Genomic DNA, 452,036 nt, shown 5'->3' on the forward strand with positions numbered 1-452,036 from the left:
CCTGTCTTTGTTTATTATGGGGGGGGGACTGCGTCTGTCTTTATTTATTATAGGAGGACTGCGTCTGTCTTTATTTATTTGGGGGAGGGGGGGACTGCACCTGTCTTTATTTCTTATGGGGGGGGGACTGCACCTGTCTTTATTTCTTATGGGGGGGGGACTGCACCTGTCTTTATTTCTTATGGGGGGGGGACTGCACCTGTCTTTATTTCTTACGGGGGGGGACTGCGCCTGTCTTTATTTCTTATGGGGGGGGACTGCGCCTGTCTTTATTTCTTATGGGGGGTCTGCGTCTGTCTTTATTTCTTATTGGGGGGACTGCGTCTGTCTTTATTTCTTATGGGGGGGACTGCGCCTGTCTTTATTTCTTATGGGGGGGACTGCGTCTGTCTTTATTTCTTATGGAGGGGACTGCGCCTGTCTTTATTTCTTATGGGGGGGACTGCGTCTGTCTTTATTTCTTATGGGGGGGGGGAACTGCGCCTGTCTTTATTTATTATGGGGGGGGGGACTGCATCTGTCTTTATTTCTTATGGGGGGACTGTGCCTGTCTTTATTATGGGGGGACAGGACTGCGTCTGTCTTTATTTCTTATGGGGGGGACTGCGTCTGTCTTTATTTATTATAGGAGGACTGCGTCTGTCTTTATTTATTTGGGGGAGGGGGGGGGACTGCACCTGTCTTTATTTCTTATGGGGGGGGGGGACTGCGCCTGTCTTTATTACTTATGGGGGGGGGGGACGACTGCGTCTGTCTTTATTTCTTATGGGGGGGGGACTGCGTCTGTCTTTATTTCGTATGGGGGGACTGCGCCTGTCTTTATTTCTTATGGGGGGGGGGCCTGCGTCTGTCTTTATTTCTTATGGGGGGGGGACTGCGTCTGTCTTTATTTCTTATGGGGGGGACTGCGTCTGTCTTTATTTCTTATGGGGGGGGCTGCGCCTGTCTATTTCTTATGGGGGGGGGACTGCGTCTGTCTTTATTTATTAAGGGGGGGGGACTGCGCCTGTCTTTATTTATTATGGGGGGGACTGCATCTGTCTTTATTTATTATGGGGGGGACTGCATCTGTCTTTCTTATGGGGGGGGGGGCTGCGCCTGTCTTTATTTCTTATGGGGGGGGGGACGGGGGGACTGCACCTGTCTATATTTCTTATGGGGGGACTGCGTCTGTCTTTATTTCTTATGGGGGGGGGGGCGGGACTGCACCTGTCTTTATTTCTTATGGGGGGGGGGGACTGCGCCTGTCTTTATTACTTATGGGGGGGGACTGCATCTGTCTGTATTTCTTATGGGGGGGGGGGACTGCGCCTGTCTTTATTACTTATGGGGGGGGGGGACTGCATCTGTCTTTATTTCGTATGGGGGGGGGGACTGCGCCTGTCTTTATTTCTTATGGGGGGGGGGGACTGCATCTGTCTTTATTTCTTATGGGGGGGGGGGGCTGCGTCTGTCTTTATTTCTTATGGGGGGGACTGCGCCTGTCTATTTCTTATGGGGGGGGGGCTGCGTCTGTCTTTATTTATTATGGGGGGGGACTGCGCCTGTCTTTATTTATTATGGGGGGACTGCATCTGTCTTTATTTATCTTGTTCACATACATCTCCCCACATACGATTCCATGGATACATACAATGTACACACCAATAATAGACATGTGATGGGAAACCTCCATCCGCAGCGGTCCTGTCACCGTCTCCACTCGGTTCGGGGCTATTCTCGCTGCGGCTGCTAGGTGTCGCCCGCGGGTCACTGCGGATCCTGCCTCCAGTCTGTATGGTCTTTTCATCCCGTGTCCACCTCCTCTCCCGTGTCCACACCTCCAGCCCGTGTATGGCCGGACAGCCTGGGCAGAGAGCCGGCTTGTGCAGCACGTTTGTCCGGGAAGGAGAAGGATAGGAGCGGGCAGGCGGTGCAGCAGCTGCTGTGGAGGGCTCCCTGTGAGGTGAGTGCGGGCGGCACAGGGGTCCGGGCACAGGTTGGGGTGGCAGCAGGAGGGCACACCTGCACATTGGGAACTTTCTAGGGAGCACAGAGCCTGCATTGTGTCAGTGGCGGAGAACACTGGCTATTGTTACCGTACAGCCGCGGCTTATCCCTCATCTAGAGGACAGGTCACATCGTGCGGTACTGCTGGACCACACTGCACTGGAATCCTCTAAGGAGTGTCCATACTACTAATACAGTACATGTGTATATAAAGGCAAAGGGATCAGGATGGATAATCCCAAGCAAGAAGTCAGTGCTGGCTGCAGGGATGCCCACCCTGATGAATGCCACCCTGATGAATCCCACCCTGATGAATCCCACCCTGATGAATGCCCACCCTGATGAATGCCCACCCTGATGAATGCCCACCCTGATGAATGCCCACCTGCTCCTGCCCATAGATCTGCAGGATCCCAACTTCTTATAGGGGAAATCTGATAAAAAAATATCCAGACCGAAGTATTGTGCTGGAGTCCCTGAATAGTATGAACAGGTCCCTCTTCATGCCCACAACCAGTCATTACTCAGTGTGCCACTTATATACCAAAGATTTCCTCTATTTTTGCAAACCGGGCATTGCCCAGAGGGTGCACTGTATTCCTCAAGCATGGTGCCCATGTTAAGACATACAGGGGGGATATTCAGAGGATTTTGTGCCCCCACCCTTCCCTTTTGGGGGGGTATTTTGTGACACATTTAATTAAAAAGTGTTTTTTGTCCTTTTTGTTTTTTTCCACCTGTGTTTTTCACAATATAAGTCATGTGATTCTTTCGTCATGTGATTTAAGATTTCCTATAAGAATGTGAGGAAAAAATTGCCAATAAAATCTCCCACTCGTGACATTTTCTTTCACCCTGTAGAGGTCTATGTGAGGATAGCAACTAGAGATGAGCGCATTTACAGTAAATTCGATTCATCACGAACTTCTCGGCTCGGCAGTTGATGACTTATCCTGCATAAATGAGTTCAGCTTTCCGGTGCTCCGATGGGCTGGAAAAGGTGGATACATTCCTAGGAAAGAGTCTCCTAGGACTGTATCCACCTTTTCCAGCCCACCGGAGCACCTGAAAGCTGAATAAATTTATGCAGGAAAAGTCATCAACTGCCGAGCCGAGAAGTTTGTGACGAATCGAATTTACTGTAAGTTCGCTCATCTCTAATAGCCACCACAAGCTAGGAGAAAAACACCATCGCATGCTACAATATAAAAAACAAAATAAACAACCAGTGAGAAAAAGAGGGCTAAAATTCTGTGTTTGAATTGTCCACAAGGCAAAATGTCCGCCTGGGAAAATTCCGTAACGACATACCGCAGACGGCGGGCACAGCCAGAACATGCCAGCACCAGGACCACTTGGAAATGCGCTGTCTCCATAGATGGCAATGCATTTCCAAGCAGATTTAGCAGAAAGCATTGGCAATATAACAAGAATTAGCAATTCTTTCTGCAGAGGCTGGAATCGAAATTTACACGGCAGATGTTTCCACTGTGGAAATTCCGCCACCTGTATGAACATAGCCTAAGGGTTCGTGAACACGGGCAGGTGTCACTGCATGTTTCCCTCTGTGAGTTTAAATAGGGGCGGGCTCTCTGCGGCATTGACTTCAATGAAATCCACCCGTTTGAACGAGCCCTAAGAGTACGTTCACACAAGTGGATTTTGTGCAAATTCTTTTTGCTGTTAAAAGTCCACAGTGGATTCTGCTACCATTGACAATGGGTCAGCAGAAAATCTGCAGAGTGGGGATTTTCTGCAGACCTGTTGAAGTGAAAGGTAGCAAAATACACTGTGGAAAACCTGCACAAAATTCGCCTGTGTGAACAGACCCTTGGTGTATGTTTACATGTGCGTATTTTACTGCAGATTTTCTGCAGCTGATTTTGGTACCAATGTGCACGTGTGAACATCCCCTTATACATATTTAGGTCTGGGCTACCCTGGGACTGATTTTGGTACCAATGTGCACGTGTGAACATCCCCTTATACATATTTAGGTCTGGGCTACCCTGGGACTATTTTTAGCACTACAGATAGATTTTTACTTTATCATGAAACTCAGTGTATTGCTATGGACTGCAGACAGGAGCACACTGGTGGTACAGTTGCATGGAAAGAGAATATGATGCAGAAAGAGTCCTGGTTATTAGACTAGGACCATGAATTAGACAGGTGGTCTCCATACTGTGACCCTCCAGCTGTTGCAAAACTACAACTCCCAGCATGCCCGGACAGCCGTTGGCTGTCCGGGCATGCTGGGAGTTGTAGTTTTGCAACAACTGGAGGGCCACAGTATGGAGACCACTGCATTAGACTCTTCAGGGGAGCCCATCCAGCTCCCTGCAGTTCTTTAAAGGGGTTATCCAGGAAAAAACTTTTTATTTATTTTATATATATATATATATATATATATATATATATATATCAACTGGCTCCAGAAAGTTTAACAGATTTGTAAATAACTTCTGTTAAAAAATCTTAATCCTTTCAGTACTTATGAGCTTCTGAAGTTAAGGTTGTTCTTTTCTGTCTAAGTGCTCTCTGATGACACGTGTCTCAGGAACTGCCCAGTTTAGAAGAGGTTTGCTATGGGGATTTGCTTCTAAACTGGGCAGTTCCAGAGACAGGTGTCATCAGAGAGCACTTAGACAGAAAAGAACAACATTAACTTCAGAAGCTCATAAGTACTGAAAGGATTAAGATTTTTTAACAGAAGTAATTTACAAATCTGTTTAACTTTCTGGAGCCAGTTGAGATATATAAGTTTTTTTTCCTGGATAACCCCTTTAACCCCAATGTAAAGTCAGGCAGGAGAAGGGAATTGTGACACTGTCACAACATTACACTATTTCATTAGGTTTTGACACTCAGTCTTTTGTAATCTCTTTATATTTAGCTCAACCATACTGGAATCTGCAGCCACGGGGGATGTCTACAATGAGAAAATGTACAATATTCACACCTGTTAGTGTTATCAAGTATGCCTGAGAGTCAGGGTCATATACACCGCAGGAATCCGATAATGCCATATATTCAGATAGTGCCATAAAAATAACAGTATACGATAGCAGGTATATAACTATGGTAAGGAAATGACACACGTGTCACAGGATAGCAGGTGGTTCACAGCTACGGATTGAGTGGTGAAAAATAATGTAATACAGTGATAAGTGTGAGAGAAATTCCTATACTTTCTGTAATTTAACCTTCTAAATCTGGAATTTTTTATTCGTCACAATCGGTCATCACAGGTGCACATGAAAATAACGTATTCACGTCAGAGATCGGAAAGCATACCGTCGGATTTCTAATACAGATTTCAACTTTACATGTTGGGGGTTTGGCTGCAGAATAGCCTTATACAGTCATGGCCGTAAATGTTGGCACCCCTGAAATTTGAAGTATTTCTCACAGAAAAGGATTGCAGTAACACATGTTTTGTTATACACATGTTTATTCCCTTTGTGTGTATTGGAACTAAACCAAAAAAGGGAGGAATAAGAGCAAATTGGACATAATGTCACACCAAACTCCAAAAATGGCCTGGACAAAATTATTTGCACCCTTCCAAAATTGTGGATATATAAGACTGTTTCAAGCATGTGAAGCTCCTTTAAATCCACCTGCGGCAAGTAACAGGTGTGGGCAATATAGAAATCACACCTGAAAGCAGATAAAAAGGAGAGAAGTTCACTTAGTCTTTGCATTGTGTGTCTGTGTGTGCCACACTGAGCATGGACAACAGAAAGAGGAGAAGTGAACTGTCTGAGGACTTGAGAACCAACATTTTGGAAAAATTTCAACAATCTCAAGGTTACAAATCCATCTCCAGAGATCTAGATTTGCCTTTGTCCACTGTGAGCAACATTATCAAGAAGTTTGCAACCCATGGCACTGTAACTAATCTCCCTGGGTGTGGATGGAAGAGAAAATTGATGAAAGGTGTCAACAGAGGATAGTCCGGATGGTGGATAAGCAGCCCCAGACAAGTTCCAAACATATTCAAGCTGTTCTGCAGGCTCAGGGAGCATCAGTGTCAGCGTGAACTATCCATCGACTTGAAATTAAATTAAACGCTATGGCAGGAGACCCAGGAGGACCCCACTGCTGACACAGACATAAAAAAGGAAGACTACATTTTGCCAAAATGAACTTGAGTAAGCCAAAATCCTTCTGGTAAAATGTCATGTGGACAGATGAGACAAAGATAGAGCTTTTTGGTAAAGCACATCATTCTACTGTTTACCGAAAATGGAATGAGGCCTACAAAGAAAAGAACACAGTACCTACAGTGAAATATGGTGGAGGCTCAATGATGTTTTGGGGTTGTTTTGCTGTCTCTGGCACTGGGTTCCTTGAATGTGTGCAAGGCATCATGAAATCTGAGGATTACCAATGGATTTTGGGTCACACTGTACAGCCCAGTGTCAGAAAGCTGGGTTTGCGTGCGAGATCTTGGGTCTTCCAGCAGCACAATGGATCTTGGGTCTTCCAGCAGGACAATGACCCCAAACATATGTCAAAAAGCCCCCCGAAATGGATGGGAACAAAGCGCTGGAGAGTTCTGAAGTGACAGCAATGAGTCCAAATCTAAATCCCATTGAACACCTGTGGAGAGATCTTAAAATTGCTTTTGGGAAAAGGCGCCCTTCCAATAAGAGAGACCTGGAGCAGTTTGCAAAGGAAGAGTGGTCTAACATTCCGTCTGAGAGGTGTAAGAAGCTTATTGATGGTTATAGGAAGTGACTGATTTCAGTTATTTTTTCCAAAGGTTGTGCAACCAAATATTAAGTTAAGGGTGCCAATAATTTTGTCCAGACCATTTTTTGGTGTTTGGTGTCACATTATGTCCAATTAGCTTTTTTCCCTCCCTTTTTTGGTTTAGTTGCAATACACACAAAGGGAATAAACATGTGTATAGCAAAACGTGTTACTGCAATCCTTTTCTGTGAGAAATACCTAATTTTCTAGAAAAACTTCAGGGGTGCCAACATTTACGGCCATGACTGTACAAGGGCACTAATCTGCGGCAAGGCTACCAGATGGGGTCTCTGTACGGAGACGTGGCAATAAGTGACATTACAACCTGCTTGTTTCCAGTGGATCATAACAATAATAAAACATATTTGCTGAAGCTGACTCATTGTTACCATAGGAGTATCATTGTTCTCTGTGGCACAGTTGGCTGCTGTTATTACATTGAGGGATGGACGTATGCTTTTAGGGAATTGCTGTATGAACAGTTAAAGGGGTAATCTGGTACTGAACACAGGATAAGTTTCTGATCGTGGGGTTCGACCTCTGGAACCCCTCTGATCTCCTGACCGACTCCCCTGCTCTCCCATAGAGATGCACGGAGGGGGCTTGTCGGTCACTACTGCGTGCGGTGCCTGGTCCATGCATGGTGAGAGGTGAAGCACCGTGCAGGAGATTGTGGGGGTCCCTGTGGATTGGTGATTAGTTGTTCAGTACCAGAGTACCCCTTTAACAAACCTCTAGGTAAACCTCTTTGAGACTGTGTTCACATGGTGAGATTTTTCCACATTCTTGGCTTGTTTTAATTATGGCGAAATTGCAGCATAAATTTTTAATGCATTTGGACAAATCATGGTAAAATTGCACAATTTTTTCCATAACAATTCACCAGAATCACAGCAAATTTGCAAAAAAAAAAAAAAACACTGCAGGTAAACATCACCATTTAAACACAGCCTTAGGGTATGTTCACACTGAGGAATTGGAGAGGAATTTCCACGAGTAATTCTGCTCGCTTTTTCCTCTCCAATTCATTCAGCTGTGAAATCCCCATAGAGCTCTGCAGAATTTCTGCTCCTCAGTTCACACTGAGGAATTTCCTTAAGCAGAATTCTGAGGAGGAAGTATGTTCCGCTTGAAGAAAGAACATGTTCGTTCTTTCAGGCGAAATCAGCGTCGTTCTCCCATAGAGATCAATGTTATATATTTTTTTGAGTCAGAAGCATTTCCACGCGGAATCCACGCAGAATTTCTGCATGAAAAAAATATATAATTATGAATAGAAATACTTGATACTCCTCCGCATGAAACCTGCATTTCCGTGCGGAATTCCGCGCCAATTCCATGCAAAATCTCTGTGAGTTCTTGTGGAAAAGTAACAATATTTTGAGGCAGAAAATTTCTGCTTGATTTCCGCCCCGATTCCTCAGTGTGAACATACCCTAAGGTTGCTGAATGTTCTCATTGTACATTTAAAGGGGTACTCCGGTGGAAAACATTTTTTTTTTAAATCAACTGGTGCCAGAAAGGTAAACAGATTTGTAAATTACTTCTATTTTAATATTTCCAGTACTTATCAGCTGATGTATACTACAGAGGAAGTTCTTTTCTTTTTGAATTTCTTCTCTGTCTGAACACAGTGCTCTCTGCTGACACCTCTGTCCATGTCAGGTACGGTCCAAAGCAGGAATAAATCCCCATAGCAAACCTATCCTGCTCTGGACAGTTCCTGGCATAGACAGAGGTGTCAGCAGAGAACACTGTGGTCAGACAGAAAATAAATCCCTCACATAGACTTGTTTTGCCCCTATATCAAAGTAGAAAGATTAATAGAGAAGGTAGAAAGTTCTTTTTCTGGTGGAATAACTCCTAATACTTTGCATGTAGGATATTTAGGGAGAATTCATCACTTTTGGAAGACATTTGGTTGCTGGGTTTACATGGATTTATTGTCGGTCCGAACAGGCAGGAACCCGGATAAGGACTTATCTGGATTTATTTTAGTATTCTTGAATGATAAAAACTGCTTCCGTCCCATAATGTAATCCCTATAGTTCACTGTTGTAGGGGCGATAACATCAAGGAGGTTTTATTTTCTGCACATCTCATGGATTTTACGCTTGTGACAATTTACATTGGTTACTGACCTAAAGGTTTTCCTTCTCTCTCTTTCCTCTGCTTAAGTGCGATACATATATAGAGGAAGCACAGGCTGACACTATGACCTTGTAAGCAGACGTTTAGTGATATTTTCAGGGGTAAGCAAGCCAACACCCTATCCTGTATAGCAGTGGTCTTCAACCTGCGGACCTCCAGATGTTGCAAAACTACAATTCCCAGCATGCTCGGACAGCCGTTGGCTGTCCGGGCATGCTGGGAGTTGTAGTTTTGCAACATCTGGAGGGCCGCAGGTTGAAGACCACTGCTGTATAGGCTATCACATGAGCTTGCTGCTATATGGACAACTTCATCATTCATCTAACTAAGCCGGATTGTTGTAGCACATTATAGAAAGCCGAAAATGATTTTCTCAAATATGTTGTGTATATTCCAATGTTGTTTTTAACCTTACCCCTATTCCCATTAGTATAAGGCTATTACATGGTTAGCGCATCATTATTCTCTGCCGTACACACCCTTTTGCTTAAACGGCTCATCCACCATAAGGTGATTTTAGCACATACCTGGCAGACAGTAATGGACATGCTTAGGAAGGATCTGCACTTGTCTTGGGCTAAATGGCTATGTTGTGAGATTACCATAACACTGTGGCTAGCTTTTTGTGAACTTGTATTTCCTGTTTTCAGTTTTCTTGTTTGCCTACAAATCCCATGATACCATTTTCCTCCTTCCCACACACCAGCCACCCCACCCATTGGAACAAAAGACCTGTGGTTTTCAATCAGGGTGCCTACAGCTGTTGCATTAGTTGCAGATTGATCGCTCCACCCATTGAAGCAGATAGGCTCCTTGTCATCAGCTGACTAGTGAGTCAGGTCTCGACCGCATTGCAAGCTGGGAAAAATTCAAGACAGCAGTCATTTTGTATGCTGGTAAAAATAAATATTGGGGTGAAAATCACATAAGAATATGGAAAAAACCGTCACACACAGGTACAGACACTATATTATGAACTACAATAACTTTACAGCCCCTGTAGCATAGTCAAATAAAAAAAAATCCCGGAATTCCCCTTTAAAGGGTACCTCTCGTGAAATAAACTTTTGATATATTTTAGATTAATGAATGTTGAATAACTTTCCAATAGCATGTTAATGAAAAATATGCTTCTTTCTATTGTATTTTTCCCGATCAGTCCTGTCAGCAAGCATTTCTGACTCATGCCGGAGTCCTAAACACTCAGAGCTGCCAGCCTGCTTTGTTCACAGCCAAACAGGCTGTGAACAAAGCAGGCTGGCAGCTCTGAGTGTTCTCCTTTGTGAACAAAGCAGACTGGCAGCTCGTAGTGTTTAGGACTCCAGCATGAGTCTGAAATGCTTGCTGCCAGGACTGGTAGGGAGACCCCTAGTGGTCATTTCTTCAAAGTGGAAAATTAAATAGAAAGAAGCATATTTTTCAATAACATGCAATTGTAAAGTTATTCTGCATACATTAATCTATAATATATCAAAAGTTTTTTTGATGAGAGGTACCCTTTAATACTTCTGAATAAATGACATCATCAGCTGATCTGCTGTAACTGAGCCTAATAACACCATAGTCACTGTCTATTAAAACCATTAGTGCATATAATGTATTGTATTCAAAACGATGATGTATCTAGGTATCTATGACAATCTAGGTGAGTGATATGGAAAATATGATCATCTTCTAATATGAAATCTATTCATTTGGTTAATGTATTTTCAGGAGCTGATTGGGTTTTCATGCCTGAGTGTTGGGGCTTCTTTCTGTGCCGGGAGATTGGAAGTAGCATCTGTTTAGCTACACGGAGATCCTCCAGCGAGGATGAAACTGAAGATAATGATCACCAGGTGGATGTGTCTGACGTTATCCAGCTCGTCCCCGAAGACCAACCTGAGTTGGATATACAGGCAGGTAAGAAAACAATGAAATCTTTTATACTGGAAATGCTTTCTGCAGTCAACAAGAACATTTTGGAATGCTAATACTTGGAGAGAAAGAAAAAGGCACTGACCATATAAATCATGAAGGTATTGTTTATATAGATCTTATGCACATGAGTAAAGTCCGGTTCAGTAGGTAAAATACAGATCCAGCAAATTTCAAAATGATTATACCTTACATTTATTACAACTGCATAGGTACAGAAGTGGTAATGCTTTGACCCTCAAAAATGTGTGGGTCTTTGTCATACTGTACTGCTGTGTGACTGTGAATTTACGGAGAGTATATTTCATAGACTGTTTTGGGGTCTGTAAGAGGAAAAACGTTTCTGCTCCCTGGACAACCCCTTTAAAGGCTACAGACATATTTTGCATATTTAAAGGGGTACTCTGCTGCTCAGCGTTTGGAACAAACTTTTCCGAATGCTGGAGTCGGCACCGGGAGCTCGTGATGTCATGACCCGCCCCCTCATGATGCCCTGCCCCCTCAATGCAAGTCTATGGGAGGGGGCGTGACAGCTGTCACGCTCCCTCCCATAGACTTACATTGAGGGAGCGGGCCGTGACGTCATGAGGGGGCGGGCCATGACATCACGAGCTCCCGGCGCCGACTCCAGCATTCGGAACAGTTTGTTCCAAACGCTGAGCAGCAGAGTACCCCTTTAACTCTTGCTGTGTTTCGATGGTCTAAAAAAAGCATTTTCTCCATAGGTCTTATTTTATTTATTAAAAATGTATCTTAATTTTCTGAAACTTTTTTTTAAGTTTATTTATGACCAGGTCTAAGTTTCATATCAGCTTAGATGTCCATCCAGGAGTGGTGAGATAAGGGCTGAAGACTGAACCATCAGGCTGATTGTGGCAGAGTTCACTGTACACAGGACACAGCAGCCTTCACAATAGGTGAAAAGAAGGAGACTGTAAAAATGAAGAGAAACTAAACTGATTTGTTTAGAAATAAAATCCTATAGGGAAACTATTTTTGTACCATCATATAAAGCAAGGATGTAATATATGCATGCAAAGGTGTCCATAACCTGTAAAGAGGGCTGTGCATGGCAAGGTGGTAGAATTCCCTAAATAGTCACGTTCCTGGGACAATGACCTTTTTGCCCAGCCTTTAAAACTGCTCTAAATAAATGCAGCATACAAATATGTATAAAAATATTATTTATTTAGTTTTAGTTTTATATTTGTGACCCAAAAACAACAATTTTGTTTTCTGCTGTATGAAATATGCACAACAATGTCTCCTGATAAATAATTAATATGATGCACAAGGCCACTTCCTATTTGTTACAGTATTGATCTCTGTGAAGCTTACCTGTCCTTAAAGCACATTAATGATCTCTGCTATAAGTCTTAGGCTTATGCATAGAGCAGAGGCAGGAAACTGTAGAGCGGTGCACCAAGTCCCCTGGGATTCAGTATTATAAATGTACAGTCAGGTCCATAAATAATGGGACATCAACACAATTCTAACATTTTTGGCTCTATACACCACCACAATGGATTGAAATGAAGCAAACAAGATATGCTTTAACTGCAGACGATCAGCTTTAATTTGAGGGTATTTACATCCAAATCAGGTGAACGGTGTAGGAATTACAACAGTTTGCATGTGTGCCTCCCACTTGTTAAGGGACCAAAAATAATGGGACAATTGGCTTCTCAGCTGTTCCATGACCAGGTGTGTGTTATTCCCTCATTATCCCAATTACAATGAGCAGATAAAATGTCCAGAGTTCATTTCAAGTGTGCTATTTGCATTTTGAATCTGTTGCTGGCAGCTCTCAAGATGAGATCCAAAGCAAGCCATCATTAGGCTGAAAAAACAATACAAACCCATCAGAGAGAGAGAGAGACAAAACATTAGGCGAGGCCAAAACAACTTTTTAGAGCATTCCTAAAAAGAAGGAACGCATCGGTGAGATCAGCAACACCAAAGGACCCGGAAGACCAAGGAAAAAAACTGTGGAGGATGACCGAAGAATTCTTTCCCTGGTGAAGGAAACTCCCTTCACAACAGTTGGCCAGATCAAGAACACTCTTCAGGAGGTAGGTGTATGTGTATCAAAGACAACAATCAAGAGAAGACTGCACCAGAGTGAATACAGAGGGGTCACCACAAGATGGAAACCATTGGTGAGCATCAGAAACACGAAGGCCAGATTAGAGTTTACCAAATGACATCTAAAAAACCCTTCACAGTTCTGGGACAACATCCTATGGACAGATGAGACCAAGATCAACTTGTACCAGAGTGATGGGAAGAGAAAAGTATGGAGAAGGAAAGGAACATGATCCTAAGCATACCACCTCATCAGTGAGGCATGGTGGTGGTTGTAGTGTCATGGCATAGTGGGCATGTATGGCTGCCAATGGAACTGCTTCTCTTGTATTTATTGATGATGTGACTGCTGACAAAAGCAGCAGGATGAATTCTGAAGTATTTCAGGTAATATTATCTTCTCATATTCAGCAAAATGCTTCAGTACTCATTGGACGGCGCTTCACAGTGCAGATGGACAATGACCCAAAGCAAACGACAAAAGCAACCAAAGAGTTTTTTATGGGAAAGAAGTGGAATGTTATGCAATGGCCAAGTCAATCACCTGACCTGAATCCGATTGAGCATGCATTTCACTTTCTGAAGACAAAACTGAAGGGAAAATACCCCAAAAACAAGCAGGAACTGAAGACTGTTGCAGTAGAGGCCTGGCAGAGCATAACCAGGGATGAAACCCAGCATCTGGTGATGTCTATGCATTCCAGACTTCAGGCTCTAATTGACTGTAAAGGATTTGCAACCAAGTATTAAAAAGTGAAAGTTTGATTTATGATTATTATTCTGTGCCATTACTTTTGGTCCCTTAACAAGTGGGAGACACATATGCAAACTGTTGTAATTCTTACACCGTACCCCTGATTTGGATGTAAATACCCTCAAATTAAAGCTGACAGTCTGCAGTTAAAGCATATCTTGTTCGTTTCATTTCAAATCCATTGTGGTGGTGTATAGAGCCAAAAATTTTAGAATTGTGTCAATGCCCCAATATTTCTGGACCTGACTGTATGTCATTGATTGGTTCTACGGTGGAATAGCTCCATAGTATGGCATTCAGTGGATCATGGCTTAATGTTTTTCTGTTAGCCTCTTTTGGGGGCAAAAAAGATGTCCATAGGCTTTTGTTTACATTTTTGTAAGGCCCCAAAGGAACCTGTAGATGCATTGTTTGGCCCTCTACTGATTGGATCTTGTTCAGTGCTTAGTACAGCCATGTGCATGAGGCCGTATTCACTCAAACTTTGGTAATTTGGAGGGTTAAGATGTTCTGTATTCCAAAGTTTAACAAACTCTATGTACTCACACGACTTTGTATAAATCAGTATACTGCTTTTGAAACTCTATGTGAAAAGCAGAAATAGATGGGCAAAGGGCTTAGCTGAGAACTTCTTTCCACACGTTTTAACAATTGTTGGGAGGTTTAACCAAATCCCCATTGATCAAAACTTCATTGATGAAAAACCCGACAGAAAACATACACAAAAAAATTTGAAATACAGTGGTCCCTCAACATACGATGGTAATCCGTTCCAAATGGACCATCGTTTGTTGAAACCATCGTATGTTGAGGGATCCGTGCAATGTAAAGTATAGGACAGTGGTCTACAACATGCGGACCTCCAGATGTTGCAAAACTACAACACCTAGCATGCCCGGACAGCCAACGGCTGTCCGGGCATGCTGGGAGTTGTAGTTTTGCAACATCTGGAGGTCCGCAGGTTGAAAACCACTGGTATTGGAGGTTATACTCACGTGTTCCCGCCGCTCCAGACCGTGTTCCCGCCGCGTCCCCGGGGTGTCCCCAATGCTCCAGCAAGGCCTCTGCTTCCCCGGTGTGAGGTGAGGCATCCTCGCTCTCCGTCGCAGTCATCACGTAGCTACGCACGCCACTCCTATTGGATGACGGGACGGCGTGCGCAGTGACGTGATGACGTTGGAGGAGAGCGCCGATGATGCAGGGGATCCCGAAGAGGACGCGCCGGAGCTCCGAGGACAGGTAAGTGATCGTCAGTGGACCACACGGGGCACCGTAAACGGCTATCCGGTGGCAGCTGAAGCAGTTTGCGCTGCCAGATAGCCGTTTATGCAATGGCCCCGACATACAAAAGCATCGTATGTTGATGGTGCTTTCAACATGCGATGGCCTCTGAGAGGCCATCGTATGTTGAAATGATCGTATGTCGGGGCCATCGTAGGTCGGGGGGGGGGGGGGTCACTGTTGTCATTAGTATAAGGCTCTGTTCACATCTGTCTGTCTGTTTATCCATTCTGTTTAAATTGAAATTGATTTGTTCTGTTTAAAGAAAATGCCCTTTAGTACAAGCCCTTCCTTCAGTCAAAAGTGACCAAACCCCTGCCAGACACCTTTATAAGGCAATGGTTTCCATCAGGCACCAATAAAAGACAGGTGTGTAACAGTCTTATAAATCAATTTTAAGGCAAATCATGTTGCGATATCCATAAAAGCAGTTTAAAATCTTTGCTGTGCTGTTCTGACACTTATATAAATAAAAACATTTTAAGTATGTGTGAGTCATTGTGTGACATTTTTGGGAAGTGTAGGCGAGCAGATAGTTGTCATAAAGTGGTCTCTTGAGAGCGGCATCATCACTATTCGTCTTGAGACATTTTTATGTATATGACGCTGGCCTTCAATCTGCATAAAAAAATAAATAAAAAAAGAGTAAATATTTGATGAGTTTCCTAAGAAGTACAAAAGCACAGCAACAGCCTCGGAATAGATAGCAAAATACATCTAGGTGGAATTTCTCCTATTAGGGAATGTTCACCAACATAATTTTATCTGTGTTGCACCTGTATACTGTTTGCTGAAAGGATAGTAAAGGGGTACTCCAGCGCTAAGACATCTTATCCCCTATCTAAAGGTTAGATGATAAGATGCCTGATCGCGGGGGTCCCACCACTGGGGACCCCTGTGATCTTCCACACCGAACCCCGTTAGAATCAGCCCCCGGAGCGTGCTCTCTCCAGGTCTGATTACTGGCGATCACGGGGACGGAGCATAGTGACGTCATGGCTCCGCCCCCGTGTGACGTCACTATGCTCCGTCCCCGTGATCGCCAGTAATCAGACCTGGAGCGAGCACGCTCCGGGGGCTGATTCTAACGGGGTTCGGTGTGGAAGATCACGGGGGTCCCCAGCGGCGGGATCCCCGCGATCAGGCATCTTATCCCCTATCCAAAGGATAAGATAAGCGCCGGAGTACCCCTTTAAGCTATTATCTGACATTACAGGCTTGCCTGTAGAATCTATGGACTGTATGTTGTATACATAAATATATGTAAGCACTTAGGCAACATCGAATGCAAAATTCAGGTGGATGTGCTTATTTTTCCCCTGTGTATTTTATTCCTTAGGTTTGTGTTTTGTGGATGTAAACCACAGTGTGAGCTGCATCAGATGTCTTAGGGCATTGTTTAATAGTAAATGGTATTAGGTCGTTCAATTCGAAGGTGTTAGTCTATGGGCAGCCTTGCTGTGTCACTCAGCATGTTCTGAACATGGCAGATCTGATCGCTCCAGCTTGAGGTCGTATGAGGTGAGAAATGAAGACTTCTCCAGCAAGTATCTGAATTAGACACTGACCGTGCACCCATTCAGGGCTATTTTGGTATATGACCTCTCATTCAGTACTGCTGAGTGTCTGTTTTTTCACTTTATACACAATATTATGTACTTAGATATGTACAAAATCATTAGAATAGATGAATTATAATGTATGTTTGTACAACTTTTTGTAAATATTTTAGTCATCATTTTATGTGAAAACACTGAAGAAATTACCCTCTGCTACAATGTAAAGTGTAGAGAGTGCACAGTCTGTATTATCGAATTTAATGTTGCTGTCCCTGGTGGAAAACTTTTTTTTTTTTTTTTTTTTTTTTTATCAACTGGTGCCAGAAAGTTTAACATATTTGTAAATTACTTCTGTAAAAAAATCTTAATCCTTCCAGGAGTTATTAGCTGCTGAATACTACAGAGGAAATGGTTTTCTTTTTGGAACACAGTGCTCTCTGCTGACATCATGACCACAGTGCTCTCTGCTGACATCTCTGTCCGTTCTAGGAAGTGTCCAGAGCAGCATATGTTTGCTATGGTGATTTTCTTCTACTCTGGACAGTTCTTAAAATGGACAGAGATGTCAGCAGAGAGAACTGTAGTCATGATGTCAGCAGAGAGCTCTGTGTTCCAAAAATAAAATAATTTCCTCTGTAGTATTCAGCAGCTAATAAGTACTGGAAGGATTAAGATTTTTTAATATAAGTAATTAAAAAATCTGCTTAACTTTCTGGTACCAGTTGATAAAAAAAAAAAAAAAAGTTTTCCACCGGAGTACCCCTTTAACGACGAAGGACATATATTTACGTCCTCCGCTGGCTCCCGCGATATGCTGCGGGGTCACGCTTCATATCGGGTCAGTCTCGGCGGCTATCAACGGCCGGGATCCGCGGCTAATACAGGGCATCACTGATCGCGGTGATGCTCTGTATTAACCCTTCAGACGCGGCGATCAAAGCTGACCGCCGCATCTGAAGTGAAAGTGAAAGTATCCCGGCTGCTCAATCGGGCTGTTCCGGACAGCTGCGGTGAAATCGCGGCATCCCAAACAGCTTACAGGACACCGGGAGGGCCCTTACCTGCCTCCTCGGTGTCCGATCGGCTCATGACTGCTCCGTGCCTGAGATCCAGGCAGGAGCAGTCAAGCACCGATAACACTGATCACAGGCGTGTTAATACACGCCTGTGATCTGTGTAAGATATCAGTGTGTGCAGTGTTATAGGTCCCTATGGGACCTATAACACTGCAAAAAAAAGTTTTAAAAAAAAGGGTTAATAAAGGTCATTTAACCCCTTCCCTAATAAAAGTTTGAATCACCCCCCTTTTCCCATAAAAAAATAAAACCGTGTAAATAAAAATAAAAATAAACATATGTGGTATCGCCGCGTGCGTAAATGTCCGAACGATAAAAATATATAATTAATTAAACCGCACGGTCAATGGCGTACACGTAAAAAAATTCCAAAGTCCAAAAAAGCGTATTTTTGGTCATTTTTCATACCATTCAAAAATGAATAAAAAGTCTGATCAAAACAAAAATGGTACCGATAAAAACTTCAGATCATGGCGCAAAACGTGAGCCCTCATACCGCCCTGTACGTGGAAAAATAAAAAAGTTATAGGGGTCAGAAGAGGACATTTTTAAATGTATAAATTTTCCTGCATGTAGTTATGATTTTTTCCAGAAGTACGACAAAATCAAACCTATATAAGTAGGGTATCATTTTTACCGAAATATGCACTGAGTAGAAACGGAAGCCCCCAAAAGTTACAAAATGGCGTTTTGGAAATGTCCAAATTGGCCACCAGTATTTTCCAGCACTGCCTACCTGAACTTCCTTCTGTTTGTGGATACCCCACAGATTAGGTCTGGAGACATGCTTGGCAGTGGTCATATTGGAGGTGAGTTTGGGATCATTGTCATGTTGGAATACTTCCCTGAGCCCCAGTCTCTGAGGGGAGGGGATCATGCTCTGCTTCAGCATTTCACATTACATGTGGGCATTCATGGTTTCCTCAATGAACTGTAGCTCCACAGTTCCAGCAGCACTCATGTAGCCCCAGACTATGACACTTCCACCATAATGCTTCATGATAGACAAGACACACTTGACTTTAAACTCCTAACCTGTTTGCCACCAAACACACTTGACGCCATCTAAAAGTTTATCTTTGTCTCATCAGACCACAGGACATGGTTTCAGTAATCTATGTCCTTAGTCTGCTTGTCGTGTTCTTCATCTTTAGAAGATACTGCAGCAATGCTTGCAGCACTCATACTTCTATTTTCCAAAGACAACCTCTGGATGTGATACTGAGCACGTGCACTCAACTTCTTTAGTTTACTATGATGAGTATGGTCTTGCCCACTGTGAAGCAGCTCAGTTTCAAAGTCTTCAAAATCTTTTTATAGCCTAGGCCATCTTTATGTAGAGCAACTTTTTGGCATAAGGAGAAATGTTAAACTACCAGTCACCAGTATTAGAGAGTGTCCGAGGGTTAACACCTTTTCCTCCACATTTACATGTAAGACCTTGTTACACTGACGAGTCACATGACCCAAGGAGGGATAATGGCTAATTGTGCCCAATGTGGACATTTCCACTTAGGGGTGTACTCACCCGAGTTGCCAATGTGTGATATATTTATATTCAATTTTACCTATAAAATGATATACAATGGAAAACTGTATAAAACCTTAAACAATGTGCATCGTGTATTCACAGCATATTCTATTATCCTTTCCCACCCCGCTGAATCCCTAGACAGAATGACATGCCCTGGGATAGGAATATGATAGTGGATAGTAACGCCTCACATTCTTCTCATAATATTACATATTCATTATGATTCAACCGTGTTACATAATAATATCAGTGTAATAAAATCTGCAAGCATAGAGATAGTATTGTAGTATACACAAAGTCTATGGTTAAACAACCAGTGGCTTTGTTTCTCACTGTCTTAATATCACTGTTACAGTATCACAATGTATATCTGTTACAGTATCCCAAGATATATAGTAGCTAACTAATATATATGATAAAAAAGGAAGAAAAAAAATGGATATACTAAAGTGCAATGCACACCTATCTGTAACAGTAATATTCTGTATAAAATATTAATCTTTATTTAAAGGACATCTGCAGCGTGATTAACACTTATCCCCTATCCACAGGATAGGGGATAAGTGTTTGATCACGGGGGGTCCGACCGCTGGGACCCCCTGTGATCTCCTGTACGGGGCCGCAGCTGTCCCGTGCCGGGGGCGTGCCGGCCGCAGCATGACGTTGCAGCCGGCACGCCTCCTCCATACATCTCCATGGGAGAGGCGGGGAGGCAACGTTCGTGCCTCCCCTTCTCCTCCATAGAACTGTATGGGGACAGGGAGGAGACGGGGCGTCACCGCCAACCTCTAGGTCGACGCTACGCGCCTTAGCGCTCACCATGAGCACTAATGGCGGTGCCCCGTTAGGGAGATCGCGGGGGGTCCCAGCGGTTGGACCCTCCGCAATCAAACACTTATCCCCTATCCTGTGGATAGGGGATAAGTGTCATACCGCTGCAGTTGTCCTTTAAGTGATACAAAAAGACACAATACAATTAAAAACAATTTTAAATTGCTCTAACCAGAGCTACCTCCTATAAAAACATGAGTGGAGGATATAACCACGTTCAAGTGGGCACATGTATATAAATAATAGCAGGTAGATGACACTTCTCAGTCTGCCCAAAACCCTAACCTAATGTGTGAACCATATATGTTGGAGAAAAAACACAGTTACCTACTGTACAGAATCAAATTCACAGTATAGCATCAAGGGAAAGTAATGCTGCCCTATACTCCATACACAGGCCGGACTGGCTACCCTACAGAGCATAAGTTTGAACTTTTCACTCCATTATGAATAAAGTCAAAAACCATTATGTGGAAAGTCAAAAACCGGATAGAACCGTACACACATACGGTTCTGTACAGTTCCCATTGACTCCCATGTTTTAAAAAAACGTATACAGTTTAATACGGTTTTTCACCCGGACCAAAAACCGTGGTAGGCCACGGTTTTCTGTCCGGAAAAAAAAAAAAGAAAAAAACGTATGGTTTGAAAAACGGAGACAACCGTATACATTATGGTGCATACAGTTTTGAATGGGAAGTCTATGGGCATGGTTTTCTGTACGGCTGCATCGTTTTTTTTTTTTTTTTTTTTTTTTTATGAAACCAAAACTGTATAGCAAAATTGTGGTGTGAACCCACCCTAATAGAGATTTCCATAATGTCCATATATATGCCAATGTTTACTTGTTCCACTATATTGAGTTATTGTTATTTTTGCTATACAGCTTGGAAGCCAACCATAGTATAAAGGCATTGGGTTTGCTTCACCTGGACGATTATAATCAGTATATAGCAGTATCAACCATCTGTTATTACTATCAGATCACTGGCTCTATGTGGCTCTATGTGTCATTTGTTACACTGTTCTAGAAATCACTATTGAGGCCCTAGTGACCTTTAGATTTGACATTGTCTGTCCATATGCTATCTGGTTATGAGACTTACGGATGTGAATACAGACATTTACTTATTCTTACACTAGGCTGAGATTCTTACGGAGAATTTATAACCACAGTGATGGTATATGTCATGTTTCAGGGGGTCTCAGCTCCAGTATCCTTAGTCAGGAAGTGAGGATAGATGAGGTATAGAGCATGCTAATATTAAACCCGCTATAGGGATACTTCACATTATTGGTTCTTACGTGGTAATAAAGGTTACATTTTACATGTATATCAAATGTAATATCTCCCTATTGTCTCTAGAAAATTGGTGTTGGATATAACAAGGTGTTGACTGGGCTTCAAATTTTATTTGTGGTATGTGCTTGAATAACAAGTCAGATCTATGGAGGCCTTTCCTTACAACTTATGGGCACTATCACTCGAAAATCTTTTGACATGTCCCAGAGGCAGTGGGTGTCTGAGTGTTTGGACCGCCACCAATCAGAAAATGATCTGGGAGAAGAGTCTATAGGGATCTGTCTCAATCACGTGACAAAGAGCGGGGAGAGGAGTGCACAGTGGAGGTCTGAACACTCAGATCCCTACCAATCAAAACCTTTGACATGTCTCTAGGACAAGTACACTTAAAATGACCTGCTGCTAATGTATTTGTGCCAGAAACCTTGGACACCTTCAGAGGTTTCATGAAATTAATGTTTCAACAGGTCACGGTTGTTTTTGAGGCACAGGGGAGAACCCTATATGGTTTTAGTGTTCTAGCTGATCGTTGATACACGTATACAAAGAAGGGTTATTAGTTAGCAAGGATAAGATTGTGTCTGTGGATGTACAGTATAAGCATAAACAAGGGTCCCCTGTGCCTGCTGACATTCTGCAGGACACATGCATGATTAAATCTGCAGATAAGGATCAGGAAGGTTATTCATATAATTCATGCCTGTTCTGAGGCTCCTTTCATCTTTAGAAAAGTATGATTTGCTCCTGCCCTCCATCTTTCTTTACTGGCTTCTAATTGAATTGTTACATTTGTATTTCTGTGTTTATTCTGCCAAGGAGGTTATTACAGAAGATAAAAAGAAGTGCCATGGGGAAGGGGGGGGGGGGGGCAATATTGCTGCTATTAAGTGTATTATGTGTGTGTATTGCAGACATTAGATGCTCTAACATCCAATTTCACATGATTCCATTTACTATACAGTGGTCCCTCAACATACGATGGTATGTTGAGGGATCCGTGCAATGTAAAGTATAGGAAGCTGTACTCACCTGTCCCCACCGCTCCGGACCCGTCATCGCTGCCGCCGTGTCCCCGATGCTCCGGACGTCTCTGCTTCCCCGGGATCCTCGCTCTCCGCTCTCCGTCGCCTTCATCACGTCACTATGCATGCCGCTCCTATTGGATAACGGGACGGCGTGAGCGCGACGTGATGACGATGATGGAGAGCGCTGGCGATGGAGGTGATCATGAAGAGGACGCTCCGGAGCCCCGAGGACAGGTAAGCGATCATCAGCGGACCACACGGGGCACCGTAAACAGCTATCCGGTGGCAGCTGAAGCAGTCAGCGCTGCCAGATAGCCGTTTATACGATGGCCCCGACATACAAAAGGATCGTATGTTGATGCTGCCTTCAACATGCGATGGCCTCGGAGAGGCCATCACATGTTGAAATTATTGTATGTTGGGGCCATCGTAGGTCGGGGGGTCACTGTACTTTGTTGTTTTACATGAACGGGTCTTAGGCTTTTACAGTCTATCTGTACGCATTTAGCGTATTGTTCCAATAAACACCAGAGTGTATTGTTTATTCATTTATAACATCTGCTTCACTAGCTATATTGATGAACACATAAGGATGGACACATCCTTATGAAGTGCGTTTGGAAAGTTTTCAGACCCTTTAACTTGTTTCACATTTTATTATATTAAAGGAGAACTACGTGATTGAACATTTTATCCCCTATCCTAAGGATAGGGGATAAGTTTCAGATCGTGGGGGGTCTGACCGCTGGGGCCCCCCGTGATCTCCCGTACGGGGCCACGGCTCTCTGCATAGAGAGCGCGTGTCGACCACCGCACGAGGCGGCGGCTGCCACGCGCCCTCCATTTACTGCTATGGGAGAGCCGAAGCGCTGCCTTCGGCAATTTCCGGCTCTCCTATAGCAGTGTATGGAGGGGGCGTGTCGGCCGCTGCTTCGTGCGGTGGTCGACACGCGCTCTCTATGCAGAGAGCCGGGGCCCCGTACGGGAGATCTGAAACTTATCCCCTATCCTTAGGATAGGGGATAAATTTTTCAATCCCGTAGTTCTCCTTAAAGGCCTTATGTTAAACGGTTTTCCCCTTTTATCCTGCACTTAATACCCCATAATGACAAAGTGCTAACATAATGTTAGAAATCTTTGTGAATTTCTTGAAAAGGAAGCACCTTTGGCAGAGATTACAGCCTCCAGTCTTCTTGAGTATGATGTCAGAAGGTTTGCACACATGGATTTAGGGAGTTTCTGCCATCCTTTTCTGCAGATCCTCTCAAGCTCTGTCAGATTGGATGAGGACCGTCAGTGGAAGCCATTTTCAGGTCTCTCTAGAGATGTTCATTTGGGTTCAAGTGAGGCTCTGGCTGGGCCACTCAAGAACATTCCCTGAGAGTTGTCCCTAAGCCACTCCTGTGTTGTCCTGAGTTAGTTTTTTGTCTCTTTCTCTGTCTGGGAGGAATACAGGTGGAGAGAGGGTGGAGTAGTTAATTAGCAGCTGATGAATTGCAGCTATTTGCAGCCAGCTATCCTTTGCATTCACTTCCAGGTAGTGGAAGAGAGAGGTGGTATCTGGTAACTATAAAAGAAAGTATACTAAGCGATTGTCTGAGCTAGTGATTGTGAGTCTGTATACAAGAGTGTAAGTTTAAAAGTGAGAGGGACTTAAAAATAAGGGACTTTAAATTCAGGTAGTTTTAATTGAAATATTTGATTTTGTTTTTTTTTCTGTTTAAATTTTGCAATCCCCAAATCTAGTATGGCCTCCATGTTGGAAAAGGCAGTCCAGTGTACATCTTACACAATGTATGCAATCCTTGAACAGCAGTTTGAGGGTGCATATTGTTGTGCGAGATGTGTGCGAGTTGTTCCCTTGGAAGCCCAGATTCTGGACCTAGAGGAGCAACTGGCAACACTGAGACGCATTGACAACTTGGAGAGGAGTCTCCTGCTCACTAAGCAAGTACTTTCTGGGGTAGAGGTGGGGGAGGATAGTGAGATGGAGGTGCAGGACAGTCAGGCAGCTAGCTGGGTTACAGTTAGAAAACAGGGTAGAGGGAAAAGTGTCAGGGAAGCTAGTCCTCATCTGGCACACCCCAACAAGTTTGCCCAGTTGGCAGATGAGGGGGATGCCATTTCAGAGTTAGCAGTACTGCAGCAGGACTCTGCCTCTGACCGCCAGGGGGTGTCTGCTACAGTGAGGAGGGAGGGAGGAGTGCAGGGCAGGCCAGAGAGGTACTGGTAGTGGGTGACTCAATTATTAGGGGGACAGACAGGGCGATCTGTCTCAAAGACCGGGATCGCCAAAAAGTGTGTTGTCTTCCTGGCGCTCGAGTTTGACAGATTGCGGATCGGGTTGACAGGTTGCTGGGGGGGGGGGGGGGGGCTGGAGAGGACTCAGCAGTCATGGTACATATTGGCACCGATGACAAAGTAAGAGGTAGGTGGAGTGTCCTTAAAAATGATTTCAGGGACTTAGGTCGCAAGCTTAAAGGCGTACTCCAGTGGAAATTTTGTTATTTTTTTTTAATCAACTGATGCCACAAAGTTAAACAGATTTGTAAATTACTTCTATTAAAAAATCTTAATCCTTCCAGTACTTTTTAGGGACTGTATACTACAGAGGAAATGTTTTTCTTTTTGGATTTCTCTTATGTCACTACCACTGTGCTCTCTGCTGACCTGCTGATTTTTTAATAGAAATAATTTATATTTGGCACCAGTTGATCTAAAAAAAAATAAAAGTTTACCACGGGAGTACCCCTGTAAGGAAAGGACCTCCAAGGTAATATTTTCTGAAATATTACCTGTACCATGAGCCATACCAGAGAGGCAGCAGGAGATTATGGAGGCCAACAAGTGGCTCAGGAGCTGGTGTAGGAAGGAGGGGTTTGGGTTCATGGGGAACTGGGCTGACTTCGCTGTTGGATACCGGCTCTACCGTAGGGACGGGCTGCAATGGGGAGGGTGCAGCTGTGCTTGGGGAGAAGATGGCTAGAAGGGTGGAGGAGTGTTTAAACTAGGGACTTGGGGGGAGGGAACCTACAACGTAGAGGGGGAAGATAGTGTAGATAGAGAGGGGGGCACTTATTAATGTACCTGGGGGTGAAGTGGAGGGAGGGAGGGGTCAGACTAGTTAATAGGGATTGGCTTCATAGGAAGAAAAAACATACACAATTAAATTGCATGTTGACTAATGCCAGAAATCTGTCCAATAAAACAGAGGAACTGGAGTGGTTGATGTCTGAGGAGGATTATGGCATAGTGGGTATAACAGAGACTTGGTTGGACGATAGCTGTGGCTGGGCGGTCAACATACAGGGTTATAGTCTATTCAGGAAGGATTGGACAAAACGGAAGGGGGGAGGAGTTTGTCTTTATGTGAAATTGAGTCTGAAGGCCGCACTGCGGAAGGATATATGGGAGGGAAACGATAATGTGGAGTCATTGGTAGAAATATATGGAGATAAAAAAATTCTGATAGGGGTTTGCTATAAGCCACCAAACATAATGGAAGAGGCAGAAGATCAATTACAGAGGCAAATAAACAAGGCAGCAAATCAAAATGATGTGATAATAATGGGGGACTTTATCCTGATATAAACTGGGAGACTGAGACCTGTGAATCTCATAAAGGAAACAGGTTTCTGACTATAGCTAAAGACAATTATCTGTCCCAAATGGTGCAGAGCCCGACCAGAGGGGGACGCCCTTCTGGACTTAACCAACAGACCTGACAGAGTAACTAATGTGCAAGTAGATGTACACCTAGGAAATAGTGATCATAATATAATACATTATAACTTGTTCTTCAATAAGGGAATCTCTCGAGGGACCAAAAAGACAATGGGGGAGATTTATCAAAACCTGTGCAGAGGAAAAGTTGCCCAGTTGCCCATAGCAACCAATCAGATTTATTTTTTCATTTATAACAAGGCCCCTGCAAAATGAAAGAAGTGATCTGATTGGTTGCTATGGGCAACTGGGCAACTTTTCCTCTGCACAGGTATTGATAAATCTCCCCCAATGAACTTTAGGAAGGCAAAGTTTGATCAATAAATTGGGAGAATGTTCTCAAAAACAAGAATACTGAGACTAAATGGGAGAGTTTTAAAAATATCTTAAATTCTCACTGTAAGATGTATATACCTTATGGGAATAAAAGGGTCAGAAATAAAAGAAAACCAATATGGATGAGTAAAAATGTTAAGTGGGCAATAAATTGCAAAAATAAAGCATTTAAACTACTAAAATAGGATGGCAGTGAAGAAGCATTAAAAAGCTATAGAGAAAAATGTAAAATATGTAAAAACAGATAAAAGCCGCAAACGTAGAGACAGAAAGACTCATTGCCAAAGATAGTAAAACTAACCCCAAAATGTTCTTTAACTATGCAAATAGCAAAGAGGTTAAAAATGTGGTTAAAGTGTTGGCCCTTTAAAAAATGACGAGGAAGAAATTATAAACGGGGATCAGGAAAAGCAAGTATATTAAACAAATTCTTCTCCACTTTATTCACCGAGGAAAATGAAATGCCAGGTGAAATACAGTGTGATAAGGTAAACACCCCAGTACAGGTCACCTGTCTAACCCAGGAAGAAGTACAGTGCCGCCTACAAAAAATCTAAATAGACAAATCGCCACGTCTAGATGGCATTCACCCCCGTGTTCTAAAGGAATTAAGTAATGTAATAGACAGACCCATATTTTAATATTCAGGAATCTATAGTAACAAGGACTGTTCCCCAGAACTAGCACATGGCAAATGTGGTGCAAATATTTAAAAAGGGGTCAAAAGGTGACTTACAGGCCTGTTAGTTTTAACCTCCATTGTATGTAAATTGTTTGAGGGTTTTCTAAGAGATGCAATTTTGGGGTATCTTGATAAAAATAAATGTATGACTCCATATCAGCATGGCTTTATGAGGGATCGGTCCTGTCAAACTAACCTGGACCAGGGGCAATCGCTGGATGTCGTATATCTGGATTTTTCCAAAGCATTTGATACGGTGCCACATAAAATATTGGTATATAAAATGAGAGGGATTGGGCTGGGGGAGAATGTGTGTAAGTGGGTAAGTAACTGGCTCAATGATAGGAAACAGAGGGTGCTTATTATTGGTACTTATTCTGATTGGGTGACTGTTACTAGTGGGGTACCACAGGGCTCAGTCTTGGGTCCTGTTCTATTTAATATATGTATTTATTAATGACCTTGTAGAGGGGTTGAATAGTAAAGTAGCAATCTTTGCAGATGATACTAAACTCTGTAAAGCGGTAAACACTATAGACAGTGGCGTTGCTAGGGTTGGTGTCACCCGGTGCGGTAGAAAATGGTGTCACCCCCATACCTTCCCCCCCTCAGTATGTTTTTAGCTTATTGTGACAGACACCACTGTTGTAGCCCATTGTGAGAAATTCCAGTATAATAATCAGATATACCAGTTGCCACAGAATGGGAAAGTGTTAAAGAAGTTTTCACCATTTAAATATACAGCTCCCAGAATTACTTAAAGGGGTATTCCATTGGAAAACATTTTCTTTTCTATCAACTGGTGCCAGAAAGTTAAACAGATTTTTAAATTAAAGGAATATGGATACCGCTCTCACCAGCGCTGGACACCTCCCACACCTGTGCTGCGGACTGCCGGCACCGCCTCCGGCAACTCCTTATGCTAGAAAGAACTCCGTCCGGCACCAAGATATGGGGTAAAAAAGGCTTGTCTTTATTTATTCCACTGCAGGATACATACAGATGAAGATGTCTGACGCGTTACGCCCTTTACAGGGCTTAATCGTAGACTCACGATTAAGCCCTGTAAAGGGCGAAACGCATCAGACATCTTGATCTGTATGTATCCTGCAGTGGAATAAATAAAGACAAGCCTTTTTTACCCCATACCTTGGTGCCGGACGGAGTTCTTTCTAGATTTTTAAATTACTTCTATTTAAAATCTTAATCCTTACAGTACTTATAAGCTGTTGTATTCTCCACAGGAAGTTGTGTAGTTCTTTCCAGTCTGTCCACAGTGCTCTGTCTGTCCATGTTAGGAACTGTCCAGAGCAGGAGAGGTTTGCAGTGGGGATTTGCTCCTACTATGGAGAGTTCTTGACATGGACAGAGGTGTCAGCACAGAGCACTGTGGTCAGACAGAAAATAAATTAAAAAAGAAAAGAACTTCCTGTGAATCACTTATACAGCAGCTAATAAGTACTGGAAGGATTAAGATTTTTAAGTAGAAGTAATTTATAAATCTGTTTAACTTTGTAGCACCAGTTGATTAAAAAATGTTTTTTCCAGTAGAGTACCCCTTTATGCAGTGGTGAGGTTATGCTGGGAGTTGTAGTTTCACTCATCATAACTGTAGAACTGACAAGTGACTACAGCTCTGATAGGACATGAGGAGCTCTGAGAGGAGATGAGGAGCTCTGAGAGGAGAATGTACAATGATATCAGTGACTACAGGTAACGTCTTCTCTATAGTGAGGACAATACACAATGATATCAGTGACTACAGGTGACATCTTCTCTATAGTGAGGAGAATACACAATGATATCAGTGATTACAGGTGACGTCTTCTCTGTAGTCTTCCCTTATCTAATTCAGATGGTACATACCGCCAGGACTTGTTCCAGCTAAAACTTCTGTCTGCAGAATGTGACATCCAGATGTCTCCTCACTATGTCAGCGCATTCTCATCCTCTATATGAAAACAATTATTATAAACCTGCCAGACACTGTATCCTCTAAATATAATACTACTGTACACTATACTCTTTGATTATAAACCTTCCATACGCCATACCCACTGAATATAATAATACCACACACTGTACATTCTGAATACCAACACATACTGTACACTCTGAATATAAATCTGCCACATACTGTACCCTCTGAATATACCGTCACACACTGCACCCTCTGAATATAAATCTGCCACATACTGTACCCTCTGAATATAAATCTGCCACATACTGTACCCTCTGAATATAAATCTGCCACATACTGTACCCTCTGAATATAAATCTGCCACATACTGTACCCTCTGAATATACCGCCACACACTGTGCCCTCTGAATATAAATCTGCCACATACTGTACCCTCTGAATATAAATCTGCCACATACTGTACCCTCTGAATATACCGCCACACACTGTGCCCTCTGAATATAAATCTGCCACATACTGTACCCTCTGAATATAAATCTGGTGGTGTTGCTAGTTGATGATGGGGGTGCTAGTACTGAGGAGGTGTTGCTGGAGGATGATGAGGGTGCTACTGGCCATACCCCCTGGCAGTATCACCCCCATCGTCCATCGGCAGGATCATCCTCCTGGCAGGAGCACTCCCATCATCCACCATCAGGATCTGCTGATGGAGGTGCTGCTGCTGGTGGGGTTTGCTGGTGGATGATGAGGGTGCTACTGCCAGGGGGGGAGCATTAGGTAGGCAGCAGTTCCCCCACTTAAGGTAGGTAGCAGTTCCCCCACATTAGGTAGGTAGCAGTTCTCCACATTAGGGAGGTAGCAGTTCCCCCACATTAGGTAGGTAGCAGTTTCCCCACATTAGGTAGCATAGATTCCCCACATTTGGTACCAGTTACCCCACATTAGGTAGTTATTTCCCCACATTAAGTAGCACAGATTCCCCACATTAGGTAGCACAAATTCCACACATTAGGTAGCAATGATTCCACACATTAGGTAGCAGTTTCCCCACATTAGGTAGCACAGATTCCCCACATTAGGTAGCAGTTTTCCCACATTATGTAGCAGCCTTCGCACATTAGGTAGCAGTTTTCCAACATTAGGTAGCAGTTTCCCCACATTAGGTAGCATAGATTCCCCACATTTGGTAGTAGTTTCCCCCCATTAGGCCGCAGGTTTCCTTGCATGTTCCCCACAATAGGTCAAAGTCTCCCCACATTAGGTCAAAGTCTCCCCACATTAGATCACTGGTTCAAACAAACCCCCCCTCCCCCCACACAAAGAAAAAACCACACACAACACAGAGACACACACACAGATAGATAGAGAGAGAGACACACACACTCACAGAGACACACACACACACAGTCACACACAGTCACACACACACAGAGTCACACAAAGACAGTCACACACAGACAGAGAGCCACACACAGACAGAGATAGCGACAGACACACACACAAACACACACAGAGAGACACACACTCACAGACACACACACAGAGTCACACACAGAGTCACACAAAGACAGAGAGCCACACACAGACAGAGATTGCGACAGACACACAGTCACACACACAGAGAGAGACACACTCACAGACACACACAGTCACACACAGACAGTCGCACACACACACACACAGTCACACACAGACAGAGACACACAAACAGAGAGAGTGAGACAGACACACACTCACTCACCCATCCAGCGCAGCGCTCCTTCTCTCTGCAAGTGACGTCACGTTCTCCTGCGCTGGCCCTGCGGAGGGACGTCGGACCGGCGCAACAGAAGACGTGGGGGCGCAGGCCGGTTCACTCTGCAGGTGACGGGGGGGTGCTAGTACGGAGACGCAACAAGTGAGGACCGGCGGGGGGGGGGGGAATGCTCTTACAGAGGCAGCGCAAGTGGGGGCCGTGGGGGGCTGCTAGAATGGAGACAGGCAGCGCAACTGAGGACCGGCGGCGTACCTGGTGTCACCCCATCAGGATGGTGTCACCCGGTGCGGGCCGCACCCCCCGCACCCCGGTCGCAACGCAACTGACTATAGAGAAGTGGTTCTCAACCTTTTTGGTGACTGTACCACCAAAGGCTGAAAGTATGTCCGCGGGTACCCCTCGTGTGGAACTTGCATGCGATGGGTTACCTGCGGACAAAAGGCATGTGCTTACCTTTATACTAATGTGATACTTAATCCACTTGTGCCATTATTCTCCCCTCCATCCGTTATTTCCCCCCCCCCTCCATCTTTATCCCCTTGTGCCATTATCCCCCCTCCCTCTGATCCCCTTTTGTCATTATTACCCCCTCCTTCTTAACCCCCATGTGCCATTATTATCCGATATGGCAAAAGGGGATCAGAGGGATGGGGGAATTAGGGCACACGGGGATAAAGATGGAGGGGGGGGATGGATAATGGCAAAAAGGGATCAGAGGGAGGGGGGGGGGAATAATGGCACACCTTCATCCCCCTGTGCCATAATTCCCCCCTCCCTTTGATCCCCTTTTGCCACTATCCCTCTCTCCCCCTCCATCTTAATGCCCTTGTGCCATTATTCCTCTCCCCCTCCTATGCCCCTGGGCTAATATATATAGATAGATAGATAGTTTTGACAATTTTTTTTTTTTTTTTTTTTTACATTATCCGGCTTTTTCGGGTACTGCTCCCAGAGTCCCATTCAGCGCCGCACAGAAGGGTGATGTCCTCCTGTGCATTGCGGCACCTCTGCGCGACATCAGGGGACCACGCAGCTCCCGTTTAGTAGTTGCGGCCGGAGCTGCGGCCGCAATACTTTACTGAGAGCTGCCGTAGCCATTCCCCGCAATGCGCTGACAAATACTGGCCAATGCATGGCCGATATTTGTCAGTGCATTGTGTACCCCCGCACAACCGGTGGCGTACCCCTAGGGGTATGCGTACCACCGGTTGAGAACCCCTGCTATAGAGGACATTGCACTATGACAAATGGATCTGGATAGGTTGTAGGTTTGGGCTGGTAAGTGGCAGGTTAGGTTCAACACTGATAATTGTAAGGTTATGCACATGAGGAGGAAAAATCCGGGCTGGGATTATGTAGTAAATGGGAGCACACTTGGGAAAACTGATATGGAAAAGGATTTGGGAGTCTTAGTTAAAGGGGTACTCCGCCCCTGGCATCTTATCCCCTATCCAAAGGATAGGGGATAAGATGTTAGATCGCCGCGGTCCCGCTGCTGGGGACCCCCGGGATCGCTGCTGCAGCACCCCGCTATCATTACTGCGCAGAGTGAGTTCGCTCTGTGCGTAATGACGTGCAATACAGGGGCCGTAGCAGCGTGACGTCATGGCTCCGCCCCTTATAACATCACGGCCCGTCCCCTTAATGCAAGTCTATGGCAGGGGGCGTGGCGGTTGCCACGCCCCCTCCCATAGACTTGTATTGACGGGGGCGGGCCGTGACATCACGAGGGGCGGAGCCGTGACGTAACGATGCTCCGGCCCCTGTATTGCCCGTCATTACGTGCTGAGCGATCTCACTCTGCGCAGTAATGATAGCGGGGGGCTGCAGCAGCGATCCCCGGGGTCCCCAGCAGCGGGACCCCGGCGATCTGACATCTTATCCCCTATCCTTTGGATAGGGGATAAGATGTCTAGGGGCGGAGTACCCCTTTAATAGTAGATTTAGCTATAGTGACCAGTGTTGGGCAGCTGCTGCCAAGGCTAATAAAATCATGGGGTGCATCAATAGGGGCATAGATGCCCACGACAAGGAAATAATTCTACCACTGTACAAATCCCTAGTCAGACCACACATAGAATATTGTGTACAGTACTGGGCACCAGTGTACAAGAAAGATATAGTGGAGCTGGAGAGGGTTCAAAGATGGGCAACCACGGTAATACGGGGAATGGGAGGTCTACAGTACCCAGAAAGATTATCAGTATTAGGGTTATTTAGTTTAGAAAAAAGAAGGCTTAGGGGAGACCTAATAACTATGTATAAATATATCAGCGGACAGTACAGAAATCTCTCCCATGATATATTTATACCCAGGACTGTATCTATAACAAGGGGGCATCCTCTACATCTAGAGGAAAGAAGGTTTCTACACCACCACCGACAGCCATATGCACATCCTAGTGGTGTAAAGGGGTGCAATACTGCCATATTCTGATACTTGAATATTGTTTACATTCAATTCATTTTTGTGCAATATTTTCATATCACCACACTTGAATTCTGTAACATTGTGCAATATTGCTATATCTTCATACTTGAATATCTTCATTAGTGCAATATCATGGATATCTCGATGTGAGATTCTGACCTATGAATTGGCTGAATCGCTCCTGTTTTCCCTCCTATGTATTTTAAATGTCTTGGGATGCATGTTTTTTATTGGCTTTTTGTGGGGTCACTGATTTTTGTTTAAATTGACTGTCAATAAAGATGAACTTTTTATTGATTTTCCTACAGACATGACATTTATACATGAGGCCAGATAGTTAAATGTTAGTTTAATCAAACCAGAAAACTAGTTTCTTCCTAGTCTGAGAATTTTTTAAAATGTTTTTAGCAAAGTCTTTGTCGATTGTAATGTCTTCTACTAAGAAAATAATTTTTTTCTGACCATTCTGCCTTTAAGCCCAGATTGGTGGAGTGCTGCCGTAATGATTTACCATATGGAAGTCCCTGCCATCTGCTCATGGAGTAACCATTGGGTTCTTAGTCAAGATCTTTCTTCCTCGATTACTTTGTTTGGTTGAGCAGCCAGCTCAAAGAAGAGTCCAGGTTGTTCCGACCATTTAAGAATTATGTAGGCCTTTGTGATCTTTCAGATTGGCCCCAAGTCCGAACTGGTGCTAATGCCAATCAATGCTGGGTTTAGAAAAGAATAACCAAGTCTGTACTGGGAGGCCTCTGATGAGAGTTGGAGTCCTGAGGTGGATGTTTTTGTTTTGGTAATACTGGACAGGCAGGATTTATTTTGTATTTGTTAGTGCCTAAAGTTAAAGCCTGCTTTCGTTTGGTTTCTGGAATAAGAACAGAAGAAGCCTTGTTTAAACATCATAAAAGTGAGATTGCTTTAATTTAAATAATTGAAATAAATTCCTGCCAATATACTGTCTCCTATCTACATTAAAAAGCAGCATAGGTTCTACATGTTCAGTTCACAGTTTCATGTATTACTTTATGTTGTTCAGGGATATAGTCTGATGGTCCTTACATCTCCATTTCTGTGTTCCTTTCGCCACAGTAGAGAGCTCTGTGTTGGTGATTTACTTGAAGGAAGCTAGCTATGTGTTTCAGTTCAATGGTTATACCAGCACCTTGGTAATCACAGCTGATGCAAAGGTACAGAAGCGTCTGGTTTATACTTTTAGTGGTTGGCTATGTCTCCCGATACCCCCCCCCCCCCCCCTCATACACAATGGCCCAGATTTATCAAACTGTGTGAGACAAAAGCTGGAGGGATTTTCCCATATCAACCAATCACAGCTCTCAGCTTTCACTTTACCAGAGCTCGTTATCTGAGCTGTGATTGGTTGCTGTGGAAAAATCACTCTATTTTTTATCTCACACAGTTTGATAAATCTGGACCAATGCGATCTAGGCATTCTGGGAGAGGAGAGAAAAACAGCTAGCTAACCTAAGGACCCAGAGCGTACCTGTACGCCGTGACCCTGCGTTATACCAGGTCAGTCCCGGCGGCTAATGAAACCCGAGACCCTGGGCTAATAGCGTGCAGCACTGATCGTTGTGCCACGCACTATTAACCCTTTAGACGTGGCATTCAAAGTTGATCACCGCGTCTAAAATGAAAGTAAAAGCTTCCCGGCGGCTCAGTCGGGTTAATCGGGACCATTGTGGGGAAATCGCAATTTCCCGCTTAGCTAGGACGCAGAAGGAGGGTCTCTTTCCTGCTTCCGTCGCGTCCGATCGGCGATTGATTGCTCCAAGCCTGAAATCCAGGCTTGAGCAATCAACTGCCGATAACACTGATCTTTGCCGTGCTAATGCACGGCAATGATCTGTGTATGAGATCGGTATGTGCAGTGTAATAGCCACCAGGGAGGGCTATAACACAGCAAAAATAAAGTATAAAAAAAAAGTGAATAAAGATCATTTAAACCCTTCCCTATTAAAAGTTTGAATCACCCCCATTTCCCATAAAAAAAACTGTGTAGATGAAAATAAACATATGTAGTATCGCCACATGTGGAAATGTCCGCTCTATAAAAATATATTGTTAATTAAACTGCACGGTCAATAACGTACGCGCAAAAAAATTCCAAAGTCCAAAATAGCGTATTTTTGGTCACTTTTAGTATCATGAAAAATTTATAAAAAGCGATCAAAAAGTCCCATCAAATGGTACCGATAAAAACTTCAGATCATGGCGCAAAAAATGAGCCCTCATACCGGCCCATACGCAGAAAAAAAAAAAAAGTTATAGGGGTCAGAAGATGAAAATTTTAAACGTATAAATTTTCCTGCATGTAGTTATGATTTTTTTCAGAAGTAATACAAAATCAAACCTATATAACAATGAGCCAAGAGAGGACAAGATGCCGGCACTACGGAACTAAGCAGCCACTAAGACATGGAGCGACACACAAAGCGGAGCTGGACTGACGGATAGCCTGTAGCGGAGGTGCGAAGCTTGAGCAGAAGGCATAAAGCAAGAACAAAGAACAAACGGGAGCCACACTCACCATCCAGGACTTTATTTTCTTCCGGTCATTGGCAAGATGTTACAGGCGGGGGTGCAAGCTGTTTCATGCCGTGATGCGCACTTCTCTAGCTGGAAATGATTTCCGGCTAGAAGAAGTGCGCATCACCGCACGAAACAGCTTGTTCCGGGTCCCCGTCCTCCATCCCGCTCCCCCGCCTGTAACATCTTGCCAATGACCGGAAGAAAATAAAGTCCTGGATGGTGAGTGCGGCTCCTGTTTGTTCTTGCTTCAAACCTATATAAGTAGGGTATCATTTTAACTGTATGGACCTACAGAATAAAGATAAGGTGTCATCTTTATCGAAATATGCACTGCGTAGAAACGGAAGCCCCCAAAAGTTTTTTCTTCAATTTTGTCGCACAATTAATTTTTTTTCCGTTTTGCCGCAGATTGTTTGGTAAAATGACTGTCACTGCAAAGTAGAATTGGTGGTGCAAAAAATATGTTATGTATTAATAAAATATGTTATTTTAGGTGCAAAATTGAAAACGTTAAGGTTTTTAGAAGGTGATGATGAAAAAATTTAAATACAAAAACGGAAAAACCCTGCGTCCTTAAGGGGTTAAAGCTATTAAACTGGGCCACACAGCCACCCCCTTTAAGCATGTCACTGACACAGTAGGAAGCAAACTCTCTGTTTTCTTGAAAGGAATATAAAAGTAGAGGTGCTGGGATTGTGAGAGAGTTTTGAAAATTATGTTTTATGAATTTACATTTGGACAGAAGCTCAACTGGACCGGCCAGATGGCCTTGCAGCTATATAGGAAATTTGCCTTTTCTGCTGGTAGTCTGGATAATCTCCATTTATTTCTAGAAATTACTGTACAATTGTAATTTATGATAAATAGGGAGTATACATTATTAGAAGAGCCATGTGGTTTCATTGAGCACTGTAATCCCCAGCATAGTCTGTCATGGAGGTTTTTTGCAAACTCATTACATAAGAGCATTAGATATTAAATAATGAGCATATGTCTGTATGTGTGTTAGTATGCAAGCAAGGTAGTGGTATAGTGATTGAAGGGTTGCCATGTCACTGGTGACTTGTGGGCATCTGTTGTTTCTTCCAAGTTGATAAAGGAGTAATCTCTAAGGTCAACAGTTATTTCTAAGGATCTCTTCTCTCTATGGATTTCTTGGTTCCTTTCTTAGTCAACTGAAATGTCTCCAGGGTGGCACACTGCAAAACGATACACAATTCATGACAAGCTTCCTCCATGGATCAATAAGATTAATATTTTCAAATTAAAAAATGTGATATATCAGGCAGATTTATTTTTTGCTTTGTATTTATCTACTATTACTGTGGCAAGGTTACGGTGTATGCTGCTGTCAAAATGATTTTGCAAGTCTTTTATTTCTGCTTGTCTGTAGACCAGATATTGTTTATACTGTATATATAGGAAACCTTTTAATACAACAAACATTTCTTACTTCTCCAATGCCTTTTAAAGGGGTATTCCGCCCATAGACATTTTATCCCCTATCCAAAGGATAGGGGATAAGATGTCAGATCGCCGCAGTCCCGCTGCTGGGGACCCCCGGGATCCCCGCTGCGGCACCGCGCTATCATTACAGCACAGAGCGAGTTCGCTCTGTGCGTAATGACGGGCGATACAGGGGACGGAGCCGCGTGACGTCATGGTGCCGCCCCTTGTGACATCACGGCCCGTCCCCTTAATGGAAGTCTATGGGAGGGGGCGTGACGACCGCCACGTCCCCTCCCATAGACTTGTATTGAAAGGGGCGGGCCGTGACATCACGAGGGGCGGAGCCATGACGTAACGATGCTCCGGCCCCTGTACCGCCCATTATTACGTGCAGAGCGAACTCGCTCTGTGCTGTAATGATAGCGCGGTGCCGTAGCGGGAATCCCAGGGGTCCCCAGCAGCGGGACCGCGGCGATCTGACATCTTATCCCCTATCCTTTGGATAGGGGATAAAATGTCTAGGGGCGGAATACCCCTTTAAGGGGTAGGGTTACACGTTGCGTATATGCTGCATATTTGACGACGCAAATTTCTATGCTAGCAAAGTCTATGGTGTAATAATAAACACCCAAAGACTTTGCTAAGATTAGAATACACAGCGCCAAATACCCTGTGTATACGCTACTTGTGACCCTACCCTAAGGCATAAACTAATAAGGGAACATCTTCATTGAACTGATATCAAGGAGTTTTTGAAAAAAATGGCTGAATTATAAATTTATTCTAGTAATAGGTAATCTTTGCCTGTTTTTGTTGCTAAGAGTGGGGGACAGGAAACCCTTTGATCACATTCCCATTTGGCTCCATTCCAGACAATGCCATTCCAGGAGCTAACATTTTACAGAAGAAGCAAAGAATGCAGCTCTTGCACTAGACACTTAATGTGACTATATGTAGCAGAGGGGCTATAGTTTTTGCATCAGGACTGTGTAATTCTGCTAGCGCATCATTTCTTCCCTGCATATTGTATGCTGCTTCTATGAAGAGTAGATTTGGATTTTATGTCTATTACTGCTTACACAATTCTTATGTGATTTTCACCCCAATATTTATTTTTACCAGCATATAAAATGACTGCTGTCTCAGATTTTTCCCAGGTGACAATGCGGTCGAGACCTGACTCACTAGTCAGCTGATGACAGGGAGCCTGTCTGCTTCAATGGGTGGAGAGAGCCATCTGCAAGTAATGCAACAGCTGTAGGCACCCTGATTGAAAACCATAGGTCTGCAGCTCATTTATGTTTCAATGGGTGGGGTGGCTGATGTGTGGGAAGGAGGAAAATGGAATCATGGGATTTGTAGGCAAACAAGAAAACTGAAAACAGGAAATACCAGTTCACAAAAAGCTAGCCACAGTGTTATGGTAATCTCACAGCATAGGCATTTAGCCCAAGACAAGCGCAGATCCTTCCTAAGCATGTCCATTACTGCCTGCCAGGTACATACTAAAATCACCTTATGCTGGATAACCCCTTTAATTACACATTAACCCGTCCGACACCACAGTTCTAGATTTAGGGTCCCACCAAGGAGATTGAGCAGAAGGCCTCATCCTATTTTTTTCCACTGTTTAGTTTTTGCCTCCTAGGACCACAGGAGAGCAGCAGGAATGGTGGCAGCAGGGAACTCAGGGGAACGCTGGCTATATGGTGTACCAATGTTAAGAAGGGGGGTGGTGGAGTACCGCTTGGCTGGGAGTTGAAGTTTTGCCACATCTAAAGGGCTACAGTTTGAGACCACTGTTATACATGATCTGTGGCAAGAATAAGGACAGTGGTTTTGGAATTCCTGACTACAGCTGGTTTCCTATTTGTTCTTCTTCATGTGTTGGTTTGCAGCATACTTGACCAAAAAATACCAAAGTTGAGACTTTGGACTGTTAAGCAAATATTTAATGTTTAGTGATGCTGCTACTAGGGAAATAGGAATATATCAAACTCACTAAAGTTTTTGTGCTATCCACAAGAAACTGCACCTATATAAAACAAAATAATTGCAATGTAAGGATTATCTTCTTTTTTTAAATATGTTTCCATCTCAAAAAAATTCTAGCTAACTCTATGTAGGATTTAAGTGGTGGATTATTCTTCAAATTTGGTCTAATGCATTCACAGTAAAAGGCCAGCTAAGCATAAAATGAAGTTCCAAGTACTGTGTGATCTATCTTAAAGTCACTCTCATTAAGATGGCAACGCTGCGGAATCTGTAGGCGCTATATAAATAAATAAAATAAAATAAAGATGGCAGTTAAATAAGGGTCACTGCTTTCATTGTCTTCCCTACTCTTCTTAGTACGGTATAAATACCACATCTTACCCGATAAGAAATAGTTAAAGCAAATGCCGAAAAGAACCATTCACATATAATGATTAAAATAACATTTGATATATGGAGGTTGTCAAATTTTATGTAGATAAGATTAATCATTGTATATTTAAAAGTTGGTACAACTTTCTTAGTAGGGATAGGCATGTGCCAGATGATGTAAGACTATAACGACCAAACCCCTGGGCCATACAACACTCCTATCTGTACAACGCCAAAAACATAACTTTTAATACTGTGAAATTGTTAAAACATTTCTTCCCAGAAAACGTATTTTAAACTGACACCAGACCGGACCAAGATATATAAAGTGTCGATTACTAGGAGTTATCCCTCCAATGACTATAGTATACGGCACTGCAGTTGCCGCTAACTCGCTTGGCCGCTCTGGAAATGAAACTTAAAATGAAACACTATATTGCCAGCCTCTACATGTTTCGCTGTTACAACGGTGTTCTCAAAAGTTTCATTTTAATGGGGTACTTCACCCCTAAACATCTTATCCCCTATCCAAAGGATAGGGGAGAAGATGTCTGATCGCGGGGGACCCGACGCTGGGGACCCCGCAATATAGCATGCGGCACCCACCTGTTTCTGGTCCGGAAGCACTGGAGGGTCTGGGTCCCGACCACGGGAACAGAAGTTCGTGACGTCACACAGTAATAAATGGCAAAACATAAAATCCAGGTAGATATTGTATTTTTCCATAAAAAAAAAAAAACATTTGAGCTATTCACAATGTGCAAATCATGCCCAACAAGCTATATATAATAGCACAAATATCTGTCATGGAGATAATCTTATATACATGCCAGGGCAGGACCCAATGCCCAATGTGTGTTTTGCTACCATGCTTCTACCAGTGCTTAAAGGGGTTATCTAGAATTAGAAATATCTGCAGATTTTTTCAAAACCTGCACCACACCTCTCCTCAGGTTGTGTGGTATTGCAGCTAAGTTCTATTGAAGGAGATGGAGCTAAGTTGTGATACCAAACAAAACATGAGGGGAGGTGTGCTGCTTGTTTTAAAAAGAAATTATCTCTGATTTCCTATTCCTTGATAACCCCTTTAAAGGGATCATTTCATGCTGTCTAAACCTTGAGTCATCAGGGCAGTCCCCAGTGGCTTTTGGCCGCCCCGTCAGCCTTATTCATTAGATATCTCCATATACCCAAATATAGAGATCCATCAATAAAGGCTGGAGGTAGGGGAGAAACCATTGGGGGCCTCTTGAAAATAATGACTCTCTTTTTTTAAAGGGTTATTTCGGCGGTTTTATAAAAATTAGTATGGTGCTGGGGCCCTTAAAAAAATAAGATACATACCTAGCCCTGATCCCCTCAGCTCCTGTTTGGCTCTATCCGGTCCCCTGATCTTCTTTGATGTGCGCTCAGTGCAGGATCTGCATGCTCAGACAGTCACTGTCAGTAATTGGCTAGGCGGACAAGTCCTGCACTGAGCGTGCATCTCGGAATTGGCAGGGCTCTGAAACACACTTATTTTATTCAAAACTACATTTTGAAATAGAAAAATGGATGACTTTGTGCAATAGAAAACTTCTTTATTCAGGTACCAACAAGAACAGGATAAAAGTGACACGTTTCAGCCAGATTGACTAGCCTTACTCATACAGTATGAGTAAGGCTAGTCTATCTGGCTGAAACGCGTTACTTTTATCCTGTTCTTGTTGGTACCTGAATAAAGAAGTTTTCTATTGCACAAAGTCTGCGCTGGATCCATTTTTCTGCTTCAAGTTGTCCTCGGTGCTGGGTTGCACCTGTCCTGTCCGGACACTGAGCGCAATCAGGAGTGAGCTGATGAACTTTATTTCTTTATCAAAACTACATTTGCATTTTATTTTATTGGCTTCCATTTTACCCAGTTAAAGCAAAAAGATGTTCTGAATGAATTTTTTGCATATTTCCGGTCTGGTTTTTTCAGTTTGATAAGTGAAATGGAATCCTCTTGTTATAAATTGGGCTTTTCCTCCTGCTCTGACCTCAGGACTTCCTCTTGGCAAAGATATTGATGGGAACTGGTCAGTATAATTCAGATAAAGTGACATGGAGAATGTGAGTGATACAACAGCAGAAATATTAACCCCCCATCCCCACCCAATACTCTAATTCTGTCCTTCATAGAAAAGCTAATAGTTAAGGAAGATGATGTGCATTGTAAAGACTATTCCTATGAGCAGTAAGAATCCTATGCCAGAAATCGGCCTATTGACAACCAGAAATGAGAATCGATGTCAGCACTTCACTGATAAGATCCACAATGTACGAGTCCAGGATGTTGCATACAAAATATTTCCGCTGATGCAGAGGCTCCATTTTTGGTACATCCGTGTCTGAAAATTTATGGAACTAATTTCTGACACTTATAGTTTTTTTTTTTTTTTTCTGTATGTGACTTTAGTGAAAGGAAGAAGTTGACACCAATCTGGAAGGGCACTGCAGCTACCTTCAGGTCACTGATTAGATTTTTTTTTTATCTGGTGTAATTTAGGTTTACAAACAAACCATAACAACAACAAAAAATGACAATAAGGCCATGTTCACATGAGGGAATTTCTGTGCAGAATTCCGCATAAAAATTCTGCATGGACATTCCACAGCATTGATTTCAATAGGATTCTGCTTCACTGTGCACATGAATTTCCGCAGTAGATGTTTCTGTTGCGGAAATACTGATTCCGTAGTCCACAGAAAGAATAGACATGTCGCACAGAGTCCAAGGAAATGCACTGCCGTTTATGAGACGGCGCATTTCCGAGCAGTCCTAGCGCCAGCATGTTCTGCCGGCACTCCGCTGTCGGAGGAATGTCCGCACAGAATTCCACCACCTGAACATAGTTTAAAGGGGTACTTCGGTGAAAAACTTTTTTTTTTTTTTTTTTTTAATCAATTGGTACCAGAAAGTTAAACAGATTTGTAAATTACTTCTATAAAAAAAATCTTAATCCTTCCTGTACTTATTAGCTGCTGAATTCTACAGCGGAAATTCTTTTCTTTTTGAAACACAGAGCTGTCTGCTGACATCATGAGCACAGTGCTCTCTGCTGACATCTCTGTCCATTTTAGGAACTGTCCAGAACAGCATATGTTTGCTATGGGGATTTCCTTTTGCTCTGGACAGTTCCTAAAATGGACAGAGATGTCAGCAGAGAGCACTGTGCTCATGATGTCAGCAGACAGCTCTGTGTATCAAACGGAAAAGAGTTTCCACTGTAGTATTCAGCAGCTAATAAGTACAGGAAGGATTAAGATTTTTTAATAGAAGTAATTTACAAATCTGTTTAACTTTCTGGCACCAGTTGATTTAAAATTTTTTTTTTTTCACCGGAGTACCCCTTTAAGAATGCAAGCCTGGGAAAAGCAAAGGAGTTGTTACGGGACCAGGCTGGTTCATTATTCAGGGATGTTATAGATCAAGATCCAGAGGTGCATTACCAACTAATCCAGAGGTGCATTACCACCTAATCCATAGGTGCATTACCAACTAATCCAGAGGTGCATTACCACGTAATCCAGAGGTGCATTACCACGTAATCCAGAGGTGCATTACCACGTAATCCAGAGGTGCATTACCACGTAATCCAGAGGTGCATTACCACGTAATCCAGAGGTGCATTACCACGTAATCCAGAGGTGCATCTAGTGTTGAGCGTGAATATTCGAAATGCAAATTTTTATCCTGTATATCGGCACTTCGCGATTTCGTAAATATTTAGAATATAGCGCTATAAACTCGTAATGACGAATAGTCGGTTTCGTTTTTCTTCACAGTACACATCACAACAATGATGTGTACTGTGTAAAAAAAAAAAAAAAGTGATCATCCCTCCCTGCTTCCAGCTTGTGGTCCAAAGATGGCTCTAATATTATTTACTGTGCGAGTCGGTGTGGAGCGCGAATATTTCGTATATGGGAATAGGAAAATATTCGCGAATATCAGCACTTCCAGAGGACACTGATCCCTCTCTTCTTTTAGCTTTAGATAGGGTAGGTTAGTTTAGGGTATAGTGTTAGTTAGTTGAAATGGAAAAAAGTGAACGAACATAGCGAATATGCAAATTTTGCCAACATGGTACGAATATTCGTCCATATATTCGCGAAATATCGCAAATTTGAATATGACCCTGCAGCTCTTCACTAATTACCACGTAATCCAGAGGTTACATAGTTCATAAGGTTGAAAAAAGACCATAGTCCATCAAGTTCAACCTATATCCCTAATGAGTCCCTACTGAGTTGATCCAGAGGAAGGCAAAAAACCCTCATACTCGAGGTAAAAATTCCTTCCCGACTCCAAATATGGCATCAGAATAAATCTCTGGATCAACCTTCTGTCCCTATGAATCTAGTATACATAACCTGCAATGTTATTACTCTCCAAAAATGCATCCAGACCCCTTTTGAACTCTCTTACAGAGTTCACCATGACCACCTCCTCAGGCTGAGAATTCCAGCGTCTCACTGCTCTTACAGTAAAGAACCCCCATCTGTGCTGGTGTAGAAACCTTCTTTCCTCTGGACATAGAGGATGCCCCCTTGTTATAGATACAGTCCTGGGTATAAATAGATCATGGGAGAGATCTCTGTACTGTCCCCTGATATATTTATGCATAGTTATTAGGTCTCCCCTAAGCCTTCTTTTTTCTAAACTAAATAACCATAATTCTGATAATCTTTCTGGGTACTGTAGTCCTCCCATTCCCCGTATTACCCTGGTTGCCCGTCTTTGAACCCTCTCCAGCTCCACTATATCTTTCTTGTATACTGGTGCCCAGTACTGTACACAGTATTCTATGTGTGGTCTGACTAGTGATTTGTACAGGGGTAGAATTATTTCCTTGTCGTTGGCATCTATGCCCCTATTGATGCACCCCATGATTTTATTTGTCTTGGCAGCAGCTGCCCGACACTGGTCACTACAGCTAAATTTACTGTTAACTAAGACTCCTAAGTCCTTTTCCACGTCAGTCGTCCCAAGTGTGCTCCCATTTAATTAATCTCAGCCTGAATTTTTCTTCCTCATGTGCATAACCTTACATTTATCAGTGTTGAACCTCATCTGCCACTTCCCAGCCCAAACCTCCAACCTATCCAGATCCATTTGTAACAGTGCACTGTAATCTATTGTGTTTACCGCTTTACAGAGTTTAGTATCATCTGCAAAGATTGCTACTTTACTATTCACTATTCAACCCCTCTACAAGTTCATTAACCCCTTAACGACGCAGGACGTATATTTACGTCCTGCGCCGGCTCCCGCGATATGAAGCGGGATCGCGCCGCGATCCTGCATCATATCGCGTCGGTCCCGTTGCTCATGAATGGCCGGGACCCGCGGCTAATACCACACATCGCCGATCGCGGCGATGTGCGGTATTAACCCTTTAGAAGCGGCGGTTAAAGCTGACCGCCGCTTCTAAAGTGAAACTGAAAGTGACCCGGCTGCTCAGTCGGGCTGTTCGGGACTGCCGCGGTGAAATCGCGGCGTCCCGAACAGCTTACAGGACACCGGGAGGGCCCTTACCTGCCTCCTCGGTGTCCGATCGACGAATGACTGCTCCGTGACTGCTGAGATCCAGGCAGGAGCAGTCAAGCGCCGATAATGCTGATCACAGGCGTGTTAATACACACCAGTGATCAGCATAGGAGATCAGTGTGTGCAGTGTTATAGGTCCCTATGGGACCTATAACACTGCAAAAAAAAAGTAAAAAAAAAAGTGTTAATAAAGGTCATTTAACCCCTTCCCTAATAAAAGTTTGAATCACCCCCCATTTCCCATAAAAAAAATAAGTGTAAAAAAATTAATAAATAAACATATGTGGTATCGCCGCGTGCGTAAATGTCCGAACTATAAAAATATATCATTAATTAAACCGCACGGTCAATGGTGTACGCGCAAAAAAATTCCAAAGTCCAAAAAAGCGTATTTTGGTCACTTTTTATACCATTAAAAAAATGAATAAAAAGTGATCAAAAAGTCTGATCAAAACAAAAATCATACCTATAAAAACTTCAGATCACGGCGCAGAAAATGAGTCCTCATACCGCCCTGTACGTGGAAAAATAAAAAAGTTATAGGGGTCAGAAGATGACATTTTTGAACGTATAAATTTTTCTGCATGTAGTTATGATTTTTTCTAGAAGTGCGACAAAATCAAACCTATATAAGTAGGGTATCATTTTAACCGTATGGACCTACAGAATAATGATAAGGTGTCATTTTTATAGAAATATGCACTGCGTAGAAACGGAAGCCCCCAAAAGTTACAAAATGGCGTTTTTTTTCGATTTTGTCGCACAATGATTTTATTTTCCGTTTCGCCGTGCATTTTTGGGTAAAATGACTAATGTCACTGCAAAGTAGAATTGGCGACGCTAAAAATAAGCCATAATATGGATTTTTAGGTGGAAAATTGAAAGGGTTATGATTTTTAAAAGGTAAGGAGGAAAAAACGAAAGTGCAAAACGGAAAAACCCTGAGTCCTTAACCCCTTAAGGACACATGACGTACTGGAACGTCATGTGTCCACTCCCGATCTATAACGCGGGGCCACGGCGTGGCCCCGCATCATAGCGGTTCGGGCCCGGCCTCTAACAACGGCCGGGACCCGTGGCTAATAGCGCGCGGCATTGATCGCTGTGCCGCGCGCTATTAACCCTTTAGACGCGGCGTTCAAAGTTGAACGCCGCGTCTAAAGTGAAATCGAAAGCATGCCGGCTAGCTCAGTGGGCTGTTCGGGATAGCCGCGGTGAAATCGCGGCATCCCGAACAGCTGACAGGACAGCGGGAGGGCCCCTACCTGCCTCCTCGCTGTCCGATCGCCGAATGACAGCTCAGTGCCTGAGATCCAGGCATGAGCAGTCATGCGGCAGAATCATCGATCACTGGTTTCTTATGAGAAACCAGTGATCAATGTAAAAGATCAGTGTGTGCAGTGTTATAGGTCCCTATGGGACCTATAACACTGCAAAAAAAAAGTGCAAAAAAAAAGTGAATAAACATCATTTAACCCCTTCCCTATTAAAAGTTTGAATCACCCCCCTTTTCCCATAAAAGAAAAAACACAGTGTAAATAAAAATAAAAATAAACATAAATGGTATCGCCGCGTGCGGAAATGTCCGAATTATAAAAATATATCGTTAATTAAACCGCACGGTCAATGGCGTGCGCGCAAAAAAATTCCAAAGTCCAAAATAGTGCATTTTTGGTCACTTTTTATATCATGAAAAAATGAATAAAAAGCGATCAATAAGTCCTATCAATGCAAAAATGGTACCGTTAAAAACTTCAGATCACGGCGCAAAAAATGAGCCCTCATACCGCCCCATACACGGAAAAATAAAAAAGTTATAGGGGTCAGAAGATGACAATTTTAAACGTATTAATTTTCCTGCATGTAGTTATGATTTTTTCCAGAAGTCCGACAAAATCAAACCTATATAAGTAGGGTATCATTTTAATCGTATGGACCTACAGAATACATATCAGGTGTCATTTTTACCGAAAAATGTACTACGTAGAAACGGAAGCCCCCAAAAGTTACAAAACAGCGTTTTTTTTTAAATTTTGTCGCACAATGATTTTTTTTCCCGCTTCACCATAGATTTTTGGGCAAAATGACTGACGTCATTACAAAGTAGAATTGGTGGCGCAAAAAATAAGCCATCATATGGATTTTTAGGTGTAAATTTGAAAGAGTTATGATTTTTTAAAGGCAAGGAGCAAAAAACGAAAATGCAAAAACGGAAAAACCTCCGGTCCTTAAGGGGTTAAGGGGTTAAAGGGGTACTCTGGTGGCAAACTTTTTTTTTTTTAAATCAACTGGTGCCAGCAAGTTAAACAAATTTGCAAATTACTTCTATTAAAAAAATCTTAATCCTTGCAGTATTTATTAGCTGCTGAATACTATAGAGGATATAGATATAACAGCATATGTTTTCTATGAGGATTTTCTCCTACTCTGGACAGTTCTTAAAATGGACAGAGGTGTCAGCAGAGACCACTGTGTTCATGATGTCAGCAGAGAGCTCTGTGTTCCAAAAAGAAAATAATTTCCTCTGTAGTATTCAGCAGCTAATAAGTACTGGAATGATTAAGATTTTTTAATAGAAGTAATTTACTAATCTGTTTAACTTTCTGGCATCAGTTGACTAAAAAAAAAATAATTCCAACGGAGTACCCCTTTAATGAATATATTAAATAGAATAGGACCCAAGACGGACCCCTGTGGTACCCCACTAGTAACAGTCACCCAATCACAATAAGTACCATTAATAACCACCCTCTGTTTCCTATCACTGAGCCAGTTACTTACCCACTTACACACATTCTCCCCCAGCCCAATCCTTCTCATTTTATATACCAATCATTTTATGTGGCACAGTATCAAATGCTTTGGAAAAATCCAGATATACGACATCCGGCGATTGCCCCTGGTCCAGTCTGGAGCTCACCTCCTCATAAAAGCTGATCAGGTTAGTCTGACAGGACCATTACCACCTAATCCAGAGGTGCATTACCACCTAATCCAGAGGTGCATTACCACCTAATCCAGAGGTGCATTACCACCTAATCCAGAGGTGCATTACCACCTAATCCAGAGGTGCATTACCACCTAATCCAGAGGTGCATTACCACCTAATCCAGAGGCGCATTACCACCTAATCCAGAGGCGCATTACCACCTAATCCAGAGGCGCATTACCATGGAATCCAGAGGTGCATTACCACGTAATCCAGAGGCGCATTACCACCTAATCCAGAGGCGCATTACCATGGAATCCAGAGGTGCATTACCACCTAATCCAGAGGTGCATTACCACCTAATCCAGAGGTGCATTACCACCTAATCCAGAGGCGCATTACCACCTAATCCAGAGGCGCATTACCACCTAATCCAGAGGCGCATTACCATGGAATCCAGAGGTGCATTACCACGTAATCCAGAGGCGCATTACCACCTAATCCAGAGGCGCATTACCATGGAATCCAGAGGTGCATTACCACCTAATCCAGAGGCGCATTACCACCTAATCCAGAGGCGCATTACCACCTAATGCAGTGTTTCCCAAAGAGGGAGCCTACAGCTATTCTCTACAATTCCCAGCATGCCCAGACAGCCAAAGGCAGCAGCTGGAGGCACCCTGTTTGGAAAACACTGACCTATTGGATTGTTGGTGTTCACATGGGTATTGTCCATAAGGCCAGTGGTTTGGGAAAACAAAGAAAGCTACCAAAAATATTCTTTCACAGGTCCTCAGTTTTCTTATTGCTGCAGTTATAGTTTGTCATGGTCATTAATAGCAAAAAAATAGCCAACAGAGGATCCCAGAGAATCTAGTGGAATAAAACCAAGAAATATATTTTTTGTGATTCAGTGCACATTATAACTGGCATATAAAGTATTCTTTTGAACTTTAGGTTTAATATGATGAAATAAAACTTGCAAGAACAAATGCAAGATGCAAGTATATTGTCCTACGAAGTGTTAGTTAAGAGAATACCACCAGGTGGCAGCATTCTGAAAGTGTAATGGGCAGGAGATACTGTTGTGCAGTAAAACTCTTCAATACTAAATACAATATAATATACGTCTTTCAGTTAGGCATTTCTGTTTCTGGTATAATGCTGGAACACTGGTGTTTTTATGTTTTTAGGCGCATTGAAATGATGATAATTATACTAAAATAGATTTACATATCACATATCGGAAGAAAATAAAAACAATGGGGGATGTTTGTCGAAACCTGTCCAGAGGAAAAGTTGCTGAGTTACCCATATCGACCAATCAGATCGCTTCTTACATTTTTGAAAAGGCCTCTGAAAAATGAAAGAAGCAATCTGATTGGTTGCTATGGGCAACTCAGCAACTTTTCCTCTGGACAGGTTTTGATAAATCTCCCCCAACTGAAATTTTAAAGAAAAAAAAAAAAAAAATATTATGTCCAAAAAATTGCAGCACTACTTTACCACAGTAGACGGGTGCCAGCCCCTCAGGCTCGATCACTGATAACTTCAAAAATGGTGCGCTTAAATATTGAAAAAATTGACCTGGCATCAGGCGCTCGGGGATCCAAAGAGATCTCACAACCAGTTCATGGAGGTGGATAGGGATTCAAGCTTTATTAGTATACAACAACGCGTTTCGGGGTTAGCATACCCCTTCTTCAGATTGACAGATCAAATCTGTCAATCTGAAGAAGGGGTATGCTAACCCCGAAACGCGTTGTTGTATACTAATAAAGCTTGAATCCCTATCCACCTCCATGAACTGGTTGTGAGATCTCTTTGGATCCCCGAGCGCCTGATGCCAGGTCAATTTTTTCAATATTTAAGCTCATCCACAGGATCTCCTCGTTGGATCTATCCTGAAGACCTGTAGGCTTGCACGGAATCCTTTATTACCTCAGACTGAGGTTACATGCGTATTATTATACGCTCCAGGTGAGCGGCCATTCATTAGACCCCTTACTTTTCCCCACTTTACGTGGGCCTCTGTATAAATTCTTAGGGTAATGCACTAGGCGCCTCTTTGGGCCTTCTTTCTTTTTTCTATTCATTTACAGGTTCAAAAATGGTGCGGCACTCCAAATATCCAAAAAATAACTATTTATTCCACATGTCAAACAGTGCGACGTTTCAGCCCCTCAATGGAGCTTTTTTCAAGCATGGTTGAAAAAAGCTCCATTGAGGGGCTGAAACGTCGCACTGTTTGACATGTGGAATAAATAGTTATTTTTTGGATATTTGGAGTGCCGCACCATTTTTGAAGTTATATCAATTTTTTTAAACAGCTGAAGGGGTAAAATTGCCAAAACTCCCCTCCCCCCATGATCTCCCCCCCCTTAAAATGATGCGGTGAGCCACACATGTGCGCTGCTACACCGCTACACCGCTTCTCTATGGGAGAAGTGAAATCTGCACAATACAGTTTTCTGCTGTTTCCAGCATTCTGATGGGAGACGGGGGTCCCTGTTTTCAAGATGATGGGGCCAGGTGCCCCCCACAATCAGCTAGTTACCCCCTATCTTGTGGACCAGGGATAACTTAAAAAGGTACTCCGGTGGAAAACCTTTTTTTTTTTTTTTTATCAACTGGTGCCAGAAAGTTACAGATTTGTAAATTACTTAATTTAAATTTAAAATCTTAATCCTTCCAGTACTCTCTGCTGACATCTCTGTCCATTTTAGGAACTGTCCAGAGCAGCATATGTTTTCAATGGGGATTTTCTCCTACTCTGGACAGTTCTTAAAATGGACAGAGATGTCAGCAGAGAGCACTGTGGTCATGATGTCAGCAGAGAGCTCTGTGTTCCAAAAAGAAAATAATTTCCTCTGTAGTATTCAGCAGCTAATAAGTACTGGAAGGATTAAGATTTTTTTAATAGAAGTAATTTACAAATCTGTTTAACTTTCTGGCACCAGTTGATTAAATAAAAAAAAAAAAAAAAGTTTTCCACCGGAGTACCTCATTAACAAGATGGCACAACCCTTTTAGTTTCATTCTGGGGCATACATAGAAATCACAGGGCCCCATAGCAAAAGTCAGAATTGCCTATTAAGAGAAATGCATACAGGGGTCAAGTCCTGCAGGAACGTGTGGGAACTTAGTTCCTGCACTTTTTCCACAGCAGGAACACCATTCCCATTAGCAGGGCCAGCCTTTGAGTGGAAATCATGGGTGAGTTCTAGAGATGAGCGAACTTACAGTACATTTGATTCGTCACAAACTTCTCGGCTCGGCAGTTGATGACTTATCCTGCATAAATGAGTTCAGCTTTCAGGTGCTCCGGTGGGCTGGAAAAGGTGGATGCAGTTTTAGGAGACTCTTTCCTAGGAATGTATCTACCTTTTCCAGCCCACCGGAGCACCTGAAAGCTGAACTCATTTATGCAGGATAAGGCATCAACTGCCGAGCCGAGAAGTTTGTGACGAATCAAATTTACTGTAAGTTCGCTCATCTCTAGTGAGTTCCCTCACTTTTTTTTTTCCAGGACTTGACCCCTGAATGCATATATATATATATATATATATATATATATATATATATATATATATTAATGTACATCAGCACAGGGGTGGTATATAGGAGGACTTTGCTTTGGTGGTCTCTCAGTATGTTCTTTATTGCAGGTTTGTGTTAAGTAGTCCAGATATCCCATTGCTGCCAGATAAAGATTCTTTGAATATGTATGCATATATAAGATTTATATTTCGTGTGTTAGTCTGGCGGTATAATAGGCACATTTAGTTAACAGTGGGGTATTCCATTTTCTGGGCAATGGCATAATAATCATGTAATAGTGTAGAATGGGCTGTGGGATGCCTCTGCCATACCGTGCTCTGGACATCCCACAATAATAACCATTGAATATTCAGCGTACTCTGATATTCTCCAGGGAAAAGCTGCACACTATTCTCCTATGGCTGTGAGCATTACCCCATCTGGATGCTTTTACTATATGATCTTATTGATACCATTCCGGCTGTAAGATGTACAGACTCCCTTGCAGACACTGTTTGTACATGTCCGTGATATAATATTGTGTCACTTCCTTTGCAGCTTTGCTTGACTGTTGGGCAGGAGATGCCAGCGTGCCAACACCGTGTGACAGGGACGATATTATGTCAGGTGTAGGATTTCCCAACTGTTCCTCTCAGCTGTTGCCTTATTGCTGGCACGGCCTTGACAATCTGCTGAACTTGCCCGCTTTTTTCTGCCTGATCCTTTGCTCTAGTGTCACATCTAGGGTCGCCACCTTTCTTTAAAAAAAAAACAAAAAAAAACATACCGGCCATGCTAATTTGCATAATTAATTATATATGCATAACATCACAGGATACACACATGCGGGGGAAATTTTGTCCTATTCTGACCCATATAACTTTTTCATTTCTCCTTATACGGGCCTGTATGTGGGCAATTTTTTTGCGCCCCGATCTGTAGTTTTTAACAGGACCATTTTTGTATTGATGTGACTTTTTGATCACTTAGTTTTTATTAAATTCAGGAGTTGCAGTTATTTACTAACTACAACTCCCAGCATGCCCTGATACAGGCTGTGGCTCAGCATCTGCCCCAAATAAAAACTACAACTCCCAGCATGTTGGACTCTTTAGTAGTATATAGTATAGGTCAGTGTTTCCCAACCAGGGGTGCCTCCAGCTGTTGCAAAACTCCAACTCCCAGCATGCCCAGACAGCCAACGGCTGTCTGGGCATGCTGGGGGTTGTAGTTTTGCAACAGCTGGAGGCGCTCTGGTTAGGAAACACTGGTGTAAAAGGCTATCCGGCCATGCTGGGAGTTGTAGTTTTGCAATAGCTGGAAGTGCTCTGGTTAGGAACCACTGCTGTAAAAGGCTGTCCGGCCATGCTGGGAGTTGTAGTTTTGCAACAGCTGGAGGCGCTCTGGTTAGGAAACACTGCTGTAAAAGGCTATCTGGACATGCTGGGAGTTGTAGTTTTGCAACAGCTGGAGGCGCTCTGGTTAGGAAACACTGCTGTAAAAGGCTATCTGGGTATGCTGGGAGTTGTAGTTTTGCAACAGCTGGAGGCGCTCTGGTTAGGAAATACTGCTGTACAAGGCTATCCGGGCATGCTGGGAGTTGTAGATTTGCAACAGCTGGAGGCGCTCTGGTTAGGAAACACTGCTGAAAAAGGCTATCCGGGCATGCTGGGAGTTGTAGTTTTGCAACAGCTGGAGGCGCTCTGGTTAGGAAACACTGCAGTAAAAGGCTATCTGGGCATGCTGGGAGTTGTAGTTTTGCAACAGCTGGAGGCGCTCTGGTTAGGAAATACTGCTGTAAAAGGCTATCCGAGCATGCTAGGAGTTTTAGTTTTGCAACAGCTGGAGGCGCTCTGGTTAGGAAACACTGCTGTAAAAGGATATCTGGCCATGCTGGGAGTTGTAGTTTTGCAACAGCTGGAGGCGCTCTGGTTAGGAAATACTGCTGTAAAAGGCTATCCGAGCATGCTAGGAGTTTTAGTTTTGCAACAGCTGGAGGCTCTCTGGTTAGGAAACACTGCTGTAAAAGGATATCTGGCCATGCTGGGAGTTGTAGTTTTGCAACAGCTGGAGGCGCTCTGGTTAGGAAACACTGCTGTAAAAGGCTATCTGGGCATGCTAGGAGTTTTAGTTTTGCAACAGCTGGAGGCGCTCTGGTTAGGAAACACTGCTGTAAAAGGCTATCTGGCCATGCTGGGAGTTGTAGTTTTGCAACAGCTGGAAGTGCTCTGGTTAGGAAACACTGCTGTAAAAAAAGGCTATCTGGGTATGCTGGGAGTTGTAGTTTTGCAACAGCTGGAGGTGCTCTGGTTAGGAAACACTGCTGTAAAAGGCTGTCCGGCCATGCTGGGAGTTGTAGTTTTGCAACAGCTGGAGGTGCTCTGGTTAGGAAACACTGGTATAATATATGGTGCAACATTCCGGGAGTTGGAGGATTGGTTGGATAAATATCGGCCATTGCATTGCCAGCAGTTTTAATATAAAAATACTAGAAGGGAAGCTAAAATACCGTCCGTGCCAGTAAAGTACCAGCCGGGTGGCAAACCTAGTCACATCACATATAAATAAATATATATACATAGCAGATGGACATTATTATTATTATTATGGGGATAGATAAAGGTCGTCTGAATGCAGGAGGGTTTTCTCTTTTAACTTTTGTCCCATCATGTAAATTCCCTCTGACTGGGACATGAGTGGTTTCCATGGTGACGGACGCATTGAAAGCCCAGTGCATTAGGCTGCTCTGGAGTTTATGAATAGGAGCAGACTTTAGATATTCCCTTCTATGGATACAGATAGGGCGGGCGTGCAACGTTTTATTATATAGGAAGTAAAAATGACTTTAAGAAAACATCCTTGTAAAGAATAAGAAGAAAAAATCTCATGACTACCCGCAAATAACATCCTGATGCTTAGAAGCCCGCTGTTTCTGGAGAAGGAGCGAGACGCTTATGAGGTAAGTTTGCTTCTTTCCAGGAACACTGCATTCTTTCAGAGGAAAACAAGTGTCAGTGAGGGGCACTTCATTGGGGTGGTCTCCAGCAATGCCTTCACTGTAAGGAAGGAACTTGTTATCTATCCACAACTCTTCTACGTATAAGATGATGAGATGGCATCGTGCTTTATCAGGATTATAGGAAACAATGGAATCCACCATGTAGAAGAGGAATTGGTGTAAAAGTCACTTCTGGAAATAGAAGATTCACCTGGTGGTTATGGGTCTTGGGTTGGTCATGTTTGCCGTTCTAATAGCCGGCAATATATATCCGAGAACAGTGACGCCACATGCAATGATTTCCCAGACTGGTACAAGGACCAGACACAAGCATCAATTGTTCTCAGCTCAGACCTTGGCTGCATGGAAGGCTTCCTAAACACAACAAGTACATGGGCTGGATAACTGTACTGCTACAAGTGACAAAGGATATTACTGCTATATAGAAAACAAGGAGGCCATATGATACTACTGCTATATAGAAAACAAGGAGGCCATATTATATTACTGCTATATAGAAAACAAGGAGGCCATATGATACTACTGCTATATAGAAAACAAGGAGGCCATATGATATTACTGCTATATAGAAAACAAGGAGGCCATATTATATTACTGCTATATAGAAAACAAGGAGGCCATATGTAATTACTGCTATATAGAAAACAAGGAGGCCATATGATATTACTGCTATATAGAAAACAAGGAGGCCATATTATATTACTGCTATATAGAAAACAAGGAGGCCATATGATACTACTGCTATATAGAAAACAAGGAGGCCATATTATATTACTGCTATATAGAAAACAAGGAGGCCATATTATATTACTGCTACATAGAAAACAAGGAGGCCATATTATATTACTGCTATATAGAAAACAAGGAGGCCATATTATATTACTGCTACATAGAAAACAAGGAGGCCATATGATATTACTGCTATATAGAAAACAAGGAGGCCATATTATATTACTGCTACATAGAAAACAAGGAGGCCATATTATATTACTGCTACATAGAAAACAAGGAGGCCATATTATATTACTGCTACATAGAAAACAAGGAGGCCATATTATATTACTGCTATATAGAAAACAAGGAGGCCATATTATATTACTGCTACATAGAAAACAAGGAGGCCATATGATATTACTGCTATATAGAAAACAAGGAGGCCATATGTAATTACTGCTATATAGAAAACAAGGAGGCCATATGATATTACTGCTATATAGAAAACAAGGAGGCCATATTATATTACTGCTATATAGAAAACAAGGAGGCCATATGTAATTACTGCTATATAGAAAACAAGGAGGCCATATGATATTACTGCTATATAGAAAACAAGGAGGCCATATTATATTACTGCTATATAGAAAACAAGGAGGCCATATGATACTACTGCTATATAGAAAACAAGGAGGCCATATTATATTACTGCTATATAGAAAACAAGGAGGCCATATTATATTACTGCTACATAGAAAACAAGGAGGCCATATTATATTACTGCTATATAGAAAACAAGGAGGCCATATTATATTACTGCTACATAGAAAACAAGGAGGCCATATGATATTACTGCTATATAGAAAACAAGGAGGCCATATTATATTACTGCTACATAGAAAACAAGGAGGCCATATTATATTACTGCTACATAGAAAACAAGGAGGCCATATTATATTACTGCTACATAGAAAACAAGGAGGCCATATTATATTACTGCTATATAGAAAACAAGGAGGCCATATTATATTACTGCTACATAGAAAACAAGGAGGCCATATGATATTACTGCTATATAGAAAACAAGGAGGCCATATTATATTACTGCTACATAGAAAACAAGGAGGCCATATTATATTACTGCTACATAGAAAACAAGGAGGCCATATTATATTACTGCTACATAGAAAACAAGGAGGCCATATTATATTACTGCTATATAGAAAACAAGGAGGCCATATTATATTACTGCTACATAGAAAACAAGGAGGCCATATGATATTACTGCTATATAGAAAACAAGGAGGCCATATGATATTACTGCTATATAGAAAACAAGGAGGCCATATTATATTACTGCTATATAGAAAACAAGGAGGCCATATGATACTACTGCTATATAGAAAACAAGGAGGCCATATTATATTACTGCTATATAGAAAACAAGGAGGCCATATATTACTGCTATATAGAAAACAAGGAGGCCATATGATATTACTGCTATATAGAAAAGAAGGAGGCTATATTATATTACTGCTATATAGAAAACAAGGAGGCTATATTATATTACTGCTATATAGAAAACAAGGAGGCCATATATTACTGCTATATAGAAAACAAGGAGGCCATATGATATTACTGCTATATAGAAAACAAGGAGGCTATATTATATTACTGCTATATAGAAAACAAGGAGGCCATATTATATTACTGCTATATAGAAAACAAGGAGGCTATATTATATTACTGCTATATAGAAAACAAGGAGGCCATATTATATTACTGCTATATAGAAAACAAGGAGGCCATATGATACTACTGCTATATAGAAAACAAGGAGGCCATATTATATTACTGCTATATAGAAAACAAGGAGGCCATATTATATTACTGCTATATAGAAAACAAGGAGGCCATATGATATTACTGCTATATAGAAAACAAGGAGGCCATATTATATTACTGCTATATAGAAAACAAGGAGGCTATATTATATTACTGCTATATAGAAAACAAGGAGGCCATATTATATTACTGCTATATAGAAAACAAGGAGGCCATATGATACTACTGCTATATAGAAAACAAGGAGGCCATATTATATTACTGCTATATAGAAAACAAGGAGGCCATATTATATTACTGCTATATAGAAAACAAGGAGGCCATATTATATTACTGCTATATAGAAAACAAGGAGGCCATATGATATTACTGCTATATAGAAAACAAGGAGGCCATATTATATTACTGCTATATAGAAAACAAGGAGGCCATATTATATTACTGCTATATAGAAAACAAGGAGGCCATATTATATTACTGCTACATAGAAAACAAGGAGGCCATATTATATTACTGCTATATAGAAAACAAGGAGGCCATATGATACTACTGCTATATAGAAAACAAGGAGGCCATATTATATTACTGCTATATAGAAAACAAGGAGGCCATATTATATTACTGCTACATAGAAAACAAGGAGGCCATATTATATTACTGCTATATAGAAAACAAGGAGGCCATATTATATTACTGCTACATAGAAAACAAGGAGGCCATATGATATTACTGCTATATAGAAAACAAGGAGGCCATATTATATTACTGCTACATAGAAAACAAGGAGGCCATATTATATTACTGCTACATAGAAAACAAGGAGGCCATATTATATTACTGCTACATAGAAAACAAGGAGGCCATATTATATTACTGCTATATAGAAAACAAGGAGGCCATATTATATTACTGCTACATAGAAAACAAGGAGGCCATATGATATTACTGCTATATAGAAAACAAGGAGGCCATATGATATTACTGCTATATAGAAAACAAGGAGGCCATATTATATTACTGCTATATAGAAAACAAGGAGGCCATATGATACTACTGCTATATAGAAAACAAGGAGGCCATATTATATTACTGCTATATAGAAAACAAGGAGGCCATATATTACTGCTATATAGAAAACAAGGAGGCCATATGATATTACTGCTATATAGAAAAGAAGGAGGCTATATTATATTACTGCTATATAGAGAACAAGGAGGCTATATTATATTACTGCTATATAGAAAACAAGGAGGCCATATATTACTGCTATATAGAAAACAAGGAGGCCATATGATATTACTGCTATATAGAAAACAAGGAGGCTATATTATATTACTGCTATATAGAAAACAAGGAGGCCATATTATATTACTGCTATATAGAAAACAAGGAGGCTATATTATATTACTGCTATATAGAAAACAAGGAGGCCATATTATATTACTGCTATATAGAAAACAAGGAGGCCATATGATACTACTGCTATATAGAAAACAAGGAGGCCATATTATATTACTGCTATATAGAAAACAAGGAGGCCATATTATATTACTGCTATATAGAAAACAAGGAGGCCATATGATATTACTGCTATATAGAAAACAAGGAGGCCATATTATATTACTGCTATATAGAAAACAAGGAGGCTATATTATATTACTGCTATATAGAAAACAAGGAGGCCATATTATATTACTGCTATATAGAAAACAAGGAGGCCATATGATACTACTGCTATATAGAAAACAAGGAGGCCATATTATATTACTGCTATATAGAAAACAAGGAGGCCATATTATATTACTGCTATATAGAAAACAAGGAGGCCATATTATATTACTGCTATATAGAAAACAAGGAGGCCATATGATATTACTGCTATATAGAAAACAAGGAGGCCATATTATATTACTGCTATATAGAAAACAAGGAGGCCATATTATATTACTGCTATATAGAAAACAAGGAGGCCATATTATATTACTGCTACATAGAAAACAAGGAGGCCATATTATATTACTGCTATATAGAAAACAAGGAGGCCATATGATACTACTGCTATATAGAAAACAAGGAGGCCATATTATATTACTGCTATATAGAAAACAAGGAGGCCATATGATATTACTGCTATATAGAAAACAAGGAGGCCATATGATATTACTGCTATATAGAAAACAAGGAGGCCATATTATATTACTGCTATATAGAAAACAAGGAGGCCATATTATATTACTGCTATATAGAAAACAAGGAGGCCATATGACATTACTGCTACATAGAAAACAAGGAGGCCATATTATAGAAATCCTGCCAGGTTTATAAGCTGGGGCACTAATGGTTGTCCCAAAAATCATGTCCATCTAAAATTATAACTGAGAGTGTGGGGTGGGGTGGTGGTGGGGTTACGCACCAGGGCCCCCCTTAAATCATGAGAATTGGTATGTGCTGGTGCTAGCCGTCAGTAGAATTTGACAGCGTCTTAAATGTTGTTTTTGTCAATAAGAAGAAATGACTACTGTGTATATATACAGTGGGGAAAAAATTATTAATTCAGCCACCAATTGTGCAAGTTCTCCCACTTTAACAAGATGGCACAACCCCTTTAGTTTCATTCTGGGGCATACATAGAAATGTGCATATATATATATATATATATATATATATATATATATATATATATACACACACACACACAATAATGTACATCAGCACAGGGGTGATATACAGTGGGGGAAAAAAGTATTTAGTCAGCCACCAATTGGGCAAGTTCTCCCACTTAAAAAGATGAGAGACCTGTAATGTTCATCATAGGTATACCTCAACTATGAGAGACATAATGTTCTTTGGATGCAACTCAGCATTCTTTCTTTTATAACCAAAACGAGTTGAGTTTTTACCAAAATGTTCTACTTAAATTTCATCTGACCATATGACATTCTCCCAATCCTCTTCTGGATCATCCAAATGCTCTCTAGCAAACTTCAGACAGGCCCGGACATGTACTGGCTTAAGCAGGGGGACACGGCTGGCACTGCATGACTTGAATCCCAGGCGGTGTAGTGAGTTACTGATGGTAGCCTTTGTTAGTTTGGTCCCAGCTCTCTGCAGGTGATTCGCTAGGTCCCCCCTGTTGTTCTGGGATTTTTGCTCACCGTTCTTGTAATCATTTTGACACCACGGGGTGAGATCTTGCGTGGAGCCCCAGATCGAGGGAGATTATCAGTTGTCTTGTATGTCTTCCATTTTCTAATAATTGTTTATTTCTTCACACCAAGCTGCTTGCCTATTGCAGATTCAGTCTTCCCAGACTGGTGCAGGTCTACAATTTTGTTTCTGGTGTTCTTCGACAGCTCTTTGGTCTTGGCCATAGTGGAGTTTGGAGTGTGACTGTTTGAACTTGTTATCAGAATAAAAGACACCTATTCACAACCTCAAACAGGTGTCATTAATACAGGCAACGAGTGGAGGACAGAGGAGACTCTTAAAGACGAAGTTACAGGTCTGTGAGAGCCAGAAATCTTGTTTGTTTGTAGGTGACCAAATACTTATTTTCCACCATAATTTGCAAATAAAATCTTAAAAAAATCAGACAATGTGATTTTATGGATTTTTTTTCTTCTCATTATGTCTCTCATAGTTGAGGTATACCTATGATGGAAATTACAGGCCTCTCATCTTTTTATGTGGGAGAACGTGCACAATTGGTGGCTGACTAAATACTTTTTCCACCCACTGTATTTGGTGATGCAAGTATATCAATAATAAGTCCTCTCTGGATAGATTATGTATTCTTAGCTGGGCTGCACAGGACAATATGTGTCCATAAGTCCTAAATAAAATAAAAAAAATGAAGAGATAATCCAGAATTTATGTGGCAGAAGTTCTGCACCGTGTATGGTGCAACAGAAACCCATGAAAACCAATGGTAGGCTGCCAAGCAATATTCCAGTCAGAAATTCTATAGTGTGAATGGGCCTGACTTTCCTAATCTGTATATTTTGAATGCATGGGAAAACCGCTTTTGGGGTTGGATTTGCATACAATTTGAGACTGCTCAATAGTGAAATAAGATTAAAGGGAAACTCCAGCAAAAGTTAACCTATCCCCTAATTACAGAATAGCACATAAGTAGCTGATCGTGGGTAGGGGTCTGACCCCTGGTATCTCCCGCGATCTCCGGGAGGAGACCTCAGCTCTCTGTGAGGAGCGCGTGTCATCCACCGGTAGACTGTGCGCGTTTCATTCATTTCTATGGGAGCGCGGATGATGCCCGAGTGCTGTACTCGGGTCTTTTTAGCACTCCCATAGAAATGAATGAAGCGTGTGCCGCCTGCAGCATCCACTCCTCACTGAGTGCCAGGTCACGTTCCCGGAGATCATGGTGGCCCCAGCAGATGAACCCCATTGTGATCAGCTACTTATCCCCCATCCTGTGTATAGGGGATAAGTAAATTTTTGATGAAGTTCTCCTTCAATGAATTTAGGAGTAAAAAATAGTGCACGTGTGCCAAATTCATGAGTGTTGCATGTGGCTTAATAAATTCAGCACATTGCACTAGCCCTCACTTGACACATTTCTCATGCTTACTCCACCTTATGACTGGGGTACATCTAGATCAATAATTTGCATCAAAAAGTGTTGCATGTCTATAAATTTGGCCAATTTCAGGACTTCTATTTGCTCTGCACTTTTCTCTCTGCACTGTAAGGCCTCACACTGCAAAATAATCAAGCAAAATCCGGCAGAAAAATTCAGCTTGGAAATTGCGTTGCAGTGAAGTCCCATTGTTTTTAATAGGGTTCTACAGCACTGTGCACACAGCGGAATTTGGCAGAAACATCTGCCGCAGAAATTTTGATTCCAGCCTCTGCAGAAAGAATTAACCTCAGAAATTAATTGCTGTCTATGGAGATGACACATTTCCAAGCGGTCCTAGCACTGGCATGTTCTGCCGGGGCCTGCTGTCTGCGGAATGTCTGCCTGGACATTCTGTTTTATGAATTTTCAGGGTCCCTAACCATCTCAAGGACCGGTGCCGACCGAAACCCCCGTCCCCTTCCCCTGCTTCCAGCTCCCCCTCCCGTGTCCCCATATATATAGTTGTAGGCCCCTTTGTGCCCCCATATATAATTGTATGTGCCTTTGTGCCCCCATATATACAGTTGTAGGCCCCCTGTGTCCCCATTGTAATTGTAGGCCCCTCTGTGCCCCCTCATGTAATTGTAGGCCCCTCTGTGCCCCCTCATGTAATTGTAGGCCCCCTGTGCCCCCACATGTAATTGTAGGCCCCCCCTGTGCCCCCACATGTAATTGTAGGCTCCATGTGCCCCCACCTGTAATTGTAGGCCCCCTGTGCGCCCCCACACGTTATTGTAGGCCACCTGTTCTCCCACAGGATATTGTAGGCCCCCTGTGCCCCCACATGTAATTGTAGGCCCCCTGTCCCCCCACATGTAATTGTAGGCCCCCTGTGCCCCCACACGTTATTGCCGGCCCCCAATTGTAGGCCTCATGTTCCCCCACATGAAATTGTAGGCCCCCTGTGCCCCCACAGGATATTGTAGGCTCCCTGTGCCCCCACATGTTATTGTAGGCCCCCTGTGCCCCCACATGTAATTGTAGGCCCCCTATGCCTCCACATGTAATTGAAGCCCCCCCCCCCCCCCCCCCCCCCACAGACATATTGTCTCCAGCCATACACAGTATATGGCTGGAGACCCAATGTCTGTGTTCTGCCCACTTCAGTGCTCCGACCACTGCAGTTCGGGGGTACTACCCGGCTGGCAGCCCAGCATGTGACCATAGCCTAAGAAGTGTAAAATTAGGAGAAAAACTGTCAAGACCAAATAAATCTGTGTATTTCTTTTAATGGTAAAAATCATCTTTTATCTCAGGTCTAATTTTATGTTTTATGGTGCAATTTTATGTATTTTAAAAACAAATTAAGTAAGTGAAGAAACATACATTATTTCCCTTAAGAAAGTACTTGAAATGACATAGCAGCATTTTTTCACTAGGTGGCAGCATAGCATTTATTACAGAAAACCTACAACAATTGGGTAGGATGTCCCCTGTGCTTAGTGTGTTCAGATACTGTTCATGCAGAAATGTTAGAGGGTGTAACGCTTCTCTTTTACTGTTTTACCTTTCCTTGTAATACCTGGAAGTTACTGACACGTAGGCTGCATTAACACAGGATTCTCCTGCATAAGACAAAACAAAAAAATGTGCAAATATTTCTATTGTAGCTTTTCTCCACATAGTTATGGCTTATAAATACTGATACAAAACACTAACCAATATGCTTATGTGAAAGTGGCCTAAGTGTTGAATCATAAGGGGGTATGTAGGTTGTGTAGGTATGCCACAGTCTGGTTAACTTTTTGCAGCGGTCAGGAATTTATCATATCGCAAATCTACACCAGCAGAGTAGAAACCATACAATTTAGTACTGAATTGAAAAATGTGTACTAGCGCCATATTTATCACATACCCTGCACCATTTAATACATTTGGTGCATGTATACATTTCCCACCACACAAATAAAATGGGTAAAACCTACACCACTCTTGATTAATTCCCCTTAGTGTGTGTATATATTATGTTAGACAATGGCCCCAGTAGCTACTCACAAATAATGTGTATATGCTCTAATGTCAAGCCTCTACCTACTGTATGCAGAAACTCTATAATCCACCTATCACTTACATGACAATACCGGTTTAAAAACTTTAAGCTTTACAGTGAAATTGTCAGTTTTATGTTTTTACAATTGATATTGTGTGTGAATTCCAATTTAATCGTAGTAAGGATTGGTTTGTCCAGAGGTTACCCCCTCTGCATGTCTTGCTGTTATTTTAGTTTTTTGCTGGTCTTATAACTACTGGGACAAACCATGTTGAAAAGTTCAGACTTTTAGGCCTAGCATATAGTGAGCTGCAGGTTTAATAAGCCAAGGTCTTTCAGTTCACCAGATGTAACTGCACTGTAATCACTTATATGGTCTATCATTCTTATGATATGTTGTCAGTCTGTCTGTCACCTGAGTATAGAAGGTCCTCCTAAACATAGACTATAGACTGACAACATTATTACTGTTAAGAATGTGGTGGCCATTAAGTTGGCTATAGGGGTTGCAGAGGAACACATAGGCCTTGGTGCCTGAGGATTATAAATGGCTCTTGTTTTGTTAGCTTTTGGCTTGTGTATTTTATTATTTTCAGCCCAATAATACAAACGTACAGTACATTTAGTGTTATTTATAGTAAAACATCAACTATATGGTATTTGTGTGCTGAATCCAGGAAAATATACAATTATTTCAGGTACATTTCTTTTGTCTTGCTTGTCCTACTTGTTTGTGAAGGCTGTCTGAGCAGTAGGCAAGACTAATTGTAAATGCTTGGTTTCCTAAACCTCATCTATAAACTGAGAAGTAGACGTGTCAGCATTCATCTGCTCTTGCAGGAGTGAACGCCAGTTTATTGCTGATTGTTGAATAAATATCTACATGTTTAATATTTACAGGTTACAAAATATTACTATATATATATATATATATATATATATATATATATATATATATATATGATGAATTCAAAAAGTTTTAGGCCCCTTCAGTTTTTTTAACATTTTGTTATCTTGCAGCCTTGTGCTAAAAAATGTTTTTCCCTAATCATTCCGCACTCAATATCCCATAATGAAAATGAGAAACTAGAATTAGACATTTTTGTAAATGTATTAAAACAGAGAAAAATAAATTTTGCATTTGATATAAGCATTCAGACCCTTTGCTATAATTTATTTAGCAATTTACAGTGGTGTGGGGAAAAAAAAATACTACTTGTCCAAGGGACTAAAAAGGGAGCACAAACTACTTATCCATCATGACAATCCACTTCTCCGGGCCAATTTTAGTTTTTACACCTTTTTTTTCCCTCCTCGCACTATAATAGCCATAACTCTTTTATTTTTCTACAGACCAATATGAAGCTTGTGCTTTTTGCATAACATAGGCTCCGAAACAAAAAAAAAAACAATATTGGTGAGGTAAAACTGAAAAAATAAAAATGCTGACAATGCATATCAGAGCAAAAACCAAGCCATGAGGAGAAATAACTGCCTGTAGAGCTGAGAGACAAGATTGTGTGGAGGCACAGATCTGGAAAAGGGTACAAAATGTTTTTTGCTGCAGTGTAAGAGCACAGTGGCATCCATAATTCTTGAACGGAAGAAGTTTGGAACAAGGACTACTCCTAGAGTTGGCCGCTCCACTAAACTAAATAATTGGAACAAAAGGGCGTTGGTAAGAAAGGTGACCAAAAACCCAATGGTCACTCTGGCTGTGCTGCAAAGATCCTGTGTGCAGATGGGAGAAGCTTCCAGGTCAGCCATCACTGCAGCCTCCACCAATATAAGCTTTATGTCATAGTTAACAGAAATAAAACAATAAATAAAATAAAACTGTAGAAACTTGCTGCCTCTTGACAAAGCCACTGATTTGTAACGAAATATGTTGAGGGGGGCAAAGTAAATATTTTACCATTGTGCATAGAACTATTTCATCTGTGTGTATACTGCAGGCACATTCATTGATTCATAGTGATCAGGTGACCCTGTATACTGTACAGAACAACTAACACTGTTAGGGGACTATAGCACATCTTTTAAAAATTGTTTGTGTAGTCATTAATAAAGCTTATGGGTACATGGAAAATTATAATTTTTTGGTTTGCCCAAAAGTCTTCTCAGTAAAAGACACATGAAATTCTACCCAGAGTTTGCAAAAAAAAAAAAAAGGACCTTAAAGACTTTTATACTGTAAGATTCTCTCTTATTACTCCAATATTGAAGTTTTTGGCCTCAATTGCAAATGTCTGGAGGAATCCAGGCACTGCTCATTACCTACCCAATTCCATCCCTACAGTGAAGCATGGAGTAAAATGTCTGAATACTTATGTCAATCAAATTTTAAAGTTTTTCTTTTTTTTAAGAAATTAGCAAAGATTTCTGACTCTCTGTTATCACGTTGTCATTATTGTGTATTGAGTGCAGAATGATGGGGACAACAACAACATGTAAAAAAAAGTGAAGGGGTCAAAAAAAAAGAAACCTTTCCAAAAATATTGTATATTTAAATCAGCTTAGATGATGTGAATGTAATATAACAAATGAAAACTATATCCGAAACTACAGATAAAATAAAATCACATTTTTATATTTTGAATACCATTCACATAGTTATATATAGTTAAGATAGCTATGATTTTTTTCAAACTTTTGACATGACATAATTTTTGACCCGTGTGGGTCTGAGTGATGAGACCCCCACTGATTGCTGAAAAGAATCCATGGGTGAAAAGATCTGATCAGAAATGAAGGGGCAGAGCACTTTTGTCCCTTTGTTTTACCAAATGAAATGGCTTCTGCAAAAGATTCTGCAGGGCTAAAGATTGACAAAGATACGACTGATAGTTACTAATAGTGATGAGCGGTAGGGGCCATATTCGAATTTGCGATATTTTGCGAATATATGGACGAATATTTGTCCTATGTTCCCGAAATTCGCATATTCGCTATGTTCAGTTTTTTTTCATGTGAAAATTCTTAATGATATTCGCATAGTGCACATGCGCAATTATATCTTTCATCTGAAAGAAGGGATGGATCAGTGCCCAGTCTGGAAGTGCCAATATTCGCATAAATATTCCCATAAATTCACATAAAAAAAGGAATATTTGTTATTACGAAGATTTATGACTATATTATAAATATTTGTGAAATCGCGAAGTGCTGATATTCATGGTAAAAATTAGCATTTCGAATATTTGTGCTCAGCACTAGTTACAAAAAATACTTTTATTATTAAAAGGTATTTGTTTTTAATGATTTAATAAATATAAATGTTTTCACCATAACTACACTAATACATATGTATGGAAAACGGTCCTCAAAAGTATAGAAGATCAGGCTTAGTTCATTTCCCCCCAATATTGGGTTATGTGTATCTCTTCTCGGCCTTTTGGCTAAGATCAGTGTAGTATCTGTTCTTATCAGTTTTATCGGTGGATCAGACACCATCGATGTATGACTGGTGAGGATGGGTGCTGCATGGAGGGAGCAGGTGTACCGGGTGTTCCGGGGCTGGTTTTCGACAGAATCAGCTCAATGGCTGCCCTGATGAGACCTGCTTCCTTCAGTTCGCCATGAGGCTGAGAGGGTCTAGAGCCGAGGATGGACTTGCACCATATCTCTATACCTTGTGGCACTCACCTCTTGATTCCCGACCTTCTGGCTAGGATTGGAGACATTTTTATAGATTCGGCCGAATGTCTGGGCAGTAAGCCTGCACACATTCATTTCTTTCTTTCTTTTTGTTCACTTTGTCCCTTTTTGCGTGTTGTGTGTCCACAGGATTTTTCAGGGTGCGGTAGCCCTTCTAGGTGTCCCTCCTGGCGGTCTAGGGGAAGTGTGTGCAGCCATCAGGTTCCGCACCTCCCTGCAAAAACCCTGGGTACTTCTGCATGGGCAGGGTATTGACCGTTTATGGCAGATACCTTGGATAACGCCAAGGGGGATGCTGGGAGCATTTGTGGTCCCTTAGTAGCAAAAAGGGACATCGAACCTGGAACCTTGCAGGTACCTTTTGGTTCGGAGGCAAAGGGTAAGGTTTGTTGGGGGCCCTCTCTCCTGCACTTTTTCTTGCAAAAGTGTATGAGTAAGTACCATATAATAAGTTGAACAAGCCCTCTCTCTCCTTGTCCTTGCACTCCTTCCTTACCTCTTCCTCTATAGTAAAAAAATAAAGAAAAAATTATTATCACTCTGCCCTGACCTGTTGTCTGAGCCTTGAGTACAAATGTATTCTGCCACCCCCCAGTGCAAGGCCTGTACCCAGACTCCTCCCTGCCTCACTCCTCAGTGCCATAAATGTGTGGTCCCCAGACCTATCTCACAACTTCTGGTTGCGGTTGTCAGAGGTGGTCAAAAATCCAAAACAGCCCAAGGTTTGCAAAATTCCTATTGACATTAATAGTAGTTGTGTAAACATTGTAGCACCACAGAAACAGTGCTCATGGTGATGCATTGTTCGTGCAACTCCCATTAACCTCTACAGGAATAACGTGAACTACATAAAACAGCCTGTTGAGCAGCTTTCACTTTCTGAAAACCAGGGCCTCCATCTTGAGATAGGTGAGATGGGTCCCTCTTTTGCATTTGTGGTCCCTTAGTAGCTTCGGCAAAAAGGGACATCGAACCTGGAACCTTGCAGGTACCTTTTGGTCCGGAGGCGAAGGGTAAGGTTTGTTGGGGGTGCCTCTCTCCTGTCGGAGAAGGGCTTGCAATTGATCGCATCCTTTGGGCACGTTTTTTTTTGTGTAACACGTTTGCACTTTTTCTTGCACGTTGGGTGATTCGAGAGCACGTTCCTCGGCTCTAAAAAAAAGTGGATATGCCATAAGTGTCCTAGATGTAATATCCCCTTACAGGGGTACTCTGGTGGAGAACAATATTTTTTAAATCAACTGGTGTCACAAAGTTAAACAGATTTGTAAATTTAAAATTTAAAAACCTTAACCCTTCCAGTACTCATCAGCTACTGCATATTACAGAGGAAGTTGAGTACCGTATTTTTCGCTCCATAAGACGCACCTAAGTTTTAGAGGAGGAGAAAAAGAAAAAAAATATTCTTAGCCAAACCCCCCTTGTGGCCAGCAGGACCCCCCTTGTAAACAACAGGACCCCCCTTGTAGTTGCTTACCGGTACTTATCACTTCCACTTCCCTCTTCTGCCGTCCGCATAATGGAGTCTGTGGAGGAGCATGTGACACACACGTCACTCTGCTTCCTCCGTAGCGTTACGCTGGGCGCAGGGGAGGAGGTGGAGTGACGTGTGTGTCACATGCTCCTCCATAAGACTCCATTATGCTGACAGGAGAACGGGACAGCGGCAGTAAAGGGGATGGAAGAACGGGGTAGCGGCGTAAATCAGAGGCAGCGGGGAAGCAGAGCACTTCGCCGTACACACTCAGGAGCAGGTAAACTTAGCAGCCTCCCCTCTGCAGCCTTCCCTGCACTTCGGCCCTGCACTTCGGCACACACATTTGCTCCATAAAACGCACAGACATTTCCTTCCCACCTTTGGGGGAGAAAAAGTGCGTCTTATGGAGGGAAAAATATGGTAGTTCTTTTCAGTCTGACCACAGTGCTCTCTGCTGACATCTCTGTCCATGTCAACAACTGTCCAGAGCAGGAGAGATTTGCTATGGGGATTTGCTCCTTCTCTGGACAGTTCCTGAGATGGACAGAGGTGTCAGCAGAGAGCACTGCGGTCAGACAGAAAATAAATTCAAAAAGAAATGAACTTTCTGTGGAGCATATAGCAGCTAATAAGTACTGGAAGGATTAGGAATTTTATATAGTAATTTACAAATCTGTTTAACTTTTTGGCACCAGTTAATTTAACCAGAGTACCCTTTAAAGGATGGCTGCTGTAACTGAATGCAGACTGTAGCTAAACTGCAAGATGAAGAAGAGGTCGGGAGCATAACTAACTGGCAGAGTAAAAGCAGTGATACCGCACAAGGGTTTACGTCAGAGATGTGCTTTACACATGTGCACTACTGTGGGAACCAGAAGCTTGAATAATGTAAATGTTCCGTAGGAATGAATGAGTGATTTTTCCAGTCTTCTGTTTATACTTGCTCTCCTTCAAGTCTCTCGTAAGCAACTGAACAACTTTTGTGTGTTATTTCATTTGCCCTTTAGTTGGATGGACTCACACCATTGGTGTGTGACAATGCTTTGTGTGTAGTATGATAGCAGGAGACCTTGTTCTCACTGGAAATGGCACGCCAACATCTCCAGCTCTGTGGATGTCTCCATAGGAAAACACCCTGTTTTTATTGGTGATCTGATTTCTTTTAATACAACATTAGAAATATATTAATAGCGCTATATATATATATATATATATATATATATATATATATATATATATATATATTTTTTTTTTTTTTATTTTTTTTTTTTTTATTAAATTCAACTCATATACTTGCATTTATCCAGCATTAGTATTCCTGCAGTTTGAAGTGTGATCTGCCAAGGATTTGTTTACCGGAGCCCATGAGTAGACTGTCATAGGGGTCTCAGCCTCCACTTCCCCTGGCTTCTCTGTTCATTGGCTGGGTATATAAAGGTCATGTGAAAGACAGACAGATATCCTGTTGCTTCTCTTTATAACCTGCATCTGTCTCCAAGCAGTTGAGTTGTGAACTTGTGTTATAATGACATCAAACCATTGCCTTAGAACAGTATTTGCCAAACAGTGTGCCTCCAGCTGTTTCAAAACTACAACTTTCAGCATGCCTGGACAGCCGTTGGCTGTCCGGGCATGCTGGAAGTTGTTGTTTTGCAACATCTAGACTCTATTTCTATATCTATATCTAGACATGCTGTTTGGAAATCACTTCCTTAGAAAAATGGGAAAAATTTATACATATTATAACATTAGTTTAGCCAATTTTATTTAGGCTTTATACCTGCTAAATGAAACTTGTGAACTATTATTTTGGGGTGTCCCAGCACAGCAGCTCCAGCTGCTACCTATTGCCCGGTGGCTGAGTGAATAAGGGTATGCTCACATGGCAGAATGTCCTTGCTGAATTCCGCATAAGAATTCTGCATAGACATTCCTCAGCAGCAGAGTCTCATGGATTTCAATGGAATTCTGCTGCACTGTTCACACTTTCTCTCTTTTTGCTTGCTTTTTCTTTTTCTCTCTGTTCCTTCCTCTCCCCAATTCTTCTCCCTCTTTTTTGCTATCTGGATCTCTATCTCCAGTTGAATATTCTTTTTGCATAGCCAAGCAGTTGAATATTAATTTGCTTGTTTATATGGCTATTTCATCTTAGTCTCATGATGCTTGGCCTAGCCAGTCATTTGCTCTACATTCATGCCTTAGCTTATGGCTGTTGATCTAAAGTTTTCGTGGACTTGGAGAAATATGGGACTGTAGCACTTCATAGCGTGTCCGGGGCAGCTGCGTCATTTTCCCTTCACAGTCAGTAATGTACTAATTTGCAGAACTGTTGGCACTCCTCCTCCCTGCATCTAGGATTAGGGTTGGATTCCAGGATTAGGGATAGATTTGGACACCAATGTTTCAGAATTTGTGGGAATGAGGCTCATCACACTATGCCTGGTTCGCGTTTCACAATTTTCAGGGACTGACGCTTTAAAGGGGTACTCTGGTGGAAAACATTTTTTTTTTAATCAACTGGTGCCAGAAAGTTAAACAAATTTGTAAATTGCTTCTATTAAAAAAATCTTTACCCTTCCAGTACTTATTAGCAGCTGTATGCTACAGAGGAAATTATTTTCTTTTTGAATTTCTTTTTTGTCTGCTGACAGCTGATGCCCGTATCAGGAACTGTCCAGAACAGGAGAAAATCCCCATAGCAAACCTATGCTGCTCTGGACAGTTCCTGACAGGGACAGAGGTGTCGACAGAGAGCACTGTGGACAAGACAAAAAAGTTCATTTAAAAAAAAAAAAAAAAGTTTTCCACCCCTTTAAAGAATTACTCCACTCCCCAGCGTCCGGGACATTGAGTTCTAAACACTGTGTGCGGGCTTCCATGTTCACGCATGCCCTCTTGTGATGTCTCGGCCTGCCCCCTCAATGAAAGTCTATGGGAAGGGGGCGCGATGGCCGTCACGCCACCTCCCATAAAGTTGCATTGAGGTGGGTGGGACGTGTTGTCACATGATGGGGCGTGACATCACGAGGGGGCGGGGGTGAACACAGAAGCCCGCACAAAGCATTTGGAACTCAATGTTCTGGACGCTGGGTAGCGGAGTAACCCTTTAAAAGAGAAGTGACAACCGGACGTGCCTCCCTTCTTTAAGAGGAAGGCAGAGTGAAGAAGTGACATTGCTGGAGGTGGGGAAGTGACGTGGCTGCACCGAAAGTGCTGTGGTCCCACATTCCTCTTAGCCCCTGAAAACTTAACAACACTAGCTTGTTTCTTTTCATTTGTTTTGTTTTATTTTATTAATTTATGTTTTTCATTATGCCTTTGTTATTGGAATGCTATTGTTTGCTCTTAAATCTCCTTTGAACAATCTATTGTGTGTCTCTATCCTGTTTTGTGGTACACATGTTGGACCATATGTAATTTCTATTACTCTGTCCCAAATAAACCATTTTTTTTTTAATTGACAAAAACGACTTTATATAGATTGAGCAACTGCTTCTCAGCAAAATGTCAAAACCAACACAAGGTTGTTAGTATTCACTTTGATCAAACTGTGTGTGGTAGCCCTTGGGGGGTGTATGGTAGTGGTGGTATGGTAACGGTATAGGAGGGGTTAATATTAACCCTGTCACTCATGACACCAGGGTGAGGGCTGGTATTATTGAGGTATAGCTTCGGCCTATCGCCGCCCTTCCCAGAAACAACAGGCGTATGCAGGTAATGACTGAAGGTCCACACTGGAGTTAAACTTGAACTGAAGTAAACTTTACTCTTGAACTTGCGGTATATTCAGAATACAGTAACAGTCTCTGTAATACACTTGTATAGACTTCAATGACTGACAGTTGCTGTGGACCTTGCGTCTTTTGCAAGTTAATAGAATCAAGGTAATTGGTGCATGGATCCGTCCGGATTTAGGGGTAGATTAGGTCCGGTAGTCCCGCAGAGTGTTTGGGGATTGATACACTCTATAACTATAATTGTTCAGCTGTTGCCACAAGGCTCAGGCCTAAGGAAGTCTGGGAAGGCGGGTAGGCGGGATCACACTGAATCACATGGCGGCATGCAGCCTATCAGCAGCCGGTCAGCCCTGTGATGTCACAGCCCTATATATTCGGCAGGCATTTCCCGGACGTTTTGCTGAGAGAGCAGAGACTGTGTGTGTGCACTAATCACCGTTACTGACAATAAAGATCTTTACAGCGGCAAATCATTTCACCTCAAGCCCACATTCGTTATGGTTAGACAGAGAGCAGACTCTGTGTGGTCACTAATCAGCGTTACTGACAATACAGATCAGCACAGGGGAAATCCATTGACCTCAAGCCTGCATCACTGCAGGCAGGGAGAGTTTAGAAGTCGTTTCATAGTCTGCCAATTGAGATCTTCACAGGAAGCACTCCCCATTCAAAGACTGCAAGCAACCATAGTGCAGGCAGGGACAGTTCAGAGAAAGAGTACGCTTTTCTCTGTTGCAACCATACTGGGGTGTAATACTATAAAAAAAAAAGTGAAAAATATACCCACTCCGCAGTTCTACGTTTTTTCTGGTTAACGCTAATAGGGTGCAGTAAGTGTAAAAGCACTAAAAGTCGTAGGCACTAGATTGTTGCACTAGATTGTTACGCATATTTCTTGTGCAAACGTACTGGGGCATATTACTTTAAAATATATATATATATATATATATATATATATATACGCACTCCGCTGTTGTACGTGTTTTCAGTTTCAAGCGTATAGTGGCCTTTTAGTTTAAAAGCAGGAATATATACACACACATTGGGGGAGATTTATCAAAACTTGTACAGAGGAAAAATTGCCCATGGCAACCAATCAGATTTCTTCTTTCATTTTTAACAAGGCCTCTGATAAATGAAAGAAGTGATCTGATTGGTTGCTATGGGCAACTTTTCCTCTGCACAGGTTTTGATAAATCTCCCCCATTGAGTGTTCCGCAAGTTTCTGTTGCAGCCATATAGGGGCGTATTTGTCTATAAAAAGTAAAATATAGACGCACTCCGCTGTTGTACGCGTTTTCTGTTTCAAGCGTATAGTGGCCTGTTATGTAAAAACAGGGATATATATATTCACACATTGAGTGTTCTGCAAGTTTCCGTTGCAGCCATATAGGGGTGTATTTCTCTATAAAAAATTAATATATATGCACACCACTGTTGTACATCAGGCAGAGAAGTGCCAGGACGTGCACAGAGGAGTGGCAGAAGCCTAAATATATCAGGCGCAGTCAGAGGTTGCAGCAGAGTAGGGGTGCGTGGCAGCAGGAGTCACAGTGAGAGGTCTGAGCTCCCAGTGTCAGCTAGCGGTCGTGTCTCGACCAGCAACCCAGCAGCTGTCATTGATTGGTTAACTCGGTCATCCACTTCATCCGACACCCCCAATCAACACTCGGTGTGTTCCTCAGACTCAACACTCAGTTGGCATGGCCCGGGAGCAGTCCCTGTCCTCCAACTGCCTTTGTCCTATGCCTTTCCCTTACGCAGAGAAGTATTGGATGCTGTGGGCTCAGCTCCACTATACAGCGAGGACGATGAACTAGAGGGCAGTCGGCAGCTACTGCACAGCCAAGATGTTGAGTCGACATACTCTTCTTCCTCCCCTAGGCGGGCAAGTAGTGATGAGGAGAGTGGCGTGGGAGGTGGTGTTGAGAGTGTTCAGGCTCCTGAAACAGACACCATTGAGGAACTTGAGGATGACCCTAGTGACGTGCAGACACAACAAAGGGACTACAAATGCTCCCGGCATCCCCCTTGGCGTCAGCCAAGGTATCTGCTTGCAGAGCCATTAACGGTCGGTACTCTGCCCATGTAAGAGTACCCGGGGTTTTTACAGGGAGGTGTGGAACCTAATGGCCACACACACCTCCCCTAGACTGCTAGGAGGGACACCCAGAAGGGCTACCGCATCCTAACAATCTTGTGGACACACAACACGCAAAAAGTGACACAGTGACAAAAAAGAAATAAATAAGTGAATGTGCGCAGATATACTGCCTGGACATCCAGCCGGATCTATAAAAATTTCTCTGATCCTAGGCAGAAGGCCGGGAATCAAGAGGTGAGTGCCACGAGGTGAAGAGTTCATGGTGCCAGTGCTTCCAATCAGTGAGCCAGTACATACACCCAGTGAGTTTCGGCACCTTGGGGTCACCACTCCCCGAGGCACTAAAGTACCTCGGCTCTAGACCCTCTCAGCCTCATGGCGAGACCCGGAGGGAGACAGGTCACACCGGGGCAGCCGTCGAGCTGATTCCTCAGAACCAGCCCTGAAACGCCTTGGTACACCTGCCCTCTCCATGCAGCATCCATCCTACATCAATTCCCAATTCTAACACTGTACAGATACTACACTTGATCTTAGCCAAAAGGCCAGCCGTGTTAACTTACATGTGCATGGCTTAATATTTTAGACAAGCATATGTAACTGGCAGGATCTACCCAGTAGCCCTCCCGGGTCAGGCCTGCACCACTGAAAGGGAGGACAAACTGACACACTACGCTCTGCGGCCTGCATAGACAGCACATTAAACTCGTTAATTACTTTAAACTCTTCAATTGACATCTCAAAAATCTCTTTAATTGTGATGCCATATGGTCTCCCAACCCTGCTGCCACATCCAGACTCATTGTGTTGCTGTGCGGCAGGGATTCTAATAGTGATGCCTGTAATCTGCATGTCATACTGAATAACAGTATTATTTCACTAACACAGCACACTCCCTATGCGTGTTATGACAAGGCAAAGTGTTCTACACCCCTATTGAGGCTCTCTGTAGCCCAGAAATAGCAGTTTTTAATAGTGATTCGCAGGCACAGCACTGCAGCAATAGTGGTCAACATACATCACCACAACATGTAAACTAATGTCAAAAGGTCACTTTTCCTTCTTATAAATGTTTTACATTTGCGGCAGTTTGTGCACTACAACCTGATTAGCATACATAGCTTAGTAAATTTTCCCAATTATGATTATACAATGTGGGGGAGTTTATTAAAAGTCCTGGCAAAAAAGTAAAAAAATGAAATAATTGTTGTACTAGCACCAGTTTTGCGCATTTAACTATTTGTGCTTTTTTTTCTCAATCCCCGCCATTTATGCCAAGTGGTCAGGGCATGTGTGGCCCCATGTGCAGAAATAACTTTGGTTTACCCTTGCTAGCAAGCATAAACTGTAGTTGAAATTTCCACCAGCTCTTAGTAGTGCATATCCCCATATACTAAATCATGCAAAGAATTGTAAACATACAAGATACTAGATCTGGCACTACTCCAAATGTGTTCACACTATGCCCCACAAAACCTTCTTGGTACCGTGCCTTTTCTGTAGGACACAGTGGTGCTCAGCACAAAGATGCAGCAATAATGTAATCCAATACAAGTAAAGAAATGATTGGCACTCACCTGTCCTTTGGTTGCTTTAAATGGGCACTGTCACCAAACTTTTTTTTTTTTATATGTTGCAGTACTTATGTACTACAACATATCTCTAATATAAATCTATAAAAAATTTTTCATTAAAATAGTTTATTTTAATGTTGAAAACCGGCCACTAGGGGTCTCCCTCCTAGTGGCCGGCTGCAGGCTGGCGTGACTTCACGCATGAATTTTGACCGATGCCGGCCGGGCATCGGTCCTAATTCATTTAGCCTGACAGGCAGGAGGGAGCGCTGAGAGCGCATTGGCTCCCTGGCTTCACACGTCAGCCCTGCCTCCCGGCATCTACACACTGCCGCCCCTGTTGCTCTGCACTCAGGTATGGCTGGGGGGGGGGCGGGGTTTGGGGTAGCGCTGCGGCAACTTTTGATTTCAATAGGGGGGGGATGGGGGTTAGCGGGGTAGCGCTGAGGAATGCGGCAGCTATTGATTTCAACAGGGGGGAGCAGGGTTCGGGGTAGCGCTGCGGCAACTTTTGATTTCAACGGGGGTGGGGGTAGCGCTGCGGCATGCGGCAACTATTGATTTCAACAGGGGGGGGGGGAGCGGGGTTCTGGGTAGAGCCGCGGCGCTAACAAAGTTATTGTTTTCAGCACAGGGTGCCTCCAGTTGTTGCACCACTACAACTCCCAGCATGCCCTGCCAGCCAGTAGATGTCAGGGCAAGCTGGTAGCTGTAGTGGTGAAACAGCTGGAGGCACCCTGTATAGTGAACTAAGGGCGGTGGTGTCGGCCCCAGCATGCATCAGTGACGTTGTGCCTGCTGGGGAAGTCTGCCTGGTAGTGAGCACACTACCAGGCAGACAAAAAAGCATTTTTAATGTAGTAAAAAAATAATGTAAAGGCAGGGAGGGGGTTAGGGATAGATGGGCAATAGGCAGGGATAGAAAAAAAAATGGATGGTAGGAGCTACCCTATAAGCTTTATTAACTCAATACAGCAGCATTACAGACATGCAATATTACATGATTTAACCCCTTAAGGACACCGGGCGTATCCATACACCCCCGTTTTAAAGTCCTTAAGGACTGAGGTCGTATGGGTACGTGCAGCTGGCTCCATGGTGCGGCGTGCTGCAGACTACGGAAGGCGGTGAGTTGCCTAGCAACATCTGGAGGGCTACAGTTTGGAGACCACTATACAGTGGTCTCTAAACTGTAGCCCTCCAGATCTTGCAAAACTACAACTCCCAGCTTGCCCAGACAGCTGTGGTGTGAAAGCAGCCTAAGATGTTTTTATGCATGATTCAATTACAGAAGATTTTTGCACATGATGATGGGTGAGTGCCATCTACTTTTTCTTATGCTGCGGACTTGATATGTTTTATAAAGGTTAAACAGTTTTATAAAGGTTAAACTGTAAAATGCAGCACAAGAAACTAAGGGTTTTATGTTGTATTGCACAACCATAAATGGTTAACAAGACTTCAGAAAGGGAAAAGTCCCTGCTCAGTACCAGTCCTTTCTTTAGCTTGGAGGAGGATGTCCTACCTAAAGAACATGGGTCTAGTCTACTGTAGAGCAAGTCAGTCTAGAAGTTGTAAGTATCTTATTTATCGGCGTATAACACGCACTTTTAAAACTAAAATAACAGGCAAAAAACTTGCCTGCGTGTTATACGCCAATAAATCCACTGGTCACTGATTTAAAGTGGCCTCAGCAGTTAAAAGCTCAGCAGCCTGGCCGCTGTCACCTTAAAACAGTGACCAGCAGTGGCTGCTGTGACCCAGACACCTATGATTGCCCCCCCCCCTCCCCCCCTTCTCTTCGGCATTATTTTTTTAATTTTACCTCACCTGGCTCCGGCTTAGGCTGTGGGTGTTCTCCGCCTGCGCGGCAGTGAATCATGACATGTGGCATCTTCTGCCGGCTCATCTGCCACTCATTCTTCCCTGCAGACCTCGCTGGTGAAAGTGACCACAGCGCCGGCTGTTTGTTAAAGATGCCCGGCCGTGGCCACTTTAGAGCAGGGACCAGTGGTGGCTGCATAGAATTGACGAGTGATGTCCCTGACTCTGCTCATCAGCTGCTTGCGAACATTTTTCTTCAGGCAACAGTTTTCTTCAGTACACTGGCAGAGGACATCACTTGTCGTGATTCACTGACCACGCAGCCCCGGAACACCGGCAGTCTGAGCCAGGCGTGGCCAGGTGGGGTAAAATAAAAAAAATAAAAAGCGGGGGGGAGGGGGGGGCAATTATAAAGTAGGGGAATCAGTGAAGGAAACAGGGAAAAATAAGGCACAGGGGGATCATGTTACGCCGAGCGCTCCGGGTCCCCGCTCCTCCCCGGAGCGCTCGCTTCTCTCTCCCCGCGGCAGCGCTCCGGTCACGTCCTCTGACCCGGGGCGCTGCGATTCCGCTGCCAGCCGGGATGCGATTCGCGATGCGGGTAGCGCCCGCTCGTGATGCGCACCCCGGCTCCCCTACCTGACTCGCTCTCCGTCTGTTCTGTCCCGGCGCGCGCGGCCCCGCTCCCTAGGGCGCGCGCGCGCCGGGTCTCTGCGATTTAAAGGGCCACTGCGCCGCTGATTGGCGCAGTGGTTCCAATTAGTGTGTTCACCTGTGCACTTCCCTATATCACCTCACTTCCCCTGCACTCCCTTGCCGGATCTTGTTGCCCTAGTGCCAGTGAAAGCGTTCCTTGTGTGTTCCTTGCCTGTGATTCCAGACCTTCTGCCGTTGCCCCTGACTACGATCCTTGCTGCCTGCCCCGACCTTCTGCTACGTCCGACCTTGCTTTTGCCTACTCCCTTGTACCGCGCCTATCTTCAGCAGCCAGAGAGGTGAGCCGTTGCTAGTGGATACGACCTGGTCACTACCGCCGCAGCAAGACCATCCCGCTTTGCGGCGGGCTCTGGTGAAAACCAGTAGTGGCTTAGAACCGGTCCACTAGCACGGTCCACGCCAATCCCTCTCTGGCACAGAGGATCCACTACCTGCCAGCCGGCATCGTGACAGTAGATCCGGCCATGGATCCCGCTGAAGTTCCTCTGCCAGTTGTCGCTGACCTCACCACGGTGGTCGCCCAGCAGTCACAACAGATAGCGCAACAAGGCCAACAGCTGTCTCAACTGACCGTTATGCTACAACAGTTACTACCACAGCTTCAGCAGTCATCTCCTCCGCCAGCTCCTGCACCTCCTCCGCAGCGAGTGGCCGCTCCTGGGATACGCTTATCCTTGCCGGATAAATTTGATGGGGACTCTAAGTTTTGCCGTGGCTTTCTTTCCCAATGTTCCCTGCATCTGGAGATGATGTCGGACCTGTTTCCCACTGAAAGGTCTAAGGTGGCTTTCGTAGTCAGCCTTCTGTCCGGAAAAGCCCTGTCATGGGCCACACCGCTCTGGGACCGCAATGACCCCGTCACTGCCTCTGTACACTCCTTCTTCTCGGAAATCCGAAGTGTCTTTGAGGAACCTGCCCGAGCCTCTTCTGCTGAGACTGCCCTGTTGAACCTGGTCCAGGGTAATTCTTCCGTTGGCGAGTATGCCGTACAATTCCGTACTCTTGCTTCAGAATTGTCCTGGAATAATGAGGCCCTCTGCGCGACCTTCAAAAAAGGCCTATCCAGCAACATTAAAGATGTTCTGGCCGCACGAGAAATTCCTGCTAATCTACATGAACTTATTCACCTAGCCACTCGCATTGACATGCGTTTTTCCGAAAGGCGTCAGGAACTCCGCCAAGATATGGACTCTGTTCGCACGAGGCGTTTCTTCTCCTCGGCTCCTCTCTCCTCTGGTCCCCTGCAATCTGTTCCTGTGCCTCCCGCCGTGGAGGCTATGCAGGTCGACCGGTCTCGCCTGACACCTCAAGAGAGGACACGACGCCGTATGGAGAACCTCTGCCTGTACTGTGCTAGTACCGAACACTTCCTGAGAGATTGTCCTATCCGTCCTCCCCGCCTGGAAAGACGTACGCTGACTCCGCACAAAGGTGAGACAGTCCTTGATGTCTACTCTGCTTCTCCACGTCTTACTGTGCCTGTGCGGATGTCTGCCTCTGCCTTCTCCTTCTCTACAGTGGCCTTCTTGGACTCTGGATCTGCAGGAAATTTTATTTTGGCCTCCCTCGTCAACAGGTTCAACATCCCGGTGACCAGTCTCGCCAGACCCCTCTACATCAATTGTGTAAATAATGAAAGATTGGACTGTACCATACGTTTCCGCACGGAGCCCCTTCTTATGAGCATCGGATCTCATCATGAGAGGATTGAACTTTTGGTCCTCCCCAATTGCACCTCGGAAATTCTCCTTGGACTTCCCTGGCTTCAACTTCATTCCCCTACCCTGGATTGGTCCACTGGGGAGATCAAGAGTTGGGGGTCCTCTTGTTCCAAGAACTGTCTAAAACCGGTTCCCAGTAACCCTTGCCGTAACTCTGTGGTTCCTCCAGTAACCGGTCTCCCTAAGGCCTATATGGACTTCGCGGATGTTTTCTGCAAAAAACAAGCTGAGACTCTACCTCCTCACAGGCCTTATGATTGCCCTATCGACCTCCTCCCGGGCACTACTCCACCCCGGGGCAGAATTTATCCTCTCTCTGCCCCAGAGACTCTTGCCATGTCCGAATACGTCCAGGAGAATCTAAAAAAGGGCTTTATCCGTAAATCCTCCTCTCCTGCCGGAGCCGGATTTTTCTTTGTGTCCAAAAAAGATGGCTCCCTACGTCCTTGCATTGACTACCGCGGTCTTAATAAAATCACGGTTAAGAACCGCTACCCCTTACCCCTCATCTCTGAACTCTTTGATCGCCTCCAAGGTGCCCACATCTTCACTAAATTGGACTTAAGAGGCGCCTATAACCTCATCCGCATCAGAGAGGGGGACGAGTGGAAAACGGCATTTAACACCAGAGATGGACACTTTGAGTATCTGGTCATGCCCTTTGGACTGTGCAACGCCCCTGCCGTCTTCCAAGACTTTGTCAATGAAATTTTTCGTGATCTGTTATACTCCTGTGTTGTTGTATATCTGGACGATATCCTAATTTTTTCTGCCAATCTAGAAGAACACCGCCAGCATGTCCGTATGGTTCTTCAGAGACTTCGTGACAACCAACTCTATGCCAAAATTGAGAAATGTCTGTTTGAATGCCAATCTCTTCCTTTTCTAGGATATTTGGTCTCTGGCCAGGGACTACAGATGGATCCAGACAAACTCTCTGCCGTCTTAGATTGGCCACGCCCCTCCGGACTCCGTGCTATCCAACGCTTTTTGGGGTTCGCCAATTATTACAGGCAATTTATTCCACATTTTTCTACCATTGTGGCTCCTATCGTGGCTTTAACCAAAAAAAATGCTGATCCCAAGTCCTGGCCTCCTCAAGCAGAAGACGCCTTTAAACGACTCAAGTCTGCCTTTTCTTCGGCTCCCGTCCTCTCCAGACCTGACCCTTCCAAACCCTTCCTATTGGAGGTTGATGCCTCCTCAGTGGGAGCTGGAGCTGTTCTTCTACAAAAAAACTCTTCCGGGCATGCTGTCACTTGTGGTTTTTTCTCTAGGACCTTCTCTCCAGCGGAGAGGAACTACTCCATCGGGGACCGAGAGCTTCTAGCCATTAAATTAGCACTTGAGGAATGGAGGCATCTGCTGGAGGGATCAAGTTCTCCTGTTATTATCTACACCGACCACAAGAACCTCTCCTACCTCCAGTCTGCCCAACGGCTGAATCCTCGCCAGGCCCGGTGGTCTCTGTTCTTTGCCCGATTTAATTTTGAGATTCACTTTCGTCCTGCCGATAAGAACATTAGGGCCGATGCTCTCTCTCGTTCCTCGGATGCCTCAGAAGTTGAACTCTCTCCGCAACACATCATTCCACCTGACTGCCTGATCTCCACTTCTCCTGCCTCCATCAGGCAGACTCCTCCAGGAAAGACCTTTGTTTCTCCTCGCCAACGCCTCGGAATCCTCAAATGGGGTCACTCCTCCCATCTCGCAGGTCATGCGGGTATCAAGAAATCTGTGCAACTCATCTCCCGCTTCTATTGGTGGCCGACTCTGGAGACGGATGTTGTGGACTTTGTGCGAGCCTGCACTATCTGTGCCCGGGATAAGACTCCTCGCCAGAAGCCCGCTGGTTTTCTTCATCCTCTGCCTGTCCCCGAACAGCCTTGGTCTCTGATTGGTATGGATTTTATTACTGATTTACCCCCTTCCCGTGGCAACACTGTTATTTGGGTGGTCGTTGATCGATTCTCCAAAATGGCACATTTCATCCCTCTTCCTGGTCTTCCTTCTGCGCCTCAGTTGGCTAAACAATTTTTTGTACACATTTTTCGTCTTCACGGGTTGCCTACGCAGATTGTCTCGGATAGAGGCGTCCAATTCGTGTCTAAATTCTGGAGGGCTCTCTGTAAACAACTCAAGATTAAATTAAATTTTTCTTCTGCATATCATCCCCAGTCCAATGGACAAGTAGAAAGGATTAACCAGATCTTGGGTGATTATTTGCGACATTTTGTTTCCTCCCGCCAGGATGACTGGGCAGATCTCCTCCCATGGGCCGAATTCTCGTATAACTTCAGGGTCTCTGAGTCTTCCTCCAAATCCCCATTTTTCGTGGTGTACGGCCGTCACCCTCTTCCCCCCCTCCCTACTCCCTTGCCCTCTGGTCTGCCCGCTGTGGATGAAATTTCTCGTGACCTTTCCATCATATGGAGAGAGACCCAAAATTCTCTCTTACAGGCTTCTTCACGCATGAAGAAGTTCGCGGATAAGAAAAGAAGAGCTCCCCCCGTTTTTTCCCCTGGAGACAAGGTATGGCTCTCCGCTAAATATGTCCGCTTCCGTGTCCCTAGCTACAAGTTGGGACCACGCTATCTTGGTCCTTTCAAAATTTTGTGTCAAATTAATCCTGTCTCTTATAAACTTCTTCTTCCTCCCTCTCTTCGTATCCCTAATGCCTTTCACGTCTCTCTTCTCAAACCACTCATCCTCAACCGTTTTTCTCCCAAATCTGTTCCTCCCACTCCTGTTTCCGGCTCCTCGGACATCTTCTCGGTCAAAGAAATTTTAGCTGCCAAAAAGGTCAGAGGAAAAAATTTTTTTTTAGTGGACTGGGAGGGTTGTGGTCCTGAAGAGAGATCCTGGGAACCTGAGGACAACATCCTAGACAAAAGTCTGCTCCTCAGGTTCTCAGGCTCTAAGAAGAGGGGGAGACCCAAGGGGGGGGGTACTGTTACGCCGAGCGCTCCGGGTCCCCGCTCCTCCCCGGAGCGCTCGCTTCTCTCTCCCCGCGGCAGCGCTCCGGTCACGTCCTCTGACCCGGGGCGCTGCGATTCCGCTGCCAGCCGGGATGCGATTCGCGATGCGGGTAGCGCCCGCTCGCGATGCGCACCCCGGCTCCCCTACCTGACTCGCTCTCCGTCTGTTCTGTCCCGGCGCGCGCGGCCCCGCTCCCTAGGGCGCGCGCGCGCCGGGTCTCTGCGATTTAAAGGGCCACTGCGCCGCTGATTGGCGCAGTGGTTCCAATTAGTGTGTTCACCTGTGCACTTCCCTATATCACCTCACTTCCCCTGCACTCCCTTGCCGGATCTTGTTGCCCTAGTGCCAGTGAAAGCGTTCCTTGTGTGTTCCTTGCCTGTGATTCCAGACCTTCTGCCGTTGCCCCTGACTACGATCCTTGCTGCCTGCCCCGACCTTCTGCTACGTCCGACCTTGCTTTTGCCTACTCCCTTGTACCGCGCCTATCTTCAGCAGCCAGAGAGGTGAGCCGTTGCTAGTGGATACGACCTGGTCACTACCGCCGCAGCAAGACCATCCCGCTTTGCGGCGGGCTCTGGTGAAAACCAGTAGTGGCTTAGAACCGGTCCACTAGCACGGTCCACGCCAATCCCTCTCTGGCACAGAGGATCCACTACCTGCCAGCCGGCATCGTGACAGATCACAGGGGCAAATGAGGCACAGGGGGGTCACAGGGGCAAATGAGGCACAGGGGGGTTACAGGGGCAAATGAGGCACGGGGGGGGGGGGGGTCACAGGGGCAAATGAGGATCACATAGAAATAATGGGATGGGGGGATGTTGTGGCACAGGCTGATAAAGGGGGAGGAATGATGTGACACAAGGGGGGAGCAGACTTAGGAGCAGGGGGCATGATGTGGCAAATGGGGGGAATCAAAGTTTGGGGAATGATTTGGCATTAAGTTCAGTGCTTCATAGTCATTTATTTTACATTTATTTTTTTAACTAAAATTTCCCTTTTAAAATGAGGGCACGTGTTATACGCCAGTGCGTGTTATACCCCGATAAATACAGTAGTCTGTAGTGTAGAGAAGTGAGTCTACAAAAGGTTGGGACTGCATGAGCTAACACCTAAGGCTGCTTTCACACTATAAAAATACCTCCGTTATGAACGTCCGTCATAAAAATTTTGAAAATCGGCTGTTAAACCGCCGTTAGAAAATCCCATTATAGTCTATGGGATTTTTCTAATAGTCGTTTTAACTCGTTATCGTCCGTTATTAATAACGGCTGTTATTTTGTGACGGGCGAATGAACGGAAGAAATGGTGCATGCACTATTTCTCCTGTTACTATCGCCCGGCAAAAAAAAAAAACGGCCGTTATTAATAACGGGTTAAAACGGCTATTAGAAAAATCCCATAGACTATAATAGGATTTTCTAACAGCCGTTACGGATTTTCTAACGGCCGATTTTCAAGATTACCCACGCCAATCCAAAAGGGGTTTCTAACCACAGTTATCATTCCAAATTTACTGGTCAAGAAAAGTCAGTGTGAATACATTGTGAATACAAGTGTCTTGTTGCAATCCAGGACCTAATTGGTTTCTGGCCGGTGCTGGTAAATCAACAGTGGCTAAAGAGGCTACTATAGTCAGTCAACTGAAGTAAAGTTGAGGAACTACAAGTGACAGTATTTCACAGAGAGCCAATTGGGTAAAGCAGCCTATACCCTTTGGCGAAGGTTACCTTTGTGACCATGTGTGGCTGGGCAAAGAGAACCAGAATTTTGGGACCCCTGTATCTACCCAGTTAACCTCAGGTTGTACCCAGCTTTAGCCTGACAAAATTGTGCATTGCACTGTTCTACTTAAACTTGAATTGATTGTGGGGAAAGAGAGTTGTTGTCATCTCCGTCATGAAGAATTAAAGGAAATCTGTCATCAGTATCACCCGCACTAACCTGTCATACAGGCTTGTAGTGCAGAGAATACTGATCAAAATGATACTTACGGCGTCCCTAACCGTCGCTCCGTTCTGCCATAATCCATTTTTTTTTTTTGTAAATGCAAATTAGTTGCTTGGGGCATGGGCGTAGCAATGAACCCTGCTTTGGGCACTGTGACCTCACCTGCACAAGGAGCCAAATTCAGCCAAACGCCGCTTCAGGGTGGACCCAGGAAGCGGCGCATGCGCAGTACAGGTAGGTTTTTCACCTTCCTTTCAAAAAAAATACCGGCCATGGTAATTTGCATAATTATATATGCGTTACATCACAGTAAGCTCTGCTCATATGCCCATACACATCGCGTCATATACAAGCCCAGTGTGGGCAAATTAAACCCTCTGACAGTGAGGGGCAGGGGTAGATTGACAACTCATGGGGACCCCGAGCAAAAGTGGATCATGGGGGCCACTATGTGCTGCTCGCATACAATAAAATGTCTCCTACCTTAAATAATACTGTAACTGAATATCCCCACACCATGACTGGATAACACTGCCATTACAGGGCTGAACAATACCACCATAACAAGACTAGATAACAACGCCATACCAGAACTGAGCAATGCCACCATACCAAGACTAGACAACAACGCCATACCATGAATGAACAGTACCACCATACCAAAACTAGATAACAATGTCATACCAGAACTGAACAATACCACCATACCAAGACTAGATAACAATGCCATACCATGACTGAACAATACCACCATACCAAGACTAGATAATAACGCCACACTAGAACTGAACAATACCACCATACCAAGACTAGGTAACAACGCCATACTAGAACTGAACAATACCACCATACCAAGACTAGATAAAACCGCCATACTAGAACTGAACAATACCACCATACCAAGACTAGATAACACCGCCATACCAGAACTGAACAATACCACCATACCAAGACTAGATAATAACGCCACACTAGAACTGAACAATACCACCATACCAAGACTAGATAACACCCATATACCAATAAGGGTGCATTAAAACGTGCATATTTTACTGTGTGTTTTGTTGCTGATTTTCATACCCATTGAAGTCAAAGGCCAGCTAAATCAGCTGCATAAAATCAGCAAAGGACAGAAAATATACCTTTACACGGGTGAATTAGTTTTCAAACTCATTCCATATTTTTTCGCTGTGAGTGTGAATGAGGACGGGCTCTCTGCAGCGAATTTACAACAGCGTAATTTCCACTACAGAAAAAGTCCGCCACAGACCTCATTGTAATCAATACACAGAGGAAATTCCGCTGCCTGAAACTCTGCTGTGGACAGGCTGCACAGAGTCTGTCCCCATTCACACTCACCTGTATGACAGGTTAGTGCAGGTGATACTGATGACATATTAACGATCACATATACAGGATCCTGTGCTGATTTGATGCACAGGATTTGTAACTGCAGATTAGAAGTTGTGCTCAGTCATTTAGTTTACATTGAAATCTGCAGCAGAAAATCCTGCACATCAAATCCTAAAGAAGAAATAGTTGTTTGTTTCCCCTGTGTGGCCTGTCTGTAGTCTACACTTTCCATCACCTACACTATACTGTCCAATTCTCTGTATACTGCAGTAGCCCTGCTACAGCCCACCTTAGGAACAGAGAGCATCAGTGAGAGCCCCTTGTAACAGTGATCAATGACAGAGATGGGAAACTCTTTCCTAGCCTGCCACCAGGTGCCCTATTCTGCTCAGACTATTGCAGAGTGGCTGTCTAGCCAGATCCTGCCCTGCGTGTATGGCACGTGTTTATACCTGCGCTTGTGTGGACTGTAGAAAAGAATACAATTGTAATATTTATACCATACCTACAGCAGTCTTTAGCACTGATTTATTATTTGCAATTGATTGTTATTTACCATATCTTAATATATGCGCCTGTGCATCACCAAAACCAGAAACACAGGTTATATGTTGCATACTGGGCCAAGATAGAGTCCATATTTCATTATATTCAAGTAGTTTTAGTTTACCTTACAATGGTAAGATAGTTATGTAGCAGATTACCACCTGAAAGAATACGCCTGGTTTTGAAGGCCAGTGAAGGTCATATAGAAGATGTATTGAAATCACATCATACTATAGAACTGTTTCTCCTGTTACGTACCTGTCCTGTGCATGACGTGACTATGTTGTGTGATTTTAAGGCTCTGATATTATATATACATTACTACATAGAATTGTAATGTAAAGATGCATCATGCCATCGATTAACATCAGTGTGAAGTTTTTTAGTGACCTGACGTGATGAAGACTCATCATGACAGTGCCTCCAATCCTGAGCCACTCGCCTGTGTATAGCAGAGGAGAGAGGGAGAATGTGCTCACTTACCACCTCCTTTTGTGTCAAGCAAGGACCTGGAGCTAATTGAAATGCAGTGCTGGGGAGCTCTGCTGTAGCTCAGCTGCTTCTTTTAGCAGACGGAAGAAAATGCGCACTGTGGATGTTTTCTCTTTTCGCAAGTGAACATCGACGTATGCTGAGATGGCCATAGAAGAACTGATGCGGAGATTAAATGCGCTTTTCCAAAATACTGGTAGGAGGAGCTGTCTCATCTTAATGTTCTTGTTCCATTAGTAACGTGCTGCCCTTTCTAAGGTGCTTGAGGATGTTGGATGTCATGCTTGGCTTACCCAGCTTTCTAGGGACGAATGTGTGCACATGGTGCTGTTCATTTCCTTCCTACATGAGTGCCGTTCATACGGTATAAGTTTAATTGCTGCAAGTTGTGAGTGTATGTCTATGTCTGCTGTCAATGTCATTGGGGACTTCATCACCAGATTTGATATTTTTAGTATTTTAGAATTAGCTTCATCTTGTAGTCTGGAAGCTGTACATCCACTGGTTCTGGATTGAGCATTTTCCTGCAGTGGTAATGGCTTTGTGCCTTTTCATGCCTGTGTCATATATCACTTGTGCGAAAGCTTCAGTGTAGAATCGGCACCACGTCTTGAAGTGTTAATTAAAGGGACCATACATCACGAGGGCTTAATCACATGAGAACAATACTTGGTGGGTATGGGAATGACCAGTCTAGCATAATGGTCCTGTTACTATGGTAATAATATGCTGACACATGGCTTTCCACTTGTATTATGACGATTAAACAGAACTGCATCTTCATATGATCAAGTGAATGGTTTGTACTTCATTCTTCTGCACAGAATGATCAAGTTAGAGCATAAGAACTGAAATGCCTACCTATCAGTCTAACTAGAACAAAAATGGAATTTAACTATTTAACTGTTAATTTCCTAAACTATTTGATGTCATATGTTATTTTTCCCACTTACCCAATCGAAACAAATGTGAAAATACTATCCAAAAGGGTAATTGATATGTGATTCATGTACAAGTCACAGGGAGTAGGATTAGACTGTACGCCTAGTTCACACAGGTTTTTTTGTTTTGTTTTTAAACTAGATCCAGGAGTATTAGGGTATGTTTCCATTTAAAAATATCCAGCGTAGAAGCTGCAGCCACATCTTTGGGGTGTACCCTTGTATTTCTGGTGCAGATGGCCAGCTTACCTGCTGTGGATATGGCCAAGATTTTGGACACTGGGGTAATTTGTATCCGGGCAACCTGACACAGATTTGTGTCAAATTGGTGAGATGTAACTTTTTAGTCCAGTGTCAATAAATCTGTGTCATGTGGTGAACTATGCTGCAGATTCCCATTGAAACCAAAGGAATATGGAATACACACAGTTCTCATGTGGATTCCTATTCACATGGATTTGTGGTGAATATGGCCTTAAAGAGGTATTCCAGGATTTTTGTTTCTTTAGCCTTTAAGCCCATGATGCCAGGTTATAATAATGTGTAATATGCTTCTATTACCTCTGTGTGCCACTTTGTCCCGTTTTCATGCACTGGGCCAACACCTGGAGGTGCCATAGTGCAAGTCTTTTTATTTTACTGTTGTCTTTGACCTTTCCCAGCATTTCATGCAGCCAGAGATAATTGGGGAGATTTATCAAAACCCGTGGAGAGGAACAGTCGAACAGTTTCCCATAACAACCATCGGATCACTTCTTTCATTTTTGAAAAGGCCTCTGTAAAATATAAGAGCCAATCTGATTGATTGCTATGGGCAACTGGTCAACTTTTCCTACACAGGCTTTGATATATCCCTTCCAATATGTCATAAGTCATATGGTATCCAAGGGAGCATAACTATGCTACAATGGGGGAGTGGATAGCATTATTTCAGTAAATCCCTTCCATCCTGCTATCCATCCACCCACTGTAGCATATCCATGATCCCTGGGAGACCATGTGACGTGTGACATTTTGTCTCTGGCTGCATGGAATGGTGGAAAAGATCAGAGACAACAGTAAAATAAAAAGACTGCACAAAAATCATAAAAATTTGTAAACCCTGCCTCAAAGGAAGTATATAACTACTAAAATAGTATGATCCCATAGAGATAGCAGCAGTATACATGCAGAGCTGGGTGGGCAGGGGTCTGTTAAGTGCTAGGGGTATAGTGTGGTTGAACAGGAGTCCAACAAGGGATCAGTAGGTCCAAAGATATGTTATATATATTCCATGAATTGCATTCTGGAGGTGAGGCCCCACTTGCTCAATTTACATATTCATGTTCTGTGACTCCATGTCAGAGTGATGTGGAGTCACTAGTCACATGAGCACTTTGCTCTTTGCACAGGGTGCATGCGCCGCCTGAACACTTGCATCACCAATAACTCCATGTCACTTAGACTTGGAGTCACAGAGCATGAATATAAAAAGTGGGGCCTCACCTCCAGAATTCAATTCATGGAATATAGAAGAAGACCTTGGGGGAGGGGGGGGACATATAGTTGGACCTACTGCATGTATTTTAGTAAGTGACCCCTCGTTGGACTCCTGTTCACCCACATTATAACCCAGTGTATTGGATCTAGTATAGGTGAACAGGCTGAAATGTTTCCTTTAACAAGAAGCCAGCTGACCCAGGACAGACACATTAAGTACTGTAATCTTAATTAGTGATGGTGAGTGTGCATTACATGGGGGAAAAACAAACCCTTGGGGTGTTTATTTAAAGAAGGACTCCTTTTTTATTTATTTTTTTGTACCAGTCCAATTTTCAGAAAAATAATATATATTGGAATTAATAGTAAATGTTTATAAATTGCACTAAAACTGCACTGTGTGACTGAGACCCCGTACTGTAATTAGCTTTCTAGTGTAACTTTGTACAGTCCAAACCAGTAGTGTTTTATAAAGGTAGGAAACATACTTTATGGCCTCAAACCTTTCTTCTGTTATAAATCCACTCCATGGTTGTGGATTTTAAAATGTTATTCTTTTTCATTTGAGAATTACTTTATTCCAATTCAACCAAGATCTTAACATGCCTGTTTCCAATCCAGAGTAATGATGTCCGCAGTCCACCTTGCTCTTCATGGTTTAGACAGCTTCCAGCCCTTGATCACTCCAGCTAAGACAATGAATCTATATCGATATATATATAATCTATATATAAAACTCAATGGCCCTCATTTACTAAAGTCCAACCGACTCTTTTGCTTGGTTATTGCGCCTAAATTTTAGTCACAAGGTCTGTGCGACTATGCGACCAAATTTTAGTCGCACAACCAACACTTTAGAAAACACTCGGAGTGCTTTTTTTTTCACTCTGAAATGGGCATGTTTTATGCAAAAATGGGTGTTTTACTGACAAAAAACAAAAAATACTCAGAGTACTTCCAAAATCACTCGAGAAAAAGTGTGAGTTTGCCTCACACAATAACCGACAGCCAAGAGGCCGAGTGAAATTCCAAAAATGGAGTGATTTCTAACAAGGGACTGTTTGCCATTGTGTTTTTTGTGAAAGTAACTTGTTTTATAACTGGAAAACATTTTGTACAGTTCAACACTTTTATAAATAAAATATTGAATGCTTTTGTGATAGTTAATGTTTATATATTTTTTTCTTTTTAACACATTTGCAATATTAGGTTTAAATCAATTTAACACCCAAGCTGATAAACAAGGATAATTGTTGTTATGTTTGAAAAATTATAACACGTGAATACTTTTGATTCATGGAAACATTTTTAAACAAACAAGTCTAAACCATTTTGACTCACACAACAAATTTCTTTAGCTCAGAGTTTGTGCAACAAAATTGACTAGTGCGACACAAAAAAATGTGCGACAGAAAAATAACCGACATGTGTGACAGAATAGTAAATAAGCCTGAAAAAAAAGATGAGTGATATTGAAATCACTTCAGAATAAACACTCGACTCTTAGTAAATCAGAGCCAATGTGTGTGTGTATGTTCCAGCATCACGTCCAAATAAAAATATTTGATAGTTAAATTAACCCTTACTTACACCCTTATATACAAGATGTTTTTTTGTTTCAAGTCCCATGCAAGTATATGGGACTTTCAGTACCTTACTCCACAAGCTCTGCTCTGCATCTCCTAGTGAATGTGTCAGTCCGGCTTGCAAGCCCCACCCCATCTCTCAAAGAAACACCCACTGTTTAAGCCCCACCCTTCTAGTCTCTACCCTTTTTGTGCATCAGTCTGGCTTGTAAATCACTCCCAGTCCCACAAAGCAACGTCCCCTTCTATTTTCAGATTACAATATCTTCATTACAAATCAGTCCTGAGGACAGGATATGAGCATGGGATATGATAACAGCATATGAGGTCGGGATAGGAAGTCAGGATATGAGGATGGGACATAAGGATGGGATATGAGGATGAGATATGAGGATGGGATATGAGGTCGGGATATGAGGATGGGATATGAGGACGGCATATGAGGACAGGATAGGAGGTTGGGATAGGAGGTCGGGATATGAGGATGAGATATGAAGATGGGATATGAGGTCGGGATATGAGGATGGGATATGAGGATGGGATATGAGGATGGGATATGAGGATGGGATATGAGGACAGCATATGAGGACAGGATAGGAGGTTGGGATAGGAGGTCGGGATATGAGGATGGGATATGAGGACGGCATATGAGGACGGCATATGAGGACGGCATATGAGGACAGGATAGGAGGTTGGGATAGGAGGTCGGGATATGAGGATGGGATAGGACAACAATATATGAGGATGGGATATGATTTTCCTCCCCAATAAGGGTTAGGAAGGAAAAAGCGGGCAACGCCGGGTACTCAGCTAGTCTGTACTAAAACTTTCTTTTTTGTGGATGTACACCCTCAGGTGTCTATTAAAGGACATCTGCAGCGGTACAAACACTTATCCCCTATCCTCAAAATAGGGGATAAGTGTTTGATCGCGCAGGGTCCAAACGCTGGGGCCCCCAGTGATCTCCTGTACGGGGCCGCAGCTCTCCCGTGCAGGGAGCGTGCCAGCCGCAGCATGACGTTGCGGCCGACACGCCTCCTCCATACATCTCTATGGGAGAGGCAGCATTCGTGCCTCCCCGCATCCCCCATAGAACTGTATGGGGACGGGGAGGAGACGGGGCGTCACCGTCTCCCTCTAGGTCGACGCTACGTCACCATGGCGCTAATGCCGGTGCCCCGTTAGGGAGATCGAGGGGGGTCCCAGCGGTCGGACCCCCACGCGATCAAACACTTATCCCCTATCCTGTGGATAGGGGATAAGTGTAATTCCGCTGCAGTTGTCCTTTAACATCTATCATGTGAAATCGATTTCTGTCCTGCAGAACCAGATCTGGAAAGAAAAAAACTACAAGGGCTTCCTGGTAATGTGTTCATAGCTTTAACCTCTTAAGGACGAAGGGCGTATGCATACACTACACTACACTAACACATAATAAAGGGTAAAACACAACATATACACCCCCTTACACTGTCTTTCCCCCCCCCCCCCAATAAAAATAAAAAACATCATACAGCAGTGTTTCCAAAACAGAGCCTCCAGCTGTTGCAAAACAACAACTCCCAGCATTTCTGGACAGCCACTGACTGTCCAGGCATGCTGGGAGTTTAGCAACAGCTGGAGGCACCCTGTTTGGGAATCACTGGCGTAGAATACCCCTATGTCCACCACTATGGAATCCCTATTTTAGTCCTTAAATGTGCATGGCGCGCTCTCACTTCGGAGCCCTGTCGTATTTCAAAGAAACAGTTTAGGGCCACATATGGGGTATTTCTGTACTCGGGAGAAATTGCACTAAAAACTTTGGGGGCTTTTTCTCCTTTTACCACTTCTGAAAAGGAAAAGTTGGGGTCTACATCAGCCGGTTAGTGTAAAAAAAATTTTTTTTTTACACTAACATGCTAGTGTTGCCCCATACTTTTGATTTTCACAAGAGGTAAAAGGAAAAAAAGACCCCCAAAATTTGCAACACAATTTCTCCCGAGTACGGAAATACCCCATCTCTGGGCGTTAAATGCTCTGCGGGCGCACAACAAGGCTCAGGAGTGAGAGCGCACTATGTACAGTTGAAGCAGCCTAAATTGGTGATTTGCACAGGGGTGGCTGATTTTACAGCGGTTCTGACATAAACGCAAAAAAATAAATACCCACATGTGACCCCATTTTGGAAACTAAACCTCTCACGGAACGTAACAAGGGGTATAGTGAGCTTTAACACGCCACAGGTGTTTGACAAATTTTCGTTAAACTTGGATGGGAAAATGAAAATTTTTTTTTTTTTTACTAAAATTACCCTAAATTTTTCATTTTCACAAGTGAAAATAGGAAAAAAATACCCCATATGTGGATGTAAAGTGCTCTTGGGATTTTGAAGAGAAAATGTGTCTGGAATTGAAGGCCACGTGTGTTTACAAAGCCCCGATAGTGCCAGAACAATGGACCCCCACATGTGACCCCATTTTGGAAACTACACCCCTCACGGAATGTAATAAGGGGTGCAGTGAGCATTTACCCACCACAGGTGTCTGACAGATTTTTGGAACAGTGAGAAATGTAATTTTTAATTTGCACAGCCCACTGTTCCAGAGATCTCTCTGTACCAGCTCGCTGGCCAGATAGAGCGTGTTGACCACCGCACGAAGTGGCGGCCGACACGCCCCCCCCTCAATACAACTCTATGGCAGAGACGGAGGTTGCAGAAGGCAGCGTTCCGGCTCTGCCATAGAGTAGTATTGAGGGGGCGTGTCAGCAGCCGCTTTGTGCGGTGGTCAAAACGCCCCCTTCCCACAGGCTGTCGGGGCCCGGTACAGAGAGATCTCGGGGGCCCCAGCGTTCGGACCCCCCGCGAACTGAAACTTATCCCCTATCCTTAGGATAGGGGATACATTTTTCACCACTGGATATCTCCTTTAATGCTCTGTAGATCTAAGACTGCGGTGATTGGCAAAGTGGGTTGCACTGGGGCGGGGACAAGGGACTGTGATGGTATAGGCCTGGCTACCACCTAGTGGTTCTTGAACAGGTACAAGGGGAGTACCAACTTCCTCTAACTCAGTCCCAGACTCAATCACTTGGATAGCCAGTGTTTTAAAAGCATTGAATGACATGTTAGAATTTTGGACTGCTAACATTCTTAATTGGGTCTTGTCCCACTTGTTATGGGCTCCATCAGTGAACTTGTCCATTAGCACCTTGTTGCCCTGTTCAGGAGTTATACCTTTAGCTAATATAATATATCACATTTTTGGACAGTCTCTATGGCATTCTGAAAGGTTACAGCATATGCTCTCAAGGTCTCACCTGGCTTTTGTCGCCTTTCATACAGCCGGAGACGTACCTCCGATGGAGAATGTGACTCAAATACCTGGTACAGTCCTTCAAAGATCTGCTCCACCATTGCCTTCTCAGATGCTGGCCAGATGCGGACTTCCTCTAGTGCCGTTCCCTGGAGTTGTCCTGTTAATAGTTGCACCTGTTGGTTAGGAGGAAAAGAGTAAAAGACAAACAAACTCTGGAAGATACAGAGATGGGAGCTCTACATAAAATACTTAAACGAGGACCCAGGCCGAGGATACTGCGTTGCACACACCCGATGTGCCTATAGATACTAATAATTAAGAATAAATGGAGCAGTCCTACTAGGCTAGGGGAAAAAAGGTTATAGAAATCAGGAGAATTGAAATAATAGGAGAGAAAAAAAGGTTTGTGTCACATATTAGACATTTATTTAAAATAACAATGATACTCTTGATGACTTAATGGTGATGTCCTTGGCAGGGCCCTTGCTTTGGACAACACACAATATAATACAAATGATATATAAAATGTAAAATACATAAAAACACAATTGCTAACTAAAATTGCACTAATGAGGTGGCTGGGACACAGGGTCTGTGCTATAGTAAGTACAGTGGGACAGTCTGGAAATTGCAAATGTCCTATTTGTTATAGGTGATGATTGGTGTGAATTGTAGTCTCAGTGAGGGTATTTAGCGCAAATTGCGCTGAAAGATTAAATCCACAGTGTTGGCCATAGTTGCAGCGCTCGACAGTGCTGGAGACTCCCAGTGCCGAGCCCACTCTCCCTGTCTGCGCAGGGCTGTCTGTAGAATAGGTAGCGCTGAAGCTTCACCAAGTTTCACACAGTATCAAGCAGTTACTCCTTCTATACCCCGACGGCACGGGGACAAGTTACAGAAGGTGATAAAGGATAGGCACTATGTGCCTCTAACCGGCTCTTCAAATGCTTTGTGTTCTGCGCGTATCTGCGTGGAAGTCCTCCGGGCTCTACCTTCTATACCCTGGCGGCATGGGGAGGATAAGCAAGAAGGACAGAGGTCCAAGGCTGAATGCCGGTGCTAGCTGCGGCTAGTTAGTAATGCAAGTCTTGGACTCTGTCCCCTTTTTCAATGGTGAGTACACTCAGTCTTCTTACCCTCACCATTGAAAAAGGGGACGTGGCTCCCCGAAACGCATCTGATCATAGACTGTTTCGCTGCACAGAGATTGGGACTTAACAGGGACGCTCCGCTATCCCAGCAGAGCCTGACACTCCGCTACCCCAGCAGAGTCCGAGACTTGCATTACTAACTAGCCGCAGCTAGCACTGGCATTCAACCTTGGACCTCTGTCCTTCTTGCTTATCCTCCTCGTGCCGCCGGGGTGTAGAAGGTAGAGCTCGGAGGACTTCCAACGCAGGTACGCGCAGAACACCGAGCATTTGAAGAGCCGGTTAGAGGCACATAGTGCCTATCCTTTATCGCCTTCTTTAACTTGTCCCCGTGCCGTCAGGATATAGAAGGAGTAACTGCTTGATACTGTGTGAAACTTGGTGAAGCTTCAGCGCTACCACGCGCATCTGCCTATTCTACAAACAGCCCTGCACAGACAGGGATAGTGGGCTCAGCACTGGGAGTCTCCAGCGCTGTCGAGCGCTGCAACTACGGCCAACACTGTGGATTTAATCTTTCAGCGCTATTTGCGCTAAATACCCTCACTGAGACTACAATTCACACCAATCATCACCTATAACAAATAGGGCATTTGCAATTTCCAGACTGTCCCACTGTACTTACTATAGCACAGACCCTGTGTCCCAGCCACCTCATTAGTGCAATTTTAGCTAGCAATTGTGTTTTTATGTATTTTACATTTTATATATCATTTGTATTATATTGTGTGTTGTCCAAAGCAAGGGCCCTGCCAAGGACATCACCATTAAGTCATCAAGAGTATCATTGTTATTTTAAATAAATGTCCAATATTTGACACAAACCTCTTTTTCTCTTCTATTATTTCAATTCTCCTGATTTCTATAACCTTTTTCCCCCTAGCCTAGTAGGACTGCTCCGTTTATTGTTAATTATTACAAACAAACTCTGGATCCTCTCTTTGAAATCCCTCAGGGTTAAGGGGTCTCCATTGTAGGTAGGGAGGAGAGGGTTCCCCATGAATAACTGTGCAGATGCTGGAACACCAGAACCGTTGATGTTGACTGGAGGCAAGGGGGGCAGGACCCTGGCTACTGGAGCAGGTGATGACCTTGCTGCTGGAGATGAAGGGGTGCTGGCACCCGGTTGATCTGTGGTGCTGGGTTCAGGCATCCCGTTGCTTTTTGAGTGCACTGGCTGTTGATTCACAACCATTTTAGGGGAAACCCCCTAAGGGGAACCCTTAAACTAAGTACCTCCTATTAAAAAATAACTTTTATTGTTCCTATTAAAAGACTTAAAGTGTACAACACAATTGTGAGAGAATAATTCTTATGGTGTAAACTACACTACCAATAGATTAAAACCACAGCCCCAAGATGGCTGCCTTTTTTATTATTGTATGTACTATATACTGTAATCAGTAATAGAGTAATTTGACAGTGACCACTGTTTGTCTGATACAGTGATCTGCTTATAGGGAGCTGATCAAGGCTGCTGATTAAAAAAACCAAACATTAGCCAGCACCTCCAACGTTTCGCTGGCACCCCAGCTTCGTCAGGAAGGGCCTCTGGCTCTTGAGGTGCTGCAGTGGTTTGACTGATGGGGGTATTACAGCGGACACTCACCCTCTATTTTGCAGGTAACCTGTGATAAACAGTCTTGCGACCACACTTGCAGGCAGTAACGTGACAGTGGACCTTGTGATTGACAGCTGGAGACGAGCTCAGCAGCCGGAGCCTCCAATATGGCTGCGCCCAGGGAACTTCCGGTTTTGGTCCAGTCAGCAAAATCTTCCCCTGTGCAACACAGGTTCTTCCTTAGGTTCTTCCACACTGTTTTGAAGAGGCATCACCGCTGGGGAGTGACGGGGTGGAGCTGCAACCGCTCGCGCGCAGGAAACATGCAAAAGTGGTACCGATAAAAACTACAGATCACGGCGCAAAAAATGAGCCCTCATTCCGCCCCGTATACGGAAAAATTTGAAAGTTATAGGTGGTCAAAATAGGGCAATTTGAAACATACTAATTTTGTTAAAATAGTTTGAGATTTTTTTTTAAGTGGTACAATTTTGGAAAAGCATATAATATGGGTTGACCCACAGAATAAAGAAAACGTGTAATTTTTACCGTAACGTGTACAGCATGAACAAAACCTTCCAAAATTTGCTAAATTGCGCTTTTCTTTTCAGTTTTCCCACATAAATAATATTTTTTTGGTTGCGCTGTACATTTTATGGTAAAATGAGTGATGTCATTACAAAGTAAAATTGGTGACGCAAAAAACAAGCCCTCATATGGGTCTGTGCATGGAAATATAAAAGAGTTATGAAGGCGAGGAGGAAAAAACGAAAATGCAAAAATAAAATTGGCCTGGTCCTTAAAGGGGTATTCCGCCCCTAGACATTTTATCCCTGGGATCCCCGCTGTGGCACCGCACTATCATTACAGCACAGAGCAAGTTCGCTCTGCACGTAATTATGGGCGGTACAGGGGCCGGAGCATCGTTACGTCACGGCTCCGCCCCTCGTGCTGTCACGGTCCGCCCCTTTCAATACAAGTCTATAGGAGGGGACGTGGCGGTCGTCACGCCCCCTCCCATAGACTTGCATTAAGGGGACGGGCCGTGATGTCACGAGGGGCGGCGTCATGACGTCACGCGGCTCCGTCCCCTGTATCGCACGTCATTACGCACAGAGCGAACTCGCTCTGTGCTGTAATGATAGCGCGGTGCCGCAGCGGGGATCCCGGGGGTCCCCAGCAGCGGGACCGCGGCGATCTGACATCTTATCCCCTATCCTTTGGATAGGGGATAAAATGTCTAGGGGCGGAATACCCCTTTAAGGCCAAAATGGTCCTGGTCCTTAAGGGGTTAAGGGCATAACACATTTTATAAATACTCAAGGCATAGGTGCAGGGGGGGGGCAGGCGTCACTGGATGGAGTCTGCCGGACAGGGCAGCTAGGGTACAGGGGTGCAACTCCTGTACTGGACTACCACAGGGACATATTTACCAGATGTCCCATGCAAGTCTTAAAAGGGGTTATCCAGCATAAGGTGATTTTAGTACATACCTGGCAGACAGTGATGGACATGCTTAGGAAGGATCTGCGCTTGTCTTGGGCTAAATGGCTATGTTGTGAGATTACCATAACACTGTGGCTAGCTTTCTGTGAACTTGTATTTCCTGTTTTCAGTTTTCTTGTTTGCCTACAAATCCCATGATACCATTTTCCTCCTTCCCACACATCAGCTACCCCACCCATTGAAACATAAATGAGCTGCAGACCTCTGGTTTTCAATCAGGATGCCTACAGCTGTTGCATTAGTTGCAGATTGATCCCTCCACCCATTGAAGCAGACAGGCTCCCTGTCATCAGCTGACTAGTGAGTCAGGTCTCGACCGCATTGCAAGCTGGGAAAAATCTGAGACAGCACTCATTTTGTATGCTGTTAAAAATAAATATTGGGGTGAAAATCACATAAGAATTGGGAGAAAACTGTCACACACAGGTACATACACTATATTATGAACTACACTAACTTTACAGCCCCTGTAGCATAGTCAAATAAAAAAAATTCCCGGAATACCCCTTTAACACAACTTGTCTTTGGAGTTTTCCTGGCTGAAAAAAAAGGCCAATTGTGGCAATTCTTTTTAAACTACGGTCATCTCATTACTACCATCTTATTACTCTAGGATTTCTATTGAAGAACTGGGGTGGAAAAATGCTGAAAAAAAGTCAATATTAAATACACATTGCATTTTTTCAGGCCTATTTGTGGCTATTCAGTCAAAGGCCATCTGTGGCCGAAAATAACCTGCGTATAGGGGATAAGTGTTTGATCGCAGGGGGGTCCATGCGTTCCCATGCAGGAGGCATGCCGGCCACAACATGACACCCTGGCCAAAACGCCTCCTCCATGTAGTTCTATGGGAGAGGTGGGGAGGCAGTGTTTGTGCCTCCCCGCCTCTCCCATAGAACTGCATGGGGAGGGGGTGTAACCGTCAGGTAGACGCTACGTGCATTAGCACTCTCAATGAGCGCTAATGCGGGGACTCCATTCAGGAGAACGCAGGGGGTCCCAGTGGTTGGGCCCCACGCGATCAAACACTTATCCCCTATCATGTGGATAGGAGATAAGTGTGGTAATGCTGCACTTGTCCTTTAACCCGATAACGACCATGGACGTCTATACTCGTCCAATGGCCGTTACCGGGGTATGACGCGGGCTCCCGACTCGAGCCCGCGTCATACCGGCCAGCTCCCAGCTGATTCCTGTAGCTGGGGGCCGGCGTTAATACCCGACATGCGGCGATCGCCGCGGCCGGCTATTAACCCTTTAGATCACCGCTGTCAAAGTTGACAGCGGCGTCTAAAGGTGCCTGTATACAGTCCCTGGTGGTCCAGTGGGGTGGATCGCTCCCCCGCAGCGCGATCGCGGGGGGCGATCCACTACTGAGGTAGCCTGAGGGCTTACCTCTCCTCCTGTGTTGGCTCCGGCCCTCTGAATGATAAAGCCTGGCAGGACCAGGCTTTATCAATCGAGCGCAGAGCACACAGATGAATGGGATTGTATGCAATCCCATTCATCTCTATGAGGAATCAAATGATTCCTCCTAAAAGTCCCCTAAGGGGACTAAAAGTGTAAAAAAAAAAAGTTTAAAAAAAGTTTAAAAACACACACATTAACCCCTTCTTTATTAAAAGTTTAAATTACCCCCCTTTTCCCAAATTCCATATTAAAAATATGTAACCATAATAAAAATAAACATATGTAGTATCGTCGCGTGCGTAAATGTCTGAACTATAAAAATATATCATTAATTAAACCGCACGGTCAATGGCGTACACGCAAAAAAATTCCAAAGTCCAAAATAGCGTATTTTTGGTCACTTTTCATACCATAAAAAAAGGAATAAAAAGCGAACAAGAAGTCCAATCAAAATAAAAATGGTACCGATTAAAACTTCAGATCACGGCGCAAAAAATGAGCCCTCAAACCGCCCTGTACGTGGAAAAATAAAAAAGTTATAGGGGTCAGAAAAGGACAATTTTAAATGTATAAATTTTCCTGCATGTAGTTATGATTTTTCCCAGAAGTGCGACAAAATCAAACCTATATAAGTAGGGTATCATTTTAATCGTATGGACCTACAGAATAATGATAAGGTGTAATTTTTACTGAAAAATGTACTGCCTAGAAACAGAAGCCCCCAAAATTTACAAAATGGTGTTTTTTCTTCAATTTTGTCGCACAATGATTTTTTTTTCCGTTTCGCCATAAATGTTTGTGTAAAATGACTCATGTCATTCCAAAGTAGAATTGGTGGCTCAAAAAATAAGCCCTCATATGGATTTTTAGGTGCAAAATTGAAAGGGTTATGATTTTTAAAAGGTGAGGAGGAAAAAACGAAAGTGTAAAAACAGAAAAATGCTTGGTCCTTAAGGGGTTAATCACCTATGCAGCCAGTGCATGGTTGAGCGGCAGTGTGTTGTATTGACCACAGCACCAGGAAGTGCTGCAGAGGAGCATGGGAAGTGAGTATAGGCCTTTTTTTCTCTTTAGGCAGGCAGCCAGGGGACATTTATTTAACTAATTTAGGGCCAGGCCATTTTTCATTTTTGCACTTTTGTTTTTTCCTCCTTCCATTCTAAACATCATAACACTTAAAATGTTTCACATACAGATCCATATGAGGGCTTTTTTTTTTTCCCCACAGATTTTACTTTGTAGTGACATCAATCATTTTTCCACAAAATCTGTGGGGAAACAAAAAATAATAATATTTGTGGGGCAAAATTGAAAAAAGCTACTTTTGGGGGCTTCCGATTCTATGCAGAGCACTGTTCGGTAAAAATGACACCTTATCTTTATTTTGAAGGGGTTATCCAGGAATAGAAAAACAGAGCTCCTTTTTTATAATAGAAAAAAAAACGCTCTCGGTTTGTCTCCAGGATGGGTGTGGTTCTGCAGCTCAGTTCTATTGTAGTGAATGGAGCCAAGTTGTAAAACCACACCTAACCTGGAGACAGACGTGGAGCTGTTTTTGAAATAAATTTTTCTATTCCTGGATAACCCTTTTAAAATGATACCCAACTTATATAGGTTTTATTTTGTTTTACTTTGAAAAAATTATAACTTTTGACCCCTATAACTTATTTTTTTCCATTTACAGAGATGTGTGAGGGCTCATGTTTTGCGCCATGATCTTTAGTTTTTATTGGTATTATTTTTTATGGGAATTTTTAGGGAATACAGAGTGACCAAAATATGCAATTCTGGACTTTGGTATTTTTTTTTTTACGTATACGCCATTGACCGTGCGTTTTTTAGGGGTTAAAGCTGGGCATCACCGCTAGGACCTCCCCACTATGTCCCACGCTCAGCTACTGAGTGTGTGTCATAGAAAGGGAGTTGGACAAGGGTGAACAAGTAAGCCCTTTATCCTTAAATGGGTACTGTCAGATATAAAAACATTTTATATGTTGTACATCTTGGCAAAGCAATAGTTTTCCTAATATACTACTTTAAAAAAAAATGTCACATTTTATGAAAGAAAACTGCCTTTGGAAATCCCACCACTAGGGGTCCCCATACCTCCTGGGACACTGATGAGTCCTACAGCAGCACCAGCTTGTCCAAGAGTCATGGACACCTGATGGCTGATTGACAAGGATGCAGGAGGAACACAGCCTGCAGCAACACTGCTGTAATACAGAGTTTTACCAATCATGTGCCTCCAGCTGTTGCAAAACTACAACTCCAAGCACGCCTGAACAGTCAAAGGATGTCTGGGCATGCTGGGAGTTGTAGTTTTGCAAAAGCTGTAAGCACACAGCTGAAAACAACACTGCTGCAAAAAAGAGTTATCCAAACACTGTACCTCCAACTATTCAAAAACTACAAGTCCCGGCATTACAAGACTGGCCAAGGGTGATACACATGAATGCCATAGCAACAGATAGAAAATGTATGCATAATAAAAACACTGTACCAATAGGGATTTGGTATATGATGTTATTGTAGGCGAAAGCTTGGGATCTAGTGATCATCAATCAGTGTGGTTTAATATAAGAACAGTGAAAAAGTCACACCACACAAAAACAAAAGTTTTTGATTTCAGAAAAAGCTACTTTTCAAAAATGAGATTAGTCATAAATGAGTCCCTATCAGACTGAAACGGATTACATGGAGTCTAGGAGAAATGGGACTTTTTAAAAGATGCATTATTGAAGGCAACACATAATTGCATTAGACTTGTCAGTAAAAGCAGAAAAAGAAAGAGACCACTGTGGTACTCGGCAGAAGTGGCCAAAATCATTAAAAAAAAAAAAAAAAAAAAGCTAGCATTTAGTAATTATATAAAAAAATATCCAGAGCAATGAAGATAGGGAAAACTACAAGATTAGGCAGAAAGAGGCCAAGCAAGTTATAAGAACTTCTAAAGTGCAGGCAGAAGAAAAACTAGCTCAGTTTCTGAAAAAGGGGATAAGACATTCTTCAGATATATAATTGAAAAAAGAAAATTAAAACAAGGAAAAACTAAATTAAAAACAAAGGAAAGTATGTAGAAGATAATAAGGGGCTAGCAGACTGCCTTAAAGGAGTACTCTAGTGCAGAGTATTCCTGCTCCGTCCTGCCTGGGCTGCAAAATAAATGAAAATGAACCATCACTCACCTCCCTGGGTTCCCGCGGAGTGCCACTACAGCTGATCGGGCCTCCGGTCCATCTCCTTCATACTTCCGGGTGAAACGAAGCATCACATGGCGCTCAGCCTATCGCCGGCCGCCGCGATGTTCCGCCTCGGCTGGCGATAGGCTGAGCGCCATGTGACGCTTCGTTTCACCCGGAAGTATGAAGGAGATGGACCGGAGGACCGATCAGCTGTAGTAGCGCTCTGCGGGAACCCAGGGAGGTGAGTGATGGTTCATTTTCATTTATTTTGCAGCCCGGGCAGGACGGAGCAGGAATACTCTGCACTAGAGTACTCCTTTAATGAATACTTCTGCTCAGTTTTTACAGAAGAAAAAGAAGGAAAAGGACCTCAATTAGGGAGGAAGACCAATAAATTGTTTGATGCAGGTGTCTTTACAGAGGAAGAGGTTCTAATTTTGCTGTCTAAAGTTAAGACAAATAAGTTACAGGGGCCTGATGGGATACACCCAAAAATATTAAAAGAGCTTAGCGGTGAACTAGCACAACCGTTAACAGATTTATTTAACCAATCACTGTTAACAGAAGTCGTTCCGGAAGATTGAAAATTGGCAAATGTCGTGCCCATTAACAAGAAAGGTAGTAGGGAGGAATCAAGCAACTATAGGCCAGTAAGATTGACATCAATACTGGGGAAATTAATGGAAACCCTACTAAAGGATAGGAATTTGGAACATCTAAAATCCCATGTATTGCAAGATGAAAAACAACATGGGTTTACTTCAGGGAGATCATGTCAAACAAATCTTGTTGATTTTTCTGACTGTGTGACTAAAACAATAGATGGCGGAGGGGCAGTAGACATCGCATATCTACATTTTAGTAAGGCCTTTGACACTGTCCCGCATAGAAAACTTATCAATAAACTATAGTTTTTGAACTTGGACTCCAATATTGTTGAGTGGATTAGGCAGTAGCTGAGTGACAGAGGGTTGTAGCTAATGGAGTATATTCAGAGCAAGGTCTTGTTATCAGTGGGGTACCTCAGGGATCTGTACTGGGACCAATTTTGTGGTAAAGTATGTCTTTTTGCTGATGACACAAAGATATGTAACAGGGTTTATGTTCCTAAAGGGATACCCCAAATGGAAAAGGATTTAGGCAAACTAGAATGGTCAGAACTCTGGCAACTGAAATTTAATGTGGACAAGTGCAAGATAATGTACCTGGGGCGTAAAAAGCCTCAGGCAGAATATAGAATATTTGACACAGTCCTGACCTCAGTATCTGAGGAAAGCGATTTAGGGGTCATTATTTCAGAAGACTTAAAGGTAGGCAGACAGTGTAATAGAGCAGCAGGAAATGCTAGCAGAATGCTTGGATGTATAGAGAGAGATATAAGCAGTAAAAAGAGGCAAGTGCTCATGCCGCTGTTCCGAGCACTGGTGAGACCTCACTTGGAGTTTTGTGCACAGTACTGGAGGCCATATCTCCAGAAGGATATAGATACTCTAGACAGTTTAGAGAAGAGCTACTAAACTAGTACATGGATTGCAGGATAAAACTTACCAGGAAAGGTTAAAGGACCTTAACATGTATAGCTTGGAAGAAAGAAAAGACAGAGGGGGATATGATAGAAATTTTTATATACAATGGAATCAACACGGTAAAGGAGGAGAGCATATTTAAAACTACCACAAGAGGACATACTTTTAAACCTTAGCCCCTCTAATTTAAAACTAAAATCAGGAAGTATCACTTTACTGAGAGAGTAGTGGATGCATGGAATAGCCTTCCTGCAGAAGTGGTAGCTGCAAATACAGTGAAGGAGTTTAAGCATGCATGGGATAAGTATAAGGCTATCTTTCATATAAAATAGGGCCAGGGAATATTGATAGGATTCAGATTAATTGGTTCTTATCTGCTGACACATTCTATGTTTCTTTGTTTCTCCCCAGAGCAGTGAGTTAGCAGAGTGAGAGAGGGGGAAGAGTCATCACAGTGCAGGCAAAAGAGGGACTTGCCCCCTCCCTTTGGGAAGATGAAAAAGACATTGCGCAGCTGTAATATGCAAATTTTTTGTGAAATATTGGTGATGGTTCCATAATAATTACATTTACATGATCAGGATTAAATACTGAGTAACATAGAACAGTTTTTTTTTTTTTTTTTGGATCTGACAGGTATGTTATAAGAGGTAAAAAAAAAAAAAAGTATTTGCTGGACAACTTCTTTTCATATGTCCTAAATACATATCAAGAGTTTTCATTGGTCGGGACTGTGTTGAGACCCCATCCAATCACAAGAAAAAGCCTGGAGAAGTGCATGTTTAGCCCATTATTGCACATATGTATGAAATCCCATGCATATGTACTTTACACCAGAAGCCATGGGCACAACTACCAGGGTAGCATGCAAAGCCTTCTCTTTCAGTTATCTGTTGTGTGCATTATAACTGCTCTGCAGCTTCACATATGGGCCGGCATTTATCATTGTAGTGTAAGTGAAGCATTTTTCTACACCTTTTTTTTGTGAGCTGGTGATGTGTAAGAACACCACATTTATTAAATGGTCACAGAGCATTTGATAAATTTTGTGCAGGTCACATTTTCTGAAAATTTTCTCTTCACATACACCAAAAATCTAAGCTAAGTCTGGGCTGGTGTCGTTTTAGAGACTTTTCAGTGGTTTTGCGACCTTTTCACAAAAAGGCGCAGTTGATAAAACCCTTCCATATCATGTATATTGCCAAAATCAGTGGATTGCAACTCAAAATCTGCAGAAATGTGTAAACCAAAAGGCGCATAAAAGGCGCAAATAAACCCTGCCTTTTGTAGACACAAAAATCAGTCTAAAGACCATGATAAATGTCAGCCATTATGTTGTGTTTTTCCTGTGCTGGGACATCATGTGTGTGTTATCCCAGCACTTGCCATCACTGTTTGCTTTATCTTTGTGTCATAACATCACTGATTAGGTTACCTCCGTACCATGACATTGTGACACCGCTGGTTGAAAACCATCGGCGTACTGTGTGTCCTATTTCTTACATACATCAAGCGGCCTGCTCTGTACCATGTCCTGCTTCTGCCATGGCTGCAGTTTCTCCTCAGTCCTCTAGGGGCTGTGCGTGAGCACTGTCTGAAGCTTATAGGGCCAGTGGGCACTCCCTATTGGATTCCCAACCCTTCCTGTGGTGCCTGAGCAACATTGTAGTTTACTACAGCGAAGGTCCTTGTTTGCGGTCTGCTGTGTTCCTGTCTGCTGTGTTCCAGTGTTGATGTCTGTTGTGTTCCAGTTTTGATGTCTGCTGTGTTCCTGTTTGCTGTGTTCCTGTCTGCTGTGTTCCAGTGTTGATGTTTGCTGTGTTCCAGTGTTGATGTCTGCTGTGTTCCAGTGTTGATGTCTGCTGTGTTCCTGTCTGCTGTGTTCCAGTGTTGATGTTTGCTGTGTTCCAGTGTTGATGTCTGCTGTGTTCCTGTCTGCTGTGTTCCAGTGTTGATGTCTGCTGTGTTCCTGTCTGCTGTGTTCCAGTGTTGATTTTGCTGTGTTCCAGTGTTGATGTCTGCTGTGTTCCTGTCTGCTGTGTTCCAGTGTTGATGTCTGCTGTGTTCCTGTCTGCTGTGTTCCAGTGTTGATGTCTGCTGTGTTCCTGTCTGCTGTGTTCCAGTGTTGATTTTGCTGTGTTCCAGTGATGATGTCTGCTGTGTTCCTGTCTGCTGTGTTCCAGTGTTGATGTCTGCTGTGTTCCAGTGTTGTTGTCTGCTGTGTTCCAGTGTTGTTGTCTGCTGTGTTCCAGTGTTGATGTCTGCTGTGTTCCAGTGTTGCTGTCTGCTATGTTCCAGTGTTGTTGTCTGCTGTGTTCCTGTCTGCTGTGTTCCAGTGTTGATGTCTGCTGTGTTCCAGTGTTGATGTCTGCTGTGTTCCAGTGTTGTTGTCTGCTGTGTTCCTGTCTGCTGTGTTCCAGTGTTGATGTCTGCTGTGTTCCAGTGTTGATGTCTGCTGTGTTACTGTCTGCTGTGTTCCAGTGTTGATGTCTGCTGTGTTCCAGTGTTGCTGTCTGCTATGTTCCAGTGTTGTTGTCTGCTGTGTTCCTGTCTGCTGTGTTCCAGTGTTGATGTCTGCTGTGTTCCAGTGTTGATGTCTGCTGTGTTCCAGTGTTGTTGTCTGCTGTGTTCCTGTCTGCTGTGTTCCAGTGTTGATGTCTGCTGTGTTCCAGTGTTGATGTCTGCTGTGTTACTGTCTGCTGTGTTCCAGTGTTGATGTCTGCTGTGTTCCAGTGTTGATGTCTGCTGTGTTACTTTCTGCTGTGTTCCAGTGTTGATGTCTGCTGTGTTCCAGTGTTGATGTCTGCTGTGTTCCTGTCTGCTGTCTTCCAGTGTTGATGTCTGCTGTGTTCCAGTGTTGATGTTTGCTGTGTTCCAGTGTTGATGTCTGCTGTGTTCCTGTCTGCTGTGTTCCAGTTTTCTGCACCTGAGCTTTCCTGCTCTGCTGTTGTTACAGCACCTGCCTGCTTAAGTCACCTAATTCAGCTCTGCTGCGTCTGACGCCTTCTATTGCGTCTGCCTGCCCCACTCTGCAAGATAGGCCAGCAGCCACGTGGCACAGTGGGTCCACACCCATGGGGCGTGACAGACATCATTATGTCTATTATCGCTGTACTGTGACCTTACTGTGCACATTATCCTACTATTATTACACCGCACTGGGCATTGTTCCTGTACTGTAATATCACTGCAGGCATTATTCCTATGCTGTGATGTTAATGTCTACATTATTCCTGCATGGTGACTTCACTGTGTACATTATGCCTGTACAGTGACATTACTGTGTGGATTAACCCTGTGCATTGGGAAGATGAGCTTTTCTGATATGCTGCTAAAAAAAAGTCATATTAGAGCAGAGCCTCAATTGTTATGGGGCCCCACTGTCACTTGTTTCAGGCTTGTCAGAAGCCATTCCACCGGCCGGCATTAAAAATAAATAATAATAGTGTGGTAGCTCTTGGGGGTGTATGGTAGTGGTGGTATGGTAATGGTATGTGAGGGGTTAATATTAACCCTGTCACTCGCTGGTGGCTGGTATTATTGAGGTATAGCTTCGGCCTATCGCCGCCCTTCCCAGAAACGACAGGCGTATGCAGATAATGACTGAAAGTCCACACTGGAGTTAAACTTGAACTGAAGTAAACTTTACTCTTGAACTTGCGGTACATTCAGAATGCAGTAACAGTCTCTGTAATACACTTGTATAGACTTCAATGACTGACAGTTGCTGTGGACTTTGCATCTTTTGCAGGTTAATAGAATCAAGGTAATTGGTGCGTGGATCCGTCCGGATTTAGGGGTAGATTAGGTCCGGTAGTCCCGCAGAGTGTTTGGGGATTGATACACTCTATAACTATAATTGTTCAGCCGTTGCCGCAAGGCTCAGGCCTAACTCACTGCGATTACTGCTGTACAGGTCTTCTCTCATCAAGAGCACCGGAGCAAAAGAACTAAAATGGCTGCCGCGTCCCTTATATGGACAGGGGGTGGAGTCTAATTTGATAGGTCCAAGGTCAGCTGTCACTCACCGTCACACAGGCTTCTGGGTGAACATCTGACTTCCTATACACATAATAATACAAAAACGAGGCTAGAAATACCAAAGTGAGGCCTGGAACGCATCCAGAGTGAGGCTTGGAACGCATCACATGACCTGAAGGCCCTGCGACGCCATAGAAACAAGTAATTAACCATTTATTTACATATATTATGCTATTTACATTAACCTATGCATAAATTACTAATGATATACTAGAATAGAGGCGACTAGGGGTAGACTGGATTAATAGGAATCCCTACGTCCTAGGGACTCTGGCTATGGGGACCCATAAATAAACAAGTACCGTATAGAATAAGGTACTGGGACACTACAATAGTGACACAATTCATAAAAGCGATGCGTAGAAGCCCTGAGGGATGTAAGTTTAGCATTGTCTATAAGCTCAATGAATAAACCAATCACTGTACGTTACCTTCCTTCTTGTGATATGCAATGTAAAGAAAATAAATGGCATTTCTGTATAATTGGGTACAGTTGCCCATAGCAACCAGATTGCTTCTTAACATTTTAAAATGGCTTCTGAAAAATAAAACAAGTAATCTGGTTGCTATGGGCAACTGGTCAACTTTTCCTCTACACAGGTTTGAATAAATCCCCCCAAATGCATTGTTTACCTGTTTTATGTTCAATATTTGATGTGGTAGGAATTCAGTATTTCAGCAAACTGTGAATATATTGGTTTTACAGGTATATGCAGAGACTTGGTATATCCCCCTCTCAATGTGATTTAGATTTAGGGCTGGATGTTCTTTTCTGAGTGTTTTTTCTTGGACATCACTATTTTTAGGCCACTCACATTGAAGGCACCTTCACCGAAAATCCAGTGGTGTTGTATGTAATTGTGGTGTTACGGCACCGTATTTCATACTGTGCCTTAGTTATTAGTCCCCAAAGTTAGAGTCCCTAGGACTGTCGGGGTTTGCTTCCCTAATTAACCCCTAGTCACCCCTTAGTAACTTGATATTTGTAAATATTGAGGGACATTTATCAATATTTGCTTATGTATTCTTTTTTTTTAGTAATTTTTTCCTTACTTTTTTTTTTGCTTATGTGTGACTTATTTATCAACTGGTTTCAGCTTGTTGATAATTTTCTTTCACGTAAGCATTTTTTTCTTTTTTTACTTTGGTAGTAGCTTTTTCTGCTCCATGTTTGAGCTGGAGTAAATTTAGTCAATTTTTAACCTTGTTATGACTTAGTAAATAAATACCAGACTACCCGTAGTCCATTTTAAAATTATTACTTCATAGTTAAGTTTTGGGAAACTTGCTTTTCTCGCTTTCCAGTCAAAATGTTGCACGAAAAATCGCGTAGTCAGGTGCGACATTTTTGGTAAAAAAAAAATTAACTTAATCGCTAGATAAATGCCTGTCAATATCTATATAAATATATGTATATGGTGTTACTTACTTGTTTTAGCATCGCAGGACCCGCGGGTCATGTGACCCGGTTCACAGAACTCTATGGTTTGCTAAAGGACCTTTGGTGGTTCAAGTCAGGTGATCACCCACAATCCATTGTAATGGTGAGTGACAGCTGATATGGACCAATCCAAAATGGCCAGCCCCTGCCCATATAAGGGAGCTGCTCCATTTTGTCGCGCTCTTGTTCCTGCGCTGCCAAGCAAGCAGCATCATTGCTCTTGGGTTGCTGACTCTGGATGAGGTAGGACCTCCGCAGCTTTCAAGACAATTACTAGGCCAAAGCCTTGCGGCCTAGGCCTGCGCTAGAGACGGATAGTTCTTACAATTCCCCGCTATCTCCGCAAGATCTCTGGACCTAATCCAACCCCTAAATCCAGCGGATCTATGCAAATTCAATCTTCCTAATCTTAAGAGAACTTTCTGGTCCTAAGTAACTGTCAGTCACTGCTGTGCTGTCTATATAGACTCTGTTATCTGGACTTTTACCGATATTGCATGTACAGAAAATCTTCAGTAAAGTTCCTGCAAGTTTTAAGTTCAGCTCTGCTGTGGACAATCCATTTATTTTACAACTCGCCTATCGCTCTTGGGAAGGGTGGCGATAGGCCCAGCATTACTACAGAGTTTTAACCCTCACCCTGGCGTCACGAGTGACAAGGGTTAAGTTAACCCCTCATATACTACAGCAACACCCCAACTACCCTACAACCCCACCAGGCTATCACATAATGGTTTAACTTCTCTCTATTTATGGAATGTAAACTGGCACCAAAGCCAATATACCCATCCTTATTGGAGCAGGAGTTACTGAACTGCCAAAGATAACTGAACAGTTACTGAACAGTTACTGAATTGCCAAAGATATATTGTCATGCATAGAATGCAGTCTATGGTTTATCAAGTTCCTTCAATATATTCAGCATAAATTTGTTAGATAAGTGTGAAAATCTGTTATGCTGATTTACATGTCATATATAAAGCCCAGGGTACAATGGTCTGAAATAATAATTCCATGAGCAAGAAGCTTCACCTATAAATGCAGTATGATGGTTTTTAGAGGGTTATGTATCTTCAGCAAAGCTCATTGGTATGACTATACTTTAAGACTGTGCTCCTTTGGCAGGTCTCAACAGTGAGGTTGCCCTGTATTTGTTGGGGAGGCAACTATGACCAATTATAAGATTAAATTATGACCAAACTGTATAGGTCCATTAATATCCTGTAAAGATAAATAGGAAAGGAGTATAATAGGCCCAATTGAGGTTGATCAGTGGAAGGAGATATTTGATACTAATACCCAATACGTGTTTTTTGTAAAACCCCTAAATTCCTCTCTTACCTGGGCTTAGATGTACTCCAACTGTCCCCTGCAATTTTTTTGTTTATGTGGAGGATCTGTTCACAATTGATTCATATGATTGCTGATGCTAGAATGCTATACATGGCCCGAAACATCATAATGTAACCCTGGATGGATGAAAAGACAGTTCCGACAATTAGGGCATTTGTCAGCTAATGCACTAAAGTCAATTGGCTTTTAAATCTTAAAAAGACATACCATAAAAGAAATGCTATCCCCAAAGTAGAAAGTTTATGGGTTGCGTGGTTAGATTTGTTAGGATTGGCTTCCAGAAAGCTGTTGAGATTCAGGCTTGGTCTCATATAGCCACTGATGATCTGTCTCTTTGGTTTCAGCCTTAGGCTAAGTTTCCACTTGGTTTATTCTCTGGCAGTTTTTGGAAAACTGCCACTACAGTTTTTGTGCCAAAGCCAGAAATGTATTCAAAAGGAATAGGACATATAAAGGAAGGACTTAGGGTATGTTCACACTATAGAGTGTGAACGGAATCTCCGCTCGCTGAATTCAGCGAGCGGAGATTCAGACTGGCAGCCGGCGGCGGTGGAAGGACCGCGCGGCACTGCACCATCACATTGACGGCTATGCAGTGCTCGCGGACTTCCGCGCAAAGAAAACATCTTCTTTCTTTGCGCGGAACAATTTCAGCGGCGGAATTGTCTGCTGCTGAAATTCCGCAGTGTGAACGGGTCTCGCGGAGGTTCACACTGCGGAATTCCGCTGGGAACTCCGTAGTGTGAACATACCCTTACACTTCTCCTCCCTTATGGATCCACTTCTGACTTTGGCTCAATAACTGCAGTGGCAGTATTCCAAAAACTCCCAGAAAAAAACCAAGTGGAAACTTAGCCTTATAGTAATTATATATGATACAATAAGAAGTCGCTGACTCACTCTGGTAGGTTTTCTTAAAAAAATATTTTGGTACCTTAATATTTGACTCATAATGTCTGTAACATATCACTGATCCATTATTTACAGGCGACAGGAGTTCTGAATTACTTCTCCATGATATCGTATTGTTTTGTGTACAGTGCATTTCTGTTCTGTATTACTCTTTAAGGGAGGTGGGATGGAGAACCCGCCTGCTGGGGCAGGATTGCATGTTTTGTATGTTTTCTTCTTTAAAAAAAAACAAAAAACATTTAAAACAAAAAGAAGCTTAGTACAAACAGTTCTAAAGATCCCAAACAGATATGGTAGTGCTGCAGAGTATAAAGTTGTGGAAAGGCACAGAAAATGGTAAATGTAATATATATTATCACCAACATATTCTGCAGTGCTGTACATAGCTTGTTTTCCCTAAAATGTATCCATGTCCCAATTGGGGCTCACAATCTAAATTCCAAATCCCCCTATCACTTTATTTTTGAAGGTGGACAGAAACCTGTGTTCCCAGAGGAAACTCCTTTAAGCACAGGGAGAACATACAAACTCCATGCATACTTTGTTGTTGATGGGATTTAAACCCAGGACCCCAGCACTGCAGGGTAACCGTTCTATCTACTAGGCTGGCCACAAACACAGAGCTGCAGTCTATGGGCTCATGTATTACAAGACTTTGGGGGGTATTTATCAAAGGATTTATGTGTTTTTTTTCCACGTAACTCTGGCGCAGTGTCTTTTTGCACCAAAGTTTGGTGCATTTTTACAACTTTCTCAAAATCACACGGTTCTGTGTATGATTTTAACTTTAGTCAGTAATTCATCATTTGCGCCAATTGATCTTTGGCGCAATTTTGCGCCTTTAGGGTTTTTTTTTTGCGCAATTCACCACCAGGAAATTTTGCACATGGAAAACACACATAGCAATGTCAGAAAATGTAAAGGCGTCAAAATACATTACATTTTTTTTTTTGTGAAAGCAGCGACGCCTCCGGGGCTGCGTAATACTATCCTGCGACATAGTTGTCTCTGAGGGACCTTCACCCTCCGTTGAGCCAGCATTGGACATGGCCACACCGGTTCAGGAAAGGTAAGCACTAAAGAAGCGGTCTTCAAACTGTGGCCCTCCAGATGTTGCAAAACTACAACTCCCAGCATGCCCGGACAGCCAACGGCTGTCCAGGCATGCTGGGAATTGTAGTTTTGCAACATCTGGAGGGCCACAGTTTGAAGACCACTGCACTAAAGTAACAAAAAAAAAAAAAAACACTAAAGTTAAAAATAAAATCCATTTCACATGATATATATATAAACCCCACAAAAGAAAATAACTCATGTTGCTTGCTGATATACTGCAGGAGGGACCCCGAAATGGCTGCTCTACAGGGTAAAATACGCGTTCTCTGCGGCGGTAAGTTCTGTGTAAAAGGTGCTGTGAACAGCTGATTTCAACATTTGCGTCAAAATTACTAACAACTTGCACCAAATGATAAATTTGGTGCACGTCCACGAAAACCAAAGTGAACAAAAGAAGGGTAAAAAAAAAACTGTCAACAGGTAAAATTGATAAATCCCCCCCATAGTCTCCTTTGCTTAGCAGCATACAACAGGTCTGTATAACAGGTTGTGGGTAAAAGCCTGTTACACTAGTCCTTCTATAACATTACCGCTTTGCTTTCATTGAAGATTTTCCACCGATTGCGCTCACAATTAAAGGAAATCAAATAAAATATAAACTGTTATGTACTTTGATTTCCTGGGACATGGAAAGGTAACGATCAAAAAGGACTACCTAGAGTAACCTGTTTCCGGAATGGGAGATTGCAGAATGAGCTACAGGAAGTTCTTCTATATCCATTACAGAGGAAGTGCGTACTTGTACTCATTATGTTGTGCTACAAATAGATTGTTTACATCCTGCAGAGGCAGCTCTGCTAAATATTTCATCTATTCTAAAGACAATTTTAGCAGATTAATAGTTAATAGTCTAACACCTTATTGCAGTTATTTTTATGTGACCATGTTTTATACTGTATAGGCTTCTAGTAGCAGAATCTTCTGTCAATGATAAATCATATAGACAGAAATTTGCTGTGACAGCGAAATCTGTGGGAAGCTATAGCTCTGACAACAACAAGACTTTAGCACAAAATCTGTCTTACTTAAAGGGGTACTCCAGCCCTAATACATCTTATCCCTTATCCAAAGGATAGCGCTGGAGGCTCTGAGTATGAAGCGTGACGACCACGGGGCCAGAGTATTGTGATGTCACGACTCCGCCCCCATGTGATGTCACGCCCCGCCCCCTCAATGCAAGTCTATGGGAGTGGGCGTGACAGGCGGGGGCAGGGCGTGACGTCACAAGGGGTCCTGTGGTTAGAAGATACGTTGTTTTTCACCAGACAACCCCTTTAGGTTTCCTCCACTGATTACCAAATTGAGCTGGGCCTCCTCTCCAAGGGCATAATCACCATATTATACAGGTGGGCAATTATTATGTTGAAAACAAAAATTGTGTATATTCCACTTGATGCAATATGGAGGACAGATTGCATAACTGATGCAATAAATGCATCAAATTTCCACTTTTGTGCACACAAGAATAAGGCCATAAGGAAGCAGTTATTATATAATTTTGTTTGTATGCGTGTAATACTGGTGGGGTTCTATGACTGGAATAAAGTTTGTGATGCCAAGGTAGTGTTGACCTCCACACTCCAGGGGAAGTAGCTTTCTGTGCCAGGTGCTAAGGTAATAACAACCACAGATGCAGGGTTATGGAAACTACTCTGTTTTACTCAACAGTTAGTGCAGAGTTTGCTGTAGAATGCTTTGGGGATCACAGTTGCTTCTAGGCACTAATGGAACTTGTAGTCCTCACTGACTAACTAGTTTCTTGCTTGCTAAGATTTACTTTGGACAGGTCTGAACTTGACTGTATAGCTTGTATAAGACTTTGGAGCTGACAAACCCTGACTCTGCTCTCCACTTAGGAATCTTGTGTCAGGGCTTACCGCCATGTTCGGAATGTAGACTTATGGACCGGAGTTGCCCGAGACTTTCTTTCTTTCATTATCCTCTTCTTTGCAAATGGGGTCTGCTGGCTCTTCTCCCCACTGAAGACTTGGTTCTGACTTGCTGGGCAACCTGGTTAGCTGGATCCTGTGAAGATTAGTGCAGAAACTGGATTTCCTTAGGCCTGTCCTCATGTGGTGAGGTGGTAAGATACAGGTCCACAGCAGAGGTCTAAAGGTGACCTGCACTCTCCTCTCTCTCAAGACTTCTCAAACACAAATCTATCTCCAGACTAACTAGCTCCTCCCATTCTAGCCAGACTTAGGGGAGCAGGGCAGCAACACTGATTGGCTGAAGCAAGCATGTGCTCTCCTTAGTGTCCTCCTGCAAAAAACAAGTTAACCCCTTAGGGCACAATTAAGCATAAATGTGCTTGACAGTATGGTCTCTCTCCTGATCAGGTGGACATGCTTGCATTGTTTTGTCTAATCGCCAGGTCATCCATGCTCATCCTGAGGAGCAAATTGTCATCAACCAGTTGACCCATGTCATCAACCAGTTGTAGCATATCTAATGTACATTGGGGAGGGGGGGGGAGCTTTGGCAAGAATTTGTGCAGAGGAAAAGTTGACCCGGTGCCCATAGCAACCAATCAGATCGCTTCTTTCATTTATTTTTAACAAGACCTTAGGGAAATAAAAGAAGCAATCTGATTGGTTGCTATGGACAGCAGGCCAACTTTCATCTACACAGTTGTTGATAAATCTCCTTCATTGTTTCTAAACCCCATTATGACCATCATCTAGAAGTCTATGAAAACATACTTGTGGCTAATAATCAATAGTTTACCCATGGGACATAGCAGGCACTCACAGGCAGTGCACTTTTATCGTATTCCCTGTTAATTCCCATCTATTCACTCATCCTTGCCAGTTAGCAGCGCTTTTCCCCCTTTTTTTTCTCCTTCTCCTGAAGGTGGTAAGAGTGTCTTAATATACACATATAGACAGCATATTAGGAGTTAGCACTGACATTTCACTCCATTTACTTCTCTGGCCTTTGTCCAATGAAATGACAAATTATTTTTAGCCAGGTAAATCCACTAACCCGCCATCCTCTGCAGCATCAGATTTTAATTAATGACATTTCTTGTAGCTGTGCAAGAGCGGAAGCATTCTATCCTAAGAGATGGACTGCAGGAGACAGCTCGATAACTAAGGGTATGTTCACATGAGCAAAACCTGCTCTGCAAAAACCACCTCAATATCATTGGGAAATTTACTATACAGTTTTTGGTGTTGATTTTGATGTAGCTTTTCAGACATTTTTCTATAAGCTTCTTATAACTCAGCCTGTTGGCAACTGTCAGTGCACTGTCATTTCTGGCACTCACCATCACCGAATCTCTGTCCATGCTGCTTCCTCCTCAAAGGTTTCTCCTACTGAGTCCTAAAGGGAACAGATGCCTTCTCTTACTGTTTTTTTTATATTCGGTGCTTAAGCAGTTTCTCACCTGTAAAATGTGTTGTGATTTAATAAAAACTTTGACATGTGAAGCCTGTATGTGACAGCATGTGCAAACTCAGCCCTGAATGCAGGAGAGAGGCTGCATAGATTGTAATGGATCCTGTTTCCTGCAGTCAGTCAAATTGCGTGCCGAGCAAGTTACCAGTCTTTGCAAAACCTTAGTTCTCTTTATTCTCCTTTTTTCACATTATTGCCCCAACATCTCCTTAACTAATACCTAAGTAAATGGCCATGATGATGAAATCTTGACCTTATTCTTCAGAATGAGTTCAGAATGTCTAAACCAGTGGTTCTTAACCTTGTTGGAGGTACTGAACCCCACCAGTTTCATATGCGCATTCACCGAACCCTTCTTAGGGTTCGTTCACACGGAGTAAATCAAGAGTAATTCACGCCGAAAAATTTACGGGCGGAAAAAATAATTTTATTTCCGCACGCAATTCGCGCGGAAATGGGGGAGAAAGAAGTGAAGGGTGGAAAACGTTGTCGGGTGGAATTTTTTTTTGCTCATTCTTCAAGCAGAACGTAATTCAGTGTCGGAATTCCGCTAGCAGAATTTCCGCAGTGTGAACAGGACAACGGAAAAAACATTAAAGTCAATGGACAGAGGAGATGTGAATTAATTTGGAGCGGATAGTTCAAGAGGAATTACTCGAGTAAATTCCTCTTGAATTACTCCGTGTGAACGCACCCTTAATTGGAAAAATAAAATATGATTTTTTCAAATTCAAAACAAAGGTATATATTTAAGTACCGTATTTATCGGGGTATACCACGCACCGGCCTATAACACGCACCCTCATTTTACCAAGGATATTTGGGTAAAAAAAGTTTTTTACCCAAATATCCATGGTAAAATGAGGGTGCGTGTGTATACCCCGATACACCCCCAGGAAAGGCAGGGGGAGAGAGGCCGTCGCTGCCGGCTTCTCTCCCCCTGCCTTTCCTGGGGTCTAGAGCCCTGCTGCCGGCTCTTCTCTCCCCCTGGCTATCGGCACCGCTGCCCGTTCTGTCCCCCTGACTATTGGTGCTGGCGCCCCATTGCCGGCGCCGATTGCCAGGGGAGAGAAGCGGCGCCGACAGCCAGGGGGAGAGAAGGGGCAGCCTCCCCCCATCCCCGGTTGCATAATTACCTGTTGCCGGGGTCGGGTCCGCGCTGCTTCAGGCCTCCGTTGTGCGTCCCCTGCGTCGTTGCTATGCACTGCGCGGCGCACTGACATCATGCGCCGCGCCGTGCAGCGCATAGCAATGACGCAGGGGACGCACACCGGAGGCCTGAAGCAGCGCGGACCCGACCCCGGCAACAGGTAATTATGCAACCGGGGATGGGGGGAGGCAACGGGGCAGCGGCGCTGGCAATGGGTGCCGCTGCCCCTTCTCTCCCCCTATTTGTCAGAGCCGCTTCTCTCCCCCTGGCTATCGGCGCCGGCAATGGGGCGCCGGCACTGATAGTCAGGGGGACAGAACGGGCAGTGGCGCCGATAGCCAGGGGGAGAGAAGGGCCGGCAGCAGGGCTCTAGACCCCAGGAAAGGCCGGGGGAGAGAAGCGGGCAGCGACGGCCTCTCTCCCCCTGCATTTCCTGGGGGTGTATCGGCGTATAACACGCACATAGACTTTAGGCTAAAAATTTTAGCCTAAAAAGTGCGTGTTCTACGCCGATAAATACGGTATATATTTATACATAGGTGCACAAAATGAACAAAACCATTAAAGAACAAAACCATTAAGAACAAAGAACGAAACCAAGAAAACATGATTTTCACACAAAAACATAATAATGAATATTTACTGCAAATCGTTCGCAAATCGTACTGCAAATCGGCCTTCTGCTGTTGTCTTTCAGAGACCAGTTCAGTAATGAGTGGCTTTACCGTGGCAAGTGCCACTCTCATGTCATTTTCTCAACAAAGTCTGTTTCTTTTCTTCGTTCTTATGTCCTGTTTAAGACGCCACGGGACCATAAGTGCGTCAAGGGAGGCTGCGCCGGAAGTGGTGCGTTCCAGCGTGGGACATATGCAGGCGATCGCGTAGAAGCGGAACGCCGACCTGAAATAATCTGGACTTTACAACATCTTTACAGCCGGATCTATGTTATCATATTGTAACCTGGTCTTTTTAATATGTAATGACTCTGTTTATTATTCTATGTACTTTTATTTTCTTATTCTCGAATATCTGTTTTAAAGAAAAATTCTTTAATAAAAAAACAGTTATATAAAAAATGAAGCGGAGCCACAAAGGATAGGAGGTTTCCTTTACAGTAGGGTAAAACAGTACTCTGAGATCTGTTAGGTGGGACATGATCACCTACAGCCAATGATGGACAAGTGGGGCGAGTCTTGACCTCCGCCGAACCCGCGAGACTGACTCACCGAACCCCTGGGGTTCGATCGAACCCAGGTCAAGAACCACTGGTCTAAACATATTTTCCAAGAGACTGTAAATTCTTCATTAAATTAGAAAACCTCTTTGTGAGAGATCTGAGCTACTGTGGTTTGAAATTTCACCAACTAAAGCACCATGTTAGCTGCTGCAGAAGCTCTTCTTTTAAATGTGTATTGCGTAATCCATGCATCCTAATAGCAGAAACTATGATTATTACACAATTAATACCCATCAACCCCCCACTTCCTAGCACATCCATGTGTAGTATATGGTATTAATACAATGTATGGTAAATGGTGTATTTATCTTACTAGTCATGACATCAGTGCTGAGGAATGTCTTTCTAGAAAGGGCTTTCTGGGTCACCCATGTCTCTGAATTTAGCTGCATTTTGAGTACATTAGAAACATCTCTCCTGTTTTTTTTTTCTTCCTTGGCAGCCAGCCCAAGTGCTAAGCTTTAGGAATACACACGTATCAGTAGGAAGGAAACGTATGAAACTATCGGTGCTGTGAGCAAGAAAGTTCTTCTATAAAATCACATATATATGCAGATATAGACCTTTTTCTCTATTTGTAGGCGATTGCAATCTTTTTCCACTGCCAGCTAATGTGATAAACAGGTCTATTTCTGTAACCCTGTCACCTAGGAAATGGAGTGTCATTTGTAATAGGCTCTTTAGGGATTAGGCAGGTGTCTTCAGTGAAGACCTATTAACCAGTTCATGCATCCGCCCAGGGTACGGCCTCACTCTCTGGTGGAGTGCGGTGTATTTACTTAGACCCCTCATAGTGCTGGGAATGGCTGCACAGAACAGTGGAAATAGCTGCTCTTGCCAAGTTAAGTCAGAAACATTCATTTTCTCCCTTTTGTCTTTTCGAAAACAAACCGGGGCAGCAGTAGTCCTCATTGTGATGTTTAAGAACGCAGAGAATCATTTCCCTCCCTTCCTTCCAGGCGTAGCTATTTTCTGGAAGCTCTTTGTTTTTTTTTTCATTTTCGTTCTCCCCTCCTGTCGTCCTACTGCATCTTGCAAAATACATCTAGAAGTTGAGCAGCAGCTTTTCTTTGTGCAGAGATCATTCATTTGAAGAATAATATGAATCTCTAATGTTTTGAGTTGTTTTGGAGTGTGTCGTAGCTCGCAGGTATAGGAGAGGAACAGTGGCTATGACAATGGGAGTGCGATGAGTACTGGACTTCTGACTGCTTGATCTGTGCAGAGTTCTCCGTGTCAGGCATCTAGATATCTATGTACAGTCCTTGTGTGGATATACTGCACCCAAATTCTATGAAGGAACTTGGAAGCTTGTTATTTTAATGGGATAAAGTGAAGGCTGAAAGAAAACGTTGTGCATCCTCTTCACACTGGATATTTTTTTTAATCTATTTAGCTAATGAAGATAAAACCACTTAAAGTCACTTCTATAACATTGTGAATTTGATATCTTAAGAAGAGTGAATTTGTATATCGGACAGTTTTTTCTTTATTTCAGCGCATTTTCTTCTATATTAGGGAAGAGACTCATCCTAAAGCCTTTTACTTTGTGATAGCATGACCTTGTAATCCAAGAAGCACTCATGTCGTTGCATAGATTAAGAGAGAGGAGCGAAGGCCATGGCACTAGGTTCTCATCCAGGGTCACACAGTTCCATCGTAATATGTCTTTTACAATGCGACGGATACTTCCCAGGAGAGGGGGGAGAATGGACTACAGTCAAGCAACTTCTGGTGAGCTACTTCTTTCATTGTGCATCTTTACTGCTCCAGGAACTCCGAAATACAGTATTGGTGTATGTGCACCTTTAACTTTGCCTCAAAGCTTATGTTCTTGGCTACAAACTGTTAACATTGGTATTGCCTGTACTATGGTAACTTTAGTAGACTACAATCCTTAAACTGGAATGTAGTTGACGTATTGTCTATTGTATTGTTTTTACAGTACTTATTAATGTTTAACTTGAGGCACTATGAAAGATACTATTAGATTTAAGGATACCACCTTTGTTGATTGACCACTGCTGTATATAGTGATATATCAGGTTTTGTAGTCAATTTATCTCAGCAAGCATACCTAGGACCTTGTTTAATAGATTTCTGAAACATTTTGGGTGACAGTATTGTGACAGCAAAGTTTTGACATGTGGTCACAGAGGAATGCTCAGTTTTCAGCTGGTAGACCACTTAATGACAAGTTATAAAATATGTTGAATTCAGCTAGAAAGTTATAAAAGTATTTGGATCCATGTCCAGTATTTGGGAAGTATGTGAAAAACAGAAGAACAGCAATAAGTTACAATTTTGCTTTCCTAAGAGCATTTAAGAGCATATGCTGGATGAATTATTAGAATGATTCCATTGGCCATTCTGCCACCTTCAGAAATAAATGAAAATGGGATGTATATTTATAGGAAGGTCTTTGGAGCCACAGACTTAAAAGAAATTCTACCCTTTATTGATAATTGTTTAAAGGAAAACCGTCAGCCTGTTCACCCACACTAAACCAATAAACCAATACACTGGGTTATATTGTGGGGGAACAGGAGTCCATCGAGGGGGGTCACTTACTTAAATATGTCCAGTAGGTCCTGAGATATGTCTCCTAGAAGATCCTCTGCTGAATTCAGTGAATCGTGGGCTGGGGGTGGGGCTTCTCCAGCACAATTTACATATTTATTGTCTGTGATTCCACGTCCTAGTGAAGTGGAGTCACAGACAATGAGCATGTAAATTAAGCCGACAAAGCCCCGCCCCCTGTGCTTGATTCACTGAATTCAGCAGAGGATCTTTTGGGGGACATATCTCAGGACTTAATGAACATATTTAAGTAAGTGACCCCTTGTTGGACTCCTCTTCACCCACACTATGCGACGGATGCATTGTATTGGGTTGAGTGTGGGTGAACAGGCTGACAGTTTTCCTTTGAGAATAAATGTATTATTGCATAACATTATGGTAGTGTCTGTGCAGACATCTATAGCAAACTCTGTGCTCCAATAGGATTGGAAAAATATAGTCTTCTATGCTATTCCTTAAATCATTACTTGCAGTTTATCAACATAATGTGTACTGGCCTGATGAGAACAAAAGGACCACTCCTATGGCCTTCTTTGGGATAATTTAACCCTATAGACACATTACTTAGCATCTGTGTCAGGTGATTTACCAACCAGAGAAACCACTAAATAAAGGCTATAAATGCAGTGTAACCATAGCCTTAGACTAAATTAATTCTAAGGGTGCATTCATACCATGTTTTGTGCCCCAAAGGCCAGATCCAGATTTCAAAACCGCCTGCTGCCATATTACTGCTGGACTTATTGTCTGGACTAAAAAACACAGACTCCCAGAAATCCTTGAGGTACTGCACGGGTCTGGCAGGAATAGGGCAGCAGGTATTTTTGAATGGCCTCCCGAGGCACAAAATGTTTGCTGTCCCCTCAAGATAACTCAACACAAGGCAATTAATGTTTGAACCTTGGCAACAAAAGTGAGTGCACCCCTAAAGTGCAAACATCCAGATTGGGCTCAAAGTGTCAATATTTTGTGTGGCCACCATTTTTTCACCATTGCCTTAAAGGGGTATTCCAGGAAAAAAAAACTTTATATATCAGCTGGCTCCAGAAAGTTAATCAGATTTGTAAATTACTTCTATTTAAAAAATCTTAATCCTTCCAATAATTATCAGCTGCAGAAGTTGAGTTGTTCTTTTCTGTCTGGCAACAGTGCTCTCTTTGCCTCTACTCTGGACAGTTCCCCAGACAGGTATTGTCACGATCACACCCTATCGGTCCAGCCAAGACACTAGAGAGAGTGTGATGGTGCAAAGGTTGAAGCCAACAGACCTCTGGGTATTCACTACTAGTCCCAGCAAGTCACCAAATAAACCTTTGATAAGTGTGTTTCACCAGAGCTTCCTTCAGAAAGGTGAGCTCCTATATTTAGAGATCGAAGACCACAGCTGATTAATTAAACATTTAATCTGAAAAAAGGTATCACAGTGCTAGGTATAAAATAAATAAATGACATAGAGGTACAAAAATATAGAAAAGAGTTCAGCAAGACAAGTTCAGAAAACAAAAAGTCCGTACAGCATAATGGTATAGAGTCAGAGTCCAGCTGTATCTTAGGATCTTGTCAGCTTTTGCCACAGGCTTGAACAAAGGTTTTTCCAGCATCTCATTTTTAGAGTGGCTTTTTAGGCGGAAAAACTCCATCCCCCCCGTCCCCTCTGATCCCACCAGGTGGGGACCATCTCTCTTCCGGGTCCCTTATTTCATTTTGATTTTATGATGGGACCAGAGACATCTCATATCCTGCTGCTACGAAAGCTTTTGACTTCAAAAGAAGTATAACTCAGGCAGACAGACCCCCCTTCCCCCCCCCCCCCAATAAAACTGAAATACACAAAAAAAAATATACACAGTCCGAATGAACCCTCACCCATGCCTTAGATTATACTTCATATACAAATACAATTATAATACACATGTATGGTTATATACTCAGGCCTTGGGCCTGACAGGTGTCATCAGAGAGCACTTAGACAGAAAAGAGCAACTCAATTTCAGTACTGAAAGGATTAAGATTTTTTAATAGAAGTAATTTACAAATCTGTTTAAATTTCTGGAGCCAGTTGATATATATAAAAAAAGTTTTATCCTGGATAAGCCCTTTAACTGGTTAACGACCATGGACGTGTATACTTGTCCAATGGCCATTAACCGGGTATGACACGGGCTCCCGACTCGAGCCCGCATCATAACGGCCGGCCCTCAACTGATTCTTATAGCTGAGGGCCAGCGTTAACCCTTTAGATCGCTGCTGTCAAAGTTGACAGTAGTGTCTGAAGAACCCTGTGAACACTCCCTGGTGGTCCAGCGCGATCGGGGGGGGGGGGGGGGGGGGGGGGGGGGGCTTGTGATCCACTGTGGAGGTAGCTGGAGGGCTTACCTCTGCAGCTGCGGCTGTCCCAACTCTCGCATTGATAAAGCCTGGCAGGACCAGGCTTTATCAATGGAGTGCAGATCACACAGATCAATGTGATTCTATGGAAACACATTGATCTGTATGAGGAATCAAAAATTCCTCCTAAAAGTCCCCTAAGGGGACTAATTAATAAAGTGTGGAAAAAAAAAGTTTTAATGAAAGTAAGAAAAAAAATAAAAATAAATTAACCCCTTCCTTAATAAAAGTTTAAAACACCCCCCTTTTCCAAAATTCCATATAAAAAATATAAAAACATTATAAAAATAAACATATGTGGTATCTCCGCATGCGTAAATCTCCGAACTATAAAAATATATTGTAAATTAAACCGCACAGTCCATGGCGTATGCGCAAAAAAATTCTAAAGTCCAAAATAAGGTATTTTTGATCACTTTTTATACCAAAAAAATGAATACAAAGTGATCAAAACAAACATGGTACTGATTAAAAATTCAGATCACGGCACAAAATATGAGCCCTCATACCACCCCGTACGCTGAAAAATAAAAAAGTTATAGGGGTCAGAAGAGGGTAATTTTAAATGTATTCATTTTCGTGCATGTAGTTAGGATTTTTTCCAAAAATAGGACAATTTCTAACCTATATAAGTAGGGTATCATTTTAACCATATGGACCTACAGAATAAAGATAAGGTGTCATTTTTACCGAAAAATGTACTGTGTAGAAACGGAAGCCCCCAAAAGTTACAAAATTGTGTTTTTTGTTCAATTTTGTCGCACAATGATTTTATTTTTTTTCCCGTTTCGCTGTAGATTATTAGGTAAAAATTACTGATGTCGTTACAAAGTAGCATTGGTGGTGCAAAAAATAAGCCATCATATGGATTTTTAGATGCAAAATTGAAAGGGTTAGGGTTTTTAAAATGTAAGGAGGAAAAAAAACGAAAGTGCAAAAACAGAAGAACGCTTGGTCCTTCTTGGGCATGGAGTTCAACAGAGCTTCATAGGTTGCCACTTGAATCCTCTTCCACTCCTCCATAATGACATCACAGAGCTGATGGATGTTATAGACCTTGCTCTCCCCCACCATCCATTTGAGAATGCCCCACAGATGCTCAATATGGTTAGATCTGGAGACATGCTTGGCCAGTCCATCTCCTTTACCATCACCTTCTTTAGCAAGGCAGTGGTCATCTTGGAGGTGTGTTGGGCCTTTATCATGTTGGAATATTGCCCTGTGGCCCCGTCTCTGAAGGCAGGGGATCATGCTTTGTTTTAGTATGTCACCATAAATGTTGGCATTCATGGTTCCATCAATGAACTGTAGCTCCTCAGTGCCAGCAGTACTCATGCAGCCTCAGACCATGACATTTCCACCAACATGCTTCACTGTAGGCAAGATACACTTGTCTTTGTACATTTCACCTGGTTGCCGCCACACAGGCTTGACACTATCTGAACCAAATAAGTTTATCTTGGTCTCCTCGGACCACAGGACATGGTCCGAGTAATCCATGTCCATAGTCTGCATGTCTTCAACAAACTGCAGGTTTTCTTGTGCATCATGTTTAGAAAAGGCTTCCTTCAGGTATGACCATCATGCAGACAAAATGTATGTAGTGTGTGGCATATGGTCTGGGCACTGACAGGCTGACCCCCCCCCCCCCCACCCTGCACTTACACATCTATTTAATAAAGACAACCTCTGGATATGACATGGAACATGTGCTGTCAGCACGTTTGGTCGACAGTAGCGAAGCCGTTTCTGAGTGAAACTTGTCCTGTGAAACTACTTTACTGTCTTGAACTACCATGCTGCAGCTCGGTTTCAGGGTCTTGGCAATCTAATAGCCTAGGCCATCTATATGTAGTGCAACAGTTCTTTTTTTCATGTTCTTAGTTCTTTGCCATGAGGTGTTATGTTGAACTTCCAGTGACCAGTATTAGAGAGTGTGAGAACGATAATGCCAAATGTAAAGACACCTGCTCCCCATTCACACCGGAGACCTTGTAACACTGAGTCACATGACATTTTTCTATGTATAATCTTATGCCTAACATGGACATCATTATAGTCTCATTGGTTATAGATCTTGACACCTGCTGTGTATCCACTGCCAGCGGTAAAAAATTTGAATAGACACTGTTGTTTGTGACTCCTATGTGATTCCGAACATATTTGTAAGTCACTTTATTAACCAAAAATTACTCAATACCATGGAAAAGCAGCTCTTAAGTCTTGGTCACTAGTTGTTCACTGCCTGTTATAAGGGGAAATCTGCCTCTAGTAACAGTTAGATCAGAACAAATTATAGGGAGACAGGGCATTGGATGTGCTATGTGCACAAAAAAGTGCTTAGTGTAACCTTTTCCTTGCTGTGATCATGCTTCTGGTATTCCTTTGCTTTTTGTTGACATGCATCCTGTAAACCCATATCAATAGTAACCCATTCTCCTTCCACATACCAAGTAGTACTGTAAAGTGTAAATCTTAAGCTCTGCACAGTGCCTGCCTGTACAGTCTAGTCCAGTTTCTCAAGCACTATGTCATAGCATAACACAGAATAGTGTGTGCTTTGAGTAGTCAGAGAAGTCAGGGCAAGGAAGTCCATGTATCTGTACTCCTGGCAAACAGCTTAGCACTGGATCCTTTGGATAGGGGATAAGATGTTTAAGGGTAGAGCATCCCTTTAAGGAGAGATAAGGTTGGGATATGTCAATTTGTTGTGTCTAAGGCTTTGTTCACATGGGAAAATTTCCGTGCGGACTTCCCCCCCGACAGTGGAGCGTGCCGACAGTGCAGAAATACTGCCGTGTTTACAGTGCAGCAGAATCCTATTGATATCAATAAGACTCTGCTGCTGCGGAATCTTGCACAGAATATCCATCGTGTGAACAGAATTGTTCTGTTTCCCAAGCACAGCAGACCGAACTATCAGGTTTTTCTTAGCCTAATTGTTGATTTACTTGTAGGTGATCCTGGTATTGTGGGTTTACATACTCTTTCCATATGGTCTACTCTACAGACAAAAAAAACAGAATCTCAATAGTATACTTTCAAAAGGGCCATAATTCATCCATTATCGTTCTCTCATGTTGTAACATAATGTATATGCCATTTTTTGTGTCTCGAGATTTATAAGGCACAGTGCTGATAGAACACCTCTATACAACATGGTCAACTCATTTCTGCTTCTGTAAATGTATGTAGAAGACTCTGTTGTGCAATGTGTGGATGTGGACACTCTCCTCTTCTATTTATGGTTGACATCTGACCAAGACAGGTAAGGAGGCTTGTGTCTATCCGGTTTAAGACGTAAACCTGCTGCTTCTGTCTTATAGGAAACTACAGTAGTGAACTTTTCTGTCTGTTCTATGCTGAAGGCCAATGCTTCAGTGGCTTTTCACAGTACACACCTACTGTAAGTAAATAATGGAGGGGCGGGAAAGACTATTTACAGGATAATTACAGTAAGATACAAAGTTGTTGGAGCAAAAAGACTGAATTTCAGAAGACAGATGGTTTCAACCTGTTCTGTTTGAGGTACAAAGTTCACATGACAAGCGGGTGTGTGTTTGTCTTCTTGGTATAGAAAGCTGTGTGAGGGAGAGAAGGCACAAAATGCAGAAGGATCCTGGATCTAGCATGACACTGGGGACATAATGGATCATGTGAGGATCACAACTGAAGAGATGGAAAGATACCATTGGCTGTCTGAGATGTGCATAACCTTAGATTGTGCTGTGCAGCGTAAGTACAACACATTGTGACATAGTGGATGGTAGGTTTCTGTACAAGGTTGGGCTTTTTTATGTAGACATGGCAGGCTAAAAAATCATTGTTATTCTATAGAAAGAAACCTATTTTTTAAAGGAGTTTCCGACATTCATTTATTTTTAAAAAGGGGTAAAAACTGGGTAAAAAATAAATAAATAAATACTCTCCTAATGTCAGTGTCATTCTGAGAGTGCCCTGGTCTTATCTGATCACCACTTCCTGGTCCTCATCTCAACAAAAGAAAATACCTGAACAAACAGCAACCCCAGCACTCTCGTAGTGATAAAAAATCCTTTACATTTTATTGCTATGTGTACTAATTAAATGTGTAGGATTTTTTAGCTGTGCTAGAGAGCTGGAATTACTATTGCTTCATGATTTTGGATGATTGTTCTATGCATCTCAGAACAGCAATTTACAGACAGGTTAGCTGGTTTTGGTTTTGTTTTAAAAGAAAATACCTGTTCAGCCAACTGCTACCTGATGTCTGTCAACACTAAGGCCAGTACTTGGCTACGAGGGGAACAGGAACTGTTGTCCAGATTTTTTACAAAGCCTGGTCCTTTTAAAAAGAAAGCAGAATTAAATGCGGGAAACTCCTTTTAGATCCTGTGTTCTTAGATTAAAACGCAACTTCCATGCAATCCTTAGAATATCTAGGACTTTATGTTAAAAATTTTAAAATGCGCAGCTAAAAATATTAAAAATCATAATCAGCCATCAGTTAGCAGGCTATATATCAATAACAATCACATGCATATAATTTTAATGGAGCAGGGGATACAAATGCAGTATTCAAGATAAATTGAGTCCTGTAGACCTTAGTATGTTAAGCCTTCCTCTAAAACAGTGGTCTCCAAACTGTCGACCTCCAGATGTTGCAAAACTACAACTCCGGGCATGCTCGGAGTTGTAGTTTCTGCAACATCTGGAGGTCCACAGTTTGGAGACCACTGCTCTAAAAGAATAATCTGCAGGCAAAAATTCCTTAAGGCTTCCGTTCAGCAACTTTGGCTGCAACACTGGTCACCCAACTAAAGATCATTGTGTGTTACACTGTGCTGTTGATGTAAGTGCATGAGGTTAGATTGGGACCGCAACACACGGCCACTGCCACCACCTGACAGTTGCAAGAAATCTATCTTGGACTAATTTCTCTTAATTGTTGGGTCGGGGCCACTTGTGGTTGGTAACATGATCTCATTTACTTCCATTGGCTGTGATACAGCATGAGCGATACAGTAGTCTTTAGGGTTACGGTCAGAGTCACCATTTAGCCTTACTCTGGAAATTCAGATAATCCAGTACTTATTTGAATTGAAGAACTACATCTTTGACTGTGACGAGATTTAAAGCATAAAACTGAGCACAGAATTCAATATGTTTAAAGGGAACATGTCACCAAGTTTTTCCCTATATAACAAGTGTAGACACATAATACAGGTTAATATCATGATGTGAATTCAAGAAGACTGCACTCACCAACGGCAACGGAGCTTTATTACAGCATTGCAGGTAACAAAAGCAGATGGAGGGAGGGAGGCGGGGGACATACACCAGGGGTTAAAATCAGGTTAATATCATGTTTCCTACAATGCCTGGATGTCTGCTGGTACATCTAAAAATGTGGAAAAAACTACTTTGATCAATATCAAACTCAGTATGTAAGTGAAGCTTAAGTAGTCAGTTGGGCGTGCGGCTGCTGAAGTAGTCATGGCTCCCCGGACTGTAATCACACCTATGCCAGCTATAAAAATGCTAGGTATGATTGAGCAGCTCAGTCAGGGCCTGATGTCAGTGTCAATCATGCTTGGATAGATGTGATTAGAGCCTGAGGTGCCATGACTACTTCAGCAGGCCGCATGCCTGGTGACTTCTTGAAGCTCATTTACATACTGTGTGTGACATTCATAAAAGTAGTTTTCTTCACATTTACAGACGTGCCAGCAGACATCCCGGCATGGTAGGACGCACAATATTAATCTCTATTACATGTTGCCACTTGTTACGTAGGGTAAAACTTAGTGACAGGTTCCCGTTAATAATCTGTCACCAATTAGACCCCATGAATACCAGGTAAAATACATTATGTGCCAGTATAAGCAGGATTTAGAGGATTTAGCCAGATGAATATGTATATTATAGTCTTAAAACCATCCTAATAGTTTAGAGAGATTCAAGCAGGAATGAGTTAACCATCTCTGTATAAACCTTCAACACAGCATTGCCAAGATTAATTATTTATATGACCAGCCTCTTAATTAGTGACCCGTTCAGTTTTACTTTATCGTGACTGTCAGTGCCATTACCACAGTACTGCCACATCACTGCTGCCAACCTGTACAGGGCTAGTACTCAGAATATACTGATGCTTGTACTGTGGGCATCCATCTGTGACAGCCTCTGTACTGTGAAGTTCCTGTAAATTAAGAAAAGGATGTAAAACAGGTTTTCTTACCTGAGAAAAATGCCAGCATGCTCATACATCAAAGGTAGAGTGATCTTATAACCACAGAAGACTAGCGTTAAGCCTGATCTGGGACGGGGAGTTTACATCCATTTTCCATGGTTTTTATGTGTATGTGTTTCCAAGTTCTTATGTGGCTATTTGTTTTACATGTAAAGTAACCTGTACTACAAGATAGAGTCATAGGGGGAGATTTATCAAAACCTGTGCAGAGGAAGAGTGGTGCAGTTGTCCATAGCAACCAATCAGATCGCTTCTTTCATTTTCCACAGGCCTCTAAAGAGGCCTGTGGAAAATGAAAGAAGCAATCTGATTGGTTGCTTTGGGCAACTGCACCACTCTTCCTCTGCACAGGTTTTGATACATCTCCCCCATAGAGTGGCAGGTCATAATCATTAATGGGGTAAAGGTGGCATAGCCATCATTTATATATATTATAATTTTTTTTCCAGCTGGTTAAAAACGTAAGATCCTTAGTATGAGGGTTTAAGAACTCTGGTTGCCCTTGCACCAGCCTTTTTTTGGTAACTACACCAGAGCACCTAAATAATCTTAGTCCCTGTTTGTGAGAAGTCTGCCAAAACTGTAAATCTTCCCCCATGCTGCATCATTACGCCATCCTTTCGGTTCAGCTGTGGTTCAAAATACTAGGTGGAATGCAAACGACTCTAAGCCATTCATAAGTTGTGGGAATCCATTGCTAATAGCAGTGTGAAAACTGTTTCTTGCTGACTTTTGTTATTGCACAGGTACATTAAGTAAACCAAAAACCACGATGAGTAGTGTGGTAACACCATAGAAATGCTGTAATCTAACAGTTTCTCTAATGTTTAAAATGCTATGGACACCATTGAAAAAAATGTTTTTGTATTTAATGGTAAAATTACTTAGGTCTTTAACCCCTTAAGGACGCAACCCATTTGGGCCTTAAGGACGCAGACCATTTTATTTTTACGTTTTCAATTTTTCGCCTTCAAAAAATCATAACTCTTTTATATTTTCATCCACAGACTAGTATGAGGGCTTGTTTTTTGCACGACCAGTTGTCCGTTGTAATGACATCACTCACTTTACCATAAAATGTATGGCGCAACCAAAAAAAATACTATTTGTGTGGGGAAATTAAAAAGAAAACCACAATTTTGCTAATTTTGGAAGGTTTGGTTTTCACGCCATACAATTTACGGTAAAAATGACATGTGTTCTATATTCTTTGGGTCAATATGATTAAAATTATACCCATGATAACCTACTTTTATACTACTGTTGGGCTTAAAAAAAATCACAAACTTTTTAACCAAATTAGTACCCCTATTTTGAAGACCCATAACTTTTTAATTTTTCCGTATAACCGGCAGAATGAGGGCTCATTTTTTGCGCCGTGATCTGTACTTTTTATTGATACCATATTTGCTTATATAAAACTTTTAATACATTTTTTATTAATTTTTTGGGGGAATAAAAGGTTATAAAAAAGCAGCTATTTTGGACTTTTTTTTTTTTACGTTCACGCCGTTCACCGTATGGTATCATTAACATTTAATTTTAATAGTTCAGATATTTATGCATGCGGCGATACCAAATATGTATATAAAATATTTTTTTAACACTTTTTGGAGGTGAAATAGGGAAAATGGGACAATTTACGTTTTTATTGGGGAGGGAGTTTTTCACATTTCTTTTACTTAATTTTTTTTACTATTTTTACTTTAATTTTTACACTTTAATAGTCCCCATAGGGGACTAATTATAGCAACCATTCGATTGCTAATCCGGTTCAGTGCTATGTATAGGACACAGCACTGATCAGGGTTATCGGTCATCTTCTGCTCTAGTCTGCGGGAATGCAGATTAGAGCAGAAGACTCCCGGAAGGCAGCGGAGGCAGGTGAGGGGATCTCCGTCTGCCGTGCTGGATGATCGGATCGCCGCGGCAGCGATGCGATCATCCATTTAAGTGACCGCGATGCTGCAGATGCCGTGATCTGTATTGATCACAGCATCTGAGGGGTTAATAGCGGACATCCGCAGGATCACGGGTGTCCTCCATTACCGGCGGGTCCCTGGCTGCGATCAACAGCCAGGACCTGCCGCGCATGATCCGGGCATCGCTCCCATGCCCACGGTTATGCTTAGGACGTAAATGTACGTCCTAGTGCTTTAAGTACCACATCACCAGGACGTACATTTATATATAGGTCTATAAGAAAAATAAATAAATAAATAAATGTTAAGTTTGTGTCCTTCATCTTTTGTTATCAGTAAACTTTTTTTTTTTTTTTTAAATACAGATCTAGACAGAGAAAGTGGGCCTTTTTTTGTGTAGATTATGTTGAGTTTTTTGTGTTGCATGTGTAGTAGGCCAAAATTTCAGACAAAGAATCCAAAAAACTCTATTAACTCTCTAATTTACTAAGAAAACCCTACAAAGAGGCAGGGAAAAGGGATGTGTCTTAAAAACCCTACATTTTCAAAAGAAACCTACAAATTTACTAATGTTTCCACATAAAATGTGGTGGATTTGAGCTCAGGTAAACCGACAGCTCAGAGTAGGTATAAAAAAGCAAAACATAGGGAATATGGCAAAATACAGGATACAATAGTAAATACCATGGAAAAATGCCTGTCGGAAACAAAAGCCCACAAAAAAAAACCTACACTTCACTCTTAGTAAATAAGGGCCAGTGTTTTGTGTACTATAATAACTACAAAGCAAGTATTTAAAATGCTTTTCATATGTGTCTTTAGCTTTGAACCCCTTAAGGAAGAAGGGCATACAGGTAGGCCCTTGCATCTTGGTACCTAAGGGCCGAGGGCGTACCTGTACGGCCTGATCCCATTACTGGGGTTTCAAGCTTGTTCACGAGCAGAGCATGCTTCATACCCGGTGGGTCCTGGTTGCTGTGAGCAGCCAGGACCCACAGTTAATGCCAGACATCACTGAGCTGGCTGATGCCTGGCATTAAGCCTTTAGACATTGCGATTAGGGGTGAGCAAATCGAATGTGACAAACACAAATTCGTTACGAATTTCAGGAAAAATTTGCTTCGCAACGAATCCGAATATCGCTGTGATTCGATAGCACGAATCGCTTCATTAACCCCTTAAGGACGCAGCACATTTTGACCTTAAGGACGCAGCCGTTTTTTGCAAATCTGACCACTGTCACTTTAAGCATTATTAAGTCTGGGATGCTTTAACTTATGAATTTGATTCTGAGAGTTTTTTCGTGACATATTCTACTTTATGTTAGGGGTAATTTTTGTAGATACTTGAATCATTTCTTGGTGAAAGAATCCAAAATGTCATGAAAAATTTTAAAATGTTGCATTTTTCAAACTTTGAAGCTCTCTGCTTGAAAGGAAAGCTGACATTCCAAATAAATTATATATTGATTCACATTTACAATATGTCTAGTTTGTGTTTGCATCATAAAGTTCACATGTTTTTACTTTTTGAAGACATTATAGTTTTTTTTTAGTTTAGCAGCAATTTTCAAATTTTTCATGAAAATTTCAAAATTGGAATTTTTCAGAGGCCAGTTCAGTTTCAAAGTGAATTTGAGGGTCTTTATGTTAGAAATAGGTGTGCGGGCTCAGGTATGTCCTTCATACAAGGATATACTGGCTAATGTCTCAATTTTAACATCAGTGTTGAGGGTACCACAGTAGTGCACCTAAATTCCTGTATTATTTTATGTTAGAAATACCCTATAATGGACCCCATTATGAAAACTGCACTCCATAAAGTATTCAAAATGACATTCAGAAAGTTTGTTAACCCTTTAGGTGTTTCACAGGAATAGCAGCAAAGTGGAGGAGAAAATTTTAGGAAGCTCCCATGTTGCCAGAACAGCAAAAAAAAAAAAACACATGGCACACTATTTGTGAAACTACACCCCTCAAGGAAAGTAACAAGGGGTACAGTGAGACATAACACCCTACAGGTGTTTGATGCATTTTCACTATAGTTGGACGTGAAAATGAAACATTTTATTTTTTTCACTAAAATGCTGGTGCAACCCCAAATTGTTAATTTTCACAAGGGTTAATAGGTAAAAATGTCCCCCAAAATTTGTAACCCCATTTCTCTCGAGTATGGAAATACCTCATATGTGGATGTAAAGGGCTCTGTGGGTGCACTAGAGGGCTCAGAAGGGAAGGAGCGACAATGGGATTTTGGAGAGCGAATTTTGCTTAAATGGTTGTTGGGGGGCATGTCTCATTTAGGAAGCCCCCATGGTAACATAACAGCAAAAAAAAAAAACACATGGCACACTATTTTGGAAACTACACCCCTCAAGGAACGTAACAAGGGATATAGTGAGCCTTAACACCCCACAGGTGATTGACAAATTTTCGCCAAAGTTGGACGTGAGAATGAAAAAAAAAAATTTTTAACTAAAATGCTGGTGTTATCCCAAATTTTTCATTTTTACTAAGGGTAATAGGAGAAAAAGCCCCCCAAAATTTGTAACACATTTCTTCTGAGTATGGAAATACCCCATATGTGGATGTAAAGTGCTGTGCGGGTGAACTACAATGCTCAGAAGAGAAGCAGTGCCATTGGGCTTTTGGAAAGAGAATTTGGTGTAGTTTCCAAAATGGGGTCGCATGTGGGGGGGGGGGGATTCCGCTGTTCTGGCACCATGGGGGCTTTGTAAACACACATGGCATACAATTCGAGCCAAATTCTCTCTCTAAAAGCCCAATGGCACTCATTCTCTTCTGAGCCCTGTAGTGTGCCCGCAGAGCACTTTACATCCACATATGCTCAGAAAAAATGGTGTTACAAATTTTGGTGGGCTTTTTCTCCTATTACCCCTTGTGAAAATAAAAACTTTGGGGTAACACCAGCATTTTAGTGAAAAAAATCAGATTTTTCATTTCCACGTCCAACTTTAATGAAAATTTGTCAAACACCTGTGGGGTGTTAAGGCTCAGCGGTTAAGGATCAGCCACCCCTGTGCAAATCACCAATTTAGACCTCAAATGTACATAGTGCGCGCTCACTTCTGAGCCATGTTGTGCGCCCGCAGAGCAATTTACACCCACATATGGGGTATTTGCGTACTCAGGAGAAATTGCGTTACAGATTTTGGGGGTCTTTTTTTCTTTTTACCTCTTGTAAAAATGAAAAGTATGGGGCAACACCAGCATGTTAGTGTAAAAATATGTATATATTTTTTTACACTAACATGCGGTTGTAGACCCCAACTTTACCTTTTCATACGGGGTAAAAGGAGAAAAAGCACCCCCAAAATTTTAGGCAATTTCTCCTAAGTACGGAAATACCCCATATGTGGCCCTAAACTGTTGCCTTGAAATACTACAGGGCTCCAAAGTGAGAGAGCGCCATGTGCATTTGAGGCCTAAATTAGGGATTTGCATAGGGATGGACATGGCAGTGTTCCACAAACAGGGCGCCTCCAGCTGTTGCAAAACTTCCAGCATGCCTGAACAGTCAATGACTGTCCAGCAATACTAGGAATTATTTAGCAACATTTAGCAACAAATTATTTAGGCTCCACTTTGGAAACACTGCCGTATGAGTTTTTAATTTTTATTGGGGGGGGGGGGGGCAGTGTTGGGGGGTGTATATGTAGTGTTTTACCCTTTATTTTGTGTTAGTGTAGTGTTTTTAGGGTACAGTCACACGGGCGAGGGTTCACAGCGAGTTTCCACTGGAAGTTTGAGCTGCGGCGGAAAACTTGCTGCAGCTCAAACTTTAAGCGGGAAACTCTCTCTAAACCCACCCGTGTAAATGTACCCTGTACATTCACATGGGGGGTAAACCTCCAGCTGTTGCAAAACTACAACTCCCAGCATGCACTGACAGACCGTGCATGCTAGGAGTTGTAGTTATGCAACAGCTGGGGGCACACTGATTGGGAAACACTAAGTTAGGTAACAGACTACCGCAGTGTTTCCGCACCAGGGTACCTCCAGCTGTTGCAAAACTACAACTCCCAGCATGCATGGTCTGTCAATGCATGCTGGGAGTTGTAGTTTTGCAACAGCTGGAGGCACACAGGTTGGGAAACACTGAGTTAGGAAACAGACAGTGTTTCCCAACCAGTGTGCCTCCAGTTGTTGCAAAACTACAACTCCCAGCATACCCGGAGAGCCGAAGGGAGTTGTAGTTTTGCAACATCTGGCCCTTCAGACGTTGCCCAACTACAACGCTCAGCATGCCTGGATAGTCTTGGCATGCTGGGAATTGTAGTTTTGCACTATACAGTGGTCTCCAAACTGTAGCCCTCCAGATGTTGCAAAACTACAACTCCCAGCATGCCCAGACAGCCTTCGGCTATCTGGGCATGCTGGGAGTTGTAGTTGTGAAACTACAATGCAGCAGTGAAGATCACTTACCAGATTTTCACTGCTGCATTCTGCTGCCGCCGGTCCCCCGCTGTCTGCCGCCGGTCCCCCGCTGTCTGCCGCCGGTCCCCTGCTGTTTGCCGCCGGTCCCTTGATGTCTGCCACCGGTCCCCCGCAGGCGGTAACCGCTGCCGCCATCTTTGCCCCACTTTGCCCGGACTTCCAGAGCGGGCAGAGCGGGGATCTCAACTTTGACCCCCCCCCCTGCCCTGATCGGCCAATCACAGGGCATAGGAGGAGGTGGCACCTCCGATCATCCCTATTTTCCGGGCTATCAGGTCACCAGAGACCCGATCAGCCCAAAAAAGCCGTGATTCGCGGGTCAGAATTGACCGGCCAATCATGGCGACCGCCAACAAGGGGGGTCTCATGACCATGGGCGATATGCCGGGATCGCTGCTGATAGATATCAGCAGTCATCCCGTTCCGATCACCGCGTCCGGAGGCGCGGTGGTCAAGAAACGCAGCGCCGTAAATGTGTGACACTTAGCAGCGCCGTACATTTACGGCACTCATCGTTGAGGGGTTAAACTCCATTTTGTGCGGTCCAGGCTTCAGATATTCGAAGATGGCGGCTCCACATGTCAGGACATGGGGAAAGGAAGGCTGGGAAGGTGGGAACATGGGTAGGCGGGATGACGGCCAGTCATTTCAGCATTCTATTGCAGAGAGACAGGGACAGAGAGCAGTGTGTGTTGCACAGAAAAGCATTTTTACAGCAGCAATTCACCTCAAGCCTAAATCCAGCCTAGAAGCACTGATAGGGAAGGGAGAGAGATTTAGAGAGAGTGCAATTTTGGGTGTATTACAACAGCGATTTACCTCAAGGCCAAATCCAGCCTAGAAGCAGTGATAGGGTAGGGAGAGAGATTGAGAGAGAGAGTGCAATTTTGGGCATAGTACACAGTGACTGTGTGCTGCAGCATTGGTGTATACAACAACTAAAAAGCTAATAGTAGCCAGCCAGTTAGGGTGAGCTATAATCACCTGCGATTAGTGCCTAAAACAGGTTGCAGAGTGTATTGTTCTCTATTAAGGGTAACCTGTGTGTACATAGGTGGTGTACCATTTTGTTCCTGTTATAGTCCTAAGAGCCTAGATACTGTGAAAGGCCAGCCAAAAATACACACCTTCTGCTGTTCTAGACAAATACTGTTTAAAGCGTAGTGGAGCGTATTGTCCTCCCCTCATATGCGCACTAAGTATGTCAGGCAGAGAAGTGCCAGGACATGCACAGAGGCCTAAATTCATCAGGCGCTGGCAGAAGTCGCATCAAGAGGCCTGAGCTCCTGGTATCAGCAACCCATCTGCTGTCCTTGAATGGTTCATCAGAAGTGACATCTGACACCCCCAGTCAAGAGTCGGTGGGTTCCTCAGACACAACCATCAGTTGGCATGGCCCAGGAGCAATCCTTGTCCTCCAATTGTCTCTGTCCTATGCTGTTCCCTCCCCCATCGAAGTATCCTATGCTGTGGGTTCAGCTCCACCATATGGTCTCCTCATGCTGTTGGCACCTTTAAATTAAACTTTGAAAATTTTATTCTATCTAAAATCTTTAATTAAAATTTTACAAAATATCTTTAATCTTTTCTATTGTGAGGCCCTATGGTCTCATCGGGCTGCGGCCACCTTTAGGCTCTGTCATTGTGCCGCCATGTGACTCCTTTTTATATTGGGTTTTGTGGTCATACAGTATTAGTTCAAAGTAAACGCTTTGAGCACCCGGGACATTAAACTTTGTGAATCTAATCAAAATTTTAAATAAAAAAAAATCCATGTAATCCTTTCAAGACTGAGGCCCTATGGTCGTCGACGTCATATATTACCTGTGGAATTACGACAAGAATCCAATGAAACAGATTGGAGCGATAACAGTAAACCATAACTGATTAAATTAACTATTCGCACTTTTAAAGTCGGGGGGGGGGGGTCGCTGAGAGGAAGGGCTGGAACAGGTGGTAGCTTACCTGGCGGAGGACCGCCAGCTCGATTTTAAGATACAAGTACAAGCTTTTTCACTACAGATAATTATACACTGCAGCAATTACACACTATTGGAGCTGGAATTACTGCGGCTGCTGGCACCAGACTTGCCCTCCAATGGGTCCTCAATAGAGATGAGCAAATCAAATCTTACGAATCAAATTTTTTAAACATTCACTCCTCTCTGGTTGTAGGAGTGATAACAATGAACCATAACTGATTAAATGAAACATTCGCAGTTCCACACGGGGTAAGACAGTCTGGGGGGGGGGGGGGGGCGCTGAGAGACAGGGGCTGGAACAGGTGGTAGCTTGCCCCAAGGCAGACCGCCAGCTCGATGCTCACCAGAATGGGTCCTCAAAAAAAGATTTTAAAAAATTAAAATAAATTCTAATTAAATGATGCTCCGTGGCAGTGATTCTAATAGCGATGCCTGCAATCTGCATGTCATACTGAATAACAGTATTATTTCACTAACACAGCACACTCCCTATGCATGTTACGACAAGGCAAAGTGTTCTACACCCCTATTGAGGCTCTCTGTAGGCCAGAAATAACCGTTTTTAATAGAGATTCGCCATGAATAATTTTGGACCGAAACTAATTTTTGGGGAAAATTCGGTGAATCTGCTGATTCTAATTTTTAAAAAATTTGCTCATCTCTAATTGTGATGAAAGTTGATTGCGGAGTCTTAATGTGGGGGTTAACGTGCTGGTTAGCTCAGCGAAGCTGATTGAGACGTCCGTGGTGAAATTGCGGGTCCGGCTCAGCTGATTGGACAGCTTATGTCCCCAGCCAGCCATGACAGGCCAAGAGCAGCAGAGCACCGATAACACTGATCAATGCTGAGCCAAAGCTCAGCAGTGAACAGTGTATGCAATCAAAATATTGCATGTTATAGCCCCCTATCGGGAAAAAAAAAGTTAAGTGTATAAAAAAAAGTTAATAAAAGTGAATAAACCCTTTCCCTATTAAAAGTTTGAACTTTTCCCATTTTTTTAATGAAATAATGTAATAAAAAAATACATAATCATATGTGGTACAGCCACATGTGTAAATGTCCAAACTCTTATTTAAAATATAATGTTAGCTAAACTGTACAGTTGATGGCGTACACATAAAAAAAATACCAACTCTAAAATTCTGCATTTTTAGTCACTTCATATACCATCAAAAAATGTATAAAAAGCGAACAGAAAGTCCCATCAAAACAAAAATGGTACCGATAAAAACTACAGATCACAGGGCAAAAAATTAGCCCTCACATATCACTGTATGCAGAAAAATAAAAAACGTTATAGGGGTCAGAAGAGGAAATTTTTTAACATACTAATTTTGGTGCATGTAGTTATAATTTTTTTTAAAGTAGTAAATTAAAATAAAACCTAAATGAATTGGGTATTCTTGTAACCATATGGACCTACAGAATAAAGGGAATATGTCATTTTTACCGGAAAGTGCACTGTGTAGAAACGGAAGTCCCCTAAATTTACAAAATGGAGTTGCTTTTTTTCAATTTCACCTTACAAATATATATATTTTTTATGTTTTGCTGTAGATTTTGTTATGAAATGATTGATGTCATTACAAAGTACAAGTGGTGACACAAAAAACAAGCCTTTATATTAAATTTAGTGAGTTGACTTGTCTTGGTCACTATGATTATATTTGAAACACTTTGGTGTCTTGCCCAGAAAGGAACAAGATTTAGCAGAAAGGTATATGCTTGAATTTAATAAAAATGCCAAATTTTGGTGCATGTACTTTGGTGTAAAATTAAGCCAGCTAAAAATGGACTAGACAGTATAAAGATGCATAATATAGCATAAGGGCCCTTATACACAGGTGTATGGACTTTTGATGACGAGGGCTGATCCCTCAAGATGGTCCAATTAAACGGGAAGCTAGGCCGCATAAATGATTTGCGGCCAAAAACAATAATTTATTTGGCTATACAAAAGATGAATGACCGTTTTCCCATTAGTGAGCTGATCGCCGATTATTGAGTGTTCCTAGGTGGGTAGCAAAAACAACTCTTTTGCACCAGAACATAAACTATATTTGTAGAGTAGAGAATTACAAGTTATTTTAGGGATTATACATAATTCTGCAGTTCCTCTGCAGGAGGAAAACTTAGATTAGCAATGCAAATACATTTCCTTATGTGGTATGGGGTGTGATGCAGGGCAGATGGAATTACCCTAGGGGAAAATGTCATTAACCCCTTGTATTTGTGACGCCAGGGCGTTGTTTATCCTTAATACCCCCCGAAGGTATACTGCTGGATCCTGGGTTAGGCGTGGGGGCAATAATGACTCCCATGCCAGGTTGCGGACAACGGTAGCGTTACTGAGTGGCAGATGGTACAGTCTATACAGTGTAGCCGGGCCCACGGAGGTGACCAGTGACTTCAGAGACCTTAAGGGCTTGCTGGGACTTGCAGTGGTTTTGGACAATTTAGTGCAGGCCACATTGACTTGACAATAGATGACAGTGACTGACTTGACTTGACTGGAGACAGACTAAGCTGTGACTTTAGCTTACTTGTAGACTTGTAGTTCGTGGCTGCAGACTTGACTGGAGGCCTCCTATGACTCCAGACTCACTCTTAGGCTCGACTGCACCAAAGACTCTTAGGAACTAAGAGAGAGAAGAGACTCCTCCCAGGGCTTTTATGGGGGGGGACTCTGGTGGGGTCCCATTGGTCACCGATACCTCCTGGGTAACAATCACATGACAACTCACATGACAACTGGTGATCACATGTTAACCTTTCTTAAAGATACAACATTCTTATATACATAACATAGGGGATAATATACAATTACAGAATTACAGTAGAACAGATGCAGGGGGGCCCAGGGGACACTGCAGGGAGGCTGCTTGACAGGGCAGCAAGGGTATGGGGTAACAACTCCTGTACTGGGCTACCACACTTATATTCCAGAAAGAAGTAGTAGAAGAAATGATAGAACATAGGGAAAACTACTGCTATAGATGTGTGTTGATAAATGACACGATAGTCACATTGCCTGAGGGTATATGAGGTGTTTCTAGTTATACATGTGTTAGCCCTCAGTATTTTCTTGCAACTACTGTCAGCCAGCACAATTTTGCTTTCACTCTTGATACATTTTATTTGAATATTTTAATACAGGGGTGGACTGACAACTCATGGGGCCCCCGGGCAAAAGATCATCATTGGGCCCCAAGCACCCACCCATGTGTAAACAACACCCATATAGATGCCCCATCTACATACAATAAATCAATAATTTAATTTAATTGATCGAGACACTGCAATTTTGCCACGGTGGGCCTAATCAACTCCTCTGTACTAACTGGCAACCTATTTTCATACTTTTAGATGCTGCAATGAACTTTTACTGCGGCGTCTAATGGGGTTAATGCTGGACATCACCCCGATTGGTGAACTCCGGCATTATCCACGTGTCCCAGCTCTGGTGATAGCAGACAGGACCAAACGGTTATGAAGCGCGCTCAGCTCGGAGCACACGCTGTAGACTTGGAGGGGGTGGCCGACGTACAATTTTCACCCTGCATCCTTAAAGGGGTATTCCGGGCAAAAAAATTGTATCCCCTATCCAAAGGATCTCCCTGCAGCACCCGCATTCTATGCGGGAGCTGCATCTTCAGTTTCGGAAACCTCCGGGCTTCCGGGACTGGGGACGTGACATCATGCCATGCCCCCCCATTCATGTCTATGTCTTTGCCCGGAATACCCCTTTAAAGAGATACACATACATATACTCACACAGACATCATACACACACACTGCCCATATATTTACTCACACAGCCATCATACACACACTGCTCATATATACTCACACAGCCATCATACACACATACACTGCCCCTATATATACACACAGCCATCAAACACAAACACACTGCCCATATATACACACACAGCCATCATACACACACACATTGCCCATTTATATACGCACAGCCATCATACACACATACATTGCCCCTATATATACTCACACAGCCATCATACACGCACTGCCCATATATACACACACACAGCCATCATACACATACAGGGGGAGATTTATCAAAACCTGTGCAGAGTAGAAGTTGCCCAGTTGCCCATAGCAACCAATCAGATCGCTTCTTTCATTTTCAAAAGGGCCTGTGGAAAATGAAAGAAGCGATCTGATTGGTTGCTATGGGCAACTAGGCAACTTTTCCTTTGCACAGGTTTTGATAAATCTCCCCCACACTGCCTATATATACACACAGCAATATACACACATACACTGCCCCTATATATACACACACATTTCCCCTATATATACACACACAGCCATCAAACACACACACTGCCCCTATATATACACACACACTGCCCCTATATATACACACACACTGCCCCTATATACAAATACACTGCCACTATATACACACACACGGCCATCATATACATATAGACAGTCTCTATATACACATACACTGCCACTATATATACACATACAGGGCCATCATATTCATGTGGTGGCCCAGTTCAGGAAATGTTGCCCCGTACCCTTGCTTCCCTGTCAGGCAGCCTCCTTCAATGTCCCCAGGGCCCCTTGCACCTGTTTCCCCCCTGTACATATGTTCTGCAATCTATAGTATTATAAAATGTGTTGTATCTTTAAGAGTTATGTCATGTGATTGTAACGGTGACCTGGGGATCTCAAGAGTGACCTATTGGCTCCCTGCTAATCTCCCCCATATAAGCTGTGGGTGGAGCTAGCTCTCTCTCTTTTTCCTTACTAGTCTTTGCTGAGGGCCAGTGCAGTCGTGCCTAGTGTGTGTGTGTCCAGAGTGTTGGAGGCTTCAAAGTCAAGTCCTGCAGCCACCATCAATTCAAGTAAGCTAAAGTCACAGCTTTATGAGTCAAGGCACGTCAGTCCCTGTCATATGTCAAGTCGGCGTGGTCTGCATTCAGTTGTCCAGTCCTACTACAAGTCCCAGGAAGCCCTTAAGGTCTCTGCATCACTGGTAACCTCCTTGGTCCCTGGCTGATCTGTATAGCCTTTACCAACTGTCTACCCTCAGTAAAGCTACCGTTGTCCGCAACTTGATGTCAGAGTCTTTATTGCCCCCGTGCCTAGCCCAGGATCCAGCGGTATACCTTCGGGTGGTTTTAGGCTAAACCACGCCCTGGTGTCACAAATACAAGGGGTTAATGCCATCTGCCCCTAGGGTAACAACATCTGCCCTCATCACACCCCGCTACCACATACACAGTCTCTATATACACATACACTGCCACTATATATACACGTACAGGGCCATCATATACACATACACAGCCTCTATATACACACACAGCCCCTACATTCACACACATGGCTATCATACACACATACACAGCCTCTATATACAAATACACTGCCACCGTATATACATATAGAGGGCCACCATATACACATACACAGTCTCTATATACACATACACTTCCACTATATATACACACACACACACACATGGCCATCATATACACATACACAGCCATCATACACACATACACTGCCCCCATACAAGCAAGTACCTGTGTGCAGTGTATCCGACTGCTCTGCTCCTCTATTGTGGGCGCCTGGCAGGGAGAAGAGGGACACGTGGGCCCACAACACTGGCCAGCAGCTGGTAACTGACGGCTACGCAGGCACGTCTCATACCAGCTGCAGCCCCTGCCATTTTAAAGTCTGGGCCACAGACAGGGCAGGGCTGAAACGGGCTTGTCAGGCCCCAGTAAAATAAATAAATAAATAAATAAATGAACGTGATGGTGGCAGGCCCTTTCTCTGGTGTGACTGACTGACTTGCCTGTACTGTATAGTTACGCCTCCCTCCCCCCCAGCGGTCAGTGAGTGACTTGCAAGATATTAAAAGAAAAAGGTTGTACCCTTGATTGCGGCCCTGGACATTTATTTACCCTTTTTACTAAAGTGCAAGGCTGGCAGCCAGACCGGGGGGGAGGGGTGGGGCGCAATCTACACCGCGCTCCTCTCTGGTGGGACCTCGTCACTGACGTCTTCAGTCTAGTAACAGATGTGCCTGCGAGCGGCACGCACGTCTGTTACCAGCAACACCTGTCAGCGCCGGGGGTGCTTGTGGGGGGGGGGGGGGTAGTGCTGGGAGACAGAGAGGGTAGGTATTCTTGGCCAGTTGGTGGCTGGAACCTGGAAATGGAAAAAAAAAACAGCTGGCAGCAGCGGGCCCCCCCCCTGAGACCTGGGCCTGACATTTCAGTCCCCCCTGTTTTAAGGATCGGGAGATATACAGGCTCTGCATGGTTGTTTCATGTTTCTAGCTTGTTGTCAATATATAGTACGTAGCTGAAGACGCAAGTGCTATTGGCTAACTAATTTTTCCTGTTTAGTTTTTTTTACTACTTAAAAAGCTAAAGAATTACCCAGGGTATGACTCTAAAGGGTCTTTGAGATGTGTGTGTGGTGACCCAGTACAGAATAAAGCATCCTGCCTGCCCTGTGTGGCAGATGTTGCCTTCAGTGTCTGTCTTGGGCCCACATTACTCAATATAATACAGTGTTATGCTATGGTTAATGTATTGGTATTTTCTATGTACCTGTTGCTTTAAGCTTGCTAAACCGTAGAAACCCTGTTGTTAGGGGAGTGTGCATGAGGTGAACCATGTGACTTATCTGCCCAATGAGAGTCCTCCAAATCTGCTCCTCATTTAGTGTGGTAGGAGTTCAGAGTTCAATTCAGGAGAGGAGAGAGTTTATGCTGAGGTACAGTTTGGAGAAGTCTGAAGTGAGTGTGAGGTGTTCTGAGCAGGCCTCAAGTCTAATCCTGCAACCACGCACTTGGTAAAGAATAACCCCAGTGCCCAAGTGAAAGTCAAGCCTAGCGATAAGCACTTAAGTCCCGGGTATTCAAGTCAGTCATATAAGTCACTAAAGTCCGGCGTGGGTTGCCATCCAGCAAGTCAGTCTTACACAGCACAATCAACTAGAAGTCCCAGCAAGCCGATAAGCTTCCAAGGATCATCTTGCACTTCTCTTTATACCAATCTGAGCTGTAACGGATTTTATCATTGATCCTGCCTCAGTAAAGTCAGTTTTTCCGTAACCTTGCATCGAATCATCCATGACCAGGATTACCTATTGTCCCATGCCTGGCCCAGGAGAAGCTGGCTCAACCTCGGGTGTTGTATAGGCTAACAACGCCCTGGTGTCACGAAAAGGTTAATTACACATTACCCTCACCCGACACCACATGTGATTATGCAAATTGTTGTTGTTGTGAGCATCTAGTGGTGTCAACTCTTTTTTTTAATCTTTATTAAACGGTCAAGTATACAAAAATATGTTGCAGCTTTTGCCATTGAGCCAAAGCCAGAAGTGGATCCGGCTGGAGGAGACACGTAAGGGCCCCATTATGCATGGTGATTATTGGCTGATTTTGCCCTGTGTAATAGACCCTTGGTGATCATCCAACGAAAATGAGTGTTCATTGGCTGACTGTATCATTTCAGAAGACTTAAAAATCATTGTTGGTTCATGTTGCCTGCAGGATATTCATTCTGTATAAAGGCTCTTTAAACAGTCTATCTACCAGGTCAGAACTTGGCTCCAAGTCCTTCCTTTATATTTGCCTTTTTTTGTGATGACTTAATAAAAAACTGCAACACTTCTCCCAAATATTCTGTATGTGACACCATCCTCCTGCCAATCGTTTTCATGCAGTTGTCTTAGAATGAAGCTCTGAATTTTACCAGCAGGTGTACAAATGTATTTATTTTGCAATTTCCCCAAGTTTAAACTGGACTAACTGGAAGGGTAGATTATTGATTTAGAAAAGGAATTAACTGTGACACAGAAAGGTCATTGCTTAAAGATCTATGGGGGAGATTTATCACAACCTGTGCAGAGAAAAAGCTGACCAGTTTCCCATTGTCAAGAGCCTTTAAAATAAATAAATAAATAAATGAAGCAATCTGGTTGATATGGGTAACTGGTCAGCTTCTTCTCTGCACATGTTTTGATAAATCTCCACTGATAATCATAAATTAGGAGACACCTAGAATTGTTATGAAGAATAAATAATAGAATTTATATTTATAGCAGGTTTTATTCCTGTCTACACACCCATTAGGCATTATCAGTAGATTATAACATAGGTTGTAATGCTCCGTGCACCATGTTTATCAACTTGGAACACTTTCAAGAGCCACGTACAAATGTCCTAATGTTTGCTATGAGATACAGAACGTAATGTCGCGCCAAGCCAGCATATAAATGACTTTATTCAGAATATCCTTTCCTGCTACAGGTTGGCTCCTTTTAGAAAGGGGTTGTTTCTGATGAGCGAATCAGATTTTTTTCTGCCACATGTTTTAATGAATTCATAACACAATATGCATTTAAGACTATTTACATTGAAATCAGGGAAGAGATCTACAGCAAAACTGTGAAATAAAGGGCAAGCTTGAGATTTAAAAATCCACTGTAGAGTTGTCCAGTGGTTGAGGTAATAAGGGTTTGCTGGATGCATGGCTAAATGATTGTTTGGTCACCTAGCCAATGATTACAGGAGAAAGTCCCTAGTTCAACCCTCCTCTCCTGGGAAAGAGGTGAATTAAAATCTGTTCTAGTGAGTTCTTGCCTGGCATTTGCCAGAGTCGCACATGCTTTATTTAAAAACTTTTTTTTTTAAATCAACTGGTGCCAGAAAGTTAAACAGATTTGTAAATTAGGAAAAAAATGGTAGAGAGGCTTGTATTAACCTTGTGACCAATAGCTCGAGCTACCCAAATAGCACCTATACCCATGGTGCCGAAAAAGGGGAAGATACAAATTAAAGAAATTGAGGCTCAGAGTCTTGAATATTGGATTAAATTAAAACTTTTATTAAATATGATATAAAATTGTACATATAGGTATAATATACTGCGGATCACAGGGCCCTTGTGATCCCACAGTAAAATTAGTAAATATTTAATCCTTGGCAATTTAATATATAATGTTAAAATACAATAATTATAATAAATAAATAAAAATGTACAACAATAAACAAGTGTCCACGTGTCTATAAAGATGATCGAAATTGGTGATTTGTGAATGGCGGTAATATAACAGTTTGAGTTGCTATTTTCACAAATATTTGTATCCAGTTGGAAGAGAAATTGGTTAAAATCTTGAATAGAATACAACAAAAATGAATGGTAATTGTATCAATTTGTACATACTTTTGTAACAGGTTCCAATCCTCTGTGCAGAGGGCTAGCAGCTGGAGACACTGCCGTCTCCTGATTTATTCAGCGGCAATATGACAAATGAATAATAAAATCACAGTGTTTTGTAATAAGTTCTAATCCTCTGTGCCGAGGATTCGCTGCTGGAGACATTGCCGTCTCTTATATATGCAGCGGCAATTTTGAATGATAAACAGCGCTTATGAGATAAGTTCCGATTCTCAATGCAGAGGGCTCGCAGCTGGAGACACTGCCGTCTCCTAGTATGCCGCGGCAGTACGATGTAAGGTACAATGCTTATGTCTTATAATCAAAGTGGGTACCTTATGTGGTTAGCGCTGGTGGTCAGACGGGTCCTGGTCCCTGAATGGAGGGTGTGCTGCTGGAGGCTCGGCAGCCTTAGGTATGCAGCGGCAGAAGTGGGCTCTGTTTATGGGTACTGCAGCAGTTGTCCTGCTGGCAGTAATGTTGGGCCGGCGGTTTCCTCGTGGTGGTAAGTTACATGTACTGTCAAAGGTTGATTGACAGAAATGGTGAATCCTTTGAAAAAGCTGTATTCTGTGATAAAGATGATGTGGCACGTAGAATAAGTGGTTAAAGCTGGACGCCTGGCACTTAGAATATGGAGGACCTGAAACGTGTCCAGCTTTAACCACTTATTCTAAGACACGTGGACACTTATTTATTGTTGTACATTTTTATTTGTTTATTATAATTATTGTATTTTAACATTATATATTAAATTGCCAAGGATTAAATATTTACAAATTTTACTGTGGGATCACAAGGGCCCTGTGATCCGTAGTATATTATACCAATATGTTCAATTTTATATCATATTTAATAAACGTTTTAATTTAATCCAATATTCAAGACTCTGAGCCCCAATTTCTTTAATTTAGATTTATAAATTACTTCTATTTAAAAATCTTAATCCTTCCAGTACTTATCAGCTGCTGTATACTACAGAGGAAGTTATGGAGTTGTCCAGAGCAGGATGTCAAGCAATGCAATATTTATTCAGCGGTAACTGTGGGTGATGACAAGGTGACGCGTTTCAGCTGCACTCAGCAGCCTTAGTCATGACTAAGGCTGCTGAGTGCAGCTGAAACGCGTCACCTTGTCATCACCCACAGTTACCGCTGAATAAATATTGCATTGCTTGACATCCTGCTCTGGACAACTCCATTTCTTTCTACTATTATATGGACTGAGGTCCGGTCCGGTCCGTGAGCGGGAGGGGCGATCGAGTGAGCTGTGCCGCACCTGTTGTACCTACAGAGGAAGTTGTATAGTTCTTTTCTGACCACGGTGCTCTCTACTGACACCTCTGTCCATGTCAGAAACTGTCTAGAGCAGGAGAGGTTTGCTGTGGGGATTTGCTCCTACATTGGACAGTTCATAAAATGGATAGAGGTGTCAGCAGAGAGCACTGTGGTCAGACAGAAAGGAAATTAAAAAAGAAAAGAACTTCCTCTGAAGTATACAGCAGCTGATAAATTCTGGAAGGATTACGGTTTTTAAATAGAAGTAATATACAAATCTGTTTAACTTTCTAGTACCAGTTGATAAAAAAAAAATGTTTTCCAGCAGAGTACCCCTTTAAGCGCCAGTCAGTACCACATGTACCTTCCGTTCCTGTTCCTAAACTAAGTTCGAGTCACGCTGCTAGGATATGTATGTCTACACTGTCTTAACCTTCAAGAAAGGGAGAATTTTTAAGAAAGGATTAGTTGCACAAGGACCTCTCTTTTACTGGTCTATTTTGGCCTACGGTGGGGGCAATGCCTGACTGTTTGCAAAGTTAGAAAGGACTGATGCAGAAAGGTCATTGCTTAAAGGTCTATAATCAGAAATGAGGAGACACCTAGAACTATTATGAACAAAATATATAATAGATATTATAGCAAGTTGAATTCCTGTCTACACACCCATTATTAGAATATCATAACTTGTAATGCTCTGTGCGCCATGTTTATCAACTTGGAACATTTTCAAGAGCTATGTGCAAATGTCCTTATGTTTGTTATGAAATACAGAACTAGATTATATGCTGCATTGGTGAGACATTACAATATTAAGTACTTTAGTCAGAATATCCTTTCCTACTACATGTTGACAGGTAGAATAGATCAGGTTAGCAGGTAACTATTTGGCATGATGGATAAATTGCAGAAAATTATTTAGATTGTAGTAATCAAATATACGAATTGCGTAAGAAAGGGAAAGGGCTAAAAAAAATGTTTTTACCATGTGAAATTACATGACCTAAACAATGGTAAGGGTATGCTGGAAGTTACAAGTGACTACAGTCCTGATGGGTCATAGTAAAAATACACAATGATATCAAAGACTCACATGTAACCTCTTCTCTTTAGTCTTTTACTTCTTCATCTTGTCCAGACCACTGTGACTTCTCCCAGCTAGAAATTCTCTATGCAATGCCACACACTGTACCATCTGAATATAATACTGCCACACACTGTACCCTCTGAATATAATACTGCCACACACTGTACCCTCTGATATACTACCACACACAGTACCCCCTGAATGTAACCTTGCCACACACTGTACCGTGTGAATATAACCCTGCCAAATACTGTACCCTTTGACTATAACCCTGCCACAAATTGTGCCCCCTGGATATATTGCTGCCATACACTGTGCCCGCTGAATATTATACTGCCACACAGTATTCCTCTGAATAGTATACTGCCACACACTATGCACTCTGAATGTAATAGTGCATAATGTGATACTACATGGTGGCTTAAGAGGGGCTGTTAGGGACTACAGAGGAGGTGCTGTTAGGAGATACAGATTAAAAAGACACATAGAGGGGGGCTGTTAGGCCTAAAGAGGAACATGGTGGTTAAAGTGGTGCTGTTAGGAGCTACAGAGAAACTTGGCAGCTAGAGAATATTAGGAGCTGCAGAGCAAAATGGCACCTAGAGTAGTGATATTTGGGCTACAGAGGAACATGGCAGCTAAAGAGGTACTGTTAGGTGCTACAGAGGAACATGACACCTATGCAAGTTGGACATATTATCGCTATACATATTACCATGATACTGTTACCAACCAAATCCTGTATAGGATGTAGGTAAACAAGAAGAATGGTCAGAAAAGATAAGTGCAAGATAATGCAACTTGGATGTAAAAAACCCAAGGATAGAATATGTGCTACAATCCTATCCTCAGCATCTGGGGAAAGGGATTTAGGGATCGTTATTTCAAAAGACTTAAAGATAGGCAGACTATATAATAGAGCAGCAGGCAATGCAGGGAGAGGTATTAGCAGTAGAAAGAGGGAAGTGCTTATGCCACTGCACAGACCACTGGTGAGACCTCACTTGGGGTATTGTGCGCAGTACTAGAGACTGTATCTCCAGAAGGATATAGATACTCTAGACAGTTTAGAGAAGAGCTACCAACCTAGTACATGGATTGCAGGATAAAACTTACCAGGAAAGGTTAAAGACCTTAACATGCATAGATTGGAAGAAAGAAGAGACAGAGGGGATATGATAGAAACTTTTAAAGGCATAAAGGGAATCAACTCTGTTAACCCCTTAAGGAACAAGGACGTACCAGTACGTCCTGAGTCCTTTCCCTTTCTACAACGCGGGGCCACGACGTGGCTAATAGCGCGCGGCAGTGATCGCGGTGCCGCGCGCTATTAACCCTTTAGACGCGGCGTTCAAAGTTGAACGCTGCGTCTAAAGTGAAAGTGAAACCATACCGGTTAGCTCAGGGAGCTGTTCGGGATCGCCGCGGTGTCCTGAACAGCTGTTAGACACGAGGAGGGTCTCCTACCTTGCCTCCTCGTGTCCGATCGCCGAATGACTGCTCAGTGCCTGAGATCCAGGCATGAGCAGCCAAGCGGCTGAATCATCGATCACTGGTTTCCTATGAGAAACCAGTGATCAATGTGAAAGATCAGTGTGTGCAGTGTTATAGGTCCCTATGGGAGCTATAACACTGCAAAAAAAAGTGAATAAAGATCATTTAACACCTCCCCCATTAAAAGTTTGAATCACCCCCTTTTCCCATTTAAAAAAAAAAACAGTGTAAATAAAAATAAACATGTGGTATCGTCGTGTGCGGAAATGTCTGAATTATAAAAATATATCATTAATTAAACCGTACGGTCAATGTAGTACGCGCAAAAAAATTCCAAAGTCCACAATAGTGTATTTTTGTTCACTTTTTATATCATGAAAAAAATTATAAAAAGCGATCAACAAGTCCGATCAATACAAAAAGGGTACCGCTAAAATCTTCAGATCACGGCCCAAAAAATTAGCCCTCATACGCGGTAAAATAAAAAAGTTATAGGGGTCAGAAGATGACAATTTTAAACGTATAAATTTTCCTGCATGTAGTTATGATTTTTTTCAGAAGTACGACAAAATCAAACCGATATAAGTAGGGTATTATTTTAATCGTATGGACCTACAGAATAAAGAGTGTAATAACCAAAAAAGAGGGGCACAAAATACTGACCTATGGTCCAACCTTGTCTCTGGCATACAGAGAAAAACAAATAATACCCAAGAAAATTACACAGAGACATAAGATAGTGAAAAAGTATATATAGTCTTTATTAGTAGTGACTGATTTTAAAAACAGAATTTAAAAGGAACGACAGTGGACAGACTACTGAGGCGTCTGGATGAGGGATAGAAACAAAACTGGGCTACAGAACATCAATAAGAAATGGGAGATAATAAAGTGACCCCCATCCGGGTGTATATACATGTAAAAGGTATAGGCTGTACAAAAATATACTAGCAATTAAATACCAACATATGTAAACATATACACTCAGAATGGTTATATAGATGTAAATCCCGTATTGCACAATGCCCAGAGACAAAAAGTTTTTTGTGACCGCACCATGGAGTAAGAAAATGAATAAAGTATGCAATTATGAGAGTGATAAGCGGGTGAAAGGATAGAGAGTCCCAGGAACCGGGATAAAACATACACCAATGTTCAACAATCACCGGAATCCTGGAAAGTATGACTCAAGTATAAATCACCCATCTCACATCACAAGAGCATACAGCGGACATCTTACCCTAAAACAGAACGCCACCCCAATATGAGGATAAAGAGTGTGTGTCATTTTTACCAAAAAATTTACTGCGTAGAAACAGAAGCCCCCCAAAAATACAAAATGGTGTTTTTTTTTTCAATTTTGTCGCACAATGATTTTTTTTAACGTTTCGCTGTAGATTTTTGGGTAAAATGACTGATGTCACTGCAAAGTAGACTTGGTGGTGCAAAAAATAAGCCATAATATGGATTTTTAGGTGCAAAATTGAAAGGGTTATGATTTTTTAAAGGTAAGGAGGAAAAAAACAAAAGTGCAAAAATGGAAAACCCACTGGTCCTTAACCCCTTAAGGACCAAGGGCGTACAGGTATGCCTTTGCTCCCTGGTACTTAAGGACCAAGGGCGTACCTGTACGCCTGTGGGAATTTCTGTCCCCGCCGGGCGGGGACCAGGCCGGGGTGACTGCTGATATCTATCAGCAGGCACCCCGCGCAAATGCCGAGGGGGGTCATCAGACCCCCCCCCCCCATGTCGGTGATCGCCGCAAATCGCAAGTGAATTCACACTTGCGATTTGCGGCTATTCCGGGTCATACGGGTCTAATAAAATAAAGGGGATCGCGGATGTCCTAGACACCCACGATCCCCTTGAAGCAAAGGAGTGAGGTGGCAGGGGTGCCACCCCTCCTATCTCTGCTATTGGTGGTCTAGACGCGACCACCAATAGCAGATCGGGGGCGGGGGGCTTTACTTTCGTTTTCCCCGTTCTGCCCACCCACAATAGGCGGGGCAGGACGGGTAAACCGACAGGGACCGGCGCCGAAGATCCACTTACCCATCGGCGACGGCAGCGGCGACGATCGGCGGCGGCAGCGGGCGACGATCGGCGGAAGAAGAGGACGGCGACTACGGAAGCCGGTGAGTTACTTAGCAACATCTGGAGGGCTACAGTCTGAGACCACTATAGTGGTCTCTCAAACTGTAACCCTCCAGATGTTGCAAAACTACAACTCCCAGCATGCCCAGAGAGCTGTTTAGACATGCTGGGAGTTGCAGTTTTGCAACAGCTGGAGGTCTACAGTTTGAGACCACTGCACAGTGATCTCTATACTGTGCACCTCCAGATCTTGCAAAACTACAACTGATAGCATGCCCACACAGCAGTTTGCTGTCTGGGCATGCTGGGAGTTGTAGTTTTGCAACATCTGGAGGTCCACAGTTCGGAGACCACTGTGCAGTGGTCTCTAAACTATAGCTCTCCAGATGTTGCAAAACTGCAACTCCCAGCATGCCTAAACAGCAAACAGCTGTCTCTGCATGCTGGGAGTTGTAGTTGTGTACCTCCAGCTGTTGCATAACTACATCTCCCAGCATGCCTTTCTGCGATCAGTACATGCTGGGAGTTGAAGTTATGCAACAGCTGGAGGCACACTGGTTGGAAAATACTGACTTAGGTAGCAGAACCTAACTGAAGGTTTTCCAACCAGTGTGCCTCCAGCTGTTGCAAAAGTACAACTCCCAGCATGCACGGTCTGTCAGTACATGCTGGGAGTTGTAGTTTTGAAACAGCTGGAGGTTTGCCCCCCCCCCCCCCCATGTGAACGTACAGGGTACATTCACACTGGCGGGTTTACAGTAAGTTTACTACTTCAAGTATGAGCTGCAGCAAAATTTTCGCCGCAGCGCAAACTCCTAGCGGTAAATTCACTGTAAACCTCCGCCAGTGTGAATGTACCCTAAAAACACTACACTACACTAACACATAATAAAGGGTAAAACACTACATATACACCCCCTTACACTGTCCCCCCAATAAAAATAAAAAACGTATTGTACGGCAGTGTTTCCAAAACAGAGCCTCCAGCTGTTGTAAAACAACAACTCACAGCATTTCCGGACAGCCACTGACTGTCCAGGCATGCTGGGAGTTTAGCAACAGCTGGAGGCACCCTGTTTGGGAATCACTGGCGTAGAATACCCCTATGTCCACCCCTGTGCAATCGCTAATCCAGTCCTCAAATGCGCATGGCGCTCTCTCACTTCAGAGCCCTGTCGTATTTCAAGGAAACAGTTTAGTGCCACATATGGGGTATCTCCGTACTCGGGAGAAATTGAGCTACTAATTATGGGGGCTTTTTTTCCTTTTACCCCTTATGAAAAAGAAAAGTTGGGGTCTGCACCAGCCTGTTAGTGTAAACATTTTTTTTTTTTACACTAACATGCTGGTGTTGTCCTTTATTTTTTATTTTCACGAGAGGTAAAAGGAAAAAAAGACCCCCAAAATTTGTAACACAATTTCTCCTGAGTACGGAAATACCCCAGATGTGGGCGCAAAATGTTCTGCGGACGCACAAACAGGCTCAGGAGTGAGAGCGCACCATGTGCATTTGAGGCCTAAATTGGTGATTTGCACAGGGGTGGCTGATTTTACAGCGCTTCTGACATAAACCCCAAAAAATAAATACCCACATGTGACCCCATTTTGGAAACGACACCCCTCACAGAACGTAACATGGAGTGTAGTGAGCCTGAACACCCCACAGGTGTTTGACAAATTTTCATTAAATTTCGATGGGAAAATGAAAAAAAAAATTTTTTTCACTAAAATGCTAGTGTCACCCTAAATTTTTCATTTTCACAAGGGAAAATAGGAAAAAAGCCCCCCAAAATTTGTAACCCCATTTCTTCTGAGTAAGAACATACCCCATATGTGGATGTAAAGTGCTCTTCTGGCGAACTACAATGCTCAGAAGAGAAGGAGCACCATTGGGATTTTGAGAAAATTTGTCCGGAATTGAAGGCCACTTGTGTTTACAAAGCCCCCATGGTACCAGAACAATGGACCCCCCCCCCCACATGTGACCCCATTTTGGAAACTACACCCCTCATGTAATGTAGGGGTACAGTGAGCATTTATGCCCACAGGTGTCTGACAGATTTTTGGAACAGTGATCCGTGAAAATGAAAAATGTCATTTTCCATTTGCACAGCCCACTGTTCCAAAGATCTGTCAAACGCCAGTGGGGTGTACATGCTCACTTCACCACTTATTAAATTCTGTGAGGGGTATAGTTTCCAAAATAGGGTCACATGTGGGGGGGTCCACTGTTCTGGCACCACAGGGGGCTTTGTAAATGCACATGGCCCCTGACTACCATTCCAAACGAATTCTCTTTCCAAAAGGTCAATGGTGCTTCTCCTCTTCTGAGCATTGTAGTTCGCCCGTAGTGCACTTCAGGTCAACTTATGGGGTACCTCCATATTCAGAAGAGATGGGGTTACAAATTTTGGGGGGTATTTTCTGCTATTAACACTTGCAAAAATTTGAAATTTGGGGGGAAACACACATTTATTTATTTTTTACATATGCAAAAGTCGTGAAACACCTGTGGGGTATTAAGGCTCACTTAATTCCTTGTTACGTTCCTCAAGGGGTCTAGTTTCCAAAATGGTATGCCATGTGTTTTTTTTTTTTTTTTTTTTTTTGCTGTTCTGGCACCATAGGGGCTTCCTAAATGCAACATGCCCCCCAAAAACCATTTCTGAAATACGTACTCTCCAAAATCCCCTTGTCGCTCCTTCGCTTCTGAGTCCTCTACTGCGCCCGCCGAACAATTTACATAGACATATGAGGTATGTCCTTACTCGAGAGAAATTGGGCTACAAATATACATTTTATACAAGTATACATTTTCTCCTTTTACCCCTTGTAAAAATTCAAAAATTGGGTTTACAAGAACACGCGAGTGTAAAAAATGAAGATTGTGAATTTTCTCCTTCACTTTGCTGCTATTCCTGTGAAACACCTGAAGGGTTAAAACAGTTTTTATAATGGGGTCATTTGTGGGGTATTTCTAATATGAAGACCCTTCAAATCCACTTCAAACCTGAACTGGTCCCTGAAAAATAGTGAGTTTGAAAATTTTGTGAAAAATTGGAAAATTGCTGCTGAACTTTGAAGCCCTCTGATGTCTTCCAAAAGTAAAAACGCGTCAATTTTATGATTCAAACATAAAGTAGAGATATTGGAAATGTGAATTTAAAAAAAATGATTTGGAATATACATTTTCCTTACAAGCAGAGAGCTTCAAAGTTAGAAAAATGCAAAATTTTCAAATTTTTCATAAAATTTTGGGATTTTTCACCAAGAAAGGATGCAAGTTACCACAAAATTTTACGACTATGTTAAAGTAGAATATGTCACGAAAAAACAGTCTCGGAATCAGAATGATAACTAAAAGCATTGCAGAGTTATTAATGTTTAAAGTGACAGTGGTCAGATGTGCAAAAAACGTTCTGGTCCTAAGGCGTAAAATGGCCTGGTCCTTAAGGGGTTAAAGGGGTATTCCAGGCAAAACCTTTTTTTATAGATATCAACTGGTTCCGGAAAGTTAAACAGATTTGTAAATTACTTCTATTAAAAAATCTTAATCCTTCCAATAGTTATTAGCTTCTGAAGTTTTCTGTCTAACTGCTCATTGATGATGTCACGTCCCGGGAGCTGTGCTTGATGGGAGAATATCCCCATAGGAACTGCACAGCTCCCGGGACGTGAGTCATCAGAGAGCAGTTAGACAGAAAACAACAACTCAACTTCAGAAGCTAATAATTATTGGAAGCATTAAGATTTTTTAATAGAAGTAATTTACAAATCTGTTTAACTTTCCGGAGCCAGTTGATAAAAAAACGTTTTGGCCTGGAATACCCCTTTAAGGGGTTAAGGAGGAGAGAATATTTAAAAGAAGAAAGACTGCCACAAGAGGACATAGTTTTTAATTACGGGAAAGAGCAAAGGTTTATATAATATCAGGAAGTATTACTTTACTGAGAGCGTAGTGGATGCATGGAATAGCCTTCCTGCATAAGTGGTAGCTGCAAATACAATGAAGGAGTTTAAGCATGTATGGGATAGGCATAAGGCTATCCTTCATATAAGATAGGACCTGTGACTCATGATAGTAACCAGAATATTGGGCAGACTAGATGGGCCGAATGGTTCTTATCTGCAGACACATGTTTCTATACTGAGACCAAAATTACCAATAATACCAGTATACGAGGAGGAATATTATCACCATCATACTGTTACTGACCAAATCCTGTATACTGAGACCAATAATACCAGTATACAAGGAGAAAAGATTCCTTCTAGAGTGATCATATAGTGATAGATATTAGATTTGAAGTGATTAGATACAGTTAGGTTCTAGTGACTCACAAGTCATGTGTTCTCAGATTGGAGTCATTCACTTTCCTTTTTCTTATCCATCTAGCTTAGACCCTCATGATGATTTCTTCCAGCCACAAAACTCATCTCCACAGAAACTGCAAGACAAAATGTTAGGCTCTGTACTTTTCCAGCACCTATAATGCCCCAAAATAATGCCCCAAACAGTAAGAATATCCCCTTGGTGTCCCACACAGTGGAGTGGGTAGATAAGTGGGTTGGGAAAGAGTAAGTAGGTCCACCCCATTAAGTAGTTAGGTCACTCCAGTAGGTAGACATGTCACTCCAGTAGGTAGACATGTCCCTTCATGTTGTCTCCCTAACTTCTTTGATGTGTGCCCTGTGTATGCTCACTGTATTCCTTAGTGATTGTCTCTTAGATTTTGCTTTTTAATTCTGTAGACTGTGCAGGACGTTATTTGTAGGACAGCCCAATATCATGTGATGGGCATTCAGTTCTAAGAGAAGTCTATAACTTGTGACATTCAGCAGATATCACTAGATGGGATGTGTGCAGATGTTCTCTCTGGCTTTGGCAGACAGGATAATTGCTGTAATTATTCAAGACAAAATGCAGCTCGGTGTGGTCCGGATATGATGCAGGTAAAAGTGGACATGTCAGTGCTGTCTTTCAGCAGTAGACTTAAGTGACAAGCGATTTCCTTCACGTACTGATGTTGAGCACACATGATCTCATTCTCCACATCAGCACACTTACCCGTACTTTCTTGCTTTCCTTGAGAGTCAGAGGGGTTAGCTGCATCACACTGAGCTGTGTAGACTATGTGTAGACTCAGCACCGAACATCTAATCGTATTAACCATGGTATGGATTTAAATGAAATAAATACACCATATACTTATGCTGAATGGTGGCATCCATGGTCAGAGGCCAGAAGAAGCACGATCCCCGTGCGAACCGGCTGCTGTCGCCACCTAGCTGTACCCTAGCACCCTAGCAGTGCCGAGCTACCATCTTATTGTGTACATTAAATCTACCATGCCCAATTGCTTTGTCATATTTTCTACATTTTTAAACATAGATTCTGCCTAAGTTTCTCCATGCAAGTCCGGAAAGAAACAGTGGTTGATTTAAGTCACTAGGTCTATGGCATCTCTGTCTAAGTAAAGAATACTGCCCTGGATGTTCATGCACTAATTCCTCAGCGCTGTCATGAAACATTCATATTAGTTTTTGTGACATATTCAACTTTTTGTGACAGACCATGTCTTTCCAATAAATTCAACTGATGTAAGAGAGACTATGTGTACCTGAGAGCAGATCCTGTATGTGTTACTGTAAATCTACATATCCACAATTATAGCCACAGTTGAGTGTTCAGTGTGGGTTTTCGGCTGTGGATTTGCGTTCATATAAGCGTTCACATAAGATTTGCGTTCACATATTCCATAGAAAATCCACAGTGGACCCGTACTGTGTGAAAGCATCCTAACAGAAGTCAAAAGCACTTATTTCCGTTCTCACCCTCAGAAAAATCCATCTTACAGACACCACTAGGAAGAGCTAAGGAGGTAATGGCATACTGTCATACTATTGATTCCAATATACAGTGGTAGTTGCAGCTGCATAGACATCCATCATGTCAACATGGCTTTAAAGGTAAGGCCTTCTTGCATACATCATTAAGGGATCTTAGAAGCTGACTGCATACTGTTTTACCAGACAACTCATGTTCATATTTTGTGTAACTAGATATTGTATTTAAAAGATCATACATGAAATAAGGCACAGTACAGAGAAACATGTCTTACACTTTTTATGTCTTCTATATGTCATTCAAGTTATATTTATAACTCTTTAAGGGAATCTGTCAACTCAGAGCTGCAGTCCTAGGATTGTAGTTCATAGGGTGATAAAGCAAATGTTCCTTAGCTGAAGGCTGTGTGCAAAGTTATAAAATCTTGTTTTCCTTCCAAGCTTAAGAGTTGCAGAGGCTGTGCTGAGCTGCAACAGGCACACAACTTCTCCCTACTCTGTATGAATGATGCGCAAGGCAATTTTTGAGAAATGGGGGATGGAGAAGGCATGCATGAAAATACCTGGTATTGTTTGTTTTATTATTTGTTGATCCCTATAAAGTGTCTGTATATGTCTGCATCTCTGAGCATGATAAAGAACAGATAGAATCCCTTTAAAGAGTACCTGTCACCAAACTAAACTTTTAATATATTGTTCTTTATGTAATTATAAGACACTTTGCTATTTACTTGCTGTTAAAATTCTCAATCTTTATATGTTTTTAATGTGATTGAAAAAACGGCCACTAGGTGTCTCTGTTCTGTTTCCTGTGCAAGTCAGACAGTTAGTTTGGTCTCCACCCGGACTTACAGAAGTCCAAACTCAGGAAGTGCATGCGGGGCATGGCAAGGCACAGCTCTCACAGACTTCAGTGATGTTGCGCCTGCTGGAGAACACCCACTTTCTTCTGCTGGGAGCTCAGACAATGTGAGCAAAGGGAACTGTATGATACAGAGCTTTTTAGAGCTCAGAATTTTTTTAGGGCAGGAGGGGTGTTAGAAGTAGTAAGAGAATATAATCTGAGTTAGTTTAGAAAATATGGTTTGATGACAGGTACTCTTTAATAAAACAGACTGCTGCAGTAGGGTGGCATGGGCAAATCTATAGCCATAGCAGCTGCAGTGGGGCCCAGAGGTCGAGGGGGACACTCAGGTCCAAGGACATTGTACATTTTGTTGAGAATAACAATTTAGTGGCTGTCTTCTATCTAACATAACTATAGTTCTCTGATTTAATGGAATACTATCCATACCTTTAACTACTAGTTCTTATGCTACAGTTTTGGTTTGATATCATTAGGTGGTTGGGGTCCATCTTAATTTTGCAATGGGGCCCTATGATTTTTAGTTACTCCCCTGCCCACTAGTATCTTTGTATTCATGATTCCTGCTGAGCTGATCATAAATTGAAAAACATTTTTAAAATTTTTGTTTCGTACCTAAAGTGTTTCTATAACCAGTACCCACCGTTTTATTAGGAGTTTCTATTTTGGCACAATCTAATATATAATAAATAGAGACATTCTACAAGTGATTCAGCAGCAGCAGTGTTATCCCACAAACAAGATCAGCTCGGAGCCTCATATCAATTATTAAGTCCCAGAGAACGCTGATGGATGGTCTGTCTAGTATTAACCATCTGCATTCAGCGCTCGTCAATTATTAGTTAGAGCAGCCTATAACCATTCATTTCATACAAGCAGTTTATGACTGTATTAAAAAACGACTATGTATAATACAATCTGCAGAGATATCTCCAGACTGTATCAAAGCATCTGATGTCAGAGTTCACTAGAAAGGACAGCTGTCTATTTTACCAAATATTTCCTTAGGGTAGAGGAATGGCTTTACTTGTGAGGTCGATAGTTAGTAAATGAAGGGCCCCTCTAGGGAGGTTTGTGACGGCTATCAGTAGGAGGCTTTTCATCGAGTTGTAAAGGAAATTGTGTTAGAAACACTGCTTGAGGCTCAGCAACTATTATCAAACACGTATCTGTAAGTGGTGATGAGGTATGAAGCCTGGGTAGGGTTCAGCCTTCACTACAACTGTCTTTTCTGGTCAGAAATGAAGGTGTTGTACCTTGTCAGACCGTCACGCCAGCCCAGCTGAAAAACATACTAGCTTTGCGTGTAATTTGAAGAAAGGTATTGTATCCTCACTGCTTGGCTTCTACTGAAAGGCAGAGTTTGGTGCTCTCTTTGTACTTTTCAGACCAACTTGCAGAGAAATAGGTCACATAGTAGAGGAGAGCCATATAGGAAGCCTGTGTGGATCAACATGACATTAAGCCTCATCTCCTTGCTATGTAAGGAAATCTCCGAACTATGGCTGCTTCTGAAGAAAAGGACAGGTGTGTTGTTTTTCCTATTTTTATTAACGCTTTGAGGTTGACCTCTTTGTTTCCATGTAGTCTGCATGTCGTGTAGCGCTGTGTAAGATCTGTTAAGCTGGCCATATATAATATCACTAAAATGACATTATACATTGATCTGATGTAGAAACCTGGCTTAAAGGGGTTTTCCACCAACATATGTCACTTAGATATAACAGTGACAACAGGCAGGATACATTTTATAACAAATAGGTAGATATTTTTGTAACTTTTTCTCAGTTTCAGTGTGTCTATCTACACACTTCTGGGCTGTTTCTAGAAAATGTAGGCGGGCTGTAAATTTACCTTGACTTGATGCTGCTCTCCCACAGTTCCTGATTCTGTTCAGAACAGATGTTATACAAGGACAAGGTAGGGACAGTAACAGGCATAAGTGACCACCTAATGTAAATGTCAAAGGGGAATATTACCACCTTCAATCACTTCAATTTTTTGCAATTTCTTCGCTGATTGCAGTAAATATCAACCATTGGATGTAAGGAAACCATTAGATAGGCATAGAAATAGGTGTGATACTTTGAGGGACTGGAAACTCTTTGTATATGCTAAATTATACTATTACATTGATCACGATCTCCGTGTACCTGATAAGTAGCTTTACAAGCATTTTGCAGTAATGTTGTTGTCATTTGTTTGCTATCTTTATCCATCTTTTGCACAACTATTGAGCCTTCTATTTCACACATGGAGTAATTTCTGTAGTTGGACGGTGCTACCCTGTAGTGTTTGTCACATCTTTGCAGAGGCGTGTAAATTATGACCTGAAGTGCAGGTATTTTAACACCTGAGCCGCTTTTGTGAACCAGATTAAGAGATGAAAATTGATCTGTTTGCTACAGCTGAGTGTACACACAAGTGTTCTGGTCACTACTACTCCTGCAAATGGTGTACTAATATCCAGTATTACTTTTTACCATCATATAACTTAAATTGGTATTCCCAACTTCATTGCACCCCACTCATTTGGGGGACACATTTCCTATGATCTCAGGATTGATGGGGGTTCTGATCCTGTGGATAGCCTTTGATGTTGGGGATGCCCATTCAAAACAAAGACACTTGACCTACTATATAGTGATCAACTTAGGAACCTAATGGAAGTAGCACCTTTATGAGCTCTCTATTATGCATTCCTTACAGTTTGGAGACTACATAATGAATTTATACCACTGTGAATTCTAAATTACTTCAGTCCCAGAGGTCCCTTCAGACAGTACACTGTACAACTTCCATGTACAATATCTAGTTTAAAGAGAACCTCTCTTTAACTTTATACATTTTATAAACCTCCCAGTTCACTTCCCCATCATGATAAACCACCCCCTACCTTTATTTTCATTATTTTTTAGTTTTCTACTTTGATATTGCTCTGTATTTTCTGCTCAGCCTCAGGTTCAGGTACACAGACTGGTAAGGGGCTTTCCCCATCAGGTGTGACATCATTTGAAGCCATACAGGGGAGAACTTCCTCCATCACTCTGCTACCAACAGAAAACGTCAGTTAAGTGTGAGAGGAGTTATGATTGGATAATTCTGGACACCCCCCCCCCCCCTCAGCACTCCAGACAGCATTTCCTGATTTTGGACTTCTGCCAGGTCAGCAGGGGTCCAAAGTCTATGCAAAAGATGGGGAGAAATGTGCTCTGGACAAGTAGGGAGACACCTAATGGCAGATTTTTTAAACACATATAAAACATAGAAAACTTTTTTTAAACAAAGTATATTAGAAAGATTTTTTATTTACCATAAGGAGTGCAATAGCAAAAATTATTTTAAATGAGGGTGCCCATTTAAGTATGGTACGATAGGAACTTAGTTCAGTAAACATTTTTGACATCCCCATACCATAAACATGCAAGTCCAGTTTCAATGAGTATGATATCTGCACCTTACATCTTTGGGAAACACAGCTAGCACCTGGATTTTTAATGGCTCTTTAAGGTCATATTCAGAGCCCTAACGTGGTGTTTACTCTAGAAGACCAAATGCCAAAGCATGAGCATCAACCCAATTTTTAGGAGGTACTGGAGATCATAGACTGGGATACATTTTTCAAGGATGTTGGATTATAGCACTTTTAGTAACTTGAACAGAAGATATATATACAGTTTATTGCATAATAGCTATACATTCCGTTGTAAATAATTATTTTACCCCGGCATAAATGGTGGAATATGTGGACTATGTTGCTTTTTATGACATACTCCTCATGCCTGCCCTTAGGGTGGGATATGAACTGCTAAGAATTTAGGAAGCTTCACTAAATGAGGAAAATCTCGGGTTTCCTGTGAAAGGTATTATTTTACTTTTCACACTATATATAGTATCCCTGGTGAGCTCTGTCTTTAGGCAGCATAAGATTTAGAACAGTGGTCTTCAGCCTTTTTTTTTTTTTTTAGCTCACGTGCCACATTAAAATATTAACCCCTTCCCGACCTATGACATACCTGTACGTCATGGGTGGCAAGGTGTTCCCGACCCATGACATACAGGTACGTCATGGACATTACTGCCGCTACTCGCGGCATCCCGCAGCGCCCGGAAAGATGGTGGCTATCACTGATAGCCAGCCATCTTACCGTGCGACCACGGGGGGTTTCGTCCCCCACCCCCCCCAGCGATCGCTGCTATCAGCTAGTCAAATCTGACTAGCTGATAGCAGCGTTTCGCTATGAAAATACTTAGCAGCGCGGTGTGTAAGTCCCGATCACGGGGATCGGGACACACACCGCTCTGCTAAGTGTCCCTGTCCCGTCCCCCGGCGTCACTTACCCGTCGGAGCGGTGTCCCGAGCGGTCCCGGCGTCCTCCCTGCGGTCCCGGCGTCCTCCATGCGGTCCTGGCTGCGCTGCGTCCCGGAGGTGAGTTTCCGGCAGCAGTGCGGCATCTTCATTGGCAGCAGTGAGATCGCCGTAAAGCGATCTCACTGCTGCCTCTGAGAGTTTCAAAACTGCAACTCCCAGCATGCCCAGACAGCCTTTGGCTTTCTGGGCATGCTGGGAGTTGTAGTTTTGCAACATCTGGAGGTCCACAGTTTGGAGACCACTGTATAATGGTCTCCAATCTGTGCTCTTCCAGATGTTGCAAAACTACAAATCTCAGCATGCTCAGTCTGTCCAGGCATGCTGGGAGTTGTAGTTCTCTAACATCTGGAAGAGCACAGATTGGAGACCATTATACAGTGGTCTCCAAACTGTGGACCTCCAGATGTTGCAAAACTACAACTCCCAGCATGCCCAGACTGCCCAGGCATGCTGGAAGTTGTAGTTCAGCAACATCTGATCCTTCAGATATTGCCGAACTACAACTTCCAGCATGCCTTGGCAGTCTGGGCATGCTGGGAGTTGTAGTTTTGCAACATCTGGAGGCACACTAGTTGGGAAACATTGTCCGTTTCCTACCTCAGTGCCTCCAGCTGTTGCAATTGTTGCAAAACTATAACTCCCAGCATGCACTGACAGACCATGCATGCTGGGAGTTGTAGTTTTGCAACAGCTGGAGGCACACTGGTTTGGAAACACTAAGTTTGGTTGCAAAACACTTGAAAGTTTATTACTTAACTTAGTGTTTCCAAACCAGTGTTCCTCCAGCTGTTGCAAAACTACAACTCCCAGCATGCACGGACAGCCAAAGGGCATGCTCGGAGTTTGCAACAGCTGGATGTTTGCCCCCTCCCCCCAATGTGAATGTACAGGGTACACTCACATGGGCGGAGGTTTACAGTGAGTGCTGCAAGTTTGAGATGGCGCAAATTTTGCGCTGCAGCTCAAACTTCCAGCGGCAAACTTGCTGTGAACCTCTGCCCATGTGACTGTACCCTAAAAACACTACACTACACTATCACTAACCTAAAATAAAAAGTAAAAAACACTACATATACACATACCCCTACACAGCCCCCCTCCCCCCAAAAAATGAAAAACGTCTGGTACGCTACTGTTTCCAAAACGGAGCCTCCAGCTGTTGCAAAATAATAACTCCCAGTATTGCCGGACAGCCATTGACTGTCCAGGCATGCTGGGAGTTTTGTAACAGCTGGAGGCACCCTGTTTGAGAATCACTGGCGTAGAATACCCCTATGTCCACCCCTATGCAAATCCCTAATTCAGGCCTCAAATGCGCATGGCGCTCTCTCACTTTGGAGCCCTGTCGTATTTCAGGGCAACAGTTTTGGGACACATATGGGGTATCGCCGTACTCGGGAGAAATTGCCTTACAAATTTTGGGGGGCTTTTTCTTCTTTAACCCCTTATGAAAAGGTGAAGTTGGGGTCTACACCAGCATGTTAGTGTAAAAAAATACATTTTTTACACTGACATGCTGGTGTTGCCCTATACTTTTCATTTTCACAAGAGGTAAAAGGGAAAAAAGACCCTCTAAATTTGTAACGCAATTTCTCCTGAGTACGGAGATACCCCATATGTGGGCGCAAAGTGCTCTGGGGGCGCACAACAAGGCCCAGAAGGGAGAGTGCACCATGTACATTTGAGGCGATTTGCACAGGGGTGGCTGATTGTTACAGCAGTTCTGACAAACGCAAAACAATAAATATCCATATGTGACCCCATTTTGGAAACTACACCCCTCACGGAATGTAATAAGGGGTGCAGTGAGCATTTACACCCCACTGGTGTATGACAGATTTTTGGAACAGTGGGCTGTGAAAATGAAAAATAAAATTTTTGATTTGCACAGTCCACCGTTTCAAATATCTGTCAAACGCCAGTGGGGTGTAAATGCTCACTGCACCCCTTATTACATTTCATGAGGGGTATAGTTTCCAAAATGGGGTCACATGTGGGGGGGTCCACTGTTCTGGCACCATAGGGGCTTCCTAAATGGGACATGCCCCCCAAAAACCCTTTCAGAAAAACTCACTCTCCAAAATCCCATTGTCGCTCCTTCCCTTCTGAGCCCTCTACTGCGCCCACCGAACATTTTACATACGCATATGAGGTATTTCCTTACTCGAGAGAAATTGGGTTACAAATTTTAGGGTGATTTCTCTCCTTTTACCCCTTGTAAAAATTAAAAAATTGGGTCTACAAGAAAATGCGAGTGTAAAAAATGAAGATTTAGAATTTTCTCCTTCACTTTGCTGCTATTCCTGTGAAACACCTAAAGGGTTAAAACACTTACTGAATGTCATTTTGAATACTTTGGGGGTGCAGTTTTTATAATGGGGTCATTTATGGGGTATTTCTAATATGAAGATCCTTAAAATCCACTTCCAACCTGAACTGGGCCCTGAAAAATTAAGATTTTGAAAATCTTGAGAAAAATTGGAAAATTGCTGCGGAACTTTGAAGCCCTCTGATGTCTTCCAAAAGTAAAAACTTGTCAATTTTTTAATGCAAACACAAAGTAGACATATTGTATATGTGAATCAATATGTAATTTATTTGGAATATCCATTTTCCTTTCAAGCAGAGACTTTCAAAGTTAGAAAAATGCTAAATTTTCAAAATTTTCATGAAATTTTTAGATTTTTTACCAAGAAAGGATACAAATATCAGTGAAATTTTACCGATAAAATAAAGTAGAATATGTCACGAAAAAACAATCTCGGAATCAGAATGATAAGTAAAAGCATTCCAAAGTTATTAATGTTTAAAGTGACAGTGGTCAGATTTTCAAAAAATGCCCAGGTCATGAAGGTGAAAATGGGCTGGGTCATGAAGGGGTTAAACACAACAATATATTTTTAAAAACGTTCCATAACATTGCGGTATGTAGCCTAAAGGTCTGTTACATTTCTCAGGTAACCAGAAGCCTATTCTGTATTGATAAGGAGTAACAACTTAACAGTACTGTCTACAGATAGTTTGGCTGATATCCCTAGTCCTATGTCAAGACTTTGTGATGGACATAAGTTTACAGGTAGCTACCTGTAAAGAGAGCATTTTCTTCTGGAGAGTCATTTTTCATATTTTCCCCATAGAGCTTGGCCAAGAATCCCTGCACCAGCTTGTGCTCCAAATTAACCAAGTACATAATTTCAGTGGGAGAGATGCCATGTGGAAGTGCTTCTATGCTGGTATTGAAGATAGTACCTTGATAACAACCCAAATGACAAGTGATAGGGATACTGGGGGAGATATATCAAGACCCGTCCTGAGGAAAAGTTGACCGGATGCCGCATACCAACCAATCAAATCACTTCTTTTATTTTTCACAGGCCTTTTCAAAAATAATGGAATTAAAGATGGTATTAATATCTTGGTGCGAAGTGTCATTGACACCATGACATTTACGATTTCTACATACCAGTATTGCTGGCAGTTCCTGGAATTGAAAGGCAAAGACATTGGGAGAGATTTATCAAAACCTGTGTAGAGGAAGAGTGGTGAAGTTGCTCATAGCAACCAATCAGATTGCATCTTTAATTTGTACAAGGGCCTTAAAAATGAAAGAAGCAAGCTGATTGGTTGCTATGATCAACTGCACCCCTCTTTCTCTACACAGGTTTTGATAAATCTCCCCCTATGTACAATGCTTGAAGACCGCTATTGTGTCATGACCAAGGTCAATCATAGTGATCTTCATTTGATTTCTTCATTGGTACTTGCACATAGTCTTCCCTGTGCATCTCCTGAATTATACAGTGTATGGGGGAGATTTATCAAAACCTGTGCGAAGGAAAAGTTGCCCAGTTGCCCATAGCAACCGATCAGATCGCTTCTTTCATTTTGCCGAGGCCTTGTTAAAAATGAAAGGAGCGATCTGATTGGTTGCTATGGACAACTGGACAACTTTTCCTTTGCACAGGTTTTGATAAATCTCCCCCTATGTGTCTACTTATGATCTACATCAATGTTGTTCTGTATCTCCTGTGTGTATATGTGTATAAGGTTAAAGAACTCCAAAGCATTACAGTTCTCCACTTTTCTGCACAATTTCCAGTCACAATGCAATCTGGTTGCTATGGTAAAATACTGTAGCATCCGAGGTATAGAAAAGCTTTTGCAAGTGAACATACTCCTAGGCCTGTGCAGAAATGCCTGTATGCCCCTGTGTAGGTACTCTTTACAGTACCAAATCCTCCTGAAGAAAAATAAAGGTCCTAGCAGAGAATAGCTCCATAATCTAACATTCTGCAGTCTTAGCACAATAACCCTTAGGCAAAGGTAGGTCCCAGGTATGATTCATTTTGGTGCTTGGGCTCTCCTGTAGTATCAGACAGCAACCAGATGTTACAACCAGAGGCTTGTGAGGAAACAACCCACCTTCCCACCCCAAGAGGAAAAAAAGTGCTGCTGCTGCTGACAATATAGAAACACGACACAGGACTTTATAACTTGGTCAATTGTCTTTTAGCCTAATATTTTCAAGAAATATCCAACAACTGTTGTTATACTCTAAAAGTGAACACAGTGTTATATGTTTTGCAAATAGTTGGTTGAGACACAGTTAACCCCTTAAGGACCCAGACCATTTTGACCTTAAAGGGGTACTCCGCCCCTAGACATCTTATCCCCTATCCTAAGGATAGGGGATAAGATGTCTCTTATCCCCTATCCAAAAGATAGGGGATAAGATGTCAGTTCGCCGGGGTCCTGCTGCAGGGGAACCCCGGGATCGCCGCTGCGCCGTTCGCTCTGTGCGTAATGACGGGCGATACAGGGGACGGAGCAGTGTGATGTCATGGCTCCACCTCTCGTGACATCACGCCCCCGCCCCCTTAATGCAAGTCTATGGCGGGGGCTTGACGACCGCCACGCCCCCTCCCATAGACTTGTATTGAGGGGGCGGACTGTGACGTCACAAGGGGCGGAGCTGTGGCGTAACGATGCTCCGGCACCTGTATTGCCCTTCATTACGTGCAGAGCGAACTCTGTGCAGTAATGATAGCGCGGTGCCGCAGTGGCGATCCCGGGGGTCCCCAGTAGCGGGACAGCGGCGATCTGACATCTTATCCCTTATCCTTTGGATAGGGAATAAGATGTCTAGGGGCGAAGTACCCCTTTAAGGACACAGCCAATTTTATTTTTGCGTTTTAGTTTTTCCTCCTCGCCTTCTAAAATTCATTACTCTTTTATATTTCCATTCACAGACCCATATGAGGGCTTGTTTTTTGCGTGACCAGTTGTACTGTAATGACGTCACTCATTTTATCCTAAAATGTATGGTAAACCCCCCCCCCCAAAAAATGTTTGTGTAACGAAATTTAAACGAAAATCATAATTTAGCAAATTTGGGGGGTTTCATTTTCACGCTGTACACTTTATGGTAAAAATTACATGTTTTCTTTATTCTCTGGGTCAATACAATTGAAATGATACCCATGGTTACATACATTTCTATTATTGTACTGCTTTTAAAAAATCCCAAACTTTTTTTATTTACAAAATCAGTATGTTTAAAATTACCCTATTTTGACCACCTGTAACTTTCTCATTTTTCCATATTCAGGGATGTGAGGGCTCACTTTTTGTGCCATGATCTTTAGTTTGTTTTGGTACCAAATTTGCATATATGTGACTTTTTAATTGCTTTTTATAAAAAAAAATTAGCAGTTTGATGTGACAAAAAAGCAGAAATGTTTGACTTTTTTTTTTTTATGTTTACGCCGTTCGCGATACGGGATCATTAACAATATATATTTATAGTTCGGACATTTACGCACACGAAGATACCAAATATGTTTATTATTTATCTCTTTTTACACTATTTTGTATTAATATGTGGAAAAGGGGTGATTTTAAACTTTATTGGGGGAGGGGCTTTTTCACTTTTTCTTCACATTTTTTAACCTGTTAAGGACCCAGGGTGTAAACTTACGCCCAGAGTCCCGGTCCTGCGATATAACCCGGGGTTACACGGTGACCCCGCATCATATCGCGGCGGGCCCGGCGTCATAGTGAAGCCGGGACCCGCCGCTAATAGCGTGCGGCACTGATCGCGGTGCCGTGAGCTATTAACCCTTTAGCCGCTCGCTCAAAGCTGAGCCGTGCGGCTAAAAATGAAAGTAAAAGTGCCCGGCTAGCTCAGGGAGCTGTTCGGGATCGCCGCGGTATAATTGCAGCATCCCGAACAGCTGTAGCACAGGAGGAGGTCTTCTTACCTTCCTTCCTGCAGTCCGATCGCCAAATGAATGCTTCAAACCTGAGATCCAGGCTTAAGCATTCAATCGCCGAAAACACTGATTGATCCATTCCTATGGAGATGCATCAATCAGTGTTAAAGATCAGTTAATGCAATGTTATAGCCCCCTATAGGAGCTATAATATTGCATAAGAAAAGTGTAAAAAAAATCATTAACCCTTTCAATTCTCCCTTCCCCTAATAAAAGTTTGAATCACCCGGCATGTCCAAGAATAAAAAAAAACATAGTGTAAATAAAAATAAACATATGTAGTATCGCCGCATGCTGAAATGTCCGAATTATAAAAGTATACTGCTTTTTAAACTGCTCTTTCAATGGCGTACGCGCAAAAAAAAATCAAAAGTCCAAAATAGCGCATTTTTGAATAAAAAGTGATCAAAAAGTCTGATCACAACAAAAATGGTACCGCTAAAAACTTCAGATCACGGCGCAAAAAATGAGCACTCAAAGCGCCCTGAACACAGAAAAATAAAAAAGTTATAGGGGTCAGAAGATGACCATTTAAACGTATAAATTTTCCTGGATGTATTCATGATTTTTTTCTGAAGTGATACAAAATCAAACCTATACAAGTAGGGTATCATTTTAACTGTATGGACCTACAGAATAAAGATAAGGTGTCATTTTTGCCGAAAAATGTACAGCGTAAAAACGGAAGCCCCCAAAACTTATAAAATAGTGTTTTTTCATAAATTTTGTCGCACATTGATTTTTTTCCCATTTCACTGTAGATTTTGGGGTCAAATGACTAATGTCATTACAAAGTATAATTAGTGACGCAAAAAATAAGCCATCATATAGAATTTTAGGTGAAAATTTTAAAGAATTATGATTTTTTAAAGTTAAGGAGGAAAAATTGAAAATGAAAAAACGGAAAAAGCCTGGGTCCTTAAAGGGTTAAAACTTTTTATTACATTTATTTTACACTTTTTTAGTCCGGATAGGGATCTATTTATAGCAATCATTAGATTGCTAATACTGTTCAGTGCTATGCATAAGGCATAGCACTGATCAGTATTATCGGCGATCTTCTGCTCTGGTCTGCTGGAAGGCAGATCAGTGCAGAAGACCTCGGGATACGGACGGAGGCAGGTGAGGAGACCTCCGTCCACCATCTTGGCTGATCTTATCCCTGCTGCAGTGCCGCGGGCTATCAGATCAGCCATTATAAGTGCCGCACTGCCGCAGATGCCGTGATCTGTATTGATCACGGCACCTGAGGGGTTAATGGCAGACATCAGTGTGATCGCTGATGTCCGCCAATACCGGCGGGTCCGCGGCTGCTGATAGCCACCGGGAATGAAGCAAGTGCAGCTCCTGCGCTCGTGTCACAGCCGCTCCTTAAATGTACGGCGCTGTTAGATAAGTGACACTATGCAGCGCCGTACATTTACGGCGCATTTCCTTAAGGGGTTAAAGGGGTACTCCAGTGAAAAACGAATTTTTTTTTTTATCAACTGGTGCCAGAAAGTTAAACAGATTTGTAAATTACTTCTATTTGAAAATCGTAATCCTTCCAGTACTTATCAGCTGCTGTATATGTGATGTCCCAGTACAGGATATGCTCCTACAGTCCTGTCAGGTTGAGTCCCTGTATGTCCTCAGGGCTCTCCTGCAGTGTTCCCCCATATTGTGTATAGGTTGTATATTTAGTGTAAAGGACCTTTGATATGGTCACATGATTGTTAGTCACTTGATAATGGTTGTCACATGTTTAAGTCATATGTTTTGTTACCCAGAGAGCACCATGTGACCAGATGACCCGCAGCTAGCCTATGGGCTCCTTGCTCAGACCCCCTTTATAAGAGGGGGAGGTACTACAATCACTCTCTTGTGTTTCTCTTAGATCCTGAGGTCAAGTTCAGTCCAGATGTCTCAGAGCTAGTGTCCAGCACATCTGTGCAGCCACAAGTCAGTAAGCCAAGTCATCTTTGTCTGCTGTCACTATCTTCAGTCAAGTCAAGTCAGTTATAGTCAGTGTGGCTGCACTAAAGTCTGTCAAGTCTCTGCAAGTCCCAGCAAGCTGTGAGGTCCCCTGTGTTTCTCTTGGATCCTCGTTGAGCTGTAAAGACTGTACCATCTGTCTACCTCAGTAAAAGCTACTGTTAACCTTAACCTGGGCATGGACTATTATTTGCCCTGCCTAACCTAGGACTAGCGGTGCTACCTTCGGGTGGTTACATAGGCAAACCACACCCTGGCATCACGAACACTAAGGGGTTAACACTATATACCCCTGGGCAACACCATCTGCCCCTACACCTCACATCGCAGCCTGACACCACAAATACTACACAGGAAGTTCTTTTCTTTTTACATTTCTTTTCTGTCTGACCATAGTGCTCTCTGCTGACACCTCTGTCCATGTCAGGAACTGTCCATAGCAGGAGAGGTTTGCTATGGAGATTTGCTCCTGCTCTGGATAGTTCTTGACATGGACAGAGGTGTCAGCAGAGATCACATATCTGTTTAACTTTTTGGCACACCTTTAAGCAAGTTATAACATCATATGTCATGTTTATATATTAATTAACGCCTTTGACTATATATGCTTGTCCGCTGTTCCATAAATTTCTCTGTGAACCTTGTTTTAAACAAGTTAAGTGCTGAACACTGCAACGTTTGGAATTCCCATAGACCGTAAATGCAGTGGAGGACAACCATGTGTGTTGCCACTGACTATGGTTTAGATTCTAATGACTACCAGTGTACCAGGATCATTGCCCTATTGTCATCTCAGCTGGTATTTCTCATTTGGCTATAGTTAGCATGATAAGGCACTTCTATATAGGTGGAGAATGCACATGAAAACAAGCTTATGCACACAATTGAATAATAGCTCCATACAATAGTGTTGTATCAAACTGTAATACAACAGTAATAGAAGTATAAAGGGCCACCTTGTACCTCTGTATGCATTCAATCTATAAAAAGGCATACACAGTTCATGTCTGTCAGATTTCTTATGAAAATAAATTGGAGCTTGTTTCTTCCGATGTTATGTGTAGACTGCTTCTGGGTGGCTATGGCTCTGTATAAAGTACCATATGGCAGCACATGGATTGTCTACACCTCAATAGTACAAAGGGCAGAGATCACATATACCCCTACTATGTGTATGAGGTTGAAGGTGCATACCGTATTTTTCGCCCTATAGGACGCACCGGCGTGTAAGACGCACCCAATTTATAGGTGCAAAATCTAAAAAAATAAAGATTTTGAACCCAATAGTGGTCTTCAACCTGCGGACCTCCAGATGTTGCAAAACTACAACTCCCAGCATGCCCGGACAGCCGTTGGCTGTCCGGGCATGCTGGGAGTTGTAGTTTTGCAACATCTGGAGGTCCGCAGATTGAAGACCACTGCATAGGAGGTAATACTCACGTGTCCCTGCCGCTCCGGACCCGTCACCGCTGCCCTAGATGTCGCTAGATGTCGTGTCCCCGTCGCTCCAGGACGTCTCTGCTGCCGGCCGGGTATCCTCGCTCTCCGTCGCCGCCATCACGTCGTTACGCACGCCGACGCACGTACGCGACGACGTGATGACAAGGAAGGAGAGCGCCGGCCATACAGGGGATCCCTGAACGGAGAAGACACCGAGGAGGCAGGTAAGGTCCCTCCCGATGTCCTGTAAGCACTAACCCGGCTATTCAGTCGGGCTGTTCGGGACCGCCGCAGTGAAATCGTGGCGGTCCTGAACAGCCGGATTAATGTAACTTCCCCTTCAGACGCGGCGGTCAGCTTTGTTCGCCGCGTCTGAAGGGTTAATACAAGGCATCACTGCGATCGGTGATGTCCTGTATTAGCCGCGGGTCCCGGCCGTTGATGGCCGCAGGGACCGCCGCGATAGGGATGTATTCGCCGTATAAGACGCACCAACTTCCCCCCCCCCCCCCCCAGTTTTGGGGAAGAAAAAGTGCGTCTTATACGGCGAAAAATACGGTACTTTGTACATATCGGTACATATTTGTATTAAGCAGACACACACATTGGATAGCAGTCCAATGAATCCTTTCTCCTTATTCTTTTTTCATCATTGCCAGCATGTATTTGTTTTCATTGTTTATTCTCTTGCATGTTTGTTGTTACCATAATTGACTATAGAATATATTGGTGCTATACAAATAAAGGTTATACTCATAATAGTTTTTACTTTCATAATAATAGTCATGGCTTAAACAAGTATTGTTCAGCAATGATTAAACTGGCTACCCTCCATACATATACCGAGCTATATTTTCAATAGCTGTAAAGTATACATCAATAATCATAGATTGGTTGGTCTTAAAAGGGTTAATAGAAACTTGTGACATGATGACGCTATATTTTGGTTGGTAGGGATCCAAGTGCTGAAACCCTACTTATAGCTAGAACAAAGGAGTACTAGGGCGCTGCGGAGTGCTGCCCCTTTTAGCTCCTGTCACAGTTTTCTTGACCTCTTTACACAGTAACCTTTTAATATGAGTGACATATAAAAGACCACAGACATACAGATAATCTGACCAGTAAAAAGGGTCATTACAGACTGTGCATGTGTGGGAAAGATGTGTACACGATGCACACCATCTTTATTATCTGTTTTACACACTTTTTCCTCTGGGATGATAAAGGGGCTCGGTTACGGTAAAATTATCTGGGCCTTCACAAAAGACTGCATGGCTTAAAATGTGACCATTAAACAGTGAATTTGGCCTAATGTCTGCAGAATTCCATGACCGGAATGATTTTAAAAGGGCACTCCGCTGACAACAACTTATCCTCTATTCTGCCACTAGGGACCCCGCGATCTCAGGGCCGACAGTGGCGGCGTCCGGAACGTAGAAGCTTGGAGCTTCTGCTTTTGTGATGTGACGCTATGACCCCTCCATTCATGTCTATGCGAGAGGGCGTGACGGCTAGTACGTAGCTGTCACGCCTCCTCCCATAAACATGTATGAAGGGGGAGTGGCAGCTGTGTTCGCCAGTCATCGGGCACTGAGCAGAGTTCGCTCTGTGCACTGAATGACAGGGGTGCAGATATCCTTTGGATAGGGGATACGATGTTTTCAGCAGAGTACCCCTTTAATCTAATAAAAAACATTGAACAATAAAAAAAAATAATAAAGTTAAAAACAATATAAAAAATCCTGGCTACTGTTGTGAAGTACTGCAAACTCATGAGCCAGTGAAAAATGTGTGCCACTCTTATTCCACTTTTTTGGCACAAGGCATATTTTGTCTGACTTGCGGACAACACTGTAGTTAGAAAAAGTTTTTTTTCGCACAACACATAATGAAAAACACGTGTTTTAGGTAATTGTGGCACAAGTAACTAAGCACTAAGTTGTCAATTTTGCAATTGATGTATTCTTAAAGTTGTGTTTACACCTTGCATTTTATTTGTTACTGTGGCCTTACTATTGATTTGACTAATTTTTACAGCAATTTTGCTCAATAGTAAAAATTGCTAAATTTTACTATGCAGATTGTTTTGGAAATGTGTCATTTTTATTTAAATATTTTTTACAGCAATTTTGGTTATTTGCTGTAAAAATGCAGCTAAAATGAAACTGTACTGAAACAGTACTGCAAATAAAATAGGCCGTCTAAATACAGCTTCAGGTTTGTTCTATTTTATATAATAAATAAATGCGAAAAAATAATAGTCCATGTGCTATTGTGATGTTAAAATGGGGACTACACATTGTAGTTGGTGCGTGGATAATGTCACGCACATGCAACAGCATGACTGCAATGCGACAGCATCCTTGGTGGATTTTTGGTTGCAGATCACGCATGTAATTGCAACCTGCTGGCTCTTTTGTATTAAATATTGTGATGAAACTTTCTTTAACTTGTTTTTTTTTTGTTCCAAGAATGGGTAGCATGCATTATTGAAAGCTGTGCGCCTGTTTCATTGCTCGACATGCAGACACATTTACATACCTAGTATGTGAGAATGTATCATAATGCTTTGTAGCTTAAACTGTGTGGCCATGTACAGCAGTTGAGCATAGCTGCTTGTCTTGTATCATTGGAACCTTGCACATTGTATAAATGCAGATTTAGGAAGGATAGGTTCACACAGGGCAGACATGTGCTGGAAATCTGTAGTGTATTACAGTAGCAGTAAAGTGGACAGGATTTATAGACATCTTGTTTATTCTGTAGAAACACATCGGCTTTAGTGGTGATTTTCCCAATTGACAGTGGGGAAATCCAAATCCACAATAAATCCACAGATGTGTGCAGCTTTCAAATACACTGTGTTTTTTTTTAAACATTCATATGATTTGCAGAAGCAAATCCCCAACAAATCTGTACAGTTTGTTGTATATTATCTGCTATGGATTTTGGTGCAGAAACTCTGCATTTTTCTGCTCCAGAAAATCCATGTCTGAATGTATTAGTACAGACTGTCTGTCCAACCCATGTGCTGTTGAGAAACATTGCTAAAAACTGACCTATGTTCATAATGTCATGTATGACACCTTGTGCACAGGGGGAGGCGCGTAGCCAGAAAGAGAAACATATTAAAGTGTACCTATAATGTAGATAATACTATTATATGTATATTTGTAATATACATTTGTTAAAAAAAAGTGTATATTTTTGTCCCTGCAGCTACTGCTTGTGTGTCTCTGTAAGGAGTCCAAATACAGGAAGTGTGGTGGACAAGCAGGGCTCTGTGCAGTGAGGACAAGCAGGACTGTGTGCAGTGAGGACAAGCAGGGCTCTGTGCACTGATAACAAGAAGGGCTCCATACACTGAGGACAAGCAGGGCTCTGTACACTGAGGACAAGCAGGGCTCTGTGCACTGAGGACCAGCAGGGCTCTGTGCACTGAGGACCAGCAGGGCTCTGTGCACTGAGGACCAGCAGGGGTCTGTACACTGAGGACAAGCAGGGCTCTGTACACTGAGGACAAGCAGGGCTCTGTGCACTGAGGACCAGCAGGGCTCTGTGCACTGAGGACCAGCAGGGGTCTGTGCACTGAGGACAAGCAGGGCTCTGTACACTGAGGACAAGCAGGGCTCTGTACACTGAGGACAAGCAGGGCTCTGTACACTGAGGACAAGCAGGGCTCTGTACACTGAGGACAAGCAGGGCTCTGTTCACTGAGAACCAGCAGGGCTCTGTGCACTGAGGACCAGCAGGGGTCTGTGCACTGAGGACAAGCGGGGCTCTGTACACTGAGGACAAGCAGGGCTCTGTACACTGAGGACAAGCAGGGCTCTGTGCACTGATTACAAGCAGGGCTCTGTACACTGAGGACAAGCTGGGCTATGTGCACTGAGGACAAGCAGGGCTCTGTACACTAAGGACAAGCAGGGCTCTGTGCACTGATTACAAGCAGGGCTCTGTACACTGAGGACAAGCAGGGCTCTGTACACTGAGGACAAGCAAGACTGTGTGCAGTGAGGACAAGCAGGGCTCTGTGCACTGATGACAAGAAGGGCTCCATACACTGAGGACAAGCAGGGCTCTGTACACTGAGGACAAGCCTGGCTCTGTGCACTGAGGACCAGCAGGGCTCTGTGCACTGAGGACCAGCAGGGGTCTGTGCACTGAGGACAAGCAGGGCTCTGTACACTGAGGACAAGCAGGGCTCTGTACACTGAGGACAAGCAGGGCTCTGTACACTGAGGACAAGCAGGGCTCTGTGCACTGAGGACCAGCAGGGCTCTGTGCACTGAGGACCAGCAGGGGTCTGTGCACTGAGGACAAGCAGGGCTCTGTACACTGAGGACAAGCAGGGCTCTGTACACTGATTACAAGCAGGGCTCTGTACACTGAGGACAAGCTGGGCTATGTGCACTGAGGACAAGCAGGGCTCTGTACACTGAGGACAAGCAGGGCTCTGTGCACTGATTACAAGCAGGGCTCTGTACACTGAGGACAAGCAGGTCTCTGTACACTGAGGACAAGCAGGGCTCTGTACACTGAGGACAAGCAGGGCTCTGTGAACTGAGGACAAGCAGGGCTCTGTACACTGATTACAAGCAGGGCTCTGTGCACTGAGGACAAGCAGGGCTCTGTATACTGGGGACAAGCAGGGCTTTGTGCACTGAGGACAAGCAGGGCTCTGTGCACTGAGGACAAGCAGGGCTCTGTGCACTGAGGACAAGCAGGGCTCTGTACACTGAGGACAAGCAGGGTTCTGTGCAGTGAAGACAAGCAGGGCTCAGTACACTGAGGACAAGCAGGGCTCTGTACACTGAGGACATGCCAGGCTCTGTACACTGAGGACAAGCAGGGCTCTGTACACTGAGGACAAGCAGGGTTCTGTGCAGTGAAGACAAGCAGGGCTCTGTACACTGAGGACAAGCAGGGCTATGTGCAGTGAGGACAAGCAGGGCTCTGTACACTGAGGACAAGCAGGGTTCTGTGCAGTGAAGACAAGCAGGGCTCTGTGCACTGAGGCTCTGTGACATACTTTCGGCTCACACAGCAGGATGATTGACAAGCCAGGAGCCTGCACAGAGCCCTACTTATCCTGCCCTCACTTCCAGTATTTGGACTTCTCACAGAGAAACACAGGCAATTGCTGCAGCAGCAGCATTTTTTCTCCAAAAAATATAGACATTTTTAACCAGTGTATATTACAAATATACATATAATGGTATTATCTACATTATTTAAAAAATTTTTTTGTTAATGACAGGTACTTTCAGTGCATGGCACCTCACCTGCAGTGCTAACGGAAGAGGAGAGACATGGTCACATGGCCCTCATCAAAATTAGCAGATCAGTACTGACACTGAATAGAAAGTACATTACCAGTTGGAAAAGGAATAGAAATTCTGTTGCTTTATCAATAAAAAAATAAGTCCCAGAAAACCCTTTTAATACTGTTTATCATTTATTCATGTAATAGGTAATAAATGTTAGATCAATGATTGTGTTATTGTTTTTCCATCCCCTGTGGACTTGTATGTAGTAGGCCGTGTACATGTTTGGTTATTGCTCTGTATATCTCTTTATTATTGGCTAACCATGTGAGGGGCCAAGGGGATTCATGAGGAACACAACACTAAGTGTAAACAGAACCCAGGCAGTGCTTTTTCTTTGGGACATTGTGTAGTTTATGGGCATCTAGTGTCTTTGAGAGCAATAGTTGTTGTTTGTAGCTGCCGTCCCAGTACAGAAATACACATCCTATCTTTGACCTGCTTTTGCTTGCTGGAGTTCAATACATAGTAATTAGTCACAGCCTCTTTATTATATAATGCTTGCCTTGATTTTTCTTTTCCCTATTCCCAGCATAGTTGTAAGTTTATTTTTATTCTTGTACTGAGTATTTGTATGTAGAGTATGTGTGTGTTACAATATGGCAAAGCTGTGATCTGTGACTGCATCTCGTGCTCAATTCACATATACATTAGGAGCCTGCAGTAGTTGTTCTCCCACCATTACTATCGTTTTATTAGTAAGTATATTGCAGTTTGCAGCTGTCACAAATACTATATCTGGATTGATCTAATTGTTGATCAGGTCTGTCTTTATCCTTTGGACAGTCAGATAACAGTTTTTTCCCAGCCACGTGGTATTCATCGTGAACAGTAGCCTTGGTATTAGGGTAATAATAAGTCTGGCCTATGTACCTGTAATTTGCAAGCCTGTCTACATCCTCCAGAAAATCCACACTGTGCCTAAAGGCCAAATCAAGGCTAATTCTCTCTCATCTTTCTTTCTGCTCACATACATTAACACCTTTCAAAGCTAGTGTATCGGTCCCCCATCATCTGTAGTAGTGTAGCACAGGACCAAGCTGTTCAGTCCAGTTCAATTTCACCAGCACATTGTCATGGCATAGTGGAGAGGCATAGGTGCTGTGCTTAGTTGGCCAGACAAGTAAGGGAATGGAAGACCTGTGTGTACACTACTGGCAAACAGCCTGGCACAGTAGCCTTGTCACCCCTCCTCCTGTACTCAGTTGTCTTAAGCTGGCTATATACATAAGATAATGGTCGACCGAACTAGCCGAATTTGGACATTTCAGCCGACCATCATTTGTAAATGACACTTGTGTAGACTTATATCTGCTGTAAATGTGATCAATCATGCCGGAGGTTGGTTTTTTCAGTTATTGTTGGATGAAAAAAATGTTGCATGGCAAGATTGATCTATTTCAGCTAACCGTTTTTTTTTTAATCTGAATGATTTACCAGTTTAGACTATCATAATTGTTTGTACAAATGATTCTATAGGACTTAAATCGGTCATCTTGTGGTAGATCACAGTCCAATTTGTACGGACAGCTTTACAGCCAGACACGGGCTTATGAGACGGAGTAAGGTGATATAGTTGATCTAAAAGGACACAGAGAGATATTTCTCAATTTAATTTGTAACATGGATAAAAGGAGATAAGATGAAGGATTGGGGTTTATATTTTTCATGTACCGTATGTTTAGTATTCCTTTAACCCCTTAACGGCGCAGGACGTAAATGTACATCCTGGTGAGGTGGTACTTAATGCACCAGGACGTACATTTACGTCCTATACATAACCGCGAGCATCGGAGCGATGCTCGGGTCATGCGTGGCAGGCCTGAAAGCACCCAGGGACTCGATGGTAATGGGGGACACCCGCGATCGCGCAGATGTCCGCCATTATCCCCTCGGATGCCGTGATCAATACAGATCACGGCATCTGCAGCATTGCAGACACTAAAATGGATGATTGGATCGCCCGCAGCGCTGCTGCGGTGATCTGATCATCCAGAACGGCAGACAGACGTCCCCTCACCTGCCTCCGCTGCCTTCCACGGGTCTTCTGCTCTGGTCTGCTATTGAGCAGACCAGAGCAGAAGATGACAGATAATACTGATCAGTGCTATGTCCTATGCATAGCACTGAACAGTATTAGTAATCGAATGATTGCTATAAATAGTCCCCTATAGGGACTATTAAAGTGTAAAAATAAAAGTAAAAAAACTTTTTAGAAAAAGTTAAAAAAAATGAAAACCCCCCTCCCCCAATAAAAACTAAAATTGTCCCATTTTCCCTATTTCACCCCCAAAAAGTGTAAAAAAAAAAAATGTTTATATACATATTTGGCATCGCCGCGTGCGTAAATATCCGAACTATTAAAATATAATGTTAATGATACCGTACTGTGAACGGCGTGAAAAAAAGTCCAAAAGTGCTGCTTTTTTATAACATTTTATTCCCCAAAAAAATGAATAAAAAATGTATTAAAAGTTTTATATAAGCAAATATGGTATCAATAAAAAGTACAGAATATGGCGCAAAAAATTATCCCTCATACCGCCACGGAAAAATGAAAAAGATATAGGTCACAAAATAGGGGGATTTTAAACGTACTAATTTCGTTAAAAAGTTTGCTATTTTTTTTAAAGTGAAACAGTAATAGAAAAGTATGTTATCATGGGTATCATTTTAATCGTATTAACCCAAATAATAAAGAACACATGTCATTTATACCGCAAATTGTACGGCGTGAAAACGAAACCTTCCAAAATTTGCAAAATTGCGGTTTTCTTTTTAATTTCCCCACACAAATAGCTTTTTGTTGGTTGCGCCATACATTTTATGGTAAAGTGAGTGATGGCATTACAACGGACAACTGGTTGAGGAAAAAACAAGCCCTCATACTAGTCTGTGGATGAAAATATAAAAGAGTTATGATTTTTTGAAGACAAGGAGGAAAAAACGAAACCGTAAAAATAAAATGGAGTCCTTAAAGGGGTACTCCACACCCCTAGACATCTTATCCCCTATCCAAAGGATAGGGGATAAGATGTAAGATCGCCGGAGTCCCGCTGCTGTGGGCCCCCGGGATCTTGTCTTCTGCACCCACCTGTTTGGCTTCCACCTCACATCGGCAACGCTGGAGGCTTCGGAGCCCGATCACAATGGCGGACGAGTGTGATGTCACGACTCCTCCCATAGACTTGCATTGAGGGGGTGGGGCGTAACGTCACACGTGGCGGAGTCGTGGCGTCACGCCCGTCCACCATTGTGGTCGGGCTCCAAAGCCTCCAGCATTGCCGGTGTGAGGTGGAAGCTGAACAGGTGGGTGCAGAAGCCGAGTTCCCGGGGGCCCACAGCAGCGGGACCCCGGCGATCTGACATCTTATCCTCTATCCTTTGGATAGGGGATAAGATGTCTAGGGGTGCGGAGTACCCCTTTAAGGCCCAAATGGGCTGAGTCTTTAAGGGGTTAATAGCTCTGCAGGAAATAAGTGCCTGGAGGGTTGATTTTTATTACAGCCAGCACAGCATGATTCATAATTTTGGGCGACTAAACCACTAGTGAGAACTAAAAGTATAGTGAACAGGAAAAGGAGAATCAAGATTTTATGTCCAAGTCCTATAGAGTAAATGGGCACTGTCAGATTTAAAAAAAAATGTATGTTGTACATCTTGGAAAAACATTAATCTTTCAAATATACTTCATATAAAAAATTGATCTCCTTTTTATAGAAATTGTGGCTTATAAAAAAGGGGATCCTCATACCATCCAAAACATAATGCTGTCCGACTTCAGCATCATCTTTCTCCCAGCTGAAGCACAGGCTGGGACAAAGTCCAGTAAGGACAGGAATAGCACTCTTCTGTGCTCACTCCTGTTCTATCAGACTGCAGCATGAAAACAGAGAGGCGGGGGTTACAGAGCTGCCTGCAGTGATTGGTTGGAGACCCAGCACAGCAGACTCGGGGAGGAAGTGAACGTATGTGAGAAGGCGGGCTCAGTGTTTGCCTCAGACACGCCCTTTTCTGAGCAGTGGATGTTTGAATTAGTAAGCAGCAGATTTGTGAGCCAAATACAGGAGCTAGACACATAAAAAAGACATGTAAAACATCTGCATGATCTAGTGAGATGTGTAAGCATTATAGATGACAGATACCCTATAAAGCATTAAGCATTTCCTTACTACTGTACCCTGAGCATGAGAGTTATACTGCCCTCTTACACGTAAAGGCATGTATCCTGGCTCTCAAGTAGATAAAAATATTACATGTCAGCAGCAGCATATTCTTTGCATGGAACACATTTAAAAGGGTACACCGGAGGAAATTATTATTTTTTTTTTTATCAACTGGTACCAGAAAGTTAAACAGATTTATAAATTACTTCTGTTAAAAAATCTTAATCCTTCCAGTACTTATTAGCTGCTGAATACTACAGAAGAAATTATTTTCTTTTTGGAACACAGAACTCTCTGCTGACATCACAAGCACAGTGCTCTCTGCTGACATCTCTGTCCATTTTCAAAACTGTCCAGAATAGGAGAAAATCCCCATGGCAAACATATGCTGTTCTGGACCGTTCCTAAAATAGACAGAGATGTCAGCAGAGAGCACTGTGCTCGTGATTCAGCAGAGAGCTCTGTGTTCCAAAAAGAAAAGAATTTCCTCTGTAGTATTCAGCAGCTAATAAGTACTAGAAGGATTAAGATTTTTTAATAGAAGAAATTTACAAATCTGTTTAACTTTCTGGCACCATTTTATTTAGTTTTCCCTTTACCCCTTTGTCATACATAAGCTATTCCAAATAGACTGTGTACTATATCAACAAAAGTGTCTCTGCTTTGTACAAAAAGGCCAATTTACACTAGTCAGTTATCATGACAGTGCGTTTGTTTGTGAGCCAATAATGATTAATGTAAATGATTATAAAAAACATTGACTTCTGTGATTCAATTGGTTGCTTGTGATGTCATTTTCATATAGATTTGATGGTCACAATGAGATTGTGTGGAGTTTTGGGATACTTTTAATGGAAAGCAAACAGAAACAGAAATCCAGTTAAATGAAGGCCGTGATTTATTATGAAACATTTGTCAGAGGATTTTTGATAAATTCTGAGACCTATGTTTGGCAGACAAGTATCCAGCATGCTTCTATATGTAGTCTGTATACCTATAAAAGGTGCCAAGCTTTCTTGCAGCACTTATATCCTTTTGCTTGCGCTCCAGCAAAGTGCATGACCTTATCCTGTCTCTCATGCATTCCATATAGTGCACATCTTAACTTCATCATTTATTCCTTTACAAATCATTTTCCATTACCGCCATTGTACACGTATCTGTTTCTTTGAGCAGCCTGGTGGGAGGGATGATGATGGTGTGTTTGCCAGTTGCTGTTCGAAATGGATTCCTCTGACAGTGTCTGACTTTCATAAGCCCATTAAATCTTTTTTTTTATATATATGATCTATAACATGGCCTGACTTTAGATAAAATAGAAAATGTATAGCTTCCAGCCTTATTACTAATTGCATTGTGTACTTTGGCATCCAGTTGTTCTATTTCTTTTGAAAGAAGCTAGGTGTTTGTCTATAGTCATATAGATAAGACGGGTTGTGCGCGGAATGTATACATTTTTTATAAATTTTATTATATGAATTTTTTTGCTGGTTTTGTCCCATTTTTCAGGCTAGTCTTCATGCTGAAACTACACAACAACATACAGCCCTTACATTATGTCCTCCTCTGTTTTTACTGAGAAATCTCTCCAAAATGTTGCGGCACAAAGTGGGGTTCCAGAAAGCTGATGGCCTTGTACAGCAAAAAAAGGTTGTGTACATATGTGAGTGCCTCTCTTTTTAAACGGGAGAACTTGGGACCCTGTTTTTATGATTCGTGTTGGTCACAGTAATTGGACCCCCAGCAATCAAACACTTTAAATAACCCAATTAACTTTGACACAGGACAAACTGAAGTTTTTTGGAGGGGGGAAATGAAGAAGATAAACAGATGTGTTTTTTTCATGTACAGTAATTTAAAGCCTGACTTATGCTGTTATGCAGTAAATGGTTCTGTTCAGCACTGTAACTATATAGGGACTTTTTCATCACCTTCTAGTTCCCATCTTTACTGCACTAGTTGGAGTAGTTGCTGCAGCAGATTCTATGTACTGTACATTTTTCAGCCAATTGGTGTTGACTATGGTCACAGAAAAACATTGATTCTGAGTGACTATTAAAGAATTACAAGGACTGCATTGATTGAACCTGAAACATGCTGACCGATTGGCTGAATATCCCAGCTAGTCGTATGTGCTGCAGATCTTCGCCTGCTGCCCTATGGCATCGCTGACTCTTTATTCGTAAGTTAAAGAGATCATATCACATGGGTGGTTACTCTATTGTATGGTAATGTTACTATGCTTAACAGTCCCCTTACATTCAGTTGGCCATAAAGTAGCACTGGCTGTATTCAGATAAATGCTTTTCCCATGGATGATTTACCTAGAATCCCAAACATAAAGAGGATTGGTCTCTAAAATGTTGATCTAATAATGGAGTTTGTTGTCCTAGGTTTACTTATTTATGGTCGTTTGCGTCCATCTTAATGGAATATACCTTATGTATTGGAGTATACATAAAAGACAGGATAACCTATGGCAACATTGACCACCCTATGAAAGAAAGCCTCAAAGCTATCTTCTATTCCTGTTTGCCCAACTATTTTATGAAGATAGGTTACTCACGTTAAAAAGACTTATGGCAATACATACAGATGCGTTGAGGCCCATGGACACCCCTTTCATGCTTGTCTCAATTTTAATGGAATTCAGAATGGAAGTCAGAAGCCTACACGTAAATGAGATCTCCATTGGTGCTGGAATGTTGAAAATGAGAGTGAGCACTAGGATCAGTTTTGTTGGTGTGTGGAATAATGAGAGGACTAGTGTGGTGGTGTCAAGCATCTCATGTAGCTGTAAACAGTAACATTTTGTCACACATGCTTTCTTCAAGATGCAAAAGTTTGAAAAAGACCTTGCTAAGAGGTCGCTGTTTTATGCTTCTTTTCACTGAAAATAGCTTTCAATGGTTCACTTTAGCATTATAGTGGAATACTGTGTACAGTACTGGGCACCAGTGTACAAGAAAGATATAGTGGAGCTGGAGGGGGTTAAAAGGCGGGTAGCCAGAGTAATAAGGGGAATAAGAGGACAGCAGTACCCAGAAAGATTATCAGAATTAGGGTTATTTAGTTTAGAAAAAAGAAGGCTTAGAGGAGACCTAATAACTATGTATAAATATATCAGGGGACCGTACAGAGAGCTCTTACATGACCTATTTATACCCAGGACTGTATCTATAACAAGGGGGCATCCTCTACGTCTAGAGGAAAGAAGGTTTATACACCAGCACAGACAGGGGTTCTTTACTGTAAGAGCAGTGAGACTGTGGAATTCTCTCCCGGAGGAGGTGGTCATGGTGAACTCTGTAATAGAGTTCAAAAGGGGTCTGGATGCAATTTTTGGAGAGTAATAACATTGCTGGTTATGTATACTAGATTAATAGGGACAGAAGGTTGATCCAAGGATTTTTACCTCTAGTATGAGGGTTATTTTGCCTTCCTCTGGATCAACTCAGTAGGGACTCATTAGGGATATAGGTTGAACTTGATGGACTCTGGTCTTTTTTCAACCTTATGAACTGTGTTACTATGATAGAGCTTTGGACTTTTTTGTGTATTGAACTCTGGTGCCCTACAAAGCCCCCCGGGTGCCAGAACAGTGGAACATGTGACCCCATTTTGGAAACTACACCCCTTACAGAAATTAATAAGGGGTGCAGTGAGTATTTACACCCCACTGGCATTTGACAGATCTTTGGAACAGTGGGCTGTGCAAATGAAAAATTACATTTTTCATTTTCACGGACCACTGTTCCAAAAATCTGTCACACCTGTGGGGCGTAAATGCTCACTGTACCCCTTATTACATTACATGAGGGGTGTAGTTTCCAAAATGGGGTCACATGTGGGGGGGTCCATTGTTCTGGCTCTATGGGGCTTTGTAAACACTCGTGGCCTTCAATTCCGGACAAATTTTTTCTTCAAAATCCCAATGGCGCTCCTTCTCTTCTGAGCATTGCAGTGCACCAGCAGAGCACTTTACATCCACACATGGGGTATGTTCTTACCCAGAAGAAATGGGGTTACAAATTTTGGGGGGATTTTTTCCTATTTTTCCTTGTGAAAATGAAACATTTTGGGTAACACCAGCATTTAAGTGAAATTTTTTTTTTCATTTTGCCATCCAACTTTGAAGAATTTTCATTAAACACCTGTGGGATGTTCAGGCGCACTATACCCCTCGTTCCGTGTAGTTTCCAAAATGAGGTCACATGTCGGTATTTCTTTTTTTGCGTTTATGGCAGAAAATCAGCTGTAAAATCAGCCACCCCTGTGCAAATCACCAATTTAGGCTTCACATGTACATAGTGCGCTCTCACTCTTGAGCCTTGTTATGCGCCCGCAGAGCATTTTACACCCACATCTGGGGTATTTCCGTACTCAGGAGAAATTGCATTACAAATTTTGGGGTCTTTTTTCCTTTTAACACTTGTGAAAATAAAAAGTATGGGGCAACACCAGCATGTCAGTGTAAATTTTTTTTTTTTTTATACACTAACAGGCTGGTGTAGCCCCCAACTTTTCCTTTTCATAAGGGGTAAAAGGAGAAAAAGCCCCCCCAAAATTTGTAGTGCAATTTCTCCTGAGTAATACCTCATATGTGGCCCTAAACTGTTTCCTTGAAATACGACAGGCTCCGAAGTAAGAGAGCGTCATGCGCATTTGAAAACTAAATTAGGGATTGCATAGGGGTGGACATAGGGGTATTCTACGCCAGTGATTCCCAAAAAGGGTGTCTCCAGCTGTTGCTAAACTCCCAGCATGCCTGGACAGTCAGTGGCTGTCCGGAAATGCTGGAAGTTGTTGCTTTGCAACAGCTGGAGGCTCCGTTTTGGAAACACTGCCGTACAATAAGTTTTTTCATTTTTATTGGGGGGGGGGGACAGTGTAAGGGGGTGTATATGTAGTGTTTTACCCTTTATTATGTGTTAGTGTTGTGTAGTGTAGTGTTTTTTAGGGTACATTCGCACTGGCGGAGGTTTACAGTGAGCTTGCCGCTAGAAATTAGTGCTGCGGCGAAAAATTTGCCGCAGCTCATACTTGAAGCTCTTACTGTAAACCTGCCCGTGTGAATGCACCCTGTACATTCACATGGGGGGACAAACCTCCAGCTGTTTCAAAACTACAACTCCCAGTGCATGCTAGGAGTTGTAGTTTTGCAGAAGCTGGAGGCACACTGTGCCTATAGCTGTTGCAAAACTACAACTCCCAGCATGTACTGATGCTGGGAGATGTAATTATGCAACAGCTGGAGCTACGCAACTACAACTCCCAGCATGCCGAGACAGCTGTTTGAGCATGCTGGGATTTGCAGTTTTGCAACATCTGGAGGGCTACAGTTAGAGACCACTGCACTGTGATCTCCAAATGCCAGACATCACCGATCAAGATGATGCCCAGATTTAACCCCTTATACACAGCAATCAAATTTGATTGTAGCGTCTAAAATGCAAGTAAAAATCTCCCGGCTTCTCTGTGAAAGTAAGTAAAAACACCTAACCTTCCAAATTCAGGACTGAGCGCGTGTCATAAAAGGGGAATGGGACACTGTCGTCCACAAGAGGTTAAAGATTGAATTGCACACAAAATAGCAACTTTTGATAAAAGTCGCAAATGATAGATATGTGACCGCTGCATGGTCAAAAAGAAAAAGTTCTACGGGAAGGCAAAAAAAGTGAAACTGTCTATATCAAAAGACGCATAAAAGTCAATAAATATGCTGCTTTCGCCTGAACTGCGCCGAAACATAGACAAAAAAATGCACTAAAAGCAATGATAAATCTCCCCCTATGTGTCTTTAGGCTGGGTACACTTTTACCAAATGGACTCAACATGATACAAAGTTTGCATTATTAAAGGTATAGGGGTTCATTTCTTAATATATACATTGTATTGATGGGTCTTTATCTGTTATACACTTCCTGCATGTTGCGACAACATATATTGGAGGTTATTTAAATTGTATTTGGGTTTGTTATTATTTAGGGTGTATTTTATTAATCAGGGGGCGGAGTGTTTAACTGGTAATTCACCAGTTGGGTGTACCACTTCCTGTGATCCCTCAAATATAAGTAAAGTAAGTGTTGGTGATGTTGTGGTTTATGATGACTAAGGGCACAGGACTGCCCGAATGAGCCCATGCCATCTACCTATGTTTGCTTTCTTGTTTTTATTCCTTTATAAAAAAAAAAATTGAGGAAATTTTACTTGAGCTGTGTTGGACATACATGGCGCCAAAACAATTAAGCGAACACTAAGATAACACATCCTAGATCTGATTGAATGAACTAATCATATGACAATGTTTTGTCTTAAAGGAGTTCTCCAACTGAAATCTTTTATCCCCCGCTGTGCACGGGCTGTAAAACTATACATAATAAACTTTCACTTACCTGCCTACGATCCCCCGTTGTTCCGATATCGCCGCCCGTGCTCCAGTCCCTGTCAGCTTCCTCTTCCTGTGGGTCGGTGACTTCACTCTGCGCTCAGCCTATCAGCGGCCGCGACGGGACATTGCTGCGGCCGCTGATAGGCTGAGCGCAGAGTGAAGTCACCGACCCGCAGGAAGTGGAAGAGACCGGGACCGGAGAACAGGACGGCGATATCGGAACAATGGGGGATTGTAGGCAGGTAAGTGAAAGTTTATTATGTAGAGTTTTACAGCCCGGGCACAACGGGGGTTAAAAGTTTTAGCTTTGAGAACTCCTTTAACGTTGAATATGCTGACAACAAAATCACACAAAAATTATCAATGGAAATCAAATTTTTCTACCCATGGAGGTCTGGATATGGAGTCACACTCAAAAAGGGGAAAACCATCCTACAGGCTGATTCAACGTTGATGTAATGTCCTTAAAACAAGTCAAATTGAGGCTCAGTAGTGTGTGTGGCCTCCACATGCCTGTATGACCTCCATACAATGCCTGGGCATGATCTTGATGAGGTGACTAAAGCATCCGCCAACTTCTGAAAAATCTGTGGTGCAATGTGGCGTTGGTGGATGGAGCGAGACATGATGTCCCAGATGTGCTCAATTGGATTCAGGTCTGGGGAAAGGGCGGGCCAGTCCATAGCATCAATGCCTTCCTCTTGAAGGAACTGCTGACACACTCCAGCCACACGAGGTCTAGCATTGTCTTGCCTTAGGAGGAACCCAGGGCCAACTGCACCAGCATATGGTCTCACAAGGAGCCTGAGGATCTCATCTCTGTTACTAATGGCAGTCAGGCCACCTCTGGCAAGCACATGGAGGGCTGTGCGGCCCCATAAAGAAATGCCAACCCACACCATTACTGACCCACCGCCAGACCGGTCATGCTGGAGGATGTAGCAGGCAGCAGAACGTTCTCCACGGCATCTCCAGACTCTGTCACGTCTGTCACATGTGCTCAGTGTGAACCTACTTTCATCTGTGAAGAGCACAGGGCGCCAGTGGAGAATGTGCCAGTCTTGGTGTTCTCTAGCAAATGTCAAACGTCCTGCACAGTGTTGGGCTGTAAGCACAACCCCCACCTGTGGACGTCGGGGCCTCATACCACTCTCATGGAGTCTGTTTCTGACCGTTTGAATGGATACATGCACATTTGTGGCCTGCTGGGGGTTATTTTGCAGGGCTCCGGCAGTGCTCCTCCTGCTTCTCCTTGCACAAAGGCTGAGGTAGTGGCCCTGCTGCTGGGTTGTTGCCCTCCTATGGCCTCCTCCACATCTCCTGATGTACTGGCCTGTCTCCTGGTAGTGCCTCTGGATAATATGCTGACAGACACAGCAAACCTTCTTGCCACAGCTCGCATTGATGTGTCATCCTGGATGAGCTGCACTACCTGAGCCACTTGTGTGGGTTGTAGACTCCGTCTCTTGCTACCACTAGAATGAAAGCACCGCCAGCATTCAAAAGTGACCAAAACATCAGCCAGGAAGCATAGGAACTGAGAAGTGGTCTGTGGTCACCACCTGCAGAACCACTCCTTTATTGGGGGGGGGGGTCTTGCTAATTGCCTATAATTTCCACCTGTTGTCTGTTCCATTTGCACAACAGCATGTGAAATTGATTGTCAATCAGTGTTGCTTCCTGAGTGGACAGTGTGATTTCACAGAAGTGTAATTGACTTGGAGTTACACTGTGTTGTTTAAGTGTTCCCTTAATTTTTTTGAGCAGTGTATTTATTTCTGGCATGTACAGACAAGATGGTGCTACATGTCTGTCTGAGCTGCTGGGTGAGCTGTGCACATGTATGGACTTTTGGATAGAAATATATAGAGTTATAATATAATATTTCTTAGATTGATTTGCCTGAGACAAAACTCTGGTTTTTCCCATAACAACCAATCACAGCTCAGCTTTCATATCTTAATGAGATCTGGTAAAATGAAAGCTGAGCTGTGATTGGTTGTTATAGATAAAACCAGAGAGTTTTGTCTCAGATAAATCTGGCCCAATAAATGCAACTTTAGCATTTCTAGATGGGGACAGTGGAGTGGTGACAATTGCAGGGGTGAGTAAAGGTTTTTTTTTTCTTTTATTGCTGGTCCCAGCCTGTAGGGGATTAATCACAATATACTTGAATTCATTAAAGCGTACCTGTCATAGTGCAAAAAAAAGAAAAAAAGTGATATGTTACTCAGGACCCAATCCTGATCATGTGCATATAATTTTTATGTGTCTCAGACCTATATATCCAGAGATATAAGCATTTATTTGCTGGTGAGTTACTTTTTCATTGTGCAGGCTGGAGGGGGCGTGTCAGTCTGTCTCCCTCACAGGAGCAAGCCTGGGCAGTCAGCCAATCAGTACTCTCTACTCTGTAACCCTTTCCTCTCTGGTTTTATGCTGTGCCATGTGTCAGAGGAAGATACTTGGCGCTTGCCTGCAGTAATCAGAAGACATTATGGTGAATTCATAACAGGATAAAATGTATAAATATAAGAATAGATCTTTACAAGGATTATTTAGATAAAAGTACAGCATTTTTATCAATACATGTTCTATCTGTTTTATCTTCTCCTAGTAAAGCTGGATTCTAATCAGCATAGCTGTCACTATGTGTGTCATTCATCTTTCACAGACTCCTGAATGTCTGATCAACTTCTTTGTCATTCAGGAGTCCGAGAAAGCTTTGACTATTTCAGTATGCTGGGAGTTGTAGTTTAGTAACAACTGAAGCTGCAATGTTTGTAAATAACTGTGTTAGAGCAGTGTGTTTAAAACCATTTGTAAAACTACAGCTCCCAGCATGTCCACACATCCTTTATCTGTAGTTTTGCATACACTCAAAAGAAATCTCCTATACTGGATACCGGTATGCTTTACGGCCGGTATCCAGTATGCTGTAAAATCTAGACTAGTCTGTCTGGCTAAAAGACAGGCGACCCCTAGTGGCGGCTATTTTGAGCTTGAATTTCAGGTAAAAATTTTAATTTTTTTTAACAGGTGTATATTGTGAAATGTCATATTATAATGAGTCCTGCAATATATGAAAAGTTTTTAACAATGACAGTGCCTCTTTAAGTCCTAAACAAATATGTAAATGTTTCAAATTTTTGTTTTTGTTTTACTTTCTGTCACTCAAGGCATTGACGCTTTCCTCGTGTTTACCTGAGGAAATAACACAGACTACAGTAGCTTTTCTGAAAATAGATGTAGAATTCTGGGTGTTTCTTTTATGACTGTTTATTTTCGATCAATGATATAGTGTGGGTGTGGTGCTAGTATACTGTAATATTTCACATTTTATCTAGGTTCTTCCTGGAAACAATGTTGTAGCTATAGAAACAGACTATGTAGACTTGAACAAGTATGGGGAAGTTACAGTGAAGGGCCAGAAGTAGGTTTTATTCCACACAGTTTGGGTAAAAAAAAAAAAAAAAAAAAGTCTAAGCAGGGGTGTTAAGACCACAAGCATAAGTGAAAGGGATAATCTTAGAACTTTCTCATTTTGAACCCATAAAAAGGCAAAAAAGACACATCAAACTGCACATTTACTTTATGGTGCTTCATTTTAATAAATCTCCTAAGCCTATCCTGAAGGGACCAGCTGTGTGCCATCCCGACCAGTGATTGGCAAAGCGGGCAGGTCCTGATCCAGCATCTCATCTCAAAAGCATGGAGAAGTCATGGAGAAGAGACAAGCAGCATTTTTTATTTTTTTTTACCCAGCACTATATAATTTTTTATACTGGTTAATCTAAAATGTGAAAATCTGAAACAAACAAGAAATTACATGTAAACAAAATAAGTTATATTGATACTTAAAAAATGACATACAAAATGACATACAAGAAAAACAGTAAAAGTCATGTACACCTGTTACATCTCCAATTACATAAATTGTATGGAACACAATTCCAGTGGACAGAAGCTGTGTCATAGAGGAAAAGTTTTGTCAAAACTTCCATGTCGAAATCCAATTAAAAAAAAAGCAAGACGTGGTCTGTAACAATAAGACAATTGAGAAGTTATAGGTCGAGAACCTGCATTCTTGAAGATAGCTTTAAGCAGATATGGCAGAAAAAGGACCGGGCATATCCATAACATATAACATGTGATACTAGCATATTATGGACAATATTATGTGGTTCTCCAGCTATCCTCTTCGGTATCTTCAGTTCCAGGCCTTATTCGGGGGGAGCTTAGTGACATCACCGCTGCTGTTTGCTAGCAGTGGGACCCAGCAGAGAACATCAGCAGTGATGTCACTAAGCTCCGCCCATGCTCCAAGTCTGGCCCGGAGCGGAAGATGCCGAAGAGGATAGCGAGAGAGCTACAGCACTGAACGGGGCCAGGTAAGTATTATTGTCATCCGTGTCACCTGCCCTACCTGTCTGTACTGACAGGTTAGTGCAGGCGTCACTGATGACATATTTTCTTTAACCTATATCAGAGAATATTGGCTCTTTTAACACCTTCTTTTCTCGCCGAATTTCAATCCTAAAAAATAGTTAGTTTTGGCAAGGGAATTTCTGCTGACTAAACCTCCTTTTATGTATGACGAAACTTCCCTCCAAAGTAGTTGTATGTCCGGACAATCCCACAGCCCATTGATGAGGATCGCCGTCGATAAGGAGCATGTGGGAAATTCCCGCAGATAATGAGAAGGTGCGTCTTGGTTTTTGAAATGAAAAGCATATGTGGCTTTGTGAATTATCTGGAAATACATTCTTCACCAACCTTCATTTATTACAGCAGAGTGAATCCCCACCCATTCTTTAAGAATAGATTGAGTCAACGTACAATCACTCAAGTCCATTTCACATTTCTCAAAACTGTTGTCCACCACCTTTAGAAGTATACACTTGCACAAATGTATACGAATAGAAGATAAGAAATCATACCTAGATTCTGATCCTATCAAGTAATGAAAAGTCCCCAGACGTACCGTTTTCACCAAGGAATTACAATATGCCACTGTTTCTAAATATTGTAGGTAGTGATTAGCTCCTAAACTTTGTTTAGTACTTAATTCTGGCCGGCCAGGTAAAAAAGTGACCCTCATTCTCATGGAGCAAGCCCCCCACTGAACTAATTCTCTTATCCTTCCAAGGCCAAAACAGAACAGATTTCCTACCTAAAGCAAATGATGAAGGTACCCAGAGAGGCATATATCTTAAAAAGCAGAATGGGAGACCATGTAATATGCAAATAATTTTCCAAGCTGCCACGCTGTCCCTCAACACAACACCATTTCTCACATGTGGTGGTTCATGTGCTTGATTAGAAAGGGAATAATGTAAAGGGTGTACAATAACCTCAAAAACCTCACTAGTCCTACCATCCTATAATTCGCTAAAAGTTTTGGTAAGGAGTTTTAAGTAAACTCCACAAAAGCAATGTCTCCCACCAAATAAGTGAGAAACTTCCAACCAAAATTGGTACTTATGGAGTGAGTATGACTGGGGAATGGTCTGAGATAAACACAGGCCCAATTGTAGCTGTACTCAACAGGTCTGATGAAGAAAGGATATAATGTATTTGATACTACAAAGAATGGGCATGTAAAAAATTTGTTTATTGCCGCTCTGCTGGATGGGAGCCTGAAAACATCCCCCAGGCCTGTGGAATCTCAGAAGGGGCAAAGTAACTTGTCATGTATCCTCTCAAGTAAATCCAACCTTCTGGTCGCAATCTATTCAGGGTGAAACCAGCACCGTATTCCAAATGGTCAACCAACAGTACTTGTCTTTCCTCATCTTGTAAGATCCTCCTGTCCCAGTCCTGGAATAATACAGTTAGTATCGTTTAAGTTATATATTCCACATTGACTTAACTTCCCATCTGGCCATCTAAAACCTTAAGAATAAGATGACTCTCCTGATCACAGTCTTGAGATATAATAGCACATTGTAAATGTATGTAAAAATATTAGAACATCACCTTTACCATTTCTACCCAGGAAACCCAAAACCCTTTACCCACAACTTATCTAAAAGTAATATTTCTCTTTTAAATGTGTTTCCTGTAATATTATACAATCGGCCTGTAAACTTTTAAGTTGGCATACGATAACCATATGTTTTTAAGGTGATCGCAAGCCTTTTACATTCCAAAATATTATCTTAGTTGTGGAAACTGTAGTAAGTGGATTCAAGGTACTGGGAGCACCCAAGGTGTAGAGACAAAACAAAAACTATAGCAATATTACCACAACTGCTGAAGAGAGTACCCCGTCATATCCCACCTGGCCCAACAACCCAACAGAAACAAAAAATGAGCGAAAACATATATGAGCCATAGAAAAGTGTAGGCCTGAGCTTAAAGATCAAGTCTCCGCTAGATCTTAACTCTGTGGGAATGCAGGGTCATCGATACAAAATGATGCTATACAGTAAACCATCAAACAAACATGTAGGAAGGAAAAGGGGGAATGAGAAAAAAAAGGGAAGAAGGGGGACAGGGTGTGGAAGGGGGCTTGGGGAAGGAGGAAGTGGGGAGGAAAATTAGGGGAATAGAAAAGGTCAGAGGGTAGGTACAGACATAATAATAGAAGAAACATGACCACACTTAAAAGGGTCATTGGTATACTTTGGGCCACAAGAGGCCATTATAAGCTGCAGGCCAACAAAGACAAACAGCTCGGTATCAGTCCCAGGAACTGAATACAATTATTAGAATAGTAAACAACCACTCAATATTGCACCATAACCCCAAGGTGTTAAGAGAATCTATGTATGCAAAAGATCAGGAAAAAAAACAAAAAAACAAGCGAGCCTTTCCCCAGAGCAACTTTCAATGTAGCCAAATTTGTCGATAACATTTTTTCTGGTGTTGGATCAGGGTAAAGCAAATGGGCGTGAACGTCATCCTGTGCCTGGCTACATCTGCTGAGTAATCCCTGAACAATCGTAAATTGTGACCTCCAATCAGCAGGCCATCCTGCAACTTCTTAAATACTTGTAAAAGGTCTGCTTTATCCATGTAGTTGTATTTGACAATGTAGTTGGTATTTATCAATCACCTGGCACGGTTTGCTTCCTGGCTGATGACGCTTCGGTCTTGTTTAGGGGGCCCTACCTTGTGGGCTCTCTTCACTACAAAGTCTGCTGATCATCCCAACTCTTGAATCTCCTGAGAGCACACTGTGAGTACTGTAATTAAGATGGTAAAACACAGATGGAAATTCTGCTGTTTGTAAAGGGCAGCAGAATCTCATTGAAAGCAATGGGACTCTGCTGCAACGAAATTTCCGAGTGGAATTTTTACGTCTGAAATTTCATTGTGTGAACATACCCTAAGGCCTCGTTCATACGGCAGAAAATTTGCTGAATGTTCGTCTGGAAAACATAAGTGGATGTTCGGCAAATAGCATGTTTAGCTGGCACTAGGACCGCTCTGAAATGCACTGTCTCCATAGATGGCAACGCATTTCCAAGCAGATTATGGTGAAAAAAAATTAACATATTAATTATTTTGGCAGAGAGCAAAATCTGAATTTCTACAGTGAAAACAGCTGCTACGGTAATTTTACCGTGTGCGCAGTGCAGCAGAATCCTATTGAAAACAATAGGACACTGCTGCAATGAAATTTCCAAGCAGAATTTTTTCAACTCATTCAGCTTGGAAATTCTGCCATATAAACATGGCCTAATGAGGAGATAGGCAAGAGTACTATGGAACAGAGTTTTGCAGCGAAGTTAGGCATAGGAAGTCGTCACAGATCTCTCCTGACATACAAGGGAGCCTTATTCTTATCTTGAATCAGAAACATTCAGTGTATGGTCAAAATTCTGCGGTTCAGAAGAAAAGGTCACTTTATTGTGGACACCTCCCAGAAGAGCTGCATTGAGCCTGTTTTAATTTTTATTGCCAGTAAACATTCTAACAAAATATTGTTAAAGCTCCAAATGTTTTTATCTTTCTAGACAATCAGATCATTAACCTTTTAACAAATAGCATAAAAGAATAGTACAAGCGAATATAAGAAAAATTGTGATATCCACGTTCAAAATTAAATCCTCCATTTATCAGCCTCATTTTCTTTCTCCTGCCTTCTAAATGTATTATTCCCTTTAAAGGATTTAATATCTAAGGATAAAATCTATCTTGAGACAGATTACAGGGGTAATAGATTTAAAACAGACAGGTGAAGTCTATTGAGAGGGATATGGGGAGGAGGTGAGAGGCACCAAGACAGGGATGAATGCCCCTCTAACTGCCAAACTGAATATCATCCCAGTACTTGATTTACAGCTTACATTGCTCAGTATTGCTCTATAATGTCCTCCATACTGCTGTTGATTCTGAGGGTGTGTCATATAAAATATACAGGAGCAAAGGCATCATAGCAACAAGTTTCCATCCAGGGAGAACTAAAATTAGAGATCTTAGATGAAGCCTGCAGAGTAGAAATCTGTTCACAAGTGATGTAGAAGTTATATAATAGTTAGAAATAGTCCTACTTCTCATGTACAAACATGGCAGGTTATCCAGGTATGCTTTAAAGGGGTCCAGTGGGAAAAAAAACAATTTTAATCAACTGATGACAGAGAGTTAAACAGATTTCAGGGATGTGGAAATCCTATAGCCCGACGCCCGGGACAAGTAGTTTTGGGCGCCGGGCAGGTGAATTGTTTATAGATTTAGCCCTGTATCGAGCTAGCAGGGAGAGACAGACTTCCCCCTTATTTTTCTTTAATGTCGGTGTGAGGCGCAGGAGCCAATGGAAGTCTCCACCTCACACCGGCACTCAGAGTGTATGGAGGGGGCGGCGGCCTCCAGCTGACTGCAGAGCCCCCTTATCTCTCCTCCCGGAGGATGCAGCTCTACACAAGAAGACACAGCAGGGTGAGAGAAAGGACGTAGACAGCTCGGCACACAGCTCCATCCCCGCCCCCGGCTCTGTCTAGACAGGACCTAATCCACCACGGGGCGGTTGCTTGTTTGCACGGGGAAAACACAGAGCGGGGGGAGGGGGGGGGGGGGTGAGGGGAGAGAGGAGAGGACGGAAATCTCATCTCACACCGGCGGTGACTACAGCTCTGATGTCCACTCATGGCGGCTCAGGTGAGGAGACCGAGAATACAGGCGGCGGCAGGAAGGGTGGTTGTATATGTATGGTGTGAGTGTATGTAATGTAATGTATGATGAGGGAGGATGGTGTATATCAGTGTTTCCCAACCAGGGTGCCTCCAGCTGTTGCAAAACTACAACTCCCAGCATGCCCTGGGCATGCTGGGAGTTGTAGTTTTGCAACAGCTGGAGGCACCCTGGTTGGTAAACACTGGTGGATATGTATGGTGTGATTGTATGTGTGTATAATGTCTAAGTGTGATGTGTATGTAATGTATGATGTGTGTATAATGTATAATGTGTGTATGATGTCTAAGTGTGATGTGTATGTAATGTATGATGTGTGTATGATGTCTAAGTGTGATGTGTATGTAATGTATGATGTGTGTATAATGTCTAAGTGTGATGTGTATGTATGTGATGTATGATGGGGGGGCAGCGGCAGGTGTATGTATGATGTGTGTATATGTATGGTGTGAGTGTATGTGTGTATGTAATGTATGATGTGTGTATGAAGTCTATGTGTGATGTGTATGTAATGTATGATGTGTGTATGATGTCTATGTGTGATGTGTATGTAATGTATGATGTGTGTATGATGTCTATGTGTGATGTGTATGTAATGTATGATGTGTGTATGATGTCTATGTGTGATGTGTATGTAATGTATGATGTGTGTATGATGTCTATGTGTGATGTGTATGTAATGTATAATGTGTGTATGATGTCTGTGTGTGATATGTATGTAATGTATGATGTGTGTATAATGTCTAAGTGTGATGTGTATGTATGTGATGTATGATGTGGGGGGGCAGCGGCAGGTGTATGTATGATGTGTGCATATGTATGGTGTATATGTATGGTGTGAGTGTATGTGTGTATGTAATGTATGATGTGGGGGGGGGGCAGTGGCGGGGGTGTGTATGTATGATATGGGGGCAGTGGCTGATGCATGTATGATGTGTATGCATAAATGTTTTGTATAGGAGCAAACGGGCATTAGGGCAGTTGTGCCATCTAATTTTATTTATTTTTAGTGGCACCCGCACTAAATTGCACCCCCAGAATCCCACCCTTCATACTCACCCCCCAACCAAGAGCCCCACGGATGCACACAAACATGCCCGAACCAAAACTACAACTCCCAGCATGTAGGACCATAACCTAAACTGTAGAACTATAAAGTGTAACATGCTGGGAGTTGTAGTTTTGGTTCGGGTCAGCTGCAGAGCCATAGGCTGCATCAGGGCATGCTGGGTGTTGTAGTTACTAACTGTAATTCCCAGTATTCCTTGACACAGACTATGGCTCTGCAGCTGACACAAACCAAAACTACAACTCCCAGCATGTTACACAATAACCTTAACTGTACTACTATACAGTGCAACATGCTGCAACACCCACACAACCATAGGCTGTGTCAAAGCATGCTGGGAGTTGTAGTTATCTAGTAACTAAATGCAACTTCCAGCATTTTCTGACACAAAATGCAGCACATAAACTGGAGAAGCCGAACAAAAAGTGATTAAAATATTTTAAAAAGTGCGTATACATGTGAATAAGCCCCTTTCCTAATAAAAGTTTCCAATTTTCTTTAAATAAAAATAATGTACAAAAATAAACATAAGTGGTATCGCTGCATGTGGAAATGTCCAGACTATTAAAATATAATGTTAATTAAACCGTACGGTGAACGGTGTAAATGTAAATAATAGTCCAGAATTGTTCATTTTTGGTCACTTCATATGAAAAAATTTTTATAAGGTGATCAAAAAGTTACATCTAGACTTATCTGGGCTTGTCTGGGGTGTAAAAGGAGCTACAGCTCTCCCGCCGCTATTAGCCTGACATACTGCGATCACCTATTAACCCATTAGATCACCGCTGTCAGCAGTGTCTAAAGGATCTTATATCCATCCCTGGTGGTCTAGTGGGGGGGGGGATCAGACTATTTTGGTGAAAATTATTTTATCTGCCAGGACAAGTGGATTTTCTTGAGGGACAAGTAGATTGTGTTCCGCTTTAGTCCCTTGGACAAGTATTTTTTTTTTTTAATTTCCACACCCCTGGATTTGTAAATTACTTCTATTAAAAAAAATGTTTAATCCTTCTAGTACTTCTAAGCTTCTATATGCTCCACAGAAAGTTCTTTTCTTTTTGAAGTTCTTTTCTGTCTGACCACAGTGCTCTCTGCTGACACCTCTCTCCATTTTAGGAACTGTCTGGAGCAGGAGAGGTTTGCTATGGGGATTTGCTCCTACTCTGGACAGTTCCTAAAATGGACAGATGTGTCAGCAGAGAGCACTGTAGTCAGACAGAAACGAACTTCAAAAAGAAAAGAACTTTCTGTGGAGCATATAGAAGCTTAGAAGTACTAGAAGGATTTAAAAAAAATTTGTGAAAGAAAGGATATTCAAGAAGAAAAGAATTTCCTGTGGAGCATACAGCAGCTTAGAAGTACTAGAAGGTTAATATTTTTTTTATAGAAGTAATTTACAAATCTGTTTAACTTTCTGGCACCAGTTGATTTAAAAAAAAAAAAATGTTTTCCAGCAGAGTACCTCTTTAAGTTAATTAAGCAATTCCTGAGGTTGCTGGTCATTACATGGTTTACCATTTATGTTTAATTTTTATCATCTAACATCCAACAAAAATTTTAGTGAAACATTCCCTGCTACTTTTTCACTGCTCAAGACATTTGCCTTTTAGAACTCCAAGGTGACTACTATTAAAGGGGTTATATGAGAGTATAAGGAAGGTAAGCATCTGCAGGAATTTAATTAACCAAACAAACACTACACAACTGTTAACCCCCCCACCCCCTCTCCAGGGGTCCCCACTGTTAGTTCCCCTGCCCCTCTAGCAGTCATCACATGCTTGTATGACATGTGACTTCTGAGCTCAGTGATTGGATGGAGTGGTTCCTATAGATGTTTGGAACATTTTTGCTTCAGGAAAGTAAATAAAGACCAGAGTGGACCACTGGCCTTTGTGCTGGAGTAACAAGTGACTAATGTTTGTTTTGTTATTTTATAATAGCTACTTTTATTTTTTATACTCTGACTCAGCCCTACAAAATTATGATTTATGGGCTCAGACGTCATTAAAAACAAAGAAGTTATACTTTCCTGCCCTGTGGCCTTGAACCCATTAGGCCCCTTTATATGTCAATCGAATCCATCATGATTCATTTAGATGTGTATGATAACTGGAAAAGTGCAATTTGTTTTGTAACAAATAGATTTTTCATTAATTTAGAATTTCGCACATTCTAATCCATCCAAAAGTACAATAAAAGCAAAATCAGAGAAATTGGGGAGAGTTATGAAAACCTATGTAGAGGTTTAACTGGAGCAGTTGCCCATAGAAACCAATCAGATTGCTTCTCTTATTTTATAGAATTTCAAAATGTGTTGGGTACCCAAAAAAAAAAAAAAAAAAAAACAAGGGAAAAAGGATGCAGTAGGGATGGGAAAACATTTATTTAAAATATATTTTTAATAAAGTGTGTGTTTCACTTTTTTCTCTCTTTTTAAATTTTTTTTTAGGTAGTACTACCACTCCCAGCATGGAACAGACTGTTCCATGATGGGAGTAGTAGTACCTGTACTAATAGACATATAGCTCTATGCAGTCATCCATAATATAGCAGAGATGTGGAGCAGCTCTATACAGCGCTCACATCTCTGCACTGTACGCCGGCCAGTGATGTGAATAGAACATCACTCATTAATTTTTTCTGCCCAGAGTGGTGATTGGCCGGATGGTTGCAGCCAATCACAGCTCTCAGCGGTTCACATCACTGGCCGGAGTATAGTGCAGAGATGCGGAGCGCAGGAGAAAGTCGCTCTGCATCTCTGCAATAGATAGGACGATCGCACCGGGTGTCAGGAGAGATACCCACTGTGATCTGTCCTTAACTGCAGGTACTACTACTCCGAACATGGAGCACACTCTGCTCCATGCTGGGAGCTGTAGTACCTGCATTAATAGGCAGATCGCAGCGAGTATAACTTCTGACACCTGTTGCGATCTGTCTATTAATGCAGGTACTACAGCTCTTAGCATGGAGCAGAGTGTGCTCCATGTTCGGAGCAGTAGTACCTGCAGTTAAGGAAAGATCACAGCAAATGTCACTCCTGACACCCGCTGTGATCCTCCTGTAAAATGTATAGATGCGGCCGGCCGCTCTTCTATGGTCCCCTGCACTGAAGTATATATACACTTATTCATATTTCCCACAGAGAGTTTTGATTGGCTGGAACAATCTGGCCAATCACAGCTCTCTGCAGAAAATATAAATAGGTGTATATATACGGCAGTGCAGGAGACCATAGAAGAGCGGCCGGCCGCATCTATAAATTATGCAGAAGGATCGCAACAGACCCCGGGGCAATCTGTCAGTTAGTACAGGTACTACTACTCCCATCATGGAACAGTGTGTGTTCCAAGCTGGGAGTAGTAGTACTACCTAAAAAATTTTAAAAATTAAGAAGTGAAAAAAACACACACACTACATTTTTATTATTGTCTGCTACATTTTTAGTGCCCTGCCCGCACACATAAATTGATCCCTGTTCAAAAATTATTAAAAATTTCTTTATAAAAAAGATACATTTTGTTAAATACAATTTTTCCATCACTACTGTATCTTTTTAATTTTTTTTTAATGGTACCCTATGAAATGTTATTAAAAAAGGTATCTCCATCACTTTTTTGGATCACTTAAGTCTAAAAAAGAATAAAAACCGCCTGCAAAAATGCCAAAGTTAAAACCCACATGGTGTTTTCCTTGGTGTTTTTTTTTACTCCCATAAAAACGCCACGATTTCAGAGGAAAAACGCCACAGGCTCAACATGCTGCGATTTTGCAAAACTGCCAAGGAGCTGAAAAAGAGTGGAAAAAGGATTAAAGGATAAAAAAAAAGCACCAAAAAGTGGAAAAATAATTTTGCGTTTTTTCATTGATTTACAGCTAACATCTGGCCACAGCGTATTTTGTCCAAAAAACGCCATGCGACAGAATTGGCGTTTTTCTTGGCATTTTTCCCTTAAAAAACACAAGTGGAATTCCAGCCTCACTGTGCCGAAAGAACACAGTTACGAATGCCATATTGGACAGAAAGGATAATTTCACTCCAGAATACTGAATAGTTTAGAATAACGAATGAGGTCAAGAAACTAAAGCAACGGAACAAAAATGTGCTTAACAAAAATAAAGTTAAACTATAGTTAAGCAAATAAATATAGTTACTATGTAACTACATTTATTAGAGTACGAACCACTGACGCGTTTCGGAGGTAGAACCCTACTTCCTCAGATGCCAATCTGAGGAAGGAGGGTTTTACCTCCGAAACGCGTCATTGGTGCTTACTCTAATAAATATAATCGCCATATTGCTTTGGCTATGTTTATTTTATCTTGGAAATTGGAACAGCGCCTGACGTTTGGGTCGTATTTTGCTCTTTATATCTACTCTCCTAGTCCCGTCGCTCTGGCCATACAGTAGTGACGCCCCCTTAGCGTGCTTGACAGCCTGTGTCTCCGCCCTACTTTGTCTGCTTAGGAAGCAGAGTGGTTCCCTTTAATAGGATTTGAGTCAATATTGTCCGATATCCACCACTGCACATTTCAGTTCAGCACTTCTACTTTGTGTGGGAGTTGGCACATGCTGCTGGAAATGGTTCTGATTTTAAATGAAAATGTGCACTCCTTCTACTCTCGTCACATATTAGTAGTATGTTTTGTTAGATGGGAACAAAATGCTAGTGTGGATTTTTCCCTGGACCATTATCGGTTGTGGGATGTTGAGAGGTGTGATTCATAGGAACAGACGTCAGGTTGAAGACAGCAGCTGTGCTCACATTCATATGCAAAGGAAAGTGTTCTCCATAAAACACAAAGCAGGGTAATTCAGCCTACCAGGTACTTAGCATTCACTGACTTATAATTTAGCTTTCAAACTCAAGTTATAGGCTATTATGCTTAATCTGCTCACCGTGCTTTAGATACATTTTTAAGCCAAGGATTTACCTTTTCTTTTTTCTTTTACATTTATAGTTTGATGTTTATTGCAGTTGCAGTACATATATGTGTGCACATATATTTATAGGTCATAAAGGTTAAAGGGGGTTATCTGGAATTAGAAAAACAGAGCTGATTTCTTCCATAAACAGCACTACATGTATCCTCATGTTGTGTGTGGTATTGCAGTTCAGTTCCATTGAAGTGCAAAGAGCCAAGTTGTATTACCACACACAACCTGAGGACGGGTCTGGCGCTGCTTTCATTAGCTCTTGTTTTCTTTTCCTGGAGAACCCCTTCAATAGTAGAAGAACCCCTTCCAAACCAAGCAGTGTGGGAAGGTTCCTGTTTCTAGACACTGGCTGCTTTTATATGGTAACAACTTAGTTCGGCCATGATTCCTCCTTTCCAGGGGTGGACAACCTTTTCTGATCTGGAGACCACATTGTCAGTTTTCACCACCCTATGCACTTTTTTGAGACTTACCCTGTTTGCCAAATTACCTAGGTCAGTGGTAAGAGTTAAGAGCTACAGGAGCCTGCTAAAGACAAGAAAAAGAGGAGACTTGGGACTGGGTGACTGACTCAATGGCACAAGCCTACCAGTCCTTCTGTCTTTTGTCAGAATTGCCAGATGGGCAGCCCAGCCCTGACTGTTGCTGTGAGCAAAAAATAATAAAATATTTACATAGCACCAACATATTCCACAATACTTTACAGTTCTGAGGGTACAAATAGAGACAAAACCAGACATTATGGACAAACAAGCTATTTGATCATTCATAGGAGCTCACAATCTAAAAGGAAGTAGGAGAGAAACCATTGTTTTCTACAATGGTGTAACCATCTTTTAGAAAGAATAAAAAAATTAGTATACTTCAGGCTGCCAGTCATCCAGTCAGTGTGTTTCACATTGTTTTTATAGAATTTTATAAACATAAGAGATGTAACATATAACATATTATGACATCAGATGTGTCAGAGTTTACATATGAACCAGTCAGTCATCCAGTCAGTGTGTAGAGACATCAGGGGCATCTTCTATCAGATGTGCATGTGCATGGCATGCATATTTTTTTTTTCATTAAAAAGGTTTAATTTACATTAAAAAACCGGCCAGTGAAAAAGGACTGATTTTGGAGTGGCAATCAGTCCTTTTTCAGTTAGGCTGCACTCGCTCCCTGCCTGTCAATCAGACAGGCGGGAGCGAGCGCATTGGCTCCCCGGCACATTGGCTCCTCCCGCACATCGCCGCCGCTGTCCCTGCACGCCCGCTGCACGGGGTATGCGGGGCGGGGGGGGGGGAGGGAACTGGCTAGTGCCGTAGCGGGGGGGGGGGGTGTAACGGGCTAGCAAAAAAAAAAAAATAGGATGGTGGGAGCTACCCTTTAACCACTAACAACAACCACTGGTGTTGAAGTGACAGAGGGTGCATCTTATCTTAAATTTGTAATGTCGGCCCTAGAGTGAATGAAGGGAGAGAGCAAGCAGGACAGGGGTACTGGCCTCCACCCCCTTAAAAAGTGCCACCCTAGTCCTGGGCCTTGTTGGCCTAATAAGAGATACACCATTGTTTGCAACATACTGTTAAATGATGGCACCTGAACCATAAATGATGTGGAAGGGGACAGTACACAGAGAGGATTCAGTTTAAAGAATGTGAAAGCAAATGTTTGACAGATCCCACTGACTATCAAGCTTTATGAATTATTTTTTTTTTAGAATAATAATGTATGATGTGATGATTTTCATGATCTACAGAATTATGGAACCCGCTACCAACACAAGTGCACACAGTCTCCTATTTGCTGTTACTGTATACTTTCTCCATTGTGGAACATAGTGGATTTTCTCTTCATGATGCCATCTTTCCATGCCAGGCAATGTTCCTTTCCCTACAGATATCACCTGTCATGGGACAAGTACGTTCCTCCCAGCATGGAAAAAACTGAAAAATGCCAGTTGGAAATGATGCTCCATAGTGCCAACCTCCAGCTACTATATAACCATATGCTTTCAATGACTAGCCCCACTGAATTTCAATTGGGATAAAAAATTCCTTGTCATGGATCCTCTTGTAAGCTACACATTGGATTTGCCATAGACAATTCCTAAATGTGCACATATCCTGAGGGTCTCATTGTCTAATTTGAATCGCAATCAAATAAGCAATATTGTCTTAAGACATTTATAGCAGTGGAATGTAATTTGCCATAAATGTATGATCGAGTGGAGTCCCAGAAGTGTAGCCTTCATCTATTAGGATGATAGGGGGTAACTGCACTGTGTTATACCTAATGTAAGGCCTGTGGGGGCAGCACATTATGCAGACAAAACCTTTCAATGGTCTGCAATTGCTGGAAAAGTAACTTCCCAGATTTACCATATAAGAGTGCCAGCCACACAGCATTTACAGCTAATACAATAACAGCTATATATTTTGCAACATCCCACCTCTACAACAGTACCAGATTGATGGTTGGGAGCAAGTTATCTCACAGACCTCCACTAGATCTGACAACCTAAGTGGAATTATTGGATCCATACTCTATAGAACTGTTTTAGCTAGTGAAATTGGGGCAATATCTTATGCTAACAAAATAACAGAGAAAATAAAAAAAACAAATACGTGTTGATCCTGTAAATCCATTATATTGTTAGTAATAGGATACAATTCTCCAGTGGCCACATTGATATCACAGAACGTAACACACAAATGTTTTAAAGTTTCCTTTATTACTTATTTCTCTGTCATATAGTTACCATATTTGACTGAATCTTAGTAAATGTTCTTTCCATTGTTTTTTGATTTGTAAAATGTTCGCTTGGTTTTAAATAATTGCAACAATCTTCCTAAATATGTGGCTTCAAGTTGCAGTATAAAGACATATACAAGTTAGATAACAGAAATGATAAAATAAATTGGATAGTTATTAGATAGACAGACTGTCCATTTAGTATATTTTGTATGTACATACTATAGGGAATATTATACATTTATGCATCAATTTGAATAGTCAAAATTTTGCTGCAAAGATAGTTTTTAGAAAGGCGGAAGGACTAATAGGAGCTACTGTCTGGGCTCTGTTATGCCAGATGGTTGTTCGTTTTCTAAGGCTGCCAGTCTTGATATGTAAATTTTGTGCAAGCTGTTTTCCATTTCTACTGCCAGCCTGATTAAAGAGAAAATGTCCTTTTTTTCCTCCCAACTTTTACCTCTTACTTTATTTTGCACATTGTCTGCAGCCTTTGTTTGTCACATATTTGTTATACATATACATATATATATATATATATATATATATATATATATATATATACTAGCTGAGTACCCGGCGTTGCCCGGTTTTTCCTTCCTAATCCTTGTTGGGGAGGAAAATAAACAAAGGAGGAAGCTTTTGAATTCATATCCAGTCCTCATATATTGTTGTCATATCCCAACCCCATATCCCAACCTTCTATCCCGTCATCACATCTCGACCTCATATCCCATCCTCATATCCCGTCCTCCTATCTCGACCTCCTATCTCGATCTCCTATCTCGATCTCCTATCTCGACCTCCTATCCCGTCCTCCTATCCCGTCCTCCTATCCCGTCCTCCTATCCCGTCCTCCTATCCCGACCTCCTATCCCGTCCTCCTATCCCGTCCTCCTATCCCGTCCTCCTATCCCGTCCTCCTATCCCGACCTCCTATTCCGACCTCCTATCCCGACTTCCTTTCTCAACCCCCCTATCCCGTCCTCCGATCCCCACCTCCTATCCCGTCCTCCTATCCCGACCTCCTATTCCGTCCTCCTATCCCGTCCTCCTATCTCAACCCCCTATCCCGTCCTCCTATCCCGTCCTCCTATCCCGTCCTCCTATCCTGTCCTCCTATCCTGTCCTCCTATCCTGTCCTCCTATCCTGTCCTCCTATTCTGTCCTCCTATCCAGTCCTTCTATCTCGACCTCCTATCTCGACCTCCTATCCAGTCCTCCTATCCCGTCCTCCTATCTCCACCTCATATCCCGACCTCCTATCCTGACCTCCTATCCCGACCTCCTATCCCGACCTCCTATCCCGTCCTCCTATCCCGTTCTCCTATCTTGACCTCCTATCCCGACCTCCTATCCCGACCACTAATATGTGAACCAGGTATTGAAATATCTCCAGCTGTACAGAAGTTATGTGAGAACATACATTTCCCATTGATTTGCATGGGACTTTAAATAAAAACCCCAACCCTCACAAATGGGGGTAGTTAAGGGTTAAATTAACTATCCTATATTTTAAGTGGACATATAAGTAACATGTGACCAAGTATTATCGAAATATCTCCAGCCGTTTGGAAGTTATGCAGTAATATATATTTTCCATAGACTTCTATAGGACTTTAAACATAAACCCCGCCCCTGGCAAATGGGGGTGTATAAGGGTTAAATCACGTATCCTATGTTTGTTGTTGACATATAAGTAACATGTGCCAAGTTTCATGTTAATATCTTTAGCCGTTTGGAAGTTTTTGTGGAACATACATACACACACGTTGAGTTTTATATATATATATATATATATATATATATATATATATATATATATATACATACATTTCTTCCATGTAATTATTCAATTCATGTGAATTGGGCTGTTCGCCAAGTAAATTGTTTGAGAGTATCACTGTGTAATCTGTGTGGGGGCCATGGCACTAACTATAGGATAGTAATGAAAAGGCTATGGACCCCTTTTAAACTCAGTTTTATTATTGCCTCATACTTATGGTGTAAAAACATTTTCCCATAGGTCTTTATTTAAAAAATAAATAAATATTAGTTGCTCATTCAGGACGGGCAACAGAGGAGCTGAAGACTGATCAGGCAACATCCCTGACATAAGAGACAGAGAAGCCTGTGATATATGTAAAAAAAAACATGCAGGCTGCAGGAGAGAAACTGAGAAAAATCTTTACTAAAAACCTATAGAATTAATGTTAGTTGCACCATAACATCGCAACGCAATCATAAAAAAAAATTCAGAAATTTACATGCAGAATAAATAGGCAGAAAACATTGGCCAAGATTTATCAATCTCCCTGAAATCAAAGTTGTCTGGTTATGTCTATAACAACCAATCAAAGCTCAGCTTTTATTTTACCAGCGCTTGTTACGATATTAAAGGGGTACTCCACTGCTCAGCGTTCGTAACAAACTGTTCCGAGCGCTGGAGCCGGGAGCCTGTGACGTTGTAGCCCCGCCCCCTCATGATGTCACGTCCTGCCCCTCAATGCAAGTCTATGGGAAGGGGCGTGATGGCTGTCAGGTCCCCTCCCATAGACTTGCATTGAGGGGACAGGGAGTGACATCATGAAGGGGCGGGGCTATGATGTCATGAGCTCCCGGCTCCCGAGTCCGGAACAGTTTGTTCCAAACGCTGAGCAGTGGAGTACTCCTTTAAAGCTCAGCTGTGATTGGCTGCTATGGGCAAAACCAGACAACTTTGATTTCAGGGAGATTGATAAATGAGCAACTTTGTAAATCCCACAAAGCTTTCCGTTTTTCTTTCTCTCTGCGCTCCACTTAATGATGCAGTGAAGGGGTGATACAGCCCTCTGCCTGATCATTGGGAACACTGTGGGGCTGTTCTACTGCACTGTCCTCTCTCCCCCTCATAGATATCAGTGCAGTGATTACTTTCCTGCTACTGATGTGCTGGAGGGTAGTGAGAGAGGGTGGAATAGGGGGTAGGTTCTGTTGGGGGGGGGGGGGGGTAGCAGTCTGTGTAGAAGATAATACCACAGAAGACAACAAGTTTTTAAACACCTAGATGTATAAAGGAAAATTAACAATATCTTTATTAATGCGATTAAAAATGTGAATGTGACTGTGCTTCTCATACAATCTTTCAACATTTAGGAGCCCTCTTTTAAATTTTGCCTAGGGCCACACATATTGGGTGTATGGTTGAAGGATTATCAACATATAATGATTTCTGATGTTTATTGTCATATTCAGTGGCAGCAATAAAATAGTTTTAGTATGTGTTTACTTTGGTGCTGCTTATACAGTCTTTGTGAGAGTGCAAACATTGGTGTTTCTGTACATGCCCTTTGACACAGTTGTATGTCACATTGGGACTCTTGCTTTTATTTAAACCACTTCAGAAATCAAGTGACCGAATTTCAGAAATGAGTCTCAAACTGGGGCAAAATACAGTCTGTATTTCTGTATTTTAGTCTTTTTTTCTCTTTTTATGCCGACCTCTCCAGTTTTAAAAGGTGTCTCAATAAAGCAGTGTGGCTGATGGGAGTTGGAAAATGCTTCTAATTAATGGGTTTTTTGGTGCAGAGTATTGGAGCATATGTACAGCATACATAAAAAAAAAAGCTTGTAACGTGTTTTGCAACATTTTATGTACAGACATCTTTGGCTTCTCACTTTTTTAATCCTCTTCACCTTCTCAACACATTCTCCCCATCCTGGTGCTCTAACAGTATCATCCTGCTGTTTCCAGTAATACTATCACTGCTGTGTCGCCAAATTGCCCCGAAAAGCAGCACTGCAGAAATAATGGTAATGTTAATACAATCACTTAAAAACAAATATTTCCAAGCAGGCAGTTGCTGAAAAAAATATTGCTGATCACATAGTGCTTCCCAAAATAATCCTGAACAGGTAGTACCCAATCAGTATTAACTGCCACAAATAGAATTCCAGTAAATACCTGTGCCACAAACAGTTAATTCAACAATAGTGCCAAGTAGCACAAAGCAGATAGTGCCACAAACATTAGTAGTGCCATACAGCATCAAAAATATCTGTGCTCAGCATATAATGCACTTAATCAGTGGTAGTGCCCGCATTGTGTCCAAAAATAATTATAGCAGTTTCACCATAGTGCCTGGAGGTATGCCTCAACAGTACTTGTGGCAACCAGAGTACCTTTAAAGGTTCTAGTGACAAATACCTGCTCCCATAGTGCCTACATAGTACCTCCCAAATAAATGTGAACAAGAAGTATTTTCCTCATTCTGAGAGTCTCCGAGGTGTCACCCCTCTTATACTAAAAATCTTCAAACTGTCAACCCTGCTGCCGAAAGTTTTCTCTACCTCATGGGTCACTCCCTCATCTGCTCATTCTATTGACAATCTATCCTACCAGGTAGATGGGCCCCCCATTAAGTAGGCACAGTGGGTCATTCTTTAAAATACAATAGTCCCTCCCCCTTTAAAGGGGTTATCTAGGAAAAAACTGTATATATCAACTGGCTCCAGAAAGTTAAACAGATTTGTAAATTACTTCTATTAAAAAATCTTAATCCTTTCAGTACTTATGAGCTGCTGAAGTTGAGTTGTTCTTTTCTGTCTAAGTGCTCTCTGATGACACGTGTCTCGGGAACCGCCCAGTTTAGAAGCAAATCCCTATAGCAAACCTGTGCAGTTCACGAGACAAGCAGAGATGTCAGCACAGAGCACTGTTGCCAGACAGAAAACAACAACTCAACTTTAGCAGCTGATAATTATTGAAAGGATTAAGATTTTTTTTAATAGAAGTAATTTACAAATCTGTTTAACTTTATGGAGCCAGTTGATATAAAAAAAAAGTTTTTTCCTGGAATACCCCTTTAACCCCTTAAGGACGCAGGACGTAAATGTACGTCCTGGTGAGGTGGTACTTAACGCACCAGGACGTACATTTACGTCCTGTGCATAACCGCGGGCATCGGAGCGATGCCCGTGTTATGCGCGGCTGATCCCGGCTGCTGATCGCAGCCAGGGACCCGCCGGCAATGGCCGACGCCCGCGTTCTCGTGCCGGGTCAATACAGATCCCGGCATCTGCGGCAGTGCGCGATTTGAATGAATGATCGGATCGCCCGCAGCGCTGGTGCGGGGAACCGATCATTCATAACGCCGCACGGAGGTCCCCTCTCCTTCCTCCGTCCGGCTCCCGGCGTCTCCTGCTCTGGTCTGTGATCGAGCAGACCAGAGCAGAAGATAACCGATAACACTGATCTGTTCTATGTCCTATACATAGAACAGATCAGTATTAGCAATCATGGTATTGCTATGAATAGTCCCCTATGGGGACTATTCAAGTGTAAAAAAAAATGTAAAAAAATGTAAAAGTAAAAGTAAAAAAAAAGTGAAAAATCCCCTCCCCCAATAAAAAAGTAAAACGTCCGTTTTTTCCCATTTTACCCCCAAAAAGCGTAAAATTTTTTTTTTATAGACATATTTGGTATCGCCGCGTGCGTAAATGTCCGAACTATTAAAATAAAATGTTAATGATCCCGTACGGTGAACGAAAAAAAAAAAAGTCCAAAATTCCTACTTTTTTAATACATTTTATTTTAAAAAAAATTATAAAAAATGTATTAAAAGTTTTGTACATGCAAATGTGGTATCAAAAAAAAGTAAAGATCATGGCGCAAAAAATGAGCCCCCATACCGCCGCTTATACGGAAAAATAAAAAAGTTAGAGGTCATCAAAATAAAGGGATTATAAACGTACTAATTTGGTTAAAAAGTTTGTGATTTTTTTTTAAGCGCAACAATAATATAAAAGTATGTAATAATGCGTATCATTTTAATTGTATTGACCCTCAGAATAAAGAACACACGTCATTTTTACCAGAAATTGTACGGCGTGAAAACGAAACCTTCCAAAATTAGCAAAATTGCGTTTTTCGTTTTAATTTCCCCACAAAAATAGTGTTTTTTGGTTGCGCCATACATTTTATGATATAATAAGTGATGTCATTACAAAGGACAACTGGTCGCGCAAAAAACAAGCCCTCATACTAGTCTGTGGATGAAAATATAAAAGAGTTATGATTTTTAGAAGGCGAGGAGGAAAAAATGAAAACGTAAAAATTTAATTGTCTGAGTCCTTAAGGCCAAAATGGGCTGAGTCCTTAAGGGGTTAAGTAGGTAGGTCCCCCAGTAGGTAGGTATGGGCCCTCCATTAAGTAGAAAAATATGTCCACTGAGTGTGTAAATGAAGAATGCATGAAAGACAGCTGGCAGTGGTTCAAATATTGGAGACCATTCTTGGCCATTGGGTCACCTGACAGATTAGCCCGTGCAGGAGGCTTGTTGTAAACCTAGGGCAGAGATGCAGAACATGCTTTAATCTACTGCAAAAGAGACAGTCAAGTGATAAAATTAGCCCATAATGCTTCCTTAATTGTCAAAGAAGCCTGTGTAATAACAGGGGACAGCTGTCGCTGTGTATTTGGGAGAGACATGTTATTGTTACAAATTTTAATAAACCATTGAAATGTATTACTTACAGCGTCATATCTTATAGTGTACACTTACTTTGTAGACTGCTGTACTGGAAGGCACACATTAGGCTTCTCCTCCCTTTAGGGTCTGCATAGTCTTTGCTGTACAGTGGTCCCTCAACATACGATGGTAATCTGTTCCAAACGGACCATTGATTGTTGAAACCATCGCATGTTGAGGGATCTGTGCAATGTAAAGTATAGGACAGTGGTCTACAACCTGCGGACCTCCAGATGTTGCAAAACTACAACACCCAGCATGCCCGGACAGCCAACGGCTGTCCGGGCATGCTGGATGTTGTAGTTTTGCAACATCTGGAGGTCTGCAGGTTGTAGACCACTGTTAGAGGAAGTTGTACTCACCTGTCCCCGCCGCTCTGGACCGTCACCACTCGTCACCGCTGCCCGGGATGTTGCCGTCCAACGCTGTCGCCGTGTCCCCGACGCTCCGGCAAGGCCTCTGCTTCCCCGGCATCCTCGCTCTCTGTCGCCGCCATCAAGTCGCTACGCACGTCGCTCCCATTGGATGATGGGACGGCGTGCGCAACGACGTGATGACGACGATGGAGAGCGCCAACGATGGAGGGGATCCCGAAGAGGACGCGCCGGAGCCCTGAGGACAGGTACGAGACATCACCGGAGCTCACGGGGCACCGTAAACGGCTATCCGGCAGCAGCTGAAGCAGTCAGCGCTGCCGGATAGCCGTTTATGTGATGGCCCCGACATACAAAAGCATCATATGTTGATGCTGCCTTCAACATGCGATGGCCTCTGAGAGGCCATCGCATGTTGAAATGATCATATGTCGGGGCCATCGTAGGTCGAGTGGTCACTGTATTACCACACCCCACCAATGTCAGACAGGTACTAAAGTACCTTACAAATTCCTTTGAGGTTTACTTTGAGGTTATAGAGAATTGAAGTCATCAACCCCAACAGAATCTGGACGGCTTTTCTGCCCATGTACTGCTGGATTTAAAAGTGTATTTCTGTATTATAATGTTATGGTATTATTATTATTATTATTACTTAAATTCCTTTCTAATGTGTCTATGGCAAATAAGATCATTCTGACTGGATTTCTTTAAGATAAGGAATTTCCTAGTAAAATTTCAAAACTATAGAGATGCTACATTTTATTACAGTCTGGCAAAGTATAAAGACTCACATATTTGTATTTGCCATTAGATAAATGTCCTGAATTGTATACCTGCCTTCTGGGATCCCTAATAACATTTCATAATAATAGCAATAATTTTATTTTGTAGGAGATGTTCATTTTGTCTAAATGAGGCATGTCTACATTTTAGCCAGCCATTCCCGGAATGTTCTGCAGCATTTTTCTAAAGATAGGCAGATGCGATGGCCACAGGGCCATCTTACATAACATATAATATGAACACTAAGCAAACTGAATTCTTTAGGATTTTATGTTATTTGCTGACACATTTACATTGTCGTGGCCCAAATCCTACTAAATGCTACTAAAATGCAGCAATCACATCTGCACAATTATTTTAGAAGCGATCATTTCAGTAAATCTGAAAAGCTGCTTTGTAAAATATATAAGAACTAGGTATATTTGTACAGAGCTAAGGAAAAAATATATGGAGTTGTTTGCATTGCTTTATTCTTTTGTTCGTTTGCTTAATGCAAAGTGAACTTACTTTCTAAATGGCCTTCTTTATCTTTTTGCTGCTATAGAGTTGGTTTAACTCCTTCACATAATGTAGCTGGCTGCCCTGCTACTTCTGACATATATCTAAAAGCACACTGCTCCTGGTAATACAACATGACACACAGGGAAAGCATTAGTAAACATTTCTAAAGCCATACACGTAACACGTTTTGTAAGGGGGGATTGCAACGGTTACTTGAGGACAGAACCACAACAGAAGGAGAAGAATTATAGGCTTATGTCCACTGTTGTAACCAATGTTTTTTGTTTGTTCTCTTGTTTGTTTGATGTCCTAATGCATTAATGGAAAAAAGTGGAAAATAGTTGAATTACAAGTAAGTCCTGCATAGGGTCCTCTCCCCTTCTTTTAGCTACCCTAACAAATAAAGGTATTTTCATTGCCTTAGGATCATCTGTGGATCATTCTTCCCTCCTCAGTATTGGCTCCTCTAAATTGTCTATTCTTCTCATTTTTCAAGGTTTTCTCTTCCCCTACTGCTAAGTATGATCTGCTTCCCTAGAGGTGTTTCCACTCCCCCTTTCCAATATATCACTTCAACCCAGTATGCCCCAAGTTGTAATCTTCTCTAGGAATCCTCCTCTCCACCTCTTCCTTTTCCTCCTCTCCCTAACATATTATCACCCCAAGCAGTTACCTTCTCCACAAATATAATATGTCCAACTTAGCTGTCACTCCCTCTCCCAAGCACTGACTTTCCTCCCATCCCTCGGTATCATCCCTCTTTCCTCTACTCTCTCACCCCAGGTATTATGTCTTCCTCAATATCATCTTTCATTCCCCTCTGGTATAATCTGTTCTGTATTCTCTGACTCCCCCAATATATCTTCTATTTGCAGTATCATCTTTCTCCCCAGTATCACCACCTTTTCCTTCAGTATCATTCCTAGAATCATTTCATTCTCTTCATATTATATGTACTGGACAAGTATACTCTATCCTAGCCAGTATTATCTTTCTCCACCACTATCACCCCCCTCCGCCCTTGCTTTGAACTTACTCCCTTCTAATATCCTATCTTTTACTTGAGAAGAGTAAAAGGAAATCCATATTTTTTACATCTTACTGTACTACATGAAGCACCAGCTTTTAAATAACACGATGGTGTAAATGGCTGGGTTATAGATTTGACTTCTATGAGGAAGGATCCATGAAGTCTTTTTTATTGGCAGCAAAGATGGCCCCTGTACTTATTGGCAGCAAAGATGGCCCCTGTACTGGAGAGGGGTGATTGTGCAGCCTTATAAGTTGTACATCCCCTATGGCCAGCCACTGCTAAGGTTTACTCCCCTTACCCAATGCTTCTGGCTTTGGTAGCTTTTTCTCTGTGTGGAGAAAGGGGTAAAGCACCTATCTCTTCAGGTAGGGCAGATCATCCTGTACTATAGCATACATAAGAAGACAAAAAGGTGCCGACACTCACCGCGAGGAAACAGCAGACCAACTTCTATGGCATCTCGGACAGATCCGACTTCAGGCATACAGCAGGGCGCACAGAGTGGAGGCGACTGCCGGTAAAGTTTTGCACAGATCGCGCTTCTTTGCCGGCAGTCGCCTCCACTCTGAGCGCCCTGCTGTCTGCCTGAAGTCGGATCTGTCCGAGATGCCTTAGAAGTTGGTCTGCTGTTTCCTCGCGGTGAGTGCCGGCACCTTTTTGTCTTCTTATGTATGCTATTGAGTGACTTCGGGTTTCTTGGTTCCCAGCACCTCCGGACCCACAGGCATCAGGACTCCGCGTTGTTACAGTGACAGATCGCTAGCCTCCACAGTACATCCTGACACAATTGGTCTTTCTCCACAGCAGGGCCCTCTAGCTTGTGTTAGTTAGTCATCCTGTACTGTGTCAACGTGTAAATACAGAGCAAAACACTCACAAGAGGAGCAGTGAAGGAGGAGCGGTCAAACAGGCTGTGTATTAATTTAGATAGGAAAGAGAGAACTTTTATCATACTCTTCTAGTGTTGTTGAAGTTAAAGGGGTATTCCAGGCAAAAACTTTTTTTTATATATCAACTGGCTCTGGAAAGTTAAACAGATTTGTAAATTACTTCTATTAAAAAATCTTAATCCTTCCAATAGTTATTAGCTTCTGACGTTTTCTGTCTAACTGCTCAATGATGATGTCACGTCCCGGGAGCTGTGCATGATGGGAAAATATCCCCATAGGAGCTGCACTGCTCCCAGGACGTGAGTCATCAGAGAGCAGTTAAACAGAAAATAACAACTCAACTTCAGAAGCTAATAACTATTGGAAGGATTAAGATTTTTTAATAGAAGTAATTTACAAATCTGTTTAACTTTCCGGAGCCAGTTGATATATATAAAAAAAGTTTTGGCCTGGAATACCCCTTTAACCCCTTAAGGACCAAGGACGTACCGATACGTCCTTAGTCCTGCTCTCCTGATATAACGCGGGGTTACACAGTAACCCCGCATCATATCACGGCGGGCACAGCGTCATAGTGAAGCCGGGACCCGCCTCTAATAGCGCGCAGCGCAGGAAGTTCTTTTCTTTTTGAATTTAGTTTCTGCCTGACCACAGTGCTCTCTGCTGACACCTCTGTCCATTTTAGGAACTGTCCAGAGTAGGAGCAAATCCCCATAGCAAACCTATCCTGCTCTGGACAGTTCCTAAAATGGACAGAGGTGTCAGCAGAGAGCACTTTGGTCAGATAGAAGAGAAATTCAAAAAGAAAAGACCTTCCTGTGGAGCATATAACAGTTGATGAATACTGGAAGGATTAAGATTTTTAAATGGAAGTCATTTACATATCTGTTTAACTTTCTGGCACCATTTGAATGTTTTCCAGCAGAGTACCCCTTTAACAAACTTTGGTAAAATTAAAACTGAGATGTGATTGGTTATTAGGGAAAAATCTGACATTTTTTTTGTTTACAGGGTTTTTATTTATTCTCCCTACAGCCTAGGGTAAATTCTTGTGTCTATAAATAATTCCCAACTTTTACAGAATTGTGTTCCTTGAATCAAACCCTCTATCATTGCTCACACAGGACATATCATAATTATACAGGAAATAGTCCCTGGGGGCAAGTGAGTAGCATCAAATGGGCTTCATTTCTAACAGGCTTTAGTGCCCATTTTTGAGTCAGACCTGGGTCCACAGGAGGATCCTCTGGTACTCTGATGGGCTAGTCTCACCATGGTCACCAACCACATTTACAATTTTATCTGAAATAATGGATGAGCAAAGTTAAAATGTGCTTAGCATTAAATCAGATAACTCTAATGTTATGTAATGACAGTTTTATGTAATACATTTTTGCTAAATGGTAACTAACGGAAATGCAAAGCAGCGGGTCCAACATATAGTATACCGTTTCAAAATTTTGTATTCTGGGAATCTAGTTATAAATAATAGAAATATTGTTAAATGTTAGTTATAAAAAAAAAAAAAAAAAAAGGATATATATATATATATATATATATATATATATATATATATATATAGCAAATAGATAAAGACAGCACCCCAGTCGACCAGAGTAGAAGAAGAAAATGAAAATGGGGAGCCCGCATTCCTGGAACCTGGGTCCACTGGTTCCTCAATCAAGAGAAATAAAGATGATGCAGCACTCCACAAATATGCAAAAGGTGGTTGTTTATTCCATCATGTGCAAAGACAACGTTTCACCAGTCTCTCACTGGCATTCTCAATATATATATAGCCTGCTAGAGTAATAAAATAGCAAAATACGGTCTAGTCACTTGTTTTATGCTCTTTGAGTCCAGTGACACTCTGGTGCTTCCCACTTCCTTGCAGCAATGACGTGCTCAAACACCCTGCAGCTAGTCACTGGCCTCAATGGTCTCTTACTGATTGCGGCACAGTTCCCTAGCATGCCATCTGTTTAAGTAAATGTACCTCATACAAGGAAGTAAACAAATGTATTGGGTAGGACCAGAGGTGGTAGTACTGGCTAAAACAAGGAAAAAACAGGTAAGTATACCATATATTTTTTTTTTTTACATTCTAGCTGGATGTAACATGTTTATACAACCCCCTTTACATATTGTATTGCTAGTATTATGTTCTAGCACTTCACTGTGTTTCTTGGGGTGTACTGTATTGCAATAATGCTGCAATAATTACTTGTTTGTGTGTCTTTATCTGACATTAAGAACATTTCTCATTGAAGTAACTTTATAGTTAATAAAGAAATGATCTAGACTGTCGGCCACATTAGAAGATCGGAGTTAACACGTCTTATTAAAAATACATAGTCTTTACAGACTGAGCTTCAGTTCTGAATTTAGCTTCAGCAAACTGAAGTTACTGAAATGGTCATGTCATGTGTTTGTACTTCTTGCAAATAGCTAGTCATGATAGACCGATTATTCTTGTTTGTACTTTTGTGCTTTTTTGTTCTTTTCACTTAAACTACTGTATACACAAAGTTGAATAAACTTTACAATGCTGGCAGATTGACACGTTCATGCACGTATTATGTTACTTTGAAGTTAAAGGAGTTTACAGTATTTTCTCGGTTATTTAATTCTTGTACTTTCTTGCTATCTTTCAGATGACATCATGCATCAGGATACCTTCCCAATGTGTGCAACTGATATTGAGGATCAGCTGAAGAAGCAGTTTGCATACTTGTCAGGTGAGAACATTAACCGCATAACAGGAGTCGTATCAGGTTTCTACATACATATATATATATATATATATATATATATATATATATATACACACACACCACACACAGCAGGTGAAAAAAGTATTGAACACATCACCATTTCTTCCACACAAACAGTCTTCTTTCCAAACAGTTCTTTCCATGGGATTTAAGTGGGCACTGTCATTAAACATGATTTTTCATATTTGATTACATATGCCAAATGAATAACATAAAACATTTCTTTTTAAAAAGGCTTTAGGTTAGTTTTTCTGCTGTATAATTCTGGCCACCAGGGGTCTCCCTTCTTGGCCAGAACACATTCCGTCTGGTCAAAATCTCAGATTTTGGTCTACTGCTTGTAATAGCAGAAGACCAAACTCAGGAAGTGTTTCTCTGCACTGAGCTGAGCTGCACAGAGCCTCACTGACAGCTGCACAGACTGAAAGCTGCTGCACAGAGCTTGAGGTCTTCTATTCATCACAGCACTGCAACGATGTGAGAGCGGAAGTGGTCCCCCAGCAGGCTTCAATGATATCATGCCTGCTGGGAAATGCCTACTTTCTCCTGATAAAAAGATTTCACTATGTGAGCAAGAAGAAAGGAAAGATACAGAGCTTTTTAAAGCTCTGAAGTAGTTTCTAAGGGTGGGAGGGGTGTTAGGAGTAGTTGGGGAACATAGCCTGAGTTAGTCTAGAAAAGTTTATTTAGTGACAGGTACTCTTTAAGTCAGGTGATTGCTGGGCCATTCTATCAGATTTATTTTATTTCTTTGAAACTATTTGAGAGTTTCCTTGGCTGTGTGTTTGGGATCATTGTCTTCGTGAAATGTCCACCCTCATTTCATATTTATCATCCCGGTAGATGACAGCAGATTTTTTGTCAAGAATGTCTTCCTTCAATTATTTAAAGTTTGCCAGTACTAACACCACACCATGATGCTCCCACCTCCAAACTTCACTGTTGGCATGGTGTTTTTAGGGTGATGTGCAGTGCTATTTCTCCTGCAAACATGGTGTGTATTATAGCATCCAAACAGTTCCATTTTGCTTTTCTAAATGTTGTGCAGCAAACATTAAAATGAGCTTCAATGTTCTTTTTATTTAGCAATGGAGTCTTGTGTTGTGAGCGTGCATTCAGGGCATGGCAGCAAAGTGCATTACTAACTGTTTTCTTTCAGACAACAGTACCTGCTAATCCCAGGTCTTTTTGAGGGTCTATTCACACGTACAGTATTCTGCGCAGATTTGATGTACAGATTTGATGCGCAGGATTTCAAACTGTGTTCAATCATTCAGTTTACATTGAAATCTGCAGCAGAAAATCCTGCACATCAAATCTGCGCAGAATACTGTACGTGTGAATAGATGATGATGCTATCCACCAGTGGTCTTTAACTGTTGGACAACTCTTCTGTTTATTCTTTTCACTCCTCTTTGAGGAGCACCTGGTCGAGGCAAATTTACGGTGAAATGATTTTCTTTCCATTTCCGTATTATGGCCCAAACAGTGCTTAATGGAACAGAAGCTTAGACATGCACCTGTAACCAATGTCATTGTTATGTATTGCAACATTTAGGTTGGGAAGGTCTTGAGACAGCTCTTGCTTTTACCCATCATGAGATGTGTCCTGTTTGACACCTTGAGAAGAAGACCTTTTTGTAGGGCATCAGTTGGGACCTAATCAGCTGACATTAATTTACATTGACTAGGGGCTGGAGTGCTTTTTATGTGCTGATAGATTTTAGTTGTCTTGGCTTTCCATGCATTTTTGCACCTCCCTTTCTTTATTTATTCAGTACCTGTGTGTCATTTCACATTATTATACATAGCTTAATCTCTGAGATTTTGTATGTTTGGATTACTTGGGTTGTTGCCATCATCTCGTGAAAATATTTTATGTCAATAGCACCTTTGGAAATATGTTTAGTGAGAAAAATGGGGATGTGTTCAATACTTTTACCCGCTGTGTGTATATGTATGTATGTATATGAGTGTGTATACATACAGTCATGGCCGTAAATGTTGGCACCCCTGAAATTTTTCAAGAAAATGAAGTATTTCTCACAGAAAAGTATTGCAGTAACACATGTTTTGCTATACACACGTTTATTCCCTTTGTCTGTATTGGAACTAAACAAGAAAATGGAGGAAAAAAAAGCAAATTGGACATAATGTCACACCAAACTCCAAAAATGGTCTGGACAAAATTGTTGGCACCCTTAACTTAATTGTTGGTTGCATACCCTCTGGATAAAAATTACTGAAATCAGTCACTTCCTATAACCATCAATAAGCTTCTTACACCTCTTAGCCGGAATGTTGGACCACTTTTCCTTTGTAAACTGCTCCAGGTCTCTCTTATTGGAACAGCAATTTTAAGATCTCTCCACAGGTGTTCAACGGGATTTAGATCTTGACTCATTGCTGGCCACTTCAGAACTTTCCAGCGCTTTGTTGCCATCCATTTCTGAATGCTTTTTGACATATGTTTGGGGTCATTGTCTGCTATAAGACCCAAGATCTCGAACACAAACTCAGCTTTATGTCACATTGCGACCCAAAATCTGTTGGTAATCCTCAGATTTCATGATGCCTTGCACACATTCAAGGCACCCAGTGCCAATGGCAGCAAAACAACCCTAAATCATCATTGAACCTCCTCCATATTTCGCTGTAGGTACTGTGTTCTTTTCTTTGTAGGCCTCATTCCATTTTCGGTAAACAGTAGAATGATGTGCTTTACCAAAAAGCTCTATCTTGGTCTCATCTTTCCACAAGACGTTTTCCCAGAAGGATTTTTGGCTTACTCGAGTTCATTTTGGCAAAATGTAGTCTTGCTTTTTTATGTCTCTGTTTCAGCTGTGGGGTCCTCCTGGGTCTCCTGCCATAGTGTTTCATTTAATTTAAATGTCGATGAATAGTTTGCGCTGACACTGATGTTCCCTGAGCCTGCAGGAAAGCTTGAATATCTTTGGAACTTGTTTGGGGTTGCTTATCCACCATCCAAACTATCCTGCTTTGACACCTTTCGTCTATGTTTCTCTTCCGTCCATGCTAAGGAAGATTAGCTACAGTGCCATGGGTTGCAAACTTCTTGATAATGTTGCGCATTGTGGACAAAGGCAATTCTATATCTCTGGAGATGGACTTGTAACCTTAAGATTGTTGATATTTTTCCACAATTTTGGGTCTCAAGTCCTCACAGTTCTCTTTTCAGCTTTCTGTTGTCCATGCTTAGTGTGGCACACACAGACACACAATGCAAAGATTAAGTGATCTTCTCTTCTTTTTATCTGCTTTCAGGTGTCATTTTTATATTGCCCACACCTGTTACTTGCCCCAGGTGAGTTTAAAGGAGCATCACATGCTTGAAACATTCTTATTTTTCTACAATTTTGAAAGGGTGCCAATAATTTTGTCCAGCCCATTTTTGGAGTTTGGTGTGACATTATGTCCAATTTGCTTTTTTTCCTCCCTTTTTTTGGTTTAGTTCCAATACACACAAAGGGAATAAACATGTGTATAGCAAATCCTGCAATCCTTTTCTGTGAGAAATACTTCATTTTCTTGAACAATGTCAGGGGTGCCAACATTTATTGCCATGACTGCATATATTGCAGCTATGATCATGATTCTTTACATTGAGAGTGACCAAGTGCCTATTCATAAATAAAACAGCAAAGTTCTGAAAATTTGGCATTCTAAATGCAACAAAGGTATCCAAATTCTGCAGTTTTGAACTTAATTAGATGTATCGGTAGCTCTGTGTAGCAGAAAAAAAACTGTGCAGATACACAGTATAAATATATATAAAGTATTACCCATGGCTCATCGACAACAACGAGCCAACACAAGGTCATAGTCTACCAGTACAATGCTAACTTTTCTGGTGCTGACTTGCAGATAACATCACTGGTGTCCACCTAGACTAAAGCATACTTAATCTGATTGATCACCACAGACCTATGACCACTGCAGACCTGATCTCCGCAAGCCTTTCTGTGAATCCAGCATTAAACTATTTTGTACAGTTTAGTGGATTAGTGACATTTCCAGATCAAAGAGTACTGGATTAGCAGAATTTTACTGTACTTACATAAAGCCCATGTAAGTTTGACTGTCTTTAAAGAAAAACTGTCAGCTTTCTTCCCCCACACTAACCAGGCTAACTGGCACTTTGATGTCAGTGCCGCTGGCCACAGCGCCGCCCAGCTCATCAATATTCCTCCCCTCTCTCTTCATTACAGAGCGGGGAGAAGAGGGAGAGGCAGAGGGAGGGGAGGAATATTGATGAGCTGGGCGGCGCTGTAGCCAGCAGCACTGTCGTCAGAGTGCCAGTTAACACCTCATTTGCATATACCAAAAATAGAAGATTACGGCCGAACGGCGGGGCGGATCCGGGCACAGTAAGGACCAAATTGATCAGCGTCCCCCGCACTACCAGCCAGTACTGCTAGTTAGTGCTGGGGGAGAAAGCTGACAGTTTTCCTTTAAGTAAATACAGCAGTTGATTTTGTTGTGGTCCTTGAAGTCTGCACTCTAGGCCTAAAGTACCAGTGTGCTGTATTTAATGTGCTTCATTCATACATACACATCTGTCATTATCCCTTGGAGGCTATCTTTATATAGTGAAAGTATCTTGGGTATTTGTTTTAACTTGCTGCAATTTTCTTTAAAAATTTCATTGTAGTCCCTCAGGGAATTGGCTTTTTCAAGTTGCATGACAGACCAAAATTTACCCATTCCAGATGTATCCTATGTATCCGCATGGATCTACAGAATAAAGATAATGTGTCATTCTTATTTGCACTGGGTAGAAACGGAAGCCCTAAAAATTAGCAAAATGGTGTTTATTTGTTTTTTATTTCACCCCACAAATAATTATTTTTTGTTTCACTGCAGATTATGTTATAAAATAAGTAATGTCATTACAAAGTACAATTGGTGATGCAAAAAACAAGCCCTTATATGGGTCTGTAGGTGCAAAATTGAACGTGTTATGATTTTGGGAGGGTGAGGAGGAAAAAACTAAAGTGCAAGTGCATTGTTTTGAATCCTTAAGGTGAAAATGAGTCTTTAAGGGGTTAAGTCAGTACATGTCCGGGCCTTTCTGAAGTTTGCTAGAGAGCATTTGGATGATCCAGAAGAGGATTTGGAGAATGTCATATGGTCAGATGAAACCAAAGTCGAATTTTTTGGTAAAAACTCAACTTGTCGTGTTTGGAGAAGAAAGAATGCTGAGTTGCATCCAAAGAACACCATACCTACTGTGAAGCATGGGGGTGTAAACTTCATGCTTTGGGGCTGTTTTTCAACAAACGGACCAGGACGACTGATCCGTGTAGGAAAGAATGAATGGGGCCATGTATCATGAGATTTTGAGTGAAAACCTCCTTCCATCAGCAAGGGCATTAAAGATGAAACGTGGCTGGGTCTTTCAGCATGACAATGATCCCAAACACACCACCCGGACAACGAAGGAGTGGCTTCGTAAGAAGCATTTTAAGGTCCTGGAGTGGCCTAGCCAGTCTCCAGATCTCAACCCCATAGAAAACCTTTGGAGGGAGTTGAAAGTCTTTGGTACCCAACGAAAGTCTCAAAACATCACTGCTCTAGAGGAGATCTGCATGGAGGAATGGGCCAAACTACCAGAAACAGTGTGTGAAAACCTTGTGAAGACTTACAGAAAACGTTTGACCTCTGTCATTGCCAGCAAAGGGTATATAACAAAGTATTGAGATGAACTTTTGTTATTGACCAATTACTTATTTTCCACCATAATTTGCAATTAAATTCTTTAAAAATTTGACAATGTGATTTATTGATTTTTTTTCTCATTATGTCTCTCATAGTTCAGGTATACCTATGATGAAAATAACAGGCCTATCTCATCTTTTTAAGTCGGAGAACATGCACAATTGGTGGCTGTCTAAATACTTTTTTGCCCCACTGTAGAATAAGTCAGAACATCCTCGGAAAAACCTAGCATATCAGTGCAAGAAAAATGATGGCTTGGCCAAATATTCCCCTATGCTCCCCCCAACACACACACATGGAATTAGCTTATTGTTGATCTCTCCTGTCCAACCCTCTAAAGATTGAGCATGCTCATCTCTTTAGGGTCAGTTCTTTAGGAACTGAACCTTTTGGACCCATAGGTACTCTTGGCACCACCGCACCCAGTGTTGCTGATAGTGTGGGTCCATAAAGTCAGATCTTTTGGGGCTATGATCAAACATATGATTTATTGGTAAAAGTACTTCACATATGACTTCTGCAGTCTTCCAGCAGCTTATGAATATGTGCCTTTAAATTTTACACACTGAAGCAGGATATGTGTCACTGTGTAACTAAGTAAGTTTGTCAACCTTAACCTTTTCACGCTTTATTTTCCACACAAAGGTGACAAATTTACAGGTGTTTACCCAAGTTACCGTACATTTGCTGTTTTCTTCTGTGCCTACTCCAATACTGGTTCACATCATTATTTTTAAATAAGGTTTTTGTATGAGTGTCTGTAGCATAAACAGTTAACAGTCCCTCGGGTGTTGGAAATCTAGAAATTCATCATTACATCACATGTCTTGTAAATGTGTGTTGCCATTAAAAGGGCTCTAAAGATTTTTATACGTTTTAATCAGTAATATATAAGAAGAATAGCTGCAACAACACAGTTCACAGCAGGGCCGGACTGGGACAAAAAATAGGCCCGAGCATTTTAGAATAAGCAGCCCATTGTTTTGTGGGAGTCCAAATGCTTAGACCCCACCTATCACCTAATTTCAAGAGATTCTACAGCTGTTGCAAAGCTAGAATTCCCATCATGCCTGGAGAGCCTCAGGCATTAGGGGACCTGTAGTTTTGCAACAGCTGTAGACCCACAGATTGGGGTACAGCGTCACCCATCATCACTGCAGAACTAACAAGTGACTACAGCTCTGATGGGACAGTCAGGAGAATACACAATGATACCAGTGACCTGAGTGATGTCTTCTCTGTTGGTCCAGGCACCAGGTTTTATTCCAGCTACATCTTCTCTGAAGAGTCTGACGCTTGGACATAATTGGCTCCTCACTTTGTCATCAGATCCTCATCCTCTGTATGAAAAAATAAATCATTATAACACTGCCAGACACTGTGTCCTGACACACATTGTACCCCTAATAATAATACTGACACACATTGTTTCTTCTCAGTTTGGCTGAATTCTATCCCTGCACTGTCCTTCTTAATATCCCTTCTCCAGACCCCTCTTGCCTCGTTCATCTTCCTCCTCCAGACCCCTCTGTCCTCCTCTTTCCCATTCTCCTACAGACCCCTCAGTCCTCCTCCATCTTCCTCCTCCTCCAGACCCCTCTGTCCTCCTCCATCCGCATCCAGACCCCTCTGTCCTCCACTATCCTCCTCCAGACCCCTCTGTCGTCCTCCATCCTCCTCCAGACCCCTCTGTCCTCCTCCATCTTTCTCCTCCTTCAGACCCCTCTGTTCTCCTCCGTCCTCCTCCAGACCCATCTGTCCCCCTCCATCCTCCTCCTCAAAACCTCTCTGTCCTCCTTGATCCATTTTGTAATGCCAGCACAGAAAACACGTGGACATTTCACACATTTGAATAATCTGGCAGGCACTAGGACTGCTCAGAAATGCACCAGTAAATAACAATGCATTTACAAGCAAAATCCGCAGAAGAATAGACATGTCTATTCTTTTAGAAAATACCAGAATTGAAATTTCTGCAGCAGAAACATCTGCCAAGTAGGTTCCACAGTGTGCACAGTGCAGCAGCATCCCATTGAGAGCAATGAGACTCTGCTGCAGCAGAATGTCCGTGCAGAATACGCCTGCAGAATTCCATTTGGACATTCCTCCATGTGAACATACCCAGCTTCTCTATTACACTCCCCAACCCCAACGACTGCCAGACTTCTCTGTACCCCACCCCTAACTAAGTCCTCTCCAGGGGGGAACGTCATGCTGCGGCCGGCACGCCCCCTGCACTGGACAGCCGCGGCCCAGTACAGGAGATCACAGGGCGTCCCAGCGGTCGGACCCCCCACGATCAAACACTTATCCCCTATCCTGTGGATAGGGGATAAGTGTTAATCACGCTGCAGATGTCCTTTAAAAAGAAAGTTGCCTCCAGCTATTAAAAAGAAAACAGTGCTTATAGTATTAAAACATCAAACATTTAATCTGTATGCATTAAAAATAAAAAAAAGGTGGACAACAATCATAAAAGATAAGTGAAATGCCGACATGTTTCGAGCTACATGTAGCTCTTAATCATGGTAACATGTATCTCGAAACGCGCTGGTTACACTTCTCTTTTATGACTGATGTCCACTTTTGTATTTTTAGTAATGCATACATATTAAATGTTTGATGTTTTTATGCAACAAGCACTGTTTTCCTTGTCAGAGCTGGAGGCAACTTTCTTTTTTCCTTTATTCTGATACATAATACATATATACACACGTCATACATACACAAATCATACATATATATGTACACACAAATCCTACATACATAATACATAAATAATACATAAATAAATACAAACATCATACACACACATCAGACATATATAATACATCATACATACATAATATATACATACATAATACATATGTAATACACATCATAGATACATACACACATCATACATACATCCAACCCCCCCCCCCACCACCCCTCTCAGTCACCTTACCCCCATTCCGCATGCAGGGCGTGCCGAGTCCCATCTGCTAAGGTGTGCTTTGCACCGGCCTCCACTTCTTCTTCCTCATGCCGAGGTATGGTCACTCGGCGCCAGGAGTTGTTGGCAGGGCCATCTCAGGGGGTGGAAGCAGATGTGCATATGTGCGCACCTGTGCGGGGAAGCCCCTGCGCCTGCCGTTAGTGCAGCATTGTGGGCGGCCGGGGAAGGGGGGGAGGGGGGAAGTGCAGCTGGAGAAGGGGGAAAGTGCGGCCGGTGAAGGGAGAAAGTGCGGCCTGTGAAGGGGGAAAGTGCGGCCTGTGAAGGGGGAAAGTGCGGCCTGTGAAGGAGGAAAGTGCGGCCTGTGAAGGGGGAAAGTGCGGCCGGAGGAAGGGGGAAAGTGCGGCCGAAGGAAGGGGGAAAGTGCGGCCGAAGGAAGGGGGAAAGTGCGGCCGGAGGAAGGGGGAAAGTGTGGCCGGGGGAAGAGGGAAAGTGCGGTCGGAGAAGCAGGGCTGACCGGCCGGAGCCACACACCAAAAAAAAAAAGTTAAACATTGCGCCGAGACAGACAGCCAACTGGATGGCCTGGCCCACCGGGCAAATGCCCGGTTTGCCGATGGTCAGTCCGGCCCTGGTTCACAGGTATAATCAGATTTAAGACAGAGCTAAGTCACAATAGAGAAGTAGCAGAGTTATGTTACAAAACAAGAACAACAGAGTTCCAATCTAGTAATGTGGCTGCAGCAGAAACAATTGAACAGAGTGGAAAGAGTTAAGCCAAGGTTGAAGCAGGGATAGTTGAGTAAAGGTTATACAGTAGTAGCAACAGCAAAGCCAAAGTTCTAGAGGGAACAGCAGAGACAAGATTACTAGTGTTGAGCGGCATAGGCCATATTCGAATTCGCGAATATTCGCGAATATATGGACGAATATTCGTCATATATTCGCGAATATTCGAATATTCGTTATATTCTCGTTTTATTTTCGCATATGCGAAAATTCGCGTATGCGGAAATTAACATATGTGAATATTAGCATATACAAAATTTAGCATACGCGAAAATTCGCATATGCGCAAATTAGCATGTGCTAATTTTCGTATATGCGAATTTTCGCGCGCCAGTCTCACACAGTAGTATTACAGCCTTCTTTACACCACACAAGCTGGAAGCAGAGAGGGATGATCACTGTGATGTGTACTGTGAAGAAAAAAAAAATGAATATTCGTAATTACGAATATATAGCGCTATATTCGCGAAATTCGCGAATTCGCAAATATGCGATATTCGCGAATAATATTCGAATTGCGAATATTCGCGAGCAACACTAAAGATTACCAGGGTTCAGGATACAGGACTTCATGTGCAGGGTACAGGCCCAACTCCAGGCCTCAGTCTTCTCAATAAGCCGGGTTCAGGAGCCCACATTCTGGGAATGGGATACAGGCGTAGGTTCAGGTTTCAAGTTCAAGATACAGGCTCAGGAGCAAAAGTCAAAGTTCAGGGATCAGGCTTGTGATACAGCCATTAGGATACAGGCCTAAGTCCATAAGACAGGCACAGGAAGAGCTATGGGTTAACATAAGGCAGTAAGGCTTTGTTGCAGTTGAATTCCTTTTGTGTGTGTTTCTTGACTGTATCGGGTACTGCTTTGAAAAATGCATGCCTTTTGGTTACCTGAAATGTAAACAGTTTTTTTTATGTATACGTAGAAATAAGTGCTTACCCATTTATTAATTAAAATGTAACAATGTGGCTCGCAGGACTGAGGTAGAATATTTACTTCATTTGAAAACAGATGCTACTTCTTTTTTTCTCTTTTGAGTACATATGGTATAGTAAGCAGAGTCAAGTTTACACCCAGAACAATATTTACACATGGTGCTGTTTTTCTCCTATATTGATTTTCTTCAGGGTTTTCACACAGGAGAGTTCTTTAAGATGCCTCTTTGTCCTTAGAGCATTGGATTCACTGTTTAGTTTCTTTACCTGAAAAGCTAAAACTAGATTTGTGGATTCCTTGAACCTACAGAGCCGTGGATTGTTAGAAGATAAACTTCTACATTGACAATTTCTTCTGTTTGTTCAGTAACTGTGACTGTGCTTGGTTAGTATGATATGAATCAGGGGGGATGTTGCCCTGGGGATGTGTCATCAGAAAATGACGTATTGTTTGAATTATGTTTATGTCAAACATATTTTTCAAACATTTTTATTGATTTTTTTTTTATAATTTTCCATTTCACTATCCATATGGAAGAATATCCCTCAAATATGCCCTGGGCTAATAAGCTTCATTATCATCACGGGGAAGATAACACCAGTAAGGTGACACCAGGATATAGATAACTGGAGCTGTGGTTGAGGGGGGGCTCCACTAAATGCATAACAAAGCTGGGGTGCACACAGTGGGCAAAGGACGAATATACAAAGCAAAGAGAAGAGGCCACAACTGTAACTTATGTGCACACCCAAAAAAGAACGATATAATGAATCATGAATAATGCAAAAAAATTTAGTTTATTAAATAGCCATCAAATGCAGAAAACATGATAAACCCAGATTAAAAGATGCCCTGTGAAGGGAACATCATGACAAACACTGGAGGGGGTCAGGCGCTCTCCCTCTTGGAGCACGGATATATGCAATGCAATATATAAATCAAATTGCCATAAGACAAGGTAAAATGACACGAGTATAAAACAGTATTGCACAAAAACAATGCTAAAGTGTCCCCTGGCTACCTACTAATATACAGTAAACCAAGTATCCCCTGGCTACCTACTAATATAGAGTAAACCAAGTATCCCCTGGCTACCTACTAATATAGAGTAAACCATGGAATAAATGACTGGGATAACATCTAGGCAGATACTAGCAGAGTGAGTATAAAGTGCATCCTAGTAGAGGAAGATATATATATATATATATATATATATATATATATATATATGTATAGATAACACATGATCTACCACCATTTACAATAGCTGAAGGTCACAGCTCAGCCTACCCCTCCTACCCCACTTTTGCCTCATCTCCCAATAATTGCCCCATCATATAAACATACAGCATAGCTCTAGATAAATAATTCTGTTGATATGTGACCCATCATTCCGACTTCTTTGTTTACCCAGACTAGTAGACACACCTTTTCTGTCTTTGAGCCTTGCTATTGCTCCACATACTTCCTATGTCGCCCACAGATTACCTTCATGATATCCACAAACTTCTGTGAAAGTCATATTGCTTGAAGCAATGCCTGCTAAAATATCAATGCCAATGAAACCCCCCTAGTTAACTACAGTGCTACCTTGCATTAGCCATGTAAAGTACTCTGCTCTCTTTCTATGGTATATATGTATGTGGCAGCATTTCCTGCACAGGACACTTGGAAAATGATTCAGGGCATCTGATCCTGTTGTCCAGACCTTGTGGCTTTGCATGTCGATTTTACTTTAGTTGCAACAAAAAATAGTATTTTGTACATTGCAATAATTTAAAAAGAAATAGGATATGCACTATTTTTCTCTGCTCAACTCCCATGCTTCCAACGGACTGGTCGATGGAGCTCCCCTTGCTGGAGCACAATGGCAATGTAAACAAGCCCTTAGTGTCCAGTAGTAAGGGGAGAACAACAAAGTAGTGAATTTATCCAGATTGTAACAAACTATTGGCCACTTCATGTTAATGGCAGATGTATAAGAATATCAGCTGCACAGCTTTAAGTCCTGAGGCTCCCTCTAGTGTCCACTAGTAGAGATGAGTGAATTTTCGAAAAATTCAATTTGGCCAATTTGCCGAATTATCCGAAAAAAATTTGGTTCGGTCCTGATTTATTTGCGCTGAATCTGTATTAAAAATGGCTATTTCTGGCCTACAGAGAGTCTCAATAGGGGTGTAGAACACTTTGCCTTGCTGTAACACGCATGGGGTGTGTGCTGGGTTAGTATAACTATACTGTTATTCAGTATGACATGCGGATTAGAGACATCACTATTAGAATCACTGTTGCAGAGCAGCACAATGACAGAGCCTGGAGGTGGCATCAGTATGAGGAGACCACATAGTGGGTGAATGACACAGCATGGAGGTGGTGGCAGCATGAGGAGACCATATAGTGCCTGAATGACACAGCGTGGAGGTGGCGGCAGCATGAAGAAACCATATAGTGGCTGAATGACCCAGCCTGGAGGTGGCAACAGCCTGATGAGACCACACAATTGAAAAGATTAAAGATATTTTTTTACATTTAAATTGAAGATTTCAAATAGATGAACCTAAAAAGTTTTATTTAATGTGCCAGCAGCATGAGGAGACCACATGGCGGTACAGTGACACAGCTGTGACCATATAGTGGCTGAATGACACAGTCTGGAGTTGGCGGCAACATGAGGAGACCATATAGTGGCTGAATGACACAGCCTGGAGTTGGCGGCAGCATGAGGAGACCATTTAGTGGCTGAATGACACAGCGTGAAGGTGGCAGCAGCATGAGGAGAACATATAGTGGCAGAATGACACAGCCTGGAGTTGGCGGCAGCATGAAGAGAACATATAGTGGCAGAATGACACAGCCTGGAGGTGGCAACAGCCTGATGAGACCACACAATTGAAAAGATTAAAGATATTTTTTAACATTTAAATTGAAGATTTCAAATAGATGAACCTAAAAAGTTTTATTTAATGTGCCAGCAGCTTGAGGAGACCACATGGCGGTACAGTGACACAGCTGTGACCATATAGTGGCTGAATGACACAGCCTGGAGTTGGCGGCAACATGAGAAGACCATATAGTGGCTGAATGACACAGCGTGGGGGTGGCGGCAGCATGAGGAGACCATATAGTGGCTGAATGACACAGCGTGGAGGTTGCGGCAGCATGAGGAGACCATATAGTGGCTGAATGACCACGACTGGAGGTGGCAACAGCCTGACTAGACAATAGGGCCTCACAATTGAAAAGATTAAAGATATTTTTTAACATTTAAATTGAAGATTTCCAATAGATGAACCTAAAAAGTTTAATTTAATATGCCAGCAGCATGAGGAGACCACATGGCGGTACAGTGACACAGCCTGTAGTTGGCGGCAGGATGAGGAGACTATATAGTGGCTGAATGACACAGCCTGGAGTTGGTGGCAGCAAGAACAGACTATATAGTGACTGAATGACACAGCCTGGAATTGGCGGCAGCATGAGGAGACCATATAGTGGCTGAATGAGGCAGCCTGGAGGTGGCAGCGGCATGAGGAGAACATATGGTGGCAGAATGAGACAGCCTGGTGGTGGCACCAGCAGCATCAGGAGTCCTGAAAGTGACCAGGTGACATAGTGGGGCAGTGGGTGGCAATACCAGTAGCCGGTGACGAAGGTGGGTGAAAAAAGGAGAACTTGGCATCAGATATGTGGCATCAGGCGGGTGGCAGGATCAGAATAGTAGCTGAGGCAGGTAGGCAGAAAAAAATGGTATCTTGTGTAAAAGTGTGCACAAGTATTGAGGATATGCATTACGTAAAACTAAACTTTTAATAATATTCCTAGGATAAAATATATGTACCCAATTTTTTTTTAAATCAAACAAAGGAAAGGTGTGCAAAAATCACCATGTGCCACCTACACCACCAAGTATTGATGTGATGCAAAGACCTCTAAAAGGTGGCAGGGAACGATGTATGGTTCATTGTAACCGATGGGGTTAAAACTTCCCCTGTAAGGCCCTACTTTCTCAATATTAATTCTCTTCTTGGCAAATGTTACTCGCTCTAAAAAGGGCGGTCCCTATTTACACCTTAAAAGCCTGTGAAATGGCAGTGTTTGTAGGTGGAAATAGGGAGAGGTTTTAGCTAATGCATATCCTCAATACTTACTTGTGGTCTGATGGGGAGGAATGTCTGTAACTGGGGAGCAGCACCTTAAATACGTTTTGCACTATCCATATTTGTGAAGTGTTGGTGTGGCTCCATGGTCAATCTACTCTGATGCATCAGGCATTGGTGGGTGGAAATCCTGGCTGATCCATGCCTGATTCATCTTTTTTTGGGGTTACTATGGCCCCTGCTGCACTAAACACACGCTCTGATGGCACACTACTGGCCAGGCAGGACAGCTTTTCATGGGCAAACTCTGCTAGTTGCAGCCGCAAATCAAGTTTGGCTGCCCAGAAGCCCAGCGGATCTTCAAGGTGTGTTGGCATGGTTATGTCAAGGTATGCCACCACCTGCTGGTTCCTGCTCCAGGTCTACCTGCTGCTGATGAGTTGCTTCCCTATGTGGGTGAAGAAAGCTACTCATCAGTGACTGTAGACTCAGGCTGCTGCTGATGGAGCTGGTAATGCTCCTGCCACCCCACCCCTCCCCAGCAGCCATGGCAGTGGAAGGTGAGTGAAGAGGCCCCCCCCCCCCCCCAGTCAGACCTGCGAGACGAAGGACGATGGCACAGATGGGGGATATCTCTGTAGTAGGTCAGTTTGTCCTCCCCCTCAATGGGTGTAATAAAGGCCCCCATTTTCTGCCAGTATCGAGGGTCCAATAAGGTGGAGAGCCAGAAGTCATCCCGCTCCCGAATGGTGACAATTCGGTGGTCACTACGCAAGCAAGTGAGCATGCATCGTGCCATTTGTGCAAGTGACTCGGAGGGACTCCCTGCCTCCATTTCCACTGCATACTGCCACAGTGTGTCTGGGTCCTCTGTCTCGCCTTCATCATAACATTCTAGCTCCTCTGGCTGCTCCTCCCCTCCTGTCAGATGACTAGAAAAACCACACATCTCGCTAAACCTAACCTGTGCTCCATTGTGCCCCTCCTCCTCCTCCTTCAGTTCAGCCCCCACAGGGCTCATGTGGCCGTGAGATGTAGGCACCACTTCACCAGTGCCCTGACCAGCCATCGTTTCCAACACTTGCTGTAGTAAATGATGCAGTGGAATGACGTTGTTCATCCCGTAATCCTGGCAACTGACTAATAAGGTGGCTTCCTCAAAGGGCCCGAACCAGTGATTCCCAACTGGGGTTCCCCGGAATCACCGGGGTGTTCCGCGGGCTCCAGCAGGCAAATTTTTTTTTAAATCTCCCGCAATTTTTTTTTAAATCTCCCGCCCTGGCCTGCGCGTCATGATAGTGAGGATAGTGCATTGGATTGTTCCCGCCCCCCGCAGAAGGATGGCTCGGCTCAGCTTAATTAAGGTAGTGCACCCTCTCCCCCCTGTCACTTCTCTGTTACCCCCTTTTACCCTTGTCCACTTTCCTGTCATCCATGTCCACCTTGTCCGCCCCTGTCACCCATGTTCACCACTCCTCTGACCACCCACCAATGTCCAACCTCCACTATTCGCCTCTCTGTCCCTTTGTCACCCCTGTCCACCCCTCTGTTACCCCTTTCACCCTTGTCCCCTTTCCTGTCATCCATGTCCACCTTGTCTGCCCCTGTCACCCATGTTCACCACCCCTCTGACCACCCCCCAATCTACCTCCCCTATCACCAGTTTCCAACCCCCACTATTCACCCCTCTGTCCCTTTGTCACCCATGTCCACCCTTCTGTTACCACCTTGTCACCCCTGTCCACCCCTCTGTTACCACCTTGTCACTCCAGTCCACCCCTCTTTAACCCCTACACCCCCCTGTCACCCATGTACACTCTTTTACATCCCTCTTTCACCCATGTACACTTCTCTACACCCCCAACACCCCTCTGTCACCCATGTACACTCTTCTACACCCCTTTGTCACCCATGTACACTCCTCTACACCCCCTGTCACCCATGTAAACCCCTCTGTCACCCCCTATGCCCCCATCACCCATACACTCTTTTACAACCATCTGTCACTCTTTACCCTCTTTCACCCCTGTACACCCCTCTGTCACCCATGTACACTCCTCTACACCCCTCTGTCACCCATGTACACTCCTCTACACCCCTCTGTCACCCATGTACACTCCTCTACACCCCTCTGTCACCCATGTACGCTCCTCTACACCCCTCTGTCACCCATGTACGCTCCTCTACTCACCTGTCGCCCATGTACACCTTTCTGCACCCCTCTGTTACCCCTTTACACCAATATGCCCCTTTATTCCTCCTCACTTCTAAAAGGGTAATCTGGAGGCTGATGCTGGTAAAGTGTGGAGCCTAATAGGTTTGTTTTGCAGGTTTTACGGTGAAGAATTGTGGCTGGAAGAAATTGACGGCGCAGATCAGATGGAGGCGAAAAGGAAACAATGCTGATTTTAGAAGACGTCACATGTGAGTTGCTGTATAAAGCAGCACTGTAATCTACATACCCACAGATAAATTGATGTTGTACATTGCATTGCGGGTTTCCTTTTCCTTTTCTTTTTTTTTTTTTTGCTCGGCAACTTTGGTAAGGGTTCCCTGCGAAATAATTTTTTTTCAAAGGGTTCCCCGAGGCTAAATAGGTTGGGAAACACTGGCCTGAGCAAACGGCAGGTGTCACATATGAGCTACCACTGGTTGACATTGAATTTACAAAGTGGAGTCCCCCTATCTGCTTGGATCATCAAGAAATCAGTGATGGCTTTTCTCTGTTCAGACTATGTTTGGGGATACCGTTCGGATGCTGCAGCTCAAAGAGGGTGTGCTTTGCAATGTACAAGTGGCTGAAGTGAATGCAAAGTTTCCTTCCTATTGTTAGGATGTCTTGCAGATGGGGGGAACACTTCAGGAACCATTTGGCAACCAGATTGAACACGTGTGCAGACAAGATGTTCTTCCCATTGTCGGTCACCATGGTTCCCATTTCCAGTTTTCCTGGAGTAAGCCATGATTTGATTTCTTGATGAATGACTTTGCAGTTACTCCCCTGTGTGACTCAGTTTGCCAAGGCAAACCATGTGAAGAACAGCCTTGCGCTTTTGAAAAAGCCATCTAATGGCGAAACGTTAGGCAGGAGGTAGATAAATTTTAGCTCAGCACTGTGACATAGGGCTTGTTAACTTGTATAGGGAATGTTGAACGGATAGCTGGCTATAAAACTTTCAAAACGAGTCAGCCTAAACACACCAATGCTGGATGCATGGTACAACTACAGTGTAACATATTGGCTTTTAAGCCAGCTAGCTGTTTAAAATGAAACAAAATACAATCACCCATGAACCTATACATGCTACATAGCATAATCAATACAGATTAACATTTCCATGCACAGTGCTGTAATTTTAACATATCACTGCCACCTAGTGGCCACTGAGAACAATTTCTTTATTATTTTGGTAAAAGTTAAGTCTTAAAATTATTTTGGGTGTCTCTAGTCAGGGTTAACCCTGAGGGGTTTTATTCCCCCAAGGAATTTTGTTGTATTATATTAGTGCCCAGAGACCCCTAAGGGGAACTCTTTTTGGTAGTGTTTAACATTGGGACCCTGGCCACGCTTCACCTTCTGCCGACACATCTTGCATGTGACCAGGTTAACATCCTCTGGATGCTTGATGAACAACTGCCACACTGCCGAGTAGCTGATTTCCCCACCAACAGTCTGCACTAATTGACTGCTACTGCGCCGACTCCAAGAACCCCTGTTCCACTACCTCCCAGGAAGGTAGGCTGCCGCGAAGCAGGTGGTCTACCCCGGGTACATTTGGCTCCAGACTTTCCACTTCTGCCACCATGCTGCCTGCCATCCATGCTACCACCTTGCTGGCTCAGCTGCTGCCTCGAGGGCAACCTGCAACCCTCTTCTCCTGATCATCATCGTCATCATCATTGATTTGTGTCTGCACGTCACTGATGTCCTCCTCAGGTTGCTCAACAGTGTCTGCTTCAGGAGCCTGAACGCTCTCAACACCACCTCCCATGCCACTCTCCTCATAACTACTTGCCCACCTAGTGGAGGAAGTGGCGGATGTCTCCTTCACTTCTTGGCTGGGCAGTAGCTGCTGACTGTCCTCTAGTAGAACGTCCTCACTAAATAGTGTAGCTGAACCCACAGCATAAGATATTTCTGTGGGGGAGGGAACAGCATAGGACAGAGGCAATGGGAGGACAGGGACTTCTCCCGGGCCATGCCAACTGAGGGTTGTGTCTGAGGAACCTACCGATTGTTGACTGGGGGTGTCACATGTGATGAAGTGGATGACCGTGTTAAACAATTGATGATGGCAGATGGGTTGCCGGTCGAGACACGACCGCTAGCTAATACCGGGAGCCCAGGCCTTTCGCTGCAACTCCTGCTGCCACTCGCCCCTTGTCTGCTGCGACCTCTGCCTGATGAATTTAGGCTTCTGCCACTCCTCTGTGCACGTCCAGGCACTTCTCTGCCTACTTAGTGCATATATGAGGGGGGTACAATATGCTCCACTTGTCTACAACACCAGCAGGTGTGAACTTTTGGCTGGCCTTTCACAGTATCTAGGCCCTTAAGACTTTAACAGGAACAAAATGGTACACCACTTAGATGTACGCACAGGTTACACTTAATAGAGGATAATACACTTTTAGTGCTCTGCTCACCCTAACTGGCTGGCTACTATTAGCTTTTCAGTTGTTGTACACACCAGTGCTGCAGCACACAGTCACTGTGTACTACACCCAAAATTGCACTTTCTCTCTCAATCTCTCTCCCTTCCCTATCAGTGCTTTTAGGCTGGATTTGGGCTTGAGGTCAATCGCTGCTGTATAAAAGCTTTTCTGTGCAACACACTGCTCTCTGTCCCTCTCTCTGCAATAGAATGCTGATGTGACTGGGAGGTGAATCGCTGCTGTAAAAATGCTTTTCTTTGCAACACACATTGCTCTCTGTCCCTCTCTCTGTAATAGAATGCTGATGTGACTGGCCGCAAGATGGCTGCCGATTATATAGGGCTGTGACATCAAAGGGGTGGCTGCTGATAGGCTGCATCCTGCATGTGATTCAGGGTCATCCTGCCTACCCACCTTCCCAGAGTTCCTTGCCCCATGTTCTCACATGTGGATCCGGCATTTTAGATGCCTGGAGCCTGGACAGCATTAAATTGAGTTTAATGAAGTGATTTGCGCGATCGAATTGTTGTAACAAAACAAATGCATTTAAAATTCACAGTAGCAGATTCTACTGCATGATCACAGTGTTTTCACAGCAAAATCAGTGACCCCTGTGCCTTTGACTCCCATGTTGAAGTCAGTGGGGATAATCTTGTCAATTTTCACACTGATTTTGCATGGATTTTTTTATTTATTTCACATGCATGATTTTGTCTATGTGTTACCCAATTTTTATAGTTACTCATGTTAATCCCAAAATGCATTGTCTTTGTAGGTGGAAGGGGTGAAAATGGCTGTCCTGTCATCACATTTCCTGAATACCCAGCCTTCAGTGAAATCCCAGAGACTGAGTTCCAGAATGTCCTGACGTATTTAACCAGTGTTCCCAGGTACGATGAATGGGCACCTTAGTCACATATTAGTTTTGATATAATGATAGAATCAGGCATTGATGACTGAATTAGCTTTTATCATGTCTCCATTGCAGTCAGTATTGGTTTATTCTAGGTGCAGGTGATTTGGCAGGGCGTGGAGCAGATGAACATCTGAAAACAAATGAATTGTTTGCCCAAAGCAGAACAAATACAGCCCAGCAGCGTTATTGTGCTCGCAGTCATGTAACGCTTCCCTTTTCCTGGGAAAGGCTCTGGTGTATGCCTTTTCTCGTGATTAAAAGACACAGGACAGAAAGCTTGTGGAGTGTATTTTGCTTCTAGAATGTCCAAAATACATCCATAGTTTAACTAACACCTACTTACTAGTGAAGGGGGACTGTCAGGTAGCACCTTGTAGGAAGAATTGGAGTAGAAGGAAATGGGAAGTATGTACTGTACAATAAAGATGAACAGGGTTTGTGAAAACGGGGAGGTAAAGGCAAGTAAATGATCCTTATCCATGAACTGCTGTTAGGATGTATCGTGAAAGCCTTGGACACCAAAAGAGCTTTATTTTTCCATGGATATATCTGCTGGCAGCATTGCTAGTGTTGTTGAGCCAGCAAACATTTTCTGTTGTAAAACCTCCTAGTGTTTTATATACTTATGTGTGAAGACCTTACAGATGGCAAGATACAGAATGCAATGATACTCCCAGATTCAGGCTTGGACCCAGTCCACAAAGGCTTTTATGTTAAGGAAAATCATATAAAGAAGATCATATAAATAAGGAAGAACAAATGCTCTCATTTATTAACTACACTGTATTTCAAATCTTTATACTGGGATCTGTAGCTGGTAAGAATAGTGGTCATGTATTTATTTAGTTAAAATAAAGGAGCACTCTACTTAAAATATCTTGAAACATAAAAGATTATTGGCAAAAAAAAAAAAGACCAGGACCGATTCATCTAGTCTGTCTTTAATTACTTCCTTATTTACCTTAGGATAGACATGTGATTATCCTAGACATGGTTACCTTCACTTACTGTGGATTTACCAACCACATCTGCTGGAAGATTGATCTGAACATCTACTACTCTTTCAGTAAAAAAAAAAATCTGTTTATCGGTTTAGTGTTTCTGGCATCAATGTCTGTTTCATTTTTTTATGCTTCTGCTATGCATAGCCATATATCTATGGTCCTAATTCACATCTTTTCTATTTATTTGCCATGATGAAGGGGTAGAAAAGCAGGGTTACTGTTTGACCACACCATCAATCTTTAGTGGTCTGTGAAGTGCCATCTCTATGTTTATTTAGGTACAGGCTTTGAAGAGTATACCTCTTGTAAAAGGCATACTAACTGCATGCAGCTCTCAAACTAAGTGCATCCCTCAATAGAGGACATGTGTGCCCTTATACAAGCAACCGGTGGTTGTCTCACCATGTTAGTTTTTTTTTTTTTATTACAGTCAGAATAATATAGATTGCGGTGCTGTTGACCCTAACAATTTATCCAAATATTTTGACTTTTGACACACCTTTTCATTCCATTTTTATTGTATACATTGTACATTCTTAAACATCTGAAAACTTTAAAGGGTTACTCCACTACCCAGCATCCAGAACATTGAGTTCTGAACACTGTGTGCGGGCTTCCGTGTTCATGCCCGCCTCCTCATGATGTCACGCCCCGTCATGTGATGTCAAGTCCCGCCCCCTCAATGCAAGTCTATGGGAGGGGGCAGGTGTGAACACAGAAGCCTGCACATAGCGTTCGGAACTCATTGTTCCGGATGCTGGGGGGCGGAGTACCCTTTAAAGTAACAAATATGGTATTACGTACTGAACATAACATAAATGTTTTATGACGAAAATGCTGTCCCTGTAGCTATGCAGAGACAAAATACAGGAAATGAGGGCAGGACAAGCAGGGCTCTGTACAGGCTCCTGGCTTCTCAATCATCCTGCTGGGTGAGCTGGGAGAGTGTCACCGTGCCCTGCTTGTCCACCCACTGTATTTGGTCTATGCACAGAGACACACAGGCAATATATAATGTTATTATCTACATTGTATACAAAGTTTTTACAAATGACAGGTACTCTTTAAATAGAAAAAACTATAGTTGGCCTCCTCGCTTTTCTGCCATGCCCATTATCTCCATGCCTATCCCCTGCCAGTACCATAGTATTCATTATAGTGCTAAACTCATAATGCCAGAATCCTAGTAAAGAAAATTTACATTTACAGTACAAATTGCTCTTATCACCACTATCAACAAACAGGATATTGCATATAAGCCTCTAGTCAGTGACTGTGTCATGTACGTTCTACTGTCACTGATTAGATGTCTACACACAGTAAGGATATTTGTGTGTTAGTAGCACTCTACAGGGTGGGCCATTTATATGGATACACCTTAATAAAATGGGAATGGTTGGTGATATTAACTTCCTATTTGTGGCACATCAGTACATGTGAGGGGGGAAACTTTTCAAGATGGGTGATGACCATGGCGGCCATTTTGAAGTCGGCCATTTTGAATCTAACTTTTGTTTTTTCAATAGGAAGAGGGTCATGTGACACATCAAACTTATAACTTGTGGGAATTTCACAAGAAAAACAATGATGTGCTTGGTTTTAACGTAACTTTATTCTTTCATGAGTTATTTACAAGTTTCTGACCACTTATAAAATGTGTTCAATGTGCTGCCCATTGTGTTGGATTGTCAATGCAACCCTCTTCTCCCACTCTTCACACACTGATAGCAACACCGCAGGAGAAATGCTAGCACAGGCTTCCAGTATCCCTAGTTTCAGGTGCTGCACATCTCGCATCTTCACAGCATAGACAATTGCCTTCAGATGACCCCAAAGATAAAAGTCTAAGGGGGTCAGATCGGGAGACCTTGGGGGCCATTCAACTGGCCCACGACGACCAATCCACTTTCCAGGAAACTGTACTCTGGTGAAAAACGTTTTTCTTTTTTTAAATCAACTGGTGCCAGAAAGTTAAACAGACTTGTAAATTACTTCTATTAAAAAAGTATTTGTCCTTCCAGTACTTATTAGCTGCTGAATACTACAGAGGAAATAATTTTATTTTTGGAACACAGTGCTCTCTGCTGACATCACGAGCACAGTGCTCTCTGCTGACACCTCTGTCCATTTTACATCACTGCCCAGAGCAGCATATGTTTGCTATGGGGATTTTCTCCTAAATGTCTTAAAATGGACAGAGATGTCAGCAGAGAGCACTGTGGTCATGATGTCAGCAGAGAGCTCTGTGTACCAAAAAGAAAATAATTTTCTCTGTAGTATTCAGCAGCCAATAAGTACTGGAAGGATTAAGAGAAGTAATTTACAAATCTGTTTAACTTTCTGGCACCAGTTGATTAAAAAAAATAAAAAGTTTTCCACGAGAGTACCCCTTTAAGTGTGTATTTACACATACAGTATCCTGCGCATATTTGATGAGCAGGATTGGAAGCTGCAGATTTTATGCTGCAGAGTTCAATGTAAGCTAAATGACTGAAAACAGCATCACATCTGCAGCTTCAAATCCTGCGCATCAAAAATGCACAGGATACTGCATGTGTGAATACAGCCTTAACGGGGTACTCTGCCAAAAAAACATCTGATCTCCAGGCCGGCGGCGGCCGGAACATCGAAGCTTGGAGCTTCTGCGTTCGTGATGTCACGCCACGCCCCCTCCATTCTTGTCTATGGAATGGGCGTGGCGGCTGTAATCACCAGTCATCCGGCAAGGAGTGGAGTTCGCTCTGTGCACAGATGACTGGGGTGCCATGCTGAAGATCGTGGGGTCCCCAGCGGTGGGACCCCCGCGATCATACCTCTTGTCCCCTATCCTTTGGATAAGGGAGAAGATGTTTTTTGGTGGAATACCCCTTTAAAGGGCATGGGAGCTATGGCTTAGGCTGCAGCAGCATGTCATGGTGTATAACAGAGCGTCACGTTGAATTCTCACTGCAGGCATTCTAGTCTTCCGCTTGTTGAGATCACATGTGACAGCTCTTGCTGCAGAGACAAAATATCCCCAGCATTTCTTGAAGGGAAGACTTTAATAGAAACATTACCCCGCAGGGACCAGACAACTAGAATTCAGTCACAGAACAGTTCTTCAGTAGTGTTGCTCGCGAATATTCGCAATTCGAATATTATTCGCGAATATCGCATATTCGCGAATTCGCAAATTTCGCGAATATAGCGTTATATATTCGTAATTACGAATATTCGTTTTTTATTTTTTATTTTTTTCATCACAGCACACATCACAGTGATCACCCCTCTCTGCTTCCAGCTTGTGTGGTGTAAAGAAGGCTGTAATACTACTGTGTGAGAATGGCGCGCGGAAATTCGCATATGCGCAAATTAGCATATGCTAATTTTCGCATATGCGAATGTTCGCATATGCGAAAATAAAACGAGGATATAATGAATATGCGAATATTCGCGAATATATGACGAATATTCGTCCATATATTCGCGAATATTCGCGAATTCGAATATGGCCTATGCCGCTCAACACTATTCTTCAGTAGCTATGGAACAATAAGACTGGTTTCAGTTACTGTGCCTGTACAAACATGTGCATGTAGCTCTGTAATCCCGCAGCCAAAATCTCTTCTAGATTGTCAAGTCTAGATTATTCTCATTTGGGTATGCTCCATTACAACTGGTGGGGTTTGGGCTTCGTACAGTTACAGGACATTAATTTGTAGGATGTGAACAATAGAAATAAAATGATGTTAGAAATATATAGGATGTGTGAGGTTTGTTAAATATGACTGGATCACGAAATGATTACCCGTTCTGACCTTGGAGAGAGTGAGCTCTTTGTTTCTATAAGAGAACATCCATTTATTGTAATCTTCTTGACATCATGGCATACAGTACATAAAACAAGTAATCTGTATGTAGAAGCAGTCCTTAGCATAAGTAAATAATGTAGGAGGGTTATGTAGGCATGCCCATAAATCTTGTCTCACCAGCTGGGATTTCTTCCTTAGTACTTTATCCAGTGTGGTGGATCCATCTTGAAATGTCCATCAAAATGGCCGCCTCTTTAGCTTCCTACAGCTATCATCCTCCTTGTGCTAGAGGGCTGTACAGGACTTCCTGGAGACCTTTGTCCGTTCCTCCGTCTATCCACTTGGCTTTCTCTAAATCAACTTATGCTCAAATAATGGGTGTGTCCATCATGATTAAAGGTGTGTCTACTATCCATAAATATACAAATATGGTTTATTAAAAGTATATATCTCCTTCTAGTGGGTTGGCTGAATATATATTTAAAGGGTACCTTTCATTTAAAATATGTAATATATTATAGATTAATGTATGCAGAATAACTTTCCAATAATATGTTATTAAAAAAATATGCTTCTTTCTATTTAATTTTCCACTTTGAAAAAATGACCACTAGGGGGTCTCCCTACCAGTCCTGGCCGCAAGCCTTTTTTTTTTTTTATAGATTTCCGACTCATGCTGGAGTCCTAAATCTCAGACTGCAGCCAGGACACAGACAAGCTCAGCACTGCTCTCTGGCAGGGAGCAATGCTGAGCCTGTCTGTGTCCCGTCTAGAAATTCATACCTGCTACATCAGCTAAAACAGGTAGGCACAACACATACACAACTACATTACTCTCTAATAATAGCCTATACTGCACTATATAAGAAAAAAAAAATTGTTATGACACACTGGTTGGCCATGTCTTCCAGAGGGGTTACTGCTCTTCGCAGTAACTCTGAACTTATAGTGAGGGACATGTATATGTCATTATAGGGCACATACCCAGTTTAAGTTATGGGTACAGCACCTATACTGTGCTTGTTAATGATGACCACAATTATCCATAGGCTGTTGCTTTAGCTTTTCAAAATGTCTCTGAGCTGGAACACTGAGTCTATCTTTACACTACAAAGATTCTGTCTGCTGTGGATGCTGGCAAAATCCTTTGGAGGTAGGACCGCGCAGGCATACGACCATTGATAGGAATGCAGTCCGTGCAGATGTTCGCCAAAAGAATGAATATGTACGGTTGAGCAGAATCCCATTGAAGTTAATGGGAGGCTGCTGCACTGGAATTTCTGAGCACAATTCTGTAGTGTGAATGTAGCTTCACTATGGACAACTCCTCTACTTTTCACTAGTACTAGTGTAGATAAATCTCCCATTCTATCTTTATATGTATTAGTGACCATATGTGTATTTATCTAACTTGATATTTAGCTCATTATAAGGATAAGGTTGCTTCTTTTTCTTTAACCGAGAAATCATGGCATGGTGATGGGTTGGAAGGGGGCACCTTTAAAATAACCCTGTCACTGACTCAATTTCACAACAAGTGATGGAGGTGCCACCGCATGAGGTTAACCTGTTTTTATTCACTCAGTCTTGCGCTTACATTTCACTCCATTTGCAAATATTCACAAACCAACAGAGTCCACACTCTTCAGAGAGCTGGGGCACTGGGGGAAAGGTGGCAGAAGAGATGGCATACTTTATATGGGTGCTGGGAGGACAGGCTGTGCATTATCTTCAAATCAACCTTACAACTATGTAACTATACCAACTCAATACGGCTTACAACCTGGAACATAATTCTTTGAAGGGGAACTCCGGTAGAAACAAGTACAAAACAAATGTTTTCTAATCAACTGGTGCCTGAAAGTTAAGCAGATTTGTAATTTACTTCTATTAAAAAATCTTAATCCTTCCAGTACCTGGTAGCTGCTGTATAAAACAGAGACATTTGTGAATTTCTCTTCTGTCTGACCACAGTGCTCTCTGCTGACACCTCTGTCCGTGTCAGGAACTGTCTAGATTAGAATCATATCCCCATAGAAAACCTCTCCTGCTCTGGACAGTTCCTGACATGGACAGAAGAGGGCAGTGTGGTCAGACAGAAAAGAACTTCCCAAATTTCTCTGTAGTATATCTGTAGTATACAGCAGCGGATTTTTAAATAGAAGTAATTTACAAATCTGCTTATCTTTCTTGCACTAGTTGATTTGAAAACCTTTTTTTTTTTTTTCCACCGGAGTACCCCTTTAATGAAAAGAAAGGTCAGACAAGGATCTCAGTTGGGAATAATGTACACTACAAGACATTTAAAGGGAATGTATTACTTGGACATTTATTTCCTAATTAGAGCAAGAAACATTTTTTTTTTCTGATTGTCATTTTTTTCTTAATTCCTTTTTGTACCTTATTATTAAAGCTGCCATTTCCCCTGAGCTGTTTATAACTAGTGATGAGCGGCAGGGGCCAAATTCGAATTCGCAATATTTCGCGAATATATCGACGAATATTCGTCCTATGTTCGCGAAATGTGCATATTTGCTATGTTTGTTCACTTTTTTTCCCATGCAAAAATCGTAATGAAATTCGCATAGTGCGCATGCGCGATTGTATCTTTCAACTGACACTATACCCTACACTAGAACCTATCTGCTAAACTAAGCTACCCTATCTAACACTATCACTTTTTTTTACAGTGCACATCATTGTTGTGATGTGTGCTGTGAAGAAAAAAAAACAATTGAATATTCGTTATTACAAATATATAGCACTTTATTCTAAATATTCGCGAAATTCGCGAATTCGCGAAAAAGTGCGGGTAAAAATTTGCATTTCGAATATTCGCGCTCAACACTATTTATAACCGCATTTGGTGATATGCTTTACAGCAGGACCCATGGGCATACAACAACCGACCAGATCTGCCGCTTTCATATGAATTGGAGATGACACTGGGCATTCTCTGGAATCTTTTTAGAGGTCATTTTACAGGGAGGGGGAAAGCTGATCTTGGCTGTAAATGGTGGGGATCTAGTGTTATCTCTCTACTGGTGTCACTTTTTACTGTACTCCTGCAAAAAAAAAAGGCATTACTGGGAATTGATCTGTACATAACAGGAAATCTCAGCTTAGTTTTAGACCTAGTGGGCAGAATGGAAACTGCAAGATTTCTGGATTATTATAAAAAAAAAAGAAAAGAAAATGGAAAAAAAAATTGGTTAACATAAACCTTGATTTAAAGGGGTACTACACCCCTAGACATCTTATCCCCTATCCAAAGGATAGGGGATAAGATGTCTGATCGCAGGGGTCCTGCCGCTGGGGACCCCCGCAATATTGCATGTGGCACGCCCCCTCCATAGACTTGCATTGAAGGGATGGGGCTTGACGTCACACGGGGGCGGATTCGTGACGTCACAGACTTCCGTTCACATGGTCGCGACCCAGACCCTCCAGCGCTTCCGAACAAGAAACAGGTGGGTGCCGCATGCAATATTGTGGGGGTCCCCAGCGGCGGGACCCCCGCGATCATACATCTTATCCCCTATCCTTTGGATAGGGGATAAGATGTCTAGGGGTGGAGTACCCCTTTAAACAATAGGTCATTTTCTGATGACACATTTCTTTTAGGGCTCTTTTTCTCAGGGCGAATATCAGCCAAATAGAACGTTTGTTCCCAGTCATTGCCCTGTATAAAAGCAGTCAGCTGACATCTAAGCAAGCGGTCCTTCGTCAGCTGATTGTAGGTTGATACTGTCATAAAACTCATTGATTTCATTGACTGCCAACAACATATCATCATGGGGAAGATTTATCAAAGCTTGTGCAGAAGAAAAGTCATGCAGTTGCCAATGTGTGTACGACAGCCCCGTGTAATTTGTCATATATGCACTCATATTGGGCAGATTTTGCGATCTGTTTAAGAATCAGTTAGATGACTATTTCTGTAGTTAAATCACTGCCCATCATTGAGTTCTTGTGTTTTATGATAACATCCCTTCCTAAGATACAATCCGGCACTCACATAGTGCTCTGGTTATTAGCTATTCTTGTCAGTCTTCAAGCTTTTGCCTTTTCATTCCTGCAAGCTGCTGTGATTGGCCCCAACCCCCAGTCAGATGCTGGCACTGCACAATTTCCCTGCTCCTGAAACCCACGAATGGAAGCTGCTAGCTATATATGTCCATGTATACTCTCTATCTAGAGCATATGCAGCTAAACAGAGCAGAAAGGAGAAAAAACAAAGGTCATTTCATCAGTCAGCAATGTGGGGGCTTTCCTTCGGAGATGAGCATCTCCTTACCAACCCAACGTGTTACGCTGCTGTGATTAAGATGGATCCGCTATCATGTAAATAGACTGATCCTGCAAGTGAATGGAAGCTTATACAAGGTGGAATCCTTGGAGCCCATTGCTGGATTATATGGCCTGATTGATCAATGCTGCTGTATGGATAGGCAACATTTGCTTTTAAGGATGAGAGGAGGCTGTTCTCTAAGACCATTTGCAGGTGCAGTGAGGAGGAAATTTAAAAGCACGCAGGCTGCAGCAGACTGAGCCCAAATGGAATGAACACTATTGCATGGGTCTCATGAAACCTGTTATGTGGACCCTGTATGGGAAGGTGACATTGATTCTGGGCACAATCCTCTTTTTGTCTTTCATTGTAAATATCTGGTTCAGCTTGGTGAAGAGGGAGTTAAAAAAAAAACTGCACATGGAATAATAATAACTGCAGCTTCTCCCTGTTCCTATTTTTACACCTAGTTTACAAGATGCAGGAATTGGCTTCATCCTAGTCATAGACCGAAGACTGGACAAATGGACATCTGTAAAAGCATCAATACTAAGGATTGCAGTAAGTCTTTTTTTTTTTTTTTTAGCAGGGCATCATACAAAATCTAAGTTCACCATACTGTATCTATTATCCGAATGTATTCATCCTGCATTTTCTATCGTGTCAATATTCTCCAATTGCAGAGGCCTGCACGGTCATAATGATGGTCATGTGATTTCCTAAATAAAATGACTTTTGATCATTATGACTATGACTTGTAAAAACAAAATTGGAAGATAGAGCAGTGCCCGAAATTAGACAGAATTAAAAGTGCACAATGACTAAATAGAACATGAAGAATATATGTAAAATAAGAACTGTAGTCTTTATTAAATACTGTAATTAAACATTTTAGTTTTTGATGAAATATCTGTAGATGGAACCTTCCGATGCTGTAGAAACCAATGAAAGATTCCGAGGCCTACATAATAGTAGTTTATGTACCATGGGTCATGGATCATCTGCTGTAGTTACATGTTACATGCAAACACTTGTATGCAGAACAGACACCTTAGGCCTCGCTCACATCAACCTTTGGAGCTCTGTTCGCTGATTCCATTATATTGACAGGATTTTACTGTAAAAACTAAAATTTGCAGGTCGGGTTTTTTCTCTGCTAAAACTCTACAAAATAACAGATATTCAACGAAAATACAACCGACCCCATTCAACGTCAGTGGAATCTGTCAGGTACCATTGGTGTCAGGTGTGACACACTTCATTCAGCTCCCTTATCAACATCTGTTCTTCAACAATGCACATTTAAACTAGGCAAAATAGCGTGAACCATACAGTATATAACATTTCCATTGGATATAAAATGCTTTTACTCTTTAAATGTAGATGTCATCTCTAAATTAGACCAACTTGTCCACCATTTCCAATTTACAAACTGGTATTTAAAGGCTGACTTGGGGTGGGGGGCTTGGGAACTCTCTCTACCCATTTTTTCCTCTTTTTATTAATATTTTTATGATGCATATACATGTTGTTCTTTGAATGTAAAGATTCTGGTTGTTTTGCAAATTTATGTTCAATTCACTATTACCTCAAGAGCTGCGTTGCCTAACTTGTGGACTCTACTTTTTTTTTTACTATGTTCTCTGTTTTGTAAAATATTTGAAAAATCAAACAGAATGAAAAAATATAATACATTTTAAAGATAATTTCTACCAGATTGGCAGGTATCCACAAACAGCAGTATCTCGATGAGCCAAGTTCTATGGTGCTGCAATCAATCACCAGGTGCGGAGCTCCACTCTTAGCTCCCAAACATGCCGTATACAAGGTTCCTGGGCTATATACGCAAAGGCAGTGCTAGCATACACATAAAAAAGATAAACTCACTGTTCCAGTAGAGTATAAACGACCAGCCGGTCTTCTTTATTTTTTTATTTTTCTTCAATAAAGTGCAGTTTGCAACATTTACATCAAAGCAAGGTGTTCACAGCTCAGAGGCAACATATCCTGCGTCATATCCTGTTGCCTCTGAGCTGTGAACACCTCGCTTTGATGTAAATGTTGCAAACTGCACTTTATTGAAGAAAAAGAAAAAAATAAAGAAGACCGGCTGGTCGTTTATACTCTACTGGAACAGTGAGTTTATCTTTTTCATGTGTATGCTAGCACTGCCTTTGCGTATATAGCCCAGGAACCTTGTATAATCCACAAACAGCAGCTCTACTAGTATGGACAATGAAGATGTAATACTGTAGTCCGGCTCTGGATAATCTGGGGACTACTTAATGTAGGTAACAGGTGTGGTAAGCCAGCTCACCTCCGCGCCCGGCCAGTGCAAGGAATGGTGTGGATACACCCATGCATAGCAATAAGAGAAACAAGGGCTTCCCGCACGGCACTTTTTCTTCAGAACATCAGGATTTTTTAATATAATCCAATACACACAGGACATGGGACAAGGTGACGCGTTTGGTCCGATCACGGGAGCTTAGCCATAAAAAGACATGTTTAAAATCCAGCACCTTATATAGAAGGGGGAAGCTGACATCACTCCAACACCTGTGGAGTTCTGTCAGCTTCAACCCTTTACATTCCAAATCTAAAAACTTTATTTAACAGCCATTTACCATGCATAGGCAATAGACTGAACGTAATCAAAATATCAAGGATGGCTCATAAGACATAATATAGATATAAATATATAGCCCCTATGATATATTGCGGAGACACAAGAGGAGCAAATGTAGCGCATGGACTTAACTCAATGTGAATAGTACCTTACATTGTAGATCATATGAATGCCTGCATAAAGCGTATATAAACCTACATGTATGAATCAATTTATAGATCAATACATATAAAAATAAGATAAGAATATGATCACACATAATAAAGCAAAATGAAAACCATTTGATTAAAAGTGTATAACTGTATCAAGTCGTTTGTTCAAGCCATAAGGGACACGACTCCCCAACTTTAGGATCCAGTATATCTCACGATCTAAGAGTTTGTTTAATGTTCCCCCCTCTCAAAGGAAAGGTCACAAGCTCCAATCCCTGTAACATAAGGGTAGAGAAATCCTCTCCATGGCACTCCACACAGTGTTTTGAGACCATGGAGACGTGTCTCAAATTAAAGTGGGCGACATTGGATAAATGTTTCAGTGTGTGTACCTTAAGGGGGTTTGTGGTACACCCCACATATTGAAGATGACACTCTTGGCAGGTAAAGACATAGATAACATACGCTGTTTTGCAATTTATGTATTGTTTTATAGCATATTCCCTATAATCAAAGCATGAGGTCACTGTAGTGGAATTCTTCATTACTCCACAGCATATGCATCTATTATGCCCACAGCGATAAGAGCCCTGATGTACCAGCCAAGTAGGTTTGCTTTCTATACCTTCCACAAAAAGGATAAGGGACAGCTTCTGCCCAATGGTGGGAGCCCTCCTCGAACTACACCTGTACCCATGTTTCAGAGCCCCTTTATATGCCAAATCAGATGCAATAAGGGGCATATGTGTATGGATGATCGCACAAATTTCCTTAAATTCTTCACTATAAGTAGTGACAAATGTAATGTGTGAGGTAGACTTGTCCGTGGTCTGTTTAGGGCTGCTTTTCATAACAGTAAGATCTGACCGTGCTTTGCCAGAAGCTACCCTCCTACCCCTATCTATGTCCCATGGTGCATACCCAGGTAGCCATGTTGAAGTTTGTTCTGCCTCCCGCAAGAAATCATTCTCAAGAGAACAGTACCTCTGGACACAAATCATTTCTCCCACAGGGCGATTCCGGACTACATGTGGGGGGTGACACGACGCTGCATATAAGATTGCATTTACAGCAGTACTTTTTCTGTACATAGATGTATGTATCCTGTGTCGGTCAGAGTCACCCCTCATATGCAGATCCTATAAATCTACTTTAACTCCTGTATATGTCACTGTAAAGGATAACTTGTACGAATTGGTATTGGTAGCTCCATACCAACTCGTGCAACTTATCCTTTATGGCTACACATAGAAATGAATTCCTTATTGTAGTATAAGGACAGCATACACTTGAAATTAGTATAATAACAAGGAAATATATGAAATTGAAGTGGTAGATGTTGGGGTCTGTATATCTGATCCATTGTTCCTTTAGGAGGTGAGCCACTGCCAGAGATGTCAAACAGCCGATTTCTCTTCCCTTATTGAAATAAATATGGGCATACAGTAAAAACAAGCACGCATCTTTATAGTCCAGCTATCTAAATGATGTCCTTTAGGCCAGGTCCACATGCAGCAGAATTTTCTGTCATGGATCTCGACTGCTACATGCAGATTGTGCTGCTGATTCACCACAAATTCAACCTCAGGCACTGAAGAGGTGAAGTCCATTTGTGAAGTCAAAATTAGTGGTATTTCCAAAAGCTGCCACACTTTCTAATTTCTGTGCAGATTTTTTTCCTGTACATGTGGATGGAGTGTTGTAAACCCTATCTATTTATATAATCTTGTATGGAGAAAAAAAGTAACAAACAGAAGTATGATAAAACTAGAAAAAACAGGTAGTGAGTACTTGCTCACCTTATGATGTTGCACTTAGAGTGCAACATCTAATATTGCATATCGCCCTGTATGATGGGCAAGTAGCCGGGGTGCAGCCAGAAGCTCTCCCGTCCGGAGGTGTCCTTCGGTCGGTGTAGAGATGAATGCAGAGCGTCCGCAGGATTCGCGGGCAGAGGGAATGAAAGGCTTCGCATGGCACTTCTCACGGGGTTTTGTAGTATAAAGAAAGGCTCCAGTCGATAAGTACAGAGGCAGACTTGGTGAATATGAAATCAATAAATAACAGTTCTTTATTGTAGATACAGCGCTAGGACTACACGTTTCAAGGGGTGGGACCCCCTCTTCGTCAGGTCCAATAATATTACAGATAGCAAAAGAAGTCATATTTATATGAGAAAAGCCCGCGAAAAATCATAATAAGAAAATTGTATAACAGTAAATATATAGCTTAGACATTCATAAAATTTAACTATAAAACTGTCCGATCACACAGGATTTTGGCAAAAGAAAAACTCTGTCACAATATAAAACACGTATTCTTCAAATATTTTTCGAATCAGATCAGAATAAAATCCTCTGGTGTGGAACACTGAAACTGAATACCCAGGAGAGAAGTGGAGCGATTGCTTACACCGGAGACTTCACATCGGATCGCTGCGGTCTCCTCAGGTGCCAGCACTGGATGGGAGACCGCAGCGGGCCGACTGTGATCAGCAGGGCATCCTCCGCCTGGTAGATGCATAGTATACAGATTGAATTATTATCCGATGTCAACTTTCTGGTGTTTTGTGAAAGTAGACATATCTTTGCGCGGTATTAACTACCAAGTGTGTTAACGAAAAATTGTCATAACTGATAGAAGTGAACCGGTACCGGGAACTCCACATCCGAGTCGCTACAGTCAAACGAACATATAACCCCTGGATGGAGGACCACAGGGAGCCGGACAGTCATCAACACATACATAGAGGGGGACATCACCCGCCCAACACATCAATCATGCATGGGACCAGGTCACCAATTTTGGATAATTTCTGCAGATCAATTACAAACAATTACCAATACCATGGATCAACGGGACATATCTCAGAAAGACTTCACAGGTATGTCAAAGGGTTACATCAACTTTCGAAAATGGAGAGAGAACATGCTCTATGGACAATTCCGGAGGACCAGAAAAAACTGCTCCAAAGACCGAACCTTTTTCCAACAAGCAGAAATTCTCAAAGCCGTTTTGGGGAGAAAGGGTACCCTAAAAAAACAGTGGAAGATGCCCTGAACAAGGCTAAACTATTATATCAGGATGACTGCCTGACCAGAACAGCTCCTGGTATAAAGAATGTTAGTAAAGATGCAACCACCGATCTGGAATCAACAACACCCAAAAATCTATCGGGGACTAGAATCCAGAAAAACGTAATCGATCTGGAAGAGAGATACAGCAACAACTTTATAACTATGTACTCGGGAGGAAACCGAAAAATTTGAGAAATCCTCAATAGACATTGGGGCATTCTCAGAACCGACCCCTATCTTAAGAGTGTTTTACCTGAGAAACCAGGAGTCACCTTTCGACGGGCTCCCACACTATGGAGCCTAATTGCCCCGAGACCTACAAACAAAAAGAAAAAACTTCAAGATGTGAATCCTAATCCCATCCCCTTGAAAAATGTAGCATACAATTGTAATAAGCCATGATGTCTATGCTGCTCCATAATAGGACATCATTTAACTGAATTTCGCAGCACATATACTGGTGAACAGTTCCCTATTAAATTTCCTCTAAACTGTCAGTCATCATATGTAATCTAAGTGATAAACTGCAAATGTGGTAAACAATATGTGGGTTGTACGACCCAGCGACTCCATCACCGTTTAAATCAACATCGAAGTAACATCCGTAAAAACTTCGTACAACACAGTTTATCTAGACACATTGCACTTTGCCATCGGGATGAAATTTCTACTAACATCATATCTATAATACCGATTGACTATATTGCCCCACACATCAGCAATAGATTCGAGACACCTTCTCGCAAAGAAATGTTCTGGATATATACTCTTCAATCCTTACAGCCTCAGGGGCTGAATGAAGCGACAGAAACAATTTATTAACCCTCCAGTATCAATAAGTACAGGGCCCCCCTATTACAAACTGCACAGGTTTAATCATGGCTTTTTTCCCTCTTGTGTTGATGTAACTCTTTGACATACCTGTGAAGTCTTTCTGAGTTATGTCCCGTTGATCCATGGTATTGGTAATTGTTTGTAATTGATCTGCAGAAATGATCAAAAATTGGTGACCTGGTCCCATGCATGATTGATGTGTTGGGCGGGTGATGTCCCACTCTATGTAGGTGTTGATGGCTGTTCGGCTCCCTGTGGTCCTCCATCCAGGGGTTATATGTTCGTTTGACTGTAGCGACTCGGTTGTGGAGTTCCCAGTGCCTATCACTGGTTCACAACTATCAGTTATGCCAATTTTTCGTTAACACACTTGGTAGTTAATACCGCGCAAAGATATGTCTACTTTCACAAAACACCAGAAAGTTGACATCAGATAATAATTCAATCTGTATACTATGCATCTACCAGGCGGAGGATGCCCTGCTGATCCAGTGCTGGCACCTGAGGAGACCGTAGCGATCCGATGTGAAGTCTCCGGTGTAAGCAATCGCTCCACTTCTCTCCTGGGTATTCAGTTTCAGTGTTCCATTCTGATCTGATTCGAAAAATATTTGAAGAATACGTGTTTTATATTGTGACAGAGTTTTTCTTTTGCCAACATCCTGTGTGATCGGACAGTTTTATAGTTTAATTTTATGAATGTCTAAGTTATATATTTACTGTTGTACAATTTTCTTATTATGATTTTTTGCGGGCTTTTCTCATATAAATATGACGTCTTTTGACGTCTTTTGATGAAAAGGGGGTCCCACCCCTTGAAACGCGTAGTCCTAGCGCTGTATCTACAATAAAGAATTTTTATTTATTGATTTCATATTCACCAAGTCTGCCTCTGCCTTTCTTTATACTACAAGACCCCGGGTGAAGCGCCTTGCGAAGCCTTTCATTCCCTCTGCCCGCAAATCCTGCAGACGCTCTGCATTCTATCTATTTATATGCTACTGTAAATTGCTGTAGGTTTGCAGTGAGGACATTTCCTCCAGTCTGAATTTAACCTAAAGATCCTAAGGAGACATTACAACGTCTTGCTTGCATTCAGTAGGCAATGAATGGAATAAGTACATAAAGGCAGATAGTTATTAAGACAGAGCAAAGCAGAAGTAGTTACTCAACCGTTATGTTTTACATGTTATTTTTTTCCTGTTATGCATTTGAATACTCACTGTTCATCTTGCATCTTGTAGGCATCATTCCCAGGGAACCTGCAACTTGTTATTGTTTTGCGGCCCACAGGATTATTACAGCGAACCCTATCAGACATTGGATTCAAATTTAACAAAGATGACTTTAAAATGAAGGTGCCGGTAAGTGACAAGTACAAGAAGACTCTCTATAGATTAAAAGCCAATTTTTTCCTATATTTCATATTATTTCCTAGATTCTCCATTAGATTGTTATAGGCTTACTTAAAGGGGTACTCCACCCCTAGACATCTTATCCCCTAAGATGTCTGATCGCGGGGGTCTCGCTTGACCCCCATAATATAGCATGCAGCACCCACCTGTATCTGCTTCCAGCAGTGCTGGAGGTTCTGGCTCCCGAACACGGGAATGGAAGATCGTGACGTCACCACTCCGCCCCCCATGTGATGTCACATCCCGCCCCCTCAATGCAAGTCTATGGAAGCTGTCACGCCCCCTCCCATAGGCTTGCATTGAGGGGGCGGAGCGTGACGTCACACGGGGGCGGAGCCGTGATGTCACAATGCTCCAGCCCTGTGATCGACAGTAATCAGACTGATTTTAACGGGGTGCGGCGTGCAAGATCACGGGGGTCCCCAGCAGCGGGACCCCCTCGATCAGGCATCTTATACCCTATCCTTACGATAGGGGATAAGATGTCTAAGCACTGGAGTACCCCTTTAAATAACACACTGTAAGTCCTTAGTGTTTTCTGAATCCAAAAGTAAGAGCAGTTGTTTATACACATGTGGCCTTCCATAGACTGTAACTTGTCTAAGCAGGTAAACCCTTATTTGGTCAAGTACTTTTTGTAAAGAGATTGGGCACTGTATTTTGACCAACCAAGTAGTTAAATTAGGGGGGGCACACATTTTCATATTCTCTATTTAATATATTTTTCTCATTTTGACTAACACATATATTTTTGTTGAATTTTATAATTTCAGATTTAGAAATGTAAAATGATTGCAACCCAATAAAAGTTAAAATGATTAGTACTAAGAAATAATACCATGGAAAAAGCCCTTCTGGTAAAGAATCCCTCTTGTCCATATAATAAAAAATACATTATAAATAAAATCCTTTTCTTAATTCATTCATTTTATAGGTGATATCTTACAATATCCTGTGGTTCACCACCAGGGGTTAAGTCCTTGGGAAAGAAAGTGTGGGAACTCACCCATGATTTCATTCAAGGACTGGTCCTGCTAATGGAAACAGTACTCCTGCTGTGGAAAAAGTGCAGGAACTCAGTTCCCACGCGTTCCTGCAGGACTTGAGCCCTGTTCACCACCAACATGTTTCAAGCGCATTGCTCTTCGTCATGGGCTTCAAGGTGAACTGCAGGATATGGCCTTGTTGTGTGAATGTTCAATTTGATTATAGTCTGTGTCTGGAGTTGCAGCTCATCTGAATTGACCTAAATGGGGTTCAGCCGAAATACACAGTTAATAGTGGAGCTGTGTCTGGGAGAAAAACTCAGGCTCCATTTTCTAATCTCATTCCACCCATTCAGAATTATTAATACATTAATACAAGCAATAAAGCAATAGAAAAGCATGGTATGTGATCTCTTCCTTGGCATGTTGAGACAGGGTACTGGAGATATATTACAATAGATTTTCAAAAAATTAAAATAAAATCAGTGTAACTGATTTTAGTTTTTATTGGAAATTCAGTAAGAAATAAATAAATTAACCCATGTCATCACTGAAGGGGGGGGGGGGAGGGTTGTTGCTCCCTGATGTAATCCTGTTTAGGACACCAATAAATTGAGTGCATCAAAAGGAATAGTATCCCCCCACCCCCCACTGATCCTGCTTCTCTATTTTTCAAGAAATCTAGAAAAACTATGTGAATTAATACCTAGGGCACAGATGCTTCCTATGTGGTCAGATATCTCGGCCACTACAGACTTATGAATACTTGGTAAGAAGTCAACGGTTCCAAAGAGAAATGGATTCTTCCAAAGAAAAGCAAAATCACTTATTTATTTCATAATGGGTGATCACAATCATATACCATATAACTCGGCATGGGCTGCTGGTTAGTTTTACTGTGCTTGATAGTGGTCTCAGGACTGGACTGAAACGCGTTGTGTGGTTTCATTTTCCATTATGAAATACATAAGTAGTTTTGATGCTCTGTGGATAAAAGTCTGTTACTCCTTGGAACTGTTGGCTTCTTATGAATATTCACAGCTCCTCAGCACCTGGGGTATCTGAACACATCATAAGTGCCAGCATCCTGAGCATTCATTCACAAAAATGTAGTAGCTGATATATGAAACAGGAGTCTGCAGCCACATGAAAAGTTACACTGTGAGCCCTATTTAATAAAGTGTAGTCACAGCACTAATAGACGGGACTCACCATGACCAACCATATTGGTAACTTATGTGCTATGTACTTTAACAGTCTGCAAACTACATCTGTGAGATGGCTTTGTATCTTTGTTTTTGAGCTATTGTTGCTTCTGTAATTTTTCTTATGGTTGGTCAAGGATTACTCGGAACAGTGGCATCCCATAGTAGTGCCATGTTGAAAACTTGGGATTATTTATAGTTCTACTTCTACTTGTAATAATACTAATAATACTAATTCTTACAGGATGGGTAGGTACTGTTCAAGATTGGGCATACATTTTCATTTTCCTACAGTTCTTTTGACTTACTGCTCAGTTAGACTGGGTTCACACTACGTCATTTTCGAGTGTGATTCCACTTTAAAATTGTGCTTGGAAATTCCAGTGCAGCCAGTAAGTCCCATTGCTGTCAATGCAATTTTGCAGCACTGTGCACACTACAGAATTTCAGCTTCCTCTGCTTAAATCCCTCTGCCAAAAGAATGAACTCAGTCAGTCTTTCAGCAGAATAACGCACCGGATACATTGTAGTCTTTGAAGATGTCATTTTCCACATTGTCCTACGGACGGATGATTCAGTTGAACCTGTCATCTGAACCTAGCCTTAGAGTACATCCACACACAGCATGTTTGGCTGTTAAGCTAGGTTCACTACGGAATTTCCGCCTGCAATTCCGCTTTGAAATTGCAGGCGGAAATTCCTCTTGCTAAAATGTATAGTGTAGTGAATGGGTTTCCATTTACAAATTCACACTTCGGAATTTATGTAGCGGAATTTGTGACTGGAAAATCTGCCTGGAAATTTCCGTCTGAAGAATGGCGGTGCTCTTTCTTCAGGTGGAAATCCGTGCGGAACACATTGCAGTCTATTGGAGACTGCAGTGTCCACATGGTCCTAGTACCGACTGATTCAGTCAGCGCAGACCGCACTCAGAATCTCCGGGCGGAAATTTTCTGCCCGGAAATTCCGTAGTCTGAACCTAGCCTTACAAGTTAGTTACATAGCAGATGCTACACAGGGACACATTTAAAAGTCATATTATCTCATACATAAAGAAATCTTAAATTTGGAGTTTTGCAGAAAGTAGTTTGTGATAACACACCAATGTTCTTTTAAAAAGAATGAATTTCCCATCTGTATGCAGATCATAATGCTGAATTCAGCAGCAGAATTGCAGAATTATATTGACAAGTCACAACTCACACAAGACCTGGGTGGCACATTGGATTATTGCCATAAAAACTGGCTCTCACATCGCACAGTAAGTCTTTATAATAGTTCTTCTAGTACTGTATACAGTTACTGTTTTACCCATAATGTTTCTGTGTAATATTTACTACATCTGAAGCATATATTGGTGCGCTGACAGTTACTCGTGTCTTTTTTTTTTTTGTCATAGGCTATAGAAAGTTTTGCCCTGATGGTTAAGCAGACAGCACAGACTTTACAGTCCTTTGGGACAGAATTAGCTGAGACAGAGTTGCCCAATGATGTGATAACCACCAATTCTCTTTTAGCTGTGCACACAGAAAAGAAGGATAAAATGAAGGTGAGTAAACTATGATCACTGTATGTTTCATGTGTCTTTATGGCTATGTTTGTAACTACATGTAGATGTCTCCAGAAGACTATTTGGCTAGTAAAATCTACAGAACAGAACCACATTTGTTAATGTTCATAAAACCCAAAGAATAATGGAAGGGATGTAATGTTAAAAGTAGAAATCATTTCTGTGTTTTTCGCGTCAGTGTTATTTGCTGAAGCTTAACTATACTTCTTTCATGGTTGCAAGATATACTTCATACTAAAGTTCACTTTTATTTATATAACCTGTTTTATTCCAATGGTCATGTTTATTTGATGCAGAACGATCTGGGATTAGCACTGAAACAAGGAAATGATCTCTTGGAAAGGATTAGGCAGCCTATTCGAGAAGACCCTGAATACAGGATGAACCAAGACCAACAGGATAACCAAACAACCATAGAGAGGTGAGATCATTCAGAACATGCACATACTCATCCTATTTATGTGCATCATGTCATGATTTCATTCAGAGAGAGAGTTTGTAGAGTTTTAGTTGTATGGTATGATAGAATGTACTGATCAACAAAGACTACATTACTAAAGTTTGTTCTCAGAACACCATTTTCCCCTAGAATTAAGTTATTGGGAGCTTAATGGGAGTTTCAATGGGAGCAATTAGAAAATATAGCAGTTTTTTTCCAAAAATTGCACAGTGTCTGTCCATAGGTTGTGTTTGAGATCCTCCTCCTTTCCTATTAGATTGTTCACCCGCACGGACAGGACCCCTTTTCCCTCTGTGCCAGTCTGTTTCTTATTTAAATCATGTTTATTGTATTTGTTTCTTGCCACGTGGTATTTACTTAAACCACTTTGTCAAACATACAGGGCCCTGGAGCTAATGGCACTGTAAAATAGTAATAATAATAGCAGCTCAGCCTTTCTAATCCTGGACAACTTATTTAAGCCATTGTACTGAATTGAGTGAATTGGTTTTGCTCATTGATTCCTGGCCTAAGCCAGTATCATGTTCTAATGTGCCTATCATCCTCAGAGGACTGTTTGGCAAATTAGGCTTAAAATGGCATTTTATAGACCATTGTGTGAAAATGGAAACAGTGAGTTTTAATAGTTTAAACCTTTGACTGCTGATAACATATCTAATACAGTATGCCTTTAAATGCTTGGCACAGGTAGAATACAAGGACTGGATTTTGGTATTTTAATTTCCAGAACCTTACAGTAGTACATCCAAAGTTTAGGGCCCATGTGATCTTCAGCTCCAGACTGAAGAGACGCAGGCCATGCTGGGCGATACATTTACTGAGGCAACTGCGCAGTGTCCAATGAACTTCATGCATGAGCCCTTTTCTGATGTACAGGACTCGTACATGCAACTTGCTGTGTCTTGTACAGTTGCCTCTGCAACTGTACTTCCCAACGTGGCCTGCGTATCCTTACGCTGAAGCTTAAGATTGTGCAGGCCTGAAACTTTGGATGAAAATTTTAAATTTTACCAGGCTCAATATTCTAGCTTTAGGTTGGTTTCACACATTGGAAAGTCCATCGTATTTTATAGACTTATGGTCTTCCCTGTAAAATACATGGCCCAGATTTATCAAACTGTGTGAAAGAAAAACTGGAGTAATTTTCCCACAGCAACAAATCACAGCTCAGCAAACAAGCTCTGGTAAAGTGAAACCTGAGCTGTGATTTCACTCTATTTTTTCTCTCACACAGTTTCATAAATCTGGGCCCATGACCTGACAGACACATTAGCATTCTGTAGGGTTCACAGGATGCCAACAAATCTTGCATGATAAATCTTACATAGCATAATGGCTTCCATTTATGACAGAAGCCATGACGGTAGTGTGAACAGAGCCATCCTGGTTGTGTGTGTGTTTAAGGGATGGGTAAAAAAAAGTGTAAAAAAAAATAAAAGGAGACTATAGAGGTAGAATTTACACCAAGACCCTTGTGCCCTCCTGTGAGAGTAACCAAAGCCCCTGTGCCACAAAAAATAACACAAGTATTATAACCGGCATGCAGTTGTTGAGGGGCCCTGTTACAGATTTTGACTTGGGTTCTATGAGCTTCATGTTACTAAACAACGAGTTGGCATAAAAGACATTTGTGGTTTATTATATTTGTGCCCCCACCCCATATCTTTGCATTATGCATCTCTCATTGTCTTCTTTCTACAGACTAATTATTCAACTAAATGAAACTGAAACAGCATTTGGTGAGTTTTGGACAAAGCATCAACAAAAGCTTGAACAGTGCCTAGAACTGCGACATTTTGAGACAAACTTTCGAGAGGTGAGGTAGAAAAATGGAATGAATTAATGGTGCAATGGGACTTCCTAACAAGAAAATGTTAGTTATATCTATGTTGCTCTATAAAGTGTTTTCAAGGTATTATTGTTTCCACTTAGATCAAGGCAACTCTGGACAGTATTTATGAGAGGTTATCAACCTTTAAAGATGTGGGGAACAGCTGCTCCCATGTGGAACACATATTAAAGGATCTTTGCAGTTTTGAGGAAAAGGCCCAGGTGAGCTTCATCATCTTTAAAGAGTACCTGTTACTAAATAAACTTTTCTAAACTACCTCAGGTTATGTTCCCCTAACACTCCTCCCACCTTTAGAAAACATTTCAGAGCTTTAAAAAGCTGTGTATCATACCTTTATTCTTGCTCACATAGTAAAATCTTCCAGCAGAAGAATGTGGGCGTTTCCCAGCAGGCATTATGTCACTGAAGCCTGCTGGGGGACCATGTCTGCCCTCAGATTGTTGCAGCACTGTGATGAATAGAAGACCTCAAGCTCTGTGCAGAGAAACACTTCCTGAGTTTGGTCTCCTGCCATTACAAGCAGGAGACCAAAATATGAGATTTCTACCAGACTGAATGTGTTCTGGCCAAGAAAGGAGACCCCTGGTGGCCAGAAGTATATAGCAAACAAACTGACATAAAATATATGGAAGCCAATTACAAAAGTTATTCATTTGGCATAAGGAGTCAAATATTAAAATCATGTTTAATGACAGTACCCATTTAAGGTTCCTGTACATGGCCATATTACAGCTCCTTTTTTGAGTGAAGTCGAACTAAGTCTTCCATAGAAGTACAGGAGCCTATTACTGTACCTTGTATGCCTCCATGTAGAGAAGTATTCTCCCTTAACCCCTTAAGGACTCAGCCCATTTTGGCCTTAAGGACTCAGACAATTTAATTTTTACGTTTTCATTTTTTCCTCCCCGCCTTCTAAAAATCATAACTCTTTTATATTTTCATCCACAGACTAGTATGAGGGCTTGTTTTTTGCGCGACCAGTTGTCCATTGTAATGCCATCACTCACTTTACCATAAAATGTATGGTGCAACCAAAAAACACTATTTTTGTGGGGAAATGAAAAAGAAAAAGCGCAATTTTGCTAATTTTGCTAATTGTGGAAGGTTTCGTTTTCACACCATACAATTTACGGTAAAAATGACATGTGTTCTTTATTCTGCGGGTCAATACGATTAAAATGATACCCATTATTACATACTTTTCTATTATTGTTGCGCTTAGAAAAAATCACAAACTTTTTAACCAAATTAGTACGTTTATAATCCCTTTATTTTGATGACCTCTAACTTTTTCATTTTTCCGTATAAGCGGCGGTATGAGGGCTCATTTTTTGCGCCATGATCTGTACTTTTTTTTGATACCACATTTGCATCTAAAAAACTTTTAATACATTTTTCATAATTTTTTTTTAAATAAAATGTATTAAAAAAAAGTAGCAATTTTTGAATTTTTTTTTTTACGTTCACGCTGTTCACCGTACGGGATCATTAACATTTTATTTTAATAGTTCGGACATTTACGCACGCGGCGATTCCAAATATGTCTATTAAATTTATTTTTTATGCTTTTTGGGGATAAAATAGGAAAAAACGGACGTTTTACTTTTTTATTGGGCGAGGGGATTTTTCACTTTTTTTTTACTTTTACTTTTACATTTTTTTTTACACTTGAATAGTCCCCATAGGGGACTATTCATAGCAATACCATGATTGCTAATACTGATCTGTTCTATGTATAGGACAACAGATCAGTGTTATCGGTCATCTTCTGCTCTGGTCTGCTCGATGTCAGACCAGAGCAGAAGACACTGGGAGCCGGAAGGAGGAAGAGGAGGGGACCTCGGTGCGGCGTTCTGAATGATCGGATCCCCGCAGCAGCGCTGCGGGCGATCCGATCATTCATTGAAATCGCGCACTGCCGCAGATGCCGGGATCTGTATTGATCCCGGCACCTGAGGGGTTAATGGCGGACGCCCACGAGATCGCGGGCGTCGGCCATTGCCGGCGGGTCCCTGGCTGCGATCAGCAGCCGGGATCAGCCGCGCATGACACGGGCATCGCTCCGATGCCCGCGGTTATGCACAGGACGTTAATGTACGTCCTGGTGCGTTAAGTACCACCGCACCAGGATGTACATTTATGTCCTGGGTCCTTAAGGGGTTAAACGCGTTTATTCTAGTGAGAATATTTCTGTACATACGGAGGCAGTATGGTGCCATATTAAAAGACATATACAGCCTCCACCTGGGTGTACATAAGCACTTACTGTTATTTTTGTCTGTTTTAGACTTTATCCCTATGGCACAGCTGTATACCAGTTCTTGCAGCAATATTCACAAAACCACAGCAAAAAAAGCTATTTTCAAAAATTGCTGCATTCTTGACGTAATTTTGCAAAATATATGCTGGATAATTATGGCCAGCCTTTTGTATTGTAAGACTACTGTATGTAGGTGTCTTTTTATATGTTTCTCCTCATTTTATAGTGTAATCGTATACAGTTTTACTTATGACTTTGTAGTAATAAATTTGCAGCTGTAAAGCAAAGAAATTCCCTATTTCTCATTAGGAAAATATACAGGCGGCACAGGTCTTGGCAAGACACGGTGACCATCTCATCCTAAGTAACCACTATGCTGTGGACTCCATCCTCCCAAAGTGCAATGAGCTTCATCATCTATGCGGTGACATCAGTAGTATCATCCAGGAAAGGCGGGAGCGGCTTCACAGGTCTCTCGAACTTCACAGGCGTCTGGAGAAGGTTGGTGAACAATGGCAATGATATGCTTCTTGGACCTTATTGAAAACTGTCTGATAGAATCTCTTCTCTGATTTTGTATATTTATTTATTCTTCGCCCCATTTTTTTGCAGTCTCACCCTAATGACTATAAATGTCACCTACACATTACTTTCACCTTCTGTTTTCCAGATATTTTCCACCAGCCTGTGTCTAACCATTGCATTTATTGTTCTCTTGTTACATTGTCCTTTTGTCAATGCCTTTTGCTTTTATTTCTACTTCATTAATAAACCAACATGGTTAATTACAAGTTCTAAATTAGATGGAAATGACATTGCTGCTCCATGTGTGTCTACTACTACTGTGATGGGTAGATTAGCTGCAAGCAGTATAGAAACAAGCAATGCATCCTAATATCTGCACAGTGCTGCATTTGTCTCTGCTTAGTGACCTAATACTCCAATGAGATTGGAGATGTACAGTACTAATGTAAGTCCATGTGATCTTATGATATTGTGTATACTTTTCAGACTATGGAGTGGTGTGATGAGGGCATATATTTACTGGCTTCTCAACCTGTGGATAAGTTCCAGTCCCAAGATGGAGCAGAATCTGCACTTCAAGAAATTGAAAAGTTCCTTGAAAGTGGCACAGAGAATTCTATTAAAGATTTGCCTGGTGTTCTTACTCAGTATGAAGGGATTCTGACTCTAGAACTACAGGTCATTTTTTGTTATTAAATTTATTGGAACGGATTCTTATCAATAGTAAATTCTGATAAAATATATATATATTTTTTTTGCATAACAGGAACATGTTCACAAGGTGTTCCAGAAGCAGCAGAGTATGCAAGAGATGTTTGAGAAGCGGAAAGGAAGCTTGCGGAAGCTTGCCGCGAAACAAACTCGGCCTGTGCAGCCTGTTGCTCCTAGGCCAGAAGCATATACCAAGTCCCCTAATTCTTCTCCAGGTGAAATATACTTTGTTTCATTCAGCTACCTGTTTTAACATATGCATCAAGCTATTTAATATTGTGTATCTGTTTAAGTTACTGACAGATTTCTCTCCCTTACCTAGTTCTCCAGAGAGCCTCGGAACACAGAGGTAGTGAAGAAAGTGTTATTCAAAGAAGAATGAACTATCGCAGAGCCAAGGTGTGTTACATATATAGGAAATTTGTCATCAGTACGTCCCCTATTGTTTCAAAAAAGCTTTTATGTTTAACAAATTTTAAAGAATTTTTGGTTAATTTTTTTCTATTTTTCCATTTTGCTATATTTATTTTCAAAATAATCCTTAAATCCTGAAAACAATTACTGGAGATGTATGGCCTCCTTTAGCTTAGACTTTGGTACAGATGACTTTCCTGAAGTATCCTCCTCATCATCACAGACAGGAGTACAGTGATGGGTGGCACCAGTAGATAAAACACAATTCACAATAGCTATAGCTCACAGCATAGTCTCCTCTCTCTGTGGAATGACCTCTGCACAGGCCATAGAGTATGCCCAGAAACCTCTCTCATTTATGTCAATAGCCAGGTCCAGACTATTATTGCCTATGTTCATGTGGTTGCTCTAAAACATATCTCTAAATGTTGTTAAAAACAGCTTAGGCAAGATTGCTGCCCCCCCCCCCCCCCCCCCCATAATAATGTAAACACAATAAATAAAAAAATATGTACAATCAGAAAATAGAAACCATCAGATCAATCAGAAAAACACAAATAAATGTGTTTCATTATCTGACTCTAGTAGGTTCAAAAAATATAGGTGATATATCCCTTTAAAGAGGGTGTTCTCAGCTGTTCAGACATGTCTGTTTAAAGTGCATTGTCACCTTCGTACAAGACACATATGCACCAGCAGTTAAGGCATTAGAAGACGTGAAAGACAAGCTTCTCCAACTGTTTGGCTGGATTAGAAAAAGATGCCATTGTAACTTTACAAACTGAGGCCAGACTAAGAAAAGGTATGCTCTCTCACATATCCTAATGCCCTTGTACGGAGGTAACAGATGCACTTTAATAAATAATAATATTCTCCATAATATAACCGTTCTGGAGCATCTTTTCTTAGAACTGTCCCTTGAGCTGTTCCTTTGTTTTTCCTATCTAGAAATTGCTGAAGTTATCACATTTTGTTGAGATACACCCCTTTAAAAAAGGAGAATGTTAAAGCCCAGATGTCAATGTATTCATACATTATTTTAGGGTGAATACTAGTATTTACTGAAATAGACAGGTCATCTTTAATGTAGGTGTCCGGTGCAGTATTGCACTACTTCAAAAACAAGTGATATTTTTCAACTTAATTTACCAAATTGTTATGTATTTTTTCTTGTAGACTGAGGTAGATGGTCAAGTTAGGAGTTCTTCCATGATGGAGGACGAAGAAAACTTGGCAGTACTACGAAGGTACTGAGTATATACTTTTGTGCTAACCACCAAATAACAATTGTATACTTTTCAAGTTTTTTGAACTTACCCTATTGTAAACTACATACCATAGTTTTGGGACTATGTTTCTGTAAAATCTGTGGTGTATTTGTATTTGTGTATGGTAGAAGCAGTTTACCCCTTTTGCCGAATTCTAAATTATGCACAGAAGAGCTAAATTTATCAATCGAGCGCAATGAGTTTAATAAATTGGGGGCAAATATAGTAATCTCCTCAATTTACTCTTTGAAAATGGAGCCGATGATTTAGAGAATCTTGCTTCCAAGATGGCTTATATTTGCGTTAAAAATATGGTCATTGCGCAAGATTTCTGCGGGTAAATGAAATGTACGCAGTTAAAAAATTTGTGCGTACTAAGGTACACAAAACCTACACATCTGGAGGATTTTGCGCAAAAATATCCGCATGTTTGGTGGAAAATTAAAGACACATATTAGTTTATATACGGTACTATAAAGGGTTTTAGATTAATATTTCTCAGTTGTACACACTAAAAGAGCTTGTACCTTTTTTTCTTTCAAGGCATGTTATGAATGAACTCCTAGAGACAGAAAGAGTGTATGTTGAAGAGCTTCTGTCTGTTCTTGAGGTATGATGTTATATAATACACGTTCTACATATACAAGTATTGGAGCCCTTTATACTCTTTGATCATTCTTAACTGTATTATTGTATTAAAAATGTATTCACATTATTCTTTGTCATCATTCGCACAATGGGATCTTATCTAACTAATGTTATGTTTATCATGCTGTCTATAGGGATATGCTGCTGAGATGGAGAATCCGTTAGCCATGCATCTCCTCTCTCCACTTCTTCTGAACAAAAAGGATGTGTTGTTTGGAAATATGGAAGAAATCTACCATTTTCATAACAGGTGAGTTCTTCGTCTTTAACATTTCATGGCATGTTATATTATAAAGGACAAAAAAAAAAATTTGTACTTCAAATTATAGATAAGCACAGTTAAGGGAATGTGTCATCAAAGAAAAAACTATTGTTTAAATCAAGTTTTTATGTTAAGCATATTTTTAAGAATTTTTGTTGATGTGTGTTTTAACTTTACATTTTTCCATCTATACTGTAAAATAATCCTAAAATGCTGCAGTTTTTCTTCTTGTCACCAGGCCTAATATTAAGCTGAGACTTTATGTTCTGTACAGATCACTTTCCAGCAGTCTCCTTCTTATTGCAAGGTGATTTGAGTATAACAGAGGATCTTCTTGACAGGTCACAGAGCATGCCCAGAAAATACTCCCATTCTGGTGTACAGGGTCTGGATCAGACTGTTGTGGTTATGTCCATGAGGCCTGCTGTAAAGCATATTCCTAAAAAGAACTCAGCCGACATAGCTACCCCATAATAATGTAGAAATATATCATTTAAAAAAATCACAGTCAGAAAATAGAAAAAGATTAGAAAAATGACATGTTTCACTGGCTCTGATCAGGAAAAAAGTTTAGGCAACACATTTATTTTAAGAAGTCCCATTGCATCATTGTAAGAACACTAGCTGAGAACAGCAACTGATTTAAAGTTCAAAAATGTATCCCCTTTCCTAATAAGTGTCAGATGGCAGGTGGTCCCAGAGCTCCATTCATTGTCTATGAAGCTGCTAGAGGTACAGTTCTCCATAGACAATGAATGAAGAGGTGGCACATATGCGTGACTCGTTCATGCAAATGTGCAACCTTGTTCAAAACAAACATTTGGGTCCCCATCCAGGAGATCACAGGGGTCCCAGAGGACAAGGGGATAAGATAACTTGGAATGCTCCTAACTGTCAGAGTGACTTAGTACATAAAATGATTATGGAGTGCTAACCATTTTATATATAGATAGAGAATTGAGCTTTCTACAGTGAACCTCTTCGAGATGCCCATGGCCCACCCAACATTGCGCAGAAAGTTTTCTTCTGGGGGGGGGGCTCCTCAAAGTATACATTAGGAACTAAAATCTGTCACAAAAAATCTGGTCTGGGTGGTCTTTTCCAAGAGGTGCTATTTTGGAGTGGTTTGACTTATATTCATTGCATTACTAACACTTAGGTTTTGTCCTTCTTTTCATGGAGGAAATATGCTGTACACATGTAGACTTTAGGGTAAATTATGATGTAGATGAAGGCCAAAGTAATATTGCTTGACTTTCATAATCACCCACAAAATTCAGCTTGATGCTACTGTCTAAAGACACGAGGATGTGTTTGATTAAACATGACAGACCAAGCTATATATCTATAGGAGACATATCAGTTAGAAGCTACTTTGTTGTTTCCTAGAAGACAGCAAGAGGTATTACCCTTACTGGAGGGATGTGGTAGTGGTATGAATTCCTCTCTGATAATAAGAGTGGGAAGAGGGGCAGCTAACCGGACCAAAATTAGACTGGATATTTTAAGTGATGGGGATGAGAGAAAGCAAAATATGGCTTCTAAAGGGATATGAGCAGAGGCTAGACAGACGAGAAATGTATCAAGATGCAGTTAAAGAATTTTTCAAATATTGAGGATTTTTTTTTCTTGTTTTTGTTTTGCGATATATGATTTTATTGCATACATTGTGTATGTGAACAGCCTAACAGGTTTACTAATAAAATGTTTTTTTTTGTTTTTTTTCCCCAGAATATTCTTAAGAGAGTTGGAGAACTACATTGACTATCCTGAGCTAGTAGGGAGATGTTTTCTAGAAAGGGTACGTATTACAATTACATATAACAAGAAGAATTGATGTTGCTATTTCATAATTCATATACTGATAATATAATTTATCACAGGAATGTTCCAGCAGTGCACCCTAAGCAGAGTCATCTTCAGCATAAAGCCTCACGTACCATAAGAGAGGCTGTACATTGGAGGAGCACAGTGATTCTGTGTGCCTCCACATGGTTCACAGTGCACCATCAGATGTTGGAGATTTTCTCTCATATAAGCAATAGTTTTTAGTCTGTAAAATGAATTCTTAGGAGATGCCACCTTTGTGTTTACCAAATTCTGCAGAATTATATACAGAGGCATACAGATAATAGCAGGGCTCTGAAGAAGCATATAGCTGTCTTAATATGGCTTCATACAATTTCGAGTTTGCTAAAAATATGGCCATATATAAGGCCTGGATTCCTACAATGCACTCAATTATTCAATTAAGTTGTCTTTTGATACCTAGTTTGCAGTAGATGTATCAAAAATAATTTAACTGATTGTGATAATTATGAGCCATATGAGGCTTTAGTCTCATATGGCTCTTAGTGCTCAGCAGCATTAATTTTGATAAAAATAAACAAAATTCCCTGAGGATTCCATGGCACTGTCATTAAAATTATTTTTGTTGCATATGATACCGCAGGTAAAATAAATAAGATTTGTAATTTACTCCTTGTAAAAAAAAACAATTTCTTTTTATGTCACTTTCATGGCCTTAATCTGGCCACTAGTGGTCTCCCTTCTGGTCCGGACCGCATTCTGTCTGCTCAAAAACACAGGCTATGGTCTCCTGCTGGACTGGCAGAAGCCGGGCCAGAACTGAACTAGCTGGGTTTTTGGTTCCACCCCTTCTCCTGGGATAGAAAGGCTGGACTAGGGACTTTCTTCTGCAATGATTGGCTACGATAATCATGTGACCCAAGTCATCATCCTTCTGTGTACAGTAAATGTAGTTTTGCTAACCCTTTACACTCTAACGGGGAGATTTGTCAAAACCTGTCCAGAGGAAAAGTTGCTGAGTTGCCCATAGCAAGTAATCAGATCACTTCTTTTATTTTTGAAAAGGCCTCTGAAAAATTAAAGAAGCAATCTGATTGGTTGCTATGGGCAACTGGGCAACTTTTCCTCTGGACAGGTTTTAATAAATCTTCCCCTTAGAGTCTAAAAGGTTAGCAACACTGCATTTACTGTACACATAAATGGTGCAATGCACATGGATATATCTTATACACTTTATGCAATAAGAAAACCTTTGACTCTAAGCCATCTAACAACATTCTTAGGATGATAGCTGAAACAGTCGTACTGGGACACTACACCTGCACAGCTGGGCAGCCAGAGCACTACTGTACTATGGATAATCAATAAAGGGGATTCAGTAAAACCTTATTTGCACAATTAGTCATTGTTCCGGAGATCAGACCTCCCATTATAAAGTGATGGCATATTATATCAATATGTCAAAGCTATCAATATGCTTTATGAGATTAAAATAGTCCTTTAAGGTCTGCGATATATGTAGGTCCTTTATGGGGTTATTATATGCTGAATACTGTTACAAGGACTGAATACACCTGTCACTTATATTTATAGCTGTGCACAAATTATTCTATACCGAATTTGTGTTGTTGTGTTACAAAACCTAGATGGAAGATTTCCAGATTTATGAGAAGTACTGCCAGAACAAGCCCCGCTCTGAGAGCCTGTGGCGCCAGTGTTCTGATGCTACCTTTTTTCAGGTAACTGTACATCACTGTCATACATATAAGCAGCATGTAATCTAATGGATCAGTGTCAATAAAATACTGCATTTTGTAGGAATGCCAAAGGAAACTGGATCATAAGCTAAGCCTGGATTCCTACCTTCTGAAACCAGTTCAGAGGATAACAAAGTACCAATTGCTTTTAAAGGTATCTAAATAAATTACCCACATTATAGGTGCAATATAGATTTTTCTAGTGCAAAAATTCAAATATCAAATAACAAATATCAATGTGAACGGTTATGTCAAATGAACATCTTAAAAGGGGTCCCCTGCGCAGGATCCTGTTTACTAGTCAGAGTAGAAATCAATTAAAGAAAGAACAGCTTATGCTTTGTCAGACTTAGCCTGGCTAAGTATTGCATGGGGATTAAAGGGCCAAAACTGATCAGGGAGGGGTAATAATAAAAAAAAACACTCACACTCCTACCTTTTTTGCTTTACAGAGCATTTGGTCCCCTATGTTCAGCACCTCCAGGTTTAGAGATGTGATGTCACATGCCCACTTAGCCAGTCCAATCTGAATGCTCCATCAATCATACTGGCGGTGTCCATCATAAAACTTACAATACACAACTCCTAATAATAATAAAATATGTATACATGAACTGACAGAAAACACACAAGGAGTGAATGTTGGCTTTATACAGATAAACCAATACAGTGATCCCTCAACTTACAATGGCCTCAACATACAATAGTTTTAACATACAATGATCTTTTCTGGACCATCGTAACTTGAAACCAGACTCAACATACAATACTACAGACAGTCCAGCTCTGTGAAACCTGTCAATAGCTGGAAGAACCGACCAATCAGAATGGGCAGTCACTGTTAAAACACCTGTATTACTGAAGTGTATGCACTGACTGGTGTCTGGTAGCGCCCCCTACAGTACAGGGAGGTATTACATGTTCTGTACTCTTTACCTGTACCAGGCTTACCTGCACCGTTGGACACCAGATAAGGGCGACTCCATGTTACTTTTTTAGTACATTGCCTGTACTGTACAGGACCCCGAAGAAGCTCCTGTCGTCTACATAGACCAGTGTTTCCCAAGCAGGGTGCCCCCGGCTGTTGCAAAACTACAACTCCCAGCATGCGCGGACAGCCTTTGGCTGTCCGGGCATGCTGGGAGTTGTAGTTTTGCAACAGCTGGTGGCTCCCTGCTTGGGAAACACTGACCTAGACAGTGATTAAAGCTCCCAGCAGATCTTTCTTACTTTTATATGTAAGTACTTGCTTTATCTATATTAGTTATCTACTTATTTTTCTTTAATTCTCACTTTTTTCCTATTTTTGGATGACATTTTGGGGCTTTAGAACCGATTACCAGATTTCCATAGAGTTCTGGTCTCAACATACAATAGTTTCAACATACAATGGTCATCCCAGAACCAATTAATATTGTAACTTGAGGGACCACTGTAGTTCATACAATATGCACAATGAAAAATACATGATAATAATGTCCATGTAATTTGTCAGGGATATATTTAAACAAGATTAATATGCATCAAATTGTATGTACATGTGAGATATACCGCAGAGGGTACAATGCAGTTAGTTGTATACACTATACAAACCAGAGCTGGACATGGTGAGATAATGCCAGTGAGACATCCACAAGACCCTGGCATGTATATTGCCCATTGCTTACATGAAAGTTTATCTTATGTAATATCTACATACAGTAAATTAATGCTTTACACTCCTGACATTCTTAGAAAGTTCTTACATACAAAATAAAATATATATATAAAAAAATGTAATCTTATATTAAATATAATATAAAAAAAAAGTGTTACTCATTTTCCATAAATGTTAAACATATCAATAAAGGCAAATTCATGAAGTCTACTATTGGGGCCCGGCACAAACCAACAGATGTTGCAGTCAGTGGGTGACTATGCTGGAGCTTCTCGTACTTGTGGAGATCAGCATAGTCTCCCACCACTCTGTTTAACTGATGGGGAATATAGATGCCAAATACATGGATTAGAAGAAAGTTTAAGAATAACCTTAATACAGAGCCAAATATTTTCGGTAGATTTCTATAGATGAAATTCTGTCATATTTTGGATTGATGAGAACTTACTTGCATTGATACATGAAAGCTCCATAGTTGCAGTTACTCCACAGCACAACAGTTTTAGAAATACCTAGAATGATTGTATGTTCTGCTTAGGAAATGTTGAAGTACAGTAAGAACTGTGAAGGCGCTGAAGATTTGCAGGAAGCTTTGGCTTCTATACTTGGCATTCTCAAAGCTGTCAACGACTCCATGCACCAAATTGCTATCACTGGATATGAAGTAGGTGGTTATGGAGCCAATTTATATCTTACATTAAATGTATTAAATTTGACATTTATAGCTAACGCTATCACTTTCCTAGCAACACCTTATTGTATTTAAGTGCTGCAGGTACAAATAGCAGTCTAAGCTTTGTAGTCAGTAGTAGAGATGAGTGAACTTACAGTAAATTCGATTTGTCACGAACTTCTCGGCTCGGCAGTTGATGACTTTTCCTGCATAAATTAGTTCAGCTTTCAGGTGCTCTGGTGGGTTGGGAAAGGTGGATAGAGTCCTAGGAAAGACTCTCTCCTAGGACTGTATCCACCTTTTCCAGCCCACCGGAGCACCTGAAAGCAGAACTAATTTATGCAGGAAAAGTCATCAACTGCCGAGCCGAGAAGTTCGTGATGAATCGAATTTACTGTAAGTTCACTCATCTCTAGTCAGTAGGCTAAGGTTTGTAGTCCATGGTATCAATATCTAATGTATTTTCTTAGGAATTGGTCATATAACTTCTGTCTTTTACACAACAATTATAGGGAAATTGTACATTGTGTCTGCTTAAATAGGCACTGTCACCAACTTTATTTTTTGATATGTTGTAGTACTTATGTCCTTTTTCAGTTAGGCTGCACTCGCTCCCTGCCTGTCAATCAGACAGGCGGGAGCGAGCGCATTTGCTCCCCGGCCACTGGCTGGGAGGCCACTCCTCCCGCACATCGCCGCCTCGTTGCCGCCGCTGTCCCTGCACGCCCGCTGCCGGACTCTGCAGTAACTGCAAGTGTAATGAGGGAACGGGGTATGCGGGGCGGGGGGGGGGAGGAGAGAATGGGCTAGTGCCGTAGCAGGGGGGGGGGCTGGGGAACGGGCTAGCAAAAAAAAAAAAATAGGATGGTGGGAGCTACCCTTTAAATTTAACTTAAAGGGGTACTCCACTGGAAAACTTTTTTTTTTTTAATCAACTGGTGCCAGAAAGTTAAACAGATTTGTAAATTACTTCTATTAAAAAATCTTAATCCTTCCTGTACTTTTTATGTATTGTGCTCTCTGCTGACATCTGCTTTCCATCTTAGGAAATGTCCAGGGCAGCATATGTTTACTATGGGGATTTTCTCCTGCTTTGGACAGTTCCAAAAATGGACAGCAGAGGTCAGCAGAGAGCACTGAGCTCATGACATCAGAAAAATTCAAAAAGAAAAGCATTTCTTCTGTAGTATATAACCCCTAAAAATTACTGGAAGGATTAAGATTTTTTAATAGAAGTAATTTACAAATCTGTTTAACTTTTTGGAACCAGTTGATTAAAAAAAAATCTGCAGTGTCTTGTGCACATAGCCTTTAGAATTGTTATGTTTTACATTAGAAATTTACATCCATTCAGTTTTTATTTCCATTTCTACAGTGTATTCGGTTCAATGCATGGTCCTGGTATAGTGTTATTAAAGGGGTTGTCCGGTGCTTACACATCTTATCCCCTATACAAAGGATAAGATGCCTGATCGCGGGAGTCCTGCAGCTGGGGACGCCCGCGATCATGCACGTTTGTAATCGGTCCCCCGGAGCGTGTTCGCTCCGGGTCTGATTACGGTCGACCGCAGGAACAGCGGCGTGTGGCGTCACGCTCTGACCCTCAATGCAAGCCTACGGGAGGGGGCGTGATAAACGGGGTGCCGCGTGCATGATCGCGGGCGTCCCCAGCTGTGGGACTCCCGCGATCAGGCATCTTATCCCCTATCCTTTGGATAGGGGATAAGATGTGTAAGCACCGGAGTACCCCTTTAAACATTTATAATTATTCTCCATTTCAGGGTAATTTGAATGATCTTGGCAAACTTTTGATGCAAGGGTCCTTTAATGTGTGGACAGAACATAAAAAGGGACATTCCAAAGTTAAAGACCTGGCAAGATTTAAACCCATGCAGAGGCATTTGTTCCTACATGAAAAGGCTGTACTGTTCTGCAAGAAGAGAGAAGAGAATGGCGAGGGGTATGAGAAGGCTCCCTCATATAGCTTCAAACATTCCTTAAATGTAAGTAAGGAGCACTATCCCATCACTGTACAATTTTTATGTTTCTTAGTGTAAGTAGTAGTCTTTTTTCAGTTGATTACTGACATACCATTAAAGTGGATATCCAAGAGTAAAAAAAACAGAGCTACAAAAAAAAAAAAACGGGCTCCATTAACTTCAATGAAACTGAGCTGCAATACCACACACAACCTGAGGACAGGAGTGTTGCTGATTTGTGAAGAAATTCCAGATATCCCCCTTTAAATATCCTTTACAAAGCAGAAAATAAAAGCACTACCGGTTTTAGTTGATTTTATTTTTCCTTTCTGAAGTATTCTTGCAGTTTATAAACACAGAGAGCCTAAAAAAATCTTGTAAAAACCATTATAAATCAGTTAGTAACATTATAATTCGTTAGGATCTAATAAAAATGGATTACATAAAGCTACCGTGGCTTCATTAATAACAGAAACCATAATGTTTGTGAACAAAGCCTAATAAATGTTGACCCATAAAGCCCATCATATTTGTGTTAAAGGATTATGTAGCTCATATTCACAATCTGAGCTACAGACAAGATTTGACTGATCAAAATTAATGTAACTTAGACGTACCATTGCCACAGTACTTGGTTCTCAGATACCTTTTAAAATGTATTTAATTTAGTAGATGTAAGAGTCCAGTAGGTGGGACCTACATTCTCAAGTGCCACAGCATCACTTGCCTCCTTGCTTCGCACCAGTCCCTTTCCGTGACTGATGTTCAAGGATTATGATTGGACAGGGTCTGAGTGTTTAACCCCCTCCACTGATCATTATAATGAGCCGGGAGAAGTAAATGGCTGAGCATTGCTTTACCAGTCTTACTGCAAGACATGGGCTCCATGGAAGTAATATAGGGGGAGATTTATCAAAACTTGTGAAGAGGCAAAGTTGCCCAGTTGGCCATTTCAACCAATCAGCTTGCTTCTTACATTTTTAACAAGGCCTATGAAAAATGAAAGAAGCAAGCTGATTGGTTGCTATGGGCAACTTTACATCTTCACAGGTTTTGATAAATCTCCCCCATAGAATAAGTCTCTTGCAATTAGATGGGAAGGACAATGAGCCGGAGAGGTGTTCAGCCGAGCGCTTCACCTAACTTGTTTTAGCTATTGGTCAGGGTCTGTGTGTTCCAATCAAATCTTTTGAGAAGTTTTTTTCAGATGACAGGGACACTTCAAAGTATGTGTTACATGATGATTTTTGCAGTGGAAAAAGGCCACACCCAAATTATTTACCCCTTTATACAGGAAACATTGTTACTGAACAGACAAGGGAGGGGATGGTTTTGAGGTATAAATGCATGGTCACATGATCATCTCATGACAACTTGGAAATGGTAACTGCCTACAAACAGCTGGTTAGTCTGAGCATGTAAGGCGTGTAAGTCACACCTGCATCGGCGCTCTGCAAAATCCATCAAAATAGCAGGACATGAGCAGAGAAAAAAATACTGCAAGTGTGTGTGTCGTTTAGAATACTGTTGTTTTCTGATGGGCAGAGGTGTCTTCAGGCCCCCTAAGGCACCAGGGCACCAGTGCGACTGCTACCTCTGCACACCTGATAGTTACGCCCCTACTAACACTTTTCTGTATGTTTTTTTGTGCAAACATTAGTTCTGATCTAGTAGTAAGTTGTGCATAAAGGTATGTATGCATTGTAAAAAAAAAACTTACGCCGTAAACCAGTCAGAATTTATAACTGAGTCTCATTTTATTTTTTTTCAGATGGCATCTGTTGGAATTACAGAGTATGTAAAAGGGGACAATAGAAAATTTGAAATCTGGTACAATGCAAGAGAAGAAGTATATATTGTGCAGGTAATTTTGATTTGGTAAGATGACATTCAACTAAGGTCACTTACCTGGAACATTATTCTGTTATGCATTATAAGGGGTTCATAAAGCATGTAATGGTGACAATATATGATGAGATTTTTGGTAATGTGGCAAGGAAAAACAAGGTAGTCTGTATCAGGGTATATAACCTAGAAAAGTCCTATATAAATGACTCCTAATAAAATGTTCAAAAAAGGGGTCAACAAAAAAGACCAATATATATACCTACAGTACGCCAAGGCATAACACTATGTACCCCAATAAATAACAAAATACAAGTCAATATATAAACAATATATAATATTATTTAATAACAGGACGTAAGTCTAAAAAGTATACATAATAGACGGAATAAAATACATAGTCAATATATTAAAAAATTCATCTCAGAGGAAAACATATAATTGTTGTAGCAGGATGTAGGGGGGAAAAAGGGAAAGAGATCCTGGTATATAGGCAAAGTGCTGCACAAAGGATACCCGTTCAAGGTAGCAAAGTGTGTGTGACAAGTAATATATATAGATATCATAGAAGCTGCTATGGTAAATAAAGTGCTATTGCTCAAACACAATTAGTCACTGCAATATAAAAATGCTAATGCACAACAATGTGAAACAAGAAAGTGCAATGTGCTGACTGACCAAAGTAGAAACAGGGCGCTAGTGATCACATAAAATAGTGAAGCAAGTGCTATAATCAAAGAAACAAGAGATGTGAGCGTGAAAAAAAGAGAAAAGAAAACAAATAGCAGCACGAATATAGGCACACATTTACCCGACTCGCCCCCGGTCACGCTACAGATCTCCGACTCGCTTCGCCAATGAGTAGCCTTTCTCAAGGAGTGCATATAGTGCCTAGAGAGTAACGCACCTGTCTTGTGTCATGGTTGATCGCTGGGCCGGAAATGACATGAGATGCCGCGGTGCTTGTGTATTCAATGCGTGGCTTATATATGTAGTTGTAGAGGATGCAGGGCTACACAAACATGGCTGCCATCCCTTATATGGCGCAGAGTGTGCGTCTGCCAGAAAATGGCCGCCCTCGTTGATTCTGCACACGCGCGGAAGAATGGTTTATAGGGGAAAGTCAGGCTACCCCAAAATGGCTGGGTGAGGCTAGGCCACATACGCCCCTCACATATAATGCCCCCACCATGCGCCCCTCACATATAATGCCCTCATTATGCGCCCCTCATATATAATGTCCTCATCATGCACCCCTCACATATAATGCACCCATCACATATAATGCACCCATCATGCACCCCTCACATATAATGCCCCCATCATGCACCCAACACATATAATGCCCCCATCATGCACCCATTCCCCTGTGCTGTGCCCCTCACATATAATGCCCCCTGTGCTGTGCCCCTCACAGATATTGTTCCCATCATGTGCCCTTCACATATAATGTCCCCATCATGAACCCCTCACATATAATGCCCCCATCATGCGCTCCTCACATATAATGCCCCCCATCATGCACCCCTCACATATAATGCCCTCCATCATGCGCCCCTCACATATAATGCCCCAATCATGCGCCCCTCATATATAATGCCCCCTGTGCTGTGCCCCTCACATATAATGCCCCCTGTGCTGTGCTTCTCACATATCATGCTCCTTGTCATGTGCCCCTCTGATCTAATGCCCCCTGTCCTCAGGGGGCATTAGAAAATGTATACAATAAAATATGTATACAATAAAAATTTTAAATGAGTAAGTAGTCTACACAAGTAGGCAAGCAATGTTATCCTGTGTGAGAAGTGTATTGTAAGGCTATGTTCACACGGCAAAATGTCGGAGTGTGGAATTCTGCATGAATATTCCGCACGGACATTCCACAACAGCTGATTTCAATGGGATTCTGCTGCACTGTTCACACGGCAAAATTTCCGTGCTTCAGATTCTGGCATCCACAGAAAGAATTGACTCGTCTATTCTTTCTGCGGATACCACAAGGAAATGCATTGCTGAGAGGTTCTAGCGCACACAGATTAGTCAAATGTGCGCAATGCCCGCACTTGTTTACTGTGCAGACATTCCACGCGTTTTTCGCCCATGCTAACCGAGCCTAATAGTATGAAGTGGTAAAACTTTGTAAGCAGTGGGAGTTTATGTCAGTGTAATTAGTCCATCTATAAGTATGTGGGGACTCATATTGTAACATACAATGCAATTGGAAAGTTTTCTGAATTTTTGGAAATCTAAGCAATGTATTAAAAAAGGAAAAACTTAAAATTTGCATGGACATAAGTATTCAGGCCCTTTGCTTTGGAGCCTCCTATTTCTCTTGATCATCTTTAAGATGTTTCTACAGCTTTATTTAAGTCACTTGTGTTAATATATATCTATGTAGGATCTCACCAGGGGCGTACCTAGAGCATTTGGCACCCGGGGCGGACCCTTTGTTTGGTATCCCCACACCCCCACCCCCCCTTAATACACCCCCCTTCCCCCCCCCTTTATTTACCCCCCCTCCTCCCCCCCCCCCCTTAATTACACCCCCTCCCAGGAGCGGATTGACAACACTTGGGGCCCACCGACTAAAAAAAAGCAAGGGCCCCTGCTAGGCTCTGCAGCTCGTCAATCTTCTGCCACGCCCCTATTCCACCTAAGTCCCACACGCAATAAACTAAAATTTATATATGTAAGAAACACTTTAACATAGGTAAATTTCCATGACCCAATAATACTGGTATACAAGAAGTATATACCACCACACAATAACTGGGTAATACCGCCATACTGTACTGAATAAAATCACTATACACAGACCAGTAAACTATAAAAGATCTGTATAAGTGATTATATACAGGACCATATGGTGGTAGATATCAGCTGTACACATGTATGTATGTTTATACCATATAAGTGATTACAGTTACATTTTGGGACTCACAATTACGTAATTTCTGATCAGTGGCGTCCTCTTTCCTTTTCTTCTCCGTCTGGATAAGATCGCCATGTGGATCTCTTAACATCTGCAGGACAAACCTGTCAGACTTTGCATTTTTTCAGTGCTCTCCCCTCCTCTACACAATCTTTCCATCTATAGGCCCACAAACTGTAATAATGCCCTCCTTAGTGTCCTGCACAGTAAAGGGGCATGTAGGTAGGTAGCCAGGTAAATAGGTAACTAGGTATGTAGATCAGGAAGCCAGATATGTAGGTAGGTGACAAGTTAGGTAGGTAAGGGGCTAGCTAGGTAGTTAAGCAGCCATGTATGAAGGCCAGGTATGTACATAGTTAGGTAGCTGGGTATGTAGGTAAGTAGTTAGGCATCCGGGTATAAAGTTAGATAGCCCCCCCCCCTTCCCTGTAGGTAGAGGCAGCAGAGTTAAACCCCCTTCCCAATAGGTATAGGAACAGAGTTAACCCCCCTTTATCCTTAGGTATAGGCAGCAGAGTCCCCCCCACCCCCTTTCCCCGTAGGTATAGGCAGAGTTAAAAAAAAAAAAAAACCCTCCCCCCGTTTCCCATAGGTATTGGCAGATCTAAATTTTTTGCCATAGGTATAGGCAGATTCCCCCCCCCCCCTCTTCCCCATTGGTATGGGCAGAGTTACCTTCCCCTCCCCTCTTTCCCATAGGTATAAGCAGGTACACCCCCCTCTTTCCCATAGGTATAAGCAGAGCTACACCCTCCCCCCTCTTTCCCATAGGTATATGCAGTTACAACCCCCCCCTCATTCAGGTATATGCAGTTACACCCCCCCTCTCTTGCCCATAGGTATATGCAGTTACACCCCCCCTTTCCCATAGGTATATGCAGTTACACCCCCCTTTCCCATAGGTATATGCAGTAACACCCCCCTTTCCCATAGGTATATGCAGTTACACCCCCCCCCCCCTTTCCCATAGGTATATGCAGTTACACCCCCCCCCCTCCCCGCTTTCCCATAGGTATATGCAGTTACACCCCCCTCTTTCCCATAGGTATATGCAGTTACACCCCCCCTTTCCCATAGGTATATGCAGTTACACCCCCCCTTTCCCATAGGTGTATATGCAGTTTCACCTCCCTCTTTCCCTCATGTATATGCAGCTACACCCCCCTCTTCCCCATAGGTATATGTAGAGTAACCCCTCCCCTTCCCCATAGGTATATGTAGAGTAACCCCCCCCCCATAGGTATATGTAGAGTAACCCCCCCATAGGTAGAGTAACCCACCCACCCCTTCCCCATAGGTGTATGTAGAGTAACCCCCCCCTCCCCTTCCCCATAGGTATATGTAGAGTAACCCCCCCCCCCCTCCTCCCCTATAGGTATATGTAGAGTAACCCCCCCATCCCCATAGGTATATGTAGAGTAGCCCCCCTCCTCCCCTATAGGTATATGTAGAGCAACCCCTCCTCCCCTATAGGTATATATGTAGAGTGACCCCCCCTCCCCCATAGGTATATGTAGAGTAACCCCCCCCCCTTCCCCATAGGTGTATGCAGAGTTGAGAAAAATAAATAAAAAAAGGATGCTCACCTGATATCCCACGCAGCGATCTCCTCAGCTGCAGGGCCGGCGTCTTCTCCCCTCCACAGTACAGGCCCTTATGAGTGACATCATCGGCGCCTGTACTGCGTGCTGCGTGGGGGCGGAGGTCACGTCTCCTCTGTGTAGCTGCAGCTGCGGCTCACACAGAGGAGACACCTTCTCCTGTATGTGCGTGTATCGCGAATACAGGAGAAGGCACCGCTGTCTGCTGGGGATCTGGGACGAGTGTCCCGGATCCTCAGTAGTGGTGGAGGTGGCGGCGGGTCAGTCCACCCCTGGCACCCCCCTTGTGAGCGGCACCCGGGGCGGGCCGCCCCCCTTAGTACGCCACTGGATCTCACAGCTAACAATGCATATCAGAGCAAAAACAAAAGCCATGAAGTGAAAAGATCGAAGACAGCGTTGTGTGAAACCAAATATCTGGAGACAAATAAAAAAAATGTTTGCTGCACTCAAAGTGTCAAAGAGCACAGCGGCCTCCATAATTCTTACATGTAAGAAATTTGGAACAACCAGGACTTTTCCTTGAGTTGGCCATCCCACTAAACTAAATATTTGGGGAGAAGGGCCTTGGTAAGAGAGGTGATGACCGAGAAACAATGGTAACTCTTGCTGAGCTCCACAGATCCTTTGTGCAGATCAGAGAACATCTATAATCATCAACCATCACTGTAGCAGTCCACAGTCTGGGCTTTATGGAATAGTGACCAAAAGAAGCCTCTTCTCAGTAAAAGACACATGAAAACCTAGCTGGAGTTTGCAAAAAAATAAAAATAAACACCTAAATGACTCTCAGACAGACACTGAGAAAAAAAAAAAAAGAATCTCTGGTCTGATTTTTTAGCAGTTGGGATAGGGAGTCTGGTCAGTTTTGAGGAAAAGGTAGCAAGGCAATAACCATTGTCACGATTCGGCTGGCTGGAGGTGGATCCTCTGTGCCAGAGAGGGATTGGCGTGGACCGTGTTGGTGGACCGGTTCTAAGTTGCTACTGGTATTCACCAGAGCCTGCCGCAAAGCGGGATGGTCTTGCAGCGGCGGTAGCAACCAGGTCGTATCCACCGGCAACGGCTCAACCTCTCTGACTGCTGAGATAAGCGCGGTACAAGGGAGTAGACAAGAGCAAGGTCGGACGTAGCAAAAGGTCAGGGCAGGCAGCAAGGATCGTAGTCAGGGGCAACGGCAGGAGGTCTGGAACACAGGCTAGGAACACACAAGGAAACGCTTTCACTGGCACAATGGCAACAAGATCCAGCGAGGGAGTGCAGGGGAAGTGAGATATATGTAGGGAGTGCACAGGTGAAGGTACTGATTAAAACCTGCTGCACCAATCAGTGGCGCACCGGCCCTTTAAATCGCAAAGACCCGGCGCGTGCGCGCCCTAAGGAGCGGGGCCACGCGCGCCGGGACAGCAGAGACGGGGAATGGGTCTGGTAAGGGAATCGAGATGCGCATCGCGAGCGGGCGCGTCCCGCATCGCGAATCGCATCCTGGCTGGGAGCAATATCACAGCGCACCCGGTTGGCAGGTCTGACCGGGGCACTGTGAATAAGAGAACGCTGTGAGCGCTCCGGGGAGGAGCGGGGACCCGGAGCGCTCGGCGTAACAACCATAAGCACGCAACCCTGACAACGAAGAAATAGTTTATTCTGTGAATGTCCATGAGTGGCCCAACCAGAGACCTGACTTAACCCCTTAATGACCGGGGTTTTTTCCATTTTTGCATTTTTGTTTTTTGCTCCTTGCCTTTAAAAAATCATAACTCTTTCAATTTTGCACCTAAAAATCCATATGATGGCTTATTTTTTGCGCCACCAATTCTGCTTTGCAATGACGTCAGTCATTTTGCCCAAAAATCTACGGTGAAACAGAAAAAAAAATTATTGTGAGACAAAATTGAAAAAAAAAAACGCTGTTTTGTAACTTTTGGTGGCTTCCGTTTCTATGCAGTACATTTTTCGGTAAAAATGACACCTTATCTTTATTCTGTAGGTCCATACGATTAAAATGATACCCTACTTATATAGGTTTGATTTTGTCGTACTTCTGGAAAAAATCATAACTTCATGCAGGAAAATTAATACGTTTAAAATTGTCATTTCTGACCCCTATAACTTTTTTATTTTTCCGCGTATGGGCGGTATGAGTGCTCATTTTTTGCGCCGTGAAGTTTTTTAACGGTACCATTTTTGCATTGATAGGACTTATTGATCGCTTTTTATTCATTTTTTCCTGATATAAAAAGTGACCAAAAATGCACTGAGCCCACTGAGCTAACCGGCATAGTTTCACTTTAGACGCGGCGTTCAACTTTGAACGCCGCGTCTAAAGGGTTAATAGCGCGCGGCACTGCGATCAATGCCGCGCGCTATTAGCCACGGGTCCCGGCCGTTGTTAGAGGCCGGGCCCGACCCGCTATGACGTGGCCCCGCGTTATAGATTGGGAGCGGACACATGACGTTTCAGTACGTCATGTGTCCTTAAGGGGTTAAACCCAGTTGACTTGAAAATGGCGTCCAACGACTGCCCCCATCCAATCTGAGAGGATCTGTAGAGAAGAATGGCAAAAAAATCCCCAACTCCGGGTGTATAAACCTTCTGACATCATACCCAAGAAGACTAAAGGCTGTAAACGCTGGGTCTGAATACTTATGCTGTATTTTAGTTTTTCCTTTTCAGTACATTAGCAAAGGTTTCTAACATTCTGTTTTTCCATTGTCATTATGGGGTACTGAGTGCAGAATAATGAGGCGATGACTAAATGTGAAAAAGTTAAAGGGTCTGACAAAAGTTCTGAAAAACAGTTTTTTTTTTCAGGCACCAACATGTGAAATAAAAGCCACATGGGTCAATGAAATCAGAAAAGTGCTGACTAGCCAGCTTCAAGCTTGTAGAGGTAACTGTGTTCTATATATTATATTTAATCTCCTCCTTTTATTGGAAAATGTATCTGTCATGGCACTTCCTTTTTCACAGGTTCACAACTGTCTCACATTGTCAGCATATATCATCATAAGATCTTTGCCTTGTCCTGCACCTATAGATTATATTGATGTAGACAATGGGGGGCATTTATGGGGGCCTTTACACCACTTCAATGTTCTAAATGTCCCTGCAAATTTTGCGCAATTATCGGTAGAACATCTTTCAAAGTTGTCTACTGTTTGGGGTACCGTACACCACTTTTTTGCAGTGGAGCTGTATTTATTATTTGCGCAAATCAAATTAAGAAGTGTTTTTTTTTTTTTTTTGTGCAAAGCCTACTTTGTGCAAACCTACACCACCTAATAGGACGCATACAAGTGTCAGATGCCAGAGCACAAAGCTTAAAGGGGTATTCCTGGCAAAACCTTTTTTTATATATATCAACTGGCTCCGGAAAGTTAAACAGATTTGTAAATTACTTCTATTAAAAAATATTAATCCTTCCAATAGTTATTAGCTTCTGAAGTTTTCTGTCTAACTGCTCAATGATGATGTCACGTCCTGGGAGCTGTGCATGATGTGAAAATATCCCCATAGGAGCTGGACAGCTCCCGGGATGTGAGTCATCAGAGAGCAGTTAGACAGAAAACAACAACTCAACTTCAGAAGCTAATAACTACTGGAAAGATTACGATTTTTTAATAGAAGTAATTTACAAATCTGTTTAACTTTTCGGGGCCAGTTGATATATAAAAAAAAGTTTTGGCCTGGAATACCCCTTTAAACCAATCTCTGCAGCTCAATGGTTTCTATAATTGCACAAAATTTATCAAGTCCTGTGCACCTTTTTGGTTAATTTTGAGCAACTGTGCAAACAATACACCAAGTAAAATCTATTCTACCTTACACCAACATTCATAAATGTCCCCCATGGAGCTTACATACAGTCTATGTAATACATATTTGTTAATTTCACATAAAAACTTCACATGGTTGATGCACATCTCTTAGATATTTTTAACATTTCCTATTTGCATCATTTCTTGGCTCTTGCTTGAACATTACTATTTTTTGGTACATTGGGGGAGATTTATCAAAGCTATCTATGTCCCGCATCAATATAGACCAAACTACAGAGGGTTAGGCCGGTCTATTGTGCGCCTAATTAATCAAAAGGTGCACGGCTCTTGATAAATTCTGTGCACAGACTTCGGGATCTATGGTTTAGACTGTATTTAAACCTGCTCCAGCATGGTCTGACATTTCAGCGTACTTTTGGCCACTTGTCGCTGAAAAGTTGCTATTGATAAATTCAGCACAAATGCATTTTCCATCTAAAATAGACTAGAATGCATCATGTTCTAAAAATCCTCTAAAGCAAATGTCGCAAAAAAGTCCACATATTTAGACTGCGATTTTCTGTGCAACAATTTTAGACTGGAAAAACCAGTCTAAATCCTTTTATAATTCTCCCCCATTGTCTTTTTGACAGACTCTGGCTATAGAAACGCCAAAGTTTAACAAAATGAATTGAAGACTTTAAAAAAAAAAAAAAAAATCTTCTAAGGCCCCATTCATGTAACATTTTAGGGCTACATAGCCAGTATACATCAGAATATCTTTAAAAATGTATTCTGACCTATACTTTGGCATACCATCAGTACAGCATTTGACTTTAAAGATAAACTAACAGCAGATTCAACCGCATTAAACCCAATACATAGAAATATAGTGCGGGTAATCCAGATCCGCGATCTGGTTCTGGAGATACCCGTTCTATAAACCAGCATTCCTATCTGGAAATGGCCAGCTTTGGACAATGGAGGTGGGACTCGGCATACCCAGCTTTCTTGCCTATATACCTTCTGAACCAATATGCCTGCCTACCTCGTGCTCAGATGGATGGATGAAATATTAATGCAATGGGAATGGAGGCAGGGATGCTGGGTATGTTGGGTCCGCCCTCTATTGCACAAAGATGACCAATTTCAGATTAACAATGCTGATTAATATAGTGGGTATCTCGGGAACCAGACCATGGATCCAGGTAAATGGTACCTAATTGTAATCCAGTTCACCCACACTATAAACCTGTGTATTGGATTTAGTAAACACGCTGTCAGTTTCCTTTTAATAGATCACACACAGTCTACTATTGACTATCTTTGAACTATTTCCCAAGCATGTTTTGTTTGTGTGGAATTGTAGTAAGAATTATAGTCTACTACTTTTTGAAAGTATTCCGGCATATACCAGTGACGTAGTCCTGAAATGTCAAGAAAGAAAATGAGCTATAAACTTCCAACTTGTGGTTAGAAAATGTATAGTTAGAAAAATAACAATTTCCTAAGTTTGGTATTGGATAAAACAAAGGCTGTAATCACAATGTTGTTGTATTGCAATACCATGGCTAATAGCTTTAGGTGGGCACTTACTTGTCAGATAACAGCACATATAGGTAACATAAGTCTAATATTACAGAAATGATGCATACCTCAATTAACATTTAAAAGGGCTTTCCTATAAAAGACGCTTATCCTGTGGTAAGGAGATGAGTGTCTGATTGGTTGGGGCCTGACCACTAGAACCCCCACCAATCATGAGAACAGGGGTCCAGTTTCTGCCCATTTGAATGGAGCAACTGTCTGACACGTGCGTTGCTGCCCTATTCAACTCTATTTGCTGGATGAAGATACAATAGCTGAGCACTGTTCTTGGTGGTTTTTGGCTCAAAGTGTTAAATAGAGAAGCAGTGCGTATAACTGACCACTGCTCCATTTAAACAAGGAGCACACGGGACCTCCATCCCCATGCTTGTGTGTATGTTTTAGAATTCTTTATGAATAACTCATACTGGTTATGCATTTGCAGAAGCCAGTCAACATAAGCCAGTGGAACAGACCAACAGTTCTCCATTACCTACTCCATCCAGTACCAGGTAAGTGTATAAAGACGAGTTCACAGAGGGGCAACATTAACCCGGTATCTCCTAACTGGACACTGAAGTTTGCCAATCCTTTTTTTCAGTCCTTTGAGAAGTAAATCAGGAAAGGTAAAAAAACTGGACGAAAGAAAAACTGAGCCTTTAATAAACGTTGAATCCTCTTTAGTAGCATTACCAAAGTACCTTGAGAAAGGTAAAGGTAAGTAAAGTGTCATGTTATTTATGTTGTTTTTTTTTTTTTTTTGGAGAATTAATAAAAACCCTAGTGTGATCTATGAGAGTTTAGATGGAATGTTAGCTGCAACCCTCTAGCGCCTTATAATATGCTCCAATCTAATGGCTGTGCTTTGCGCCTTATGTATCTGTTGTTCTCCCTACTGCTGCATACATGTGTGTATTCCACAAAGTTCTATTTCTCTTGTCTCCTGTGTCTCTCTCATTTCTAGATGGCACAGTAATTAGCCCTACCTCAGAATCTTCTGCAGTATCAAAAAAGCGCTTCACTTTGCAGGGTTTTCCTAACCTCAAAACTCAGAAAGGTAATCTAAGGCCAGCTAGATGCTATGCACTAACCATACTTTTCTTCATACTTCTTTTCACTTAATCCGCTAACATTTCAGATGATGTGCAGTGAGGGCTTCAAGTGTAGCTCCAGTTACATTAAGTTCCATAGTCAGGAGGCTGGTCCTAGAGTGAGAACAAGGGAAGGTCTCCTGAAGGGACACTAAAACATTTTCCATATAGAATCTAAAAGCCAGCTATTCAATAAAAAGAAACATGGTAAGAAAAGAAACGCTCTACTAAAACATGCACCTGGCCATACTCTACATAGTCCATTATATTCATAGTTGGTATAAATTGAAGATCTCCACCTAAATTTACTTTATTGGAAAAATTGTATCAATGGGATACTCCGGCGGTAAACACTAAATTAAAAAAAAATCATACCCAGGCTGCTGGCATAAAAAACTAAATAAAAAAATAAAAAACTCTTGTTACCACCCACCGCTCCCCTGGTGTCTCCAGTATCGCTGCCCCTTCTTGGTACCAGGGGCTCAAAGCGTCAGACTGCAGCTCAGCCAATCACTGTCCGCAGTGGTATCCTGGCTTGGCTAGTGATTGGCTAAGCGGCAGTAAGACTAATTGAGTCCCAGCAACCAAGGAGAAGACTGGATCTGAGGCTTAGTATGTCACACTGATGGTCAGCCAATCACTGGCCGAGGATGGACACCTGATTTGCTGTCTGACATGTTGACTTTCAGCACCAGGAAGAGGATCGCAGCGGAGGCCATGGCAGTGGCAGCAATGGCATCGGGAGGTATCTTAAAGGTCTTTTTTTATTTTTTATTTGAAGTCAGCAGCCTATGCATAATTTATGACGAATTTGAAGAAAAAAAAGTTTACAGTCGAGCTACCCCTTTTACAACACCATAAGCCGCCACCACCACATTAGACATGTCAACTGAATTAGCCAACTTCTTTATGACTGGCTGCCCGTCTAATGTGTATGGTAGCCTCCAAACAAATGATATCATGGGACAGAAGATTACGGCATATTGGATTTCAGCTACCTGATCTTATGTTCTTAGGTAGCTGAGCCACTGCCAGAAGAGTATGGCAGTGACTTTTTAACCCTCTCTCTCCATTCAAAGCACATGAAAGCTTAGAATCAGAGGTAAAGTTTTTTACCTCCTACCATGCCACTTCCCATGTCTGACTGCTAAAGATACCTTGTCAGATAACCACAGTCTTTTTATGGGGTTGTTAGATAACCTGTCTCTTTGATATTGCTTTTCTCAACCTAGGAATTGGCATTGATCTAAGGGCAGAAAGAAACTGGTTATAACCTATACATTTCTATGCCATACTGGCATATCAGACTTATTTTTGTACATATGTTATGGTGGAGAGCATCTCTAATATGAGCTTACTTTCCAGAGGCCGTACAAGATTAGGAAAACATGGCTGCCTCCTTCAAAAACAGAGCCGCATTGGTCAATAGATTGTGTGGGGTAATATATTTCAGCTCAACTGATATTCAATACCAGACACAACTCATACAATGTGGTGCAGTCTTTACACCTTGAACAACCCTTTCGTATTGACTGGAAATCCTTAACTTAATGGTATTTTATGTTGGATGTACATGTCAGGAGTGCCCCTCCATTGTGTACACACAGGTTTGCCAATCTGATGTTCATTTTTTCTAAACTACTTATCTAGAAAGCTGACTTTTTTTTAACAGTAAACTGGAAAACTTTAATCTATCACAAATATTATATTGTGGGCCTATTGCCCAAACACGTTGTGATTTTAGATCTTGACAAATGGAACATGTTCAATCTTCTGCTGGGATCCAAATCCTCTCTGGCAGAACTTCGGATGAGTGAACTGAGCACTGAAAAACCTATTGAAATCAATGAGTATGGGGTGCAACTTGGAATCTATGCAGAATTCTAAGTTTAAATGTTGTTTTTATTGCCCATAGCAACCAATCAGAGCTCAGCTTTTGTTTTACTAATGCAATAACAGAAAAAAAAGCTGAGCTATGAATGGTTGCTAAAGGCAACAAAGAGAACCTTACTATAAGACAGCATAATGGTTCTCAGAGCTTCATCTCATAGTAAATTAGACTCCGCATATCTCTATGACTTTGAATAGCTAGGCAGATATATACGGTAATTCCTATCATGTAAATCATTGTTTTGCATATGACAAATATTTTATAAATAACATAGCACACAGAAGATACTATAATGACAATCTTACTAAATCCCCATAATACCCTCAATAGGATAAGCTCATTCAGTGAAGTATTTATTTATTTACAAAATAACTAATCACATACTAATGTTTAAAGAATCTTTTGACCTTTTAATGTCATATCTTCTGTTAATAACCTCTGATGCTGTTTTTCATGTACTAAACAGAAGTATTTGTTGTAGCCTTTGAGTTTTTCTGGAATGCTATGTAGCTGCACTGCTATAAAGAGAATCACTGATTATAGACTAAAAATGTACCTTTATTGCGTAATTATTAAAAACTTATCACCAAACCCTCAATAACAAAAAAAACAAAAAAAAAAACAAGCACCTAAAACGTGACACAATAGTACATGTGCAAAAATATATATTGCAAATGTACAGTTATTAATAATTAAAGTATCATTTATTAAAAGGACTCCCTAGTAGGTGACTCAGGAGGTGATAGGACGGGTCAACCCTGTTTTGATCGGTGCTGGCTAAACCGGTATGTGATGACCGACGGGCATACTTTGGTATGTTATAAGCCAACATTATGGTAGATGGTACAGTTTTTATTATTAGTATACCTTGATTTGACATTTCAAAGGGGGTGGCATAGCATGAGGTAGTAGCAGAAGTTGGCGTTCCTATAGGTGCTGAGAAAAAGCAGGGGGCTGCCACATTTCTCCATCGAACCCATCCACCTTGGAGCAACATGAGGATGAGCCTGCACATCTTTGCATATCTTCTCCTGATCTCTTCCAGAGAGAAACGCGTTGAGAATGTTTTTATCTAAGTTCATCTGACACAGGAGTATCAAATTATTTCTCTAGTTTTATTGCTGTCTAGTGGCTACACTTTCCTTTTGCATTTTGTTTTAAAGGGGTACTCCAGTGGAAAACTTTTATTTTGAAATCAACTGGTGCCAGAAAGTTAAACAGATTTGTAAATTACTTCTATTAAAAATTCTTAATCCTTCCAGTACTTATTAGCTACTGAATACTACAGAGGAAATTCTTTTCTTTTTGGAACACAAAGCTCTGTACTGAATCACGAGCACAGTGCTCTCTGCTGACACCTCTGTCCATTTTAAGAGCTGTCCAGAGTAGGAGAAAATCCCCATAGCAAACATATGCTGCTCTGGACAGTTCCTGAAATGGACAGAGATGTCAGCAGAGAGCACTGTGCTCGTGATTCAGCAGAGAGTACTGTGTTTCAAAAAGAAAATAATTTCCTCTGTAGTATTGAGCAACTAATAAGTACTGGAAGGATTAAGATTTTTTAATAGAAGTAATTTACAAATCTGTTTAACTTTCTGGCATCAGTTGATTTAAAAAAAAAAAAAAAAATAGTTTTCCACCGGAGTACCCCTTTAAGGCGAATGATGTTTTCTGTACATATATGGAATGTATTATTCTCCTTGGTTGACCACTTTACATTGGGTTGTGTATGACTTGATTATCTAAGCCCATATTTATGCTAGAATTTAAGGTACTTATTCTCTGGCAATCCGGATGGGGGGGGTTGTCCTTTTTTCATTTACATTGCATATTGCTCTGTTTAATACTTTTTACTTCTGTATATTCCTGTTAATTATCATCTATATATCCGGGTGTTTTGGTCCTTAGATTATTAATTGGGGACAATAGTAACAACATTGGGTAATTGCCTATAGAGGTATTGGTATTTTAATACTCATAGGTGGTCACTACAATCCAGGACCAGATAGTTAGCTAGTCATTACAGATTAGCCAGTAAGTTAATTTATTTTAGGGACTCACAGACCAATGTAGGTTAGGTTCTGGTGCGGGGCCGTCCTTTATAGGACAATAACTCTGCCTAGGCATAGGGTATAGCCTAAAGGTAGTGTAGGGTATTATAGGTAATTGGCCCCGCCCCCTCAGTTGTCCCGTCCTATCACCTACTAGGGAGTCCATCTAATGATACTCTAATTATTAATAACTGCGCATTTGTGTTATATGTTTTCTGCATATACTATTTTTTCACATTTTTGTTTTTTTCTTTTTTTGTTATTGAGGGTTAGGTCCTCAGTTTTTAATAATTAAGGAAAACATTTTGTCTATAATCAGTGATTAGTTTTGGGTGATAGGCTATTGCTATCTATTGCGATAGGCTATTGCTATCTCTAGGCAGTGATTTACTACTGAACACAGAAATTGATGTAGTCTCAGTTCTCAGACCTTACACCTTAGGAAACCTTTGCTGACTCCTATATTGTCCAACCTATATCATGTTTGTGCTTTCATTTCAATGCTAGTAAGAGCCTATGTTTCCTCATGCCTCCTGTAAGCATTTGCTGCTTCTAGTATTTGAATTCTGCTTACTGTTATCCTGTGAAACTGCTACCTAAGTGGATCAGTATTAAACAGAAAAACACAATTATTAGGGATAACTCTGGGGGCTAGAATTATGAAGGTGTTTTTGCAACTAAAACATTTTCTAGTAGGTCCACCATATCCTCCCTGGGTCTCATTGTCACCTAGACATTGGTTGAGTATACATGTTCACTCGCCATATAAAGGGAATTGGTCACCACCCTTATGCTGCTCTCTGTGATGGCTGATTTTGTTATGTCTGTTATATGTGCCTGTCATGTAGCTTTAGAGAAATTTACTTGCATTGCTCTTTGAGGAAGAAGTCCTCCCCGTGTTATGCTACCCCAGAAGATGGAGCCCTTTTAGGTTTAGGACATCTACAATATGTAAATGCTACAGCATACAGTAGGATGCGTAAAATTAGACTAACACAAGATATACATTTAAGAACACCCTTTAAACCCCTTTTGTTCACTCTACATCTCTAAAAGAGGTACGTTACTGATTTTAGTGACTGATATTAAGAAAAGATGTACTTCTGAAACCGTCTGTTACAGAGTAGGAAAATAAATATTTTTCAAGAAAATATCCTGACAGCTCTATGACTTCAGTATGGGATTCTCTTTATAGTCACAATAGTTCCCTAATTTTTATTTGTTAGTATTGTACATAGGCACATTATGCATTCACGGCTGGACAAAATAGGTGTTCTAAACAAGTATAAAAACTATATAAAACAACTGTTAATTTACCAAAGCAAACTGCATCCCATAATAACTCAAAGGTATGAACTGTACTTACTTATCATTCTAATCCCTCTGGACCTTCAATACTGTGTTTCTATGTTTTTTCCCTTTTCGTACTTCTGCAGCTTCTCCTACCAGTCCTGACAAAAAAACTAAACGCCACGAAGTAAAGAGTGACCCAACTCCATTTGGTTTAAGAGGTAGAGTGATTAAATATTTTATTTTTCAGATTGTTAGTAAGTAGAGATGAGCGAACTTACAGTAAATTCGATTCATCATGAACTTCTCAGCTCGGCAGTTGATGACTTATCCTGCATCAATTAGTTCTGCTTTCAGGTGCTCCGGTGGGCTGGAAAAGGTGGATACATTCCTAGGAAAGAGTCTCCTAGGACTTTATCCACCTTTTCCAGCCCACGGGAGCACCTGAAGGCTGAACTAATTTATGCAGGATAAAGCATCAACTGCCGAGACGAGAAGTTCGCGACGAATCGAATTTACTGTAAGTTCGCTCATCTCTATTAGTAAGCCATGCATCATGTCTATATGCAATGCTTTTCAGACCCTTTTTCACATTCACAAGCTTGCCCCCATAAATCTGCACTCCACAACCCATAATGACAAAAGTGAAAACTAAATTTCAGATACTTTTGCAGATTTATTTAAAAGGAAGAATTAATTTAGCAAAAACATTAAAATACAGACCCTTTGCTATAAAACTTAAAATTTAGCTCTCAGGTCCTCCTTTTCTCTTGATCATATTTGAGATGTTTCTACACCTTAACTGAAGTCACCTGTGGTAACTTCAGATGATTGGACATAATTTGTAAAGACACACCACTGTCTACATAAGGTCTCATAGCTGACAATGTACCATATTTTTCCTCATATAAGACGCACCTAATTTTATAGGATAAAAATCTAGAAAATAAAGATTCTGAACCAAATACAATGTAAAGTATAGGACAGTGATCTTCAACCTGCGGACCTTCAGATGTTGCAAAACTACAACTCCCAGCATGCCCGTACAGTCGTTGGTTGTCTGGGCATGCTGGGAGTTGTAGTTTTGCAACATCTGGAGGTCCGCAGGTTGAACACCACTGGTATAGGAGGTAGTACTCACGTGTCCCAGCCACTCCGGACCTGTAACCGCTCGTCACCACTGCCCTGGATGTTGTCCTCCATCGCTGTCGCCGCATCCCCGGGGTGTCCCCGTCACTCCGGAACGTCTCTGCTGCCCGGTATCCTCGCTCTCTGTTGCCGCCATCACGTCGCTACGCACGCCGTTACGCACGCCTCTCCTATTGGATGACGGGACGGCGTGTGCGAAGACGTGATGACGACGAAGGAGAGCGCCGGCCATGCAGGGGATCCCGGCACGGAACAGACACCGAGGAGGCAGGTAAGGTCCCTCCCGGTGTCCTGTAAGCTGTCGCGATTTCACCGCGGCGGTCCCGAACAGCCCGACTGAGAAGCCGGGTTAGTGTCACTTTCGCTTCAGACGCGGAGGTCAGCTTTCATCGCCGCGTCTGAAGGGTTAATACAGGGCATCCCTGCGATCGGTGATGTCCTGTATTAGCCGCGGGTCGCGGCCGTTGATGGCCGCAGGGACCGCCGGTTTTAATGTGTATTTGCTGTATAAGACGCACAACCTTTTCCCCCCCAGTTTTGAGGAAGAAAAAGTGTGTCTTATGCGGCGAAAAATACGGTATATCAGAGCAAAATCCAAGCCATGAGGTGAAAAGAACTGCCCGTACAACTCAGAGACAGGATTGTGTGAAGCTTAGTTCTGGAGAAGGGTACAATGTTTTTTTTCTGGTGCATTGAAAGTTCCCAAGTGTCCACCATAATTCTGGAAGAAGTTTAGGACAACCAGTACTATAGCTGGCCACCCCACCAAACTAAGTAATCAGGCAAAAAGAGCCCTGGAAAGAGAGACGACCAAGAACCCAATGGTCACTCTGGCTTAGCTTCATAGATCCTGTGTGCAGATGAAAGAAACTTCCAGAAGCTCAACCATCACTGCAGCCTCCACCAATCTGGGCTTCTTGGCAGAGTCTCATGAAGCCAAAATTGAACTTTCTTCAATTCTAAGCTTTATGCTTAGAAGAAACCTGGCACTGCTAATGACCTGCTGAGTGCAGATTGTTGGGGAAAACCTGAATTCTGATAATTTTAGCACAAGACTTTAACAACATAAAATGTGAAAGGGTCTGAAGACTTCCTGAATGCACTGTATTACATAGAAATACTCATCGTCAGCAGATTTATTACTAATACAGAGACTGACAGATACATAGAAATGGGATTTTACCCTTGTATTATATTACCCGTTTTGTGTTCATAAAATGTATATTTGTTGAAGTAGGATTGGATCTGTATTTCTCAATTTAAAATCCCCTGTAGCTTTGCAGGTATTTGATAGTACAGGCAGTTCTGTAACATACAATAACCTACCATTCACATGAAACAGTGCTGTTAAGGGTGAAGAATTTATCATAAGCTCTTTCACAGATTCGGCTTCTCTGACGAAGTGGCTTAGTACATCTCACCTGACCTCAGCAGACATGCGTCGGAGAGGTATAAGGAGGAGCCCATTTGGACTTGTTTGCAGTGGATATGTGTCTTTTCTACTGTGACTTATCCACACGACACACAAACTCAATAGTTTATTGGGAGTGTGGCTCTAGTGGTGTTTCACAGATGAACTATATTTAGCAAGCATGGCTTATAAACATTATGTTTTCATGTATAATACCGGTATAATGTACTAATGCAATATTCTAATGTTCATGGTGTTTGAGTGCAGTGGAAATAAGTGTGGATTTACTACTAGAAGTGTGCGTATTGCAAATGCGGCGACCAGGATTTTGCCACCCGCTAGACAGTAATGTGCCACCTTGTTCCGGAATAGTGGCCATATTTGTGCATATCATAATGAAGCATTTTCATTTGGATGAATTTTGTAGTCTAAGCTCCTCTCTTTGAAAAGTGGGTACACTGTAAACTGACTTCTAGCACGTGTTTTATAAATGTGTGATTTTTCTCATTGTTAGGCTGGAATAGGACATCTCAGTCGCTAGATGCTTCAGAAGAGAACAACGATGGATGGTCCAGTGGAGAAGATCCGATCAATTCTTCAGATGCAGAGGATGAGGCAACCGAAACTACAGATAAAAAACTGGTAAACAGCATAACCCTCACCAACTACATTCATTTTATTAAAGGGTACCTCTCATCAAAAAAAACTTTTGATATATTATAGATTAATGTATGCAGAATAACTTTACAATTGCATGTTATTAACAAATATGCTTCTTTCTATTTAATTTTCCACTTTGAAGAAATGACCACTAGGGGTCTCCCTACCAGTCCTGGCAGCAAGCATTTCAGACTCATGCTGGCGTCCTAAACACTACGAGCTGCCAGTCTGCTTTGTTCACAAAGGAGAACACTCAGAGCTGCCAGCCTGCTTTGTTCACAGCCTGTTTGGCTGTGAACAAAGCAGGCTGGCAGCTCTGAGTGTTTAGGACTCCAGCATGAGTCAGAAATGCTTTCTGACAGGACTGATCGGGAAAAATACAATAGAAAGAAGCATATTTTTCATTAACATGCTATTGGAAAGTTATTCAATATTCATTAATCTAAAATATATCAAAAGTTTATTTGATGAGAGGTACCCTTTAATCACCACAGCAAAGTCACATGCCTTCCCTTCCCGCCACTAACATCTAAGCTTCCAGCAGTATAATAGAGCTGTCATTCTATGGTCCACCCTCTATTGGTAATGAGATGACTCTCAATCTTTATCTTTTGTCTGTATATACGGCAAAGCTAAAAAGAGAGCATCAGAGAACAGGCAATATTAGCTTATTTTGACTGCTGTAGTGTCCTGTGCAAAAATTGCAGAATTTGAAAGACTTTTTATGTGGATATTCATGTAAACAAAAAAAACAAAAAAACACCCAAAATAAAAAAATGATTTCGTTTTATAATAACAACCTGATAGAAATAATGTTTATTTTGTGATGTTATACTTCTTTTAAAGGTGAGTTAAGCTGTGTGGATTCATATATGATTCCTTTGGATGGGATTAAAAAAAACAAAACAAAAAACTAACACCTGCTTCATAAAAAAAATTGGAGCATTTTAGAATTCTATTGTAGATTTTAATCCTGCAGGGTGTCAGTTTATACTTAATATGTATTGAAGATTTTTCCTATTGATTAGAGACAAAAGTCAAAATCAACAATTTCAGATTTTAAATACATTGATTTTTATTTTATTTCTTCATTCAGGAAAAACCTGCAGCAATTCTATCTTGTATGGCATTCCCCTTAAACAGTTTTTGCTTTGCCTTATGTGTGTTTGAGAACTACTCGTGAAATATGTTTTGTGTGATTTCAGAGTCCAGGTAAATATACTGTTGTAGCGGACTGTGAAAAGTGTGGGTTAGAGGACCTTCCAGTGAAAAGTGGAGACATAGTTCAGCTGATACGTGAAGAAGAGAATGGAGCATGGTACGGACTGCTCAGAGCGTTACTGAATTATGCATGTTTTTTACACTGAATTATTTTTACTTAGTAAACTAAAGATTATACAAAATGTAAATAAAGCAAATAACTAGAGATGAGCAAATTGGTTTGAGACAAATTAAATTATTTTCATAATTTCCCCAAAAAATAAATTTTTCTGAATCGAAAACTTTTGGGATTTATTGCAGGCAAATCGCTCAAATGTCTGTGGCATTCTACGCTAATAGGGCACAACACTATTTTTAGCAAAAACATACAGTCATGGCCATAAATGTTGGCACCCCTGAATTTTTTTTTAAAGAAAATGAAGTATTTCTCACAGAAAAGCATTGCAGTAACACATTTTACTATACACATGTTTATTCCCTTTGTTTGTATTGCAACTAAACACAAAAAAGGGAGGAGGAAAAGAAAATTGGACATAATGTCACACCAAACTCCAAAAATGGTCTGGACAAAATGATTGGCACCCTTAACTTAATTTTGGTTGCACACCCTTCGGAAAAAATAACTGAAATCACTAGTTTCCTATAACAATCAATAAGCTTCTTACACCTCTCAGCCGGAATGTTGGACCACTCTTCCTTTGCAAACTGCTTCAGGTCTCTATTATTGGAAGGGCGCATTTTCCCAACAGCAATTTTAAGATCTCTCCACAGGTGTTCAATGGGATTTAGATTTGGACTCATTGCTGCCACTTCAGAACTCTCCAGCGCTTTGTTGCCATCCATTTCCGGGTGTTTTTTAACGTATGTTTGGGGTCATTGTCCTGCTTGAAGACCCAAGATTTCGGATTCAAACCCAGCTTTCTGACACTGGGCTGTACAGTGCGAACCAAAATCCGTTGGTAATCCTCAGATTTCATGATGCCTTGCACACATTCAAGGCACCAAGTGCCAGAGGCAGCAAAATAACCCCAAAACATCATTGAACCTCCACCATATTTCACAGTAGCTACTGTGTTATTTTCTTTGTAGGCATCATTCCATTTTCAGTAAACAGTAGAATGATGTGCTTTACCAAAAAGCTCTATCTTGATCTCATCTGTCCACAGGACGTTTTCCCTTAAGGATTTTGGCTTACTCAAGTTCATTTGGAAAAATGTAGTCTTCTTTTTCTATGTCTCTGTGTCAGCAGTGGGGTCCTCCTGGGTCTCCTGCTATAGTGTTTCATTTCATTTAAATGTTGTCGGATAGTTTGTGCTGACACTGATGCTCCCGGAGCCTGCAGGACAGCTTGAATATATTTGGAACTTGTTTGGGGCTGCTTATCTACCATCCGGACTATCCTGTGTTGATATCTTTCATTAATTTTTAACTTCCGTCCATGCGCAGGGAGATTGGCTACAGTGCCATGGGTTGCAAACTTCTTGATAATGTTGCGCACTGTGGACAAAGGCAAATTTAAATCTCTGGAGATGGACATGTAACCTTGAGATTGTTGATATTTTTCCACAATTTTGGTTCTCAAGTCCTCAGACAGTTCTCTTCTCTTTCTGTTGTCAATGCTTAGTGTGACACACACAGACACACAATGCAAAGACTAAGTGAACTTCTCTCCTTTATATCTGTTTTCAGGTGTAATTTTTATATTGCCCACACGTGTTACTTGCCCCAGGTTAGTTTAAAGGAGCATCACATGCTTGTAACAGTTTTATTTTTCCACAATTTTGAAAGGGTGCCAATAATTTTGTCCAGCCCATTTTTGGAGTTTGATGTGACATTATGTCCAATTAGCTTTTTTCCTACCTTTTTTGGTTTAATTCCAATACACACAAAGGGAATAAACGTGTGTATAGCGAAACGTGTGTTACTACAATCCTTTTCTGTTAGAAATACTTAATTTTCTTGAAAAATTTCAGGGGTGCCAACATTTACGGCCATGACTGTATAGTAGCAGGGACTCCTGTCAAAAGCAGTCTCTGCTCCTGTACACTGAGTGGCCTTAAGGTAAGTGGTGATGCTGTATGCATTGCCCCTTACACTGCCTAGTACATTTGCAGGGGCGGATGCTCTGCACCCAGCTTAATGAATGAGTATGGCTTCACAGGACATCCCCACAGATTTACCATTATGGTTAGAAATAGTGCGGCTCTTCACGCACATCAGCTTATATTAAAATGTTTCCTCCTCACCTTTTAGGACATCTAACTTATTTTTCTATCCACAGAGCCATATAAGGCCTATGATTTGTGGGACCAATTGTATTTTTTTGTTTTGGGGGGAATAAAAAAAAAAAGCCCTGGTAACACTAACACTAACATGTTATCTTTATTTTCTGGGTCAATACAACAATACAATACTTTTGTACTAGTTTAACAAAATAAATACCGTATGCCTAAAATTGTCCTATTCTGCCCGTATAACTTTTTAATTTTTCATCTAAAGGGCTGTGAAAAATCAGCATTTCTGGTCTTTTTTCTTTTTTTGTTTACACCATTCACTGTACGGGATCAATATCAATTCACTGTATATTTCAAAGATCAGACAATTCCACACATAGTAATACCAAATATGTTATTTATTTTTTTTTGCTTTTGTTTTTTTACAATTTCTTAATCCTTCTAGGAGACTTTAATAAGCAATGCTTGGAGTGCTTATACTGATTAATGCCAAGCTGTTGCAAGTCTGCCTGAGACAGACTCTCTAAGTAAATCACTCTGTGCTACGGACGGCGGCCTAGTGAAGACCTCTGGCTGCCATAGCAACTGATCAACACCTCCGCAGATATGTTGCGGAGGTGCCAATCGTGCACCTGACATGCACCGAACTGCGATTGTTATTGAATGTAGCACTTAAGGGGTTAAATGACCACCATCAGTGTGATCACTGAAGTTGGTCATCGCCTGTGTGTACCGGCTGCTGACAACAGCTGTCACAAACCGTCCATGAAGCGAGCACAGCTTTTGCACTGCATGACATAAATGTACGGCATGGTTTCCATTGTTTGAAAGGGGTTACTACAGTAGTATTGTAGGTTTTGAGTACAATAATACCTCATTGAATAAGTACTGATGGCGCAGAGTTAACAGACTTGGTGTGTAGTAAACGTGCTACTTTATTAACTCTGCTATATCTGTACCTCTTCTGAAAATGTATGCCCATACAGATGTAGCAGAGTTAACAGTCAGACTTGGTGCATTAATGCGCTATGACTGTTAACTCTGACTTTCCACAGAGTTACTCTCCTCTGACATCCTTCCACTCTTATACCAACTGAAATAAATATATTTGTTTATTTTCTTATCAATGGAACCTGGTGTATGTATAAATAGGTAAATATAAAGGCAAGAGGTTAGCAATAAGATGTAACTAGAATAAATGCTTCGTGTCTTATCTGTTGAAAGATGTTTATGGCTTAATGTGTTTCAGGTATGTGAAAAATCTGAGCACCAACAAAGAAGGATTAGTGCCTGCCAGTAACCTGATGATACTCATTGGGGCTTCCAAGTCGGTGCATTCGCTCAGCAGCTCTGGTAGGATATCCCATAGCCTGTTTTTACTTGTAATAGTTTCTTACTGGACATACAGTGATATATGTCTTTGTTTGCTTTGTATAGAATCAGGAACTGCTTCTAGCACCTTAAGCACCTCATCCAGCTGCAGTGAAAGCTACAATGCGAGTTGCACCAGCGTTTCTGATATCAAGGGCTGAACTTATACAGAGTGTGCACAAATCAGATGCGTCATGGACCAGAGATCCCAGACTTCAGGCCAAGTGAGAAGAACAGCATGAATAAAGTAGGCAATATTATTGCCTCAGTCACTGTCCTGTTCAGCTAACAGGCCAATGGGGAAAAGAGAGACTGGTGTTCAGTAATGTCTTGTGAAAGACCCATGTCTTAACACCACACTTAGTTCTGTTTACAGATCTATAAACAGTGTTTACTCCGTCAGCATTTCACTGATACTGTGGAACATTTTATGACCCGTAAAGGACATACTGGGCCATAATGGTGCCATCATATAGTTCCATGGTATGATTTCATGGTGTTTTTACCAGTTTCCATAGTTTTCTGCAGCCGGATGTAAATATCAATCTCAAAAGACTTATCCTTTCACCTTTTTATACTGACACCATCTTGTGGAATTTCTGGCTGTCATCAGTTTGTAAGAAAACCAAGTCAAGTTTTTCACAGCATGACTATTTGATACAAAGTTATTTTTCCACTTGTCAGGCCAAGCATTTGTAGTTGACATCTCTGTGTTTAGTGATCTGTATGACGTGAAGCCTCGTTCACATATACGCTGGAGCTCCGTCCGCTGAATCCGTCGCAGTAGGGCTTGAGCAGAAAAAAAAAATGGTTCAGATCGGTTTGTTTTTTCCCAATCCTGCAAGAAAGATCATCTGGATTGTTTTTTTAGGCCAAGAGTTGACTCTGACAGAGCTTCTTAACAGAGCTCTGATGCAGATGTGAACGTAGCCTTACAAAGCTGAGATGGTTAACCAGTAGAGAGGAAAAACAGTCGCCCAGGGGTAGGCAGATTATTTTCTATTATTCAAAGGTGATATTTTTGTTGGTGTACAGGATATTATGATTCACTGATCAGCACTTTTATATTTGTCTAAAGAAGTAGAATATGAAAGCATATAGATACATATATCTATGGGGATAAATAGATTGTAAAAAGGCTTTGTTTTAGCTCTTTACAACTTTCAGGGTCCATCCCTGGTAGTTCTTACAAATGCACATAAAATCCTGTGAATCCAGATATTTCTGGATCTTAATGGATTGTCTCTCCTGTGGCCTTTCTCTGTCCATCACTGCCAGTCTCTGTCAATGTCAAGCTGCGATAATGCCTGACATGGCTGCATCCTCAATTAGCAGTAGGCCTCAGTGGTGTTTTTCTCCATAGGAATGCCACATACCTGCCTGGGACATCAATGAAGTCATAGCTACAGTTTACTGCTATTGAAGGATGTGACCTAACATTATGATACTATATAGATTAAGCATCATAGAGGCTGAGAATTCAACGGAAGCCAGTGGTGGGGAGGCCAAGGTAGATTTCACAAAGTACAATACACAGTTAATAGTTATCTTATTACTAACAGATTTTTGCTAATTCTTAAAGGGCCAGACCGCTCCCTTAATCCAGTTTTTTTCCTGCCAAACTTGTTTACAATTGTCTGTTTCTAATTCCTTGTTCCATTGTGATAGAACACTACTGTCTCCTTATAGGAAAGAGGTTTACATTTGTATTAGCATACATGACATGTACAAGTATAAAACCATTGAAGGCTGCTCACACATAGACTGCTTTATTCAGCACCTTAATATGTAAGAAATAGGATAAAGTTATTGGTTATTATTATTTCATTTGCATGCTTTATAGCTGCATTATTTCTTTTTTACTTTACATACATTACCTGGGAACATACACCTGGACCATCATCAAAAAGTGACAACATTTGGATAATATGGGACAATATTTGATTTACTTATCTTTATTTGTTTCGCTCGCTTTAAGGACTCATACACATACAACCTTACTGTATCTCCCTATGTCTCCCAATTTTCATTAAGCCATGGAATGTTAATGTTTTATAGGAGTTCATATGTACTTGATATTCTCCCTTAGAAGCAATGTATAGAACCTGACAGAGTCTGTACCGTACTGCACAGAGGCAGCATGGCTTCTAGAGAGCTAAATGACTCGCTGTACAGAATCCTTGGACACTGCTTTGCTTTATGCATTGACATGTGCATTTTTTCCATATGAAAACAGCCTTAAAGGGGTCTTGCCTTGGTAAACAATATGGTTACGGCAGCCACAAATGACATGGATTCTAAAAAAAGAAACAGCCAAGCAGACTATTTTACATAGGTTACATAACTTTCATTCGTGGAACCCCCCCCCCTGAAAAACGCAGCAAGACCAGAGGAGGCGCTTGTTCTCAAGATAGCTGAAAGAATGAACATGTTCATTCTTTTGACGGGTCAATTTCAGAGGCAGAAGACCCATTTACACCCGTTTTAAGGTTCATACAGCGGAATTTCTGAACACAATTCCACGGACAGAAATTGCAAATTTGCATGCTTCTTACTACATTTGGCACATCTGTGGCACATCGGAAATCTATACCAGCTATAATTTACTACAATTTCTGACATAGATTATAGCAAATCTGTTTAGCTGTGGGGGGCAATACTCCTGTCCGCTAAGCCATGCCCATATATATGTTTAGATAGTGGACAATGTAGAGTAATACGCATAAGATTAGACTTGCACAAAAATGACCCCCTGTTTTATGTTTTGTGGCATTAGTCCCCTGTGTTATCCAGTGTTCATTTCAATTATAGAAACTACTAAGACTAATAGATATTGGTATTCAAATGATAAAGGAAAATACAATCCTTTACCATAGTAGTCACTAAAGAGGTTAGACGAGTCCAAAAATGTCCTAGAAGCAATATATGTTTAATGCCTTGAAATCAAAATTTATTTTTTTATATGTACAGGAAATATTCTTTTTATTTTCTTCACCTGTGTAAAAGAATATATATATAAATCTGGCACACTGTAATTTATTAAATGATTGTGATGTATTGCAGACAGACAGCATCAAGCATTACATGAATACAACTGAATCAAATCTGGTCTTATAAATTCAAAGATACTTAAAGGGGTACTCCGCCCCTAGACATCTTATCCCCTATCCAAAGGATAGGAGATAAGATGTCAGACCGCGGGGGGCCCGCCGCTGGGGACCCCCGGGATCTTGGCTGCAGCACCCACCTGTTGCGGCTTCCGGAAACGCTGGAGGCTTCGGCTACCGACCACGGGGACGTGAGAACAGCTGGAAGCCGCAGCAGGTGGGTGCTGCAGCCGAGATCCCGGGGGGCCCCAGCGGCAGGACCCCTGCGATCTGACATCTTATCCCCTATCCTTTCGATAGGGGATAAGATGTCTAGGGGCGGAGTACCCCTTTAAATGTTAGAATATATACATAAATATATATATATATTTACAAAAGATAGAAAAATGAAATACTAGTTTCAACATCAAAATAATAAAGACATAATTACTATTTGCAATAGTTAAGAATTGTCCAGAATTCTTGGTAAATTGGGATATTGTATCAAATAAGGAACACAAATCTCCTTTCTAACCAGGCTCAGATATGCACATGGTCAAGCTGATGCTTTAGCACATAGTAGATAGAAAAGTATAATGTCTTTATCAATTAATAACAACAGAGCAAATATGCAGGACAAAAATAGACAAAAAACAGTAAGATACCTTTGCATTTGAAATGTAGCCTTTCGTATATTTTTTTTAAATTAAATTTGTCTAAGAAAAGCAATGTTCAACATGTGAGGAAATGTATCTATAAATGGTTTTATAATTTACAAAATGATCAAAGTTGCATAGTTTCCAGAGATACAGGCTTCTGTTCATAAATGACTATATATGACAATATGACTATATGTAATAAATGACATGTAAGACACTGTGCTTTGTATACATCCCAGGATAATTTCTACATCCTATTTACAATTGGTCACTAGGGTGACCACAAGTATCCTATTTTTGCCATCCACCTTATTGTTAAAACTTAACTTTTATTGCCAAATAAAGAAATGTATCTAGCACACAGTTCTCATTGTGCTTCTACTAGTGTAAGGTAGCAGCTTTTCTGCAATTGTGATATATATTATGAAGTGGTATGGCTGCAGTGCATACCTAACCTCCTATCTGAGAACTTTAAAATCTAAAGAGGCTTAACCTGTCCGACGTTTCACCACAGCAGTGGCTTTGTCAAGGGAAAAGCCATTGCCCCTAAGTCCTGGACAAAGCCACTGCTGTGGCGAAATGTCGGACGGGTTATATGTCTTTGGATTTTAAAGTTCTGCCACAGTTCTCAGATAGGAGGTTAGGAATGGGTTTCAACCTCCTATAGGCTGCAACCTCCTAGAAGCACAATGAGAACTTTGTGTTAGTTATATTTTAATTTCTTTATTTGGTAATAAAAGTTACGTTTTAACAATAAGGTGGTTGGTAAAAATAGGATACCTGTGGTCACACTAGTGACCAATTGTAAATAGGATGTAAAAATTATCCTCCATTCACTGGTCCTCCCCCCTTGTTGATCTTGTATACATCCCAGGGGCTTATAGAAATGAAGCATGAGTTAACACTTTAAATGGAAGGGTCTCATAAACAATGCAACTACCTCAGTATGTTTTTGCAAATCCTTTGTTTTTTTAATTTTTTAAATGTGTCCTAATCTGTCCGTTCTTTATCTAGTCATTTCATCCTATTCTGAGATAGGCTGTGAAATGTGTCTGGTATCCACTGGTCAGGAAAGATAGCTGTTGTCAAAGGACGGCTTCAGGAACAATCATCTTTGGTCTATTAGACTGATTTGTGGGTATTTTTACTACTCAAGGCCAATATTAAGATCTTTTCTGTTCTCTTGTATAATTAATTATTCCATATTCTTGGACATACTGGATATTTTATGGAAACACTTGAGGCCTCTGCTACTAATACTGACAAATTCCTTTATTATTCTTTTCACTTAAGGGGTCATTTTTATAGGGGACACAGTAGTGTTTAAGTATCTACAAATAGGCAAACCAGGGACAAGTGACAATCTCTTACTGCTCCAATGAAATTCACTGTTATTCAAAGTTAACAATGTTATATACTTTTTTCTAGTCAGTGGTAAAGAATAGCAATTTGTACAGATGTGAACTTATCTCATACACTGTAAGTTATTTGTAAATACTTTGTAAAATATTTGACTGTTCCTAAATAATATTGTGCAGACATTTGTGCTAAAATAACCCTTTTCATGGGACTATGTTAATATTTGCCTGTGATTTCTTGTCACCGCACTTTACAGACCACATCTCATTTGCTTATTTTTATTCTGCTAATGTAAATTTGAGTTCAGAATGTGAAATATTATATGTATGAAGGTTCATTGAGTACATTTCAGAAAGACCTGCTGTATTTCACTGTGGTAAAAAAAAAAAAATAATAAAAAAAATAATTTCAAAACTGTTACTGTACATTTCTAAAAAGATAACATTTAACCCCTTAAGGACCATATGATGTCTTTTTTTTTGCATCAAAATTGAACAAAAATGCCATTTTGTAATTTTGGGGGCTTCGGTTTCTACGCAGTAAATTTTTTGGTGAAAATGACACTTTCTCTTTATTCTGTAGGTCCATACGATTGATATGATACCCTACTTATATAGGTTTGATTTTTTGAAAAAATCATAACTACATTCAGGAAAATGTATATGTTTAAATTTGTCATCTTCTGACCCCTATAACTTTTTTATTTTTCTGCGTATGGAGCGGTATAATGGCTCATTTTGTGCGCCGTGATCTGAAGTTTACCATTTTTGTATTGATCAGACTTTTTGATCGCTTTTTATTCATTTTTTCATTATATAAAAAGTGACCAAAATACGCTATTTTGGACTTTTTTTTGGGAATTTCTTTGCGCGTACGCCATTGACTCTGCGGTTTAATTAATGATATTTTTTTATAGTTCGGACATTTATGCATGCTGCGATACCACATATGTTTATATTTATTTTTATTTACATGTTTTGTTTTTTAAATGGGAAATGGGGGAGATTTGGACTTTTATTAGGGAAAGGGTTAAATCACATTTATTAACTTTTTTTTAACACTTTTTTTTTGCAATGTTATAGCCCCCATAGGGGGCTATAACATTGCATACACTGATTGCCAGCACTGTTAACTGCAAAGCCATAGCTTTGCATTGATCAGTGTTATCGGCGGTTGATTGCTCAAGCCTGAATCTTAGGCTTGGAGCAATCAATCGCCGATCTGATGTGCCGGAGGAAGGTGAGTGACCCTTCGCTCACGTCCTTTCACTGCGGTGGTCCCGATCAGCCCCACTGAGCAGCCGGGAAGGTTTTACTTTCGTTTTAGACGTGGTGTTAAACTTTGAATGCCGCGTCTAAAGGATTAAAAGCATGCAGCAGCCCCGGGTCCTGGCTTCAGATACATGCCGGGACTGACCCGATATGACACATCCCACTGTATGTGGGTGAGCATTATCCTCCTGAAAATTGCCAGCTGAAAGCCCTGCCATGAGAGGGAACACATGTGGCTGCAGGACTCCTGCACATATCACCGAGTCCTGCACCATGTATCAGTACTAGGGGTGATTGGCTGTCATATGCAATGGTTTCCAGCTCATCACACCAGCAGTTAGGACAGTGTTGTCCCCCAGCAAAGGCAGGATCACAACAAGGCCTTAATGAAACCCGTTGTCAAATCTAAATGAGGACCTGGATTCATCGAAAAAGAAGACAAAGTTCCAATTCATAGCAGTCCAGGATTCATGTTCATTACACCACTGCAAATGAAGGTAGGTTACAGTGGCTTGTTGTTAATGGCAAGACATGAGTGCCCTGATGCAGGTAATGGGCACCCTGGCACCAAATTTCTTTACTATGCACCTGGTCCAGGCAGAGACAAGGAGGGGAATTTATCATTGTATATAGAGCTTTTTTTTGGTGTATTTTGTAACGTAAAGATTTGCGCAAGAGGTTTTTCGTGCTTTTTCCCCCCCCCCCTCCGCAAAATCTGATTTTTCATAGCCATTTCTATGGTTAGGTTTACCATAGAGCACTTTCTACTGTAGAATCGAATTTATTAACTGCAGGTTTTTTTTACGCCAAAATAATTCGCAAAAGCACCTTTCTGCGCAAATATACACCACCTTGTATGACACGTACCAAAGTGTCTATTTTGGGACAGTAAGGAGTGCTACTCCCATCATGGACAGACTCTGCCCATGATGGGAGTTGTAATTCAGGGGCTGAGGTGCAGATCACAGCAGGTCATTATCCAGAGACCCGTAGCGATCCACATTTATTAATTATACAAGCCGGGTGCACATGCGGCTACATCGTGCTGCCGCTCCTGTATACACTGTCATAATTCATAATCCCCGCCGCCGGGAGATGGGAGCTCTGATTGGTGAAAAGCTATTAACCAATCAGAGCTCCCGTCTCCCGGCGGGGATTATGAATTATAAGAACTGTAAGAGCAGGCAGCGCAGTGTAGCCGCATGTGCTACCGGCTTGTATAGTTAATAAATGCAGATCGCAGCTGATCTCCGCAGAATGATCTGCACCTCTGCCCTTGGACTACTACTCCTATCATGGGACAGAGTCTGTCCCATGATGGGAGTAGTTGTAGTACCGCAGCACTGCTGAGGGATGGCACTTGCACATCCCCCGGCTGCGGGACTTTTAGGACTACTACTCCCATCATGAACAGACTCTGGGGCTGAGGTGCAGATCGCACCAGGTCATTCTGCAGAGACCCGCTGCGATCCACATTTAACCTCTTCAGGACATAGGGCGTATGGATACGCCCTGCATCCCGAGTCCTTAAGGACCGAGGGCGTATCCATACGCCCGTGAGAATTCCGGCCCCCACCGCTAGCCGGTTGGGGACCGGAGCCGGATGCCTGCTGAAATCGTTCAGCAGGCATCCCGGCATATCGCCCAGGGGGGTCATTATGCCCCCCCATGTCGGCGATCGCCGCAGATCGCTGGACAATTCAGTCCAGCGATCTGCGGCGATTCCGGGTCAATCGGGTCTCCAGTGACCCGATGACCCGGAATTACTGGCTGTACTGAACAGCCAGAGTCTGCAGAGATTACCGGCCGACCAATCAGGGCGCCTGCTGCGGGTGTCACTCCCGCACCCGCTCCGCCCCTCTTCTGGAGGACGTGAGCGGGTGCGGGAAGACGACCCCGGGTGCTGGGGACCCCGATCCCTGGCGCCCCTGTTGGGATCGGGGCCCCAGGAGCAGCTGCGGCGGCGGGACTGACCTGCAGCGTCTGGATCGTTGAAGGTGAGTGACAGCCTCCTGCTGTTGCTTAGCAACAGCTCCCAGCATGCAAAAAGGGCATGCTGGGAGCTGTAGTTATGCAACAGCAGGAGGCAGACCACCACAACTCCCAGCATTCCCTTATGGGCATGCTGGGACTTATGGTTTTTCAACAGCTGGAGGCACATTCTTTCTATGGAAAAGTGTACCTTCAGCGTTGTATAACTACAACTCCCAGCTTGCACAAACAGCTAAAGTGCATGCTGGGAGTTGTAGTGGTGCATCTGCTGGTTGCATAACTACAACTCCCAGCATGCCCGTTGGCTGTCGGTGACTGCTGAGAGTTGTAGTTTTGCAACAGCTGAAGGCACACTGGTTGTGAAACTCATTTTTTTTTTTACCTAACTCAGTGTTTCACGACCGGTGTGCCTCCAGCTGTTGCAAACTACAACTCTCAGCAGTCACCGTACACCATGCACCGTACATGCTGGGAGTTGTAGTTTTGCAACAGCTGGAGGCACACTGGTTGTGAAACACTGAGTTAGGTCACAAACTCAGTGATACATAACCAGTGTGCCTACAGTTGTTGCAAAACTGCAACTCTCAGCAGTCACCGACAGCCAACGGGCATGCTGGGAGTTGTAGCTATGCAACAGCTGGATGTCCCCCCCAATGTGAACGTACAGGGTACACTCACATGGGCGGAGGATTACAGTAAGTATCTGGCTGCAAATTTGAGCTGCCGCAAACTTTCTGCTGCAGCTCAAATTGCCAGCGAGAAACTACTGTGAACCCCCGCCCGTGCGACTGTACCCTAAAAACACTACACTACACTAACATAAAAAATAAAATAAAAAGTTAAAAAACAATACGTATACACATACCCCTACACAGCCCCCCTCCCCTCCCCAATAAAAATGAAAAACGTCTGGTACGCCACTGTTTCCAGAACGGAGCCTCCAGCTGTTGCAAAACAACTCCCAGTATTGTCGGACAGCCGTTGACTGTCCAGGCATGCTGGGAGTTTTGCAACAGCTGGAGGCACCCTGTTTGGGAATCACTGGCGTAGAATACCCCTATGTCCACCCCTATGCAATCCCTAATTTAGGCCTCAAATGCGCATGGCGCTCTCACTTTGGAGCCCTGTCGTATTTCAAGGCAACAGTTTAGGGTCACATATGGGGTATCGCCGTACTCGGGAGAAATTGTGTTACAAATTTTGGGGGGTATTTTCTGCTTTTACCCTTTTTTAAAAATGTAAAATTTTTGGGAAAACAAGCATTTTAGGTAAAAAAAAAAATTTTTTTTACATATGCAAAAGTCGTGAAACACCTGTGGGGTATAAAGGTTCACTTAACCCCTTGTTACGTTCCCCGAGGGGTCTAGTTTCCAAAATGGTATGCCATGTGGGTTTTTTTTTTTGCTGTCCTGGCACCATAGGGGCTTCCTAAATGCGGCATGCCCCCAGAGAAAAATTTGCGTTCAAAAAGCCAAATGTGACTCCTCCTCTTCCGAGAACTGTAGTGCGCCAGCAGAGCACTTTTCACCCCCATATGGGGTGTTTTCTGAATCGGGAGAAATTGGGCTTCAAATTATTAGGGGTATTTTCTGCTATTACCCTTTTTAAAAATAAAATTTATTTGGGAAAACAAGCATTTTAGGTAAAATTTTTTTTTTTTTTACATTTGCAAAAGTCGTGAAACACCTGTGGGGTATTAAGGTTCACTTTATCCCATGTTACATTCCCCGAGGGGTCTAGTTTCCAAAATGGTATGCCATGTGTTTTTTTTTGCTGTTCTGGCACCATAAGGGCTTCCTAAAGGTAACATGCCCCCCAAAAACCATTTCAGAAAAACGTACTCTCCAAAATCCCCTTGTGGCTCCTTCCCTTCTGAGCCCTCTACTGCGCCCGCCGAACACTTTACATAGACATATGAGGTATGTCCTTACTCGAGAGAAATTGGGCTACAAATACAAGTAAAAATTTTTTCCTTTTACCCCTTGTAAAAATTCAAAAATTGGGTCTACAAGAACATGTGAGTGTAAAAAATGAAGATTGTGAATTTTCTCCTTCACTTTGCTGCTATTCGTGTGAAACACCTAAAGGGTTAAAACGCTGACTGAATGTCATTTTGAATACTTTGGGGGGTGTAGTTTTTATAATGGGGTCATTTATGGGGTATTTCTAATATGAAGACCCTTCAAATCCACTTCAAACCTGAACTGGTCCCTGAAAAATACTGAGTTTGAAAATTTTGTGAAAAATCGGAAAATTGCTGCTGACCGTTGAAGCCCTCTGGTGTCTTCCAAAAGTAAAAACACGTAAATTTTATGATGCAAACATAAAGTAGACATATTGTATATGTGAACCAAAAAAAAATGTATTCGTAATATCCATTTTCCTTACAAGCAGAGAGCTTCAAAGTTAGAAAAATGCAAAATTTTCAAATTTTCATCAAATTTACGGATTTTTCACCAAGAAAGGATGCAAGTATCGACAAAAATTTACCATTATGTTAAAGTAGAATATGTCACGAAAAAACAATCTCGGAATCAGAATGATAACTAAAAGCATTCCAGAGTTATTAATGTTTAAAGTGACAGTGGTCAGATGTGCAAAAAACGCTCCGGTCCTTAAGGCCAAAATGGGCTCCGTCCTGAAGGGGTTAAGTTAACAAGCCGGCTCCTGTATACACTGTCATAATTCATAATCCCCGCCGCCGGGAGACGGGAGCTCTGATTGGTCAATAGCTTTTCACCTATCAGAGCTCCTGTGATCCGGCGGCAGGGATTATGAATTATGACAGTGTATATAGAAGCTGGTGGGCAGCGCAGTGTAGACGAATGTACCGCCGGTTAGTATAGTTAATAAATGCGGAACGCAGCGGATCTCCAGAGAATGATCTGCTGCGATTTAAGTTAATTTAAGTTAACAAGCTGGCGGTACATGCGGCTACATCGCGCTGCCTGCCAGCTTCTATATACACTGTCATAATTCATAATCCCCGCCGCCGGAACACAGGAGCTCTGATTGGTGAATAGCTATTGACCAATCAGAGCTGCCGTCTCCCGGCGGAGGGGATTATGAATTATGACAGTCTATACAGGAGCCGGCGGGCGCACAATGTAGCCGCATGTACTGCCGGTTTGTTCATTTAAATGCGGATCGCAGCGGGTCTCTGCAGAATGACCCGATGACCCGGTGCGATCTGCACCTCAGCCCCTGGACTACAAGTCCCATGATGGGCAGAGACTTTGGGGGAACATTTTTCTTTTTTTTTTTCAATGTGTCGTGTTTTTTATAATTGAATTTTCAGGGTTAGTAGTGGAAGCTGTCATATAGACGGAATCCATTACTATGCCGGGGCTTAGCGTTAGCCCCAAAATCAGCTAGCGCTAACCTCTAATTATTACCCCGGTACCCACCACCACAGGGGTGCCAGGAAGAGCCAGAGCCAACAGGCCCGGACCGTAAAAAAATGGCGCTCCTGGGCCTAGGCGGTAACAGGCTGGGGAGGGCTAGTAACAATGGTCCTCGCCCACCCTGGTAACATCAGGCTGTTGCTGCTTGGTTGGTATCTGGCTGATACTGAAAATAGGGGGAACCCTATGCGTTTTTTTTGTTTTGTTTTTTTATAAATAAATGAATTTAAAAAAAAGTGTGAGGTTCCCTAATTTTTTCAGTCTCAGCCGGATACCAACCAAGCAGCAACAGCCTGACGTTACCAGGGTGGGCGAGGACCATTGTTACTGGCCCTCCCCAGCCTAAATAAGGCTAGCCTGTTACCGCCTAGACCCAGGAGTGCCATTTTTGATGCTCTGGGCCTGTTGGTACCGACTCTTCCCGGAACCCCTGTGGTGGTGGGTACCGGGGTAATAATTGGAGGTTATTGCTAGCGGTTTTGGGAGCTAACGCTAAGCCCCGGCTTGGTAATGGATTCTGTCTACAAGACGCCTTCCACTACTAAGCCTGAAAATTCAATTATAAAAAAAACACAACACATTGAAAAAATAAAAAAACGGGCCTAAATGATGAAAACATTTTCAAAACGAACATCTTTCTTCTCTCAGTCCAATGATGCACCCTCTCCCCTGTGAAGGCATACTTTAATTAAATAATAAAAGTGAAGTTTAATACACATTTAACCCCTTAAGGACGCAGGACGTAAATGTACGTCCTGGTGCGGTGGTACTTAACGCACCAGGACGTACATTTACGTCCTAAACATAACCGCGGGCATCGGAGCGATGCCCGTGTCATGCGCGGCTGATCCCGGCTGCTGATCGCAGCCAGGGACCCGCCGGCAATGGCCGACGCCCGCGATCTCGCGGGCGTCCGCCATTAACCCCTCAGGTGCCGGGATCAATATAGATCCCGGCATCTGCGGCAGTGCGCGATTTGAATGAATGATCGGATCTCCCGCATCGCTGCTGCGGGGATCCGATCATTCATAACGCCGCACGGAGGTCCCCTCTCCTGCCTCCGTCCGGCTCCCGGCGTCTCCTGCTCTGGTCTGTGATCGAGCAGACCAGAGCAGAAGATCACCGAAAACACTGATCTGTTCTATGTCCTATACATAGAACAGATCAGTATTAGCAATCATGGTATTGCTATGAATAGTCCCCTATGGGGACTATTCAAGTGTAAAAAAAAATGTAAAAAAATTTAAAAGTAAAAGTAAAAAAAAAGTGAAAAATCCCCTCCCCCAATAAAAAAGTAAAACGTCTGTTTTTTTCCTATTTTACCCCCAAAAAGCGTAAAAAAAATTTTTTATAGACATATTTGGTATCGCCACGTGCATAAATGTCCGAACTATTAAAATAAAATGTTAATGATCCTGTACGGGGAACAGCGTGAACGAAAAAAAAAAAAGTCCAAAATTGCTACTTTTTTAATACATTTTATTAAAACAAAAATTATATAAAATGTATTAAAAGTTTTTTATATGCAAATGTGGTATCAAAAAAAGTACAGATCATGGCGCAAAAAATGAGCCCCCATACCGCCGCTTATACGGAAAAATAAAAAAGTTAGAGGTCATCAAAATAAAGGGATTAAAAACGTATTAATTTGGTTAAAAAGTTTGTGATTTTTTTTAAGCGCAACAATAATAGAAAAGTATGTAATAATGGGTATCATTTTAATCGTATTGACCCTCAGAATAAAGAACACATGTCATTTTTACCATAAATTGTACGGCGTGAAAACGAAACCTTTCAAAATTAGCAAAATTGCGTTTTTCGTTTTAATTTCCCCACAAAAATAGTGTTTTTTGGTTGCGCCATACATTTTATGATATAATGAGTGATGTCATTACAAAGGACAACTGGTTGCCCAAAAAACAAGCCCTCATACTAGTCTGTGGATGAAAATATAAAAGAGTTATGATTTTTAGAGGGCGAGGAGGAAAAAATGAAAACGTAAAAATTTAATTGTCTGAGTCCTTAAGGCCAAAATGGGCTGAGTCCTTAAGGGGTTAATATATGGGGGTTGCTTAATAAGGGGTTTTGCACCCCGTGATCCGGGGGTTTATCCTCTGGACACTTGGGGGGAGATTTATCAAGACTTGTGCAGAGGAAATGTTGACCAGTTGCCCATAGCAACCAATCAGATCGCTTCTTTCATTTTACAGAGGCATTTTCAAAAATGAAAGAAGCGATCTGATTGGTTGCTATGGGTAACTGGTCAACCTTTCCCTCTGCACAGGTTTTGATAAATCTACCCCTTGGAGTTTTGTGTTTTATATTTACTCCAGCTTTTTCTTTGGGCATAGTGGTTGAATTGATGTAAAGGCCCGTGTGCCCTCACTAAAATCTATGCCAGCTGGTGTAAATTATAGCTGCAGCTGTAAATGATAAAAGTTTGGTGTGTGTGTGTCACAAGCTCCACCCACTTGGTACAATAAAAAGTGTCAAAAGTTTTTTGAGCAAAGTAATTGTTTGAAGAAAAAAAATCGCTGCGTTTTTGACAAATATACCAAGCACAGGGATGATATAACCAAATTCCCCTCCCTCCAAAGGTTCTCTTTTCAAATCCATTTCTGTATTCAATAATTGCACTGAAAACTTTAACATGTTAACACATCCCAAAAAGCCACGATGACAGATAAATAATAGAGAGTTGGCTGAATGCATAGAGAAGAGATGTAGGAAAATACAGAACTAGAAAGTCACTTGAGTCATATGTGAATTCTATAATCCAATTCACAATTATTAGGCTATGTATATGTTGTGTTCAAGTGACTACATCTCGATTATTCATTGCAAAAGCAGACACTAAATTAATGGAGGCCCCTGTCAGGGTATGTGCCAATGGTCAATGTATTCCATTGTATGGTTATAATACTCCAATGTATGCCCAAATGCTGTGTGAATGAGCCTCTATGGTTTACGCTTTCACTGAGTTTGTATTTGTCATGCAGTGTATGAGTTCTGGTTCATTGCCAGAAGACCCACAACAGTAAAAACAATTTGAGGAAGGAAGTGCCTTTCAGACATCTGCATTTGAAGATATTAAGCTTTATTCATGTTTTCATGGTTTCAAAAGAATAAATGTAGCAATGTTTCAGACATACAGTAGTCCTTCTTCAAGGTTACAAGGGGGCCCAGTAAGGGACCAAATGACCTTGCCCCAGATCCACCTAGAGTAATTTAATGGTAGCGGTTACCTAAAGCCCCAGGCTCCTAGGGGCCCAAACCACCTACTGTATAATCTGTTATTGAGAAATATAGGACACTTCCCCCAGATTCCTTGTGAATGAGTGCCACTTTAACTGTATCCAAGTACACAGGACCACATCGTGACTTCTCTCCTGTACAGACACACAGTGACATCACTTGCCATCACGCCTACACCAGAGCGGAGAAGAAAGCTTGAGGAGCCTGTGACATTCTTAGGGGAGGGAAGCCAAAGGTGGCTAGAAAGGGCATCTCCTACAAGGGCAGACCCACAAGTCAAGTCATTTTTCTAGTGGTCAAGTTCCTAAGGTGTTTACAGCTAATCTTCAGTGAACTCATGACAATCTTCCTCATTGGTGAACTCCTCTAAGGATATGTTCACATGTTTGCTAATAATCTGATATGTATTTTCGTGGCAGATATCCAAGGCTGACCCTTAGATTTCTGACGTGAAAGTGCATTTTGCACTGCTAAAATTCTGCGCAAGGAATAGCCTTATGGTCATCAGCGAAGCTAACTTGTAAATTTTATGTGCAGAATCCATGCTAGATAAGTGAGGTGACATATTCTCCGCAAAAGGAAACATCCATGGCATGTGAAAGGGGGCCTGGTAACTGAAATCACTTACATTGGAGCAATACGTACATAGCCGGATAAAAAGGGACAGCAGCTTTTAAATATTGAGGAGGATAGGAACCAGTTGAAGGGGTAAATCAAGGTTTCTAACAAAGGTTGAGATTGCTTCTGTGAAAGTTTCAACACACCCTGCATAAAGTGCAGTAGAAAGGCACATGTTTTCTAGAAATAAAGATGTCAACATTTCTCTCCTCTATAGTCACTACTTGATATTGCAATTAGAAACATTTTCAATGAGGCCTTTACACCATAATATGTACATGACATGCTCTGTCTATGATAACATTTTGTACTCTGATCTGTTTCCATAATGTGGTGCTTTTCAAACTGAGTGCCATGATGCATTAGTGTGTCGACAGCAGTCTCTAGGTGTGTCACAGGAGTGTCCCATCCCGCAGCAGCTGCTGGTTACTGTTCTCAAGTTATCACAGCCCGTGCTGCCCAATCTTGAACTGTCTGGCGCCAAGGCCACTGTAAATCAGTGAGCGGTGGTAGCTGCTGGGAATTCTTGCTAATGATGCCCCTGATGTCGCACTCAAGGAGTGAGCAGGAGATTGTCACTTATCAGACGCCAGCGGGAGCCACTGAACCTGGGCCTGCTGGAGCCAGAATGACACAAGAGGACTAATGTAATGGCACGGGGGGGGGGGGGGGGGGATAAATGAGGATGAGAATGAATTGGCTCAGAGAGGGGGGTGGCAGACACATTTGTAATGCTAATTCTGGGTACTAGTTTCACGCGGTAAATCATGGGACACATAACATAAGGTGTGCCACCAAACTAAGCATGTTTAAAGAGGGTGTCACCCACATGAATAGTTTGGAAAACTCTACCATAATGTATCTTTTTTCCCCCTACAGAAAGAATTTTGAACTGTATATACAGGTAAACAGCACCCTTTAAGTAAAGAAATATATACTTTTTTTAATTGTAGTAATACCAAATTATGCTGCAAATATTTTGGAATGGCTTTGTGTTGTATGGAGCCCTGGTATGGATTTTGCCTAAATAAAGCTCATCAGTGGGTAAAAATTATATTGTGAGAGGCAAGAGTTGGGCTGAAAGTGATACCCTAGTGCTGGTGTCGAAAAATGTAGCCAAAGTCATAACCATAGGTAAATACATAAGAGCCATAAAACAAACCAGAAATATTCTAGATAAAAGCTAGAACCAAAATACAGATTGAATCAGAGGCGTGGCTATATGGAATGCAGAGAAAACAACCTCTCCTGGACACAGCATGGGCACACCATGCAAAGCCCTTCTGACACATAAGAAAACATCACAATTAGAGATGAGCGAATTTTTGAAAAATTCGATTCGACCAACTAATTTTCCGAAAAAATTTGGTTCAGTCCGAATTTATTTGCGGCGACTCTGTATTAAAAACGGCTATTTCTTGCCTACAGAGAGCCTCAATAGGGGTGTAGAACACTTTGCCTTGCTGTAACACGCACAGGGTGTTTGCTGGGTTAGCGAAATAATACTGTTATTCAGTATGACATGCAGATTAGAGGTGTCACTATTAGAATCACTGTCGCAGAGCATGTGGAGAGCATATAGTGGCTGAATGACACAGCGTGGAGATGGCGGTAGCATGAGGAGACCATAGAGTGGTTGAATGACCGAGCCTGGAGGTGGCAACAGCCTGACAAGACCATAGGGCCTCACAATTGAAAAGATTAAAGATTTTTTTTTTACATTTAAATAGAAGATTTCAAATAGATGAACCTAAAAAGTTTTATTTAAAGACCACATGGTGGCATAGTGACACAGCCTGGAGGTGGCGGCAGCATGAGGAGAACATATAGTGGCTGAATGACACAGCCTGGAGTTGGCAGCAGCAAGAGCAGACCATATAGTGGCTGAATGACAGCCTGGAATTGGCGGCAGCATGAGGAGACCATATAGTAGCTGAATGATACAGCCTGGAGGTGGCGGAAGCATGAGGAGACCATATAGTTGCAGAATGAGACAGCCTGGAGGTGGCAGCAGCATGAGGAGAACATATGGTGGCAGCATGAGACAGCCTGGAGGGGACATCAGCAGCATCAGGAGTCCTCAAAGTGACACGGTGACATAGTGGGGCGATGGGTGGCAATACCAGTACCTGTTGAGGAAGGTGGGTGAAAAAAGGAGAACTTGGCATCAGATGTGTGGTATCAGGCAGGTGGCAGGATCAGAATAGTATCTGAGGCAGGAAGGCAGAAGAAAACAATCTCTTTTGTAAGTGTTAGTGTGCACAAGTAAGTATTGAGGATATGCATTACGTAAAACTTAACCTTTAATAATATTCTTAGGATAAAATATATGTACTTAATTTTTTTTTTAAATCTAACAAAAGGAATGGTGTGAAAAAACACACCATGTGCCACCTACACCACCAAGTACTGATGTGATGCAAAGACCTCTAAAAGGTGATAGGGACCAACGTATGGTTCATTGAAACCGATGGGGGTAAAAACTTCCCCTGGAAGGCCCTACTCTCGCATTATTAATTCCCTTCTTGGCAAGTGTTACTCACCCTAAAAAGGACGGCCCCACACAGGAACCTCTCCCTATTTCCACCTGCAAACACTGACATTTCCCAGGGTTTTTAGGGGGAAATAGGGAGATGTTACTGTGTGGGGCCGCCCTTTTTAAGACGAGTAACACTTTCCTCGAAAACGTGGAAGAGAACAACGTATTGTCCATTGTAGCAGGTGGGGGTAAAAAATTCCCCTGTAAGGCCCTACTCTCGCCCTATTAATTCCCTTCTTGGCAATTGTTACTCGCCCTAAAAAGGGTGGCCCCACACAGGAAACTCTCCCTGTTTCCACCTAAAAACCATGTGAAATGGCAGTGTTTGTAGGTGGAAATAGGGAGGGGTTCCTGTGTGGGGCCACCCTTTTTAGGGTGATAGAAAACAGAGGAAGGAAAAAAACGGGGCGCTCTCTCGTATGCGGTCGTTAGGTGGAAACGCGGAACCCACCACCTCACCTAATGTGCTGTACCGACCTGCTAAGAGGATGCAACAGTGCAAGCCTAACACTGTTGAGAGGTGTTGGTGGGGATCAGTGGATGCAGTGCGCAGCTCTATCTCCCCTATCCGTGTTCCTTAGGGTACAGAATAATGGAGTAAGAATAGGTATATAAAGGTGAGGAATTATGTAGAGCGCTCCTGCTGTCAAAGGATGTACTCAAAATGCCACGGTTGCACAGGACAATTTATTGAAATATTTTCGGACAACGCGTTTCAGCGCTCACATGCGCCTTCATCAGGTCCACACAATGATAAGTTTGCTGCGTCCTGAGGTGCCGGCTATGCTTGAGTGGCTATTCCTCGAATAGCCACTCAAGCACAGTCGGCACCTCAGGACACCGCAAACTTATCTTTGTGTGGACCTGATGAAGGCGCATGTGAGCGCCAAAATGCGTTGTCTGAAAATATTTCAATAAATTGTCCTGTGCAACCGTGGCATTTTGAGTACATCCTTTGACAGCAGGAGCGCTCTACATAATTCCCCACCTTTATCTACCTATTCTTCCTTTTAAAGGCGAGTAACACTTGTCAAGAAGGGAATTAATAATGTGAGAGTAGGGCCTTAGAGGGGAAGTTTTGGACAATGGACCATACGTTGTTCCCTTCCACCTTTTAGAGGTCTTTGCATCACATCAATACTTGGTGGTGTAGGTGGCACATGGTGTTTTTTTGCACACGTTTCCTTTTGTTTGATTTCAAAAAAATTTTGGGTACATATATTTTATCCTATGTTTTAGCTAATCCATATCCTCAATACTTACTTGTGGTCTGATGCCGAGGAATGTCTGTAACTGGGGAGCAGCACCTTAAATATGTTTTGCACTATCCATATTTGTGTTGGTGTGGCACCATGGTCAATCTACTCTGATGCATCAGGCATTGGTGGGTGGAAATCCTGGCTGATCCATGCCTGATTCATCTTCACAAAGGTCAGTTTCTCCCCATTTTTTGTGGACAGATGAGTTCTCTTTGGGGTTACTATGTCCCCCCCCCCCCCCCACCACCACCACCATGCACTAAACACCCACTCTGATGGCACACTGCTGGCTGGGCAGGACAGCTTTTCCAGGACAAACTCTGCTAGTTGCAGCCACAAATCAAGTTTGGCTGCCCAGAAGTCCAGCAAATCTTCAAGGTATGTTGGCATGGTCATTTCAAGGTATGCCACCACCTGCTGGTTCAGGTCCTGCCCCAGCTCCACCTGCTGCTGATGAGTTGCTTCACTATGCGGGTGAAGAAAGCTACTCATCAGCGACTCAGCCATGGCAGTGAGAGGTGAGCACAGAGGGCCCCCGAGTTAGACCTGCGAGAGGATGGACGATGGCGCAGATAGGCATCAACCAACTGACTACATAGGATTATTAGAAGTAGAGCAGGAAAAAACCCTCAGGTATGGCGCTGTAGACTCTTGTAGACAGATGAGGCGGATGCCAAAGGTAATAGGAAAGCCCTCAGCAGGACATTTTATTAAAAAAAACAATAAAATGGACAAGATTACGCGTTTCGGGAGGATCCCTCCCTTCCTCAGATCAGGAGTCCTTCCTCAGGTGTGACCATGAAACGGACGGGTGACCATGAAACGCGTTGCATTATGGGAAATAAATCCTTTTAACTTCTTATCTGGTCTCAGCGCTTCCATTGATCCCGCTCTGCTACCTGGAGATTGCTTGTTTTTATTGTGATTCTATTTCAGCGGGACGAAGCTGCAGAGACCCCTTGATGATACGCCCTGTTCCATTGTTGTACTTGGTTGGAGTACAACTTCATGTGGTAAGCGCAATTCACACTTAGCGTTACCAACTCACCTTTGGTGTTACACTACGGAGCACATCCGTTTGTGCTTTTTTATTTCAATCCTGTTTATAGATATCAATAGTAGGAATGAAATGTAAATCATTAGACAAAGAGAACTAAGTCATCCAAAAACCATCCATACCAAATTGTTGGCCAGTTACTTAAATAAACCATTGTAGTTTGCCCTTTATTAATAGTTTCAATATGATCAGCAGCTCTAGTGGTAAAGTAACACAAAGTAAAAGTAAAAAATCTAAAATCTTATTTAAACAGTGAACTCTTGTCATTGATTCGTCATGGCTGTCTGTCAAATCCTTTCAAGCCCGTCCCCTCCTCCATAGCCAAATATTTAAACAATGAACCTTGGACCAGCCGTGTTCCCTTGAGTACACATAGTAGTGGAATAAGAAAGTCTTCCACCATGGGGTTAGGAGAAAAGAAAATGGCATGTTTTTGGTTTATTGTGATGTTTATGCCTCTACTAACATATGCTGGTAAGTTATACAATGTGGTTTTATAGTATAAATATATTATAACTTACATTCTAGTGCCATTAGCTTCCAGGGCACTGTAAATAAGAACTACGGAGGCTTTGAAAATATAACTTGGATAAGAACCAAAAAGCAAGTGCAATTTTATTTTAAAGCTTGTTTACATTTACAATGAAATATGAATGACCATGTAAAGACCAGACAATGGTAAATGTATCTATAGTTATATTTAAAATATTTTTATTAATTTACTGTTGGGCATTAATATTACAAGCTGTAGAGTTTGATGTCCCTACTACAGGTTTAAAATGTTATGTGCCCATATTTCTGCGTTGTACAAAAATGTTATAATACAGAGTAAATGTTTTTTTCATTTACATCTACAAGCATATCTATTTGTAATTTTAGTCCCTAGTTCTTGCTATTTGTGTGGTCATAGTCCACCAGGACATTTGTTGTGTAAAACCATTGCAATCTGGATGTTGCATTTATCTCAGGCAAAAGTATTATGTACATTCTGCTTGAAATCCATGTTTATTGTTAACTTTTGCATCTAACTATGGTGAAGATTTTTCTGACATGGATGTAAAATCTACATCTCAGAAGAAAAGTGCTCTTTTTAACTCAAAGTTTTCAAAACTATCAAAATCCGTTTAGCAATAAAAATAAAAATAAAAGTTCTGAAACATGTCCAACACATTTTGCCAAGCTTAAGATTTCCTACTGGATGTGCCTATATGCCTATACAAACCCCTTTGTCTGCCATTGAACCCCAGTAAAAAAATAATAATAAATACATAAATAAACAAACGGTATGGTATACTTTTTTTTGTGACATAGTTTGCGTGGTTGAAAAAAGACAAGTCGATCGAGTTCAACCTAAAAACCTACTGTGTTGATCCAGAGGAAGGCAAAATCCCCCATGAGGCTGATGCCAATTGCCCCATGACAGAGGAAAAATTCATTCCCGACCCCAATATGGTGATCAGAATAAATACCTGGATCAACGTTCAATCCCATAAATCTACTATCCATAACCTGTAATATTATTACTCTCTAGAAAAACATCCAGGCCCCTCTTGAACTTGTTTATTGAGTCAGAGATCACACAATCATGTGGCAGAGCATTCCATAGTCTCACTGCTCTTACAGTAAAGAATCTCTGTCTGTGATGATGGTGAAACATTCTTTTCTCTAGCCGGAGAGGATGCCCCTTGTCATGGTTACCGGCCTAGGTATAAAAGGATCACTAGAAAGATCTCTGTACTGTCCATTCATATATTTGTACATTGTGATCAGATCGCCCCTAAAATGTATTTTCTCTAAACTAAATAACCCCAAGCTTGATAACCTGTCTTAGTCCTGTAATCCCCCCCCCCCATACCAATAATTATCTTTGTTGCCCTTTTCTGTACCCTCTCCAGTTCATCCAGGTCCGTCTTACATACAGGTGCCCAGAATTGAACACAATATTCCATATGTGGTCTGACTAGTGATTTATACAGTGGCAAAACTATGTCCCTGTCACTTACCTCTATGCCCCTCTTGATAAATCCTATGACTTTGTTATCCTTTGCAGCCACTGCCTGGCACTGATTACTAAAGTCGAGTTTACTGTCCACCAATACCCCCAAGTCTTTTTCGGTAGACGTTTTACCTAATGTTTTATTATTTAGCACATAATTGTACATTTTGTTTTTACGACCCAAGTGCATATCCTTACATTTATCCACATTAAACTTAGTTTGCCATGTTTGTGCCTAAGCCTCCTGCTTCCCCAGATCCCTCTGTAGTATTATGTTATCATCCTCTGTCGTGATCACCCTACCCAGTTTGGTGTCATCTGCAATATAGAAATTCTACTCTGTAATCCCTTTACAAGATCATTAATAAACATATTGAAAATAAGTGGACCCAGTACTGACCCCTGTGGTACCCCACTAGTAACTGTCACCCAACCAGAAAATGTTCCATTGATACTCACCCTCTGCTTCCTGTCACTGAGCCAGTTGCTAACTCATTTACATATATCCTCCCCCAGTCCCAGCATTCTAATTTTATGTACTAACCTTTTGTGTGGCACAGTATCAAACGCCTTAGAATAGTCCAGATATATAACATTCCCAGCTTCACTCCAGTCCAATCTATAACTGACCTCCTCATAGAAGCTGATCAGATTAGTCTGACAGGACCGATCCCGGATAAACCCATGTTGGTGCTGTGTCAGAAGGTTATTTTCATGAAGATATTCCAGAATAGCATCTCTCAGAAAACATTCAAAAATCGTACCCACTACAGATGTTAAACTTACAGACCTATAGTTCCCCCGATCCATTTTTGACCGTTAAAGGGTACCTCTCATCAAAAAAACTTTTGATATATTATAGATTAATGTATGCAGAATAACTTTACAATTGCATGTTATTAAAAAATATGCTTCTTTCTATTTAATTTTCCACTTTGAAGAAATGACCACTAGGGGTCTCCCTACCAGTCCTGGCAGCAAGCATTTCAGACTCATACTGGAGTCCTAAACACTACGAGCTGCCAGTCTGCTTTGTTCACAAAGGAGAACACTCAGAGCTGCCAGACTGCTTTGTTCACAGCCTGTTTGGCTGTGAACAAAGCAGGCTGGCAGCTCTGCGTGTTTAGGACTCCAGCATGAGTCAGAAATGCTTGCTGACAGGACTGATCGGGAAAAATACAATAGAAAGAAGCATATTTTTCATTAACATGCTATTGGAAAGTTATTCAACATTCATTAATCTAAAATATATCAAAAGTTTATTTGATGAGAGGTACCCTTTAATGTATACTGTTACAGTACTCTAAAAAGCTAAATTACGGCGAAGGTATACTAACATATGCCAGTCCAAACATACAGCTTAGAACAGTAGATGTATAAGTTAGACAAATTTCTGATTTCTACCAGAATTTTATTTTGGTATTTAAACCAAGCTATATATAGCATAATATTTTTTATAAGTAATCTAGGTGTGAAATTTACTATATTAAATCAAGTAGATTGAACACAGGTTATGAATCTATCCAAAGGGAAGTCCCTGGATTGAGAGTGGGATTAGAGAAGAAATCCACGTCCTGTGTACAGTGAAGATGCACCCAGTATACTGCAATTGCAAAGTGTATTAACCAACGGTAGACCTGTGGTCTGTTGCAATGACCTGAAGAAAGTCAGCTATTTGGTCATGCTCTTCTTGCTAGGGTTAGTTGGGAGGAATTCCACAGCAGGTAGTCACAAGACCCTCCACAAATGAACATGCAGATGTTGGATGACGTGGAAAAGGCAAAAGAACATGGCGTTGAAACTGCAGCAATTTAAAAAAATTACTAGTAAAATAATGCAAGATAAATACAAAAGTTTCTCCACAAGGGGCCAGTATGGATTAAACATTGGACCCACCAGCCATTAAAGGTACCTGATAAAGGACAGCACTGGACCTGTCCAATGTGCACGTAGTCCTCCAGATACACATTCAAGCAAATCCAAGGCCACAGCTCCAAACTGGAGACTCCAGATTAGAGATGAGCGAATTTACAGTAATTCGATTCGTCACAAACTTCTCGGCTCGGCAGTTGCTGACTTCAGCCTGCATAAATGAGTTCAGCTTTAAGGTGCTCCGGTGGGCAAGAAAAGGTGGATACAGTCCTAGGAGAGAGTCTCCAGCCCACCGGAGCACCTGAAAGCTGAACTCATTTATGTAGGCTAAAGTCATCAACTGCCGAGCCGAGAAGTTTGTGATGAATCGAATTACTGTAAGTTTGCTTATCTCTACTCCAGATATTGTGCTAAAAGGACCATTTATTGGTTCCCAAAAGCTTTTGGTGCTGTGTCCTTCGCTTTTGCTGATAAATGATACAGTTTATATACTGCAGCCAATTTTAGCTATTTACATTTCCTAAAAAATGGTCTTCACTAGGCTCTGGGCAAGTTACAGTAAGCAGGTCATGGTCAGCAGATGTACATAGTTGTCATCTCAGTACAGTCACTCCTTTAAAGGGGTACTCCGCCCTTAGACATCTTATCCCCTTTCAAAAGGATAGGGGATAAGATGTTTGGCTGTGGAGGTCCGGTACTCTGGTGCAGTGTCGGAGGCTCAGGACATCACGGCCACGCCCCCTTATGACGTCATGGTCACGCCTCCTCAATGTAAGTCTATGGGAGGGGGCGTGCCGGCTCTTGTCAGGCTTAATGTGTGGGCACTGTATAGTGCTCCCTACAAGCACCTCACTCAGCAGGCCTTATCCATTTATCATACCTGGGACCACTGCTGTTACAGTATTCATGACCCAGACACAAACGTTCGACGGGTAGATCACAGTACTCAGTTCCAAATACATTTGGCAAAGTGGATGCAACAGATCACCACAGTCTCGCTAGCTCCCAACGCACCTCTTGCTTGGCACACTGCCTCAATGGGTGATTTCTGGGCATACTCTCCGTGGCCTCTTACTCCCACCTGGCGCCCTCACAAAGCAGCATTGGGGTTTGGTACTATGTGGAGTGAGTATAGCTTATTGTGATTTATGATATTATTGGTTTGCCATTTGTTCCTTTATGGTAAAGCAGCACTAAGCACTTTTTATGCATATTGCACCTTCCTGTTTTGCATCATTTATTTAACTTCGGTCCCTGACTTATGAATGTTTGTTTGACCTACATACACTCTGCCTCCATATCTGTCGCTGTACAGTGATCCCTCAACTTACAATGGCCTCAACATACAATAGTTTCAACATACAATGGTCTTTTCTGGACCATTGTAACTTGAAACCAGACTCAAGATACAATGCTATGGAATCTGCGAAACGTGTCAATGGCTGGAAGAACCAACCAATCAGAATGGACATTTCACTGGTAAAACCCCTGTATTCCTAAAGTGCATGCACTGACTGGCTGTCTGGTAGCGCCCCCTACAGTACAGGGCGGTATTACATGTTCTGTACTACTTTTAACCTGTGCCATGGTAAGGTGCTTGGACACCAAGTAAGGGCTGCTCCATTTTACTTTTTTAGGACATTGTGTGTACTGTACAGGACCCTGAAGAAGCTCCTGTCCTCTACATAGACAAGTGTTTCCCAACGAGAGTGCCTCCAGCTGTTGCAAAACTACAACTCCCAGCATGCACGGACAGCCAATGGCTGTCCGTGCATGCTCGGAGTTGTAGTTTTGCAACAGCTGAAGGCGCCCTGGAATTGAAGGCAAACTGAATAGAAGGCACCCTGCAAAAGACAGTGATTTACAGCTCCCAGCAGATCTTTCTTACTTTTATATGTAAGGATTTGCTTTATCTATATTAGTTATCTACTTATTTTTCTTTAATCCTCACTTTTTCCTATTTTTGGATGACATTTTGCGGCTTCAGAACCAATTACCAGGTTTCCATAGAGTTAAGATCTCAACATACAATGGATTCAACATACAATGGTTGTCCTGGAACCGATTAATAGTGTAACTTGAGGGACCAGTGTACTGTAATTTTGTTGAGTGCATTTTTTCCAGAGGTTTACGCTCCTCTGGTGCTAGAAACATGCAGTATGTGGAGAACAAGATGGATTGAATCAAGTATTAGGAAAGTCTAGGAAAATGCATCATGCCTTCTGTGAAAATGCGAGTGGACAGTTGTAGCACGTAATGTCTAGAATATTAATAGATTGGATGCCATTGCCCATGATGAAGTGCATAAGATTCCTCAGGAACACTGCCAGAAGCTTGTGCCTCGCGTTTGAAGCAGGTTATAGCAGCACCAGGATTCTTTACTAAGTACTGGAGATGCTTGTCAGGAAGGGGTTAAATCCTTCTGAGGCTGCAGTCTTTATTATAAGTGACATTTTGTGTAGAATTTGAAGAAACCACTTGTTATATTAGTTGTGTTGAGCTATATGCATATTAAACTGTCAGCCTTTCCACATTTAGCTGAAATGTGTCTAATGTGTAGAAGTTTTCATCCAAATACTTAAAGGGGTATTCCAGGGAAAAAAACTTTTTTTATATATATATATCAACTGGCTCCAGAATGTTAAACAGATTTGTAAATTACAGTGTGAATTAGGGTAGAAAACAGACATGGCGCACATCTACAATCTTGCATAATGATCTGATTGCTTCTCAGCATAATATAAAAAACTAACAGGTTGTTAGTATACGTTTTGATCAAAAAGTACAAGCCCACTCGCCACGTCAAGGCCACCTATCCAGAGTGGGTTCCTAACGTCCCTAGCATAAAATGGCGCAGCACCGGGCGGCGACCACCACCGCCACAACACCAATGCCCACAGGGGGGGGAAACGACCCACTGGCAGAGCGGCCCCAATGCCACTCAAACCAGTCTTTGGGCCGCACCTCCCCACAGACACGGCGCCACGGCGGCAACGGGCGCCGCACAGCACCACACCAGTGTGAACAGGGATGTAATAGCTCACTTACCATGCTCTCCCAGTCAGACTGGGAGGCTGCTAGGAAAGAAATGGCCCTTGTGTAGCTAACTACTACTTATATAGGGTTGGGCTGAGGGGGTGGGGAAGAGTGCAGCAAATGTTCAAACAAAAAAAGGAGGGGATAGAAAACACAGTGTGAATTCGGGAAGAAAAACAGACATGGTCGCACATCTACAATCTTGTATAATGATCTGATTGCTTCTCAGCATAATATCAAAGACTAATAGGTTGTTAGTATACATTTTTGATCAAAAAGTACAAGCCCACTCGCCACGTTTTTTTTTTTGTTTGAACATGTGTCTGCACTCTTCCCCACACCCTCAGCCCAACCCTATATAAGTAGTAGTTAGCTACACATGGGCCATTTCTTTCCTAGCAGCCTCCCAGTCTGACTGGGAGAGCATGGTAAGTGAGCTATTGGACCTTGTTCACACTGGTGTGGTGCTGTGCGGTGTCCGTTGCTGCCGTGGCGCCGTGTCTGCGGGGAGGTGCGGCCCATAGACTGGTTTGAGTGGCATTGGGGCCGCTCTGCCAGTGGGTCGTTCCCCCCTGTGGGCACTGGTGTCGCGGCGGTGGTGGTCGCCGCTCGGTGCTGCGCCATTTTATGCTAGGGACGTTAGGGACCCACTCTGAATAGGTGGCCTTGACGTGGCGAGTGGGCTTGTACTTTTTTATCAAAAATGTATACTAACAATCTGTTAGTTTTTGATATTATGCTGAGAAGCAATCAGATCATTATACAAGATTGTAGATGTGCACCATGTCTGTTTTTCTACCCGAATTCACAGATTTGTAAATTACTTCTATTAAAAAATCTTAATCCTTTCAGTACTTATGAGCTTCTGAAGTTAAGGTTGTTCTTTTCTGTCTAAGTGCTTTCTGATGACACCTGTCTCGGGAAATGCCCAGTTTAGAAGAGGTTTGCTATGGGGATTTGCTTCTAAACTGGGCGTTTCCCGAGACAGGTGTCATCAGAGAGGATTTAGACAGAAAAGAACAACCTTAACTTCAGAAGCTCATAAGTACTGAAAGGATTAAGATTTTTTAATAGAAGTAATTTAAAAATCTGTTTAACTTTCTGGAGCCAGTTGATATATAAAAAAAAGTTTTTCCTGGAATACCCCTTTAAGTATGAAAGGTAGGTCTAACACTGTCTCTTATAGTTTTCATGCAAACTGAAGAAGCCAACAGTCTGTTGAGGAGTCGGATACGGAGAGCGAACAGTATATTTGAGGAGTTCAAAGCAGGATCTCTGGAACGAGAATGTCATGAGGAAAAATGTTCATATGAGGAAGCCAGAGAAATCTATAAGGACGAAAGACGAACGGTAAATCCTGGTTATGATTTTAATCCTATAAGCCATTGGCAATAAAAATAGCATTATATTTTAGATAGACTTGAGATAAATGACTTGGCTGCTATAAGGTGAGTTTTCTTCTCGTGGAAACAAAGAAGAAAAAAACTTCCAGCTCCAAATGGATTAGAATTTCATGTTTTATTAAAACTCTTGATTAAATGACATCACTAAGAAAGCCCATGCGTTTCGGACACATAATCAAAGCAATATGAGAAAGCCCTTGAAGAGATGTGCCGTCATATTGGTCTAGCCATATGGAAAAAGCACCCACTCTATGCCAGATCTCATTGCAAATATTAAATATCCAGAAAATGCGTTCTTTCGGACCCAGCACAGAGTGGGTGCATTTACCATATAGCCAGACCAATATTGCAATGGCAGTATGTGCGTGGCACTAAAACTGTACACACATCTCTACAAGGGCTTTCTCATACAGCTATGATTAAGGACAGTGTGTCCGAAACGCATGGGCTTTCTTAGTGATGTCCTTTTAGGGAGAGTTTTAATAAAACATTACATTTTAATCAAATTCAGGCTGGCAGTTTATTTCTGTCTTCATTTCTACATTTGCCTTTGAGTCCAGGGAAGTCTTCACGTGTTCAACTTTCAGGAGATTGTTGTAGATGGAGAGAAGTGCTGGACTTTGTTTTCTCTTAAAGGAGAGGCATTGTGCAGAAAAACTTATCCCCTATTCTTTAAAGGGTACCTCTCATCAAGTAAACTTTTGATATATTTTAGATTAATGAATGTTGAATAACTTTCCAATAGCATGTTAATGAAAAATATGCTTCTTTCTATTGTATTTTTCCCGATCAGTCCTGTCAGCAAGCATTTCTGACTCATGCTGGAGTCCTAAACACTCAGAGCTGCCAGCCTGCTTTGTTCACAGCCAAACAGGCTGTGAACAAAGCAGGCTGGCAGCTCTGAGTGTTGTCCTTTGTGAACAAAGCAGACTGGCAGCTCGTAGTGTTTAGGACTCCAGCATGAGTCTGAAATGCTTGCTGCCAGGACTGGTAGGGAGACCCCTAGTGGTCATTTCTTCAAAGTGGAAAATTAAATAGAAAGAAGCATATTTTTTAATAACATTCAATTGTAAAGTTATTCTGCATACATTAATCTATAATATATCAAAAGTTTTTTTTGATGAGAGGTACCCTTTAAGTTTTAGATCATGGGTGGTTTGACTGCTGCACCAGACCACGGCTCTCCCCAGGTAAAGAGCATGCCAACCCCCACACGAAGCAGCAGCCGACACCCCCCCCCCCCTCCATGTAATTCTTTGGGAGATGAGGAGATGCCAAACACTGCATCTCCAGTTCTCCTATAGAGATACACAAAGGGTGCATATGAGCTACACACTTCATGCAGGGTCAACACGCCCCTGTTCTCAGGGAAAGCAGGGGTCCCGTGCAGGAGATCACAGGGGGTCTGACTGCTGGGACCCCTCACGATCTAAAACTTATCCTCTATCTTAAGTTTTCTTCTCAACGATGCCAAGCTATATAAAATGTTGATGAGTGTTTAGTGTAACAAGGGCGAATGGGAGAATGGGCACCCACCGTCCTTGTACGTTAGCAAAGTTGGCACTGTCTCGGTATAGTTGATCTTCAATCCATATTTCAGGCCATGGCAATGTACATTAAACTGACAATCTGAGGAACAAGAGGAAGTTTAAGATAGATTTAAAGGGGTACTCCGCCCCTTGACATCTTATCCCCTATCCAGAGGTATTTTGGTAAATTATAAGTTCATACCACATCATTTTGTTGGTGTAATTCTCTATAGAGATTAGTTATACATTGCAACATGCAATGACTTTGGGTACAGATGCCTAAAAGGTTTACGCAGACAAGTAGATGCACTGGGCACTGGGGTCACTGCTAGGAATAAGACTCCTTGAGATCATTTATGCCAACAGTCTTACTGATCCAATTGGGAAAGCTGTTGCTTTAGTGTTAGCCAGTCCCTTTAGCATTTGAAATAAAAAATGGTGTGGTTTCCTCCCTAGCGGAACCAGTATGCAGTGTATTCAGGGAGGCAAATCTTTCATATGCCCCAACAGCACTTCCTCTAAAGCAGAGCAAGCCATAATGCTATCACAGTTAGCCCTTTTGGTAAAAAATAAAAGAGAACTGCATGCTACAATGTCTTAAAAAGTCCACTAAATGCTACAGACCTTGTTGCAGCTTTTTTACAATAAGCACTAAAGGAGTACTCTGCAGAACTTAACCCATACACATCCTCTCCCCCTCATCAACCTCTTTAATTGTCTAAAAATTATTCATTAGCTATATAGAGCAGTTCCCCCTCTTAGTTTGTCACTTACAATCATGAAGTGAGGAAATGACCTCATCCAGCCATCCACTCTGTCTCTGTCCAAATCCGTCACTGAAAGCAGCCCCCATCCTCCTGAGAGACCATGTGGTTTCTGCCCTGCACCGACGAGTCATGCTCTCTTTAGTGCAGAGAACTGGGAGGTGTGTGCAGCCTTAGCCAATCAGACACTGAATCTCTCTCTGCTGCTCAGAACAGGAGGGTGCAGGCTGGCAGAGCAGAGCTTCAGGGAACATATCCAGGAAGTGTGGTGGCTTTGGAGCTTTATACTTTCTTAAAGGTGAATTCCAGGGAAGTATATCTACTTCCCTGGAGTACCCCTTTAAGAGTGCAACCTCTTTACTCCTTTCCATACCTTTCCAGACGGTAATTGTGACTTAGAAGAAGGGAACAAAGAACTGTAGCAGGCGGAATTATGCTAAAATTAGTTCTGTTGTCGCTGAAGGAAGCTCACTGCATATGAATTTCCTATTGTTACTCCTATTGTGTATATCAATATTAAGCAGTTCATCACTACCAGAAATATAAGGCATTACCTGCTAATCCACCCGAATGGCAGAGTCAACCTCTAAACCATCCTATGTAAAAAAGAAAAAAAATTAATAAAAACGTGTAATGTGTTGTAAGTAGAAAGTTAGCAAAGTATTGGTTGTTTGAATTCATATTTTCTGTCTATGTCTGTTTTTCTATTAATATAATGGCTGTACATAAATCATAGTTATACAGTAAAGGAGAGCTCATGTCAATTTTTTTTCCTTTCTAGAAAGAATTCTGGCGGGTATACACAGGTACGTTGTGAGCTTTGTTAACTAATAGATGTATTATGTATTGCTTATATGGTAGTAACTGTGTCTTTCCTTTGCACAGATGAAGACCAATGCCTTTCTAATCCCTGTAACAATGGTGGTACCTGCGAGGATCACTATCAGTCATACGTATGTGACTGTCCTGAGGGTTATGAGGGCAGACATTGTGAAACAAGTACGTCATTTTTTTTCTCAAAGGATGAATATTTAGGACCACACTGCCACCATGGCTTCTGTTTCTGGCAGAAGTTATGATGCTGTGCCAGAGCTGTTATAAGTTGTTCCTGACAGAACCCTTTGACTTGAGATTGGGATACCGTGGGACCTGTTGAAAAACTTGTGGGTGGTATTAAGTATGTTGCGGGCGGGAGGGGGTGGTCACACACTTTACCTGCAAGTCCCACAAATCCCATGCAATCCTTGAGCACAGAGCGCTCAGCATACTTTAACCCTCTGCTCTTTATATTTCCCAGCATGTGTGTACAGCTTCTAGTGGCTGCCATTGCTACCACTCCAGCTGACTCCTCCAACAACACCCCCCCCCCCCCCCGCCGTAAATGTACATCATCATGATGGTGCGCGGGGTGCTGTATGTTGACTGTCAGTACTGTCAAGTTTTTCAATTTGACAGCACGAATAGGGCGATATGCTGATATGCTACACTATTCCTAACAGAGGGTTTTGATTTGAACGAAAAAACTAATTACAGCCTGCTAGGGGTGTAAAATAATAAAAAAAACAATGTAGTGACCTCAGCCGGACCAATGCTGCTGCTCCGCTCCATCCCTGCTTATGATACTGCACCCTCCCAGCTCTCCTGATACACTGCCATGTTATTGACTGACTGCAGCAGGTTTGGAACATCTTAAGCAGAGCTGTAAAAGACCATCATTAGGGTAAGTGAAAAGAAGAACCGTGGCAGACTGGAGCACTGGCAAGGTGAGAATACTGTATTTTTTTATTTTACACCTCAAAATCAGAAAACCCTTTTGATATCAAAAGTGGCTTAAAGGGGTACTCCACTGGAAAACATTTTTTTTTTTTTTTTTTTAAATCAACTGATGCCGGAAAGTTAAAAAGATTAGAAGTAAATTACTTCTATTGAAAAATCCTACTCCAGTACTTACAGTGGGGCAAAAAAGTATTTAGTCAGCCACCAATTGTGCAAGTTCTCCCACTTAAAAAGATGAGAGGCGCCTGTAATTTTCATCATAGGTATACCTCAACTATGAGAGACATAATGAGAAAAAAATCCATAAAATCACATTGTCTGATTTTTAAAGAATTTATTTGCAAATTATGGTGTAAAATAAGTATTTTGTCAATAACAAAAGTTCATCTCAATACTTTGTTATATACCATTTGTTGGCAATGACAGAGGTCAAACGTTTTCTGTAAGTCTTCACAAGGTTTTCACACACTGTTGCTGGTATTTTGGCCCATTCTTCCATGCAGATCTCCTCTAGAGCAGTGGGGTTTTTGGGCTGTCAGTGGGCAACACAGACTTTCAACTCCCTCCAAAGGTTTTCTTTGGGGTGGAGATCTGAAGACTGGCTAGGCCACTCCAGGACCTTGAAATGCTTCTTACGAGGCCACTCCTTCGTTGCCCGGACGGTGTGTTTGGGATCATTGTCATGCTGAAAGACCTAGCCACATTTCATCTTCAATGCCCTTGCTGATGGAAGGTTTTCAATCAAAATCTCACGATACATGACCACATTGATTCTTTCCTTTACACGGATCAGTCGTCCTGGTCTCTTTGCTGAAAAACAGCCCCAAAGTGTGATGTTTCCACCCCCATGCTTCCCAGTAGGTATGGTGTTCTTTGGATGCAACTCAGCATTCTTTCTCCTCCAAACATGACAAGTTGAGTTTTTACCAAAAAATTATACTTTGGTTTCATCTGACCATATGACATTCTTCCAATCCTATTCTAGATCATCCAAATGCTCTCTAGCAAACCTCCGAGGGGCCCGGACATGTACTGGCTGAAGCAGGGGGACATGTCTGGACCTGCATGATTTGAGTCTCTGGTGGCATTGTGTGTTACTGATGGTAGCCCTTGTTACTTTGGTCCAAGCTCCCTGCAGGTCATTCACTAGGTCCCCCCATGTGGCTCTGGAATTTTACTCATCATTCTTGTGATCATTTTGACAACACAGGGTGAGATCTAGCATGGAGCCCAAGATCAAGGGAGATTATCAGTGGTCTTGTATGTCTTCCATTTTCTAATAATTGCTCCCACAGTTGATTTCTTCACACCAAGCTGCTTGACTATTGCAGATTCAGTCTTCCCAGCCTGGTGCAGGTCTAAAATTTTGTTTCTGGTGTCCTTTGACAACTCTTTTGTCTTGACCATAGGGGAGTTTGGAGTGTGACTGTTGGATGTTGGGACAGGTGTTTTTTATACTGATAACAAGTTCAAACAGGAGCCATTAATACAGGTAACGAGTGGAGGACAGAGGAGACTCTTAAAGAAGAAGTTACAGGTCTGTGAGAGCCAGAAATCTTGCTTGTTTGTAGATGACCAAATACTTCTTTTTCACCATAATTTGCAAATACATTCTTTAAAAATCAGACAATGTGATTGTAGGGATCTTTTTTTCCTCATTATGTATCTCATAGTTGAGATATACTTATGATGAACATTTCAGGTCTCTCTCATCATTTTAAGTGGGAGAACTTGCACAATTAGTGCCTGACTAAAAAAAAATGTTGTCCCACTGTATCAGCTGCTGTATGCTCCACAGGAAGTTCTTTTATTTTTTACTTCCTTTCTGTCTGACCACAGTGCTCTCTGCTGACACCTCTGTACATGTCAGGAACTGTCCAGAGCAGGAGAGGTTTGCTATGGGGACTTGTTCTTACTCTGGACAGTTCCTAAAATGGACAGAGGTGTTAGCAGAGAGTACTGTAGTCAGACGGAAATTAAAAAAGGAAATAACTTCCTCTACAGTATACAGCAGCTGATGAGTACTGGAAGGATTAAGATTTTTAAATAGAAGTATAACTTTCTGGCACCAGTTTATTAAAGTATATCTTTCTGGCACCAGTTTATTAAAAAAAAAAAAAAAAAACATTTCTAGCCGAGTACCCCTTTAATAAATCCATCCTGCTGTTTTTATTTAACACCTATAGCTTCCCATTCCTTTTTTTATATTTAGATTTTCTTTTTTGTAAATATCCTTAAATTAAGGCTTTTCTTATTCCTTATAATTCAAGTTGTGATATTTTAAGGCATTTTAGCCATAAAAAAGTAGTACTTGATAGCAACTTGCTTTACACAGCTTCTAGTGTCAGACAGAGCAATAAAGGGAGACTAACTATCTTATCCACAAGGATAAGATGACCTTAAAATCTGGAATTGCCCCTTCAGATTGCAGCTCACTCCATGGACTTCACCGTACACATGAGTTTTGGCATCCCTCAGGATAGTACCTTCTAGAGTTGGTGTATTTAATGAGCCTAAATGTTTTCTTTTTTTTTTACAGATAAAAATGAAACTCTGCAGTGTATATATGAGAATGGACAGTGTGAGCAGATTTGTCATGACACCAACACAATACGACACTGCTCATGTATGGAAGGGTATGCTTTAGGGGAAGATGGAACATCATGCGTTCCTACAGGTCAGTAAAATAATATATGTCTTCAATTCAGAACGTTTAGGATTTTAGTGGAGGGAGAGGTGAATGGATTTGTACATATATAAAACCACTGTGTGTTCTAATATTGTTCTAGTTTTAATACAAATCTTGTGTATTTGAATTACAATGATATATTTTTAATGTTTGATTAACAGTGGAATATCCATGTGGACAGATACCAGTGCTGAAAAAAAAAATCACAAAAGGTCGAATTGTTGGAGGTGAAGAATGCCCAAAAGGAGAGTGCCCATGGCAGGTATTATTAAAATTGTATGTGAAAGTTTTAGAAAACTTGTGTGTTAAAGGGGTTATCCAGCATAAGGGGATTTTAGTACGTACCTGGCAGACAGTACCTGGCTTGTCCTGGGGCTAAATAGCTATGTTGTGAGATTACCATAATACTGTGGCTAGCTTTTTGTGAACTGGTATTTCCTGTTTGACTTTTCTTTTTTTGACTACAAATCCCACAATTCCATCTTCCTCCCTCTCACACATCAGCCACCCCACCAATTGAAACATAAATGAGCTGCATCCATTCAAATCAGTGTGGTTTTCAATCAGGGTGCCTCCAGCTGTTGCATTAGTTGCAGATTGATCTCTCCACCCATTGAAGCAGACAGGCTCTCTGTCATCAGCTGACTAGTGAGTCAGGTCTCGGCCGCAAGCTGGGAAAAATCTGAGATAACAGTCATTTTGTATGCTGATAAAAATTAATATTGGATTGAAAATCCCATTAGTATTGTGAGAAAACAATCACACACAGGTACAGACACTATATTATGAACTACACTAACTTTACAGCCCCTGTAGCATAGTCAAATAAAAAAAATTCCTGGAATACCCCTTAAATTTTCCAGCTAACACATCATACCAAACACAACTTATCCTGCAGATAGAACATTAAAACATTACTTTTATTACCAAATGTAAATGATCCCTATCAATATTCTATAAGCAATAGAAGTAGTATACAACTGTCAAGTGTCAAGTATCAGGGGGCATAAATGTATGCTTCTTATCCTCCTGTTGATTTCTTCAAACGTATAGGAGCACATATAGTCCAGGCATATGGCATGACCTGGACCATAGTTGGCCAGGGGAAGGCATGAACATTTTCTGACTTGTAAGACCCCAGGCATAAAGCTCTGTTTAATTTAGTCGCAATTATCTACTTACCGTATATACTCTAGTATAAGCCGACCCGAGTATAAGCCGAGACCCCTAATTTCAACCCAAAATCCCAGGAAAAGTTATTGACTCGAGTATAAGCCTAGGGTGGGAAATACCTCATCCCCCCCTGTCATCATCCAGACCCGTCATTAACATCCTCATCATCATCCCCTTGTCATCATCCCACACATCCCCCCTTCATCATCCCCTTATCATCCCACACATCCCCCTTCATCATCCCCTTATCATCTCACACATCCCCCCTTCATCATCCCCTTGTCATCATCCCACACATCCCCCCTTCATCATCCCCTTATCATCCCGCACATCCCCCCTTCATCATCCCCTTATCATCCCACACATCCCCCCTTCATCATCCCCTTGTCATCATCCCCACCCCCCTTCATCATCCCCACACCCCCCCTTCATCATCCTCTTCTCATCATTCGCCCTCAGTGGTCTTCAACCTGCGGACCTCCAGAGGTTTCAAAACTACAATTCCCAGCAAGCCCGGGCAGCCATCGGCTGTCCGGGCTTGCTGGGAGTTGTAGTTTTGAAACCTCCGGAGGTCCGCAGGTTGAAGACCACTGCGGCCTTCAACATCATCCAGCCCCCTCTCACCCCCTTTAGTTCTGAGTACTCACCTCCGCTCGGCGCTGGTCCGGTCCTGCAGGGCTGTCCGGTGAGGAGGTGGTCCGGTGGGATAGTGGTTCCGGGCTGCTATCTTCACCGGGGGCGCCTCTTCTCCGCGCTTCCGGCCCGGAATAGAGGCATTGCCTTGACAACGACGCAGAAGTACGTTGGCAATGAACGCACCTCTGCGTCGTTGTCAAGGCAACGTGACTATTCTGAGGCCGGGCCCGAAGCGCTTAGAAGAGGCCTCCCCGGTGAAGATAGCAGCCCGGAACCACTATCCCACCGGACCACCTCCTCACCGGACAGCCCTGCAGGACCGGACCAGCGCCGAGCGGAGGTGAGTACTCAGAACTAAAGGGGGTGAGAGGGGGCTGGATGATGTTGAAGGCCGCAGTGGTCTTCAGCCGATGGCTGCCCTGGCTTGCTGGGAGTTGTAGTTTTGAAACCTCTGGAAGTCCGCAGGTTGAAGACCACTGCGGGTGGGGGAGTTCACTCGAGTATAAGCCGAGGGGGGTGCTTTCAGCACGAAAAATCGTGCTGAAAAACTCGGCTTATACTCGAGTATATACGGTAATTGTTTAAATGTAATTAATTTCACATAACTTTTCATAAATCAATAGTACAAATGACCCCACCCCACTCCTTATCTACCCATTCCTAAAGAAAATCAATTTTTAGCAGAAAGCTACACTAAGATCAGGTTACACAGCCCAAAGAAGTCTAAGGAGAAGGGAGGTACTGAGGAAGATGATTGTGAAGGGAAGGAAGTGCAACTGGGAACACAGATACAGACTGTGCGGGCTTACTGTCCTACAGAAGTTGCTGGATTCTTTGGTTTGACTGCTTAGAACTACCCTGTAAGGGCTTGTTACAGAAAGGTAGGAGAGCAGGATTCCTTGTTTTCTGTGTATGTAGTGTATGGGAGACATCATACATGCTAGTCTCCATCCACTTTTGAGCTGAGCTTAGGGAAACCTGACACAAAGATGCACAGGGAACAATGCCATATACAGGGCATATAATGGGAAAAATGCCATATACAAATTATATAATGACCAGAAATAGTGCTACATACAGGGCAGCTTACAGGTACACTTTAAAGTGGTTACTCACTGTTAAAAATAAATAAAGGTCCCCAAATACATTAAAATAACAAATTGTTACTTACTTCCCACTCTGTTCCCGCTCTGACTCTAGTCAGTGCTCCCTGTCTTGCTTTAGGAGCAGACACAGCCCATGAATGGCCTCGGCGGTAACACTCTGTACTGCTGCAATCATGGATCCTGTCAATGAACGGTGCAGCCTGGAGAACAGAGGGTGACCACTGAGGCCACTGATTGGCGGTGGCAGTCACATGATCCAAAAGCAAGATCTGCGCACTGACTGGAGGCAGAGCAGGGGATCAACATAAGAACAGAGAGAGGAGGGCAACTGTTTGATATTTTAATGCATTTGGGGCTTTTAAATACATTTATTAAAAGGTGGATAACCCCTTTAAGACTTTTGCTTCACTCTGGGTTGTGAAATAATTAAATTGTTAAAAAAAAATGTAACTTTGAATTAGTAAAGAGATAATGAATATGTGACTGGTGCTAAAATAATAAGATTCCAAACTAATCCTTTTTATTAAATCTATTTTCAGGCTCGAGTAGTCTTAGACAGAACAGGAATGACAATTTGTGGAGGGACAATAATTTCACCAAACTGGGTAGTCACTGCTGCTCATTGTGTCAAATCTCCTCACGCAAACAAACTTACAGTTGTGCTTGGTAAGTATTGATGGGATTAAATGGAAGAGCCCAGAGTCAGTTGAAGGGGTTTTCTCTTCTGGGCAAATTATCACCTATCCACAGTATAGGTGATAACTTGTGGCTCATTGGGGATCCAACCGCTGGGACCCCTGCTGATCCCCAAAACAAACAACAATGCAGCACTGAATGAATGGAGTGGGATACACATGCACCTGATCCATTTATTCTCTATGGGCTTTCAAATCATTGTTGAGTGTTGCGCTGTGGAAAGCCTACAGAGGATGAATGGAGTGGTGGACACTCATTCACAGCCCACCTCATTGATTTGAGCTGCCAGAGATAGCAGAGTACAGTGTTCGGTTATTTCCAGCAGCTCTATAGACAATGAAGGGAGAAGCGGCAGGTGAAAACAAAGGAGTCAAGGCACTGTTCTGATACCATTCTCACTCCTATCCCCTATCCTGTTAATTTAAAGGAGAACTCTGGGATGTACAACTTATCCCCTATCATAAGGATAGGGGGTAAGTGTTAAACCGCTGGGGCCCCCCGCGATCTCCCGAACAGAGCCCCGACTCCCTGCATGAAGCGAGCGTTTTCTACCACAGCACAAAGCTGCGGCCGACACGCCTCCTCCATGCAGTTCTATGGCAGAAAGAATTAAGAGAATTAATCAGCCTTAGATATTGGTCATTATTTTGGTTAGTGTTTTCATTTAAATCCAAAAGTGGATCCAAAACACAAAAAAGGTGGACATATTTCCATTATAGGCTAAGTTTCCACTATTTTTTTTTTTTTCTGCCAGTTTTTGGAAAACTGCCAGTGCAGTTTTTGAGCCAATATTCAAAAGGAATAGGACATATAAAGGAAGGACTTACACTTCTCCTCCCTTATGGATCCACTTCTGACTTTGGCTCAAAAACTGCAGTGGCAGTATTCCAAAAACTGCCAGAAAAAAAAACTAATGGAATCCTAGCCTTACTCCTGATTTTGGCTAAAAATACTGATGAAAATGATGCGCGTGTGTGTGTGTGTGAACCCAACCTTCAAATGACCTAATAATAAACAGAGTTAATTTCCTTTTCTAGTAATATTTAAAAAGCAATATTAGTATGATGTTGATAATGTTATTTAACCTTACAGGTGACCATAAGATTAGCAAAGCTGAAGGAACTGAACAAGAGCGCAAAGTTGTTCAAATCAAAATCCATGAAAAGTTTGTGGGGATGAAAACGAACAACGACAATGACATAGCTCTCCTCCGTCTGAATAGTTCCGTAAACTACACCGATTATGTGGTCCCCTTATGTCTGCCTGACATCCAATTTGCTGTAAATGAACTGTTGCACCAAAGCTCTTTCTCTATTGTCAGTGGTTGGGGTCGCCTTCTGGAAGGTGGGGCTACACCTGACACACTTAGGAGGGTAACCCTGCCTCGAGTGGCTTCTCAAGAATGTAGAGAGAAGACAAAAATGAATATCACTGCTAACATGTTTTGCGCAGGCTTTACTGATGGCAGTAAGGATTCTTGTAAGGGTGACAGTGGGGGTCCTTACGCTACAAAATATAAAGAAACCTATTACCTCACTGGTATCGTCAGCTGGGGCATGGGATGTGCCAAAGTAAATGCTTATGGGGTGTATACAAGAGTATCTCGCTACACGGATTGGATACTAGAGAATATAAAGCAGGATTCCAGTTAATAATTCACATCATTACTGTCAAAGGAGACTGACCAGAAGAAGTAAAAGAAGCTTTGTAGTGTATATTAAAAATCTGAGAAGAGTTTTTAATGATTTTACCTTTTTGCTGAGATGTCATGGTCCATGCACACTACGGAATCTACACCTGGATAAAATCTGGGTGAGATCCCAAGAGCGGCCGGCTTGGACATTGCTGATCTCAATAGCTGGCAATGCATTCAACTCTGTATTTAGCCTAAAGAATGAACATGTTCATTATTTTGGGGGGTAAAATTCTGTAGTGTGCATGGACCCATACTGTGAAACAGCTTGAAGTTACAGGCTCACCATCTGAGAATGCACTGCAGGAAGATTCTGATAAAATTCACCCCTTATGGAGTCAATAATTAAGGATAAAATATTCAGTATGCAGAAAAATCCTGTTAAAAATGTTTATTGAAAGGGTTAAAGGGGTACTCCAGTTGTTAATTTTTTGACTATATGGCATCTTCTTTGTAAGTTTATTTTTTTTGCAATATACATGTGTTATATGTTTTGGCAACATGTATGTGTTTTTCTTACCTGTTTGTTGGGCAGGAAGTTCTGTAGTTCAGAGGGTTTTCTTTTACTGTTTTCCACAGTTCTGAGTCTGTTGTGGACAAGATGTCACAGCTTTTTTTTTTCTCTCTGTCTGCATGAGAAAAATTAGCCACGCCCCCTCATCTCATCCAGCTGAGTACACAGCTCCTCACCTCCCCTCCACCCTGCTCCTGAATGACACATGCTGGGAGTTGTACTCCCTTTTGTGTGTGTATGACAGTGTATTCCAACCAAGGCTGATTATATTAGTGTGCTGTGTATAAGGGGTTTGACCCGGAAAAATAGTAGGATGGGTAAAGGAAGGAACAAGCAAACAACAAAAGAAGGAGCCGCCCCAAACCAGCAAGGCATGTGGCATGCTGGGATTTGTAGTTTTCAGCACAGCAAGAAACAGGAAATAGAAGCAAAGATAGGAAACAAAGTGGGGGATAAAAAGACAACAAAGAACGGAAATAGAGTAGGCTAAACAACAAGAATAGAAATGAAACAAAACAAATAGGGTAAGTCAAAAACGGAAAAACATGTTGACCACTGGAGTATCCCTTTAATAAAAGGGGTTTTACTAGCTTTTTGGAAAGCCCTAGTATAGCCTCATATAAAAAAAAAACAACAACAAAACAAGGCACCTACTCTACTCTAGCAATAATGGGTCATATTTATGACGTGACCATAGCAGCCCATCATTGTCTACAGTTGAGACATCCCGGTTGCGGTCAGTATGTGACTGTATAAATATGTATAAGTATGTATAAAATGTCATCACTACAGACTGGTAAACTAAGACCTTTGGGGGATTACAGGTTCGCCAGAGCAGAAGCAGTGAACCATTTGTACGGTGCGTCCATGTCTTTTTTATTTGAAGCCTTGTGCAGCGGTTTTACTTTGGTTTATAAAAAGTTGGAAAATCACTTTAAGGTTTTGGCACATGATATCCATTCCAAAAATGCTGACCTATTCAACTTTTAATAAGCCATCATTGTGAATAATCTCACTAACCTGAATGTTCTATAAACAGTTAATGTGTAACAGCGTATAACAGTGTACAGTATATCTATTTAAATGTCATTTCAAATAAAAAAAAAATTGTTATTTGAGAGATTCCTGTTTTTGTCCCTTTTTAAAAAATATAGCCAATTTGTGCATATTCATTATAAGAATGCAAGGCGAATTTATTATATTTAAAATATAACAAGTTAAGAAACAAAAAATTGCGTTGGAGCAAGCAAGGAGAAGGAAGCGTAGAGTAACTTCCTAAAAGGCAGTTTAAAGGGGTACTCCGCTGCTATGACTTTATCAATACATTTGCCCATTGTGTAAAGTTGTTTAACTCTCTAATATGCTTGCTGTGTCAATAATGCATATTATTTCCGTTATACTTACTGTTCCTATGTGCAGGAAGTAGTGTCGTTTTTTGGTGCTTTGTGACTGCTGACAACGTTTGCGGCCATGTTGTTGTCAGCCCGCCCTGCAGTGTCGGCGTTGACGTCCGCATTTCCCTCCTCCCGTGTCCGTAGTCAAGCCGGTCCACTTCTTGAATATTCATTCTTTGAAATTGTGTGGGAATGATGTTTTTCACTTTCTTTGCCGCCCCTTGTGTGAGCGTCCTAGCCTGGTCCAATCGTCCTTTGCGCCAGGCGCATGCGTCATGTATATTTTGAGAGTCGTCTTCGGCGCGTAGTGCGCATGTCTGGTCATTTTGTGAATCGCGTTCTCAGCACTACGCTTACAGCGTAGTGCTAACGTCGGCCACATCAGTAGCGTAGCCCTGCGCATGCGCAGTAGTCCTTACAGATAAGGGCTTACGTTAGTAGCGTAGCCCTGAGCTGTAATGACAACTGGGCATGCGCAGAGCTACGCTAGGAATGTAAGCCCTGAACTGGAAGGAGAACTGCGCATACGCATGGCTACGCTACTAATGTATGTTACGTTAGCACTACGCTGGCTGCGTAGGGATGCGCAGGTGCACATTTCTCTACCGAACGATGGAACATAATGGGCGTGGAAAGAAGAAACAAGGGACGGAAGCTAGGACGTCTATGGGCGGAAATAAAAAAAAAAGGGGCATGCACATAGACGTGAAAAAAAAAAAGGATGGGCAGAATAACAAGGAAAAATAGGTGGCACCTAAGCGCATAATCAGGCCGCAAAGTATTGGGGAATGGTAGTTTTCATGGATCGAACAACAGGAAATAAGCAACAACGTGAGCCAGACAGAACGCCAACTGAGGGAACGACAACGCTAATGGATAAGGCGCATACAATACAGGGGTGTTATGTGAAGTCATCAAGTAAGCACTAGGTGAAATAAGCACTAGGCAGTGGAGTGCCTCATTAAGCTGGTTATTAAATGGTTCAGATGAGAAAAACACTTATTTTCCAACACCCAGTTAAAAAAAAACAATCCTTTATTGTCTCTGAAAGACAAAATACATGTAATGGCTTTAAAAAGAATAACTTGAACACTTTTCCACATCAAACAATGTATTTGTTGTATTATGTAACTAGCTCCCGGCGCCACCACTTTCTTTAGTTCATCACTCAAGATCTTGGGCCGTAAGGAGGATGTAGTTGATGTTCAAACTCGTGTTGTTGCATTGTCTCAATTGTTGCTGCTACAGTACTACATAAAGACATGCATTGTCATGGTGCAGATCAGTAAGCTGTTTGGGAACCCATTACACTCAGACTTTCTTGTATCCCAAGTCATCATGCATTATGGCAAATGTGGAGAAATAGCTGATATGCAAATCTACAGCAAACTAAAACACTGTTATCCATCGATCTTCTATATTCAAGGCAGCCACTCTGTCAATGTGCTCGTGTGTGTTATGTTGGTGGGTGATCGGGAAAACCATTGTCATTTATGCTTGTTTTAAACCTTTCTACTCACTCATAATCCTTTCATTCATGAACCAACATCCAATGGTGAATTTCCACAGGTCTCATTACCTCTTCCCCAAAAAAGCACACTACAGTATGTAGTTCTTAAATCTAACTCTGACACTGATTTTTTTAAATCAGCTGGTGCCAGAAAGTTGAACAGAATTGTAAATTACTTCTATTAAAAAAATCTTAATCCTTCCAGTACTTATTAGCTGCTGAATACTACAGAGGAATTTTTTTTTTTTTGGAACACAGAGCTGTCTGCTGACATCATGACCACAGTGCTCTCTGCTGACATCATGACCACAGTGCTCTCTGCTGACATATCTGTCCATTTTAGGAACTGTCCAGAGTAGGAGAAAATCCCCATAGCAAACATATGGACAGTTCCTAAAATGGACAGAGATATCAGCAGAGAGCACTGTGGTCATGATGTCAGCAGAGAGCTCTGTGTTCCAAAAAGAAAAGAATTTCCTCTGTAGTATACAGACCCTAAAAAGTACTGGAAAGATTAAGATTTTTTTAATAGAAGTAATTTACAAATCTGTTTAACTTTCTGGCACCAGTTGATTTAAAAAAAAAAAAGTTTTCCACAGGAGTACCCCTTTAAGAGCCCAGTTCTTAAGAGCCCAGTTGGCTTGAAAATAGTTAACAAATTTCATTTTTTTATATCACATTTTTGTACCCACATTCTTTTTAACAAGAGGCAATAAAGGACTGATTTTTTTTATCTAGGTGCTGGAATAGAAGTATTTTTCTCCTCTATGAAAGCCAGTTTTTTTTTTTAAATTAAATAGCTTACCTGTAAATATCTTTCCCCTGTGCTGTATATGTAATGCTGTGTTCACATAATGTTTTGGGATGTCCGCTGCCAGAATGTATGTATTATATGCAGATATATGTATTATTCTAGTACAATTTACTCTTGCACATCCGGCCAACAGTATAATATTAAAAGTCTCATAAATTGCCAGTCCTCACACGTGGTTTGTACCATCATATGCCTAAAATGCAACCTACAATACTAGGCTGCACAACTAGCAAATTGAAGTCTAGGATGCAAGAGCATATGTGCATACCTAATACTGAAAGAAGTGTGAACAGGTCCCTATCAGGCTTCACCAGACATGTGGTAGGAAAACATTCTGGCAACATACCCAAATGTAAAGTTTTGGGGATAGAGAAGGTCTGTCCACCTCGAAGGGGATGAGAATGGGGCCAACAGGTGTTTAACCGAGAAAAGGAAAGTCTATCAGCTCACCCAGTCGTCTCCAAGGTATATGAGAATGTAGCACAATACACCTGCACCAGCGGGAGCTTCGGATGATAGAAGAAGGAAAATAATACATGTATAACTGGAATAACCAGTTATACATGTTTAACCGAGAAGCCTTTTGGATATTAAATATCGAGACACGTTATCCATCAGGTCTTAAATGGGTACTCCGGTGCTTAGACATCTTATCCCCTATCCAAAGGATAGGGGATAAGATGCCTGATCGCGAGGGTCCCGTCGCTGGGGACCCCCGTGATCTTGCACGCCGCACCCCATTAGAATCAGTCAACGGAGCGTGCTGTCACACTCCTCCCATAGGCTTGCATTGAGGGGGGCGGAGCGTGATGTCACACGGGTCGGAGCCTTGATGTCACAACGCTCCAGCCCTGCGATCGTCAGTAATCAGACCCGGAGCGAACACGCTCCGGGGACTGATTTTAACGGGGTGCGGCATGCAAGATCACGGGGGTCCCCAGCAGCGGGACCCCCGCGATCAGGCATCTTGTCCCCTATCCTTTAGATAGGGGATAAGATGTCTAAGCGCCGGAGTACCCCTTTAACTATAGACATGATCTATCTTACATTTATTAAGAGTACACCTCTGTGGATAATCATATTCTGGTGATATTTCTGTTATATTCATTTACTTAGTAAGCTGTCTATGTTTTGTTCCGGTGATACGCCGTTATTTTCTCTGCTTGCTGATATGATAACATATGGGAGACATGTTTAATTAATGTAATGCCTTTATTATCTGTCGGCACTGATTGTTTATAATGTTTATAATTGACATTGATATTGCTTATTCATATGTTCGGAGTCTCATACTGAGATTGGGATTTGCATTTGGTGTTATGAATGCTAATATGAGTATTGGATAATACAGGTGCGCCCTTCCCTGTTCTACATAAAGAGATATCCCAGATCAGGAAGGGGCGATCTGGCATGTGATGTCATGTCACGTGTTGTTTGCCCGGGTATATATACCGGTTGGTGTATGTCTGTACCTTGCCAGGACTAAGACTTACTGTTAAGTCGAAATGCGTCGGAGTTTCGTTTGTGTTTTTAGTTCATTTTTTTTTACTTTTTTCACCTACTCTGACTTTTTAATGATTTTGCAATAAAGCTGGATTTTACTAATTTTCCATTGGGAGCCGGATATCCTGTTTTGTCCTTGGAATTGCCTCACCTGGAGGCCCAGCTCTAGCGTTTTCCTCCGAGCTTCCAGATTGATTCCATGCTGATGCTATCGTGTGTGCCATCCATATAGGAAGGGTGAGCTGGTCTATACACATTTTTCTTTGTTTTCTGAGACAAGCACTTGATGCAGGACCTGCCAGCTCACTGTGAACAGTGAGTGGCTGACCCAGCAAGTCCTGCATCGAGCACTCATCTCGGGGGCAGGAAGAAGAGAGAAGACGGAGGGACTGAACAAAGGTGAATGGAAGCTAGATAAGTATACTTTTTTAATATCTTCCCTCGATCACCCACCCATCCCCAGCACCTCCACCGTATTAGTTTTTTGTAACACATTGGATAACCCCTTCAAGTGTGCATTAATCATGCTAGAAGAATCTTTATTTAAAAAAAAAGAAAGAATTTTGATACCTATAAATCTTTAGCTTTTTTGTTTTGACTTTTGATGCTGAGCACAGGATTTCCTATGGACAGAGGTAACCAACTGTGCAAATGTACAGAGGACCTGAGGTGAGTGACTGCCCTCTCTGCCACTGATGGACCTGGACTGGAGCTGACTATTGCTGCATGGCAGTTACTGAGGCACCAGGAGGGGTATGGCTAGGCAGGTACATATGTTTTATTGATACAGGGGTGTGAACTTATCACTAGGGAGAATACTCCCACCTGTCTGCAGGAATTCTATGATAAGTCACCACTGAGCAGAAGAAATCGGCTGTGACTGGTGGGCCAGACTTATCTAACAAATGGGGGCTGCTGCACTACATCTAACTAACGGGGGCTGCTGCACTACATCTACTTAATGGGGGCTGCTGCACTATATCTACCTAATGGGGGCTGCTGCACTACATCTACCTAATGGGGGCTGCTGCACTACATCTACCTAATGGGGGCTGCTACACTACATCTACCTAATGGGGGCTGCTGCACTACATCTACCTAATGGGGGCTGCTGCACTACATCTACCTAATGGGGGCTGCTACACTACATCTACCTAATGGGGACTGCTACACTACATCTACCTAATGAGGGCTGCTACACCACATCTACCTAATGGGGACTGCTGCACTATATCTACCTAAAGATGGCTGCTACACTACATCTACCTAATGGGGGCTGCTGCAATACATCTACCTAATGGGGGCTGCTGCACTATATCTACCTAAAGAGGGGTTCCAGCACTATATCTACCTAAAGGGGGCTGCTGCACTACATCTACCTAATGGGGGCTGCTGCACTACATCTACCTAATGGGGGCTGCTACACTACATCTACCTAATGGGGGCTGCTGCACTACATCTACCTAATGGGGGCTGCTACACTACATCTACATAATGGGGGCTGCTACACTACATCTACCTAATGAGGACTGCTACACTACATCTACCTTATGAGTGCTGCTGCAATACATCTACCTAATGGGGGCTGCTGCACTACATCTACCTAAAGAGGGGTTCCAGCACTATATCTACCTAAATGGGTCTGCTGCACTACATCTACCTAAAAGCAGCTGCTGCACTTCATCTACCTAAGGGGGGCTGCCTCTACATGTATCTAATGGGGGCTGCTGCACTACTTCTACCTAAAAGGGTCTGCCACTACAACTACCTAAATGGGTCTGCTACAACAACTACCTAAAGGGGCTCCTGCTACTTCTACTACTGGTATCTTAAAGGGGCTGCTACTTCTACTACCTAAAGGGGAGCTGCAGCTACTACTACTATCTAAAGGGGATGATATTACTATATAAGAGAGCTGCAGCTACTACTATTACTTAAAGGGGGGGGGGGGGCTGCTACTACTATATACAAAGTAGCTGCAACTTTATAGAAGGGGGACCTAAATACAGGAAGTATCCACTACTTATAGGGAACTGCTACTACCTATGGGGAGTAACTATCTACAGGGGCACGTACCTAATGGGGCAAACTAAGTGAAGGGTGGCACCTGCGTAATGGGGGAAACCATGTGAAGGGACCTTTCTACCTACTAGAGTGACCTAACTATCTGATGGGGCGGTACCTACTCTTGCCCAACCCACTTATCTACCCACTCTACAGAGTGAGACACTAGGGGAGTTATTATTATTCTCACAGAAAAACAAAATTCACCTATTGTGTGAACCATCACAGAAAGACACTAAAAATTAACTTTTATTTGTTTCTACTAAAACAAAAAATTGATACCAACCAATTCAACGTGGTTACCCATAACCAAAAAAGGCATTAAAATGATGTTTGAACTACCAATTCCAACATGATTCAGATAGTTCAAATAAATATAAATGTAGTACATTTATGACAGCAACTTGTGCTTGTCAAGGATTGCTCCACCAATCTGGAAATTTACCAAGCCAATGTGTGCAGAAATAATCACTAAAGGATAGATGGGGGATAGGGGTGGATGGAAGGGGGGAGGACCTAGGGAGCAATAGGCCTATGGATCTGTGACATCTACCTGCTGTCCCTGATTTAAAAGTCCCTGATTCTACCCCTATACCTAGGCAGAGTTTACGCCCTTAAAAGGACAGCCCCGCTCGGGAACCTAACCCTGTTGTACCTGTACTCAACCTGGCTAGATAACAATTAGGAGGCTCTCTGTCTCACTATATATGGCTATCTAGCTATAATTGGATGGGAGAAGGAGAGACAGACCTATGGTCTTAATACCAGGTTTGATGAGCCTCCCAAAGTATGCCCAGGAAGACAGCAAAAAATAGATAATAATGCTGTGTGTGTAAACAGCCTCCATCTTATTCATACAAAGGAGAATAAGTCAATGTATGATTATTGATATCCTAATTTTTCATGTAGATCAGAAAATGTGTCCACGGGTATGTTGACAATAAAGTATGTTTATGGTCGGCACCTTCCGCCTGTTCAGAAACCCTCCCACCCTCCCCCTGACCTATTCCTATGTACCTATTACTATCCTACTTGCGGCTAGTGGTGTGCCCGAGCCGCCGTCGAGGGTACACCTAAAAGAGGGCATACCCTGGGTAAATGAAATAAGTTTCCTAGCCTGAAAAGAAAGGAAAAGAAAAGAAAAGAAAAGGGAGGGAGGGATGGGAACAGCGCACGCCAACTCGTGAGTGACAAGGCCTGGCCTGAGCTATATAGCGGAGGCTACAGGCCCCTCCCATAAACCCAGGCTGTCTCTCAGCCTTTTACTTATGGTCGGCACCTTCCGCCTGTTCAGAAACCCTCCCACCCTCCCCCTGACCTATTCCTATGTACCTATTACTATCCTACTTGCGGCTAGTGGTGTGCCCGAGCCGCCGTCGAGGGTACACCTAAAAGAGGGCAAAAAACCTCATGTCATAGGAAAGTAGTTTATTCAGAAAACCAGAGACTTTACAGCACAAATCATCTCATCTTGCGGATCATGCACATATGATGCGAAACACCCTGACCTCCATCTGCCTAGTCTCTTGATTACATGCACTGGGACGTGATTGCTGGAGGCTGCCGAAGCTGCCCCTATTCTAAAAGAATGACCTGAGAAATGCGAAGCCTCAACTCCTAACGACTTTAGTAAGGACCGTAGGTGAGAAACGAAAATGGTAGTGGTAAGCGGTTTGACTGGAAAGGGTAGTAACGGATCTTGAGGGGAAGTGGTTCCCCGAGTGGCCATGAAATCCCTGAGAACCGTTACCGGACACCACTCGTGTCCCGTGGCATAATAGGGAACCCTCGTGTGCCCCAAAGATGTTTTAGTGGATGCCAATATCAAGTGAGCATGCTTGGGGAAGATGTGTAGCTGCTTAACCTGTAAGGAACATTTCCCTACATGAGAACTGGTAAATTCTCCTGGTCGGAGAAAACCATAAAATGCCAGGTATATGGCTGCTTTCAGCACACTACTGCGTAACCTACCGAAAGGACTAGTGTCAAGGAGGTCAGACAGTCGTCTGAATAGAGGCCCTGAAATCGGCAGTCTCTGATGCTCTGAGATAGGTCGGGACTTCTGTACCCCCCTGAGAACTGAACGGACCGCATGCGCCGAAAATATGGATGCTGCTCCTGGGTTCTCCAAGGCTAAATAGTGCTGCACCCCTGCCAGATATTGCTTGATTGTGTTGTGACTTAACTTAAGGTCAGAGTGGCAAAAACCCACAAATATAAGGATGTAGGAAATAATGTCTTGGTCCTGTTGAGGAAATCGACTCTTGAATTCGCCATAAACCCTCCAAGCACGAGCATGCGCCTTTGCGGTGTTCTTTGATAAGGCTTTATTGCTCAAATCTTTAGCTATACATTTCAGTCGATTGTATTCAACATTAGATATGCAAGCGGCGGCACTGGTGTGGCGGCTGTGTCCGCCCCAGGCATGACCTGAAAGAAAAGGTTCATATTATTTCGTGATAACGCATCTGCTGCCACATTCTTCTCCCCCTCTAAATGTACACATGTAATATGAAAGTCATGCGTCAAAGATAACCATGTCAACCTACGCGCAAAAGACATGATGACGGATGATCTAGACCTCCCTTTATTGACGATGTCTACTACTGCAGAATTATCCGAATATACCGAGACTGACCTTCTTCTCCAGAACTTGCCCCATACAAAAGCAGCTGCCACTATGGGAATGATTTCGAAGAGTGCTGATGTGACAGAAAAGTTCTCAAACTGCGCCACTTCCTCCGGCCATGGACCCGCCAGCCAGTGGGATTCCCAGATTGCTCCGAACCCTGCAGGTGAGGCATCCGAGAATATGCCGATCACGTGACTACCCGTGACCGGGGTGAAAAAAGACACTCCGTTCCATGAATGGAGGAACTGGCGCCACATTCTCAAGTCCTCCATCGCATCATCACCTAGGTAAATCGTATCTAGCTGATCACGGGCTGAAGAAAGTAAGGCTAATAACCTAGCAACAAAAGAACGCCCCTGGGGAATGATGCGGGTTGCAAAATTAAGCATGCCTAACAATCGCTGCAATTCTACTCTCGTACAACGATGGTTCGTCATGAAGGCTTCCATTACCTGCACTATGCGTGTTATCTTGTCCAAGGGTAACCTGGCTTCCATTTTTACTGTATCCAAAATGACGCCCAGGAATGTGATAACCTGGCTAGGCCCTTCCATTTTTTTCTCAGACACTGGTACTTGAAGAATATCAAAGAGCCCCTTAACATTTGCCAAACCCACCGGAGCCCCGATGGGTGGTTCAATGACAAGAAAATCATCAAGATAATGGATTACTTTGGGACAGCCTACCACTGCCTCCAAAATCCAATGCAGGGCTACTGCAAATTGATTGAAGAGCCAGGGACTGCTCCTTGCCCCAAACGTAAGTTTGGTGGCAAAATAGTGATTTCCTTGCCAGCGAATCCCGTACCATTTCCAAAGCTCCGGATGAATGGGCAGTAATTTAAATGCGTCTGCTACATCCGCTTTGGAAAGCCATGCTCCCGTCCCCAACTCGATGATAACCTGAATGGCCTGGTCTACCGAGGCGTACTTCATGGCGTACTCCACGGACGGAACCAACACATTTAAACTGGGGATGTTGCAAGAATGAGGTGCTGAGAGGTCATAAATTAAACGTTTTTTATTGGAAAATTTCCCTATTACCACTCCAACTGGGCTGATGCGCCATGAGTCAAAAGGAATCTCCGAGAAAGGACCTATGACGAAGCCCTTCTGTACCTCTGCCTGAATGAGCGTGGTGACAGTGTCCGGATCCCTTATTGCCGACTGCAGGTTGCCACACGTGTGAGGCTGCTGTGGCACTGCTATCAAGCCTGTGTGGAAACCGCATTGGAATCCCTGCAAGAGCCACGAAACCCAGGCTGGGTCTGGGTGCTGCCGCAGGAACTCGGACAAAGTCTCCACATTCACCACGCTTAGTCAGGCGTTCCTCTGCGGGCACTGGGTTTTCGGGTGCGCCCTGAAACATTGGGAACAGACATGCAGCAATCTACATTGAGAATAATTACATGTTGACCAATTATAATTATTACATACTTGTGCTCTACCTAAATACTTAATAGGTCTACCCAGCTTGTCCACACCCGCAGAAGGTTTCTGCTGAAACCCTGTGGGCGAACTTGTGCCTTTGCCACCACTGGAAGATGCTTGCTCATTCTCCCGCCCGCACCATGCGGTGGTGTGGGCAATAGAATTGCAATTAGCACATGCCGGGGCTTTGAGTCCCGCAAAGTGACGGCAAAACAGCTCTGTGTCGATCTCCGCCCAGTCAGTTTTGTGCTGAAACTGAAACAGAGCTGCCGCGGCCTTAGCTGCAAAAGACAGATGATAGTCATAAAAAGCCGTGCCCCCGTACTTGTGGCCTAAATCAGTGAGTTTGTACAGATAAATGTCAAGTTCCTCTCTACGATGCGGATGAGCTGAACAAATTACGTCACGATGAACACTGAAAGCCAGCATGAATTCCGGCAGCGTAAGTTTGCGGGTTAATCGAACATCCTTGCTCTTAAGAATGACAGACACCTCGCCGCACGCAAAAGTCTTGCTGTCTGCCAAATCCTGTGAAGCAATGAGAAGCGAGGCCAAGTTCACGTCTTTACCTTCCAGAATATCCTTGCGGATACTCTGGGGTATGAAATGAGCCGGGAGCACCCGGGGTGATATACCAACAGTACCTGAGACCTTGGACTGAGAGTGGGTTGCGGCCCCTGATCCTGCCATGGATGCGACCTGCGATGAACCGTCTGCAGGCATGATGGCCTGCCCGCTTGCTGATGCTGTACCCGCTGCGGTACCTGCCGTAACCACCGAAGCCAATTTGGATTCCATTGAATCCATCCTTTGCCCGAAATCCGACATGGAAGAGGAGAGACCTCCCATCATACCACGCAGCTGCGTAAGCGCTGCCTGGATGGAAGACAACTGGTCTCCCTGCTGACTAGGCCCTGGATCTTCTGCCACCATGATACGATATAATTCCGCTTTTCTAGCGGTAGCCGGGAACGGGACCCCACGTCTACGTAGCTCGGCCGAAATCTTGGGAATGGTCCAATTCCTGTAGGATACCGAACTGCCGTGTTCCGAGGCCCTGGACGGCGTCTCTGGTATCGACATCTGATCCTCAATATCCGACCCGTGCGACATGTCTGCGAGATAAACCCCGAACACCCCCCCCCCGACAAGACATGAATATGCGTATTTAACGCCTGCCATCTATGCCCTCACCCACGTGGTGACCACACCGTGTCAAATCACATACCTTAACCTTCCTGTATCTGTAAATAAAACACAATTAAGCCGGACGATCTGCGTACGGGGCGAAACACTCCTGCCAGTCTCCAGCGGCTTATCCAGAGACCGCCTGTTCCGCCCCATAGGGGCAACGCATCACCGAGCCAAACCGCGCCACTATGCCTGTAGCCGTGACAGGACTTTCAAGCCCCACCTGTAGCCGTGACAGGTATTTAGCGAAACGTAACGAGAATCCGAAAAAACGTGATCGGACTGCAACTCACTTCCCGAAGCCGTGTCGGGAACCCGCCACCATATCTATGTCTTACGTGCCTCCAACCCTGTATCAGATTCACCCCCCCCCCCCCCTTATGATAATTGTAACAGACCTTAAGCTACCCCGCTACCGGAATGCCATAATAATACCTAAAACCACACCGCGTGAGATCACACACTGACCTACAAATCCTCTCTGTATACCCACCTTATCTGCTGTACACCGACCGTCACTGACTTCAGTACTTGATCACCTATGCATGGCCAAGCTTACATTACTACTGAACAACAACCACCTAATCCCCTCAAGCCGAGTTACCCACCTTGACAGAGTCTGTCCCTTGAACCTGCACACCTAGAGTATGAAGATAAATGACAATAAGCGAAATAAACGGGTGGGAACCTATGCTCGCCACGTGCGCCATTGGTCGATCAAACTACCTTGATTACCCTAACTGTTGTTCATGGCCCCCCAATGTCGGGCCCTCCTGGTACTACCCCGTCTCGACAACAACCATCTGTCTCATATTTATTTGTCGCCCACTACCGACCATCAATTCAGCATCTTATGAAGCAGGGTGCCTCCAGCTGTTCAAAACGAAAACCTCCACATGTAGTCTTGTGAAAGCCTAAATTAACTACTACTACTACTAGGTGTTCTGACAAACCCCCCCCCCCCCCCCCAACCAGTGCCATACGCATGTGTCCCGGACAACCTCTCCTTTTTCATGAACAGCCTCTGCTGGCTACTCAGACATAAATATGTGCTGTATACCTGTGCGCTATTAGTCCTCCCCCAAACCCCCCCCCCCACCCCCCCCCTACCCCCGCCATGACAACCCGGTATGTTTCCACGGCGGGTGCAGCGAGGAAGGGGAGCCTGCGTGCCTGCACCGACACCCACTGACTATTTGCGCCTCTTTACACATGTATGTCTATGCATATCACAAAACCACCTACCCCTCGTATCGATGTGTACCCTGCGAGTGCGGGCAACAGTTCGCTCCAGCGATGTGTCATGCGGGCCCCCGGATGCGAACATGCGAATAAATGCTGCGTGTGCGCAATGCGAATCCACGTCTTGCCGAGTGCCTCCTACGCCAGGACCGACACCCAACCACCCCTACCCTTTGGTCTAACTCACCGCAACCTCTGGTCCCGCAAGCTCCCACCGCCACAAACGTCCGCCGCGCCACCGGAAGTCCCGCCCAACAGCGCACGCCAACTCGTGAGTGACAAGGCCTGGCCTGAGCTATATAGCGGAGGCTACAGGCCCCTCCCATAAACCCAGGCTGTCTCTCAGCCTTTTACTTATGCACTGTAAAATACCCAGACTGATCAAATGACATGAATCTGACTTACATGAATAGATATCTGATATATACACAGGCTAATCAGCGACAGTATACTGGGCTACACAGGTGTGTATAAATCATATGAATTCAGTTTGTTGATAAACATACATATGTATGGACCAAAGGTAGAGTCTGTAATTAATCACAGTTAAATATATGGATATATCCAGTTTAAATAGATACTACTTAGCTGAACCCAAGGCTTGGTAAATAGAGAAATCAAATTTGTCCCAACACATTTCTTGCCCCAATCATCAGGGGACGATGGGGGGCAAATGATGGCATCATGGTAGACAAGTGGCTGGTGGTGATGGTGCTGCCAGGTAAACCCATCGCCATGTCTGTGTGCAGACATATCCCCCCTTATATCTGCATCCTAGGTCAGCGGTAGCCAATCACTTAGTGAAACACTGAGTGAGTGGCAGAAAGTCAAACCAATTATTGTGCTGTGCGTAGCGAGGCCAGGTTGACTCACCTGTAGATGACAAAAGGGGCTGCTTAGTCTCAAATGCTTGGGCCTATTTTTGGTCCCAGTCCAGCCCTGCTGGTATTTAAAGGGACAGCGTGTGAGTGCTCCTTGTGCAATATTTGTGATGTGTGATGCATTTGCGTGTGGCTTCTGTTGAGCATGTGGGTGGCACTTCTGGGGCATTTTTCCATTGTGGGGCCAATGTACAACATGTATCTAGTATGTGAGTATGCAACATGTCCAGCTTATGTGACATATGTGATAATTGCGCAGTGTGTCATTACAGGCAGGGCCGTCTTTAATTTTGATTGGTCCCTAGGGAAGCAATTTTATGACCCCCCCCCCCCCCAACCAAACGACACACACTAACAGACTTACACTTACAGACACACCTGAGTGATGTCTTATCGGTCATGTTTTCTTTTATTTTCTTCCTCATCTGGTCCAGCCACCAGGACTTCTTCCAGCTACATCTTCCTCTGTAGAGTCTGATGTCCGCACATCACTGGCTCCTCACTTTGTCAGCTGATCCTCATCCTCTGTATAAGAACAATAATCATCCTAAACCTGCCAGTAATCATCCTATCACTGTCAGTATGCACAGAGCAGCAGAATCCTATTGAAAACAATGAGACTCTGCTGCAAGTGGAATTTTGCAGTGGAATTTTACAGGTGGAAACTCTGTCCCCCCAGACCCCTTAATCCTCCTCCAGAGCCCTCTGCCTTTCCAGACCCCCAAGTCCTCCTTTAAACCCCTCTACTTCACACTCCTCTGCTCCCCTAGACCCCTTCTCCTCCACTTTTGTGCCCCCACTCACCCACTCTGTCATCCTCCACACTCCTCAGCACCCCCCCTTCCCCCATCATCCTCCACACTCCTCAGCACCCCCATCATCCTCTACACTCCCCAGAACCCCCTCATCATCCTCCACACTCCTCAGCACCCCCATCATCCTCCACACTCCCCAGAACCCCCTAATCATCCTCCACACTCCTCAGAACCCCATCATCCTCCACACTTCTCAGCACCCACCCCCCTCCCCATCATCCTTCACACTCCTCAGAACCTCCCATCATCCTCCACACTCCTCAGAACCTCCCATCATCCTCCACACTCCTCAGAACCTCCCATCATCCTCCACACTCCTCAGCACCCCCATCATCCTCCACACACCTCAGAACCCCCCCATTATCCTCCACACTCCTCAGAACCCCCATTATCCTCCACACTTCTCAGCACCCCCGCCCTTCCCCCCCATCATCCTTCACACTCCTCAGAACCTCCCATCATCCTCCACACTCCTCAGAACCCCCCACCCATCATCCTCCACACCTCTCAGCAACCCCCCTCATCATCATCTTCCACACTCCTCAGAACCCCCCCCCATTATCCTCCACACTTCTCAGAACCCCCATTATCCTCCACACTCCTCAGAACCCCCATCATCCTCCACACTTCTCAACACCCCCCATAATCCTCCACACTACTCAGCACCCCACTCCCCCATCATCCTTCACACTCCTCAGAACCCCCCATCATCCTCCTGCCTCCTCAGAACCCCCCATCATCCCCAACCCTCCTCAGCACCCCCCTCCCCCATCATCCCTCACAGAGCAGGAGAGGTTTGCTATGGGGATTTTCTCCTGCTCTGGACAGTTCCTTACATGGACATAGGTGTCAGCAGAGAGCACTGTGGTCAGACAGAAAAGAAATAGAAGTAATTTACAAATCTGTTTAACTTTCTGGCACCAGTTGATTTAAAAAAATTTCCACCAGAGTACCCCTTTAACTTACCTTCCTCACTCCCTTCATTGGCTTCAGTATCAGGAAGCCCAGTCTGCAGCCATTCTCCGCTAGACTTTGCTCTCCCAGAGCAGGTCAGGGCTGCAGACAGGATGTCCTGCCTCAGTCAGTGATTGGGGACCAGCAGCTCTGGGAAAAGCAGTCACTGGCTGCGGACAGAGCACCCTAAGAAGGTGCGTTAAAGGTTTTATTGTTTTATTCAGCAGGCTGGGCAGATTAGTTAAGAAAAAAATCACTGGACAAACCCTTTTATTGTTATTATTTTTTTTTTGTACTAGGCAAAAAAAAAAAGGCTCCAGGCCTATTGTCTAATACTGTCTGGTGCCTACCAATTCACCTAATGGAGGTGATGTGGGTGGTGTGTCCTGAATGTCCAGTGTAGTAATCATATGATATCAATCACAATACTGTAGATTCATTGCCCTATCTTTATTTACACAGTTATATGACCTCAATCCACATTATGGTAGGCTTACATCCGCAGCGTCTTTCACATTGCAGATGCGCTGATGGCAGTCACAAGAGCTAGCTCCCTGCTGCTTCTGGGCAGCTCTCTGTGTCAGCTCGGTGTAAAAGATTTCCCAATGTAGACACAGTGCTTGCTTATTGCAAATGAATAGTGAGAAATCTGCCGCAACCAGCAGATACTCAGAGTTACCCGGCTGCAGCAGGGAGATCGCTCTTGTGACTGCGGTCGGCGCATCTGCAGTGTGAAATACACTGTGGATGCATTCCGTTTCCCCGTATACTTAAGATGGAAATGTAGGGGTTGTGATGTAAAAAGTGGCAACCAACCAAATTCAGCCAGCTTAAAACATGAGTAAGGCTTGGTTTACATGCCAAAATGTGTAACTGTCTACCTAGTCCCATGTACCCTGAAGATTTATAATAAAGAAGCAGCGTTCATAAGAGTTTCCTGGTGCTGGACATTCCTCTTTTTGCTAACATTATCAATTATCTGGAGGAAATGTAAAATACCCATTAAACAAACAGAATATAAGTAATAATGTTTTTCACAAGGGAGATAAAGCAGTGACTGTTACATGACTGCCAATGGCAATGGCACTGCCTGACACAAGCCCTCAACCATTTTCCCAGAATAATTACAGAATTAATTCATATGAACAGAATTCTGCAAAAATCTATTGAGTAAACTGTTAGCAGGAAACAGAACTATGTGTTTATCTCACTTCCAAGGACATTCTCTTCCTGTTGATAGCATACATTTCTGGGAAATTATATACAATGCAGAATATTGGCTGATTTTAGAGGAACAAATTTGATAACAATAAATGCACATTGAAGGCTATGGATACCTTTTTACTGATTTTTTTTATTATCCCTTTGTTTCTAGAATTCAAAATGAAGCAGATAAATAGTGTTTATTAAAAATTCCCTACCATTTAGCTTCTGCTCAGAGAAAGATAAAACACAACCATCAGACAGACTTTCTCAGTGTTACCTATATAAGCTTAAAAAGAAGGGAGTTCCAAAAGTGAGGACAGAGGGGAAGTGAAACATGGAGGGCAGCTCACGCAGGCTGTAGAGCGGGAGGAAAGCAGTCACAGTGGACTTCTGGAAACGCAGAACTGACATCTATCATTTATTACTGGGAAGACACATATGAAAAGAATCTGAACCCGGGAGAAGGAAGCAAACCAAGTTTCGGGGGTCTGAAAATTACTTGCATTGAGGGGGCGGGGCATGATGTCACAGGGGGCGGAGCCGTGATATCACGATACTGCGGCCCCGTGATCGTGAGTCATCAGACATGGAGCTCGGTGAGGCTGATGATAGGGGATGCTGCATGAGAGATTGCGGGAGTCCCGCGATCAGACATCTTATCCATTATCCTTTGGATAGGGGTTAAGATGTCTTAGGGCTGGAATACCCCTTTAATAGACTGTTTTAACTCAGGATAGCAACTAACATGTAAATATCTTTAATTTTTTCCAATTAAAATTTTTTTAAACTCATCATAAAAATTTTATCTTATCTATGTGCATCATATTATAGAGCAGGAGGAGCTGAGTAGATTGATGTATGTCTATGTGGGAAAAGATCATTTTAAGGAGTCCAGTAACAGTGATAAGTTTAGAGATTTCAGTCAATAAGTACTGCAATAGTAAATGGCAGTTCATACTAGGATTTAGTAAACAATTTCTGAGTAGCAATGTGATGTATTGATCCCTGGCCCTTGTCTGCTTTCTGGTACTGGGGCTCAATACGTCACATTGTCACTCCGGCAATCACTGGCTGAGACAGGAAATCACTGCAGCCATCAATTTGGTGAGCTTCAGCATGATGTACTGACCACAGGGAACCAGAAAGAGGAACACCCCATTGGATGATGGAGGCACCAGGTAAGGTAAATAGATGTTTATTTTTTATAGCAGACAGAATGGTAATGTTGCTATTCTCTATCCTAGAGTAGTCCTTTAAGTCTTTGGGGTGACTTTATTTGTGTACAGGATTAAATGTAATATGCTCATCTGCATTAATATTTAAATACACACGGACAGATTTAAAAACTTTTTATAAGTTGTACATCTTGGCAAAAAAAATAAGCGTTCTAATATACTTCTAAAGAAAATTTTATTTCCTTTTTATAGAAATCATGGCTTTGTCTAAGCTGAAGCACAGGCATGGACAGAGTCCAGTAAGTGAGGGTGGGCTAGCATTCCTCTGTGCTCTCTCCTGTCTGATAGGACTCCTCTGTGCTTGCTCCTGTCTAATAGCATTCCCCTGTGCTCTCTCCTGTCTGATAGTACTCCTCTGTGCTCTCTCCTGTCTGATAGCACTCCTCTGTGCTCTTTCCTGTCTGATAGTACTTCTCTGTGCTTTCTCCTGTCTGATAGTACTCCTCTGTGCTCTCTCCTGTCTGATAGCACTCCTCTGTGCTCTCTCCTGTCTGATAGTACTCCTCTGTCCTCTCTCCTGTCTGATAGTACTCCTCTGTGCTCTCTCCTGTCTGATAGTACTCCTCTGTGCTCTCTCCTGTCTGATAGTACTCCTCTGTGCTCTCTCCTGTCCTGTCAGACAGCACAGAGGAGTGCTAGCCCACCCTCACTTTTTGGACTTTGTCCATGCCTGTGCTTCAGCTTGGACAAAGCCAGGATTTTATAAGCCATGATTTCTATAAAAAGGAAATAAAATTTTCTTATGAAGTACATTAGAACGGTTATTGTTTTGCCAAGATGTACAACAGATAAAACGTTTCTGCATCTGACAGTGCCTATTTAAGTCAGATGAATATAGATTGCAGTAAGAAAGTGCCTCATAAGATGAACGTACATATCCGATGGTGTCTTTTTTTAATGTATGTGGGGTTGCAGAAGATCCATGGCGGTTAAGGTAATCTGGACAGTAGCCATTTCATTTGTCAGTACACACTTTGTTCTTTGTCCTTTCAAAATGTCAACATAGCAACTGCAGCGTATCTGAATTTTATCGGACACATTGCATAAGACAAGTAAACACTTTTTTTTTTTTCAGTCTTTTCTGGTCCATCTGCTGTAAAATGGGGTTATACATTTTTTTGCTATGAAAGCATTTAGCCAGTAAACAATTCTTAATGACATGTGGTGGAGCTCATGGACTGTCCAAGTTACCTTCCAGTATTTTGTGTTCCAAGCAGGAATTTCCTAATTTCCCTTGCAAGCTGCAGCTTGAACTCTTGACTCTTTTTGTCACATTAGCCGCCCAAAAGGGAAAAAGCCAATTTCATTGAATAACACAGCATCATGGCTGTAAAGACGTGTTTAATACTTCTCACATTTTTACCCGTTGTCCTCCTTAAACCTGCAGAAAATGGTAAGTGAATGTTTCTCTGTGATGTGTCGTTTGGAGGTGAGGGAATTTCTGTATTGTCTTGGTATCATCAGGCTGGATAGTATGACTATTCCAGGCAGCTAGGTTTGGGTTCTCTGAATGTTCCTGAGGTTCTATGTAGTTCATAGTTAATGATACAGCTCTGGTTGGTATCTGCATAAATACTGTAGATCAAGTATGTATGTAAATAGACTGTGAATTGTATTCTTAAAAACTTACAGCTCAGAACATCTCTAAATGAAACAATAGATATGAGTGCCTTTTGTGGTTTTCCAGTCTTTTAGCCTATTATTGCAAAAGGAAGTTAGAGTTTTATCCTTTGTCATACAATCCAAAGCATCAATATATTTTAAACTACACAACCTGAGTTGAACTGTTACATAAAATACAGTATACAATAAACACTGAAAATTCTAAAATGTAATAAAAACAGTCGATTACCAGTAAGGGAAATGCTCTACTATGTATAAAGTAAAACGTGGTGTTACTGTAGCAACATTCATTGAAAGTCTCAACACTATCACTCCAGAAATGGTCTATTATGGTTATATATCAATTTCATTATATGTCAATATAAGTCACTTTGACAAACATCACATGCTGTTGTGTGCAACGATGTTACATTAACAGATAGGATTTTATACTTTCTCAAAAAAAAATGTATTAAGCTAGATGTCTCTAGTTTTACTTAACAATTGTGCAATTACTCTGATAAGTGATCACTCTTCTTAACTGTCCCATGTCACCAGGTCCTTACACTGACTACAATCTCAGTATAACAGTATAACACACCTATTACCAACAGCTCCCACAAATACAACCAGAGCAACAATTCTGCCTAGATATACAGTGATACATGAACAGTTACTGCATCTCTGTATAACGAAATACATTTGTCATCCAAGAGTCTGAGGAAACTGAGGTTCAATCCCTACTGAAGCTATTATAAGGCTGATCTTCTGATATGTCATAAATACATGGGAAAAGATTAAATTGGTTACATTGTGATCTAGGACGACCCTTTTATCCAGCATCACAACAGTCTATATAAAAAGCACAAACTCCTCTGAGCTGTTCGTAGACTGTGGCATGGCATTCTCTGCAAAGTCATAGTTATGAATCGTTCTTTGTGAGGAATGTTGTTGGATTGTTAGACATCTTTGATCAGTCTATGTATTCTATACATCTGGCCATCTTAAGTTACAGATCTCACCAATGTGATCTCCTCATATCTACCTATGAAATATCAGAACATCATTTTGACTGGATTTCCTTTCTGAAAAAGTAATAAAACTTTTCCTACAGTTACATATGCTGCTCACCTTTAGAATAGGGAAGGCTTCTTATTGGTAGCTAAATGTTACTCACTTTTTTTTTAACCAAAAGTATGCTTATTTCTTTTGTAAAATCATTAAACGTTTTTTTCCCAAGTACCATTTACATGCATTTTAAAATGAAAAACAAAAAATGGCCATAAAATAGGTGCAAAACATTAATAATAAGTTATATTAGATAAGTTTATACAAGTTTATTAAAAAGTGGCTAGATGCAGTTTTTTCATAGAATTTTATATAAGAATAATTATTAGAATAAAATGGCAGTTTTCTATGCCTATTTTACAACTTTTTTTCCCCCCCAATTTATAATGTGTGACAATTTCTGAATTAAAAACCATATGGTTTTGCTCTCATCTCAAAATTTGATTCATATTAGAAGCCACAAAACTATGCTAAATTGATCATATGAAATATATCAGTATCGGATGACAAACCTCATTGTCTTATAATGTAAGCAGTACTATTCTTTCCATCAAATGTGACAGAACGGTGCTGATGGAGACTCTGGACTGAGCATCCTTTGTTAATAGAGCTTAACTGTTGCAAACCTAAATACATTTAGAACATGGCGCTCTTATATGGTGTTCTACACAAACAGTAATAGTGCAATGTATGGTGGCTCAATGCTTAGGCTGCGTTCACACGGCCGTCTAGACCCGTCCCGTCTAGAGAAAAGAAAAACAGACAATAACGGATGCAAACAGATGTTAAACGCTTGTATCCGTATGGATCTGTTATTGTTCTGTTAATAAACCAAAAAAAAAAATGTTCAGAAGTAAAAACGGATCAAAAACGGATTGAAAAAACAGAGGCAAACGGATGACATTAAAGGCTCATCTGTATTCCATAGACTTCAATGTTAAATTTACTGCATCCGTTTTTTCTTCCGTTTTTTGGGGCGAAAGAAAAAATACTGCATGTGCCATTTTTTCTGTCGTCAAAAAAACAGAAATGAGTGCAGACGTGTACAAACGGATGTAAATGGATTGTAAAAAAATCCCATTGACATGAATGGGATTTTTTTAAACCGTTTTTAATCCGTTCACAGCCTGCTAGAATGGAACCAAAACGGGGATAAAAAAAAACAGGGACAGACGGCAGTGTGAACGCACCCTAAGCAGCACTGAGTTTATATCTAATCATAAACACCATCAGAAAGGACTTAAAATGATTCCCCATGCTTGTATTCTTATTCCTCCCTTACATCCCATAGCAGGTTACGAAGGCTTCTATCACACTGCCACTGCACCTCGTCAAGAAGGTCCGTCAAACTCTCAATTTTTTTTCTTCCCGAGTTTGACGGCAGTAATTTTGACAGGGCACAGCGGGTCCAGCAGGACCACATTATAGTCAATGGCGTCCGTTGGGCGCCGCTGTTTTTCAGTGGGAGTAGCGGGAGGAAAAAACATTGCATGATGACAAAGGTAGTATGAAAGGGGCCTCAGCTTGCTATAACATTATTTCTGTGTGGAAGTCTCAAATAGGGAAATAGGACTGTGACATATAATCTGTCTGCAGCTCCGTGAAATATCTTGGCAGAGAAAATACAAATGTGCACCATGGTACTGACTTTTATGCTTGAATTGCAGTCTTTGTGACCCATAGTGAAGCAAATGGCATTTTAAGTAGGTGGAAACGTGCAAATAGCGGATTTGAAGAATTCAAAAAAGGAAACCTAGAAAGAGAGTGCTACGAGGAACGCTGCAGCCATGAAGAAGCTCGCGAAGTGTTTGAGGATGAAGAAAAAACTGTAAGGGCTATATATTTCATTGTGTCTATAAAAAGATGGGGTCAGGCTGTGTCTTTCTGTTTGCCGGGATCTGTAAGATCCCCTATATCCCCAGGTCTGAGAGAGACATACAGGGTGTCTGTGATCAGAGTCACTGGCCCAGATTTGTCACTGTCTGTTGTAGGAAAATACTGGTCTGTTTTATTTCCATAGCAACCAATAACAACCAATCACAGCTCAGCTTTCATTTTACCAGAGCTCGTTAAGATATTAAAGCTGAGCTGGGATTGGTTGTTATGGGAAAAGGCAGACAGGATTTCAGAGCGATTGATAAATCTGGGCCAGTATTTCCATGAAAAAAGTTGTTGAAATGCTTTCGGGAAGCCTTTGTGTCCTGCTTCTCCTATCCACATAGAGCAGTGATCTCAAACTGTGGTCCTCCAGATGTTGCAAAACTTCAACTCCCAGCATGCCCGGATAGCCGATGGCTGCAGCCAACGGCTGTCCGGGCATGCTGGGAGTTGAAGTTTTAAAACATCTGGAGGACCTCAGTTTGAGACCACTGCTCTATAGGCCTAGATTTATCAAATTGTGTGAGAGTAAAATTTTTCCACAGCAACAATTACAGCTCAGCTAACTAGCTCTGGTAAAGTGAAACTTGAACTGTGATTGGTTGTTGTGATAAAATCACTCCAGTTTTTCTCTCACACAGTTTGATAAATCTGGGCCTATATAGGCTGGCATTTATTATTGTGTGTACACCTTTTTTCCATCTAAATTTAGCGCTATTTTGGCGCTAGTGTCTTTTTTTTGGTGCCTTTTATGTGCTTTTTGGTTTACACATGTCTGCTGATTTTGAGTAACAATCCACTGATTTCGAGTCTACGCATGATATTGATGGTTTTTATCAACTGCGCCTTTTGTCATATGGTGCAAAAAAGGCGCAGAACCCCCCGAAAAGTCTCTAAACTATACCAGCCCAGCCTTAGCTTTGCTTTTTGGTGTATGCGAAGAGTGAAATTTCAGTCCTGCGGCCATTTAATAAATTTCGTGCTCCTACCATATATACTCGAGTATAAGCCGAGTTTTTCAGCACAATTTTTCGTGCTGAAAACACCCCCCTCGGCTTATACTCGAGTGAACTCTCCGCCCTCAGTGGTCTTCAACCTGCGGACCTCCAGATGTTTCAATACTACAACTCCCAGCCTGCCCGGACAGCCATTGGCTGTCTGGGCATGCTGGGAGTTGTAGTTTTGAAACATCTGGAGGTCCGCAGGTTGAAGACCACTGGGGCCTTCGCCATCATCCAGACTCCACGCTTCGGGCCCGGAACAGTGATGTTGCCTTGACGACGACGCACAGGGACGTTGCTCATGAACGTCCCTGTGCGACGTCGTCAAGGCAATGTCACTATTCCGGGGCGGTACCCGAAGCGCGGAGAAGAGGCCCCCCTGGTAAAGATGGACAGCCCGGAATGACTATCCCTCCCACCGGACTGTCCCTGCAGCACAGATGGCCCGGACCAACTCACCCTTCCTTCCCTCCGAGCGGAGGTGAGTACAAAACTAAAGGGGGGGTCTGGATGATGATGAAGGCCGCCGTTGGCTGTCCGGGCATGCTGGGAGTTGCAGTTTTGAAACATCTGGAGGTCCGCAGGTTGAAGACCACTGTTCAGACATTGACAGGCGGTGATGATGAAGGGGGGGGGGTGGGATGATGACAGGTGGTGGTGATGAAGGGGGGGTGTGGGATGATGACAGGCGATGATGATGAAGGGGGGTGTGGGATGATGACAGGGGGATGATGACAGGCGGTGATGATGAAGGGGGGGTTGTGGGATGATGACAGGCGGTGATGATGAAGTGGGGGGTGTGGGATGATGACAGGGGGATGATGAAGTGGGGGTGTGGGATGATGACAGGGGGATAATGACAGGCGGTGATGAAGACAGGGTAATGATGAAGGGGGGATGATGACAGGGTGATGATGATGAGGGTGTTAATGACGGGGGTCTGGATGATGACAGGGGGATGATGTATTTCCCACTCTAGGCTTATAGTCGAGTCAATAACTTTTCCTGGGTTTTTGGGGTGAAATTAGGGGCCTTGGCTTATATTCGGGTCGGCTTATACTCGAGTATATATGGTACACATTACCAGCACATAAAAAATGTGTAGAAAAATGCTTCACTTACAATGGTGAATGCCCCCATTTCCTTTTCTGAGTGACTATGTGAGTTTTGGCAGTTTTGCGCAGTAGTGCCACAATTACATTTAGTGTGGTGTCCTATAATATTGCTTTCATCACTGCTGTTATTGCTTTGATTATTATGTTATTGTACTGCCAGGAATTACCTTGTAAATGTTTTTCTTCTGTTGCAGTTTTTTACCCTTTTTTTTTTTTTTTTTTTTTTAATGAATTATGGTTTTATTTATTTTTGATCAATAAAGTATTTATGCTCCTGGTATTGTTCCTTGAAAATCTTGACTGTCTGAGGTATTATTGGTTTGTTTTTTTCCAACAGCAGTTCGCTATATATGTTTGGTTCTTGTGAGCCTTTTAAAAACTATACATTTTAGGCTAGGTTTCCACACAGGTATTTTTTCTGTAGCGTTTTTTGGTAACTGCCAGTCCAGTTTTTGAGCCACAGTGGATTCAAAGGGAATGGGAAGTTAAAGGGGTTCTCCGGTGCTTAGACATCTTTTCCCCTATCCAAAGGATAGGAGATAAGATGCCTGATCGCGGGAGTCCCGCCGCTGGGGACTCCAGGGATCTTGCACGCGGCACCCCGTTTGTAATCAGCTGTCACATGGGGGCGGAGGCGTGACGTCACAAACGGGGTCCCCAGCGGCGGGACTTCCGCGATCAGGCATCTTATCCCCTATCCTTTGGGGGATAAGATGTCTAAGCACCGGAGAACCCCTTTAAAAGGCAGGACTTATACATCTTCCTACTGCATTACTTCACATTTTGGCTCAAAAACTGCAGTGGCAGTTTTCCAAAAAAAAACACCAGAAAAAAAAAACGTGTAGAAACCTAGCATAACAACTACAGTCATATAATAAACTTAATCTAGGACATTAAATGTTTAAATTTTAGGCGTTTAGTTAATAGTCTATAAAATATATTTACTCATTTGAACAATTTATTTTGTGTCTTTAACAGAGAGAATTTTGGAGCAAGTATGTTGGTAAGTATGATATCGCTTTGTAGAGATTGGCCCAGGTTTACTAAACTAAAACCCAATACTTTTTTTCCCCCTTTTTGTATGTTTTATTTAGCCTCTTTTCATGTTTTCAGTTTTCCTGACAGATTTATCATGTGTTTACCTTACCTCCTTTCAGCAGCACAAATAGTGGGGATTTTAAGTGAACTTAAAGGACAGATGGAACTTTTAAAAATGTTGCTATACTATTAAGGAACTCCTTACCCACTTGTAATTATTTTTTATTTTTTTTTGGTGGATGATACAGAATGCCTTTCTATACCTTACACATTTCAAATAAGTGCTGTTTAAAGGGGTACTCAACTGGAAAAAAAATGTATTCAACTGATGCCAGAAAGTTAAACAGATTTGTAAATTACTTCTATTTAAAAATCTTAACCCTTCCAGTACTTATCAGCTGCTGTATGCTACAGAGGAAGTTCTTTTCTTTTTGAACTTCCTTTCTGTCTGACCACAAGTGCTCTATGCTGACACTCTTTTTTATTTTAAAAGTACAAAACTTATACAAAAACACAAAACAAGCTTAACCAGCTATAACATAAATAAGGAATACACTGGTACCAAAGAACAAAAACAAAACCCTGCCTAACTGGCCAGCCCAGCTTTACAAAAACCTAAAATATGCCAACCCACCTAACCGAACCTAACAACACACTCACACGCATACCAAAAATGAACATAAAAATAGCACTTGGCTTATCAAAATATGAAAAAAAAAATTAGCACTACCTGGCTACAACTCAAAACAATCCATACTCGGGCAACACAACGAGAAAAAAAAAAAAAAAAGCACAACTTGGCTTAGCAAAATATAAACATAAACATAAAATTTAGCACTACCTGGCTACAAAAAATAAAAAAAAAATAAAAAAACACTAGACCAAATAAACTCAAATAAACCACGTAACAACATAATAAACTCAAATAAACTACGTAACATAATAACTGGTCCGACTGCCATAACTACTGTAATGCTGTAATATAAAAAAATAAAACAATATATAAACAATATACATACAAAATCACATGAACATAATAATATAGTATTTAACTAAAAATAAATATATATACACTACAGAAAACCTACAAAAACAATAGAAAACCCTACCAAAATCCCTACACTAAAACTGTACCCTCTCCCACACCACCCCTCCTGCACATGGGTCAGAGTCCATACCGTTGGTACACAAAGTCCTGTCCCTAACTGACCCATGTCAGGTCCCCAAAAGAAAAGCAAAACACCACCACCCACAAATACACCCTCCCAACCTAGCACTCCTCCCAACCAACTTACACACAAACTTATACATACTAACATATACACACTGAACCAAAACCACCTTAGGCCCAAGTTTGGTCGCCTGTAAGCCCTTCATACCATATCAGCTTAAAACAAAACAAAAAGCTAGCGTGCACATGCATTAGCCCACCACCAGGAAGAAGGATGGCAGACTTGATACATCAAAATAATTTTAAACTCTTTCCCTAACTCCCCCCTACAATTTTCCCTAATGCTATCCCTCCATTAAAACTGACCCTGCTCTCACCCTATCACTATCCCTATAACACTGCCCCAAACCAAAATAAAGGTACTCTACCTAAAAGGTCTAGTACCTAGGGCACATAAAAAGAAAACCCTCTCCACAGGAGAGAAGCCCTACTGGTACCAAGACTGCCATACTCCAAAGACCTGATCTTCCCGAGGTCACTGGTGATATTCCTACAGACCTACAGAAGGATTTTCTGTTGGGCCGACACTAAACACAGTGCATTCCACGTGTAGTACCTAACCACTAAACTAACTAAGAATAAAGTGCCCCGATCTCGGCCACCCAGGGTCCTGAATGCCCCATAAGCCCACTCCGGATAGGTTAGGCCGGCAAGTTGACTCCAGCCGATGGAAGCAACCACCCTGTTGTAAACCCCTATATTAAAGGGACAATGAAGCAGGAAGTGGTCCATGCTTTCCAGTGTGTCCCCGCACTCTTCTCGGAGACATTCCCGGTCATCAGAGTTCCTGCACTTCAGGTTGTCCCTTATATATAGCTTCCCCTAAAAGCAGCGCCAGGCCAAGTCCCAAAACTTCTGGGGGATCCTTTTCATGTTTAAAAGGTACAAGCCCACCCTCAGATCCCGACCTGGGCAGTCCCTGAGTGCCAGAGGCTTCTGGAAATGGGTCAACAGAACCCGTTTGTCAAGAAACTGCCTTGATTGGGTCCTGATCTCCCACACTCCCAGACCCCACCGACGTATCGCCTTCAGAGTCGGGGTAGCATAAGCCGGAAGATATCCATGGGGCATACGGAGGTCCTTCACTCGCCCTCCTGTCTCCCATTCCTGGAAGAAAGGCCGAAACCATTCCCTGCAGGAGATTTCCCACGGAGGAGCCCTCTCTTTCCAGAGGTTTGTGATGTTAGCTTTCAAGAAGGTGTTCGTAAAGAACACCACAGGGTTTACCATAGATAAACCCCCTAGTCTCCTCGTGTGGTACGTAACCTCTCTCTTGACTAGGTTCATCCTGTTCCCCCATAACAGTTGGAAAAACAGGCTGTAGATCCTAGTGTAGTAAGCCTCTGGCAAGATACATACGCTGCCTAGATAGATAAACAAGGGCAGCAGGTACGATTTGATCAGGTGTACCCTTTCCCTGAGGGTCATAGACCAACCCTTCCACTGGTCCACCTTCTGAGCGGCATCCTGGAGCTTACCATCCCAGTTTTTGGTGGGATAATCATCATGGCCGAATGTGATGCCGAAGACTTTTGCTGATTCTTGGGGCCCTGGATGGGTGTCCGGGAGATCAAACGTGGGATCCCCCCCTCCCAGCCAGAGACTCTCACACTTATCCCGGTTGATCTTAGACCCGGATGCCTCCGAATAGCGGTCCACCTCCGACATCACCACATCGACCTCCTCTCTCGAGGAGACGAAAATAGTGACATCGTCAGCGTATGCCACCACTCTCTGGGTGGCATTCAGCTCCGCCAGACTCATCCCGACTCCCGCCAATGGCCCACAATCTACCCTCCGGACGAAGGGATCAATTGCGAACACGTATAAAAGCGGGCTCAAAGGATAACCCTGACGGACTCCGGACCCCACCTCAAAAGAGCGGCCAGACCAACCGTTCACCAGCGGGAAACTCTCTGCCCCTGCATACAAGATCTTAAGCCAATTAACAAAAGTACTCGGTAAGATATATCTCAGGAGGACGGACCAGAGGTACTCTTGGTTCAACCGATCAAACACCTTGGCCTGATCCAGGGACAGCAAGTACCCCTTCCAGAAACTCGCACTACTCCACTCCACTGCCTCCCTGACACTAAGGACAGCACTTAGGGTGCTTCGGCCTGGAACCGAGCAGTGCTGAGCCCCCGAAAGGAGCCGGGGTGCAAACTTCACCAGCCGATTAAACAGTATCTTGGCCAGAAGCTTCCTGTCCGTATTGAGAAGAGCTATGGGCCTCCAATTCTCAATTCGGCAGGGATCTTTACCCTTTGAGAGAAGAATCAGGGCTGACCTCCTCATTGACTTCGGCAGAGTGCCCGAGGAGAGACACTCATTGAATACCTCAGTCAAGAGGGGAGCTAAAGACTCCTTAAAGGTCCTGTACCACTCGGATGTTAAGCCATTCGGACCTGGCGACTTCTTAGGGGCAAGCCCCTCGATCGCCAGTCTCACTTCCTCTTCCCTGATTTCTTCTCAAAACATCAAGAGAGGGGTCTACCCCTGGCTCAGGAATGGTTTCAGCCAGGAAAACCGACATCTTGTCTCGATCTAGATCCTTCCTTCCCAAGAGGTGCGAGTAGAAGGATCTGACGACCTCCAAGATCCCTGATCTGGACCGATTCAGAGATCCAGTACTATCAATCAGTCCTGAAAGGACTTTACTACTCACTGACATCTTACAGTTTGTGTAAGGGTCGGGGCGAGCGGTACTTCCCAAAATCCCTCTCAAAAACCAAAGATGCGTGCCTATCTTACTGACACCCCATCAGCAAGGATTTCACTCTGGAGATATCCTCTCGGCTACCTCCAGTCGAGACAAGAAGCTTGAGTTTCCTCCTCAGACCCTGATAAAAGCGGTACCTGTTCAGGGACCTGAGGCTCGAGAGCTGGCGGAAGAACCCCGCAACCCCCTTCTTGAATATCTCCCACCACTCCAGCTTATTACTACAAAGATCCAGTAAAGGTACCTGACTCTGAAGAAAATCCTCAAAGGACTGTCTTACCTCCGCTTCCTCCAGGAGGGACGAATTCAGTTTCCAATAACCTTTACCCATCCGGGGGGTCTCTGAAACATTCAGGGAAAACAAAATCATACAGTGATCGGAGAATTTCACCTCAACCACGGACACTGCGGAAGAGAAGGCTTCCTCCTTTAAATAAAACCTATCTATCCTAGACCTGTGACTACCTTGATGATAGGTGAAACCCGCGTGGCCCGAGGGGCTCCGGATGTGGGCGTCCTCTAGGCGAGCTTCTCTAGCTATGCTAGTCAGTAGAGAAACAAAAGGAGTAGATCAGCTCACCAAAGTCCATATGTGTCAAGCATCAGGCAATAGTCCCGGAGCACGGAGACAGGGAGCCGCCACTCCCCGTGAAACTGAGAAAAAGAAAATGGAGGGGGTCCAGCTCCTGGGTAGAGGTTTCCAATAAAACTTAACCTTGAACTTAAATTAGTTGCCATTAAAGGTTAAGTTTTATTGGAAACCTCTACCCAGGAGCTGGACCCCCTCCATTTTCTTTTTCTATGCTAGTCAGTGCCACACTATCGCAAGTCAGCGGACCATTGGAGCCTCTCCTATCTTGGGACCTCGTGACATTATTGAAGTCCCCTCCAAAGATCACCTGCCGACTCGTAAAAAAAAAGGGCTTAATCCTCATAAAGAGATCTTTACGGCCCCGCTGAATTTGCAGGGCGTAGATGTTAATGAGCCGGAGCTCCTGTCCCTTCATGAAGACATCTAAGATCAGGCACCTCCCCATTTCTAATTCAATAACCTGTCGGCATTCAACAGGAGCGGTAAAAAGGACCGCCACCCCACTATACGGCTCAGTCGCAAGAGACCAGTGGGAGGGACCGCGGATTCACTCTCTTCTGGCTTTTACCAGAGAGGCAAGATCTGACAACCTGGTCTCCTGTAAAAAGAAAATGTCTGCTTCAACACGGCCAAGAAAATCAAAGGCTGCAAATCTAGCCGTATCTGACTTTATACTGGCACAATTAATAGATGCCAGCGTCAATGAGGTGAGTGCCGCCATACAGGGTGATTGAATTAGATGGCCTCACCCTTTATTTCTTTTTCCCCTTCTTTTTAGCCCCCTCATCCCCCGAAGACGACGAGAGGGCAGGACCACTCTTACATCTTTTTTTCGACTCCGATTGGTCCATAAGGTCCCCGTCTCCGTCCGGCCCCGGTCTAGCCCTGCCCTCTGAGGAAGGTGCCTCGACAGGACAGGGCCCAGTTCCCCCCAGAGGCTCTTTCTCCCGAGGCACCCCACCCTCACCTTCCACCTCCAAGGAGGGGGAGGAGATGGTATCGAGGACGAGGTACCGATTTGACAGGTCAATCAGAGGGGGGGCAGCCAGGCGTCCGCTTTGGACCTGGCCCGTAGTACCAGGAGCTTCAGAGGGCTCTGACCTCTTCTTTCTCCCTTTCCTTTTGCCCTTTTCTTTCTTTTTGGGCATCACCCCACTCTCCTCATCCACACTTTCATAGTGGGAGGAATCGGAAGGGTCGGCCATATTGCTTTCCTCTCTGTGAAGTCTCCTGATCTCCTCATCCAGCACATTCTGAAGCTACCCCCGCCACCTTGGCAATCTCCAGCTCCCTACTCCTTCTACGATTTTCCTCCCGCCTTAGTTTGGCAGGGCCCTTTTTCCTCCTCACTAGCCCTGTTGCTCCCCCATCCCTGCCCGTACCTTCCCCAGCCAAGGCAACTTCACAGCTCTCCTCAGCTGGAGCGGCCGCTGCATGGGCGAAGGCACTAGGACAACGGCTGAAAGGGTGCCCTAGGACACCACACAGGTGGCACCGGATCTGCCGACATGATGCAGCCAGATGACCCACCCCACCACACAAAGCGCAGACCTGCACAGTACAGGCTGCGCTTAAGTGGGTGGGGCTGCCACACCTGTGACAGACCTTAGGTTTCCCCTGGTAGAAGACCTGGATCCTATCACGTTCAAGGAAGGCGGCTGATGGAATGTGGGCAACGGTACTCCCTGAATGCTTGAGTTTGACGGAAAACGTCCAGGCCCCAGACCAGATCCCGTGCTCATCAAAGTTTTTCTTGGGCATGTCCGTCACATCCCCATACCATCCAAGCCAGGTCATGATGTCATAACAAGAAAGCGACTCGTTACGGGTCAAAACGGTCACTTTCTTGACAGAGTTCTGACGGAAAATCACCTTTACGGTAAAATCCCGCCAGCCGGGCTCGTTCTTCGCCACTTCGTAGTTTGTCCAGAAGAGTTCAAGACCCTCTGGCCGAACGAAACTGACGTCAAACTCAGACGAACCGTAGGGGTGAATCAAGGCAAAGATGTCACTCGCCCTGAATTCCATCCGAAGGAGGAGTTCAACCACTTTAGCGCGAGGTGGACACGCATCCTCGCCCCTCCAAATCAGACGGACCACATTCTTACGGTTATTGTCCTGCCCGGGTGTAGGGAGGGACCAGACCACCTCCCCATTCCACTCTCGGAAAGCCCCCAAACCGTGCCTCTCTATCCAGAAAGACCGGTCGACCTCACCCCTTCCCTCTACCTGGATCGACCTGTCGCCCCTACGCAGAGCCTCCAGGAGGCGCTGTTGCAAGTGGCCTCCAGAGCCGGACGGAGCATAGCTTCTAGGAGCAGTCACTACCGGGGGGGGGGGGGGGGGGGGGGGGGGGCAGCCGGACCAGACCCAGACCCATCAGTACAGCCACTCACACCACTACTCCCATCTTTATTCCCATCCATACCAGACTTCCCATTCTTACCACTACTACTCCCACCATCATTCACTCCACTTACACTCCCACATACACTCCTCACATCCACAGCTCTACTACATAGTTACATAGTTACATAGTTAGTACGGTCGAAAAAAGACATATGTCCATCAAGTTCAACCAGGGAATTGAAGGATAGGGTACTACACTCAGCATTCTCACATCCTGCACTCTTTTCCTGCCTAATGGATTCTGGGCTGGCTGGGACCTGTAGTACTGCTGGTCTTATTATGATTTTCTGTGCTGGGGTCGACGCTGCTGCTGCCGGGGTCGACACTGATGACTTCTCCTCCATGGGTGATGACACCTCCTGAGTCTGGCGCTGCCCCTCCACGCACACGGACACTCCGCTCTCCGCCACCTGCACCCGGACACTCCTCCCCCCCTCACAGGGGAGTGCCCCGCAGCACCAGTAATGCCCACAGTACTCGGGGAACCCCCCCCCCCCCCCCCGAGCACACGGCAGCAAAACTCGCCTCTGGCACTGGGACATGCCCCCCGCCACCCTGGGGCGGTCCTGCAGTGCCAGAGCTGCCCACCATGAGCCCATCCTTCCCCTCCCTACCGGCAGGATGGGTGGGCTTTACAGCTGTTGCGTCCGCAGCATTTTCTGACGCCATGCTGTACCCCCCCATGCTGGCTCCGTTCCACTACAGAAACGAAGTCTGGCAGTCTGGGGGGCCCAGCAGCCTGAACCAGCTTTGCAGCTGGCCCTGACTGCTGGAAAGGGACAAACATGTACTTCACTGTCTTCTGGGTCTTCTGCTTCTTACGCTTTACTGCCACATCATCGCACTTGTCATCTCCAAAGGTAAAGTTCTGGAGGTGGGCTGGGGACTCCTACATAACAATCGCTATCAGCAATCCCCCAGCCTCACTCTCCAGTTCATCCTCCTCACTCTCACTTAATGGAAGCGCCACCTGGGCTGGCTCTATGTAGCTGTCCTGGGTGTTATAGGGAGTAGCTACAGGCAAAGCATCCATTTCCACCACTTGTGCTCTTTCTTCCACCTTCTCCTCCTCCTTCTTTATACCTTCATCACCATCCACACTTTCTTCACCGCCACTTCTCTCCCCATCACCCACCTCCACCTTACCTGGGGATTTCATGGCGGCAAACCGGTTGTTGTTCTGAAGCTTCTCCTTAAAAAGACCGCTCCCTTCCAAGATCTCTGCTCTCCTCTCCTCCAGCAGCACAATCTCAGCTTTCAATGCTGAGATCTTTTTTCTTAGCTCTGGCCTGTTCTTTTTGGGTGCAGTGTTCACCAGATTCTGAGCCCCTTGCAGATCTTATCTGGCCAACTTCAGCTCCTTGCCGCAGCGATCATATTCAGCAAACCGCGCGGCCATGCGGGAGCAGTAGGTTACACTGGACTCCTTGGGCCCTCTCTCTGCCCACAACTCCACACTTCTCCTCCTTGCTTTTCTTTCACCAGTCCTCAGGCTGGCACCCGTTGCTGGGGGTGCAGAGCCTGCATTGCTGCAGACTCTGCCAGATCTTCTACCCCCGGCCAGAATGGCTGTTGCTGTTTGCTCTACACCCCCCGCCAGCCTTGAAGAACGGGAGGTGGAGGCCAGGGACGCCATGCAGGGAGGCTCTCCCGAGGAGGCTGCCACACTCCTGGGGCGGCTGATGAATAACCTGCTCTGGTCTTCTGGAAGTCTCTGGAGCACACAAAGAGACACAGCTGAATGAGCTGCACACCAAACTGCTCTGGACTACAGGAAGTGCTCTCTGCTGACACCTCTGTCCGTGTCAGGAACTGTCCAGAGCAGGATAGGTTTGCTATGGGGATTTACTCCTACTCTGGACAGTTCATAAAATGGACAGAGGTATCAGCAGAGAGCACTGTGGTCAGACAGAATAGAAATTCAAAAAGGAAAGAACTTCCTCTGTAGTATACAGCAGCTGATAAGTACTGGAAGGGTTAAGGGAAGGGATTTTTAAATAGAAGTAATTCACAAGTCTGTTTAACTTTCTGGCACCAGATGATAAAAAAAGTGGAGTACCCCTTTAACTTTGCATGTTTCAGTTGTTGTCTCTGGTATCATCTTCTGGCGATACTGGAAGATATCCTGAGGGCTTCTTTGTTTGCTGTGGCCATCTTTGCTCCTGTTGATTTTATTTATGCACCTAGTCTCTTAGGTATGCCAGTTGTTCAGTGGTTTAAATCCTCTCTGGTGGCAGTGTTTCTGCCTCTTAGAAGCTTCAGTTTTCCTGTGTGACCGTGTTTGTGCCTCTTTAGACGCTTCGGTTTTCATGTTATATGCAGTTGACATTGTGTTTGTGGCTCTGGAAGGGGACCACTGCGCATGGGTGGTTTCTGGAGTCCATAGTTTGGAGCTACTAATTGGGTAGAACTGTAATTCTGTGTTGCTTGTATCTTACCGCCATCTTTAGTAGCTTAGCAGGTTCCTCTATAAAGGAAATAAATGATTAACTTATGTCATAACTCCATGGGAATTGTCATCTTAGAGGTTCTGTGTACAGCCAAATACCCAGCATTGACTTTACAGTCCTTAACTAGGTTGAGAAGGTGCCAAACATATGTGGGCAATCCAGTCAGAGGATATGGAGACCACCCAGAGGGACAGTGACACAGTTCACAGTAACAATTCAAGAACCTTAGTCCTTGGCCATGCTCATTCTTCCTCTCATGAAGGAGATAGCACCAGATTAAGCCAGGGTACCAAGCTCATTCAGACAATCTGGTAAGAGGACCTGAAGACTACCCTGAGAGAAACTGAAAAGTCCACAGTAACAAGTCATCATGAACCTTGGCAAGGTTCATTCTTTCCCCACCTTTAGGGGGGTCTAGGTTTGGAGGGCTTTAGGCTGAATTGACTGAAGGTCTCTGGTCCTGCATTTTGGAACACCGCCTTTAAGCATCACCAAACAGGTATAAATAATATGAGCCAAGTATAAACTCATTAGCATTTGGTTTCCATGTATTTAGGATGACACTGATGTGGGATCCTGTCTTCTGAAAAGTGCAGCCAGAACCCTGTCACTCTTTATAGCCATACGTAAAGATATAAAGTTAAGCCTGGAAAGCAGATATATTATAGAAAAAAAGGCCTTGATTTGAAACAAAAAGTGTACCAGAGCTTTATTAGCTAATAAATGTCTTGTCTGATCAAATTACAAGTTCCTTCCTCAGGCTGGCAGGGATAAGGGGAGATGCTTCTTCAGAGGCATTTATTTCTAAAAGATTCTTCCAGCACAGAGAAGCTCCAGGCCAACATTCCCAGAGGGGAGCTAAGTGACTAGACAGCAAAAGAGAGAAAATGCCTTTTTTTTTTTTTTTTGTAACTGTAATTTTTATTAACATTTTCATATATAAGAGAAAACAAAAAAAAAAGGATTAGCAAATAACATCATATGGGGTCGCAAGACCCTAAGGTGGTTATCAAGACAAGGAAAATGGGCATAAAATAAAGCTACCATATATCAACGTAGGCAAAGCCTATTCAGCAAGAGCAGCCCAATAATAAACGTGGAACACACAAAAATTATCGAGTCACCCCGTAGGGCGATACAAATAAGGTAGAGCTAATCACAGGCAAAAACAAGCACAACAGCCCAATAGGCTACATACACGGGTGGTGGGGGAGGGGGGAGCACACATAACCACAAGACCAACACAAAAGGCAATCCACGAAACCCAAGAGGAAGTAATGGGAAGAAGAAGAAAAGAGAAGAGGGAAAGGAAACAAGAGAAAAGCAGAGGAGTTCACAGAGGTTGGTGATCAGAAAAGCGGTCCCAAGGTTCCCACACCGAGAGAAACAAAGGCGTAGAGTTGTTCAAGGATTCCATAAGAGATAAAATGCCTGACTTTTGACACACAGGTCTTCCTATCAGAGGACAACTTTCTTCTTTCTCTCAGAAAAACTGTGAATTCCAGATTCTTCAGAGGAACATTATAGTGGACATTCCCTCTAGAACGGCCAGAGCAAATGTTAAGAGTTTTCTCAGTACCAAAACCCTTGGGGACTGGAGCATGATTGGTGATTTAAGACAATTAAATCGCTTACTGATGAAAAACATAAGCTTTCATATTCTTGTAACTCCATTTATTGGAGGTTTCACTAGATGCTGTCTTCACAGTCTCTCAAAGAAAGACTAAGGCACTTTTTATTTGCTCTTCACATTTCCTCCACCCCTGCTGTTTTTGGAAATGGGGTTTTAGTTGTCCCCTATTTATATCACTGGCTTCTGCTAGCCAGCACAGACATCCTCTGTTGCTATCTCTTCCTAGGAGAAGTACATGACCACCCCTTCTATATCCATCCAATATATACTGTAGGTTATCTAATAGATTCTAAGGGATTAAGGTTACAGGGGTATTCCGGGCAAAAACATCTTATCCCCTATCCAAAGGATAGGGGATAAAATGTCTGATCGTGGGGGGCCCGCTGCTGGCCATCACGCCCCCTCCCATAGACATGAATGAAGGGGGCGTGGCGTGACATCACGACCCCAGTCCCGGAAACCCTGAGGTTTCCGAAACGGGAGACGCAGCCCCGCGTAGAATGCGGGTGCTGCCCGGGAGATCGCGGGGGGGTCCCAGCAGCGGGGCCCCCACGATCAAACATCTTATCCCCTATTCTTTGGATAGGGAATAAGATGTTTTTGCCCGGAATACCCCTTTAATTTAGCACAAATTTAACATGAAGCCCAGTCTCTCCAGTCTTCCAAAAGGACGACTCTAGATCAGTATCCAGATTTCTGGGTCTGATAAGTGCCTCCAGTGAGGCAATTCCCTGGTCTTGTTTTCACATGAGACCCCTGCAGAGGAAGTTTCTATTCCAGTGAAACAAGATTCCCGAAGCCTTCGACAAACCCTGTTATTTGTCTCACTAAACCCTGCACTCCTTTAACTTAGAAAGAGTCCTTAAGGGGAATGTATCTAATATAATGTGGAATGTATACCCTAGCATCCCAGCTAAGTTGGGGAGCCCATCTGTACACTCTGAAGGTACAAGCTACCTGGTCTCCCTTAGAGAGTCTCATGCCATCAAAGGATGCTCAGAGCAGTCATTCAGCTCTTCACCAAATTGGGGGACATTCCATAAAGGTGTGCATAGAGAACACCACAGTGGTCTAGATAAACAAACAGGGAGGGACAGGATCCTTTCCTTGCTTGGAAGAAGTCAGATTACTTATAAGTACCTGACTGCTATATGTATTTTGGACAACCTGAGTATTTGAGCCCACAGGCATAAGGGTATGTTCACACTAGCAATGTCCACACGGAGACATGTTTTGCCGATGATAGGACTGCTCGGAGATGCACTGTCTCAAAGCCAGCAATGTATTTCTGTGTGGACTCCGCAGAAAGAATAGACATGTATTATTTCTGCGGATTTTGAAATCGGGATTTCAGCAGTAGAAACATCTGCTGCTGAAATTCTGCCATGTGCACAGTGCAGCAGAATCCTATTGATATCCATAGGACTCTGCTGCTCCGGAATCTCTGTGCGGAATTCTAATGCGGAATTCTGCACAGAAATTCCATTCTTTGAAGATAGCCTAACACTGCCAGAAAATACTCTTCTCAAATACAAGAAGCCAAATTACTCTGTGTTTAGCCAAGAAACACATGAAAAACCAGACTGCTCTATGTATTCCAGGCAAAAATAATATTCTGGCTAACAGTTAAGCAGGGGCTAACAGATGTTAAGCCAGGAGAATGGACTGAATCAAAAATTGCTCTGCAGAATACACAGATGTAGGAATACCAGCAGTAGATCTCAGTATGACCTACAAGAATGCCAAGCTTTCTGTATTTGCTTCTTGTACAAGGAGCATGAACCTCTTGCTCTCAACACAATGTCTATAACCAGGATATTTCCAGTGGCACATTTTTCCTTTACTTGCTATGATTTGGAGAATTCTTCCAAAGCCTGTCAGGAACAAACATCTCTTATAACCATTATTCCATATTGGCTCAAAAGTATCTACTTCGAAGTAAGATCTATCTTCCTTATTGGTGTAGACTTTGAAAAGTTTCGACCCACCCTCAATTGGTGTATGCAGTCCAGCAGGGCTTTTTAGAGAGGTCTCAGCTGCACTACTATTAGGATCCAAATCTATACAGTCTATTCTCCTGGGATCTGCCTTTGGTCCTAAAGAGACAGCCTTCATTTGAGCATTTAGGGAACTTTATTTAAAATTTCCTTTACGGTTACTTTCTTCCTAGCAATTACATCTGCTAAGAAAGCAATTGAACTTATGGCCAACATCAAACAAGTAATCGTCCTTCCAAATCTTTCCCAATTTAGAGCCTCTTAAGATAACATCAGTTGGATTGCTAAAGATCTGGGCTGCTGTCTCCAAAACATATCTGGAAAGGAATGCTTCTTGTAGAAAACCTATTGATTTTCTTTCTGGGCCCAGAAGAGGCCTCAGATCCCATTCTACCAAGGTTCTTTCTGCTTCTGTAGCTGAGCACTCTTTAATTTCATTAGAACAGATTTGCAGCTAAGCCTCATGGTATATTCCAAATACATAATATTCTCAGTAGAAGATCTTCTTTATGTAGATCCCTTCTTTATGTTACATCCCTACTATTTGTGCTGCTGATAGGATGTAAGGAAAGTTTACAATTTAGATTCATAATCGGTTTTCCCTTAGTCCTTTCAGCAGCACAAGACTTTTTTTTAGTCTGTATTCAATATATTACACAAGGGGGTGGTGGAGTTTAGGAATCCTTTTAGAGTATAGCTTAAAGGAGTACTATTGTGCAGGACAACTTATTTACTATCCAAAAAGTATCTGATTGACCCCCAGCGATCTCCTGCACGGGATCCCCGTATTGACCCCCCACAAAGTGGTGGCTGACAGGGGATAAGTTCTCCAATAGTACTTCACTCATTAAAAATTCCATCTGTCCTGTCAGCCTGCAGGGTGTAGAAATCCCCACTATTTGTGCCGCTAAAAGGACTAAGGGAGAACAAATTTACAGTCTAAATTTAAATTTTGAACTGAGACCAACAAAGCAGCTGAGAAACCCTAAAAGGGATGTGTCTTTTATTTTTTCTTATGTTCAGAGATAATTACTAAGGGTGTTCCTACAGTTTTTTATGTAAATTTTCTCAAAATGGCGCAATGGAACACAGAGAGCTGCACATCACAAACCAACCAAATACACTAAAAAAGCAAACTGTTGAATTCTAATGAAATGTGAATGTAAAACCCTAATATATAGGGATTTTGAAAACCCAACTATCTTAGTAAATCTGGACCAGTATTGTGATTGTAAGAGGCATGTTCCATAGTCACACGTGAAGCAATAAACATATCATCCTCAATTTATTCAGTGTGATGGCTGAATCAGAAATGTAAAACTAAAGGATTATAAATGTATTACCTATAAGGAAGAAAGATGCAATTCTGGAAACGTCATAGGCTTGAAAACCCTTTAACTGATAACCCTTTAAGTGATAACTAAAGGGTGGGTATGAACCTCACTGGGGACAATCTCTAAACTTCAAAGCATGGGAAGGACTTCCAATGCTAATGAAGGTAAGCCATAATTTTTACTTATCCAGTAGCATAAGCACAGTTACAGGTTGATAGGCAGTACTCTATGCTTTTCTTCAAGCATAAAGTAATCACTTGTATGTTATAGGTAGGATCACAACATTGGATAGAGGATTATGTGATATGTATAATCTCCAGCATTAGGGTACAGACCAGTCTTTTGGAAACTTTAACAATTGCATTATCCCAGCAATTAAAAGTAAAATTAAATAAAGCCTTTATATGACTCTGCATTTTATTTTTATTTTATATTTTAGATGGTGACCAATGTTCCTCTAATCCTTGTCAGTATGGTGGCTCATGCAAAGATGGAGTTAATGAATTCACATGTCTCTGCAACTCCGGTTTTGAGGGCAAAACTTGTGAAATAGGTAAGCTTTGAGACTAACTTTATCTCACTGAGATATATTTTACAATAATTTGTGAAGCACAACTATAGAAGGCACGGGTAGAATCTTAATTTAGAGTTTAAAGGGGTACTCAGTGGAAATTATTATTATTTTTTTTTTAAATCAACTGGTGGCAGAAAGTTAAACAGATTTGTAAATTACTTCTATTAAAAATTATATAAACCAATGATAGAGGCCATAACCAAAATACACCATACCAATGTTTGGTGCTATTGTAACAATTAGAGAACCTATCAAAAGTGCACCAAACTCACAAGACTTAATATGAAAAATATCTTTATGGTTTACAATTTAAAATGACATCATTGTCAACGGCCATCCTAAGCTGAATGCGCCTGCTCTCGTCAGATCGCAGACTTCTACCCAGCTTAGGGCCCGGCAAGTACAGGCATGGGAGACTGGCTGGGAATCCCGGGTGCCGTTGACACACTCCCTGAGGAAGCGAGTGAGCGAAACGGCGTAGGGGTAGGCTCCCAACACTATGTGAGTCTGGCACTATGTCAGGTGACTGGATGTATGGACAGTTTGTTATGTAAATTGTTTCCAACAGGGACAATCGATGCTCCAACCATTATGGAGGTTGCTTAGCTCTTCAGCTGTGTATGGATTTCATCCATTGTCCCATATATTACTATATTACTGTTCTGGGCATCGGACAATTGACACTTTAGTGCCATACTACTGCATATATCTCTTTGTTTACATAAGTGTACTGGGTTTACAGATGTTAGGCTAAGGTGCATATACTTACAGTCATGACCGTAAATGTTGGCACCCCTGAAATTTTTCAAGAAAATTAAGTATTTCTCACAGAAAAGGATTGCATTAACACATGTTTTGCTATAAACATGTTTATTCCATTTATGTGCATTGGAACTAAACCAAAAATGGAGGAAAAAAAGCAAATTGGACATAATGTCACACCAAACTCCAAAAATGGGCTGGACAAAATTATTGGCACCCTTTCAAAATTGTGGATAAATTAGTTTGTTTCAAGCATGTGATGTTCCATTAAACTCACCTGGGGCAAGTAACAGGTGTGGGCAATATAAAAATCACACCTGAAAGCAGATAAAAATGAGAGAAGTTCACTTAGTCTTTGTGTTGTGTGTCTGTGTGTGCCACACTAAGCATGGACAACAGAAAGAGGAGAAGAGAACTGTCTGAGAACCAACATTGTTTTTCTGTGAGAAATATTTCATTTTCTTGAAAAATTTCAGGGGTGCCAACATTTACGGCCATGACTGTATATGTTGTGTGGACCTATCTAGTTTACTTTATACATGGTACCACATGTTGACCTATGCATATAACTTCCTGATTTTTATCCCATGTCCCTCTGAGACATGTTTAATTCTTTGTTTGGAGTCTCTTTTTCTTCTGATTGCTGCTGATTTTTTTTGTGTGTCACTTTAAATTGTAAACAATAAAGGTATTTTTCATATCAAGTCTTGTGAGTTTGGTGCACTTTTGATCTCTTCTATTAAAAATGCCTAATCCTTCCAGTACTTATTTGGGGCTGTATACAACAGAGGAAATTCTTTTCTTTTGGGATTTCTTTTCTGTCACGACCACAGTGCTTTCTGCTGACACTTCTGTCCATTTTAGGAACTGTCCAGAGCAGGATAGGTTTGCTATGGGGATTTTCTTCTGCTCTGGACAGTTCCTGACATGGACAGAGGTGTTAGCAGAGAGCACTGTGGCCATGACAGAAAATAAACCCCAAAATAAAAGAATTTCCTCTGTAGTATACAGCCGCTAATAAGTACGGAAGGATTAAGATTTTTTTTTAAATAGAAGTAATTTACAAATATGTTTAACTTTCTGGCACCAGTTGATTTAAAAAAAAAAAAAAAAAAAATTCCAGCGGAGTACCCCTTTAACCTCTTCAGGACATAGGGCGTATGGATACGCCCTGCATCCCGAGTCCTTAAGGACCGAGGGCGTATCCATACGCCCGTGGGAATTCCGGCCCCCACCGCTAGCCGGTTGGGGACCGGAGCCGGATGCCTGCTGAAATCGTTCAGCAGGCATCCCGGCATATCGCCCAGGGGGGTCATTATGCCCCCCCATGTCGGCGATCGCCGCAGATCGCTGGACAATTCAGTCCAGCGATCTGCGGCGATTCCGGGTCAATCGGGTCTCCGGTGACCCGGTGACCCGGAATTACTGGCTGTTCGGGGCCGAACAGCCAGAGCCTGCAGGGGTGAGGTGGCACTGGTGCCACCTCACGATCGCCCTGATTCGTCGGCCGGATTACCGGCCGACCAATCAGGGCGCCTGCTGCGGGTGTCACTCCCGCACCCGCTCCGCCCCTCTTCCGGAGGGCGTGAGCGGGTGCGGGAAGACGACCCCCGGTGCTGGGGACCCCGATCCCCGGCGCCCCTGTTGGGATCGGGGCCCCAGGAGCAGCTGCGGCGGCGAGGGACAGTCCAGCGATGAAGCAACAGCAGGAGGTGAGTTACAGCCTCCTGCTGTTGCTTAGCAACAGCTCCCAGCATGCAAAAAGGGCATGCTGGGAGCTGTAGTTATGCAACAGCAGGAGGCAGACCACCACAACTCCCAGCATTCCCTTATGGGCATGCTGGGACTTATGGTTTTGCAACAGCTGGAGGCACATTATTTCTATGGAAAAGTGTACCTTCAGCTGTTGTCTAACTACAACTCCCAGCTTGCACAAACAGCTAAAGTGCATGCTGGGAGTTGTAGTGGTGCATCTGCTGGTTGCATAACTACAACTCCCAGCATGCCCGTTGGCTGTCGGTGACTGCTGAGAGTTGTAGTTTTGCAACAGCTGAAGGCACACTGGTTGTGAAACTCAAGAGTTTTTTTTTACCTAACTCAGTGTTTCACGACCGGTGTGCCTCCAGCTGTTGCAAACTACAACTCTCAGCAGTCACCTTACACCATGCACCGTACATGCTGGGAGTTGTAGTTTTGCAACAGCTGGAGGCACACTGGTTGTGAAACACTGAGTTAGGTCACAAACTCAGTGATACATAACCAGTGTACCTACAGTTGTTGCAAAACTACAACTCTCAGCAGTCACCGACAGCCAACGGGCATGCTGGGAGTTGTAGTTATGCAACAGCTGGATGTCCCCCCCCCAATGTGAACGTACAGGGTACACTCACATGGGCGGAGGATTACAGTAAGTATCTGGCTGCAAGTTTGAGCTGCCGCAAACTTTCTGCTGCAGCTCAAATTGCCAGCGAGAAACTACTGTGAACCCCCCGCCCGTGCGACTGTACCCTAAAAACACTACACTACACTACCACAAAAAATAAAATAAAAAGTAAAAAACACTACATATACACATACCCCTACACAGCCCCCCTCCCCTCCCCAATAAAAATGAAAAACGTCTGGTACGCCACTGTTTCCAGAACGGAGCCTCCAGCTGTTGCAAAACAACTCCCAGTATTGTCGGACAGCCGTTGACTGTCCAGGCATGCTGGGAGTTTTGCAACAGCTGGAGGCACCCTGTTTGGGAATCACTGGCGTAGAATACCCCTATGTCCACCCCTATGCAATCCCTAATTTAGGCCTCAAATGCGCATGGCGCTCTCACTTTGGAGCCCTGTCGTATTTCAAGGCAACAGTTTAGGGTCACATATGGGGTATCGCCGTACTCGGGAGAAATTGTGTTACAAATTTTGGGGGGTATTTTCTGCTTTTACCCTTTTTAAAAATGTAAAATTTTGGGGAAAACAAGCATTTTAGGTAAAAAAAAAAAAAAATTTTTACATATGCAAAAGTCGTGAAACACCTGTGGGGTATAAAGGTTCACTTAACCCCTTGTTACGTTCCCCGAGGGGTCTAGTTTCCAAAATGGTATGCCATGTGGGGGTTTTTTTGCTATCCTGGCACCATAGGGGCTTCCTAAATGCGGCATGCCCCCAGAGCAAAATTCGCTTTCAAAAAGCCAAATGTGACTCCTTCTCTTCTGAGACCTGTAGTGCGCCAGCAGAGCACTTTTCACCCCCATATGGGGTGTTTTCTGAATCGGGAGAAATTGGGCTTCAAATTTTTAGGGGTATTTTCTGCTATTACCCTTTTTAAAAATAAAATTTTTTTGGGAAAACAAGCATTTTAGGTAAAATTTTTTTTTTTTTTTACATTTGCAAAAGTCGTGAAACACCTGTGGGGTATTAAGGTTCACTTTATCCCATGTTACATTCCCCGAGGGGTCTAGTTTCCAAAATGGTATGCCATGTGGGGGTTTTTTGCTGTTCTGGCACCATAAGGGCTTCCTAAAGGTAACATGCCCCCCAAAAACCATTTCAGAAAAACGTACTCTCCAAAATCCCCTTGTCGCTCCTTCCCTTCTGAGCCCTCTACTGCGCCCGCCGAACATTTTACATAGACATATGAGGTATGTGCTTACTCGAGAGAAATTGGGCTACAAATACAAGTAAAAATTTTGTCCTTTTACCCCTTGTAAAAATTCTAAAATTGGGTCTACAAGAACATGTGAGTGTAAAAAATGAAGATTGTGAATTTTCTCCTTCACTTTGCTGCTATTCGTGTGAAACACCTAAAGGGTTAAAACACTTACTGAATGTCATTTTGAATACTTTGGGGGGTGTAGTTTTTATAATGGGGTCATTTATGGGGTATTTCTAATATGAAGACCCTTCAAATCCACTTCAAACCTGAACTGGTCCCTGAAAAATACTGAGTTTGAAAATTTTGTGAAAAATCGGAAAATTGCTGCTGACCGTTGAAGCCCTCTGGTGTCTTCCAAAAGTAAAAACACGTCAATTTTATGATGCAAACATAAAGTAGACATATTGTATATGTGAACCAAAAAAAAATGTATTCGTAATATCCATTTTCCTTACAAGCAGAAAGCTTCAAAGTTAGAAAAATGCTAAATTTTCAAATTTTTCATCAAATTTACGGATTTTTCACCAAGAAAGGATGCAAGTATCGACAAAAATTTACCACTATGTTAAAGTAGAATATGTCACGAAAAAACAATCTCGGAATCAGAATGATAACTAAAAGCATTCCAGAGTTATTAATGATTAAAGTGACAGTGGTCAGATGTGCAAAAAACGCTCCGGTCCTTAAGGCCAAAATGGGCTCCGTCCTGAAGGGGTTAAGTTACTTGTGTTTGAACTGACTTGAATTTACTCCAGGCTTAGTTGAAACTACTTTGGGATTTATACTCTAATATAATTGAGCCAAACAATCCATGGCAGTCAGGTTAAACATGCTTAGAGGTAGACAGGGGATTCACTATGACTTTGCTCCCAAGGAACCACATACATCTAGAGACAGCTATATGAAAATGTTAAATGGGCAGTGTCACATCCAGAAACCTTTTATATGTTGTTACTGATGAAAATTAAAGACCTTTTATAATATGGCTCCTGAAAATTCCACCACTAGGGGTCCCCATACCTACTGGGACACTAGTAGTGCAGCAGCACACTTGTCCATGAGTCATGGACAAGAGATGACTCATGGACAAGGCTACATGATAAGACACAGCAATCACCGACCACCACCACAAGGTAAATATAGGTGATATCGAGATAAAAATAATATGGTCAGGATTAGGTACCGAGTAACATTTTTTTTTTTTGTGGGATCTGACAGGTATGCTTTAATAAAGTGAATACGCTTTTTGCTCGCACTTACATGTAGATTTATCATTTTGCAGTTATACTAAAAATGTGCAGTCTGAACAATGGTGGCTGTGACCAGTACTGCAGGGTAGAAGACAGAGATGTTGTTTGTTCTTGTACCACTGGATATAGGCTGGGAGATGACGGGAAATCATGTGTGCCAACTGGTAAGAAATGTCAATCTAGTTCACTTAATGATTTGAAATGAAAATAAATGTATTGATTTTACATATTGCAGCTGTAGTTTCACAGTTAAATTATAACTCATTTGTTATATTCCAAGAACAAGAGTAGCACTCTTTCTGAAACAAAGCAGACCCCTTTTTCTATACTCTTTATGTTGGCTATAGTTGTTAGACAAATTTAGTTTGATACATCTGATTTCAGTGGTTATCTGAAGTGATGATCTTTCAGTTCTTCTTCTGATTGCTATTGATTTTATACCAAGATAAGTTATAGGAAAGTGTTACAGAACCTGCCTCAAAACTATCACTACAAAAAGAGTTCTATCGGTATTCTTCATATACCAATCAAAAAATAAAAAAAACCTTTAAGATCAGGGTTTAAACTTTCAGTCTAGTTTATAGGGGTTGTACGGCCCCACAAAATTATTTTCCATGAGATCACACTAGTAAAAAATGGAAAAATTGGCCTTCCCCTTACCTCTGTCGTATCCGTCCAGAAGGTGTCTGATCCTGGTTAAGGAGTTCCGTCTGCTTTAGTGTGGACACACAGAAAGCAGCTTCTAAGCCAATCACCAGCTATTTATTTTTAAGCCAGCCAGAGTCTATGAGCAAGAATTTTGGGGTGGACACAACCCCTTCAATGAAGCAAAACCATTAGCCTCATAGAATTTAGGTTGTGAGTTATATCCTATCACCCTTCAACTGATGGTTTTAAGAAGGGTTGACCCAATGCTGTGCAATAAAGATAATAGGATTTTAGGCTCCTATATCTGTTATTTGCATACAGAGAGATTTTGCATGCATTTACTGGTTTATCCTTCTTTACGTTCCTCCAAGGAAGATGACAAAAGAGACCACTGAATGTGATATAGGAACATTGGGAAAAGCTTGACCCAAACAAAAACATTATTTGTGGATTATGTCATGTGAGGTACCATCATGCATGAAACAATATGACAAGGAAGACAAATCTTCATTTTCTAGTATGTTCTTGTAACTTATTGCTAGAAAGATGGCAAGGATCACTTGGTCCTGTATATATGTTTTCTATGTCTGAGATTATGATCCATGCCAGCCTACTTTAATATAGATTGATAAAAAAATTTTCCTGTTTCTATCAGAATGTCACCCACACCCCATCATATGAGTACTTGTTTAACATACACACCCAGTCAATCTGCATGCAGAAACATTTCCTACAGTGAAAACCTCTACAAGACCATCTCATTGAGAAGACCACCCCCTTGACTAGATGAGATGTGGGTGGATAAGTCTACCATACCTGATGAATAGTTGCTATTGGCGTTATCTTTCTCCTTGGCTGTGTCCTTACATAGTCTGACACTACCATACCTTATGAATAGTGGCTATTGGCGTTATCTTTCTCCTTGGCTGTGTCCTTACATAGTCTGACACTGTTAACCCTGATTGGGCAATGTCAGAGAGTGCCGGGACACACCCCATTTAAACAGGACCTTTGCCCAACTTTGCCCAAAATTTTTTATTTTTCTGTCTTTAAATAGCTAAGAGTGCCCTAATCAAATGTCCTTGATACACCTTTCCATTCCTGACATATAAGGGTTTATAATTTGTCTGACAATGCAGAAAATCAGTCAAATGGGCTGGGCATAGACTGTGTTGTCATGTAAGACTGTCATGTAAGAAGCCGGCTAGAGCTCCTAACATGACAGTCGGCTCAGCCTATCACCAGCCGGGGCGGGACATGGCTACGGCCGGTGATACGCCGACGGCTCTGCGGCGTCCCCGTCCCCAGGAAGTGGAATGACGTCAGCACTGCCGTACCGTGAGGCCTGTGCCAGACCAAATGGGCTCGTAGGAAGGTATGTATGAGTTTATTTTGTTTATTTTTGAGGCCAGGGCACGGGCATATGTAAAACGGTACCACTACAGTTGTCCTTTAATAATAAAACTGGAATGAGCAGGTGATGGGCAGGATTATACAGTCGGGGGGGGGGGGGGTGAATGTTGTACATTGAGGGTTGTGTATGACTAATACACACCCCCTGACTGTTACACCACTCTGAGGCTGGGTTCACACCACGTTTTCAGACATACGGGAACGCATACGGCTGGGGGGAGCTAAAACCCCATATCCCTGCCGTGTGCCGCCCGTATATAATTATTTCAATGGACCACGGTGTTAGTTCAGTTGGAAAACCGCATGCGTTTCAATCCAGTTGGCTCATTGAAATGAATTACATACGGACGGCATATGGCAGGGATACGGGAGCGCCCGGTTTTAGCTCCCCCAGCTGTATGTGGTCCCATATGTCTGAAAACGTGGTGTGAAACCAGCCTGACTATAAACACTCATATCTCAGGAACGGAAGGGTTTATCAAGAAGCTGTAAAAAGGTGTGTGATCAACCTAAGCTATTTAGGGATAATGTAGTCTAATTTTTGGGGGGTTGGCCACGAGTCCTCTTTAAAAAGGTAAATTATAAAACACCATTATGAAGACTTGTGTGTCTCTAAAGTTACAAATTACCAAACACCTTCTGTTGTCTTATCCTGCAGTCACTTAAAACTTTAATCTTTTTGCTTTCTCTTCTACTGTTGAGTAGAATAAGGGCCAGTGGAAGTACAGTAACATCATTACAGTCTGAAAATACATAGATCCTCATAGCAGCTTTATACAGAAAATGTTGCCGTATGAAGATTTTTTTAAAAGTTGCTTCATTTTATGTTATATATACATTGAAGCACCAGTATACATCTGTATTGTATGGCACCAATGGGAATTAATAGATTGAATCTGTGAACAGAACTATGAAATGTATTTGGTTGGATATTTTCCCTGTTTACCAGTTAATTTTCATTGTTAGATTGTGTGCACTTGTGTAACATTATAAATCTTGACTGTGTGGTACAGAACACTATTCCTGTGGCAGAAGACCTGGCTATAGAGTCAAGAGATCAGCACCTGAGGAAGTGGAAACTCCTAAAATAAACACAGATGGTTCACAGATAAGCAATGTTACAGAAAACCAAGCTGGCTCCACAACACTTGGTGAGAACATCAAGCCTGAAAATGTCCTTCCTGATGACCCTCCTTTATATGATGACTATGAGGATAACCCAAATGAGAGGATTGTAGGTGGAAAAGACTGCAAATTTGGAGAATGCCCATGGCAGGTAACTAATAATCAATGTGGTCTTTCTTAAAGATGACCTGTAGACAATCCAGGGAATCAGTCGGATGGGCGTCAACTCACTTTTAATAACAGGAGAGAATCTTAGGTGATGGTGGGAATATACAGTCAGGGAGTATGTATTAAGCATACATGCCCCTCAATATACAACATTTAGACCCCCTGACTATATAATTCAGCCCATTATTTGATTGAGTCACTCCTATTATTAAAATTAAGATGACGCCGATCTGACTGATTCCCACAATGGTCAGACAAATTATAAACCCTCATATCTCAGGAATGAAAGGGCATATCAAGAATCTGTAATAGGTGTTTACTATTAAATGATAGTAAAATCTAAAACTTTTTGGGTTACCAACAGGTCCTCTTTATATATGAATGTATACAAATGTTGGCTGTAGAAGAAGAGTTTTAACATATATATGTAAATGTTGCATGTGTTTAGGGCTACATATTTAGCTATGGTAGATATTTAAAAGGTCTCACATTTGGTGTTGGTACTACCTTACGGAGACTCCTAGCCTGATTTTTATGCCAAGTCTGAATAGAGGGATTGCCCAAGCAAAAGTAGTTTCCCTTTAGGTTGGGGGTTGTATAAAAATAATAAACCCGTTATACTCACCTTCTGATGCTCCAAATCCTCCGATGGTCTCCTTCTCTTCCAAGTTATGTACCTTTCAACCCCCACAGGACATGCACAGTCAGCCAACCAGTGGTTGTAGCGGCGTTCTGCCTCAGCGGTGCCTTTGGCCCCTATAACACTTTCAAAATGTCATAGTAGGGCTATTATGTTAATAATGATTTACTAAAAAAAATGTTTAAATAACCCAAACATAACAGTCATTTCTTTAACAATATACATCTAACATATAATCTGGTAAACTGATGCAGGCTGTCTTACTAAGTGAAGATGACGAACCCTTTTGTGGAGGAACAATCCTGTCCAAGCAGTTCATCCTCACAGCAGCCCACTGTATGAATCAGACAAAGTATTTCAAGGTTGTTGTAGGTAAGTAACCTGGAGAGCAAGTATAGATTTGAAAAGGTTAAGCAGGATTAGGAAAACATTGAAGTGCACAGAGCAGAGATTTGTTGTCTAAGCTTAGCAGGGTGATATTGCCCTTTGTAATAGGGTGAGCGATCAGCTGACGTTATTACCTGTTTGTTGGCTGATCGGGTTGCTTGGACCCATCAAAAAAATCATCAGTCATTGTGCACACATTTCTCCCTGTAATAAGGGATGTGCGGCCAGATTGGCTGATAGAAGCAAAGGGCTGCACAAAGACATAGCGATCATGTACTACAGCCCTAACAAGTATATCATGTAGGTTGTGGAGAAGCCTTATAGCAGAAATCCCATAACAGGTAAGTGGCCATATGAGTGAATTAGTAGTCCCAGGGTCAGCTGCAGTGGGTTGTAAAAAAACACTCCTAGGAAGAACTTCAGGAGCCAATCACTTAAAAATAATAAATAAAAAAAAGAAACAACAACCTGTACTGCGCACAAAGCAAAACAGAGAATAACTGTCTAAAATAACAAAATGTATTGGGTCTAGAATGAACACATTTCGGAAGCATACAACCTCTTCCTCAGATTCAAAGACACATTCAGATAAAACAAATATTGTTTTAAATGTTATTATATCAGTGTATACATCCTTACATTTTTATCTATGTCCTTGAAACTAAGGAAGAGGTTGTATCCCTTTAAACTTGTACATTCTAGACCCAATACATTTCCTTTGTTTGTTATTTTATTCCACTATTACGGGTTTTGTTTGTGCACAGTGAAGATGGTTGTCACTTTTTTTGTTACTACTTAAAGGCGTACAAAAAAGAAAAGAATTTCCTCTGTAGTATTCATTAGCTAATAAGTACTGGAAGGATTAGGATTTTTTTTATAGAAGTAATTTACAAATCTGTTTAACTTTCTGGTACCAGTTGATTTAAAAAAAAAAAAAAAAAGTTTTCCACCGGAGTACCCCTTTCATTTCTTTTTGTCTTGTCTATAGTGCTCTCTGCTGACACCTCTGTCTGTGTAAGGAACTGTCCAGAGCAGCATAGGTTTGCTATGGGGATTTTCTCCTGCTTTTGACAGCTCCTGATACGAGCATCAGGTGTCAGCAGAGAGCACTGTGGACAAGACAAAAAAAAAAAGAAACTAAAAAAGAAAAGAATTTCCTCTGTAGCATACAGCTGCTAATATGTACTGAAAAGGTATAGATTTTTTAATAGAAGTAATTTACAAATCTGTTAAACTTTCTGGCACCAGTGGATGTTTTCCACCAGAGTACCCCTTTAAGTCAATAAAGAAGTAGTAACAATAATAATAATAAACAACTATAAAATATATTCTGATAATCAAACTTTGGTTATTAATATGAGAGTTAAAAATTTACTTTCAACCTTTGCATTTAAAACCAACCAAAACTAACCCTATTTTTTGTAATTTTATAGGAGAGATGAATACACTAAAGAAGGAAGGCACTGAATCAATACATAAAGTGGATAAGACAATTATTCATCCTAAATTTGTCAGGGCAACCTATGACTTTGACATAGCTGTGATAAAACTGAAAGAAGCCATTAACTTTACTGATAACATCATTCCGGCATGCATCCCCGATCCTGATTTTGCTGACCAAGTCCTGATGAATGAGAGGCAGGCAATGGTGAGCGGTTTTGGGCGTCTTCATGAGCGGGGGGCTCAGTCCACAAAACTTCAGATGCTTTATGTACCCTATGTCACTAGGCAAACTTGCAAAGAGTCCAGTAAATTCACAATCTCTGAAAACATGTTTTGTGCAGGCTATGACAAAGAGGTGAAAGATGCTTGTCAGGGAGACAGCGGCGGTCCGCATGTCACCCCATACAGAGACACTTATTTTGTAACTGGAATTGTTAGCTGGGGAGAAGGTTGTGCACAACAAGGCAAATATGGGGTATACACAAAAGTATCCAAATTACATAAGTGGCTTAAAGGGGTATTTAAAAGACACCAGTAATTCCAGGAAAGACCCCATCTACCCACTCGGCTTCACTGAAGCTTCACCAACTTACTACACCAAATAACATTTCAAGATGTCACAGTTTCTCAAAAGGTATTATTAGTGGTTGACTCTTTGTAAAGTCTTGCAAAGATTACACTAGGTTTGTAATGATCATAGCAAAGTCACATTTGAAGGCTTTACATATCTAAAAGGAGAGTGACAATTATACTCATAGCTCAGATGGTAAACTATGAACTTACAGCCCTCAAACTCTTTACAGTGCAATGCTTGCATATCTAATACGAATAAAGAGATATAATCAATCCTAGCCATCCTGTGAAGACAGTTCTAAGAAGATGGTTGTTTATAAGTACTTGTTAGCTTGTATCACTGTTAGCTTTTGCATCATCTTGGCTATTCAGTAATATTAATATGTGTACGGCATCAATAAAGTTGACTTACTAAAGGATGTCATGTGTCTTAATCGCTGATAAAAATGGTTATACTAGTTATAATAGTTGTTTCCCAGATAATAATAATTTATGTCCAATTCTAAAACTGATATCAGAAGGTCAGTAACATTACCAATCACACTACCCTGTCTTCACAATATAGTATCTCGCTCAACATTATCAGACTAAGCCCTTTGCTCTTACCCTTGCTATTCCCCTAGCATGCAGCATAGGTAGATGAGGTACAGCAATTATAAGGGTGTCTCCATCTTAACTAATGGACCATAGTTAAACTGGGCAAGGCATGTAAAGTTAACTATTTTTGCAAATACATTCATGTAGCAAAGTTACCTCCTTCTGCTGATATCCCTGCTCCTTTCCTCCCCTTGTTATCAGCTATTTGCCTAGGATACTGACCACCACGCCACTCTAGAAGTGGTGGTCAGACTGGTGTGAATACAGTGTGTATATATTTTGGGAGTTTAGCTCAGTGGAAATAGGCCAATGCGGGGACTGATGCTGGGTCTCTGACTTATACACATACCTTTAGTCCGTCGCTCTGTCCCTCTGAAGATCAGCATCTAACTGTGCTGAATTGTGCGCTGGAGGCAGGCCCGCCAGCTGGATTTGAATATACATGTAGCTGATCATGTGAGTGCTTGTGCGTACTGAGCGTTCAAGTGTACAGTTCTCATTTTCTAGACATGTGAAATTGTGCTTGCGCATAAATTTGCTTCTTTTGGAGCCAGAAAACTGGTGCCAGAGCTTGATAAATTTCCCCAAAGTATATTAGAATATTCATTATGCACCAAAAAAATTGTACACTGACAACTCCGATCTCTTCCCAGGGCACTGTGACATCATCTGAATATTAAAGAGCTTGGTGGAGTGCCCACCCGACAGTGATGACATCACAGTGCCCTGGGAAGCGATCAGAGCTTTTCCCATGCCCCAAGCAGCTAATTTGCATATGACTAAAAAGTGGATAAATACAGAATGCAGCGATGAATCGGGACGAGGTAAACATAATTTTAATCAGTGTCACCCGCACTACAGGTAAGTGCGGGTGATACTGATGACAGGTTTGCTTTAAACCTCACCTATGCTAGTCTGCAGTGATAGATATAGGACATTGGTGTCAGAACTGTGGACCTCCAGTTTTGCAACATTAGAACATTATATATATATTGTGATGACTCGCTCTTGCAGACAGGTGCGGTTGCAGTATAGAGGCAAGGAAACAGGACTTTTCAACTCAAAGTTCAATGCTTTATTCACACTTCTTACACAGCAAACAGTCTTTAAATGCAGAACAAAGGAAAATTTTACAAAAGTCCACCTGTATTCCTTAGGTGTTTGTTTACACCTCAGTCCATGCCATGCGGCATCAAGCAAGTCTTTTCTAAGCCTCCAGGCAGGCTGCTCACCAGCTTCCAAAGTCTCAGGGAAGAACTCCACACTCAGCTCTCTCTGGCAGTGTGAGCTGCAACTAGCAAATCCCCCTCAGCTGGTGAGGCAGCTTAGCTTTAAGGCCAACAAAAGATGGCCTGGATTGTGGGGAATGGCCCCCACCCTACACTTGACCATTCCCGGTAAGAGCCGTCGCGGATTGGCCTTCCAGCCATACTATAGCCACAGTGTCAGTCTGCATCACAGCACAGACACTGAATAAATACCGGCTCTTACTTCACCAAGGCCAGGAGCTTTGGTGACTGTCCACTATTATCCTTTTCACCTTCTCACAATATATATAGTTAAATGCAGGGTTCGGCTGATTGAGAGAGCGAAGAGCTATTGGCTCCTCACCCTGTCAATCACTCTTGCGGCCGCCCACGATGTGCACGGTGAGGAGTGACATCATCATGTGCTGGAGCACGAACCAGAGCAGAAGGCAAGAAGAGGAGAGAGGCCACATTGCTGAGGACTATTGGTGAGCCAGGTGAGTGTTTTTTTTTTTTACTTAAAGGTAAATGGTCACCTAAACCCAATACACCAGGTTAGAGTGCGGGTGAACGGGAGACCGATGCGGGGACTCTGACTTATATACATACCTTTAGTCCGTCGCTTTCATACTGAAGATTGGCTTCTATCTGCGCTGAATTACACGCTGGAGGCAAGCCCGCTAGCTGGATTTGAATATTTATAGTCGCTGATCACATGAGCACTTGTGCCTACTGGGCGTTCACGTGACCAGCAACCATGAATATTCCAGGACGCAATTTAGCGCAGAAAGAAGCCGATCTTAAGAGGGTGCGTGCTCCAGACTGCAGGTATGTAAATTAGTCAGAGAGCCCGCATCGGTCTCCTGTTCACCCGCAGTATAACCCGATGTATTGGGTTTAGTGGTTCTATCAAGAAAGTGCAGTCGGCACTGCTACAAACGTCCACAATCACACACCTAGCTTCAACTTAGCCCGTACATGCAGAAAATCAACAGTCCATGGCATGATAGTATACCGGTGCTCTGTGACAACATGTTGAGACAGTATTCTTGGTAGCTTGAATAAAGACTTGAAGAAAAACTCACGGCACTCGATGTTCATGCTTCATCCATTTAATTCCCACAAGAGGTAAGTTCACATGTCGGGAAGGGGAGAAGAGACGGGACAACGTCCGTTTTGCGGCTGCACGCCGCTTCTGACGGCCCCTACCAAACCGGCAGAGGTGGCGTGCGGTAGGGACCGGCAGATACGGCATGCAGCCGCGAAACAGACGTCGTCCCTTCTCTTCTCCCCGTCCAGACATGTGAACTTACCTCTTGTGGGAATTAAATGGATGAAGCATGAACATTGAGTATAGGGTTTAGTGTGGGTGCACGGGTGACTGTTTTACATTTACTTTAGGGGCTGCTGCACTAAAGGGGGCTTTTGCTCTAAAGGGGGCTGTTGCACTAAAGGGGGCTGTTGCACTACAACTAGCTAAAGCAGGCTGCTGCACCTACAACTACCTAAATGGGGCTGCTGCACCTACAACTACCTAAAAGGGGCTGCTGCACCTACATTTATCTAAGGAGGCTGCCGCACCTACATTTACCAAAAGGGAGCTGCTGCACTAAAGGGGAGCTGCTGCACTATAACTATCTACAGGGGGCTGCTGCACTTACAACTACCTAAAGGGGGCTGCCACACCTACATTTACCTAAAGGGGGCTGCTACAACTACATTTATCTAATAGGCGGTGCTACACCTACAACTACCTAAAGGAAGCTGCTGCACCTACAACAACCTAAAGGGGGCTGCTGCACCTACAACTACCTAAAAGGGGGCTGCTGCACTACAACTACCTAAAGGGGGCTGCTGCACCTACAACTACCTAAAGGGGGCTGCTGCACCTACAACTACCTTAAGGGGGCTGCTGCACCTACAGTTACTTAACGTGGGCTGCTGCACTACAACTACCTAAGAAGAACTGCTATATACAGGGGGCTACTATCCAGAAGGGACCTACCAACAGGGTGTAAACCCTACTTATAGGGGTCTGCTATTACCTAAGGAGTAACTATCTACAGGGGCAAATATCCAAAGTTAAGAAACAGCACTACCAAAATTGCATAAGAGTAGGTGCCAGCAAGCAGAACAGTCTTGGTCCAGGACTCTTAGAATACAAAAAGAAAATATTTGCAGCACTCAAAGTAAGATTATGGTGAAAAAAAGTGTAGCTTTATTCCATCCAAAGAAAGCGATGTTTCAGCTGACTCAGTGAAACGTCACTTTCTTTGGATGGAATAAAGCTACACTTTTTTTCACCATAATCTTACTTGCATAATGGGGGAAACTACGTGAAGGGACCTGTATACCTACCGGAGTGACCTAACTACTTCATTGGGGGGGGGGGGGGGGCTATCTATTCTCTCCCAACCCACTTATCAACCCTTTCTACCGTGTAGGACACTAAGAGGGTTATTATTACTGTTTGAAAAAGTGCACATGCTAAAATGTCTGTCGGACAGGTTCTGTACATATGAGTTGTGGCTGAAAGAAGAAATCAATATGACGATCTCGGCCGGGAGAAGAAAATGGAAAATGAACGACTCCAATCAGAGAAGATGTCACCTGCTCAAGGATTCAGTTTTTGCATTTTCATTTTTTCCTCATCACCTTCTAAAAATCATAACGATTTAAATTTTGCATATAAAATTCCATATGTGGCTTATTTTTTGCGCCACCAATTCTACTTTGCAGTGACATTAGTCATTTTACCAAAAAATCCACGGCGAAACGGAAACAAAATTCATTGTGCGACAAAATTGAAGAAAAAATGTCATTTTGTAACTTTTGGGGGCTTCCGTTTCTACGCAGTGCATTTTTTGGTAAAAATAACACCTTATCATTATTCTGTAGGTCCATACGGTTAAAATGATACCCTACTTATATAGGTAGGATATTGTTGTACTTCGGAAAAAAATCATAACTACATGCAGGAAAATTTATACATTTAAAATTGTCATCTTCTGACCCCTATAACTTTTTTATTTTTCCGCATACGGGCCGCTCATTTTTTGCGCTGTGTTCTGAAGTTTTTATCGGTACTATTTTTGCATTGATCGGACTTTTGATCGCTTTTCATTAATTTTTTTAATTATAAAAGAAGTTACCAAAACTACACTATTTTGGACTTTGGAATTTTTTTGCGCGTACGCCATTGACCGTGCGGTTTAATTAATGATATATTTTTATAGTTCAGACATTTATGCATGCAGCGATACCACATATGTTTATTTTTATTTACACAGTTTTTTTTTATGGGAAAAGGGGGTTGATTCAAACTTTTATTTGGGAAGGGGTTAAATGACCTTTGTTAACTTTTTTTTTTTCACTTTTTTTTTGCAGTGTTATAGCTCCCATAGGGGGATAGAACACTGCACACACTGATCTCTTATACTGTTCCCTGCAAAGCCATAGCTTTGCATGGATCAGCGAGATAGGGGCTCAATTGCTCAAGTCTGTAGCTCAGGCTTGGAGATATCAAACCCAGATCGGACGCGACGGAGCAAGGTAAGGGGACCTCCGCTCGCGTCCTAGCTGATCGGGACATCGCGATTTTATCGTCCAGATCAGCCCGACTGAGGTGCCGGGAAGCGTTTACTTTCATTTTCAGCATGGCGATCAACTTTGATCGCCGCATCTGAAGGGTTAATAGCGCGCAGCACAATGATCGGTGCTGCGCGCTGTTAGCCCTGGATCCCATCTATGATTAGCAGCCGGGACTGACCCGGTGTGATGTGGGGTCACGGCGTGACCCTGTTTTAAACTCCGGGACCGGGTGCAGGGCGTACGCCCTGCATCCTTAAGAGGTTAACTGTATGTTATCACTTATATGGTCTGCAGAGCAGTGTAAAGCTGATATCTACCACTATATGGTCACTGTAAGGGGGGATATTTCCTCCTTGTATACTGGTATTATTGGTAATATTGGTCAGTACACAGGATTTGGTCAGTAACACTATGATGGTAATATGTGTGGTGATAATATTTCCTCCTTGTATACTGGTATTATTGGTCTCAGTATACAGGATTTGGTCAGTATCAGTATGATGGTAATATGTATAGTGATAATATTCCTCCTTGTATACTGGTATTATTGATAATATTAGTTTCAGTATACAGGGTTTAGTCAGTAACAGTATGATGGTAATATGTTTGGTGATAATATTCATCCATCTCTACTGGTATTATTGGCAATTTTGGTCTCAGTATACAGGATTTTGTCAGTGAGGCTATGTTCACACGATGGAAATTCCGGATGGATTGCTGCATCTAATTCTGCATTTAATTTCCAATTTAGAGCCTATACACTTCAATGGGATTCCGCTGTCCCATTCACACAGTAGAATTTCTGCATTGGTCTTTCCGCTGTGGAAATTCTGCTTTCTGCATTCTGCATAAAGAACAGTCCTACTCTAAATTTGTGCTGAATTCTGATGCGGAATTCTCATTGAAGTCAATGGGGCTTTTTTTTCTCCACCCAAATACGGAATTGATGCAGATTTTCATAATAATGATGGTAATTTGTATGGTGATAATATTCCTCCTTGTATACTGGTATTATTGGTAATATTGGTCTCAGTTTACAGGATTTAGTCACTAACAGTATAATGATGATATGTATGCTAATAATATTCTTCCTTGTATACTGGTATTATTACTAGTGTTGCTCGCGAATATTCGCAATTCGAATATTATTCGCGAATATCGCATATTCGCGAATTCTCGAATTTCGCGAATATAGCGCTATATATTCGTAATTACGAATATTCGTATTTTTTTTTTTTCACAGTACACATCACAGTGATCACCCCTCTCTGCTTCCAGCTTGTGTGGTGTAAAGAAGGCTGTAATACTACTGTGCGAGACTGGCGCGCGATAATTCGCATATGCGAAGATTAGCATATGCTAATTTTCGCATATGCGAATTTTCGTGTATGCTAATTTTGTATATGCTAATTTTCACATATGTTAATTTTCGCATACGCGGATTTTCGCATGTGCGAAAATAAAACGAGGATATAACGAATATGCGAATATTCGCGAATATATGACGAATATTCGTCCATGTATTCGCGAATATTCGCGAATTCGAATATGGCCTATGCCGCTCAACACTAATTATTACTAATATTGGTCTCAGCATACAGGATTCGATCAGTAACAATATTATGGTAATATGCATAGTGATAATATTCCTCCGTGTATACTAGTATTATTGGTCTCAGTATACAGGATTTGGTCAGTAACAGTATGATGGTAATATGTATGGTGATAATATTCCTCCATAAATACTGGTGTTATTTGGTAAATATAAGATTTATATAGAGGCTCATGTGTTTATTATGGGGAATTGTATGCCCAACTATGATTGACATTTTACCCTTCCCTTGTAGCTCCACCTTCATATAGTCACACCTATGACCAAAATGGGCTGCTTTGTCTAAAATGCTCGGGCATATTTTTGGTTCCAGTCTGGCCCTACACTTGGGCGTGCGGAGACATCCCTGCAGTGTGCTCTAACATATAAGAAACATGTTTTAATCAAAATAACTCCAGCTGTTCAGAAGTTATGCTGGCGCATACCTGCACATACAGACAGAGGCGTACCTAGTGCCCCTTGCACCCCTGGCGGAGTGCTATATTGGTACCCGCGATCTCCTTCACATCTTCGCTGGCATAGTGAGTGTTGATATCAGCCACTCCAGCAACCCACCCCTTTGTCACTACGCTCCCTCGACCCAGGATGCCTCAGGTTTAGGTAGCGACTCGCCACACACAACAGAGGACCATTAATTCCGGGCCATGAAGGACCAGATGTGGCAGGGCCCGGACTATGGGTCAATCGTACTGCCTGTGCCGTACCTACCTGCGCGCCCCCACTTGGAATGCACCCCCAGTGGGGACAGATTTGCCAAAGCATAGGTATGATACTGCGCACAAATATACATACACAGACACCTTAAATGGGCACTGTCAGATACAAAAACCCTATATATGTTGAACATCTTTCCAATACATAAAAAGCAGCATGTAAAGATCAATGTTTTCGCTCCTAGGCTTCTTCCGGGACACCCCGGAAGAAGCCTAGGAGCGAAAACGTTTGGGTGTGGAGGTCTGCACACTGCACTTGCTGGTATCACTATTAACTAGTGTACTTTGATGTTTATGTTTACATTTATGCCTGTTTACATCTGTTTATGCCCATATATGAACTAGCTTGCTTACTTTGCACATGGCACTTTATTGCTTTGCTGCTACATTATTGTTATTAACTAACTGTTGAGCCATATACATACTCTCTTGATGAATTTTTTACCATTGTAGCTGCTATAGCTCTCCTCTTAAAGGAGCAGTGCCTCATATTTATGCTGCTAGTTCCAAGCGGCTTCTCTTGCACTAAGTTGCATTTCATATGTTGCATATTTTGTACTTGCGTGCATAGCCCCCATCTTTTCAGTTCTCACCGTAGCACCATTTTTTATGTGATTTTATTGTGTCTTGTCTTTCATGCATATTTGTTAAATAAAGTATCTTTTTCATAACTATGATCTTTACACGCTGCTTTTTATGTATTGAATTTTCAGTTTTGGCGTAGATCAGTTACGCATGGGAAGTTTGTATATGTTGAACATCTTTGCAAAACATTAACCTTTCTAATATACTGTCAGAAATGGGCAGGGAAGGAGTGCACACTATTCTCGCCCACTCCCCTGTCCCTGCCTACTTACGTACTTGCCCTAGACGACAGGTCCATAACCACGGTGACAGTCCCTCCCTAGACAAGTGAGGGACGTAAAATGTCAAAATAATAAAATACAATCAGACTCAGGTCAAGGAACAGTAGGGAACACACAGACTAACAAAACAAAACTAACACACTCACACAATGAGTCAATGTCCACTCTCCACGTCAAAAGCCAGGAGATGCCAAAGTACAAAATCGCTAATATCAGAGAGAAAAGTGAGAGCAGAGCCAAAGGGTCAAAATGCCAGATATCACAGATACAGTATAAAGCTAGCTAGGAGACAAACAGAACTCTTTAGCAAGCAAAGACTGGGAGTAAACTGCCAGCTTAAATAGGTCCGGACCAGGTGTTCAATAAAGTTCAGTTGACCAGTCTCAGCAGGCAGGCATAACCAAAGCAACAAGACCAAACAAAAGCTCTCAGTGCAAGTTAACCCTTCGGTTCCTTACATATACTTCATAAGAAAAATTTATTTCCCTTTCATAAAAAATCATGGCTTTGTCCAAGCTAAAGCCCAGGCATGTATAAAGTCCAGTAAGTGTGTTAGCACTCCTCTGTGCTCTTTCCTGTCTGATAGTACTCCGCTGTGCTCTCTCCTGTCCTATCAGACGGCTAACCCACCTTAACTTACTGGACGTTATCAATGCCTGTGATTCAGCTTGGACAAAGCCATGATTTCTATAAACAGGAAATAAAATTTGCTTATAAAGTATATTTGAAAGGTTAGTTTTCTTGCTAAAATATACAATATATAAATATATATATATATATATATATATATATATATAGTGACATTGTGGCAACACAAGGGTGTATTTCCCTAGCTAACCCTGTAGAAACCTCTACCTGTGGCCTAATTAATGAGATAGCAGAAAGGGGAAGTGTGTTTCAAAGGATGTCAAACAGAATAGTTGGTGCTCTCCCTATAAGACAGCATGGTGGCAGGGGTCCTGCGGAGGAACACACAGCCTGAGCTGTGAGTGGCCCCAAAGAGTGGAGTTGACAAGACACACAGCAAGAGGTTGCAAACGCTGTGTGTGAACAGTGAGTAGAAGGTTGCAGGAGGCATTAGTTTAACTGGCAGGGAAAAGCCCACCAGTTGATAGACAGAGCATGCTGGATTGTTTAGTTAGTGACTGGATATTCTAGGGTTTTGTTTTGTTCCTGTGTTATGTTTTTATTTATCCTGAAAACTGTCTAATAAAGATGGTGAGGGGCCGGACTTGCATAAAGTACTGTTGTTTGCCAGTTTATTGAAGTGTCCAGTGTCCAGTGGCCGTTTCAAGGACGATCCCAGAACTATCCCCAGGGAGAAATCCTTACTATATACATACAGGTAAAACTAAAAAAATGTAAATATCATGCACAGTTCATTTATTTCAGTAATACAACTTAAAAGGTGAAACTAATATATGAGAGACTCATTACATGCAGAGCAAGATAGTTCAAGCTGTGATTTGTCATAATTGTGCTGATTATGACTTACAGCTCATGAAAACCCCAAAGCCATGTCATCTGCTGGTGCTTGTCCACTGTGCTTCATTAAGTCCAGGGTCAACGCATCCACCTACCAGGAGATTTTGGAGCACTTCGTGCTTCCTTTCCGTTTAAGGTCTATTCACACGTATAGTATTCTGCGCAGATTTGATGCGCAGGATTTCAAGCTGTGTTCAGAAAATCCTGCACATCAAATCTGTAGCTGTTGCAGATTAGTTGCAGATTGATCTCTCTCCCACCAAGCGATCGCTCCACCCATTGAAGCAGACAGGCTCCCTGTCATCAGCTGACTAGTGAGTCAGGTCTCGGCCACATTGCAACCAGGGAAAAATCTGAGACAACAGTCATTTTGTATGCTGTTAAAAATAAATATTGGGTTGAAAATCAAGAATTGTGAGAAAACAGTCACACACAGGTACGAACTACACTAACTTTACAGCCCCTGTTGCATAGTAAAATGGAAAAAAAATCCTGGAATACCCCTTTAATATACCAGCATTACCCTTTGTATCTGTTATTTTATGTAACACATGTAGAGAGAAGACAGCACTGGATTCCTCCGTCATGCCCGTGATCATCCGGAAACCCCAGATCACCACATTACTATTATTACTGTTACTTTAATAAAAGTTAAGTTTTAGGGGGTGGGATTAAGAAGGGTATTAGTGACCCAGGGTTTTGTCCCTGGGTCAATGGTGTTATATATGAAACCCCAGTCAAGACACACATGCAAACAAATTCCAGATCACAACACCAAGTCCGGTCTTGGTGCTGTGATCTGTGTGTTATTTGATATTTGTATTTTTAAGTGTATACCATAAAAAAACAAAAACACATTTCTCAAAAAGTATGTGTACCGTAATATTTTTTTCTCTGTTCATTTAGCAAATGTACCAGTGACCTCCCCTCTAGGCAAACAAAGCCCTTGCCCTCAAAGTGTACATTGCCTGGACCCTGATCTTTGAACTAAAAAAAAAGCATTTCTACTATTTACCAGCTCTTAAAAGAACATTGCTTCCCATTTTATCGAGGGAGCAAAATGGCAAATTCTGTGCAGACACTGTGCATTTCCTTCTTTATACTCTTCATTCGGCAGACGGAACAAACAGGTATGATCTCATTCAAAATTATTGCATAAGTATCAAAGTTATATGTGACCAGATTTTCTTTTTATCCAAATAAAATGTAATAGTAAAAAAAAGGTAAATGTTATCCCAACTGCTATGTCTCTGATACTAAAGCAATTGGTTTTGACCATTGCTAATCTGATCCATTAATCAGATAAATATTATTTGAGATACAATATTGCACACAATATAAATATGTTGATAGGACAATATGCAGGAAATGTCTATTTGTATATTGTTTTTTCCTGACAAGAAATCTGCACACAAAAATGAAAAGTTAACTGTATCCGAAGATGGTTTATGTCTATAGGTAGCTTTAGTTATATCACTTTTCAGGACTCTTTTGTTCTCGTGTTCTTATGGATATTTCTAGAAGCCTGTCTGTTCATATATTGTATTTATCAGGACAATGAAGCTCAGACACAGTAAAAAAATGCATATAACATCATCAATGCTGCTAGTGGGGTTACTAGTGCTTGGCGCAAAAGCATTGTCATTATTAGAAGCGTTGTTTACAAGGCATTCAGATAAACAAAGACATTCAGAATGCAAATGCTTTTGACTTGTACACAACAATGGCGAGTTATCCCAATGCTTGCTGTTGTGCAATAGACTGCTGTATCTTAGGGCACCCAGCAGATGTCAGTACAGTGCCAGTATGTGGCTTAAATACAAAGAAGAGGGAACAATGCCACCTACTGGTAAGATATATTAATAGATCTCTTAAATGGGCACTGTCAGATTCAAAAACTTTTTATATGTTGTACATCTTGGCAAAACATTAACATTTCTAATATACTTCATAAGAAAATTTTATTTACTTTATATAGACATCAACATCAAGACTTATAAAATTATGGTTTTGTCTAAGCTGAAGCACAGGCATGGGCAAAATCCAAGTGAGGGTGGGCTAGCACTCATCTGTGCTCTCTTTTGTCTGATAGTACTCCTCTGTGCTCTCTCTGGTCTGATAGCACTCCTCTGTTATCTCTCCTGTCTGATAGCACTCCTCTGTGTGCTCTCCTGTCTGATTATACTCCTCTGTGCTCTCTCCTGTCTGATAGTACTTCTTTGTGCTCTCCTGTCTGATAGGACTCCTCTGTGTGCTCTCCTGTCTGATAGGACTCCTCTGTACTCTCTCCTGTCTAATAGCACTCTTCTGTGCTCTCTCCTGTCTGATAGCACTCCTCTGTGCTCTCTCCTGTCTGATAGTACTCCTGTGTGCTCTCTCCTGTCTGATAGGACTCCTCTGTGCGCTCTCCTGTCTGATAGGACTCCTCTGTGCTCTCTCCTGTCTGATAGCTCTCCTCTATGCTCTCTCCTGTCTTATAGCACTCCTCTGTGCTCCCTCCTGTCTGATAGGACTCCTCTGTGCTTTCTCCTGTCTGATAGGACTCCTCTGTGCACTCTCCTGTTTGATAGGACTCCTTTGTGCTCTCTCCTGTCTGATACTTGTAGAAAAGAAAAAAGAACAGACAAAGGTGCGCACCTAAGTTACCTCCAGTGCGGCAGCCGGCTCCCAGTTACCTCCTTTGTGGCAGCCGGCTCCCAGTTACCTCCAGTGTGGCTGGGCACATACAATGGGAGGAGGCAGGCCTGTCTGATAGCACTTCTCTGTGCTCTCTCCTGTCTGATAGTACTCCTCTGTGCTCTCTCCCATCTGTTAGGACTCCTGTGTTCTCTCCTGTCTGATAGCACTCCTCTGAGCTCTCTCCTATCTGATAGCACTCCTCTGTGATCTCTCCTTTCTGATAGGACTCCTCTGTGCTCTCTCCTGTCTGATAGATCTCCTCTGTGCTCCCTCCTGTCTGATTGCACTCCTCTGTGCTCTCTCCCGTCTGATAGGACTCCTCTGTGCTCTCTCCCATCTGATAGGATTCCTCTGTGTTCTCTCCTGTCTGATAGCACTCCTCTGAGCTCTCTCCTGTCTGATAGCACTCCTCTGTGCTCTCTCCTGTCTGATAGGACTCCTCTGTGCTCTCTCCTGTCTGATAGATCTCCTCTGTGCTCCCTCCTGTCTGATTGCACTCCTCTGTGCTCTCTCCTGTCTGATAGTACTCCACTGTGCTCTCTTCTGTCTGATAGGATTCCTCTGTGCTCTCTTCTGTCTGATAGGACTCCTCTGTGCTCTCTCCCATCTGATAGGACTCCTCTGTGCTCTCTCCCGTCTGATAGGACTCCTCTGTGTTCTCTCCTGTCTGATAGCACTACTCTGAGCTCTCTCCTATCTGACAGCACTCCTCTGTGATATCTCCTGTCTGATAGGACTCCTCTGTGCTCTCTCCTGTCTGATAGCTTTCCTCTATGCTCTCTCCTGTCTTATAGCACTCCTCTGTGCTCCCTCCTGTCTGATAGGACTCCTCTGTGCTTTCTCCTGTCTGATAGGACTCCTCTGTGCACTCTCCTGTTTGATAGGACTCCTTTGTGCTCTCTCCTGTCTGATACTTGTAGAAAAGAAAAAAGAACAGACAAAGGTGCGCACCTAAGTTACCTCCAGTGCGGCAGCCGGCTCCCAGTTACCTCCAGTGTGGCTGGGCACATACAATGGGAGGAGGCAGGCCTGTCTGATAGCACTCCTCTGTGCTCTCTCCTGTCTGATAGTACTCCTCTGTGCTCTCTCCCGTCTGATAGGACTCCTGTGTTCTCTCCTATCTGATAGCACTCCTCTGTGATCTTTCCTTTCTGATAGGACTCCTCTGTGCTCTCTCCTGTCTGATAGATCTCCTCTGTGCTCCCTCCTGTCTGATTGCACTCCTCTGTGCTCTCTCCCGTCTGATAGGACTCCTCTGTGCTCTCTCCCATCTGATAGGATTCCTCTGTGTTCCCTCCTGTCTGATAGCACTCCTCTGAGCTCTCTCCTGTCTGATAGCTTTCCTCTATGCTCTCTCCTGTCTTATAGCACTCCTCTGTGCTCCCTCCTGTCTGATAGGACTCCTCTGTGCTTTCTCCTGTCTGATAGGACTCCTCTGTGCACTCTCCTGTTTGATAGGACTCCTTTGTGCTCTCTCCTGTCTGATACTTGTAGAAAAGAAAAAAGAACAGACAAACGTGCGCACCTAAGTTACCTCCAGTGCGGCAGCCGGCTCCCAGTTACCTCCAGTGTGGCTGGGCACATACAATGGGAGGAGGCAGGCCTGTCTGATAGCACTCCTCTGTGCTCTCTCCTGTCTGATAGTACTCCTCTCTGCTCTCTCCCGTCTGATAGGACTCCTGTGTTCTCTCCTGTCTGATAGCACTCCTCTGAGCTCTCTCCTATCTGATAGCACTCCTCTGTGATCTCTCCTTTCTGATAGGACTCCTCTGTGCTCTCTCCTGTCTGATAGATCTCCTCTGTGCTCCCTCCTGTCTGATTGCACTCCTCTGTGCTCTCTCCCGTCTGATAGGACTCCTCTGTGCTCTCTCCCATCTGATAGGATTCCTCTGTGTTCTCTCCTGTCTGATAGCACTCCTCTGAGCTCTCTCCTGTCTGATAGCACTCCTCTGTGCTCTCTCCTGTCTGATAGGACTCCTCTGTGCTCTCTCCTGTCTGATAGATCTTCTCTGTGCTCCCTCCTGTCTGATTGCACTCCTCTGTGCTCTCTCCTGTCTGATAGTACTTCACTGTGCTCTCTTCTGTCTGATAGGATTCCTCTGTGCTCTCTTCTGTCTGATAGGACTCCTCTGTGCTCTCTCCCATCTGATAGGACTCCTCTGTGCTCTCTCCCGTCTGATAGGACTCCTCTGTGTTCTCTCCTGTCTGATAGCACTCCTCTGAGCTCTCTCCTATCTGATAGCACTCCTCTGTGATCTCTCCTTTCTGATAGGACTCCTATGTGCTCTCTCCTGTCTGATAGATCTCCTCTGTGCTCCCTCCTGTCTGATTGCACTCCTCTGTGCTCTCTCCCGTCTGATAGGACTCCTCTGTGCTCTCTCCCATCTGATAGGATTCCTCTGTGTTCTCTCCTGTCTGATAGCACTCCTCTGAGCTCTCTCCTGTCTGATAGCACTCCTCTGTGCTCTCTCCTGTCTGATAGGACTCTCTGTGCTCTCTCCTGTCTGATAGATCTCCTCTATGCTCCCTCCTGTCTGATTGCACTCCTCTGTGCTCTCTCCTGTCTGATAGTACTCCACTGTGCTCTCTTCTGTCTGATAGGATTCCTCTGTGCTCTCTTCTGTCTGATAGGACTCCTCTGTGCTCTCTCCCATCTGATAGGACTCCTCTCTGCTCTCTCCCGTCTGATAGGACTCCTCTGTGTTCTCTCCTGTCTGATAGCACTCCTCTGAGCTCTCTCCTATCTGAATCTGATAGCACTCCTCTGTGATCTCTCCTTTCTGATAGGACTCCTCTGTGCTTTCTCCTGTCTGATAGATCTCCTCTGTGCTCCCTCCTGTCTGATTGCACTCCTCTGTGCTCTCTCCTGTCTGATAGGACTCCTCTGTGCTCTCTCCCATCTGATAGGATTCTTCTGTGTTCTCTCCTGTCTGATAGCACTCCTCTGAGCTCTCTCCTGTCTGATAGCACTCCTCTGTGCTCTCTCCTGTCTGATAGGACTCCTCTGTGCTCTCTCCTGTCTGATAGATCTCCTCTGTGCTCCCTCCTGTCTGATTGCACTCCTCTGTGCTCTCTCCTGTCTGATAGTACTACTCTGTGCTCTCTCCTGTCTGATAGCACTCCTCTGTGCTCTCTCCTGTCTGATAGCACTCCTCTGTGCTCTCTCCTGTTTGATAGCACTCCTCTGTGCTCTCTCCTGTCTGATAGCACTCCTCTGTGCTACCTCCTGTCTGATAGCACTCCTCTGTGCTCTCTCCTGTCTGATAGCACTCCTCTGAGCTTTCTCCTATCTGATAGCCCTCCTCTGTGCTCTCTCCTGTTTGATAGTACTACTATAAGCTCTCTCCTGTCTGATAGTACTCCTCTGTGCTCTCTCCTGTCTGATAGTACTCCTCTGTGCTCTCTCCCGTCTGATAGGACTCCTCTGTGTTCTCTCCTGTCTGATAGCACTCCTCTGAGCTCTCTCCTATCTGATAGCACTCCTCTGTGATCTCTCCTTTCTGATAGGACTCCTCTGTGCTCTCTCCTGTCTGATAGATCTCCTCTGTGCTCCCTCCTGTCTGATTGCACTCCTCTGTCCTCTCTCCTGTCTGATAGGACTCCTCTGTACTCTCTCCTGTCTGATAGCACTCCTCTGAGCTTTCTCCTGTCTGATAGCACTCCTCTGTGCTCTCTCCTGTTTGATAGTACTACTCTGTGCTCTCTCCTGTCTGATAGCACTCCTCTGTGCTCTCTCCTGTCTGATAGCACTCCTCTGTGCTACCTCCTGTCTGATAGCACTCCTCTGTGCTCTCTCCTGTCTGATAGCACTCCTCTGAGCTTTCTCCTGTCTGATAGCACTCCTCTGTGCTCTCTCCTGTTTGATAGTACTACTATATGCTCTCCCCTGTCTGATAGCACTCCTCTGAGCTTTCTCCTGTCTGATACCACTCCTCTGAGCTTTCTCCTGTCTGATAGCACTCCTCTGTGCTCTCTCCTGTTTGTTAGTACTACTCTGTGCTCTCTCCTGTCTGATAGCACTCCTCTGTGCTCTCTCCTGTCTGATAGCACTCCTCTGTGCTCTCTCCTGTCTGATAGCACTCCTCTGTGCTCTCTCCTGTCTGATAGCACTCCTCTGTGCTCTCTCCTGTCTGATAGCACTCCTCTGTGCTCTCTCCTGTCTGATAGCACTCCTCTGTGCTCTCTCCTGTCTGATAGCACTCCTCTGTGCTCTCTCCTGTCTGATAGCACTCCTCTGTGCTCTCTCCTGTCTGATAGCACTCCTCTGAGCTTTCTCCTATCTGATAGCCCTCCTCTGTGCTCTCTCCTGTTTGATAGTACTACTATATGCTCTCTCCTGTCTGATAGTACTCCTCTGTGCTCTCTCCTGTCTGATAGTACTCCTCTGTGCTCTCTCCCGTCTGATAGGACTCCTCTGTGTTCTCTCCTGTCTGATAGATCTCCTCTGTGCTCCCTCCTGTCTGATTGCACTCCTCTGTGCTCTCTCCTGTCTGATAGGACTCCTCTGTGCTCTCTTCCATCTGATAGGATTCCTCTGTGTTCTCTCCTGTCTGATAGCACTCCTCTGAGCTCTCTCCTGTCTGATAGCACTCCTCTGTGCTCTTTCCTGTCTGATAGGACTCCTCTGTGCTCTCTCCTGTCTGATAGATCTCCTCTGTGCTCCCTCCTGTCTGATTGCACTCCTCTGTGCTCTCTCCTGTCTGATAGTACTCCACTGTGCTCTTTCCTGTCTGATAGGATTCCTCTGTGCTCTCTCCTGTCTGATAGCACTCCTCTGTCCTCTCTCCTGTCTGATAGGACTCCTCTGTACTCTCTCCTGTCTGATAGCACTCCTCTGAGCTTTCTCCTGTCTGATAGCACTCCTCTGTGCTCTCTCCTGTTTGTTAGTACTACTCTGTGCTCTCTCCTGTCTGATAGCACTCCTCTGTGCTCTCTCCTGTCTGATAGCACTCCTCTGTGCTCTCTCCTGTTTGATAGCACTCCTCTGTGCTCTCTCCTGTCTGATAGCACTCCTCTGTGCTACCTCCTGTCTGATAGCACTCCTCTGTGCTCTCTCCTGTCTGATAGCCCTCCTCTGTGCTTTCTCCTGTCTGATAGCACTCCTCTGTGCTCTCTCCTGTTTGATAGTACTACTATATGCTCTCCCCTGTCTGATAGCACTCCTCTGAGCTTTCTCCTGTCTGATAGCACTCCTCTGAGCTTTCTCCTGTCTGATAGCACTCCTCTGTGCTCTCTCCTGTTTGATAGTACTACTCTGTGCTCTCTCCTGTCTGATAGCACTCCTCTGTGCTCTCTCCTGTCTGATAGCACTCCTCTGTGCTCTCTCCTGTCTGATAGCACTCCTCTGTGCTCTCTCCTGTCTGATAGCACTCCTCTGAGCTTTCTCCTATCTGATAGCACTCCTCTGTGATCTCTTCTTTTTGATAGTACTACTATATGCTCTCTCCTGTCTGATAGTACTCCTCTGTGCTCTCTCCTGTCTGATAGTACTCCTCTGTGCTCTCTCCCGTCTGATAGGACTCCTCTGTGTTCTCTCCTGTCTGATAGCACTCCTCTGAGCTCTCTCCTATCTGATAGCAGTCCTCTGTGATCTCTCCTTTCTGATAGGACTCCTCTGTGCTCTCTCCTGTCTGATAGATCTCCTCTGTGCTCCCTCCTGTCTGATTGCACTCCTCTGTGCTCTCTCCCGTCTGATAGGACTCCTCTGTGCTCTCTCCCATCTGATAGGATTCCTCTGTGTTCTCTCCTATCTGATAACACTCCTCTGAGCTCTCTCCTGTCTGATAGCACTCCTCTGTGCTCTCTCCTGTCTGATAGGACTCCTCTGTGCTCTCTCCTGTCTGAGAGATCTCCTCTGTGCTCTCTCCTGTCTGATTGCACTCCTCTGTGCTCTCTCCTGTCTGATAGTACTCCACTGTGCTCTCTCCTGTCTGATAGGATTCCTCTGTGCTCTCTCCTGTCTGATAGGACTCCTCTGTGCTCTCTCCCATCTGATAGGACTCCTCTGTGCTCTCTGCCGTCTGATAGGACTCCTCTGTGCTCTCTCCCGTCTGATAGGACTCCTCTGTGTTCTCTCCTGTCTGATAGCACTCCTCTGAGCTCTCTCCTATCTGATAGCACTCCTCTATGATCTCTCCTTTCTGATAGGACTCATCTGTGCTCTCTCCTGTCTGATAGATCTCCTCTGTGCTCCCTCCTGTCTGATTGCACTCCTCTGTGCTCTCTCCTGTCTGATAGGACTCCTCTGTGCTCTCTCCCATCTGATAGGATTCCTCTGTGTTCTCTCCTGTCTGATAGCACTCCTCTGAGCTCTCTCCTGTCTGATAGCACTCCTCTGTGCTCTCTCCTGTCTGATAGGACTCCTCTGTGCTCTCTCCTGTCTGATAGATCTCCTCTGTGCTCCCTCCTGTCTGATTGCACTCCTCTGTGCTCTCTCCTGTCTGATAGTACTCCACTGTGCTCTCTCCTGTCTGATAGGATTCCTCTGTCCTCTCTCCTGTCTGATAGGACTCCTCTGTACTCTCTCCTGTCTGATAGCACTCCTCTGAGCTTTTTCCTGTCTGATAGCACTCCTCTGTGCTCTCTCCTGTTTGATAGCACTACTCTGTGCTCTCTCCTGTCTGATAGCACTCCTCTGTGCTCTCTCCTGTCTGATAGCACTCTTCTGTGCTCTCTCCTGTCTGATAGGACTCCTCTGTGCTCTCTCCCATCTGATAGGATTCCTCTGTGTTCTCTCCTGTCTGATAGCACTCCTCTGAGCTCTCTCCTGTCTGATAGCACTCCTCTGTGCCCTCTCCTGTCTGATAGGACTCCTCTGTGCTCTCTCCTGTCTGATAGATCTCCTCTGTGCTCCCTCCTGTCTGATAGCACTCCTCTGTGCTCCCTCCTGTCTGATAGCACTCCTCTGAGCTTTCTCCTGTCTGATAGCACTCATCTGTGCTCTCTCCTGTTTGATAGTACTACTCTGTGCTCTCTCCTGTCTGATAGCAGTCCTCTGTGCTCTCTCCTGTTTGATAGCACTCCTCTGTGCTCTCTCCTGTCTGATAGCACTCCTCTGTGCTACCTCCTGTCTGATAGCACTCCTCTGTGCTCTCTCCTGTCTGATAGCACTCCTCTGAGCTTTCTCCTGTCTGATAGCACTCCTCTGTGCTATCTCTTGTTTGATAGTACTACTATATGCTCTCTCCTGTCTGATAGCACTCCTCTGTGCTCCTTCATGTCTGATAGCACTCCTCTGTGCTCTCTCCTGTCTGATAGCACTCCTCTGAGCTTTCTCCTGTCTGATAGCACTCCTCTGTGCTCTCTCCTTTCTGATAGCACTCCTCTGTGCTCTCTCCTTTCTGATAGCACTCCTCTGTGCTCCCTCCTGTCTGATAGCACTCCTCTGTGCTCTATCCTGTCTGATAGGATTCCTCTGTGTCTGATAGCACTCATCTGTACTCTCTCCAGTCTGATAGCACTCCTCTGTACTCTCTGCTGTCTGATAGCACTCCTCTGTATTCTCTCCTGTCTGATAGGATTCCTCTGTGTCTGATAGCACTCATCTGTACACTCTCCTGTCTGATAATACTCCTCTGTGCTCTCTCCTGTCTGATAGTACTCCTCTTTTCTCTCTCCTGTCCTATCAGACAGCACAGAGGAGTGCTAGCCCACCCTCACTTACTGGACTTTGTCCATGCCTGTGCTTCAGCTTGGACAGGAGAGTTGTGGTGTCTGGGGTGTTGCTGTGATGTAAGTGCAGGGTCTGGTGGTATTAACCCTTAGATGTCGTGACGCCAGGTTGAGGTTTCCTTAGTGTTAATGGTCCTACCGCCAACCGTCCCAGAAATGGTAGGGAAAATAACGGAATGTCCACAGCAGACTTTGTGAATAAACTGAAGAACTTTACTTGAAGATTTTATGCAACAGTCTTGATACATACCAGTCTCTTAAGAGTTAACTGGAATGCAGGTTCCTCACAGGCTTTGCTGGCACTTTGAAGCAATGAGCTATGATGCAGGCCACTGTGCTACTAATTATAACATTTTAGCTGATAGTAGTCACTCAGGATTTGGTAGATTGAGCTTGGTAACTCACGGTTTAGTGGCAGCAGGTTCTTAGGCTTTGGCCTAGATGACTTGAGATTTCTGCTGAGATGTTTGTGCTTGCTTGATAATCCGGAACTAAGAGAGAGAATTTAGTGGCTGGACTAAGCTCATTGGTCAGCAAACCTGTAAGTCCTGAACCCAGTGAACTCCAGGTACATCACATGACCCTGGAAGGTCCTTAACCAATTATACATTACAACTGTACATCACGTGACCCGGAAAAGGTCCTATATGTATATATATATATATATATATATATATATATATATATATATACATATATGTTTTGTTTTCTTTTTCCTATATTTTTATATTATCTTTATATATTAAACAATATACAATTTATATGAGGCAACCAGGGGTAAGCCCTGCAGGAGAGCCCTATGGGAATGAAGGGACTCTGGCTGAGGGGACTTTAGACAGGGACAGGACTAGGTCCTGTATCGGGACACTACACATGATTTTACAAGTCATGATTTCTGTAAAAAGGAAAGAACATTTTCTTATAAAGTATATTAGAAGGGTTAAAGGTACAACTGCAGCCATAACAACTTATCCCCTGTCCACAGGATAGGGGATGTGTTTGATTGCAGGGGGATCCAACCGCTGGGACCCCCCGCGATCTCCCAAATGGGCCCCGTCACTGCCGCTCTGTGCGAGCAGCTAATGCGCGTAGCGTCGACCTCACTGAGGTCAACTGTATGCCCCCTCCATGCCCCCTCCCCATACAGCTCTCTCCCATAGAACTACATGGAGGAGGCGTAGCCGTGGGCCCGTGCAGGAGATTGCGGGGGGCCCCAGCGGTCGGCATCAGCGGTCGGAAACCCCACCCCGCGATCAGACACTTATTCCCTATCCTTTGGGGATAGGGGATAAGTTGTTATGGCTGCATATTTCTATAAATGTTTTGCCAAGATGTACAACCTATAAAAAGTTTTTGTATCTAACAGCGCTCATTTAAGGCTCCAAGCAGGTAAAAGTTGTTCCCAAAAAACATACAGTATAGATAACTGTGGGTGGATGTTGTATGCTTTTTTTTTTTATATAATGAACGTAAAAATTAATTAAATACATAAATAAATATTCTACTAAGATGTGAAGTGATTCATGCTTATGTATTATGCCGTTACCTTGTGGTACAAGTATTTATTATAATTATATTTTCTCTCTACAGTTTTCTTATCTAGTCAAAATGCTAACCAAATAATACAAAGAACCAAAAGGGCCAACTTCATGATTATAGAGGAATTTCGGAAAGGAAATTTAGAAAGAGAATGTCTAGAAGAAAGATGCACATATGAGGAGGCCAGAGAAACATTTGAAGACATAGATAAAACCGTGAGTTACATTATTTCATTGAAGGTTTTTTTTTTTTATTGCAAGTTATACTTCACACAATGCCCCTATATCATAGAAAATATCAGAATACAAAAAAAAGAATGCAGTAGGGATGGAAAAAAATTATTTATTAAAAATTTATTCAAATTTCGTTATAAAAAATAAAGTAAAATGTTAAAGTTCGTGTGTTTCTATTTTCTCTCTCTACTTTTTAATTTTTTTTAGGTACTACTACTACTCCCAGCATGGATCAGACTGTTCCATGATGGGAGTAGTAGTACCTGTACTAATAGACAGATCGCCCCGGATGTTACTTCTGACACCCAATGCAATCGTCCATAATATAGCAGAGATGCGGAGCAGCTCTATACGGCGCTCGCATCTCTGCTCTGTACCTCGGCCAGTGATGTGAATAGAACATCACTCATTCATATTTTCTGCTAAGAGTGGGGATTGGCCGGATGGTTGCAGCCGCATCTATACATTATACAGGAGGATTGCAAAGGGGCGATCTGTCAATTAGTACAGGTACTACTACTCCCATCATGGAACAGTGTGTTCCATGCTGGGAGTAGTAGTACTACCTTAAAAATGTAAAAAAAAAAGTCAAAAACACACACACTAAATTTTTATTATTGTCCGCTACATTTTTACTGCCCTGCCCGCCCACATAAATTGATCCCTGTTTAAAAATTAAGAAAAAGTTTGTTATAAAAAAAAGATACATTTCGTTAAATACAATTTTTTCCATCACTACTGTAAGATACAGTAGTGATGGAAAAAATTGTATTTAACGAAATGTATCTTTGTATTTTTTTTATTATTATTTTTTTAATGGTACCCTACGAAATTTTAATAAAAAAATCTCCATCACTTTTTTGGATCGCTAAAGTCCAAAAAAGAATAAAAAAACAACGGCAAAAACGCCAATGTTTAAACCAACATGGCACTTTTCTTGCCGTTTTTGCTCACCCATAGACTTCTACGGGGGGAAAAATGCCACGATTTCTGTGCAAAGAACGCCTAAACTAGGTTTTGTTGGGCATTTTGAAAAACCAGCCTCTGAGCCCAAAATTGCTGAAAAACACCAAAAGGATAAAAAAAAACGCCAAACTGAAAAACGTCAAGTGGATCTGGCATTTTGAAGTTTACTACTGACTTGCAGCTAACATCTGGACTTGGCGTTTTTTCGCTGAAAAAACGCCGTGCGGGAAAATTGGCATTTTTTACGTCGTTTTTGAAAAAACAATCCTCAGCGGAATTCCAGCCTGAAGAAGACAGTGCTTAATAATGTGGAACACATTTTAAGGGGGAGGTTTTAGGTATACTAAGCCTTTTAGTATTTCATGAACTTTATCCTGTGCTCATGGGTGTCTGCAAAGGGAAAAAAAATTATATACCGTATTTTTCGTCCTATAGGACGCACCGGCGTATAAGACGCACCCTATTTTTAGGTGCAAAATCTAAAAAATTAAAGATTTTGAACCCAATAGTGGTCTTCAACCTGCGGACCTCCAGATGTTGCAAAACTACAACTCCCAGCATGCCCGGACAGCCAACGGCTGTCCGGGCATGCTGGGAGTTGTAGTTTTGCAACATCTGGAGGTCCGCAGATTGAAGACCACTGCATAGGAGGTAATACTCACGTGTCCCCGCCGCTCGGGAACCGTCACCGCTGCCCTGGATGTCGCTCCATCGCTGTCGTCATGTCCCCGTCGCTCCGGAACGTCTCTGCTGCCGGCTGGGTATCCTCGCTCTCCGTAGCCGTCATCACGTCGTTACGCACGCCGACGCACGTACGAGACGACATGATGACGAGGAAGGAGAGTGCCGGCCATACAGGGGATCCCTGAACGGAGAAGACACCGAGGAGGCAGGTAAGTTCCCTCCCGGTGTCCTGTAAGCACTAACCCGGCTATTCAGTTGGGCTGTTCGGACAGCCCGACTGAACAGCCGGGTTAGTGTCACTTTCCCAGCTTTGATCGCCGCGTCTGAAGGGTTAATACAAGGCATCACCGCGATCGGTGATGTCCTGTATTAGCCGTGGGTCCCGGCCGTTGATGGCCGCAGGGACCGCCGCGATAGGGGTGTATTCGCCGTATAAGACGCACCAACTTTTTCCCCCCAGCTTTAGGGAAGAAAAAGTGCGTCTTATACGGCGAAAAATACGGTAAATATGTTAGAATTATAAAAAATAAAATAAATTTGCAGCTCCATTACGCACATCCCAGTAGAGCTGGCTCTGGCCTTACCCAGCGGGGGTATGCCCCCTTCTTTCTCCCGTTACCTTTGTTCATAGCCCCCATTTGCCAGTTTTGTAAGATTTTATGGCAACAATAGTGTTGTCATAATGTGGTAACCCAAGCCAACTCTAATGTACATCAAAGGGCCTGCTGGAATCCGCCATACAATGGATCTGTATTATGAATTATCTGGTGCACAGAAGCGATGATGCCTTTGTGTACAGAACATTTATTCCTCTGCTCTTCCAGTTTTTTGTATTCAAACCAAGGTGAAGTTTCTCACTATGTTCTCAGACAATCTAACTGTGTTTTACAGGACAAGTTTTGGAAGACGTACTATGGTAAGTTTAAAGAGCTGCCACTGCTTCACCTAACAGAACCCAAACAGCTAGAGATGAATATTAACCCATCATAATGGTTTATACACATGAATCTGTTGTTATATTCATTGGCGGTCTGGTTCCACCTCCATTTTCCTTTTCTCTTTCCTAGGAAATTCTTGCTTATTTCTAGATTATGGAGGTTTATGTAACAGACTAATGCTCACTACTAAGACTGAAACGGTTTACATAGGATCCATTCTGTCTTATACACACGACCGATAGCAATTCATTGTACATGCAGTCCATATTCCATGTTGTAATGGTGCCACAGTGAGGGCTTTAGGCGGGATTGAATTCATGTTACTATTTGATTTGGTTTAATGCTAAGTTTACATAGTGGAATATAGAGGTATGGATTATTACAGTGTCCTTTTAGAGGGCAGAGAAAGTACTGGATCTAGCAGCCAATGTGATGTTATTCTAAAGGAATTATGGGAGGGAGAGGGGGAGAGAGGGATATATATATATCAAGGTCAAATCTACAATTCAAGATGGTATCTGATCAGAAGCAGAGGAAAGGCAGAATAGCAGCAGGAAAGTGAGTACAATATACAGTACATAAATGAATCTCAAAACCTGATAGACAATCAGGTAGAGGGTGAAATGATGGGAACTTGTGTTTCTGCCGGACTGCTTCTTTAAAATGCCACTTAAGGGTATGGCCACACATAGCGTATAAGCTGCGTATTTCAGGCTCCCCCAAACCCCTGCACAGCGGAAAATATGATCTGTACAATCCTATGAGCAGACACCAGGGACGTGCATAAACATTTTGGAGAACAGGGGCTCAAGTATAATTTAAAAAAAGGCACTTTATTGTGTATTGTGAAATCACAGCATTCATTACCTCAGTACTGTGTGACATCACTACGTGTATTATCTCTGTTCGGTGACATCACTTTGCGCATTATCCCTGTACTGTGACATCACTGTGTGTATTATCCCCGTTCTGTAACATCATTGTGTGTATTATCCCTGTACTGTGATGTCACCGTACCATCCATGTTCTGTGACATTACTGTGTGCATTATCCTTGCACTGTGATGTCACTATGCATATTAAAGGGGTACTCCGGTGAAAACCTTTTTTCTTTTAAATCAACTGGTGCCAGAAAGTTAAACATATTTGTAAATTACTTCTATTAAAAAATCTTAATCCTTCCAGTACTTATTAGCTGTGAATGCTACAGAAGAAATTCCTTCCTTTTTGGAACACTGATGACATCACGAGCACAGTACTCTCTGCTGACATCTCTGTCCATTTTATTATTATTATAATGACGTCAGCAAAGAGAACTGTGCTCGTGATGTCATCAGAGAGAATTCCAAAAAGAAAAGAATTTCCTCTGTAGTATTCAGCAGCTAATAAGTACAGGAAGGATTAAGATTTTTTAATAGAAGTAATTTACAAATCTGTTTAACTTTCTGGCACCAGTTGATTTAAAAGAAAAAAGGTTTTCACCAGAGTACCCCTTTAACTCTGTACTGTGACATCCCTGTGCATATTAACCCTGTAGTGTACAGGGATAACGTGCACGGGTGACAATACAGTATAGTGACATTACATGATGTCTCAATACCATTTTAGTATGCAAACTGATGTTACAGTACAGGGATAATATGCACAGTTATGTTACAGTACAGTGATAATATACACAGTGATGTCACAGTACAGGGATAATACACACAGTGATGTCACAGTACAGGGATAATATACACAGTGATGTCACAGTGCAGGGATAATATACACAGTGGTGTCGCAGTACAGGGATAATATACACAGTGGTGTCGCAGTACAGGGATAATATACACAGTGATGTCACAGTACAGGGATAATATGCACAGTTATGTTACAGTACAGGGATAATATACAGTGATTTCACAGTACAGGGATAATACACACAGTGTTGTCACAGTACAGAGATAATACACACAGTGATGTCCCAGTACAGGGATAATACACACAGTGATGTCACAGTACAGGGATAATACACACAGTGATGTCACAGTGCAGGGATAATATACACAGTGATGTCACAGTACAGGGATAATACACACAGTGATGTCACAGTACAGGGATAATACACACAGTACAGGGATAATATACACAGTGATGTCACAGTACAGGGATAATACACACAGTGATGTCACAGTACAGGGATAATATACAGTGATTTCACAGTACAGGGATAATACACACAGTGATGTCACAGTACAGGGATAATATACACAGTGATGTCACAGTACAGGGATAATAAACTCAGTGATGTCACAGTACAGGGATAATATACACCCTGATGTCACAGTACAGGGATAATAAACTCAGTGATGTCACAGTACAGCATGTACTAGGTTAAACTTTTAAATTAATAACCTTACCTGACAGCCATTAGTAATCTTTTCTCTCCATCGGTGGCCGCATCTGATACAGTGGAGGCTGAAGGCGGAGACGAACAAGGATGCACCAAAACAGGTACCAGTGGTGGTGAGACAAGTCCTCCTTTCTCCCCTGCGTTCCTCTCTGGTGAGCAGCGGAGGCAGGGCAGGGACATAGTAGACATGCCTGCGCACAGCACATCACTTAAAGTGACAGAGGGGCTGATACTTGCAGGGACAGGGACTGGAGCAAGGCCTTAGGCAGGGGCCTAAGTGGCCTAATGGAAGAGCCGCCTCTGGACGTTGCAATCAGTACACATGCTGCTGCTTCACTTAACAAAAAATAAAATAAAAAAAAACCTACTTGAATGTGCAGCCGGAACTTTTTTATTGTGTCCTGTCACTGCACCTGTCACTCTGCAGTTCCTTTTATGAGGGCAATAGGCAGGTCCAGTTTTAAGACCAAATGTGGCCTTGGGCAAAATTAAAAGTGGCCTTATTGGTTACCCTGTTAAAGATCACTGTGTCCCACTCATCATGCTGCATCTAAGTGAATGGGGTTGCACTGCAAACTGCAGATGGCTGCAACTGTGACCTGACAAGATAAATCCATGTGGATAGATGATAGCCTTTAACCCCTTAAGGAGTTAATGTATGGCTCTGCAGGCTGGTACTTTTACAGGAAATGCACTCGCTTCACAGTGGGTGAATTCTGGCTGCGGCTGGAGACTCATCGCTAATGGCAGAAATCAGTGATCATGCTAACGTCTGCCATTAACCATTTAGATGCTGTGATCAATGCAATCACGGCATCTATAGGGAAAATGGAGGTGGGTGCTGGTGGGTTTGTGCGATCTTCTTGTGCAGACTGTCTATACAGATTGTACAAGAAGATTTCTGATAGTACTGATCAGTACTATATTATTACATTTTTGGTTACATCATATGTCATAAAAAAATAAAAAGTTATAAAAATAAATAAAAATACAGATAAAAAGTATAGATCATGGAGCAAAAAATTAGCCCTCATGCCGCCCCATATACGGAAAGAAAAAAAGGAAGTTATAGTGGGTCAGAATAGGACTATTTTAAACATACTTATTTTGAGGTTTCTTTTTTTTTTTTTTTTTTTTTTAAAGCAGTACAATAATAGTAAAGAATGTAACCATGGGTATTGTTTTAATCTAATTGACCCAGAATATAAAGATTACATGTCAGTTTTACCCTAAGGAACACTGCATAAAAACTAAACTGCACAAAAAGTAGCAAAATTGTGTTCTTTTCTTTTTTTCCTACTAATTTTATTGCTCTGCTATACATTTTAAGATAAAATGAAAAATGTCACTACAAAGGACAATTGGTTGTGCAGAAAAACAAGCCCTCATATGGGCCTGAAGATGGTAAAATAATAGAGTTAAGGCTCTTAGAAAGCGAGAAGGAAATACAAAAATGCAAAAAAGAAATTGTATGAGTCCTCAAGGCCAACATCTGTTGGTGTCTTAAAGGGGTTAATCTTGGGATACAGACTCCTAATCAGTCCAAAAGCCCCTCCCCCCCCTATATACTGCTTCCTATGACCTTCCTATCCCCACATACATTGGTTTCTATACCTCCCCCCCCCCCCCCCCCTTCCATACTTTTCCTTTTACCTCCTCCTCCTGTTTGCACTTATGCAGGACCTTTCAGGACCTGTTGATGTCATTGCAGGCCCTAAAAGGTCCAGTAAGAGGGTTTGTGTTGCTCTATTGGCTCCCTGCAGCCCAAATAGCTATAGGAAAACATTCCCACTATGGCAATGTGAGAAAATCACTCCCCATTTTCTCTCACACAGATTGATAAATCTGGACCTATAACTTATCTTTCACCACTCCCTTGTAATTCAGGTACGAGGGCGCTCTGTCCACGGCCGGTGACTGTTTTCCGCCAAGCTGCAGAGCGTAGTGTCTACAGCCAGAGGAACTGACAGTGCCACTCGTCAATCAGTGGCCGAGGCGGGACACTGCTCTGGCCAGTGATTGGGTGAGCGGTGCTGTGATGTTAGGCTGGTTCTGGGAAAAGGACTGTGGAGACATTAAATGGGGAATCCTGATATGTGCGCTAAAAGGGAGCAGAGGAAGGTTAGTTAACGTGTTCGTTATTTTATCAGGCAGTCTGGGGACAACCCCTTTGAATATTTAGATATCTGATATCCAAATAGAGATAAATATATCACATAGTCACATTGATGGGCAAAGAAAGAGTGGATCATATACAATAAGGCTCACCTAATTCAGCATCAAAGGGATCTCATAGGTGCTGGACTATCAAGTGTACAAGTATTCTTAGAAAAGTATATCAAACTCACTTGGAGCCGGAGAAAGTCCAAAATAAAATGTTAAAAAGTTGTAGCAACAGCATGTGAGTTAACTATGGAAAGTTTCTAATATGGTTTCATGCTTAGTCTTTTGTTTTTGGCCCTTTAAAATGTTAAATTACCGTAGGTTCTGTTCATACTCTTTTGTCATATTCTGGGGTCAATAGGGCTATAAGAATTTGGTTACCATATGTACCAGGAGTTTCCCCAGTGCATACACCAGATGTAGTGCACTAGCAAAGTGTGAACAGCCTTATCTCACAGTACTGGGCACTCCTGGATTATTTTATTAGAATTCTACTGTATTTAAGATGGTATGTACCAGCAGGATAACAATGCTTTTGGGACTTCTACATGAATATGCTTAAATACAAGCAATAAACCATAGCCTATAACATGGCAAAAACAGCAACGTGAATGTAGGAGCTGTTAGATGCCCCATTATATAGGTTTAGGTAGTTCATACTACACAATCTCCAGGCACAGCTGTAGCAACCAGCACAACACTTCCATTCCCGTCTAGCTACTTGTGTAGTGCTCAGGAAAAGAGTCTCTCAATAGGAATATACAAAAATAGATGAAAGCTTACTCTTACTAGATTTTCTGCTGTTGTACCACCCGATACCTTCTTAAAATAGAGGAATAAGTAGTACTACTAATGTGGTGAGTGCCGCATATCTTTCTCCCTTTTTTATTTGCATATTCGTAGTTCATACTACAATTTAATTACAAATACCATTTCTTTCATGTTTGCAGGAGGCAGACCATGTTGTTCCAGCCCATGTGAGAACAATGGAGTGTGCACAGATTTTATTCGAAGTTATACATGCATGTGTCCAGAAGGTTACAAAGGAAAGAATTGCCAGTTTGGTAAGAATGAGGATCTATAGGGCAACAATATTATCCAGGAATGTGTAATGAAGTTTTGTTGTTTGTTTCTTAAACATGGTCAAACTGTCCACATAGAACATACTGTCAAAAGATATTATGGAATATCAATAATAAAGATGAATATAATTTACTAAATCATAATTAATCAGAACATTTAGAGAGTCATTGAGAAGTCCTGTTAAGAAATTCTATCCATCCAGTTCTTAAAGTTATAATGAATTATATATTTTATGTACAGTGGTCCCCCGACATACCATAGTTTCAACATACGATGGCCTCTCAGATCCCATTGTATGTTGAAGGCAGCATCAATACCATACATCTGTGTGTCGGGGCCATTGCAAAAACTGCTATCCAGCAGCACTGACTGCTTCAGCAGCCGCCATTTAACATGTCCAGGAGCGGCAAGAATGGAAAAGCCGGACCCTCAGCAGCCGACCCGCAGACCCCGTGGTCACAAACCTTACCAGGCGCAGCTCCCGTGATGACCTGGAAGTGTGTGTGGTGTTTCCTGAAACTGTGACCCGGGATTGCTGCTGCCACTTTACCTGTGAGCTCCTGAAGCATATGCTGCACCAGAGACATGAGGTACCCCTGCCCTACAAACAGCTGCTCCTCTTCTGTCGGGGGAAGCAGGCTGCAGAGGATGCGGTGAGACATATGATGATGTTATATGCCCGGCAGGTTACTCTTCTCCAGTGTCCTCCCTCAAACCCCTCCCCAATAGTGAATATTTACTGTGTTGCTCCAGAGTATTTACAGTACAGTACTGTATTTGATGTCATACACACACACATCACAAATTGTACAGACAATACACCCCATACATCAATGTTTCCCAACCAGTGTGCCTCCAGCTGTTACAAAACTACAACCCCTAGCATGCCCAGACAGTCAATGGCTGTACAGGCATGCTGGGAGCTATAGTTATGCAACAGCAGGAGGCACACTGATTTCCACTCCCATACACTCAACATACAATGGTCGCCCCGGAACCAATTACTAGTTTTCCATAGAGATATGTACTCAACATACAATGGGTTTAGGGCTTCAGAACCAATTACCAGTTTTCCATAGAGATAAGTTACTCAACATACAATGGTTCTGGGCATTCAGAACCAGTTACCAGTTTTCTATAGACATATGTACTCAACTTATAATGGTTTCAACATCCAATGGTCCTCCTGGAACCAATTAATATTGTATGTTGAGGGACCACTGTACATACATACTTTGGTGATAAAGGTTTAGAGCAAGGGTAAGGCTTGAGATTGAATTGAAGCCCTTAAATGGAGTGGTAAGTGTAGGCCATGAGTCCGCTGCTGTGCCTATACACTCTGAGGAAATTTAGTGAGGAATTTCCTTGCTGAATTTCCTCAGTGGATTCAAGCTGCCTCTACTTGGTGCTTATTTCTCACAGAATTTTACAGCAGAAATAAGCATGGGAAATAAAGGTCCCATTGACTAATCAGCTTCCTTATGTTAATTTCTTTGACCGTATTCAATTCCACATCGCATGTTCCACTTTGGAACTTCTGACATGTGAACAAAGCAGCATAATCCCATTAATAACATTAGGATTGTGGTTTAAGCAGAATGTCCGTAGTGTCCATGAGGGGAGTGCGGTCACATCTCTTCATGCAGTTGTGTGCATGTAGCCAGTCACCAGCTTGATGTCCCTCATGTATACACTGGACCTATTGCTATTGTTTCAGCACTTCTATTCGTGAACCAACACAATTATTTTGTGATGTTTTGGTTACTAGGAGTACATACCTGTGGCTGTAGTACTACTCTCACCTAGGGTAGCCTATTAAGCTAAAAAGCTAGCTGTTATTGAGTGATTGATAAGTTGTAGTGGCACCCAGTGTCTGGTTCTGGATAAGTCCAAACCCCTTTAGCTCATAGGAGGACTATAAATAACATGTGGTGTCTGTGGGTCTTGCATGGTGGTAGTCTAAATATTTCCACTTCAGTCATCAATTTCCTTATTAATGTGTTTTTGCAGCCACAAATGAATGCCACCCCGATGCAGAAGACGGATGCCAGCACTTCTGTGAACCGAAATATGGCCTTGATTTTTATATTTGTTCTTGTGCATCTGGTTACTCACTGGGCGAAGATGACAAGTCATGTCACCCAACAGGCAAGTGCCAGCAATACTGAAAATAAATCCACAGTGCTATACTTTTAATTGGTTAGACCTGTTATTTGAAACCTACAAAAACAAGGAAAAATATACATAATTGAGATTTACCTCTCCATATTTTGCACTCAGCCTTTATCTGCAGAACACCCTTATAATACATCCATAAAGTCTCTCAGTGGCCAATGTTTTTAAGTTAATGTATACCTACAATTCTTAACCCCTTCAGGACGGAGCCCATTTTGGCCTTAAGGACCGGAGCGTTTTTTGCACATCTGACCACTGTCACTTTAAACATTAATAACTCTGGAATGCTTTTAGTTATCATTCTGATTCCGAGATTGTTTTTTCGTGACATATTCTACTTTAACATAGTGGTAAATTTTTGTCGATACTTGCATCCTTTCTTGGTGAAAAATCCGTAAATTTGATGAAAAATTTGAAAATTTAGCATTTTTCTAACTTTGAAGCTTTCTGCTTGTAAGGAAAATGGATATTACGAATACATTTTTTTTTGGTTCACATATACAATATGTCTACTTTATGTTTGCATCATAAAATTGACGTGTTTTTACTTTTGGAAGACACCAGAGGGCTTCAACGGTCAGCAGCAATTTTCCGATTTTTCACAAAATTTTCAAACTCAGTATTTTTCAGGGACCAGTTCAGGTTTGAAGTGGATTTGAAGGGTCTTCATATTAGAAATACCCCATAAATGACCCCATTATAAAAACTACACCCCCCAAAGTATTCAAAATGACATTCAGTCAGCGTTTTAACCCTTTAGGTGTTTCACACGAATAGCAGCAAAGTGAAGGAGAAAATTCACAATCTTCATTTTTTACACTCACATGTTCTTGTAGACCCAATTTTTGAATTTTTACAAGGGGTAAAAGGACAAAATTTTTACTTGTATTTGTAGCCCAATTTCTCTCGAGTAAGCACATACCTCATATGTCTATGTAAAGTGTTCGGCGGGCGCAGTAGAGGGCTCAGAAGGGAAGGAGCGACAAGGGGATTTTGGAGAGTACGTTTTTCTGAAATGGTTTTTGGGGGGCATGTTACCTTTAGGAAGCCCTTATGGTGCCAGAACAGCAAAAAAAAAACACATGGCATACCATTTTGGAAACTAGACCCCTCGGGGAATGTAACATGGGATAAAGTGAACCTTAATACCCCACAGGTGTTTCACGACTTTTGCAAATGTAAAAAAAATAAAAAAAATTTTACCTAAAATGCTTGTTTTCCCAAAAAAAAATTATTTTTAAAAAAGGTAATAGCAGAAAATACCCCTAAAAATTTGAAGCCCAATTTCTCCCGATTCAGAAAACACCCCATATGGGGGTGAAAAGTGCTCTGCTGGCGCACTACAGGTCTCAGAAGAGAAGGAGTCACATTTGGCTTTTTGAACGCAAATTTTGCTCTGGGGGCATGCCGCATTTAGGAAGCCCCTATGGTGCCAGGACAGCAAAAAAAAACCCCACATGGCATAACATTTTGGAAACTAGACCCCTCGGGGAACGTAACAAGGGGTTAAGTGAACCTTTATACCCCACAGGTGTTTCACGACTTTTGCATATGTAAAAAAATTTTTTTTTTTTTACCTAAAATGCTTGTTTTCCCAAAAATTTTACATTTTTAAAAAGGGTAAAAGCAGAAAATACCCCCCAAAATTTGTAACACAATTTCTCCCGAGTACGGCGATACCCCATATGTGACCCTTAACTGTTGCCTTGAAATACGACAGGGCTCCAAAGTGAGAGCGCCATGCGCATTTGAGGCCTAAATTAGGGATTGCATAGGGGTGGACATAGGGGTATTCTACGCCAGTGATTCCCAAACAGGGTGCCTCCAGCTGTTGCAAAACTCCCAGCATGCCTGGACAGTCAACGGCTGTCCGACAATACTGGGAGTTGTTTTGCAACAGCTGGAGGCTCCGTTCTGGAAACAGTGGCGTACCAGACGTTTTTCATTTTTATTGGGGAGGGGAGGGGGGCTGTATAGGGGTATGTGTATATGTAGTGTTTTTTACTTTTTATTTAATTTTTTGTGTTAGTGTAGTGTAGTGTTTTTAGGGTACAGTCGCACGGGCGGGGGGTTCACAGTAGTTTCTCGCTGGCAATTTGAGCTGCAGCAGAAAGTTTGCGGCAGCTCAAATTTGCAGCCAGATACTTACTGTAATCCTCCGCCCATGTGAATGTACCCTGTACGTTCACATTGGGGGGGGACATCCAGCTGTTGCATAACTACAACTCCCAGCATGCCCGTTGGCTGTCGGTGACTGCTGAGAGTTGCAGTTTTGTAACAACTGTAGGCACACTGGTTATGTATCACTGAGTTTGTGACCTAACTCAGTGTTTCACAACCAGTGTGCCTCCAGCTGTTGCAAAACTACAACTCCCAGCATGTACGGTGCATGGTGTATGGTGACTGCTGAGAGTTGTAGTTTGCAACAGCTGGAGGCACACCGGTCGTGAAACACTGAGTTAGGTAAAAAAAACTCTGAGTTTCACAACCAGTGTGCCTTCAGCTGTTGCAAAACTACAACTCTCAGCAGTCACCGACAGCCAACGGGCATGCTGGGAGTTGTAGTTATGCAACCACCAGATGCACCACTACAACTCCCAGCATGCACTTTAGCTGTTTGTGCAAGCTGGGAGTTGTAGTTAGACAACAGCTGAAGGTACACTTTTCCATAGAAAGAATGTGCCTCCAGCTGTTGCAAAACCATAAGTCCCAGCATGCCCATAAGGGAATGCTGGGAGTTGTGGTGGTCTGCCTCCTGCTGTTGCATAACTACAGCTCCCAGCATGCCCTTTTTTCATGCTGGGAGCTGTTGCTAAGCAACAGCAGGAGGCTGTCACTCACCTCCAACGATCCAGACGCTGCAGGTAAGTCCCGCCGCCGCAGCTGCTCCTGGGGCCCCGATCCCAACAGGGGCGCCGGGGATCGGGGTCCCCAGCACCGGGGGTCGTCTTCCCGCACCCGCTCACGTCCTCCAGAAGAGGGGCGGAGCGGGTGCGGGAGTGACACCCGCAGCAGGCGCCCTGATTGGTCGGCCGGTAATCCGGCCGACGAATCAGGGCGATCGTGAGGTGGCACCAGTGCCACCTCACCCCTGCAGGCTCTGGCTGTTCGGGGCCGTCAGAGACGGCCCCGAACAGCCAGTAATTCCGGGTCACCGGGTCACCGGAGACCCGATTGACCCGGAATCGCCGCAGATCGCTGGACTGAATTGTCCAGCGATCTGCGGCGATCGCCGACATGGGGGGACATAATGACCCCCCTGGGCGATATGCCGGGATGCCTGCTGAACGATTTCAGCAGGCATCCGGCTCCGGTCCCCAACCGGCTAGCGGTGGGGGCCGGAATTCCCACGGGCGTATGGATACGCCCTCGGTCCTTAAGGACTCGGGATTCAGGGCGTATCCATACGCCCTATGTCCTGAAGAGGTTAAAGGGGTACTCCGCCCAGGACATCTTATCCCCTAGCCATAGGATAGGGGATAAGATGTCTGATTGCGGGGGTCCCACTGCTGGGGACCCCCTGGATCTCGGCTGCAGCACCCTGCTGTCATTACTGCACAAAGCAAACTCGCTCTGTGCGTAATGACGGGCGATACAGGAACCGGAGCATCGTGACGTCACGGCTCCGCCCCTCGCAACGTCACAGCCTGCCCCCTTAATGCAAGTCTATGGGACTTGTATTGAGGGGGCGGGCCGTGACATCACGAGGGGAGGAGCCGTGACGTTATGATGCTCTGATCCCTGTATCGCCCGTCATTACGGACAGAGCGAGTTTGCTCTGCGCAATAATGACAGCAGTGGGCTACAGCCAAGATCCCGGCGGTCCCAATGCGGAGGGGCCCCCGGGATCTGACATCTTATCCCCTATGCTTTGGATAGGGGATAAGATGTCCTGGGGCGGAGTACCCCTTTAAGGGCAGACAGCCATCATGGACACAGCTATTGACATCAGAGTCCCAAAGTTATCATTCATTAGAATAGTATTTTACCATATGTGTTGTCCCTCTATTAACAGATCCCTATGCTTGTGGACAGCTGCTGAATGATGAGAATACTACATTACAGAGTATCCAGAAAAACTACACCAGACCATTTCCTTGGCAGGTAAATATAGATGGAACCATTTAATTTTTTAGTCCATGACCTTATCATATACAAAGGATAGTCTTATGCCTATCCCATGTATGCTTAACCCCTTAAGGACCGGGGGGTTTTCCGTCTTTGCATTTTCGTTTTTTGCTCCTTGCCTTTAAAAAATCATAACTCTTTAAATTTTGCACCTAAAAATCCATATGATGGGTTATTTTTTGCGCCACCAATTCTACTTTGTAATGACGTCAGTCATTGTGCCCAAAAATCTACGGTGAAACGGAAAAAAAAATCATTGTGAGACAAAACTGAAAAAAAAGCCGTTTTGTAACTTGTGGGGCTTCCGTTTCTACGTAGTACATTTTTCGGTAAAAATGACACCTGATATTTATTCTGTAGGTCCATACGGTTAAAATTAGAGTTGAGCGAACTTACAGTGAATTCGATTCGTCACGAACTTCTCGGCTCGGCAGTTGATGACTTATCCTGCATAAATGAGTTGAGCTTTCAGGTGCTCCGGTGGGCTGGAAAAGGTGGATATAATCCTAGGAAAGAGTCTCCAGCCCACCGGAGCACCTGAAAGCTGAACTCATTTATGCAGGATAAGTCATCAACTGCCGAGCCGAGAAGTTCGTGACGAATCAAATTTACTGTAAGTTCGCTCATCTCTAGTTAAAATGATACCCTACTTATATAGGTTTGATTTTGTCGTACTTCTGGAAAAAATCATAACTTCATGCAGGAAAATTTATATGTTTAAAATTGTCATTTCTGACCCCTATAACTTTTTTATTTTTCCATGTATGGGGTGGTATGAGGGCTCATTTTTTGCGCTGTGATCTGAAGTTTTTAACGGTACCATTTTTGCATTGATAGGACTTATTGATCATTTTTTCATGATATAAAAAGATATGCACTATTTTGGACTTTGGAATTTGTTTGCGCGTACGCCATTGACCGTGCGGTTTAATTAATATATTTTTATAATTCGGACATTTCCACACGCGGCGATACCACATATGTTTATTTTTATTTTTATTCACACTGTGTTTTTTTATGGTAAAAGGGGGGTGATTCAAACTTTTAATAGGGAAGGGGTTAAATGATATTTATTCCCTTTTTTTTTTTTGCAGTGTTATAGCTCCCATAGGGACCTATAACACTGCACACACTGATCTTTCACATTGATCACTGGTTTCTCATAAGAAACCAGTGATCGATGATTCTGCCGCTTGACTGCTCATGCCTGGATCTCCGGCACTGAGCAGTCATTCGGCGATCGGACAGCGAGGAGGCAGTAGGGACCCTCCCGCTGTCCTGTAAGCTGTTCGGAATGCTGCGATTTCGCCGCGGCTATCCCGAACAGCCCACTGAGCTAACCGGCATGGTTTCAGTTTCACTTTAGACGCGACGTTCAACTTTGAACTCCGCGTCTAAAGGTTTAATAGCGCGGGGCACAGCGATCAATGCCGCGCGCTATTAGCCACGGGTCCCGGCCGTTGTTAAAGGCCGGGCCCGACCCGCTATGACGCGGGGCCACGCCGTGGCCCCGCGTTATAGATCGGGAGCGGACACATGACGTTCCAGTACGTCATGTGCCCTTAAGGGGTTAAAGAGTACCTGTCACCAAATAAACTTTTCTAAACTAACTCAGGCTATTTTCCCTAACTACTATTTTTCAAAGCTTTAAAAAGCTGTGTATCATACCTTTCAGTCTGTGCAGCTGTCAGTGATGCTCTGTGCAGCTGTCAATCAAACTCAGTGCAGAGAAATACTTCCTGAGTTTGGTCTCATGCCATTACAAGCAGGAAACCAAAATATGAGATTTTGACCAGACGGAATGTGTTTTGACCAAGAAAGGAGACCCCTGGTGGCCAGAATTATACAGCAGAAAAAATAACATACTGTAAACGTTTTTAGTTTCTTTTTTAATAGAAGCCAATTACAAAATGTATTTATTTTGGCATAAGGAATCAAACATGTTTAATGACAGTGCTCATTTAAACTCCTTCACTGTATTTGTAGTTACCACTTCTACTGGAAGGCTATTCTTCCATGCATCTTCATAGTCACACTAAAATCTTTATTTTTTATTTTTCCTTAAGGTACTACTATTAAATGCAGAAGGGACACCTTACTGCAGTGGAGTCATACTTAACCAGTCTTTGGTAATTACAACAGCAAATTGTGGCAGTCAGCAGGGTCCAATTTACATCCTTGCGGGTAAGGACCAACCATCTGTATTACTTTGTCTGGAAGAGCTTTACTGCTCTCTTTATATAGGATTTTATGTAGATATGTAATCATCAGGTTCTACTTCTTTTATAAGGACATACTTACAGCTAAGATTTGTGCAAATTATTGCAGGAAACAAAGATGCTCACAACATGCAGAAGATCAGGGTGGCAAAGCATCGTATCCACACAAAATATTCCAAGGACTCAGAAGACAATAACATTGCTCTACTTAAACTTGAAGAAGGTATAAAGTTCCACAAATATATTTTACCCATCTGCATTCCCCAAAAAGACTTTGCAGAAAACGTGCTGATTCCACGTGGCCCAGGTATAGTGAGCGGCTGGACGCTGGACTTGTATGACCCCGAAATGATGCCTATTCAATTCCCTGTAAGAGAGACTGACAAAGAAGAATGTGAATCTGCTTTCAATGTAACACAAACAAACCGAATGTTCTGTGGAGCATCAAACAGTAGTATAGACTTTGCATTGGCTAAGGGGAGCCATTTTGCTATTGAACACAATGGTGCATGGTTCTTGGCCGGGATTATGGGATCAGTAGATCATGAATCATGGAATCCAAATGTTTTTCCTTTTACTAAAATATCCAGATATATCATGTGGTTAAGGCAGAACAGTAATTAATGTTTAACTTTGTTAATATTACAAATACTAATATATATGTTTGGACCATTTTTACATTGTGTATTATATATTTACTATTGTTAGCATTCACTCTTAATAGACCAATTTATATCAATTCATGTTTATAGCTGAAAAATGAGTGTATATAAAAGGAACACCATTCTAAATTAAATAAATCAAATTTTCTAAAAAAAAAACCTAAAAAAAAAAAAACCTGAATAAACATTTCATTTCATATTGGCAGCAATATAACTAGGATGGGATTACACCTTTAACAGGGCGTCACTATACACTGACTGCCCGTACTATGTACAGTTAGTCAACCAGTCCCGTAGCATTGCTCCACATACCTCCGGGGCCGCTGCCTGGTGGCTGCCGGGAGGTACTAGCGCAGCATGTCCTCTGTGCTATGATATAGCACGCTGGCCCTGACGTCAGAAGAGAGCGGTGCCGAGAAGAACAGCCTGAACAGGGGAGCAGCCAGGGAGTGGCCAGCTGGGAAGGTAGCTAGACCAGGCTGCCTTTAGTTCTCAGATTACTGCTCAGCCGAGCCAGGGGCCTACTTCTCTTATATATATAATATATAATATAATATATATATTGGGCCACAGGGGCCTATAACAACTAATGGGGGCACAGGGGCCTATAACTACTAATGGGGGCACAGGGGCCTATAACTACTTATGGGGGCACATGGGCCTATAACTACTTATGGGGGCACATGGGCCTATAACTACTTATGGAGGCAGAGGGGCCTATAACTACTTATGGGGGCACAGGGGCCTATAACTACTTATGGGGGCACAGGGGCCTATAAATACTTATGGTGGCACAGAGGCCCATAACTACTAATGGGGACACAGGGGCCTATAACTACTAATGGGGGCACAGGGGCTTATAACTACCGCCCGAGTCCGGCCCCAGGGGCCACCCCCAAACCAATTTTAATTTGTAATTATATATTTCGAATTACTTATAGCAGAGTGCGATACACTTCATAGGTATGGGCAGGAATTCACCAGCGCTGATCAAAACCACCATGTAAGTTGAAGGTGTAGCTTGCTTCCTGTGCTGGTCGACACCAGCTATCTGGCCAGCGAGCCGGGGCCCAATACAGGAGATCGTAGAGGGCCCCAGTGGTCGGAACCCCCGCGATCTGAAACTTATCTCCTATCCTTAGGATAGGGGATAAGTTTTTCAGCACTGGACTGCTCCTTTAAATGTAATCAAGTATCAATTACTATTACTGAAAAAAACATTTCTTATAAACAATCAAAAAGTTTAAACTGAAGGTGTTGGTCCCCTCAGAAAAAATCTGGGTGTAATGGTGGAGGAGTATGAGGAAAAGGCCAATCTATTAAATATCTTCTTCTCCAGTGTATTTACACAGGAAAAACAATGGCAGGTATAATGTAAAGTCTGCATTAAATGTCAACTGTTCAACCCAACAAGGAGTGCAGCGCTTCCTTAAAAACATAAAAGTACAAAAACCTTAATCCCCTCCTGGAAGTAGATGTAAGTGTACGTCCTTTATGGTGCATTTCCACAAATGAACATTCAGCTATGTACAGTGAATGGCTATTAACCCTTTCGATCGCTACTGTCAAAGTTGACAGCAGTGTCTAAAGGGACCTTTTAACCATCCCTAGTGGTCTAGTTGGGTGGATCGCTCCCCCCACAGGGGGCGATCCACTATGGAGTTAGCCAGAGGGCTCACCTCTCCTTCCATTGTTGCCTGAAGCAGGCTCAACCAAATGAGCTCAGATTACACAGATCAATGAAGTTCAATAGAACTGGATTGATTTGTACGAAGAATCTAATCATTCCCTCTAAAAGTCCCCTAAGGGACTAAAAGAGTAAAAATAAAAAGTTTAAATAACGTTTAATAAAAGTTTAAAAAACACACATTAACCCCTCCCATATTAAAAGTTCACATCCCCCCCTTTTCCATACAAAAACATGTAAACATAATAAAAATAAACATATTTGGTATACGCACGTGCATATTGGCAGGTGCATTATTAAAATATAACATTATATATCACGTAAGGTCAATGGCATTAACATAAAAAAAAACACAGAATAAAAAATTTTTTAAACATCATATCCAGAAAAAATTAAGTAAAAAGCAATCAAAAAGTCTGATCATCACAAATTGCACTGATAAAAACAGCAGATTAAGGTGCCATGAAATTAGCCTTCATTCAGCCTGGAAATTTTTAAAAAATCTAAAAATGTTAAATGTCTTACCTGTAATTTTGCTTTCCTTAAGTCCTAAGGCAGCACAGATGGTATATATCATTCCCCAGACTCCACCCTAGGATCTTTCACCCAGCAAGATAAATCAAGAAATTAGCATAGTTAATTGCTGACCTAATAAGAACCCTCTCCTACAGATGACACATGTGTATTAAATAGAGACAAATGACAGAAAAACTAGTTATTGGGAGGATATTTGTGTGCTGCCTTAGGACTCGAGGAAAGCAAAATTACAGGTAAGACAAATTTAGTTTTTCCTCCTCGTCCTCAGGCAGTACAGATGGGATCTAACATAGAAAACCATAGGGAGGGTAAAACTAGAAAGAGTACAACAGTGTCATAGGCTGAAGCCTCAATCTTGACATAGTATTTTACATGTTAACAGTAAGGACTAGGAGGCTGCATTGTAGACTTAACAAATAAAAGGGAGCCTCAGCGAATCTTCTCAGAATCCAAAACATAATTTAACATCACATTAAGGAATGTTATGATCAAACAACTGAATTCTTGACTCCACATGCAGTTTGCAGTCATCATGTGACAGATGGTTCTTCAGGAGAGAAATTGTAATTCCTAATGGAAGATTTTAGAGGGGTCAACCATGGACTCTTGGATGGATTTTTATTTTTGAGAATTATCTCTATTCACTTCAAAGTTGTCAATAGAAGACTGTCGCAATAATGAGAACACCCTGTCCTACAACAAATCTTTGTTTGGAGGACATTACCAGAAATCTTCATTTTATAAGCAATAGTTTGAAAACAATGCTCGGAAAACCCAAACAGGATGACAATCATAGATGGCCTTCAGAGGAGATCTTCTGTAATATTTTTGAATGCGGGGAGATTGAGGAGAATACCTACCACAATTTATTGATTGGCATTATGCAGAGGCGTAACCTTCCCTGTTGAACATGGAGGGCACGGCTATTTGTGGATCGTCTCGATTCTTCAATCTGCTAGAAATAGTAGAGATTTAAATCTAATGGTATAATCTCTTCTGGCACAGACAATCTTCTAATATGTTGTTTGAAGATCGTAGTATACACTTCTGTTGGATCATAATATACCTGTGGTATAGACTGATGTTGGGTTGTCTGTTTGGATCAAGATTGAATTTCCAGAAGTCCATCACATCTTTAATGATGAATGTATACCCTTTGTGTGGATGTACTTAGGCTTGAAGAAAGCCTGCTCAACATGACAACCTTTAAACATCCCAGAAGCTAGAAGGAATTCTGACATCAGCATCAAAAGGATCTTTTATTGGGGAGCTCAGAAGTAGCTTTTTGCCTAAGACACAATATCTGTAGCAGCAGTGAGATGGTGAAGGTCTTCTTGGTAGAATGGGCACTTAAAGGGGTACTCCGGTGGAAAACTTTTTTTTTTTTTTTTAAATCAACAGATTTGTAAATTACTTCTTTTAAAAAATCTTAGTCCTTCCAGTACTTATTAGCTGCTGAATACTACAGAGGAAATTCTTTTCTTTTTGGAACACAGAGCTCTCTGCTGACATCTCTGTCCATTTTAAGAACTATCCAGGGTAGGAGAAAATCCCCATAGCAAACATATGCTGCTCTGGACAGTTCCTAAAATGGACAGAGATCTCAGCAGAGAGCACTGTGCTCGTGATGTCAGCAGAGAGCACTGTGTTCCACAAAGAAAATTTCCTCTGTAGTATTCAGCAGCTAATAAGTACTGGAAGGATTAAGATTTTTTTTAATAGAAGTCATTTACAAATCTGTTTAACTTTCTGGCACCAGTTGATTTAAAAATATATATATATTCTACTGGAGTACCCCTTTAATCTGCAGTTTCCAATGGATGACTTAGCAGCTGATCGTCATGATCATTTTGGTAAATAAAGATAGTTGAAGATAAACCATACATTTTTCTGAAGGTGAACTCTGCTTGTACACAGCCAGTCACCAAGTACAGCACCACATGAACAATCAGAAGACCGAGACCACTACAATGGCCTCTACAGATAAGAACTTGGAATTGTGGAAGATGAGCACCACTTATACGAAACTGATCCTTGGGTTCCCGAGGTATAGATATATGAAGTAGGTGACCGATCTTATGGAACCATTTGAACTTCTTCCCTGAAGTCTGGATCTGGGAACCCACAGGAAAGACTGTTAACCTTTCATCAAAGTGAAATTGAAAGCGCAACTATCATCAAATCTGGGCCATACAACTTACACACAGCCTCTGTACTGTGTGTAGATTGAGTATTAGGCAGTGTTTTTACCTTCTGTCTGCCGTCCTTTAGTACCCCAAAAAACAGTTTTGATGGAAGCTGCACACAGTCGGATGGAGGAGCATGTGAAATATACGTCCCTTTGCTTCCTCCGTAGCGTTACGCCGGGCACAGTGGAGGACGTGGAGTGACGTGTGTCACATGCGCCTCCATGGAACGCCATGATGCGGACGGGAAGACGGGGCATCGGCCGTGATGAGGATGGGACAACGGAGCAGCGGAACGGACATTGAACGAGACATCCCTACCCTCAAAGCATGCAACATACCTGATGCCAGCATAGTGTGTGAAAAATCTGCTCCTCGTGGCGATTTTCAGTATTGAACATGGCCCTGCATTGGATATACTGTAGAAGCAGGCATGAGGCACACTCAGTATTCACCAGGACCCTGCACTGGATATACCGTAGTAACATGCATGAAGTGTACTTAGTGTTCACCAGGACCTTGCACTGGATATACTGTAGTAGCAGGCGTAGCAGGCATAAGGTACACTCAGCATGCACCAGGCCCCACACTGGATATACCGTAGTAACAGGCATAAGGTACAATTAGTATTTACCAGGCCCCGCACTGGATATACCGTAGTAACAGGCATAAGGTACAATTAGTATTTACCAGGCCCCGCACTGGATATAATTTAGTAGCAGGCATAAGGTACACTCAGCATTCACCAGGCCCCACACTGGATATACCGTAGTAGCAGGCATAAGGTACAATTAGTATTTACCAGGCCCCGCACTGGATATAATTTAGTAGCAGGCATAAGGTACACTCAGCATTCACCAGGCCCCGCACTGGATATACCGTAGTAGCAGGCATAAGGTACAATTAGTATTTACCAGGCCCCGCACTGGATATAATGTAGTAGCAGGCATAAGGTACACTCAGCATTCACCAGGCCCCGCACTGGATATACCGTAGTAGCAGGCATAAGGTACAATTAGTATTTACCAGGCCCCGCACTGGATATAATGTAGTAGCAGGCATAAGGTACACTCAGTATTCACCAGGCCCCGCTCTGGATATAATGTAGTAGCAGGCATGAAGCATACTTAGTATTCACCAGGAACCTTACTGGATGGATATACTTATTAGACACGACAAAATACAGCACTGTATTTTTAACTTCATAGGAATAGCTAACATGTTAACCATATCTCGATAGTGCTGTGGGTCTATAAACTAATGCATCAGTATAGCTCCATAATTTGAGAATATTTCTCATGTCCTCCCATTTTAATTTGTGACACGCACTATAAGGTAATTTTTGCATAATTTTTTTTAAGTGATCCTACTTTCACACCATTTTCTATTTATCCCTTACACTAATAGCCCCCCACTTTGTTTCCACTTATTTACAGTTCAATATGCACATTGGGTTTCATCACCCATGTCTCACATAGTATTTTTTCACTTTTTATATTCATTTTATGTACACAAGTTGTATAAAAAAACTCCCATGTATAGTTTGGTGGTTTTTTTATTTATTTTTTATGTACTATGTAATACTATACACGCCTATTGGTTTATGCTATGACATATGTAATATATGGTGTTATCTTATGCATTCTGACTTTAATTTCCACAATTATTATAGCTGACAGGGATTTTCAGCAGCAATAGTGGACATTTTTATATGCAATTTTATGTTCCTTAGCTAATAGTTAGGGTTTAGAACTCTGAATTGCGATTTCCAGCAGGTGCGCATGCGCCGGTCCCGATTCCCGGCACGGTCTCTCTGGGCGTCAATTGGCTAGGTGCGCAGGTCCGGATGTGACGTATCCGTGACCTGCACGCTGTGGCTGTGAAGTGACGGTGAGCGGCGAGTTTCATCTGGGTCAAGGCCCGGCGCATGCGCCGCAGCAAGTGAATCGGCGCACACCCACGCCATTTGGCAGACTATATAAGGGAGCATCAGATGGACTTAGCGTCCCTTGAGAAAGTCCAGGTTGACGAAATGTACATTGGGGCGGTGGTGGCAGGCGTCCATTATGGGTAAGTGAGAGGCAGCCTTGTTTAGTGCAGTACATCCTTAAGCACTTGTGGTGTTTCTTCCAGCCGTCCATGACAGGCGGCAGGATATTACCTTTACTAGAGGTCATATACCCCTTATTTTGTCCTAAGTGACATTATTGCCAGGCATCCACTATTGCTGCTAGAGCTCTCATTTGGTTATATATTTTACATTAGCATCAGTCACCTTATTGTACCTGTCCAACCTTTTTTTGTCCATTTGTCTACACTCATTGATTTTGGATTTTATACACTAGTCACAGTTGTGATTTTAAAGTAGATCAATAAAATTATTCTTTTTATCAGAAGTTATAGCTCAATCTCTCTTCTTCCAGTGTACAATGAATGGATATACTGTAGAAAGGCAACAGATATTTTGAGCAAGGTCCAGCTATGAACAAGATATTCTACAGCCAGAGATCTATACATAATGAAAGTAATTCCACATGACTGATCAGTATACAGAGCTGGAATGCCTCTAGATTCACCAGCACCAAGATGTAATCATGAATGTAAGGAAGGATTCTGCATTATCTGTCAGTCAAACAAACTGGTTATTAACAGGGAGCAAAAGCACGTATCCACAAGCCTTAAAGGCTCTACACCCCAGAAGGCTCAATACAGTCTATATGGCAGACCATCAGGAGCAACAACATGTATACAGAAGCCCTTCATACTTTGTACAAACTAATGGCTGACAGAGAGCAATACCTGAAGTACTACAGGCTTATATATATGGCTGATAACAGGAAGCTAAATCCTGTACTCACAAGCACTACTAGCTCAATGTAGACTATGTGGCCGAAAACAGGGAGCAACAACATGTATTCATAAGCAGTACAGAGCAACAGCTTGTATTCATACACAATACAGAATCTATGAAGAGTATATGATTGACAACAGGGAGCAATAGCTTTTATTCCAAGCAATATGTAGACAATATGGCTGACAACAGAAAGCAATAGCCTGTAAAAACAGGCTCTAAGTAGACTATATGTCTGATAATAGGGAGCAATAAAATAGATTTTTTATCCTTACCGTAAAATCTCTTTCTCGGAGGATCCATTGGGGGATACAGAGCCCGTGGGTATATCTTGCTGCCACTTGGCATTCAAAAATAAGTCAGCCCCGCCTGGCAGGATATACCCCGCCTACTGACTCTGAGCTAATCAGTTTAGTCCCAAAGCAGTAGGAGAGGACCGACAGAAAAGGAACACAGCAGGTGTCCGAGGGAACCAGACAAAAAAATAACCGAACACAACCCCTAGGACAGAAAAACCGAATCATAGTAACCAAAACAAAAGGGGTGGGTGCTGTGTCCCCCAATGGATCCTCTGAGAAAGAGGTAAGCATAAAAAAAAAATCTACTTTTCTCGGTCGGATCCATTGGGGGACACAGAGACCGTGGGATGTACCAAGCAGTCCCCAGAGTGGGAAAAATACCCAAAACAAAATCAGACAGAGGACTGAGCCACTGCCGCCTGCAACAACTTGCGACCCAAACCGGCGTCAGCGGACGCAGAATTGTGCACCTGATAGAATCTGGAGAAGGTGTGCAAAGACTTGCAAGGCCAAAGCCCTATTGCGTAACTTCCAAGAAAACCCAATGGAATGAGTGGAATGCGCAGTCACCTGAAAGGGTGGGACCTTCCCCTTACGATGGTATGATGGCGGAACCGATCCACAGGGAAATGGTCGCCTTGGAAGCTGGAAGACCCTTGCGATGACCCTCCGGAATCACGAAGAAAGAGTCACCCTGCCGGAAAGAGGAGGTGATGGAAAGATGGATCCGGACAGCGCAAACCACTTTCAGACAATGGAGGAAACGCTCCTCGTTCACGTGAAAGGAGACCACCTTGTCCAAGATGGAGGGAGGGGGGCCGAAAAACAACCTTGTCCTGGTGAAGGACCAAAAAGGGAGAGCGACAAGAGACCCTCCTAATGGAGGTAATGGCGATGAGGAAGGTGACATTAAAAAGGAAAGAACGCAAAGGGAAGTGTCCCGAAGAGGTTCAAACTGAGCTTCCCTCAAAGCACCAAGCACCAGGTTGAGAGATCCCAAGGAGGGGTGGAAGATCGGTACGGCGGAGCCGCATGGGCCACGCCCTGCAGGAAGGTGCGGACGTGAGGGTTGAAAGCACACGGCTGTTGAAAGAGAATAGAAAGAGCCAAAACTTGACCTTTAAAAGGGAGCTGGGCGGCAAACACTGATCCAGGCCGGATTGCAAGAAGGCAAGGAGATGCAGAAAGGAAAAGATAACCGGAGAGATGGACTGAGCCTCACACCAGCTGAAATAAGTAAATCCTAGCGGAGGAAGGCTTACGAGCCCGAAGCATGGTGTGAATGCGCACTCAGAATCGCGGTTTCAACCGCCACGCCGTCAAATGAAACAACAGTAAATTAGGGTGGCAGAGAGGACCCTGGGAGAGCAGATCAGGGCGAACCGGAAGACGCAGAGGTACGTCGGCGTACCACGCGCGTGGGCCAGTCTGGGGCCACCAGAATGGCGGGAACGCCCTCCGCCTTGAGTTTCCTTAGAACCCTGGGCAGGGGAGGCAGAGGGGGAAAGATTTAGGGAAGACTGAAGGACTACCAAGGAATTACAAGCGCATCCACTGCCAAAGCCAGAGGGTCACGTAACTTTGCTACAAAGCGGGGAACCTATCCGTTGTGGCGAGACGCAAAGAGATCCACGTCCAGGGTCCCCCAAAGAGCACAGGTCTGCGCAAACGCCTCCGGATGGAGAGGCCACTTCCTCGGATCTGCGGAGAAAGTCCGCTTCCCAATTTTCCACACCCGAAATTTGAATTGCAGAGAGACCAGGCACTCGAGTCTCGGCCCAGAGCAGAATCTTGGAGACCACCTGCACCATGGCGTTGTCAGATTGGACTCGAACAGGATGACCCTGAAGGAGGATCTCCCAATGGCACGGATCTCCAGAAGACTGATGAGGAGGTGAGTCTCCTAAAAGGACCAGCAACCCTGGACCGTCAGGTCCCGAAACACACCTCCCCAACCCAGGCGACTAGCAATGGTCTTGACGACCTGTCAGTGGAGGGGAAGAAACGACCGCCCCTGGAGGAGGGGAGAGTTGAGCGACCACAGAAGAGACAGACAAAACAGAGGGGGGCAGAAGAATCCGGCGATCCAGATGGCCAGCTGGAGAGGGTGACAGTGGAACTGGGCGAAAGGAACTGCCTCCATGGCCGCCACCATCCAGCACAGCACCTCCATGCAGAAGTGAATCGGAACAGGAGAGGGGCACCGTAGTTGACGGACACCCTCCAACAGGGAGCGCCAATTTTCCTGCTGAAGACGAACACAGGCAGCTGCTGTATCAAAGAGGAGACCCAGAAAGACAAGAGACTAAGTGGGAGAAAGGTGGGACTTTTCCCGGTTGATCACCCAACCGAAGGAGGACAGAGTCTGCACAGTGAAATTAAGGCTAAGTTTTGGGACCAGGACGGAGCTTTGATAAAAAGATTGTCCAGGTAAGGGAGGATAGAGCCCGAAGAATGGCAACCACCGCCGCTATCACTTTTGTGAAAACCCTGGGCTGGGAGCCGTGGCTAGGCCTCCATGCAAAAGTGGCGGTTAAGCAACTTGAGGTCCAGAATGGGGCGAGCAGAGCCCCTTTCTTGTGAACTACACACAGATTTGAGAAGAACCCTGAAAAACACTGCCCTGGAGGAACTGGAACAATTACCCCCTGAGCAGTGAGGGTACTCAAAGCGACCTGAAAGGCAGCCGCCAAAGAAGGGGAACGAGGAGGACGGGATCAGATGAACCGGTCCCAGGGAAAAGAAGCGAACTCTATCCGGTAGCCATTGGATATAACGTCCCGAACCCAGGAGTCCTGAACCTGCGCTAGCCAAATGTCCCGGAAAAAAAGACACAGACGTCCTCCCACCCGAGAAGAGGATACGGGTGGGGGAATTCCTTCAGGAAGAGGGAGGCTTACGGTTACCGGACTTAGCTGAGAAACCGCCAGAACGGTTGTCTTGCTTCCAGGAAGGATGTGCCTTGAAGGAAGGGGCTTTGCGTGCTTGGGAGGGCACCTGCTTGGGAGGAAGACAAGATGCAAAGGACCGAAAGGAAGCAGTCTTCCGACCGGGGTCGGAGCGGCGGGGTTTGTTCTCAGGCAGCAGAGAGCTTTTAAATCCAGTAGCTTTGGATATGATATCATCTAGCCGTTTCCCAAAGAGCAGGGAAGATAGGGGGACCCAGACCCAAAGTGCAACCCCAAGCACTGGCCGTTGTCAGGAAGGGGTTAAGGGAGCATACTCTATGCCCCGTACCCCTTAACCGCATATGGGGGAAGAGGTAGCGCCATGCTCCTGAACCCCCACCAGAAAAGAAAAAAAGACGACGCCAATTTAAGGCCCTAACTAAAAAATAAAAGAAGACCAGGTCTGGAGAACTCCAGACCTGTGTCTGCCTCCTACTGATACTAATCTAAAACTGATTAGCTCAGAGTCAGAAGGCGGGGTATATCCTGCCAGGAGGGGCCGACTTCTTCTTGTATGCCTAGTGTCAGCAAGATATACCCACAGTCTCAGTGTCCCCCAATGGAGCCGACCGAGAAAACCTTATTCACAAGCAGTACAGGCTCTATGAGAAAGATGGCTGACAACAGAGCAAAAGCTTGTATTCATACGCAATACAAGCTCTATGGAGACTATATGGATGACAACAGGGAGAATAGCTTGAATCACAAGCAATACAGGCTCTATAGAGACTACATGGATGACAACAGAGAGCGATAGCCTGTAATCAAGCAACATGGAGACTATATGGCTGACAACAGGGAGCAATAGCCTGTAATCACAAGCAATATGGAGGCTATATGGCTGACAACAGGGAGCAATAGCCTGTAATCATAGGCTCTAAGCAGACTATATATGTCTGATAACAGGGAGCAATAGCTTGTAATCAAAAGCCCTACAGGCCCTATGCAGACTATACGGATGACAATAGGGAGCAAAAGCTTGTAATCACAAGCAATACAGGCTCTATGCAGACTATATGGCTGACAACATGCCATTCATATGGCTGACAGCATGCATTCATAAGCACTACAGGCTTTATGGAGTCCTTCCTTTATATATTCCATTCCTTTTGAATACACTTCTGGCGTTGGCTCAAAAACTGCAGTAACAGTTTTCCAAAAACTGCCCGGAAAAAAACTAAGTGGAAACTTAGCCTATGTGTGAATAGACCCTAAAAGGGGTTTCCAGAAGTTTTCCTGGAT

General features: G+C 42.6%; 4 protein-coding genes, 1 long non-coding RNA gene and 1 pseudogene across 12 annotated transcripts; 5 read left to right on the forward strand and 1 right to left on the reverse strand.

Moving 5' to 3' along the window:
* Nucleotides 1-1,770: 1,770 nt before the first annotated feature.
* On the forward strand, nt 1,771-308,869 carry MCF2L (MCF.2 cell line derived transforming sequence like). 8 transcript variants are annotated; one of them, XM_056555798.1, is made up of 35 exons: nt 54,259-54,481; nt 160,736-160,864; nt 162,995-163,133; nt 222,187-222,270; nt 242,231-242,345; nt 251,928-252,018; nt 259,394-259,513; nt 262,900-263,016; nt 263,155-263,304; nt 263,622-263,746; nt 265,487-265,601; nt 265,718-265,837; nt 268,207-268,398; nt 268,909-269,100; nt 269,189-269,348; nt 269,456-269,532; nt 270,724-270,794; nt 271,359-271,425; nt 271,598-271,713; nt 273,457-273,526; nt 275,181-275,273; nt 275,353-275,445; nt 277,487-277,612; nt 279,403-279,624; nt 281,372-281,464; nt 288,791-288,869; nt 291,770-291,836; nt 291,926-292,041; nt 292,289-292,381; nt 297,794-297,868; nt 300,180-300,245; nt 300,722-300,849; nt 302,073-302,185; nt 305,572-305,675; nt 305,760-308,869. In XM_056555798.1, the coding sequence occupies exons 2-35, from the start codon at nt 160,853-160,855 to the stop codon at nt 305,852-305,854; spliced, it is 3,696 nt and encodes a 1,231-aa protein (XP_056411773.1). In that variant the 5' UTR covers nt 54,259-54,481; nt 160,736-160,852; the 3' UTR covers nt 305,855-308,869. The 8 variants fall into 8 exon arrangements, with proteins under 8 accessions (XP_056411772.1, XP_056411777.1, XP_056411779.1 ...); XM_056555797.1 differs by lacking the exons at nt 54,259-54,481; nt 160,736-160,864; nt 162,995-163,133 and adding exons at nt 1,771-1,945; nt 10,615-10,803; XM_056555802.1 differs by lacking the exons at nt 54,259-54,481; nt 160,736-160,864; nt 162,995-163,133; nt 292,289-292,381 and adding exons at nt 1,771-1,945; nt 10,615-10,803.
* Nucleotides 63,132-130,843, reverse strand: LOC130355542 (uncharacterized). Its single transcript, XR_008888574.1, has 4 exons — nt 130,369-130,843; nt 129,348-129,448; nt 112,328-112,455; nt 63,132-63,307 (listed from the first exon to the last, which is right to left on the reverse strand). It is a non-coding gene; the product is annotated as an uncharacterized LOC130355542 (long non-coding RNA).
* Nucleotides 67,111-67,278, forward strand: LOC130359904 (U2 spliceosomal RNA; annotated as a pseudogene).
* A 17,724-nt stretch (nt 308,870-326,593) lies between the features above and the next one.
* F7 (coagulation factor VII) lies at nt 326,594-346,520 on the forward strand. The gene is made up of 8 exons (XM_056560501.1): nt 326,594-326,666; nt 334,283-334,446; nt 337,574-337,598; nt 337,678-337,791; nt 341,108-341,245; nt 341,419-341,519; nt 344,712-344,838; nt 345,961-346,520. The coding sequence occupies exons 1-8, from the start codon at nt 326,594-326,596 to the stop codon at nt 346,518-346,520; spliced, it is 1,302 nt and encodes a 433-aa protein (XP_056416476.1).
* Nucleotides 346,521-367,167: 20,647 nt separating this feature from the next.
* On the forward strand, nt 367,168-401,060 carry F10 (coagulation factor X). The gene is made up of 8 exons (XM_056555806.1): nt 367,168-367,339; nt 370,284-370,444; nt 373,589-373,613; nt 388,456-388,569; nt 394,280-394,411; nt 397,322-397,584; nt 398,496-398,613; nt 400,062-401,060. Exons 1-8 carry the CDS (start codon nt 367,270-367,272, stop codon nt 400,607-400,609), a joined length of 1,431 nt encoding a protein of 476 aa, XP_056411781.1. The 5' UTR covers nt 367,168-367,269; the 3' UTR covers nt 400,610-401,060.
* Nucleotides 401,061-403,245: 2,185 nt separating this feature from the next.
* Nucleotides 403,246-440,248, forward strand: PROZ (protein Z, vitamin K dependent plasma glycoprotein). The gene is made up of 9 exons (XM_056560107.1): nt 403,246-403,316; nt 411,755-411,885; nt 422,696-422,859; nt 425,419-425,443; nt 430,970-431,083; nt 433,113-433,250; nt 437,293-437,381; nt 439,472-439,589; nt 439,734-440,248. The coding sequence occupies exons 1-9, from the start codon at nt 403,246-403,248 to the stop codon at nt 440,246-440,248; spliced, it is 1,365 nt and encodes a 454-aa protein (XP_056416082.1).
* Nucleotides 440,249-452,036: the final 11,788 nt, after the last annotated feature.

Source organism: Hyla sarda, chromosome 2, assembly GCF_029499605.1.
Source record: "Hyla sarda isolate aHylSar1 chromosome 2, aHylSar1.hap1, whole genome shotgun sequence".
NCBI classification, from domain to species: domain Eukaryota; kingdom Metazoa; phylum Chordata; class Amphibia; order Anura; family Hylidae; genus Hyla; species Hyla sarda.

What these genes read in the sequence shown, in the direction of transcription:
- F10 (XM_056555806.1), top strand. Translation starts at nt 367,270, where the DNA reads ATGGCTGTAAAGACGTGTTTAATACTTCTCACATTTTTACCCGTTGTC. An exon ending in ATTTTGGAGCAAGTATGTTG is followed by an intron (nt 373,614 to 388,455) that starts GTAAGTATGATA and finishes TTTATATTTTAG; the next exon opens with ATGGTGACCAATGTTCCTCT. An exon ending in GGGCAAAACTTGTGAAATAG is followed by an intron (nt 388,570 to 394,279) that starts GTAAGCTTTGAG and finishes ATCATTTTGCAG; the next exon opens with TTATACTAAAAATGTGCAGT.
- PROZ (XM_056560107.1), top strand. Translation starts at nt 403,246, where the DNA reads ATGAATATTCCAGGACGCAATTTAGCGCAGAAAGAAGCCGATCTTAAG. An exon ending in TTGAAGACATAGATAAAACC is followed by an intron (nt 422,860 to 425,418) that starts GTGAGTTACATT and finishes TGTGTTTTACAG; the next exon opens with GACAAGTTTTGGAAGACGTA. An exon ending in TCCAATTTACATCCTTGCGG is followed by an intron (nt 439,590 to 439,733) that starts GTAAGGACCAAC and finishes AAATTATTGCAG; the next exon opens with GAAACAAAGATGCTCACAAC.
- F7 (XM_056560501.1), top strand. Translation starts at nt 326,594, where the DNA reads ATGGGGTTAGGAGAAAAGAAAATGGCATGTTTTTGGTTTATTGTGATG. An exon ending in GCCTCTACTAACATATGCTG is followed by an intron (nt 326,667 to 334,282) that starts GTAAGTTATACA and finishes TGTCTCTTATAG; the next exon opens with TTTTCATGCAAACTGAAGAA. An exon ending in ATTCTGGCGGGTATACACAG is followed by an intron (nt 337,599 to 337,677) that starts GTACGTTGTGAG and finishes TCCTTTGCACAG; the next exon opens with ATGAAGACCAATGCCTTTCT.
- MCF2L (XM_056555797.1), top strand. Translation starts at nt 10,632, where the DNA reads ATGCCTGAGTGTTGGGGCTTCTTTCTGTGCCGGGAGATTGGAAGTAGC. An exon ending in GCAGTTTGCATACTTGTCAG is followed by an intron (nt 222,271 to 242,230) that starts GTGAGAACATTA and finishes TTGTCTTTGTAG; the next exon opens with GTGGAAGGGGTGAAAATGGC. An exon ending in AAAAGAAGGATAAAATGAAG is followed by an intron (nt 263,305 to 263,621) that starts GTGAGTAAACTA and finishes TATTTGATGCAG; the next exon opens with AACGATCTGGGATTAGCACT.